The 576,716-nt window shown below is 34.3% G+C and overlaps 10 protein-coding genes and 1 long non-coding RNA gene across 16 annotated transcripts in view; 4 read left to right on the plus strand and 7 right to left on the minus strand.

Annotated features, from left to right (window-relative positions):
* The window catches only part of LOC111505101 (1-phosphatidylinositol 4,5-bisphosphate phosphodiesterase epsilon-1), a 702,515-nt gene extending 587,124 nt beyond the window's left edge, over positions 1 to 115,391 (plus strand). For 4 of the 5 annotated variants that reach the window (XM_074172786.1, XM_074172785.1, XM_074172787.1 and 1 more), the window contains exons 8-27: positions 24,496 to 24,799; positions 31,350 to 31,528; positions 34,307 to 34,490; positions 45,849 to 46,144; positions 74,244 to 74,441; positions 79,124 to 79,277; positions 80,898 to 81,035; positions 81,279 to 81,463; positions 85,325 to 85,441; positions 85,498 to 85,631; positions 90,049 to 90,266; positions 95,524 to 95,751; positions 95,860 to 96,084; positions 104,107 to 104,416; positions 107,025 to 107,191; positions 109,083 to 109,336; positions 110,041 to 110,314; positions 111,449 to 111,935; positions 111,993 to 112,264; positions 113,623 to 115,391. In XM_074172786.1, the coding sequence (XP_074028887.1) occupies positions 24,496 to 24,799; positions 31,350 to 31,528; positions 34,307 to 34,490; positions 45,849 to 46,144; positions 74,244 to 74,441; positions 79,124 to 79,277; positions 80,898 to 81,035; positions 81,279 to 81,463; positions 85,325 to 85,441; positions 85,498 to 85,631; positions 90,049 to 90,266; positions 95,524 to 95,751; positions 95,860 to 96,084; positions 104,107 to 104,416; positions 107,025 to 107,191; positions 109,083 to 109,336; positions 110,041 to 110,314; positions 111,449 to 111,935; positions 111,993 to 112,264; positions 113,623 to 114,444 (5,146 nt within the window). In that variant the 3' untranslated portion in view covers positions 114,445 to 115,391. Of the gene's footprint in view, positions 1 to 24,495; positions 24,804 to 31,349; positions 31,529 to 34,306; positions 34,491 to 45,848; positions 46,145 to 74,243; positions 74,442 to 79,123; positions 79,278 to 80,897; positions 81,036 to 81,278; positions 81,464 to 85,324; positions 85,442 to 85,497; positions 85,632 to 90,048; positions 90,267 to 95,523; positions 95,752 to 95,859; positions 96,085 to 104,106; positions 104,417 to 107,024; positions 107,192 to 109,082; positions 109,337 to 110,040; positions 110,315 to 111,448; positions 111,936 to 111,992; positions 112,265 to 113,622 lie in introns of those variants that run through there. The other variant, XM_074172790.1, reaches the window with a different exon arrangement.
* LOC111505102 (uncharacterized) lies at positions 63,340 to 70,437 on the minus strand. The gene is made up of 2 exons (XM_023159858.2): positions 70,019 to 70,437; positions 63,340 to 63,691 (listed from the first exon to the last, which is right to left on the minus strand). The coding sequence occupies exons 1-2, from the start codon at positions 70,310 to 70,312 to the stop codon at positions 63,455 to 63,457; spliced, it is 531 nt and encodes a 176-aa protein (XP_023015626.2). The 5' UTR covers positions 70,313 to 70,437; the 3' UTR covers positions 63,340 to 63,454.
* A 5,434-nt stretch (positions 115,392 to 120,825) lies between the features above and the next one.
* LOC111505100 (INO80 complex subunit C) lies at positions 120,826 to 121,583 on the minus strand. The gene has a single exon (XM_074172784.1). The coding sequence runs from the start codon at positions 121,420 to 121,422 to the stop codon at positions 121,066 to 121,068; it is 357 nt and encodes a 118-aa protein (XP_074028885.1). The 5' UTR covers positions 121,423 to 121,583; the 3' UTR covers positions 120,826 to 121,065.
* Positions 121,584 to 126,718: 5,135 nt separating this feature from the next.
* Positions 126,719 to 139,698, plus strand: rtp (MORN repeat-containing protein retinophilin). The gene is made up of 4 exons (XM_074172791.1): positions 126,719 to 126,803; positions 132,695 to 132,881; positions 137,496 to 137,605; positions 139,493 to 139,698. Exons 1-4 carry the CDS (start codon positions 126,791 to 126,793, stop codon positions 139,654 to 139,656), a joined length of 474 nt encoding a protein of 157 aa, XP_074028892.1. The 5' UTR covers positions 126,719 to 126,790; the 3' UTR covers positions 139,657 to 139,698.
* A 4,516-nt stretch (positions 139,699 to 144,214) lies between these two features.
* LOC111505099 (arylalkylamine N-acetyltransferase 1) lies at positions 144,215 to 150,766 on the minus strand. Of its 2 annotated transcripts, none has more exons than XM_023159853.2 (3): positions 150,630 to 150,766; positions 147,360 to 147,844; positions 144,215 to 144,770 (listed from the first exon to the last, which is right to left on the minus strand). In XM_023159853.2, exons 1-3 carry the CDS (start codon positions 150,660 to 150,662, stop codon positions 144,563 to 144,565), a joined length of 726 nt encoding a protein of 241 aa, XP_023015621.2. In that variant the 5' UTR covers positions 150,663 to 150,766; the 3' UTR covers positions 144,215 to 144,562. The 2 variants fall into 2 exon arrangements, with proteins under 2 accessions (XP_023015621.2, XP_023015622.2); XM_023159854.2 differs by lacking the exon at positions 150,630 to 150,766 and adding an exon at positions 148,393 to 148,550.
* Positions 150,767 to 158,499: 7,733 nt separating this feature from the next.
* LOC111505098 (carboxypeptidase E) lies at positions 158,500 to 185,008 on the plus strand. Its single transcript, XM_074172793.1, has 9 exons — positions 158,500 to 159,003; positions 163,719 to 163,915; positions 167,514 to 167,669; positions 168,394 to 168,560; positions 172,429 to 172,568; positions 175,247 to 175,386; positions 181,573 to 181,699; positions 181,827 to 181,981; positions 184,659 to 185,008. The coding sequence occupies exons 1-9, from the start codon at positions 158,676 to 158,678 to the stop codon at positions 184,794 to 184,796; spliced, it is 1,548 nt and encodes a 515-aa protein (XP_074028894.1). The 5' UTR covers positions 158,500 to 158,675; the 3' UTR covers positions 184,797 to 185,008.
* A 3,672-nt stretch (positions 185,009 to 188,680) lies between these two features.
* Positions 188,681 to 193,371, minus strand: LOC111511752 (U1 small nuclear ribonucleoprotein C-like). Its single transcript, XM_023167782.2, has 2 exons — positions 192,977 to 193,371; positions 188,681 to 189,564 (listed from the first exon to the last, which is right to left on the minus strand). Exons 1-2 carry the CDS (start codon positions 193,269 to 193,271, stop codon positions 189,395 to 189,397), a joined length of 465 nt encoding a protein of 154 aa, XP_023023550.1. The 5' UTR covers positions 193,272 to 193,371; the 3' UTR covers positions 188,681 to 189,394.
* A 6,453-nt stretch (positions 193,372 to 199,824) lies between these two features.
* On the plus strand, positions 199,825 to 203,598 carry LOC111511753 (U1 small nuclear ribonucleoprotein C). The gene is made up of 2 exons (XM_023167783.2): positions 199,825 to 200,239; positions 203,296 to 203,598. Exons 1-2 carry the CDS (start codon positions 199,945 to 199,947, stop codon positions 203,463 to 203,465), a joined length of 465 nt encoding a protein of 154 aa, XP_023023551.1. The 5' UTR covers positions 199,825 to 199,944; the 3' UTR covers positions 203,466 to 203,598.
* Positions 203,599 to 212,597: 8,999 nt separating this feature from the next.
* On the minus strand, positions 212,598 to 474,636 carry gukh (NHS actin remodeling regulator GUK-holder). Its single transcript, XM_074172794.1, has 6 exons — positions 474,178 to 474,636; positions 252,982 to 253,256; positions 235,529 to 235,734; positions 229,606 to 229,818; positions 226,913 to 229,368; positions 212,598 to 214,367 (listed from the first exon to the last, which is right to left on the minus strand). Exons 1-6 carry the CDS (start codon positions 474,464 to 474,466, stop codon positions 212,881 to 212,883), a joined length of 4,926 nt encoding a protein of 1,641 aa, XP_074028895.1. The 5' UTR covers positions 474,467 to 474,636; the 3' UTR covers positions 212,598 to 212,880.
* Positions 474,637 to 522,720: 48,084 nt separating this feature from the next.
* Positions 522,721 to 523,857, minus strand: LOC141481379 (uncharacterized). The gene is made up of 2 exons (XR_012464926.1): positions 523,167 to 523,857; positions 522,721 to 523,104 (listed from the first exon to the last, which is right to left on the minus strand). It is a non-coding gene; the product is annotated as an uncharacterized lncRNA (long non-coding RNA).
* Positions 523,858 to 548,986: 25,129 nt separating this feature from the next.
* On the minus strand, positions 548,987 to 550,709 carry LOC141481380 (uncharacterized). Its single transcript, XM_074172795.1, has 3 exons — positions 550,355 to 550,709; positions 549,742 to 549,970; positions 548,987 to 549,687 (listed from the first exon to the last, which is right to left on the minus strand). The coding sequence occupies exons 1-3, from the start codon at positions 550,417 to 550,419 to the stop codon at positions 549,538 to 549,540; spliced, it is 444 nt and encodes a 147-aa protein (XP_074028896.1). The 5' UTR covers positions 550,420 to 550,709; the 3' UTR covers positions 548,987 to 549,537.
* Positions 550,710 to 576,716: the final 26,007 nt, after the last annotated feature.

The following is a 576,716-nucleotide window of genomic DNA, read 5'->3' on the forward strand; positions in this document are numbered from 1 at the left end:
GGGGACTACGGAGAGGATGTGCAGCTAGTAGATGGAAGCATCCTACATCATCTGGATGCCGGAGAGACGTATACTTACCTCGGGGTGGAACAACGCCACTCACAAGAGGTAACTGCAGTGAAAAACTCTCTCCGCGACAAGTATCAGCACAAACTTCGACAGATCTGGTCATCGGAACTGTCGGGGAAGAACAAAGTAGCTGCAACAAATATGCTTGCCGTTCCAATCTTACTCTACTCGTTTGGAGAAGTGAAGTGGACTCGGGAGGAGCTGTATCAACTCGACGTAAGGACCCGAAAAATGATGCAATCTCTATAGGAGTTTGCACCCCAAATCGTCCGTTCTACGGTTGTACTTCCCAAGACAACAGGGAGGTCGTGGACTTTTGAGTTTGGAGTGTCTACATGACAGAATGGTACTGGATACAGCCTGTAAAGTCGTCAGGAGTTCGGATCCCCTTCTCTGCATGGTCCGTGACCATGAGAGAGCAGGAATTGGAGCATTTCTCCTTAGGGCAGCTGCTCGAGCAGCTGATGAACTCGGTATAGTATTCGACTCTGAACGAGGTGACTACAACTCTGTCACCGAGTTGGAACCCGTTCAGCAAAAAGCTCAGATAAAAGCCGCAGAGATCACCTTACTTCTGCGGAGACACAGGGATGAGCCAATGCATGGGGTCTTCTTCAATAACATTGAAGACCTTGGCTTATCAAAGCGCCTGACGTTCGCTTTTCTCAGGTCGAGTAGGCTGAAGTCGAAAACTGAGGGGTTCATCATGGCTTGCCAGGATGGTGTTTTCAACACCTTAGTCTACCGCAGTCGCGTGATGGGTATAGAGGTTCCTGACACAAGGTGCAGGGCCTGCCGCGAGTCGTCCAAAACTCTAATGCACTTGCTATCAGCATGTCCAGCATATGCGGTCTCGGCCTATATCCATCGACATAACGCGGCCCTAAGAGTGCTATATTACCATCTACGGCACTCTTACGGTATTGACGAGACACCGGTGTTGCCCTACGCTCCGGGGGATATTGAATCCGTTGTGGGGAACGAGAAGTGCCGAATTTATTGGAACTATTCGTTCCCCACCCTCAGGCTCATACAAGCTAATAAGCCTAATGTAGTCCTTCTCGACCACCAGACCAAAATGATATTTGTCGTGGAGTTTTCAGCACCTGGCGAGACGAATATCGTCAGAAAAGAGGAGGAAAAACGGATAAAATATCGAGATTTTCTCTTCGAACTCCGCAGACTCTATCCAGATCACTTTGTCAAGATGGTCGTTCTGATTATTGGAGTCCTTGGTGGAATGATGTCTTCTCTACTCTCGAATCTCAAAATCATACCGGCTTGCCGCACTAAGGCAGCGCACACTACAGGAAAAAAATAATAATATCGCCTTTATTATCTTCTACTACATTCAAATCGAATTAATCATGTACAGTTCATTCATTATAAGAAGACAAAAGGCGAAGTTCAATTGACATGATGTCAAGTCATCATTCAATTGCAATATTGACATTTTCATTGAACATTTCTTCTGAATACGAAAGAAAACGTCCAATTAGCATCTTGAAAATAATGAATAACATCATGAAGTCGTCAGTAGTATTTTTCATTTGGAGTCCGGAATTTCGGCGTTGAATGTACATAATCATAGGTACGTCACGAAAAGCCTCACAAAATGGAATAGATATTTTGAATATGGCAAACTGCGTTATAGTAGTATCATAAAATTGCATGAAAACGGAATAAAAAACTGCATTATCCACATCTGTCACTCGCTCACTTCAATAGTACTTACCTCAAAAATAAGCTCATAGATATGTAGGAAAAATGCGTGTGATTACGTAAAAGCCTCGCTTTTCAAAAAACTGGAATGGCGTTCATTCGTTCCCTAACATGGAGTACAATAAAAAGGAAGAAAGCTCATCGATACTATCAAGAAATCGAATAGGAAACGTGGCGGATATGAGTAAGTGAGTTAGTAAGTAGTACAATATGGTATGATATGGTATGAAACTGAAAATATGTCTCACATTTTGTAATGGTATTCAGAATACGACAAAAATGGTGTCAGTGAAAAAACGGTAGTGTAATGTCCCAAAGACGTTACATGGTGTCAGGTCTGAAACCTAGTGATGGCAGTTTTGAAAGGTATGTCAAGAAAGCGGATGAGTATGAATTTACTTAGAACTTCCCCAATAGTGAATTTCAAATATGTGAATATCAAGAGCATCTCAATATGGTACAGGAAAAAATTGTGATGTAATATAGTCAGTAGGCAACCGGCTGCTCAAACAAAAAAACTCACATTATCGAAAACCAAATATTTTTGTAGAGTTCATGAACGAACCAAGTGGCAGATGCAAAAAATGGATGAAAAACTATCGGCCTCATTGAATGTTATGAAACCAGTCGGAATAAAAAGTTTTCTAAAAACTGTTAAAATAAAGTAATGACTGAAAACAATAGTACTAGAAAAAAATGTCATTAATGTACTGAAATGCAATTTGTGTACAAGAGCAAATCATTTTTAATTCTGTTGGTTACTGAATAAAAAACGGTTTTTATAAAAAAAAAGTGAAGTCAGTAAAAACTGTGTGAAAGAATGTAAACGACATTGAAATTATCAATTCAGATAGTTCTAAGGAGACCTTTTTTTAAATTACCCAGACATGAAATCATTAAATGAAGAAAACAATGACAATAATGATAGTACTGTATAAAGTGGCTTCAAAAAAAATAATTGTTAGAAAATATATTGATCAATAACAAACATGTGTGTTTCAAAGTAGATACGGTGCAGAGTGTAACATTTTTCTTGCGAAAGTAGTCACTCCTAAAACTCAACGGATGCAACAAGAAATGATATACTACGAGAGTAATATCGTGTTTTATCGGCAAGCATCAAATAAACAAAAGTATATAATACCAAAGGCGTAATATTAGTCTGATCATTGAAATGGATAGGGCATTTACTTAATTCAACCATTCAAGAGAATTGAACTTTGCAACGTTCACTCTTATCTCGTGGTTCGTCGGGGTGGGCCAGCACATTGATAAAAGAATGAAACACTTGAGATTTCTATTGAAACATAAATGCAATACATACACCACTGATACGACTTAATCAAAATGATAGATTTCACAATAATAAAACAGATATTTACTAGCAACAAACACATCAATCGCGGTCGCAGATTAGCGAACCACTGCCACTTTGTCCTCATAGCATCGATCTACTTCGACCGAGCAGGGTTGCCACTTGACAATTATGTCCGAACTCCGCGATGAATTTCCGGGCGCACTACAACTTTTGATATAGAACACGATGTATTGCTTCATTTGGTCGGTCGGTAGCCAAGCGGTTCGGCGAGGGTGATTTGTTCACTCACTCGAATTGACTGCCGTGTTGGTCGGTGGTTCAAGCCCTAGTCTGAACGATCGATCTTCACTTGCTATCGTCCAACCCGTGTTAGGAATCACACGTTAAAAGGTAAGACCTCGTTAATCCTTAGCTCGCACAAGTTTCGACTTCTGAGGGTTGTCGTTCGTATGGGTGCGACAGCTGGTTAACGGAAAAACAGATTTTAAAACAGATTTTAAAACAGATTTCGGGAAAGAATGATGTTGAATCACTATCAACGTTTCTTCTTAACGCAAAAAACTAAATTAAAAATATACTCAGTTTAACTACAAACGATCAACTAGTTTCAAGATGCATCTTTCGCCAAAACTTCCTCAACAGGGCATTCGCCAAAACTTCGCCGATCTAGCGCATTCACCAAAACATCGATATGTTCTTGGGGTTCAACAATTAGTCGTTCTATGCATAAAAATTTAGAAAAACTACGATATAAAATAAATTTAAAATAATCACCAGAACTTCAACACTCCTCTCGATGCGCGTTTATCAAGTAAGTTGGCGTCGTGAGGAGATAATCTATACTCACCACAGATACTAGACTAGACTGAATCCAGTTCATTTTTTGATGACGTCAACTTGATTGTTTAAGCGGTGTGATGCACCAATAACTTTCATTATTGGTTCTTTCGTTTGAATATTGTGACCGTCGCGGTCCGGAAGGAAAAAGTCAACACCCACCCGGACTTTATTGAAGTAATAGACAGTATTATCAAAATATATCAAGGAACATTACCCCTTTTTTTTCGCGTTCGGGTGATGGATAAATGAACAAACAGGTTCTGTAACATTATTCTATTGAATAACGAACGAATGTTCTGAATAAAGTACCAAGGGTTTTCAAAAATATTAATAAGATAAATGACATACTTGAGCTCGCACAATATTACCGGTATACTGTTGCAGATATCTTGATGTCTCACCGCGTCGAACGAATTTTCTGTGGTACAACTATACACTGAATACATATTAGCAAGCTCATATTTCTATCAGATCGACATGTTTCTTCGAAATAATATTGTACTATTCACAACTTTCAGTTAACGAATATCTTATTCTCAACTTACCTATTTATCTGAAGACGAAGATTAAGGTTGTTTGTCATAAAAAGAAAATGATAAACCAATGCCAATTCGATAATTTCCATGACCAAAACAAGGTTGAGATATTGTGATGTTTCACCGCATCAATACGTCTAGTTCTCACATATAGTCAGTAGGCATATTTGAAGACTGGCTATAAATCAAATCATCTAAAGGAACAATTTGTTCAGACCAATCTCAACTCCCCACACTGTGGGTTAAAAGACCTATCAGAAAACAACTACTCCCCTGGCTAATACCACAAAGGGCGTTGGATTATATCCGACAGGTGTCAATGCAGGATTCTTCACTGAAGTTATTTCTGCGTATGCTGTTGGCGATACAACTGCCGCAATATATTTTCAATTATTGGAACACACTTGCAGACCGGTTTCGGGCTGTTTGGCCACTCGTCAGTGCAACGTAGTGTCTATCATCAACTTTCCGATAACTGAAAATTGAATTCCTTCAGAGTACACAGTGAAAATAAAATTCTCAAAGTGGAAAACATTATCTCGATTTGAAGAAATCTTGCTCTCCTAAGTATATTCATGAAGAAATATTGCTATAAACTGAGAAGTATATTCTCTCAAGTTGAATATGAGTCATTATTTCAAATGGACTGAATAAACGCCTCTTTCAAGTAAAAAAAAATATTCCACCAAGATTCTTCATACATTTCAATAGAAATCATCACATTAGCTCATGAGAAGTAAGTATACATTCTTCAAGGTGAGCAAAATTAATCTCAAAGCAAAACTTTTTTGAGTTTTGAAAGAATGATATGTTAACTTGGAACACTATTTAAATATCTGAAAAATTGATTGTTTTCCTTTGAAGGGAAGCATTTTTCATTCGAACGCTTTTATTTGTATAAATCAAATAAACTCATTCACTTCATCAAAGATAAACTTATGCTTCTGTTTATAAACTGTTCATCTAATATGGATGTCTTCAGTTACTTGAATCCAAAGTATCTCAGCAGTAATATGAACAGCTTAAAGTGGTAAGGAAAGAAATTAAATAATACATTATATATTATGATTGGTTTATTTGAAGCAATTGCGAAGATGAATATTATCCTTAAAAAACATATGATGAAAAACAAAACGTAATAGTGAACTGAATTTCCTTTGCTAATCCTTGCTTAAATGTCATACTCCATCCGCACACTATTGAGAGATCATACAGTTATACAAATAACAGAAATAAATATTCAATCCGAAAACATATATGGATAAAGTGTCATATTCGTGTCAAATTGCAAATTAACAATTGAAATAAAATCGAAGCCTATAAATAACATTTCAACTCAGACAAGAAAATGAATTAATTCATTAGGGATTTCACGAAAATAAAGTTTTTAAAACTAGATGCCATTCTGATAAATACCATTAAAAAATCACTATCGTCTATAAAGTTCTGCATTCTGCTTTTGTTTATCCACAATTGCCGGAACATCACTTAGATTCTGAAAAGAAAGAAGAAATCAGCACATTATCGTTAGCCACTATTTCAAATATCTAGAAAGGTGAAACTATGAAAACAACTGCCACTTTTTCTTTAATAAAAAACTGTTTGACTGGATTTATTCCGTTAACCAACCCAATTGTTGTCCGCATACGAACGACAACCCTCAAAATTTTAAACTTGTCTGAGGTCTTATTGTTCAACATACGATGCCTATCAAGTTAAAAGGTGCTTAAACATTCCTTTATCAGAAATAAATAATCAATTCAGGAAAGGTACCTCAAATTTCTTTGAAGTGGACAGAAATCTTTACAGAAAAATTGACTTTCAAAATAATCATTTTGGAACCATTAAAGGAATTCGAAGTGTGTGATTATTATTAGAGGATCAATGGTAAATATAAAATGTTTCATTTGAAAAATTCAACTCATGATCATACAAACATACTTAAAGGTATGTGATTCGCTATCAAATGAAAACATTCACTGTTTTCACATTTTTGGAAATTCTGATTTCTCTTCTAGTGAGTTTGGTAATATTTCTACCTATTTCTTACATTCCTAAAGAAAATATATTAAATAATTCCAAGCCGAGTAGGGTATATCCAATTTGTTTCCAATGAAGTAATTACAGAAAGCAAAGACATTTCGAAATTCAACAAACATTTACATGTTGAAATCAGAAAGTGGCTGTCATTTATAGGTGCTTTTCATACTTACTGGTACCTACCTATTTTGGTATTTTTTGTATTATAATTTATTGTCGAAACTATAAGTACCTCTCTCGTTCAATAAAAAATTAATTCGGTTAAGGAGAAAATCGAATTTTATTTAGAGAAAATGCACTTATTTAGAACAAGATGAGAGATATGTTCAAAACAAGAGATTGGCTAATTTGAATCAATTAATATACACTTACAGATCTCCGCAAATGTAATAATGCATGTGTGAAAAATTACGAAGCATTGATATAATTTCCGCAAAAGAAGGGCAAAATTAAGAGTTGCTGTCAAAGTTTACCACTTTCTCTTCGTTACTACGTATACAACATAGTACTTACTGATATAGCGGAGTTTTTTTCTCAAGTAACCCAAACACCTCAATTTTATAGAATTATAATACTTACCCATGAAAATATCTTCCAACTGTGTAAGACCCTAGTCTTGTAAAATCTGTTTCATTATGGTAGATATAAAATAATCGAATGAGAATTGCACTACCTACAGACACATAAAACACCTAATATCTAGGTTCAAATATAACAGTTTTTTCAAACTGAAATAAATGAAATACGTCTTTAAAAGAAATCCTGTTCATTCTATACAAAATTCCTATCTTCAGTCGATCATAATATAGTTCTGTATATAGATTCACAATACTCTTGTTATGAAAGAATTGATTTATTTGAAGTGATACAGTTTTGAATTCAAACAAACAATATGTTTTCAGATCAAGTTGATATTGCTCTCCATTTGAAACAGCCCGAATCGATATGAGAATGAGATTTTCCCTGCCGTTCGATAAAACTTGGTGAGCGCCAATGATTCCAATTAAATCCAGCGGTTTCCATTTTCCTCGTGAACTTCGTTTTATACATAATCTGTGCTAGAAACTAATACGTTACAATTTCTCGTGTAAAACCGTTAATCTCTCCCGAACGTGCTTACAGCGGTATATACGTAGATTATTTTATTTTGAAATACCATAGTAGTATATGGTAGTATGTGGTAGAAGATATGCATTCCTCTTCAAATGAGAACGGGACCGAATTAAAGGTAGAAAAATTGTTTCAATAAAATTAATACAAAAGATTATACATAACTGAAAAGAACTGGCCGATACTTGCTAAAAATCCATATCAATACTCATTAATACAGTTTATTGTATGATTTTCACTATGAAGGATTTCACAAAAACCGCGACATGTGTTTCGCTATACAAAAGCTCTCTCAAGCGTAAAATAATAAGTTTTACATCATGAATTACAAGTAACATATTACTTACCTGTACGCCTACTTCCTAATGAATAAATCTATCTGAAGGGGGCAGGTATAAATTTATTAACTATATGAATGAATTAAATTAAAGTACTGTAATAATGCCTACCTTTTTTTACCTGGAAATTAACAGATTCGATAATGACTAATTATTCAGTTCAGTTAGATCGTTCATAAGATATTGAAAGTTTTAAAATGTGTGTAACTTAGCTTAAAAACTCAACCTGTTGGAAAGTATGGAAATAAACAAATTTAAAAACTCTCAATATCTTACGAACGATCAGACTGAACTAAATAATTCCTCATTATTCAATCTGTTTATTTTCAGGTAACAAAAGTTAAGTATTACTTTCGAAAATTTGATTTATTCATATGGTTAATGAATTTATATCTGGCCTTTTCAGGTAGATTCATTCATTAGAAAGTAGGCATACAAGAAGGTATTACGTTAGAGTATAAGATAGTTGTAATTCGGAACTATCTTATTATTTTACGCTTGAGAAAACTATTATGTAGCGAAACACGTGTCGTGGTTTTTGTAAAATCCTTTATAGTGAAAATCCTACAATAAACTGTATTGGAGAGTTTTGAAAGATTATACATTTGTTCATAACTTCTACCAAGTAATGAAAATTATAGAAACTACAAGTTAGACAGAAATCTACATACACCTAGGAGGAATTGTTGACCTAACTGTCAGCATCAAAAGAGAATGAAAAAATAACGCGTTGAAGGCAAATGAATATAAATAATAGCGCATTTGAATCCCCAACAAAGCAACACCTTTGTCTTGTAAATATCGTAGAAGTGTCGAAAGAGTTATCTAGGCAAGTTGATAAAAGGGTCTGAAGTGAGTAGGTCTATTCAACCCTCTTCTGCAACACCCGAGGGTATATTGTGGATCACACCCATTCAAACTTGCTCAAATATATCCAACTTCTCAACTTTCATATTCAATGTTTATTATTTTTCAATTTTTTTCATATTAAATGTTTCACTCATTCATTCTAATATTTCTATATCGTTATTTGAATATATCGTTCATCATCTTCTCTCAGATTTGAAAAGCTATTCAAACCTGGATATTTGAAATAAATTCTGGCAGTGGATGCCAGACATCTTGTAGAAAAGAAAATGAAAACCAGTACTTAATAAAAAAAATCGGAATAGTTATTTATCCCATATCATATACTAATATGGATTACAATTAGAAAAACAGGAAATGAAGAAAAATAGGATATCGCACATGAAGATATTTCGAAATAATAAAGGTAGTAGAACGTAAATTTGAGAAAAGTGAGTTGATATAATGAGGTTACATGAAAAACATTTTGATAATGAAGTAATGAGTGAGATGACTTCAAAGAATATAGCATCAACAGGAAGAGAAAGGCAAATTTCATTCTGTAGACTCCTATTATATTAGGCAAAACTTGATATATCTGGAGCATTTGCCTTGTTTGCTGACACTACACAAGTAATACTAGGTGGATGATTGAAAGTAAGCCTGTAACTAAATTTCATTGACAGTAATTTAAAATTTGAACTATTCATTCTAGAGACTGTCTGCTTACTCTCAAACATAAAGAAAAGTTTGAGAGCCATACAGAAAGGTCTACGCGTAGCGATAAAAAACTTTCCCTTCCACTGCCCACATCATCTTTGACCAGACACTCTCAAATCTATGGAAGTAGACAAATATATAATCGTCTACCAAAATATATTTCAGCAATTAATGAACTGAAAAAATTTAGAAGATCAGTAAAGAACCTTGTTTTGGGAAAGTACTTCTACAGTTTGGAGGAGTATTTTTCATACAAATTCTAGCCTTTCGGTATACCACGATGTATATCACGAATTATGTCAAGTAATTTTAAAATTGTGTTGTTTCATTGATAACATTTTTGTTAATTTTTTCTTCGCTTTGATATTTTTTGATTGTTTTTTTTTTCTATTATTTTTAATATTTCCTGTATTTTTATAAATACTATATAGTATTTAAAACACAACATTTCATATATTTTTAACATTTTATATATTTAGTAACATGACACCCTTTGTCGACAATGTGTATTACTATGGATCAACAAGTTTGTACCATTCAACGGGCGATTTCTAGCACGAACGAGGATATTTATAAAATACCATCCTGTAGTATTATTATTTTCTCGTTTAGAAATATCATCGAAAGTTTTATGTTAACTGAACAAATCAGAATAGATTTTTCATAATGCTTATCATTCAGAATATAATTTTCTTAATACTGAAGAAAATTCACCATTGTAACACTTGTTATTGAGAAAATGAATGAAAGGAAATCCATACTGTTATGTAATTTATCATTGTGCATGTTTCTGTTATTGACTCTTTCGTTGTAGGCGGAAATGGAAAGTGTCGTAAACAACTTGTAGACAAATGGTAGGTACGTTATTTCTGACATCAACACAGATAACGTCAAAGAGGGAACAAGAGTTATTTATTGTTCCGAATCTATCCATCATATCCACTACAGAATGTTATTTTTTCTGATTTGTTACCTAATATATAAAAATGAATTGTTGTTCGTGGGTCTCGCTAAAACTCAAGAACGGCTGGACCGATTTGGCTCATTTTGGTTTTGAATTATTTGTGGAAGTCCAGGAAAGGTTTAAAAGGTGAACTATGAAAAAAGAAAAATAATTATGATAATAATAAAAGAACTCAAGAACGGCTGGACAAATGTTTAATAATTTTTGTTTTTGGATTTGTCTTTGTCGAGAATAGGATAATAAGTATGGAAATATAATATTAAACCAATAATAATAATAACAGAACACAAGAATAGCTGGACCAATTTTTATGATTTTTGTCTTTTTGGATTTGTTTTCGATGGGCATAGAATAATGAGCATTGAAATATGATATTTTATCAATGAAAATGATAATTGTAACTCGAAAACTCAAGAACGACTGGACCAATTTTTATGAGTATTGAAATATGATATTTCATCAGTAAAAATAATAATGATAATAATCAAAGGAGTTAAGAATGGCTGAACCAGCTTTTATAATTTTTGTGTTCTTCAATTTGTCTTCGATACAAATAGGATAACAAGTATCAATATATGATATTTTATCAATAAAAATAATAATATGCATGATAAAAGAATTCATGAACGGCTGTAGCAATTATTATGATTTTTGTGTTTTTGAATTTGTCTTCATCGGGAATAGAATAATAATTATTGAAATATGATATTTTCCCAATGAAAATGATGATAATAATAATGAAAGAACTAAAGAACGGCTGGACCAATATTTATGTTTTTTTGTTTTTGGATTTGTCTTTGTCGGGAATAGGATAATAAATATGGAAATATAATACCAAAACAATAATAATAATAACAGAACACAAGACTAGCTAGACTAGCTTTTTATGATTTTTGAGTTTTTGAATTTGTCTTCATCGCAAATAGTATAACGAGTATCAATATATGATATTTTATCAATGAAAATAGTAATATGTATGACAAAAGAACTCATGAACGGCTGTAGCAACTATTATGACTTTTGTGTTTTTAGATTTGTTATTATCGGGAATAGGATAATGAGAATTGAAATATGATATTTTATCGATAAAAATAATAATAATAATGAAAGAAGCAAAACATCAGTGATGATAGTGACATGTTATAATAAAACCCAACTGACAGCGAACATGTATATCACATGGTGCTTTACTGAAGAGGTACTTAATATATTTGTATACATTTTAAAATCCTAAATCTGCTCATTCATTGACTGTTAGGCGGAACTACATTCGCCGAGTCCGCTAGTATATTATAATCATGTAAGGTAAGCTGAAAGTACCAAACCTTCAGTATTGAGAAAACATTGGAGTACGGGTCTGGAGAACTGTCGCTTTACTGTCAAGTGAAAAACGAAGTCAGAATGTCAGATAATTCTTAATGATAAAGTTCATTTAAAAAGTATTTGTAATCCATAACATGATTTAGGAAATTTTTCATGCTCTTCACAGTCATCCTTTGATACAACATATCATACTCAGTATTGAACTTTTTCTGTGAATTGAAAAAACAATAAATGAAACAAAATGTTTCATCGTTAATTTCGCAGGTTTCAATTCTCGTTAACGAAATTCTTCAAAGTTTGAGAATTCAACGTTCCAAGTTTCATTTGAATAAAAAATGAGAATTGAAACTTCTCACAATGAACTGAAAATGTCACTGTAGGACGAAACCGCAATAACGTTTGTTGCAAATACAAGTGGTATAAAATTCTCATTTTTCATGATGATCCCCTACCGCGTAATAACATCTATATATACATCAATCTATTCCATTCGAATGTCCAGAGATAATAAAAAGATATTTAAGGAAGAATAACGGTAGCCAGGCGGTTCGACGTGGGTGCTTTGTTCACTCACTCGAATTGACTGCCGTGTTGGTCGGTGGTTCAATCCCCAGTCTGAACGATCGATTTTCATTTGCTATCGTTCAACCCGTGTTAGGAATCACACATTAAAAGGTAAGACCTCGTTAATCCTTAGCTCGCAGTCTGAGGGTTATCGTTCGTAAGGGTGCGACAGCTGGTTAACGGAAAAACATATTTTAAACATATTTTATACAGTTAACGTTCAAAATTTGTGAAATTTGGACAGCATTGACTGTAATAGTTGATTTTGATAAAAATAGAACACTTATTATTATTTATGCAAGAAACACTTTATCGTAAGATTTTCACTAAACAGTTTTACAAAAATCAACACGTGTTTCGCTATACAATAGCTTCTTCAAGCGTCTTAGCTTTTCTCCACACGAATCGTTAATCACGAGAAGAGCTTACACTAGTATGAAACTATTATACAGATATGTTATAAAGTCCTTATTTATTGACCAAACTTCAACGAATTCAGAATACATGTGTCCGATTTATGTGTGGCCTCCGTAGAGAGATCATGCATCATCTCATTTGAGAAATCTAGACTTGCTCGATATGGCTGAGCGGAAAGTGCTACATGCTTACATTTTATACAAAAAAGTCATCGATGAGAAATATCCACCTCAACTCTATAACAAAATTAGACTCCGAACAGATGTTCACCAGATCAATGTTCGTTACAAATAATTAGTATTATACTATTGCTATGGAAAATGATACTGGATTGCTCATAGACTGATCGAGTTAGGAGTATATTATACTTATCAAGCCTAATCGGTCCCAAAATCTCTTTACATTTGCAGAAAAATGAATAATTCGTAAAGCAAGAATTTAAATTAGCCGCGTGTCTGTTGACCAATAAAATTGATCGTGTCTAGAGCGGAGTTGCCAAGTATATTGGTTTTTATTATCCAATCACAGATTTGATGATCCAATTCGACAGACGCCATTTTGTTGTTATTATTGTCAACTCGGTGTGAATACAACTGTTGAAATTATATAATTACAGAACGTTTTTTTGTAAAAGGTAGGTCTCGGTGGGTACCTATTTTGCTGCATATTCCGTGTCATTAGTTTACATTCCGAAAAATATTTTTTCAGGTTATTTTTGGATTGATATGTTCTGGAGTAATTCTACATTTCACTGTACATATTTTTGCTTCTCTTTTCAGTCACCATACTGCTCTTTGGCCGAGATAAAATAAAAATTAAATCAAAACTTTCCATCCTTCGATAAAAGACAAAGTCTGAAATGAATGTCATATAAATGAAAGTGACCTACTAAATATACCACCTACCGTTTCAAGTTTTCATTCTTCATTTCGGTACCAAAGTATTGCAAATTTTCAAAATAAAATCCATAGATCATTTCAAAATCGACTCTTGGTAAATTGTCGGGAGTCAGCTTTAACGAAACTAGGCCCAACATTCATTTTGAAGGTATTTTAACAAAAATACGAAGTTTGTGGAAACCATTGACATTAAAAAGAGCACATTGTCGCATACACTACAGAGGCCGCTCACTGACTGGATGACAATATGGCTAATATACCAGTAATGTTGAATTTCTTATTTTTGGTGGGTGGCATGAATGCATAATTGATTCATTTTATTAGGGTTCATGAGCATTCGAAAACAATTTGGAAATACAGCTCGTTTAATTCTATTTAGAATTATATTTCGATATAACTTGTACTATATCAATTATCAAGGCAAATATTATTGTCCATTTTTATGCTTAATTTGTGGATTCGAGCGATCTTATTATTGTATATTTATTTATTCGCTGGATTGATTCTTAAAAAAATAAATGAATAAACACAGAAAATTTTAATTGATCGTTTATTTTCTCAGGAAAATGAAGTACCCATATCACAATTTATTGGTTTATTTGGCATTGAAAATGTATGTCATGTCGGATCCATTCTGCTTGTTTTTGCAACATTGAGTTTCAACTTTTTCTTAGCTGACAGCTCGCGTAGGAACAATTTGTTTTTTCATTTAGTTTACTTTGTGTATGTTTTGAAAGTGCTTTAGATATATATTTGAATATTAATATGGTGCATTCTTGTGCTGATTTTTATTTCAACTTCAAGTATTCTCCACAGAAAGTTCTCCCTGGAGTTGATCCTGTTGCTGAAAGTATGAAACAAAATTAATTGAATTTTATCATACGATTAATGGTATTATTACCTCAGAAGTTTTTGTTGGATCAGTTAGAGTACAATCAATTCTGTCTACACTTGACCTCATTCAACCCTCCTCTCAAGTTTTGGAAGATTTAACAGATTACCCAAGCGAGCCTATAACGCTTGAATTCAGTAGCTATATTAGAAAGAGGTATGCATGTAGGAATCGTTTTTTTTATAATGAATTGCAGTTGTACAGATTGAGGATTGTAGAATAAATTGAAAATTTGAAATGATTCATTAATCCAGTTTGCTATATTTTTTGATTTTCATAACTGTATATTGATAAATAATGCATAAAATCATAGTTCAGGTGAATATTTTGTGATCTATTGACTTTGTGTACTGATTTTAGATATAGAACTTATTTGCAAACATGATTTTTCGTGTACATTTTATTCCATGTGGAGAATTTTTCATTAATTGAAACGTTAACGGATTCATATACACTTCCATAATTGAATTGATAATTATAGGCTTCGTAAATTTTACGAGTTGGCAATGTTGATTATTTCTATTGTTCCTATTGGTCAATCGAACAAGAAGCGGAAATAAGGGCGTGACGTCATCACCCTACCACATTCGATGTTTAATAATTGATTACGGGAAAACTACGGTACTTAGACACTTAGACAAAGTGCACTGTTTTTCAATTGAAAATGTCTATCAAGTGAACTATAAACCAAAAATCATGAAACAAGCCCATTAACGCACTTATGCCAACGTAACACAAGTCGATTGATTCCGTGTTAGGAATCACACGTTGAAAGGTAAGACCTCGTTTGTCCTTAGCTCGCACAAGTTTCTCAACTTCTGAGAGTTTTCGTTCGTATGGGGGCGACAGCTGATTACCGGAATAATAGATTTTTTTTTCAATCATGAAGACTTTTGCCTGGTACTGGTTGGCGAAGGTTCTACCGGTGAGAAAGTTATCGGAGTGCTTGAAAAGTAGATAGTCGGTTGGCGAGAGGTCTGAGAAGTATGGTGGGTGAGGCAGAAATACAGTAACTATTTTTTTGGTGGGTTTTCGCTTTTGGGAAGGACCTAGGTGACTTATCGGTATCCAACAACTTTCCTGAATATCTTCTGTTGTCGTAGAGGATCCACTCTTCATCACACGTGACGATCCGATTCAAAAAAGGATCGTTTTGATTGCATAAAAGCCAAGACGAACAAACGTCGCAACGTGACAATTTCTATCGATCGTTCAAATCATAAGACACCCACTTCGCGAGCTTTTTCACCTTTTTAATACCATCAAAAACCACATGAGAGCTGACGATCAGTTCTTCTGCCATCCCACGCACAGTTTGTGATGAGTCAGTCTCCACCAGGGTCCTCAAATCCTCGTTTTGGATAACCGTAGCCATCTTCGAGGCTAAAATCTACTTGATGAAATTTCGCGAACCAACGCAACGTGGAAAATGCGTTTATCAAGACTATTATTACCAAATGCCTGATCGATTTTTTTTGCAGCGCTATGGTTCAATTTGGATTCGTAGAGAAGAATTGACTGAAAATTATTCAACGATATCATATAGTATTGAGCTGAAAAGGAGTTGAAAATTGAAGTTTGGAAATGAAATACCAGTATCAATGTATACTGTACAAAATTCTCTATCAATCAATATGTACCATGACACACTAGAATATTTATATATCGAGATATGAAGCTACAAAAAAACATGACATTCAAACAGACAGAACTTTCGAAGCAACCTAACAACTCCACCCATCAACAAAACGAGTTTTTCCAGGGATCTCTTAGGTATAATGTTTCTTGGTTAATGAAAAAAATTGATCTTAGGAATGCCTCTCTGACTTGTTCATTTAATACATGTGATAAAACACGTAGACTTGTTTCTGTGTGTGGACCTATACAGTGTGTGAAAGTCAAATGGAATAAATTCATTATTTCGGTTACTGTAAATATTTAAGAAAAATCCCGGAGCACGTCAAATGTAAATTATAATTTGACTTTCTTCAAGATAAAAATTCCACCTCTACCCCTAAATGGGAAGTATAGGTTTGTGATATATCGTTTGAAAGGTCTCTTCATTCTCTATTCAAAAATGTTATCGCTTTCAAGTTTATTGCAACAATTAAGCAAAAATAAATTGAAATCATGTGGTTACCGAATTCGTTAAAATACATTCAAAAACTAAAATATAATGCAAAAAAACGTAATAAAATGTAGAATACGAAAAAGAACTATAGATGTCAATGAAGAAGATGTTCAAAATGTTCACCGCGAACGTCTTGGCAACATCCTAAACTCAAATAAAACTAACTTCTAACATTATTTAACAAACCAAGCGTGACCGACCTAATCCAAGTGTTATTCGTTCTTTCCAGTCACTCAAATCTGAAGGTTAAGTTTTGTACACATTGCTCTTTACATATCCCCATAAAAAATCTAATGATGAAAGATTAGGTGATCGGGCTGACCATTCAATCGATTCTCGCCTCCCTATCCACCGATTGGGAAATGTTGTATCGAGGTATTGCCGAATATTAACTTGGTAATGTGGTGGTGCTTCATTCTGCTGAAACCATATCGTATTCACTGGATCTTGAGGGTTTTCTGGATCAGTATATAAATTTGCTAAACTTGGAATTACATCATTTTGACGTAGTGCCAAATAATTATCGCCATTCAAGTTGCCCTCAATGAAAAAGAAACCAATAATATGGTGTCCTACAATACCTGTCCAAACATTAACTTTTTGAGGGTATTGCGTGAGTTCTTCTTTCATCCAATGAGGATTTTCCGTTGACTAGTAGCGGCAATTTTGCCGAGTAGCATGACTGTTAAGAGACAAAGTACACTCATCAGAAAACATAAGGTCTTTCAATTGGATTATATTGTTATCCAACATGCTCATCATTTGCTCACAAAACTAAGTTCTTCTATCAAAATCGTCTTCCATGAGCTCCTGAGTAGGTATCATTTTATAGGAATGCATTTTATTTTATTTTAATATGTTTACTATCGATGTATGGCTAAAATTGAATGTTTCCGTTGAAGTATGTCAAGATTTAATTTAAATTTAACGTGTTTCAAAATTTTGTTAAATATGTACCGTAACGGAAATAATGAATTCATTCCATTTGGCTTTTACACACTGTATACGTAGTTGTATAAAATGAACTGAACGTATGTTTGTGATTATATAATAGTAACAATGACAATGACTCATTCGTCTGAATAAAAAAGAGTACCTACAGAATATATCAATAAAAATGAATGTGATGAATACACATCGAATCAACAAAATCATACCGTTCAAAATATAAGGAGGATGTTCAAATTTCGCAGGCTACGTATAGTATTTCCAATAACAATTGGAACAGCACATAGAAGGAATTGCCGCCTCGACATAGGCGTCGGCATATTATTTTTCAGTGGTAGTTTTTCAGTTACTTATTCTTACAATCATAGCAATTGATCACCCCATGATCAACTGAATTTTTACACCATGGGTAATTATGAAAAACTTCAAAATTTAAGGAAGGTAGTTGATTTCCGAGTCGAAAACTCTAAAATACAATGAAAACACAAATAATCACACCGAATTCTCGTCAAACATATATTTACAAAATACTAGAGGCTAACAAAATTGCTAGAAAAATCAAAATTCTTCCACGCTACATTCGGATGAGGTGAAATCATCATCGGGTTGAATAACGATCGAATTTATGGAACTTTGCACATAATATTTATTCTCTTCTTTTATAACGTTGGCCACACAGTTCTTCCACACGTCACTATTACCTGCTTCATTCACCACTTGCCTCATATTGTCAAGCACTACAGCATTCAAAGTCGTTGACTGATTACATTTCCGCAAGCTTTCTTTCATTGTGGCCCAAACCATTTCAATTGGATTGAACACACAATAGTATGGAGACAAACGTAATAGAATATGACCACGTGTTTCACACATGGAATCAATAATATACTCTCTTTTGAAATTACGTTGTTTTGTGGTCGTCAGTAATACCTTTTTCATTGGAATCTTTTCGGGTATTTCCATGTCATGATTTCACATGAAATCAACAATATCTGCTTTTTTTGTGTTATTGTTTGGTATTGTAGTCAATAACCGAGAATGATACGAAGCGGAATCCATAACAATAATCGAGTTTGGAGGAATATTTGGGAGAAGCTGCTCACTGAACCAGGTTTCGAATGAAGCCGCAGTCATATCTTCGTGGTAACCAGCAGACGAATCTTTTATACTTTTGGCCGACAAAAGCAAAGCGTTAGGTACGAAACCACTTTAATTCCCGGCATGCAAAATTATAACACATTTCCTCCTTGAAGAAGGTGTGTTCAAAGCATAATACTTGGCTTCGTCTACCTAGCCATATTTGACAACATCATGGGTGTCAAACCAAGTTTCGTCGAGATAGATTATATGTCTGCTGGATTCTCGGTAGCTTTTCATTCGCCTCAAATATTCTTGTTGGAGTTGAACAATGCGTGTCAATTCCATTATGACCTTCCGATTGTTAAATTTTTTATATTTGAAACCACAAGACAATAAGACACCTCGTAGAGTTTATAAAGAATTGCAATTGTAATCGGGATAGTCGAGTAATTTATACGAAATCATTTCCAAGGTTGGTACTTCATTTTTTTGGTATATACCATAAATTGTTCGCCGAATCACATCTTTTGTAGCACCATCAACGTTTGCGAATTTTTTATTCCTTTGTTTTCGTTTCATTGCGTGGTCAATGACATCCCCTATTTTGATGACTCGAAAAACTGTCTCGTTAATTTGTCCGCTTTTTAATCTATTGTTGACAAATTAATTTGCAGGTAGTTGTTCCACTGGTTAATTACCGAAAAATCGATTAGGATAATCACCACAAAGTCCACATCGGACCAAAAAACTCTAGGTATATAAACAGCTAACCCTTGTCTTTAGATTCAGTATCAATTTGCTTCTCCTGAAGATGGTAACCTTGTTAGCGAAACGCGCGTCGAGTGCAAAAATATCAGTTTGGTGTTAGGGTAATTGATCTCTAGAAAAAGTTTTCAAAAATCGGTTTGCAAAACCACTCACTACCTCACCTAACCCCACGAACACACGGCACTGATAAAAAATATTGTGAAACGGACAAAAATTAGTTTCTCGGGCAGTCCAACTAGCCGAGCCTTCATTCCTCAACTACACTTGATAGCACGTTTACCAACTATCTGGGTGACTAGGGGCCACAGGCAAGAAAAGTTTTTATTGCCGTTCCAATTGGAAATGGATAGACTATACATTCACGTAAACTCGTATCGTTCAGTTTCAGCTGTTTAGCGTGTTCAGTTTGTTGGTGAGAGGCATAAAAGTTAGAGGTGTTTTTCGTATTCGGCGATTTTCCACTATCATTAAATGAATCAGAGAGTTTGCATCAAATTCCCTGTAAAATTAAGTGCTCAAAAACGGCGCTCGCCCTGGACGCCTCGGCAGATCAACAACCGATGAAAATGTTGAGAAAGTGAGGAAAATTGTTATGGAGAATCATCTAATCACTATTGGTGAAGTTACTGACCATTTCAGTATATCGGTTTGGTCGTGGCATGCAAATTTTTCGAAAATTTTGGGAATGAAGCTTGTGGCAGCGAAGTTCGTTCCAAAATTGCTGAATTTTGATCCTAAAACCGTCGCATGAGCATCGCTCAGGAGTTGTTGAATAATGTTAATGCCGATCCTGATGTTCTCAAGAGGGTCGTAACTGGTGACGAATCATGAGTATATGGTTATGAAATCGAAACAAAAGTTCAATCATCCCAATGAAAGGGACCAGAAGAGCCAAGACCAAAAAAAATCACGCCAAGTTCTATCAAATATCAAGGTTTTGCTTAGTTTTTTTTTATTACCATGGCGTAGTGTATCCGGAGTTCTTGCAGCATGGTCGTACGGTCGATAAAGTTGAAGTTATGCGCCGCTTGCGGGAAACAATACGAAGATAACGCTCGGTGTTGTGAAAAACTCCTTTCTTCAGACAAGAATTGCACCCTGCCCCTTAACGTTACTTTTTATGAAGTTTTAATCGAGAATTTGAATTGATTTCATTTTCAGTGGGTTAATAAAAACGTTCACCATCATTATTGTTTAATTCACATTCATTAATTATACAAATTAGGAGTGTACCCACACCCGATATACTTTGGGAATTTATACACAATCTCCAACAGCATGTTCGTGACTACACAACTTTGACCCTCCAAACTTATAAGATTCACCAACATCCACCGTTGATTAACACGTCAAAACTCCAAAGTTAGGATATTGCTTTTAGTTTGAAAGAAGATATAAACTTTTAATGAAGTTATCATGGAAACTAATTCTCAATTATAAAAGAAATGGGTTAAAACCGACATGGAAAACTTGATATACTCGTATCGTGAATGGCGTGGTGGTGGAGCTGTAAATATTGATTTTTTTTATTCACTGGGGAGGGGGCAACGAACTTTCCTAGCTTTCCACTATGATTTTTTGTCACATACTTCCTGTTATTGATTTCATCAAGTAGAAATTCCTATTGTTTGGAATGTAGGTGTGTGATATTAATAACGCTAATGTTTTTTATGTCCGGCACGAACAGGAATATATTTAGGAAAAATTATAAATCATTCCAAATGAAGGGGTGAATTACGTAAAATAACTACTATACACATGAAAATAGAAGATTGTTTTCCATTCTTCGTATTTTTATAGCCTATAACCGTTGGTTATAGGCTATAAAAAAAAGGCTGATATTATGTAAAATGATTTGAAATCCCTGATAGAATTAAAAAAAAGCAATTGAAAAATGAATAGCTGAAAATAACAATTGTAATAAACGAAAAAACCCGAAATGAAATAATAGTGAAATAAAATACAAATAAAAATAGCCAAGTTAGTTCACGACGTTTCGATTGTTAGTATCCACAATCGTCTTCGAGTGATGACTGGACTGATTTCTCCGAGAGATAAATATTTATAGGTCATTCGAGTACTTTCACTCATCCCCGTTTTCCATTTTTTTTTCGCTTCACTGGTTTAGAGGGAGATGACCGTTTGGCGGGAGTTGGCCATTTTTCGCTTGATGGTGGGTTTCCATATGTTGCGCATCTCTACGCTAGTTTGGCTGAATACGTTGTTGGACAACATGTATGCGGCTTCTTTGAATTTTCTCCATCCTGAACCAATCTTCCTCTCTGTGTATGATCTCAGCTTGGGATCATTCGATGTTGTGTTGATGGGTACAAGCATGCTCTGCTATTCCTGATTTGCTGGTTTTCCCTCGCTGTGTATGTTTCTTATGCTCGGCAATGCGAACATTCAATGGCCTCTTAGTTTCACCAATATAGGATTTTCCGCACTCACAGGGTATCCGGTAAACACAGTGCGCGTTTGGTGGCCTATCCATAGCAGCTTCACGAAAACCAGGCAAAAACCAGACAATGGAAGTCCGAACTAATGAAATTCATCATGAAACATTGTCAATCACCTTCAAACAAACGATTTATAGTTGAACTAAATAAGTTTCAAAATAAACATTCATCCAACTCCTCCCGTTTCATAAGATTTCTCTGTTTTTATTGCATCACTGCCAGGACTTTACTTAATATATATCATAATGAGTTTTCACGTACTATATCAATTTTCCGATAACTTTTGAGATATATATTTGAACAGAATGACGTAAGGGACATTTACGAAGTGCATGAAATTTTTATGACAACTAACGTAATTATTTGTTGACGATTGATATCGTACCGATCTAGATAGTTTTTCAATTACCAATTACTAATTGAATTAGACATATGGACAGTGGGCCAAATTGGACACTTTTGAAGGGAAACTACTGTTTTCAAAATAGATAGATGAAAACTGTTGACTGTGTCTTAATGGTGAAAACTGCATATCGATATCTACCATCATTTCTGAGTTACAGCATGTTTTTCGAAAATATGCATTTTCGAAACATTTCTGAAACTTCTTTCCTGTCGAAAATTTTTTGTTTCTAAGAAAACATTTCCAGGGTACTTTTTTAAGTAGAATTCAATGGTGTAAAATGCTTTCTTTCAAATGAGATATCAATACTTATTGATGGATAAGTATTTTTTCATTGAGACACCCGGGCAGGCGGTCCTCGATAAAGATACATAAGGAAAATAAAACTATAAGACCGGTTATCAATTTCACCAGAGCACCTTCATACAAAATTTCTAAAATCATAGCCGACGAACTGAAAAACAAAATCAACATTAATCAGAATATATATATATATATATATATATATATATATATATATATATATATATATATATGGCTCTTAAATTGAAATCAATTTGAGAATGATCAAAAAGTACGTATCTATTTATTTTTTGATTTTCATGGAATTATTTTCCAGCAGCTTGACTGCATTAACCTTTCTAGACTTCATATATATATATATATATATATATATATATATATATATATATATATATATATATATATATATATATATATATATATATGGCATTATCAAGACGAGTTACTGCTTCGCTTCGAGAGGTGTAACTGATGTTAGGTTCTTCTTGTGGTGTTTTTATATGGTTTCGCTTGCGTACGTTGTATGGATTTGTTACCTGTTTTTCCACCCGAGGGTTGTTGATGGCTTTTGGCGGTTCTCCTACCTGTTTTTCTACCTGAGGGTTGTTAATGGCTTCTGGCGGTTCTCCTACCTGCAATGGTTCATTATCAATTTGTGGTTGTCTTTGGTGGTTGTTTTTGATTATTGTTTTCCAAATCCTTGGGATGTTTAGTGAGTCATCCCTTTTGTTGATGAGGCCTTGCTTTTCGATTTCGATAGCTTCCCTGATTTGTCGAATTCTTGGGTTTTGCACCTGTGCTATCTGTTTTGTGGACTCAAAATTAATCTTGTGACCTGTTTGTAGATGGTGTTGAAAGAGGGCAGAGGAGGTTTGTTTTGTTCTTATCGAGTTTTTGTGCTCCTGAGTTCTGGCAGATATACGTCTATTGGTCTGACCGATATATTGTTGACCACAGTCTTCGCATGTGATGCTATATACTCCTTGGTTTTCTAGGGAAATTCCCTCTTTCGGTCTGGGCAGCCAACTGGATATAGTTTTGTGCGGTTTGTAGGTTGTCCGGATGTTTTTACGTCTTAGTATTCTCCCGATTTTGTCGGTCACACCTTTGACATAAGGTAGTGTCACAGATTGTCTGTCGTGTGGAGAGTCTTCTGTCGATCTAGTGGATGTTTTTTTGGTTCTTCTTTGTCTGCCGATGGTCTTTTGAATGATCTTTGGTCCGTAGCCATTTTGTCGCAGAGCCTTTGTTGTCTCCCTCAATTCTGTTGCCCTGGAATAGTCCCTGTTAGGAATAGATTTGAACAAAATGTGAATTATTGTATGGAAGCAAATAGGTCACATTTTCAGCACTTGCTGAAGTAGGATTCTACTGAGCCAATTACACATTTCAAAGTACTGGGTTGTAGTTGTTTTTCTTCATAATACCTACATGTTTGAGTGAAATACAACAAATAAGGTATCATTGGAAAAATAATTTTGTGCCCTTTCAAATGATGTATCACTCGACCCCACTTTCCATTTAAAATTTTAGGGTTGTTACTCACCCTCGCTAGAGGGTTGAAAGCACAGGTAGAAAAATACATCTAAAATGTGTCCCCCTCAAAAGCAAAATTGACCTGTCCGAGCATTTTTGCGTTAAGTTTCAAAAAAAGGAGAAAAGCAAGGTGCATACTTTTCGTTGGACCACTCTGTATATATTGATAAATGACACAGGAGTATAGAGGGTAAACCTCAGAAATGTCTCCTCATTGACTGAATGGAAAAATTAATTTGATAAAACGGTAATTGCAATTTTTATTTCAGATCGAACAAACTCAAGCCATTTTGGCTATCCATCACCGAGAAGGAAACACTCCCAGTGCTGGACTTTTTGTCAGCGGCCCTCCTGTCTGCCGAATACGACCGTGCCTTAAATCGGGCGCTCGCGATGGCCGAGTGCCCAGTTGTGCCCTTTTTCGGAGCCTTCCTCAGGGAGCTGAGGGAGATACTCTCCGCCAGGGAAGGGGGAGGTGGTGTTGGCGGGACGGGAGAACATCCACAGCCTTCGATGGGCAAGCCGCCCAAGGGCGGAGGGCATAGGGACCAACAGCATCAGCAAAGACAAGTGGTAGGTGAGATTTCATCAAATTTTTTTTAGTTTTTCATGTGTATGAAAGCGCTGCTTTCATCAATAATCCAACTACTTCTGATTCAACTTCAAAAAGAGACTTGTGAGCTTCGAAGCTCACAGCTCAACGAGTCAATAACTTGAAAAATTAGATATAATTGAACGATGCTTGATGAAAATCCATACTAACACTAACTGATACAATTTATCACTACAAAAGTTTTACAGCAGTCGGTCGGTAGTCGATCGGTTCGACGTGGGTGCTCTGTTTACTCACTCAATCGACTGCCGTGTTAGTCAGTGGTTCAAGCCTCAGACTGAACGATCGACCTGAATGATAAATGATTTATAGGTGCAACCGTTTCATTATGAAACGGTAAATAATTTATAGGTGCAACCGTTTCATTCTCCTATATATTAGCTACCACCTACTGTTCAATCAAATAGTTGATTAATTCAATTACCTAAAAAACCAGACATAATTCACTGAGTTCTAGTGAAAACAGGCAAATGAATTGATAATACGTAGTCATTAATATTAGGTATGATTTCTTGCTAAGAATCAATCACGCACAGGCAATTGGTTCGAATAAATCTGATCGTTCATTGAATATTGTGTATTGTTGAAATGAACAATTTCGATACTTTTCTGGAAGTGAAGTCTCAAACTTTTCTTCTGGAAATGAAGAGTTGTGAATACATGACAAAACTCATTTCCTCCTGAAATGTGATGAGTAGTATACGTTGTGTTTATTTCATTCTAGAAGCTGTTTATATGTTCTTTCATGCGTGCTTCAAATGTTCTTACGATTTGACCTATGGAAAACTTCGGGTATTATCCATATGACAATTCATAATTTCCTGCTCTAGTTTGTAAGAACTGTGAAATATTTACAAGATGAAGTATTTTAATTTTCTTCCTAATCTTTCAAAAACAGGTAAATTTCTTTTATGGCTTTCATGGTCCACTAGACTGCTACCATTTGAATAGATTCAAATCACTTGAGAAAGCTACTATGCTAGCGAAACATGCTGTGATATATATTTCAAATAAAGTTTGTGGAGATCAAATCATGAGGTGTAGTTTATGAAATTACTATGGATCTTCATCAAGTAACGGCCGAATCAATCAGAAAAAAACTGTAACTCCGTGTTGGTATAGATGGATGGAATAATTTTGATTGATAACATTCTTAACTTTTTATAAAACGAATCATGATCAAGAGAGGTTATGAAAAGTTTAAAAAAATTATATAGTGAAGTCATAAAGGAAATTCATGTGATTTCAAGTGAAGAGGACGAAAATTGGAAAATTTTTTCAACCTAACATAACTATTTCTGAGTTCATACAAAATGAAGGAGTGAAAACTGTTCACAAAACTAATAATAAATCAAACATGCATAAAAAATAGCAAAGATACGAGTTTGGTATTGAATTATTATTATTACATGTATTTATAAAAGCAAACCCTAGAGAAAATGGGCGATTGATATAGATATATGGAAACGTTTGTCAAAACGATTCTTATTATTGAATTTTCATCAGAGGAAACATAGGTATTGATAATACACTTAAGTTTTTGGAAAACTTGTCTGCGAAACATCAATATCAAAATTCTTTCCTTTGAAGATGGTCGAGATATAATGTATTTTGAGATACTCGGGCAATACATTTTAGTGCTTATATTTGTAAATAGTATTAACAATATCGATATTATCTTTTCCCAAAAAGTAGTGAATAATATTCTTAGTACATATACTACAAAAAAAAACATTGAATATAAAATCTAAAAGTATAAAATCTCTAAAGGTGTACATAATGTAAAACAATTAAAACGTAAAAATTTAAATGTGTAAACGTATAAAGAGATTAATGTTATAATATAAAATAAAAACTCGTCTTAAATTAAAAGTATTCAAAATGCTAGGTAGGGATGAAAAATATATATGAAAATTGAGACATTAATTCAGTAGAATTTGGTTACAGTAATGTTATATTTTCATTTTTGAGTCATTTGATTACTGAAATTTTGAATATCTTAAACATATATTCCGTTTTTATATGATATTGAATAATTTGGGTCCAATGTATGTAATTGATCTTTGTCCAATAGCTTTGTTCATTTTAGGTTTATCCAGGTTACTCGCTTTGAGTCGATTTTCATATCCATGTTGCTGATTTTTGAACTTATTTCTGTTGTGAAATATAAATAATAATAATTGTTTAAAATAAAGATATCTCAAACTCATCAGATCACAATATTGGAATATTTGTGCCGATGAGAAACAAAAATTTAAATCATAGATAATTTTGAGAAATCGTTTCTGTAGTACCACAAGCGTTTGTACATTTGTACTATAGACCCTACCACATCCTAGATTTCCATACATTAAGAGTGACTGAACTAACGAAAAATATGTAGTGCGCAAATACTCAGAATGTTTTTAAGTGTTCTAAAAACATTCAAAAGGGCTCTGAGTCTTTTACAGAGATAGTCTATATATATTTTCCAATCAAGATTATGGTCAATGTGTATTCCAAGATATTTTACTGAACTGGATTTTTTTCAATGTTATGTTCTTATTTCTGCTAGTTAAATGAATATTGATGTTTTGTGCATTGGGAAAACCATGACTGTTACTACAAAATGAAATGTAAGATGTTTTATCAATATTTATTGTCAGTAAACTATTATCAATGCAATTTACTATAGTGTCAATATTGTTTCTTGTATGAGATATTACATCTTCCCAGGTTGCTCCATCAATTATTGGTACTGTATCATCAGCATATGAGACCACTTGCCCAGAAAGTTCAATGGATAACATATCATTCTAATATAATATAAATAGGATTACCCCTTAAACAGTGCCCTGGGGTACTCCGTATTTAATTTCTTCGGTATATTAATAAATTTCCTCCTCGGAACTTACTATTGAAAATGCTGGCTTCTACAACGTTTTTAATTTTATTATGAATAATCGTGTGCCGTTGTAGAGTCGTGGTGGATTCAAATTACGGAGTGATTCAACCTTCAGTTGTAAATTATGCAATGGCATGCCTAGCAAATCCAAAACTCTGTTGGACGATTCACAGCTTTGATGGCATCGCGAATGGATCGCTGGATGAACAATAATAGTAGCCGAAAACTGCGTAGACAGAGAATGCTTATCGTGTGAGAGAAACCGGAGACCGGCTTCGTTCTCATCCCTACTTCGTGTTGTTTACTGAGTGAGAAGTGACACCGGTAGACGCCTGGTGGGAATAACTGATCTACGTTCAGGGTTAAAAAAAATGAAGTTCTAAAATGACTATTAAAAATAGGAGTTGGTTATAGAAATTGAGGGTTTCACGTTTTTTTTAATCCCACATCATAAAAAAAAAAACAAAAATTTTTGTCAAAAAAAATGTTTGGGGTGGAACACCCTTATAACTTAGGGTATGAATAATAGAATACAGGCTGATTCACGGTGGATGGCACATTAGACGTTTCTGGTGAACCAGACAACGGATCACTTTGAAAATTCAATGGAGGGCATATTCGGACATTCTCTAGCCAACTAAAACTATTTTCGACAATGCTGTGTTGCCGCTTCTATTAGAAAGCAGTAGCAACTTTGATTTTTCAAATGGAACACTCCGTATATAATATTATTTTTGGAATCTCCAACAATTGCCCGACAACTTTTCTTGATATTTCCCTATACCTATCTGTTACCGTTTTCGAAATAAAAATTAATTTCAATTTTTTTCTTCGAAAATCATGACTTCTAAAAATGCCGATATCTTTTAGTTAAGAAGTACTATGATATCGAAATATGGTTTGGAGTTAGGTGATACTTGGACACTTCCCACACGTCAGCCTAATCTCCGTTACTTCAATACAGGGTGGTAAAAAAATACAGTTTTTTCGTTTGCTTGAAAAAGTTGCTGAAATTTGATTATTTTAAATGGAACACCCTGTATATTATTGAAAATTCGGAAAGCTGCTGAAATTTGCTTTTTTTCTATGCATATCATACCTATACCTAACTAGTCAAGTTTCGGACTTATGAACATTTATTTGTGAAAATGTCCCTTCAGAATGGTATTTCCATTCGGTATTTGGTAAGCAGGCCATGATTACTATTTGACAGTAGCGTTGTGACATTCTTCTAATAATATCGACATTTTCGTCACTTCAGAAGTTGCAAATACCTTCAAAATGATGGAACAAAACTATTCAAACGAAGTTCTTATGAATTTGTTTATTATTTTTGGACAGTGTGACAAAATTATCAGCAGAACATGTAGAAAGTTCAATGAAATGTATCCGAATCTACCGCCAATGAACCTCAAGAAATTTATACGAATTCAGAACAATTTCAATATGTTTGGATAAACTTTAAAAAAGCACCAAGAAACTTGAAATTGGAAATATTGATATGAATAATTATAAAAAAGTAAAACAATCATGTGGAATATTTCAAAATATGTTCGAATCGCTGGCCGTTCACTTCCAAGTACTTTAAAATGCGGGTGTTGACTGCTTTCGTGGTGGCAGATCTGATTTCATTGGGATCCAAATCTTCAAATGTTTGGGCAATCCTTTCTAACAATTCATCTCTCGAACGCACGGGTATTTTGTAAACTTTTTCTTCAAACATTCCCCACAAATAAAAATCTAATGGATTAAGATCGGGTGATCTCGCTGGCCAATTCCATGGTCCCAAGCGCCTCATCCACCGATCGTCAAATAGTCTATCCAGTTCTGCGCTCACTTCTCTTGTGCAATGTGCAGGAGCTCCGTCTAGTTGGTACCAACACTTTCGATAATCTTCGAGTGGCAGATTATCCATGAAACTGTCTACAGTATTCTCCAAAATATTCAGGTAGCTTCTGGATGTTAATGACTCCTCGTATATCACGTACCTCAATTTGTTGTCCATCAACATGCAGAAGACATTAAAACTAAATTTTTCTTGAAATCCGGCTTCTTTTGTGACGTGAGGATTTTCACTGGACCAATAATGACGATTTTTTCTATTGAAAATCCCTTCTCTCGAAAATTTCGATTCATCAGTCCAAATAATTTTATTTAAAAAAAAGTGGATCTTCTTGAATGCGTGTCAACAACATTTCACAAAATTCTACTCTCTGTTGAGGATCTTGAGGCTTCATTGCTTGACTTTTGGTGAATTTATAATCATGCATTTTATGTCTTCGCAAGATTCTTTGAACCGATGAATATTTTATACCCAAATCTTCTTCAGCACTTCTTATCGATGACTCGGGAAATGCGTGAAAATATGCTAAGACATTAATCTGGTTGTCTTCGAAAGTTACGGGTCGAGGCAAGTTTCTTGGTGCTTTTAAAGTTGATCCAAATGCATTGAAATTGTTCTGAATTCGTATAAATTTCTTGAGGTTCATTGGCGGTAGATTCGGATACATTTCATTGAACTTTCTACATGTTCTGCTGATAATTTTGTCACACTGTCCAAAAATAATAAACAAATTCATAAGAACTTCGTTTGAATAGTTTTGTTCCATCGTTTTGAAGGTATTTGCAACTTCTGAAGTGACGAAAATGTCGATATTATTAGGAGAATGTCACAACGCTACTGTCAAATAGTAATCATGGCCTGCTTACCAAATACCGAATGGAAATACCATTCTGAAGGGACATTTTCACAAATAAATGTTCATAAGTCCGAAACTTGACTAGTTAGGTATAGGTATGATATACATAGAAAGAAAGCAAATTTCAGCAGCTTTCCGAATTTTCAATAATATACAGGGTGTTCTCTTTAAAATAATCAAATTTCAGCAACTTTTTCAAGCAAACGAAAAAACTGTATTTTTTTATCACCCTGTATTGAAGTAACGGAGATTAGGCTGACGTGTGGGAAGTGTCCAAGTATCACCTAACTCCAAACCAAATTTCGATATCATAGTACTTCTTAACTAAAAGATATCGGCATTTTTGGAAGTCATGATTTTGGAAGAAAAAAATTGAAATTAATTTTTAGTCCGAAAACAGTAACAGATAGGTATAGGGAAATATCAAGAAAAGTTGTCGGGCAATTGTTGGAAATTCCAAAAATAATATTATATACAGAGTGTTCCATTTGAAAAATCAAAGTTGCTACTGCTTTCTAATAGAAGCAGCAACACCGCATTGTCGAAAATATTTCAGTTGGCTAGAGAATGTCCGAATATGCCCTCCATTAAATTTTCAAAGTGATCCGTTGTCTGGTTCACCAGAAACGTCTAATGTGCCATCCATCGTGAATCAGCCTGTATAACCTTTTCGAATATACATATAAAATTTCATGAAAATTGGTCAAGCCTTTTCCGAGGAGTATGGCAAACTAACATTGTGACACGATAATTTCATATATCAGATACTTATCTTTCAAATAAAATCACACTTTGTACAACTCATCGTTACCCGAAGACAAAATGTAGTATAATGCATATTCATGATAATTCATACAGAGAACATTAATTCAATTGCAATTCTTATGACGATCCAACCAATTGTCTCACAAAATTCATCTTTTACAGTTCATATCAGATTATAACGGAGAAGACCATCACTTCACGACTGTCGGACCTAGGGGTTTTATCAACATAGAGAAAATATATCGCACCCAGGCAGTCATGGACCATATATCTATGTGCCATCAGCATTATCATAGTCGGAATCGTCTTTCGCCGACAGTTAGACTCATCGATTATCTTAAGTAAGTAATTTTTTGTTAACGGCTGTTCTTGAGGTTTGTCTTATTCTCTACGTTATGAGGAATTTTACTTTAGAGGGTTTCTGAAAATGTATTTCAGTTGTGAAATGATTGATATCAATTATTAGAACTTGTATCTTTATAATCACCACTGTATAAAACCCTTCATTGGACAATTTTATTTTGGGTTTTCTTATTAGTCAGTGGGCTATGCTTGAAGACTGGCAGTAAACAAATCTAAAGCAAATGAACTTCAAACGTTCAAGCCAGTCTTGAGATACCTACACAGTATGTTTAATGGACTGACGCCTATCAGAAAACAACTACTCCCCTGGCTAATACCACGAAGGGCATTGGATTATATACGACAGTCGTCAGTGCAGGAATCTTCACAGAAATTTTCCTGCATATGCAATTGGCAATACAACTGAAAGAGTCGACCTTCAATTCTGGAACGGGCACACTTGCAGACCGGTTTCGGGCTTATTAGCCACTCGTCAGTGCAAGATAGTGACCATCATCGACCTAAAGTCAATGATATTTCTGCCAGTCTTCAAGCATGGTCCACTGACTAATAAGAAAGTTTTTCTTTCTTATTCAGAGGAAGCGGGCAAATTACGGATATGCAGTTTGTTAGTACCTCGTCCACTAGATGGAGTGACATTTTGTGATGTTTGCTCCAACTTCGGAAGAGGAATGAAATACTCTGAAAGAATTCCGATTTTCAATTGTGGAATATCATTGACTTTAGGTCGATGATGGTCACTATCTTGCACTGATGAGTGGCTAATAACCCGAAACCGGTCTGCAAGTGTGCCGTTCCAGAATTGAAAGTCAACTCTTTCAGTTGTATTGCCAATTACATATGCAGGAAATTTTCTGTGAAGATTCCTGCACTGACGCCTGTCGGATATGATCTAACGCCCTTCGTGGTATTAGCCAGGGGAGTAGTTGTTTTCTGATAGGCATCAGTCCATTGAACCTACTGTGTATATCGAGAGTGGGAATGTTGTCCTGGATATGTTTTAAGCAACTGTTTCTCTCAGTAGAACAAAAGGAATTTGAATTTAGAAATTGTTGACAAGGTCTAATACTCCTAATTTCAGTTTTTAGTTCACTCTTAGTCCATCTTCAAATTTCATTTCAAGACCAGAAAAACCAATAGGAGGAGCGTCCATACACCACACTTTTACTTTCACTTTCCATTTTGATTTAACAAAAAATATTTTCTGATCAGGCGTTGGTCGACATTGTAGACAAATTAAATTCCGAAGGTCTATTTTTCCTTTTATACTGTTGAATATCATTCAGTCAATCAGGCCTATAAAAGCTCAATGTTTTACATACTTCCCTATACTTTCAAGTGATCAATCTGTATTGCTGATAATCTAGCTTTCCATCATTCTCGTCTAGATTGGAGCTGAACTCCGCCAACAGCTTCAATTCTTGTATATTCCATAGGTTTATTTATATTTGAAGCAACGGCTACATGCATTATTTTTTTTTAACCTTAAATGTTGCCCCGGTCGAATCTTGTCCCAACGTTCCGTTTAGCACATTCGGAAGGCGCGCCAGCATTACCAACGAATAACAACTCCTCACACCGTGAGGTAGATGATCATTGGGTACAAGAATCGTGTGCCCTAGGTCGACGCAATGAACCATGAATGACAGCTTTCTGTATCAATCCGATCAAGATTTTTACGGTAAGCCGGCATAATCTTGAGATGAGATAGGAGAGAGGGCGTTATTCCACCAATTAATCCGATAATCAGAACAATAATCCTAACGGAGATGTCTGAATGGAGTATGCGGAGTTGGAAAAGGATATTTGGATATTTCATCTTATTTTCTCCTCTTTCAGTACGATATTTGTCCCACCCGGAGCTGACTCCACGACGAATATAATTTTGCTGTGATATTCGAGGATGACAGGAATTTGGATCCCCTTCTTTGCATAATCCGCGACCATGAGTGAGAAGGAACTGTAGCATTTCTCTTCACGGCAACTGAAGGAGCCGTTAGTGAACTTGGTTTGATTTTCCACACTGAATGGCGTGATCACAACTCTGTAAATAAATTGGAACCCGTTCAGCAAAAGGCCCATATGGAAGTTTCAGAGATCACTGTGGTAACCCAACATGGGGTCTTCTTCCACAACATTGTAGGCATCAGCTCGTAAAAGCACCGGATCTTGGCTCTCCTCAAATCGAGGGGGCTATATTTGGAAACTGAGGAATTTACCATGGCCTGCCACGATGGTATTTTGAACGTATGGGGATGAGAACTGATTAACGGAAAAACAGATTTTAAACAGGTTTTAAACACCTTAGTTTAACGTAGTCGCGTAATGGATGAGGAGGTTCCTGACAACAGGTGCAAGTCCTGCCGGAATATGGTTTTGGGTGATTGAAAAGTGGTCTATTCAACAATACAATAATATTTCAACTTTTCAAATAGATTTTTAACATCCCCTGATCAGATTCACCAGTCAAATGGCTTTCATAATCCACATAATGAGTTTGAATAGGGCTAATTGGATACCGAAGCAGTGACCCTAGCCCAAATATCTCATCCATTGAAATATTGCCAAAAAATATTTCATTTGTAAAATTTTGTGGTCTTTTTCTACTGTTTCAGTTTTCTTTCAACTCAAATAATATTCATGACTCAAATACGTCTTCGAGTTGAACAGTTTTCAAAACAGTTTTCAAATAATTGCAATAAACGTTACATTTTGTTTCATTTCTCTCATGATATGTAATTTTTCTATATTTTCAGGTCGTCAACCGTAAACGTACAACGCGTTCTAGCGTTCAGGCCCCCAGAAAAAGTCGAATTGGATGCCGAATATGACTGTGATGTAGACGAATACCACCCTGTACAGCCCCTAGTGCACGACCATGGCGTTAGCTTCGTCTGTCTGTCGTCACCTCTAACGAAAATCGATCAACACGTTATACAGGTAACTAAACCACATTGGATACTTGTAAAGACATTTTTCAGCTGTAAAAAGTTAAACATATTTGTTTTTTACTGTTGAATAATAAAAGTAATCACAATTCAGAAATTACTTTCTTTCCAGAAAGTTGCTGTCGTAGATTTCGGACAAAGGAGACCTCAACTTGTTTATTATTTTATTTAATATTTTCACATATTATGAAAGTGTATTATAAAATGTAACTCTCACAAATCGAAGCCACAGCCAACTAGAAAAATACTGTATTTATTAGAAAAATACATCCATGACTATACATATACTCACTTTCTTCTCAATCAACTCTAGTGAATGAAGAATGTCATAATGTCATGTATTCATGAAATATATACATCAAATTAAATTTTTCATACCAATTACCATAACTTAAATCATTAATTTTTATTTTATATGGGCCTATATCTATTGACACAGTTCAGGTATTTTCACTCATGAAATAAATTTTTCTACCAAATGTAGTAGAAAAATATCAAAAAACTATGGAGTATGCTCCAAATTATCACTTTTTATATATTTTGCTCATACCGTTTACCTTAACTTAAATCAGTAATTTTCATTTCATATGAACCTATATCTATAGACACAGTTCAGGCATTTTCCCTCATGAAATAAATTTTTCTACAAACTGTAGCGTATGAAAAATACCAGAAAACTATGAAGTATGCTCCTAATTATCAGTTTTCACATATTTTGCTCAACTGAAATTGCTATTTTTCATTTTATTGGACTTTATATTCATTGATACATATTAATACCTGTGAAATATATCAGCAGGAAAATTCTGTGCTCAGTGGTCCAATCTACCATGTTGTATGCCGCGACAGCATGGGCAACGGCGATTGAGGTGGAGAAACATTGATTGTTTTTGCTAAATGCAAAGAATGGCAATATATGTAACCAGGTCATACAGAACTACCTCAACAAGAGCGCTATTGATTATAGCACGCATCCCTTCTATCCAACTCCGTGTGAAGATTAGAATAGATGGAGGATCAATCAAGGAAAATGCGGCACATCAAAATATGCTGAAATGGTGGCAAGAAAGGTGAAATATTGCCGTAGAAACGAAGAGATGGACCAGAATACTGATCACTGATATCCAAATCTGGGTGCCAAGAAAACAAGGCAAAACAACTGCCTTCGAGGCATGTTTGTTTCCAAGTGAAGAAGACAAGTTTTCTGTGAGGAAAAGAATACGGTGGAGCATACATTTTTCAGGTGCATAAGATGGGAAGAAACCGTATCAACACCAATCAATTAATGCTGGATAAGTTGTGAATATAATGCTGGTGAGCAAAGAAATTGGAATGCCATCGACAATCTGGCACAGAAGATTATCAACACAAAGAACAAAAATATTGAAGCACAGGAAAAAAATCTACGATAAGGCAAGCAAAAAAACATAAAAAACTTCCTCTTTCTGAAGTAATGCCATAAGCAGTTTCGGTAATAGCATCAAGAGTAGCTAAGGGGAGTTTTTAGCTGACACTACCACAGAGGCAGTCCGGAGGATTTTCCGGTCTCGAAAAAAAACACAATAATGTGATTTTCAGTATTCCAAATATCGAATTTCATTGTCTTTCCATGTTTATGGGACAATTCATCATAAATAAGTACCTATTACACGTTCAATTAACGACATAAACTGTAGCCATTTGTCATTGATTGAATCAATTCAGGATTGTGAGGAGCTTATTTTATGACCTACTGTTTCCAACAAAATGAAAAATTACCTCGTTATTATAATTTACGAACAATTCGTTTAGCATCAAGCTTTGGACTCACCATTCATTTGTTCCAGAAACAAAACCTTATAATAATAGATCATCGACTGAAAATATCGCTAATTACAAAATGATCATGAAGTCTCCTTAGTCTTTTGATTATCTTTCCCCATGTATATGATGAAATGAAACAATCAACATCTGTTCGAATTTTCATCAAATCTTCGATCATGTCAATAAAATACCATCATCGCTCGTACATCTAATGAGAACAGCAGACAGAACAAAACGGAAAGTTGGAGAATTGGGTCAAAGCCATTACTCGTCTGGCATAAAACCTTTAGTGGAAAGAGAGCTTATCATGTGGAAAATGATTTGAATCATGCGATATTAGCTGGCTCTCCAACCGACAATAATGTATAAAATATAGGGGTATAATTCAAAAACGAAATTAAAAATTTTGTTACGCGAAAAAATGGATTAGTGAAAGTAGATAATACATGACAGAAAATATGTCTACAAAAAACTATTTCCTCTTTTCTGGTTTATAAATTAGGTGTTCCTGAATATCTGTTTAAAAATCCCTTCATGGCCATGTTCGATTAGAACTATAATATCCGCCAATCAATATATAATTGTAATTTTGTATGTATATTTTGGTTCTTTCAATTTCAATTGTTCTCTTCCAATTGTCTTATTGAAAAGTCATGAACGCTGCAATGTTGGAATTGTGTTAACATGAATATGAGGAAGACGTTGATGAGGGGAGATGTAGCTTAATATCACTTTTCTTCAAGGATGTCGCGGCAAGATTCACGTAATTCAAAGGACAGTTAATATTTTTGATCAATTTAGATTTCATCTGGTACTAAAACTGTTACCATTAGAGAGGTGGAATGTGAGGCATATCGCAAATCGAGGAAAGATCTCGAATGTAAATTTATAATTGGATTGAAAGGGTTGAGTATTCGGAATGAAGCATCTGAAGGTGCGATAGTTCAATAAACTGAATTTTTTTTCTTTGATATCATAGAGATTGCACAGTATCTGCCACTATTTCGAATTCAAGGTCAATATCATTCTCTTATAAGAATCATCCGCAGAATGAAGAAGTCAAGAATGGAGAAAATCAACTGACTTCAGAGTATTCTAGGCTCTCTAACCGTGAGTTCTGAGGTTTGAAAATAGCAAAAGCGTCTCTAATATCATAGAACTGCAATCATCAGTTACCAGCTGAATTCGTGGAAAATCTTACGACTGGTTCAATTCATATTTGAAAAACAGAAGACAGACAGTAGAACTCAATCGAAAAGACAAAACGACAAGATCGGGTGCTGTGGATGTGTCTATGGGTGTCCCACAGGGTAACATTCTCGATTCAATATTATTTATTATATTTATCAACGATATTAATGAAGTTATAGCAGACATAAACACAGCTCACATGAGCAATTATGCTAATGATACCAACCTTTTATTAACAGGTGCAAACTTACCTGATACTATAAAATAATAGAACAATTCAAAGATTATTTTTTAGAGAATAAGTTAGTTCTGAACGATTGAAAAACAAATTGTATCATGTTCAAAATCAATAACCACTAAACATAATTATGCACTATCAAAAAAATCATTTGCAATACTTCAGTGGAGTTTCTAGGCATATACATTGATGACACTTTAAGTTGGACTAGTCAGAGAAACAGCTTTTGCCATAAACTATCCTCGGTAACATACGCCATGAGAGTTATAAAAAAAAATGTTGATCTAGAAGCACTACTTACAGTATATTATGCGAATTTTTACTACGCTATGAGACAAGGGATGATCATCTGGGGCTCATGTCATGGATTGAATAGAGTTTTCCTCAAAAAATATTATCAGACTAATCTTCATTATGAATACAGGAGATTCCTGCAGAGGAGCCTTTAAGATCAACAAAGTACTTACTGTGTAAGCAATCTATATCTATGAATCAATAAAATTTATCGTCAATCATCAAGGCCATTTTGACATACTGACAATACTGATGAATATTTTCTGGCCTGTGAAAATATAAGAACCAAATTTTATCTAGATTTGCGCTATGTATTTATAGAAATCATCTCTACTTTCAATAATCATGCGCAATATGACGCAAATTTCAAAATGTTTGTAATCGTGTTTGAAACTTGAAGCCATTCATTTTGAATATTCCATTTTAAGATATGTACCAGTATACATGTTTGCAGTGACGGCTCGTGCATTGGAGAACAGGAGAGGCGAAAGTCATAAAGACTATATACACACAGAAAAGCCCACCGGAGGCGCGAAAATTTTTATGTTGTTGTACGCTTTGTCTAAAGTTAGGGCACGGGCATGACAATGCGTGAAAAGTGCATGAGGAATTATGGACTTTGGACTTTATTTCAGTTTGAAAACCATTTAAATGGCCGGCCATGACCGCAGCCCCATCACAGGTTTGCGCAATTAACTATTGCCGAATATTATAGGTGACACACGTACGAATTAAAAAATTAAACAAATCGTCAGCTGTCCGCCCAGATGAAACATCATGAAAATCCATAAAACGTTCTACCATATTACCATCTTTGACATATCTAAAAACGATTGAAAGTTGTGATGGTCGGTCGGTAGCCAAGCGGTTCGGCGTAGGTGCTTTGTTCACTCACTCTAATTGACTGCCGTGTTGGTCAGTGGTTCAAGCCCTAGTCTGAACGATCGATCTTCACTTGCTATCGTCCATCATGTGTTAGGAATCACACGTTAAAAGGTAAGACCTGGTTAATCCTTAGCTCGCACAAGTTTCGACTTCTGAGGGTTGTCGTTTATAGGGTGCGCCAGCTGGTTAACGAAAAAACAGATTTTAAACAGATTTTTTTTAAACAGGTAATATCGGTAGTTTCATCAATTTTCCATACAAAAAAAGAAACACTTTCAATCTCCTTGCTTATATTTTCCTTAATAATATATGCCATACTTTCTATAAACTCATTTTGGATGGTTTTTGAGGTGCCCGAAAAAACGCTACCGCCAAATTGTGAATCATATTTGCCCCATAACATTTAAAGTTCCTTGTAATTGCCGCGATTAATCGAATCTTCTGTTTCATCGTGTCCGCGAAAAGCTAATTCTTGGGAACCCAAATAAATCGTAATATCGATAAGTCTTTTTAAATTCGACCGATTTTCCCTAACCTGATTATTAAAAGAAATTATGGCCTCTTTTTGAGCTGTATCTAAAGCTGTTGTTATATTTTGTTTGCTAAATAATTTTAATTAACAAGACAAAATAATATGCTCCTTAGATTTAAAATGTCTTTCTGTAAATTTTTTAAATCGGAGTATCCTATTTTAGACCACGTTTGGTATTCGATTTGTACGGAAAATAAAACACAGGGGCAACAAAAAAGTTTTTCTCGTTTGATGGATCCGGTTAACCAATCGCATTTATCGTACCAACTAATATTTAATCCTCGATTTTATCGATTATCTGACGCTTTAATTGAAATCAGATTTGGTTAAGGCCTTCCCAGAGTTTTAAGAATGTAAAATTTATTATCATAAGATGAAGACTGAAAATTATTTGTCAGGAACCAATCGACTATGTCGTCAGATTTTTTAATTTCTTCCAACTTATCCATAATAAATAAAAAAAAACTTACCAAAAAGTGAAAATCTGAAAACACCTTGAAATTGCAATAAAATACTTTAAAAACACATTAAAAATATTACCAAAAAGCACTGCTATAATACAATACTGCCTGTTTTAAAAACAAATAAGAAATATTATCAAGAAACACTAAAATGATTTATCGAAATATTTCTCAGTTCCGGTCCGTCATGGCATCCCGTCCGAATAATTAAATAAAAAACAAACGCAGTTGTACACTAACGGAGACCAACTGGAGGCTAGCCTCCTCTAACGCTATAATTTCTGCAACTGAAATTACAAATCGGGACGTATGTCGCTGGTTGGATCGGTCTCGTGGAGCCTTTGTTTTTTAAAGCGGTCGGAGGCTTGGCTCCCTTGCAACGTATGTCATTTATTATTTCGGGTTGATGGTTTATTCGTTATTCGTTCATGGGCGGTGCGTTTGAGTTTTGTTGATGCAGGATACAGTGTGGTACGTACTACCTAGTGAGTGATAGTGTTTTTTCGGGCATATTATTTTAAAAATTAATGGTAAAGTAATGATACCCAAGCATTTTTAGGAAAAAAATAATCATAATTATTTGTCAGTATCTTTTAATTCATTGCGATGAATAGCCTCAAATTTTATGGGGAGGCTAAGCCTCCCTTGCCTCGTCTGACGAGCCGCCGCTGCTAATTTGATATTTTTTACAATTTTCCTTTTGACGTATTTCTCAGACAAAAATATTCTGCCACTCCTGTGAATGATTTTAAAATACTCTGTTGAAATAAATGTATCTACCTATCTATCTAAAAAATTAAGATAAAAATACTGTTGAAAATTAGAAAAAGTAGGTTGATTTATTTGGATTCGTACAGATGAGCATCAAAAACTACCAAGGCTGTTGAAGTCTCTGTGAAACATTGTTACCGTTTTTCCCACAATCAATCACTTCCTTAAAATTGGCGTCAGGCACCATGTGAAATTGAATACCATTATTTTCAAATTGACTAATTTGACTTTATTTGTTTAGTCAGATTCATTTGAAAACATTAAAATTTGCTAAGGAAAACTCAGATATCGTTACAAATATAAAGATAGAATAGAATTACATTGAAATTGGTGTTTTCCAATTTTCTCATGTAACAAAGCTATAAAACTGCTAGTTTTTTTTGTCTATTCAATGTCCGTTGTGAAATTGATAGGGAATGAAATTCATATTTTTCAACGAATATGAATCTAGAGACATCATTTCCACTACCAGGATACAAATAATTGTAGATTATTTTCGAAAGCAGGCTCAAACGTGAAGAATAACAAAAAAAATACCCTTTTAAAAAATGACAATTTGAAAATCTAGTTTCTATTTTTGTCTAGGGAAAAACTTACATGAAAAAACCATACTAATGCAAAACGGCAAGGGGAAACTAAAATAGCACAATAATTCGATACATTTAGTGAGATTACTTTGGAAATTCAGCAAATTTACTTTTAAAAACAACACTGCAGTACACCATCTCAAAAAACAAGTGAAGTTCCGTTTTTTGTGACTCGGTTATATATTTGATATGATATTTATCTTGCACAAAGATGAATGACCTTGACCCAATTTCTGAATTGAATCGCAGGCCTTCAATTTGTGAATTGTAATAATCGGAGTAGTGTAATGATTCTCTGAGCCTGAACGGTTAAATTTACGTCAATAATTTAAAAAAAAGTATGGAGTTTATACCAAGTGTGTTTCATTAAATTTGCAACGATTGGGAATATTTTGAAATGCTTGTTTGGAAGTGATTTCGAAACATTCAATCCTTACTTGAACGACTACGTTCCACCAATACTCAGCAATTAGTAAATTAATATAAGCTCAACAGAAAAATTGAACTGTAAATTCAATATCAGCTAAGTAAATTCTTTATAACTTATATCAAGGCCTCATCAATAATGGATGAGGTTAGTTGGATTTCAGTAACGGAAGGGAAAATCAACGGTACACAACATTCGTCCCGCCAGTTGTTGTTTATGGATGAGCGTAAAGTTCTGAAGTAATAAGCTGCTTACAACATTCTCCGATGTGAACATTTTACGTTGCCGGAACTAAATAAAGTACATATGGTATAGTACAGTATTAAAAGTTTGGAAGGAAATCTGGTGATCTGCAAAATGCAATGAAACTCTGAAATGTTTAATCATAAATGGAATACAAATATTAGCAAAGGTCGACTCCATGCTATTCCTAGCACTAAGACTGGTCAATATTATACATTAAGCAAAACTTCCATTTATTGTGGTCAACAAGAAACAATAGTAACAAAAAATTTTCGGGAATAAAAATGATAATCTGGTTTTGGTTGCAAATATTGAATGTTCATAATATTGAGGTAAAATAGAAGAAAGGGAAATATGAGAACTGAACTGAAAAAACATCTGAAAATTGTTCAAAAAATTGTCCAACTAAATTATTTGTATAACAATTTTATTAATTTTTGGGAGACAGAGTTTTTGGCTTTCTACTACTCCATCTTGATACAAAAAAGTGTGGGAATCTTCCAAAGAAAGGAAGGAAGCAATCAATTTCAAAAGAAGTAACTCTATACATAGATGTGTAGATCATGCGAAGAAATAACTTTCAGACACAAACTGAAGACTCTACTCAGTTTGTATTCGAAACATTTGATATGGAATTGAATCAGATATCATTCACAGGATTACTGCACAATATACTAAAGAAACGAGATATTCTGATGACTCTATATATGAACTTCTCAAGAAATCTTCAAAACTATCAATAACGTCTGACGGATTATTGAGCAGCTTATCTTTGCACAACATTTCATTACCAATACCGTGCGAATATCATTTGTTGTTAATGAATGACCAGAACTTGGAATTCTGAACTATTTAGCTTTCACTTTTCAAGTTAAATTTTTTATGAGCTATTCCAATGGCCCTTTTGATCTTTGCATTGAGACGTACGAATTCATAAAAAAGTTAATGTCCTTTTTTATATCTACGCTTCAGTCCAAATTTTTCTGATTACTACACTATCAAACCCGATTAGATATTTCTTTTAAGGTCATGTAGAGAATATTGGTGCGCAGCAATCAAAAACATTGTATAACTTCTCACAGAAGTATGTTCAGGCGTTTTCAGCACCGCCAAATACAGGGTGTTTCAAATTCGATCCTCACCATTAGGAACTCGGAAACGAGAGATACGAGGATGGTTGAGTTGGGGTAAAGTTGGGCATTCACCCGACTAACAATATGCCGTTGAGAAAGTTCTGTAATTCCGAGTATATCCGGAGATATCCGGAAAAAACAGAAATTCCGGAAAATGGTTCTTATTTTTTTCTGAGTTTATTTTACGAATGATTCGATAATAAATTGAACTTCCACATTGCCACTTTTTTCCTGCTACATAATGGTGGTTTCAGATTTGCTAACCGACATTTCGTCTTCCTGCCACCATCATCAACTTTATTTTTTCTTATAGGCGTTACTTTGGATTCTTTTTGTTTTGAAGAGAACCAGATTTTACCTTTTCAATGATGTATCATAAGTTATATAAAAAAACACAAAGGACTAAAAAGTTGTATTTTCAGTGGCGTACTTTTTTCCCGATATTGTTTAAAAATCTGTTCAAAATGTGTTTTTCCGGTTATCAACTGTCGCCCCCATACGAACGACAACTCTCAGAAGTTGAGAAACTTGTGCGAGCTAAAGACTAACGAGGTCTTACCTTTTAACGTGTGATTCCAAACACGGTGATCCCCACTGAGACTCCACAGGATCTAATAATTTCAATATAGTCAGGGCTAAATAAGCGCCTTGTTACTTCAAATAACTGTAGCAGATTTCAACCAAATTGGTGTACCTAAGGATATTCATAATAATTTATTAATGATTTTTTTTATTTTAAACTTGAACGCTGTGTATCTCAGAAACGAAGCAACTCCAGACATATGTTCATGGGAACTTTTTTTCTTAAAACGACCTAACGAATCACCCTCTGAAGTTTGGTACCGTAGTTAGGAATCACCCTGTTTAGGAGCCTATATATTAACAGAGAGTTTGCTTTCAAAATATTGTAGGCATCTTGAAAACGCAATTGAAAATGGTTCTTCAAGTTGGATTTGAAGCTTGAGCGGCAGGAATGGAATCGAAGGGTTCTTTTGAAGGAACCATAACCTAAAAACAAATGCTACATGATCCAACAACAGGTCTCAACATAGGTCTCAACAGCGAGTAAAAACAGCTCTGTCTAGTATTATACTACGAATGCTTCGTTTTTCGGCTCTGCTTTCATATAGTTGCCTTGCAGTGGAAGCTGCAGTAAGAGACAGAGAACGATACAGATACATTCACGACTTATACGATTGTAGAGCCCAGATTCACGATTAGAGAGAACAAAATTTGGGCTGACGTTTCGTCTCCTACTGTGACAGGCATCTTCAGTGGTATATGCGTTGACTGCGAAGACGAAGGTAATATCTCAATGTCTCAGCAACAACTATGCCTTGGGTGGATGATAATTTTATTTTGAATTATAATACACAAAAACATTTACTTGAAAGCAAAAATTTTTTGGACGTATTTTGATCGATGGACCGTCGGTGTACGGGATAATTTATAAACAAAAATCAGTATTTTTATGAAATTCCAAAAATTAAATTCATCTGCCAAAAATATTATTGTTGACTGTTAAACTCTATATGAGCTGCCTAGGTCTCGAATATATCATCTTTTTTAGACATTGTGGAAAATAATTGAATCATTTGGAATTGATTTCATTTAAACACGAGATGGTGATTGGAATATTTGAAAAACGATGAATTCATGAAAGATATCAATACTAGTATTTCTAATATGCAGGGTGCTTTAATCAAAGCTTTTGCAGAAGTCATCAAGGAGTTGTGGTCAGAAGATTCATTTGATAGAGTAGTAAATACAGTCTCCTTAAAAAATCAGATTCAAAGTTTTATTCCTTGATTCATGGGTAATGCCCATCAAGACGCCCAGGAGTTCCTTCGTTATCTTTTAGAAGGTTCCCATGAAGACGTAATATAATTATTGAGAAATCTAATCCAATCTTAACGGAGATTACCGAAAAATTGAGCGACAGCGTAAATTCACAAGAGTCATGGCTCACATATTTGAGGATGCATAACTCTATGATTGTAGATAATTTCGTTATTCAATTGAAATCCATGATGAAATGCACACACTGTGGACATTCACCAAAAACCTTTTATGATTTCTGGGATTTTTCTACGTCCCTACCACACAGAACCGACCAATTTGGATGGAAATGAAAAACCGACGTGTTCGAAATGCAAAGAAAGAAGAAAATGCACAAAATCCCTATCAATCCACAAGTGTTCCCATATTTTAGTAATTCACTTAAAAAGATTCTCTCCAACGGTAAGATTCAGAGGCACATTGAATGTTGTCATCAAATTTTCTCTAGAAGGATTGGATATGAACAATTTTGCAGCAGAAAATATGGCTATTTGTTATAATCTATATGCACTTTTAAATCACAGTGGGACTACTTACAGAGGGCATTATATAGCATACTGCAGACACCCCTATACTGGCACGTGGTACAAATACAACGATTCACACGTTTTACCAATTCCACCAAAATCGCTTGTGAGTGGAGAAGCGTACGTCCTCTTTCATGAAAAGGATGGAACAAAATCGCACCTTCGCGATAAATGAGGGAAGGTTTTTTCATGCTCCTGTATCAATATATTTGATATTAATATTGAAATATGTATTTGTATTTGTGTACCTGGTAAGTTGAATTTATATTGTTTCATTTTTATAATACATTCTGTAACAATGAATTTTCAGAAATTGATATGACAAAATACGTCATCTATCAAAGATGACAGTATAGTCATTGTGTATCTGGAAGAGAATGTATCAATATATAAATGGAAATCCAATAATTTGCTTACAGATCCTTCACCATGGAAGTACTTGCGTTCTCTGGGAAGGCATCGAGGGTCCCTCGCAACCGACTGGTGTCAAAGGCTTCTTGCTATATCTCAGGTTAGATAGATCATTAACAACCCTCACTTGGGTACGGCCAAGTTGGAGCGGTCTTAAGTCAGGAACCACCAACGAGGCAGATCCATTCTCAACGGATTTCAACTTGTCCTTCAACCCCGAAGAGACGTTAGCTCCAGGACTACTGACCAAGTTGGCTCTGCAATCTACCGGCGAGCAGAGTACGGGAACCACGTTAGATGATGGGTAAGTGACACAGTGATTGTTACATGAAAATAATACTTCATTTCCTTTTGATTGACCCAAAATGTTCAAACGAAAAAAATATATCTAAATCTATATAAAGTATTACTTAGATATTCACTTTCACTTCTCACATAGATCAGGCTATCTCATCAGCGAATCGAATGTTGGGCTTTATCATAAGGAGAACAAGAGAGTTTAATAATATTAACTAAACTAGAATATGGCATGTTAAAATGGTATTCAATTCGCAATTACCACATACATCATATAGATGATGTTCAAATAAAATTTTTAAAATATCTGTCGTTCAAGGTCACAGGAATGTATCCTCAGAACGGAACCGACTATTCCATCCTTCCAGATATATTTAATGTAATATCTCTGAATACACGTTGGCTTTTTGTTACCATCTCCTTTCTTCACAAACTGCTGTGCCACCCTTTTACAACTGATCAACTTCCGCACTCCACGCCTGACTTCCAGATATTAAACGACATTTCATTGTAATCTTAGAAGAGCAAATAACAGTTTCAATAATTTGTAACAACTACAATTCAATCTATAAAATGTACGATATTAATAATAGTTCTCTAACTTATATTTTAAAATGTATTCTCACTAAAACCTTTCAACTGTGATCTCTTTTACTTTTTCCTTCTTGTGATATCTTCTATTTCTATTCTACTCCATTTTATTTCTGTTAACTCTAGCTATTTTTTTAAGTAATTATCCTGTAATTGGGTGAATGCTTGTACGAAATAAAGTGCTATCTATCTAACCTAATATTTACTAAGAACCTACCTACATTAAGTTATATTGAAATTTCACTGATAACATTTGAAGTTGATTATGATTCATGAGATCGTTTGAAAAATGAAACATGTCATTTTTTAAATTTGTTCAGGCAAAATTCAAATTTTTTCATTTTAATAATACACTGACTCGTTATTTATTGAAAATCAATAATACTGTCCATGCTAATGAGACAATTTTCACACTATTGACTTCAATAAAGACGCACTTCGCTGCACAGTAGCTTTTTCAGTTGAATTAGTGCATTAAACTATTCTACAATACATTTTATACAACAGTAGTAGTGGTTAATAGCGAATATTCTTGGAACTTCAAGAAAATAAGTGAGTGAATAAATCTTTGTTAACCGTTTGGTAGGGTAATTGACTGTTTTCGTATATTGATTGCCAAGGATTTCAAAAGGTTCAATTTTTGTCTTTTATTTTTTTATGTAACTGTAGTTCTTGTCGAAATCGTTATTGTTCTCTGAAAGGTGGCATGCATAGGTGGAATTGATCTTCTTTACGTCAAATATTCTTTTGTGTTCTGAAATTCTTATTTCCTAAACGATTTTTCTGTATAAACTTACAGCACTGATCCACCTGTTAACTTATTGTTTTGTATATGTCAACGTTGATACCACTCTTGTATGTTATGTTATTCTTCTGTTTAGTTAGTAGTCTTTTCAGTTTTTTTATGATGATTTTTTGGTATATTTGAGTGTTATATATATATATATATTTATAGTACGGTATGGTGTTGGTATATTTGTATTGTTTTTAATGTGAGGGTTTACTTGGTTTAAGGTCTATTTGAACAGTGTTTCATGAATCATGTTCGGGTTGAAGTTGTAATTTACTGCAATTAGTTTCGTCAAATTCGGTGCCTTATTAAAATTATCTGCGGACTTCGGGATTCTAATGAGTCTGAGGATCATGTTATGGTGAGTTACTGATTTACGTTATAATAATAGTAATAATAATAATTTCTCAGACTTTGTCCAAACCACTCTATCAAGATGATTGTTCTGATTATTGAAGTCCTTGGTGGAATGATGCCCTTTCTACTCTCGAATATTCAAAATCATACAGGCTTACCGCGCTGAGGCAGAATTGCAGAAGGCTGTCATTCTGGGCTCACTGCGCTTGCTCAGGGCTCATGATTCTCGGACCCAATAATCACTTACCCGACAGTGTGGGGAGTGGTCGTTGGTTGATAATTATGGCGCGCCCTCCCGAATGTATCGGGGCTTCGGGAGTGGGGCCTGACCGGCGCATATTACGGTAAAATACAGTAATAATAATATTTTTTTCACTACAAACCCAAGAAATTGTTATTATTTACTCCATTCCCCTAACGAGAATTAATATTTCTCCCCCTTGGTAAATAATGATAATAAAACAACACCTAAGTAAATAATGAGAACAATTCTATAATTTTAAAGATATTCACAGAAGCTTTTGTTAACTTAATTATCAACTAGAAGTAGGAAATTGAACATTGAAAATACGCCTGGAAATTATTTGAAATTATAATTAATTGTACAATTGTGACAAATCAGGCGGGGTACACATCATCTCTAAATCATCGTCACTTGAATTTTCACCCATTTTTCAATTAGTTATATTAACGTTTTACTCATATAGATCTTTTAACTACTTCAGAATGACATCTGAACTTGAATTAAAACCGTATTTGGCAAACTAACAGCAATAATAATCATTGTGCAGTGTTTGGTTGTTCATGGCCTAAGTAGATGTTGCGCGCTTATCATCGACATCGGGTATTCAGCATGGAAACTGTACCGTTTCAATTTGACATGCAACAATTCATAGCTGCCTTGGGTTATCATATATCCCAGGAAATGTTTTTCTCACTATAATGCAGAATTGAGAAATTTTAAGTTCTGAACATACAGAAGCGATGAGAGAAGTGGAACATTGAAATATATCAAAAATGCAATGAGATATTTCCTAGATTCATATCAAAATTTGACACATGCCAAATTTTCACATAAATAAAGCCACTCTGATTAGAAACACGTTCCACTCTACTTGATATTCCGATATATTCAACAAATTGTTAGAAAATTACTAATGTCAAAATTAAAATTGTTAATATACCAATGTTAGAAGTGAAAAAAATTCTATATATACCTCGGCTGAGAAAGCTATTATTTTCCTCGCACATTATATCCCTCGGCGCTACGCGCCTCAGGATATAAAAATGCTCGGTAAATAATAGCTCACTTCTCAGCCTAGGTATATAATATACTATTATTTTCCATTCGACTATTAGGAATTATATTGGATTCATCAATACAGGTGAGTAAAATAAAATAAAACTGAACACACAAATAACTAAACGGTTACATCAGAAAAACAAAGACAGGAATGAGCAGATAACATTTTGAATTTATAAATATTCCTCTACAGAATAGACACACTATGTCACTAGAAAGTCCTTCAATTTGTTTTTAAAACAATAGAGTTTTATTTCGTCTGGTATAAAATTGTAAATTCGGGGAGCCATTGCTCCAGTAGAATTATAATGAATTTTTGTACAACTGAAAGGAATATAAAAATGGTCTTGTTGTGTGTTTTATATCCGTATCTGGAGTTGTTCGGTGTGAAGTTACTACTTTTTTGCGTATATGCAGAATTCAAAAACTAACAGTTATGGAAGCATGAGGATTTTTAGATTCATGAAGTGATCACTACAGGATGAGCGTTTCGAAATTTCAACAATAGTACAAATACTGCGCTTCTGCACAATGAAAACATCTGATGATGAGGTGAATAGGCTTAAGAAGCGCACACCATATCTTACTCTGAAATCAATTTGAGCATAATATGATTTTAGGAGTTGTTCCTTGTTAAGGGCGAGTTTGAAATTTCGGAATTGATATGTGTAGCAGTTCAATTTGGATTGTAGAGTTCATGATAGACACTTATTCACTTCAAGACCTAAAAACCTGACTTTTTGAACGATTTCTACATTAACGCAAGTTGCTGTTGATACTATCACATCAGAACAACTTTTCTGACGATTATGGAATCTAATGGGTTTCGTTTTTTACATGTTCAGGTGAAAGAGGTTTGCACTGAAGCAATCTTTTGCACTCGAGAAAGTCTCATTGCATTTATCTAACAGAAGTTTGTATGATTTATTTTAAATGATAATTGACATATCATCTGCGTACATAGTGAAATAAGACTGAACTGGTGAGTCATCCAAATCATTCAGGTGTTATATAAAAAGAATAGGTTCCAGGTCCCAAAACGAAGCCTTGACGCACAACAATTGTGACTGCTCGTTTTGTAAACACAATATTGTCGATAGAAACGTACTGGCTTCTTGAATCGAGGAAGCTGTACAGCCAATGGTGAGGAATGTCCCTTATTCCATATCTCAGAAGTTTATCTAGTAAAATACTGTGATCTACACAGTCAAATTGTCTGCTGAGATCGCAAAACTGCTGATTTTTATTTAGGAATCCGTGCCGATTATTGGAGAGAATTTTAAACACATTGTAGTATGCTAATAACCTATTAAGAATGGCATACTCGAATATTTTTGAAAAGTTGGTGGGAATTGTTATTGGTCGATAATTTTTTACAAGCTGCGGATCACCATTTTTATAAATTGGCACCAATTTTCCAGTTTTGAGAAGATCTGGAGATATTCAGAGATATGAATTGACAATATGTGTGAAAGGAGATTTAAGAAATGGTAGGGATTTTTTCAAAACAAACATAGGGACCTCGTCATACACACACGTAGATTTATTTTTCAGTTTTAGTTGTAATATGTTAAGTGATTCAGAATACGGATCGAGAAAAAACGAATTCATTCTTGTTCCAGAACATCTTTATGATCTTCTACAGGGTCATCTTCTTCATCAATTAGGGTGATTTTACTTGACGAGAGTGTGTTGAGTTCTCAATTATTCCCCCTATATCCAGTTCACAGTTATTAACAGTGAAACGGCTGTTGATAGTTTCGTCTGTATGGGTTGGTTTGTATTAAGTTGTGAAATCATGTAATAATAATAATACTTCTTTATTATTTTTCACATACAGTATATCTATATTGAAAATATTTGTAATTGGAGGTCTTAAATGTTTATCGAATTATTGGTGTCTAGTTCTGTAGTGAATTATATGACTTGATTGGATATACTGAAGTTTTCAATTTGAAAATTGTACTTACTCAAATTTGCTTTCGGCTTCATGTAGAGAATATTAACATCATTCACCGTTGTGAAATATAGTTTCGCATGTAAAACTATCTTTCAGGACCATTCTTCGATTTCCCGTTTTTCCCCTTCTGCTTTTCAGGAATTGGATGGTGATTATATGTTCAATGTAAACAATTTCTTCAATTTTTTCTTTTTGTTCGTTAATCTTCCCATTTCTCCAAAGTTTTAATGGTCTTGTTATCAGCTTATTCACGGTTTTCTCTTTCGCATTTCTTCCATCTCTAAATCTTGGGAAAAGCCTCATTGTCTGCTTTCGACTTCAGTGAAAAATATTCGCAAAGATTTGTTGATCATGCTCAGAAGTTTTGATATAAATTTCCACTCAATGACTACTCCTAATCCTAAGAAGTTCCAGTTTTCAACTCATCGGTGAATGTTGGATACTTTTCGAAAAATGTTAATGGAATCGTTGCAAAATACTTTACAAATATTTTGACGGTGCGCACAATAGCAATAAAAGTTCTTGAGAACCATATTCACAACTAGTCACTCCCAATCTCAATCAACTAGGTACTTCGCTTCGAAGTCACTAACGTACACTTTGAGATTAAGACCTATTCTATTCTATTCGTCAAGGTTTATACAATGAGTTTTATGTAACTCGACGTCTTTGATATGAATTTGATCACTTTAGATTCAGACATGATCTAAACGTTGTCTTTTTCATCAAAAATGAGGATTGAAATATTTTGTGCTTTTTACCACTTTTGTTTGTGACTAACGTTACTGCCGTTTCGTCCTATGAGGACATTTTCATACTTATACATTAAACTAAAAATGATTGATTACATTAGCCCTTATATAACACCACTGTAGTTAATAACAGAGGTACTTAACTCAATTTAGTACCTGAATTTTGTTTACCTGTGACAATTTGGATACGGTGATTTGAAAACCGGTGAATAAACTAGATCGATCTGATCATTCAACAGGTTGCATCCGCAATGTTTATACTTTTGAGCATTCAAAATAATAGAGTTTACAACCCTTCCTTGCATAGTGCAAAATTTCCGTATCGTTTGGATTCGGGAAATTATGGGTTCATCCCAAGGAATGGTTTGAGAACGTCGAATTTTTTTTACCTAGTCTCAAGGGCCTTTCAGGATACTGTTTTGTGAAATGTCTACCACATTGTCGCACATAAACACTAATACACTACAGATACTTAAGCTTATAAACTCCAGATTTATCCAACTTGTCCACTCTGTTTTGAGTTTGAAGCTCTATATCTTCTATTAATTATCTGCGAGCGCTTTCGACAGTTGGTAGTACTGTCATCTTCTAGGCACTGTTAAATTTAAATTTAAACATCCATAAATTTAACAGACAAAAATCACTTATCGAGGAACAAGTAGGTACAAATCAAAACACAACAAGACCTAACATTCAATATATTAAACAAATCAATATACACTCCTAGATACGATAAACTTAGAAAAGATTTAACACAAAGAATTGTACCTGGTGTAATCCAAATACAGGCAAATTTACCTCCTATACCTCCTATATTGAAGCGTTCGGACCGTATAAAAAGACATACAACAGGATGACACGTTCAGATAGAAAAGTGTCTAGAGGATGACAGCACGACCAACTGTCATATATATATATATATATATATATATATATATATATATATATATATATATATATATATATATATATATATATATATACCGGGTGTCCCACATTTTATGTGATAGGCAATATCTGGTTTGTTGAAGGAGATACACAAAAATGTTTCATACAAAAGTTTTAGGAGTTCATGAGAGCTATATTTTGATATAATTTTTAAATATACAGGGTGTTTGGTGTAGGTGCTACAGACAAAAATTCCCTTTTTTAAAATAGAACGCCCTGTATATCATTACATATTCAGATGCTACGTTAAATTCTGATATCATTTCATGTTTGGTTTTTGAAATTCGGTTACGGCGTTGTTGAGTTATTGCTTAAAATGTAGAGTCTTGAGAACGACTATTATTTTTTTAAATATCTCATACAATTATTCTCTCTGCATCAGATCACATGAAAATTAGTCAAAATTTTGGGTTTTCGAAGTAATGGTTTCAATTTTGAGTTGTGGAATTCAGTCAGGAATCATTTTGAATATTGCGAAATTGAAAGAGGTGTATTCGAAAACAAATTTTTAATTAATAACAATGTAAATAATATAACTTGATAAATCATTTCATAATAATGGTAGGTGCCTAGAAATAAGTCATAAAAATTGTTCAAAGTGATGCCCATTAGATATTATACAGGCTTCGAAACATCGAATCACTTCTCTCGTTCTTATAATATCATCACTTCTCTCGCTCTTATAATATCAGGCGTAATATCACTGCACGCTAGTCGAATTTTCATTTTCAGATCATCCACATTCAAAGGGGGAGTAGTGAAAACAATATCTTTCAAATAACCCCATAGGAAAAAATCAAGCGGTGATAAATCTGGGGAACGAGCCGGCCACCGAATTGGACCCTTATTACCAATCCATCTATTTGGGTACGTTCTATCCAGATATTCAGTAACAACTTGTGAATTGTGAGGAGGAGCACCATCTTGTTGCCACCAAATTCCTTGTCGTTCTGCTATGGGAATATCTTCCATCAACTGGATCAAATCATTTTCTAGAAAATGTAAATATCGCAATCCATTGAGATTTTCATGGAAAAAGTAAGGTCCTATGATGCGGCCATTGAACAATCCACACCATACATTAATACCCCAAGTAGTTTGAAAATTACTTTCGCGGACCCAGTGGGGATTTTCTTGAGAACAATAGTGACTATTATGTCGATTCACAACTCCATTATTGTGGAATCGCGATTCATCGCTCCACAAAATTTGACTGAATATGTTAGGACTTTCATGTAATGAATGAATTCAAGTCGTCGTTCAAAGTCCGTGGGTTTCAAACCTTGTACCAACTGAATTTTAAATGGGTGGTATTTATTTTCTTTCAGAATCCTCTGTACATTAGATTTACTCACACCGACTTCTTCTGCAAGAGTACGGATAGAAACATGTGGATGAATAATAATATAAGCCAACACATTGATCTCTAAATCTTCAGTTCTAACAGATCTCGTATGATGACGATGCTTTATAGTAGAAGGAAATGACCCAGTTCGCAATTTTTCTACAACTCTCGAAAAAGTCATTCGTGACGGAATGGGTCTGTCTGGAAAACGTTCTTGGTATAGACGTTGTGCTTGACGGCAGTTTTTCTGACATTCCCTAAAAATTAATAACATATCAATGCAATTACTTGGACTAAACGCGAACGGCATACTGGAGTTTTCGCACATAGAACACAGTTACTGTTTTGCAAAGAATCACTGAATCGAACTGATAAGTAGATACAATTCAACAACATTTGTTACTATGGCATCAACAAGCATAAGCTACTTGATGAAATTGTGCAATATAAAGCAATTCACCCTCAAGTTAGTCACATTCTCAAGAATTTCAATATTATATTCAACTGATATCGATATCGTATCGTACAGGTGAGAATAATGGTTTGTATTCAGTAGTATTCTCGTTCACTTTAATGAAAGATATAGACTGGATTCGTGTACGAGTAAATACGTTTTTTTGAAACTTCATATTTAAGGAAAAGTGCAATGACTCAACAACGCCGTAATGTATATATATATATATATATATATATATATATATATATATATATATATATATATATATATATATATATATATATAGAGAGAGAGAGAGAGAGAGAGAGAGAGATTTTATCGAGTGCGTATGATACAAATAAAAAATGTAACAAATAGTGACAATATACAAATGACAATATACAGGAAACCTACACAAACAAGCTCCACCATACCCGCAAGTTCAAACCATCCACCATCACACAAAATGGCTGCCTATAACGCATTCATATATAGAATGCTAAGGATACCACTCAACAATGAAACCCGAAACAAAGAACGGAAAGTCATATACCAAATAGTGAACGAAAACGAATACACCCACAGATAATAAACAGCATTTACGTACGTAGGACACCAAAACAAAAAACTAACAAACGTCTTCAAACCACTGAACATCAACATAACATATAAGCCAAACACGAAGATAACACAAAAAATAAACAACTATGAAAAAGAAGAAGACAAAAACCAAAACGGGATATACAGTATACAATGCTCGGACTGCAACAAATTTTATATCGGCCAAACCAAGAAAAAACTGATCCAAAGGTACAATGAGCACAAAAAGGCATACATAAATCCAATAGTATATAAATCAAACCTCGCAACACACGCCATACAAAACAAACATAATTTCCCCTCACCAGAGAACATAAAACTCATAAACAAATTTACCTAAAGTACCTGAAATACCTGAGTTGAGACGCTCTGACCGTATAAACAGGCAGACGACAGGATGACAAGTTCAGTTTGAGGAGTTCCTAGAAGATGACAGTACTACCAACTGTCGAAAGCGCTCGCAGATAATTATTAGAAGATATAAACCTTCAAATCCTTTTTGTAAAATTTAATATTAAAATAAATAAATAAATATATATATATATATATATATATATATATATATATATATATATATATATATATAATATATATATATATATATATATATATATTCAAATTCGTTTCTATACATGGGGATCTCGTAAACGATAAGCGATAGAGTGTCGGTTAAATTATTATATATCTATATATGGGACATTTTCAACTATATTGTATTTCATAAAGTAAGATAGAAATTGACACGAATCCTACTTCCGGCTTTGACTAGTACTATAAACTCTCCCGAATTTTTTACGAGTGAATTTCAGGTTGAATTTCATCAAAGAATAGTAGCTAAGCAGTCTCATTCTAGTTTAATCGGATTCTGCAGAAAATAATTTCACATCAAAAAAGACGAATGAATTATTGATTCAATTCAGTCACTTATTGACACAAACCCCTTGAAAATGTGTTATAGTTTGATTTTGAATGAAGCCACTGTAAGTAACTGAATGTCTCAAGTTATACTCAAATGATAATAAATAAGAGTTTTTTTCATGCTGAAAATGCCTTCTGATGTTTGTCTTGTCTTGGAAAATCAATAAATGATATAGAATATTAGGTCAACGTTCATTTGAAACCGAGTATTTCACCATTTGCATTTCCTTCTGAATTTCATTATTCATTTCCATCGCTTTGTTTTTCTTCCATATTACTTGAACTTGAATCTTTGAAACATGTCGTACATATTTTCACCAAATGTTTCATTTCATGTGCAATACAAATAGTCATTACACACATCAAGTGAATACGAGATGACCAATACTGATTCAGATGTTACATACTTGGTATGCACTGTTTGGAACCTTTGGTGTAGTAATGAATATTACTGGAGTTTTTTCTAACACCAAACTGTTATTTTAACACATCGGTACGTGTTTCGATCACCCCTTGATTCCTCTTGAAGTTGATCACTTGGTGATCGACACACGTGTCGAGGTGTAAAAATAACGATTTGATGTTGGGATAAAATTCCAGCAATATCCAGTTAGTTGTGAAGTCTCGTAAAACAAATGATAATATAATAATAATGATAACAATAATGGCTTCTTTGATGACTTTTTCAGGACGCTGGAATGAAATACAATGGAAAAGAACTAAAAAAATTTACAAGACTTAAAAGTAATCTGAGTTTTACAATTGAAAATTGAATATTGATAAAAAAATTCCACAAAAATGGCGCATTGATGTCAATAATGTCATTTTCAGATATCTGATATTAGTAATGTCATGTTCAAAGCTTACTATAATGATAAGAGTGACATTATCATTGAAAAAATTTCCATTTTATAAATGCTCATTAAATGAATTATATACAACGTGTGATTATTTCAAGTTGAGAATATTACCGAGATTTATCTATGTCTAGTAAATAATTGTAAATTATACTCAGATTATCAATGTCTGTTTTTTTGTTCATATTTTTAGGATTTTTGTTAATAAGCACCATTTGGTGAAAAAGTCTTTTGGACATTTTTTTTCTGAATATTAAACTTTTGCTTGATCAAATTCAATTTTGTGTTCTGTTTCAATAAGCTAGTGCACATGAATTTTTGTTTAATCTTATATCACTTCTGTGTGAAGTTATTCTGCTTGATTATGTTCTGGAAGTTGTTCCAATATAATTTAAATCACAATTATTACATGGTATATTATAAACAACATTTGATTTTTTCAAATCAGGTGTAGAATCTTTAAACAGTGTTTTAATATTTCAAATAGATTCATTATTCTTTTTAGAAATTTCAATATTCTTCTCATTGTGAAAAACTTTAATTATTTTGGAAGATAATTTTCCAATATTAGGGAATGAAAAATATTTCATTATGTCTTCTATCTGACTACAAGCATTATCATTTGTACTTTCTGTCTCACTGACAGCAGTAAGAATGATTTTGTTGAGTAATTTTTCTGGAAAAGAATTCTCTTTTTAGAATATTTTTTAATAACAGTAAATGTTTTTGTTTCTGTCTTCACTTCTTTTCTTTTGAATTTCATTTTAGCGTCCTGACGAATTCTCTATTTTTTTATCTTTCTGTTGAAGCTTTCTATTGGCAGAAGTTCATATTCAACAGGTATCCGATTATATGAGTAGGCAATATAGCAAGTGAAAGATCCGCGAAAAAAAAAAGTGTTGTGTTGTGGGATTGTAAAATATGTCCTGATCTCAAGTTAGGATGGTGTACATCAGTTATAAAGGATATTTTTTTCAAAAAAATAATTTTTTTTTTGTTATCAGAAGTTTTTGAAAAAATCAATTCATATCCCCGAACAGATGTGAAATTTTTTCTCGTTTCCTTGTACCCATAATGAGCCTAATGCGTGCGTTCTGGAGATTTTGGGTTCTGAAACTATCACTCTTCAAAATTCCTGTACCATACACCACGCCTGCGTAGTTGGCATGTGAAAGAACTGTAGCATCGCAGAGTATAATTTTATTTTTTATTCAGAAATACTCTGTTGGAATATATCATTTTCAAATTCGCATAACCCTGTTTCAGATATGCAAAAAGTATATTTTAAAACGAAGACTGTTGTCAAGATATAATCTCGTTTTTTGTAACTCCTTTCAAGAAAAGTTCTGTTCCATCTGTTACAACATTTATAATACCAGGGCAACAAATATCGCCGCTGTTCTACCAAAGATCATGACATTAGATTTAGATGCATTAACAGAAAGGCAATATTTAGTTAACAAGTTTAATATCATATCGAGATCGGTATTAATTTACCATACGGCCTCGTTTATTGAATTCTCGTCAAATCCCATGTACAGCTGAGTATCGTCGGCATAACAATGCATGATTGCAAATTGCAGTAACCTATGAAATTGAGATGAAACGAACAAGAGAGGACCCAATGTTGAACCTTGAGGAACACCGTTTTTGAATTGTATCAAATCAGATTTTTCGTCATTATACACAACTCCTTGAAAACCATTGTGAAGGTAATTTTTTTTATTGCTAAAGCATGCATTGAAATACTTAGGTTGCCCAATATAACAAAAAGGAGTTCATGGTATTTCTCAGAGGTATTAGTGAGACTTGTGGGAAATACCTTTCATCTACTAATTTCAGTTGTGGAATAAAGACAGTTACGTGTGCGTGAGCTTTTGTACACATTTCTCCTACAAGAAAGTGGCTTCTGATTCGATTTGTTCGACAAAGGGCCCCGTTGAGCACTGCACCATTCACGAGTGGCATGTCAACGTATAACTGACAGAAACAGTTGAAACTTCAACCGAAGCTTTGAGTTCAACTCGTTAATTCCATATCTTTCGGGAACAATGAACATAATATTCAGGATGACTGTATTTCAGTGAACAAAACTCCACTTAACAATAAATAGAATGCTGTCACTGCAATACACGAAAATTAATGCTGTTACAAAATAGCAGGTAAATTGGAATGTTGAATTATCTTCGTCTCCTTTCATATTCCGATCGAATATAATTGCTATTTGTGCCGATATAATGCTCGTCTGATTGAATTTGCTGGAACGGTGACATCAAGGACGAGTCCTTGTACACTAACATATATTCTTCTCCGATCCATGATACGCCCGATTGGCTATCAATCCGAGAAGAATGCCTGTTCTTAAGTGAAAGATAATCGAATCATCGGTTTCATTTCTGTCTTCCTTCGTCAGTCCTTGTTGGTGAATTGACCAAAGAGGTGATTGAAAACAATTCTAAAATTGTTTCACATGTAGTGAAAGAACCTTCCAAAAAGTTAAACCTGCTGTGAGATTTTTAAACAGCCATGTAGATAATAATAATAATAATAATAATAATAATAATAATAATAATAATAAGTGGACTTTTGAGTTTGGAGTGTCTACATGACAGAATGGTACTGGATACAGCCTGTAAAGTCGTCAGGAGTTCGGATCCCCTTCTGTGCATGGTCCGTGACCATGAGAGAGCAGGAATTGGAGCATTTCTCCTTAGGGCAGCTGTTCGAGCAGCTGATAAACTCAGTATAGTTTTCGACTCTGAACGAGGTGACTACAACTCTGTCACCGAGTTGGAACCCGTTCAGCAAAAAGCTCAGATAAAAGCCGCAGAGATCACCTTACTTCTGCGGAGACACAGGAATAAGCCAATGCATGGGGTCTTCTTCAATAACATTGAAGACCTTGGCTTATCAAAGCGCCTGACGTTCGCTTTTCTCAGGCCGAGTGGGCTGAAGTCGGAAACTGAGGGGTTCATCATGGCTTGCCAGGATGGTGTCTTCAACACCTTAGTCTACCGCAGTCGCGTGATGGGTATAGAGGTTCCTGATACAAGGTGCAGGGCCTGCCGCGAGGCGCCCGAGACCCTAATGCACATGCTATCTGCATGTCCAGCATATGCGGTCTCGGCCTATATCCATCGACATAACGCGGCCCTAAGAGTGCTATATTACCATCTACGGCACTCTTACGGTATTGACGAGACACCGGTGTTGCCCTACGCTCCGGGGGATATTGAATCCGTTGTGGGGAACGAGAAGTGCCGAATTTATTGGAACTATTCGTTCCCCACCCTCAGGCTCATACAAGCTAATAAGCCTGATGTAGTCCTTCTCCACCAGACCAAAACGATATTTGTCGTGGAGTTTTCAGCTCCTGGCGAGACGAATATCGTCAGAAAAGAGGAGGAAAAACTGATAAAATATCGAGATTTTCTCTTCGAACTCCGCAGACTCTATCCAGATCACTCTGTCAAGATGGTCGTTCTGATTGTTGGAGTCCTTGGTGGAATGATGTCTTCTCTACTCTCGAATCTAAAAATCATACCGGCTTGCCGCACTAAGGCAGAAATCTTAGCCGCACAGATGCAGAAGGCTGTCATTCTTGGCTCACTGCGTTTGCTCAGGGCACATGATTCTCGGACCCAATGATCACTTACCCCACGGTGTGGGGAGTGATCATTGGTTGATTATGCTGGCGCGCCCTCCCGAATGTGTCGGGGCTTCGGGGGATAGGGCCTGACCAGCGCACACTACGGTGAAAAAAAAAATGGTGGAATGATGTCTTCTCTACTCTCGAATCTCAAAATCATACCGGCTTGCCGCACTAAGGCAGAAATCTTAGCCGCACAGATGCAGAAGGCTGTCATTCTTGGCTCACTGCGTTTGCTCAGGGCACATGATTCTCGGACCCAATGATCACTTACCCCACGGTGTGGGGAGTGGTCATTGGTTGATTATGCTGGCGCGCCCTCCCGAATGTGTCGAGGCTTCGGGGATAGGGCCTGACCAGCACACACTACGGTGAAAAAAAAAATAAAAAATAATAATAATAATAAATCGGCATTTTTTGAGATACAAAAAAATATTTAAAAAAATTAGAAAAAATGTTACAGCAGTTTGTGGTACTCATTGGCGAAGTCTATCTCGAAGCTACTCAAACTCAGCCAATAATCACCGCTCCATAATAAACGCGAACATGCATAGACAATTAACGGGGATGGTATCATAATAAGAGAAGATTGAATGAAAATATCAATTGGTAGATATCCCCTGAAAAGTTGATTAATCAAATTGACCTGTTGCTTCATTTACTATTGATTTATCCAATGAGCAAAAAATAAGATTAGTAACTATCATAGATATGATTTTCATATTTGTATCCGAATTTTCTGATATTGAATCTCTTCAATTACTCAGGCAATTATTCGTAGAGTTTCACAGCACCAAAAAAAATCTGAAACTGTGCAGTACGATGTCGTGGCATAGTTGATTTGTTGAAAATAAAAAATAAATCGATTTCATATATTGTCAGCAGATCCTAAAAAATATTAGAAGGTTGAATTGCAGTTGATTGATAAAAAATAATAATGTTAACAGCAAAAAGGATTTCATAATTTTATAAGGAGTTTGTCGAGATCAGATTCACATCTTGAAAGTTTTTTCTGACCTTTGAAGTTCACATACCCAAGTCTATTAAAAGTCCAAGATGATTTTTAAAATGAGCTCGAACTTTCTTGAAAAAAATGGAGTTATCTGTAGTGTGGCTTTGTGATCATAATAGATGTTCCTTTAAGATTCTTCTTGTTGCTTGATTTCAAATTTCTTCTCCAACGACGGCAGAACTGAATTACTAGTGGCCTTGGTTTCTTTGTTTGTTGGATTTTCTCCGTAGTATATATATCTAACTTATATCGTATTCAGTGATATCGATTTCCATTGAAACCAACAAAAATATTGGAACACTATCGAATGGTAAAATCTTCCTCATCAAAGCCGTGAATAATAAGATAATTATAGAGAAAAGAGGTTTTGTCATTCTACTTCTCCATCTTTATACAAAAAATTTGTGGGAATCTTCCAAAGAAAGTAAGGAAGCAGTTAATTTAAGGAAACCTTCCTTTCCCAAAATTTATTTTCTCCTGAAAGAATACCTCTTTTAATTCAAATAAGATAATCATAGTTCCTTTGGATTTTCAATCTATTACGTCATTACTCCGTCTTTCAACTCCATAGAAGAATTATTGTTTTCCAAGAAATTCACCTTTCCATGAACAACTTCGATATCAGGTTAGATTGTACTTGCTGTTTATTTTAAATTTTTTTTTGTTTGGAAATTCACCAAGCTCATCAACACGGTAGTTAAGTTCTCTTATAGTAATGTAACCTCTAGGAATTTCAAAAAGTCGTAACACAGTTATCAAATAGTTATATAAAGATATGAATAAAAAAATTATTCATTTATCAAATGTATCGGAGCGGACACAAACCGTTCACCCAGTACGGTGGACCATTATTAATGATAATACATTTTAATTTTGAAAATATGTAACAATTTTTTAAATATTTCAATTCTGAAACTCAATCAACAAATTTACAAGAAACTCAATATATGGTATCTATCGCTATCCAGCAATAGCAGTGGAAAAAAACATGAGGAGCCACCTGAAAAAATTTTCGATGTGAATCGCTGAATTTTTGGATAGTACGCCCTGGTTTAAATTTTTTAAAGCTTTAAAAAACTATTTTTGAGGACAAAAAATCCGTAAATCAAATTCCATTGAATTCTATTATAGTATAATATTGCCAACAAGCCATACAAAATAAAGTTCTCAAAATTAAACTTTCTGGTTTCTAGTCTAACGAATATACAGAGGGAAAAGTTGGATTTTTTGAAAAGTTTCGAATTTGTTCAGATAAAGTTTTTGTTTATCGATTCTTTCATCAACATGTTATATTTTATTTAATATAGAAAATCTCCTACCGTCAACAGTTTTGAAAATACGAAAATAATTTGTTTTTTGGTCTGGTCTGGTCTGAATCTGGTTAAATGTATTTCGCCTATTTTTAGATAGCTGACATAGGTGACATAAGTCCTTCAGTTATCTCCTGATGATACTTACTTGGTTAGCAAACCGCGGGTCGAGAGAAATCATTTTTGTTATTAATGGGGTAGAAATGTTTTCAATAGTTTCATAACACGTCATGTTTCAAATTTTAGTTATCAACTCGTAGTTTTATTCGTCTAATTTTCTGTTGTGGTTCAAAATTCTAACATTCAAAATTGAAATAGAAACCATTGTCAATCAATTTGTTCCTCATGGATAGTACCATAATAACACAACGAAATTTCTGTTGAAAATTTATTGAAAACATGAATCATTGAAACAAACTGAAACTATTTCAGAAATCTACTCTACTTTTCAGGAATTATATTTTTTATTTTTCAACGTACACAATGCTTTCAGATTTCCATCATCTCCTTCAATAATTTCAGTTCCTCAATTTTCCTAATTTGATATTTTTCGAAAGAACGACAAGCTTCTAACTCGCCCTCCAATTTCAAATATCGTAATTTCAATTCTCTCGCATCTTTCATCATTTCAAGATTGCTTTCCTTTTTCTTCATCGGACGAGAATGTTTCTTTAAATACTGGGTAGAGCTTAGTATGAAATCATTGATTTGTTGCCAGTAAGATTTCTGAAATTTCAAACTGATGAGTATTGTTTTAATTCAATTAACTATAGTAGGTATATTCATCAAAAATATAAACCTGAAAATTTCAATCAGTAATGTTGACAAAACGTTGGGAAATACTTAATGCATTGAATTTGGAAACAATTCTTGTTTCATCTATCAACATGTGTACAAAATTATGTTCATCTCATTTCACGCGTCGAGAGATTTTGACAAAACAAACGCTGAGAATTCGCCGGCCATGGTTTTCATAAGACAGAAAGGGTGTTGAATGCAACATTTTTTTGATAATTCAAGAAATTAGTTGGAACATTTCAAAAAATTGGAAGTATTGCGAGAGCAAATGAAAGAAATTCTATCTCGGACAAGAAACACAAAAATCGTTGAGCCTGTAGTGAATAACCTCCTGCAGTCCACGACAATATTAACTTGACTATGACAGAAAAGTTAATGTCCAAACGTTCGATTGCAAATCGAAAATGCAATAAAGTGTACTTTTTTCTCAAACAGAAATGTCAATTGCCAATATGTGCCATATTGGTGACAATAAATTTCTGGACAGGAATATTGGAAAAATATATGGTTGGTCCCATATATCTAGAGGAAAATATGACTGGTGATTTATATTTGGAAATTCTTCAAGACCTTATTTACTCACATATTCAAGAAATTAGGTCCAACAATCCGGATGAGTTCGAAAATTCAGTTATTTTCCAACAAGATTTTAAGCCTGTAAGGGATTGGTTAGATCAGGCATGGACTGTGAATTGGTTGACGCAGTCCGTTGGAGTGGCCTCTTTTTTCACCAGATTTGACTCATTTTGATTTTATCTATGGGGTTATATCTATCAAATCGAAAGTTAGTGTTACGAAACCTGGGATAATACGGGAACTCGGAGACAGAATACCGAAATGTTAGCAATACCCAGAGATATTGCAAAGAATAAGAATAAAAATAAGAAAACTTTATTGACTACATTGTGAATAACTTACACGAGTAGCAGTTCAGTAACAGTACACATATGAATGTAAAAATAATAAAATAATATATATGAAAAGAAGGTGAATGTATAGCAATGTTAGTGTCACGGGTTTCAAGGAGAACATTTTGAATATTTGCGCAAATGATTTTTCAAGCATAAGTTGAATGAAAATGAGGTTCAAATGAAATGCAATCGTTTTATTCCCATGAAATTATAATATAATTTCTCATACATATAATTTCTCATACACTGATATAATTACATGGAGTGCTATCGAAAATAAACCAGATAATCACAGAAGCCATAGAAATCTTTAGATTGTTCGTGATGAGACTATGTTGTGAATTGAGTGTATAATTACTTTACATTACATTCACATTTCATTGAAAAATAATGAGTGATCAATCGATTAATAGACAAATGATAAATGAAACTAATAACAGAAACAGTAGTTACAGACAGAATACATAGTTATTTTCATCTACTCAATAAAGGCTTAGGTCAAATTGCTGTTTGGAATAGTTTGGTTATTGAAGTCAGAAAAACAAGTTCTTTTGGTATTCAGAATAAATTTCTTTACTTCTCTTTTGAACATAAAAGAACTGTTGATACTTTTTATTTCTCCTGGTAATATTTGGTATAAGCGTGGTCCCAGATATGTTGTCCTATTGTTTTGTCACATCGTGGTGCATTTAAAGAGTTTTCCTTTTTCCTAGTATTTTAGGAGTGAATGATTGGTTCCATTTTGATGTTTCCTTTTTTAACTTCACTCAGTTGGCTCATACAAAAAGTTGTCGAATATCACATACACTGCCTCATTCAAATAAGGCCTCAGTTGGATGAGTTTTTTTTCTATTGAATATAATTTTCAGTATCCATTTCCGTATGACATTTAGATTCCTAAGATGACACTTATCTATCGCTATTTGATAGTAAGATAGTACTCATTCAATTATTCTTCCATTGAACTTTCATTGCAAACAATTTGACATGGGGTCACGGAGTTTCGAAACGCCTAGTCCCAAATTCAAACACCAGTAACTCCGAAACCGGTTATCGTAATTCAAATTCGTGAAGGAAATTGTACACTCTGTCCAAGATGAGAATCAAAAGCATGACATATCTTATATACTGTGTCCAAGATAAGAATGAACGGCATGAAGATATCGGAAACGGTAAGTGATACGGGGTCGATTGAATCAGAGAAAAGTAGCGCATTTATGTGGAGATATCCAAGAAAAACCGAAATTTGAGAATTTCATTTTTATTTTCTCCTAGCTTTATTTTCAAAGAAAATGTAAAACAGATAGTACTTTTCCTGACCACTTTTTAAGCACTACACGATAACGTGAGCAGAATTTTTCTGCAACGTTTCGTCTTTTAGAAAACATCATCAACTTTGTATTTTTTTATGTACCGAAACTAAAGTATACCCTGTATACGACTCCATTTTTTATTGTAAATTCAACAACACATTACACAATATGATTTCATTATAATTTCTCGCGCAAAATGAAAAGTGATTACCCAACCTGATTTTCTTCAATTTTAGATAGTACGAGCTGGAAAAAATGTCATATTTTGATACATGAAGTAAATTTATTAGTATTATTTATAATGGATTTTAACTTACCACTTGCCGGAATTTTTGCGCTGTTGAATACAAAGATGAGTGGCAATATCAAAATTTCAGTTTATAAAATGTAATTATAATGTAAAAACAAGGAGCTAATATGTATAACAGGAATTAGGCAAAAACACACAAGTGTTTAACCGCCGTTATTTTCTAAGCACAACTACGCTCGTCACACAGACAAATTTAAAACTTGAATTAACATATTCGGAACAATATTGTTGAAGGATGAAGTAACCAGTCTTAGCAAATTTTTTAAAATAATGAGGGTACACTTGATTCTTGAAATATACCCAAAAGAAAAAGTCTAGTGGGGTTAGGTCAGGAGACCTTGTAGGCTAGGATGTATCACTATGAGTACCAATCCACTGTCTTGGGAAGCGACGGTTGAAATAATCACAAACAATTCTAGCGTTATGTGCTGGAGCACCTTCTTGTTAAAACTAGAAGCTGTGAGTGACCGCTAAAGGCAAATTATCTAGAGCGTCTTCCAAATCATTTACTAACAAATTTACATACCGCTCTTTTGTTAAATTGTTTTGATAGATAAAAGGCCCAATTACATTCGTACCGAGAATCCCAACCCACATGTTAAAATCGAAACGATGTTGGTGTCTGGACACATTGTGTACACACGGATTTTTTTGTGATCAATAATGAACATTCCGCCTATTAAAAATGCCATTGTTGGTGAAAGGGAAATTTTCATCGTCTTGGCATTTTTTAATGTACCTACCATTTACAAAAGGTTGTTCGCATTGCATCGTCACCTGGTCTGAGTCCATGACAATTCCTAAATTCATATGGATGATATTTATTTTTTCTTAAAATGAAGTGAGCGTTAGATTTGGCTACTCCAATAATATGTTCAATGGTGCGAGTGGATATCTCAGAATTTTCAACAACGGCCTGTAACACATCACGCTGACTTTCTTCATAGCTTTTGTCGGGTAACCACAGGTTTTTTTAAAGATCCGTATTCTTTTAAATTAGGAACTAAACGTCTAAATATTGATTTACCAGGTTGTCGCCTCTATGGATACTTATTTGAGTACGCACGTTAAGCATCAACACACTTTTTTTGGCACAAAATGTAACATGGAAACATATAAAATTTTTCAGTATTCGGAAAGGTGCCGTTTTCCATTTTTCAACACAAATTATGCAGGTAACGAGGTAAAAGTAGAAACGGTAATATGCCAAAAATTCTACCAAACAACGGTATATTCATGACAACAATCAATCAATCAAGCATTTATTGAAACTGTTTTCCTTCACAATCACATTAGACAAAAAAAAACATAACATTATGCATTATGTAATTTTTTCCAGCGCGTACTACCTAAAAATTGAAGAGGTTAAGTAATCACTTTTCATTTTGCGCGAGAAATGATTATAAAATCCTATTGTGTGATACGTTTCTGAATTCACAATGAAAAATGGAGTCGTATACAGGGTATACTTTAGTTTAAGTCCATATAAAAATACAAGGTTGATGTTTTCTAAAAGACGAAACGTCGCAGAAAAAATCTGCTCACGTTATCGGGTAGTGCTTCAAAAGTGGCCATTGCAAAGTGCTATTTGTTTTACATTTCCTTCAAAAATAAGGCTAGGATAAAATAAAAACGAAATTGTCAATTTCGGTTTTTCTCGGATATCTCCAAAACTACTCGCAATATTGAAACTTTCTAATTGGCATATTACTAGGCACCTAAATGCGCTTCTTTTCTCTAATTCAATCGACCCCGTTTCACTTACCGTTTCCGATATCCCCGTGTTCTTCATTCCTATCTTGGACACAATTAATAGAGACTGGAAATAACTACTTTTTATACGAAATATCAAAGTAATCCCCTTTACATCTGAAAAAAAGTTGATGGCACTCTCTCGGAGCAAAGTGACGTCGTCACATTATTGTTTTTTCATCAAAAAGTACTGAAAATTATTTTCTTACAAAAATTTGGTCCGTATCTGATATCTTGCCCCGTTGAAGAGGGAGGGGGAATATTTACATGCGCAATGTATAAAATATTAAAAGAAAATAATTTCCTGGATAAATTATTCGATGAATCAGTCTTTAATATAACAGTTCATCAATATAACAGTAAAACATATTATTACAACAACGAATTATCGTCTAACATCGTGAATGTGTTCAAACAAGAATCTCATATCAAAACTGCAAAGCAAAATATCAAAATATTCAAAATATATACTCCACATTGAAAGTGTCAATGAGTGTGAAATTTAATAATGACATCAAGTAAAAATTTCAGTATCCCATGTGATAAACGACATTAAGAATGTATAGGTCAAACTAGTAAAACTTTAAATCAATGGTAACTGACAATAAAAGTTATTGTAGACTTCTAATTGTTCAACACATTACAACAAAACGAGGATGTTTCACTTTTTAGTGAATCTTAACCTTTTCCCCGGTACTTTCCACCACTTGACAGCAAAGAAAATTCAATCCTTTTCACTACGAATACAATCGTTTGACAAATTGATAATGAAGATATTTTCAAAGAGTAGGCAAAAGTATTCGGTAAATTTTCGTTATGTGGACACCAGGCGATTTTGAAAAATTTTTTGACTGTACTTACGTATTCTGATGCGTAGATTACGAATCCGAAAGAAAAAAGCGGCGCTCTCCCTTATTTAAAAAGTTACGGCCCTTCAAAGTTCAGAAAAGGGCAACTTTTCAGCCTTCTGTTTCACTAAATAAACTATTTAAAAACACAAGCATTTATTCACTAGGTCACCTTTACACCTTATTCCTCCTTCTTTAACACTTTTCACTTCAATAATCAACATTTTTCTTATAAAAAACTAAATTAAAAAACGAATGCTTCTCCTGGTGACATTATTCTATTTTTAGGTTAGTTACTAGTGACATTTCAGAAAAAAGCGGTTGGTATTTGCCGTCGCCTACTATTTCAAATTCGTAATACACCACCAAAAACCAATTTACGATCTAAAGAATGAACGTAAAAAACATTTGAATTACTTCAGGAATATGGACTGCATCAGTCGTACCAACCATGTCATTAACCTTAAAAACGTAAAATACAGTGATATGTAACCAAAAAGCAGCTCCGTACATTTTTTAACATTTTTATAAGAAAAATGTTGATTATTGAAGTGAAAAGTGATAAAGAAGCAGGAATAAGGTGTAAAGGTGACCTAGTGAATAAATGCTTGTGTTTTTAAATAGTTTATTTAGTGAAAAAGAAGGCTGAAAAGTTGCCCTTTTCTGAACTTTGAAGGGCCGTAACTTTTTAAATAAGGGAGAGCGCCGCTTTTTTCTTTCGGATTCGTAATCTACGCATCAAAATACGTAAGTACAGTCAAAATTTTTTTCAAAATCGCCTGGTGTCCACATAACGAAAATTTACCAAGTATTCTTGAAGACACAGTACATGTGAATGTTAATTCATAGCTGAATCGAAAAATATAGTGTAATATATATTCAAGATTTAAGTTATCGTATTGAGTCTTTGATATTATGAATACGTGAAAATAAAAAAAAACAGAAATGTAGTCATTTTTATTTGAAACTCTATAAAATATCTGATCGTTAATTGAAATAAATCAAATACTGATTTCAAATTGAAAAAAATCGTGAAGGAAAATAAGATAATCGAAAATTCAGTTATATTTTCCTCAGTCCTGCCCTGTTCACCTATTCAAGATCTAAGTTTGTTTTCTTACCTGGGCATCTTCAGTTTCTTTTTCAGCTGCAACGACTTGATGCACCAATTCATGAACAGTCTCTTTTGCAATCTGTTCTTTCGCTGTTACGACCGATAACTTACAACTAAGACTGACTGTTTCTTTTCGAATATCTGTCAAATTCTCTTTCTTAACCTGCAGCATCGTGTTTGCGTCTTTGATTTTCCTCTGCAAATCGTACTTTCTTTCGGTCATTTCATACATTTTCTTGGCTCTTATTTCAGCCTCTCTTCCGTTTATCGCAATTTGGTTTAACTCTTTGGACAAATCCATTGGATGAACGAATATTCACCAACTCGCAAATGTGCACCGGTTCAGCTTGTTTGAGAAAATAAATTAGGGTTAGAATTTCGCGTCGGATTTTGTTTGCATGGCCGTGCGGATTACTCATAGACTGGGGTTTACATGGATTTTCTCTTTGACTTCGTGTGGGTGTGAGTAAACTCAAAATTTGTAATTTTAATATTAGACTGAGTGTGACGGGGAGTTATAAGTTTACGGGTTGTACTTGCAGTGGCGGAACTATATGGTGGCAGAACTGGCAAAATTCTACGGGCCTCCGGACCGAAAGGCTGCAGGCTCAGAAGTGACCGAATATTTTTTACAAAATACAGTGAAAAATATGAATTTCATATGAGTACTTGAAGTCAATTGAAGTTAGACACCATCAATTGACATGTACAAATCCAAATAGATAATTAAAATTCAAATCATTCATAAGAAAAGAATCAATTTTTGAACGCATCAATTAGTTGCTTTTTTTTCATAACTAAATTGCTTTCATTGCTTGCCAGTGAAGAAGACGAAGTTCTTAAGGCATTTTTTGCACTTGTACAGAGTGGACCAAATTGGACACTTTTATAGGAAAACTCTTGTTTTCAAATTAGATAGATCAAAACTGGTGGCTGTTTCTGAAGTCAAATTTCATGAAAAACTTCACAATGGAGTATGAGAATTATGAAAAATGGGACGTGATAGTCTGTTTTATACAAACCGGGAAAAAAGCAGAAGCATCAAGAAATTTCTATATTGAGAGGTATCCAGGGAGAAGACAACGTTTTAGAGACTTTTTCGCAAGATTGCGACACAACCTAATTGATGGTGATCAATTTGAGGTAGGGATAAGGAGTTGGAAGAAATAGTCGTTTTAGGAGCTATTGAAGATAATCCCAAAACCTCAACGCGACAGTTTAAATCAACAGGCCTACCAAGAACTAACGTTAGGTGCATTTTGAAAAAACACAAATTCGAGCGATACAGGACCAAAAGAGTTCATCAACTCAGACAAGGAGATTTTCTTGAAAGTCGTAACTAAATGCGTTATTTTTGTTAAATGGTATCTGGACAGCAGTGCTGGCATTTTCAATCGCTACAATTCTTATATTTGTGCACAAAAAATCCGCATTCTATCGTAGAGAAGTTAAGGAAGATTTGGATTTAGTGTGTGTGGGCCTACTTGATCAAAGTGTGCGTTTCAAAGTCTACATGAAAAACCTAAAAGTTCTGTATTTCAAAGATGACTCTAGCAAAACATCATTTGCTCTACATTTTTGGAAAGGTAATTTTAAGCTCTATTGAAATATGCAGGAATATACAGGGTGTCACACTGAAAAAAATAGTTTTCCATCATTAACCATTTCATTATCCCATTTGCAAAAATAAGTTTTTACACCATTGAATTTTACGTAAAAATGTGCTTTGGAAAAAGATATAAGAAATTGACAGGAAAAAAGTTACAGCAACTTTTCGGAAAACATGCTGTGACTCAGAAACGATGATAGATATCGATATGCGGTTTTCACCATTAAGTTTTCATAAAATTTGATCCTCAGACACAGCCATCGGTTCTCATCTATCTAGTTAAAAAACAAAAGTTTTTTTTTAGAATTGTCCAATTTAGCCCACTCTGTACCTGTACCTGTGCTGGCTTCGCTGTGCTTGTGTAGTACACAACGTGAAAACCTACATTGTAATATATATATATATATATATATATATATATATATATATATATATATATATATATATTGATTGATGCAACTAATTTTCCTTTATTTTGAGTATTTTAATATTGAATTCTACAGAAAGGATTTAAAGCTTTATATCTTCTATTAATTATCTGCAAATCCATTTTTAATTCAATATTGATATATATATATATATATATATATATATATATATATATATATATATATATATATATATATATATATATATATATATATATATATATATATATATAACTTCAATTAAACTGGCCAGAGGCATCTTCAGTAAATTTTTTTTTTAATCAGTGGAAGTAACATTTTTCAATAATTAACAGCTGGAAAATAAATTGAAAAAAACATATTAAATTGAGTGTTAAGTATTCAAGAAAAGAGGGTTACATAGCTGTATGTATGTAACCTCCTTTTTTGAATACTTTATCTGATCTTATTCCACAACGAATGTTTGAAATACAAACTGAGTTGGTTGGTTTTTTTGATTTATCTTTCAGCTGTTAATTACTGAAAAATGTTACCCACTTTCACTGATTGAAAAAGAATTCCACTGAAGATGCCTCTGGCCATATATATATATATATATATATATATATATATATATATATATATATATATATATATATATATATATATATATATATATATATATATATATATATATAGCTTTTTATTATTAAGATTTCTGAGTTGGTAGAATTTGTAAGATGAATTTATGAGATAAGATAATAATTTGAATTGAAGAGGTTATATTTTTTGGAGTGATTAATTTTTGGAAAATTTGTTACCATTCATTTAAAGTAGAACTGAGTGAAGAAAAGTATCTTTTGTATAATTCAGTGTTCATATCGAAGTATTTGTTTCGAAAGAATTTTTTTCTTTCGTGTATTTCAATGTTTATATGAAAGTAGCTGTTTCAGGATGACTTTCTTTCAGTTTGTGTCTGAAAGTTACTTCTGCATGATTTGCACATCCATGTATAGAGTTACTTATTTTCAAATTGATTACTTTCTTCCTTTCTTTGGAAGATTCCCTCATTTTTTTTGTATCGAAATGGAGTAGTAGAAAGCCAAAAACTTTCTTTCCCAAAAAGATAATAATATAATTTGCTTTCAACAGTCTGGTCTACATATTCGTCCCATCATGTTAGTTACCTTATTAACTTTAGACATGTGCATATCATTGGGGTTTGGCATATAGGTTTGTGTATAGTGAGAGTATTTTTAAAAGGTTTATTTTCATTCGTGGGGGTTCAAAAGATTTGTGTTTAACCAAGAGAAAACAGATATGAGTACTAATAGATGTCGTTTATAAGAAAGCTAAAAACAAACACTCAATCCGAGATTGAAACCATGATCTCCGGCACACTACCACAGAGTTGTAACCACTACGCCAATAAACTGCTTAGAAGTTGATTGTGACAGAGCTATTTCAGTTTCAATTTCCTTTTCTTCTTTAATGAATGACGACCTTTAGAGAAATACCAATTTCTTGGCCACCATACAAATTTCTGGTGGGGCACATTCGTCCATGTTCTATTTCTTGTTTTTCGATAAAAATTATACATTTGAAAATGAACTGTCGATTGTATGATTGAGTTTGTCGTATGAGGTGATTGGTCTAGGTGATTGGTCTAGAGGGGTAGTGAGTTATGAAGGTGTGAGTAATGGATCATTTTGGCTACTCCTGACAAAACACCACGGTACATATCAGAAATACGCGACCGACTCTGGCTGCTCATCGTTATGAGGTTCGACTAATTACACTTCGAACTTCACTGTTCAAGAACTCTTTCATTTGGAGAACTGCATTTATGTGGAATAAACTTCCTGAGAACGTTTTTCCAAATGGAGTTGATCTCCGCTCTTGGAACGCCTTGAAGATTTTTCTGTAGTGCTTGTGTTTTGTCTTTCAAAAAAACTATTGATGCTTTTCTCAATAGTCAAAATAAAACAAAATATCCTTCAGACAAAGTCTAGTTGTAAGGTTCATGTTAGTTAACGAATCTCATCCTCTCAAAACTAACACCAAGAACGACTTAATTGAAAATGTAACTTTGCTCTGTCACTCTTAGTGAATCCTGGTCGGGTCACAATTCTTCAGTTTCTTTTTTTTGATAGCCGCCAATCGACTCGTTCAAATTGAGTTTCATACCTGCATTGAATGTTTTTATTTTACAATACTTTACTTTACTTTTGTTTCAGTTTCCTCGATCTTATGGCCATAAAAGAAGTCCATCTTGGAGGAAGGGATGCCGAAAAGGAGTTTGAGTTATCGAACATGGCAAGGCGATATGGTCTTATTCACGAATCCGGTAACGAATGTGCCCTAACCATACTTTATGGTTATGGTTTGAGCGACAATAGGCTTTTGTACATAGTTTGTCCACCTGTAGTATGTAGGTAAGGGAATTAAATAATATGTATCTTGTTTACGAAGCCTTTTAGTGAAAACTTGCCAAGACTTTGACTAATACACAATAATAACCCAAGTGGGGGGATAAATTGACACATATTTTTGTTATTCAGTACAGACTTGCGTCCATGTGATTTTTGTAGATCCACCCTCTGCACGCCTCCTGTTCCTTCTTTAAACATATTTTTGTAAGTACCTCATCCAGTGAAAAATGAACCTGAATTTCATATCAATCCAACTACGGTAATCAATATGGCACCGTGTCACTATTTTTTGGGTTTGACGGCCGCGAAACGTCAGAAAGAAATTCCAAAAATCCACGGCCTTCAAACCCGAAAAAAAGTCAAACTGAAAACCTTGGCCGCGAAAGCCATAACCATTTCGTCAATATGGCATCGTCAATTTTCTTCAGAGATGAACCTTAAATATTTCCAAAATTGATGAACATATTCAGGCAGAAGGTCATCTATTTGTTTTATATGGATGATCTTAAACTTTAAGTCTTTGTAGAGAAGGATCTCCATCAGTCCTTGAGGGTGGTGGAAGAGTACACGCATGCTATCGTTATGGAATTCGAGTTAGACAAATGTGCAATGGTCCATCTCAAAAGAAGACAATGCGGGGACTACGGAAAGGATGTGCAGCTTATAGATGGAAGCATACTACACCATTTAGATGCCGGAGAGACCCGAGAAATGATGCATCTCTATAGGAGTTTGCATCCTAAATCGTCCGTTACACGGTTATACTTCCCCCGACTACAGGAAGGCCGTGGACTTATTGAGTTTTAGAGTATCTACATCACAGAATGGTACTGAATGTAGCCTGTAAAGTCGTCAGGAGTTCGGACCCTCTTGTCTGCATGGTCAGCGACCATGAGAGAGCAGAAATTGGATCACAACTCTGTCACCGATTTGGAACCCGTTCAACAAAAGGCTCATATAAAAGCCGCAAAGACCACCTTACTTCTGCGGCAACACAAGGATAAGCCAAAGCAAGGGGTCTTCTTCAATAACATTGTAGACCTTGGCTTATCAAATCGCCTGACTTTCGCTTTTCTCAGGATGGGTGAGCTGAAATTGGAAACTGAGGAGTTCATCATGACATGTCAGGATGGTCTCTTCAACAACGTAGTCTACAGTAGTCAAGTGACGGGTACAGAAATTTCTGACACAAGGTGCAGGGCCTGCTGCGAGGCGTCCGAGACCCTAATGCCTTGCTATCAGAATGTCCAGCATATATGGTTTCGGCCTTTATCCATCGATAAAACGCGGCCCTAAGAGTGCTTTATTACCATCTACGGCCCTCTAACGGAATTGACAAGACATCTGCGTTGCCTTACGCTCCAGGTGATATTGAATTCGTTGTGGGGAACGAGAAGTGCTGAATTTATTGGAACTATTCGTTCCCCACCCTCAGGCTCAAATAGGCTAATAAGCCTTATGTAGTCTATCTCGTCCACCAGAGGAAGACGATATTTTTCGTGAAGTTTTCAGCTCCTGTCGAGACGAGTATCGTCCGAAAAGAGGAGGAAAAACGGATTATTAAAGTTCTTGGTGGAATGATGCCCTCTCTACTCTAAAATCTTAAAATCATACCGGCATATCGCACTAAGGCAGAAATCTTGGCCGGACAGACGCAGAAGGCTGTCATTCTTGGCTCACTGCGATTGCTCAAGGCACACGATTCTCGGACCCAATGATCACTTACCACACGGTGTGGTCATCAATCGAATGAACCAGTTTAGGTTTAATGATGCTAGCGTGCCCTCCTGAATGTATCGGGCCTGAGTAATTATAACTATTCATTTCCCACCCTAGGACTCGAACACGTTAATGAGCCTAATGTAGTTCTCCTCGAACACGACAATATTCGTTGCGGAGTTTTAAGCTTCGGGTGAGATAAATGCAGTGGAGTAATTAATGAATGGAATATCGAGATTTTTTCTTCACCCTCCGCAAACTCTATCCAGACCACTCTGGTAAGGATGGGTTTTCTGATTATCGGAGTCCTTGGTGGAATGATGTCTCCCCTACTCTCAAATTTCAAAATCAAACTGGCTTGCCGCACTTGTGCAGAATTCATAGCTGGACAAATGTAGAAGGCTAACAGTAAAGCAAATTCACATATACAGGGAGTAACTAAATGAGTGTAAAGCATTCAAGGAAGTGATTCCTCATCAAAAAAAGAGAGGATCTTTCATATAAAGAAATTTCATTGGGGCATCCCAATGAATGATATAGCCCTTAAAGGAGGTACATAAAATTTGTATAACAATTTTTTTCACAAACAATAAAAAAGTTACAATATTGAATTTACCTGACGTTTTGTACTACCAAAAAGACACTTAGCCAGTAATTTATTTGGTTTACCCCATGGTTGTAAGGGGTGGAAAAGCAACCCCTAAAATTTATTTCCAATGTAACTTTTTGTCTTATCATTTGTTTACCATTTGAAATTTTATTTCCGATAGCTTGTTTTCTTCTAAACAAAAAACGTCTCTTGGGTTTTTTGCCCAAAATAAACCAGTTCGCAGCAAAAAATTATTTTAGGAACAACTACAGAGATACATCGTCATAAATGCGAAAATACGGAACTAGTCTATCTAGTAGGTCGCTATTAGCGATAGTGACAATTTAATCGGTATGACGCTGTAAGTTTGTGAATTTTCGAAATTGAATTGATACTAATTGTGTGTTGTTCTGTTCTTAATTTGTTACTTTAATAATTCACTTGTTATTAAAATGGAATAAACAAATGAGGAAATGGCTGACATGCATTACGTTTACGGTCTGTCGCAGGGGAATGGATTAGAAGCTTCTAGAAGATATGCTGATATGTATCCTCAACGTCAGCATCCTTCACATAGAATATTTGCTCGACTTCATCAACGATTACGAGAATATGGTTCATTTGACAAAGGAAAGCAGGATTGCGTTCGCCATCGAGAAGTACGAACACCACAGCTTGAGGAAGCAGTACTTAATTTGATTGAAGAACAACCCACTACCAAAACTAGAAAGATTGCTTTCCAGCTAAATGTTGATCATATGACGGAATTTCGACTTTTAAAGAAACAACTCTTATACACTTACCATCTGCAACGAGTACAGGCACTGTTACCGCAAGACTTTCCGAACCGTCTTGAATTTTGCAATTGGATGCTGGAAATGATTAGAAGAGATTGTGACTTTCTGAAGACGACAGAACTCACAGACGAATGTAGTTTTTCTCGGGACAAGATTATTAATTTTCATAATTACCACATATGGGATGAGAACCCTCACGCTATTGTCGAAACTAACCAACAAGAACAGTTTCCTCTTAACGTGTGCCTCGGAGTTATTGGGGATGATTCAAATGGGCCTCACTTTCTACCTCCTTGATTAAATGGTGAGGCATACGTTCAATTTTTAGGAGAAGTGCATCCAGTACTGCTGGAGGAAGTTCCTTCGGGCGTCAGAAAGGATATGTTTTTTATGCATGACGGGGCTCCCGCACATTATAGTCAAGTAGCACGTCAGCATTCAACTGAAACATATGAAAATCAGTGGATAGGTCGAGGAGGACCACAGAACTGGCCCGCTCGATTCCCGGATCTCAATCCTCTCGATTTCTCTATTTGGGGCCATTTACAGCATTTGGTTTATCGTACTCCTGTTCGCGATGTAGAGGACTTAAGAAACCGCATCATCGATGCGTGCAGGGTAATCAGAGAGACTCCAGGAATATTTGAAAGAATACGTGGCTCAATGCGCCGATGTCTAGACGCATGCCTAATGTCTTAAGGTAGACATATTGAACATTTACTATTATTTCTACATGTTGAGTGTTTTGTTATTAATAAATTAGTTTTGTTTATCACCCTTTAATCGTTTAATGCAGGTACTAAGAACAAATTAACAATAAATCCAGTTCGCATTTATGACAATGTATCTCTGTAGTTGTTCGTAAAATAATTTTTTGCTGCGAACTAGTTTATTTTGGGCAAAAAACCCAAGAGACATTTTTTGTTTAGAATGAAACAGGCTATCGGAAATTCAAATTGTGAACAAATAATAAGACAAAAAGTTACATTGGAAATGAATTTTAGGGGTTGCGTTTTCCACCCCTTACAACCATGGAGTAAACCAAATAAATTTCTGCCTAAGTGTCTTTTTGGTAGTACAAAACGTCAGGTTAATTTGAATATTGTAACTTTTTCAGGGCTTGTGAAAAAAATTGTTATACAAATTTTATGTACCCCCTTTAAGGGGCTGTATCTTAACAAGGGATGCTCCAATGCTTCTTCATATGAAATTCATATGAAATCTTTTTTTCAATGAGGAATAACCTCCTTAAATGTTTTACACTTATTCAGTTACACCCTATGTTATATGTTATATCAAACTATAAAATAAACAGAGAATTTGGAAATATTGAAATTTCAAGAGTGAAATTTGAAGAGTAGTTACTTATATTTGTGAGAAAACGATGAATTGGCGCAGTGCACCCGATTTTTAGCTAGCGAGAATTCATACAGGTAGAATTCTTTAATAAGAATTGAATTCAATGAAGAAGTGTTTAATCTGTAGAGATGCTCCCTGTATCTCATTTTTATGTATCATGTTGGAAAAACACCTAAAAATGAGACAAGAGATGCCTATTTTATAATTTTACCTCATTTCAGGGTATGGTTTAATGGATTAAATTGGTTAATCCGTGGTTTATCAAGACAACAAGCACTCTGTGATAGAAGACTGTTATGGTTAAGAGAACAATATATGCAGCTATACCATGAAGATGGTTACTGTTGCGGTCCATTGGCTGCGGATGCAATCCGGGTGAGCACATACGAATTGAATAATATTTTCATCGCTCAAAATATCGATTAATTATTTTATCACTCTAATTATTAAAAGTGTATAGTTCGATAAAATTAAAACGAACCACTCTTTAGTTTCCATTCAATTTCAGACTAGGACGTGATATAATTTCACGGTGAAATATTACATGCCATACCATAAGTACATACCAAAATAATATATTTTGTGGAGATCAAATCGTGAGGTGTAGGTTTTTGAATTTACAATGGATCTTCATCAAGTAACGGCCGAATCAATCAGAAAAAAAAATATATGATGGTTATTTCAAAATGATATTTTCATATTTCACGAGGTGGACACAGACTTGAAAGATCTTTCAAGGAAGGTATCAGTCAAATATTATTCCTATTTGAAGGTTCCGTCAAGTGGATTATTATTTGGAGGGGGGTTGATGGCCAGAGGTTGATAATTACGTAATAATGTGTCCCCCAGAAAATTGAAGTTGACGTATTTCACAATTTTCTTACATTATCAATATCAGATGACTTAAGGGTGGTTCGTTTCGATTGGAATACACTGTACATGTCATTCATCATAAAGAGGTAATGTTTATTTTATCGGCACAACTATTTGAAAACTGAAAACATCATTGTAAATTTTGGCGGAGGATTTAGAACTGCAACTTCAACGGACAAACAGTTTGTAATTTAAAAAATCAGAATCAGTGGATTCTGAGGTTTTTATACAGATACGAGGTAGAGTTGTAAGATATTTTAAGCTTGGGGTAATGAATAATAATTATAGTCCCAACTAAGTGATAATGAAAGTCTTAATTAATAGGAAACTCATTATTGTACAGAGAATCCGATGAAGGAAATTGAAGCGGGTTCAATAGAGAATAGACAATAAAATGACAACAGTTGTAGATTATCTTGAGTTTCAATTGGTTATGACCAACTGCAGATCAGACTGGATCTAGATAACTCTTACTGAAGGGTCTTCAATGAAGGAGATTGAAGCGGATTCAATAGAGAATAGGCAATAAACTGATGACAGTTGTTGATTATATCAAGTTTCAGACCATTATGACCAACTGCAGACCATATTGGATCTAGATAACTCTTACTAAGGATCCAAAGTGGAATAATCGTCAGCTTGATGACACCTTTTAGAAATGAACAAAAGTATATCCGTTGATCTCAACAAAAGTAAAAGGACATATGAATGGAAAAGTTGTGACGGAGAAATCTTTATTTTGTCTTATAGAAATAATATTTGACTTTTCTTTCGATCCTCTGTGCTTCAAGAACAGAGGATCGATCTCAAAACTTGTACAAAAGGACAGTAGCAGATTGACCATTAGAGAGAGGGGGATGTGCAAATATCAAGAAGATATCAAGAATACTGTGAACGATTGAACTGCATACCAGAAGACAAGGTTCCGCATCAAGAAATATATAGCAAGACAATTATATCTAGAAATCACTGTATATGTGTTGAATCAACCCTTGAACAAAATAATTATATCAATATTCTGTTATATTATCTAAGAGAATATAACATATTTTTCTGCGAAAAAGTTATGAAATCAGTCTTTTGTCGATTGAATGAAATGATTACCATTCATATGAATTTCAGTCTTTCGGTGGAAGAGATTGGTCTCTTGCTGGCGTGACGAGTTCTGGCGGACCAGCTGGTGAATCCTCAGGAGCATTGAGGAGAGAAGTATCAATGAAAATCAAGAAAAAACAACTTTTGAGTAACCAAACATTCAAGGTTAGTGAAAAATTTATAAGAGGGCTAATCGAATATTCAACTTCATATAATTAGTCATCAGATAAACTAGCTGTTTATCATATCACGAACTTTCATCATAGAACTTTCAATAATTGTGCGTATTCACATATAATCTGTGTTAGTAACATCTTTCTGAACATCCAAGAAGTTCATTTTCAGTGATGTGAGTGTATTGAACAACTTTTCTCAAACTTCTACAAGTTTTTTTGTGTTGATTTCAAGGACCGGAGTTTGCGTTCCCAATTCGTAGAACCAACGACTATGTGCATGGAAAGTAGTTATTGGAGAAATCCCACACATCATCGGCAATCGACCCCGACAACATTTGCTGAACATCAGCATGACGTTTATAGACATCACAGTCTGGGACAGCTCGCCTATAACTGCTCACAACCAAAATTCGACAGGTAAGAGTTGTAATTACCTTATCATAACCATGAATTCAACGGTTGTCAAATTGATTATCATCCGAATGAAAAGTTATTTCCAAAATAGGGTGTCCGGTATAATAAGTCATAACCCAGTAGCTATAGCAAGCCCTTTCCATGAAATAATTATGAAGAATATTCGATTTCAGTAACAGAACAGTTGAATATTTTTATAAATTTCAATATTTCAAGTATCTATTTTCTTCCAATTATTCTTCCTTTAATGAGTCAACAAATGGAAGTATTATTTTTTATTGTTTCTTCGAATAGGATCGGTTATTAAAAAAATCAATTCGGAAAATGGAAAAAGATTTTTTGAAACTGAACTTTCGTCACTGAACGAAAATAAATGAAGCAATTGTAGCAATTTTTCTAAAATTTTTTGCTTAATACAGATTCTATGATATAATTTCTTCTGGTGAAGCGTAATTCTTACGTACGTTATTATATTTCAACTACCTGCTAAACTAATATTATATATACAGAGAATATTAGTTTTATTCATTTTTTTAAACTTATGAGGAGAAAATATTTTTTCGTTCGTAACTGATATACTCATAAACTACTCAACTGATTTAAACATTTCTTCCATATATATAAAGCCAGATTATTAGCGAGTAATCTGTCCTATGTTAAAAACATTAGATTCCTAATAAAATTGCAATAAATGTAACACAAGGTATAAAAGTATCTGTAACGGTCATCTTCGGGCGTGTGCTATAAAAATTATTGATCGTTTGTTTGAAGGTGGTTGACAATGTTTCGTTGTGTATTTCATCAGTTCCGACTTCCATTGTGTAATATAATATAAATTGATTTGAAATCCCTGAAAAAAAATTAAAAAGATTAATCGTAAATAACAATTTTATTAAACAAAAAACTGAAATAACAAATAAAAAACATACAAGCAACAACCAAAAAAATAAAAATTAAAATATTATTAAAAGCTGAAAATTAAAAAATATTATTAACAAAACATTAAAAAATAAAAAATAAAAATTGAAAGATTCCAAACCAAGTTACGTCACGACGTTTCGATTGTTAGTATCCACAATCGTCTTCGGGTGATAACTGGACTTATTCCTCTGACATCTGACTATATATAGGTCATTCGAGTACTTTCTCGTATCCCCTCTTCCCTCTCTCCGCTTCACTGGTTTTAGCGGGAGATGACCGTTTGGCGGGAGTTGGTAGTTTTTCGCTTGATCTAGCGTATCTCTACGCTAGCTTGACTAAATGCGTTGTTGTACAACATATACGCGGCTTCTTTGAATTTTCTCCTAAACCAATGTTCCTCTTTGTGGATGATTTTAGATTGAGCCCACTTGATGTTATGTTAATAAGTCCAAACATGCTCTGCTATTCCGGATTTGCTGGTTTCTCCTCGCTGTGTGTGTTTCTAGTGCTCAGCAATGCGAACTTTCAATGGCCTCTTAGTTTCACCGATGCATCATTCTCCGCCATTGAAAGTTCGCATTGCTGAGCACAAGAAACACACACAGCGAGGATAAACCAGCAAATCCTGAATAGCAGAGCATGTTTGGACTCATCAACATAACATCAAGTGGGCTCAAGCTGAAATCATCCACAAAGGGAAACATTGGTTTAGGAGAGAATTCAAAGAAGCGGCGTATATGTTGTCCAACAACGCATTTAGTCAAGCTAGCATAGAGATACGTAACATATGGAAACCTCTAATCAAGCGAAAAACGACCAACTTCCGCCAAACGGACATCTCCCGCTAAAACCAATGAAGCGGAGAGAGGGAAGAGGGAATAGATGGATTAGGAAATTACCCTTTCAACGTTTAGTTCGAGAAATCGCTCAAGATTTCAAAACCGATTTACGATTCCAAAGTTCAGCCGTCATGGCTTTGCAAGAAGCTAGCGAGGCGTATTTGGTAGGACTCTTCGAAGATACGAATTTGTGCGCCATTCACGCCAAGCGCGTTACCATTATGCTCAAAGACATTCAGTTAGCAAGGAGAATACGCGGAGAACGAGCTTAATTTCATATATATCCCAATATATATTGGAAATATATACAAAAAAAACGTAATAGATGGAAATTCCTGGAACGCATTCCGCATTTGGTGGTCTGGTTTTCGTGAGGCTGGTTTGGATGGTGTTTCCAGATTCGAAGCAGGTTCTGATGTTGTACTTGGACCCAGTTCTTCTCATCCTGTCCGACAATCCTCTAATGTCGGGAAGGACAAGAACTGATTGTGACGGCTTTAATTTTTATTTTTTCATTTTTTGTTAATAATATTTTTTAATTTTCAGCTTTTATTAATATTTCAATTTTTATTTTTTTTGTTGTTGCTTGTATGTTATTTATTTGTAATTTCAGTTTTTTGTTTAATAAAATTGTTATTTTCGATTAATCTTTTTAATTTTTTTCGGGGATTTCAAATCGATTTATATTATATCAGACAAAGGAAGTCCGAACTGATGAAAAAATCATTGATAATACAGCTGCCGGTGAGAAGCCCCTCCCTCAAGATATGCATTAGATGTGTAGAAATATGTTATCAGATTGTTAGATTATTCGAGCCGTACTGCGTAAAATTGCTATCAAAATTTTCTATTCCTTTTTTCCTAATCCTTTCTTTGTCATACACCGACCCAAACTTTGCACAGATACGATTTCTCCCACCGGCCATGACTCAGTCCGGTAGCTGTACTTAATGTACTACATGTAAGTAGTACTCATCATTACTAAGCTAGCCTTACATGTAATTAACACGTGTCAACCCTAAAATTCATTTAATAATTCATTGCTCAGTATGAATGAACAAAAGCTTGTTCACTCAAATTCTGAATTGAATAACTCAAAATACTGCATCGATATAATTATTTCTCAAACTACTCATAATTGTGTACAATTTGCCGTACGGTACCTGGCCTGACATGTACTAAAAAAGACTGATAACAATAATTAAACGTAAAATTCAACATTCTCTCAATGAAAGTTACCTAAATTTTAAAAACAACACTTGTCATAGCTGCCTAGCAGGAACAGGAAATTCTCAGTTAGAATTGAAGCATACACTGGATATATGATTTCAATGCTCACCTGAATTTTCCCTGTTTCCAGAAACCTCCTAGGATAGTTTGTGGCTTGGTACATGTACTCCTTCTCTGGATCTCCTACTTTGCAGTTCTGTGTTGAGGTTTTTGATCTCATCTAGTCATCAGTCACCTTGTAAAATTTCAGAAAAAGACAGTACACTGTTAAAAATCAGTTTCACCCTGTCACATCCTTGTAACAGGAATCATCGACATATAAAAAAATGATTTATTGGTTAGACTCTGACTGGTAGATGACGTTAGCTGTATTAATTTCCGTTCAAAATCCATTAATAAACAATGTGAAGAAAAAACGCAATATACAGTTTATTTTCCAGAAAATATATTAAGAACGAATATCCGAAAATCCCAACAGCGATCCCAACAAAGCCGAGCTTCAATATCGACCAACAAATGGGAAATCACTTTCTTTGCAGCTTTCACTGCAAGTAAGCAACTAGATGATACTACATTTTGTTTTTTCATCTGGTTGCATGTTTGCAATGGAAGCTGTTGCAGTCAATTCAAAGCAACTTGGCTTTGCATGAGGTTCTTGAGGATCCCATAGGTGTCGTCTTTGAAATTTCTCTCAGTTGTTTGTGTTGAAAAGGATACAATTGAAACGTTGCCTTCATAACTCAGTCTAATATCACTTATGAGACCCATGGTAGTGAATCTAGTATTGGATGATACATCGCTTTTGAGCTCTGGGATCATCTTATAGTCAAATCAAAAAACAATTGAATAATTGAATAATCCTTTATTTATTCAGGGACAGACACGGCTCAACAGAGCACCTATGGCATGGCAGGCATCCACGAGTCGGCTCAATCCTGTACGATACTCAACTAGATTTCATAGATTTCGTAACGCTTTTTCGTTCCTTTAGGTAAGACTGTTTTCAATTCCAATTTTCTAATTTATTGACTATCTTTTTTTTTTCAGTTTATTGATTCGAAAAGATTTGAGAGATCTATTCGAACAATTGGCAATATCTTATAGAAGTATGGCTGTGAATACAAGTAAGATTAACGGTGTGAAATCCAAAGTCGATCAACCAAAGAAACCACAAAGATTCGGTAAGTAACCACTTGAATTATATAAACGATTGTAGTTTCTTGAAAATAAATGAATGTTCATTAGTATTATTAAAATTCTGATGTTTTTCAAATGTTGAGAGAAACCTAAATTTCAGTTAAAATTCGCTTCGATTTTTTATTGCGTTTCATTTCACAATATTGTTTATGTGCAAATACGTTGTCTTCAACAGACGCCAACTTGGTTGGTGAAACGAGCGTTAAGAAGAGTGTTGCAGTCCTAGTGTTGAAAAGTGCAAAATAGTCGCTCCTCTTTGAGCGACTATCAGAAGTCTTGTATTACTTAAATTAAGGCTGCGGTCCTAATTTTCAACGTGTGATACCCAGTACCGAAAAAAATTAGTTCTAGAATCAATCATCTGACATGTGACATCTAAATAATAATTATTCACATTGCAATCAAGATAATACAACCAAAGAACTCACATGCGTTAAGATATTTTTTGTATAAATCATCTGAATGGAATATACATTCACATATATTTCATACATTCTGGCCATGTTAAATCGATATCTACATTTGATGCTGACATTATGTGTACTCAAGACTTGTGAAAAGCCAACTTGTGTATAATCAAAGAGAACAAAATCGATGCTAGTAGGTCGTGGTCGAATGGAACCTGAAGTACCAGTTTTGTCTGGTTCTGTGGCTGATATCATCAATGTACGTTAACTGCGAAGTTTATATGGCGAAATCTAAGCAACACCTGATCGGAGAGCAACGTGTTCACTACTTTTGCTGATTGTTCTGCACAGTTAACAACCTACCAATAATGCGGACTTTCATCAAACTAGTAACAGTGCGTACCAATCGGAACTACTCAGCAGAAGTTGGGATCAAACAGAAGAGAGCATTTGCAATCACACCCCTCCATTCCCCCATAATCAGTTTCATCACCATTCCTATCATAACCCCCACTACCCTCGGAAATTGTAAATACTACTGAAAACGCAGCTCGCCAATCAATCGTTGCTGAGACTTCGAGATATGCTGTTTCCATACTGTTGATGTAATCAAAGCAGAACACACTCTGTTAGTATCCGATTTCCAGTAAATTAAATTCCTGGAATGCATTCCGCGTTTCGTGGTCTGGTTTTCGTGAGGCTGGTTTGGATGGTGTTTCCAGATTCGAAGCAGGTTCTGATGTTGTACTTGGACCCAGTTCTTCTTATCCTTTCCGACAATCCTCTAATGTCGGGAAGGACAAGAACTGATTGTGACGGCTTCTCTTCCTTGTGAGGCTCTTATTATCTTCTAGCCAAAATATGTTCCATCATCACTTAGGAGTAACCATTCCGTTGCAGATTTTTTTTGATGATGCATAGTTTCTTCTCGAGACCTTCCTTCGTATTACAGAGCCCGAAAGCACGATCCACTAGAGTCTTGATGATTTCTCTTTTGATAGATTGATGGTGGTTGGATTCGTGATTCAGATATTAACCCGCGTGAGTGAGTTTTCGGTATGCAGACGTTTCCTATTTAGTGTCGGTCCTCTTTGTCAATACTTCTAAAGGCCGAGACACACTTCTTCATATACCTCTCCGATCCGACTCCGTTTTGATTTTGCCCTAAAAGCGGATCGGTGTAGGATCGCCAGTGGGTAATCACACTTGTCATACATGCTTCCGGCTTCTTTCCGATTTACCGCTATGGCTTGATACAATTGCCACTATCGCCAGTGTCGACTCGGAAGGTCCTCTAAGCAAAATGTTCAAGAATTTTAGCAACTACGATTTAGCCATTATGGCACTCTGTTTGAAAGAAGATGAAGAAAATCGGAGAGCTCTCATAGAGAACAGCGGTACAGCTCTTTAGTGTGGTCATACAAAACTGGATATTTTCTGATTTGTTTTTGAAGATTCGATTTGAAGAAAACAAAAAACTCAAATATCATACAAACTCCAAGCGATAAGCATCCCGCAGCTGGAGAACAAATAGGCTGTACGATCGGATCATGATCGGATACAGGAACGGAGTCGGGTGGGAGCGGGGTTGGCCAGGTATCGGAACGATGTGAACTACTCTATTCGGCCTAAAGTACCATTTTCCTCTCAGACACTTGTCCGAATGTATGATGGGGGTCAGATCTGAAGGGCGTATGACAGGTGTGTCCCGGCCTTAAGAATTGGAATTGGTTGCGGACTCAATCAACGTATCTCAATCAGACTCGGAGCTTCTTGTGGGCTTTTTCAATGGCCAGAGTTTCAAACTACTTCATATATATTTCGAAAAGGATAAGAAGAATTAGTTCCAAGTACAACATCAGAACCTGCAACAGCTTCGGAAACACCATCCGTAGCACTCTCACAGAAACCAGGCCACCAAACGCGGACTGCGTTTCCAAGAATTGCATTTATGTGAGTGCGGCAAATCCTATATTGTTGAAACTAAGAGGCCATTGAAAGTCTGCATTGCCGAGCACGAAAAAAACACACAACGAGGAGAAACCAGCCCATTGGAAATGACAGAGCATGTTTGGACTCGTCAACACAATATCAAGTGGTCCCAAGCTGATAGCATCCACAGCGAGGAACACTGATTCAAGAGGAAGTTCAAAAAAGCTGCATATGTGTTGTCCAATGATGCATTCAGGGAATCTAGCGTAGAGATACGCAACATATGGAAACCTGTTATCAAGCGGAAAAACGGACGACTCCCGCTAAATCTGTGAAGCGGAGAGAAGATAGAGGGAGTAGGTGAACGCGATCGAATGACCTATAAATAGTCATCTCTCTCCAGGTCGTCGCTATTTCCAGGCTTAAGTATCACTTCAGCTTCTTCATAGACCATCAGTCTATCTCTAATGGCTGTTTCCAGACCAGATACTACTGATAACTTCTACAAACAGCTTCTGTTGAAAATGTAGATTTTCATTACTGACCTCGTACCTCCAGTATCGAAGGTGAAAAGGAACGGCATATAACCTTCTTCCTCGCAGTCAACGCACATACCACTGATAATGTTTGCCACAGTGGCACCACGGCTTACCAGCCCGAATTTTGTTTTCTTTCACGATGACCCGACTGTGAGAGCCTACGTTCTTATATTGTCTAGGATATGGTCAAGTCGCCTGACTTTATCATTTTTCATCTTTGGAATGTACCGTGGCCGCATGGGCTTGTGCTTTTCTCTAATTTTTTCTTTACATCCACTCCAACAATCTTGTTTCTGGTATTGGTTTATACAGGTGATTGATTGGATACCTCAGAGCTGCCTCTGTTTCTTTGAAGTATTGTCAACAGAGGCCTCCGTTGTGTTGCCTTTTTTGTTTCAGAAGCCCTCCACATAAACAGTGCTCAATGAAAAAACCCATTATTCTAAGCCGATCCCTGCCCTCTTGGGGCAGTCATTTGGTTTTCTCTTGTGTGTATTTGTAGACGTATTTGCCACTCAGTATAGAGTGAATCTACACCTGTCAACTAGTTCTCTTAGTTCTTCGAAGCCTTCCCAAACAATTCTCGATGTTACTCTTGATTTTATTATTACTCTGAGAGTTCAGCTACCTGTAAGAATATTGATCCGTTTATTCTGAGTGCTCAAATAATTGTTCTTTGCACATTTCAGAACTGCATACAATTCCACTTGCACGACGGATATGCCTTGACCAAGCAGTATATTCCAGCTCCTCTAGTCCTAGGTTCGCCGAGCTATTTTTTGAATAACTACTCATGATCCACCCTTCAGGGGATGAAGTTAGTGACGGAAATATAATTCAATTGAATTATATTGAACTCCGAAACTGTTGATATTCAACTGAATGCAGTGTCATTTTTCTATTATCTACACGCTAGGCTAATTACGGTTACAAGATCCTCACCTTTTCTTTTCTGAGAGCATTAAAGAAAAAAATAATTTGACTACTGAAAATATAAATAATTCCACACTCAGTAGACTACAGTATTTTATGAGAGGTTGATTAAATGAACATTTGTGTGAGAAATGAGGACTAACGACTCTTCAAAAAAGGGACTATAGAATCTGTTGAATCCTGATATTAGTTGTTGATAACTGAGGTATGTTATACTGTGATCTGCTCGTTTACAATTGGCAAAATTTCCGCAACTCGTTAAAACCCAAAAAAGTATCGAAATTTTTATACGTGTGTGTGTAGCCATAACGAGCCGTACTTGAAAGAAATTCGAAGTTTTTCCATTTTAAAAACAAAGTAATGTAAATGACCAATAGGTAACCCTCACTGACCTCATCGGGTTTCGGGTTTTTCAGCCGTAGCCTGCCGGTTTTTATGGTTCACGTTTCGTCTACAACTGCGGTAGTCATTATCAAAGGTGATGTGGTAATAGTCGCAGTTCCCGAGTTAGTGCTCGAGTTGTTGTTCCTTTTGTTTCGAAGGCTATAACTACGATGCTAGTATTTGACTCTGGTTTTATATTCTTACAGGTTTATTAACAAGGAATAGTAGACAAGAACTAGAAGGTGCGGTGATGAATTCTCAAAAGAAGATATTCGATGCCATTGCGGCTGCAAGTATTTTCACAAATTGCGCTGGAATTGACACCAACAACTCACAAGTCATCACAATGTCTACGTTCACAAAATTTCTGGAAACGAGGCAAATGGAGATTTGGACCGAAGATCAAGTGAAAGCTCTGATATATGTGAGTTACACAATTTCATCTTTTTTTGTCCAATTTTTTCATTGATGTGGTAGAGTAATAATTTTTCAACTATGATCAATTGAAAATTTTTCGAGTAGAATACAATTAACTATCTGCAAATCAAACTAACTTGGCTCTCTAACTATCGCAAGTGCCATTGTTTGGTATCTCTCGAATACTTTTACCATCAACGCTAGTGTTCTCCAGGGATCCATATTGTCTCCAACCGTCTTTTTATTATATGTCAACGACTTATTGGAAAAAACCAAGAATCCAATATATTGCTTTGCTGACGTCAGCACACTTGTCTCGTCATTCCATTTGGATTCCAGGACATCGGCTGGGGATGTATATCTTTATCAGCAGCAGGTGGTTGCATATCTTTATTAGGATCTAGAAGTGATTTCGAGTTGGGGTGAAACAAACCAGGTTCAATTCAATGCCACAATTATCCAGGTATTGGTTTTCTCCAAAAAGATAAATGTCTTCGAACTGGATATAATAATCAGTACAGACAATTCTGCTTTTTCCTTCAATAAGTTTGTTGGGAGGTAAAATAGACACCAATATATCTTAGCACAACCACGTCGCTGGAATTGCAAAGACTGTTTCTCAAAAGCTTGGAACACTGTTCCAAATCAGAAAACTGTACACACTTCTGTAACTTTTGATGCTTTATAAAGCTCAGAACAGACCTTCTTTGGTCTGTTGTCTGTTTTCCTCGTGTATGGAGCTCTATCCCTAAGCATACCTTGAAGCTGCTGGATTCCATCAGTCATCCGCCTGATTGTAGACGCGAACATCACTTACAACCTTAATAGCCTGGAACATAGAAGAAAGGTTTGGGATTTGCCTCTCTTCTATAGATACTTCTACGGAAAGTGTTCAAGTAACTTGGCACATTTGATTCTACCTAGAGCGGTAAATATCAGAAATACGAGACTAATTCTTTAAAGTGAATCAAAATTCAAATAGTTTTCAGTTGGTTCTAAGTGTGGAATTTAATTGATAAATTTAATCTAGTCATTCTTAAAATTTTTCAATGGTTTACAATACAATTTCATATTCTACAAAATATACCGATAACCGGTATGTTTATTCGAATTAAGATTTTCATCAATATAAAATCCTTGAAATTTGGGGTGGTTATAAATAATAATAATAATAATAATAATTTATTAATTCCTCCATGATCACAAGTTGATATAGGATACGTCGACATTATACATACATGAAAATATTTACAAAACAACAACAGATACAACAAATAAATACATGAAAGTGTCACAAAAACACAAGGAAAAAAAGAAGAAAAAATAAATTATATTAAATATTTATACAATACACTCTCATAGACTTAAATATTCAGCGACAGTGTAAAAAGAACCGTTGATTAGGAATAAATAGTTGAATGTTTTCCAACCTAATGAAGTTAACATTTCTTGTTGGATATGTATGAAAATCTGAATTGCGGAGATGAGTGTGTAAATGTTTTCTGAAATTCAGAATAATTTTGTTCATATATATATATATATATATATATATATATATATATATATATATATATATATATATATATATATATATATATATATAGAGATTTTATCGAGTGTGTATGATACAAATCAACCATTAAGAGAGTCATAGTTACGACCGCACCGGGGGGCCTGGGGGGCCGGTTAGGCCCCCCAGACGTACCCTGGCGTTGGATGCGATCGGGCGTGGAGGGGTGGATTTTCGGGAAATCCTTGCGGGTACCGCCCCTCACCCCACACCAACAGGATTTCGCAGGGCTTCCTCCCGCTCACCGAACCCGGAATTGCTTCCTTACATCTACTTAATGTGGCTAACCAAGAGACAGGACCATCGGCAGCGTTCGACCGAACGTTCGTACAAGTTAACTAAGCTCTTCTTTCGCCAGAGAGTGCTCGCGTCGCACACCTGCCCCCGCCAGCCATGCCAAATCAATTGGGAATATGGTCCCGGAAGTGGCCGGCCGGGGTCCTAAGCTCGGATACTAGTAGCTCCGTCCATCCGGGTTCCGACACCTCAAGCGTCTGCCTTGGTGCCCTCCAAGGCTAGACTCGGATACTAGATCCCGGAAGGACCGCAAGCCCCGACACCTCGAACGCTTGGATCCGTACAGAAGCAGGCGAGGATCACGGAACAGCATAAGCCGTCCAGTGCCTCATAATGGGGCTGCAATGCACCCATGAATGGATTACCGCAGCCCTGTATCCCTTTACCCGCTAGCGGAGCCGCTGCCCCTAAGAGGCCAACGCCAGTTGGAGATGAGGCTCACTAGCCTCCAGCCGCGAGCGGGCACTCACCTCCCCCCTAGAACTCATGTTAGGAAAGTTCCCTTTCCAACGTTTGATGAGTAACCGTCGAGGACTCTCACGAGCATCCTCTACCACACATCATATGTCGAAGATGTCGCGCCCATTCCCCGTATAGGTGCGGGATAGGGCGGTTCATCAACGACTTTTGGGTGTACGCCGTGTTGTCTGCACCGCATACCCTTACGTTACCCCGAGGGGCACTCATGTTAGGAAAGCTACCTTTCCAGCGTTGGATGAGTAACCGCCGAGGGCTCTTGCGAGACACCTCTACCACACATCTAGCTTGAAATCGGCCAACGCCTGTTGCCCGCAGATGCGGGATAGGGTAGTTGACCGATAACTTTACTGGGTGAGTGCCGTGTGGTCTGCACCGGAGGACTGTCAAACACCCATAAGAGAGAGACAGTGACCCCCCGCCCCTCTAGAGTAGAACTGCATTAAAACAGTCTTACTAGGGTTTACTACCAAGGAGTTTTTGTATTTTGTATATGATCTCAATAGTTTCAAATTGGTTTGAGGTATATTGATCACATCTTTTTTTTTTCATTACCAATTTATGTACCAGAAACAAATTTTGTATAAATCATGAATTGCTTTTACTTTTTATACAATCATCATCAGATCCACCAAAAATAATGATAGTATAATTTGATAGAAGGTCGGCCTATAATAAAACAGTTTGTCTCCTGTTATAATTATGTACATGCGAGTGTTTATCATTTTTTTTTTTCATTTTCATGTTATATTTTTCATAACTAGCTAATACTTCGTGTATAAATACACATTTTCATACATAAACACTTTTCTCTATTCAGTTTGTATTCCAAATATTCGTTATGCAATTGAGTCAGGTTTCATTCACAGGATTGCCACACGGTATAGTAAATGAAAGAGGTAAAATTTCACTTACATGAAATGCTGTCATCCTCACTGGTAGACATCCGATGTTTTCGCATAAGATGGTTGCCTCATTGCCTCTTCAGTCCGGAAAATCTTGTTTAAATTGAAAGGGGTGTATTTTTAGGAGAGATTGATTTTTGTGAAAGAAAGGTCTTGACTTTGTACTTCGCCATTTTTATACAAAAAATGTGGGAATCTCCTATAAATAGAATTAATTTTTTCTCACTTTTTGTATAAATATGGGGAATTATAAATCCAAAACCTCTCTTTCCCAAAAATCAATCTCTCCTAAAAATAAACCCCTTTCAATGTATCCAAAATATTGTTGCAAACAACCTAATGTCTAGTCTATAGAATGTTCATTTGTAACAAACTGAAATAGTGTTCAATTCCTAACAAACACGGTTCACATCGCCAACATATTGTAGCGGTATCACAAAGTGAATTGCGATGGCACATTTAAGTTACCAGGATGTTAAAAATTACTACAAATATTTTATAAGCACAAGTACTTAATTATGCTTATCTTCAATTTCATCAATTTCCCATGCAAAAAAAGAAACACTTTCAATCTCCTTGCTTATATTTTCCTTAATAATATAAGCCATTTGGATCGTTTAAAAAAGTGCCAAATTGGGAATCATATTCGCCCCATAGCATTAAAAGTTCCCTGTGATTGCCGCGATTTATCGAATCTTCGGTTTCATCGTGTCCGCGAAAAGCTAATTCTGGGAAACCCAAATAAATCGTAATATCGATAAGTCGATAATTCGACCGATTTTCCCTAACCTGATTATATTGAAAGAAATTATGGCCTCTTTTTGAGCTGTATCTAAAGCTGTTTCTATATTTTGTTTGCTAAACAATTTTAATTTACAAAACGAAAATATATGCTCCTTAAATTTTAAATGTCTCTCTGTAGAACGAGGTGAATTTTTTAAATCGGAGTATCCTATTTTAAACCACGTTTGGTATTCGGTTTGTACCGAAAATAAAACACAGGGCCAACAAAAAAGTTTTTCTCGTTTAATGGAGCCGTTTAACTAATCGCATTTATCGTACCAACTAATATAAGTCCTCGATTTTGTCGATTATCTGACGCTTTAATTGAAATCAAACTTGGTTGAGGCTTTCCCAGAGTTTTAATAATGTAAAATTTATTATCATAAGATAAAGACTCAAAATTATTTGTCAGCAACCAATCGACTATATCGTCAGATTTTTTAATTTCGTCCAACTTATCCATAATAAATGAAAAAAGAACTTACCGAAAAGTGAAAACCTGGAAACACCTTGGAATTGAAAGAAAACACTTTAAAAACACATTAAAAATATTACAAAAAAGCACTGCTATAATACAATACTGCCTGTTTTATACACAAATAACAAATATTATCAAGAAACACTAAAACGATTTACCGAAATATTTTTCAGTCCCAGTCTGTCACGGCATCCCGTCCGAATAATTAAGTAAAAAACAAACGCAGCCGTACACTAACGGAGGCCAACTGGAGGCTAGGCACCTCTAACGCTATAATTTTTGCAACAAAGTACAAATCGAGACGTATGTCGCTGGTTGGATCGGCCTCGCGAAGCTTGTGTTTTTTAAAACGGTCGGAGGCTTGGCTCCCTTGCAACGTATGGCATTTATTATATAGGGTTGATGGTTTAATCGTTATTCGTTCATGGGCGGTGCGTTTGAGGTTTTTTGATGCAGGATACAGTGTAGTACGTACTACGTAGTGAGCGATAGTGTTTTTTCGGGCATATTATGTATTTATATTGAAAATTAATGGTAAAGTTATGATACCTAAGCAGTTTTAGAAAAAAATAATGATAATTATTTGTCAATATCTTTTAATTTATTTCGATGAATAGCCTCACATTTTATGGGCAAGCTAAGCCTCCCTTGCCTCCTCTGACGAGCCGCCGCTGAAAACAAAATTGAATTAAAAATATCTTTTGTTTACATACTATTACTAATACATACTATTCAATTTTCATTCATTTTTTAGAGGCATGAACCAGATCCTAGCCTTCGTGTCCAGAATTGTCTGTCATTCGAAGGATTCGCTAGATACCTCATGGACAAAGACAATTTTGCATTCGTCTCCGAGAGGGAGGTTCCTAAGGAAAGTGATATGGCTCGCCCTATGTCAACATACTACATATCTTCATCCCACAATACGTACCTAACTGGTCATCAACTCAAAGGAGAATCGTCTGTGGAACTATATAGTCAGGTAAAGTCATGTTCAAACTATACTCAGTTTTTTCGAATAAAAATTATTGAGGTCTTTCTGAATGTTTTTCCAACTCAACTCGTAACGAACACTTCATTTTTCTTCAAGGTTTTACTGACTGGATGCAGATGCGTAGAGCTAGATTGTTGGGATGGGGATGATGGATATCCCATGATCTACCATGGACATACTTTCACCACAAAAATTCCATTCAGTGCTGTTGTCGAGACCATCGAAAGGAATGCATTCGCCACATCACCGTACCCAGTGATTTTATCGATTGAAAATCACTGCTCCTTGCAGCAGCAAACAAGAATGGCCCATATTTTTCAGGTGAATAATTTTCCTTATCTTCTGCATGAGAAAATTATCATTGGGTACTCTTGAAATTATATACTTGGACTTTTCAAAAAATAAGAGGAATTTTTTAATTTCGCAGGCTACGTTCATTCGATTAGCCATGTTTTTTTTATTTTTTTTATGTTGGTACTGTCGTCTTGAACATACATTCAAAGTTTCAGCAGTTTATCATATTTATTTTGTTGGTACAAGGCATGAAATTAATAGTTTTGCTTGTTCGGCAATTTTCTGCTATCGAAAATAATGGATCAAAGAATTTGCATAAAATTTTGTTTGAAAATGGAATTAAGTGCCAAAAAACACTTGAAATGTTGACAGTAGCATAAGGTGATTGTACTCTGAGTCTAAAAAATGTTTACAAGTGGTACAAGCTTTTCACAGAAGGTCGAGAAAATGTGAATGCCGACAATCGCTCTGGACGCCGCACACAACAACAGCCGATGAAAATGTTGAGAAAGTGAAGGGCATTAATGTGGAGAATCATCGAATCATTATTAGAGAATATGCCGAGGATGTCGGTATATCGGTTAACTCATGCCATGTAATTTTTTCAGAAATTACACATATACATCATAAATCGTTGCAAAATTGTTGAAAGTTGACCAAAAAAATTGTTGCTTGAGCATCGTTCAGACATTGTTGAATGAGGTCAATGGCGATCCAGATTTACTTAAAAGGATCATAACTGGTGACGAATCGTGGGTATATGGTTATGACATCGAAACCAAAGTCCAATCATCCCAATGGCAGTGTTCAGGAGAGCCAAGACCAAAAAAGCACGCCAAGTTCGATCAAATGTCAAGATTTCACCCACTGTTTTTTTGATTACCGTGGTGTTGTTCATCAGGAGTTTTTCCCACATGTTGGTATGGCCAATAAGGAGAATTGTCTTGAAGTTATGGGCGAGAAGCAATACGAAGAAAACGTCCGGTTTTGTGAAAAAACAATTCATGCTCACTCTTCATTGCTTGTTCATAATTTTCTGGCCAAAACAATCCCGTAATCAAGCTTCAGCCACCGTATTCACCAGACTTGCCCCCCTGCGACTTTTCCTGTTTGCAAGATTGAAGAGACTCATGAAAGGACGGCGTTTTGTGACGATTGTGAAGATAGAGTCCGAAGAGCTGAGAGAGCTCAAGGACATACCAAAAAGTTAATATCAGAACTGCTTCGAGATAGGAACAAAAAGCTAGCAGCAAAAAGCTGAGGGAGACAGAATAGAAATTAATGAATTAATACATATTTTTTGAGAAAAACGATAATTCACCTCATAAGAGAGACTGAGGATATACTACAAAACACACTTTTGTCTATTTTCCACTATATTTCTTTATTGTTGACCGTTTATATCCTCAGTATATCCTCAGTGAACATGAATTTCCACAAAATAAACAAGTCGTCAATCGAAGAAGTCATAAGAGAGAGCGTAGATATAAATCATCACTATTGTTACTTGTTTCTGCCATTTTAAAAATAATTAAAGCATTGAAGAATTTACAATTCTTAAATTATTTTCAATGCAGTTCTACTATCTAATCGATTTATGGCAACAGCCATCTTGGTTTCGGACAGGTTGGAGCCTGGCTCCCTTACCCTTTGGACTGATGAATCGATTCATGAATGAGAATATGGACACTGGATTTTTAATACATGAAATGTATGTGAAAATGAATTGTGAAAATTGTTCAAATATTTTCAAGGATAAAATGATACATGATTGATTAAATTAGGTTCCGATGCTATATCGAAAAACAAAAAAGAGAGACAAAAAATAAAGTCAATAATCGAGAATACGTCAATAAGGGTAGCAGAACGAACTTCTGAGCAAAGACCCAAGGGCGGATTCAGAATTAAATTTCGAGGGTCGATTCCTGAATTTCGGTTAGGGGCTAATTGTCAGGGAGGGGGCAATTTATATGATATATGAATGAGCAGTGGCGTAGCGTAGTGGGGGCGTGGAGAGTGGCCCGCCCCGGGCGGCACTTTTTAGGGGCGGCAAAATTTCACAGTAAATAATAAATTATATTTTGTAAATATTTGAACCATTTCATATTTTGACGCAACTATAAATTCCGATTGAAAAGAGCACAGAATTTTTCATTCTGTGACGAGTTCGGGAATCCCCTTTCTTTGAATGATATTTTGACTGCGGGGATTTCCCGTATTTCATTTTGTGCTTGGATTGTTTATAACTTATTATTATTTATTATTTATTATTAAGAAAGTACGTGATGCTTTGACAATTCAGACAGCACTAAATGTAATCTCAACGACGCGACTGTTGAAATTGACGAGCAGGATTTCAAGCTGGAATAACTTCGACTACGGACTTTCGTGACTGCTACAGGCAACGAAAATAATTAATGCAGACTCACTTGAATAATTAAAGTTTATTGTGGAATATAAGCTGCAAGACACTCTGCCCAATATTTTAATCATGCTGCGAATATTTTATACAGTTGCCACCATAAGCAATGCCAGCTGTGAGAGAAGTTTTTCGGAATTGAAATTAATTAAAAATTATTTAAGGTCGACAATGAGTATTCAAAACTGACAAATTTGGCTATCTTGTCTATCAAACAAGAGGTATGTGATGCTATAGAAATTGATGGTGCAATAAAATACTTTTCTCTTTGAAAAAGTAGACGTATAAATTTTTAACTTAAGCCGGAGGTTTTGTTTTTAATTCTAACAAGTACCTACTTATATTATTTTTCAAAAAGATATAAATATTACTTAATAGTATCATCCTAGTTCTAATTAAAAACTCATTTTCGTTTTATATTCAATTCGCTAATTATGTAATCATGTCGATTGAATAATACCTATGTACCTGTTATATCAATGGTTGAAGTGAGAATTTTTGTATTAATGAACGTGATTGTGAAAGAAATAAACTTTTTGTTTAAAATCTATAATGTATAATATACATTAAATTGAAATACCTAATTAAGAGGGCGGCAAAATTGTCTTCCGCCCCGGGCAGCCGATACCCACGCTACGCCACTGTGAATGAGAGTATGAGTATATGCGTATGAGAGTATGCGAGTTTAAATATTACATTCGAAATGTATTGAATGTTGATGTCGTGCGGGGGTAGTAACCTCTGTTACCGCCCTTGCCAAGACCGGCTTATCGTCCAAAAGTCGACTTCATTGTCGAGTTTCCTACAATTCCATGTATGAAGTTAAAATTTTCTAGTTATGAAATGAAGACAAATGGCATAACTATTCTGCAAATTTTTTATTTCTTGTATATTCGATTTTATTTTCGCTATTAGAATTCACTGTACGTTCTCTGCATCTAAAATATTTCCAATTGAATATTTCCGCCTGCTGACGTAAATATCGTAAACACCCACACTATTGCGATATTAACTTCATTTCATCGCATATCAATAGTGGGTGTAAATGGTAGTTCCACTGTGTTGAATTCCGTTTAGATTATTACGAGTATTTGACACAAATGGATGCAGAGGATGGAAAGTCTGCTTTGGTACATCCTACTCATCGAAATGAAAAGAGGATGTTTCATGAATGGGGCTGTTTGGCTTCAAAATGAATTGAATTTTACCAATTCGAAATCGTGGGATTTTGTGTGGGACTAAATTAATAATTGGATATTATTTAACTTATAGATATGTTGAAATGCATCACCATATAATTCAATCAAACCTATTTGATATACTTCATTGATATTTTCACAACAAAAGAGTTTACAAAACCGCAACACATCTTTCACAATACTACTATATATTTTTGGGAAAGTTTTTGGCTTTCTACTACTCCATCTTGATACTTCTTTGCATGATCTACACATCCATGTATAGAGTTACTTATTTTCAAATTGATTACTTCCTTCCTTTCTTTGGAAGATTCCCACATCCTTTTTTTTGTATCAAGATGGAGTAGTAGAAAGCCAAAAACTTTCTTTCCCAAAAATTATTCACTCCTAAAAATATAACCCCTTCAATTCATACTATTATATACTATATACTAACTAAGACATACAATCCTATATACAATACTATACAATACTAAGACATAGATGGCACTAGTCTCATTGCATTTATTGCGTTTTCAGTTGATACTAACCTTCAAAAGCTGTTAAAATTTCATGATAGTCTACTCATGAGTTTGTGAGTTATTGTGCTAAGAGCTACGCTACTTTTGCTTTTTTCAAAAAAAAATAGACCAAGCGAAGCAATGGCTTGATGAGTGTCAAAATGAGGCAGTAATACCGGTAACACCACAAAATTGTTTTGAATGATCGAAAAGTGAAGTTGTGTGAGTTAGCTAACATTGTAATGGTATTAAAATAACGTGTTGGCTTTATATTGCACTAGTTGTTGCCCAAGGCTTCGCCCGTGTAGAATTTGGTAGTTGTAGTACTAATTAGTACTATGTTGCTGTATCGCTGCTGTTCAAATGTTTTGACAGAATCAGAATCAACAAACTTAGGCGTGCGCAGCGTTATAGAACAGGGCTTTCAAAAAATTGTTCTACAGCGCCATCTAGTGGCGAGTTACAGAAAAATTGATAGCCTAAAAACCTCTATGAAAAATTACTTATACATGTCAAGTTTCATCACGATCGGTTGAGCGATGTAGAAGTTTATCACTTACCAACCAACCAACCAACAAACCAAGAAACATCCATTTTTATATATTAGATGAGCATTTGACTATGAGAAAGCTCTGTTCAAAGTGCGTGCCGCGTGAGCTCACTGTTGACCAAAAACAAGAACGTCTTGATGATACTGAGTGGTGTTTGGCCATGTTTAAACATAACACACGGGAATTTTTGCATTGGTACATATGTGACAATGGAACCAACACTTCACTCTGGAATCAAAACGGTCGTCATCTGAGTGGAGAGCGTAACTGGTGAACCTTGTCCAAAGCTCCTGAAAGCTCAACAATAGGCTGGAAAGGTTATGGTCTCGGTATTTTGGGATGTCCGAGTTGTAATATTCATTGACTACCTTGAGACGAGAAATACCATCAACAGTGAATATTATATATAGCGTTATTGGAGTGTTTAATGGCCGAAATTGCGGAAAAACGACCTCATTTGAAGAAAAAGAAAGTGCTGCTTCATCAAGGCAATGCACAGTGTCACAAATCAATGAAAACGATGGCAAAATTGCATGAAATGAGGCATGTGCCAAATTTGGCTCCCAGCGACTATTGGCTGTTTGCAAACCTCAAGAAAATGCTCACCGGTGAAAAATTTCTCTCGAATGAAGAGGTTATTGCTGAAAATGAGGGCCTATTTTGGGACAAAAAATAAATCGTTTTAAAAAAGTGGCATAGAAATGTTAAAGTGGCGCTGGAATGATTGTATGGCTCTTCTACGAGATTACGTTGATGAATAAAGCCAATTTTGAACAAAAAAGCATTTTCTTTCTTGTACCCGGGACTCTTCAGTCCAGGGTTACAATAGCGCCCTCAGGCGTGTGTAATACCGTATTATGAGTAATAAAGACACCTGAAGAAACCTTACAATGATGCGGTTTCGTAAACTATATAGTAAAAATCCCAATAAAGTATACCAAATACGTTTGTCATGAATTTTCATCAATTATCTGTCAATTCCTTCACATGAAATTTGATTATTTATCGTGACAATCATCCATCATGATGGTCAAACAACTCTATCCGTTATCAAAATATACTTCACACTGATGCGGTTTCAATCAGTTCAGAATTCATTCGGGATTTTGAAGAACTTCAGCAATTAAAAGTGTATCAAAACTATAGTTCTTTCCAGTTTTGTAATGAAATTTCAAATACACAAAACTTACTGATACAATAGTTTTATCAAGCAGGGAATTATCATTCCTGCTATTGTATAACGAAACATGTGTCGTGGTTTTGTTAACCTTTATAGTGAAAATCTCATAGTAAACTGTTTTAGTTAGTTTTGATATGGATTTTCAACAAGTATCTGCTAGTTACATATACCGTACATATCTGAATGGTAAGAAAATATTCCGAGTGTTCATCGAATAATATATTCACCTGTCTTTGCCATTTCCTCTAAAAGTGATCCAAATAACGTTCATTGAATGCATTTCAGAAACAAAAAGAAGTTCTCTACGATGTAGATCTAGTTAGTGTAAGGGTTACTCTTTACTCTTAGCGTAATGCCAAGCACGAAATCGAATCTCAACTCCTACTCAAAATGTCCTTGATTTACTTCTAAATGTACATGAAGAATTTATATCGCACTGCTTGTCACGTCAGGTGATATATCAAAGCACACATTTATATTATTTGTCCTGATTATTCTCAATTTTGGGGTTTGGTGGGGTAAACTAGTCTGTTTATGAGGCTGTAAAGACAGAAGGCAGGTGAGGAAAAATCAGGGGACTTGGCTGTCCACACAATAATTTATCTCCAACCTATTCACTGATTATCAAACATATTCTACAAGTCTAATGATCTAGAAAGTTCAATAATTAAATTGTTGAAAAATTGTTTTCGTAAGCGTCAAGGTCGATGTCGTAATCGTGGAGATAATCAAGACCATGTTGGGAGATTAAATTTTCCACTCTTTTCAAATCCGTGATACAAAATATGGGTTTTCGTTTAAAAACATGACCTTGACCTCAATATGGCCATAAATTTAATGGTCAAAAGTTAAATTTAGCCAGGAAAAATCCTTATTTTTTGTCTAAAATATGCATTACTTGAAAGTTATTCCACAGTTTTCATATTTTTGGGATACCCTCTATAATAATATTTTTGTGAATGGATTAATAGAATATTTCATATTTCAGATCTATTTTTAATTCAAAGCGAATTGTAATAGCTGGACTAGGAAATGAAACTATTGTGTTATTCACTCTACTCAATGCAAATTAAGCTAATTACGATAAATGCAGTGAACCTCCAAGTCGCTCACGGTCAAAAGCGCTGAAAATATTAAATGAAGAAGCCCCAAGGCTATACGTTAATTTACAGGTTTTCATGATTTTCGATATCACTGATAGTGAAGCAACTGACCTATTTGCCTTTTTTTGGTATTGACTGTTTTTGTTAATGTTTTGCATTGTCACTTCATTTTCAATGTTTGTCATCTGAGATACAAAACAAAGTCGCAAAATCGTTTTATAACTCAAGATCAGCTGGACCAACTTTCATGTCAGGAATAGCAGAATAACTATTGAAAATTTAATAAAATGAGAAAAAAAGCATGTTAGTTACACCATTCATACGGCTGATCCGAATTTTTATGTTCTCACCCGAAATAGTGATTTTTTGATGATTTTAAAAATGAGCTACGCTTTAGGTTATGACAGATGTCATGGTGTACATAAAGACAATTGAGGGTATAATATTTTGAGTTGTGTGCACAGGAATAACTGTTATATCGTAATAGAAGCCATCACAGTGTTATTTACAATGCCACAATCGAATCTTTCACAACGGAATATTGCGAATGAATCCACTGCAGATAAAAAAGAAATCGTACGAAGAGCGCCATGTTCGGTGATGCCAAGTCTACTGTTTTTTTATTAGATCTCCTGACTTGGCTCCAAGGTATTGTTCTACTTTTTGAAAAGTAATGATTCAGTTCACTTTCTATAATAATCATTAAATGATTGTAAATAGTTAAATTTACCGTGTTATGTACAATGTTTCTATAAAATAATATTTCCATCTGTTTTAGTGTAAATTTGATGTTTTTCTGACACACAAGGAAAATGACCTGGTCACACTGGCCGTGTCAGTATGACCAACTTCGTGCTGAACAAACACAATATGAAATAGTTCATAGAACTCACCTAATAACTCAACACAACATTTATTAATTCCAAAGCGGTACGAAGTTCGCCGTATCAGCTAGTAAAATACATTTTCGTTCTTAAAACATTGAAGTGTTGAATTATGACCTTCAACTTTCAATACTTTCAGAAGTAACTTCAAAGTAAAAAGTGTAGTCAGATCAGACAAATTCGCCAACAATTCTCCTAACTGTTTTTTTCCAGAGAATATTCGGAGAAAAACTGGTCACAAATTTCCTTTTCGAATCAGATTATAGTGATGAACCATCGTTGCCTTCACCGGAGCAATTGAAACATAGGATACTAATAAAAAATAAGAAGTTAGTTATGGAAGTGCCTGCGCCATTGAGTTTCGCTACAATGTCGACCCCCATGAGACCTGGCAGTGGAGGATTAAGACACTCCGTGCCCGGCAGAACCAGTTCTATCATCAGCAATACCAGTAGTAGCTCGTTCAATGACGATTTCAGCGATGATGACTACGACGATGATGACGATGAAGATAACATAGACGGTAAGATAACAGTGTATATTAAACATCTTCATGAGTACATAAATATCATACTTGAACATTGAAATTTTCTGATTCACAAGCAAAAATGTTAATAATAATAATGATAATAATAAGAACAATGGCCAGAGTTTTCAACTCATGGCTGGACGGAAAGCAGCTGATTCCGGATTGGTTTGTCGAGGGGCGGACCGCTCTTATCTCCAAAAGCGGAGGTTTCTCGATCCCTAAGAATTACAAACCGATAACATGCCTAAATTCGTGGATAGATGCATCTTGTGCCATCTGGATGCTGGAGAAACATATATTTTTATCGGAGTAGAACAACGCCACTCACAAGAGATAACAGCATTGAAGAACTTTTTCCGCGACCAGTATCAGAACAAACTTCGACGGATCTGGTCATCGGAACTGTCGAAGAATAATAAACTAGCTGCTTCGAATGTGCTTGACATTCTAATCTTACTCTACTTGGAGTCGTGAAATTGACTCTAGAGGAACACTATCAACTAGATGTTGAGACCCGAAAAATGATGCATCTCCATAGGAGGTTGCATCCCAAATAGTCCGTTCTACGGTGGTAGTTCTCCCAACAATAGCGAAGCCGAGGACTCTTGAGTTTGAAGTATCTACATGACAGAATGATACTGAATGGAACTTGTAAAGTCATCATGAATGGGGATCCACTTCACTGCTTGGTCCGCGACTATGCAGAAATTGGAGCATTTCTATTTAGGGCATCTGTCCAAGCAGTTGATGAACTCGGTTTAGTTTTCTACAGTGAACGAGGTGATTGCAACTCTGTCACTGAGTTAGAACCCGTCTGGCAGAAGGCCCATATAAATTACTCAGAGATCAGTTCACTCCTGCGGCAACAAAAGCTAAACCATTGAATTGGGTCTTCTTCAACAATAATGTAGATCTCGGCTCATCAAAGCACCTGACGTTCGGTGCTTTGATGAGGTGTAGGGCCTGTCGTTGAGATGCCTGAGATCCTAATGCATTTGCTGTCAGCATATCCAGCAAATGCGGTTGCAGTCTATATCCTAAGAGTAATTTATTACCACTTATGACACTTTCACGGAATTAACTAAACTCTGGTGTTGGGGGATATTGAATCCATTTTGGGGAATGGGAAGTGCCGAATTTATTTGAAATATTGAGCTAATATGTCTGATATATTTTTTCACGACTATCAGAGCAAGGTGGAGTTTCCATCTTTCGGCGAGACGAGTATCGTCCAGAAAGAGGAGAAAAAACCGATAAAATACCGGGATTTTCTCTTGGAACTCCATTTACTATATCCAGAACATTCTCATGAGATGATTGTTTCGACTATTGGAGTTCTTGGTGGAATGATACCCTCTCGCATCTCAAGACATACCGGATTGCCTCAAGGCATACATTTTATCCGAACAAATGCAGAAGGCTGTCATCCTTGGCTCACTATGTCTGCTTAAGGTATATAATTTTTGGACCCAATGATTACTTATCCACGGTGTGGGGAGTAGTCATTGGTTGATGATGCTGGCACGCCCCCTTAAAGGTATTGAGGCTTCGGGAATAGGACCCAACCAGTGCAACCTTTGGGAAAAAATAATGATAATAATGGGCATTTGTCCGGCAGAAATATTGGCCGGGCAAATGCAGAAGTTGCTGTTCTTGGTTCTCAGGTCTAATCTCAACGATTTTGAAAATGGAATAATCCATTAACCAATTCTTGTCCCCCTACGAATAGCAACCCTCAAAAGTCGACACTTGTTAGAGAATTAAAAAAGTTTTACATTTGATCCTACAACTTCAGAAAGTGAGAAATGTTTATTGGGTAATAAGTCTGGCCCGCCTTCTTCCCATGAGTTTGATTGCTTTCCAACGATACTAACTTTTCAGAGAAAGAAGGATGCAGCAGGGGAGGTTACTTATATTACGGGGACTTGTCTGCCAAATTAGCAGACGAAATATCGGATCTAACCAGACTTAGGCTGTTGAACTCAAAAAAAGCTAGTAATTTATCAGACTGATAATTCTCTATATTCCATTGAATTACCTGAATGAATTGAACTCATAATGACTATATTAGCTGGATTTCGAAACATGATTTTGGTTACAAATGTATAGTTGAAAAAACATTTCCACTGCATCAAATCTCATAAATATATCTCTTGTCGAATAAGAAACGACATCATACCTTCCGTGAATACTTGATTTAGTCCGATCTGATTATTAAAACAATATGATGCTCAAATTGCATTTAGCCGACTCTGAAATGTATTTCTGAAGAGAACAATCTTCAAGACACTACAGAAACAAACAAGTCGACCCAGATAATAACTACACTAAATTAAATTGCTCCCTGAAAGGCTTCAAAAGTTTTCCAACTGAATTAGGGGGGATAATTCGATTTGAGTAAAACTTTTTGTGATGGGATTCTGAGAATTGTCAGTGACACAATGCATTCCAATTTAGCTTTCACCGTCTCAGTCCTAAAACTGTGAATAGAATATGATTCCAATCATTTGGTAACAAATTTATTTTGAGTTTCTTATTCACACCCACAATGAAAATTATATTTCCAAGTATAGTATTTGGGATGACTTGTTTCTTTTTACAGAGAAGCCCATCCATGGAATAAACATAACAGATTCGCCCAGAACATATGGAGTAGCCCATGCGGTTTCCAAAACCAGCTCCCAGAAAAGAACTGCTCCCGATGATAAATTGAAGAAGAAGAGTAGTCAGATATCGAAAGAACTATCCGACATGGTCATATATGTTCAGGTTAGTAATTCCAACTTTAGTCACAGGAAATAATCGATAATACTTGAATAGATTAGATCTGTTATCACAACAGTATGTTCAAAGCAACCCAGCTATCAATTTCCTATGTTACTTATTCAAATGCTAAAATGTTTTTTAATGTCTGGTATCGACTTCCAGTGGTGATCGTCGTTCACCTGTCTCCAGACGTTGAAATTTATCGCTTAAGTGATTCATTACCTGGGATCACTATGTTAATTAGTTTCAATTAGTATTTGACACAACGAGTAATAGTTTATGAAGTGTTTAATTTTGTCTTCGATATATTTTCATTGTCCAATACATTCAATGAGCTGCATTTGCACGAAGAAGCATCCAATTTGACCTAGAACAAAATAATCCAAACAGCTTATGGAATTATTGAGTCTTCTGTCGATCTTAAAGATGGCGTCTTTGTAAGGGCAGCCTTTTACTCAGGCTTATTATTTTAGGACAGTCGAGTCCAGTGATGCAAATTCAAGGGGGGCCCAAGTTTAAGGGTCACGAACAATGCTATCTAACAAGCCATAACTCATACAGAGATGAGCGACATATGACAAAAAGTCGCCTATTGAACTTTGCGATATTAAAAAATATGTGGATTTTATGCCTCTGCTCTCTCCATGATTTTTTATATCACTTGCAATGCAACTGCAGCGTGGGCCATTAGAATATCTCTACTGAATGAGGTGTCACTCTGTGCCCAATAACTGTCACTAACGGAACCTTTAAAATACTGGGTGTCCTTTCGTCTTATAAAGCCGTATCACGGTAATGCGGGGCTTTGACGTGGTTGACCTCCTTGTGGGATGCTTTATGGAGCTGGGTCTGTGACCCTAGGGGCCGTCCCTAGGCCTACAGACCCCTAACGTCCTCCTAGTAACATCGAGTCAAGAGCTTCTCAGTTTTCCAACTCTTGCTGCTGTTAACAAACCTAGGAGACTAGGTGGTGAAGCGGAAGCGATTTATTGCCTCTTCAAAAGCAAGATATTTTATGAATCTTCCATGGACCAAATTCTTGAGCAACAAACAGAAGAAGAGAAAAAACACTTCCTGAACAGGTCAGCACGAGCTTACGCACAAACGATGATTCAAACAGGACAGAGACAAAAAAGCCTGTACAAGAAAAAGGTTACACAAGAACACGTCAACATTGTTTGGTTGTTTCTCAACAATGAAGTTCTGGTCGGACAACTTCAATGCAGACAGTATGATGACAGTGTGAAATTTAGGATTGGTTGAGTATAGATTTAAATAACCAGCAAAATCTCCATCTTACTCAAGCATTTTTCTAGGCTATATAATCTGGGTAAAATCGCTGCTTTGCGACCTTTGTCGTAACAGATATTTGAAGCGCTAGTTGATGTTAATAAATTAGAACCATATAGGGTATATTCGATGAGTGATTTTATTTTGTCTCAAACCAAATGATATCAAAATGCCTAGATATCAATTCGGTGTTTCTTTGCTGGCAAGGGAGGTCGCTTCCGATGAAGACAGAAAATTCAAAGTTAACACTGACAGAAAGTTTCAGAATTTGGGGACTCATTGTTTGCTGATGTTGGTGCACCGAATTAATACTTGAAAGTATCTACTGAGTATACTATTCGCAGTGACCGTGCTTTTTTGTTGTGAACTGAAGTCAAAAGGACATTGGTGACTGTCAGAAATACGGGATGGAACCTTGAGCCTGGATATCGGCCCAAATATCGAATTGATGGTCTATTTTACCACTGGAGAATTTTGATCTCAAAATTGATTATTAATTATACCAATAACAATAAAACAGTTTTGAAAATAATACTTTTGCTCTGTATTTATTCATGTATTTTCATACGATGAAGTATTTATTCAGTGATCCATGTCTTCACAGGCCATAAAATTCCGCGGATTGAATACAATATCTCCAAGTAGTTCGGTGAAACAACGTCAAAAAGCGATCACTTGTTCAGTGAGTTCCAGCGCAACTTCGGGAATCAGTTCAGCATCCAACATTAGCTCTGGAACGACAAGCGAGTCCGACACTACAATTTTCGAATCGGAAATCCAAAAACCTCGACCGAACGTAAACCTTCCTTGCTACCAGTGTTCTTCCATCAACGAAAATACTGCAAAAAAGCTATGCAGGTAAGTTTACTGTATTCAAAACATTCAAATCTTAAATGTTGAATGATATCCAGCATTTCTCTAATAAACCTTCTGAAAAATCTGAGACCGAAGAATTTTTGACAAATTTATTGCTCCTGAGTTGTTTTCACTTTCCCAAGATTTTCACATTCACCACTTTCAACTGACATTAGACTGATATAAAAATCATACATTTTCCAAAGGTACCAGAGGACCCCCTAAAAATTCAGCATGGGTATGCATACTGGGTATGCATGGGGGTCTAAATGGTTCGTGCTTTTTCTTATCCACCTTTTGCCGCAATATGGAGCAGTGTGGACTCTTTCATTTTTGGAAGATTAGTTTCAATATAACCATTGACGAAATTCCAATCTTGAAGAAAATCACAATTTATTTCCTCTCATATTTTTTTCGCCCATTTTTCGTTTTCTTTCCAGAGTTTCTAAAAGTTCGAACTGAATCAGTTCAATTAGAAAAGTACAGATAAAAAGTAATTGAATTTTCTAATGTTGACTAGAACTGGCCAAATACTTGATGAAAACCCTTGCTACAAACTGATACAATTAATTGTAAAATTTTCAATGTGGGGATTTTACAAAAACCGCGTCACATGTTAGCTCCCTTTTGCAAGAATGACCATCTCGCTATTAGATAGCGAAACACGTGTCACTGTTTTGTAAAACCTTTATTCGATATTGTTTCAGAAAACAACCTCTAGCATTGATAGCACATACCCAAACTCAACTTATGCGAACGTATCCAGCTGGTATGCGGATAGATTCATCGAACTTCAATCCGGTTATATTTTGGTCTTTTGGAATACAGATGTCTGCTTTGAATTACCAAACTGAGGACACAGCCATGCAGCTCAACAACGCCCTTTTCGAAACGAATGGAAAATGTGGTTATGTTAGCAAACCTAACGTCATGTGGGACCGATCGCATGTAATGTACAGAAGATTCAACCCATGGGATAAGGTAGGTTTGAAAAATAGCATAGCTCGCAATATCTAATTCTGTTTGTTCGAGCTTCAAAGCAAAATGAATATTTTTTCGATGTGAAAATGCATTAAAGCAAAAGAAAAATTAATATGATGTCTTACTATGTTTGTTTCAAAAGTTTTGTCCGTTTGAATGTTCTGAATTCAAATCTTGCTGTTAGCAGGATTTGAATCCAGAAGAAATATTAACTCCAGTTCAGTGTTATCCTGAGATAATTTTGACTGCTACTCTGAACTAACATCTGTTCTCTGTTCATTATCATAGAAGTTTTATCAACGAAAGTTGAAATTTTTCTCATAACTTTGGCGTGATTCAAATGGAAATAACAAATTTGAAATGATATTTTTAACACAATACATTTTATCGTACTATATAACTAATACTGAGTGGTTATGATCCAACAGCATATTTCATGACGGCTTACCATTTATATTGAAAAGTAATTTTCGCTTCGTATGATGGATATTGGATATTAACTGCGTTTTTGCTATACGACTCTGATTTTTTGTTTCGTGATTCATTTTTCAGTTGCTCGATAGACAAATTGAAGAAGTAGGATAGATCGAAATGCTTGTGAAAACTTATTAGTATTGTCTTGACTTTCCTCGCTCTAAGTGATTCTCGTTATTCTACTGATGCCGATTGGACATAAAAAAAAAATAGTTTTAATATCGTCAAACGAGTAATTTTTTGTATGTTATCACTGTGACCAAATATAAACCAATCAAGAATGTTCCCAATTTCATACTTGGAACTTATTTTCAATCCATCATAGAAAACCAATTATGTCAATACTACGACTGAACCTAAACCTGTTAGTTGACTACTAACACAATAAACACTTTATTGTGAGATTTTTACCACGTAGATTCACAAAAATGCAACACGTGTTTCGCTAGACAACAAGCGGGCTAATTGACAGACGAAAGAATTTGTCAAAAAACTTATTTTCGATTTTGATCAACTTCTCAAAAGTTCCTAAGGGTTTATCTCATCAAATGAACAAGTTGGGGTACGATTTGAGGACCGTAGTATACTATTATCTAAAGGTCGTAGTTGATTATGATTGTTGCTGTATGAGAGGGTTATTTAATTATTTTTTCATTCCAGGAATTTGATGGCATACACTCGTCACAAATAGTTATCAACATTGTATCTGGCCAATATGTTAGTCAAGGAAATGTCAATCTCAGCACCTACGTGGAAGTAGAAATCATTGGTATACAAGTTGATTGTAACAAACAAAAGACAAAAATCATACAAAAAAACGCTCTCAATCCCATATGGAATGATACTTTCAACTTCAGAGTGATGTTCCAGGATCTGGCCTTCTTAAGATTCACCGTGATGGATGCTACCAGTAACCACCTCTTGGCTCAAAGAATGTTGCCGCTGAAGTGTCTCAAGCCAGGTTACAGACATTTGAGGTTGAGGTCACCCCAAAATAAGAGCCTCAACATGTCAACTCTATTTATTTATTCAAGAGTTGAGGAGGAAAGTTTGGAGAATACTGAGAGTAGAGATGGCATTTCAGAAAGACCACCTCAACCGGAAACCAATCTTTGCGAATCTGCTAAACCAGATAGCACATTTTTGGGTACAGTAAAACAAGTTCTTTGTAATGAAATATAATTCATGATTTTTTTTCTAACAGGTATTTCTGGGACACCCCTGTATGTTAAAAGACGGATGTTTTTCCTCATGGTTTACGGAGTAGTATCGGAGGAACCGTATACGATTTTGAAAATCACCCAAGAAAGTACAACGCAAGACGTGTTGCTTCTTTGTCTGCAAAAAGCTGCCATCACCCCCAACAAAGTTAACGACTACATTCTGGTAGAAGAAGTCGCGAGAGGTTGGGAAAAAAAGGACCATAACTTACCGGCCACACAACGCATCCTTGACCTACATGAGAGACCTCTACAAGTACGTTCATAGATGTTTTTAAAATATCCAATCCTCAGAGTAATAATAAGACATAGAGTTGCCATGCCTATTACCAATACAATTGAAGCGGGTATCGTACTATGCTTTTCTGTACAATGTATGGTCAAGGGGGGGGTGGCGGGTAATGAGGGGACATGGAGAGTATGTTTACATTTGAAGTAAGTTGGACCATAAAACAGTGGGGGTTGGTTTAGTAGATAATCGGAGGGACATTATATATTTATAAAATAAATCATTTCAGGTGAATAGTTCCTACAGGGAATCTGATTTTTATTAATGATTATGGAAATAAGGCCAGTTTTTCTACCACCTACTAGATTTTTATTCATGTATAGCTTTATAATAAAGCGCGTGGGTACTGGGTTAAAATTAAATTATTTCAAATGAAGTAATTCATAACAATAATAAATGTTAATTTTAAAAGTAATCAATTCTCAGATTTGATGAACAAGCGGTACGGTTTGTGAGGTCCGATATATAAAGAATGTTCGATTACAAATCATGAATATTTATAATACAGATTGAGGTTTGATATTATTATGTGATTTCATTCAAAATTGGGATCTAGGGTCTTTGTGGACCGACATTATGTTTTTTTTTTCAATAACTCATGCTGACGAATTCTATAATTACGAAAAATCATTAATGTAAATGAAAAAAACTCTATTAAAAAATGAAAAATATGTTTTTCATATGTGTGCCGTAAGTCATATTCATTCTGTGATCAACAGCATACATACAATATTCAATAAGAAATGACGGTAGTCTTTTTTTTACCCTTTTTTGGTTGGGATATGTCAGATAATGAAACAATATAAACCTAGTTTTAAAAACTGTATTTATAAGAATAACATCAAAAAAATTATCATTAAAAACTTCAAAAATATCCCTTTTCATAATGTCGGTCCACAAAGACTCCTAGTAACCAATTTTGAATGATATAAAACCTCAATCGTAATTATAAATATTCATGATTTCTAATCGAAAATTCTTCATATCGAACCTCACAAACCATACCGCTTGTTTATAAAATCTGAGAATAAATCACAAATTTCTCCATCTGATTATATGAAGCAAAGTTCATTACTGTTGAAATTAAAATTTCATCATTGTTATGAATTAGTTCATTTGGAATAATTTAATTTTGGGGTTTTCATCATTTTAAAAAATCATACACATTATTGGGGTCTGTTTCCTTTTAACCTTCGAAAAAATCTCCGAAGCCCCCTACTGTGAGTCGGAGAAGTTACTTCTAGAGAGACCCATGTCTCATTTTCATTCTTTACTTTTTTCTATCAGAATTCATCCTAACTGTACTATTCTTGTTCATTCTTCAGGCACAATCCCAGTGGAAAGGAGAGGGCAGATTCATTCTCAAGAGGATGGGTGATGATCCCAGCAGCAGAGCATGGTTGTCTTCAATCCGAAGTGTAGCCAACCGGGAAAGAGAAGCTAGGAAAACAGACGGAGCTCCAAGCAATGCATGGGAGGAAAATGACACATTTCTAGTCTGTATATACAATGTTTCACCAGAAATACCATACGCCATCCTCAAAGTTCCATTGAACGCTTGCGCCCAGGACGTTCTGGCTCAATCTCTTGTGAAGGCTCGGCGACTCGAAGATCCTATGAATTTCGTTATTGTGGAGGAGCTGGAATGGGGTGGTTTGAGCCACAATATTCAGCAACGCGCTCTGGCGGACGACGAGAACGTGTACAGTGCTCAGTCGCATTGGCAAACCATCGGGAGATTCATTATGCAGGAACGTGCTAATGCCACGCCCACGTCTCTGCGGAAAAACAGGATCACGTCCAGCCTGCGGTTAGCTACGCTGGACAGAATAAGCAGAGGGTTGAACGTGGCTCGGAACGTCGCCTCCAACAGCATGAAAATGCCGGTGCAAGTGGCATTGAGTGATCCAACAACTTCCAAATGGAAGAGCAAATCGGGGGATGATTCTAAAGGGAGGTCCGGATCCCGAAACAAGTCGAACTCGGATAAAGATTCGGCGGCTCCGACCTCTTCAAAGAAGGGTGATGCGATGAGGGAGGTGCACTCAGAGGGTGAGACATTGAGTGACGATGAGACGAAAGACTCTGACTTGATGTCGAGATTGAAAAAAGTGTCGTTACGAAAATTCAAAGAATGGAAATCGTGACTTCTGGAATAAAAGTGGGACTGGTATTAGGCTAATCACTACTCATGATTTCTATGATCACAGGGATATTTCTGCCGAGACTGATATTTTTGGTCTCACAGAGGTAAACTGTCTCACTGAAACCTCATATCACTGAATTCACAAATACTTTTTCTGATAATATTGAGTTGGCGTCCTTATTTTTATTCGTTCTTCTGTTGCCATTTTAATAGTTTTCAAGATTATTATCCAATTAATTTCGAAATGTGTTCTGATAAGAAAACAATTTTCAAGTTAAAGCTTTTATATTCACCAGTTTGTTAGTTTCGGTCTATGCGACATATGCGGGTGGTACCAGAGTTTATTTTTCAATAAGACATTTTCATTTTTTTAATCTCTCAATTATTGCCTTGAAATAGTATGAGAGAAAATATTGGTAAGAGGCAGATCAAAAATATCCATCATTTAGGTCCATTCAGACACACGTATCTTCACATTCTATTATTCAACCACTTGTTATTCTGTTATTCCTTTTTTGCTTAGAAAGATGTATATATTTACCAGGCTATCACCAATATTTTGATTGACAACACAACTGAATATCTCAAACATGTTTGAACAATAAACTCTTCCACGAAACATGTCAACAAAATTCAAAAAAGTCACACCCACCATTTAGTCTGAATCAGAAACTTTGAGTAAGTCTTTAGCTACAATATATTCACTATTTATTCTTCAAATAACTAAGTATACTTTATTATTTGTTAATCATTAAACATTTCCATAATATGTAATGGAATTGCCCAACTCTTGATGAAAATCCACAACGTATTCAAGTAAAACTGTGAGATAGTTTGCATAACCGCAACACGTGTTTCTACTAGCTTTCTCAGGAGTGTTCATACAGTATGAACATGCCTGCGGAAGCTATTGTATAGTGACACGTGTTGCGGTTTGATAAACTATATATATATATATATATATATATATATATATATATATATATATATATATATATATATATATATATATATATATATATATATATATATATATATATATATATATATATATATATATATATATATATATATATATATATATATATACGAAGGTTATCGAGTGTCTTGATATAGATAAAGGAGTTTTTAATCGGACATAACACTCAAGAAAGTGGCAAACCATAGACACGTGTTTCGGGCTTTTGGCCCATCATCAGTATGGTGCAGCCAAGTGTAAGGATGGGCAACACTTGGTTACCACAAGAAAGAAATACAAATGCACGGAGCCACCAGCAGGAGCTGGTGTTTATATCATTTCCTGGACCCGGATGTCACGCAGGTAGCTATAGCTGCCTCCGTGGTGATTTTGATAGTTTTCTTGTAAACACAAGATCTATTAAGTGAAACCACAAATGTGCGGCTGGCTCCTGCTGGTGGCTCCGTGCATTTGTATTTCTTTCTTCTGGTAACCAAGTGTTGCCCATCCTTACACTTGGCTGCACCATACTGATGATGGGCCAAAAGCCCGAAACACGTGTCTATGGTTTGCCACTTCCTTGAGTGCTATGTCCGATTAAAAACTCCTTTATCTATATCAAGACACTCGATAACCTTCGTATTTATATCATTTCCTGGACCCGGATGTAACGCAGGTAGCTATAGCTGCCTCCGTGGTGATTTTGATAGTTTTCTTGTAAACACAAGATCTATTAAGTGAAACCACAAATGTGCGGCTGGCTCCTGCTGGTGGCTCCGTGCATTTGTATTTCTTTCTTCTGGTAACCAAGTGTTGCCCATCCTTACACTTGGCTGCACCATACTGATGATGGGCCAAAAGCCCGAAACACGTGTCTATGGTTTGCCACTTTCTTGAGTGCTATGTCCGATTAAAAACTCCTTTATTTATATATATATATATATATATATATATATATATATATATATATATATATATATATATATATATATATATATCGTTCCGAAGAGACCATGCCCGGTACTGATGATGAGGCTATCACCCCGAAACCGCTCTATCGGTTGGTCGGATCGACCAAACGAAATTAATTTCTGCTTTTCGTAGTGGAAAACAATTAATTTGCGACGAATCTTCCAAATCGAAGACGTTACACAGGTGCCTGATGGTTTTACTTCAACTCTCTGCGCGGCATTAGCTGGGTGGGTTGTTTGTTTTTCCGTTGGGTATCAGCCACACGTACCTACAAAGTCGTACGTCTGTATGAGAGGAAAGGGGCAACCCGGAGCATGTCACAATGCACCTCTCCGGAATAATATATATATATACATATATATATATATATATATATATATATATATATATATATATATATATATATATATATATAATTATATAACAGAAGAATTAGTGACTGGATTAACTATAAATCGGTTCAACCTCACAAATTGAATATTTATTATATAGAAAATCACATTTTAAAATCATTTAATCCAACCCGTCAGTGATATTTGGTCTCACGAAGACATTTCTCTTTAAAAAAAAGACAAAGCAGAATTATACAAATGAAATTTCTCGGCAAAGGTGACTCGTTTATTTTATATATATGACAGCTTTAATATACAGCGTAGGTTCTAGGAAGCAGACGACTACGATAAGGACCTATATATATGCCAAGTGCATTTTCTCTACTTAGAATAAAAACAAGAATTTTCAACTCCAATTTTCTACGTATAGCTACCAAGTTTGTGATCATAGTGATCCACTAAGTGCATGAACATATAGTTAAGCTAAAGTATTCTGAAAAACCGACATCCATATTTGTTATTTTTCCATTTGATGTTGACTGCACACAAGGCCAAAGAATATCATTGTCGCCTGCTTATTTCAACCTACATAATCCAAATGTTTTTAGAAAATATATAGTTGTAGCAGTCTAGCATTGCAAGTTTCAAATTCTACGTGGACTCATGAATTATAATTTGAATTTTTATTTATCAGTCTTGCCATATCAATGTCGAAAGTCTTTCAGTATTATTTTGACAAATTAACTGAATTCACTGAACTTATACAGGGTTTGTTCTACGTCGGTGTTTTATATAAAATTTAGGCAGAATAATTCTGACTTATAATGATTTTCGTTTGATTTTGGTGTTGAGAATAACCATTATTGAACGTTTTTAACCTAAACGAGAGTGATTTTTTTATATGTCTGTCTAGGATTTTATACTTTTTATATAAGTGGAGAATGAAACGCTTTGAGAAAATTGATTTTTGCAAGTGTCCTCACTTTTGGCTATTGTTCTTGGGCACAATCATTTCATAGCTTTAAAGAAACCCCAGAAATGCAAATGTTTTTGCTTTCCTTATCGCTTTTTGTTATATTGGGTCAATTTCAAATCGACTGTTTTCTTCAGTCACCATAACAAATGGAAAGACAAACAAAACAAATCAACATTTCACAAATCAAATGTGAATCCACAGAAAGTTTATTTGATTTGTTGTTGACCTACACTTTGTTGAGAATATGTTATATGTTAAAATATTATAAGGTAATGAAATTACATGAGAAGCAAATAATATCAATAATATATATACATTCGAATAAAATTAATACAAATTTTGAACATTATACCATATCCCTATATTTCATTTTGTACCATAGCTTTTGTTTCTGTTTGAACATATCTATATTAAAATCAAATTTTACAGTATTTATAATGTTTAAACAAATATTCCTATTGTACATTAACATATTTGATGTTATTAAGTAATAATATAAATTATACGAAAGATACTATATACTTAACTGTTAATTTACAGTACAAATTTAAAAATTATTGTTTTTACGTAACATTGTTATATTTAACGATTTATAAAAATATATTGCATCAAATCTTGTTCAATATTTCATTTGTACATTTCTGTACCTTAATCTTCCTAGCAGTCAACACAGTAGTTTTTTCAATCCTTTTGTCAATGTTATTGAATTTGAGATTTTGATATTCGAAAAATCATTTTCTGACAGCTAATCAAATGAAGCAAATTATGAGTTACAAGCATGTAGAAGCATATATCAACAAAATTAAAAATATAAGTATTTTGTTGTGATAAAAACTAAATATACAGGAACCGGGTCTTTTTTCTGCTCTGAAATTGGTCTGACTTGTCTATTTCTTTTAATGAATAGAAATGAAAAAAAAAAGAAATATACCAAAAGGTGACTTTTAGCAAATACTTTTGTTTGAGGAGAGGAGAAAATTATGTTACAAGAGTTCACACATAATGTGCCATATAACTCAAAATAAATGCACAATTCACAAGGGTTAAGAAGCAAAAACGCTGAAGTGACTATTCTTTTAATTTTAAATCACAAAACAAAAGAGTAGGCTCACTTTTGCTTAGTGGTAAAATAGCCTAAGTGGAAATGCAACCTAAAGGTCATCTATTGTGTGAAACCAAACAAAACAGAAATACAAGACATACTGTCGCTGCTCATCATTTTGAAGTTCAACTCAGTACACCACTGCGGTTTTTCTTCTGAACAAATCAGGTTGGTATACCAATCCCTTAGACCTTAGAGGAAACAGAATAATAATACGAGTATATTTTTAACATTAGGTTTAATATTCGATTCAACTGTAGGCTGCACTTTGGCTCACATCAATCTGTTCGTACTTAGTTATGTTATAGTTAGTTTTTTAAATCATTGTTTTTTTCCCTGCTATAAACATTTTATGTTTCTTGGAAAAATTAATTGTTATTATTATCAAACTTGACCATATAAGCCAAGCTTCCTAACAAAGCTGATGAGTTTACTTCAAGTTTCACTTGGTAAATGATATTCTGTGTCAGATGGCCAGAGTACAATTCTGCTAAACACTGAAAACGTGAATCAGACCACAACAGGTCACGCACAAAGTATATATAGTCTGCTAAATCTTTATCTTACAAATAGAGACAACATGTACTATTCATTTCTGTTTATGACATGTAAGTAGGCCTGGTAAATTTTCCAAGAGTTGAAAATTTTTCACAGTATTTGTGAATCAAAACCTTGTGATACACAGTTTACTAAGGAATTTTACGTTGCCAATCCCTTTACATATAAATCAACGAAATACAGTTTCGCCTGAAATACCGTTACATAAGTTGATATCTCTGCCTTGGATCTGCAACTGTATTCACCTTCACCAGAACCTGAAATTCTTTTTAATCCATCTGTGATCCAATAACTCTTTAATGTTCCTCCTCTTGCAGGAGGGATTAGGGCTGTATAAGGCAAATTGTAATTGACTGTGTAGTGCAGACTGAGGTAGTCTATCTCTATATACTAAAGAGCTTTTTCTAACCCATTTGCCGTACGGCTTTTTACCAGCAGGCAAGCTCCTTACGTGATCATTGATCCAACAACCATCACGTATGGTCCAAATTATATCCACAGTTCCTTATTCGAAACAACTTCACTGAATGGACATTGAAGTATACAAAAACCTGTTTCTTCTATTCAATTTGTACTCCAAATATACGATATGGAATTGACTTAGAATTCATTTATAGAAATGCTACATGATATATGAAAGAGTTGCGCTTTAAAACTCTACTGACACTTTAAGACACTTATTACCTCATCAGCAACTTTCTGGATGACATTACAGGATGAAGCACTCATTTCAATCATAACATTACGACTTCATATCACAGATGAGACAAATCTACTCATGTCATGAAGATTGTATCTGAAAGTAATTTCTAAGTATGATTTACACATCTTTGTTGAGAGTTTATTTTGAACTAAATTGCTGTCTTTCTCTATTTCCCTAAGATTACTATAGCTGGGACTAAATCGAATACGTATGAATGTCTCTTCGTACTATCATTGTATTAAAAGTAGATTGATATCATCTATGACATGAAGTTGCAATGTTATGAATGAACCAATTGTTTCATTTTGTAATGTTATTCAGGTAATGTTGAGGTAATAAGATGTGTCTCATTCTGAAACTTCAAAGTTCGCCATTGAGAATGATAGTGTTCCACAATAAAGAAATTTTATATTGTCACTCTCTCATTCATTATATTGTATAACATTTCTATGAATTAATGTTGATTCAATTCCATAATGAATATTTGGAGTACAAACTGAAGAGGAAAAGGAATCTTAATTGCTTCCTTCTCTTCTTCGGAAGTTTCCCACATATTTTTTTGTATAGAAAAGTAGAAAGCCAAAAAGCTTATTTCTCGATCACATATGTTTTTTCAAATACTGTTTAACTTACTATCAATCGATATTTTGACAGATTAGGAATCCAAGTAAAATTCCTCAACTTCTCTCCTTCGCCCATCAATGATAAGTGGTATTAGTTAATTGGAAGATTTGCTGGTTTTTCATCTGTATAACATTGGATATGAATTAATAATCCAATAAACATATTACACTATACTTTATTTTTCAGTATATATTTACACTGCGATTATATTTCAAATGACACTATCTAAGAAACCTGACAGCAAACAAAAAAAAGACATCCGTCTAAATGCTGGTTGTGAAAAAATACTTGCTTAACAGAGCATCTACATGTGGCGGACTATGATTTGACACACTTTCCACAAATTTTTAAATTCTCCCCAAGAATGTAATTAAAAACCAGATGTTACCAAATCTCTTCATCCTACAATACTTGTAGCTCCTCGAAGTGCCAAATAACCTGCTGTAATATCCATTGGTAAATCGATAATGGTAGCATATTCATCCTTATTCGCAAAACGTAACCTTGTCTGTGGGTCTGTATATGGGGCAGGTAGTCCTGACAGATCGGAGAACTTTTCTGGTGGTTTGAAAGATGGAGGTGCGTTTATAGAACTGTAGTGAATGGCATTTTCGGGCCACGGCAAAGCTTTTTCTGAAGCAATTATTTGCTTCAAGCCTTTCCAGGCACATTTTTTCTTCATTGCTTTATGTAATTGAAATGAGGATGATTTAAAAACTGGTTTTGGTTCTACCTTGGATTCTTCAACACTCATGCTTTCACAGATTGTTTATTCAACAATTTTTTAGAGGAAAATCATTTAATACTTCGTATTTTCGTGGTAAAAATCGTAAATAACTTAATTCAACCTGAAAATACTAGATTAACTCATATCAATATAAAATACACTGTAAATATTTATGTTTTCTTTCTCTCTCTCTTTCCTTTCATCTTCTCTTATTTCTTAGCTTTAGATAGCTAGCTGACGAGTAGACAGTATTTCACTTGAAAGAGAAAGCATGCTATATTTGTATATTGGCTATACTCGCGTTCAAATTTATTGCGAACTGTCGAATTTAAGGAAATTTGTTCTAAACACCTATCTATAATTATTCAGTGTAACATTCAACTAAATAGTAACAGCATATTCAAACAAAATGAAAAAAACATCTTTCTCCCAGTGAAATAGGCTCTTGAGTATGATTCATCTTGTGAGAGAAAATTCAACGATGGTGGGAATTTTTTCTAAACAGAGTTACTAATCATTCTATTCATATGTTTCACTATTATGGAGACTCATTTTCTCCATTGTAAAAATCTACTTCTTTGGGAAATGTGTTTATGGTTGCTGTTTTTCTTTTCTTCTAAGTGAGGAAAACAAAAGCACTAACTGGATTTGATGTTTGGATTGTTTTGAGTGTCATTAAAACCATAATTACCTCAATTTATTTACTTTTCAATGAAACAATATCTATTAGGAAAGCATGTCATAGCCCTAACTCTAGTCAGAAAATAATAAAATCTTCTGTCTTTCTTTATCGAAAAACATTTCAACAATTCAATCAGTTTGTTCCCGCCATTGAAGTAATAAATACATTCCCTTCTTCCGTTATCCGAACAAAATCAAAATAATGAGGGCAACTTTGGAAATTCTTGCCGTATGAGAGTGCTGAGGGGTGTGAGGTCAATTTCGTGATTCTTTCGTTATTCACGAATGGGGAAGCATTCATCTCAGAGGTGAGTACCTCTAATAACTATTTAAAAGTTAAATTGTCGTCTGACCTCTCACCCTCCAGTGCCCTCTGACGGCTTCACCGATGGTGACCCTTTATGAAAGGATCTTTCCTGCCAAATTAAATTTTCTATTTGGATCGTCTGATGACAAAATTTTTGAGAATTCAACCCTATGATGGGGGCAAAACAACTCAACGTAGAGTTTACCCTGCCGAACACGGGAACCAAGTTGCAACTGTGATTGCTTTTCTTCTTCTTTCATTTGATTGGTTCGACACTCACAGTAATAATAAGACATAGAGTTGCCATGCCCTATTCAAATACAATACATGTATTTTGAAACGGGTATCGTACTATCCTTTTCTGTACAACTCATAGGCGAGGGGGGTTGGCGGGTAATGAGAGGTAATGAAGAGTTTGTTTACATTTGAAGTAAGTTGGACCATAAAACAGTGGCGATTGGTTTAGTTGATAATCGGAGGGATATTATATATTTATAAAATGAATCATTTCAGGTGAAAATGTATTCTGCTCAAATAGTTCCTACAGGAAATCTGATTCATTATTAATGATTATGGAAATGGGGCCAGTTTTTCTACCACCAACTAGATTTTTATTTATGTATGGCTTTATAATAAAACGCATGGTTTACTGGGTTAAAATTAAATAATTCCAAGTTAACTAATTCATAACAATGACAAATGTTGATTTCAAAACTAATGAACTTTGCTTCATATAATCAGATGGAGAAATTTGTGATTCTTTCTCAGATTTTATGAACAAGCGGTACAGCTTGTGAGGTCCGATATAAAGAATTTTCGATTAGAAATCATGAATATTTTTAATTACGATTGAGGTTTGATATTATTATGTGATTCCATTCAAAATTGATATCTGAGGGTCTTTGTGGACCGACATTGTTTTTTTTTCAATAACTCATGCTGACGAATTCTATAATTACGAAAAATCATTAATGTAAATGAAAAAAACTGTATTAAAAAATGAAAAATATGTTTTTCATATGTATGCCATAAGTCATATTCATTCTGTGATCAACAGATTAAAAAGCTTTCTGCTCAATGTTCAGTTTGTATACTAAATAGTTGTTCTTGTGCAACCGGTGTTAAATCTGTTATTGCTCACTTTACTACTAACTAAAGTCAGGCAAAGAATATCTGTTTAAAAATCTGTTTTGAAATCTGTTTTTCCGTCTGTCGCACCCCTACGAACGACAACCCTTAGAAGTCGAAACTTGTGCGAGCTAAGAATTAACGAGGTCTTACCTTTTAACGTGTGATTCCTAACACGGGTTGGACGATAGCAAGTGGAAATCGATCGTTCAGACTAGGGCTTGAACCACCGACCAACACGACAGTCAATTCGAGTGAGTAAAGCACCCACGTCGAACCGCCTGACTATCGACTGTTTTGGTTTTTATTTCTTTGCACGAGGCTCTCGAGTTGCATTCAGACAATATTCAATAAGAAATGACTGTAGTCATTTTTTTCTTTTTTTGGTTGGGATATGTCAAATAATGAAATAATATAAACATAGTTTCAAAAAATGTATTGATAAGAATAAATAACATCAAATATATCCCCGTACATAATGTCGGTCCACAAAGACCCCAAGATACCAATCTTGAATGAAATCACATAATAATATCAAACCTCAATCGTAATTATAAATGTTTATGATTTCTAAACGAAAATTCTTTATATAGGACCTCACAAACCGTACCACTTGTTTATCAAATCTGAGAATAAATCACAAATTTCTTCATCTGATTACATGAAAGTTCATTACTTTTGAAATTGACATTTATCATTGTTATGAATTAGTTCATTTGAAATAATTCAATTTTAACCCAGTAAACCACATGCTTCATTATATAGCCATACATAAATATAAATCTAGTAGGTGGTAGAAAAACTGGCCCCATTTCCATAATCAATAATAATAAATCAGCTTTCCTGTAGAAACTATTCGAACACATTTTCACCTGAAAGGAATTATTTTACAAATATATAATTTCCCTTCGATTATCAACTAAACCAACCGCCACTGTTTTATGGTCCAACTTACTTCCCGTAAACAAACAAAGTTATGATACCCTCAATGTAAGGATGGAAAAGGCCTCTCTATTGTCTTTTATTACTCTGAGGTTCGACAACTCTGATCATTGTTTCAGTTTCGAAGGAATATCCCGTCCTTTACTTCGGTGGAGTTTTTCAATTACAATGACAATAATCACACATCTTCCTCTCAATATTATATGTTAGCTATTATCACTGTTGCCAATAATAAAATGCTCAAATGTGAATGAAACATGTTGGAACATTTTTAGGTGAAGATGGTAATGGTTAAACTGGAACCTCTGGCGCAGAGTAATTCCAAAAACAAACACTTTTCCCAACACCAGAAGTTCAATACTATTCTCGACGAGAGCCAGGCAAGTTGGTGTCTTTAGGAGTTTGCGAGAAAAGTTTCGAATTTCTGGTGATTGGGAATGGTACTTGTTTTAAAATCGAATATTAGGAAGAAGATGTGTAATTACTGTGGTTAATTGGAAATAGAGATGGCACTGAACAGTTAAATTTGAAGAACTTGTTCAAACTGTTCCAGTTCTTATCGAAAACCTGTTCTTTTTAACCGTTCATGTTCACCTATTCTTGAAAGACGTCTCATCTTGCGTCATGGTCATTTTTAGCGTTCGGTTCCGAGTGGTTCCGAGTTTCCGTACGTTTCCTCCATTCGACTTGTTGTTCTAGAGTTTCATTTCAGTAACAGGTTGAATTTTAGTGTAAAATAAATGAAAGATCAATCCCTATTCGTATTCTTTTTCAATCACAAAGAAACAAGTGCAACTAGCAACATCTGAAATTTGCAAGCAGGTTATTTCCTTCAAATCTTTTGTGACAAATTTAAAGCGTCATATGCTTATTAAAAAACACCCCACGGTAAAAATTCTACCCACTGAAGGAACAGTGAAAACCCACGTTGAGGAGAATTCACAGCGACAGGGACCTACAATTTTGCAACAGGTAGGTATTTAATTCATTCGTTTTGCAGTTTTTCTGTCCAAAATTTCATGGAAAACAATTTTGACTCGTCGGTGCTCAGTGCAGCGGAGAGCACAAGCCACAGAGCGGTCCCGTCATCCAGTTCCAGCACCAACCTATGCAAGCGTCTTTGGAATAGCCCCTCACCGTCTGAACAAGTTCAGTTCATTGAAAAGAACAGGTTCACTGAACAGTTGACTGATAACTGTTCCGAAGAACCAGTTCGGTTCTTTTGGGCCCATCTCTAATTGGAAAACTTCAAATCTCATAATCTCAAATTTGGTCATATAGCAGATATCTACGAAAGTCCAGAAGGGTCACAAAAATCTTTAATTTAATGTTTTCAAAATTCATACTTGAAACTGTACATGCACAAGTTATAACTGTGAGTTCACAGTTGTTCAAACTTCCCTTTCGCAGGTCTACAAAAGCTTACGATCAAACAATCATTAATCCAAATCAGAAGAAAAATAGCCTTGTATCATCAATGAAATCTTTCATTATGCCACTATGGCTGCTGCAGAGGATGTTCCAGAAGAAGCGCCACAGATTTCAAAGCTGTACATTTCGGCTTGCATGTCTACAAGAAACACCAGATAGGATCAGAAGAGTTTTTAATTTATTCAAGAAACGCTTTATTGTGTGATTTTCACTTAACACGTGTTTCGCTATGCAATAGCTTCTTCAGGCGTGTATGTACGCTCGAAGAAGCTATTATATATAGCTACATATTGCGTTTTTGTGAGACTGTTCAGTGAAAATCTCACAATAAAGTGTTTCTCAAATACGTTATAGCTTTCCATCAAGAATCGGCCCATTCCATCACATAGGAATATTTTTATTTGTACCTATATAGGTACATTTATACCTTGGGTATAGGGGTCATCAAATGATCTTCAATGAATAAATTCCCAGTATGGTGTAAGGAAGTGATTAACGGGTTTTTTGAAATGGGACCTATTTCGCTAAAGTTTTGAAGGCGTCGTGTACACTTTCGGTTCGAAAATAGTGAGGGGAATAATTCAACATGATCAAATTTGTGTGGTATAGATAATTTTCAGTTAAAAGGCATCATTTCTGGAGCTGATGTTAGGAGCTCATAATGATATATAAATGAATTTTTCAGTATCATTCATAACACTCAACTTCTCACTAACCAACTTTCCATTTTTGTTATGAAATGGAAATATTCTAAACTATTGTGAATACTATGAAGAATCCTTGTATGCTTACAAGTTCATTGATTTTGTAATTAAGTTTAATTCAATTAGGTAGGTATAATAAGAATATAGATATTTTCTGTAATCGATCACAGCTAGTCGTGTTCGTCTAGGTGTTCTACTGAAAATGGATGATTTACGTGAGTGGTTTTTCATTTTTTCTTTCTGTATGATAAAACATCATCCTTACTAAAATATTATTCAGTTCAATTAAATATTCAGATGATTTCTTTGAATTGATATGATCTTGAAGTTTACTTGTTTGAGTATGATTGAAAATAATACCTGTTAAATGTAAAAGCGAGTACTCATTTGTAACAGGATTTGTAGAGGAGTCGAACTATTGCATTTGTATCGGTACCACTTTGACATGCATACCACCATTTGTCGGTTTCTAATCGTCGCATCAAAAGATGGTTAGTTACACAAGGCAACAATTTGTGAAAAGTATATGTATCGCGTATCTATGCCTGTTGCATAGAGCATGTCGTACCTCGTTCGGTTCGAATCATTGATGCGACCAGACTTCAAAATGCATCAGGAAACTACCGAGCCATCTCGTAAGGAGCCGAACATGTACAGTATTATGTACATTTTCATACAAAATTACATTTTGCTGTAAAAACGGTAAGGTAGAAAACTTTTGATTCCGGCATTTTCACTGTGTTCCAATAATCGAAAATACATAGATTTCTAGTTAAAACGAGCCACCCTGTATAAGAAATTTAATATTGGAGCTGTGAAAAAATCGTGAAACACTTCAACTTTAGTTTTCAGGGCGACACTTTCCTACGTAAAAATAAATCCTTTCAAATAAGAATAATATTCCTCATCTTAAACATTTTTCATTTTCAACATTTTTGATGCGAGATTTTTTAAAAATTGTATTCAAATTTTGAACTGGAATGAAAAACTCAAAATAAATCACTTCATTAAATGTTCTAACTGAGCACTATCAGCTTGCTCACAATGGTATAAACGAGCTTATGTTTCCTCCCTTACATTCTGAAGTATATCAAGTGTTAGTAGCCTGGTAATTTCTTCTCGTAAATTATCTACAGTAGTTTCCTGCTCTTGTAGACTATTGATTTAAACCATTCCTATAGCGTAGAAAAAAGTCCAATGAAGTCAAATCAGGGAATGCGGATAGCCATATTGTAGAACCTCTCCTTCCAATCCATCGACCGGGAAAGTTATTATCGAAGAACTGTCGCACTAAGCAAGGAGTAGGAACTCAGTCCGACTGAGGAAACTAGTGTAGTAATGAAACTCGTATTGAAATAAAGTCTATATTGTAGAAATTTGTAATTATTATTATGTTGTTGATTTTCACCAGTGAAGGGTCAGTGTTTTCAAAATTTAAAGAAATGGTCCTATAATATGGCTTTCCAAAATTCTTCTCCAAATAGTTTTTGGGGATATTACCCTCAATAGAGGGTAAATTTGGCGTGCCATACTGGAATTTGTATCACTCCATTTGACGATTTACTTACCCATTCAGATGAAAGGTACATTCATTATGTGGTGTAGGTATAACAAAGCTGGAATACGTGTACCGAGAGAATCCCACAAATTTAGATTATTTCATCGAAATCATCTTCGTCCAATTCATGAATCATTTTGATTTCGTTATGGTAGAATTTGTGTCAAATACTGTGTATTTTTCATCATGGCCAACTATTGCAATATGAATACCGTCGTTAGTGACTATTCCTAAACGGTCATGTCTATTATTATCGCTACCAGTTTCCATGGATGTATGTAACAATTTCCATACATATTTATGTGTTAGTTTCTACCCGGATGATTTTCATTGAAAACACGAGCGGTGACCCTTGCAGTTTTTTCACGTTTGTAGTACAAATCCAATATTTCAATACGCTCTTGAAGTGTATAAACCATTTTTTGTAAAACAAAAGAAAATAAACAAAATAATTATTCGAGTTCCAACAGTGCAAAAATTAACACTAATAAAACTTGGCTGACTATTTTAGAGTAATTTTGAAACAAACTCAACAATGTCTTCAGTAGGTAGTAACTATGTGTTGAAATTTAGGATTATATGCATGTTTTGTTTACCCAAGAAATTTTCTCCTGTGAATTCTTATTTCTTTTATTTTCATAAGTACCCACTTTCAACATTTCATATGGTGGGGTTATATATCCAGGTTGACCTTCTAGATTGGAATTGAATAAAAACTTGAGAGTATTTGTGACATCGTTGAAAGGCCTTTGAATTTACTCGGTCACTCTCTTCAGTTCAGTCGAAACTCATAATCCCATCATTGAAGGTAAAATACGGTGATACTGTATAATTTTACCAAACAATACCGACCTGCACAAAAATTTGGATTTACGTTTTACTTACTTCAAAGTTGACTGTATACCGGGGATTGCTTTCAACTTTCAACCTTAAGGGTCGATACACTCCTTCAATTGTTCATTAAAAATAACTCCGGGAATTGATAGACTGACTTATTATAAGCAACGTTTGTTCAATGAAGTTTTTCCTGATAGTTTATAATTTTCGAGAATTTTATTGAAAAAATCTAAGTTAAAATTATTGTAGCTTTCAAAAAACAAATAGAATGGTGGTTTTGAGTTGTGCCCAATACAGGCAGAATAATACCTTCTTGTAATGCACTGTTTAGAATTGATTGAAAATTGTCTATTTCACTCGCGAATAAGACAAAAATATTGATTTTCACAAAAACTTCATAAAACAAAAGTTGAAACATTTTGCATCTCTGAAGGGGTCCCTTAGAATGAATTGAATATAATTTGAAACGTTGGTAAAAATAATAGTTTTCCTACGATTCTTCCTGACTTCGAACGGGTGGCACAGGCCATACCGACTCTGCACGGATAGCACCGTTGATTTGGCATGTTCAAGAGAACTTTCAAAGAAACTGCTTAAATGTTGTCCAACGACGCATTCAATCAAGATAATGGGGGCCATCAAATAAGCTTCAGTAAATGAATTTCCAGTATTGTGTACGGGAGTAAACAACGGGTTTTTGGAATGGGAATGGAACTTTCAAAGGTGTCATATACCGGTCTCAAAATTTTTAATTTTTTTCAATTATTCATTTCAGCTCATTTCGTAAATCTGAGACTACTTTCATGTTTAATTTTTAAAAAATTCGGAGCAATCCATTGCCGTATTTCGTTTCATATGGAAGTGTTTTCGTTCTTTTGATTCATTTCACGCAAGAGGTTCAAATTCTTTTCATCAAATTAGGACTAGGTACCCTAATAGAGTCTTTTTTTCGCAGTCTCTATATTTTCGAAATATTAGTACCTAAGTGAATGTTGAAGAAATAACGTTTATAAAAAAAAGGAATTCAAATATTCCTTTTTTCCCAAATTACCCCAAAGAACAAAATTTTTGAAAATACTTTTGGTTCGAAAATATGATCAAATTTGCGTGAAATAGAGTATTTTCAATTAACACGCATCTTTTCTGTGGAGCTGAGGTTAGGAGTGATATAAATAACATTTTCAATATCATTCGTAACAGTATCATACGCAACATATGGAAACCTTTAATCAAGAGGAAAAACGGTCAACTCCCACCATACCTATAAATAGTCATCTCTCGGAGGAATAGTCTAGTCATCACCCGAAGACGATTGTGGATACTAACAATCGAAACGTCGTGAAGCTATTCATTTTAATTTTTAATTTTATTTGTTATTTCAGATATTTCAAATCATATATCATATTAGAAAATGGAAGTCCAGTAAAATCCAAAATGAGTTTATTGCTGGGTTCAGACAAAATAGTCAATTTTAATGATTTACTGTACCGTTTGGAAATACCACCTCATTTGTTTGATTGCATAAATACTACATAATTTATACGCTACTATATACGCGAACCTGGGCAGCTGGCGCCGAAGAAATATCTGGCGATGAACAGGAAAAATCTACGCTTAACAGTAGGATTTCTGACTGGCCACTGTCAACTAAGGAAACACCTCCATAATATGGGGCTAATGGACACACCTCTATGCAGGAAGAGGAAACTGTCAGGCACGTCCTATGCGAATGTCCGGAGTTATCGTCAATAAGAGAGTGTGTGTTCGACGAGTCTTGGCCTACAACTGCCGATATAAAGGAGATATATCCTAGTGACCTGTCCACCTTCCTGGAAATAACAGGATGGACGATGACGTAGGAGGAGAACTCCTTGGAAGGATGTACAATGGGTAACTCACCCTCCCTACTCTACAGATACAGATACGCGCGACGCAACATCTTTGAGTATTTTATGTTAATGTTACCGTTTTACTTTCAGAACACATAATAGTGACATTCCACTATAGGCACCGAATTCTATTCAAAACTGATTTTTTTGTATTTTTCAATTGCATTTTGAGGTTTCACAAAAAGCGTCTATAAATTATATACCAATGGTATTTGTCTTTAACTATCTTGAATTCAATCAAATTATTCGCCTGTTTTTTGCACAATATTTTCTCTTTGCTTTACAAACTTTTTTGCCAAAAACCTCAATATTCAACGTGAATTGATGAAATAGAAAATGGGTTTGTACCTGTGGCCCCTAGTCGCCCAGATAGTTAGTAAACGTGCTATCTAATGTAGTTGAGGAATAAAGGCTTGGCTAGCTGGACTGGCTGAATACTAATTTTTTGTCCGTTTCACAATATTTCTTTATCAGTGCCGTGTGTTCGTGGTGTTAGGTGAGGTAGTTATTTTTGCAAACCAATTTTTGAAAACTGTTTCTAGAGATCAATTACCCTAACACCAAACTGATATTTTTGCACTAGAGGCGCGTTTCGCTAACAAGGTTAGCATCTTCAGGAGAAGCAAATTGATACTTAAACTAAAGACAAGGGTTAGCTGTTTATATACCTAAAGTTTTTTGGTCCGATGTGGACTTTGTTTGTTAAATGATGATTATCCTAATTGATTTTTCGGTAATTAACTAGTGGAACCACTACCTGCAAATTAATTTGACAACAATAGATTAAAAAGCGGAAGACTTTGCTTCTGTCGGCCAAAAATATAAAAGATTCGTCTGCTGATTACCACGAAGATATGACTGCAGCTCTACTCGAAACCTGGTTCAGTGAGCAGCTTCTCCCAAATATTCCTTCAAACTCGGTTATTGTTATGGATAACGCTTCGTATCATTCTCGGCAATTGACTACAATACCAAACAATAACACAAAAAAGGCAGATATTGTTGATTTCATGCGAAATCATGACATGGAAATACCCGAAAAGATTCCAACAAAAAAGGTATTACTGGCGACCATAAAACAACGTAATTTCAAAAAAGAGTATATTATTGATTCGATGTGTGAAACACGTGTTCATATTCTCTTACGTTTGCCTCCGTACTATTGTGTGTTCAATCCAATTGAAATGGTTTGGGCCACAATGAAAGAAAGCTTGCGGAAATGTAATCAGACACCGACTTTGAATGTTGTAGTCCTTGACAATATAAGGCGAGTGGTGAATGAAGTAGGTAATAGTGATGTGTGGAAGAACTGTGTGGACCTCGTTATAAAAGAAGAGAACAAATATTATGTGAAAAGTTCCATGAATCCGATCGTTATTCAACCCGATGATGATTCCACCTCATCCGAATATAGCGAAAAAGAATTTTGATTTTTCTAGCAATTTTGTTGACCTCTATTATATTGTAAATATATGTTTGACGGGAATTCGATGTATTATTTGTGTTTTCATTGTATTTCAGAGTTTTCGACTCGAAAATCAACTACCTTGAATTTCGAAGTTTTTCATAATCACCCATGGTGGAAAAATTCTGTTGAGATAACTTTTTCATGGAGTGATCAATTGCTATGATTGTAAGAATAAGTAACTGAAAAACTACCACTGAAAAATAATATGCCGACGCCTATGTCGAGGCGGGAATTCCTTCTCTGTGATGTTCCAATTGGTATTGGAAATACTATATCATAATGTAATCATACAAACCATAAATAGGATAGATTAGATTAAATTACTTTTAGAATACTGGATGTTTATATTTTCAGTCCCCGTTGTTGCTAAAGGTGGGTATAGATATGAAAATGGTTCAGTTTATGTTGGGACGTGGAACACTGAAGGCAAAAGACATGGAGAAGGACATTTATTATTCAGCGATGGTGTGAGATATGACGGATTGTTTGAAAATGGTTTATTCCATGGTCGTGGTATTTTAACCTTTCCTGATGGAGCCAAGTAAGAGTTATTATTTCAAGTATTAGATACTTGTCGCAAAATATTGTAATTTATTAATGGTAGATAATAACAGCTTCTGGTGTTTTTTTGTTTTGTGAACGCATATATCAATAAACAATATATATAATCAACCCTATCGAAAAAATAGAACATTGCAAATTATCACTTATATAATAATGATAACAATATTTTATTGAACCACAAAAAATTACATGAGTTAGGTATATTAAGAAACTATCAAGTGAAATGAAGGAAAAAGTGTTAGGAATCACACGTTAAAAGGTAAGACCTCGTAAGTCCTTAGCTCGCACAAGTTTCGACTTCTGAGGGGTTGTCGTTCGTAGGGGTGCGACAGCTGGTTAACGGAAAAACATAATTTAAACATATACGTGCATCGTCCATAATGCAATGCATCACGGAAAATGTTCTTCCACTCAACTTTGAAGAGGAAAAAAAGGAATAAAACTGTGACATGATAATGTTATAATGTAACATGTAACATGATAATGTTATAATATGAATACGAACAAACGCCTTACCTAAAGAATTAGTTTCATCTATTCCTATCAAGCATTCACTTTCATTACAGTCGGCAAATACTCTTTATATTCAGTTAGAATTTTGTGAAATTTAATTGTTTGACAAATTTGGTATCTAAATGACCTCTTGAACACTTCTGTTTTGAATTTTGATATTGAAAGCATTTTCTTATATTGGATATTCAAGTTGTGAATGCCTGTACGATGTGTAATTTTTCTATGAAGATATGAGACTTTTTTGTTACAGACAGCGTGAAATAACCTTCTTATTTCCATGTTGTTCCAATCACACAATATCTTGAAACTTATATGATGTCAAAAATATGACAGAATTGACAGATACTTGATGAAAATCCATTATAACGTAGTAAAAAAACACTCTTTAATGTGACATTTCCCCTTGACAGTTTTCAAAACCGCATAACAAGTTTACAAATCTCACATTGAAATGTATTTTTTGAATATGTTATATGACAGAGCATGCTTTTGGTGGAATGAAAGATTTACAACCGCCAATTAGGATGTCTTTTTTGGATATTAACTGTTCGTTGCAATACAGCCCTTTATTGTATAGCTCTGTTCATCCCCTTATTAAAGAAAACATACAAATATACAGGGTGATTCAAAAGTACTTTGACAAACTTCAGGAGGTGATTCCTCACAATATTCTAATATGAATTGTCCAAATAAATAAATGTCCGGAAACGCTTCGTTTCCAAGATACAGGATGTAGAAATTTTATTTTTATTTTCGCTTTTTTCAAATAACTTTTGAAATACTGAACTTAATTAAACGAAACTTGGTAATAGGAGGTTTTTGAGGTGTCAAATTCGAACCTGATGTTCTTATTGCTCTTACTCGTAGGGGGCGCCACCTACACGTCTTTTTCTTTTTTAAAGATTCATAACTTTTTTGGGCGTACTTCTAGCACATTTTTCAGTAAAAATATCGATTCCTCTATCATATCTACGTAAATAAGCTACCCTTGTTACTAGTCGCTGTTACCAACCGTTTTCTAAATATTTGGACTTGAAAACTTCAAGTCGATTATTTGATAATCGATGCATGTTGAAGTTATTACGAATATTTTGCTTTTTTCACAAGAATGCTTTGGAAATGAATTTGACGTTTTACTCGTTTGAAGAGGTTATTACTGTTGGGTACGTTCCTTTATGACATCCTTAGGCGAAACAGTTATTTTTGTATCAAGGGTGCATAATCAGTATTAGTTTTAATAAAATTTGCAAGAAATGTCAACATTTTATTTCAGGAAATTTTGAATATGTAGAATAAACTAAAATAAACGAAACTAAATTGTATTCAAATAAATTGTTGGAAGTGTCCACCTTCAGCGAAGATACAGGCAGTCAGTCGTCTAGTCATTGAATCTCGTACCCGCTCAAAAATTATTGGTGTGTTTCTTATTGTTTCACAGGCGTCTACTATTCGGTTTCTCAGATCTTCCTCGTTCACTACTGGAGTCTTATAAACTAGTGATTTCAAATGTCCCCAAAAATAAAAATCTATAGATTTGGGGACCTTGGTGCCCACGCCTGGTTAGGTTCTTCTACATCCCTACCGATCCATCGATTTGGATAGACTGTGTTAAGGAATTCCCTGGCTACAACGCTGAAATGGGCCGGAGCCCCATCATGCATAAACCACATGCGGATACGAATTTCTAATGGTACATTCTGAACTAGTCCCGGCAATTCATTTTCTAAAAAGTGTCTGTAAGTTGCGCCATTCAGTCGGAGCGGAAGAAAGAAAGGACCTATCAAGTAATTATCAATTATTGCCGCCCATACATTTACAGAAAATTGATAACGATAATGCCTTTCACTAACTGCGTGCGAATTTTCGAGAGCCCAAACATGGTTGTTATGAAAGTTTGTGATAGCATTTCGGGAGAAGTTTGCCTCGTCCGTGAAGAGTACATATTAAATATTGAGGATTTCCAGCCAATTTTCTCAAAAACCATTGACACATAGTAATGCGTTGGGGAAAGTCTCGTGGCAATAGAGCTTGTACCCTTTGAATATGGTATGGATAAAACTGTTGATCGTGGATAATTCTCCAAACTGTGGACTGAGTAGAATTGACAGCTTCAGCAATTACTCTTGTGTATGTTTCTGGATTCTCCTCGAGAGCGTTCAAAACAGCTTCGTCCAATTCTGGGGTTCGGACTGCTCGTGGTCTTCCAATAATATCAGCTGCCCTCTTAAAGCTACCTGTTTCTGCCAAACGACGGTGGAGACTAGCAAATGTTGGAGCTGAAGGCAGTACTCGATTAGGAAATCGCTCCTGGTAAATACGTCTTGCTTCGCGCGCATTGCCATCCGCAAGGTCATAAACGAAATGCATATCGGCTAAATGAGCATTATTGTTTAAATAATCCATTTTTTCAAAATAAGTGTTTTCTACTTCTACTTACGGAAACTTCAACAAAACGTCTAACTGTCACAAAATATGTAATTACCAAAACTACTCACAAACGTCAAATTTATTTCCAAAGCATTCTTGTGAAGAATGCAAAATATTCGTAATAACTTCAACATGCATCGATTATCAAATAATCGACTTGAAGTTTTCAATTACAAATATTTAGAAAACGGTTAGTTACAGCGACTAGTAACAAGGGTAGCTTATTTACGTAGATATGATAGAGGAATCGATTTTTTTACTGAAAAATGTGCTAGAAGTACGCCCAAAAAAGTTATGAATCTTTAAAAAAGAAAAAGACGTGTAGGTGGCGCCCCCTACGAGTAAGGGCAATAAAAACATCAGGTTCGAATTCGACACCTCAAAAACCTCCTATTACCAAGTTTTGTTCAATTAAGTTCAGTATTTCAAAAGTTATTTGAAAAAAACGAAAATAAAAATAAAACTTCAACATCCTGTATCTTGGCAACGAAGCGTTTCCGGACATTTATTTATTTGGACATTTCATATAAGAATATTGTGAGGAATCACCTCCTGAAGTTTGTCAAAGTACTTTTGAATCACCCTGTATAACTTTTTCCTATAATATACACACCTGATTCTTGAAAACGAACTTGATACTGCATTCAAGTTTGAATAAATAAAGAAAGCACTCCATAGACTTTCTCAATAGAATAAAAAAAATGTATCTTCGAAAATTATTTTGAATTTATCAAAATATTAGAAGACCAATAGATACACTGCCGCTAAATTTTTTCCTTAGCATCTGTACACAACTATAATTTTATATTAATTAGTATTACTTTCTAGCATAATACAAGTGTTAAGTCAGTTAGATGCTATTTTATAAACAATCTTTACTTTATGTACCTACTGCAATTACTATCTTTATATCTGTGTCTTCGTTAGTGTTTTATTTTTATTTTCTGTATTTTTGTGTATTAATTAAATAAAATAAATAAAAAATCTTGCAACTCAACACTTGAAATGTATTATATCATATCCCCAAATATTTGCAGAGAAGTTATCTAAAGTCATATAAGAAAATAACTTCTACCCACTATTATGATTGTCGCGGTATTCAGCGAGCATTATAGGATGTAACCTCTTGCCAAAGTCAATGAGAGAAGAAAATTGAGATGTATTGAGCTCAAATTGTGAATGAATTAACCTCCACTAATTCAAAGTTCATATGAAGTTCCTGTGAGTTACATATTCCAGAAACCAATAATAGAAAATCCCACGCAGATGACTTTTCCGAATAACATTCAAAATTTTCCAGGAACTTGGAATAAGTTTTAAATTGAAAAATATACCTAAATCCATTCACAGGATGAAGTAAATACTATCTCATTTCATTTCGATGGTTGTGCTGTCATCTTCAAGGCTCTACTCTCTTGAGTATTCAAGGAACGTATTCAAAAAACACTTTATTGTGAAGTTTTCACTGAACAGTTTTACAAGAACGCAACACGTGTTTTGCGCGTGTCTTTACTCAGGTAAAGAAGAAGCCATTGTATGGCGAAACACGTGTTGCGTTTTTGTAAAACTGTTCAATGAAAATCTCACAATAAAGTGTTTTTTGAATACGTTAGAAATGCAAAATAGTCACTTTCACATTTTAACTTTACAGATACGAAGGAGAGTTTTTTCGAGGATGGTTTCATGGGTACGGCGTATTCTGGAGAGCAGACGGTACTAGACATGAAGGAGAATTTAGAGGAGGCAAAATATGGGGTTTGGGTATGTTGTGACTATTCCAAACTTGAAGCAATTTCGGTAATTTCTGTCAACAGTGTGAACAAATATCTGAAAATTTGGATACAAACCCAGTATAGTACTAAATTTTATTTGGCAAGGTATATAGGTTATTCCAGGTTTTTATGTTACTCCTTTGAACCAAAATTCAGTATGTATTTATCCACGTTGTCAGTAACATTTATACGCTAATTTATTAATGTTGCCTAAATACTTCAAGAAACGAACAGTACATAAATTTCAAATAAAAATATACTTCCTCTCAATGACGTTTCAGACATCAACTCTGTTCCTTTTCTCGAATACTTTCAGGGAACAACAAAAATTATATAGTTTCCAGTAAAATTTGATATTTGGCCAAATTTTTTTCATTCCAGTGGGAGAAAACAGATGAATGCCTGGAATAACCAAGAATCTCTTTCAGTTTTCGTAAGAACAGTGGCTTTCGCGACTGAAGACATGATTAGAGAGAACAAAATTCAAGTAGGCCGTGGTCGAATGTAACTTATAGTACCAAACGTTTTGTCGTTTACTGAGGCAGACATACTCAGTGGTACATGCATTGACTGCAAGGGCGAAGGTAATATTTCAAAGTCTCAGTAACGACTGACAGGGAGCACCGTGTTCACTTATTTTTATACCACCACCCCCCCTAAAATTATAAAGACGAGGGAACACGGAGCTTCCCAGTCAGTCGTTGCTTAGACTTCGAGAAGGTATACTGTCAAAATATCAGCATGATTTCTGTAAAGGTAAGTCGACCGAAACATACGATTTTGTCAAATATATCTACGACTTGCTATATGAAAAAAATATTTCGAAGCACTTTTCTTAGATTCATCAAAAGCATTTGCTATTATTGATCTGAAGATAATTGAAAGGAAATTGTATTCCCTTGGTTTTCGTGTAAATTTATTGTCTGGATGATGTCATACATGCGCTTTTGAAAATATCAGTTAAAATCGGAGAGCATAAATCTGAATATGATGAGATGGATCTGGGAGTTCCTCGGGAATCAATTCTGGGCCCGCTTATTTTGTTGTTATTCATAAACGATATACCTGACCGTATTAGTACAGATTCTGTAGTTCTCTATGTAGATAATTTTTTTAAGGACATTGGCAACTGATTCAGATAGTCCTGAAGACTTACAAAAAATATGAATAATTTTGCAGAAAAATTCATAACTCATAACTCATATTGATACCATAAATATGTTAAATACCAATGTACTCATCGATGTTTATTATTCTCTAATCTACTTCCACATATCGTATAACATCAACATCTGGGGATGCTCCAGTAACTCAAGCAGAATATTCGTTTTCCAAAAAAGAGTTAATCGATTCATAGATGAATCGTGTCGAACATATTTTCAAAAATATAAAATTTTAACTATTTCATGTAAATATTTATATTATCAAATGTATAATGTTTTTTATTGTATGTATGAATATAAATTTAATGAATGTATATGTGTACAAATCTGATAAATAGTGATATTTTAATATTGTTGATTGTTAATGTGTCTACCATCACATGGTTTTCATTTGTAACCTATATCGTGCTGTATGTGATCTGAAAGGATTGAATAAGTCTATCAGCCCTGATTTTGTTTTCTCTAATCTCTCACTTTTTGTTCACGATTTTGCCAAGGTAAACTTCACATAGACATAGATGAAGCGTTCTTCAAACACATACAGAAAGAAAAAAGTATACAGACAAGAATGCATTTGGAAAATCAATTCGAAATTATCCAATACTTATATAATAATAGTCATTCTTCTTTATTTTCCTTCTTCCTCTTTTCTGTATTCAAAATATTGAATAAAATACACACCCACAATCTCGCTGACGACAATTTTGTTTTAGGTTTGACGACATTTTCTGACGAAACACATGGGTTTCCAAGAAACGAAGGTTACTTCCAAGATTGCCAACTGAAAACATTGGTTAAATGTCCTGAAGTTATCCAGAAAGCCCAACGCTTTGCTTTTATAATAAGACAACAATTTATCACAAATTCTGATATGTGAATGCATCCTATATATATAGTCCTGTGTATATATATATATATATATATATATATATATAAAAATATAAATAGATAAATACATTCCCATATTGACTTCAATTTAAGAGCCACCGGTAGACAGCTGTTTTAGCCTATTGGGCATCGTCAGTACCGGGCAGGCGGTCCTCGATTGAAGACAAAATGTGAATAACCAAGAAAAGTACTTGATAAAATAACTGCGTAAACGCAATAGATGATTCCATTTATGTCTCGCTTGCGTTTACGCAATTATTTTTATCAAATACTTTTCTTGGTTATTCACATTTTGTCTTCAATCGAGGACCGCCTGCCCGGTACTGACGGAATATATATATATATATATATAATATATATATATATATATATATATATATATATATATATATATATATATACAGTGTGACCCATTAAAAATGGAACCACCCCTGTAGAATGTGCATTTTTCAATCAATCTCAATTTTTTTTATTGAAATATTAAGCATGAAAAACTGTATCTTGTCACTAACTTTCACAATTTTAGTTTCATTTCCAAGGCACTCTATGGTTTTTTTTGTTTGTCAAAAACGCCAAAAGTTTATTAGGCAATTTTTGTTTTCAAATTTGACTACACCACTGGATTCGTAGTCGTTATAAATCAAAACTGTCAAATTTTCATTAAAAAATATTTGTTAACAACGAAGTTACAACAACTTCAATTTTGGAAACAAAGTATTTGTTTGTAATTTTTATTCAGATTATAGACATATTTGAGATCTGACAACACTGTCATCACCAAGTAGAACACCAGTGAATTTGTACAGTGAAAATCCGAAGTCAACAGCTCAATGCGTTCTACAGTTATAACTCCTGAAAATATGGTAATGTGAGAGATTTGTGGTGCAAGCGTTTTGTAATAAAAATCTGACTACGCCACTGGATTTGTGGATAATATTCCCTTAAAATCATTCATTTGAGTGTAGGTTACGAGAAGTGTATTCTAGAATAACAGAAAATTAAAAATTCATTTTCAAGTTATGCAGTACTTAGTACATTCTTCCGCATAGCCGCTAAAATCAAATTGATTTCAAGCATGGAAATCATTTATTCAATAATAAAACAGAGAGCAGGACAAAAATTGTTCCCTGTAAATTCTTCATAACTCAGCTAAAACAATCTTTTAGAGGAGATATCAATAATTTGAGGAAGCTGAACTCATTATGCAAAGGTTTTATAATAAATCAACAGTAGGCTGTGATTTTGACAGTTAATCATAAATAAAATAATAGTTGTTAGTTACGTGCATTTAATAATGGCTTTGCAATTATCATTAGAAGAAAGAATTGAAATTGTGAGAATTTCTGGGGACAATTATCATAGTGAAAGAGAAGCAGCTAGGATATTTAATCACAGACATCCAAATCGACTTCCCATTGACAGAAGCACCGTCAGTAAAATTAACAAAACATTTAAAGAAACCGGTGCAGTCAGCAAACATATTTAAAAAATAATCACCGAAGAAGAAATTTAAACGAAGGTGCTGTTTTAGATTATTTTAGAAACCACCCAAACAGAAGTTTACGAGTCGCCAGTTTGGATTTAAACTTACCGAGAGAGACTATTCGACGATGTCTTAAACAAAACAAAATGAGAGCATTTAAACCTAAATTTCTTCACTCTTTAAAGGCAGGTGATGAAGTGAAACGTATGGAATTTTGTTTGTGGGCACAAGGCGAGTACCTGAATACAAGAAATTTTTTAAACTGTATAATGTTTAGTGATGAAGCTTCTTTCAGCACCAATGGGGTAGTTTCATCGCAAAATGCTCAGTATTGGGCTACGGAAAATCCGCACCGGATCATAAATTGTAAAAGTCAATATTCCGAAAAAGTTAACGTTTGGTGTGGTATAGTACAAAATAGAATAATAGGTCCATATTTTTTTTATGGAAACATAAACGGGCAAAATTTTTTGGAATTTCTAAATAACCAATTATCGGACGAAATAGATGAAATGCCTCTTGCGGAACAAGTAAATTTATATTTTCAGCTCGACGGCTGTTCCGTGCACAATTCGAGGATTGTTAAAGAGTGGCTAAATAACCAGTTTCCAAATCATTGGATAGGACGAGGTAGTGACTTAATTGAATGGCCACCTAGATCGCCTGATCTAACAATATTAGACTTTTTTCTGTGGGGTATTCTGACACAAAAAGTATACAGAACAAGACCAACGAATCGAGCTGAACTCATGCAAAGGATACGACAAGCTTGTGCCAAAATTACAGTTCAACAAATAAGAAATAGTGTAAACAATATTCGGAAGAGATACGATAAATGTATTGAACTTAATGGAGGTTTGGTAGAAGCCACAAAAATTTGAATGTTTAGTTTTAAATCAATGTTTATTTTAGTGTCAGTTTTTTCTTAATGGCAATTAATTGTTGAATAAATACTTTGAAACTTGTTTGTATACATTTTGTTTTCATCAGCTATAGAAGAAGGTAGAGTAAGTTCAGAATCTCATAAAATGTGATTTTCCAGGTGCGCTGTTACAAAAGTACTATTATTTATTATTGGGAAACTTCCAAAAAGCTTACAAGTATGACCATTAATACTTCAAGATTCTATCAAGATTTGGTAAAAGCGCAATTGGGAAATCCCATGACATGAGATTCTGAACTTGGTCTACTACTGCGTAACTTGAAAATGAACTTTTAATTTTCTGTTATTCAATTATTCAATTTTTATTTTAATTTTCACTTCTCGTAACCTACACTCAAATGAATGATTTTAAGGGAATATTATCCACAAATCCAGTGGCGTAGTCAGATTTTTATTACAAAACGCTTGCACCACAAATCTCTCACATTACCATATTTTCAGGAGTTATAACTGTAGAACGCATTGAGCTGTTGACTTCGGATTTTCACTGTACAAATTCACTGGTGTTCTACTTGGTGATGACAGTGTTGTCAGATCTCAAATATGTCTATAATCTGAATAAAAATTACAAACAAATACTTTGTTTCCAAAATTTAAGTTGTTGTAACTTCGTTGTTAACAAATATTTTTTAATGAAAATTTGACAGTTTTGATTTATAACGACTACGAATCCAGTGGTGTAGTCAAATTTGAAAACAAAAATTGCCTAATAAACTTTTGGCGTTTTTGACAAACAAAAAAAACCATAGAGTGCCTTGGAAATGAAACTAAAATTGTGAAAGTTAGTGTCAAGATACAGTTTTTCATGCTTGATATTTCAATAAAAAAAAATTGAGATTGATTGAAAAATGCACATTCTACAGGGGTGGTTCCATTTTAAATGGGTCACACTGTATATATATATATATATATATATATATATATATATATATATATATATATATATATATATATATTAACTATTGGAATAGTGGGGTATTGCAGCAAGTACATGAGTACTCTTTTACGTTAGCCCAAGCTTTCGAAAATTTTATTTCCGTCATCAGGGAAACTACAATAATATAAGTTTTGCAGTAAAATCAAAAAATATTACATGCTCATGACTTACATCTTATGTGAGGATGGTTACATTGATGTTGAAGAAGAAATGTTGAGACATTGGTGAAGATGAAACTTGATATACAATTCTGAATGATTTAAAGTTATTTTTTATGAAATATTACTTTTGTCAGACCGTTATTCACCTCGTGCGTGCAAGATTCAAATGAACGTTCTATCCTCAGACTCGTTCATTCGAATCTGGCACGCACGAGGTGAATAACAGTCTGACAAAAGTAATATTTCATGAATGTAACCATCCTCACATAAGTCATGAGCATGTAATATTTTTTTGATTTTACTGTAAAACTTATATTATTGTAGTTTCCCTGATGAAGGAAATAAAATTTTCCGAAAGCTCGGACTAACTTAAAAGAGTAGTCATTTACTTGCTGCAATACCCCACTATTCTAATAGTTTTTTTTCTCAACTAGTCAGCAACGACTACCCTTCCTATATATATATATATATATATATATATATATATATATATATATATATATATATATATATATATATTCAGTTTCAAAAAATGTAAAAGTAGTATTTTGGTTCTTCAGAGCTTCGCAGATGAAAGTAACATTGTTACTATTGTTTTTATGTTCTCTGGTTCCTATTTTAGTTGTCATTTTTTTTCCATCTCAATCGACGGAATCTTTAGAATGGAATAATGGAGAAAATCTGTCGAAATTACAATACTGTTAATGTGATTCTCGACCTGATGCTACCTGGATGCCAAAAAGTATCACCATTGTGAAATTCACGAAGAAAATCGAAGCATAATTCATTCAGATGAATACATATTGATAAAAACCAAAGTAAACCAACTCGATTTTTGGATTTTGTTTCTTATTTTACACTTCCTCTGCAACTCCTTCTTTGATTTCGAATGTTGCGCTGATGGATGATCAATTTATTCAAGCCATATGTGGAATTATTCTCATTTAACTATTTTCACGATCCAAAATATTTTCGAAAATGAATTCATAACTTTTTTTATGTTGGTAACCTCAAAAGGCAGTATATCTTTTCAGTTATTTCCATTTTAATTCATTGTATTTTACAATAACTAACCATTTTAACAATTCTTACAATAAAATAGTCACTCCACTTCAATGATATAACAATAAATATATTATGTTTTGGTACATTTCCTATGGAGTCTATGTTAGAATTCCTCAATTGAAATATTTTTGAGCTTGTGACTCATGACACCGCCTTCCTTTGTTCTATGCAATTGAAAATCATATACATTTCTTGCGACATTCCATGTCAGTTATTGAAAATCGAAAATCATATCCAGAAAAGAGTTGCAATATTGCTGTTCAGAAGCAGTGCGTGTTTTAAATAGCATGTATCACTTCGTCCAATCTATGAGTCTAATTGTAACCTTTGTGTGTATACAGTAAGGGACGAATGTGGAGCTTCAGGTTCAAAGACGACCTTTCCATTAACTTTGTAATCTGCGTACTTGAGCGAGTATTGAAGTTTGAAACCAAGCTTTTCAGCTACTTTTGCAGAAAATTTGCCGGTGCAACCTATTGCTATGAACCCACATCCTCTTTGCCTAGCCAGCTCCCTGGAAAAAATAAGAAAAGAGTTCAGAGGTATGATCAATCATTCTAGAGATTTAAACAAATTGTCATTATTATTAAGAAAGTTGTAGTTTACTGAATTAGAGAAAATACCTAGCGTGAAGTCACAATTGTGGACCCCGAGTGGGGTTATTCTAATTAGCTAAAAGCCATTAACAAAACTACATAGAGTAATAGTCTAAGATCCGGTAGGAGATCGACCTTCACTCATCAGATAACTTAATGATACATATTTTTTATCATATATAATTTATTAACAAACATGCCTACGATAAGTAGCCTAATTTTTATGAATTTTTTTCATCATCTTCACTCTTTTCATAATCAAATAAATTTCATCTTAACTGATAGTTTTTAACACACAGAATATGCCTAGGTAGGCTTGCCTACTTATTTCTGTGCATGGCTACCTGGCCAGCCGATGTGACAGGTAAGTCAATATAGGTAACTACACCGATCTGTTAACCAATCGAAATTGATATCATAAGTAAGATATTTCAATTAGTAGTGATTACTACAATTACTAAGTGATCAAAAATAATTAAAAGCAACAACATTCTCCCCCTCGTGATAAAATCAATCCATTTCCGTTAAGAATCTGTACGTACCACAAATTTTACGCTTCTTGAAGTAACACCAAATTTCAAATTTACATTAAACATGAATGGGATCAATTATGAAACAAATGAAAAGAAGGAGATTTTTCATATTTGACAATAGTTGTCACTCCGAACATTTTTTCTGAAATTCAATATTTGAATTTTTTCCTTATGTATATCTGAAATTCATTGATTTTTTCAATGCGTTAAAGGAAATTCTTTCTGACATCGAAGTTGATTATGACGTGAATAATTTTATTTTTATACTAGTGCTTCATTTTACTAGTTCTACTTCAAAATATCTCTGCAGAAAACTTCAATGAAAATTGCTTGCAGCACCCTCCTTTGTAAGGGAGTCAGCAGTCTCATTGCCTTCCAGGCCAGTATGGCCAGGAATGCAGACCAGAGATAATCTGTTTAGTCTTTCTATCGAGGAGAGTCGTTTTTGGCAATTTGCTATCAATTTAGACGTTGCTCAGTAGGAGCCAAGAGCTTCCAACGCCGCTTGACTGTCAGAGAATAATCTTATTGACTTGTGTATGAGGTTGAATTCTTCAAATCTCTCCGCAAACAATTCAATAGCGTAAATTTCCGGTTAAAATACAGTCGCATAGGTTCCTAGGCATGTTGATATCTCTGTCCTGGGTTTGTGACTGGAAACACCTGCACTAGAACCGAAAGGTGTTTTTGATCCACCTGTGAACCAACAACTAACTGATCTTAATATTTCCTTCTTCCGGAGGACCCAGTCCTCTCTACTCGGGAACAGTTCGTAGTTGACAGTTAGAGGCATAAAGTCAGAGGTCATTTCCAGAATGTTGTGACTTCCAGTGTCAACCAACAGTAGAAGGATCTCCATGGCCGCTGACGGTGTGGTACTGATGGCCGGACAAGCCAGTCTCTGTGAGCCGGAGAGCTTCGCCTGTAAAGCCTTCGGCCACCAGGCAATTGCACCATAAGTGATCATTGGTCTGACAATCATCACATAAATCCAATGGATTTGTTTGGGACTTAAACCCCAAGTTTTAACACAAATCCTTCGACATGTCTACAGGGACAGTATGGCTTTGTATGAAACTGTTTCCAAGTGGTCGTTCCAGGTGAGTTTTTATCAAGGATAATGCCAAGATTGTTCTAAATGGAATGACCTCACCATCGAGGGAAAGTGGCGTTAGATCGTCCAATTTTCTCTTCCTGGTGAAGGGGATTATCACAGCTTTGCTGGGGTTGACAGACATCTGTTAACTCAGGCACCAACTGTGAACAACATCCAATTTGCTTCAGAGGATATTACAAGCTACCCTTCCCGACGTGGACCTTGCCAAGATGACAAGGTCATCTGCATAAGCTTGCAGATCTACTTTTCTTCTGTCGAGGGCATCAAGCAGACTATCTATCCGGAGCGACCACAGAATGGGAGATAGTACCCCACCTTGAGGGCAGCCCCTGGTGACCTTTCCTAGCCAGAGACGATCCTATACATTTGAATAGTGCATTGTGAAATAGTCCTTCAATATCGAGAAATACAGCAACCCCAATCTCCTTGTTGTCAAGGGATTGTGGAATTAGCCGCGGTGGTAGTGCACCCGACTCACGACCGGAAGGCCGTGGGTTTGATTCCCTCCTCGACCAGATATTTTTCTCGAGAGAATTTATCTGGTTGAAGCTGGGATGATTCTGCAACCGTGTTAGGAATCACACGTTAAAAAGTAAGACCTCGTTAGTCCTTAGCTCTCACAAGTTTGTCAACTTCTGAGAGTTGTCATTTGTATAGGGGCGACAGCTGATTAACGGAGAAACAGATTTTAAACAGATTTTTTAAACAGATTGGGTCACTATACAATAAATAGCTTCTGAAGAAGCACGTGTTGCGATTTTGTTAACTGCATAGTGTAAATCTAACAAAATGTATTTCAAGAGTTTACAAAATAGTTTTTCACTACTATTTCTACTAATTTAACACATTGTATGTACCTCGTTTTTGCCAGAAGTTTTGTAGCTATTCCATTTCCTCTATGATGTTCCTCCACGGAAATTACTTGTACCGATACACCTCTATCGCAATCAGGATATAACGCGAACGGATCACACTGTCTGTCTGCATAATCCAAAATATCCACGATTTTATCACACTTTTCATCTCCACAAATGAAGGGCTCCTCTTTACCTCTTTCCACAATCACATTCAAGCAGAGACCTACGATCTTTCCACGATGAACGACCATCAAATTTATACCATTATGAAGGTTCTTCACAGAAAATTCTTCTAGTGGTTCACAACTAGGACTATCCTCTGTTACTAGCTGCAAATAAGAGTTTAATGGCTCATCCTTGAAGAAAATTTCTCTCAAGTAAACTATGATTTCGTCTTTGTTCTCTTCGGTGGCGAACTGGATTTCGTAGGCCGGTGATAATTTCACCGAAGTCAGTTGACACTTTGGCTCTAATTCTGGTAAAAACTGTAATGAAAAAATCGAAGTTAGGTGAGGTTCAATTAATACAGATTTCATGACCATCTATCATAGCTTTGAAATCACATAATATTTATAGTTAGATGTAAAATTATTCATTATTTTGTTCTCTTACCTAACCTAACCCAATCCAACCCCACTCAACCCAACCCAACCTAACCTAACCTAACCCAACCCCACCCAACCCAACCTAACCTAACCATCAATTTATTGAATAATTTCTAATCGTGTGATATTGTAAGCAAATATAAGGTTAACATTTCATTTTGTGGTGCCCAGAAGATGACTTCATAAAAGTCAACATTGGCAACAAAATAATCATTTAAAAATTATTTCAAGTGAAGCTTATTGTTGAAGAAGCTTCCAGTTCACAAAATGTCTGTTCATATTTCATTCCTCAATATCATTTCACTTATTTTTTCATTTTTGTTTCCTCAAATGTCAAACCGGTTGATACTTTTAGACAAAGGAAGTACGACTGTTCATCAAAATAATTAATTAGACAATAAAATTAATTTTCCTAACACGTTACCTACCTTATCTGATTCTCTCTGCATCTCAAGCAGTATAGTTTAAAATTTCAATTAATTCAGTTTCACAAGAACCCACCGACAATGAGTAAACACCAACTGTAACTACATGACTTTCAATTATTTGCTTCTAATTTAAACAACCGGTTTGTGCAGCCACGTTTGCGGTATTTATTATCATATTCAAATACGAAACAGCACGGGAAGATTGTCGGTTAATCTTGATTTATTCATGAATGAAAATAAATTTGAACAGTAATGTACTATATCGAATGTTGTTTACACAAAAATTGTATTCTTTAAATGGAGAGTGTCTTAAAGTCAATCTATTGAAACCACTTTTTCCACACCAGAACAAAAGTACTGACTATCGATTCTATAGGTCAAACTAAGCGGATTTTAAACCTTTTACAAAGAACTAGACAGAAAAGACTATTGGGTCGCTCGACATGCCTTAAAGAACTGCCAAGGAATACGTGAGAAGTGTTCGAAAAAATATTGTATAGCGGGTGTAAACCGATTCAGGTTCGCCTCTTTTTTTTTGTCTCTCATGGTATCGATGTGGAATTTTGGTGGTTGAATGGTATCACAATTCGAATTATTTGAACTGAGAATATCATTTGGAGCATTTTTAGTGTTAGGAAATTATTTAAACGGGACACCCTGTATATTTTTACATTTTTTGATTCAACAGTTATTTAAAAAATATATCTACTGATATCGAGCAAAAATATTTTTTTGTGGAGGAAATCAGAGTTTTCATCGAACTTTTTTTGGATTTTTTCACTTCTTACGATTAGAAGAAAAAATATTCTGCTTATCAATAACTTGCCATATTTTATGATTCTACTGATCATAAAAAGAACTAAGAAATTATTCAGATAGTTCTGTATCCGTATAGTAGGGAGGGTGAGTGTTGGCCCACAGCACTTAGGTCACATGTGATCCATTGTACATTCTCCCAAGAAATTGTCCTCCTAGGTCATCGTCCATCCTGTCTTTCCCAGGAAGGTGGAAAGGTCACTAGGAGACATCTCCTTTATATCGGCAGGTGTAGGTCAAGACTAGCTGAACACATACCCTGTTATTGACGATAACACCGGACACTCGCATAGGATATGCCTGACAGTTTCATCTTTCTGTTCACACATCCTGTCTAGAGGTGTGTCCACTAGCCCCAGGGAGATCCTGGCAAGATTTCATCCTTTGATGCCATCACTTCTCTTTAGGGATTGAACATGGGTGTGACGTTTGGCTAGTTCCGCAATTGTTGAAGTCATCAGGCCATAGGTGTCACGGTCCTAAATTCTTAGTTCAGCCGCTTCCTTGGCTAAAGAGTCGGCAATGCAATTACCTTTACTCCTATCATGCCCTTTAACCCACCTCAGGATAATGTTATTATCTATCGAGGCTTTGGCTAAATTTTGGTGGCACTCTAGTGCCACATTGTCTGTTCATGGCTAATAGGTCTACTATCAGTGCAAATTGTTATGTTTTTGCCAGATGCCAGTGATGCAATTGAAGCCAGGTTTGTGTTTAATAAACCCTACAAAATACAAATAAAACAGAACACAGAGTCAGATGCCACAAATGCAATACGCATATATAGAGACAGCTCAAAAACCAAAGAATGCTCAGGATCTGGAGTATACTCCAGATCACTAAGCCTAAGGATTAAGTGGGAATGGGAAAAAATACCAGAGTGGTTCAAACAGAACTGATTGGTTTCTCGATCGCCACAAAAGAAATAATCAGGAAAGGAATTTCTGGCAAAAACATAACAGTTTGCACTGATAGTAGACAAGCCCTTGAACAGACAACGTGTTACCTCATGACTAGTACTAGAGTACCACCAAGGTTTAGCCAAAGCCTCGGTAGATAATAACATTATCCTGAGGTGGGTGTATCACCAACTAAGTTGGCGTGTTCAGGTTGGTTGGAGAATCGCGCGTCGAGAAGATTATTGCATTTCTGGTGTTTGGGAAAACTTCTTGTTAATGAGTTATTCTCCACCAGGGGTGCCGGTTTCACCTTTCATTTTTCTCAAAACAATAAGTAAACTATGCTGAAAAATTATCTTACATTGCTTTGTCACCATCTAAAAATATTTTCCTAAATAGATTGGTGCGATCCGCTGTGGGACTTTTTATATTTTGAAAAAGGATTTAAAAATTCTTATCTATGAACGTTAAACTTTCTTAATTATCGCCCTGTATTCAAAAACTTGTTTTAATTAAACTCACCCCCAACTCACTGTAAAAGTTTATCACTCTCATAACTAAATTTCTTGCAACTTTTGTAATCCGTACAACACTCGAACGCAACAGTTTCGCCAACTGAAAATGAAATATGAATAAAAGTTCATAAATTACCCGTAAGCCTACAAGTCTGGTGAATCATATATTTTGATTCATGGAAACTATAAAACAAACAATAGCAATGAGAGGAAGGAAATTTTTCGTGATTATTTAATGGAACATTGGCCTCATTAGCAGACCTTGGTAAAATTCTCTGATTTTGTTTACCAAGCAGTAAAATGAGTTTTCAAGGAATGTTGATAACTAGAAAATAGCGGAGTTTATTTACAGCCTGAGTTTTTATAGCCATGAGTAACATTAAAAATAAACTAGAAAGTGCTACGAATCATTAAAACAACTCATTTTTCGAAATGTCATCGTCAATAGATGAATTTATTTCTACACACAACTCTCTCAAAATATTGCCTGATGTTATTTGATATCCATTTTTTGTCTGTTCATTGAACGAAGAAAATCATTGAGTATTTCTAACTTTCTTCGACAAAAAAAATCATAATTGCAGTTCATTATATAAATATATTTTTCTGAAATATATTTTTGAATCCTATGTTATACGTCCATTACTTATTTGAATTTTTTCAATTGATTTATTCGTTTATTTTTCAATGAATATCATTTCAACATTCAATTACAAATTTATATCTAAGTATTAAAATTTTATTTTTCACATTGTCGTTTGGATACAATTATTGAACTCTTCAGTGGTTTACGTTGTCTGTTTCAGAAGAAAGGTGATTTTTTTCTCAAAAAATACTTATTTATTCATTAATTTCTATCTCGTCCCCTTCAACGAATTCCCCTTTCAGCGTTTTTTCTAATCCTCAAAGCAGTTTTGATATGTACTTTTTGGTATGACCTTGGTTTCTATATCCTCAATCCTCGCAAATTACCGTCCTTTCACCGTAACATGAAAAAGTCGCAAGAGGGCAAATCTGGTGAATACGGTGGCTAAAGCATGATTACAGTGTTGGTTTGGCCAAAAAATTACGAACAAGGTGAATTATCGTTATGCAAAAGCCATGAATTGTTTTTCCACAACACCAGGCGTTTTTTATTGTATTGCTTCCCGCAAGCGGCGTATAATTTCAAGATAATACTCCTTATTGACCGTATGACCATGTGGCAGGGACTCCTGATGCCCTACGCCACAGTAATCGAAGAAAATAGTGAGCTAAACTTAGACATTTGATCAAACTTGGCCTGCTTTTTTGTGTTTTGGCTCTTCTGGGCTCTTCCATTGGAACGATTGGACTTAGGTTTAGATATCATAACCATATGCCCATGATTCGTCACCAGTTATGACCCTTTTAAGCAAATTTGGATCGCCGTTGACGTCATTCAACAATTCCTAAGCGATGCTCATGCGACTGTCTTTGGTCAAAATTCAGCAATTTTGGAACGAACTTCGCTGCCACTCACTTCATGCCCAAAATTTTCGAAAAAATTGCATGGCATGAGTCAATCGGTATGCCAACATCCTCAGCAACTTCTCCAATAGTGATTCGACGGTTCTCCATACATTTTTTTGACTTTCTCAATATTTTCATCGGTTGTTGATGTGCTGGGGCTTCCAGGGCGAGCATCGTGATTCACATCTTCTCGACCTTCTGTGAAAAGTTGTATGCCACTTTCTGACTCAGAGTATAATCACCGTATGTCACTGTCATCATTTCAAGTGTTTTTGAGCACTCAATTCCATTTTTACACAAAATATGATACAAATTCTTTCATCCATTATTTTGATATCAGGAAATCACGGAACACACAAAACACTTCCAACTTTTATGTCTCTCACCAACAAATTAAACATACTGAACAGCTGAAAATGTGAACATTTGTTCAAAACGAGTGTACCAACAAGAAAACATTTAAAAAAATCACTAATCGAGTTTACGTATCCTGCGAAATTTGAACATTCACTTCATTTTATGAACAGCAGTACAACACCTTTTGGCAAATTACCACCCTATTTGGGTTATTGTTTTCACTATTCCAAAAATTTCACGTCCACCACCTGCAATTGATAGTATACGGCTGAAACTCATTTTCTACTTCAGGACTACGAATATTAAACACTTTTACCCACCAAAAATTCAACACGGCTTGCGGTCTGAAAGTGTTATTCCAGATTTATTTGTTAACATACCATGAATAAATTTTCTTGGATTCTTCAACATGTCTAATTTAGAATTCTCTTGTCTGCTGCAACCTCGCCATTATTCATGAAATTAGGTAATAACCCTCTTAACTGCTTAGACCCAACCTCACACCCACGCTCATTCGACTGTTTAATTGCTAAAAGGGACTAATTACTTTTGAAATGGATACTGGGATGCCAATCCTATTATGCAATCTCTTTTCACCAACCATAATCCATCCATCAACTTTATGCGGAGGATGAAAATTGTACAAGACAGAACAATAGTTAAATCGTCATCAGTTATTGAAAAAAAGAAATCGAAATTCCTTAGCAGCTAAATTCTAGGAAAATCTTGAAACTGTTGCAGAAGAGCAAAATGGTGAAAACACAAATTTTTTATACCCTCGTCTATCACAAGTTGCGCCAAAAATATCGCTGTAAGTGTAAATACATTGACTAAATGGATAGATCACGTGACCTAACGGTGTGCCATCAAAATATTCAATGTCTCAGCAATAAAATTATTCAAATAGATGTGATAAGCGACTGTGATTTTTTATGCGACTTTTTATTTATATCAGAACACTGGCAAAACGGTGAACAACTAGAAATAATGCAGTTGAAAAATTTTAGTTTATGTTCTTCCTTCTGTAGAAATATAAAGAAAAACGGAGGAGTAGCAATTTACAAACATGACGACCTATTGCTGAAAATATCTGTGCTTGATTTGTCTGGCGTATGTGTAGAGGAAATCTTTGAATGCTGCGGTATTAAGCTGGCAAAATCAGGCATAGGGTTTGTATGTATCTATAAGCCTCCATCAGGTAATTTCATCACTTTCTTAAACTTGTTTAATGGATTACTCACCCTATTATCAAAAAATGAAAATAATAATAATGTAATTATAGGCGGGGATTTCAATTTAAATTTCATGGTGGATAGTATGCATTTCAAACTATTTCAAGACCAGCTGGCATGTTTCGACATGAAGCATACGATATCTGTTCCAACACGTACAACAGCAAGCACTAGTACTTGCCTTGATAATTTCTTTATTAAAAATGAAAATGCCTACGAAGTCTTTGTGAGAGACTTGCACATCTCAGATCACTTTGCATAAGTGATTATATTCTCCACTGAACAAAATAGTATACGAGATGAAAAATCATGTAATTTTGGTAGTGTTCTCAGAGGAAAATATAGAACTGTTCAAAGATCTACTGGGTAGAAAGTCCTGGGAATATCTTGATGGCATTACCTGCCCAAATCTTGCGTATGATATATTCCATAATATAATTCATTATTACATTGAAGTGGCTTTTCTATCAATTCGTTTTCGTGGACAGAGAAAAAAAAATTCTAATATTATCACGCAGGAACTCAAAGGCTTGGTTTCGGTGTGGAGTGTGCCAGGAAAGATGATCGCTATAAAAATGTGAGCAAGCATCTCGCACTAATATATAGGGAAGAATTGAAGAAAAATCATAAACGCCATGTTGATCATATAATAGCAAATCCAATAATAAGTCGAAAACAATGTGGCAGATGATTAACCATCTCAGGAAAAATGACAAACGAAACAATAATATTGAAATGAATAATGGTAATGTTGAGATATCAAAAATCGAGATGGCTAATAATTTCAATGCCCTTTTTTCCCCTATGAAGTGTCACGATGAGATAGATGTCAAAGATAGACATTAAATTTATGGAAAATAATGTTCTCATCTGCCAAAACTCCTTTTTTATGCATCCCATTAGTGAATATGACATAATTGATTTGATAAAAACACTAAAAAACTCGGGTGCAAGTGGTTATGATGAGATTTCAAACAAGCTACTGAAAAAATGTGCTCATGAGTTATCATATCCGCTGCATCACATCATTAACCTATCACTAGAATATGGAATGTTTCCTGACAAACTGAAAACTGCTAATATTGTACAAATTTATAAAATGGGTGATACAAATTTGTATGAAAACTATAGGGGCATCAGTTTGCTTTTTAGTGTATCAAAAGTATTTGAGTTGAATATCGAAAATCAATTAATTTCCTTCCTTTCTATGAATAACATTCTCTCATCAAACCAACATGGATTCACAAGGAATAAGAGTACAGAAACAGCTCTATGTGATTTCAGTGAACACATTATAAATGCTCTTGATTGCAAATTACACATTTGTGGTTTATTTATAGATTTTTCAAGAGCTTTCAACACTGTGAACCATGAACTACTGTTACAGAAATTGGAAGGATATGGCGTGAGAGGGACTGCTCACAAGTTAATTAAATCATATCTGCAAGGAAGAATTCAACGAGTAATTGTTGACGTCACTGTGAGTGAACCATGGAAAATAGAGCAAGGTGTCCCTCAAGGATCTATACTCGGACCACTTTTTTTCATCATTTTTGCGAATGACTTGTTTCACTACTTTCAACAACTTTCATCAGTACACGTGGTAACATAAGCGGATGATACAAATTTCCTTTTAGCAGAGAAAGACACGGCAACTATATCAGATATTACTGGAAAGGTATACCAGCAAATTATAACATGGGCAAGTAAAAATCACCTGAAACTCAACATAACTAAAACTGTGCTGATGAAATTTACTATGGTTACAAATGAGTCCGGGATTTTCAGTATGTATGAGGATGATGACAGAATCACAACAGACATGTGGAATAGGCCTACTGGGGAAACCACGTTCAAAAAACGCGCTAAGTACACAACCTCAAAGGTGGCGTGGAAACGTGTGCATTTAATGACGATTACAACTTTTACAACTTTTTGACTCGTCGTATCTCAGAACTGGTGGCTCTAAGAAAAAAAAGTATTGATACATTTTTTGTAGAAAATTTTATGATCTACAAATTTTTATTTAAGGTTATTTTATGATAAAATTTACCGTTTTCCTGAAAATCGCGAAAAACCAATTTTTTCGAGATTTTTGACGTCGAATAATTTTTTTTTCAGGCATCGCAATCATTCGGAATTTCAAAATCTTATTTTTAACTATATTTTGAACAATTACATGCGTTTGCAGCTTGTTGTAACTGTATGTACCTTCCAATGTCTAGATTGAACGGATTATGAGAAAACACTTCTCCTTCTTCAGAACGAAAATGCTGTCTCTCAACGCGCGTTCCGCTAACCAAGTTAGCATCATCAGGAGATCATTGAGACTACAGCAGTGATGATAATAACTTAGCAAAATACATGTCGGCACACAGTATTTTTTGTTCTGGAGAGGGAAAAGTGTTTTGAATATATATTCATTCCAGTCCAGACGTTCCAAAGTCTACTTATCAAACTGTATCTGAAGACTGTATCATACTAGATATTAAATATGATGTATTTATTCATAAATATAGGATCTTTCATTAAGCGCTTTCTATTTAAAAACACAGTGTGAGATATCATTGAAAGTTTGTATTCGTTTGGAAGACCTATTGATGCCCTTATGCGTTCAAATGTCCATCACGATTTCTCTGGGAGAAGTGCATCCGAAACGTCCAATTTTCCATGACTCTAGCGCATAAATCAGGCTGAATTTGATCGATGGCATGGTTTATGTTGACTTTGAGGAAAGTTGTGGTTTGTGGCTTATTCGCATACATATGCGTGAGATCACCGCCATGTGAGATGACCTCAGAATATCCAATACACGTAGCGCCGTCCTGTTGAAACCACATGTCTTTGGTGTCCAGATTATCCAATTCAGACTGAAAGAAGTTGGCCTATAGTGCTCGCCCTTGACAGTAATGGCCTGGCCAAAGTCTTTCTCAAAGAAATATGGACCGATGACGCCGCCATCCCAAAATCTACACCTAACAGTGACTCTTTCGAGAGCATCCCTCTTGGATCTCATGTGGATTGGTATCATCCCAAATTGGACAACTTTTTTTGTTCACGTACCCATTCATCCAGAAATGGACCTTATCACTAAAGATGACGCCGCCAGCCCAAAATCCACACCAAACAGTGACTCTTTCGAGAGCATCCCTCTTGGATCTCATGTGGATTGGTATCATCCCAAACTGGACAACTTTTTTTGTTCACATACCCATTCATCCAGAAATGGACCTTATCACTAAAGATGATTCTTGGATGAAAATTAGGGTCAGTTGTAACTGCTCCAGAGCCCATTCAGCGAACACACGTCGTTGTCAATGGTCGTTTACCTTCAGTTCCTGGGTCAATTAAATTATGTACGGGTGCAGACCCGAGCCACGACGCAAAATTCGCCAAGTTGTGGTCTTCGAAAGGTCGAGTTCTTGTGAGCGACGCGAAATCCACTGCCTCGGATTCTCCTGCATACTCTTATAGAGACAGTAGCGATGTTTGACAGATCTTGCGTTTCGTCGACGTACGGGTATTGGTCGAACCAGTGGACTCAAATGTATCCTCGGTAGGACGATTATAGCGATTGTAAAATGGGCGAAGAGCGCGTTACGTTACCCAAACAGTACACCCATTTTGATAAAACTATTTTATTATTTGTACATGTTGTTGAACGCTGTATCCATCCAAGATGATTCAGTAAAACAGACTGAATAAATGACAACTAATTTGACAGGTGTAACTTCAACAAGTCCCGGAAATCCCTGTTGAAAGACCCGTTATATATGATATGAAAATAAATAATATATATTTATTTTGTAGTTACGTATGTTTCTCTTCTCGATACAGTCTTCAGACACAGTTTGATCTCAGTTAGAGTATTGGTATACGGGATAATTTTCTCCCGCTTCGGACTTTGTTGTAGTTGTTGTAGTTGTAGTTGTAGTTGATTATCATTGCACCAAAGTTTGTACACGATGGCAGTCTGTAATTTTATCGATTTTATAATATAGTTTAGGTCGTCTGCAAATAGTAAGCTAGTAATATTCAAAGAGGTTGCCAAATCCTTAATAAAAATTTGAAATGAAAGAGGTCCAAGATTAGAACCTTGGGGTACCTATGATGTAACTTCGTACTGAGCTGATTTGAAAGATTCATATTCGACGAAATGTTTTCTGTTAACTAGATATGATTCAATTAGAGGAAACAGTTTGTTAGAGAGTCCCAATTTTGTCAATTTGCTGAGAAGAACATGATGGCATATTTGATCGAAGGCTTTTTGAAAGTCTAAATAAAACATCGACTAGTTTTCGCTTGTCCAGTTACTTACGGAGATATTGATTTAAACATGCAAGATTTGTCATACAAGATCGGAACCAAGGCAAGTGTTAGGTGAACATGAAGACAAAGAAAATGAAGATAGAAAAGATTGGAATTTTTTAAGGAAGTCGTATATTATAATGAATAATTACTAATCATCACTCAGAATGATTAGATAACAAAATTAGAATCATCCTTGTTGAATTGAAAAAGCTTTCTCTCAAGAGGTCGTTGATATTGTATATATTGTTTAATTTTAGATAAGTATATTTTGTTGGTAAATAATAAATAATACTGTCTGATTGACAAAATATGTTTCTTTCCGAATCCGAATTATCATAGTTAAAAGTTTCAAAAGGTTGATTTGTTTCGCTAACAATTTTATCAATCCTTCTAACCATTTACTGATCATATTCGCCTAATTTAGTTTGACTGATAGTATAAATTAATGAATCCTTATTGACTTTGACAACAGCTGCAAACATTACCAATGACAGAAACAATGAAGTTTTTCTGACGATTACCAATTCGCGTGACTTAACAATTTAGTGAATACTCGTCGTACTGTGAAAACCTAACGTGAACAAAATAAAAATTATAAAGTTGACCGGCCAGCAGCAAATATTAACAATGATGAACAGCTATCTTCAACGTAGGTGTGCAAAATGGCTATCAGAAAATCCATATTACCGTCTACGTCAGAAGCGTTGCGACGCAGGCGTCTAGGCGCTCTAGGAACCGAAGAAAATACTTCATTTATCAGCTGTCGAGGCATGATTGTTGGTGTTTTTCTTTTGCTGTCCCTGCTTACCGCAGGGACACTTCAGTTTGAGTTCAAACATCATGACAACGAAGAATTGCTACAGGTGTTGCAGGAAATCAACGGAAAATGTCCGAATATTAGCAGGATCTACACGCTGAGCGAGAATTCCGTCCTGGGGGTCCCGCTTTATGTTATTGAGTTTTCCACAAAACCAGGACATCATGAAATAAGTGAGTAATTATTCATGAAGTTAATTAAAAGTGGTTTCTGGAAAATAATACCCATTATGTATTCATTTAGGGGCTGTAACTCAATACTGATGTTATGAAATGAATTAGTAGTTTTCAATTACCATAACTTGATGTGGATATATTATTTAATTTGTTCTAATTAATGAATGTTTTGAGAGAGATAATTTATTTTTCAAAAACAGGTGGCTAGATCAAAATTATTGGGTTCATACCCAACAATCCATGTTAAGAATTTTTGTAAGTACATTTATCATCACATATAAAATACTGATGATGAGTATACATATACGGAATATATCATATAAATATTGCCATCAATTTCAACGCCACTAAAAATGGGTACCCATTAATTTTTTTATGGAATTGCGAAATTTACCTTCGTTTATAATTGGCACAGTCTGTAGAGGGTTTTTACGGATGCTTTAGAGGAGAAATGTTTTTTCGAAAAACTTTTATTTATTGAGAGTCATAAAAAAATTAATCCAAAAGGAAATAAACCAGTAACCATTCTATCATCTTCAGAAACACCAATAGAAATTTCTACTTGTTTTAACTGATGTCTCATACCTCCACGTGCCTACTATTGATCTAGTTTATAACTTCATTCTGCGGATATCTTTTTGAAAATCCACTCTGAGATAATCTTAAGTAAGAGGAGCAGGCATATTTCCACGAAATCTGCCCGAACATGCTAGATGGGATTGAAATCGGGACCCTGTGCTGGCCGTGAAATTTGGATGATACCAACTTCATTCAATCCCCGACCATATAGGCGGTATGAGGCATGTGTTGACATGCAATAGTGTGAAAGTTTCTCTAATAAATTTTGCAGTGGCTCATAAATGTACCTAACAGCACTCAGAGATTTCCCAAGGATTTTCCAAGGATTTCCCAAGGACAATGTAAAATCCTGTACATACTTCCGAAGGTATACCAGCCCACATCATAACTGAACCCCTTTGAAAACTAGCTCTGGGGCTAAAAATGCACCCGGCAAAGTGTTCGCTAGCTCTTCTCCAGACTCTTCCGCAGTCATCCAGGGAAAGTAGACAATACTTTTTCCACGTCAAAACTAAAGCACTTTCTCTATTTCTCAAATGAAACAGTTTCAATCGTATCATCTTCTAATGACGTTAACTTATTCAGCGAAAGAGAGATAGTGCTTTAATTTGATGTGGTTTCGTGATTTAATGAATTAATAATAATAATAATGAATAATAATAATGTTTATTCAACATATTGATCACATATGTATTTAACAGAGATTCGGTGAATAAATGTAGGCATCACAGAACCAACATTTTCGAAAAAATGTTCCTTGTACGTGACATTGCCAAATTCTAAACTATAACTAAACTAAATAATATGTATGTAAGAGTATTCTATACAATGAATAGATATAAACTGTTAACTATCATGAATTGATTACAATACAATGACTGATGAAAATAAATTAGCATGATGAATTGAAAAACTATATACATAATATGAAACACATAAGGACATGATGGGATTGAAATTAAGTATTTTTCATTGAGGTCATTCTACAGGGGGTTTTATTTTTTAGAAACTGTGCTGATGAAACAGAGTTCGATCAGAATTTCTGGGCCAATTTTTCACTTCTTGGCTTTATTTTGTTTATTAATGAGTTGTATTTTTTCCGGTACTATGCTTCAGGTCTTTGTGTCAAGATAATAATAGTGTGTTTGACCTACAAATTTTTGGCATCTAGGTTCTAAAAATGTATTTTCTTTTCTACGAGTATTATACATGTGTTCCATTGGTTTTATTTTTATTTTGTTCTCAACGACTTTCAGAATAGTCTTCCGGCAGTATAGCGTCCGTGTATCTAGGGCATTACTTTCTTCGAATAAGAGGTCACTGGAGAACGTTCTACCTTTACCTAACACAATTTTTAGAAGTTTTTTGTGAAGTATCCAGACATCTCAAGTGGGTATCCCTAATACCTCCCCAACCTATAATACCATAAGAGAGTTGCTACTGAACCAAACCATAATATACAGTAGTCATATAGGGAATTTCGAGCCATTGTTTCAATAGTTTGAAGCGAAACAAAAATCCTCGTAATTTTTGAGTTAGATATAATACGTGTGATCGATCATTAGGCCAAGGTATTTAATTGAGGTACTTTCTGGAATCGATAAGTTTTGTTTGATAATTAATGGACCTATGTTCGGTAGTTTATTGTCATAAGAGGAAAATTTTGTTTTTTCTACGTTTAAGGTCAATTTGTTATATTGAAACCATTTCATGATGTTTTTGGAATCTCTTTCTGATTTCATGTTGAGGTCTTGCTATGTTTCTGCATTATAAAAGATTGCTGTGTCTTCAGCAAAACTGAGACTGTTTCCTGCGAAATGCATTTTTGATAAACTATTTATATAGATAATGAATAGTATTAGGACCGAGACCGTACCTTGCGGAACTCCATATGTAATTTATCTCGGACTACTCTTTTCCATCGATGTCAACTATTTGTCTTCGATCATTCAGGTAGGAATAAAACAGTTTATATGTTCTGCCCCGTATGCCGATATTTTCTAATTTCCCGAGGAGTCTTTTATGGCAAACAGTATCGAACGCTTTCGATAGGTCAACAAAGTTACATAATGCAGGTTTTGATAAATCCAACGTTTTGTAAATTTCTGATGTTGAAGTGCATATAGCAGTCGACCTCCCCTCTCTGAATCCGTACTGCTGTTCTGCCAGTAGGTTGAATTTTTTAAGGAATCCATTTAATCTTATTTTAATAATTTTTTCTAAAATTTTTGCTACATTAAAAATGAATGTAATTGGTCTGTAATTAGTCTATCTCCATTTTTGTATAGTGGTTTGACGACAACAATTTTTAAAATATCAGGAAAAATTCCGTTTTCTAAGAACGCGTTGGCAATGTGGGTGAGAAGGTCTACAATTAGCTCTGAAATATTTTCAACATTTGCCTATTTATGCCATCATTCCCTGGACTTTTATTTGCTTTTAAATTCTTTATAACGTTTGAAACTTCCTCCGCATTTGACGGATACATGAATATACTTTTGTTATGACGTTCTATACTTTCCTCAAACACTATCGGTGTGTCAGTTTTGTTTGCGAGTTTCTACTCTACTTCGCTGTAGTGTTCATTAAATGCATTTGAAATTTCTAGCTTTTCATGAATCATATTTTGGTTTTCCATCTAATTTCATAAATATATCTTTGTGGTCTCTTTCCGTTACAGACTTCATCCACACATTCCCATAGAGCTTTGGACTCATATTGATTTCTCTTTATTTCATTTTGAAAAAAACGTTTTTTTGCTGGTTCAATGAGGTTTCTCAGTTTATTTTTACAATCATTAGAAAGTCTTTTAATTTGTACATCGTCAGGATTATCCCGAGAACGTTTGTTTAAATCATTTTTTTGTGATTTGAATGTTAATATTCCTTGTGTTATCCATTTCTTTCTAATATTAATTTGGTTTTTGACTCTTACTGGGGTGGTAATTTTATTAATACAAAACTTCAATTTGTTGACAAATATTTCATACTTGATATTAACATTATTCTCTTCATAGATGTTATTCCATGTTTCGTTTTGTAAATCTAACTTCAATCGCGGATAGTTGGTGTATTTTTATATTCTTTCCATTGTGTTACTTGTCTTATTACCCCCTACTTCTACCATAGGTCGATGATCACTTATCTGATCTTGAAAAATGAACGACTCGATATTTTATCGTGAAAATGTGTATTGGTTTTAACGAAGAAATGGTTTAGACATGTAGAGCTATCTTGCCTTGTTACTGCATTTATATATGGAATGTACCCAAAGTACTCTAAGTTGCTTATATATTATTCACTTTGATCAATTTCTGTTAATAAATCGATATTTAAATCACCTGTTATTATATGAAATCGCCGTTGTTGACATTTTGCAGATAGTTGAAATTAAATTCCAGTTGCTCAATGATTCAATCGTTACAATTGGTAGAAATAAGTAGCTACTGAAAAATTGTCTTTCCAAAATATACCTTTTTTTGATGTTAACGGCATCGACTGCTTGGTCATTAGCCTCGTGTTCTGTGTGTTAACCTTAATAACTCTCTGAGCTACCTAGGAAGCGTGATAGGTATCCGAAGTCCTTCAGTTATGTAATGTTACAGAATTATCCTTACTTCAACCTTCGACATTTGCCATTTGTAGTTGTGCGCTCATCAATAATTATTATGTCATGATAGAAGCAAAATCAGTGATAGATATATATTAGAGTGTTATTCATAATGCCGCAAGAGAGAAGATGTTGTGACGATACATATTTTTGTTGTTACAATCAAATATGAGGCATGCCTTTTATATAGGACAGACGAGCCGAAGTTTCAACCAGAGATTCGAGGAGAATTCGAGAAGTAACAGATTGAATAAACACGATTTCAACTCCGCCAATCATCTCATAAAAAAATTTACAATTTCACACAAAATTCGGAATTTCTACACATTCAATCAAAAAGTCTGAAATAAAATGTATTGGAATCCACATAAATCAATAAACCTCTTGGGAGAACCAAGATAACTTTCAATTGAAACGTCGTTATACAATTGTTTTGGTATTTTGTGGTACCTAACGAAATAGTAAGATTAGTGGTTCACTACAGGACTCACCTTTCCATAACATCTCTTTTTTTTGTTTTTCAGTGAAACCGGAATTCAAATACATTGCTAACATGCATGGTAACGAAGTACTAGGAAGGGAGTTATTGCTGAAACTAGCTGATTATCTTTGCGATGAGTACATGAGCTCCGATCCAATTATCAAATCTCTGATTGAGTCTACCAGGATCCATCTAATGCCCAGCATGAATCCTGATGGATGGCAAGTCGCTACTGATACGGTATGATAACGATTTAGGTTAATGAAACATTCATTAGAGCATTTGAGGTTGTGTGGGATATCATATCGATTGAACAAACATCGTTGATTTGATTTCTATATATGTGGTATGTGCTGATAATAATGCTTGTGTCAATATTATTTATCCATTTCGGGTTACCAGCCATACGCTGATCGTAATGATTATTGAGTGGAAACCATTTGGAAATATAAAGGATGGATTAAAATGAGTCCAAAAATCATACGGAATAGTTTCAAATGTTTAAATTTTTGATATTGATTGAATCTAAATTCGATCTATAAAAAGTTGAAAAGTCAAACCTATATAGATAATCTCTGGAATCCACTCACTTTGATCAATGGAATGTGATTAAAATACTTGAAATAATAAGTTACGTAATAAAAAACCCACACTCGATATACATGGTTGGTTCGTTTACAAACGTAGTACTTAATTCAGTGTTTTTTTTATTTCGACTTACCATCAGGTTTCCGTTCATAGTCCCAGGATCTAACTGCTTATAGTTTTTGGTGATGATTGGTTGTGAAATTCACTGGTTCTGTTTGATTATGCTCACGAATTGTTCACTGTTTTGCCGAAGCCAGTTCAACTATTGATTTTACAATAACGGAACTCAGTTGTATATTTTTCAAATATTCGGTCAATTATCAATTATCATCCCAGTCAAAAAAATATCCGGCATCAATTCAGTCCCAAACTAAAATGTTGAAGCTTTACTTTTGCAAGTTTCGCAATGTAAAATTTCAGTCGATTCAAAAAACTTGTCTTCATTGGTAAAAAATGTTCAGTTGAAAACCCAATAACTGTATCATACGTTTTTGTTACTTGTCAACGTGGTACACATTGATTTCTTGATAATACGTAAGCTTATTTCGAGTTTTCAAATAATGGTCGAACAGCCTTCTCATCAGACACATTCCAATTCTGAGCATAGTTTATAACAAATGTAGTGTCTAATGCTACGTCACTTTCTTCTCTTTATCTCATTGAGGAAGGTATAGATTCATTGCCTTCGAAAACAATATCGGAGTTCTTCACCATAATAAACTTTAATTATTGTGTACATCTTTCGTTGATCTCAGTGCTTTGCTAAAGTGGTACCTATGCTTCGACATCATAGCCAAATATGAACTATGCCCTCGCTAGCTCTTCCATATCTCTAGTTGGTGGCGGTTTTAATATTTAATACTACTCGAATGATCATACATGTTCTTGGATCATATGAAACTCTGTTATTATCAACTGCCCACATATCTCAACTTTGGTTTTTTCCCCGTAGCTCTGGGATTCCAACTTGGGAGCAATATTAACCTTACCCATAACCTTCGTAAGGACCGCCAAAGTACTCTTACTGTTTTGTAAGTTGGTTTTTACTACTTCCAAAGCTAGTCAGATGAGTCGCTTGTAGAGTCCATCTCCTTATCTTCATACTGGTGAATATATTCATTCTCCACGAATTGTTCACACCTATGAAGCCCCCCCATGAATGCAAGTTATCCCAGAGGCTCCAACTAGGTACTACAATCCTTCGGTACGGATCGCAAAGAATCGCTTTCTTGATCTCTTCGTTATTTATCTTGTTAATCGCAAAAAATCTGTTCTTGCCATTCTTTGGCATTTTTAATAATTTGATCAATCAGCACCAATGCAACCATTCAATATTTCATTCTTCTTGGCAAAAAAAAGTCTTCATGGAAACAAAATAGCGGCTGAGAAATACCCAAAGATACATTTTTTGAAATGTCATTAATAAATGAATGTTGCTGATAGTGATTCTTTGAAAAATATTGTTTTTATTTGTTTCAATGATTCAATACTTTACTAGTTTATCTTCCTGAGGATTTTTTAGTTTATTTATGAGTAATATTTATAGGCGCTCTAGGAATATTTGAAAATCTTTTCTTATTGCACATCTTTGTTTTCAAGTTGTGTTCATCCTGTCTAAACGATGATGTACACAACTATTTGTGGAATAATTCCTTGCAATAATATTGCAATATGATTTGCTATATAAAATTCAATTGTTTCATCCAGTAAGAAGAAACGAGTTGGCATAGTGCATACTTCAAAACTAGAAGAAATTTCTATCTCTGAGTTGGCCCGAAAATGGATTTTCTTGGAAAACTAATGTCTCAGGAGATTGGAATTTCATCTCATAAATAAAACAAAATCGATTATGGAACATCGACAGGGCTGGATGCTCGCAAACTGAAGTGACGTTAAATGATTGAATAGATTGAATCGCTCGGAATTGATTCCCGTCGAATTTTATTTTTATTCTGGCACGAAGCCTTCGTTGTGACATGGATATTCACAAATTTTGAACGCTGTTCGGTTCACTGGCTTCTGATACAATTTATCTTTATTCTATTTTGGTTTTGGGCTCTTTCATAGGAATCAAATGAATTTTAAAAGAGGTTGTATCAGAAATAAATTCAAAAGTACATCTTATATGCTTCTTTCAGCAGAGTTCAACATCTGTTTCACGGTATATTCAGTTTTGAACTGATATTTAATTTTCAAAACAGGGTGATATTGTTACGAGCCGCCACTGACAGTCAACGGAATGCGTCTGCCTGTCGAATATCGAAAATGTATTGGAATCACTGATAAATCATTCCATAGAAGTTTAATGAACAGTTCCAACAACGATCATGTGAAAATCAAGGAAGGAGATGGAAAACGTTCCAGAAATTTTGCCATGGGCGAGGTTCACCAGTTGCTCTCCACTCAGAAGATGATCGTTTTGATTCCTGAGTGAAGTGTCACATATCGATGCAAAAATTCCGGTTTGTTATGTTCAAACATGGCCAAACACTGCTCAGAATCATCAAGACGTTCTTGTTTTTGGTCATCAAGGAGATCACGCGGCACCCACTTTGAACAGAGCTTTCTCATAGTCAAATGCTCATGTAATGTAAAGCCAACACTTCCTTCTAATATCTTTACAATGTCATCTAACTCATACAACTTCACTTTTCGATCATTTAAAACGATTTTATGGATTTTTTATGTTTTCTGGTGTTGGTGCCTCATTTGGACGTCCACATCATCTGTGTCTCTACGACCACGTTTAAAGTCAACAAACCAACGTTTGATTGTTGTTTCTGATAAAGCGGAGTCCTTATAACACTTTTCAAGCCAGTGCTTTGTTCGAACGGTATTTTTTCCATCAAGAAGCAGTGTAAAATTAAAACACTAAATTGCTTTTGATCCATTGTTTTGAAAGTAACAAAAGTAGTATCACTCTTAGCACAACAACTCACAAACTTATAATGAAATTTCAACAGCGCTCTTGTGAAGGTTAGTAGTAACTGAAAAAGTGGTGAATGCGATGAGTCTAGCGCCATCTATGTGTTAGGCCCGATACTTTCCGACCCATATATATGTTACAATCTGAGAACAATATCGTTTAATAATGGCAACGTAATGGCACTAAAAAATTAGCTATATTAATAATCATTGTTATTATATTGATCCTATTGGTTCAAATTTCCCATGTAATCAGGAATAATTTCTTGTTTAGATTATTTCTTTCTCAAGAAAAATGTATTAATTCGAATACCCTTTTTTTCAGGGAGGCCTGGATTATCTGATAGGTAGAACTAACAATAACTCAGTCGATCTGAATCGTAATTTTCCGGATCTGGACCGAATAATATTCACAAACGAAGAAGAACATATTGACCATAACAACCATCTATTGGAACAACTCACTCAACTCAGTGAACCAGTAAGAAACCTCCAAACTGATTTAAACATCCATATTTCTGGAAAAAAGTTATAAACTTTTTTGCTAGATAACATTTAATTTTTTTCAACATGATGTTAATTTGCTCACACCTATATTAGGTACTACAAAAAATAGATACGATAAATATTGAAAAATTATATGGTTTAATATTTCTGAATTTCAAGGGTCAGGTGGTTACTCACCTAACCCTTTCCAGAAGAGTTAGATGGGTAATTTTTCTTTAAAAAACCATTGTTTTATTGACAACGTCTCAAATTTATTTAAATTTTTCTACAGGGCTCAAAAAAGAATTTCTTCTATGATAGCTGGTGCGACAGCTGGTTAACGGAAAAACAGATTTTAAACAGATTTTTTATGTCATAGATGGTATGTATCATAGATAAAGTAATAGATAAGTATCATAGATAAAGTCATTTGTTTGTTTCATGTCTTTGTGTAGTGTTGTTGTCTGGAAAATTTAATTATTTTATTATTTTAATCTGTCTGATATTTTGAAAATTAAAATGTTTTTAACACGAAGAGACTCCTTTTCGAGCCCCGAAGAATTATTTAATTAAATTCAAAAAGTTGGCAAGATAACAATTTTTTTTAGAAAAAATGATCTTGTTAGCCAACTAAATCTTTTGGAAGATTGAATCACTAAACCAGTCGATTGATTTAATTGTAAATCACGGAATGACGTTGATATATTATTGTTTTCCAGCTTCAACCAGAAACAAAAGCAGTCATGAGGTTAATTATGCAAATACCCTTCGTTCTGTCGGCAAATTTGCACGGCGGTGATTTAGTAGCTAATTATCCTTTCGATGAAAGCCGATCAGGAAGACAAAAAGACGAGTATGCAGCTACTCCCGACGATGATACTTTCAGGTATGATTTCCATTTCATAGAATAACTATCAAAACAAAAAGTTGTTATAACCTCAAAATTTTCAAGAGTTAGTAGGTCGACCCATATTGTGAGTATTCAGAAATCCCTAGCGCAGACTTACTAGACGATGTGCAATGGAATAGACGAATAACTCTAATTGTCTTGTGCTGTCTTGTGCTGAAGCATTTACTATGAGCACGGACGGAAAAGGTGTTGTGAGAGTGGTGCCTGTGACATAATGTCTATTCACATTGGATTCAACTAGTTTTAAATAATATCTATTTCGGTATTGATCTCGGGTTAAACTTCTCACTGTCATATCTGTCAGATCGCACTCAGATAGTTTCGTTCATCAATGAGATTTCCAAATCCCATTTGGTGACTTGTGGGGTTCCTTGTGGTTCGGTCCTCTGTCCATTTTGTTTCTGTTTCATAGTATGGCGAAACGGTAAAAGTATCGAAGCCGACTTAGTTTCAGTTAAAAAACGGTGTGATGCAAATAATGCAATACATTTCAATACATGGAACACTTCCATTTAAATTTTCAGATGCACTTTGGATGATACTTTTCTATGTCATTAAAATATTAGTTCCAAATCAACAACTAACGGTTTGTTGTTTCTCTTTTGGATGTTTGAGTTTACCTGCATCAATACCTGTCTTGTACATTGAAAGAGTTTCATCTAAGATATGGATTATTTTCTGGAGAACACCTCGCAAATTCGGGTGAATGCAGTATTTGTATTATTATATTTTTCCCAAAAGTTGTTGATATTAAACTGTGTGTATGGTATTCAGTAAATGTGGTTCCATCATGATATCATTACCAATACCTAAAGTACTGCAACACAAAAAAGATATTATATATATGAAATTTAGTACCCGCTGCGTACGCTGTCATTATTTATTTCAAAGTGTCCTAACTATTTTGACAGTAAATTTTTACAATTTTCTATATCGATGCATATTACTTAGCTCCTAGGGCGCTAAGTGAAGTTGTTGAGAACATTACAAACACCAAGTATGTGGTGTATCTCGTCAAAATAAACAACTTTTTCCTATAAAATATTTATCGAAAAATAATTCGTTTTCGAGATGAAATTGTTCAAAATTTTCAAAACTGTTATTTGTATTTCGAAGACAAATAATTTTCCGATAAACATTTCAAAGAAAAAAGTCGTTTATTTTGACAAGGTCCACCACATACTTAGTTTTTGTAATATTTTCAGCAACTTCACTTAGTGCATCGATATAAAAAATTGTAAATATCTTGAAAAGGATCACCTCCAGCGTTGTTGAGGAAGTGAACCTTTTTTACTTGAAAAAGGTGTGGAAATTAGGTTTTCTCATGAAAAGCACCAAAAGTTTACTGTCAGTGCCCTCTGGATGTTACATGAAAACTTATACGAAATTATGATTTCCCACGTCAAAAAAACCTCAGGTACCAAATTTCGTACAAATATCTTATTCTTTGCAAAAAGAACAAAACAATTCAACACCCTGTATTTCCGAAACGAAGCATTTCTGGACACAAGTTTATATAGAATTTTTTTCTTAAAATTGTCTCAGGAATGCGTCACTTGTTTATTTCAAAGTTATCGGTCAACTACCCTATCCCGCATCTGCGGGCAACAGGCGTTGGCCGATTTCAAGCTAGATGTGTGGGAGAGGTGCCTCGTAAGAGCCCTCGGCGGTTACTCATCCAACGCTGGAAAGGTAGCTTTCCTAACATGAGTGCCCCTTGGGGTAACGTAAGGGTATGCGGTGCAGACCACACGGCGTACACCCAAAAGTCGTTGATGAACCGCCCTATCCCGCACCTATACGGGTAATGGGCGCGACATCTTCGACATATGATGTGTGGTAGAGGATGCTCGTGAGAGTCCTCGACGGTTACTCATCAAACGTTGGAAAGGGAACTTTCCTAACATGAGTTCTAGGGGGGAGGTGAGTGCCCGCTCGCGGCTGGAGGCTAGTGAGCCTCATCTCCAACTGGCGTTGGCCTCTTAGGGGCAGCGGCTCCGCTAGCGGGTAAAGGGATACAGGGCTGCGGTAATCCATTCATGGGTGCATTGCAGCCCCATTATGAGGCACTGGACGGCTAATGCTGTTCCGTGATCCTCGCCTGCTTCTGTACGGATCCAAGCGTTCGAGGTGTCGGGGCTTGCGGTCCTTCCGGGCTCTAGTATCCGAGTCTAGCCTTGGAGGGCACCAAGGCAGACGCTTGAGGTGTCGGAACCCGGATGGACGGAGCTACTAGTATCCGAGCTTAGGACCCCGGCCGGCCACTTCCGGGACCATATTCCCAATTGATTTGGCATGGCTGGCGGGGGCAGGTGTGCGACGCGAGCACTCTCTGGCGAAAGAAGAGCTTAGTTAACTTGTACGAACGTTCGGTCGAACGCTGCCGATGGTCCTGTCTCTTGGTTAGCCACACTAAGTAGATGTAAGGAAGCAATTCCGGGTTCGGTGAGCGGGAGGAAGCCCTGCGAAATCCTGTTGGTGTGGGGTGAGGGGCGGTACCCGCAAGGATTTCCCGAAAATCCACCCCTCCACGCCCGATCGCATCCAACGCCAGGGTACGTCTGGGGGGCCTAACCGGCCCCCCGGTGCGGTCGTAACTATGACTCTCTTAATGTATAACGCCAAAAAATTCAGAAAAAAGGTGAAATATTTATTATTATATGAATCCCATTATCACGAATTTTATGAAAATAGTTTTGAAACGGTGACCTATATATTTGTTTTACTATTCACATTTTTTTTGTGTCTTATTCTATTTCATGTCATTTGGATATTGTTATGTGTTTATTAATTGCATTTTACCAAAAATTGGTTGTTATAAGTAGGTTTACAAATAATGATTAACTTGAACTATTTTCTTATTTATCACCGAAATCAAAATAAGGATTTTTTTCAGATAGTCGTAAATAATTAGAATTTGCTGTTTTCCCGACAATAAAGTTTATGTTTGTTTGAAGGTGATTAACAATGTTTCATGATGAATTTCACTAGTTCGGACTTCCATTGTCTACTATATAAAATGATTTGAAATCCCTGAAACAACTAAAAAAGAAGAATTAAAAATAAATAGCTGAAAATAAGAATTATATTAACCAAAATAAACCTGAAGTGAAATAATAGTGAAATAAAATACAAGTAAAAATAGAACAATTGAATAAATAAAAATAAATAAAAGAAAAAAGAGATCTTGCACAGAGAGGAACATTGGTTTAGGAGAAAATTCAAGGAAGCCGCATACATGTTGTCCAACAACGTATTCAGCCAAGCCAGCGTAGAAATAAGCAACATATGGAAACCCATCATCAATCGAAAAATGGCCAACTCCCGCCAAAACGGTCATCTCCCACGGAACCAGTGAAGCGGAAAATGGAAAGCGGGGATAAGTGAAAGTACTCGAACGACCTATAAATAGTCATCTCTCGGAGGAATCAGTCCAGTCATCACCCGAAGACGATTGTAGATACTAACAATCGAAACGTCGTGAACTAACGTGACTTGGAATCTCTCCACTTTTTACCTTTATTTTCTTTTTTCTTTTCTTCATTTTTATTTATTCAATTGTTCTATTTTTACTTGTATTTTATTTCACTATTATTTCATTTCAGGTTTATTTTGGTTAATATAATTCTCATTTTCAGCTATTCATTTTTAATTCTTCTTTTTTAGTTGTTTCAGGGATTTCAAATCATTTTATATAGTAGACAATGGAAGTCCGAACTAGTGAAATAAAGTTTATATTTATCTATAATTTGATATTTGTCCACCTGAATCAAAAAATTAAACAACATATTTTTTTCTTCGCCAAACATTTGGATAGGATAATTTTCATAAGATATTTTTTCAGGTATTTAGCTCTGGCTTATTCCACCCACCATGCAGATATGGCAAGCCAGTCCAGAAAAGGATGCGGAGATATAGATAGTAACCGATTTGCTAAACAAGGTGGAATCACGAATGGGGCCAAATGGTACAGTTTACAAGGAGGTAAGAAAAATCTTCTTTCTTAGATACTCAGATACTTAGCACAACTGTGATATCGAATAAAGCTTGTCTCCCACTTATCCGGCACAGCACAGCATGGCCCGTCCCGTCAAAATACGGATAGGATTGGAATAATGAAAATGAATGGACAACGGCACGGCACAGCCAAGAGCGATCGGAGAGCTGGAAAGGATTCCAGCTCTCCGATCCTGACCGGCAAATAACGGAACGTGCTGTGGCGGACTGACCAAGTGAGTGCGTCGCCGGACAGCGCTTGCCAGCATAAACTAGTCCAAAAGTGCCTGAGAAGTTTCTGTCTTTCTGTTGTTTCCATCAGTTGACAGCACAGTCTCAGACGGTACCCATGAAAATGGACGAGGAAAAATTAAGTTGCTTCTTAAGGCAGGCTCTTGAATACCCAGAAGTTCTGAAAATTTGTCTGGAGTAATTCGGAAATACTGGAAAAATTTTTACTCATCTTCTTTCAGATCGTTGAAAAGATGACGAAACTCTCCCAGATTTACCCTCTTTTGATTAATGAGATCTGTTAAAAAATCTGTTTTTCCGTTAATCAGCTGTCGCCCCCATACGAACGACAACTCTCAGAAGTTGAGAAACTTGTGCGAGCTAAGGACTAACGAGGTCTTACCTTTTAACGTGTGATTCCTAACACAGACCCACAACACTATTTTTTGTGACTATTTTCTTCTACATTCAATAATGCGGCCACTATAATGACGACTACTTCGTCAGAACTGCTAGTGATAGGCATGTTTCTGTCACCGCTCGATGTCAAGTGAAATTTCCTTTGAAATCGAACAAACAGCACCATCAGTATGCTGGTTGTAGCTGGACAAGTGGGCGATGCTACTACCCGTCGCCATCAGGCGACGGACAGCGCCGTGCTGTGCTGTGCCGGACTAGTGAGCGACAAGCTTAAAGAAGCGGTAAAATAAAAAAGCCACAGAACCAAAAAGACCCGTTATCAGATGCAATATCAAGTCCTGGTATTGTTGCGAATGCGGAGCACTTTTTGATGACGATACAGAGCTGGGACATAACAATATCTTCTAATTAAAGTATGGCATAGTAGTCATCCATCGATATGGGTTCCTACATATTCAGTATATTCTGTTATAAATCATCCCCTGACAAAAATAACGTCGGCCGCCGCTGGTCGTCGTAAATGGATTGTGACTTGGCCAAGGTCGCGCTCAACTCGGCTTGCACTTCGCTATTGCTCAAGATGTCGCGTTTCTTCGAGAGACTTCCAGCAACTTCGCTATCGGCTTCGAAATACTTCCATCACCGTATATAAACACTACCAATACGCAAATCAAAAAGTTTAGTTGAAAGTGCGATGCGAAGAGTTCTAATAAGGTGACAGACATTTGAGTATTAATCCCAAGTTTCAGTTAAAGTGTTGTGTATATTGTGTGTTGTATTGTTAGTGTAGCAATGAAATATAGTTGAATAAAATTGTACAGTATAGTCGATTATTGCCAAACCCACGTATCAGCGCGTTTCAGAACATTGTGTGATGTGGAATCCTCAACATTTTTGGATATACACTATGAGCAACCTGGCGATGAATTATTGCTGCGTTTATAGCAACATTTTTATATTTTTCCACAGGAATTTTGTACGCCTCATTTCATTTTCGTTTCCGTATTCCAAAGGCTATGAGCTCCATAAACAAGAAAACTGTCTTCATATCGATAAATTCAATTATAAATGTTAATACACAGTTTTTAACTTGTTTTTAACAACAAGTTTCAAAACACCTTTGAGCCTGTTAAGCAGTCTAGTATGGCGAATCCCTGCCATTTCACCACGATTCTGGTGAAAATCATCACACACTGTCAGCTTAGAACGTCAGAACCGTCATTTCAAAAATCAAGCTCCAGGCCCCAGCAAATAGTCAAACCGACGATACAAAAGGAAGATTTTCCATCAAACACTTCGGTTTTTTGTTGTTTTTGGAACAATGTTACGAATCGCGGCGATTAAAACGAATCAAAAAGTACGAAGACGGTGTGGTGGTTTTAGTCAACTGTTTGGTTTACTACAGGTTTCTCTTCTAAAATGGAGCCTCAGGAGACACCTAGACCCATTGTTGAATAAAATTCACATCGATAATCATTTACTTTCACAGAGAATATTTGTTAATTCATAAAGACAATTATTTATGAAAAAGTGATAATTTAAGTAGGAAAAAAATAATACATTAAGCACCTATTTAGTGATAGTACAATGTAGGCATTAAATAATGGCATCCTTGTGTAATAGTTATCTCATATTCAGTAGTGTTAGTAGAATTGAGAATTATCTTCCGTATGATCCTTAGTTTCAAGTTACATAATTCACCTACAACACAATTCCTTGTCTCTCATTTCCTTTTTCTAAGGCCTTGACTAACCTCTCGGGTAATGAAGTTGCCACTCAATTTGCTATTCCATAAGACCTAATCATAATTTATTGGGATTGTGCGATCTGATGAGATATTTTCATTCGATATCGATATAGGAAAATTGAAATCCCAGTGAATTTAACATCCTGCTGACCCTGTTCTAGAAGTCTCTAGAGAGTCACGCTTCATTTTCAAAGCCTTTAGGCGGATGAACTATAAACCGCTCACAGCTACTAACGACGAGAAAGTAATTATCTCGGAATTCTTCCAGGCATGCAAGATTTCAATTATCTCTCGAGTAACGACTTCGAATTAACTCTGGAACTGGGTTGCGATAAGTACCCTTCGGCGGATGTTCTGGAAAACGAATGGGAAAGGAACAAAGATGCCATCATAAATTATATCTGGCAGGTAAGCAAAAAAACGTTTGAAGACTATTTCGATATTTTTTTCTCCGCTTGCTTAAAATCCTTTGAAACTGTTTTTGAATGCACTCCAAAAGGTCTTGGTTGCCTTCTCCGTAAATATTGTATAATAATAATTTTGAACAGAGTTTTTACACCAGAAGAGACGATTGAATTGATCCAGAATGGAGTAATTCAAATTCAATAATTTCCATGGAAAATTTTAATATATTCTTTCTGGTTATAAGTGTAAGTGGTAAGAAATAGAAATCCGAATATATGTATAATTCACTGATATAGGATATATTTGATGAAAGATAAAAAATTTCTTACCACTTTCTCCTTGAAACTTTTCCAGAGATATATTTTGGTGTGCATAAGAACGATATACAGGATGTCATATGTCCTGGACCAAATATAACAAAATTTCAGTATAAACCTACTTATATATTTTTGTTCACTTTTCGATTGTTGCAAAATTAAAAAATATGTTAGGATACAATTTCAATTGGGAACACGAAACTTTTTGGAGTTTCTGCCTCCCACCAACCAAATTCTTTATACATACCGTAAACTCCCGATCCAAGTTACACGTTCCCATCCATATTTTTATAAATTTGTGCATTTGGAAAATAAATACATTTCCAGTATTTTTGGTACACATGAAAATGAAATAGCCACAAGAAATCCCTAGTCTGTATTTAAGATACTTCGACGACACTCTCATCGTATGTAACCATGAAGAGGTAGAACTTGGCGTCTTGCTGTAACACCTCAACTACGTGTACATTCTTTCATAATATTATTAATGAAGAAGAAATCCCGAACTGAATCGTCGTTTTTAGATATGATGGTGAAGAGGACCAACCCAAAATGGAAACATCTGTCTACAGAAAATCATCACCACCCCTACCACCAATCAACCAAGAGAGGAATCTTTAAGACCCCAATTGATGATGCATTCAGTCACAGAAACCTGAAGGAAAGTTTAGACAATGATCTGGACGACTCAGGAAGGATCTGCAACGGAATCGATACCCTAAAAACTAATAGGACAGTGGCTAGATGACAAGAGCCCTACAAGGGAGAGAAGCCATTACAACCCAATCCTATTCCTTTCTTAGGCCAGAGGACTGTATAAAATGATCAGAAAAATTGGGTCTGAGTACATTTCAGAAATTGCTTTATATCTCGTCACACTTCCTTTATCAGCCACAAAAACACCGACGCTAAGACTTCTGCCAGTCCTATATTGGAAAAACCAAGAGAATGTTGGGATAATATCATGTGGTCCAAAGCGGAAATCATTCATAGAAACGCTGGATCAAAAAGAAGTTTGAAAAACTTATATATTGAATGAAGACGTATTTAAAAATGCTAGTGTGCAGATCCGCTAAGTATGAAAACTTTTAGTCATTTGGGAAAACGGGATATAATGCATTGAATCGATACATTTTCAATTAGTTTGGTTCGAAATTTTTGTCTAACATTTGTTGATTTTTTTTATCCTACTTCCTGTTTCAGCGGAAATGGTCATATACCTATGATTTCGGTAAATAATGTTAGATTTCATTTTCACCAAACCATTAACAGATGTTTCTGAATTTTAATCAAGTCCAAGTTTCACTTTGCAAAGTGCGAATTAGGTATTGATTTCTTGACAACTTTGGTATGATATCTATACCTAGTTAAGCTTTTACAATTTCTTTTATTTTCATTTCATAGGTTGATGTAAAGATTTTATAAAAGTAAGCAGGATTGTCCTTACTCACTTACACCAATGTATAGATCAGAACACATTACACAGAGCAAATAATGTTCAGAATCTGAAATTGTTTCAGTTGTTTTGGGTTAACGTTAATGAATATCATTTCTGTTTCTGGTGGTGATAGATACTCACCAGAGTATTTTCTTATATATGATTATAGTTTTTTGTAGTAATGTTTTTTCTTAATGGAGGATGTGTTAGAATTCCGAATTGTCTGAATAAGGGTTTACAATGCCCATGAAAGATTTGGCCTGCCATTATTCTCTGCGTCACTTTAAGATTCCCATATATCATAGTAATATATATAATAAAGTACACAAATTATCTCAATTATATAAGTTTTGCCCGTTTTAGTATCATGTGTTTTTGAAAGTCCAGCATATCTCAGTAAATATTCATTTTGTGTCATGGTATACCGGGTGTCCCACATTTTATGTGACAGGCAATATCTGGTTTGTTAAGGAGATACACAAAAATGTTTCATACAAAAGTTTTAGGAGTTCATGAGAGCTATATTTTGATATAATTTTTAAATATACAGGGTGTTTGGTGTAGGTGCTACAGATCAAAATTCCATTTTTTTAAATAGAACGCCCTGTATATCATTACATATTCAGATGCTACGTTACATTCTGATATCATTTCATGTTTGGTTTTTGAAATTCGGTTACGGCGTTGTTGAGTTATTGCTTAAAATGTAAAGTCTTGATAACGACTATTATTTTTAAAAATATCTCATACAATTATTCTCTCTGCATCAGATCACATGAAAATTAGTCAAAATTTTGGGTGTTCGAAGTAATGGTTTCAATTTTGAGTTGTGGAATTCAGTCAGGAATCATTTTGAATATGAAACAATTGCGAAATTGAAAGAGGTGTATTCGAAAACAAATCTTTAATTATTAACAATGTAAATAATATAACTTGATAAATCATTTCATAAGAATGGTAGGTACCTAGAAATAAGTCATAAAAATTGTTCAAAGTGATGCCCATTAGATATTATACATGCTTCGAAACGTCGAATCACTTCCCTCGTACAAGTCGCTCTTATAATATCAGGCGTAATATCACTGCACGCTAGTCGAATTTTCATTTTCAGATCATCCACATTCAAAGGGGGAGTAGTGAAAACAATATCTTTTAAATAACCCCATAGGAAAAAATCAAGCGGTGATAAATCTGGGGAACGAGCCGGCCACCGAATTGGACCCTTATTACCAATCCATCTATTTGGGTACGTTCTATCCAAATATTCAGTAACAACCTGTGAATTGTGAGGAGGAGCACCATCTTGTTGCCACCAAATTCCTTGTCGTTCTGCTATGGGAATATCTTCCATCAACTGGATCAAATCATTTTCTAGAAAATGTAAATATCGCAATCCATTGAGATTTTCATTGAAAAAGTAAGGTCCTATGATGCGACCATTGAACAATCCACACCATACATCAATACCCCAAGTAGTTTGAAAATTACTTTCGCGAACCCAGTGGGGATTTTCTTGAGACCAATAGTGACTGTTATGTCGATTCACAACTCCATTATTGTGGAATCGCGATTCATCGCTCCACAAAATTTGACTGAATATGTTAGGACTTTCATGTAATATTACCTGAATACAAGCAATGAATTCAAGTCGTCGTTCAAAGTCCGTGGGTTTCAAACCTTGTACCAACTGAATTTTGAATGGGTGGTATTTATTTTCTTTCAGAATTCTCTGTACATTAGATTTACTCACACCGACTTCTTCTGCAAGAGTACGGATAGAAACATGTGGATGAATAATAATATAAGCCAACACATTGATCTCTAAATCTTCAGTTCTAACAGATCTCGTATGATGACGATGCTTTATAGTAGAAGGAAATGACCCAGTTCGCAATTTTTATACAACTCTCGAAAAAGTCATTCGTGTCGGAATGGGTCTATCTGGAAAACGTTCTTGGTATAGACGTTGTGCTTGACGGCAGTTTTTCTGACATTCCCCAAAAATTAATAACATATCAATGCAATCACTTGGACTAAACGCGAAAGGCATACTGGAGTTTTCGCACAAAGAACACAGTTACTGTTTTGCAAAGAATCACTGAATCGAACTGACAAGTAGATACAATTCAACAACATTTGTTACTATGGCATCAACAAGCATAAGCTACTTGATGAAATTGTGCAATATAAAGCAATTCACCCTCAAGTTAGTCACATTCTCAAGAATTTCAATATTATATTCAACTGATATCGATATCGTATCGTAGAGGTGAGAATAATGGTTTGTATTCAGTAGTAGTCTAGTTCAATTTAATAAAAGATATATACTGGATTCGTGTACGAGTAAATAAGTTTTTTTGAAACTTTATATTCAAGGAAAAGTGCAATAACTCAACAACGCCGTTACCGAATTTCAAAAACCAAACATGAAATGATATCAGAATTTAACATAGCATCTGAATATGTAATGATATACAGGGCGTTCTATTTTAAAAAATGGAATTTTGGTCTGTAGCACCTACACCAAACACCCTGTATATTTGAAAATTATATCAAAATATAGCTCTCATGAACTCCTAAAACTTTTGTATGAAACATTTTTGTGTATCTCCTTCAACAAACCAGATATTGCCTGTCACATAAAATGTGGGACACCCGGTATACTGTTCGATAGAGAATTTGGTACTCTATACATTGATACTATTAATTTTGTTGTAAGGTGCAGCGATATCACTGTCGTTGCGCGGCTTCCTCAACCTTCTTGGGGTTCCCTCCATGGAGGTACACAAGTGAGGGAGCTTTCCTGCAGGGGCAGACGGTTCCTTGCCTTTATTCAAGACGGTGCTCTTGGCGCCCGCCGCAGGAAGTGCCCTTGATGTTGGAGATGATCTGCTATGTCCAGTCTCATTCCAAGCGGTAGATTGGGGTGGACATTTCTGTTCATCCCCAGCCACCGCCTTAGATTGAGGTGAGCACTTCTGTCCAGCCTCCGGATTGGTTTTTGTTGTTTCTGTTTTTGTGTTGTTTCATTCATGTGTGTTCCCACGAGTAGCAAGGGAAGAGTTAGTCATCTCTGGCAGAGCCCCGCATTACCAGAGGTAGGCTGATTACAATGAGGTTTCGCCCAGTTCCCCAAAGGGATCGTTCGTGACCGCATATCACCCTGCGGCCATTCAGCTGTCGGTACGATTCCTTACACCTTAGCTTGGGTAGGCTGGTCCACGGTGGCATGTTTTGCAAAGGCTTTTGGGGGTTTCAGTTCCCCTCACCCTACTTATTTCTGCCACTGACCAGGAGTTCGACGACCCCATCCGTAAGACCATATTGGTTCCCGGACAGGGCCTCCAGTCCCCTGTCCTTTCCCCTATCCGCCACCTGGGGACGCGCCCGATAGGTAGCCCAACCCACGGGTCGAAAAGAGGATGCCGTACAATTTGAACGATATACATAAATTATTACGATTCGAGGTCTGTTCTTTGTTCTTGCGCAACCAAACCGATCTTTTTTTTGGATCGGATCGTCACGTATGATGAAAAGTGGGTCCTCTACGACAACAGGAGATGTTCAGGACAGTGGTTGGATACCAATGAGCCACCTAGGCACTTCCTAAAAGAAAAACCCACCAAAAAAAGACCATGGTTACCGTATGGTGGTCAGCGGCTGGTGTGGTTCACTATAACTTTCTGCAACCGGACCGAACCAACACAGCAGAGTCATATCGTGAGGAAATCAACTAAATGTACTGTACCGAAAATTGCGCCAGTAGCAGCCGGCACCGGTCAACAGTAGAGCTCCGGTCCTGCTCCACGACAACGCCCGTACGCAAGTTCCACAAATCACTTCTCGCCAACCGACTACCATCTTTTCAAGCACTTCTATAATTTTCTTATGGTTAGAACCTTCGCCAACCAGAAATAGGCAAAAATAGCCTTCGTCGACTTCATCAAATCAATCCCGTGCACACAATTTTTATGCTGACGGTATCAAACGACTTGTGTTACGTTGGCAAAAGTGCACTGAAGAAGTATTCACTGAATATCACAGTTTAAAGTAGACTCATAAAAACGGACAAAACTTTTGAACATAAAATATAATTTAAGTAACCCTTTCTGAAAAAACATTTTGGATTCAATAATGAATCAGATTTCAAATGCATAAAAATGATGGCTGAAGATTATTTGAAGGTGAATGTGTTGAAGTGAATGTGTTCAACTACACTGCTAGAAAAATATTTGTGAACATTAACACTGCAAACATGAAATTACATCGACTCAATATACTTTCCATTTATTGTAAGTAATTGAGGAGTTGAAGAAGAAAAATTAACCCTACTTCCTCATTGATTAACTTGATTTTCGTTCATGTACAATTATCAGTTTATTACATAGAATAGCATAGGTATATTAAAGGATATTAAGAATGTTTACGTTCTAGAGTCATATCGGTATCAAAGGAGTGGTATATGATAACATGTCGAAGCAAGGTATACCCAACGCAGTAATCCACGTTAAAAATGTAACAAATGGACGATCGGATGATATTCAACATGACATCACATCAGGTAATATCAAATACAAAATTTTCAATAATTCAATAAAAGGTAATATTTTGTATGAGGTTATCTCAATAATGCTACATTGAGAAATCGTAGACGCCTAGTTTGAAATTCAATTGAATTCAATTTTCAGTTCATGATGGAGATTATTTTAGACTTTTAACTCCTGGAAGCTACAAAGTAACTGCATACCGAGAAGGTTACCTGCCACATACAAAACTTGTAACCGTTACAACTAAACCTCATACTACTGCACAACGAGTTGATTTTCCTTTGAAACCTATTAGAGTAAGTATTACATCCATATCTGTTTAAATAAGTTTTTCTGTTAACCAAATATTCCATTAAATATCAAGAAATTTTTGTCTTCGCAGCAATTAACTGAACAGTAAATGTTTTTAACTATTAGGGTCAGTGTACTGGTTCTAGGCCTTTTAGTGAAAAAAACGACTTTGTTTTAAAATTATGTACAGTAAACGGCTTTAAATTGAAATTTGCTTCGAATGAAAAATATTGAGTCATGTGTTGTTAATAACCTCCGAAATGTTTTTTGTTACTTCAAACTTTTCGGCAAAGAAACCTGGAAAACTGAAAAAAATACTTTTTTTCTGGTTCTCAGCCACCCCTCACAATTCTCGGACTTTTTTATATCGGTTCTCGGCCATCCAAAAATCTGTCTCAATAAGTAGGTATACCTACCTTTAATTCTTTATAATTATATTCGTTTAAGTTACCTATAGAATGTTTATGAGATCACCCAAAAATTAATTATACAACTAGACATATAAAAATATATTTATAATTCTTATTTTCAAATATTGAAATATATTACTATCTAAACTTAAATCCTTATTCCTCATAGTCATTTCAATGTTAAATTTCGCACATATCGCACTTGTAATTTTCCTTCTGCATTCAACATAATGAGAACTGTTATGTTTTCTTTTTCATTTCCTTGTCTAACGGTAGGAAGACTTCTAAAACCCTTTGGTCCTAAAACTTTACCACTAGATGGACATAGGGCAAAACCAGACTCATCAACATTGAAAATGTTTCTAGGCATTTTTCAAATCTTCTTCATTGGTACATTATTTGCCGCGTTTTTGGCCTAGATCGAATTACCACCGAGTCTTTAGTTCTGATTCTATTTCTTTTAGATCTAGCCACTGAAAATGAAAAAACGAATAAAAATCTATTTGAAGTACTTACAGAAAGTAATAACAACTACACGAAGACCACGTTGAAAGCCGAGAGGCCGATAACAGAATTCACTATATATTTTAGTTCTCAGCCCCTCTGTTTCCCAAAGTGGCCGAGAAAAGCTGGTTCTCGGTCATTGGGTTCTTGAGATTATTTATAATCGAAATAAATTGAAATATAGAAATTAATTGACGGCCGCAATCCAATGTGCAGAAAGAGTGCATACAAGTATACAAATTATGATAAAAAAAGAAAAATATTAGATTTATTTTGATAAATTAATTGAAAGGCAAATATTGAATGTTTCAACTAATTCTCGGCCCCTTTTTTAAACCCTTCAGAATAATCTCCAATATATTACATGCATTTTAAATGAAAAAGTCATAAAATACTTACTAATTCGTCGATTGACTCCACTTAACACTTTCCTAATTCAGACACACGTGTTATCTGTTTCTCAGACATACAAGAACTCAACATTTTTTCGCGCGACTTTCGCTAATGATGTCATCTCAACCCTTACCGCATTGGATAAACATAAGATGCCGAGAACTAGTTTAACTGTGGTAATAAGCCAGGATAACTCATTTCTTTTGATATTTCGCTTTAAATGATTAAAAGGCCGAGAACTAGTGCTGGCCGGATAACCAGAACACTTACCCTATATCTGTAACTCCATTGACTAGTTGAAATTTGATATATTCTATTATTTGAATTCCGTTTCTTTTGCGTTAAACTACCTTGACGATATTTATTATGTTTACTGAATCTGAAAATTACCACATTGAACTGAAGAAATGTGGGGATTGATGTGAACACCAACAAAATTTTTTAATATTGTTTTCTAAGGGTTTGAATTGTTATGAATAAATTGTTGGTCTATAATGAAATCGAGGGTATTCTGAGTGGCCAAAAAAATTAAAACAAATTTTACTGAAGTTATTTTGATTACTTAAAATGAAACTGGTATTTGCAATCTCAATAATCGACCCTGAATTACTGTTACTGAGTACATGAAATTTATACTTTGAGTACTGAAATTACTAAGTTTATGGAAAGAGTTCAAGTATTCGAAACTCTAGGCATACAAATCTTTCTTCACCAAAATGGCAATTATATTCAGTATCCAAACATGATGAAAAGAAGACAACTTGACTTTCAGATACGTTATTGATACTATTTTTTTCAACAAAATATATCTAAATCACCTGAATGTTGCGCCACTTTATGATAAAATATGAACTACATACAGTACTCAATACCTGAATACTCAAGTATATGGAGTATTACTACTGGTACAGCTTTGCAAGTACAGGACTTTTTGTAGTGTGTAGCAAAATCTAAACCAATAAATTTTCATGAGATCTACTATTATTTAATTGATGTGACAAAAAATTATATCAAGATCATATTTGTATACTTTCAAGTTTTTGTTTGAATTCATGAAGAAAAAAAACGTTTTTTTCTTTGATATTGATATGATAATCCACCAGTTGTTTTGTATGAAGATCGAATAAATTACTGATTAAATGACATGTGACAGTGGTTATATGATATTGGAAATGTGACCTATGAATATGCTCAGTTTTCAAATAAGTACATTTCATACTAGGTATAATTTACACTTATCAGAGCACTTAGTGAGTCCATATTTTCAACTGCAAAAACCGTCCTTCGCGAGGCAAGTAGATAGTTTTCATCCACATTATATTCCAAGATGGACATTTAAAATTATTTTATATTTAATGGTTATGTAATATTGCAGATTCCACCCTATATCCGTATTCAGGCCGAAAACTACATAAATTCGAAGATAGAAGATGAATTCGAAAATAGTCAGCAGCAATGGTCCAACTGGGTAGAGGAAAATGAACCCATTCTTGAGCCAATAGCAGTACAATGAAAGTCTTGGAAATGTGATGACATTAAATAACTTCCATCATTCCAATAACTAATATTTTCTTTGTCTCTCTTCTTCGTGAAAGCGCACAGTTTGTAGGCAGATCCTCTCAATATTTTCTAATAGCTGTACAATATAAACATTACATTTGAGTTCACTAGGTTGTTTCATGTATCAAACTGAAAAGACGTCAACAGAATAAAAACTTTTTTGAGCATGTGTTTTATTCCATCTTTGAATCAAATCAATGAAAATGATACTAATATAAACAATTTGCTGCCTGTGACTTTGTCTGGATGGAATTGGGTCCACAGAGAAATTAAAAGTGCCTGAGTAATAAAAAAAATAATATAGGAATGTAGGCTTTCACGGTTGGCGTCAATGTTTTAGATGGTTTCCGGGTTTCGCCATGGTCTTCTTTGGTTATAATCATCTTCATAGAAATACAATCACCAAGACAACAGAAAGGAAGAGAGAATATATCTACCAAAGATCTGGCACACAGTATTGAAAAGCGCCAAAACGAAGCCAAGTCAACCAAATCGCGCGGGAAGTACGCGACCACGCCACTTAAGATGACTGCCGCAGTAGCCAACAAAACGTTTGGAGATTATAACTAAAGAAGACCACAGCAAAACTTGGAAGCCATCCAAAACAATACAAAAATAATATTTCAAATCGCTTGTGTGGTAATAGAGAAAATTGGCTATGTTTGTGATTGAGTGATTAGGTATTTGATATGATAGGATTGCAAAATTTATATTTTTTATGCATATGCATTATGTAGTGTGGAAATGTCTTCAAGATTATAACCGAAGTAGGCTCAAACTTAGTTATTTCAAATCGAATATCCTAAATTCCATTACAAATGTAGATTCTATATATTATGGAATATATAGAATCTACACACTTAATACCTACCTTGCATTGTTTAAAAAAAAATTGAATTTGCAGGATTTTTCATTCAAATATATTTCTCTTTTTTTCTGCTATGGACAACTAATGGTTCAAATTTATTAATTTTGTATAGGATGTGAAGAGATTATAGAAAAATTATTGTTTTAATATTTCAATTCTGCTGTTAGGACAAATCCACTAAATTGAATATTGGTTGAACTGTGGAAAAAATCTTATGAGCTTTAGAATGTTTAATCGTATTAAAAACCATTCAGAACTGTCAAAATGTTTGCAGAGTTTAATTTTGCCTATGAAGATCATTTCAATGTTTATTTTTAATGGGCAATGAAAAAAGTTTTATATATTTATTTATATATTCGGGATACAAACAGAAAAAAATCCACTACAGTATCCACATAATTAAATTAGAGTAATATCTATACTACACATGTACACAGTGTCTAAAGTAAGGGATGAATTAAAATCAAATACAATAACAATAAAAACTGATTAATAGTTATTGACGAAATGTGTTAATTATAATTTATGAAAATAATCTTTCAATATTTTTTTGGCAGTAAGCAAAGAAGTATTAAAAATATCGAAGTAGTTTGCGAGAGAATTACCCCATTTAACGCATCGACATAGAGGAGAGTTCTGCGAACAGTTTGTTCTCTTGAAAGGTAAATTAAATAATTCATGTGCTCTCATTGTTCTATTTGGAACATTTAAGTACATGATTGATAATAACGATGGACAATTTATTTTGTTTGTTATTATTTTTTGTAAAAATAAAATATCTGATATGTTACGCCTATGTTCCAACGATACTAACTGGAGGTCTCGTCTAATTCGCAAAGTATCACTGTTTTCAGTAATTCGAATACCTTGTTTGTAAGCAACAAGACAAGATCATGTGATGTATTTGCCGTGCAATATTCACACCAACAAAAACCATTACTGAACACTGTAAAAAAAGTTCAAAGCTACAAAAATCATGGTTCCATGAAAGCAAGAATTCAAATAAGAAATATATTCAAGTAAAACTTTATTGTGAGATTTTTACTAAACAGTTTCACAAAAACGCAACCCGAGTTTCGCTATACCATGTATCTTTACACGTCTGAAGAAGCTTGTGTATAACGAAACACGTGTTGAGTTTTTGTAAAACTTCATGAAAATCTCACAATGAAGTGTTTTTCAAATACGTTATGTATTTTCATCAAGTATCGGCTGATTTCATAACATACCAAATAAGAAAGCCGATTGCAACGTTACATGGTTGACGGATTGTAAATAACCATGATACTCTTTAGGAGGCTCGGGGAGTTACTAGCATTACCTACTCAGAACACAAGACCAGGGCCGTAGCGAAAAGAAAAACCAGGGGGGGAGGGAATCTAAATTTTCCCAACCCCACCAGCAAAATTTCCCAACTTTTGAGAAAATGAAAGCCGAGGAATTAGTTACTACTATAATATATTAATTTTCTTACTTAGCTATCTAAAGATTGGCTGAATGCTTATGCCCATTAGGGTATGCACAAACAAAAATTAATTTTGGTAATTATAAAAATAATAATGGGAATTATTCTACTTTGGATCAAGGTCCGTGGTCTTCCACCATATCCACTATTTATAGGAATATTCAATACAAATGAAAGAAAGCAACACTTAAATAATATTGTGCTTATTGTTTTCTACTATTATTTTTTCTATCTTCACGGCCCGAAATTTTCCAACTTTTCCAAGTCGAATAAACAGCGAAAATTTGGGAATTTTGTAAAATTGTCACTTCAAAATTTGTGGACTGTTCAACTGTTCTCTTACTTGGGAGAAATTAAACTTTTTTAAAGTTTTCAAACAACTCAGAATTTCAAAGTATGGGATCTCCAAGTTATGCATGTTGGGAAATCCCAACCTTGTCCTGGTTCTTTCCCTTTCCTTATTACCTCTCTCTTTCTTTTCTCTCATTTTTATTTTTATTTAATTTTTAATGATTTTTTTCTATCTTCACTTCCCAACTTTTTCCCAAGTCGAAAAAGCAGGGGGGAGGCTTCCCCCCATGGCGACGGCCCTGCATAGGACTATTGATCAACATAGCCGATGTCGTCGACACAAAAAAAAAGAAAATTCGATTTATCAGTTTTATTAAGGCAAATTGAATGACAGTCTGGAATTCCAGAGAATCAATTAGAAGGATTTTGAAAAAACAATTCAATATACAAATATTTAAACAATTCAATTTTCATACTGTTCAGGATTTGAAAGAAGCCGACTTTCAAGAACATGTGAACTATGGTGAATTTTTTTCTCCAGGCTTCAAATTCTATTGCACGTTATGAAATTTTTTTTTTGTTTTCATCAAATCAAAGCTGAGACTCCTTTCATTATAGTCTTGGACAATTCATCACTTGCAGAACGTCGGGAAGTTTTTACCAATATGATGGTGATCCTCCCCATAATTGGTGAATCTTTTTGTGAAGAGATTAGATAACAAATAATGGACCATTGTCTGTGCTCGACTTTTTTACTTGGGAAAATATAAAAAATTTTGTTTACAGCACACTTTTAACAACAAAAGAGAATTATTTGGAAGGGGACCGAAATGTTTTTCCTAGGGTGTGGCATGACTTCATACGACCAACACAATTTTTTTTATATGTCTAGAACTCGAAGGAAGTAATGTTGAACTTACTTTATACATCCCATATAAACATTTTCCTAGAAACCCCCTAACAGAAACAAAAATATTTAATTGTAATGAAAAATACATTGCTAATGAAAATTATATTCAAAGAAAAAGTGTCCTGCAAATGCAATTTTTTATAAATGTCAAATATTTTGGAAACTATGCAAAATATATTAAAAGTGTGCAATATGAAATAGATCTAGAATATGTACAATTTAAATCTGCAATAAAATATTGAGTATTTCAATTAAAATAACGAAGTTCAAACCCGTTTCAGAAGTGTTGTAAACATAAAACAATTTTAAAAATACACTTATATTAATATTATTAGTTTACATATTTTATGTACAATGGGTGGCCGGTGACATTTGGGACAGTTTTACATACTGCAATCTTCGGTTCCATTCTAGGTCTTGATTTCTCTCGCCAAAGAAGATTTTACCGGTCATGTTCTGTACTTGAAACTCCAATGTATTAATTAAACAATTATCAAAAAACGAATATCCATATCCATATCTTTGGTCGAGTTTAATGATTATTATGAGTATTACAATTGAAAGTAATTTCTACATCTTGGATGAAAGCACTTCTAAAAAAACTAGCCTTACATGCTAGCAAAATGTCAGAAAGAAATTTCATAATACAAATGCCAATAACATGACAAAAGGTACTTGGATATTCTATTAAATCTTATATGAATTTGTTTTTTGTTTGGCTGAGTAGATTATCAGTGAATATGTTACATCATTCACTCATTAATAATTACAAGTAAGCCAAGAAATCAACCTAATTTTTTCAGTAAAATACTGATTTTTTCAACCATCTCATTCAATTGAAACTGATATTATCAACTAATGTACTTTTATCTCGAACTCAACTTACAGTACAAAAACTAGATATCCAAAAGAAACTCAAACCTAGTATAATAAATATTCTCCCCAGCAGATTGTCTCTTTCGGTACAGTCATTTGTGTGTTCAAAGAGAGAAAGCACGATTTCTAATGCATTTTCAACTAATTCTTCATTGGCATTCCCATAGGTGGCCTAACTGGACCCATGGGGCCCATAGGTCCCATTGGTCCCATAGGCATACCCATCATTGGAGGTCTCATTCCCATCATATGTGGTAAAGGTCCATGTGGTCCCATCATTATTGGTGGCATTGGACCTCCAGGTCCCATAGCTATAAAAAACATAAAACAGGATTTTTCAATTGAAATGAATGATAGTAATTCAAGAGCAAAAAAAACATCGATATAAGTTAAAAAAACAACAAATCTAGCAGTGTTTGCTCCTGTAATACCGTTATTATCCAATTTTTAAGACAGCAGTATGTATTTGACCATCAAATATTATCATAACTAATGAAAACTTATATAGTGCACTGCCTAGTGTACCCAACAGCTTAAGATTTCTTTAGTCTTAGGCATAAAAAATTATCCCATAAGATTGTAAAAGCATGATCAATTCCAGTTTGTAACGGTGTTTCACCAACTCAATTCTAAATACAAGTCGTGAAAATATGTTCCTCTGATAACTTAATCAATCAAATAACCACAACTATCACTAAGATATTAGAATGAAATTCGTAGAGAAAAATGATGAAACGGAATGAAATGGTATGTAATGGTAAACCAGTTAGAGAACCAAGATATGTCAATGAAATGTCTTGAACAGTACCGAAAGAAGAGTCAGTATTACAATTTAGGGACCTGCATTAGAAACAAATGACAATTGAGAAAAGACGCTTCATACATTCACAGTGAAGTTTATACTTAATATCAAACAGAAAAACATCCGAACAGTTCACCGAATGAATTATTGATTTGATAATAAACTGAAACATATTTAAGTTCTACTAAATAGTATAAAGACTACGTCTTTCACCAAAATAATAAAAATCTGAAGCTAACAGATATTATAATATGATGGAATTTTTGACCAACTATGGAACCGTTTGTACTAAATCCAATAATTAAAACTATTTTTACAATAACTTCTGTAATCTTGAAGATTTTCATAATGTATACCGAGTTATAATAATGAATATTTTATTTGCATGAGAAGTCATATTGTCAATTTATAATACAATGGTTACTTAAGTTGTACGTTAAATTATTATATATGCAGTTAACTTTTTCTTTCCATTTATAGAGAATGAATTCATGAAAAGGTTTTAGGTTGAAGTAAAAAAAAACTTGATAACACTTGTGCTGTGGCTGTGTAACGCCCTTCATTTCTTGACATAATTATTTTGTTAATCACACATTGCTAAATTATTGTTGCTAGAAATATTAGTCAAAAAATGTCAAATATATCACTGTAGTGCGCTTTATTCTGAAGAGCCAGTTTGACAAATTTACTGGATGTTTTAAACGAGATAATTTTTCTCAATATTTTTGTTGAGATTGATTTAGGGACATGAAGAAATAAATTTCAATTGATTTATGCGGCGTATTGCAGTTTGGAGATCCCTGAAATGCTTCCATTGTATTTTTTATAAATCAGGTACATAAATTCCAAAATACAAATAAACAATGAATAGAAAAGTTGTTGGCTGCAGAATCCCCAAAATGCTATACCATATCTCAAGTGAGATTCAAACAAAACATTTTTGCTGTGGTTGAATTTAGTTCATTTGTGACAAAACTGATTGCAATGTTTTGTTTAATGTTATTGAATGCTGATCAAATTTTAATCTGTCGTCTATATGAAATGTGTTTTGTTTCCTTTACTATCGCCATTCAAATTCAGACAATCGCAGTGAAATTTAAAGGTGATAAGTTAGTTTATGAATATTGAAGCATAAATAATTTGAATCACACTATTTGATTACTCTGTTGCACGTTCCTAGCGACAGTTTCTAGCATATTTGACATATTTTTGTCCTGCCAAAGAAGAATGGTACCATCCGCAAAAGTTATGAAACTTTCTTGTACTGAAATGGCAGCAAGGTATTTCAGATATACAAGAAAAAGGATACATCCCATAGAATAACTCCACTCTCTGATAGTTTTCCCTAAGGAAACATAAAAAACAGATCATTATTTCAAAATGATGGAAGAGAAAAATGGTCTAATGCCAATTAATTGTTATTACTAGTCATCTTCAAATTTGAATTAACTTTGAATTTAAATCGTGTGAAATATGTTGAACCGAGTTCTCTTTCAACTTCTTTATAAAAAATTCCATAAAATGAAAATAAAAAATTGAAAAATACCAATAAAAATCCTTTGGAAAAATGTGTATCTGAAAGAAACATATGTATGTTTCTTTTAGATACAAACCTGTCACCAAATATTCTGGCAATATCTTGAATATATTGAAGCCTCTGGAGACACCCTACATTTTATTCTATGAAAGAGAGGACATTGGGAGATCAAGATCTTCAAATGATGTGGTGCTGCAGGTTTTTTCCTGGTTTTCCTGCAGCTTAAAAAAAAGGGCCACTGGAATCAATCAAGTCACCTCGGAGCCCCAATGAATTTTTTTTTTCATAATTTTATAATTTGTATAACCTTTCTTTAAATGTTATAATTAAATATTCCTTCTAACCTGAAAAATACCATCTTATCTGAAATAACTACTTTTGATTAATGAACCATGTATTCTACAGAAATCTTTCTCACAGGGAAAAAAGAGTGTTTCCAATAAATTATTTTCTCCCAAAGATAGACTTCTTTTATATACTTATTGCACTATTTATGTAAACTGATTTAGAGGTACACCCACTTGAAAACCAAAAAAGTGACTATTTTGTGAACTCACTTTTCACGAACCTTCATTTTGCTTACAACTTTAATTTGTTTCATTACAAAATATTTCGTTTCCTTAAGATTATCTCCTTTCCAGCAAACTACATCATAAATGTTTAAAAAACTAAATGACACTTCCACGAGGAAATTGTTTTCACTGGCAGTGGTTCAAAATTTAAATAAAAGGAAAAAGAATTGACTTTCTGTTTGTGACACTTTGCATTTGCTTTCCATGATTGGTTACATATTTGTAGTTTGTGTGGTGTTTCAATTACAGAAAGCTGATTTGACAAGTTGTATGTAATTGCAGGAAGAAACAAACACATACGCTCATCTAGAGCAAAGCTGAGAAAATTTTTCGAATATGGACATTTATTTTCATATCTTTATTTTAACTTTTTGTGAAATTGCCAACAAATATGGAAAGTTTCCTTTGGAAACGTTTGATGAAGCTATTGTAGAGTGAAACACGCATTGCGGTTTTGTAAACTGTCTAGTGGAAATCTCACAATAAAGTGTTACTTGAATAACAAAATATCAAGTGAAGGGACAATATTATTAAGGGCATGATTCCAAAAAGAGTTATTTTGGTGAAATATAAATTTTGTATTCCGTGAAAATATTTAAAATGTGTGTGCAGATCCTTTGTGTACGACCGTGAGAAGGTTCGTTTTAGGAGTTTCTATAACAAAAAGTGACTTTTTGAGAGGAAAATACATCTAGTAGTTCAGTTGAAATAAAAAAAATTTCAAAAAACGGTCTCATTGATAACTAAACTTTATGAGAAGAACAGAATGCGCCCTCTATTTTCATTAATTATGCACTTAAGAAGGTTCTAACCTCCGGGTGGCATCATTCCTGGCCCTCCAGGTCTCTGACCCATTGTAAGCTGTGCTGGTGGTGGGATAGCAACTCCACCCTTTCCTGGTTGGGCAAAAGGGTTATTTGTTATTTTACCAGCTTTGAAAGCAGCCGTAGTAGCATCAATCAAATGCTGAGCTTGTTCTTCCATCCATTTTTGATAGAAAAATTTAACATTATCCTTGTGTTTCCTACCCGTACAATGCGTTTTTCTAACGCTAGGAGAATCATGAGTCAAGTATGTATCACAATAGTCACAGTAATATTTCGGCATTTTGGCAGTACTAATTAACAGATCACAAACAAACTTCTGTTTATATTTTTTACTAACGCAAATTTGATCACTATAACCTAAATAATCACTGATATGCTCTTTTCGTCTTCTTCTTTTTGAATATGTTGCTTTTGAAAGCGTTAGACGAGTTTTTAAATATACTTATGATTCAAGGGATTCAGAATGTTGGCGCTTTTCCGTTGGTTGAAACAATACATCAGAAGTATTCTGTTTGGTCATAATTAACAAGAAACAGATAATGAAAATATGTTGCCCTCGTGAGCATCCGTACAAATCAAATAAGATGAATGCAAACACCTGTATATCGATTCCTTTCTTCTGAGTATATCGCCAACACCCATAGCTCACAAACTCCCTTGATTTCTGGTTTTCGAATGAGTATTCAATTATCTACAGTTTACGAGAACCAATTTGCGATTATTGGATTCTGCCTAACAGTATTTATAAGTGAAGGAGACTTCCTTTTGGTGGAACCGTGTACATTACAACCGAATATTGAAAAACTTCGGCAGCTATACGGTGCTTATTCGCAAGATTTTCATGAACCTTACAGAAAAGACGAATCACATCATTTTTGTCGATTCACCATTTTCATAATTACAGAAATCAAGACAGACATGACACGAGAAATAAAAACATACGAATACTTTACATATGTTCTCGATTCTGTCTCGTGAATTTCGAAGAATCGAATACATCACATTCTCAGTATTCGAATGGACCCATCTCTTACTATCACTAACTGCTAGTTTTTCATTATCCATTAATCTATTTACACGTCATTTTGTGTTTTGAAAATGTTTGTTAATTATTGTATTGTGACAGTTGTTCAAATGGGAAAAATGACCACACTAATCTTTTTTTTTTAATTTCTGACTTCTACCTCATACTAATGTTTGGAACTCGAAATAATGTGAATTGTGAATGAAATTATATTATGTTTTGGATGGTTTCCAATAAGGTTAGCCGTGGTCTACTTTGGTTATGATCTCCAAAAGTTTCGACTGCAACTGCGGCAGGCATCTTCAGTGAAGAGTAGTTCAACCACACCACTGAAGATGACTGCCGCCGTTGCAGTCGAAACTTTTGGAGAGTCTAACGAAAGAAGAACACGGCAAAACCCGGAAACCATCCGAAACATTGACGCCAGCCGTGAAAGCCAACATACCGGAATAAGATTAGGTTGGAATGTTGATTTATAATGAGGAACTCGTTTTAAAACTTAGTCCAAAGTCGGAATTTTCAAATTATATTACAGAAAGTGAGGTTAAGATTTTTTTCCGGACCACGGATCACGAGCACATAGTAGTAAACACGGGAGCCAAGTTCCAACTGTCGCGAGACACTCTTCGAAAAACAAACCAAAGAAGACTGTGACATGGTGTATTAGAAGAAGACACTTTCAGAGAGGAATAGTTGGACCCTAGAGTAACAAAAGACAATAGAAAGGCCTTTTCCATCCTTACATTGAAGGCAGCATAACTTTGTTTGTTTACGGGAAGTAAGTTGGACCATAAAACAGTGGCGGTTGGTTTAGTTGGTAACCGGAGGGAAATTATATATTTATAAAATAAAATCATTTCAGGCGGAAATGTATTCTGTTCAAATAGTTCCTACTGGAAATCTGATTTATTAATAATCATTATGGAAATGGGGCCAGTTTTTCTACCACCTACTGGATTTTTATTTATGTATGACTTTATAATAAAGCGCGTGGTTTACTGGGTTAAAATTAAATTATTCCGAATGAACTAATTCATAACAATGATAAATGTTGATTTCAAAAGTAATTAACTTTGCTTCATAAAATCAGATGAAGAAATTTGTGATTCGTTCTCAGATTTGATAAACAAGCGGTAAGGTTTGTGAGGTCCGATTTAAAAAATTTTCGATTAGAAATCATGAATATTTATAATTACGATTGAGGTTTGATATTATTCTGTGATTTTATTCAAAATTGGTATTTAGGGTTCTTTCTGGACCGACATTATGAAAGGGAATATTTTTGATGTTTGTAATGATCGTCTTTTTGATTTCATTCTTATAAATAAAAGTTTTGAAACTAGGTTTACATTATTAATATATTTGAGGATATCATATTTTTCATTATTCCATTCAACAATGACGTACGCTTTGATAGTATGGGGATCCTCGAGTCACTCAGCTGAAATATTTACCCTACAAAAAAAAGTACTCAGGATAATGGCTGGAAAAAGTTTCAATGAACATTGTAAACCAATTTTTAGACAATTTGGAATTTTAACACTTCCTTCCTGTTTTATATATGAATGCTTAATCTACATGAGGAAGGAAATCTCCAAAGGCAATATGCTTAAAAATGAAGAAATACATAAATACCCCACTATAAAGAGAATGGACTTTAGATTGCCTAAACCAAGAATAACCAAAACTAAGTACTCTTACAGGCAATAAAATTTTACAATGCTCTTCCCAATAATCTAAAAGACGTAGCGCTGAATATGAATCGATTCAAAATTAAAATAAAAAAACATTTTATTGCGGAAAGTTTTTACTCATTCGAAGAATACTTTGATTTCTTTTTATGTTCAAATAGATAAGTATGTACATCTCACGAAGTCTGATGGATGTAATGTTACTGTTACCCTAGGGTGTATCTAATAATTTAATAATTAATAGTGTAATTCTATTTATGTACATGTAAATGTGTATATACCTAAATGAGTTATGTCTGGTGTATATGTATGTGTGTGTTTTTTTGAGTTTATCAAATTATTGATTTGACGTATGTAAAAACACTTTGTGTAATAGCATGAATATCTATCTATCTATTTCATTATTTGACATATCCCAACCAAAAAGAGGTTTAAAAAAATGACAACCGTCATTTCTTTTTGAATATTGTCTGTATGCAACTCGAAAGCCTCGTGCAAAGAAAGAAAAACCAAAACGGAGATCGTATTCTTTGTGTGACGTAAGTTAGTTGTTAAGTGAGTAATAACAGATATAACACAGGTTGCACAAGAATAACTATTTAGTCCACAAACTGAACATTGAGCAGAAAGCTTTTTAATCTGTTGATCACAGAATGGATATGACCTATGGCACACATTTGAGAAATATATTTTTCATTTTTGAATACAGTTTTTTTCATTTACATTAATGATTTTTCTTGATTATAGAATTCGTCAGCATAAATTATTGAAAAAAAAACATAATGTCGGTCCACAAAGACCCCTAGATAACAATTTTGAATAAAATCACATAATATCAAACCTCAATCGTAATTATAAATATTCATGATTTCTAATCGAAAATTATTTATATCGGACCTCACAAACCGTACCGCTTGTTTATGAAATGTGAGAATAAATCACAAATTTCTTCATCTGATTTTATGAAGCAGAGAGAGTTCATTCCTTTCGAAATTAACATTTATCATTGTTATGAATTAGTTCATTTGGAATAATTTAATTTTAACCCAGTAAACCACGCGCTTTATTATAAAGCCATACATAAATAAAAATATAGTAGGTGGTAGAAAAACTGGCTTCATTTCCATAATCATTAATAAATAATTATCAAATTTCCTGTATGAACTATTTGAACAGAATACGTTTTCACCTGAAATGATTTATTTTATAAATATATAATATCCCTCCGATTATCAACTAAACCAACCGCCACTGTTTTATGGTCCCACTTACTTCAAATGTAAACAAACTCTCCATAACCTCTCATTACCCGGCACCCACCACACCAATAAGTTGTACAGAAAAGGATAGTACGATACCCGCTTCAAAACACATGTATTGTATTGGTAAAGGCACCGTACAGGCATGGCAACTCTATGTCTTATTATTACTCTGAGGTTGGACATGACAATATGAATTGGCCGGTACGTCACTGTCACTGTTGTGAATGAATAGTATTTGATTTCATTTATGTATCAATTACACTTTCTAAATGAATATGATGTTTTTTCGTGTTCATTAATTGAAATTTTTTTTGACTACTCCCAGATTAACGGATATAAAGAGTGTCCCAAATTCATAAATATATGTAATACATATAGTCAGGTAGCCAGGCGGTTCGACGCGGCTGCTTTGTTCACTCACTCAAATTGGCTGCCGTGTTGGTCGGTTGTTCAAGCCCTAGTCTGAACGATCGATTTTCACTTGCTATCGTCCAACCCGTGTTAGGAATCACACGTTGAAAGGTAAGACCTCGTTAATCCTTAACTTGAACAAGTTTCGACTTCTAAGGGTTGTCGTTCGTAGGGGTGCGACAGCTGGTTAACGTAAAAACAGATTTTAAACATAATCCACAGTCTCCCAGGCTTATTAAATCACATTCTTTCACATCTCAACTCTCGTGAGGTGTTTGATCATCAGGTACTTCAACTTGATCTGGTTCAGACACCTCATTTTGAATATTTTCGGGTTGATTAGCCTGTTTATCTTGCACTGAAATCGTCACCAAATCAGTTATATTAGGCTGTTTTGATTGATCTCGATAAGTAACTTCTACTTCGGGCGCAAAAAAGAAGGATTTACTTTTGGGCAAATTGGTGGCCGTTATCTGATCAAGATGTCTTTTCAAAATGCATCCATCATTAAGTTTCACTTGATAGTGATAGTGCAGAAACCTAAGTTTCTTAATAAATTCCTCTGACTTCCATAACGGTTTATAACCTACTTGTTTGATACCTTGCTAGAACTCTTTTTCCCACGCTAGTGGGATTTTTCATGATGAACTGGTTTCAAACCATCCAGAGTGATATAATAATAATAATAAATCGTCTTTATTCATCTTTGGACACATATGTGAAGAGATAACAATAATATTTATTCGACAAAGATAAAGTGGCGAAGTGTCACCCGTGGGTGTTTTTCAACTTAACCATGGAAATACAATATTAATTTACAATTTTCTTAATTATCAATTATCTGTCAATCAAGAAATAACTCTGATTGTGTTGCTCGACAACGAAAAAGTATCTCACGAACTTTCTATTGCATATAAAAAAGTTCGTTGACCATAGCAGCGAGTTTGTGTTTAAGGGTTTGAACGTTACGTTCCGAGTTTTAGGAGCAACCAAAGCTGTAATCATGCAGACATTTTGAGCTCCATTAGAAATGAGTGGCAATTGAGTACAATTACGCTTATTTGAATTGATCTGCTTCATTTGTTTATAAATTTGATTTTGAATTTGAAGGTGATTGTGATACCGGCGTTTGTAATTTGAAAACGATTATTTATTCCTGTTGTCAAAATTTTCGAAGTTAGGTAGAATGCAGTATTCATCATAATTCATCATTTGCTTGACGATTCCCGTTTGTCTTCCAACTATATAAGAAGACATAATTGCAGTTTGGAATTCTAACATTTTTTGATCTGTTGTGCGTCCATTTTGATGTATCTTTTTTTTCGATTATTTTTTATTTGTATGATAATTCTTATTCACCTCGTCGACAAAACTGTTGTGAACGAGTTGTATTTGATCTGATCTACGAATTAATGACACTTTCTGAAATGAATATGTGACGTTTGTATTCGTGTTTAGTAATACACATTTATTTGACATCTTGTTCATCTTGACTTGATAACGAATATAAAGAGTGTCCCAAATACATGAATATATATGCAATACACAAAATGTTGTACAAAAGAACGTCCTTATGACTACGTCATCAGTAATATGTGTTGCATAACTTGGTAATTAATATTATCCAGTATCCAGTCCACAGTCCATAAATTCACAGAATACTAAGCAATTTTTCGGTGATTGTGATAACGTCACGGAGATGGGAAGAAAGAAGCAGAGTTGCCAACCGTAGTGGAATTCCGCTACCGTGGCGTAATTTTCTCGACGGTAGCGGCGTAGCGGAGTTGAACATAAAGTAGCGGAATTTTCTACAAATAATCAATATTGAAAAAAATATGGAAGAAGAAGAAGAAGTGTCAGTACACAGCACTCGAAGCTGACAGCTGACAATTGAATAATTGAATGCACAGTCAATGCTTTATGGTCTTAGTAACTGAGGCCATTACATGATGAAAGATACGGACGGGAACGGGACATGCTAAAAAACAATACGAGAATCTCGAAAACAAACTTTTTCTCAACATCGGTTGTCTGATTCCAACTTGAAAGGATGGATTAGACCTGTCGCGAATGATCGTTCAAGAGCTTAGTATGACTATATGTACGTGAACAAATTGATATTTATTTTTACTTTTCAAAATCATTATTTCGAGACAACAGCTTTCAAAACTTAACTGCTGTAAATTTAGAAAATTAGATACCATCTACTGAGTTGCACGGTTGAAAATTAGCATGATCCTGATTCCTGACATTAGTGACAGTTCAGTTTTGTGGTATCTAAACGGTACACAAACTGTAAGTTCTGTGGTATTTAATTTCGGAAAGGGCACATGCGCGAACTGATTTCGTCAGATATATAAGCGTAGCGGAATATAAAGCAGTGTAGCGGAATTTTGGTTCATGTGTAGCGACTTTATAGTATATCCAGTTGGCAACACCGGAAAGAAAAGAGTTTAGTTATACTGTTATAACCAAATATTGTGAAAACACTGAAAACGTCAAAAATTAAACTTAAGTAAAAAGTGAAGTTTTAGCTACACTGTGGTGAAACTTTCAAATTTAAAAATGCCAAAATATTATTGTGACTATTGTGATACCTATTTGACTCATGATTCTCCAAGCGTGAGAAAAACACATTGTACAGGTCGAAAACACAAGGATAATGTTAAATTCTTCTACCAAAAATGGATGGAAGAACAAGCACAACATTTGATTGATGCTACAACAGCAGCATTCAAGGCTGGTAAAATAGCAAATAATCCATTTGCCCAGCCTGGAAAAGGAGGTGTTGCTATTCCACCACCAGCACAACTCACAATGGGCCAGAGACCAGGGGGACCAGGAATGATACCACCAGGAGGTGAGATTTCACATTTGTCAACAAATATACATCAGATAAATAACGAATGTCTTCTAAGGGGAAAATTTTACTTTATGGGATAATCAAAGATCTCGATTTTTTCTGGGATGATATTTCATGATGGTAATGGGAGAGAAGCATCAGGTTTACCAAAATTTCAACAGAAATCAGATAAGTTTGATGGCTGTATCAATAAGAGATACATATGTTCTATGTCTAGTTCATTTCCTGATGACACCAACTTGATTGGTGAAACACATGTCAAAAAAAGTATTTGTTGCAGTGCTTATTTTGGATGTAAGCACTGAAAAACTAAATACTTCAAAATGAATTTGAAACATTAATCTATTCTAATCTTACTTTTTGGGGCTTTGTTCACTAGATTAAACTGTTACTATTTCACTGTATTTGAAACAGATTCTATCTCAGATGGAGGATTCATATCTGCATCTGCCAAAATTCCCTCTGTGAGGAGATTCTAACAAATGTCTGTCAGATACAATTCAATATCTGTAGTTGTTTTCCGCCTGCCATTTGTCAGATCGTACTGTGTTCGGACTTTGGGAGAGTTGAATGTTTCGAATTTCAATTCAAATTATTTATCTACTCAGTATCTATGTATCAACTCAATTATCAGAAAGATTTTGATTTCTATTCTGAGTAGGTATATATAACATCAATGCTCTTGCATGAATGTTGCCATGGAAAATCAATTATCTGTTTGTTGAAATTTGTTTTTCTGTTAACCAGCTGTCGCTTCCCTATGAACGACAATTCTCAAAAGTCGAAACTTGTGCGAGCTAAGGTCTAATGAAGTCTTACCTTTCAATGATTCCTAGCACTAATGACTTGCAAAGTATGAATTAAGGCTGGTGCAGGAATCTACCATTACTTTCAGATACAGTCAAAACATGAAATTTTCTAATTTTCTGAATTGTACTTTTAATTTAAAACTGTTATTTCCACTTCTACATATATAAATCCTTTATGACACCAAGAGTGACACCGTTTTCTTACAATGAGATGAAGCCGGAACCTCTGTTAAAATATATAGTCCCACGAAAGAAAATATAACTAAAAAGTTTACCACTTTTCCATTTCTGTTTTTCTATAATGAAATTGTTATATTTAAATTTTTGCAAAAAGAAGACAGTATCTGGTCTATCTTTTCTGATTAGTTAATATAACTAACATTCCTTGTGTAACTTAATGTTGCAAGAATAGCAACATAACTTACTACATAACTACTACATAGCAACATAACAGCAAAACAAAATTAAGTACCTTGTGTAGTAAATAATTGTCTAAATTGTTTAGAAACGGCAATACATACAACACATATACATTTATCAATGAAGAATTGACTTAATTATTGATTTTATACTTTGTATGTACTTTATTATTCAACTAAGACTAACTGTACTCAAATTTTTGCATTTATGAGTTGTGTTGTTATAAAAAGAATATACCAAGATAAGCATTTATTTTTCATGAGGACATCCTTTCTTTTTTGGTTTTTGATTTCATTGGCTGTTTTGGCCTTTGGTATTTAACTATGTTTCATTACTAGATATTATTCAAATTCATCACAAATGAATACCAATATTCTGTTCCAGATTTTTTTGGGTTCTCAATCGTCCACATTAAAAGTATCTATAAATTACATATACTTTTTCAAATTCACTATCTGCCTTTCTAATCGTAAAATTTTTTTGTCAATAATTTGGGTTCAATGAAAATGAATCAATGTCAATAGCATTTGAAGGCTTTCAGCGAGATTTTCAATAACATTGTTAAATCGAAACTTGTTTTTCTCTTATCTATGAAAGCAGTTGAACGAAATCTAGGTTTCTATAAAATTCAAAATCTACTTTAATTTCCAATTCTTGTATCGTGCTCTGGTAAGGAAACCTTAGGTTACTGTAGTCAGTACGTCATAATGCATTATCAAAATATCTTAACAAAATTATCAATATGTCTCTATAAACAACAATATGTGGATTAGTTTTAGACCATTACAGATTCAGTGTGGAAACATCAATAATTCTTAGAGATGTACAACAAAATTTTTTCTCCTTCACCTTTTCATCAATGTGATGAAAAGTTTGACATAATCGAGAACCGAATATATACTGTTGAAAATTTAAAAACTTTCATTCAAGTGACGGTACGCTAGAAACGATATGTAATTCTTGGCACTTTCAGGACAATGATTACCTACCAAATTTTCAATGATAAACAGGATTATATTCAATATCGCGATCAAGTAATTGTGCCGCACTTGTGTGGTAACTTGAAGTGATTATATGTTATATGCAAAACGTTGTTCTCTGGTCGAAACTTCCCTTTAAGTATACTTTTTCCTGTCAAATTTTGGATAAATATCTGAAGACATTTGAGCTTACTTACTTTTGATGAATGAGGTAATTTTTGTGCCCTTGTTTTCCCTTTTCTTAATTTTTGGTGGTATGTGTCTGATGCATATTTTAGTCTCCAACGTACTGATGTCCTATATAAGCAGATCAGTTTTGAGAAGTAGAACATCCAAAGTAATACTATGAGAAGCTAGAAAAAAGTGGTTTTCGAAGTTAGAGCTTCACATGCTTTGTGAAGGCAAATTGAAATCTGAAAACGCTAAACATTTTGGAATTCACATTATAGCAATTGGACTTTCCACCAGTCACGTAGTTATCTGTTCTTACTTCATGGCTAGGCACTGAAGTCAAACCTCAACCTTCTTCAGACAGGCTTGCAGGAAATTGTTTTCACCATGCAGGTTTTTTCTATTCCTCGTTTAAGTAACTAAATCCATTTATGTAGAGGTGGAGTATTGAGTGGTAAAGTCCAAATTTTGCATGTAAGTACTTGAACTCCAACTTTTTTCTTTCTCGTGAAGAGGTCTATCGCACTGATTTGAAGAATAATATATCATTCAATATCGTGTTATAATTTTGAAATGTATATTGCAAAGTCAACAACTTATCACGACTTGTGATAGAATATAATTTCAGTTTAGTCGGAACAGTTCTTTGATACCTTTTAATTTAATTTTACAGCAATGGGACCTGGTGGTCCAATGCCTCCAATGATGATGGGACCACACGGACCTATGCCACCAATGATGGGAATGAGACCTCCAATGATGGGTATGCCCATGGGACCGATGGGACCTATGGGTCCTATGGGACCAGTTCGTCCGCCTATGGGGCCACCAATGAAAAATTAGTGAAAATTCATAAAGAGGACAATTATTTTGGTATTCTAAATACTATCCATTTGAAGCTTTAAGAGTGTTTATAGTATAGTGGAATTATATATTTAATTATTAAGTAACATTTAATATATTCTTATGAGATCAATGCAAATTTTTACTTTTTTCATGGGTGTCAACGGCATCGACTGGGATATGCTATTAGGCAGCGTCAACAACTTATTTTCTTGATTGTGTGACAATAAATTACCCTAACATTAATATTTAATAGCTTCTCAATCTAAGGCAAAGATTAAAATTCAATGAATTTCTATTATCCCACAGAGAAGGGGCCGATCAAGTATTACGTAAGCACTATAGGGGGACGGGGGTCTTTGCTTTGCTTATTTTTGATGACATGGGGGGTCTAAATGGTGATTATGACAGCAGTAGTTATTTACTTTTCTACACATATGGCAACCCACACATTGTCTATGTTTGAAAAATTAAAAGTTCATATAACAATGTTTACGTAAGCATGGGAGAGGGGGTAATAGCTTCGCTGACTTCAGTAGTTATTTACTTTTCTACACATATGGCAACCCACACATTGTTTATGTTTGAAAAATTAAAAGTTCATTTAACAATGTTTACGTAAGCATGGGAGAGGGGGTAATAGCTTCGCTGACTTTTGCTGACAAGGGGGTTAAATAATTGTAATAAATATGTTTATCTAATACTTGAACGCCCCCGAAAGGAAAACTTTAAAAATCTCAATGCTGGTTAAATATTACTCGAGTTTTTGAATTTTCACCTTTATACATGTAAAAATCGAGGAACTCTGGATTAGAGCTAACTTGAATGCTAGTGAAAAACTAATATTACGCTGTGTACTAGAAGATCAATAATAATATTAGATTTCAGTCAATGTTTGATAACACTTATATAAAAATGATTGTGAAACTTCTTCTGAATGCCACCAGTTGAAAGGGCCATTGACATTTTATATGGTGTTATGAATAATGCCAAGAATTGTTTACAAAAAATCGTTAACAAAAAAACCAATTGAAAATAGTTTGAATTCACAACAGTTTTCGAACAGCAAAAACAAGCCTGGCAATAAGTACGAAAATAAAGAAATGGAAACATCTGTGACTTTTTCATTATTCAGGAAAACACTTTCCTCTATTCAGTTTGTATTCCAAACATTTATTATGGAATTGGATCAGATATTGCTACAAAATATAGTAAATGAATGAGGTAAAATTTGAGTCGCATGAACACTGTCATCCTGACTGGTGGACATAAGATGTTTCCGCACAATTTGCCTTATCACCTCTTCATCACCAAATCTGGATAACAAAAGAAGAAGCACTCAGTCCATTCATAAAATTACGACTTTATGTCATGAATGAGTTCAATCTACTCATGTCATCAATAACAGTACACAATTGTTATATATCTGAATGAAACGAAGATTTCTAATAGACTGTCTTTATTTCAGTTCATAAAAAAACGCTAAACTTTTAGTTTTTGCTTCCGCCAAGGCTGCTATGATTTACTATGTTTACATGGTGTACAATATATTGACTGAGAATAAGAAATACAATACGTGACATCTCCCTTTTTTTCAACAATGAAATTACAATTTAAAAAAAAATAGTACATCAGCCTGTCTGGCTTTTTAATTGGTCTACCAGATGATGTTGCTTCTGGATTAGAGTAGCAGTCACTACTGTTATTAGACAAAGATGAAGATTCAAACTCATCTTGATCAGTCATATCGACATCATTATTGTCAGGTGGTGGATCATTTTGACTTGGCAAAATTTCAATGAATCTTCTATTTCTAATGATATTTGTTCCATCATTTTTTTCTATACCATATGAGCGTTCTCTAGGTTTGTTTTTTATTTTACCAAACGACCATTTGGATCCTAAATGAGTTTGATATCTCACTTTATTATTTATATTTAAAGGTCTTAAATTTTTACAAGAACGATCATAGTATTGTTTTTGCTTTTGTCTTTGCTGTTCTAATGACTTATTGTAATTTTCAAAATTGATCTTTTGTGGTTTCAAATTATGTTCAGTGCTTGGTAATGTATACCTTAAATTACGAGACATCATCAGTTGAGATGGTGTAAAACCATTTTCCATGGGAGTGTTTCTATACATTAACAAAACCAACTCTATCTCCCTCCTATCTTCAATTGTTTGTATCATTTTTTTCAAAGTCTGTTTCGCTCTTTCCACCATCCCATTTGACTGAGGATATCGAGGGCTGAACATAATGTTATTCAGCAAATTCTCGAAAGTGATTTGAATTGAATTGAGGGCCACCATCAGAAATTAATATAACTGGAATACCTAGTCTTGCGAATAAACTTTTCAAATTTTTGAGAGTGAGCGTTTTCATCTAATGGTATAACCTCAACCCATTCGGTGTAATAATCTACTACAAGTAAATACATTTCACTTCCCAAATACAAAATGTCACACCCAATTTTATACCATGGAATTGTTTTAATGTCATGCATCACTAATTCTTCTTTTGGATTTGACACTTTTGGATTGGACTGGTACAATAATTTTAGGTCCCTTAAATAAAATACCATTACTTTCAACAATTTCGTTTCTAAATTTGTAATATTCTTTAATTATTTCTGGCACTTTCTTAATTGTACTTGGCCAACCATTTTTCATGAACTTATCTAAAAACTTTAATTCATAATCCTCAGTTGTATACTCAACAAGTCTGAAAAAATTTTTATCTGTAATTTGACAAGCATTATCAATAACACAAACATCTACATTATTGTCAAAAAAATAATGATTATGTCTTTTATTTTTGTCACAGGCTCATGGCAAAGCATCACCAGGTTTGAAAATTAATTTAAAATCATACTTCTGTAGCTGTAATACCATTCTTTGGAGTCGAGCAGGACAGGTACATAATGGTTTTTTGAAAATACCAAGTAAAGGACGGTGATTGCTTTCCACAACAAAGCTACGCCCATATAAATATTCGTGATATTTTTCACAACCATACAAAATTGCTGCCAACTCTTTTTCAATTTGAGCCCATCTTTGTTGAGTTTCAGATAAGGCTTGAGATGCGTATGCACAAGGTAGATTGTTTTGTAATAAGGTAGCTCCTAGACCTTCCTTTGATGCATTTACGGAAAGAACCACCGGTTTACTTACATCATAGTATTGTAGTACAGGTCTTTCAGTCAATTTTTTTTTCAATTCTTCAAACGATTTTGTATGCCTTTCTGTCCACTGAAAAATGACATCTTTTTTAATAAGATCTCTTAAAGGAGAATTTAAATTTGGTATAAATCGACCAACATATGTGACCATTCCTAGGAATCTTTGCACTTCTTTCTTATTTTTAGGTTGTGACATATCTATTATAGCTTCAATTTCATCCGGACATGGGTAATAACCATCTTTTGTTATTATATGTCCCATAAAAGTTATTTCTGTAAGAGCAAATTTACACTTGTTTTTATTGAATGTTATTTTATTTAACCTAGCTTTTTCAAAAACTTGCCTCAAACGTTCATCATGCTCCGTTTTATTTTTTCCCCAGACTATAATGTCATCTTATAGATTTCAACACCTTCCATATCAAAAATATTTTTGAACCGTTTGTGATACACTTCAGGAGCAGAACGAATTCCGTATGGCATTCTCAGAAAGCAATAACGTCCAAAGGTGTACCGAAAGTACATAACTTTGCACTGTCTCCATCCAAACTAATCTGCCAGAATCCACTATTGGCATCTAATTTGCTGAAGTATTGAGTTCCTGATAATTTTGAAGTAATTTGCTCAATTGATGGTAACTGAAAATGTTCACGTTTGATAGCCAAATTCGAGGATCTAAGCGAATTCTCAATGTACTATCGTTTTTTCTGATAATTACAATAGTGTTCACCCAGTTCTACTGATTGTGCCATGTTATATATCTGAATGAAACGACGATTTCTAATAGACTGTCTTTATATCAGTTCTCAAGTCAATTACATGAAGAATGCTGAACTTTTAGTTTTTGCTTCGGCCAAGGCTGCTACGATTTACTATGTTTACATGGTGTAGAATATATTGACTGAGAATAAGAAATACAAACTGTTACAGCAATGACATTCATTCGCTTTCGGACACAGAAATCTTGTTAGAACTAAAAAAGGTATCTTTTTAGGAGAGATTAATTTTTGGGAAAGAAAGGTTTTGGCTTTCTACTTCTTCATCTTTACAGTGTTCATATAGAAGTAATTGTTTTAAGAAAGTATTTTTCTTTCATGTATTTCAATGTTCATATGAAAGTAGCTGTTTCTAGAGGGCTTTTTCTTCCAGTTTGTGTCAAAAAGTTACTTCTTTGCATGATCTACACATCTGTGTTTAGAGTTCAATTTCTTGAAATTGATTGCTTTTTTCTTTCTTTGAAAGATTCCCACATTTTTTTGTAATAATATGGAAAAGTAAAAGGCGAAAATCTTTCCCACAAATTATTCTCTCCTAAAAATATACCTCTTTAATGCTAACCATTTTTTCTCAACTATTCAATAATGCTAGCAAATGTTTTATCTCATCCAGGTTAAAACAGATAATAGCAAAAGAGCTCTTTATCACAATGGCATTACTCGATAAACCTTCCGAAGTATTCTAAAAACAAATTTAAAATGCATTCAAACACAGATTGGTTATTGACTTGGCAGACATTTATTCATTTACCTCAATATATTGTTTCACAAAATTTGCCAGTATTTCACTGATTAATAGGTAATAATGAAAAAGGTATTATATTTTCATAATTTGAATTAATAGTTTTGCTTATTAATTACAACATGTATTCCCTATTATAAACAGAATTATTATTATTATTATCTAAGCTGAACTAAAATATAGTAGTGGCCCTGATGTGAATCCTTAATATTTTCAAAATTATGGTAAGAAATATTGATTGTATCATTACACATTTTGTATAGCACGCCTGAACAAAGTAAATTTCCTAATCTTTGAAAAAGTTCACGGGTAATATTCAGATTAAAATCCGGTGATGATAAACATAAGTTATTTATGGTTACAAATTTGACGAGTTCAATTCAACATAGCTTTTACAGAAAACTCTTTTTATGTTTTTATAAATCTGTACCCACAAAATTCAATTATATATGTATGGAAATATGAACGAGAAGGCATTAGATTAATCCATATAGTTTAAGATTCCTGTAAACCCTTTTTTCCAGTACATTATCTACTACCATTCGCTTGCCTTTTCATTTCGGAGACAGTTTGCCTTGTAAAAGGAAAGTATCTTGTCACGATTAAAGTATGCAACCCGTCTCACTCACAATATTACTTTTTCTGTTTCATCGACATCTTCCCCTCACAACCAGAAAAATTCTCAGGGACACACTTTTTCCGCAGTGGAATGTGGAAAGTTAATTGCAGAAGGATTCCTAACTGACGATTTCACGACTTATGTGGTAAATGAAATTCAGTCTCTCAGATCCCTATCAGTACTTTTTAATTTTTTAATGTGTTGATATTTTATTATACTGTCTATTATATTTTGGCATGTCTATTGTCTGTCTATATATTTATATGATCTGGAGCAATATTATTCGGTTGTTTCAAAAGTTTTGTCTATTTTTATGAATCTACTCCTCAATGAACACTTACTCAATTTAATCAGAATCAGCGCCATTTGAATCGGTGCACTTTTGCCAACGTTACACAAGTCGATTAATTCCGCCAGTATGAAAAATTTGTACTCGAGATTCGATGAAGTCGACGAAGACCGTTTTTGCCTGGTCCTGATTGGCGAAAGTTATCGAAGTGCTTGAAAAGATGGTAGTCAGTTGGCGAGAAATTTGGGGAGTATGGTGGGTAAAGCAGGACTTCGACGATCAATTCGTTTAACTTTCGGACGGTGATTTGTGAAACGTGAGGACGGGCGTTGTCGTGGAGCAGGATCGGACCTCATCTGATGACAAGTGCTGGCTACTGCTGATGCAATTTTACTCACGACAGGACTCTGCTGAGATGGTTTGGCCCGGATCGTCATACGTAACGATCCGATACAAAAAAGGATCGTTTTGGTTATCCAAAAGCAAAGAACAGACTTTTCAAGCTTTTTGACCTTTGCAATGAGTTTTAAACCATCAAAACCCACATGGGAGCTGATGCCCAGTTCTTCTGCCATCCCAGACACCGTTTGTGATGGGTCAGTCTCCACTGGGGTCCTCAAATCCTCGTCCTGGATTATTATAGGTCGACCACTTAGGCCACACGAGACATTAAAACGGACAAAACTTTTGAAACAACCTATTTTAATTGAGATACATTGTGTACTTAATATAGGTATATGTATTATTATGATACATGGAAATTTTAAAGTGACCCAGAAAATAATGACAGTACAAATCTTTGATGGACATTGTAAACCCTTATTCAGACAATTCGAAATTCTAGCACATCCTCCATCAAGATAAAAAATTACAAAAAAACTATCATCAGAAATATAAAAATACTCTGGTGAGCATCACCACCAGAAACAACTGATATTCATTATCCTTAACCCAGAACAACTATAACTATTTTAGATCCCTGGCAATGAAATTTTACAATGCTCTTCCGAGTAATCTAAAAGGTTAATCGCTGCGTATGAATTTATTTAAAACTCATATAAAAAATATTGCAGAATTCCATTAGATAGGTAGTTTAATGAATGTATGTCACCATCAGTTACCCTGGTGTTTATCAATTCATTCATTATATAGTATTACTATTATGCATTTCTCTCTCTTTCTATTATGGATGGTCCTTGCTTCCTATCTGCAGGCGCATTTGACCAATGCTCCTCCTGTTGGTCAACAGGAGCAATGCTGCTTCCTTTGCATTCCTGCATTCCTTTGAACAATAAAAACAATTTGGTTTTTATGAAGACGCCTCCTGCTTGGGATCTCTTTTGTTTTTTTTTACATATACAGCCCCCTTTACGTGGTTATCCGAACCACCCCGGCCTGGATACCGGCGTGAATAATGGGGGCCCTTTATTCCTCACTTTTTTTTTAAAGACACTCACACATTTCCGTAATTAACATAATGGATTAGCACAACAGAAAGACGGAGCCCCAAATACCAAATATTATTCTCCGGTGGTTGGAAAATACCTGCTGTCATACTCGTATAATTGAAATTTAACAATCAGGAACTATTTGACTTTTGAAGTCAATGAGAATAACTATGTTTATGTTGACAACGTCGAGCTGTTGGAAAATTGAATTGAAACTATTTCTCAAAGGTCAGTTAGACCTTTGATGAGATTACTTTTCTTAGCATCAATACTTCGAGATAAATGTAGTCATTTATTTCATTTCATCCCCTTTACATTACTTTTTTTTTAATGCCATTTCCTCTCAATAACTTGAGTTCATCTTTCTGACTTGATTTCAATAATATATTTTCACTAAGAATAATGTTGATTTAGAGGAATATTCGCAACAACTATTTCTAAATGGTTCTTCATGTAACGTTGAACATAGTCAAGTGTTTTACAGAAATATGAGAAAATTAATTGATAAATATAAATTTTAATAGGCTAAAGTTTGTGATTAGTACGAAGGGGGGACATTTTTGTTTCAAAGCTGGACTTTTCTGGTGTGGGCTATGGGGCAACTATCAGGAAAATGATCATTCAATAAATAGAATACCTACTAACGGATCAGAAACATTTCAAATATTCCCAAATACTCACCAAATTATCAGTCATCACCCGAAGACGATTGTAGATACTAACAATCGAAACGTCGTGAACTAACGTGGCTTGGAATCTCTTAACTTTTTTATTTATAATTTTTATACTTTATTTTTATTTTATGTTCAATTGTTCTATTGTTACTTGTGTTTTATTTCACTATTCTTTCGTTTCAGGTTATTTTTGCTTAATATAAGTTATTTTCAGCTATTCATTTTTAATTCTCCTTTTTTAGCTGTTTTAAGGATTTCAAATCGTTTTATATATTACCTAGACAATGGAAGTCCGAACTAGTGAAATTCAAATTATTTTACTTTCAACTAATTCGAGATAGTTTTTCTACAATTCTAGTAAATGAGATAACTCATTTTATGAGATTCAACGTACATCAGAACTTACAGGTATACTTACCATTCGAAACTGACAAAGTATTCCATAAAAAAGGTCTGCTCTACTGATATGCATCTTGACGTTGAAGAGAAGGAGTATACAAGACACGCTTACTTTTCGTCATGCACCGGAACTGAAAAATACTGTTTTCTATGCAGTTCATTTCTGAATGATTCACGTCAACCTTGTTACTTATCTTATATTCATGGGATATTCTTGATAAATATTACTTACATAAACTAAAGAATAGAAGTACCTATGTAGGGTTTACCAAAATTTTCGAAACTAACTTCACCTATAAAAATCAAGTTTTATAAGTCATTTCCATCTTTAATATTTTAAAGATTCGGTCAAATCCAGGAGTGTCTCGAGGTTCATATTGTCTAGGAACTGATGAGTGAGGATTTTGTAGTCATAATATTGTCATTTTTCTGGAATCTTGAGCATTCAAAATGAGTTTCTCAATGTTTCGAGTGATTGACATCTTGAGATGTACCCAAACAATTTTTTAAGTATTTTTCGTTGATATAAGAGAAGGCGGCGAGCCCAGGAACAATCATGATTTATAATATCACCATTTCTGCAATATTGTTACAGTTAACGAGAATTGGTTTGAATGTGTAATATTTCCATACCCTATAATTTAGAAAAGTGTGCTTTACAGGAATAATATTATAAGTTTCAGACTTCAGTTCTACTTGTCTTCTGATTGAAGGTAAGTGGAGTTTGTGATTAATGAAGCTGAATAGATATCAGATTTAGTTTATTTAGTATCAATCCCAAGATGAATAAAAACGTTTTTCAAAAATATGACAAATCCACCTTTATTTGAAGCTAATTTTACCACTCTTGCTCTTCAAAAATGATTATATGATCCGATTTACTCTTTAGGTCTTCATTTTCAACATACCTACATTGAATCAATAACTCGTATCTAGAGTGAAATCATTATTTGGAAATTATATCTCAAATATCTAATCCAGGATATAAAAAAAATAACACATAGTGTATTAGCCAAATCAAAACATTTATTTACAAAAATCAATATATTAAGATTTACAATAATTTAAGGCAACTTTACTAAACAATTTTTTTGGAAGCATCACCAAAATGTATTTACAGCAATGTTTGTACATTCGAAAAACTTGTATGAATATAATATTTCAGTTATAAAATGTAAAAAAACTAATGGTTTGTCGACTAGCCAGTAAAACCAGAAAATAAATAGGAAAAACCAAAACTTTTCGTTCAGGTTTATTTACAAAAATAAATAAAAATCAAAACCTTAAAACTAAAACGCTGTTTCTAGAGTAGGCGGATTAGACTTATCCTTAGCTTCTTGTCCTCTCAAGTGACTACTTGTCTGTGCCACAGGATTGAAAAATTGAGCTCTTTGAGCATGAAGTCTCTGCGTTGCAGAGGTATAAGACTTAGTTTCAGAGTTATTTCTTGGCATTCCTTTAGGCGACGAAGTTTCATTTTTATCATTTGTACTATTATTTTTGTTACCATACTTAGGTGAGGCCTTCCTTTCCCCAGAACTGTTAGGGCTCTCGTCTTCTCTACAATCTTCCAGTATTGTAGAAGAGAGAACGTCACTCCTCGGACTGGCGAACCGCCACTGAGATCTCGGTGACAGTATTTTAGCTGCAGGTTTAGGCTCCCGGTTCGGGGAGGAAGGTTGATTGTTCATAAACCTCCTATTCACCAAGCTCCTCGGCGAACCACTCAAGTCCAAAATGTTCATTTCCGGTTGAGTCTTTGGCTGAGGATGTTGTACTTGCTGCTTGGACAACTTGAGCTGCTCAACAGCCGATAGTTTCTTCGGAGAACCGATGCTGGATTTTTGAAGAAGCAGTCTTTTGAAATCAATTGTAGAAGTTTGTTTGATCTTTGGTTTTCTGTCACTGCACGCCCAGCTTTGCCTAGATCTGGACTCGTTTGGAGGTGACAGTTTGTCTATGTCTTGGTTGAAATCCACATACTCTCCCTTACTAGGAGACCAGCTCAACCTGGATTTGGATTTGTCTCCCAGATATCCAGATTCGGGAGGTTTTACCGTTGGTCTGGAAGCAGGTTCGCTTTGCACTGTCACCGGCGAAGACCTAGGTGTGTCGTCTGTATCTATGTTCATTTTTTTCTTGCTCTTGTGAATGACAGCATACAGTTCTTCATTTGACATTGTTGACTTTTTGGGAGATAGTAACTTACTTTCCAAGTTTGAAGCTGCCCTCAGTTCTTTATTCTTAGCTGAAGGCGTTGAAGACTGGAAACCACCGGAGTGTCTGGGGTCTATTGGAGAAATTCTTAGGGAATCTCCCTCTTCATATGGTCGGATGGGTACATAGTTCCGATTTTCGTTCAATGTATCGATTGAAGGCACGTTCTGGAAAGTGAGTCTGTTGATATCTGGCATTTGAACTGGAATGCCCATCTTTGCAGGTTTGTAAAAATTCCTCGTTGATGCGTCTTGAATATTTTCCGTTCGACCAAAACTGTTCGTGTGATTCCTCTCTAGGCCTCTTGTGATGTCGGGTGTGATGGATCTTTCAGTTTTTATTTCATCGGTGAAAAACTGGGTTTTCTTCAGTGGGAGTGTGGAGTACGTCGGGCTACCACGTTGAAGATAGTATTGATTCGATAGATACCTGTTGGTGTCCATTTCTAGGATTTGATCGCCGTAATTGTACATTCCTTTCGGGTTAGCTTTCTGGTAATCTGGATTGCCAGGTGTAATATTTGTTATTATTTGATGCGTTGCTGGTGTTTGCACTCGTTCTGAAAAAAAAAACATGGAGGCATGAGATAAAATTTCAGTTCAAATACTGGGATAATAATTTTTATTTCTGTAGCTTATTGAATAATCTAGAATTTTCTAAAATTATTCAGCCCAGATGATGAAAGTACAAAACAGGATGATTCTCAACGAGTTTCAATTAGAATTTTTGAAAAGCCAGATATTAATGAAAAATACAAATTTACAATTCAAGTAAGTGAAATACCGATAGTTATTATTTTGGATGTTTTCATGTCGAGTCTAGTCCTTACCTAATGGTTCAGTTGAGTCTAATCACCCTAGAGAATTTGTGGTGAAAGTGAGGAAGTTTCTTTTATTTGCAACTGATTGCCTTGAAAATCCTTCAGATTGAAGACAATGTATTTAATTAATTTTTTCCTCCAGAAATATATTTTCAATCAAATTATTAACGTGAATATTCGTTAGGATTTCACTATTAACTTGAACTATATACTTATTGATAACCGAATAGTACATACAAACTGAATTTTTGTTCTCTTATAGAATGATGTAGTGTTAATATTGCATCACTACATATAACTATGCAATATGAAATAATCTTTAGTAATTATAATAACGAACTGATCTCGATACGAGTTCAAAAATATAGATGTTTTTAAATTTTGAAGGTCATTCATTGCACTGATAGTTAATATTGCAGATGCCCACCAAATGTTTTGTATGTTGTTTGTAAGTTTCCTAATTATTATTTTGTGATGGAGGAAATGAGGCACAAAAAGTTTTGTAAATTTCCTATCTAACAAAAAAGTTTTGTCTACACTATAACTGAAAATTCTAGATCACTACAGCACGTTTTAAATACTACACGAATCTCTATATTTATAGACTAGTCGCCTTGATTACCTGAACGGTAATTTAACTTCATGATCATCATTAATAACGAATTATTCTGTATTATTCCAACAAAATTTTGGAGAACAACATTCATAATCGGTGAATCTATAGGAATAGAGCCATGCTGTCTTAAATTGCTTTGTTTGGATTACCTAAAATATCGAATATAACATTTAATCTTTGGTTGTGGGTGGTTTTGAACAGTAAGGATGATTCTGAATGGTGCGAAAATATTTTATTTGTGACAGACAAGGTTAAAATATTAATTGATACGCGTTCGGTGACCGCGGTGACTCGCTCGTCCCTTTCCATGGGCAGCAGGTAGAAGGTCGGGTTGATTCCGCATTCGGGATATTTGGATCGTTATAGTTCCCCCCTCGTGTTCTGCTCACCACTTGGAAAGGTACACGATGAATATTTTGAAGGTTGATTCTCTCGAGGTCTGCCCCTCGTACGTAGTCCTACGAGGGGCTTATGCTCTTCGGCTAGCTCAGTTGGCAGAGCATGGGACTCTTAATTTCAGGGTCGTGAGTTTGAGCCCCACGTTGGGCGCCAGTATAACATTTAATCTTTGGTTGTGGGTGGTTTTGAACAGTAAGGATGCTTTTGAATGGTGCGAGACTGTCTCCTCCTCGCTCGTCCCTTTCCATGGGCAGCAGGTAGATGGTCCGGTTGATTTCGCATTCGGGATATTTGGATGGTTATAGGAGTTTATAATTCGAAAATGAACGAAGCATCATTTTCATTACGACACCAGCTCTTACACTTCCCATACTCGCTTTCCATTGCCATGTTTTCAAGGTATCAACTTCAGAGTAGAAAAATTATATCGTGAAGTATTCCAAAAAAAGTTTTTCCTATCTTTTGTAAAAAATCAAAAGGTTGTAACCCATTGCCAATTTTTCTGTACTCTTGGTCATTATTTCTCACTGAGATTCTTTGTACTTTTAAATACATAATATTCTTGATTACATCATAAAAAGTACATTTAAAAATAACATTTAAGTACAAACTGTTTCATTATAAAAAACTGAATGACCGGTCTTTAGAAGAACCAAAAAAACCATAGCACCGGTACGGTAAAACACAAGAATTTATTATTCTGCCAATTTAGAGTAAAACATTACTGTAAACACAACGATTTTGAAAAAATATCGCTTTGCGTACAACATGGAAATATTTGACCTTTCCAAGACTTTGATGTAACCTGTATATAATTTAATATTTTTACGTGTGTGAATAATATAATCCGAATTGTTTGAATGTATGGAGTTGGGTAGTCTCGTAAATTGAAAAAGTGGCAACCAAAAATTATTATATATGTGACTCATAGGTGACTTCAGTTGTAGATAGTACTGTAATGTTCTAGATTATATGAAATATTGATAGAATTATAGAAACTTGGAGTTTATTAAGTGAGCATAGAAGGAAGGATAGAAAACTCAAACCTTGATTCGACATCGACAGCCGAATGAGAAATTGCTTTCTGTCTTTCTCTGCAGTATGCACGAAGTTTCGTAGTTGGGAAACACCCTGTGTATTCTGGGACTAATTTCTGTTGAAGAATTTGAATGTTGAACATTCCACTTAATCTTCCAGATCAAATTTGATTTTTTGAACTGTATTGAAAATTCATTTCATTTCACCTCTCCATAATTGATTTCATTTTTATATCTAGTAATCTTTTTTGTTTTTTTTTTCGTTTCTTTTGACCTACATTTTTGTACTAGATATATTTCTCGATTCATAGGTTCCAAACTTGTTCTGGCAATGGAACTCCGAGCCTCTGCCATAGAAACATCGGCAACACATTTGAATTGAAATCAGTTATAATCATCTACTGATGAAGCCAACTTGATTGGCAAAGTGATATACAGTGTGTAAAAGCCAAATGGAATAAATTCATTTTTTCGGTTACTGTACATATATAAAAAAATTCCAAAACACGTCAAATGTAAATTATAATTTGACTTCAACGTAAAAATTCCACTCCTACTTGTAACCCCTTTCGAATGACAGGTACAATCTCCAATTTTTTAAATAGGAAGTATAGGTTTGTGATATATCATTTGAAAGGTTTCTTCATTCTCTATACAAAAATGTTATCGCTTTTAAGTTCATTGAAACAATTAAGATATAATAAATTTAAATCATGTTGTTACCGAAATTCGATAAAATACACACAAAAACTAAAATGTAATGCAAAACGTAATGAAATGTAGAATACAAAAAAGAACTATGGATATTAACGAAGTAGATGTTCAAGATGTTCACCGCGAACGTCTTGGCAACATCCTAATCTCTAACATTATTCAACATATCAGGAGCAACCGACCTAATCGCAAGCATTATTCGTTCTTTTAAGTCATTCAAATCTGAAGGTTTGGTTTTCTACACATTGCTCTTTACATATTCCCATAAAAAGAAATCTAATGATGAAAGATCAGGTGATCGCGCTGGCCATTCAATCGGTCCTCGCCTCCCTATCCACCGATTGAGAAATGTTGTATCGAGATATTGCCAGACATTAACTTGGTAATGTGGTGATGCTCCATCCTGCTGAAACTATATGGTATTCACTGGAACTTGAGGGTTTCGTGGATCAGGATATAAATGTGCTAAACTTGGAATGACATCATTTTGAAGTGGTGCCAAATAATTATCGCTATTCAAGTTGCCCTCAGTGAAAAAGGGACCAATGATATGGTTTCCTACAATCCCTGCCCAAACATTGACCTTTTGAGGTTATTACATGAGTTCTTCTCTCATTCAGTGAGGATTTCCCGTTGACCAGTAGCGGTAATTTTGCCGAATAGCATGACCGTTAAGAGACAAAGTATACTCATCAGAAAACATAACGTCTTTTAGTTGGATGATATTGTTATCCAACATGTCCATCATTTGCTTACAAAAATAAGTTCTTCTATCAAAATCGCCTTCCATGAGCGGTATCATTTTATAGGGATGCATTTTATTTTAATATGTTTACTTTCGATGTATGGCTAACATTGAATTCAAGCATCATAACATTCAAGCATCACATCTAATTTGAGTTCATCACTTATTGCATTGGCAGCTGCTTTTTTTATCTGCCCCACATGACCAAGCTCGCGAAACTGCTTCTCTATTTTGCTTATTGTTCCTTTAGATATGGGGGGTAAATTAGGAAATTTCTCATGAAATAGGCAAGCTACTTCCTGTTGTGTTCGTGTTTTATCTCCGTAACCAATCATTTGTAAAACTGTTATTTTATGCATTTCCGTTAATCTAACCATTCGTCAGACTTGAAGTTAATGAACTTTTGATTTATTTTATCTTAATTGTTGCAATAAACTTGAAAGCGATAACATTTTTGAATAGAGAATGAAGAGACCTTTCAAACGATATATCACAAGCCCATCATAATTCCCGTTAAAAAATTGGGAGTTGTTCCTGTCATTCGACGGGGGTTAAAGGTAGGTGTAGCATTTTTCCGTTGAAGTATGTCAAATTATAATTTAAATTTGACGTTTTTCGAGATTTTGTTAAAATATGTACCGTAACCAAAATAATGAGTTTATTCCATTCGGCTTTTACACACTGTATAGGTTCTAGTTTTATCTATTATTTCCAATAGAATTTAGTGAACCTCGATAAGAAAAAGTACTCATCATTTATATTGAAATCATACTTTTTAGTATTTTTATACAGAAATAGTGCCAAAATATCAATTTGTAATTTACACTTTACACATAGGAAATATATCAACACACATGCAGATAAATCGACACTCAAAAACCATGCAAGTGTCTGAGAAAAATCATTCGTCAAAAACGGTATTACCTGTTCCATTTATATTCACTATATTTCTATACGCCGCTGTTATCAGATTCAACAAAACACAAAGGGTATCAATTCAATTCCGCGAGAATAGCGAGTAACTACCGGGAAGTCTTACATAAAACTGATAACAGCGACAGATACACTGATAAATGTTTGTTCTCGGACAAATTGATGTAAAACTTAAAAAAATCATACCTCACCTTCGAAATCTGGTGCATGCGCAGAAAAAACGCTCTACAGGTACGTGCTGTGTGTGCGGAAATTCAATCAGAGAATGGCAAAAATCTTACTAAAAAGGTGCTATCCCATGCTCGATGTGCAGGTGGTAAATGGGCATTGTACGTGCCTAACAAGCGAAATACATATTGCAGCTTGTATGAAACGGAGCACATCCATCTTTAGACATTCACCTCAATGTGAGGTGTCGGGTTGCTCTGCTACCTCCGTGGATCTCAGTAAAGCGTACGAAAGGTGCGTGAAGTTAGTCGAGATGAACTGAATGATACCTGTTTTCAGGCACCCACATTAAAATTCTTCGATAATTTTAAGGATCTTTTTCCTTATCGAGATAATTAATCCCGACTGGATTGCAACATTAAAATAATATAAGTATACTTGGGGTTGAAATTTAATATGGCACGTTACTTTTTCCTGGTCGAAAATGAATAATTTTTTTTTTGTTTTATTTGTTCAAAAAGTCATTAGCGGAGTGTTTCTTTATTGACCTTGAAATTCCTAAAATAACTATCTGACAGGTCTAACTGGTCCAGAATTTAGATGTGCTATACTTTTTTCAAATTTTATCCCAATGACCTTGCTTCTGCTCCGATAAAGTCGAATATAAAAAAATATATGAGAAAGATATTACTGCCATATTATACCTTTGCCATATAAATATGACCATGAAAGATCTGAAAAGACCGTGTCTGACCAAGAATTTCGACTCGATGAGCTCAAAAACAAAAACAGAATTTAGTAAGCATGGACATCCCTGTCATCTACTGGACCGACAAAAAATTTAAATTGTCTGAAATATCAGTGATCAACAAGGCTCTCAGAGGTGGTCTTTTGCTAAACTTCTGTCTTTCTCTGCAGCTTTCAATGTTTCTTTTGGACGCCGCTTTCGACTAGTTGCTTTGCAGTGAAAGCTGTAAAAAAGACAGAAAGTGATTTCTCGTTCGGCTGTCGATGTCGAATCAAGATTTGAGTCAAGGTTTGAATCAAGACAGTGACCAAAATTCGTTCTAAGGTTGATGTAGATGCTTGGCTTTTAAACGGACCGCCTTTGAGAGCCTCGTTTATCACTGACATGATTTGAGTGTTCTGTCGCTCCTCTACAGAGAGAGATATACATGCTAACCTAACTCAGACAGGTTCTTGAAAGACAGTTTCCCTCGTTTATTTTCATTTCATAATCAATTGAAGAAATGTTTTGCTGATTCGTCATGGCCTACAAAAACCTTCATTCACTTTGAAAATTAATTATATAGGAACTATGACCGACAGAAGGCAATATTCTATTCGAATTTAGTATTCGGCCACACTATGTTTTACTTAAAATTTACATTTTGTTCACAATATCAAGTAAAATTGTTTTTTTTCTAGATATACATGATATATGATTGAAAGATATTTACTGAAAATTGGATATAAAATATGCACTCGTTTTCTAAAATTTCATTGCTAACGTTCCGGCGACACTTGTCACTATCTGTTAGGCCAGACACACTTTTAAGAATGCTGTTTTTCATTTGTACTCATACAAAACTATATACCTGAGTATGTCGTATACAAAAAAGGAGATTTTTCGTGAAAAATCTTTATCAAAAGTGAATACATATAAAAAATACGACGTTTATATTCGATTAACAACATCAAATTTGACTTGGACTACAGGACAATCACACCTAATATCACAGTAAAATACTGGCAAGTTTTGTAATGTTATCCAGATTAGTGCTGAGGAGGAAATAAGACAAGTGTCTTATTTCGAAACATCGATGTCCGCCATTGAGGATGACAGTGTTCCATGCAAGTGACATTTTGCCGCTTTCCTATACGACATTGTGTACCAATCCTGTGAAGGATATCTGATTCAATTCCAAAAAGAATATCTGGAGTACAAACTGAAAAGGAGGAAGTGTTTTTTGTATAATTCAATGTTCACATAAAAGTATCCGTTTCGAAAGTATTTTTTATGTTTAATTCAATGTTTATATGAAAGTAGTTGAAAGAAGAAAGTAGAGGAATTTTTCTTCCAGTTTGTGTCTGAAACTTACTTCTTTGTATGATCTACACATCTTTATAAAGGATTCTCACTTTATTTCATGAATTTGGAGACGTAGAAAGCCAAAGCCTTCCTTTTCTAATCATACTCATGTTGTTTTATTCTTCAAATACCTCACTGTCTTTGAAAATTATTCGACATTCGGCATCAATGTCAATAATGAGTGATTTTCTGTCTTTTGGAGTACATAAAACTGTTGGTTTTTAATTATAAATTAAAATTTTTACTGAGATAGTTTGCGTTTCTCATGTTTTTTGGTTTTTATTATGTTGAGTGTGTGTTGTGTTCTGTGTTTTTGTGCGTATTTGCATTTTTGCGTATTTTTTTTTGTAAGTTGTATTAGTTCTTCTGTGTTTTTGTTTTGCGTTTATGCGATTTTTTGCTATTTTGTGTTTCTTGCGCTTTTGTGTTTTTCATGTGTTGTCCGTGTGTATGTGTGTTGTATATTTTTGCTTTGCGCTGTGTTTTGTGAACAGTCTGAAGTGTGCTGTATGTTGTGAGCACGTATTAAATATATATAGGTATGAAATGGCATTACTTTCTCCAGAAAACACAAGAATAACATTTATACTACTGAAAACACTGAGTACTGGTTCCTTTTCCTGATTATGTAATAGCTAACAAACATCGTCAACGTAAACAAACAGAAACGGAACACAGAACATCAATTTGTTATCGATTTTCTTATTAGGTAGGTAATCCCGAAAATGGTGAAGGAGTCTACAATTGAGTTGTAAAAAACGAGTATCTACCTGTTTTATGTCCAATTTTCAGTTCAAACCTAGCGATCAATGAAAAGTAAAATATCAAATAGAGAATAACCGCAATTTGAGGTTATGTCCATTGCATGCCGGTATGCATTTATCAACATTTTTTTTTAAATTCTCATCAGACGATTCTACACACAGCCTTTTTATTATAGACGACTGAATATATATATATATATATATATATATATATATATATATATATATATATATATATATATATACTTCATAAATGTAAACAATGTTAGATAACTGTGGATTAGATAACGTTAATATCAATATTTTGGCGCCGCCGCCAAATTATTCACTGGGTACGATTAGTTACTCAAACAAAAGTCACTTTGGATTTTTGAGATTTCACTGGATAAATAATATTAATTTGAATATCTCACCTGCCGGCATCAGAACCTTTACTATAAATATTTAGCTTGATATCGAGTATAGACTATATTTCACCCACTAAATTCACGCACCTTACGAAACAAAATGCCCCAACCGGACGCTTGGCTGATTCATACTGACCGTGGTGAACTTAATAATGTATAATTGTCATAAAACCAATGTATGTGTCATTTGATAAGAAGTTATTTATATCCCCGGTGTTAGAGATGAACGACAGACTTTAGTATAATTAGCACAAAAAGAAGAATGAAAAGTTAAATATTGTTTATTATTATTTATTACAATCGTTTTCATATAGCATTTGCGAAAAAATCATAAAATATAGCATGCATACTAAATCTATATACAAAAAATGAAGTTTACTGCACAAGAAAAACACATAGTGCTAGAATATTATTTACAACAGGCATAACAAAGTTCATGCAAAATTCATCCAAACTTTCCGGAAAACAAGGCTCTCAAGCGTGTGCGGATGAATGGGAGTGCAAACTGATAAAAATGAATGAAAACTTTTGAAAACAATCACATGAAGTTTATTATGCAACATTCAACATACAAACACCTAGGAACTATGTTGGCGATTTTTGAAATAGATGTTTGAATATGAAAATGATTTCAGTCTTATACAAGAAATATCACAAAATTCACTCATTAAGTTACCACTAAAGGAAGACAATTATCAAAACCTAAAAAATATAACGAGCCTAAATTAAGTAAACAGTGTGGCCAACCTATAAGGAGCTTGTTCGCTTCACTTGTTCAAGATATGCAAAACAATCTTGACTCAATAACAGAATTAGGTTTACAAAAAAATAAACTGAAATGAGAAACATGTAGTCAGTCTTCAACAAATCAAAAAATACTAGTTTATTTAAGCCCTAAATTTTAAGGAAGTTCCATAGGTACAAAAACGATCTCCTACCCTTATTTTCAATGAAGTTATTCAAAGTTTTTTATGAATTGTACACTGGAATATCCAGAAATGCAGGAAACAAATATTTCTGATTATTTTTCATCTTCAAAGGCAGAACATTTTGTCTCAACGATGCGTTATACAATTATTTGAAAAAAATAGCAAAACGATTTTTTAAAAGAGTAGTTTTCGCACAAAAAATTATTAAATCCTTCATTTCTTGCTTTAGAACTGATACCTTCAAATATTTCAGATTCAGCAGAAGTTGAACTGCTTATTTTGCAAAACTTTGCTGTAGCTTCAAAGATTTTAATTAATTTGATCAAATATTGGCTACACTGAACTAACAATACTCTTGTGATATAAAGCAAAAATAAAAGACGCCCACGATTCATCACTTTGCGAGGATATGTTACTAAGGATTTTTTTATTTTTCTCCTACTACGAATTCATTAAATTATATTTTCATAGATCCAGTGGAGAAAAAACGAAATACTCATTATTTTCAAATCCTATAACCCTAAACGGGGTGTAAGAAACTGATTTGAATATATTTAGGAATTTGAAACTAGCCACAGAATAGTTACCATTCTTATTTTTCATCTATTATCTACATTGGAAATCTACAAGTACTGAAAAACAAAAAAACAAACGTGCCTTACACCAAACAAAACACTGACTGAACGACTGAACTATCACAAAACATTCCAGATTATCTAAAATATAAAACAGAAAACTCACTACACTTTTCGTTGTGAACCGAACAAGCTCACAAAAACTTCATACAATCATAAGAATCGGCCATATTCATCAAGTTATCGGTAGCTGCTCTTCCACCAAGCTGTTAATCTGTGAATATGGCCAATCACCAAAGCTGTGGGACAATAGGATGGAAAGAATGAGCCCACTACCAACTAACATCATCCAGAAGCTACTGAAGAAATGATGTCGAAAAAATTCGGTACGAGATAGGGTAAGGGTGAATGTTTCATTGATTCGCGGCCGAGAGGAACACGATTTGTTTTTGTTACAGTGGCGTAGGCCTGTCTTGGGAAGGGTCGTATTGAGATAAAAAGGGTATCTGATAATTTGGAAATATGCTTTGATTCTTAAGACACTATCATCTTGCTTATATTTCTTAAATGACTTTTTCGTAGTTTTCGAATCAGAACTGAAAGAAAAAAAATGCGTAATGTAAGTGACAATGTTGGTTTTTCCATATAGACAGAACTCAACACATTGCCTATTTTTTATGACTCTGATAAATGTTCGCCCTATAGACCTCTTTTGATAAAAACAGTTAGGAGTTGAAAACGTTCAATATAAAAGCAAGTTTTGATATTGAATGAATTTTTCGTTGATGAATTTGATCTTTACTGTGGTATCAACAACATCTCAAATAGACATTTCACTGTTATTTTTAATTCAAATGATCACATTCAGAAGTTGGTTCACTATTTGTTTTTTTATATACAGAAATCATTAACATAAGGATCAGGTTAATATGACATTATCATTTGGAGCAAAACTGGAAAGCAAGAAAGTTTCGAAATATTCAATTCTCCATATTCATATTCTTCATGTGAGATTGAATTGATTGATGGCAATATTTTGAATATATTTTTGGAAAAATTAAAAAACATTTTTTTAAAGCAGTGAATTTAGATTTCTATTATATAAACAAGAAATGTCAAGAAAAATGATTCAAAATTTAAGTAGAAGTACCTAAGTCTCCACCTATTTTATTCGAAAGATTCTTTCCGAAAGGCTATTCTCCCAAATTTGTTAATATTTACTCTGCTTCACCGAGAATTTTTCTCTCTCTCTTTCTAAATTTATTGAAAGTTGCTTCCCACTCGAGCGCATTTGTCCAGGCTGCTCCTATCAAAGATGACAGGAGCTACGTCGGGAGGCCCAGCGGTCTTGCTCGAAGTAATGCTGCCACCCCTTTTATGTGGAACATTTTATGATGAAAACAATATAGCTTTTTTATTATCGCCTCCTGCTCAGGAGGCCTTTTGATTTTCCCCATATGTATTTATTGGGTCGCCTACTGATCGGGAGACCTTCGGGTTTTTGAATTCACACCACCCCGACCTGGGTACCGGCGTGAATGAAGGTCCCCCATTTCACATTTTTGACTAAACTTCCACATAAACTTTTACATATTAATGACTTTACACTTAGACAATCACAACATATATAGAAGCCCCGTAATAGCACATGGCATCAGCGTACGTTCTTTGTGGACGAACGTTATCGGCAAGTCCGTCCACTACCACGGCAACCACGAAACATCCACCAAGAATTTACTTTATTTTCTGACTGTAATATGTCAGTATAACCTCACTAATAAAGTTAGTTATGTGGGCCAAGAAAAAAAACTGACAAGTTCACAAGAAGTATACTTGTTCTGACAAATATATTTGGTATCACTTTCGTAGTACAAAAACTAGGTGGATCTTATGATATTTTCACAAAAAGAATTAGAGGAACAATAGCTGAAAAGCCATATATAATTATTCCGCCAATTAGGGATTCATTCGTGCATGTTGCCAAACGCATAAATAGTTTTAAAGTTTATCAGCTTGCCATAGTCAGAACACCGATTAGATATTTGAAAAGAACATCCACATGAATTTTTGCTTCCTAATCTATAGATAGCTGTTTTTTTAGGTGAATTATATTTACAGATTTTATCTCTCAGGTACATACTTAGCGGCTAGATGATATTGATGCTTGAAGACCTTTAGATATTGGTGAGGAATGTGAAGGTTTCTCTCTTGAAATAATTTGTTAATCACAATTAGACGATCTGCTTAAAAATGAGGATAAACAAGATACTGTGAAAGATTCAACATAATTAATTCACTGTTGTTGGCATATTCTTATACAAATGATAACATAATTATTATTTTTTCTGAATATATCAAACCCAATGACGTCTTGTGATCAACTTTTTTTTGTACACGTATAAAACAATTGAATCCTGCGAAAAGCACCAACCAATGGAACTATACCGCCCTATCCCTTGGACAGTTTCATACGCCACTGAAAACTTCCCCCAGCATTACCAAATTTCCGTATCTGTAACCGACGCGGATAGCACCCTAACTCTATTTTCCGTACTATCTCTAGGAATGATGACGCGGGTGGGAGAAGCGAGCAGCATTTTTTGCGCGTGCGCCTGACTGTAAACGTGACACTGCCGTTCACAGAGCTTAGGCGAAACAACGGGAGAGACGCTGGGAGGGTAATTTATCCTTTCGCGCCAAAGCTCGTTCGCGATCTCTTTTTCGATGCGATCTTCAATAGCGAGCTTTTGAATTCTTTTATTCAGAAGAGCCAATGTGATTGGCGAGTTCGCGATGCGGTAGCTGTCGCTGCGTTTGATTTTTCGGTCCTTGACTTTTTTATTAGTTGTGTTTGGGTATTTGGTATGTGGGCGATGGGTGAAGGTGTTGGGGTTTTGGTCCTTACCTTTTTCGTGAGCAGGCGAATCGGATCCAGCTTCTCGTGTATAATAGTTGGCTTCCCGGGAGAAAATCCTAGGAGAATTTGGTTTCGATGGTGTAATCAGAGGCATCGGAATAGTCTCTAATTTTGGAGAAACCGGACGATTGAACTCGACAGTGGGTACTGCTGCTACCATCTGACTCTGGGTATTGGAAACTGGCCTCACCGACTTTATAGTCCTCTGATTTGGCAGCGGGCTATGACTGGGACTGGTCGTCGGTTTTACGTTCTTTCCAGGTGCGAACGTGGTATGCGCGCCTTTCCTTCTCCTCAAACTATCCGAACTGTAAACAACTTTACCTTCAGCGTCTAGCATTACCCTGGCGCCTTGCTTCTTGCTTTCTACAGAGTCCAGGTTTGTGTAGGTGATGTTGTTGTTTTCGTTACAGGGAAGTTCATCAAGACTCACGTATTCTGTGTCGCGTATCTTACCAGACAACACGTTTGTCAAATTCTTGTTAACGATATCGTTGGCATAGTTTGACTCTTCAGAAGACAAAGCTATCTTCTCGTTATTGTTTCTCACGTCAGCGATAGTAACATACTCTCCCGCGTCAAAGAGAATGTCATCAATTTTTCTTTGATCCTTGTTCATGCCTGGGGACTTACTTCGATCACGTTTGTGAGCGAAATTCACAATATTCGTTTTGAGTCGCCCGAACATGTTCATAGGGAGAAGAGAAGCTTTAATGATAGGCTGCGAAGGGGATTTATTCAAATTAGCTTCTTCCTTGACGGTCACAGTGCCGCCGCTCGGACTGGGTGCTCGGATGTTGTTGGAACTAGAAATAACATTGTCCAAAGCACTTTTCGTTTTGCTTCCTCCGTCGGGTTGATCTATCCTCTCGAGGGTAGCGTACCCAGACTGAGGATCCACCGTAATCAAGGAAAACTTATTGGAACCATTTACCGTTGTGCTTATGATGCGATGTATATCACCAGACTCATCACATTTCTTTTTAACATCTTTCTCATTCTCGTTTTGTTCACCCTTTCTTTGATTGAAGTTGTTCTTCTCCTCCATTTGTTTCTGATAGTTTTTGTGCGAGGAGTTGCTGCTGTGCTCACTTTCGTCGTCGCTGTGAGGAGGTGTGATGACGCACATCGACGGTATTCTGCTGGAGTTTATCGTGGTTTTTATTCGGATCCTTTCAATTCTTTCTGGGCCTTCCATGTCAGAAGATTCAGAAAAATCGAAGTCGGAACTGGTTCGAACGCCGTTGGGACTACTTATCGACTCTATGGGGGAACTAGAGGTATTGTGTCCACTGTCTGGCGAAACGTCTCCGTCGTTGGACTGCTTGTGTACGAGAGCTACAACCACTGGCTTCATATTGGTCGCAGGACTGCGCTTCACAGTGCCGGTTTTATCGCTGAAGTCTCTTTCTAGTGAACTTTCCGGTGATCGGTTGGACGACTTGGTTAAGGAACTTTTTCTTTCTGGAACTACAGGACCGATTACTAGTGATTTGTTGCTGTCCGAGGCACGCAAAGTGGTGCATACAGTACCGGCCGAGCTGGTTGTGGTTGAAGTAGACCCTTTGCCGAACAGCTCGTACTCATTTTCAGCCGACAGCACAGTAGACCCTGAGTTTGAGAAAGCTGACGTGGAATGTAATGGTGTAGGCGGAGTGTCTTCCTCCTTAAGAGTTTTCAAACCACTGTCCAAGTGGAAAGAGGTGTAATATCCCTCCGTATCACAAGAATATACCGAACTCGTCTCGCCATCTTCGTGTAAGTCGTGAATTATATCAGGAGTCAGAGTGCCTTCGCTAGTAACGCTGCTGGATGTGGACGTGCTATTGAATCTTCTCCTACTGTTGACCGAGCTTGATTGATGGTTTAGCGAGTTGCTCGAAGTTGCTGCGGAGGTTGTCGACTTGGGTTGAGTGGTTGTGGTGATTTCCGAGCCTATGGAGGCTCTTCCACTCTCGGAGCTGGCGCTCCAGTTACCACTGGAAGAATGCGGTTCGTCTTTATTTCCACCAGTTCTTCTGAGACGCCTCTGCACTGAGCTGTCTCGCAATTTGACCGCCATGTTCATAACTGACGAGAGAGGGTTAGGAGTTTGCATGTGAATGCTTGATTTTTCCGAAGACGATATGGACGCATTACGTTCGTGTGTTTTCCTCTCCTTATCCATGTCTCGTTTCCTCTTCATGGTCACTGTTTCGTGTACGTTGAAGTCGTCGATATCGTCTTTGATTCTTGCTTCCGCCTTGGATTCAGAGCTTTTGTTCATCAACTTGTCGTATCTGCTCTTGCCCCATTGTTTGAGTGTGTTGAAATGAGACTTTTTGATTTCTGGCGATTCTCTCTTGCTTGCTGAGCGCAAGATATCACTGCTTTTGCTCCTACTTACAGCACCAGTAGTTGTAGATTCAGTCTCATGGTTATATGTCGGTGAGGAAGGCTCCTCCCTGTTGAGGAACTGCTATTAGTGTTTGCTGGATGCAAGTGTTCATGTTATGTGAGTGTACAAAATGCTAATATGACCGGAAATATTTACAAATTTTAATTTATCAGAAGCCAAACAAACATGCTCTGTTATTTTCACAAATAATTTCGTTTTTTAATAGTTTTTTAGAAATATTTCCATAGCCAACACTCAATCAGACTAATTAGTACGTGTAATTAAAAACAAACTTATCACTCACCCTGCGGTTAAAGCGTCGCGAATTTCTTTTTGATCTGTACCCGCGAGCGTATTTCTCCTCCTGTTACGCGGCTTCCTGCTTCTAGTCCTTCTACGTGTGTCGCCATCTGTCGTTCGGTTCACTACCTCTCCTTGCATGAGCGAGCGCCGCTGTATTGACATCCGATCGAAGTTTCTTCCCGATATATCTACAGCGACGATCTCTGCTGGGAATCTGTAACAATAAAAGTAGTTTAGTGCTTGCCTAGTAGAGGGCAACATTCAATATGAAATCTGAAATAACTGAAGATTGTCAGATGTTTTGATTTTACAAAAAGGCTTGTGGTTTGCTTGATTGGCCACATTAAGATCACCTGAGGAACTACAGAAGGTATACAATCGCTGTTAAAGGAACATTCATTTGATATAACGATAAATACTACTGAATCAACTATGATTTCAAAAAAATATGATGTCCAGGTAAAATTTTAACTTTTTCTTTAGAAGCACATTAAATTAATGAAATATGTTACTCAATAAATTCTTAGCATTGTTTATTTTCCCAGGCTGTCGTCTCATTTTTTTGCAAAGTGACTTGACAGTTTTCGAATTGTTTTACTGTCAAATATATTGTATTTTCATTAGAGAAACTCAGCTTTATATCGATCTACTAATATCAACTGTTTGATGCCTTTTTGAAACACAATTTATTGACAGACGCACACTAAGAAACATTACTCAAAAATACGTTTGACAGTTTCATTGACTTGTATTTATAATGGTGAATATTTTGGTACAATGCGAAACTAAACAATTTTACAAATAATTAATCTTTCTCATGAACGCATAACACGTATAATCACAGTTTTTGAATTGAGTTACATTCAAAATTAAAAAAATAAGAAAAAATAACTACGAATTCGATGAATGTCAGATGATTAGGGCAACAATAGTCGAACAGCCTGTTGAATGCATTTTTTGAATATTTTTGAGAATCGTTGTATGACTAGTAATTTGTCTAGTTATCTTAGAAAATGCACCTTAGACTTTGAGATAACCAGCTTATAAACTTGTTGAAACTTTTATTATGACATCCTAAAAGTTGTCTCAAAACCTACCCGACCATTAAAATTTAGGGTCAAAGGTCACAAAAATCATTTTTGCACATTTTTTGCAAATATCTCGTTTCCTATGAGTTTTTCGCGTTGTTATTGATGTATTCGGTTTCGGTCTTCCTTTTCCAGAAAGTTATCGACTTTCTAAATAATTGTGGAGAATTAGAAACCCTAAAAGGTGTTATATTAACTAGATTTTATTTATTTGACGAATCACGAGATAGACGACAAACGAATTTGATAAACTCATGTATTTAAATTGATTTAGGCTTTTGCGGCCGAGATTTTCATTGTTACGATCTTCATTCGGGTTCGAAGGCCGTCGTGGTTTGGAACTGTATTATTCACCGGTGAACCATCAAGATGAATAAACCTCTGAAGAAGCCAGCCACTCGTGCTGGCGAAACGTTAGGATACAGTTCATTTTTTATCAATGATATCAATGCAAAAAGGCGGTGAATAAGTGCCAAGATTGTGCGCCCGACTCACGATCCAAAGGTAGTGAGTTCGAATCCAACTTCGATTAGACATTTCTCCCGCGAGAATTTTCTCAGTTGGTGTTGGATTGATTCTGTTGTTACATGGCTGATAGGTAGGTAGGTAGGTCTGAAGTGAGTGGGTCTATTCTAACCTCCACCGCAACCCATAAGTGTTTATTGTGGCTCACACCCATTCACACTCGGCCAAATAAACCCAGCTTCTTGAGAGTACGGATCTGCCGAACTCAAAGAACCTGATTCGATCCCCAGCGGGCCAGGCACAAAGTATATGCTCTGCAGTTTCATCATTTTCCAGACAGAGGCGACACACACTGTCTTCTGACAGTCCAAATCTGCATGTGATGATTCAAATGACAGTGACCTGTCGATGCCAATGACAGGTTCTGGTGCTGCTTGCAGCATCCTCCTTTGCAATAGAGTCAGCAGCTTCGATGCCTTTCAGGCCAGTATGGCCAGGAATCCAGACCAGAGACAATCTGTTCAGTCTTCCTATCGAGGAGAGTCTTTTTTGGCAGTTTGCTACCAATTTAGACGTTGCTCGGTGGGAGCCAAGAGCTTCCAACGCCGCTTGACTGTCCGAGAATATTTTTATTGACTTGTGAGTGAGGTTGGATTCATCCAATCTCTCCGCACACAATTTAATAGCGTACATTTCCGTTTGAAATACAGTCGCATACGTTCCTAGGCAGGTAGATAACTCTGTCCTGGGTCTGCGACTGAAAACACCTGTACCAGAACCGGAAGGTGTTTTTGATCCATCTATGAACAAACAACTATCTGCTCTTGATATTTCCTTCTCCCGCAGGATTCAGTCCTCTGTACTCGGGAATAGTACTTTATAAGGCAGTTTGTAGTTGACGGTTGGAGGCATAAAGTCAGAGGTCATTTTCAGAATGCTATTACTTCCAATGTCAACCAACAGTCTGTTGCACTTTGCATTGAATTGATTTGTGCAATTGGCAATGTGCACAAGTCTGTATGCAGTCCATCTAGCCTCTTTTTCCAGAAAAATGTGGAGAGGAGGTAGATCTAGAAGGATCTCCATGGCCGCTGACGGTGTGGTACTGATGGCACCACTGATAGCCAGACAAGCCTGTCTCTGTGAGGCAGTGAGCTTCGCTTGGGCCGTTTTCTGTAACGCCTTCGGCCACCAAGCAATTGCACCATACGTGATCATTGGTCTGACAATCATCACATAAATCCAATGGATTTGTTCGGGACCTAAACCCCAAGTTTTACCACAAATCCTTCGACATGTCCATAGAGACAGTCTGGCTTTGTGTAAAACTTTTTCCAAGTTAGCGTTCCAAGTGAATCTTTTATCAAGGACAATGCCAAGATATTTCACCTCCGTTCCAAATGGAATGATCACACCATTGAGGGAAAGTGGCGTTAGATCGTCCAATTTCCTTCTCTTGGTGAAGGGGATTAACACAGTTTTGCTGGTGTTGACAGATATCTGGTCCCTCAGGCACCAACTGTAAACAACGTCCAACGCGCTTTGGAGGATATTATAAGCTACCCTTCTCGACGTGGACCTTGCCAGGATGCCAAGGTCATCTGCATAAGCTTGCAGATCAACTTTTCTTCTGTCGAGGGCATCAACAGACTATCCAACAGAAGCGACCATAGAAGGGGAGATAGTACCCCACCTTGAGGTCAGCCCCTGGTGACCCTGAACCTGATAGCCTCGCCTTGAAGAGTCGTAGTTGCAGTTCTGTTTACTAGCATGGCATAGGTCAAGCCAGTTATGGTCGATTCTATACCCTTTCTAGCCAGAGACAATCCTATAGATTTAGGTAGTGCACTGTCAAATGCTCCTTCAATATCAAGAAATACAGCAACCGCAATCTCTTTGTTGTCAAGGGATTGTGAGATTTTGTCAACGAGGTTGTTTTATGCTGAATCTGTCGATTTGCCGGTTTGATAAGAATACTGGTAGTTATTCAGTGGGGATGCATATAATGCTACCCTCCTGATATGTCCGTCCAGTATCCTCTCAAGTCCTTTCAGCAGGAAGGATGTAGGGCTGATTGGTCGTACCCATTTGGGGTGTGGGTCTCTCCAGCCCACTTTAGGTATATATACCATCCTTGCTGCCAACCAACTGGGTGGTATATAGTTTCACGCCAGACTAACTCTATACAATTTTGTGAGAATAGGTAAAATTATTTCCAGTCCGTTTTGAAGAAGAGCTGGAAATATACCATCCTCTCCGAGAGATTTGAGGGCTAAAAAGACTTGATAGACCATTCAACTGCCGGTGCTGTGATAACCTCTTTTGGGACGTCCCAGTCGTTCTTTTTTGGGCGTTTATTGCCCTCGAAGATGGGCGGTCTATTGTTATCAAGAGTCAGATGGCTGATAGGACTACGAGTAGTTAAAATGCCCTTAAAATTCAACTGACCCAGGAACAAAAAGTAAACGACCATTAACAACAACGTGTGTTCGCTGAATCGGCTCTGAATCAGTTGGCAACTAACCCTAAGTTTCATCGAATAATCATCTTCAGTGATAAGGCTCATTTTTGGATGAATGGGTACGTGAACAAACAAAATTCTCGAATTTGGGACGATACTAATCAACATGAGATCCAAGAGCGTCGAAAGCACCCCGAAAAAAAGCCACTGTGGTTTGGATTTTGGGCTGGTGGCGTCATCGGTCCATATTTCTTTGAGAACGATGTTGGCCAGGCCATCACCGTCAACGACGAGTACAATAGGTCAATGATTATCAACTTCTTTTGGTCTGAACGACATGTGGTTTCAACAGGATGGCGCCACACAGCTGATGCCACAATGGATATTCTGCACAAGGTCATCTCACGTAAAGGTGCGCCAGAATCATGGAAAATTGAACACTCCACCCATAGTAGCCGTGGCGGACATTTTAAAGATGTTATATTCCATCGATAGCTTTTTCAAACGAATAAAAATTTTCGATATCTCACATGCACTTTGTTTTATTTGAATTAAGAAATAGGAAGCGGTTAATGTACAGATGGCAATTACAAAACTTGAGTAGATGAATGAATGTCTGGTAAAACAAGTAGTTGAAAAAAAATGCAATATTACTTTGGCTTTGTATGAAAACAAGTTTAACAATGATGAACTTTTTGTTGGTCGTTTGAAATGTCATTTGTATGTTTGCGTTTTTTGATTTCTAGAGGTTCCAGTAGGTTCAATTATTGTCCTTCATTTTCTGCATGCGCTCTCAAAGGCCAAAAAAACCAATACATAGAAATGAACCGGCAGCGAGCTAGTCCACGTGGACTGTAGACATGTTACGGTGACGAATAGAAATCGGTAATTCGGGGATGCTTCTCGCCGTCGTGTTATCAATGTTCAGTTCAGGAACTGATCGCAATTTGAGTGTTGAAATTCGATATTGGTGCAGTTATAATTAATACTTGAAATTTTTGTTATCTGCTTAAAATGTGGCGTCCTTGGACAAGTACTAATAGTAATAACGAGTGTGATAACAACGCAGACTTTTTTCAGTGTAGCGATTTCAATAGCGATGGTGAACAATGCGAAAAAGAGATAACAGCGAATAAGATTCGGATGCATTTGAATATTGAAACACAGAGAGTATGTTTCAATGTATATAAGAATCTACATCTCAAGTTTGATTTCGAAGGAAACAAACCATTACAAGCAACATCAGATTTGACCAAAATTCCTTTCTCAACTCTAAGTAAAATAGTGAAAAACAAACCTTATGAACGCAAGACGCGATGTGAAACAGGATTACCAAAACCTTTAGATGTTCATCTGATAAAATCATTGAAAAAAACAATATACGACTGTTACAAAAGCAATGAGATTCCTACAAGTGAAATCATACTGAAGAAATTGAATACTTCCGGCCATAACGTGAGCTGCTGTGACAAAACTCTTTATTGTGATTCTTATATAATCAGAAATGATTATTGAATAACGAAATTAGTTAGCTCCCTAACTATATCATTAAAAGGGAGCTGTTGGAAGGTAAGTTACACTATATCGTTTACTTGAACTAAGTATGCCATGCTCTGTAGGTAATATACCTTTTTTCTTAATCATTCATCTAATTAAGTTTTGCAATTGCCTACTGCCATATAAAACACATTTTACAATGGTTTGATGCAGCAGTTCAAATGATGAAACTACCGTGTAGGTAAACGCGTCTTGAAATTATTTCACTGTAAAAATTGTACAATTATCATCATGGATACTCATATTAATTTTCATAAAGTAACGGGTTAGTTTATAAGTAATGCTAAGACAGTTTCTCGCGTGTCACAAAAACTTCAATGAGTAAAAATAGTTCTCAATTATGAAAAACTCACTTGAGCGCCACGACTTGGAGTTGTTCTTCGGGAGAGGGTAGTTTATGGTCGATGCCTTCGTCATCCGACGCTATCGTGCCATCCGTGGCATCGCCGTCCGTTATGCTGACATTCGGGCCAATGCGATTGGCGCAATCTGGAGTGACGGTTATGTCACCCAAAGCCTCGTTTGATGTCCATCTTCTAAGCTCCTCGACTGCGGCAGGCTGGAAAAAAATAGAAATGGGTTGTGATGCCTGTTTTTTTAATCCAAGCGCCGCAAGTATAAACTGAGAAATAATCAAAACAGATAATATAAATATGTAGTGGAAGTTGAGTGTTTTTGTAATGGCACATGAGACCGCAGGTGGAGGCTAAAAATTCTCTCGAATGTGCCTCGAAAACACGAATTTCATACACAGAATACATTTTTTTACAATCGTGAATTAACATCGTCTGAGATATATTAAAAATAAATACTTCCAATAGTTCTTGACGTGGTGTTTTGATCTGATAAGTTATCGCTTTTAAACGACTGTTGTCTTGAAAATATTATTCAATGTTTTCAGTAAAATCGTATTAAAAATTTTTCCTGCCTGAAAAAAAAAGTTCAAAATAATTAGATATTACTTGTTTTTTCCATACATTTTATTCTTAATGTTATCAATACTTCCAATATAATTTCACAACCTCCAGCATATATAGAAGATAGTTTGAATAACAAAATTGAGATTTCTGACAAAATATTGAATTGTCCATCTTCTTCCAAGCAAATAAAAATATCTGATGAAATTGTGAAATCAACTCTCCAAAAAATATCTAACATTTCTGATCAGCAACAATTATATTTTGAAAATAGTTGTTCAAACTTTACTATCAATTATTATTCCAATAAATGAAATTGTTTTATGATGGATAATCTATTAATCTATTAATAATTGACTCTGTTGAAAATAATTTTGGCAGTGAAAAAAGTTTTTTTTTCACAGTGAAAAACATTTAAGCATCAATAGAGATGCAGTTGTACAAAAAGGTATTTTCACAAAAAAATATATCTAAAATCTCGTTGCCGGAAAGTATATGTATGGAAAGTTATAATAATGAGTATTTAAGACAATTGCACCCTAAATAAATTACAATATTACACATTGTAGGTACATTTTTGTAGATTCTTACTATCTTTTTAACTATATTTTTATATTTAGTTTATTGTAAATATGCACCCTAACAAATCGATCAATTACAAAAAATAAAGTTATAACCCGAAGTTCAGTCGTCTCATAAAGGTATGTGGTCTTTCAAGAGCTTTTGTGGCTCATTAATATATAATCTCATTGAGCGATTTTTGACCAATTTTTCTCTACGAATTCAAATTGAACCAAAGCGTGACGAAACAACTCGAAAAATTAAACAGGCATTTGGCAATGATAGTGTTAATGAACGCACCTTTCAACGTTGTTTTGCAAAATTCCGTTCTGGAGATTTTAGCCTCGAAGGTTTGACCCAAAGTGGTCGACCTTCAGTAATCCAGGACGAGGATTTGAGGACCGCGGTGGAGACTGACCCGTCACAAAGGGTGTGTGGGCTGGCGGAAAAACTGATCGCCAGCTCCCATGCGGTTTATGATGGTTTAAAACGTATTGGAAAGGTCAAAAAGCTCAAAAAGCAGGTGCCGAAAATTGCGTCAGCAGTCGCCTCTGCTGGTCAACCGAAGAGGTCCGATCCTGCTCCTCAACAACACCCGTCCGCACGTGTTACAATTCACGAATTAAACGAATTGAGCGTGAAGTTGTACTTCACACATCATATCCCCCAGCCCTCTCACCAACCGACTACCATCTTTTCAAACACTTCGATAACAATCTCACAGGTAGAACCTTCGCCAATCAAGACTAGGCAAAAACGGCCTTCGTCGATTATTCGAATCCCGAGCATACGTTTTTATGCTGACGGAATCAGTCGACTTGTGTTACGTTGGCAAAAGTACAGTGATTCAAATGGCGCTTATTGGGAATTAATTGAATAAGTATTAACTGAGATATTACAGTTTAAAGTAGACTCATGAAAACGGACAAAACTTTTGAAACAACCGCTCTTCCCAAACATGTTTCGTTCCTTAAGAACATTTATGACGTTTACAAGATTCATTTTTCTTTGCAAAATATTCTCTTACACGCTCTCTTAATGCCAGTTCTAAAAGAAGCATCTCTGATACCAGTTAATCCATATTCGACAATACCTAAGCACACATTTATTTGAACTTCTTCACTGCTTTATAATATTGTCAGGTTTCTTTAAAAAACTTTTCACCGAACTAAAATATTCAAATTTCGTCATAATCCTGACACAGTATATTTTGTCATGGACGCCACCACGTAAATATACAGTTTCAATTTTTTCCTTACACAGGGTCAAAAACTCTGACCATAAATTTTGTCAATTGTGACCAAATTTCAATAGCCACATAGAAAAATTAAAATTAAATAATGCGCTACTTTAAAGAAGGTGTGTCGGAAAAACAACAATAAGTTATGTTGAATGTTATCTGTACATTAGTGAAATCAACAAAATGGAAGAAAAGCCAAAATTACGTTATGTAATTGTAATTTTATATATGGCTAAAAAATTTCTTCATCTTGTTTTCAATACTGTGAGAATAGTCATAATTATTTAGTGACTTTTTTTATTTTCCATCTGGATTAAAGCGGAAAATTATGCCAAATTGAAATATTTTTACTCATTCTATATCATTAAATATTTTCATAACAATTAACTATATGAGAAAGGAAAATATATCTTTTGTAAAAACATAGAGATGTATTGTTAGATTCAATTTTTGTTGATGTTCATTTGGTATGACTGTGAGTATAGAGAAGAAGCCAATTTTTCAAGACCGAAGAACTTTCGTCGTGAATTGTATCCTATATTATTAATAATCATTCGAACAAAATATGTGATGAATACGAGTATATCGTAATAGAAAGAATAACTGCCTTTAATATTATTTCGGTAAATATTAACTTGGTAGACGCTGAAAAACGAACTTTTCGTGCGAAGTGCATTTTTGCAGAAATGAGATCTGACTGATGGAAGAGAGCGGTTGAAGAGAACAACTTAAACATAGCCTAATAAACGAAAACATAAAGTTATCTTGGGAATACTAACAGAATTACGTCAGTATTCTTGAAATAACATTCAAAAGAGGTGTGATTTCAAGACCAGAATATGCATCAAGGGCGATGACACGGATTATTCTTGATCTCATTACGTTAATAGCTAGACAATATATCCTGAAGTTGCGTACCGCACAGTGTTCTGGCCAAATGCACGTTTTATCGTTATGGGATATTACAAATCCAAATTGAAATGTTTTATTGTTGCGTTCATCATCACTATTACAAAACACCTTCTCTGCCTAAAAATAATCAATTTACACTTTCTTTGTTTATAACCGACACCTTTGAACTCGATATTGACAAACTTTAAATGGACCAAATTTGTACACTTATCAAGAATAGGTGACAGTACAATAATTTCTCAAGGTTATCTCATTATCCTGATCAGGATCACCAGGATTAAATAGTTTCCTCACACAGTCTCTGTGTGAGAGCAAGTGAGACAACCACATTGTCTATATGCGTCTATACAGGGTGTAACTAAATAAGTGTAAAACATTAAAGGAGGTGATCCCTCATCGAAAAAAAGATAGGATCTTTCATATAAAGAAATTTCATTGGAGCATCCCTTGTTAGGATACAGCCCCTTGAAGGGGGTACATAAAATTTGTATAACAATTTTTTTCACTAAAAAAGTTACAATATTTCACTAAAAAAGTTACAATATTGAAATTAACCTGACGTTTTGTAATACCAAAAAGACACTTATCCAGAAATTTATTTGGTTTACTTCATGGTTGTAAGGGGTGGAAAACGCAACCCCTAAAATTTATTTTCAATGTAACTTTTTGTCTTATTATTTGTTTACCATTTAAAAATTTATTTCCGATAGCCTGTTTCATTCTAAACAAAAAATGTCTCTTGGGTTTTTTGCCCAAAATAAACCAGTTCGCAGAAAAAAAATTATTTTGGGAACTTTATATTAAAACAAATAATTTGAAATAGCAAGTCAAACTAAAAAGTAGAAAATAAATAATAATTTAAAAAACTAAAAAAACCCGCTTTGATAGCAACACAAACTAAAAAATAATTCGAAACTGATTTAAGATTGTGTTTAACATCGATAATAAGTCCTATGGCTTGATGTAACTAATGACTATTAATAAGTCTAAAATAGGAATAAATCTATTTACAAAAAAACTAATTTTCTTGTAAAAAAGCGTGGGGTGCCAATCTGGCAAACAGCTCTAACCAAGTATTTAAAACAATGGATATTCAGCACCCCACGCTTTTTACAACAAAATACATTTTTTTGTAAATAGATTCATTCTGATTTCAGACTTATTCAAAATCATTAGTTACATCAAGCCATAGAACTTATTATCAATGTTGAATCTTATCTTAAAATAGTTGCGAATTGTTTTTCATTTTTTAGTTTGTGTTGCTATTAAAGCGTGTTTTTTTTTAGTTTTTTAAACTATTATTTATTATAACATTTGATAAAGGTGAGAAATTGAAGAATAGGGACAATGTCTGAAATAAATATTATTATTATTAGGTTTTACTGAATCGTAAACTCGTTAATTCCTGGGAGAACTATCGGGATCCATTTCAAAAAACTTTTTTGAAAAACTCTTGCCATCAATATTCAACAGTGACGTTGTCAATTGAAACGAGTAAATATCTATTTTAATGGAACATGAATAGGTTTGCGAAATATATGCAGAAAAATATAGTGTAACTTCGTGGCGAGGAGAATGAAAAGTAGGAACAGCCCGGCCGAAATCCCAGAACAGAATGAATGAATGCCTCTGCTAAAAATGTTTCTCAAGTCACTTTAGAAATAATCGTCATTGACAATATGGTCAGGGTCATAAATATATTCGAGAAGGGTCGACCACTTGGGCCCTTGTCCTAATCCATCAAAGTGTTTACAATAAAATATTCCAAGTGGCTCCGTTCTAAATATCCATATGTTTATCGGCAATAACCGTTGGGTTGGGGAGAATAGAGTATTTCAATGATTTGCCATGAAAAAAAATAAGGAAATAATTAACATAAAAAACCAAGCAGATGGATATTTTGTACGAACGCTCGTTAATAGAGTTATGAAGGTTCAATTTCCTAACAATAATTTATTATATGAAATTGAAATCAATGAAGAGATGTAATGTTTCTAAACTAAATAGTTGTAGGAAAAACCCTACAGAACAATTTAACGATTCATTCAAGTGAAAAATTTGATTCATTTTTTTTGTATTTCATTCTGGTGAATTGAATATATTGTTATAATAAATTGATGGATGTAGCCGTTACTACGTGGTAGGAGATCTAATAAAAGTGGAAAAAAAGATAAAAAGTTTTATTACTCATATATATATATATATATATATATATATATATATATATATATAATATAATTTGTATATGAAATCGTTTAGTCTGTGATCACGACAGACTGAATGGTATTGCCAAGAGTATCGGTCTGAAATAAATATGAAACTAGAAAGTTTACATTGAAAGTTGTCATAGAAAATAGCCGCCGTCCTTGCCATATATATATTGATTGTAATAATAAACATTAGACATGTGGGTGTAAACAGATAAAGTACTCAAATTATGCAGACACAGAGGTGTCGAGTTGGCGTTGAACATGAAAGAGTTCATATTTTCAGATAGTTTACAGGAAATTGCAGAGACGTTAGTTTGTTTTTGTTTCTTTGAAATATGATCATATCGGTTTACTTCAGAATCGATTGGAGGATATATATCGCAATTGGGTCAAATATTTCCTGCATATACATCTCAGGTTTGGATAAATGTGAATGTCGTATATGTATAAAGAACAATTTCTCCACTAATTTCATTATTCGTGTTATGCATTTCAGAAGACATTGAACAATTTTTTCAAATATTTCAATCGATTTGTTTTCTGAATTATAAAAACTACATTGAATTTCATTCTTATTACTTGAAAATTGTTATATACAAATATATTATGTATAAGATAATTAAATATTTTTTTGGAATCTGATAATCTGATTGATAAATCTTTTGAAATAATCATTGCATATAAACAAACTTATAAATCATGAATTTATTTTTGCCTGATTGAAATTGTTTTTTAGGTAAAATCATTGCTGTTTTGTATTCGAAATAAATACATCATATTTTTTTATTATTCATTTGTTAATTCGATAAAATGCCATCATTTTGAGAATGAAAATAAATATACAGTGTGATCCCCAAAGTATGCACCATATGGGAAATTTATTTATTAAGGGTTTTTCGACAAAAAGTTATTTCTGATAAAAGTTTGTGCATCCCCTAAAACTAAACAAGCACCAACAAAATACAGTACAACACATGTAATATTCGAGGAACCTTCAAATATTTATTTATTTTATTCATTTATTTAGAAAAAATGTTCATCATTGAAAAATACATCTAGAATTGAAGTCATGGCCATCTAAGTGAAGTTTTATTTTTTTACTCATTTTTTTAAATGGGGACTACGAAAACAATTTTGCTAAAACGATAAATAGACAGCGTCCTGTATACGACGGTTCATTTTAAAAGTCTGTAATATTACAATTTACACAACTATGGTGCTAACACGATCAATTGTTTTGAAAAGTAAATTAATTTTCAAAGTTTTTGGTGCAAAGTTATCTTTATATTATACAAAATTATACAGTACTGTAAGAACTTGATATTCAATAGTATCAAATCACAAAACATCGAGATAAAATAGGTATTTCGGAACAAACTCATTGATTATCTGGAGATTCAACTTAAAACACTTATTTTGAACAAGAAAATCAATGAGTTTGTTCAGAAATACCTATTTTATTTTGATGTTTTGTGATTTGATATTTGAATATTAAGTTTTTGTTACAATACTGTATAATTTTGAGTAATTCCTGTGATGACAAAAAATTAAAATAACACCAAAAACTTTGAAAATTAATTTACTTTTCAAAAAAATTGACCGTGGTTAACACGACAGTTGTGTAATTTGAAGGCTTTCAAAATGAACCATCGTAATAGGATGCTGTCTATTTATCGTTTCAGCAATTTTTTTTTGCAGTCCCTATTTAATAAAATAGGAAAAAAAATCAAATTAATTTTTGATAGCCATGACTTCAAATCTAGATGTATTTTTCAATGCTGAACAACTTTTCTATATAACATTTCCCGAAATTTTTCAAAATAAGAGTACTTTACTCTTGTCCCAAAATCAAATATTTGAAAGCTCCTCGTATATTACATATGTTTTACTGTATTTAGTTGGTGCATGCTTAGTTTTAGAGGATGCACAAACTTTTATCAAAAATAACTTTTTGTTGAAAAACCCTTAATAAATAAGTTTTCCATATGGTGCATACTTTGGGCATGACACTGTATAAAAAAAAATGTTTAACCCCAGCAATAGGGGAGAAGAAGCAAAAGTTTAATTGCCCACCTGCATCTATACTTGCATCAAGGGTACATTTTATTTAAAAATAGATATAAGAATTTCTACAACCATTTCTTTTTATGTTTGATTTGCTGTCTCTGTAACCTTTAGACCCTCAAAACGGCTATAAACCAGTGTTTGATGAACAAATTCTGTTCCGCTATAACTTTAACAAACTCAGTACGAAAATAACGAAAACAACGTCAAGCAAAGCAGCCCAATCATCAGTTCAGTGCACGTGGTCGGCTCTAAAATGTTTAAATTGTTGTACGAATGTATTTCTCTCCAATTTCATTCATTTTCTCTAATATTTCTCTATGTATTTCATATCTCTAGGTATGAAAAGTGATTAAATTATGTGGTCTCTTGATTAGTCCATTTTTATGCTTGACTAGGACCAACTATACGAGTTTTGAGCAGAACTAAGAAAAACTCAGCGGTGAATGAAACTTGATAGCTGCACTACTATCAAACTGATACTCAAGCTTGAGTTTCAGTTAGTTATCAGCCAGCGGAAAATAATTTAGGGCATGTGTTTGAAACTTCTCAGATGAGAATTTGTTTAACATGAAGAATAACATTCAGTTATCTCCAAAACAAGCACTTTTCTCAATTGCCAGAAATGCAGGATCTCCTGCAAATGCCAACTTGGTTGAAGAAACGCGCATCGAGAAGAGTATTGCATTTCTGGGGGTTGGGAAAAGTACTTATTTTGGATTTATTCTACGCCAGATGTTCCAGTTTTACCTTTCATCCAGCGATCTGAATAAGAAACTTATCCCTTTATTTTAATGAACCAAATAGTTACACTCACTCATTCATGATGATGAAAATCATCAACCGGTACATGAAAACGGCTTATAAAGAAAATATCTGAAATGAATTGAATGAGAAAGGGGAATCAATTGTCAAAATTATATCAAGAGATAAAAATCGAGATGACATGGAACAATGACTAGAGATCCACAAACATAGAACACGTTATAAAATAAAATATTTTCTTCTGCAGTATTATATACTGCATTGTATTAACTATTGTTACGTTGTTCTTCTTTTATTGTAGAATTTTAAATATTAGCCGATGATGAACCTCTATATGTTCGAAACATGTACTGAATGATGGTGTTATTCTTCGCAAAACAAAGTGTGTGTGGGATATCATCGACATTTTTTATTCGTTTCAAAGACATATTGATTTATGTGTGGAATATAACATCGTTCAAATGTCCGCCTCGGCTCCTCTGAAAGAAGCGCATCTAAAACCTCCAATTTTCTATGTCTCTGGCGCACAAATCAAGCTGAAATTGACCGATGGCTTAGGTTATGAGAAAATCCCACCAGAAAAAGTCTAACGGGATCAAATCGCACGATCTCGGTGGCTAATTCACATCACCTACACGTCAGATGACCATGCCCTCAGATCGCTCGTGCAGAATATCCAATGTAGCATGAGCTGTGTGGTACGCAGCATCGTCCTGTTGAAATCACATGTCGTTGGTGTCCAGTGATGTCCAATTCAGGCCAAAAGTTGGTAATCACCGACCTATAGTGCTCGCCGTTGACAATGGCAGCCTGGCCAACGTTGTTATCAAAGAAATATGGATCGATGTCGTCGTCAGTCCGAAATCCACCCCAAATAGTGACTTTGTGGCTGAAGATGATTTTTCAATAAAATTCAGGAACAGTTTTCAGCTGATGCAGAGCCCATTCAGCAAACACGAGTCGTTGTCTATGGTCGGTCATCTTCAGTTCTTGGGTCAATTGAATTTTGTAGAGGTACAAGTCCAAGTCACGAAGCACAACTCGCCAAGGTGTGGTCTACAAAAGGCCTCGTTCTTGTGAGCGACACGAAATCGATTGCCTCGGATTCTTCTGCACATTTTCACATACAGCAGCGATGTTTTCGGTAGATCTTCCGTTTCGTAAATGTTCGAGTATTGGTCGACCGTTCACTGAACCAGTGGGCTCAATTTATTCACCACGTTGTAACGGTAGGTAGGACGATTATGGCGACCGTAAAATGGGCGAAGCGCGCGGTACGTTGTCCGAACAGAACACTCATTTTGATGAAACAATGTTATTATTTGTACGTGTTGTTGAATGATATATCCATCCATGGTGATTTGGCAAAACGTACTGAATAAATGACAACTAATTTGACATATGTAGCTTCAACAAGATGGCCGTTATCAATTGTCTAAGTTGGGAAGTCTCTGTTGAAAGACCCGTTTAATGAACGTCTTCTGGTGAATAATTGAAGCATCGTTTCATCTTTAATATTTAACTAAATCATATCCAGATGCAAAATAATGAAAAAACTAGAGTTGGCGTTTCGTTTTTTTTTTCAAATGAATTTTTCCCCTATCTTCCATACTAAGAGAATCCTTTCATCCGTCAGTAATTCGAAGATATTGCTAACTTCTAAGAAGAATCGTGGTCATCCATCACAATAAACTTAGATAGGTATCTCCAACTATATTTCCGCCAATTCATCAAAGTGGTCGAAACAAAGGAAAACGAAAGCGACAGCCGAAGCTTTTAGATAGGAAATAGTGTGAAAAAGGAAATAGTGTGAAAAAGGAATTTATCTATTCCCTTGTCGGTGTATTGGTATTTACCGTTTTTTCATCGCCACGCTAATGGTTCTCAAATTCAAATGTGATTTTTAATTAGAGGAATTTGCATCGGAGATGAGCGAGTGAAGTTAATGGCCTTTGAGAAAAATTCAATTAGTTTCTTAAGTGTGCTTGAGATGCATTTGAATGGAAATGATGGATAGGATGATTTCTTGTTTGAAGATACAACTAGAGAATATGTTTCATCTGTGAACACAATGCAGGAGTAAACTTCGTCAGTCTATAAAAAAGTTAATATCAAATAAGACCTAAACATTTCAGAATATTTTGTTTCATATCATATATTCGAAGTAATCAGTGGGAGTAAACTGAGGCTTGTTGCAATTTTTTCAGAAAAATCTGAAAAATCAAATTTTTATCAAACTCATATCATGATCATTCGAATTTGACAGGATTTGTTGAATGGCTCAAAACGATTTCCACATTCCATTGCTACTGAATGCTAGCCATATATCTCTTGGTAATTATCTCTAGGGTAGGATTGGAATTTAGAAAAAATTCGCGAATAAAAATTTGAATACAACATTATAAATTTTACCGAGACCAATAATAAAAACACTTTTCAATTCCGCTAATAATAGAAAAAACTATTAAAATAATTTTCAGCACTAGGTACTTGAAAAGCCATCTCAATTCGTACTTACGGCAACGTAAAATATTTGCATGCACATAATCGAGTTCAATTGAGAAAAATAATTTTATTTACCACCTCGTCAAGTGATTGTTCAGTACATAAGAAACATTTAAAAGCTGATAGAATGATTATGAAGAAGATATTGAAACTAGGATTATTTGTTATCTAGTGAACAGAAAATGATTTCATATCTGAGGCAAGAAAGTACTGTTCATCGTTCTTTGGTAGAGATTATAACACTTCAAAAATATTTTCAACGATTTTTTTCATGAATTGTTCATAATTAGGGATAGAGTTAATTTTTTCTGTTCCTTATGTCATTAAACATAAACTATTGATTTATATCTAGTCAAACCTAACCTAACCTAACCAACTTACCATCATCAGAACATGATTAAGACTGATGCTGACATGGTTAGCGAAATGTGTGTCGATAGACAGTATTTTTGTTCTGGTGTGAAAAAAGTGTTTTCAATAGATTAATTTTACGAAAGAGGTTTGTTTCAGTTCTATCTATAAAGTATGATTCATGGATAATAGTGATTCGAATTTCAGCTGCCTGAAAATAAAAGTTAAATAACTCGAGAAATATATAGCGAAAAATTAAGAAAACTGTTCCGAACCAAATTACTTTCTGGAGGCGTTATTTATTCATTTGTTTTCTCTAAGTTTCAATTTTCTTAACTTTCTTCAGGTGAGTCTTAACCTCTGACATTTAACATAAACATTGTCAACCATATTCATATGTAGATTTGAAATGTTCGAGTAAATTTTACTGCTTTATTTAATGAATCATAAAATTACTAATGAGTTTTGGATTTTTACTGATATGAAAAAACACGAAGCCTTAGCACAGCGACAGTTTCAACGAAAGAGTAATTTAATGTTGAATAATAACGTTCTGAAGCTCATGAGGTATTTTGGAGTAACATGATCAATAGGTTGATACGCCCACAATTTAACGTGGCAGTAATAACTAGACATTTTCCAGAATTTATGCCGGTATGCCATTTGTAGAGTCAATCATTATTAATGATATAACTGACGTTGTGAATTGCATGACTCTACACTTTTGTTCTTTTGATATAATGACAAGGGATCAATAGAAAATGCAGGCAGCCAGAGAGGGTGTTCACATTCAAGTTAATATGTTCAGTTCTATTTTTCGAATAATACATTTACTAGTATTTATTTTATCATTTGAGCGTGCCAAAACTCCCAATGTAAAAATCATAGCAGACAAAAATATAGTCATAATTCGCACTGAATTTGATTAGAAGATGAGAGCCTCCTACTGCTACGGTCGATTGGAAAAAAGATAAAATTCGAATCACCACCAACCTCCGTGACCAACAATTCAAATCTCGTTAAAATGATTGATTTCACATATTTTCTTTCTGGACGTAATTGTATTAAATCATCAGCTATCGATACTGAAATTTTCCATCAATGTGATCGAAGTAGTATTTCACAACAATGATAAATGTATGCGGAAATCCTGAATTATTTGTTCCATTCAACATGGACATCCCGTCGATCCTCTTTTGAGTGCACAATAGAACCTTTCAATAAAAGAACTTTTCGCAAATGCATAAATCAGATGCCAAGACAAGGACAGTTATTGAAAGGAAAAATGATTCCCTTATACAATATATCGATTCATGTGTTGAACACATTGAATAAATTGTAAAAAAAGTTTGAAATGAAAATTTGCAGAGGTCGAGGGTAATAAAACTAGGTTCACTCTATGATTATTATATATATATATATATATATATATATATATATATATATATATATATATATATATATATATATATATATATCACAATGAGTATTCAAGATGAATCAGTCACGAAATGTCATAAGTGGGTGTCATAAAAGATGGTTAGGAGGAAAAATAGGTATATGCAGATACAGTTGAAAGAAATGGACAAGTCAAAGGCATCCAAACAGCCAAAAATCCAAGAATAACTTCCTTCAAGATCAAGTGTTTCTTTGACAGAAACGTTGGTGTACAGGTTTACTGGCGTCAAGAGATCGGATAAGAATAATTGGGATTAGAAATATCTTCAACTTGAGGTAGCTTCGCAAAAACCAAGCCACCAAACGCTAACAATGACTTCAAGAACTACCTGTAGGTCATGGTAACAAATTGATGTCGGATGTTACATTTCCTGAGTATTAGAATATCCTTGAAGCAGAAACCACCAAGTGGCCCGAATCTGAAATTGGTTCAGAAGGAAGTGCAAAGAAGCTGCTCAAATATTGAACATTGGCGAATTTAACGAGAAGATCATAAATATTCAAAAAGTGTGGAAACTATCACTTAAGTGGGGAAATGCGTTGCAGAGTGGTGAACTGTGAATGACGCGGTTCGAAACGAAAGAGTGTTCAATAGTCGTCAGGAACCATCACTAAAAGATGATTGTGGATACTAACAATCGAAACGTAGTGAAGAAAGTCGATGTCAAATCATTGAAATTTTTAAATAATGAAAAAAACACCCCAATTCAGCGAGAAACATTGTCAAGAACTTTTGATCACAGAAAATACAAGAAAAATGGCGAACGATCCTGAATAAATTCTAGTTGTTTCTGTTAAAGAATAAATTATGGTGGATGCGCACAGATATTTCGTTTTAGTTGTAGACATCGATAGTGATATGATGTCTTGGATGGTGAAAGTGTATTGGTCTATTGGTCAAGTGTTTCTGAAGAATAACTGTTGTAACCGTTAATTATTAAGTGTGCCACTTATTTACGTAGTATTAAACGTAACAGGAGGTCGAAGTTAAGTCAGCAAAATATATATTGAAGAATATTACAAATATTACAGCAAGATATACTTTCATCGTGATAGTAAACAAATTTCTCAGCTGCCTGAATTTTGTTGAAATAATCCTGAGGTATTTATAATCATTTCATTTCAAATTCAGTTTAGAATCAAGAATAATATACAGATTCTCTATATTTTTTCAATGCAATGTGATTTCATACAGATAAGTAAATTATCTAGTTATTCAGTTCAGTTATCTAGTTATTCAGTTCAAAATGTTACTTGCTTGCTTATTTGATTGTGGCTCTGCTATCTGGAGCAACTTGCCAGTCTTTGATAACCCGATCATCACCCCTCCTGTGGCATTAAGAATGTATCGCACGAAGTGATATCTTAGATGCCTTTTTCAAATGCACGCGAACGATATTCATCGTATCACGGAGGACAACAATGAATGTATAAGATTGTGATGCACATACTTCGGATGACATTTACACAACACAATAAACGACAAAAAGTGTATAAAATGAAGTCTCCGCTCCTGCAACGTTGGGAACAGTCGCGATACATCCACTCCCCTCGTCGCTGGAAGCTTAATGCATGAATTTCTTTTTTGTCTTTTGAATTCCTCGAGAAAGGTTCCTGGAAAGTGTTCTTTTGGAAAACGAGAATTTTACAGATATTCAGAATGGAATTGAAATATTATTACTCAAGGAATAAGACTAATCAAGGCAATGAAAGAGTGCTTGTGAGGAAAAGACAGTGTTTTAGATGAATTTTGTCAATCAGTTTTCATTCAAAAGTGTGTACCTTTCATTGACATTTCATAATTTCCTGCTTCCCTACATAACCAAAAAAAGTGAAAAAATATTTAAGGCAAAAACAGAAAAAAGGTCCTACGTTATCTTCAAGAATAGACCAAATACAGATATTTTTATGGACAAAAATAATCCTTTATATCGCGTTTGCTAATTATTTCAGATAGAAACGATATGAATTCAAACACGCGCCAAACACAACCTGTGACGTCAGAAAGGCTGTATGAGTTGGCATGTTGCCTAATATGAATACTTGTGTGTACTTTTCAATACATTTGAATTTGAAAGGGAGTGTAAATTTGTAGTGGTCACACGGAAATTTCTGTGAGTTGTATTTCTAATCAGCTTGACAACACTGTCATGTTATCATTCTATATGTGCTGGAAGTAAGTTCTAGTTTTGTGTTATCGTGAAGAAATTTACTAGAAAAATAATGTATACAATTATTGTATTGTCACAATTTTAGTAGGGAATTGTTGAGAAGATGATTGTACTGTATTCTTTGGACATTTTCAGATTTGATACACAAATTGAGCATTGAAATGTTGAACAATAGCAGTCTAACTTTCCATATTCCTAAATCATCTAAACGCAAATTTCATAAAAGTTCAAGCAGTAGTTCAAGGCATTCCGCCTTCTCCTTCTTTGATGTGGAGCCGTATTGTAGAAAACTATCGTATTACGTCAAAAAGTCATTTATCAAAATGCACATCATGGCCAGACTTGTGACGTCAACCAATGAAAAGAGGTTTTGCAGTGTCAAAAAATTTCACAGCTTATAAATGAGGATTTAATTGGTATTTGAGTGGAAATAGCCAATAGATTTTGGTAAATAACCTGTTGGTGTTAAATCTCCAACGGCATTAGTCTGTGCCGTTGAGGATTTAACATATCTGCAGAACTTGTGTTATACTGATGTATATAGAAGTGTTTCTTAATATTGTTTACGTTTTTATGTATCTCTAACAAAACGATGTATATGTATAGTGAAGGCACCGGCATGATACCAAGCTGAATGAAGTGTTGATGACAGTGATATATGTATTCTACATTTGCTAAGACATGAATGGCTTTTTTCATATCGAAATACCATTATTCCATTACTTGAGTTGCTCCAAGTAAAATACCATAAGATGGTATAGAATGAAATGAAGAGAAGTAAGATAGTTTCAATACGTTTAGATTGGTTACTGGTTTGAGTTGCCTTAAAACAAATAAAACTCTAGGGAGATCACGAAGTACATAATATACGTGGCTGGACCAGTTTAACAGATCGTCGATGATTATACCAAGAAATGATATATTTTGTCCTTTCTGATAGAGTGGATTTGAGGAGACAATAAAGTTATGTGTTTCACTTTCATTCAATTTGACTCTATTCTTTGTGAACCAGCTCTTGCCTAAGTTTTTGTTCTCGTCAACAGTACGAATCAAATCGATGTGCAAGTTATCCGATTTCACAAGTACTGAACTTTGGGGTACTCCATGTTGTATCAGTTTGATGTTGGATTTGATATTATTAAGATCAACACACTGATACCTGTTTTCGAGATAGGAGCTGAGGAGACCCAAAATGGTACCTGTCAAACCATAATGAATCAATTTTTCAATGAGTATCGCATGTGATACACAATCAAATGCTTTTGTCAAGTCATATAAAGTAAGGAAGTGTGCTTGCACTGATCAAGACCCTCCACTATGTCATTCACCATTTTGTAAGCAGCCTGTACATCATATTTATTGTACATAACTTTCAAATACGAACACTGAATTATAAAAAAATCATGTTTTCTCTTTGGAACAGAACTGTAGAATTGTGTAATATACACTCTTTCGAATGCTAACCAGATTCAACAGATTTTAAAAACAATCAGACTGAACGTCCTCGATGAAACATCGAAACATCCGGTAGGTAGTGAAAGTCGAGTCAAGAATCAGCCCGAAGTAATTGGATTGCCCGACTCCATTGATCGAGAATGAGGGAACCTGAAAGCGCGATATTTTAAGTATCGGTGTCTCGAGACAATGGATGATTACGCTGATTCCGAAAGGTGAGCCTTTTGGGAGATTCGGAGTGTATTTGTGGGGAAACTTCGAGAAACAAACTTTCCGTTCGGTCTTTAGGAAAATGTCTTATGAAATTTTATGGTAGGAAGTATATAGAGATCGAGAAGTTGTTCAAGGTTTAATAGGAAAGTTTTCAATAGAATAATCAGATGTATTATATTGGTTTCATCCGGTTTCACAAGTCTTCTTTAAACTGTAATATCTCAGTAAATACTTATTCAATTTATTCAAAATAAGCGCAATTTGAATCACTACAATTTTGCCAACATAACACAAGTCGATAATTTCCGTCAGCATAGAAAGTGGGTGTTCGGGATTCGGTGAAGTCGATGAAGGCCGTTTTGCCTGGTCCTGACGGGCGAAGAAGGAAAAGTTATCGAAGTGCTTGAAAATATGGTAGTCGGTTGGCGAGAGGACTGAGGAGTATGGTGAAAAATGATTGAATAATGACGCAAATATTCCGGGAGCTTGAAAAAAATGTCAATATAGGTACTGTTCTCTAGTTGAAAATGCATTATAGATTTTGATATCATCTTGGAAGATATCAATATTCATATATCTATGAACTATTAATTACAAAAAAGAAAGGTAACTTTATTAGACAGTAGAATGAAAATAGAATAATTTTTCGAGGTTCAACCGACAACGAAGAATCTCCCCTACAAAAACGTTGCTTAAAGAACTGATAGAAAATCCAAATTTACGGTGGGAATTATGCAGATATCAGAATTTGTTCGAGGTTTTATGGAATGATGTCCAATGAAATAACAATATGTATTTTATTGATTAAGTCAAATTAGATTAAAAAGGGGCCCAAATACGAGGATACTTCCTACATATGGGATATGAGTAATTGAGTGCTGAAGTGAGATTAACGTTAAATACCTTGTTTCTTTTCTGTTGAGCCATCATGCAGGTTAGATTTGAGGGCACGAAAACGAAAAGAAACTGTAGCTTTCAACTTACCATGCTTGTTTCGATATCGATGTCCACCTTATTCCTAATCTTCCGGCGCTTGGCTCCAAGAACCGGCGTACAGAGGAAGAACCGGGAAGTGCGATGACCGTCGCGACGCCACCTATCCAATTGACGCATAACGTGGACGGGCGTCTTGGAGGCGGCCTCATAAAGCGCTTGAAGAGCTGTTGGACGGGTTGACGGTACGAAAAGGTTAGTGGTAAGGTCATTCTTGGCGGCGTAGTGGTTCTTGATAAGGGCAAAGGAGCAGATGTCGCTTTCAGCTGAAAGAAGAAAAAGAGCGTTATTAGTTTGGTTATCAGTCATTTTAAGATTGTGGAATAGAACGGTACTGGAGAAGTTGTCAAAAAGAATCACAAAAAAGTACTAATTTTGTTTGTTTTATCTTGGTTGTGTAAGTAGATTACTAATTCTCAATACTTAAAACTTAATTACTTCGTTTTCTATTCTGTGAAGACATTCAAAACTGATATTCATTAGGAATTCAGTTATTAGAGGAATAAGTTCTGACCTCTTCATGAAAAATGCTAAGTAACAATACCGATTTTTGATGATTGGAAACTCTTTGACTTTTCCATGTCTTCCATGACTCTAGAAATCACTTATTGCTTTTGTTCTCTCACCTTTGCTGTCTCACCTTTGCCATTCAACAATTTTGTTTCCAGTACTAGTTTGTTCAGATCCTTTAGTAGATATTCGTTATGTTATTTGGATCATAATTGATATTAAATACAAATTGCTTGTTTTCTGGAAACCGGTATTCCATATTCGCTCTATTTCGAAGTCCTATTTTGTTTGGATGGACTTTAAATAGACAATGTTACTATAAGTAGCTCTGTAATTATTCTGCATCGATCCTTGCTCTGTTGAAACTATTTCTCATTGGCCTATTTCCTAATCTGGTTCCGTTCCATAGACTTTGGGACTGCTACATCTAGTTCAGAAGCATCAAACCCATATATGGGTTCGATGTTCGTTGTTTAGTATCTGCATCTGCTTTTTTGTTACCCCTTATTTCATAGTGTCCAGGCACCCAGCATAATCTATTCCGGCATTCCTAGGCCAGTTACCAAGTGCTCAACAACGCCCCGAGTGCTGTTTGTAGCAACATTACTCCACTCATTTTGTTGACGCCTCGAATTATTATTTTTGTATATTCAAGCTCCGGGTTCATGTTTAGTTCATTCCAGCGACTATACTTTTCAGTTGAATTCTTTTTAGGATGATAATATGACATATTTTTGAATTTTGCTTTCCAACTTTCCAGAATGATAATTGAAGTGAGATACATTTTTCAAAGCAGATGTTTTGATGAATTGAATTATTGTGTTAATGGATGAAATATACGCATTTTCATAATGGAAAACCTTCACGCTTACAGATTGTCTCTAGTCTGGATTCCGGGCCATACTGTCCTGGAAGGCAATGTGGCTGCTGACTCCTTTGCAAAGGGGGGTGCTGCAAGCAGCTTCATCGGACCACAATCTGTCACTGGCATCGCTTTAGGCTTTGCCAAACAAAGATTAAATACCTGCATGGCAAGAACCTTTATGGACTTATGGCAGAATCTTCCAGAATTGGCTCACTCCAAGGCGTTTATTCACCTTCCGAAGTTTGACACCCAACAGGTGTTAAACTACGTGAACTACGATGTCTAACAAGCCTTCTTACAGGTCACTGTCATTTGAATTATCATATGCAGAGATTCGGACTGTCGGAAGACAGTGTGTGTCGCCTCTGTTTAGAAAATGATGATACTGCACAGCACATATTTTGTGCCTGCCCCGCTGGGACTCGATTCAGGTTTTTAGAGTTCGGCAGAGCCATACTCTTCCCATTCTGACCTGAAAGACCTCTTACTATACAAACTAATCGGCTTCGTTAAGAAGCTGGGTTTATTTGGTCGAGTGAGAATAGGTGTGAGCCACAATAAACCCTTGCAGGTTGCGGTGGAGGGTTTGACCTAACCTAACCTAACCTTCACGCTGAAAAAAAAAACATGGGAAATTGAGGACAGTTTATTTTTTATCATACGAAATTCTCAAAAGTTGCCTTCCGATGTACGTTTTCATTTTCTATAATAGTCTTGAAAATCAATTTTAAATTCAACACAAAAAAACATGTATAATAAATATATAACCTCCTGATGTGAATATTAAAAAAAAATAAGTGATTTCATTCTCACAGACAAAACCCTATTACTTATGTTGAATGCCCTCAATTCAATAAGCTCTGTTATTAATGGTACCTGGATAGTAAAGTAGAGAATCAATAAAGAAGTAACGTGACACCCAATAGTAGAAAATAATTTATTATTGTTTCAGATTAAACATTTTATGAGACGCCCACCGACAGGACGTATATTATATTTCTTTGAGAATAATGTATGCGTAATGCTCATGTCCATAAAACCGAAGTATTTGCATGGTGAAAACAAAAGTTTATTAGAGGTCATAGGCTTTGAAATGTTTATCAACTCGTTTAAATAAATCTTAAGCAGTTACAGGTTTGAATAGTACTCGTATTTGTACGTGATTTAATCATTCAAATGACAGTTTGTTCTTATGGCGATCAAGAAGTACGCGTCCTTTTAATTTATGAATATCGTTTGTTGTTTCAGAAAACCTTTTCAAGGATTGTTTGAATATTAGTGATTACTGCTTCTAATATTTTTCTTCAAAATTTCAATAAGACGTGTATTCTGAGCATAAGTCGGACCTGATTGAAAACAAATAATTTCAATATTATTTTGTCATTAACGTACAGTTCGAAAACGATAAAGGGATTTCTGACCGACTGAATATTCGTACGGAGATGCTTCAGAAGGGCCTTTTTCTTTGTTTCATATTTAAAATAAGTATCTGTAAAAGATTTACACATTTCCTGAAAATACGTAATACATAATGATCCTGATATTATAGAACATGTACGATCGAACTTTTTTTGAGAAAATGCTGAATCCTTCAGGTGCTATATGATGAGGTAATTGTGAGAGTAGTGCCCGTACAAAAATGGCTATTCAATAAGAGTAATAAATATTTCATTCCATTTAGATCAAACATATGATATTGATATGATACGAAAGAATACTAAAAAATCAGAAATACATAAAATCTTTGAGTTTTATATGCAAAAACATTCTTGTGAACAAGGTATTAGGAACAAACTAGGTAGTACAAGCAGAATACTATGGAAACAGTTTTCTGAATACCAACACTTGAATAATTGAATGTTTGGGTAGGCTAATAAATTCACATCGTTTTATAGGATAATTATCAAATTGTAACTTTTTGTCAAACAGTTATTCAGATATTCGGGAATAAATTAAAGCATAATAAACTCTGTGAGGTATTGAAAGTATTTTTGAGTTGTAGTATTGTACTTTTGAAATAAAATTGATACTCTTATTCCAGCTCATATTTGAATCCAAATATGATCCCAAAAATGGTGTTGTTTCAGACAAACCGATCACGTCATTAATAATTTCAGCATGAAAATGATTTATTATATTCAAAGGTCGTGTGGAAAATTGCATACATACTGCTTTAGAGCTATTGAGAAGCAGGCAGTTTCTAACCCATCATTTGCTGAATCCTTCAGATAATATTTTCAATCTGACATGAAGTTCCTCAGAGGAATTTGCATCAATAGCCAATGTAGTACCATCTGCGTAAAGTGTAATACTATCAGTACCTATATATAGGGGTAGATCATTAACGAACAATAAAAATATGACAGGACAAAGAACTGAAGCCTGGGGAACTCCTGAATTGTCAGATTGATTATTTTCTATTTTTACGTATATTCTCCCACGTTGAAAGTAGGATGAAGTAGTGTAGTCTGAGTTTTAGTGAGATGATCTACGATAGGATGAACAGCTGTGGGCGAAGATATCCATAGAAGAGGGATACATCTCCAAAGCCATCAATGTTGCTTGAAAGATGTGCATCTGTAATCAGGCAAGTAACTCTTTTTGAGATGGAAGGTGGTATACTTTGGTCTGCTAAAGGTGTCTTCCAAGTACCTGAAAAGCTATCTGCTTTAGATATTTCAACAACGTGATATATCAAGACATCTTGCTTTTCAATTTGTCTTGTTTTGTACTTTTTCAGAGACAACGAACATTTGGGTTCTCTTTGCATTGAATTCTACTGTATTGTTGGAAAAGACGTTGATGTACAATATAAAAGACTATGAATATTGCCTGGGAATACCATGGGTAGATGATAGAGATATCGATGTCACTTGTAAGGAATGACCTCTTGAGAGAGCTCTAAAGAGAAAAACACAAATCTTTTCAGTCATACAATCGAAGTTTAATAAGTAAACCATAATGCCATCAAATTCGCTGTACTTATACACTCATAATCGATGTACCTCTTAATGGCATCGATTTGAAGACTGGTGATATATTGAAGAAAATGATATTTGAACCATTCCAAACATTACATTCCTGCAAGTCCTTGCAGTAACGAAATAGACTAAATGAGATACTGATAAAGGTCTATGAAATACATAAATTTATCAACCACATATGTTCAATGTGTCATGAACAATATTATTAGGTGAAGAATGAGGAGTCAGCAACCAGCTCAGTCGTAAATTTGTAGCTTCAGTTACATAATCTCGTATGTGTGTTTTTGGCAATCCAGATTTTTAATTATTCCTTGTTCAACTTTTTCACCCCTTCTTGGATAATTAATAAAAAATTACTTCACGGTAGAAGTATATAATACGTACAACGACGTTTATTGAAGTATTAACCTATTTTAAAAAGTTAAAAGAGAATTTTGATGAGCTGCAGCGAATACAGATGTTCAAATGATGATAAATATTTGGTTTATAGACCAATAAATTTGTGTAATAACAATGTAATGAAATTGGGTCAAAATTCAGAACACATTACTTGTCAAATATATTTCCAGAAGATGTTGGAAAAGTCTCTTTCAAAAGCATCAATTACAAATGATAATGAAATATAGAGAGCAAAAAAGGGACAAAAAATAAGGAAGTCAGTGAAACCTAAATTAAATTAGGAATATTTTTCAATTATTCTTTAAACAACAATTACGGTGAAGCAGCTAATGTTTCTGAATTTTTCACAGTTTTATCGGGAAAATAATTAAATAAAATGAAAAAATAATTGAATTAAAGGAATAACATACTTTTTGTCAACAGAATATGATTCATATTGTACCACACCGCTAATAATTTTCATATTTGATGCGGTTATATTGAATGACAAAAAGTTATCTATAAAATATATAAGAAAGAAAAAAAGTTTTTCAACATTTCCTGTAAAAATTAAAGATATAGAATACTTATGAATGAAATCAGCGCAGAAGCATGCAATTAATTTCTACTAGTGCTCTCATGAATAATTCAAAAACAATGCAATTTCAGGAGATGATCGACATTAAGAACCAATTTTCTTCGTCATTCGAAATAATGAATTCGACGACTGAATCTAGACAATCGTAATACGGTAATCAACAATCAATCACTGCATAGACCTTTTGATGGTTCAATGTAGAAGGCCTGAAAGTTGGGTGGTTCGAATTCGTCTTGTGTGGTCGACTTACGGAAAACGGACTTGGTTTTCTTTTTTAGCGTATACGCGTATACGAGCAATTTGAGCGGAGTTCGCAGTTATCGTTGAACGCAACAATTTCTCGAGAAGAAGGATGGATGGACTTTAGAGGTCGTTGTACCACTAGCGAATATTTGCGTGAGGATATTTCAGTATCAGATCATTTGCCAGATCTACAATCAACGCAATTGAATGAAATAATGCATCGAATATACAGTTTAAAATCATTGTCATTGATGGGTAGAGCTTCTTGGCGTATTGGTATCAAAACACTAAGTATTATAACCTCTAAATTGCAAGGAAACCTTTTTTTCACAAAAGAACAGAAATATTGCCTCTCGACTTGAGAAACTCAACAACATATATATAAGGTTGAAATTATATAATTCTTCGGCAATTTGGAAAGTCCCATGCATTTATAATTAAAATATTTACACAATTAGGTCGATGTTTGTTACTTCTTTGCTATTTGTTTCGAATAATATATAAAATGTACAATTCCTTCAGATATAGAGAAACCACAGAAATGATTAGGAAACAATACATCTTTATTTTTGATAGGTAGAACATCATCAGAATATGATCGACAGTTGTAGCCATCTTCTGATGATGCTAACTGGGTTAGCGAAACGCACGTCAAAAGACAGTAGTCTTGTTCTGATGTATTTTCGAAAGATTCATGCCATGAATGAAGGTGCAGCGAATTTGAAAAAAATTATCTTGGCCCTTTATTGAACTAGGATTTTCTTCTTTTTCAAATATATGTATGAAGAATATATTGGTGGTGAATCGATATCTTAAGTATTCGCGAAGTTGTAATTAAAAAACACGCTCCGAAAATACTTTTGTGGGTGCAATTTTTGGGGGTGAAAAAACGATATCCCGTTTTGATGGTCGTGAACTTCAGGTACATATGAAAAAAAATCATTGATATAAACTTTCCTCAAGATGGAATCAATACGGCAATTTGAACAATATATTTTATTTGCGAACATTCGCAATTTATCACAAAAACAGTTTTTGTCCAAAAATCTTTTGTTAGTAAAGAGCACTGAAAGACATTTCTGTCAAATGTAAGCTCTATAGGTGTGAATATGATAAAACGAAAAACATTAGAAATTTCAGTCATTTTCAACTGTTTATATATAGATACGTTCTGATCGAATTTTGATTTGAAACTACGCGAGTTGCTTGAATAGTTCCTCAAACGCTGAAATTTTGTTAAAGTTATCTTGAAATGAGCCAAAACCGCATCAAAAAACTTTTTATTTTATTATATTCCATGTTTTTACAATGTTCGCAGTGTTCAGAATGGAAACTATTTCAACACGTTATCTGTAGAGATTTTATCCACCGAGCTCCATAGGTTGATTACTATTATTAGTTATGCTGAAATTTGGTGAAGATCTGATTCTTCTTGGATAAGTTGTCTGGGATAGATTATGGTTAGCTTACTGGTTACTCTACTATTGGCTGAAATGGCTAGTTTTCAAACCAATTCTCTTTCGAGCGTTATTCAGTTGTGTATTAAATCCTGAATTTTCCACATTCCTCCATACCCTGCTTTGAATTTAGTCTAAGTTTCCAAAAACTAATTCACAAAAATAATGAATCTTTCCAAAATTCTTGTTTTCTCTGTATCTGTAGTTGGAAAAATATTTTTTAAGGGGTAGGGTAGGTTAGAAAAATTCAGACTTGATTTTGAAATTTGTGTAGGTTTATAGCAATATTACTTATACACAAATGAAACAATAATTTCTTACATCATCAATGAAAATGTTACACCAGTAATTACACCTGACAACGTAATTACGTAATCAGGAGGAAAAAACTATGGGAATAAACATTTCACCGCGAGATCGATTCAAACCTTGTACAAACTTTGGTTCATTGTCTTACGTAAATCTACCATACTGAAAAGTCCCGAGTCTAAGAAAGAAAACGCTGTTTTTTGTTCAAAATTGACTTTATTCATCAACATAATCTCCATCAAGAGCCACACAATCATTTTGTGTAACGATTTATCTTTGGCCTCAAAATAGGCAAATCAGTTTCAGCAATAACCCGCTTCATTCAAGCGAAATTTTTTATGAGTAAGCATTTTTTTGAGGTCTACGAACAATCAGTAGTCGCTGGGAGCCAAATCTGGCGAATATGGTATATGCGGGAACAATCTTGCCATCGTTTTTATTGATTTTTGATACTATTCATTGTCTTAATGAAGCAGCACTTTCTTTTTCTTCAAATGGGGTCGTTTTTTCTCAATAACGGTCTTCGAACGCTCCAATAACGCTATGTAATATTCGCTGTTGATGATATTTTCCTTTTTAAGATAATCAGTGAATATTACAAAATACCTAGGGCATAACCTTTCCAGCCGATTGTTGTGCTTTTGGTAGCCTTGGACGAGGTTCACCAGTTGCTCTCCACTCAGATGATAATTGTTTTGATTCCGAAATAAAATGATTGATCCATTGTTCCTCCATTGTCATATATTGACGCAAACATTCTGGTTTGCTATGATTAAGCACGGCCAAACACCGCTCAGAATTATCAAGACGTTCTTGATTTTGGTCAACAGTTAGCTGGCGCGGCACCCACTTTAAACAGAGCTGTCTCATAGTCAAATGCTCATGCAATAAAAGGCCATCATGTTTTTGTGATATCTTTACAATGTCAGCTAACTCACGCAACTTCACTTTTCGATCATTTAAAATGATTTTGTGGATTTTTTTGATTTTTTCTGGTGTTACTGCCTCATTTGGACGTCTACTGCGTTCTGCACCATCGGTGTCTCTACGACCACGTTTGAAGTTAGCAAACCAATGGTTAATTGTTGTTTCTGATGGAGCGGACTCTTTATTACACTTTTCAAGACATTGCTTCGCTTGAACGGTATTTTTTTCTACCAAGAAGCAGTGTAAAATTAAAACACGAAATTATTTTTGAATCATTGTTTTCTAAATAACAACAGTAGTGTCACTCTTAGCACAATAACTCAAAAACTCATGAGTAGAGTATCTATCATAAAATTTCAACAGCTTTCGTTTGGAGGTTAGTACTAACTGATAAAGACTTGCGCCATCTATGTGTTAGACCCGAGACTTTTCAGATCATGTGACCTCTTTGACGTTCAACATAAACTACTAAATCAAATTATAACTTCCATGAATCGCACGTTTCTGTATGGCTATCGTCCATACCGCGATTAGTATGCAGATATTTACAAATTGAATTCCCGGTTCGTGCCCTATACGTCGCTCGTAAATATTTTGATACAATTTCGATAAGACTTGCGTGGGTGGGTTTATTTGATGAATTACGACGTAAGAGCATAGGCGAGCTTAGATGATGGAGCGGCAGTCACTCGATAAAAATAACCTTTGGGGTGTGAGTTTTTGGGCTCTCAGTTGATAAAGATGCTGCGTCGTTATCGAGGTATCAATTTGTTCGTTCTTTAGTCCGGATGCATGAACATGTGTACTCAATTGTTTTGGTGGTTGAGCATATTAATATTTCCGGGGTAACATGGTGGATGTCAAACTTTGTGAAACAAATCTACCGATGTTTACCTGAAAGGTAGAATAAGTAAGTTGGTGAATAATTGTAAGTTAACTACATTGTAAAAATTTTATTTATATTGAAAGGGTTTTATTTTTAGGAGTGACTAATTTTTGGGTTTCTACTACTCCATCTTGATACAAAAAAATTTGGTAATCTTCCAAAGAAAGGAAGGAAGCAATCAATTTTAAAAGATGTGTAAATCAGCTGAAAAAGCTACTTTCATATAAACATTGAATTACACGAAAGAAAAATTCTTTAGAAAGCTAAAATAGAAAAACATCCCCTTGTTGACTGCATAACCGAAAATTAAAAAAAATTCTTCTGAAAGCTTTATATATATTTCTTTGTGCTTCATCATGATTTAAATACACTTTGATGGTTGAGCAGTGTACAGTTTTGACTGTAGACGATTCTGAAGGTTTTTGAAGATGAGACGTGTCTTTGCATCCGGTAATGACTGAAATTAGTAATGTCATTCATGTGAACTATAAATAAGAACAGAATTAGGAGAGTGCTCTGAGACACGGCTAAAATCAGATGATATACAATAATAATACTACTACTACTACTAGTACTACTAATGATAACAATGATCACTGCTCCTCAACCTAACCATATCGTTTATAAAAACCGCCTCTTTTCTATTCTGTAGATATGATTCAAATAAATTCAATGTAACACCTCGCAGATCATAAGAAAAAAAATAGAAGACGCAATCAAAAGCCTTGGAAAATTAGAACAAAGTTCCCAACAATTGTACTCAATGTCTGAATTGTCCCATTTTTTGTAAATAAATGGACCATTTCTGCTTTTGTTGATATAACAATAGAAAAATTATAAGATACGTTAGATGATGTAGATGATGATGTATAGAAGAGGAATCTATAGTGGAAGTCTACAAGAATTCAGCTGAAGAATATGTTGCAAAGCATATGGATAAGCAAATTTTTGGCTGTATAACGATAGATAAAATATGATATTAAGGACGTTCACATCTAACACAAAATATAAGACTTCTGCGTGAACAATTCAACGTGGTCAATTCATCACAAATCTATTGTTAATTAAAAAATTGGCATTGATAGATAATTCAACCACCACTGAATTGCCCAAAGATGACTAGACTAAATATTCATGAAGGTAGACGATGGCTCCTCTGGTGGATCAAGTTTGTCAAGACTGATAAACGCATTTTTATTTGATGACCTAATGAAGTTATGTTTATAACTCAATTATTTACATCTCTAGGTTGTTTAATTTAGAAAATTTTATGAGCCTGGAAATAAAAAGGAGTAAAAACATTTTACAATTTATCGATCACTGAAAAGCACCTTGTGTCACATTTTATTTTAATTTGACAGGGTTATATTTTTAGAAGTGACTGATTTTTGAGAACACATGTTTTTGACTTTAAACTACTCCATATTGATACAGAAAAATGTGGTAATCTTATGAAGAAAGGAAGGAAGTCATCAAAAGTTACTTTATACATAGATGTGTAGATTCTAAATTCTTTCGAAACAAATACTCTTATATGAAAATCGTAATGATATCCGATTTAATTTCATAACGAATGTTTGGAAATACAAATTGAGTAGAATAAAGTGTTCATATAAGAGTACCTATGTGTTTCGAAATAACGTTTCTTTCGTGTAATTCAATGTTTATATGAAATTAGCTGTTTCAGAAAAGTTTTTCTTCCAGATTTGTGTCTGAAAGTTACTTCTTTGCATGATCTACACATCTATGTATACAGTTACTCCTTTTAAAATTGATTACTTCGTTTCTTTGGAAGATTCCCACATTTTTCGTATCAAGGTGAAGTAGTAGAAGGTTGAAAACTTTTCTTTCCCAAATATTATATTTCTATTGGACTAATTGAAGTGAAATTTTATTAGCCGGATATAGTTTCAGAACAAAAGAAATTAAACCACAGTGACAGTAAATCGATAGCTTCCCACTTTCATCCATTCCAAAAAGAGAATTGTGGTAATTGAAGAAAGAAATTCTCGACGAATCAATCGAATAACATTATGAACGGATGACTGGTTCATCTGCCCACAAAAAATATTATCGATGAAAGTTTCTGTAATACAGTAATCCGGTTTTTCACTTCGGTTTGCCTAACATCAGATTGAATTTGACTTACTCAATGATCTGCAATCTATAGGACTGTAGTCTCTGGAGTTGATATGTTGAATGTGGTATTGTAAAATGTTCGCGCCAAATTGCTATAATTCAATGCCGTAGCCTGGAATTTATTTCGGGGGGATTGTGAATACACTTTTTGGAGAAATATACTAATTCAGGGCATTTGGGGCCGCTACAGAAATATTATCTTTAGTTTGAGAAAAAGTAAGGCATGACCGTAAAAGTTATGTCTCGCAGAAATGATTTCTCTTGATTAATTTAGTGGGTGATCAATGAATGTAAACTTTCACGGCCGGAGATAGTTGTGTCAAAGCTATTTTCCGTTTTTCTTGTGCGTGTTTTGTAGGTTTTATGCCTGACGTTTCGTCTACCATTGCGGTAGACATTGTCAAATGCGATGAAGTAACGAGCACCAACGGTCGAAGTACTCAACCACCAACTTGAGCAATTGGGCTGTGACCTCAACGCCTTTGATAAGGTTTACCGCAGTAGTAGACGAAAGATCATGCATAAAAACCTGCAGACTATGGACAAAAAAGAGGAAAATGATAGAAAATTTTTCAAATGCGAAGAGGAATTGATCATTTATTGAAAAAATCAAAGGGCAATCAACAAAAAAGAAAATGCATAAAAATCAATTCAATTTTCGACTGATCTGTTTTCTTATACCTCCTTATAATAAAATATGGTCGAAGGACCAAAATCTTGAAATAATAGTTCTTGCTTGGAAAATTAAATTTCAACTAGGCACTTATTGAGAGTTTATTCAAAATTAACACTTCTGTTGACTCAACATCAATAAATATTAACAACAAATTATTATTTTCTAATGTAATAAAAAAATGATGTTATTGTAAAGGATATGAACCAATATTATAAAGAGAAAATATTTGATTTTTTGTATGTTTATACGACTGTTTGTAATAAATGAACCCAAAAAATGCTCAATCGATTTTAAAAATTCTTCCACTTATTGAATTGGGAGTATATAAATTGACTTGTAGTTCGTGTCTAAAATTTTATGTATGGCAAACCGGAAGAACTTTTCCCAAAAAAATAAAAGACCATATAAGTTGTTTTTTGAATGAAAAGACCAATTCAAGATTTGCGAATCGTCTTTTGGCAGAGGGGCAAGAGTTCAATCACGATTATGACGTACTGCATTTGGAAGAGAAAGGTTCAAAACTTATTCTTTTAGAATGCTTAGAAATCAATAGATTCGAAAATTTGGATTTTTGCTCAATGATCACATATATTTGAATTGTTTCACATTAGTTCCAAATCTCAAAAGTAGGCAATCTGATGTCTCAGCTGAATATTGCAAAAATTATTCTCCAGTTCTATGAATTGTTTCTGAGAAGGTGAATAGTTTAGGTAATGAATTCATCATGTAGAAATTTTTCACATAGTAATAGTCATAATGTAGTAATAGTCCTAATAGTCAAATTAATATGAAAGTATGACACTTAATTTGTTTAGAGAGTATTGTGACGCCCGACGATGTTATTGTATAGCAAAACAAGTGTTGCAGTTTTGTAAACTGTCAAATGAATATCTCAGATCATAGTAACTTTTTTGAATTTTTGAATACGTTGAATTTCTAATGAATCCTGATTGAATCATTGATTAGGCAAATATAAAAATGTCTCTAATTAGCATAGACGCCGCTGCTTCAATGTAATCAACTTTGGTTTGGAAGTAGAGCAAGAGAAAATATACATACAAGAGAGCCTGATAAACTGTGGTAATTTCAGATGATAAAAAACTTTCACAACTCCTACTTGTCACGAGAAACCCATCATATTATCGTTCTGACTTGATTTGCTTGTTTATATTTGACATACACTTGGCATACGTTTGTTCATTTCATTCTCTTGTTAATTTAAGATCAAAGGAAGAATATCATTGAAACTTTCGCTAATTATCCTCAAAATGAGTAGATAAATATTTGAACTCCAGTAAAGTAGTTTACTCAGTATAATGGAAGTTTCTAGATTTGCTGAAGGTAAGTAACTATAGAAAACATCCTGACAGCTGACTGACAAATACTTTATTCTTCGTCGGTTCTTTTATATAACAGGAAATATATGTTTCGTAATGAATGTACACAAAATCTTATACCTAGCTATTATATACGTTATTGCCACAAAAATGATGTAAGAGTTCAACTGCAAAAGAGTATCCAAATAGTTCCCAGGAGCATAGTTTTTTGAAACTCTGAAATTTAGAAAGATATATGACATAAAAATTAGGCACACTTTCAACTCTCCTGTATCTCTGAAACTTAGAGGCATTGGACAAATATTTGAAGAACGTTTCTTTATGAAATATCACGTGAAATCACTTTTTGCAATCACCCTATATATTTATTGGAAGTTTGTGTGATTTTGCAATACAATTAGAGTAGTGGCTTGTTTGTATTTGAAATATGTATTATTTTTCACTTTTGATTCATTTCACTTCAGATTGTCCACTTGAGAGAAACAAATTCAAAGATACGACGACAACCTGTAACTTTTATCCAAGCCACATAGAAAATTGTGTTTACCGGAAGAAATTGTCGACGAAGCAATCAAATCAAATTCTCAACGGATGACTTGGTTTGTCTGCCCACAAAAACCGTCCTCTGTGAAAGTTCCTATAAATCAATATTTCCAGATGCATTCTTCGATGTTAGTTGTGTAACATCGAATACAGGTTGAATTGAATATAATTAACTTACCTACACTGCAGTGAACTGAATAGATAATGAGTTCTCGTGTTGAATAATTTTCAACGAATAGAATTGATAGAATTGAAAAAAATATTTGCATCAGGTCACTGCAAACAATTAAACAATATTGCAGGAAATGGGTTTTTGTTTTAGTTGTGGTGAGCAGCGAAATTGAAAAACAGATTTTTAATGTACGCTTGTTTTAATGTCTAACAAATTCTGCGGTTTATACACGATGAAAAAGGTATTTGAAATAGAAAAGTATAAATTGGCACAGTGAAATAATATCTCTACAGTTTTTCTGAATGCCAGGAAGTCATGATACTTATGAATAATTGACTAAAGGAGATCAATTCGAATTAATAATCTGGAGCGTTCATAAAAATATAGTATTTATAAAGCTCATACTTCGGTTTCAAAAAGTAAAGAGTTCCCTATACTATTATCTGTTATGATATAATACATATAAATTTAAAAAAATTGTGCTCATTAAAACATGATATTTTTCAATGCATTATACAAAGTGTTCGAACTAAAATGATACGGCATGGGGAAAATCGGAAACCGTAAAATACAAAGTCGGTGAAGTTAGGACAAAATTGCTTATTTTATAGCTTTTTTGAATGTCGATTTGAAACTTACCAATTGAACGATAAATGTGATACATTAGTATCGCCAAAAAGGCTATTTTATACCGAGTGATTATTTTCTCACTTGAAACATTTGGTGATAATATCTCGGAAATGAAACGTGGGATTGGAAAATCTGTAATCATAAAGTTTTTCAGTTTATTGATGTCTTCCTAAATGACGCCAGAAAAATAAATCAAAATAGGCGAATTTCGGAAGTAATCCGAATGTCTGAAATGCCATTCAAATGAATTCTAAAATGGGCAACATTTTCATATTCCAACCAACTTTGTATCTCTCCTAGTTTTCGATTTTCCCATGCTGATCATCTTTATCTTGGACGCACAGTATAGTAAAGGTGAAAAAATGATAAGATAAGATAAGATAATATTTATTGACCAAAACGCGATACACTTGGTATATGTGGTAAGTCAGGGTATATATTTAAAATATGACATTATGAGGACCCCAAGTCAAATAATCAAATGAGTAGTACATTCAGTGAACTTACATCGCAGTGATAAGGCACACACAAAATAAGCAAAAATATATACATAACATCAATGCATTTCATGCGTTTGAAACAAAAATTCATACTCATATAATTACTAACCTCAAATTAATGAAATCTTACATTTGTATAGATTAATTGATTTTCGAATGGTTACTGACGCTCTGAAATAGGCAATTTTGTCAAATTTAACCGATTATGTATCTCTCTCGTACTACGCTGTCCCGCCTTATTTTGGACACAGAGTATAGTATAGAATGACGTTATAAATATGATATGTATTTCATATATTTGAAATCGAATTGATTGTTCAATTTTATTATACTGGCAATAAGGATCCTTCAGAATTTAAATTCTAATTAATGCCAATTTATTTGTAATACAATTCCTTTAGCCTGTATAACAGTACAATATTCGATTATTTATAGACCACAGTCACTACTGAAGGTGGTTTTTGCTGATATGGAAGTTTCAAGGAATCAAGTTCTACAAGTTATTTTATAACTACATAATCCATTGAATATATTCAAACAGTTTTTTCATACAAAAGATTTGGGGTTAAGAACTAACTCAATGACGTTTCCTCGGCTACCCGACTTGAAATCTATATCGTTTGATACCCGACTGGTTTGAATCATAAAAGAGAGAAGCTCTACAGTATGCCAATTAAAAATCTTCTCGTGAAAAATCACTCTATATATATGAAATGAACGTACGGCAAAATAAAGAAGATCTTATTACAAAATAGTTATCGAATTCAGCATAATATCGACCTATTTCTGTTCAAGAATTTTTCAAAATCGCGTTATTCCACTTTGTTAACATCGTGTCGTTTGTGAAATGGCCCCGATGAAAACGACTTCCATCGCGAAATAAATTGAAGGCACGACCTGCCATACACGTACACTGAACTAAAAGCAATTCCACCAGATTCCGAAAAGCTGAACAAATTGCGTTTTTCAATTAGTGATGAACAATTTTCCTTGTGGATGTGTTTCGGCTTTGTGTTTGGAACTGATTTTCATTCCGTATCCACTGCCAATTTGCAGAACAGTCCACGATGGTTTTTTAATGTAGAAAATAGTTGATTCGTTGTAGTTCTTGCAACTGACACAGAAAAAATGAGAGACGCTTTCATTTTGAAATAGTACCAGAGTAAATTACATTAAAGAGAATACACCTTGATAAAATGAAGAAATGTGTTTTTCATTTTAGAACTTGAAATTCTTCAAAGCTACCATTTGTTACCAATTATATGAGTACCATTAATGTGGTACCAATAATGTGATACTAATAATGTGAATACTACGATCATGGTTCTGAACTTAAAAAAAATCTTAAGAACATTGCTCGACTTTCAGAATTTCACAAACAATTCGTGAATTATTGACTCGATGAGAAAATAAAAATGATCTTTTCTACAGTACTCATTCATCAACAAAATTGATTTGACGAAAGTTTTGGATATTTTCAACCTCTTGTTCGTCACAAAATAGAAAACATCTCAGAAATACCTTGTAGGTTAACAGACAGACAAACATACCGACTACATAATTGATTACAAAATTGTTTTTTTCAATGTTTATTATTTTTTCTGAGACAACCAGTGATTTATCTTTTCAAATAAAACAGTTGAAGTCAGATTTGAGGACCATTGTATATTATAACGCTTTTGGAGTTGTACTATTGATAGGCTACTTATTTTCATTTGAATAACACTAAACGATAACATGTTACTTAGGAGATTAGAAATATCACTGTTTTGTTAAACGCGAAACCAGTGTTCTCTAAAATGAAAAATATACTTAAACTCCTGAAATCTGAGCAGAAAACGATATATTCACCTAGAAATTTGTCATACGTGAATAATCAGCGTTATTACTAAAAAACCTTGCAGGCCTAGTTTAGCAATATGTCCGTCGGCTGTGGATTTCATAACGAAAGAAGTATTCCAAAACTAGGTGTTATTTCATGATGTGTAAACGAAAAGAGAGTAATCCAAAATAGATCCAACAGATCTTGCAAGGTGAGGACGATTGGTTTTATTAACTCAATGTAAATGGAGGAGCTCCCACATCGAAAACGATAAAAATTACATTGGATATTTAAAGTCTGGTGGACAAAAAATTATAACTGAGTAGGAAAACCTAAGAAAAATGAAGTAGGTTGATGAAAACAAATATTAATTGAAAAGAGAATGAAGTAAAAAATCTACGATAGAAATATTCAGATGAGATGGTGAAAAAATCAAGATGAAAATGAATATCATTTGAAAAGGAATGAATATAATTGAGAATTAAACAAAAGGAAAAAGAAAAAATTCAAAATATTGTTGGTTTTTCCATTTCACTACTTCTCTTTTGATATGAGTGATATAGGAATATAGCCAAAGTATCATCGCGAAAATTATTGTTATTTTCTGTTTTAAGACATTTTTATTTATTTATTTATTCATTTATCAACTGATGATGATGATTCGAAGACAACAAGTCGAAAATATTTTCTACTGAATTACATGTTTTTCATATCAAAACATATATTATGAACAAACTGTATGGCCTTTCAACTCTAAATCTTTTCCGGAAATACAACAATTTCATACAGAAAAAATCAATGTCATAATCAATTGCACCAATAATTTTTATGCATATTCGTTCTAGAACAGATATTAACACACATCGATATGCTTCTTTCTAGCTTCAAGGATACAAAATTTTCTCGCAAGTTGATAATTACTGGTCACTTTGAAATTGAGGTATATGATGAATCAACCCTTGTTATATGAATACAATACCACGGCATATATTTGGGCCATAGTTCAATATTTCTCAATTTCCCTTTTTGATATTCTGTCGTAGAAAAATTTATTACATTTTTCACCACGGCCTATAACGATATTCAGAACTGAAATTATTTACAGTTCCATTGTTGATCTGCAGGTGCTTCAACTACGTAAAGAATTGCCCTTAGGTGGAGATCAAAGTAATAACAACTCAAGTGATTTTGAAATTGATTGAGAATATATGCCTGAAAATATATACAATATACGTATGCAATCTTCTCCCGGAAACGGAATTTTGAACCTTTTTTAGTTTTCTTTATTTCTGCACAATACCTCTTGTAATAAACTAGCGACCCGCCCGGCTCCGCACAGTGCAATGCTGATACTAGATATACTACAGAATGTCTTTATTTACAATGATCACACCTTTTATGACAGTAAATAATACAAACATGTTTTCTTTAGAGGTTACTCTTGAAAGAGCGACATCGCGTTTATAACGGTGTATCTATGTAGTAGTTCCTAAAATAATTTTTTGCTGCGAACTGGTTTATTTTGGGCAAAAAAGCCAAGAGACATTTTTTGTTTAGAATGAAACAGGCTATCGGAAATAAATTTTTAAATGGTAAACAAATAATAAGACAAAAAGTTACATTTGAAATAAATTTTAGGAGTTGCGTTTTCTATCCCTTACAACCATGGAGTCAACCAAATAAATTTCTGGCTAAGTGTCTTCTTGGTAGTACAAAACATCAGGTTAATTTCAATATTGTAATTTTTTTAGTGCTTGTGAAAAAAATTGTTATGCAAATTTTATGTACCCCCTTTAAGGGGCCGTATCTTAACAAGGGATGCTCCAATGAAATTTCTTTATATGAAAGATCCTATCTTTTTTTCGATGGGGAATCACCTCCTTGAATGTTTTACACTTATTTAGTTATACCAAATTTTGATTAGGTTTCTCTTGGTTTCACTGATACCTGAAATTTGCATCTTCAGTATTACAAAGAATTATAATGATCAGAAAAATCTTCCAAATTTCAATACAAACAGGAGAATAATATCACAATTTGTGAATAAATCTATAGTAGACCATTTGTTCATCTCTGTTCATTATCCATCAACAGAAGCTGCAATTTATATGCAGACCGCTCACGGTAGGTAGAATATGAGCTGATTAATGTTCAACATTTTCGACCCCTTGAGGTATTTCAGGCAACTTCCCGATTAATTTGTTAGTTGCCATTCTAGTTCAGGCTTCAGTAATGTTTGTTTAAGAGGCTGTTTAGCGAATTTGTAATGGAGAGCGATTAGATGAGTAATTTGATAGTAATTTGCTACGGAGTCCCACTAACCCTTAACTGCAGTTTGAATTATCGCCGAAGTAGGGTGCCTTAACACCTCAAGAGTGGAATGAATTACCTTCCCCTAAAAATTTTACTGATGTGTCTTTTTTGTTGACATTATTCAATATGTGTTTCATGAATGAAATCAATTTTGAATTGAAAAGGGTATATGTGTTGGTAGAAATTAGTTTTTAGGAATTTTTTTTTCAGCTTTCTACTTCTCTTTCTTCATATAAATAAAATATGGAAAACTTTCGAGAAAAGGAAACAATCAATCAGATGGTATGTCTCTCATTCCATGGAAATACGGTAAACCTGTGGTATGGGACTTCACTTGCGTTGACACAGTCGCGGCTTTCCATCTAGCCACGTCTAGCCGCGTCCGTTCAAAGTCTGCTGGAACTACAGCATTGTCTGGCGAGAAATTGAAAAGAAAAAAATATCAAAATCTTGGTAACAACTATCTGTTCCCTTCAGTAGGGGTTGAAACTTTTGGTGTTTATGGCCCATAGTCTCTGTTATTCGTTCATGAACTCGGAAGGAGAAAAGGCCAAGCAACGAAAGATCACCGTTCTACCTATTTTTTGATAGAAAGAATTAGTGGTGCTATTCAACGTGGCAATGCTGCTTCGGTCCTTGGAACTATTTCCTCCTTCATATAATTCTGATCAGATCATGTGGATATTCATCAGTATCCTATCAAGGTTAATTCACAAATGATTGATCCACCTTCTTCTTTTTCAATGCGGTCAATGGACTTAGGTCATTCTTGCCCCCCAAATATGAGTTGCAGTCCTTGTAGTTCTGGTTCCCTTTCAGTGGAAGAGCTTCATGAAGCAAGAGCCGAATTGATTCCTCTACGAAATACGAAACCCTTCTTCACTTGGAAGGATCGATCACAGTTTGAGAAATTGTTCTTATGGAGATTCTGTGCAACATGTTCTTCCTTACGAATCATTAGAGAGTTGTCCTGAAAATCTAGAGAAGAAAATTGGATTGGATAATGTAAAATGTTGCTTTCGAGTTGTTGAAATGAGACATAAACGCTGATAAAATTTAATCTATATATTGCAATGTTTGTTACATCATGCACCGACAACTGTTCAAGGCGAAGTGAAATACATTTTTTCTCCAAAACGGTGACCGATGCTCGCCTGTTGCCATTCCGGGAAGAAGGGGCGAGAGGTATATAGCTCGCTGCTTGGACGGTCAAATTGATGAGGGGTGCCAGTGGCGTGGGCAATCCTAGGGAGCGTTAACATAGCCGCCGGCCTTGAAAACCCTGAGTTTTCAAGTTCAACTGCAAATAGGCAGCTTACAGAGCCTTTGGATTGCTCTTTTGAATACACCTGTAGCTGTTTGGATGCTGACAACTCGAGTGATGCCATCTGCTCCTGGGTGTAGTTCGATTACGCGACCCATTCTCCAATGTTGAGGGGGGGTGGTATCTTCTCGCAAAATAACCAAATCGCCAATGGTTAGTGACTGGGCACCAGTTTCCTTCCATTTGGTTCGTTGTTGGATGTTGGTGAGATACTCGTTTGACCAGCGTTGCCAAAAGTGCTGGGTGATTTTTTGGAGGACTTGGTACTGTTTTAGTCGGTTATCTGGAATTTCGGCACAGTCTATTTCAGGTAAGGTTAATAGGGAGTCTCCAATGAGAAAGTGACCCGGAGTTAAGGCTATAAGGTCATTGGGGTCTTCGGATAATGGAGTGATTGGTCGGGAATTCATTATCGCTTCTACTCGAGAAAAAAGGGTTGATAAATTTTCGAAAGTCAAATGCCGATCACCAACTACTCGTGTTATATGATACTTAGCAATCTTAACTGCAGCCTCCCATAGGCCTCCTTGATGAGGTGAGTTGGGTATAATGTTCGTTTAGAATTATAAGTTTGGTTAATGCATGATTTGATGGGAGCACAATTTGATGCTTCTTATCCGTCGCCAAAGAAGATTTTGATAATCGGCCTCCCACACGAATCAAATTTTCTGAATCAATAAAAGGGTTGAGAGATAATAATTTTGACCGCTTCGATATGCGTTTATTTTGTTGGAGGGCATTAACCTCCTCTGGAAATTCTTGTAATTGAGCCAATCTGGCCAAAACCTTCATTGTGTCTTCTATTTCACGTACGTTTATTTTACCGCGGATTCGGTTTACTGGGGGTTTCGAACAATTTCCGATAAAACGCAGGCACAATGCTAAAACGCGCTGTAACTTAAAGAGGCATGAAAATTTCTCAAAAATACTAAAATCACTTACAATAGATGTGAAAGTTGATACCTTCGACTTTCGTTTTTCTGGTGTACCCTGTGGGTGCCTTACGGACTTTGGCCACATATCGGGTCCGAAACGAAGCCATGGTGGTCCGTTCCACCATAGGGTATTATTACATAAACTCTTTGGATCTGTTCCACGTGATACAAGATCCGCAGGATTATCTTTAGTTGATACATGCGACCACTGACTAAATTCAGTGTGAGTTTGTATCTCTGCTACTCTATTCGCCACGAACACCTTCCATGTGTTTGGAGGAGATGCTAGCCATGACAAGACTATAGTACTGTCTGTCCAGAAGTATGTCGCATCGACATGTAATTTTAAAGACTTTATTACCTTAACATATAAGGTTGTTAATAAAACTGCTCCGCACAGTTCAAGCCGCGGGAGAGATACTGATTTCAACGGAGCCACACGAGATTTACTACAAAGAAGCTGAATTTCATTTCCATTTTCGGTAATTGATTTCAAATAAATACAACAGCCATAGGCAGCTTCGGACGCGTCACTAAATCCGTGAAGCTCGAGACGCTTATAACTTGGATTTAGGACTAATCTAGGAGTTTTTATGCAAGCAGCCCCTGATAACTGTTCAATGAATTCTAGCCAGGACTCTTGGTAGTTAGATGGTAGAGAATCGTCCCACCCTAAATTACACTGCCATAATTTTTGAAGCATGACCTTTGAGCGTATCACGATTGGTGATAGTAGTCCCAAGGGATCAAACAATTTTGAGATGGTTGAAAGGATAATTCGCTTTGTTAACTTTCCTTCCGAAAATTTAATGACATTGGTTTTATAACTGAACATGTCTGATTTTGCATGCCACCAAAGACCTAAAGTTTTCTTAGCGCTATCATCCTTAACTTGGTAGTTATCATCTACATCGTGATTTGCTTTCTCCGATAACTGAATGTCATTTGACATCCATTTCCGCAATTGAAATCCATACTGATCTAATATTTTTATTAGGTTAATTTTTATTTCATGTGCTTCTTCCAACGTGGACGCTCCACTTAATAAATCATCTACATAGAAATCGGATTGAATAATTTGACTAATATGAGGAAACCGATCTTGGTTATCGATACCCGTTTGTTTCAAACATCTTATCGCTAAATACCCTGCTGAGGCCGTTCCGTACGTAACCGTATTCAACCTGTAGTGGCTGATAGGTTGTGTTGCGTCGCTTCTCCAAACAATTCGTTGGAAGTCACGATATTTGTCATTTACCAAGACTTGCCGATACATTTTTGCTATATCTGCTGTTACTGCATACCGATATTTTCGGAACCTGATTAAGATCGAAAATAAATCTTCCTGGATTGTTGGACCTACTAACAATTTATCGTTTAATGCAATTCCATTCGATGACTTGCATGAGCCATCGAAAACCACACGTAATTTTGTCGTGCTGCTACTTTCATTAATAACGCCATGATGCGGTAAATAGAAAATATTGGCATTAACTGAATCAATCTGTTCATCCTTCAGCTTAGTCATGTGACCCAAGGATTCATACTCCATCATAAAATCAATATATTGTTTTTTGAACTCTACATTTTTCGTGAATTTTCGTTCCATTGCATAAAGACGTTTCGTCGCATTCTCAAGAGAATTACCGAATGACGCTATACTTTCTTTCATCGGAAGGGTAACTGAAAATCTCCCGGTTGAATATCGTTTAGTTGTTTGAACAAAATTGTTTTCACAAAACTGTTCATCCTTAGAGTAGTTATAACCATTACCGCAATCTTCAATTTTCCAAAATTTCTCCAAATCAAAATGTAGATTTTGATTTATAGCTAAATTGCATACCTTAACATTCTTGAGAGGTTTGTTAAAGGATACGGGACCAGAAACAACCCACCCTAATACGGTTGATTGCAGGGTTGGCAACCCTGGACCTAGTTTAATTCGATCTTCTAGTAATAGATCATAAAAAAGTTCTGCTCCGATCAATATATCAATAATACCAGTCATATTAAATTTAGCATCTGCAAGTATGATGTCTGATGGAATATTCAAGGGTAATTTTTCGAATGCAACAGTTGGCAAATATTCAGTTATTTTATTCAATATTAAAAACGTTAGGTTTGTAGTAAAATTTCCCGTAACTGATTTCAACTGCGCTTGAGTTTTGTATAATGAGTTGGTAGCTGACTTTCCTACCCCGCAAATAGAAATGTTAGTTTTTACTTCCGAAATGCCAAGCTTGTTAAATAGATCGCGACTAATGAAATTTGGTTGAGAGCCACTGTCCAACAGTGCCCTACCTTCATACCACTTTCCGTCCGCACCCCGTAGTGCAATTATTGCTGTGGATAACAGAATATGTGATCTTATTTGTTTACAGGTGTGAACTACGGGCGTTTCCGTTTCCGCATTGATTTCAGACTCTGATACTGCCATATTAGCAGAGTTTGATTCTAATATTACCTGATTTGTATTTTCATTACTACCTGATAACTGATTATTCGAAGTATTTTCGGCATGCAATAACGTGTTATGCTTCCTTGAGCATTTTTTACAGCCCGATGACAAACATTCTTTGCTGAAGTGATTGTTGCGTAGGCAATTCATGCATAATTTTAATTTTTTAATTTCTGTTATGCGAGACGCCACTGGTAGCGACTTAAATTTCTCACAAAAGTATATATTGTGGTTGTCGTTGCAATAGTTACAATAATAATTCGATTTTACCGCTGCGTTACTGACATATTTTTTAGAATGGAATTTGGAAAACCTGTCACTTTTTGTTTCATTTTCAAACTTTCTACTACTCTGATTTCTAGCTAATTCCGATGATTCAGTCTTATCCCTTTTTTCTAATAATTGGCAACGTTCTTGTAAAAACTCTATAATATTTTGATAAGTTGGGCGTTTAATGCTTTTCTTACCAAGGTATACCTCCCATTCATCTTTAGAACCTGAATCTAATTTTTTCCATATAAGATAAACTAAGAGTGTATCCCATTGGTCCACTTTCTCTCCTAGAGTTTTTAGTGATCTTACATGTGCTTGAATATCATCCGTTATCTCTCTTAGACCAATCTTTACATCTTTTCCGACCGCCGGCATCTCCACTAATGCTCTGACATGATTTCTAATTATTATTTCTGTATCTTCAAACCGCGATTTGAGCAAATCCCAGGCTATTGGGTAATTATCGTTTGTTACCTTGATAGATTTTATTACTTTAGCTGCCGATCCTGTCAAAGCATTAGTAAGATAATAAAATTTTCTAATATTGTCCATAGAAACGTCGTCGTGCACTAGTGCTACAAACATGTCTCTAAAATGCTCCCAGTGATCATAATCTCCATCGAACTTAGGTAAATCCATAGTTGGAAGCCTTACGTTTGGTTTCAAATTGGTTTGATTGGGCGGCGTTGGGCTTTGCCCTTGAGGCATTTTATAACAATCCGCGATTTTTTCCCGTGCTAACCCTACCACTTCGTAATATTTTTCTTCAAAATTTTCCTGTTCACTTTTCCCCGCCTCTGTTGGATCTAGTAACTCTATCTTTAGTTGAATTTCTAAAAAGTTGTCTTTCTCGGGTTTAATATCATCCAACCTTACTTCTAGTTGGTATAATTTATCGTTAGTAAACTTGTCAATAAATGTATTAAAACGTGTGAGCTTAGCTTTTGATTGGGTTCTTAGAGCTTTTAACCGATCTAAATTCTCATTCATTTTGAAATGCTTATGTATATTTAAACACGAATAATTGGGGAAACTGCTTTCAAATACGTACGATATGTTTTACAGACAAATCTCGACACAAAGCGATAACGAATAGGATAAGGACGTGTTAAAAGGAATAGACTCACCCCGCTATTTCTCTCCAAATCTGATGCTGAATTTTCCGATTTAAACTGCTTCACTCTGCTTTGATGAACCTATCCATAGGTATCTTCTATTCGGTTGAAGGACCATGTAAAATGTTGCTTTCGAGTTGTTGAAATGAGACATAAACGCTGATAAAATTTAATCTATTTATTGCAATGTTTGTTACATCATGCACCGACAACTGTTCAAGGCGAAGTGAAATACATTTTTTCTCCAAAACGGTGACCGATGCTCGCCTGTTGCCATTCCGGGAAGAAGGGGCGAGAGGTATATAGCTCGCTGCTTGGACGGTCAAATTGATGAGGGGTGCCAGTGGCGTGGGCAATCCTAGGGAGCGTTAACAGATAATTTAGGAGACACTTGCTACATGAATAGTATTTTACAAGTGTTGTTCGTGACGAAGAATTTCAAGAACGAGGTTTTAATGATGAACGAGAACGGGAATATTTAGTACTCATTCATCAAACTCAAACACCTGTTCATGCAGCTGCAGTTTCATAAGAATGTATCATCTTTCCCTCCAACCGATTTCCTGGAGTCTTGGAAGTCCACTAGATACTCGTTAGGACAACAAGAGGATTGTTCCAAATTCTTGGGGGTCTTGTTGAATACTCTTCGTGAGCAAAACAATAGCAAAATCAATACTCCTGACCGCTCTTGATTGAATGACTACATACAGTCCATCTCGTCTTGTATTTGTAAAACTTCTGCTTGAAAAATTCTCACTTGTTTACTCTTTAGTAAATTTTCAAAAGGTAGTGAAAACTTATGTGAATTTATGGAAATTCATCTAGCGTTTCCTAATATGACCAATAACCAGTCCGTGCAAAGTTTATTGTTAAATCATCTGAAAATGGAATTTTCAACAGGTGATGATCGACTGTATTGCCAAACATGCGCCAAACTAACTGACTGTTATAAGGAAACAAGTATAGCTGAGGCACAAGTCAATCCAATAATAACACTGATGATCTTCAAAGAAGACTCAACCTCTGACGGAAGCAAGAAACTCTTTCGAAGGTTCGAAATAGATGAACACTTCAATTTAGCAGACCACTATTATAATATTCATGCAGTCATTGTTCATTGTGGTTGTGGCGTTGAATTTGGTCATTATTACGCCTTGGTCAAAGACGAAACGGACTGGTTTAAGTTTGACGATAGTCTTGTCACGAAGTGTTCTGGCGATGTATTGAGTCTATTGGAGCCTCTAGAGACGCCCTACATTTTGTTTCATGAGAGAGAGTACATTGGCAGATCAAGATCTTCAGATGATGTGGTGCTGCAGGTTTTTCCGGGTTTTCTTGCACCTGAAAAAGTAAATGCACCACTGGAATTAATAAAGTCGCCCCGGAGTGCCAATTAATTTTTATTGTTGTTTTTATTTTTATCGTTGTTTTATAATTTCACAAATAAAAATTATCAATAAGGTTGAAAATAATGAAATACGTCAATAAAAAGCCTTTAGATAGATGTAAAAAAACCGCACAAAAGTTTCTTTCGCGGTTTCATCTAAAACAGCTCATTTGAAAGATTGCCACATTTTTTATATCAAGATGGATGAGCAGAAGGCCAACACTTTCTTTTCCTGAATCTCGTTTTGATTATGAACATCTTATTCAATTTCTACACCAAATATTCCTGGTGGAATTGAAAGGGATTTCGTAGACCACGTTTGCATGAAAGTGAACACCATTTCCATAGAACGTAATCAAACCGATATAATAACACTAAAACTTTTAAAAAGGCAATAGCGTTATGAAGCCGGGTTTGTTGAATCACGTGAACATCCACTTTGAGTAGTGTTATAACTTGGTGATACGAAAATTAACTTAGAAAGTGAATTTCCATCTGAAATTATACTAATTAACCAGACGCTTGGGACGAAGATAAGACTTTGCTGCCTGATTGACCCAATCAGAAAAATGTAAGGGGTAGATACAATTAGACAGGAAAAGCTTTAGGTTGATCGAATATGTTGTCTTTCAGAAGAAACCTGTAAGACGTGGCTACTTTAAACTTACAAGAAGAAAACGAAGTAATATGGAAATTCAAGAAACGGTTGAACCCTCAGGAAAACGTTTTTATTACAGGCAATATCGGAATAAAAAAAATACAGGTCATAATAGCGCCAACCTTGGAAGCTGGTACTAAAAATAAACGAGAAAAAGTGAAATTTTTTGAAAGCGAATGCGCAAATTAATGAATAGCCAGTTAAACGTTTTAAACGACGTATTAGTCAGCGATTGGTTTTATAAAGGTATAGATGAGTATTTATAATTGATATGTATAAATACTTGAGAGTGAATATTGAAACCAAAAATGTTATATAATCGTTCAAATATTGTCATATACAGACACGCTACACAACGTGATATATTCAAACGGATTGTCATGCAACTTCTTTCGTAGGAAAGCTTTCAATCTATAGGTAAAAACACTCATCATTACCTTTTGGAAATCTCTGAAGCCAGTAAATTCGATCCCAGCCATAGGAATTACATTAAAAAATATTTCTAGGAGAGATTAGACTAGTGTAGACATTATTCATTGACAGATCTATTATTTGGAGTTACCTCGGCATTCTCTTTTCTGGGATGCATTACCCATTTCAATTACGGTTTTCCTCATTTCATTTGAAAGCATTTTTGCGAAGAATGAATTCCTCGATCAGACTCCCATCTAGGAGAGCTCGTTTGAAGAGTCAATTTTGGGAAACTCCCAAAAAACAATACTAGATGAAGTGACACTGATCATGTACACTCAATTTTCAACTCCAGACTAAAATTACAATTAAAAACAGCTCACGCTCAATACTTCAAACTATCCCCCTGTTGCAGGTGAAAAACTGTTAAACAAGGTTTCTAAGAATGAACATAAAAATTATACATGATAAAGGGCATCAAGACAGTAGTTCAATTCAAAAAACTAATGAAATTATAAACCTCGTTTTCCCTTGTGATATAAAACAAAGTTGCTGATGAAGAATGTTTCTATTTCATTGGCTCGCCCGTGTCCAGAATTTGGTTTATCCATCATATCAAATATTTGAGTTCGATATTTCAATAGTTCATTTATATTTACCATCCTTTCATTTGTACTTTAATGAATTCCAGATTCCGGACCAACTTCCTTATTCTTGATAATAAATCATAACTAACATTAATACAAAGTACGTTCCGAATAGTCACTAATATTTTGTATCATCCCACTTTAACGGTAGTTATTAAATCATATCTCCTGTGCCTAAATAAGAACGAATTCCTTTGAAGATAATCTATTCGAGAGAGGAAGTTTAACAACCGGGATCCTATATTTATCCCATCCCTATGCTGCCTCCAAGTTCAAGATAGACCCAGTGACAAATGATCGAAACCAGACGTAAATACTGTTTCCTAGTTAGTGCGACGTATATTTTTATAAAACAAATCGGTAACGGGAGGTTTAATTAGAGGAGTGCTGATTGGGCATCGAAAGTTATAATTTTTGGTTCCCGTTGAGGCATTTTTCAACCATACTCGTAACCCTCAATATGTTAAAACTAGTGGCATTTTCGGCAGTCAAACCTCTACGTTTCATTTTCAAAACAGGAATGAAAATACCCCTCTTGCAAGTTACCGACCGATTTCACTAATTATCAGTAAGGAAAAATTGTAGAAAAAGTAATTTAAAAGCGAATTGATTTTTTTTCTATGACTATCGAAAACATTTTCCATTATTTTATATTTCTTGTTGAGTACGTCTTGTAGCGAACTTTCCGCCTTGTAGTCACAGATGTCTAGTCTTTCAATTATTTTCAATGGCAAGTGAACCTTGAGAATTTTCTACTTTAAAATATATTCTCAAACGTTAAACACTTCGTTTTGAAACACATAGTTTTTAACGAAAAAGTATAGCCATAACTTCATTCTTGCTCCGAAAAACAATTCGAATTTACCGGGAGTATCAGCAAAAAATACCATCGTTAATTTCACAGATGATGATTATGGAGATCCTGACCACAATAAAACATTTATAAGGAATATCTTATCAACTTTATCAGAGTTAGATGAAAAAGATAATATTGAAAATGGTTGGATGGAAACAGTTTCACAATTGATTTCAAGAAAACGTATTATATTCCTTTCGTGTTATAACAGTTCTGAATTATTACCACAGTCACACCTTACTTTATGAAAATTAATAACAATTTCCATGAAAATAAATCAATTTTCACACTAATACAGTGTACACTTCTTAATCGAACGTTAACAAGCTTACTTATATACCATTTCCAATTCACTTACCAATTGAATCAATCAATCTAGAATGTTCCAACTTAGTTACAATGTTTTAATCATGTTAACGTATCCATAATGTTTCAAAGTAGCTGAATGTTTTTACAGAAAAAAATTACTTTCATCATGAATTAGTTTTTAATGTCTATACCCGTGCCAGTAGCACACCTGTTAGCAATACAAGAACTGGAAACCCTTCCATGCATAACCAAATCGGTTTTAGTAGAATTGATCCTGTCCTTGTTTATTGTCTGATGTAACGTAATGTACATTGTATTTTGTATTTTGAGATTACCATAACATTATTATTATTACTAGAGACGCGTTTCACATTCCTCGTCTGAGGAAACTACTGTGTAGCGAAACGCGTATCTAGAAAAGTTGATAGTGTGGAGATTGTGGTAACCCGATTCCATAAACTCACAGTTGAATTTAAAATGACGGGCGCATATATATTGAAGAGGCAGCCCCGGATTCGCAAATTAGGAATAGAAATTGACTGATATATGAAATCACATCTGCAATATGGAATTTCAGTATGGGGAGCGATTTACAAAAAACTATTCGAGACCAAACGATAATACAAAATATTTTTTCTTAAATTATGATGTTAAGAAATGGGATATACTCAAGTGAAAATATTTTCAAAGAAACAAATTGGAAGAAATGAGCTATCCCTAAAATACCCGTCATAAAAACATAGCTCATAAAAGACAAACCAAAGATCATATAGATATCTTTCTTCTCGTATATATCGTGATTTACCGAAGAGTATACGAAATATACAGAAGGAAAATAGTTTCAAAAAAAAGGATAAAGATATAGCTCAAAAGTTTGACACGCCTTTCCATCCGCAACTATTTCGATAATTAATACATTATTTACTTATGATGCACTGTTTGGAACCTTTGATGTAGTAATGAATATTACTGTAATTTTTAATCTTTCGGTTTTAATCTTCCTCTTTGAAGATGATCACTTGGTGATCGAAACACGTGTCGAGGTGTTAAAAATAACTATTTGGTGTTGGGAAAAAACTCCAGTAATATTCAATACATTATTTGTTGTTTTTTCTGCTGAAATCAGTACAATTTGAATGAAAAAATAAAAATAGGCATAGGTATCGAATCAATTAGTGGGTATAGCAGTAGGCTATACAATATACATGAAATCGTTATTTAAATTTCAACGTTTCTCATTTCGATGACAATCCTTCCATGTGAATGAATTTGGTTAACGGGGCTATGTTTACCAAATTCAACTTAGCCCCACGCACAAATTAGGTTCACTAGTTTCAGTGGAGTATTTATTAATTATTATTATGTACTAGTATTCAGCAGTTTTCGGAATATTTTAATTTCTTTTTATGTAAGAAACAACTTGCCAACACAAGTACTTACACTTGTATTCATTCAAAATGTTAAAAAATGAAAAGTCGTCTACACATTTCTTTCTAGGAAAATATTATCACTGATGATATCTTCTGTTCTCTCCTGTCATTTTCCGCTTCAAAAGATTATTGAGGGCATGGCAGCCGTACCTAATGAAATAAATTTACGCAGACACCTACGCTAGAAAGTGTGGAGTCCCACATGCAGCTGCCAAGATGTATGCAAGTTCAATGCACATGGTCGAAAGTTCAAGGATGATAGATTAGTAATAGACAAAATAATAATTTGTTGTGTTTACACATTAACAGGATTGTGAAAAAAAGTGTTGAAAATTTGAAATGTCAACAGTGGACTTTTTTATTCAATGATGAATTCAATTTTGATTCAAATCAAAAAAGTTGTTTCGTTATTTGAGAATTCATTACATGAATTTTATGTAGTGTACGACATAAAAGTTTCAGATTCGACTAAACGATGTTGGACCGAATGCCTTTGCCATATCATACCCAAAAAACAACTGTGGTAAGCATGTGAACTATAACCAACAACTATTTCTATCTCGAGTTTCCATTCCTATTTTTCATTAGAAACTATATACTTCGTGGATGCAATTGTGATCCTATACCAGACAGCGCTGTTTCGAACTACTAGGTCTCCTCAGTAGTGCTAGGCTGAACCATTGAACTGTCCTAAAACATCTCCTTCTACGAAGATGCCACCTATGGAATCGACAGAACACGAGGAATAAACGAGGCTCCCCAAGCCGTTCCGATTTTAAGACAGTTCAGTGGTTAAAGCTAGGACTACTGATGATTCCCGGTGAGTCGAAACATTGCTGTCTGTCTAGCCGCCTTGCAGTGAAAGCTTCGATGTCGAAGACTGGCTCCGCAACTGATCGCCTTAGAAAGCCTCGTTTATCTTTGTCGGTCTCATAGATGGCATTGTCGTATGGGGAGAGATGTCATCGCCTTCATTATATACTTCATAACAGGATTTCCTCTTTGAGCGCGACAGAGAACATTTGTGGATGTTGTGGTCGGAGTACTGTCCAAAAATAAAGTTTTTTTTGAATAAGAAGTGGAAGAAGTATTGTAAGGAGTGGCGGCCCCTTACGCCAGTAACCAGGCTGGATGTCGACGCATTCGACTGTTCGATAATAGATGTTTTTTTATCCGAAGACCTCCCGGCGACCAGGAAAAGATTGAAGTCCTGTTTTTATTTAAGAAAAAGTGAACATTAATTTTTACCTAGGTGTGGGATAGGTTTGTCCCAGGCTCACTTAAAATTGACCACACTTGGGTTTATATAAATGAAATTAGTTAACAACTGACCGGATAGCCTTAGTTGCTGAGGCCAATAAATGAAGAGGAAGAAGAATAATTCAAACAAAATGTAACTTCAATGATTAGGTTAGACGTTTGAGAACATATTTTGAAGTAGGAATTTCTCGAAGGCTTACTTGATTTTGAAAATAATTCAAACAACTGTAAAGTTCTGGCCACGAACGTAGTGAGTTATGTAATTCTGGTCAACTGCGATCGTTTCTAAGGTGTGATATAAGGATCATTTTCTCTACTCCTCAGAAAACGTTCATATTATTGACGCTTCATACAATAGCAGAAAAAAACATTTTTGCATTCCGTTTCAGGGTATGAATTATTCAGTTCACTTTATTTTGAGTTAATGTTTGTTATTCATGAAGTCAAATTTATTAGTTTGATTAGAAAACATTCTGAACCTTTCCTGAAAATGCGACTTCCTTATTACACTGTTAGAGCAAATTCAATTTCAATTCATGCTTGAAGCTGAAGGGAGAGATATATTCACAATTTTAGACTGAAATAGCCAATTATCTAAGAAGAAAATTCGATTTATTTTATATTTGAAGCTTCTATTGGGGTTCCTTCAGATCTAATTAAAGTAATTTGTTACGTGTCTACTCAAGCAGTAGGGCAAAAACAGGGAAAAAGAAAACTACGAGTGAGTATTATACCATTATCTTCATGTTTGTCCATCAGATTAATATACCGTTCACATTAAATCCAAAATCTCACTGAAATTTCGGTAGTGATTTCAGATTTCTGAAAATAGCTATATCCTGAAACATTATAGAAATTCCCCCCATTTTTCTGAGAGCAACTAATCCCCATTCTCATTTATGTTATGCAGAGCATATTTGTTTTTTCTACAGTGACATTTTAATGTTACTCTGACAAATTATAATATCACGCAAAAATTCATGAACTAGTTCAAATTGTGAATCGAGAAAATCATGATTCATAAAAATCTGAACCGGCTACGCAGATTAAAAATCAGTTCGCAGATAGAATATATGGATTATCTTTCATTAGGTTCAGTTGATAAACAGCTGCATCAAAAACAGAAACACTGGTTATCAATGTTTATACAAAAAGCAAACAGATGAATTATAACTCCGTTTTAAAAAATTAGTACTTGAGAATTTGAAGTTATATTACCCGTACATTGATTCAGATATCTATTTTTATTGAACTGAATGAAAGTCATGAATATTTAGGTGTAAAAGAAATAATTTGTACTTTTTAATGTTAGTGTTATTGAATTGAGATATTATCACGATTCTTGTTGAAATCTTTCCGCTGACTTTTGCCAGCTGATGCAGTTACCGAATGTACCCCGAAAGTCTGAACCTTCAATAGCAAGATATAATTAGAAAGATCCTTCGCGAAATGGAATCCAACGCTTTTTCAACTATTTTCAGTGTTAACGTCTCCATAAATTCAAAGGAGCTACAAATAAATTAGGAATGAGCCAAGTTCAAATTGAATATAGCTTGTCGAGGTTACTTTATTATCGAGAGTTGAGTAAAGCTATTAACGCCTTCAGACCAAATACAAACAATTTGTTCGGAGAAATGCATGTTTGTACTGGTTTTGGTTCGTTTAACTCGTAATTTGCGTGATTTAGTGAAACTTTGTGTCGGATTTCTACATGTCCAATCGAATTGCGACTTGGGCTTTATTTTAATGAAGCCGGAATTTCGGAAGATGATTATCAATAGAAAAAAGATTTTCTGAGCAGCTATAACCATAAGGAAAACCGACCGCATTAAGTAATAAAATTATAGTTGGTGTTTGTGAAATACTTGTTGATGAATGTTTGCTGCTTAGAAAACCCTGCAGCCTCTTGGATTGAGTGCGTTTTTTCCAATATTTCCATTGCTTTGGTCAAATCGATAGATTGGTGGAATAAGCTCCCAGTAATGTGGCAGGCGAAAGATTTCATAAAGAAACCATCGCCCAGATTCACGAAAGACACGATAAACCACAACCAGAAGGACGTGAGGCTAGTGGTGGGTCTAATAACGGGGCATAGCCGACTCAGGAAACATATGAGCAACATGGGTCTGACAGAAGAAACCCAATGCAGGTTCTGTCAAGAAGAGGAAGAAAACGCACTGTATGTGAATTTGTGAATGCGAAGAGATAGCAAGGTTGAGGCACGCAAGATACGGGGAAGAGAAATCAGAGGCTGCCAGCTATATAGAGGGGACAAAGTCAAGACTATGGAATCTCACCAAAGAGATCAAGCTAGACAATGAGGTCTGACAACCAAGGAGCATCACAATAGATCTGAAATGGTCGCAGTGAATCAGGCTATGGGCTAGCTCCCCGACAATCTAATCTAATTGTTTTCGTGAAATTGAAACTAGAGCTCAGCCCAGCCGTCCGGTGGTCGATTCTGTACACAAATAAGGCGAAGCAGTTTTGTTCTGGTTCTAACATCCGAAACTGTTTGAAAACAGCGCAAGACATGATGCATACAGGCAAAAAATCTCAAACAGTCCGAAATAGTCTCGGACACTTTAAACCAGAACGCTTTTGAGGAGACCACTGTGCCACCTATCGTATATATGAAGAGATGAAGACGAGAATATACTATTGATCATGTCCATTTTGTTATGTAGCGTATCCTTATAGTCAGTTCAAATGTCCTCAATCTTCAATTATTCAAATCGAATAAATAAAAAAAACATCCTAGCAAATAGCCCAAACAAATTTCCACATGAATGCGCATGAGAAACGGAAACAGTTCTCAACAGTTCAGCCTCGAGAGCAAGAAAGATTCGGGATGGGTCAAAATAGTGTTGGACCATTTCGCAGGAAAACCAGAACAGAGGATTCATCAGTTCGAAATCATCCTCAATAAACCAGAACACTCTAGATTAACTGCGCATGATCCTGATGTCCTAGAACCTGAATTCCCTAGAAACAAAACAAACCTCATATTGTGATAGGTAGAAGATATGATAACGAAATGAAAATTACACCAGTATCTCCAATGACTAATGTGGATAAATGCAGTTATGAAGAAGGTCAATTTGGTTTCTATAGACAGGCTGCAACGATTTCTATTGTTTTAATTGTTATAACAAGCATTCAATATTTGGTTGAGAAGAACTGAATAATCTTTGGGAGTTATCTACTTTTTTCAGTTTAACTTCTTATCTTTGGAATCTACAATATGATAGATCAGATAATTTTCAAAAATGCAATGCAAACTCATAGAGATTTGCAGGTTACTCTTTTTTGCTAGTTTCAGATCTTGTGCAACATTCTTGGACAAATTTTTCAACAGATGGTTATCAAACTGACTCGCAGAACAATACCTGTTGGATTTACCAGTCATTAGAAAGTGCTTATTGAAAATGTGTAAAGAAATGCTACTACACTAGATGAATTTAACAACGAATGATGAATTCAAAATGTGAATGGTGACATCACTCAAATTGAAGATTTTATATTCGATAATTCGATTGCAGCTGAGGTAAGTCACAAAATCAGACGTGAAATTATATCTACTATGGCAAATACTGCCTTAATATTAATTGGATGTCTGAGATGAATTTTGATCAGCAAACCAGAATCTGTAATTTGGCAACTCGAGTGATGAGCTCATCTACTGTTTTAAACAAATGTTACCAACATTATAATGAAATGCTGAGTAAGTCTTACGAATAATTTATTGTTTCCATATACTGTTTCTCCGGAACATGATGAATGAACTGAACTTAACACGTCTGTTTGGCTTTCTGACATTCGTCATTTATTATGTATTAATATTGCACAACACCCGCAGAGCCCTCATATACAACGAGCTGTGCTAATAGAGGCCATATTTCAAATAGCAAAAAGAAACGCGATACTGAGATACATTGTGAATGACTTGTTGCTCACAACATGCTGAAAGACGTGAGATTGGCTGTATTGCAAATATATCGATTTGTTTTCATTATTCACGAAATTCTTGGAAATGTGTTAAATCTTTGTCTCATTCTGCTACACATCATTGAAGGTGTAAGGACATTTCATCACTGAAACACTTGTGATATCCACCTAAGTGAAGAATGATGAAGTGGTATATAGAACAATTACTGAAATTACAGCAGATTCTTTCATGTTCTGGTTAGTGGTTAGGTATGTTATTATTACTCGTATGTTGGCATATTTATTCCATTTCAAGATATAGAAAACCTTCGAGATTATCGGAAACAAATGAGACCATTTTTGCTTGAGCAAGCAATGGTTGGGATGAGGTTGAAGAATTGAAAACCACTAGTATTTCGTTGTCAACGTTTCGACTTGTATGAAGTGGGATGGTAGCCCGGTGGGTTGACGTTGGTGGTTTGCTTCACTTACTCAATCGACCGCTGTGTGAACTGGTGGTTCGAACCGCAAAGCCGGACGATCGATTTTCACTTCCTATCGTCCAACCCGTATTAGGAATCACTCGTCGAAAGATAAGATCTCGTTAGTCTTTAGCTCGCACAAGTTTCGACTTTTGAGAGTTGTCGTTCGTAGGAGCGACAAAATAGAAAATAGAAAATAGAAAATTGGTTAATAAGAAGTAAAAAGAAAAAATAGATATAATGGAACGAAAATGCATATTTCTTTTTATAAAAAACGAGAAGATATGGTATATTTCCAGTAAACTGTTCACTGTAGGTATGGACTAGAATTTGGTTATTTTCTGTGACCCTCTCACTGAAAAACGAAAAAAGTTAAAAGAAGGAGGAACAATGAACTTCTTTGGTGCAGATAAAATCGTGGTATTACCATTGGCATCCATAAACTGTCAGATATGATGTTCTTTTGATTTTATTATTATATTTTTCTTTATAATCATTTCTTGTAGAATACATTTCTAATAAATGTTGTGTTTTCCAAAAGCTTCTGTTTTATCAAAATCAAATTGATGTAGATTATTTCTGGAATTATCTTCGAGTCCGGTTTCATTTTCAGTGTTCATTTGTTTGGGTCTGAGACTCCGTTTATGTTCGGCTACTCCTGCTTTCAGATATCGTCTTGTCTATCCAATATAAACTACTTTTGAGTTTTTTCAGTATTTTTGCAACTTTCTGCAATGTTTCCTCAAGGTGTTCTCATTCTCAAAAACTAATATATTGAAAGACTGGTCTTCAAAAACACGCTTTAATTTCTCTGAAAAATCCTTCACATCTGATTTTTTTCTAACTTGTTGTTACAAAGTAATTCATCAATCAACTTTGGGGGATATTCATTTCTAATAAGATATCCACAAATAGATATTTGATGAAGCTTTTTTTCTACAGGGTCAAAAATAAATTAACTATGCTTGAACTATGCTCAAAACAGGTTGCATGGAAGACCAACTCTATTGAAATTGTGCATCTGTTTTGTCTATTGAGAAAATGAATTCATTGGAAATTAATAATTCAACTTCGTACTTCTCATTACTCAGTCAGTTATGACTGGAGCAAAATTCCATCTCAATTTTTTTGGTCACGTCGTATATAGTAATATAATTTTCCAGAAATAAATTATTCAGTGTTTAGTTTCTCAAAAAATTACCTGGTATCAAGGGATCTATACAACTCATAACTTCTAGAATATTAGGTGGATCTGAATGATATTTGGTTCAGGTTCAGGTTATATGAAAAAGATAGTTTTCGCACATTTTTCACTTTTACCTGACACTGGAATAAACAATACCGGATCAGTAAATCAAGTAAATCAATTTCTTTGAACATGAACAGAGAAACTCTCGGATGAAATTCTTTTCATCTTATCGTCCATTTCATAGTGAATATGTTGATTTCATTAGGTAATTCCATTGTAGTAACAGATAAAATACAAATTACGAATACGAAAAAAATCCTTCATTGATTAAAATATTTGTTCACACATCTTTTCTCTGCAAGATAATTGTAAATATTGTATAAATAATCAATACATCATTTTTCTACGGTTCCGTCAATTATACACACATTATATAAGAGTGTTGACCGAAATATATACTAAAAGTGAAGACTAGAATATCTTTTGAAGGGTAATGACTCCACGAAACATCTAATTATACTAGAGCCGTTCTTTTTTGAGTAACGATTTATAGAGAGATCTCCGGAATATTTTCTATAATGCTTCCTCAAATTACTAAACAGAATATAAAAAAGTCTACGAAATAAAATTCTACGCTGCAGTAATGATTACATAAAAATAATATTATTGATCGATTCTAATAATTTTGAAACTGGTCACGTTAAGATAATCGTATCTAGATGAAAGAAATACTGAATTATTGTTGAAATATTCTTCTCTCTCTTCTACTTTTTGATACGAAGCATAGTTTATAGGACTCAATTAATTTTACCTGATTATTTAAAAAACGGTTGACATAACTTTTGAAGTTAATTGAATCTTGTTTGTGTATTTACGATAGAATTTATAACTAGCAAGAAAGTGTCTGAGAATCCGCATAGTCGTGATGTCTTCCTTGAAATGAAAATTTCTCAAACTTGAAATTATAGACTCAGATTTGCGTTGACCAATCTTTGATTACATTGAAAATAATTGCTTTTAATTTTGAAGCTCTTCAAATATCTCTTCAATTTATACATGGTTGAATGTGTATTTGTTTGGAATATTCTTTGGAATTGGCGAAAATGCTATGAATTTCAACAAACAATGTCGATGAAAAGGTGTTCAACTTTCGAACTAGGAATACTGATAGTTTCCGTATTGTATAATTTGCATAAGAGGGGCACTCTCAAAATATTCAGCTTAATAATGAAAAACAGTAATTTGTTATTCATCATTTCACTAAATTTCCTGGAGAAAGTTTTTGGCATTCCACTACTCCATCTTGATACCAAAAATGTAGAGATATTCCAAAGAAAGGAAAGAAACAATCAATTTTAAAAGAAGTAACTCTATACATAGGTGTGTAGACCATGCAAAGAAGTAACTATCAGACACAAACTGAAAAAAAAACCTTCTAACTCAGTTTCTATTCCAAACATTCGTTATGGAATTAAATCAGATATCATTCACAGGAGTTCTACACAAAATACTAAATGAAAGGTAAAAATTTCACTTACATGGAATAGTGTAATCCTCATATCGATGTTTCGCCGTAAGACACTTGCCTTAGGGCTCTTCAGTACCAATCTGGATGACATTATAAGTAAAAACACAAAATTCATTCATAAACTCGATTTTTCATGTTACGGAATAAGTTAGATCTACTTATGTCATCGATGAAATCGTAATGACATTCATTCACTTATTTGATTAAATCCCAGCCGAAAGGAATCTTGTCTGAGTTGAAAGGGTTATATTTTTTGGAGTGACTAATTTTTGCGAAAGAATGTTTTTGGCTTTCTACTACTCCATCTTGATACAGAAAAATGTGGGAATCTTCCAAGGAAAAGAAAGAAGTAATCAATTTGAAAAACAGTATCATAGATGTGTAAGTCATGCGAAGAAGTAACTTTCAGACACAAATCTGAAAGAAAAAACCTTCCTGAAACAGCTACTTTCATATAAACATTGAATTACACCAAAGAAAAATTATTTCGAAACAAATACTTTTATATGAACACTGAATTATACAAAAAACACTTTTTTCCACTCAGATTGTATTCCAAACATTCGTTATGGAACTAAATCAGATATCATTCACAGGATTTCCACATAATATATTGAATGAAAGATAAACATTTCACTTACATGGAACACTGTGATCCTCACTGGTTTCGTCGTAAGACACTTGCCTTAGGGCTCTTTAATACCAATCTTCAATTCAAACTAAATTTCCTGTTTCCGGGTAACAACAAAATTAGTGTAGTTAGCGCCATTCAGTTTTTTGTAAACAAACCATTTAAAAGTTTGAAGAGAGTTCTAGGTCCTAGGTTACTGTTTGCATATTCTCTTAACCATTTGATAGGATATGAAATTGATTTTCCTTTTAAAGATACTCATGTAATACAAGTGAACATTTCTATTCAAAATTGTGGTGAAGAAGCTGTTTCTCAAATTCAATATACCGTCAGCCCAATAACTTGCCGAAAGAGAGACAAAAGACAAGGTTTGCTTGAATTTTGAGAATAATTGAAATTTTTCATCAAATCACGTACAGCTGAGTCATGGCCAGTGGGAGAAATCGTATCTGCGTAAAATTTGGGTCAGTGTATGACAAAGAAAGTATTGGGAAAAAAGGAACTTCATCGCTAAATGAATACGGTGCTGAATTTGGATGTTTACGGATCGAATGTTCTAACAGACTGACAACATATTTCCACACATCTACTGCACATCGTGAGGGAGGTGCTTCTCACCGGCCATGACTCAGTCCGGCAGCTGTACATTCTATTATTATTTTTTGAGTACAAAGTGGTATTTTTTAAATTTTACCGTTGGAGTGTACCTTTCGTGCTACATAAAATGTCGAAGATAATATGCGGTTTAACTATCTGGGCCAGTGAATAAGTTGAAGTTTCCTAGCTCTATTCCATTGTGTGTCAATAACTAATTATACTTACTCGCAAACTTTTTTAGTGTCATAGAAAAAAATTCGCATAGCGTCTTTGATATTTTTTGTAGTGGAAGAGGCGCACTTCAATGTCAAAATTCTAAATATGCCACTTCCTATAAAGCAAACTTTGTCTATTGTTTCTCACACTATATCAAGTTGTTCGACAATATAACTATAGTTTATTTCAAATTGCTGCCATACTGTATTTAGATAAAGTGACTTCTACGTCGCCATTTCGATAATACTCGTTTTAGGTTAAACCGGTAAAGAATTCCAATTGGTTTATCGGTATAAATCTCATTTACAATAAACTGTATCCAGGGCCGGATTTAGGGAAGGGAGGTGGGGCTACTGCCCCGGGGCCTTCAAAGGAGAGGAGCCTTTGCAGTTGAGATAAAAAAATATCCAAATTTTAACGGCTCGTAAACTTTTACGTTTTTCTTCTCATTTTTTTTGCATTTTCAATAAGAATACTTGCACAAACATAATGATATTGTTATCGATATATTAGAAAGCCCTGATTGTAAGTTTCCATTTTTTTATTTTGATCGAGCATTTTAATGGCAATACTTTGTTTAATATGTAATTTGTACATGAGTTAAAGAGAAACAAAATAAGTTAAAAAAATCCGAACAACGGTTGACCCTGCAGGTCATCCTTCATCTCGTTTCTTCAAGCTCAGCATTTTAAAAATTATGTGACAAAATCACTTGAATAGACAGTTTCTTTCATTTTGAAAATAATTAATAATTAGGGGCCTCCACTGCTTCGTAGCCCCAGGGCCCCAGACTTCCAAATCCGATCCTGACTGTATCTTCGTTCTGAATTTCATATTTTCTTACCCCACAAAAACCCGTTCTCACCTGGTATACTTCTGCGTGCGTTCGAACTACTTGTCAAAGCAAGATTCATTCTACATATTGTTTCTGTAACGACATCATCAGGCTAATGGCGAAACAATAATTTCACCTGAGATACACCAAATTTAATACCATGTCCATTTGATATAAATACTCCAAGAAATTAATTCACTTACTGACGGAGTCGCAGCAACTACCAATTTTTAGTGAATTCCATATTTTCAAATGATTGCTGGAATGCATGCATGGAATCATTTACGATCTAGCTCTTAATTATTAATCATTAGCAGTCCGTGCTTTCATAAAACAGAGAAAAACGAATATCGTAAATTATACGTAGGAAAACAAGTACGGCCTTGAGAGTATTTTCAGCCTGTTTGTCTCGTAGGCGAAGAGCAAACATTATTGTTGATCGAATTATTGTAAGTAGTCTAAAATTGGGCTGATGAGTTAGTTTATCATTTCATTACCAAAAGGAAATATGACTTTTCATATACTAACCTGGAATTATAGAGAAAGTTATTTTTTTATTGGTTATTGAACTATTTTATAGATATTTGAGGAACACTCTATTGTGATTTCCACTATACAAAAGCCTTCCTAAGGCGTATTCATACTAACTAAATTCCACTCAATTAGTGCCCTTCTACCTAATTATGAGTTTGAGTATAATGAGTTCGAGTATAATGAATTTGAGTATAAAGTAATTACAAATTTAAACAGTGGGAATGAAATTTCACAAACTCATTCAAATGGACATAATATAAATGAAAACTACCTGAGTTTACGTATCAACCAGTCACCAATTTCAAAATTGAAAAACAAAAAAAATCATATTTGGTCATTTATTGAATTTCCTGAATTTTTCTTTCAAATGTAGCATGTCATTGTTGTGATTGAACTCATGTCCCTCTACCAAAAGATAGATTGCGAATGTGGAATTGGTCTAAACACTGAAGAAACTACACATATGGTCTTTCATTCATTTATCCGTGTTTGACCCATATTAATTTGTGAAAACGAATCACTCCAGATCTGCCCGTCACTGAAGTTTTGTCTCCATCGATTTCAATAAATTTCCTTCAATTGGTTGATGAGTTCACCAAAGGATATGACGCTTGAGCAATAATGAATGACAATGTATCACATACTCAATAGATGTAAGGAACTGCCGTTTGTTGAAAAATAAGGAGATATTTCCTGCACTACAAAGAGGAAGAATCTTTCTAAATATTCAACATGAAATTCCGATTAAATATTGTGAAAAAATCATTTTGAGGAATCATGTTGAAATCTTGAACCATTCTGGGAACTATATTGAAATTAAAAGGATTTGGAAAAGCTGAATACACTTATTTGAATTAATGAATCGAAGAGGTTTTGTATTAAAGTGTATAATATATTAAAATTCTTGCAAAGCGCTTTCGACTTTTGTAATCATCAGTGCTCACCTGAAAGTAAGTGAGTGAGTGAGTAAGTGATTCCCTTTTCAACTAGATCACTTACTTTCAGGTGAGCACTGATGATGACAAAAGTCGAAAGCGCTTTGCAAGAATTTTAATATATTATACACTTTAATACAAAACCTCTTCGATTCATTATATTGAAATTCCCCTCAGCACGTTTCCATAAAATGTTTTTCTCTGGATTAGACTTCGGTGTTTCTCCTGCAAACTTCACAAAGCAACTTCAACAACTTAATCTCCACAGAAAACAATGGTTATTATATAATTTGTATTCAAAGTATCAAGTAGTCTCAGCATAACACAGCAGATTCAGACTAGGGTGTTCTGTGATGAAAAACTAACATTTTGTAGTTATCGGACTGTCGTTATTAACTTCAAGAGTTTTGTCTAAAAAACCGTGAAAAGAATATAAATGATTTACGTCATCTCTACATGCCATGGTGTATTATATATTAAATCATAAGAATAAATATATACGTTGGTAAAAAAAGGAATTTAGGTTAATATATAGAGAAAATACTACTAATTTGTCTTATCTACTAACCACAAATTCAACAGAGACTCAAAGTACCTTTCTTAGAATACTAATACCACCTTTTCCTCTATACTCTCTACATCGAAGGTGTGAATAAATGGAAGATCAACTAATTATAGATGGATAAGATATGTTATAATAGTAGGATTACTGCCATTGCAATGAGGGAAGCTACATTAATAGAAAATGCATCATTACGCTGATTCCAATTATAAGAGAGAAATATTTAAAAATGGACGAAAGAAGTTAATTAACAGTATTTCAATATCTTATTATTTCGAAAAAACTGTCTATAATTTGAGACTGTTCAAATGACAACGAAGAAAAGAGACATACAGAGCTGCCATAAATTCGGTGTGAAAAAACAGATATTGGTTTCATTACAAAAAGTTTCGATATCTACTACAACTAAATACTAAGATATTTTGAGATTTTATAAAAATTAAGGCATGGAAGTAGGAAATGAAAGCCTGGCAGATTCTCAAGAGGCGAATGAAGAAGGTGCGTACTGAATCGATAGAATCATGAGACCTGAGGCTTAACGGCGTCGTACCATTTTTACCTATCATGGTCCATGTACTGATTGTTGAAGTTCTGGGAATGAGATAGGAAAAATATAGCTTCATGTGAGTACAATGAACTAGACAGCAGATAGATAGACTTCGAAAAACTAATTAGTAATCTAACCCCAAAAGAAATATATAGTCCACAAATTACAAACGACCAGCAAAGAGCATGCATGCTGAAATCGATGAAATTAATAAAGAACCCTGGTGAGTTGAATAACATGTGAACATCAAGGAAATAGAACTTCGACAAGAAATATGTGAACCAAACCATATATGAGATGAGAAGAAACCATAAGAAAGACAATGATCGGACGCTGGTTCGAAGCTAGATTAGACGAAAACATAAGAATGAAGCTATCTAAATTCCCACCAAGCTGAACATCAGTAAGATTGTTTAAAATATGATAAAAAATAAAATTTGAAAGAACATTTTTTATTCAGGGTCAAAGGTCAAAAAATGAGTTTTTCGCGATTTTCAGCCTTTTTTTCTACGAGCCACCGTGTTTGAGATATATCGATTCAAAAAACTGCAGAAGTTGTAATCGTCATAATATGCATGAGTACGCCTCGTATATACATCTCTGTAGATGTGATATATACTAAAATATTTTTCTATCGGTATATGAATTATCTCCCTACCCTTTATCGTTGTTTGATGACAACGGGATGCGTAAAACACAGAAGCCATATACGATTGTTTCGAAAAGGTAGATTTTGATATTAACAACACAAATTCGACATACATCATTGACGAAAGATACTTAATACATCGCGTTGTGTGGGATAGCGAATAAACATTTAACGTCATCTTAGATATATACGTACAGTAGGTACGTCGACATTTCAGTTCCAGAGTTACTGTCGTATTTGATGGCTATAATGATTGCACGAGAAATACCAAAGCTGCAGAACAACGTCGTCGAACTTTAGCAACATCTACATCAGTCCAACCAGTTCCAACCAGTCAACAAACTTCTCTTACAAATACTAATAACAAGTCTCGGTTCATTTCAATGATGAAAGAAAAATTTACTGCTGATGATATATTGGTAAAACAAGCTCATAATGATGCTGATGGATTGATAATTGATACAGCAACAGAGCAATTCAATTTGACAAAAACAACTATTGTTGTTGGCTAAGATGTAGACTTACTCGTATTACTCACTGCTCGAACTACAACTGAAAAAACTATTTTCTTCTGAAAACCAGGAAAAGCTTAACATCAATCGGAAATATATTCATCAAAAAGTTTATCTACTTTTGCAAAGTGTACTATTTTTACACGCAATAACTGGCTGTGATATGACATCTGAATTTTACAGGAGGGGTAAAATAACAGTTTTCAAAATGTTTGAAAAACAAAATATAGTTCATTGTGCTGAAGTTTTTAAAAATAGTAATTCGACAAGAAATTATCATAAACGGCAATCGCTTTCTTCTTTCTATGTACGGAGCTCCTAAAAAAACTACCTGCTTAGGTAAGTATAGATATGCATGTTTCATTAAAAATACCAAAAGTAAAAAACAAGTACTAATTCCTTGTCTTCCTCCAACCTCAGTTGCTGCTCATCATCTTTTTGGGTCTATTACCAAGTTCAAGTGTGGCTTGGTTATCAGCTAGACCCTACAGACTGGGGTTAAAAGTTGGTCAACAATTAATTAGAAAAAGTCCAAACTTTACTTCCACCTGCGCCGGAAAAACTGCTGAGCACAATTTTTTGCAACTGCAAAAAGGGGTGCAGTGCTAAATGTTATTGCAAAAAAGCCAGACTGTTTTGTTCTCTGGGATGTACACCAACAGTGGAGGATCCGGTTGTTCCAACGAGGCGACATGCGATACATCGCTATTAACGAAGTTTACATGTACTCAGGATAAAGATGAAGAAGAAGAACAAGACGAACAAGAATAAGAAAATCAAGAAGAAGAACAAGAAGGTGAATTTGAAAGTTCCAACTCGAACGATTGAATTTTACTACTTTTTTGAACTTAAATTGCTTTTTTTTCAATCTCTGCTAATATCCATTATTTTGCAATGGTTTCAAATTAAACAGGATCACAACTGACCCATGGAATAGGCTTATTGGGAAACAACGTTGAAAAAAAAAACGCGCTGAGTACACTACCTCATAGGTGGCGTGGAAACCTGTGCGTATGATTACAACTTTTACAACTTTTTGAATCGTTATATCTCAAAAACCGTGGCTCGTAGGAAAAAAAGTATTGAAACATTTCAGTAGATAATTTTATGATCTACAATTTTTGTCTGAAGTATTTTCATGATAAAACTTATCGTTTTGCTGAAAATCGCGAACAACTCATTTTTTTGACCTTTGACCTTGATTGAAATTTTTCCATACAGAGGAAAGATTGGAAACTGAAATTTTATTTTTGATCATATTTTAAACAATCTTACTGATTTTCAGCTTGGTGGGAATTTAGGTAACTTCGAATGTCTAAATTGACCGGAATAAATAATATTGGAGCAAATCTTCAAGGTTGTCAAAGGTTGCTGGTTCCAATGGGACATCCTATATCTATGCCATAGTCCATTATTATCATCCTAGTGAGCCTGAGGAATAAACCATCAGTCGCCTACGCTAGCTGACTATAATAATATCATTTCCAAAAGTTACTTGGGAAGAAAGTAATTTGAAGACATCGATTTGAATCCGACCGTCGCGTTCAAAGTGTGATTGCTATTGTTTTTAAAACTATTCCAGAAGAGATGACGAATGGCGGTAAATGATGAAAATGAACTTTGCACTCTGTCTATTCACGCGGAAGCTTCTATGATATTGGAGTATAATTGTTTGTGAGTTGTTTGTGTTGTGAATTTGTTGGGCGCAATTACTTTATAATACTTTCTATATATTCACGACTCAACTGACGTCAACGATTGACGACCTTGTCTTCCAGATCGATCAAAACCAAAATAATTCATGGAAAACCGTGACTCCTCACGGTAAGGGTTGTCGAACACATACTGTGTCGATTCGGCTGAGATCGATGACTCGTGAAGTATTTACGACCGTTTGTTTTCATGTATTTCGATCCGGAAAGGAAGTTTTCTTCGAGCCGGTTTCACTCCGGCGGCCATGTTTTAAACCGGAAAGCTATCAGTTCTGAACTCTCGAGCTGGAATGAAGATGAAAATTAAGCCGATGTCGGATACGTGTTGAGAATTAACGTTATACGAGTAACGATTCTCGTAAGGTAAAAACCCGCTCACTAAATTCGTACTTGGAAATGTCAACACATCATTAAATACAATACGACATATTTATTCAGAGATGGTTCGCTGATTCCCTTCATTTCATTACACAGCAAACGGCATCGTAAACATGCAAAACTTGTTTCTTCGGGAAAAGCATTTTATCGCGCATTCACCACAAATAATTATTTTTCCAAGACGACCGTTAGTCAAACTTAATGGTCAACATACATATTTATTTTTCATTTCTTATCCAACTTCGAGTCACTTTGAACAAAGGCAATTTAAGAAGACGGTTTTTAATTTGAACACAAAGCAATTGAGACAAAAGGTAAGTTAACTGTAGTGACTATTTGGGATCTCACTACATTTCTTTGATACGAAATAGGAGGGTTTTGGGTGGATCTTTGTAATTCCATTGTCCAATCAAAAGTACTCATCGGGGTGCTTACCAATTTTTGAAATACTAAATTTTGAAACTTTCTTGGACAGCTAGAGGGCCTTCATATTTGTTTTTTTGTAACAAAAAAGGTATCAAACATTATCACTTTGATTCCAAAAGTTTTTTAGCATTTTAGCGAAATCTTGCTACTGTCTCACAATGTTTTCAACGGTAGGAAAATATAACTGAGACAGAAATCAATTGGAATTTTTTTCAACTGGAAACTGATCAAGGTATTTTCGCGTATCAGTAGTAGTTCATTTGTTTCCGGAGCATATTTTTTGAGTCCTTGAAGTATTATATGATAATAATAATACTTTATTTTCTTAGTGACATTCAGAAACATGTATAGAATTTGTCAAAAATCAGTAGCCTATCAACTAAAAGAATAGAACTAGGACTAAAACTAAAATTCTTCCAAAGAGTAAAATCCACCTTTTAACAGTTATTTTCTAAGACATTGTTTGAAAAATTTCAATGTTAACAGACGGTTTCTTAATATACGAGTTTCAGAACACATGAGAGACTCTAAAAAACTAAATAAAAAAAACTGACATCCCTCGTTGATCATCTAACTAGTCTAGATGTTCAACTATATTTATCCAAAAGACTTTTGAGTGAAATGATACATATTCTCAAATGCGATATTTTTGACACTAGAAGAGACGTCGATGGCTTTAATACTGCATATTTCAATTTGATAAGTGAAAATACATGAATAATTTATCCTTTTTTCATTCTTTTTCTTTCTGTTATTGATTTAAAAAACAGACACCACCTTATCACAATGAAAGATAAAGCCATTCGTTTGTTTCATGTCGTTTTGTGTTGTCTCGGAAATTTGGTTGTTGCGATGTTTTTTATTTTTTTTTTAATATGTATCCAATATGTCTGATGGTTTTCAAAATAGTATTATTATCAACACCAAGAAACTACTTTTCGGTGAGTGATTTAACTAAGAACTCATTATTTTTTGTAACATTGAAAAGATAATAATCGTAAGAGTTTGGTGGGAGGTATGTTTATGAAAATTAATTGTTACAGAGCCCCGAAGAAGAATATAATTACATTCGAAATGTTGTCAAAAAACAATTGTTCAAAAAATGATCCTGTTACCCTCCCAACCTGTCTTTAATCAAAAATATTATTTGGAATCTCGAAGATGAAGCTAGATCAGTAATTGTGTGTTTTACTACTCCCAATAATTCGGTAGAACGGCAAAACAATTCTAACTAATAGTAGTGCGACTCACAAGTCTTCCTCAACTTTCTCGACGGTCAGTTACGTTCACACTGAAAACAAAACACTTTAAGAACGACTACCACACCTCAAGCGAACCCATCAAGCTAATGCTCACTTTTCGTGACATAATGAGCATCAACGTCATTAAAAGTGAATCTTCTCATATCTTGCAAACTCGCTCTTTGAGCTATAAAAAACAAAAGCGGGCGTTTATTAAAGTTTATGATCATTGTTTGCCATGAAAATATATCCTAATAGACCCTCACCGCAAATGGGATACTGGGAAAGAAGGTTTTGAAAAGAATGAGAGGTGTTCTGTTGCTATGGATTGTCTGACAAGTCTCCAACGTTCTTAACGGTCTCATCTCACCTGGCAGAATGTCTCTACCTTTTCCTTATTCGGAATGTGTTACTTTCATTTACAGAACTGTTCCAGGAAAAGGAAGTTTTTGATGGAAAAACAGTTATTTTTTATTATTATGACCTGATTGAGCAGAAGGCATATAAATATTTTTGTGTATTCTTGACGTTGGTCTTTGAAATATCGGTAGTGATGGTGAAAATGGAATTTAGAGCATGTTATTCTTGAGAAAAAAGTGTACTTTTTGATTTTTCTAATATTTCTTTCACTACTCCAGAATAAATATCCTCCTCGATTAGAATTATGTACCACCAGTCTTCAACCATAAAAAATGTTCAAGACAAATATTTTGAGTTTATTGAAATATATATTCCTTGTTTCACACGTATTATTATGCTGATGGATGTAGCCATTACTACGTGGTAGGGTATCATCATGAAAAATGAGAAATAAAACTTTCTATGTTTTTATACCACTTATTTATAACTAACGTTACTGTCGTTTCATCCTCTAAGGAAATTTTCTAACGAGTACAATAAACTGTTTATTGTATTCATTACAATTACAAGTGGCAAAAAAAAACATATGAAGTTTCATTTCTCATTTTTCACTATTATTATACCCAATTGGAGTTTTTCACGAGCATGTTATAAATTTTTTAACAAATCATCAATGTCATAATACTTGATGTTTCATCGAAAACGTACTTTGCAAAGCGCAGATCCAAAGCTTACATCAGAAAATGATTCCTGATATTAAAAAAAGGTAACGAACAATTCTAGTTTAGACATTTATTGATTATTATTGATCCGACTCGAGCATATATGTCTATTTTTTCTGTCATAGTATCACATTCGAGAGTATTCGGAAGCATGCCACATCTTAGAATATCCGGAAATATTCTGAAATGTGATGGAATAATTTGAAACGTTCGAGTCAATCTAGGAACATCTCAGATCATTGTAGAACGATCAAAGAATTATATGGTATGGTAGTTCTCTATTCTACATCCGTGAAGAAGGTTATCCGTTTTACTTGGAAAACGTGCTTTGGAAGATATAGAGGTTGGAAGTTTGACCCCCTGGAAAAAATAGTTCAGAACTTTCGGGAGTCACCGAAAGCGTTCCACCGAAACATTCTAAAATGTTGTTGAACGTTTAGGAATAGTATATCATGTTCAGGAACATCCCAGGTCATTGTGTAACATTTCAGAAAAGTCTGGAACATTATGGACCATTACAAGTAATGTCCGTGATAGGAATAGCACGTTGAAAGGCAAGACCTCGTTAATCATTAGCTCGCATAAGTTTAAACTGGTAAGGGTTGTTTCTCTCAGGGGGCGCCAGTTGGTTAACGGAAAACCAGTTTACAATGAATTTTTCAAACAGAAGGGATATATGTTTTTCTGTAAAATCTGTGCCAACACCGTCAACACACTATTAATTCGTTTGTATCAGGTTTACAGACGGAAAAAACCCAAAAACTGAAATCCACGCAGACTGTTCATCAGTGCTGCCCAACTGATGTTTATTGTATGATTCTTAACAATTGTTACATTTCTGGTACCCTATACTTCAAGATAATGTTTCACACTCTCCAGATAAGCCTTTGTAGGGACATACTGTCAGAGGTTTGCTTAGGGAATAATTAGGTGGTAATCTGAATCTGACTTCAAGCCAGTCGACTCGAAATGTAGAAAAAAAATTATCCAGAGGAAGAAAAATGTTTTGAAATGGAGTTGTGTTCCAAGTAGGTTATTGTCTAGTGATCAATAGTTCGTTTTTATTTTTGGTACTACATATATTTAATAAATGCATATTAAATCATATTTAATAATTTTTGTCACGTTTATTCGTCATGTAATATTTTGCAAAAGTAACGGTAGTGTTTGATTTTCTAATTAAATACCTTTTGTATTATTTCTAGCTCTGTACTAGCTTGACGCTTGATTTGTGCTATTTTGCAGAAGTAAGGGTAATGTATAACTTTCTATTTGAATACCTTTTGTATTATTTCTCACTCTGTACCAGCTTGACGTTTGACTTGTGAAGCTCCGGAAGTAAAAAAACAAATAGGGTATACATGTCGATAGGTCGTCCTGTGAATTGAATCATAAAAATAAAAAATCGAATTGTTTCTATTCATCTTATGAAAATGAATGCGTTACTTCACAGGCGCTCTTCATATGTACCCCAAAAATATCAATTTGGAACTTCTGAACTACAAATGAAGATATAGCTAGATAAATCTGGACGACACAAAAAAAAGCGTAAAAACTTATGAAATACCTATATTGGATTAGGGTTCAGTCGTAAAAAAGGTTTTCACTGAAAACTTTCGATAACTGTAACAAATCGCGAATCCATCTGAGCACAGATACCCTCGCAATAAATGGCATTTCATGCGGAATATATGGAGCCACATATCGCATGTTGCTGGAAAACTCAACATGATCCCTTTGAAAGATATCGAAGACCGCTCCACGAAGTTCAATGTGGGCGGGCGCGATTCATCTCGGATCACGTTTTACATGTTTTATTCGGATTTCAAATTCCATCTTGAATGTCCTTCAAAAGAATAAATCAAATGTATTTGAATGCTGGAATAAGTGGACCGACAGAACTGAATTGATTTTTAAAGCAACTTTGGATAGTTGACTTTACCTGTTATCTATAATGTTTCGTGAAAACCTTTTTTCAAATTGTGAGTTTTATAGCTTTGGTATTCAAACCTGAGGGTTGTGTTTACTTCTCAATATTATAGCATCGTAGTTCGCACATCGATATAAGAGATACACAAATTCACTTTTCAATGGTTTTACCCCAATGATCTGAAAAATAAATTGAAGTATATATGTATGAGAAGAGCTGTTTCAACCTCTTCTAGTGCCCAGTCTTCGGAAAACGCATGTTCGGAAAACCATATCCCAATTTCCCAGCTTTCTCATCTATTCCTCTCTTTTGCCTTCTTCTTTCATTTTATTCCCACCCTACTAAAGTTATTTTTTATTTTCTCGAGTTACTTCGATCTTGTTTTTTTTCTTGTTATTTTCCTGCTGGTGTCCAATGAATAATCATACTTCTGTCGTTGCCTAATCTTACTGTATCCTTATCGACTATATCCGTAAGATGTTCGATTAATGACCTATTTAATTTGTAGAAATTCAAATTGAAAATAGGATAAAGAAAATAACTTTGTCTGTTGTTACTAGTCGCTAAAAACCAACTCAACCTAACAATTTGTTTCATGATAATGACAACTGACAGATATAAAAGAAAGTAATGGCGGTTGTTGAATATACATGTATAGTACGCTCTATGATGATTGTAGAATAAAGAAACATAAAAGTATTCATCTTGAGTTGTTGGAATCATCAAACAAAAAAACCAACAGTCTGATTTCTAATCAGTTTTTCATTTGTTACGATCGGTTTCGATCAAGTAAACTAAGAATGACGCTGCCATGTTTATATATCTTGAACAGTATTTTGCATACCAGGGAGAATCCATCAAAGTTCTCTATTTCACGTTACGATTCAATACCATATCAATTGCGTCAAAAGAATTTGGAAATCCCGAGTCACAGATTGAAGGATGCTTTCACATAGTCCTGCAGTTCAACCTGCTAAACTATTCAACAAGGTAACAACCGATCTGAAAAATATTAATAGTTATGACAACTTCAAAGTGATGTTAAAAAGTCTCGTTATGCACCATGCATTTTATTCCATTAGGGAATTTTTCCATGGCAAGAATTTTTAAAACGGTTGTCCTGTGCATGATTTTTTGTTGTTTGTTTTTATCAAAATTTTCCTCTATTCTAGTCCATCAAATATAGCATTCTTTTTCACATTATCCTACACCTGCACTTTGCATATCTTTTTGGAAATAAATGTGTTGTATTGTATTATCATACCGATTCTCGTTATTTTTGTTTTCTCCCTGTTTGCTCTTTCGGTACACATTGTTTGCAATACCCACGTTATTGAATCCCTTGTTTTTGTTGTTATAAGCAGGTCGTTAGCATAAACCACTGCCTCTCTAGCTTTTGATTTACCCGTTACTTCATTACATTTTCTTGTTGCATAAATATAGTAATGTTATCACAAATAATACTGCGAATACCACATCTCCTCGTTAAATTTCCTAGATGGAAATTCTCATCACTGTTGATTTAAAATTTCAAGACACGGGAGTCTTTATTATTTTTATGAATCACAAAAACTAACAACTAGTCTTCATGGGGGCGCTTTCTGTTAATTTATTTCTTATTTTACTCAATTCTTCTCTCACTTTCATACTTTTTCATCTCAAAAATGAGACCAACAGCTTCCTATAATATATATTTGATTTTTGGTTATTTCTGGAACCAGTTTATGAACTATGGAAATATGACGAATGTCCAAAAAAGATCAATACAAATGAGTACTGGAAACAAGATTGTTGGAATGGGTGTAATGAAAAAATGGGATTAAATACCAAATAAGTCCATATGGCTGCAGATATTTCTGAAGAGTTTTTTTGTATGTGTCAATAATGTACCTATGTGTGAAAATGTCTTCTTAATCTGCTTGTTGCTATATGTGAAATTTTACAAAAAACTTTCAATATATTTTTCAACATATTTTTCATTGAATTGAGTCATGCATCGATTTTGACCCTATGTTATGTCGTAATTCACTTCTGGTTACTTGTCCTATCCCCGTGACTGGTGAATTATAGTAAATACAATAGAATGATTATTAATCCTGCCTCTTACGTTGAGTACAAACAGCTCTTATATCTCCGTTGAATTTAGTTTCGCCTACGCGCATTTTTTCATTCATACAGTATTCATGAGGACGCAGTTCCATTCTAAAATGCTGGCCGACCGTTAAAAAGAGAAAAAGAACTACAACTAACGGTGACGACCTCGTTTCGACAGTCCACCTGATGCGTTTGTCGTGTATTTTTTTAAGTTCTCGATTCAGGATTTTCGACACCGAAACGACACCAATTATTCAAACGGTCTTTTGTTTGATTGAGACAAGAATTTTGGACACACATCTTTACATGATGAAATGATTAGATGAAATGAGTGAGTGAAACAAATGCATATACTCGTTTTTCTGCCATCTTTTTTATCAAAAAAATATTTGGATACATTTTCGATATGATATATTAGACAGAAAGATATTTCCCGTATTGATTGATTAATGGTTCAATACATCATCGTAAATCATTTCTACTAAGGAAAATTACAGTTCTCACATCATTCATTGATCAAACTTGATTTATGATATTATCAAAATTGTATCTATAATGAAAAGTCCACCACGTTTTTTTGATCTACTAAGTGTATTGACTGGATATAAAGGAAAAAGGTGATGATCATATACGGGTACTTCATTCATGTAAACACCAGAAGAAAGACGCATCTAAAACCCTCTGTTCCTCTACCTACATTGATTCTCACAGAAATCCCATTTATTTAATAAGTACACCAAATATTCTTGATGTAATCTATTTGAAACTCAGAAGTGTGTTCTAGAATTCTTAGCGGAAACATTTGTATACAGTTCCTCAAAAGAACTATTTGTTGCGCAGCTTTAATGGCATCTGACAAGTTTTCAGTTGCAAAAAAACTGAAAATATTTTCCGACAGCTTTCACAATTTCTGTATCATTATCAACTTTTGTCTGACAAATTTTCAACAAAGAATAAATAACTGAATTTTTTGTCTCATGCCTGAGGAGATTCCGTTGCCCTACCCACCCCCAAGATGATGAGCTGACTCTGTCCTGCTTTTAAAGACGATTGGGTGAAGCATTCCTGAAATTATGGGATGAAAATTACAAAAATTTGCCCCTGGCTCCAAGGCCGTAGCCAGGGGGTATCAAGGGGATTGATCCCCCCCGAAAGTTCTACAAGCAACGACCATCCAAAAATTATATCAAATACAACGATTGCCTTGTTTGAACATCACAGGAGCCATGAGAATAACACCAACCGCGGTAATGGAATTAATTACTGGTCTGTCTCCTCTGGACCTGTACGTTAAAGAGGTTGCGTTAATGGCCATATTACATGTTACCATTGCACACACTTACTGCGCAACCTCTGCTGCAGGCAACCAGTGATGCAATTGTACCCAGGTATGTGTTTAATGAACCCTACAGAATACAAATAAAACAGAACACAGAGTCAGATGAATTTCACTAGTTCGGACTTCCATTGTCTACTATATTAAATGATTTGAAATCCCTGAAACAACTAATAAAAAAGAATTAAAAATGAATAGCTCAAAATAACAATTATATTAAGTAAAATAAACCTGAAATGAAATAATAGTGAAGTAAAATAGAACAATTGAACAACAATAGTAGACAATGGAAGTCCGAACTAGTAAAATTCATCATGAAACATTGTCAATCACCTTCAAACAAACACAGAGTCAGATGCTACAAATGCAATACGCATTTATACAGATGGCTCAAAAACCGAAGAAGGCTCAGGATATGGAGTGTACTCCAGATCACTAAGCCTAAGGGTTAAGTGGGGAATGGAAAAAAATACCAGCGTGGTTCGAACAGAACTGGCTGGTATCTCAATTGCCACAAAAGAAATAACCAGGAAAAGAATTTCTGACAAAAAAATAACAATCTGCACTGATAGCAGACACGCCCTATTAGCCTAGAACAGATAACGTGTTACCTCAGGCCTAGTACTAGAGTGCCTCCGAGATTTAGCCAAAGCCTCGGTAGATGATAACATTATCCTGGGATGGATTAAAGAAGGAAGGTAATCGCATTGCCGACTCTTTAGCGGCTGGACTAAGAATTTTAGGACCCAGTGGCACCTACGGCCTGATGACTTCGACAACTGAGGAACTAGCTGAATGTTATACCCATGCTCTATCCCTAAAGGGATGAAATCAAATGATACAATCTAGCCAGGATCACCCTGGGCGACCCAGGGAAGCTGGCGCCTAAGAAATATCTAGCGATGACCAGGAAAAATCAACGCTTAGCAGTAGGATTTCTGGCTGACCATTGTCAACTAAGAAAACACCTCCATAATATGGGGCTAGTGGACACACCTCTATGCAGTATGTGTGAACAGGAAGATGAAACTGTCAGGCATGTCCTATGCGAGTGTCAGGAGTTATCGTCGATAAGACAGTGTGTGTTCGGCGAGTATTGGCCTACACCTGCCGATATAAAGGAGATGTCTCCTAGTGACCTGTCCACCTTCCTGGAAAGGACAGGATCAACGATGACCTAGAAGGACAACTCCTTGGGAGGATGTACAATGGGTCACATGTGGCCTAAGTGCTGTGGGTCTACACTCGCCGTCCCCACTCTACAGATACAGATACTATTGGAATTATAAAATCCGTTAGAAATTCTATCAAGACCTTGGCAAAACGAACCAAGTGTTTGAAAGAGTATATTGAAAAAACTTCTCCGAAACACAATGGAAAAACCTTACGGCAATGTGCGTACAAACTTTCAAAGATCTTGGCGACACTACTTGTTTACACATGTACCCCTGAAAGGACTTTCTCTTCTCTTAAACGCCTCAAAAGTCCACAAACTAGGCGTTACTGTCAATCCACCGTAGAATTGATATCGACACCGAGGAGGTAATTCATTTGTTTGCTGCAAAGAAAGTCAGAAAACTATATTTGATTTTGTAAAAAGATGTTAATATTTCTGTAATGATTTTCTAATAAATATATATGATCATGAAAGACAATTTTCTTTCTTTCATTATTTTTATATTTCATGTTTTTCTACTGTTCCACCAAACCAAACCCTCCCGAAATTGTTTTCTGGCAACGGCCTTGACTGGCTCTCAGGCTAATATATATGCAGAAATCGAGTTTCATTTGACGTCATCTCACAAACAAACACAAAAATTACAGCTAATAGTTTTCGCACCATATTTGAAAAAGCCCACCGCACGACAATACGCGTTTAATGGTTATTTAACACCGTATACGGACGTAAAGCCGAAATGATCTTGTGGACTGTACGTCAAATATCTCGTGATAATGAGGTTGGTTACTCCATGAAGAATTTATAGCCGAGTAATAAATTTTCTTCGACTTTAATATTCCCAAACAGATTGTTGTTTTACTGCTTGGGATTAAATTGCTTTCCAAGACTCTACGCGACATCGCAGGGTTTTATTTTATTAAACTGTTAATGAATTGTAAAGCCATCTTTGGTGGCATCGCAGGAAATTTAATTCAATACCTCTTTTCTCAAAATAGACATGGAATGGTTCCGTGGATATATATCTTCAAAATTTTTGAAAAACAGTATTTTCCACAAAATATTAGGACAGAACTTTTATTGTCTAAACTTATATGCTTATATGAAACTGAAAAATCGAACAGATGGGTCGGTGGAAAAAATGTACTACTGAAAACAAGTTTCAAATAGTTCTGAAAATTTGCAATTATGGAGAAGCTCACAAAAATCTCTACATCTGGTTGAGAAAACTTAAATAACTACGATGACGATGTACGATGAAGCCACACAACTGGATACCTCGATCAAAATGAGGTTATACCCGCGTATACAATTTTCAGTGGAAAAGGAATATTGAAATGAACTGATTTTTTGATACAGGCTTGTCGTGTAACTAGAGAAATCTCCAACACTAATTTCCGACCAAAAATAAAAACTCCATGGAAAAGAGGAATCAGGAGGACTACTGATAGATGGCAACTCAACAATCTGTACTTAAATTTGACAATCTGTTTAAATCTGTTTGAAATCTGTTTTTCCGTTAACCAGCTGTCGCACCTCTACGAACGACAACCCTCAAAAGTCGAAACTTGTGCGAGCTAAGGATTAACGAGGTCTTACCTTTTAACGTGTGATTCCTAACACGTTACAATACCATGCTCCATTATTACTCTGAGCCAAACTGCCATATAGTAAGAAATACGAAAGCCTATCTCGCTCTACATAACAAAATGATTTCCGGTAATTCGTGGTTGAGGTCACATGGAAAAATATAATAGTTTTCAGAGAAAATTCAAGAAAGTATTTTACACTTTGAACCCAAACAATTTACCAACCAAACATACGGAGTCCTACACTAAACAAAAAAGAATTACCAGACGCTGTTCTGGAACACTATCATTTGAATTTTTCTTGATAGAATTTATTAAAGCAGTTTCAAAAAGAGATTTTGTAGTCATTTCACATTTTTTCTGTTTTATTACAATCTGTATCTTCGACGGCTGTCGAGGAATAACTAACTCAAGTCAAGATTGGTTCAGAGTGATTAAGCAAATTAATTGAAAAGTAACAGTTACTATATGAATTGAACTTCGGTAGAGGCTGGTAACTATCTATATATGTTATTGAAATGTTTTGTAGTAATAATAATTTTGTAGCAATATAGGGAAGTAACGCTATGTTGATGTAACAAGAAAAAATAATGAAATAGAGGGCGAAGAAGTTACATTATATGGATGTAACCGGACTAAATAAAAAAATATTTTGATATTGATTTTGTTCACCACGAAGTTTCCAAACTATATAATTATTTGGAACAGCATAACGATCAAATCAAGCACTTTTTATTTTAAGATCACTTACCAAAGTTTGTGACTGGGATGTAGAATGGTTAGGAAAAACTGGATACTTACCTGAAAAAAAAAACGTTTCAATAAAAGTTTCAAAAAACCTATAGAGTAGTTTAATTTCAAATTTCAGTGGCATAACTTTAAAATATTTTTTTAAATAATAAATGAATTTATTTTGGAGAATCTATATGGTGTTTTCTATACTCAGCCCAACAACAATAACGGAGATATTTACATTAATAGACGAGAAAGATTACTTGTTTTCACATTTTCAAGTTTTCGGGGATGAGTGCAATGTATTACTAGTTACTATGATTTTTTGAAGAGAAAATGCCAAAAAAGTAAGGATTCCTTCGAGTAATATCAGTAGCAATATTTTAAAATACAAATTTGTGAAATAACAACTGTTCACTTTGGAAAATTTCCTTGGTGTTTTCTATACTCAGCAATATTCAGTATGCATAGGTTATTGAAAACGTCAATTTACATGTTTTATAGACAAGGAAGTTTGCTTTTGGTCCTATTTTCATATTTTCGATTCTTTGAAAAACATTTATGATTTTTTAACTTATAGTGCAAATAATTTGAAAAAATAATGATTTTTTCCTTTTCATATAAAGAAAAAAAATAATTCAAACGAACTTTCCATCTGATGAAATCATGGATAAAAAGTAGCAATTGATGCTATTTTTCAAATGACCAGTTCATGAAAAATGAGTATGGCATGTTGTCAATCATCAATCATGTCAGGTAATATTTTTATACGACTTTTTCAATCTGTTCATAAATAGAAAAGTTAAGTCGTCAATAAATTTCTGGAAAAAAGTTTATCAAAAAAGTGTTCATTAATTTTGCCCAAAGATTGACTTTATTTATAGTTAATGAATCGATTTAATTAAAAATCAAAGATAGGCGAATACATAAGAACACTTTGCTGTTAGAAAAAATCCAAAAACTGATAGAATAAAAATTTTCAGAGAAAATTTCCTAGAAAATTCCACTAATATAATATTTGAGCAGATACTAAAGAGTAGGTGATTCAATAAGTTGAAATGAATAATTTTTCTCAGTTGTTAACCTATTGTTAAGCGAGATGAGTGAATTCGATCGTGAAATCTTGAGAATCAGATGACATTTCAAATGGCAGAATATTGCCATATATTCGTAACAGAACGTGACGTGTCAGAAAATATTTTTCAGAAAGCACCAATCAAATTTCCATACCAATAAATGAGCTGAGCAGTTCGTGTGATCTGTTCCTATTTGAAATGAAGTTTTGTTATGTATCAGAAACCAATCTGTCACAGTATTCATCCCAAACGGGGTCGTGACATCAATTCATAAATATTTCACATTGTTTAAAAACGCAATATTAATGATATTATTGTTATTATCGCACGATGTGAAACGGGTTATCATTTCGGTCAGTGCCTGTAATGGATAATACCATTATTTACAATCATTAAGCTGGAACGGTGATCCTGATTTATCATTGCTATGGTTTCAAGTTGATTTTTATCAACACGCATCAGTGGTTTCAACGAAATATTTGATTGAGGTTCGTAATTCCAACAGGCAGGAATTATACAGCAGAAGTGATTTCACCATTACACAATTGTAACAGGCTGTAACAATTTGACTGTAACAATTTCAAAAGACACACAACTCCATATTTGTTGATCTATTTGCCGTTGAAAAAGATGCAAAACTGATTTCCAAAAAAAAAAAACAACAGAACATACCATCTCAAATAGGAAATCAGATATCGTGCACCCAGTGGTTATATCCAGAGAAAGAAAAGAAAAGTTGAAATTATTATCAATAGAAATTCTTTGCAAAAATGTGCAGATCAAGCACCAAACTTTATTTCAGATACAATATCGTAGAAAAAATCTATCCGAAACAACTACTTCAAATAAGGAACATTGTATAACCCAGGGTTTCAGGTGGAAGCACTAATGCACCAGTTTTCAATCCAGTCTCTTAGCACTTTTTGGATAATTTTCCATGGTAGGTTAGCATATTTCACTGCTGAAATATTTTTCAAAGAATGTCCTTCTTCGATACGGTTTTTCCAATCACTACTTGTATCACTCAAGACTAGACCTGAATAACAATTTGTTTCATTTGTTTCGCTCAGTGCAAATCACGAGTTTCCCAAATTTTTCTATTCCTAGGTGAAATTTGAACTATTATTGGACGATATTTGATATTGGCAATTATGATTCCTGTTATAACTATCAATGTGATTAGTCAAATAGTCAAAATAGTTCAAATTTTTGACATTTGTTTGAACCATTTCATTTACAAGTGCTTCATCAAAATTTGTAAATTGGTTATCACTGAATCCATATTGAATATGGTCAATTTCAAACTGATCCGCAAAAATTCCATGTGGAATATAACCGAGAAGAATTGAGTTAAAAGAATTGACACAAATTCAGTGCTGCCAATAATCCAATATAAAACCTTGCCCACCAATTAATCTTTATCGAATATGGTGAATTCAGAGCCATGTCATAGAAAAATCTACCAGTTATTTGTACATTCAATAGTTAACATCACTTAAGTGACTTTGAACGATTTATTTCTCATAGAAGATAGTGAAAAATTCTAACTTAACTACTATGTCTTTTAACAACGTAAACGAATGTGAACATGGGAAATTTCTAACTGGCAGCATAATGCAAATAAACTTCAGATTCATTCCTTACGCAATGGCTACCATTTAAGGTGTTTGCGTTTTAATGGCAATGAGCAAGTCTGCTCGTAAAAAATGGAATTCATTCCAATTATGCTGTAAGGCCATTTAAGAACATCATTTCGGAACTCTCAGAAGACTTGGTATTCCTTTACAGTTACCGAACGAAAAACAACTTAGGCTTCCTTGTTATTATTCTTTATGAGAGCGAAATGTATTTTTTCCGTTTTGCGTTCAGGATTTATTAATGAAGTTGCTGCGCTCTGGTTTGTTATTTTCCGTTTACTTCTAGCGGAAATGAACAAGTATTTATGACGACCGAGGCTGAAAAGTTATTTTTGTATGATGATTTGCAGACAACTCGACTAATGAACCATCGGCAGAAGTAATTAGATCGATATGTATTTAGATTTAGCCTAGATCTGATGGATTGATCTAGATATACATTTCTTACAATAACATCTCTTCCGGGATTACGTTAGCATTGTTTGTTAATTATCTTTTTATATTATAACCGGGTGATTTTGAAAAATTCAGTTTATTGAAAATACCGAAAAATACATAAGTGTCAGGTCCTGGGAAATATTTGTAGGGAGACTGTCTCTTTTTGAGATTATGGAAAGTGAATATTTCCAAAAAATCCAAAAAAATATTTGTAATTCATATTCATACCTGATGTATTCGTAATTAAAGAATGAAATATTTGATGAGCAATGTAAGCTGCGATAACTTTTTGAAATTAAATTCCAACATTATTTTTTCAAATTGGTATCATTTTGTTCCATGCTGGATGGGTAAAAAAAATGCATGAATGGCCTCCTAGTTGACCAGATTTGTCCCCTTGATTTTTGTGTAACAATACCTTGAAATGAACTACAGAATACAACCAAGGTTTTGGAAGATTTTGGTCGAAGAATTGTCGCGACGATTACCCTCGAATCATTTTGAAAATGTTTTGATTTGCAAGAGAACAATTCGAATGAAATCTTCATTGTTTGGATGTGTGTAGTTATCAGTTTACCTGACTAATTGAGTAAGTAGTGAGCAAGCAGCTACACCCATTCAAATTTCAGAATGTTTTTTTAAAATATCACTGGAGTTTTTCCCCAACACCAAACCGTTATTTTTAACACCTCAACACCTGTTTCGATCACCAAGAGATCATCTTCAAGAGGAAGATAAAATTAATCCTATTCACAGAGTTATCCTTATTTATACTATAGGTTAGGTACCTGCCTACTAGTCTTAAATTAATTTTACAATGTGTCCTTATATAATACTCAGGTACATCTAAGTTAGAATATCATTTTGACAAGCTGTATAAAATTATTTTCACAATATTGCCTTCTCTACTAGCTTTAATCAATTTTACAATGTGTCCTTATGTAATAGTAAGGTATATCTAATAATTAAAATATTATTTTAACAAGCTAGATAGTATAGTATTTGGAATTGGTCCAACATCGTTATTCATAATATTATTATGTTTACTTATTTCTACACTCTTATAGGCATCTAAATGCCTGTTGTTGTTAACTAGTCTAACTAATCTTTCAATGAATTGAAGTCTATGGAATGGTTTTGTTGCAAATCATGATGGGCGACTGATTTTTCAGGTCTTCCATATTTTAAGTGTGCTAAGTGTTCCTTATATCTTATTTTAATAGATTTTTTTGTCTGTCCATAATATTTTGCATCGCAGTCCTTACATTTAATTTCGTAAATTCAAGACTTCTCTGAATTCTCGACTTGGTCTTTTGAACTTCTTGAAATGCTCTGTAGTATATGACTTGTTATAAAAACCACTCATACCTAGTTCCTTGAATATCTTTCCAAAGTTCTTCGTATATTGGTGATATAAAACTGAGATATATTTATCTTGGTTTTTGTCGTTTTTAATAGTCGAGATTTCGTTTATTCTAAAACTAACATTTTTCTTCCTTATTATGTCATCTACAATACCCCTCGAAAAACCGTTAGTGGCTGTATTGTACGTTTTTCTTTTATGAACTTTTCATGTGTGTGCTTTTTTGACGAAACTATTAGACGGAATTTTGAAATTTTGATTCTCTCTGATGTTATATAGGGTTTTCTAACAGGAACTTCCGAACTTTGACATTTGATAACGGCCATCTTGCTAGAGATACATTCGTAAAATTAGTTGTCATTTATTCAGTCTGTTTTGCCAAATCACCCTGGACGGATATGGCATTTAACAACACGTGCAGATGATAAAATTGTTTTATCAAGTCCGTGCGCTTCGCCCGTTTTACTGTCGCCATAATAGTCCTACCGAGAGGACTATTCACAATGTGGTGGATAAATTTAAGTCTACTGATTCAGTAAACGATCGACCAAAAGCAAGATCTGCCGAAAATATCACCGATTTCTGTGAGAGTGTGCAGGAGAATCTGGGACAGTTGATTTCGCGTCGCTCACAAGAACTCGACTTTCGCGGACCAGAACTTGACGGATTTTGCGTCGTGACTTGGACCTGTACTAGTATAAAATTCAGCTGACTCAGGAACTGAAGGTAAACGACCATAGACAACGACATGTGTTCGCCGAATAGGCTCTGGAGCAGTTGGTAACTGACCCTGATTTTCATCGAATAATCATCTCCATGAGCCCCATTTCTGGATGAATGGGTACGTGAACAAATAAAATTGTCGAATTTGGGACGACACTAATCCACAAGACATCCAAGAGCGTCCAAAGCATCCCGAAAAAGGTTATTGGCTTGAATTTTGGGCTGGCGATGGCGGCGTGATCGGTTCATATTTCTTTGAGAACGACTTTGGCCAGGACAACACCACGTGATCCGCCCGAGTTGCCGGGGACCTTCAACCGCTCTTAGGATGAGATTCTCATCCAACGCGTTCAGTGCTGTAGTATCGAAGGAATCAACGGTACCACCGGCATCGGATTGGTTATAATAAACGATTGAAAATTGATATTGCGTTTATAGTCTATTTCAAAAGAGTGTAGAGTAATAAAATCTCATTAAGTATTCAAAAGCGCTACAGGGTGATCCGTCAATAAATTCTGTCACTTCCCTAGTCCGCATTGCAAAATTATGTCGTTTCATAAAGAGCAGGTAGGTATCACCCTGTTTTAAGGGATTTGTCCATTGTTATCGACGGATAAATACTGAGCCAGAGGCGCGCTAGTGGGATAATTGCCAAAAGAATATGCATTCATAAAAATTATATTAAAGGAAATAAAAATTTAATACAGCAGAACAGTGTTATTAAAAAAATATAAAATGTAACAATAAAATATATACGAACCGAAATCGGGAAATACTCACAAACACACACGAACGAACTTTACGTATTGAAACACTTGTGGGGACTTTAAATCAATTTATTCACAAAAACGACAAGAACTTTACTGGATACGTTATTACAATTTGACACTTGAACAATACTAAAACTGTGAACTTCCCTTAATCTTCAACAACACTCTATTTATACCCTGATTGAATGTTCTAGAGATTACTAGGTACAATTTTCGAGAACCTTCCGAGAAAATAATTATTCAGACTACCCTTAATTCTAAACCCTAACCTAAGCAAAAGTGTCACTGTCACTGATACACTGGTCTCTGTCCAGATTGCTTATCCCGCTACAGTATATTTACAATTCAATTAAATTATTCTACATCAGTATAGTCTTCATCCGAAGAACTGTCATCATCCCCTGGTGTTATAATTATAGGGTCAACCACCTGATCGACCAAGTTGTCCAGTTCCCACATTTTATCTTCCTCTTTTAAAACATGCTGGATTGCTTTTTGCCAGTTTTCTGATGTGATTTCCATAATGGCTTGATCAAACAATACCTTGACATTTTTCATTTTAAATGTGGTATTGTGCCTTGCAACATATCCTTTAACTTGTGCCCATATAAGTTCTATAGGATTTAATTCGCAATGATATGGCGGTAGGCGCAGCACAGTTACTTAAACTTTTCTGCTACATCTTCTACGGCATATTTCATGAAGCGAGATTTATGTTGTTTTACTATGGCTAGTAGTTCCTTCTTTACTGAATTCGTCTCAAACTGAATACCTTTATTTGACAGCCAGTTAATAATTTCTTGCTTTCTCCAAGCTGAAGTTGGTACCTTCTCTAAGCGCCTTGAATGGTAGCTTGCATTATCCATAACCACGACCGAATCAGCTGAAAGAAATTTTAACATTTCCCCGAAGTAGTCTTCGAAGACATCCGAATTCATGTCCTCATGATAATCTCCCGTCCGGCACGACTCAAAGCTTAACAAACCTTCTTTTAAAAATCCGTCTTCGCTTCCAATGTGAGCAATTATAAGCCTCTTCCCTTTTCCCGAAGGCACTTTAATACCCGTCGAAAGGCCTTCTATGAAAGCTTGGCGAGAACTTGTTATATTTTTATCTTGCCACATTTTTTTGACTATATAACCTTCGTTTATCCACGTCTCATCAAGATAAAAAATTTTCTTTTGCTCTCTGCGGTACTGCTTTATAGTTGTCAAATATTTTCGTCTCCAGCAAACAATTTCATCACTTTCCAGTAATAGTGCCTTTCGATTGTGCTTTTCCCAGGCAAAATTCATACTTTTTAAAGTTTTCCATAAAAGTTTTCTGGATATCAAAGGAATATCGTTATCTTGGCTTATCTCGATAAATATTTTTTCAAGAGTGGGTATTTCCTTTTTAAAATAAAACGAATGAACTTTTCTTCGAATGTCACATTTGGTGTCTTCATCTAAGATTTTTATTGGTCTTCCTGATTTTCTCTTGCATGGACTTACCTGGCCTGATATCTTTCTTTCTCGCAATAATTTAAAAATCGTGGACTGTCCAATTCCAGTCATTCGGGCACATCGCTCAACACTTTCTTGCACAGACAAACTAGGGTGATCGTGTTTTATGCAATCATATACATTTAAAATTATAACTTTTTCGCAAACAGATAGCGGAGAATTTTTTACACTTCTTTTCTTTGGAGTAAATGTCCCCATTTTATAACTTTTTCACTATTTCTATATCACAATATCACTGTACGTTTAATTGGTGTAGTAACAATTACTATTATAACTCGAATGTTTAAGACACCATTACAATATATTTAAACCCTTTTTCTTAATTACCTGGGTTTAATAGGTATTGCATGATTGGTGGGCAGGGTCAAAAAGGGATTATTATAATGACATGGCACCTCGGAACTAAGTGTTAACCCTTTTTTGAGAAATCATGCTCAAGTATATGAACCCAAATTGCATATTAAATAAGTTTACAAGAACCACTAAAATTAATCTTAATCTTCTTTTAAGAAATTTTACTTACCTAAATACATGTAGGTACTTAGTTTTAGACCAAATTACTTCCCAAAAATGGCCTTTTATTATTATCTATGTCTGTAATTTTTAATTTACTTTAATTATTAAGTTTAATAATCCTAAGATTTGCCTACGCCCATGGACGACAACGAAATTCAGGCAAATTTTATGACACTTCATGATTTATTACTCTACACTCTTTTGAAATAGACTATAGTTTATTCGCTGTTGTTATTATTATTTTTAGTTTTTGTTGTTGGTTATTGTTGTTTGTTTTATTATTGAGTGATTAGAAAATGGGAGATGTAAAAAAGACATTATTATATGAGCGCATGCCTATGGTAAAAGAACGAAATTGGCTCCACACTTCGTTTCGAGGTCACCGAGAGTGGACTGACTGGTTGATTATTACTGTGCCATCACTATCAATGACGACCACTATGGTCGCACTATGGTCGTTTTAAAATTGGTTTTTTCCGTCAACCAGCTGTCGCAGCCCTACGAACGACAATCCTCAGAAGTCGAAACGTATGCGAGCTAAGGACTAACGAGGTCTTACCTGTTAACGTGTGATTCCTAACACGGTCGATGATTACCAACTTCTTTTGCCCTGAATTGGATGATCTGTACACAAACGACAGGACGGCGATACGTGCAACAGAGCTCATGCCACATTGGGTATTCTGCATGAGCAATTCGATAGTATGGTCATTTCACGTGGAGGTGATGTGAACTGGCCACCGATATCGTGCGATTTGACCCTGATAGACTTTTCTTGCGGGGTTTTCTCAAGTTGCTACTATATGCGAATAAGCTAAAAACCACAGTGGTCTTCAAAGCTATTATAACCCATGCCATCGGTCAAATTCAGCATGATTTATGCGTCAGAGTCACGAAAAATTCAACGTTTCGGATGCGCTCCATGCAGAGAAGCCGTGGCGGACATTTGAACTATGTTATATTCCACACTAATGACATCAATCGGTATTTCAAACGAATAAAAATTTCGATTATATCTCACACAAACTTTGTGTTATTCAAATTCAAAAGATAGGAAGCACTTCATGAAAGACCCTATATATGTTGGAGAGATTCTTTCCCTCACTTGGAGGTGCAAATAATAGTCACAAATACTGGAAAGGAGTGTTCCTTATCAATCAAAAATAAATAAAATTTTGCATTTTTCTAAAATATTATTGTCGCTTCTGATAACGGCTCTGTTTCATTTGATTTAATCACCCTATATATTTACCATTTTTCAGTATATTGTGGGCTTCTTCTTCTGCTTCCGCTTTCTTTGATATATCCGGTTTTCCGAATCAGAGTACCTTGATCACTAATTTCCTCATTCTCAATTACCGTTCCCAACCATTTACCGTACTTTCTGCACATTCATACATCTCAACATTTCCGACGCATAAAAACACCCGTTTAACCAAAAACAAACACAATCATATGAATAATGCAATCCAGCATTGTACACGAGGTCTACGACCTGCATCATAGTTGTCAGCATCCCATCCTGTGTCTGTGCCAAAGAAAACGATGGACGTAGCCCAATATGGCAGAAACCACTATGCAAGGATCGGCAATATTTTCTCCTTTATTATCGACTGTACGTTCTGGGAAGAAACAATATTGTTGCTCTTCGATTATTACATACAGAGGTGGTGTTTTTTACAGATTCGTTTCTGGAAAAAATTGCTGAGATTAATTGCGAGAAGCGAAATGCAACATATTGTGTGCAAAACTGATCACTAATTGGATACTTCTTCGAAGACTGACTAGATCTCTTATCTTTTTCTTAGAGCATACAATCCATCTTTTCAGTCAACCTTGTCTATTTGTAGATTATTGCTGATAGGTTTTGTGGGACTAAAAGTAACTCCGACCTCGTGTCAAGAAAATGCAAACCTTGTTTGCAAAGCATGTTTAACGCAATATATAGTATTGAGGATTAGCCAGTAGTCCATTGGTTGGCATTGGTAATTAGTTCTACTCGATGAAACAATCGATATTGTGAATGCAGAACCGATTTCTACTCTGAGACGTTGCGTGTTCAACGCGTATCGTTTGAACCGTGTAAGGAAAAGCACGTTGAAAAGTAAGACCTCGCGAATTCTCACCTCGCGTGACTTTTGAAGATTTTCGTCATGTGTGTAAATTATTCTATAAAAATATTATCAATAAAATATTCGTGTCAATTACACTTGGTGGAAATCTGTGACGAACGTTTATTAATACATTTTTCTTAAATTGTTATATGCCGGTTTATATAATCGCAATATGTATTTTTCTAGACAGGAGCGTCTTAAGATATAGTATGTTCGTATTATCTGTGAAACGTTTAGCAGTGAAAACATGTAAATAAGGACATTCTATAACAAAATTCAGTGTGGTTCTAAAACCTCCCCTGGAAGCAATACCAAAAGTTGAAATACAGGAACATACCCCTTGCAACCTTGAAAGACCCAAGCTTTCAACAAGGGGGTACCTTGTTTTACTGCTTCATCGGACCAGAACCTGTCATTGGCATCGCTTTAGGCTTTGCCAAACAAAGATTGAACACCTGGATGGCAAGGAAATTTATCCTCCAAGGCGTTTATTCACCCTTCGACGCTCGATACCAAACAGTTGTTGGACTACAGTAGGAATGAACTAAGATGTCTAACAGGCCTTCTTACAGGTCACTGTCATTTGAATCATCATATGCAGAGACTCGGACTGTCAGAAGACAGTGTGTGTTGCCTCTGTTTGGAAAATGATGAAACGACAGAGCATATACTCTGTGCCTACCCCGCTGGGGATCGAATCAGGATTTTAGAGTTCGGCAGAGCCGTACTCTTACCATCTGACCTGAAAGACCACTCACCATACAAACTAATCGGATTCGTGAAGAAGCTGGGTTTATTTGGTCGAGTGTAAATAGGTGTGAGTCACAATAAACCCTTGCGGGTTTCGGTGGAGGAACGAATAGACCCACTCACTTTTGGACCTAACCTAAGCTAACCTACCTCACAGAGGATAGTCTTGCGGATGTTTGCCAACAAACATCTGCAAGACTAACATCTGCCAGTTATCTTACATAAGTGTCTGTCGGATATAATTCAATGTCCAGCGTGGTATTAGCGTAGTTGTTTTACGGCAGGCATTCACCAGAACCTACTCTGTAGGTACATTGGGAGAGATGCATGTTTAGATATTCTATTTCGAAATATTCATTTTCTTGGACACAAATCTGACATAGCTCTATGGATCGTATCAATGCTATTCGGGAAATTTCATCCGTTTTTGGTGTAATATCTAGGACCAACAATTGGTTATCGCCTTTAATCAAAATCAAAGTACAAGTCGCAGACTTTCTTCCATTTCTAACAACACTGTAGCATCCTGATTTATTCTGTCAACTATTTTGCCCAAAATGTTAAGTTGCTTCATTAGTTGGAATTGTGAATTTCGAAGTCTACTATCCACTCTCAAAAGTTGACCTGATAGAAATGGTTTCATTTGGAATGTTCCTTAGAAAGCTGTTATTTCTGATGAAAAGTGTATTCTCTGAACATTCTGATATCAAATTGGGAAAGGGTTCTCCTTATTTTTAATCTATTAACACTTGCCTTTTGAAACGCATCGTTTGAAAATATAACTCGATCAGATTACTTCTTTCACGCACAAAAATTACTTTTACATTCGAATGGGTAATGACCTTTAATAGTCAACGGACAAACGGGAAATATCTGTCAAAGGGAATTATTTTCAATTGCAGTACACAAAAGGCAATTTCGCTTTTCGGTCGTGCTTTGTTACGACCAGTCAAATCAATTAAATTTATTGACAAGCGTTTCTGTAATGCGGTTGTCGTTTGTTAATACAATTGTGGATTGGCGTTCATCTTTCCAAAAGAACCACTATCATCACACGACAGGAATGACCAAGAACTTTTTTGTAGAAATGAATATTACAATGTATGCGAGTAAAAATGAAAAATCAGCTAGTAAAATCAAATTTGCAATATTTATCCGCTTTTACGGACATTTTCCATTGTATTGCTGATTTTTCTGAATGCATTTTTCGCTGTCTATGTACAGTTTAGTTCACCCGTTTCTCTAGGCGCTAGGTGTAATTTTATGTTATTTGTATGTGCACTTCGATAGGGAGTTCGTGTCGAAAGTAAAAGGCAAGCATTTAAATTAACAAAGTAGAGATAATATTGCAAATATCATGAATTTTATGCAGCAAGAAGAACATGCGGGTAGTGGTATGAAAATTAAAAAAAAAGTTCAAGAACGAACTGTGCAAGCTATCGGTATAAGTCTTCAAACCATCCAAGGAATTAATAGTGAAATGAAGAAATAGTGCATGATTTTCAGTCCTCGAAAAAAAAAAGTACAGATAGATTTAGACTCTAACAAAGGTGTTCTTCGACGTTATATAATTAATTATACATAATAATACAATAACCAACACCCAATTAACGTAGGTACTATCCATAGAAGGAAACAAGTGGATAATAATTACTCTGGTTCCTAAGAGAGTTTACTAAAAGTCGTGCAAAAGGGTAATTTTAGTTAATGCTGGCAGTGAAAATGGTTTTGTTCCAAACGCTTGTTTAATGTTCAAATCTCAAACAAAAACTGGTGATTATTGAATTATTTCAACTATGAAAATGGCCTCATGAAGAGCTTATTCCTGATTTGCCGCAGAAGAGTGTTCTCGTAATAGAGAATGTACTTACTCTATCATAATGTAGAAAACGGAAAGTGCTCCACCATCAGCGGTAGAATAAAACTAATGAAAAGATGTCTTGAAAAGACAATATTTTTTGGCAGATGCAATGTGGAAAGTGGACTCATAAAGTTTCATCAGACTGAATAAACTACTAAAATTCAAAATATACGAAATCGATAAACTACTTAGTTTTAAGTCTGCCACCTTATCAAGCAAATATGAATCCTATAGAATTTGTTTCGGTCTATTTGAAACAAAAAATTGTCGATTTCAACATTTAAAATGTGGAGTATTAAGCAAACGAATTCATTGAAAATTTTTCTGCCCGTGAATTGAAATCACGTTGAAATTATGTTGTGTAATTGGCCGCGGTGGTAGTGCGCCCGACTCACGACCGGAAGACCGTGGGTTCGATTCCTGCCTCGACCAGATATTTTTCTCGAGAGAATTTATATGGCTGAAGGTGGGATGATTCTGTAACTGTGTTAGGAATCACACGTTAAAAGGTAAGACCTCGTTAGTCCTTAGCTCGCACAAGTTTCTCAACTTCTGTGAGTTGTCGTTCGTATGGGGGCGACAGCTGATTAACGGAAAAACATATTTTTTAAAACAGATATCTGAGTGAAGAGATATCGCATGATGACTAGTGACTAGACAAGATTAGACTAGACCAGGGGTCTCCAAACTACGGCCCGCGGGCCAAATCCGGTCCGCCAGCGTCATCAATCCGGCCCGCGACAGTCAATGATTTACTGTCATCAATCTGGCCCGCGACAGCCAATGATTACCTAATTGTTGTTACTATTGCTGTGATAAGTTGAAGAAAACACAGAATGATAATTACTCGGTTTTATTTACTTGCAAGGTAAAGCTTAACGACAGAAATGATGACAAAGAAAACTTAACTTAAGTATCTAAGTTTAAGCATATTAATAACTAACAAATAATTGAAATGAATCACAGTTAAACAAAAACACTAATGAGATTATCCTAGTCTAGAAGTATAGTTGAGGGCAGAAATTGGCCCATGGAACAAACTGAAAAAATAATTATGGCCCGAAGGCTTCAAAGTTTGGAGACCCCTGGACTAGACTATAGACCAGAAATTTCACAGTCCTGGTTATAATAGAATTGGGTAAGTAACTTAGAAATACAAAATATATTGAAAATAATTCTTAACGTCCAATTACTCTTCATTACCTGCATTCTCTGTTTGAAATTGGATTTGAACTGTCAATTTTTATATTTTTTTATCGAATCTTTTTTATCGAGTCTTCGAATGAGGAACCAATGATTGTAGAATGCAATAAATCATACAGCATTTCACCTCATCAATACTCTAACCCATAAAATATTTTCTATATATCATAACTTTTAACTAATCAAGCCTCAGAATTATAAGACTGAAGACGAAGTTGAACAGTTTCAGGCCAATTGCTTAATTTAGAATATCAATGTTTCTCTTTCGAATAATTTAACTGAGTTTCGATGGCACAGCATTTTTACTGAGGTGATATCTCAGTGGACAGATTTCTGTAGTCTCATACCAATCTTGGGTCTTCCTTATCTTATCCTAAAAGCTGCTATTGGCCGTTTTATTTTATTTTTACACTGGAAAGTTATTAATGTTATTGCAGGGTAGGATTATCGGTTCAAGATGATTTTTAATTATATTATTAATTATTTAATTAACCAACAGCATTCCATGTTTTTCTACCCACCCAGTTGTGTCTCTCATATGGTGTGCCTCTTTGACAGTTTCCCGTAATCACTTCATACTTCATCTCTCAAAGTCGTGCCCGACTGAGTATAATATCTGTGGGTTCCGATATGGATTCTAGTGAAGTAGAAGCTAAAATCTTGATGTCTTTTTCATTTTTCGAGTGATAGTGACTGATATACCGAGTAGATCATCTATGATACTGAATACTCAAAGGCAATCCAGGTAGTAGCTGTTACTTTGAAGATAATGTTTCGACTCATTATTATTTTTATTGAAATATCAATAAAACCGATCATTGAATAAAATTAAAAATTCAATAAGAGCAGTTCCTCATTACCACCCTTCATAAAATGTCTATTAAAATCACCGTTTTAGATTACCCTGAACTATTTTACACGGAAAAACCAATTGCCCATCATGAAACAAGTTGGTAGTTATCTATCCCTTGCGACATACATGCTAATTTCAATCAGCTCAGAAAAGTGCTTTCGATAATAGCTATGATCACGATCATTTTATACGACTCTTCATGACAAAGATTTCATAATATGATGGGTTATATGATGCACCTTTAATGTAATGGTTTTAATAATTATTGTGACCTATTAGAAAGAATGACACTGAAAACTCCCGCATCATGTCCCACCATTGGTGGCGCGTTGACAGTTGATCTTGATCTTGAGTAGAACTGATTTGATGGAATAGAGTTTTCATCTGTTATTACCTAATTTTTTTTACCAACAAGGTTTATTTATAATGCAAATATGCAAAGGAGAAAAGTTATGGAACTGCCATGGCTGAAGTTTCAAAAGAAACTGTATATCAGTAGTACTCTATCAAAAAAAAATATATAAACACGGACAACTTGTCAAATCTAGGAAGATATTCAATAATTCTTTCTCTCCGCTCCCTATCACTTTTACCGTCTTCTAACAACGAAAGCGCATCTAGTGGACGGGAAAATTGATTATGAATTTACAAAAAAGTTCGCGAAGCTCATTATTTACTGTTTCAACAAGTTAAACGAGGTCACTGATACGTTTTTAGGTCAAAGTGTCATCTGCAAATAGATGCAGCATGCACTTATAGATTATAAAGATGGATGTAGCTCGTTTATATACAATAAAAATATGAGAGGGCCTAAGACGCTTCCATGTGGAACACCATAGCTGTTGAGATTGGAATCTGGTACTGACGGTCTTTCAGTTAATGCTTGAACGGGTTTTCAAAGAACTATGACAAAAGGATTTGTCAAATTTTGTTGTGGCTTCCGTGTCCCTTAACAACCAAATTTAAAGACATGGATTAATAAGTTATGCCCAGAAGCAGGTTTTCGAGAATATCCAATACCTACTAGGATATTTGCGTCATAGTTGCTTTAGAACTTTCTCTCCCTTTTCAAAAAACAACTGTCAGCATAAGAATTTTCATCGTAAACTTATTGAGTATATAAATTTCAAAAATTTAAAGTTCCAAAAACCATAAAAGGTAATACTTACTTCTACTTCATCCGAATTTTATTATCAAAATCCGATCGAAGAAAAAAACCTGAAAATTCCGTCTACAAATGGTTTGGAGTAAAAATGAACGGAACATCACTTTCCAATTTGCTGTGCGTCACGCCAGACGAATGGAGGTTTATCTCGGGAATTTGTTTATTTATTGGCAGATTCATTGCGTCTCATTTATTCGTCTGAATTTCACGCTACAGTAAATGGGAAACGAGGCACCATTTCAAATACATAACTCCACCGAGACGTTATCAATAAGAAAGTGCTGATATTGGCAGATGAGAAGAACTTTCAAGTAAGCAATCACGAATGTCTCGTAACTTAATTTGAGGCTATTTTCTGTAAAATGCAATGACGTAGCCGACTTGAAGAGATATTTATCAGTTGTAAATTTTTAGCAACAAAGTTGCCATTATGTAGCTTACTAATAAATCTAGTCACAATACCCATCAAATTAAATTTTTCAACCAGGTGTAAGTTTTGGTTATTTCTTCGCATCATTATTCATATATTTTCATAATCACGTTTATGTAAAGTAAATCACATTAGTATTTCTAATCTTCTGGTTATTCTGATATTCTTCTCGGAATTTGTGGAAAACTATTGTTCATACTTGGCAACTTCGAATAATAAACGTCATTTTATAACGAATATTTTTCTGCCCTATTTTAAAGATTTCCGTTTTTACTTGAAGGGCCAGCATTTGAAAATATAAGTGCTGGAAATTTTGTTTTCTACCAAGTTCTAGAACAGTCCAAAACATTAGAGATTATTCGAGAACATTCCACAAACTTCCAGAACATCCTGAAACGTTTTGAAAAATCCCTTAACATCCCAGATAATTTTGGAACGATCAAGGGAGTTACGTGTAGAAACATCCCGTTTGTGAAGAAAGTTTCGCCCTCTTGAGAGTTCCAGAATAGTCCAGAATCTTCCATAGTGTTCGAGAAAAAGTATTCAACAACAACAACATCTGAAAAATTATGGAATGTGGAGGAATGTTCAGGAATGATCCGAAATGTTCTGAGTCATCTGAAAACATCCCAGATCATGGGATACGACTCTCTATCCCCTATCAATCAAAAAGGGTTTTTGTTTTTACCTGAAACGTGTACTTTTGAAGATGTAGAATTTTCGTTTTTCAGTGTCGGTTCAGTACAGAACAAATTCACTACGAGAAAACGAAATTGCATCCTTTCTTCATCACGCATGTCAGGCCGCTTGAGTTTCGCTCCTCGCAATTGTTTCGACTTTGAGATAAAAAACTGAGATACTTGTTTGAATTATACGGTGTGAAGGCAATTATAATGTGAATGAAATACTTAAGGCAACTAATGTATTTTTTTTCTGATTGAATATTTAGGAATCGTATCATATCATCTTTCAGAAGAAAATTATATCTTCGAATTCTAAATTTCACACATAGAAACTAAAGGTTTGAAGCTGAATCATTTGAAAGCAATGGAAATCAATTAACTTAAAAATTCAAAGATTCTAATGAATGACCAACTGAATTTAAATAGATCACCATTATTGAACTTGTTTTCTCAAAAACCGATGAAGTATGATTATTTATGTAGAATTGATGTAATGTGCTACAGGTAATCATAATTGAAGGTGTACTTTGAGTATATAAAAGTTGTAGATGTTTTAGGTAACTTGATTGGGTAAGTACCTAAGTAGGACTTCTCAATTAAGATTATGTAGGGTATGTTAATAACAGAGTAAGAATGAACTTATAGTATAGTAGTATAGCTTTATCCCAACACCAAACCGTTATTTCAACAACTCGATCCCTGTTTCGATCACCAAGTGATTCTTCAAGTTTAATCTCCCTCATGAAGATGATCACTTGGTGATCGAAACACGTGTCAAGGTGTTAAAATAACGGTTTGGTGTTGGGATTATATCCCAGTAATATTCATTACTACACCAAAGGTTCAAAACAGTGCATCACAAGTTATAGTACTTCTATGAAAAAGCTATTGTGTCGTGATATTTTTCTTTAAATAAATTTTGTGGAGATCATATCGTAAAGTGTAGTTTACTGTGATGAGGTGATGAATCTGCTGGAATCTACGCAAAATCAATAAAAGCAAACATTCAAATTTTCCTTCAATCGAGCAACAAGAAGTTACCAGAATTATTCATTAATCAAATATAGTTTTGTAACTATCTAAAACACATTGTAGAATGATTCAATGTACGACTGATGAAACTACCGTCTTGATTTGAATTTATACTGTGAAAATTGTGTAATTAATATCATGGATGGGTCTATATGTACAGTGCATTTCATTAATGTCCCCCCTTTATTTTTTGAACGAGTCAACTCAAAAAATTGAAATTTGAATTATTTTGAAGTGAAATTGCTTGATAAAACTTTCAAGATGGCGACTGGGCGCCATCTGGGAAAAAAAATTAAAAGGAAAGGGGAGGTCTTGTGACACACCATTTTGAAGTTTCTGACGAATACTTCACAACCCTAAAGTATGACGTCAATATCTTCACCTACTACAAAATGGCGGAACATTTAGTAATTTCTTGAAGACAAACACATTAATATCGATATTTATAGAAATATTCCTTTTTATCTGCCATATGGCATTTCCAACAACCCGATAAGGTTTGTTAAGTTATTTTTTGTTTATAAAAACGACAAAAAAATGTCAGTACGACAATGAACGTCATTATTCAGTTAAAATATTCTCATTAAGTTTTCGGTTTTACTAGTAGAAAGGTATTACGTCGAAAATCTCTAAAATGGTAATTTCTCGTCCATTGACAGAAAAAACTGAAGCGATTTTTATTTTCAAGGCGACGCCTATAACTTTCACGAGAACGAAAGGATTTTCAATGAACGTTTTCCAAATCGTCCTATCTGAGGGAACTTGTATACAAATTCACAACTACCGATAGTGTACATAACAAAAAAGCCTCCATATGGTAGTGAATCTTGAACAGTCTACTCATTTCGTCGCGAATGTTTGTGAGGTGTCTCCTTCTACTGTGTGGAGACTTTTGAAGAGGAATAGGTATCATCCATACTTTAAAATGGTACACCAATTATCTGAAGATGACCCTGATCGAAGAACAGAATTCTGCGTAATCATGACAAACACCATTGCAAGTGATCCTACCTATCTCCACAATATTTTTTTAGTGACGAATGTACATTTTTTTAAACGGCAATGTTCACAGACAAAATTGCCGTTATTGGAGTGTTACCAAACCTCACGTTTTCCGGGAAACACATACCCAATATCCAGAAAAAATTAACGTTTTGGCAGGAATATTGGGAAACCATACTGTAGGACATCTGTTTTTTGATCAAAATTTAACAAGGGAACTCGTTGAAGCGAATCCTAATGAATTCGATATGGATATTGTATTTCAACAAGATGGAGCAGCACCACTACATTACTGCAGACAAATGAGAGACTATTTGGATACTACTTTTCCCGGTCGTTAGATTGGCCGTTGAGGTCCTACAGAATGGTCAGCCCGTTCGCCAGATTTGACACCTTTGGACTCTTTTTTATGGGGCTATTTGAAGCGAGAGGTGTACAAAACTTAACTTGCTTCAATAATGGATATACGGCAGATAATAATAGATACTTGTAGATATATTGACGTTCCTGTATTCAAAAATGTTCGGCGTGAAATATAGGATAGGCTGTTCATATGTTGAGAAGATCAAGGCATCTTCTGAACTGACCTCAAGCTTTTTACCTCATATTATGTAGGTAAATGTCAATGTATTCATGCAATTATTGAAAGTTCCGCCATTTTGTAGTAGTTGAAGATATTGACTTCATATTCTTGGGTTATTAAGTATTCGTCGGGAGCTTCAAAATGATTTAATTTTTTTCCCAGATGGCAGACAGTCGCCATTTTGAAAGTTTCATCTGTCAATTTCACTTCAAAATAAAGTATTTATGGATTAATGTCAATTTTTTGAGTTGACCCGTTCAAAAAATAAAAAGAGGGGGACATTAAATAAATGCACTGTATAGTTACTCCGACTATCGCGTATATTATCAAAAACACCGTCACCTTTATAGTGGTCATTATAGTAGTGGCAGTATACTGCAGAAATTTTCAATTTGTTATTTCAATCTGTTATTCTCACTAGGTTATGTTCAAGCCAAATATAACTTGTTGACCGGGATGAAAGGTGGATAAATGATTGTACTCATTCGAACAGTTTCCATAAAAGGAAGACCACCATAAAGAACAACTCATAAATCTCTTACGAAATATGCTCGCAATTTTGTTTCCTTTTCTTGAAAGCTGATAAATGAACTGCCATTAGCCACAGCGTAATATTTTCGGGGCAAATAGCGATACTTCATACTCCGCTAAAATAAGGGCTTCCTACCAAGAATACTGATCATTCTTAATTTCCTCTGCGCCTTATATTGCGTTAATGATGCCATAAACGAGAATTAGAGATTTTGTCTTGCTTGCTTACCCGTACCATCACTGAACGCGTTGGTAATCTTGACGCACCTAAAAGATATATATCTGTTTTAAAGAATTCTTGAGGTTTGTTTAAACATAGAGAAAATCTTAAAGCCATTGAAATTTTAAATCAGAAAATATAAGCGGAACGAGGAATCTGAACACGAATGAATTGAGTCATTATTGTACTAAAAATTAAGAGAAATTAATATGTTACCTTACTGCATCTATATAATTGATAATCAATTACCTATTATGTCAGGTATAATATTTCAATAATGAACCTCAGTTCAATAATTTCAGGCAATGGAAATCGAAAGAAGAAATGAAAACACGAACTAGAAAATACTAATAATAATTCTTGATTTGAAAATTGTTTAAACTTCTTGTCCAGTTGTACAGAGTTATCATTTCCAACAAAGTTTGATGATATACGCCTTGTATGATAATAATTATTTAAAAATGACTATGTTCGCAAAAAATACTTACAAATAATTACTACTTGGTAACTATCATTTCTATTCTTTTTCCAAAGTTCGAAGATGAAGAATCTATCGTTTTGAATATTCGTAAAAATATTCAATCAGTAAATAAAACTGAATAAATCGATTTTCCTGGTTATATGTTCTAAATAATTCATTTACATTTTTCATTGACGCTAATAATATATAAAATATAATATAAAAGCTGAAAATTCAACTGTTTTCGAAGTAACAACTCTGCACACTGTATGTCACACAAGATAAGATTCACATTTCGACATATAAAATATAGTATTCAAAGAATGCTTCTTCTACATCGCAATCATCTCGAATTCTAATAGAATTTATATGCTAGAAGGTGTGCCGGTTAGTAATTATTCTTCGGCTAGTGAAGATACAAGATACACAAAGTTGCTGATGGGAATATTTATTTTCATCTCTCTGTTTACTATCTCTGAGAATGCGAAGATGGGGAGATAGAAAAGGCGGCAAATTGTTTTGTTGTGAACGACTTTCGAATGAGATACGAAGTGAATTTTACTTCACTGAGATGTAGTCTAAGTTATTGGAAAAGCGGTGAAAATAAACATAGGAGCCCTGTGGAATCCATTTTGCAATTGGGTACATGTTTAGGAAAACAATTTATTTTCAATTTAACATTTTTGACGATACAATGCTGTTGTAAAATGACTTTCATCTTTGAGACTATCTTAAAGCGAGTATTTCAAAAAGTATATACCTTGTGATATATTCGCAAAAATGAGGAAGTATTGGGTTATTTAAAAAAAAGGATTTTACTACACACTCAGATCTTCTAACATACATACTTCATTATACATTTTCATAGTTTACTTATTTTCTGTTGTATATTCATTCATCAACTGCTTATGAAGGTCCTCACGGATTTTTTGTAACCAAACAGATTTGAAAATGTCCAATTTGTAAGTTGGTGAAAAATATGAAATATTTCGACGAATGGATATGTTCTATTGAAACCATTTTCATGGTTTCAATAGTTTTTTTAAGTATTGAAATGTGTAAAACCTTCACCAGTTGAAGCTATTCGTACATTATAATATAAATCATATATCCACAACCAGCAGATGCGAAAACAAATTTTTCAGTAACTGAGATTATTGCTAATAAAAGAGAAAAAACGTTTAGGAAGAATGGCGACATATGGTGGTACAAAATGACAACAATTCATGAAAATAGAGAAGAGATAAAAATTATCTCTTTCGTTACAGTATGGAGTTTTGGATTCAACTTGAGTATTTGATTCAACATTGCCTAATTCTAATGATTCAATTTCAATCAGTCAAAACAACAATATACGTTGAATAGTATAGTACTATAGCTATTTTTCGATATATTCCAAATCAACTAAAAATAAATTTTCTTTGTTATATTTGATTCAAATTATCTAAAAGAACAATTCATTCAGGCCAGTCTCAAATTACCTACACTGTAGGTTGATGGACTGGCACCTATCAGAAAACAACTACTCCCCTGGCTAATACCACGAAGGGCGTTGGATTATATTCGACAGGTGTCAGTGCAGAATTTTTCACTGACGCTATTCCTGAATATGATGTTGACGAAACAACTGCCACAATCGATTTTCAATTATTTGAACACACTTGCACACCAGTTTCGGGATGTTTGGCCACTCGTCAGTGCAAGGTATTGTCTATCATGAACATGAAGTGGATGATTTCTTATAATTTGAAATAGAATTACTTCGGAGTATCATTCCTCGACCTAGGCTGAAGGGAATGACAAACAACATGTTTGTCATCACCCCATCTGCCTGTGAACGAGGTAACCAACCGCATATCCGAAATTTGCCCAATTTCTCGTATAAGGAAGAAAACCACAAATATATTCATGGATTTGACAGAACGGAGACTCACATTTAAGAAACTGTTCTGAAGTAAATTTCTCTGATTAAACCATTTTATCGATTTTTGTCTGTTTGTAAAAAAATATTTATCATTTCATGTAACGTTTGAGTCCGTTTGAGTCTTTTCAACTGGTTTCTATATATCTTACCTAAAACTTGACACATTCAATATGTCTTGCTACATCACCATATGTTTCTGTAATGAATCTGAAGTGGGTTCATCCACACATTTTGTACCGTATTTTAAGTAGGGATAAAATATATATGACTCTGCTTCTAATATGGAGCCAAAAAATAGTAGTGCAGTAAAAATTAACGGTAGGAACGGCAAATTTTAGATTATTGGTGTAATAATCTGAATAATTTCAGAAAAAATGTTAATACAATAACTCAAGAACAGTTAATATAATTTCATTATAAATTTTGAAAGCACTTTTCTGAACCTTGTGCTTGGGAATGTATCAATTATAATAAAATTATGAATGCTTACCAGTGGCTAAGAAGAATTTTGTTAAAACTATATGTTTAAATGCGTACAGAAATCCAATGAAGCTCTGGGATTTGTTTATTCATTCGGTGTTTCAATTATAAGGATATCGTACGTTATCATATAGACAAAAAACTTGAATTATTCAATGAACTGCATTATTCAATTCCATTTGTTAAATTATTCTGCAATCCGTAAAAGCTTTTACAAACTAATTATTTAATTTATTGAAAAATAGTTCCACTACAATGACAACCATCAAAAGTAAATTCTCGTGCGAGCTACAGATTAAAGAGGTCTCATATTTTGTAGTACCTAACGCGGTTCCCTTGTAACTAATATAATTAAATCATCAATATCAATCATTTATCGTGGGCCTTTGAGGGAGACTTTAATTCTTCTTGCTCGATACAATTTGTGAGTGTTCATCTACGGTTTGAACACCTAATTGCTCACTAGCATAGCACTTATCCACTTGATGGTTAAGGCATCAGCTATTGATATTAAAATAACACAAATAAATATATACATTCAATGTCCACACATTAAACACTGCCAAAAAAATTTGATGGTAATGGTAACATACTGAATTATTTAATTTCATTTGTTGAAGGTATGATTATTTCAAATACTGTGTGATAAACTATTGTTTCACATTGCGTAAAAAAAGAAGTGATCATATACCTAAAAACATTAAATGCCCATGTTATCAAACTGGGTTAGTTGGATTTTATTTCATAATTTATTTTCTCATTTTTGAACTATTTTTAAAATTTATAACTCACCAAACGTTTTGCACCAGGTGAAACATCTAAGATATCACTTTCGTTAACCCCTCAAAGAAGACTTTTATCATGTCTGTGTACACTTCGTCAATAATGAATATTATCGTCAAACAAATGAAGAGCAGCATGTCACACAAATCACTGGAGGAACCATCGCCGGCGATTGTTTACGTTGACGGTCAATTACCATGAAAGACTTTCTCAACAGCTATCTTTATTGACCTAATGATAGATGTATTGTATTTTTGAAATATTCCGGAATATTCATTCAAGAGCAAATTTTTAACTGCACAATAAATGCATACAAAAATCCCTTTTTTCATTACATTTCCTGAAAGAGTTATCCAATATTTTTAATTCTCTTTTTTAAGAATCGTTTGAACGACTGTGGTTCTAGGGCATAAAGTACTTGAAGTGTGTTAAAGACAAATATAATTTTAATATATCTGTGTTCGAGTCACGTATTATGCTTTTCTTGCACTTTACCGGCCTATATTTCATTCATTAATTGATTTTTTGGAATTCCATTGACTTTCTGTCCTAAAAATTCACCTCATCTTCAACATAGCACTTAATTTTGTTAAAGCAACAATTTTCGAAAAATTTTGTTTGAATATTATATTCTGTAGTTCATTCTAATTCTGAAATCCAAATACATTTTCTGATTCTTCGATTATCAGATCTTCCATAATAAACATAAATTTGTATCAGCATTAATATAGAATAGATATTTGGTACCTGGCTAGAGAAAAGAAAAGGGTACAGCTTGTCAAATCTAGGAAGCGACTTCAAAGTCTTGGCTTAGGATCTCCCCTAAGATGCGCGTAGTGAAAATAAAGACGATCGGAGCTCAGTCTTAACGACAATCTTGTAGTGTCCACTTCGGAGAAGTATAGTACGCGACGGGGGAAACTGAGATGAGAGAATGGTTAAGTCGACGAAACATTCATTTCACGGATGATATGTGGAAAATTGATCTCTATTCCACCATCAAAATCCATAAACCACGAATCAAGTTGTATAAAATTGATAGGATTATGGAAAATGTTCTCAGATTACCTCCTTATCATATACAGATTTGAACCCAATAGACTTAGTATGGGCATCACTGAAACATTACGAGGCTAATAAAAATTTGGACTCCGTTGAAAGTTTATGTGACGAATTCTTCACTTCGTTTTCTCAAGAGCCGTGGAAAAAAAGTTGCGAGCATGCTAAACGTTTTGAAGAATTTTATGCTTCGAATGAACTTGCTCTTGATTTCGCAATAGACAAAATTATTAAAAATGTTCAAGGTGACAGTGACAACGATAGTACCAGTGAGCATAGTGATAACTCTACAAGCGAATTCAATCTATCTGGAGTTGAACATTTGTAATTGTTTCATCATAACTTCAATTATATTTTTATTTAAATTCATCCTAATAAAAATAATGTTTCCCAAGAAATTTTCATTTCTGAAATTTAATCTTTAACCCAAATAAATTACATTTTCATAAACCCGAAATTAAATGCGTAAATAACGCATTATCACAGTAAACTAATAATTGACCATCAATTATAAAACCATCAACCCTTATTGCTACTCGCGGCGAGGACTGTACTCTCAGGCCACTTTAAAACCCAAATAGGCGCACCAAGTCGTCATCCTTTTGTATCCTAATGCGTTCTGTGTCATTAGTGTATGCAGGTGGTGATATGTTACAAGTCGCTTCCTAGATTTGACAAGCTGTAGATTTGTCTCATTCGTAATGTTATCGTTATGTTATAGTATCTAGAACGGTGCTGATGAGGTAATGAAACAAATGTTTTATTCCGAAACTTCGAAGTCCGCCATTGAGAATGATGAGTGTTCCGTGTAAGTGTTCCTATTGCTAATATCTGAATTGAGTCTAATTCGAATGTTTGAGTAGGAAAAATTATTTTCATATAATTCAATGTTCATACGAAAGTAATTGTTTCGAACGTTTTATTTTTCGTGTAATTTAGTGTTCATCTGAAAGTTGTTGGATCGGGGGGGGTTTCCTTTAAGTTTGTATCTGAATGTAAATGTCATGCATGATCTACACATCTTTGTGAAAATTTATTTTGAACGCAATTGATTTATTCCTTTCATAAAAAGTTTTCCACAATTTTTGTAGATGAAAAGTGAAAGCCAAAAAGCCTTTTTCCCAATGGCTAGGGACATTTGGAAATTATATTGAAATACAATATACATTATATGAATGAAAGCAATGGAGGATGGTTTCAAAAAGACATATTGACTTTGAATTTTGAAAATATAAGTAAAGAGGTTCTTTAACAGGTTTTTTGTTTAAATTTTTGTATTTTGTTTGACAATAATACAAAGGAATGTGACACATTTTTTTTATCTTGATAATTTTTTTTCAGAGAACAGATCAACATGGTTATTTTACTACTTTTGTAGTTCTGTTAGCAGTTGTTATTTGGACTAATAGGATTGATAGTGATAAGTACGTTTTCATAATATTGTTGTAGCCAACTGTACATATAATGAATGACACCTTCTATTATTATCTGTATTGAAGTTCATGAAATGAGTGTAGTCCGTTAGAAGCTCTCAAAGAAAAAAGTACTCCAAAAATTTAATAAAAAATCGAAAGGCCACTTGTAATAATTCATATTTGTTATGCTACCAATCACAGATATACTCGTACAAACAATAGATTTCGGGAACCATTTGAATCAGTTGTTATCCTTGTTGTATGAATAGACGGAAGATAATCGATATGACCTCGAATTTTTTATGGGCAGCACAAGTAGACATCAAAATTAATTACCTAATTAGGTACTGATATTTCAAAATGCCCATTTTAATGACTTGATAAATATTAGATTTGATAGATATTAGATTATTTCGTCAGAAAAAGTAATGAATATTCTAAAATCTATCTGTTTTATCAACTTCCATACGTATTTATCAATCATATCAAAACGGCTACTTAGATAGAAGTATGAAATAGGTAATATCGCTATAAAGTTTTTGTGGAGAATGAGGAAGATTTTTTTGGCGAGTTACTTAGGAAATGGTATTTCCTAATTAAAGGAAAAGTTTGGTTCTTTAACCTAATACCACTGATGAAAGTTATATTATTCATTGTACGAAAAAACTCAAGCAAATGATTAGTACTGAAATCCTTTCAATCAAATGTTCTAACTCTCCAACTTATTTTATACAATAATAATTTCTGTTCGATATGGCCATCTTTCGAACAGATTTTGCTTTTTTAGTTGTGGATTAACGTCTTTGTGCACGATAAGCAGAAAACGTTATTTTATTACTGTTCACCGTGACGTATGAAACTAATGCAGTGTTACATTCTGTATGATAATTATAAATATTTAATCTTATCTGACACTAATGGACAGAAAATACACCTGCTGGCAGATAAAACTTGAATGACATCGAATAAATATTTAATTAGAAAACTTTGTGTATTTGTTTTGTGGCATTATATTGGTATAATCGTGTGCCACGGCTGGTGTTATCAGCGAATATAACTTTTAAGTGGTGGTTAGATTTTTAATTCTACATAAACGTTACGATGGATGGAATATGGAAATGCGTAATTCAGTTTACGAATGCTGTTGAATAATTGACAAATACAATAAGCTCTATTTTCTGTTTCATCACCTGTTAAAAAACATTTGTCAATAAGGAAACGGGAATTTTTATTTAATTATATATAGACGAACCAAAGTAGATTATGATCAATCAAAGTTTAAAAAAATTTTCTTCCCTTCGAAGAAGACCAGAAATTGTTCATAACAAAATCGAATATTGATCTACTTACAAGCTTATCCTTTCCTTTGAAAATAGAGTTATTTTTTCAAACGAATCGTTTTTATATGAATTACGAGACAATAAAATATAGAGAACGCTTTTCATGGTACTGAAAAATCTATGAAATTTTCAGAAACATGTTGTAACAACATGAATAATAAATTCAAATAATTCCAAAGTTTTGGAAGAGGAATAATACATGTTTTTCTACAATATATTTTATAATACATAATAGATAGATATGATGATCAGGAGACATTGAATAAATAATTTATTTGTGAAAAAAATATTGTTTTTTCATGAGGTGGAAATCCTGGGATATAATAACGGTGTTTTCGAAGTCGCATTGTCATAATTTGTTGGACACACGTTCGGCTACTGAAGTTTCGTCTTTCTTTGATAATGAATTTTCGGTTAGTGTATCCATACTTGGTAAACTTGATAAACTTTTTCCTTGAGAAAACATTTTGTTTGCCCAATGTAGTTTTCATAAGAATCTTGACATGGTACAGATACATGGTATATGTAAGTGCGTATCATCCCCTTCACCAGAAGGAGAAAATTGGACGATCTAACGCCACTTTCTCTCAATGGTGAGGCCATTCCATTTGGAACGGAGGTGGAATATCTTGGCATTATACTTGATAAAAAACTCACCTAGAAAGCTCACCTGGAACGCTCACTTGGAAAAAGTTTTACACAAAGCCAGACTGTCCCTATGGACATGTCGAAGGATTTGTGGTAAAACTTGGGGTTTATGTCCCAAACAAATCCTTTGGATTTATGGGGTCCATATATATATGGCCATATATATATGGTCCACATCAACATATTTATGTTGAGAAATGTTTTCTTGAAATGAATAACTGCGCTGTTATTGATGAGGAAATGTTAAGGTACGGTTATATTTCACATTCATTCTAATGTTGTGTTTAGAAATATTCCACTGAGTGAGATAATTTTGAAAGGTTTATTCACACACTTCTTGGAAAATTTTACTGAAAAAGAACCAGAATATTCAGTAGGTACTTCAACTATTGAGATAGAATATACCGCCTCACTCCTTCACTCTTAATGAATATTCGTTATTGGATGGCATTTTCAACAAACCTATTTCAGTTATTTCATATTTATCAACAAACGTTATGGGTGTATATGAAGGGCTACGCTAATTCGAGTGTATACATATGAATCTCGCAAACGGTGAGAGATAGAGCGTATGTTGAATCGCGGTACAATTGAGTGATACCAAAAAATTCACAACAGCTTTCTTGGTTCTGGTAATATGCAGGAGAAACTTCTATACAATGAGTGATCCGACTTGAGGCACTCTCAACTGTGTGCGTTGATGCTTTCATCAGTTGAGGATCCTCTTGTCAGTACGAGGAAAATTTTAAAAGAGTTGATCGGAAATAAAGTTCATCCATACCAAATTGAATTACATCAAGAACTCTAAGAAACGAATTATGATATTAGAATTACCATTAGAACAAATTCCAACGATTGAGGTATTCATCGAGATCAATTTGAAAGCGGATCTTTCACAATCATGTTTCGAATTTATTGTCAGACCAATGATCACTTACGGTGTAATGGCCCGGTGGCCGAAGGCTTTCCAGAAAACGGCCCAGGCGAAGCTCTCTGGCTTATAGAGACATGCTTGTCTGGCCATTAGTGGTGCCATCAGTACCACACCGTCAGCGGCCATTGAGGTCCTTCTAGATCTACCTCCTCTGCACATATTTCTGGAGAGAAAGAGAGGCTAGATGGACTGCATATAGACCTGTGCACATTGCCAATTGCACAAATGAATTTAATGCGGAGTGCATCAGACTGTTGGTTGACACTGGAAGTCACAGCATTCTGGAAATGACCTCTGGCTTTATGCCTCCAACTGTCAACTACGAACTGCCTTATAAAGTACTGTTCCCGATTATAGAGGACTGGATCCTCCGTGAGAAGGAAATATTAAGAGCAGATAGTTGTTGGTTCACAGATGGATCAAAATACCTTCCGGATCCGGTGCAGGTGTTTTCAGTCGTACACCCAGGACAGAGATATCAACCTGCCTAGGAACCCGTGCGATATATCAAGCGGAAATTTACGCTATTGAATTGTATGCGGAGAGATTGGAAAAATCCAACCTCATACACAAGTCAATAAAAATATTCTCGGACAGTCAAGCGGAGTTGAAAGCTCTTGGTTCCTACCGAGCAACGTCTAAATTGGTAGCAAATTGTCAAAAACGACTCTCATCGATAGCAAGACTTAACACATTGTCTCTGGTCTGGATTCCTGGCCATACTGGCCTGGGAGGCAATGAGGCTGCTGACTCCATTGCAAAGGAGGGTGCTGCAAGCAGCTTCATCGGACCACAACCTATCATTGGTATCGCTTTGCACTCGGACTGTTGGAAGACAGTGTGTGTCGCTTCTGTTTGGAAAATGATGAAACATCAGAGCACATACTTTGTGCCTTCCCCGCTGGGTACCGAATCAGGTTCCGCAGAGCCGTACTCTTACCATCTTACCGATTACCGTTAAGAAGCTGGGTTTATTTGGTCAAGTGTGAATACGGGTGAGCCACAATAAACCCATGCGGATTGAGGTGGAATAGACCCACTCACTTTGGACCTAACCTAAACTAAGTGCGTATCATATTGGGTTGCAATTCGTCTGGAATGGTGAATTTTGTGCTTGAAGAATTATTTAAGCTTCTTCACTTCCAAGCTAGTTTTTCAGATGGTTCACATAGGTACGAAACTTTAAGAAGGTTGTTTTCGGTTCGTTATTTTTTGTTTCAGTTGCTATTGTTTTTATGAGTTACTCAATTTAACCAGTAATTGTTGCGTTTCAGATACTGCTTTATAAATTTTATGTTTCTGTCCCAATATTTAGCATATGATATACTTACTAGAAGCTAATACTGATTTTGTCGCTAATGGGATGTTCGAAATGATAATATTTCTTTGTATCTGTTAAAATCTACCAAAACCTTTTTTTAGGTTAACCAGTTGTCGCTCCCCTACGAACGACAACTTTCAAAAGTCGAAACTTGTGTGAGATAAGGACTAACGAGGTCAACGTATTTATATAGTTTATGATTATTTAGTTAGTGTCTGACCCGAGCAAAAGTACGTCTAAAAATGGAATTTCGGTAATGATTGGCGAACAAAAAACATTAAGTTATATATATGTTTAGATCCAAACCTAGTTGATTGTTGGGACTTATTGTGAAAATGTCATCCATTTGAAACAAAATTTTTCCATTTAGAAAATGAGTTCGCTGTAGGAGACTGACAGAGAAGATGAATTTTGATCGTTAACCCTCCCACTGCTCACCGTATTCGCGACATAATTCTCTATCTGCGTAATCGAAATCAAGATTACTCCCTGTCGGCAGCTGGCAATGAAAAGTATGTACATTTCAAGTTCATTATTAGCGTGACTGGCGGCTATATTGAACCAAATGTGCAACAGAGATTTGAGATAAGTATCGTTACGATTCAAGATAAGTATCGTTCGTTCACTTCCACCGAAACGAACTGCGATAATAATAAAAAGACACAATGACAGCCTCTTTTTACTGCTGTTTCGCCAGAACAATGGAATCAAGTTTATGATCATGATCTAGTTTATTTCCTGATACATAATTAACGATGGTATGTCGTTCGGTTTGTTTTCCTCTTTTCGATTTTTGCATCTATCAGTGGACAAAAAGAATCTCGGGGAGCTCCGGATTTATCAGATAAGTCGGTATCCAGTCAAGCTGAACAAATCTAGAAGGCCCAATGATAGACATAAAATGAAACCTTCATTGATTGAAAACTTAATATTTATAGCTTAATACTGCGAAAACGTTTCGGAGTATTAAGTTATAAAACTGCATTTTTCCCAGAAACGTTTTTAATGTGTTTATAAAACAGCTATAAGTAGAAAATTGGCACTGTTTTTATTATTATTTTATAAGGCATTTTACAAACACTACAAAACAGTTTTATAAAAATTTCGACAGTTACACTATACACTTTTTCCAACACTCTTAAAAAGTAGTTTTATGAAGATTCTTATAAAATAATTGAAAGACAATTTTATGAGAGTTTTTTAGTAGTTCCAAGTAAGCGTTATAAAATATAATGCAGCCTGAAATGATAACGAGAAAATAAAAAAGTGTTCAAAATGTTTTCTTAAAGCCGTAAGAAGTAATTTTGTATTGGACCCTATTGAGCATCTCGAAGTTCTGCCTCACCCACCATACTCCCCAGACCTCTCACCAACCGACTACCATCTTTTCAAGCACTTCGATAACTTTTTCACCGTTAGAACCTTCGCCAATCAGGACCAGGCCAAAACGGCTTTCGTCGACTTCATCGAATTCCGATCACACATTTTTCATGCTGAAGGAGTTATGTGACTGGTATTACGTTGACAAAATTGTATTGATTCAAATGACGCTTATTTCGATTAAATTCAATAAATATTCACTGAGATATTACAGTTCACAGTAGACTCATAAAAACGGGTAACACTTCTGAAACAACCTAAAACAAGACTCTCTAGAAAACTTCGATTAGCATTTTTCTACAGGCATAAAAAGTTGCAATGACAAAGTGCAAACAGATTTTGTTAATCTTTTCAATCATATGAAAAACGAAGACGAGTTTTTTCTGTATATCTCTACCAGCACAGATTTTCAACATCGTAATATGCAAATTCACCTCTAACTTATCATTCTCAAGATCCTCATCCATCTAGATACCCATTTCTTTACTTTTTCTAAATTCTGTCTGATTTAATAATTTATCAGTTACAAGCAAGCATGTCAGTTCACTTTTAAAACGTGTTTTTATAAATATAATGATAATAATAATCGTCTTTATTGTTTCCCAGCTGTAGTTACATACAAATATTTACATAAATTACAGAGCTAGTTGCTGATATAACATAAGGCGGAGTTCAACTCAGCACAAGTGCTACTGAGTTGTTCTTCCACTCAACCTCAAAAAGATTCAACCTAAGCTATAACAAAAAGAAAGTAATACATGAAAAAAAATGGGATTGTTCAAATATCTATTGAGATGCTGGAAAAGACGTCCATTACTGAGACTGAGCTATTTTCCATTGTGATCCACCCCGTATCCCGTAACTTATGGGATATTCTTTGATATTTCCTAATTCCGTGAATGAGCCGTAGTTTTGTACTTTCTGTATTTTCTGAGCATACTCTTTGGTTAAACATGGACCATATAAAGTGTCCGAGTAGTTGAAGCGCGATAAAACCAGTGCATCACAGAGAGTTGTTTTCGTCTCTTTCGTGAGAACGTGTCTGTGTCCATAATTAAGTTTCGACGAAGAATATGCCTGTTGTATTTGTTTGTTTATATGTTTCTCAAACTGCAAGTCAGAGTCGATTATAACTCCAAGATTTTTGCATTCATTTGTGGGTTGTAAAGGAACATTATAAATCGTGATTGTAAGAGATTCACTTTTCTTCTGGTGATTTTTTTTTATCTGAAAAGGATGATATTCGATTCAGTGGCATTTAGTAGTAGACAGTGATCTCTTGCCAAATCAAGAAATGATTCGAGATCATTGTTAATATGTGTACATGCGTTTTCTACACCTTGAGGGCGGAAGCTTTGATAGAGTTGAGTGTCATCAGCATGAAGGTGAAATTTACAGTGTTCTAGACTACGCAACATGTTTGATGAATAAATTGTGAATAATAGTGGACCCAATATTGAACCCTGTGGCACACCTGACTCAAGTTTTAGATAGTTTGATTCCACCCTAGCACACTTTTTGTTCCCTATTTTTGATGTAACATTCAAGAAGTCTGATAGCACTACCCGATAATCCCATATAGTTCAAAATGGCGAGAAGTAGATCATAGTTTAGAGTATCAAAAGCTCGACTAAAATCAAGAAGCACAAGTGCAGAACAAAGACCCTCATCTGTAGCCCTAATAATGTCGTCCACAATGTGCAGCAAAGCAGTGGCGCAGCTATGATCTTTGCGAAACCCAGATTGTACTTCCGGAAACCGGAGAAAACCAAGAGAGATTATTTCTCAGCTGTTCTTCAACTGCTCGTTTAAACATTTTTGATGAAGTGGGTAAGACACTAATTGCATGCAGATCCTTATATTCAGTTGGATTAGATTTTTTGGGCAATACTCTCACCACTGCTCTCCCCCACATCGCTGGAAATACACTATGGGTTGAACAAAAATTCACTATGTGGGTGATATATTGCACAATATGAAGACAACACATTTTAATTAATTTAATGTTTACATCATCACAATCGTTAGCATTCCTGGAAAGAAAAATCTGGTTCTACTCGATGGTTTTCCAAGACGTGTAAATTTTTATATCCATATTTTCATGTTACTAGCGACTTGCTCTAGTGCGCTATAAATAATTGACTTTTATAGGTAAATTTTTGATACCTTCAGTTACATCATTGCAATTTAAGTAGTGTTCTTCGAATTTTTGAAAATGGAATATAGCCTACGATTTTTGCTGATTATGTAACTCTCCAGAAGTGATTTGTTTATTGAATCGGTTCGGTAGTTTTGAGTTTATCCATTGCTAACATATAAATCTTTCATTCTCAAATTATCAGCATGAAAAAAGTGACCACCATACCATCAATGGCTGATGATATTCATTCATCATGACTCTCTAATTTTCCTACTCTTTTGACATTGAGGTTCCCAGTTGAATTACCAGGTAATTTTCATGATGTATACTGAAGTTTCCTTCACACCCAGAGTAGGTATTGAATCGATATCTTCCTCTTTGGAACCTTTCACGTACATATCTCTTCCATAATACACCGTTACGCAGTCATCAACAAGAATTCCTGCGATTCAACACCGAAAGGTGAGCTAAACAAAATAACATTCTGTAAACCGCGGCTTTACAAGAGCATGAAATCTGCAATAAATATTTCAAGACCATTATCAGAGGAGTACCAGAGTAAACCTGTTATCAACTATTGCTACCCATTACCAATGCCTTTGCACGCTATAATAACTGAGTGTTAGTACCATATAAATCTGCTCAAAGTATATGACTTGAGATCGCCTTGGGATCGTTCTTTACGTAATATCGACATGTGGCACGGAATGCTCTGCTCAAGGCTCAGAAAAATATTTCATTCATTTGGCGTTTTGCATTGAGGCCTGAAGACATGGATAGTTGAATGTCGATGGGATGAGTGAGGTGAATTCAAACGATTCCAAAGTGCTTTTGAGTCGGATATGAAGTTTCCAAAGTTTTTCAAATGTTTTTTCGTGAGAAACTCCTTTCAACCTTTTTCAATGTTTACAAAATTTACTCTTTCGTTGATTAATTAATTTTTGGAGCAAATTCATGACAAGTAAACAAATACAGTGCATTCCATTTGAAACGGACCAGCCCGATTTGATCTTGAGACTGTAAAAAATGGTGAAACATGTCAACTTTTATTATTAGAGTTTTCCAATTTTACCCTGTTCCAACTTAAGTCATTTAGTGTATACTTCAAAATCGGATTGAATTATTATTTTTGTAACTACGAACATTGAAAATCTGCAAGATCCACTGCTTGTGTTTTCAAAGTGATCGTAATTACAGACAGCATTATCTTTCAGGAATAATCAATAACGAAGGTATTAATATTGTAATATAGCACACCGAATTCCCACCCAATATCACTGAATAATAAATGATCGAGCAGGAGTTTCGGGTACAAATACTAGTATTATAGGATCATTTTTTGAAAGCAAATCTAAATGGTGCTCAATAATCAAGTCATGCCAATCTCTAAAAACGCTAATTCAGCTAGATCCTTTATTGGGAATAGAGGTAATTTTTCAACAACATGGGGTTCCTCCTCATCACATAGTACCAACCATCAATAATAACGCTATGGGTCAATGGATTGGAAGGTTTAGTTGTACAAGAAGGTTACTCAGATCCCTGATTTGACTCCACTGGACTATTTTCTATGGGGGTGGTTGAAATCAAAAGTATACGAGACGCATCCAACTACTGTAAAAATTAAATAGAAACCCAATGAAGAATTTGATATTTTCTGACGCTGCTCAGCGTTGTAATGTCAAAAATGTTAACAGAGTTGAATGAAGAATTGAAAGACCTTTCAATTCTTTATTCTTAGGTGTGCTAAGGGTTCCTTGAATCTTATTTTAATAGGTCTTTCAGTCTGTTCATAATATTTTGCATCGCATTCCATTCAATTTCGTAAATTCCAGGCTTTTCCGAATTCGGAAAAGTCAGGAAATTATGAAAGACTAGAAAAATCAGCAGTTGCCTATCATATTTTGCAACAAAACCATTCCATAGACTCAAGTTCATTAAGATCAGTTAGAAAAGTTAAGAACAGGCATCTAGATGCCTATGAGAGTGTAGAAATAAGTAAACCTAATAATATTATGAATAACAATCGAGGACCAATACCTAATAGTATACTATATAGCTTGTTAAAATAATATTTTACTTATCAGATTTACCAGACTATTAGTTAAGACAACATTTTAAAATTAATTTAAGATAATTAACACGCAGTTACCTAGCAGGTATTTATGGTATAAATAAGGACAATATTGTATGTATATTTAGTTTAATCTCCCTCTTGAAGATGATCACTTGCTGATCGAAACTCGTGTTAAGGTGTTAAAAATAACGGTTTGGTATTGAGATAAAACTCCAGTAATATTCAACTGGAATGTAATAGAAAAACAAAATTATAAAAACCCAGCTCAAGTAGAAATCAAAGCAGCTGCCTCAATAAAAACAAGACTGACTAAAGCAGAAATTAAAAATAGCACTAAAAAGAAGAGTTGGAAATTATAATTGAATGTAACTAGATAAGATCATTTCAGCTCCTTGGAACCAATCCAAGACAGTTCTTTCGATTCGAGGTGAAGTTCCTGCAGACTTCAAGAGTTGTAAATTAGATAACACGTAGCATGCAAGATGGGCAGATCTGTTGAAACACAGGAATATATAGTATACAAAGTGGCCCAAAAGAAAACTTGACGCCGGTTTTGGGTAACAATATGTTAGATGTGGAAAACGCTGATATGTCAATTGGAGGTGGACATTTTGTTTTCCTACCTGCAGCATCGTCACTTCAACTCTCAAGCAGAAGGTTTCTCTTAACTATGAAACCTCGATTTTTGAGTGGAAATACACCGTTTGTGGAAAATCAGTCTTTTTTAAAAATAACATTTTTCTAATATTCGTAATATCCACTTTTTTGTGCGTTACTGGAAAAATTAGTTGCAATTTTTTGCAATATAATTTTTTTGCTACGATATTGTGATAGTTCTTCCATATTTTCGTCTACCGACTGATACAATAGAACCGACAGATAGAATATATACAATGTGTGTATCTGTATTGATTACTACAACTTTTTTAATGGAACAGTTAATCACCATAATTATTGATATTGGGCTGATTTGAACCCCACATATTTCATGAGATACATACGCAAAATATCCAAAAATGAAATGTTTAGATTGGTACTTTTGGTGATAGTATCGTTGGCTCTTCATTCTTAGAAGGCAATATATCACGGGAGCTGTATCTGCAACTGCTTGAAGACACAATTGAACCCATGTTAACGAACATTATTGAAAACGACAAAAATTGACTGGGGAATCAGTAAATATTTCAACAAGATGGTTCTCCTCCGCAATATGATCTAACTGTTCGCTAGTATCTTGATTAACACTTCCTGGGACATTGGATTGGTAGGAGGGATCTGTTAAATGATTCACCAGATCTGTCTCCTCTAGATTTTATTCTGTCAGGGCATTTCGAAAGCAGAATTTATGCTTCACTCGAAGATTCACGACGACGAATCACAAATGATTGCTGCCTTATCACCCCAAAATGTTTCAGAATGTCCGGGACGGTTTCAGCAGAATCTATATCCTTGCATGGGAGTTTGAGATGTACATTTAGAGCATTTGTTGCGATGAGATTAATGTAAATCAATTCAACTTTATTGTTGAATTGAGTGTCTGGGTGTTTCCCATATCTACGATATTATCGCCTAAAACCCCCCATGTAGAGTTTTCGATGGGCCACTTTGTATATACTTGCTCTAAGATTTCTTTTTTCATGAAAGCAAGATTTCCCGAGAATAGTCATCATTTGAAAATTCACGAATAATTCTAAAAGGTTTCAGTCACTGTTGGACAATTCATTACTGAAAACTTGGCAATAATTCACTTGCTTACAAGAACTTTACAAAGTAAAATCGACATCAATAACCAGAGTTCGTTGATACCATTTGATTACAATGAAGTGATATGTAATTCTTACATTTATATAACTAAAAACAATAAAAAGCAACATGTATTCATTGTATCCTAGGAATAATGGGCTATAGAAGTAACTAATTTATAGATCTCTTTAAAGTATTGATGCCACTTATAATCCAGTGTCGTAACTCGTCACCTCCAGTTCATTAATTCCGTCACGGAAATTAATAACTGGTTGACACTCCCAACGAAGAGTTATTGCGTTTATCGAATCAACTTTTATTCAGTTAGTAAGCCCTTTATTAGCCTGAAAGGATTTCTAACGGAGATTGAATCAAAATAATGAAGGCGGGATTCCTGAACATGAAATTACTTGACAGTAGAGTAGACTCAACAAGTAATGTACAGGGTGTTAAAAAGAAGCTGAAACGTTGGACTTTTTGGATACTAATTCTTTATGAATTGTAATGTTGGGATTCTCGTGTATCAAAATATAACATTTAGTTGAATTTTCCATTATATATTCAGCTGTATTGCATTAAATTGCAACTTTCAAAAATTCCCATAACATTTCTTTGAGTGATTCCAGAAACAGTATTATTCAATTTGCACTTTTTATAACATCAGTAGACAGTCCATTTAACGAAAATGAGCTTTCGATTCTTCTAAGTTCATTCACAAACTCGAAAAGGAGAATTTTGAACTGTGATACATCTATAGGTTTCCTATCTTTAAATTTAAATAAAACAAAGTGTGTGCGAGATATCATTGAAATTTTTTATCCGCTTGAAAGACCTATAGATGTCATTATCTATGGAATATAACATCGTTCAAATATCCGCCACGGCGTCTTTGCGTGGAGCGCATCTGAAACGTCCAATTTTCCGTGACTCTGGCGCATAAATCAGGCTGAATTTGATCGTTGGCATGGGTTATGTTGGCTTTGAGGCCACTGTGGTTTGTAGCTTATTCCTGCGACCTAAGAAAACCCCACAAGAAAAAGTCTAACGGGGTCAATCCGCACGATATCGGTGGCCAGTTCACCTGCACGTGAGATGACCATGCTCTCAAATCGCATATGCAGAATATCCAATGTCGTTAGTGTCGAGAGCATTCTATTCAGGACAAAAAAAGTTGGTGGTAATCAACTTGCAGCGCTCGCCGTTGATAGTGATGACCTGGCCAACTTTGTTCTCAAAGAAATATGGACCGGTGACGCCACCAGCCCAAAATCCACACCAAACAGAGACTTTTTCAGGATGCATTTGATATCATGTGGATGGGTATCGTCCCAAATTCGACAATTTTGTTTGTTCATGTCCCCATTCATCCAGAAATAGGCCTCATGGCTGAAGATGATACTTCAATGAAAATTAGGGTCAGTTGCCAACTGTCACGACGCAAAATTCGCCATATTGTGGTCTGCAAAAGCCAAGTTCTTGTGGGCGACGGGAAATCGACAGGCCCGGATTCTCCTACAAACTCTCACAAACAGGGGCAATGTTTTCAGCAAATCTTGCGTGTCTTCAAAATTCAGGTAATAAAGTCCGTCTGTTATAACCACATTGTGGTTGTATAGGTATATAAGAGAGCACATTGTTAATTATTTCAGTTTATTGTATTCGTTTGAAAATATCCATGTAGGACGAAACTGCAGTAAGTTTAGTAACAAATACAAGTGGTGTAAAAACATACGAAGTTTCTCACCACGCAGTAACGGCTACATCCATCAATTCAAACCCAAATCGTGAAAACGGAAGAGACGATACTTTTGATAAGCGAGAAGGGTTCTCGCGGAATTTGCTATTTCCCGCAATACTTCTCGCTGGCCTCACTAGTGACTCTTCAACAGCTCCTTTACCGTTTACACCGGTGGTTGGTACTAGTTGACTTGTGACACGTCCGACTTTTGTAGATATTTGCAAGTGATTTTTAACGTTTGTTTCATTTTATCTTCATTGCTTAGCAACAGGAAAAGATATCGGCCCTATGTAGGTACATCTTTTGATTCCTACTTTTCCGTTACAAATGTTGACGTGTGTCAGTAATGAAGAACTTTGCCACCAACGAAATATTTTCTATCGCATTTTCCAAATCAAGCCAATTCGTTAATTACTTTAATGTATGCAAAATCATTCGAAATTTCGATACTGAATGGTATGCCCCTTTATCTGATTTTCCTGTACAAACCGGTGACCATGTGCATGTCGAAACATTCCATAATGAACTCTTTTCGCCAGTGTTAATTATTATCTTAATTAGAACATCGGAAACGACCAGAACAAGTTAAATGAATATTTAAAAAGTAGTTCTGGTCCACTCGACTATCTGATGAAGACATTACGAGTAAATGTTCACATCCAAGTCTGAATTCTTACCAGTTTCATTAATGTTTATATTACGAATGCAATTCGCCGGAATCATAACCAGAAAATTCATTCGAAACAGGAAGCAGTGTCATAACGATAATCCTGAAACAGTAAATGTTCATTCAGACACAGCCCATAGTCGTTAAAAAACCCTTGTATACTGTACAACTGACCATATAAAGGGTGCAACGATCCATTACTCTATAGTCATAATGCCACTAAAGGGTGGATCATGTTCAGAATACACCAAACTTGTTATGCAAATTTTTTCCATTCATTGTTTCATCAAGTTTTTGTACTCAAAGGGTGCAGGATTATGTTATTGTACGAATGTGATGGACACGCTGACCAACAGATGCGGTACAAGCTGCAGAAGTTTTGTTGTAGGGGTGTTTTTTATATTTTCTTAAATTAGGCGAACTGTTTCCAATTGATTTTCGTTTGGATGTATCTGGAAACATTTTTATCATTTAACCAGATGTTCAACTGGAAATTTTATAGTGTGCTTAATGGGCAGAAAAATGTTGCTCATTTAGATTCCGAGGGGTACGTAACATAATTGTTCTACAAGAAACATCTATTTTTACTGATATTAGAAAAGCAATTATGTACATTAGGTTCAGGATAAGTCAATACCCTTATGAAAAAGAATAAAAAATTTCAACTTATTTTGTAAGAACAGCCTTCACTGGTAAATTTGAGAGCTATATAAATTTCAATATTCCAGAAATCTGTCATTATTGTAGTGGAATTCAGGAATTCGTTATTATTTTATATAATTCATCTAAACTCCATAAAGCTAATAGCTGACGTTTTGCACACTGTTGCCAGTTGAATAATTAGGTAAATAAAATATTCTTCTAATGCAACATTCTAATAGATTTGTAAAATAAATCAACCAAAAGTATTTCCCACATTCCCCTTTGAAAATTAAACTATATAATAATAATCGTCTACTGAGTTGTTCTTCCATATAATATTTAACGTGATTGACAACACCAGGGTAAGGTTTTGAACATGAACATGTATCTTTGTTATGATAAATCGAGGGTTTTTTATAGGCATTTAGATGAAAATAGCGATAAATTCAAGTGATCCGTAGTCTCATTGAAAAATTATAAATTCACGTGCAGTGCTAACAAAAATATATACCTAGTACAATATAATGAATGAATTAATTGAATTTTTTATACCAAGTTATTAGGTGTGTAAAAATTATATATTGCAACTATATACTGTACTAGAAATAGGAAATGTTAAGTCGTAAAACAGAAGGTGCCGCTAGTCGAAATAATAGTACTAGGTGTTATCTACATGGGATGGAAAGTCTCGGGCCTAACACATGGATGACGCTAATCTTATTGCATTCACCGCTTTTTCAGTTAGTACTAACCTTCAAAAGAAAGTTGTTGATATTTCACGATATTCTACTCATCACATTGTGAGTTATTGTGCTGAGAGTGACAGTACTTTTGTTACTTTCAACACAATTGATCAAAAACACTTTCGTGTTTTGATTTCACACTGCTTGTTGATGGGAAGTGATGTAATATTCATCGACTATCTTGAGAAAGGAAATACCATCAACAGTGTATAATATACATCGTTATTGGAGCGTTTGAAAGCCTAAATTGCAAAGGAAGGACCGCATGTCCTTGGTTCGGACTTCCATTGTCTGATATTATATAAAATGATTTGCAATCCCTAAAAGAACTAATAAAAAAAAAGAAATGAAAAAGAATAGTTGAAAATAACAAATATATTGAGCAAAAAAACCTGAAATGGAATAATAGTGAAGTAAAATACAAGTAAAAGCCAAGTTACTTCACGACGTTTCGATTTTTCGTGTTCACAATCGTCTTTGGGTGGACCAATTCCTTGGAGAGATGACTGACTATTTATGGGTCATTCTAGAACTTTTCCTGATCTGCTTTCCTTTTTTCGCTTCACTGATTTAGTGAGAGATGACAGTTTGACGTGAGTTGACCATTTGCCGCTTGATTATGGGTTTCCATATGTTGCTAGGTTGGCTGAATACATTATTGGACAACATGTATGCGGCTTCTTTGAATTTCCTCCTAAATCAATGTTCCTCCCTGTGTATGATCTCAGCTTGGGACCACTAGATGTTATGTTGATGGGTCTAAGTCTAAACATGGTCTGCTATTCCTGATTTGCTGGTTTTCCCTCGATGTGTGTGATTTTTGTGTTCGACAATGCGAACATTCAATGGCCTCTTAGTTTCACCGATATAGGATTTTCCGCACTCACAGGGTATCCGGTAAATGCAATTCTTGGAATTGCAGTTCGCGTTTGGTGGCCTGGTTTTTGTGAGGCTGCTACTGATAGTGTTTCCGGGTCTGAAGCAGGTTCTGATGTTGTACTTGGACCCGATTCTTCTTATCCTTTCCGATAATCATCTGATATAGGGAAGTGCAAGCACTGGTTGTGACGGCTCCTCTTCCTTGCGAGGCTTCTGTTGTCTTACAGCCAAAGTCTGTTCCACCATCGCTTTGGAGTAGCCATTTCATTGAAGATCATTTTTGATGATGTCTAGTTCCTTCTCGAGACCTTCTTTCGTATTACAGAGACTTAAAGCCCGGTCTAATAGAGTCTTGATGATTCCTCTTTTAGACAATTGATGATGGTTGTATTCGTGGTTCAGATACTGTCCCTCCCGTGTGAGTGTGTTTTCGGTATACAGATGTTTCCCACTTAGTGTCGGTCCTCTTTAACAATATGTTTAAGAATGGCAAGGTTTCACAAGGTTTCTTGTGGGCTTCTTCAATGGCCAGAGTTTCAAACCACTTCCAGGTCTCCGTATTCCGAGACCTGTCAGCGTAAAATTTAAAAATCCGCAACAGACGCCTATTCTCTATTTCAACAAGTGTATGGGGATAAATGTAAAAGTACAGAAGTTTTTGTATGGTATGAACATTTCAAAGAGAAAAAGTCGATGATGATAAACGCGCATGACGTCATTCAACTTCGAAAACGTATGGAAACATCAGTATAGTTGTTGAGACTATAGGAATCGACAAAGAATCAGTTGAACAAATACTACATGAACAGTTCAGAATGAGAATGGTGTTTTCCAAAATACTGCCTGAAATTCTCAAGCCTGTCATCTTGACAAACACGAAGAAAGATCCAAAACTGTTGAAAAGTGTTACTACATATGACGAATCATGAGTTTTCACCTATATTTCAGAAATTAAGTACCAATCAATGCACTAAAAGTCCACAAAAGATTGAATGTCCGAAATTCAGAGCCATGATGATTTTTTGACATCGATGAAATTCTGTATGTATGGGTTCATGCAGGACAAATAATGAATCAATAATTTTAGTATGAGGTTCTAACCACTGTCCGTGTGGAAGTAAGAAGAAAGCGACCAGAATTGTGGAAGAACGCGTTGTGAATGCTTCATCAGGACAGCACTGATTGTTAAGTCATTTTTGGGTAAGCACAGGATGGCTGTTGGAACATCCACCACTTTTTTATATTCACTAAAGCATAAACAGAACCACGTTTGACACAGTGGAAGCTGTGCGACGAAAAGCGACGGAGGCTTTGAACATCATTTCAGAAAATACTCTTTGAAATACTGAACAATGATTATGGGGATAATGCGAAGGTTGTAAAAAAATAAAAAGAGTTCACCAAAAATCCTGTTATTATCGTAGATTTCTGGTTTGAAATGGGATTGTAGACGAAATGGATTCCTGCGAAACACCATCGTTCGCGGTGAGAGAAAGATCAATTGCTATTTGTGAGGAATGACCCTTGAGGAAGCTGGAGAGACCCGAACAAAAATGTTTTGGAAGCCATTATATCGAAATTCAATAGTAAACCGTAATGACAGACACGATTATAGGTCTATTAAAGGAAATATCAAGCGCATTAGTTACATAGGAGGAAGACATGAAGATATGTCACAGGTCGTCTCTGCTACCGGAAATAGTTTTATGATCGATTAAAATAATTCACTATGTTAGAGGGTATTCTTGTGATTTAGTGCATTTTGGATGAGATTCAACAGAAAGGAATACAACTACTCAGAAATAATAAATATTTTGAAAACATATATTTCAGCTTAAAGGAGAAAGCGAATGGATTTGCCATTCCTTCATTTCCTAGCAAGTATCATAGATTTCCCTGAAATTATTGAAGTGCTTATCCTATCTGTTAATGTTAATAGGAAAAGTGACAATTTTAGAGTTCCATTTTGTATACAAATTATGGCCCAAACAAATTAGTAAATCGATTGTTGAAATCAGCAAATATTCATAGTTTCATGAACTCGAACTGTTCGATTCACCGTTGCAAAATTTCAAGGATTCTATAAAATACTTGATAATTGCTATTTTGTGCTATTATTACCTAAGCACATACCAATTGTGTTATAAATGATTCAGTTAATCTATTTGCATTTGTTTTCTCACATTAGCTTATGATCACTTTTACACAACATGAAGTAAAAAACAGGAAAGACATTTTTTAATTTAAGAGAACGTTGTGGTCCCAACCACATGTCACAACTATCACTGTAGAAAATTTGTTCCAAATTTTAGGAATAATTTTGGAAATGTTTTCACTTTTTCTAATAGTAAAAGAAAAGAATAAATTTCACTAAGGTCATTGAGATTAGTTTTTTTTAGGCAACCGTTTCATTGTGAAATGAAAGTCACCTCGAACAGCATTGTGTTCTTCAATTAAGATTATGGTACTGTTGTGAATCATGCCATAAAGAAAATAACGCCGGCTGCCGCTGGTAGCCATAAGTCAATTGTGACGTTGCCAAGACCGCACTCAGCCCGGCCGACGTTTCGCGGCTGTTCGATGTTTGCGCCGTTTCGATGGAATTCCAGCGAATATTCTACCACGTCATCTATATATTCAAGTGAAGTCAAATTCAGTGGACAGTGCGGTACAGAGCGACCTAATAAGGCGATAGATAGTTGAAGTTTTAGTTGAAGTGTTTTGTTTTATTATTCAGTGGAATCATCTTGAAGAGCAATTCGTTCAGGCCAGTTCCCTAAACTGTAGGTGAATGGACTGACACCTTTCGAAAAACTACTCCCCTTGCTAATACCACAAAGGGCGTTGGATTATATCCGACAGGTGTCAGTGCAGGATTCTTCACTGAATGACACTACCTTGCACTGACGAGTGGCCAAGCAGCCCGAAACCGGTCTGCAAGTGTGTTCCAATAATTTAAAATCTATTGCGGCAGTTCTATCACCAACAGCATATGCAGGAATAACTTCAGTGAAGAATCCAATGCCCTTCTTGGTAGTAGCCATGGGAGCAGTTGTTTTCTGATAGATAGGTGTAGGGAGTTGAGACTGGCCTCAACGAATTTTTTTTTAGATGATTTAATTTATAGCCAGTCTTCAAGTATGCCCACTGACTATATGTGAAAAATTATTCAGTGTAGTCAATTATTGGTAAACCCACAAGGAAAACGTAACAATATTAATGAAACCTATCATGTATATGTGCTCACTCAAGGCACATCTATGTGGAATGGATCTTATACGGTCTTCCAGAAGTCCAGATGTTTGACCAACATAAGTTTTTTCCCAAAGCATATAAGGAATTGAGTACACTATTTAAGACTCATTATATACACAATTGGAGTCATGTTGGCTGTATTATTATTAGTATTTTTACTATCGGTATTACTACTATTATGTATCAGTCTGAAATAGTACACTCCATTCCTTATATATATTGTGATGAAACTGATATTGATCAAACATCTGGACTTTCAAAATACCGTATTACATACCATAAAAGTGATTCCATCTTTTTCCATGATATCTGATATCAATAATAACTGGCCTACAGTTATTTAGAACACTATTTGAGTGCAGGCAGATAATTTTTCTAGAATAGGCTGCATGTCCATTCTGGAATTATTTGAAAAAATGTTCAAATATAATAATATAACTTTATTCACTACATGAAAAGCAAAGAATAAAATATCTACAACAAGAAGTATTATGAAACAGATCTCTTTCTATGAGTAAACAATTTCATAAGGTAAAGTAGAGAGTGTTAATTCAAAAAAAATATGGTAATAAATTTCGTTATTTGTTTTGTTAATGTATTTTCAACAATAAACGTTCAAAGACGATGTGCATTAGAGCAACTTTACTGAAATTTATGGCTTCCTCAAAAGAAAAAACATCAGTTTATTTACCTTTTAATATAAATGGCCGATGGAATCATCATTTATCCGAACGATAGATAACAAAACATCTCTATAATAGGGGTGAATGCTTCAAGCCGTTTCGTGCGCTATTTTTACACATCGAGAAACCCAATGAAATGACGGAAGTTGCGGTTTGAAGTGCATACTCGCGTGGTTATTCTGACAGTGCCGCATGAAACACGAGCTTTTCTCGATGAATTTTTCTGCGGTTTCAGAGTGATACGTTCTCTATGAACATAATCAGTAATGTGAATCATTCTCAGGTTATTTGCAGTCAGTAGCACCATATGAGCTTCATATGTAATTCCACTACGCAGGAAATGCTAACCGTATTCTGACGTAATCGTGAGGGGGTCGAATTTCAATTAAGAGACCGTTTCCAATATGCTGAATGATTCACATCAACGATATCTGATTTGAATCGTTTTTATGTTGAACATCTAGTATTCCAGCAATAATAAACGAAGACGATCTTGGATAAATGAGTTGAAATATCAATTACATATGGTAATTCAAAACTTGGACCACACAGCCTAGACAAATTCAGAATATTATTTTTTATTTTTGCCGATACGGTAGATGTACATATATTGTATATTATTTCTTTTTTTTCACCAACAATCTATTTGGTGACAGCATTCTCACGTAACAATGTCAAATTGTAATTTTTCTTATATTCTTCATTTTAATTCCAGAAAATGTCACCAATATCTTTGAGGTTTAGAGGTTCTCAACATTGTAATATATTCCTTATGGTATGTAGGAAGAGCTTTCTAAGTTTCTATATGGCCCCGCCCACTAGAATTGGCGTTTGTAAAAGATGGCGAGAGAGAGAATTCTCAAATCTCTTCTCATGTTTGACAAGCTGTACTTCATATTATTTCTTGAGTATGGTCCTACTGTAATTTTCAATATGACTAATTTATGGTTAATAGTAGTGAAAGTCAAATGCAACGACGGGAACTGCTTGCTATACTAAACATATTATCAATACGTATATCCGAAAATCATAATTTTTACATTTAATCACCGAGTACAATAATTTATATTTGGATGCTTCCAATCAAAATCTTCTTTTAGTTGTTACCCATTGTGATGAAACGTACCCTATACTTGCTTACTCTCCTCACTCAGAAAGAAATTATTGATGTTTTTTGTTAGAAAAATCTCAAAATTCGAGTGAAATGAAGTTGAGAACACAAACCAGGAGGAGGAGTATATGAGCTGACTTGTGGCTCTTGTCCAAAACTGTATATTGGTCAAACAGGGAGAACCTTTTCCCAAAGAATTAAAGATCATAGAAGTAGTTTTGTAAATAGAAAGACCAATTCCACATTTGCAAACCACCTTTTAGCAGAACGACATGAGTTCAATCATGATTACGATATGTTACATCGTATTTCTATCTACAAGAGAAGAGTTTGAAACTCAAATCTTCTAGAATGTTTAGATATCAATAGATTCAGGAATTCTGGTAATTTACTGAATAATCAATTAGAATTAAATACATTTCTGTTACTAAATATGTTTTCAAATGTGGAAAATGGGGCATAAGCTCAGGTAATTCAATTCATTACAAACTTAGGTTAAAATCAGGAACTTGAAATGTAGGTACTTCAAATTGTAGAATAAGGTATATATAGCATTGAATGTGTTGAATAAGTTAGTGAATACACGCCAGAAGAAGCCATTGTATGGCGAAACACGTGTTGCGTTTTTGTAAAATTGTTTAGTGAAAATCTTACAATAAAGTGTTTTTGGAATAAAATCATCTAAGAAAGGTTAATGGACTGACACCTATCAGAAAACAACTACTCCCCTGGCTAATACCACGAAGGGCGTTGGATTATATCCGACAGGTGTCAGTGCAGGACTCTTCACTGAAGTTATTTCTGCATATGCTGTTGGCGATACAACTGCCGCAATAGATTTTCAATTATTGGAACACACTTGCAGACCGGTTTCGGGCTGTTTGGCCACTTGTCAGTGGAAGGTAGTGTATATCATCAACATAAAGTCGATAATTTCCGATAATTGAAAATCGAATTCCGTCAGAGTATCATTCCTCGAACTGAGCTGAAGACTACAACAAACAACAGGTTTGTCGTCGCCCCATCTGCCTTTGAACGAGGTAACCGAAATTTGCCAATTCCACGTATAAGGAAAGAAATCTTTCACGTATAGTCAGTGGGCATACTTGAAGACTGGCTATGAATCAAATCATCTAAAAGAACAATTCGTTCAGGCCAGTCTCAACACCCTACACAGTAGGTTAATGGACTGACACCTATAGGGTGTAGGGTGTTGAGACTGGCCTGGTCTTCAAGTATGCCCTCTGACTATACGTGAAAGTTTTTGGAATACATTACAAACCAGTTCCATTTAAAAAAAATTTACACCAAAAACTGTTAATATCATCTAATTTTCCTCTGTACATATGCACAAGGTGATTTACAATAATATCGAAGAATGAATGAAATTAATGTAATTCAAATTTAAATATAGTTATTCAAAAAATGAAATATTTTTCTGAATTTAAGAATATACCAAAAAAAATAATATTTATTTTTTTCTGCAATGAATGTAAATTATCCTACGAATCCAATATGTCAACTTTTAAATTGATAAATTTGACGCAATGACGCAATGACGCAAATAACCATCAACATTGTTGATGGTTATTTTTAACATAAAAATCAGCGGGGATCGGGAAGTATTGCCCGTATTATTTTTACTTGAAATCAAAAATCAATCAGAAAATATGATCAAAATATCAGTACTTCGGAAGACATTCAACCAGGATCTTTGAAAACACTCGTTGAGAATAATGAAGACACAGAGCATCAATTTTCGAGAATGAAATTAATGAAAAATACTATTCTTATGGAGAAAAACAAGGTTATAATTATCAAAAATGAATTTTATAAATGAATAAAATAGTAGTCAATGAGGAACCTTAAGGACACTTGTTTAGTATTTCATCACAAATGAGATCAAATATGATCAGATTCACAGATATTTACCAAAATCCCACATGTTCTGATCACATAACCACAAACAAATCAATTTTTTCACAGTGTCAATCACTTTTACTTCCTTCATAGCTCACAGTGATTACTTATTTTAAAACACTCTTTGACGAATTCAGACATTTCAATTCGTTCATTGAAACCATAACGAAGTTAAGGTCTTCTTTCCTATATATAATTTGATCAACTAACGAACGAAATATTCATTATACTGCCATAAATAAAAATATTTTTCTTTGAAAACACAGACATATATGACGTAATTTGCAGTTAATTTAGTTAAATACCATTATGATATCACAATCACAACAGTTTTACATCTCGTTCAAAAATACAAATCTATTAACTCACCACTTGGTAGAATGATAAGAAACTCCAACAATTTTTTTTCAATGACTATGATATATTCAATAATCCTTTTCATTCATTTAAAAAGTGTGTTGAACGACTCCTACTCAACAACAGCTTAAGAAATCTGTAAATTTTGTGTAACTTTCTTGTAACAAATTCCATTTTTTCGTTAGACTCAGTAATTGTTAAATACAAATTGTTTATGTTGAGTATGTCGTACCTTGAAGGAGTACTGTTTTGGGCATATTGCCTATTGTTATTACAAATAAATAAATAAATAATAAATAATGAAGTTATATGTTTAAATGCTCGCTTCTGGGTTGTAGTCATGATAAAAACATATATTTTCATTTCAAAAAATACGGGAGGTTAACGAATCAACAATTCATTCTTTCTGAATATATTTTATAAACATTATCAATTCTGTGACAATTTCTATTGAGAAATGTCTCTTCATTTTTTGTCGATATTGAAATACGGAATTTTTAAAGTTTGAGAAATCCTGTTTCATACAAGAATACTTTTAGAATATCGAATAAATAATGTTTGAGTAAGCAGGCGAACGGCAAATTCCTCAATAATTTTTCACATCATAAAATTAATTATCGACGTCACGACCATTAAACGGATCTAGTTCAACAGCGGCATTCACCTAAATTGCTTTTCGAAGGGTAATACACGAATGGATGCCAACAGCAAATAGGAATCGCAAGGGCTTTGAACGCTAGGATGAATATGTATGGAGTTCCATGCCACGTTCACTTCCTCTTCCAATTCAATTGGAAGTCATCGCAATATAGTCTACTTCTGGGTAAATTCACTTTGATAAATGAACAATTAGTTCAAGCAGTTGTTTCAATAGGCAGAACAAGAGATTCAAATCAGTGGTGTTATAGCATGATAATGCATTTATTTACCCCAGTCGAATAGGAGGGGGAAATTTTTTTGAAGAACATAGAAAAGAAACAGAAATATCGATGTTAACTGATGAACAGGGTGCAACCCCTTGTACTCGAAAAATTGATAGTGTAAAATATTTTCAAGAACAAGCCTATATCCTTTGCTCTAAAAAAACATTATATTATTTTATCTTCTGATATCGAGAAGCCTGAGTATTTGTATGTTTCAATTCTTCATTGCTTATTTTCATTTTGTATTCTTGTTCATCTCTTGTCAGTATAATTCTTTCTGCTTTGTTGAAGCTTCTCATTTGAGGTTGCCTCGTCTTCATCTGTTATTTCCACCCAATCGACATAGGACATTTTTTTTATTCTTCAGTATTCCATCTCGAATTTTATCACGTCCTCTCTTGCTTTCTCCAATACCATCGTAATCAGCAGATGGCTTCAGATGAATCCCGTATTGGTATTTCTGTCTTTTGTAATATTCTTCATAATTTGAACCTTTTGAAAGTCAAAAAATCGTAAATATATTTTCCAACTTTTCCTTATTTTTCTTCCACTTATTTTATTATGAAAATTGGATCTTTGACGTCTCTGTTTGTCTCACACTAGAACAGAGTTCCCTTCAAAATGTTTTCTACCTTCCTTTTCCATGTGTAATATTTTGCTAGTGCAATCACTAGGATTGTCCGTCTTTGAGCTTATATATGCTCGTTGATAGTAGCGCTTCAGCAAAACTACCCATTCTTTTTGTGTTTTTTTGCCTCCATAGCAATTTACTCCATTCAATACCAAACACCATTTACTCCTTCAATACCTACATGAAAGACCTTAAACGTCTCCTTCAATACCTACATAAAAGATCTTAAAAGTCTCCTTCAATACCTACATAAAAGACTTCAAAATACATTTTCAAGAATATCACAAATATTGATTTTTTGGGACTATTGGGTATGCAATTTGAAACAAATTAACATTCATTCATGTTATGAGACAGATCTATTGCACTTCAGGAAAAATGATGACTTAATGTTTTTCCACAACACTATGATATTCATATAACTTTGATGCCTTTCCTATAACCTCGCTTTTTCAGGTTCGTCCTGTTTAAGTCAAATAAACAATATATCAGTTAATCCTTAAGGAAAAAAGACTTTATATGCGGAGGATTTCAGAGACAACAACAACTATCCACGATTCAATGAACGAGTTATTTACAAATAGTGCTACACACCTAACATAATATTCGAATCCTTTCATTCAAAGGGGAGTAAAATATTTATATTTTTTCTAAAAATAACCTCCATATCATAAATTTCTTCACATTTGCTCCTGCAAATGTGATAACACCCAAATGGTTGACTGTGGAAGACAAAATTGCCCAGGTAAAACGAAAAAGTGTCATATTTTTTTGTTTTTCAATAATACTTTATAAGAAGGAGGTATTTACCACATGCTCAGATGATAATAATAATAGCCTTTATCACTCAACAGTGGGCTGAAGTCGAAAACTGAGGGGTTCATCATAGCTTGCTAGGATGGTGTCTTCAACACCTTAGTCTACCGCAGTCGCGTGATGGGTATAGAGGTTCCTGACACAAGGTGCAGGGCCTGCCGCGAGGCGTCCGAGACCCTAATGCACTTGTTATCAGCATGTCCAGCATATGCGGTCTCTGCCTATATCCGTCGACATAACGCGACCCTGAGAGTGCTATATTACCATCTACGGCACTCTCAAGGTATTGACGAGACACCGGTGTTGCCCTACGCTCCGGGGAATATTGAATCCGTTATGGGGAACAAGAAGTGCCGATTTTATTGGAACTATTCGTTCCTCACCCTCAGGCTCATACTAGCTAATAAGCCTGATGTAGTACTTTTCGACCATCAGAGCAAAGAGGAGGAAAAATGGATAAAATATCGAGATTTTCTCTTGGAACTTCGCAGACTCTATACAGACCACTTTGTCAAGATCGTCGTTCTGATTATTGGAGTCCTTGGCGGAATGATGCCCTCATACCGGCTTGCCGCACTAAGGCAGAAATCTTAGACGCACAGATGCAGAAGGCTGTCATTCTTGGCTCACTTCGCTTGCTCAGGGCACATATTTCTCGGACCCAATCACTAATCCCACGGTGTGGGAAGTGGTCATTGGTTGATAATGATGGTGCGCCCTCCCGAATGTATCGGGGCTTCGGAGGATAGGGCCTTACCAGCTCACACTACGGTGAAAAAAAATAATAGTAGCCTTTATTACCCAACAGTTAAAAACCATTTACAGGGTTAACTAAGTATGTTAAAAAATTGATATAGATCCTTATAATTACAAAGTTACAATTTGAGAAAATGAATAACATAATTATAACATAATAAGACAAAATAAAAAAAAATACCAGAAAATTAAAAATTCTCCATGAAATACCGAGATGCAGTGTCAACAATTTATTCTAGGGAATCAAAATTGATATCACACAAATTTGAAATTAAATTGAAATTATTGCGATTGCTAAAGATTGGTGACTTGAGATACAAATTGGATCTGGCCAGTCGGCTGTAAAAAGTTTTTGTACTTCTAGTTCTGAAATGAGGCTCACATAAATTTATGAAAGATTACACCTCCATAGCATCCACATTGTTGTGCAATAATTTATACAGAAAAATTATTCCAGCAAGTTTTCTACGTAATTCAAGACTTTCAATATTGAATGTAATGTAAGAGATTCATATGGAATGTCTGTATCAGGATAGATACCATGAGATTTGAAGTAAATAAACTTCAGGAAACGACGTTGAAATTTTTCAATAGATGTATTATAGCAATTGTAGACTGGAGACCAAAGAGCCATATTCTAGTTTTGACCTTACGTTGGCTACATAAAGAGTAAATAGAGCAGATATGTTTGAAAAAGATCTACAATTGCCAACTATAAAGCCATAAACCTTCATTACTTCACTTACTTTCTATCTAATGTGGTTGAAAAAAGACAAATTTTGATCAAAATATACACCAAGATCTTCAATTGAGTTATTTCGTGACAGTGAAATGGTATCTTCTCGATAATGGTACTCGATGACTGACATTTTCCTACTATAAGACACTCTTTACATATATAATTATATGAGTAAATTGGTGATCCTCAACAGATTGTTAACTGACTAATGCGACAAGCGGAGTTCTTAATAAAATTGAAAAAAGAATGTGGGTCAAATTAAATATAAAAAAATGACTTGAGTAAAGTATACAAAATTCACCAAATTACCGTCAATTCATCAAAATGACTCTCCTAGCTAGGAATTCTATGATATTCACGGTAAGCCATTTAACATCCAGATGTTGGTTATGATTTAATCAAACTGAAAGCTTGTAATTTTTCGAGGATGCCTTGACGCGAGTCATAATTCAAATCGTGTCTTCATAAAGAAGCTTTTTTATTTTTTATTTCTCTTCTACAACTCGGCTCTTTCCCATAATTAAATTGATTAATCCAATGCGGTATCCTCGGTCATAATGCAGGGACGTCATCGTTTGTTTATCCTTTTTATGATTTCGTAACACTGTCATTATGGAAATGAGGTCCAAATCCTCGAATAGGCAGAGCTTGGTGGTTAAGATTTAGATCGATTGGGCTAAGTTCTGATTAGATATTTGTGTGGTATGAAGAGAGAAGAAGTAAATCAGAAATAAAAATGTTCGCAACAGTTTCTCGATATTTTCAATGAATGATGCTCCGGTTTGATAAATTATATAGAGAAGACAGCGGAAGGACTCATTACAATTTCTGTACTTGTTGTGTTGTAGAAGGTTGTGTTATAACAGTTGATATTCGTTTATTGATGATACACGTATATATGCCTTTTCATGCAAGTAACATTTTATCTAGTTTCTGCTGTTATGGTGATATGGTGATATCTAACAATTATTGAAGTCATCAAATTTGAAGAGAAATGGCATATTTTGATGCCATTACTAGCAGGGCAGTATTTTCTATGTACCTTTATTGTATGATTTTCACTATAAAGGGTTTCACAAAAACCGCGATACATGTTTCGCTTGAGAAAGCTATTGTACAGCGAAACACGTGTCGCGGTTTTTGTAAAATCGTTTATAGCGAAAATCATACAATAAATTGTATTAATGAGTTTTAATATGGATTTTCAACAAGTATCGCCCAATCATTGAAGGTAACTTACGGCAACACTGGATAATTTTTCCAATTAGCGTCGATTTGTACAAACATTTGGAGTAAGGTTCTATTTACCCTCAATTTCAAAGTTGACCCTGTACCAGATATTGCTTTTATTCTAACAATGGATGTAACCTCTTCTCAGAAATTGAAAATTGATTCAAAGTAAATCCAGAAATGGATAGACTAAATCTTAGCAACTTTTCAAGCAAAGTTACTTCACGACGTTTCGATTGTTAGTATCCCAATCGTCTTCGGGTAATGACGATTGTAAAGACGAAAGTCGTCAAGTAACTTGGCTTGAAATCTTTTGCAAAAATATAAAAATGGTCTCACAACTTCAAGCTCACTTTTTTCAAAACTGAGTCAAACTTCCAGAGCATATTAGAAGTACATGAATAAAGGAGACTATCAAATGAGTTTTCCCCAAAAATGCAGTTGCTTTTTTTGGTTAAAACTTTTAATTTTGGCGTTTGACTCAACAGAACCATCCTTCAGACAGCATAGACCCACTATTCTTTTTATTTTTCATAAGATACATTTTTATCAGGAATGTTTCCGATAAAATATTCACTTTTTGAGATGTTTGCAAAAAACCGTCCGAAAACATGGGTTATTGCTTGAAAAATCAACAATTTTAATTAGGGCGGGAAGTATTGATTTTCAGAAAAACTTGTATAAGACAAGTTGCTCAGGGTAAAAGCAATATCCGGTACAAGATGAAATTCAAAAAAAACTCATTGGCTGGACTAATTCCTGAGTTATAGATGGTGTAACTAACAGGATTTTTCGACTTGTTTTGTTTTATATATTAGTTATGGTAATATATCGAATGAAATATGAGATTATTTTTACTTTATATATTGGTCAACAGTAAGACATTCATGAGAAATGGTGTTTCGTGTCCCATTTGTCGTTTCAGGCTACTAAATCGGGCATGTCACTGGACATATTTTCATAATCACGATTAAATCGTATAAATAAGCATATTTCAGACTAATGATAATGACATTAAAATTGGACAACCTGTTGCGGCCTCTTGTGTGCCCTGTCGTTCAAAGCTATTGTTGGATATACAAACAATGTGACACAACTGGTTTTATGTCCATTGTGTGAAAAGTTGGAAACACTAATTGTTATAATGACAACATGAGATGCAAATTACGTTGTATCTAGAAGAGACAACTTCCGCAAAGGCGGTTCCCGCTGTTCTGTTAATTACTGTAATTGCAGGGCACTCTACCTGCGACGTCTGAAGATAATAGTAACAAGCGAAAGTGCTGGTGGTGTTCCAGTCAAGTGAACGGACAATTTATGGCCCCAGATGAGAAAAGCAGTTTTAGGCACTTGACGATTATTTACGAGTATCCACAGCAAAAAAGAGTCGTAGATGGAAAATGGTAACACAGGTTTGAAATCAATTTTCTCGAACATCAGATATCAAATTCAATTCAAGCTCAAATAATGTATTTCCTTAAAATGACAATAAATGTACAGGAAATAGTCACTATACAAAAAAAAACAAAATATATATACAAGATTTACAAGAAAAATACACAGTAGCAAATCACATTATTGTATTTAAGAGTACTTTTTTCAAACAACGAAAGGCTGCATATTGAATTCAATTTATTTGGTAAACATTTTCAAATTCTAGGTTCTATACGTTTTGGTGCACTTTGAGTTATCTAACACTTAGCCGCTCTAAGGCCGGTGACATACTTCGCGATTTCCGAGCGGTTTTTCCAGCGCGGTTTTCGAGCGGTTTTTTATTTTTATGCCAACCCCTGCATTCAAAAGGAACATGACAGTGTTTGCGATTTTAAACAGCGGCGATTTTTTACAGCCTACCGCTCGTCGGATTCCGAGCGATAATGGGAGGGCAAGGGCGACCAAGTAGAGGAAGAACCCAGGTAAGCGAATAGGGCCCAACAGTGTTGGCTATTTCCGATCGGTTTTTCAGTTGCGATTCGAGCATGGAAGTGAAAACTGTAATTCGTTTAGCGTCAAAAATTACCCTTGTTTGTGAGGCAAAAGCTAGTGTGTACTACAAGTATGTATTTTGTTTTAATGGTGCAATCTTTCTGTAGCAGAGGTCAAACAATTGCCACAAGTTCATCGAACGACTTTATGGACATTCGGTAATAGGTGAAAAACTTGTCTGCAATGTTCTCTGATTTTTCTGTGGAAAACAGAAAACCTTTCTTCTCGGTTCCATTTTCGATGGTACGGGTGTACGTGGTACCTCCTTAGGTGGCGTATTCCAGCAAGAGTGCCTTCTGCTTCCAAAGTGCAAAGGAATAGCACCATTTGATGAAGAAATATTGCGGCAGCAGCCGCAGATTTCATAGTGGTTGATTTAAAGGCGCGAACGATATTAGAGGACGACAAGGGAATATTCTCTCTCCAGTCAGAAATCCGGACTGCAAGGAAATCGAGAACACTGTGAGCTACTCACTGTGGCGATTTTTACCCAGCAACTTCCTCTCGGAAACCGCGCTGAAAAAAACCGCTCGAAAAGTCGCGAAGTATGTCACCGGTCTAACGTGTATCATTTGCTTTTGGCGTGTGTTTTTATCATGAATGAAGTCATTCCTGTTATTGAAAACATAACCTGACAACTCATAAATATATAATCCAACTAGAGTTGAAATTTCGTGTATAATGAAAATGTTTCTGCATCAATACTGTCGAGAAACGTTAAATGTTCATATATAGACATTATGTACTATTTGGAATCGCAACCCACTTAACCAGATTTCACAATGATAACAATAACTCTTGAATTCCAAATGGTTCACTTTGTATATCACTACATTTTCAAGTATTTATTTTACCTAAGAAGACTCGTGAGATAATTAACATTCGACTAAAATTTGAAACATACACCTCTCTCAACATCCCTAAACAACTACTTCTCTGGTTAATAACAGACATTTTTGCAGTTTTCCTCACAAAGGAAGTTCCTAGCTTCCTTACAAATGAAATTATGTCATATGCTTCTCATTCGTCTTGTAGGAGAACTCCGTTGAAATCAATCGCCTATAGTCGTTTCGGGGTATTACTTTTCATTACTACAGGTTAGATCCAATAAATATAGCAATGTCTGAATTCGACTGACTTTCTCGAAACTCCACTCTGCATATACGAAACCTTTATCTGAGCTACGATATATTTTAACTACAGTCAAGTAGTTTGGAGAGGTTAATGTTTCGAATTTCATTACGAATTATTTATTGTCTCAATAGTAAATCTTCCTCACATAGCCAGGGTCAGTGGTAAACAAATTTGGAGGAATGAAGTGGTACAATTTGTGATTTTGATTACGGTATTTTGAAGCAACTCAAAACCAAACCCTACCTAATAAAAATGGTGCATGACCTTAATCAAACTGAATTCGACCGCCGCGTACTATTCTGTGAATATTTCAGTTACATGATAAATCGGAATAGAAATTTGATGAACACTATCTGTTTTTCTGAGTAATGCTTGTTTTATTTGAATGACGAAGTGAAAAGACACAATTGCCTTACTGGAGAGACACTAGTTTTTATTTGTTTCAAGAACCGCTCGCAGAAACCTCAAAAAAATTAATGTGTAGATTGATATCTTGTATAATCTTGTAAATAATTAATGAATTTTATATTATTTCAAATAAAAATAGATATTTTACAATTCCTGGCACTATTATTTTTTGGACAATGTATCGATGAGAATTCAAAAGGAAATCTTTCAGTGAAATAAAACAACTTACAATCAAAGTATTGACCCCTTTTGAGGAGGCTTTAGAGGATAGAGAGATGTAGTACATAAAGAAGACACACTATATGTTTGAATCATAGGTTCTTTGATGTAAACTTATATGTTGCGCTATTTTTCATAATAAAATATATTTAGAAAGAATATGAAGGTGAACCACTTTCGATGAGACATCCAGTATATTTATAAATATAATAGTTTCGGAGAGATGAAAAGCATAAGTAGATATTTGGAAAGTGTATTGGAATTTGGTTATGAATATATGAATAAGTCGAAATTTTGAGTTTGAAGCCTAAATTTCAAGAAGGAAGTCGAAAATTCTAGTTTGAAATAATATCTTCAAATTTCGAATACGAAGTCGAAATTTCGAGGATGAAAGAATTTCGATTTTATTTTACTTTGTATATACAAGTCGGCAGTAGTGAACTCGTTTTGTATGGAAATTATTTCTCGTCACAGTATCCTGGCCTTTTTTCTTATTTTGTTCTCGAAAGTTGTAACCTTACCTCACCTCTTATGTTTAATATTCCGAGGTGTCCATTACACCTCAGGTATCACACGATACGTGTATCCACTTCTTTCAGGACATCCAACACTCTCGAAAGATAATTAAAAATATGGCTTCTTTCAAAGAATTTAAATCTCACGAATACAGTGCTGCCCAGATTGACGAACTAGTGAAAAATAAGTTTTAAAAGGACTCGTTAGTGATGATATTTCGCAAGGATCAGTCTTGAGAACATTTTGCTCTAAAATTTTTCTGCTTTCATTATCACCGTTATGTTACATATAAAAACATATTTTAGAAAATATATTTCAATTACATCATGAATATTAACCAATCTCTATATTTTGCAATAACAATACATAACGTCAGAAAACTAATGTCATGCTTTTTTGAGTGTATATAAAGAATAAAAAAAAGCCTTTTTACATAAACAGTATAAAGGAAAGATCCTAAATCACCTACAAAACAGTTCATTATTTCCACATGCCCATATTTCATTTTCAACCTCTTGTCAAAGACAGCTTCCTATAAATATATATTCATAAAATTTTCATGTACAGGACATTACCTGTTTTGCATTTATCATTGAATGTTTACGATAGTTCTGCCTTTGAAATTAGTACATTCAACTTGCAGATACTATTAAAATTCAAATTTACATGTAGGTCATCACATTGGTAGAAATCCATTTGAACCAACTATGTTTGTTTATATTTACGTAATTAAAATTAAGAAATCTCAAGTATATTTTGCAAATAATTATTATTTTTCGTGTATTATCCATTTTATTCCCTCTTGTTTTGTATAAATTGACTTTCATAAAATTTGGATTGATTGTTTCGGAATCGAACTGGAAATCAATTTCTATATTCGTGGCTCCATTTGTCACAAAAAATTTCAAGATATAAACAACATCCTTTTATTCTATAATATGTCTATGAAATGAAAGTTAATCTAAAATAAATATTTGCAGGTCAGCTTTGTTTCTCTAATATAGTTATCCAACATGCCCTAACATTAGAAATATATTAAAATTAAGATAACGTAAAAAATGAAAAAATTATCATTTGGGACTCAGTTGATAATGAATCACAATGAATATTTTGTTTACTTTCCGATAGGGTTTGATTTTCAGCAAAACTAGATCTACTATTAGAATTGAATACAAAACTTGAAGAAATTATAAATTATAAAGATCTACGAATGTTTTATGTACCATTTTTCCACAAAACCTGAAATATTTTAGGTTTTCTTTCTCGACTTTTTCTCCTTCAAAACTCATTTGTTTTTCGCGATATTTGGTGTGAGCTTTCCAATAGGTAGGTATTGAAATTCTCGAGAAAAGTTCTTAATAATTTATGATTTCTTTGATAGTGTTTACGGTGCCCGGCTCTTGACCAATGGAACCCAACCTACATCCAATTCGTCTTCGACCTGATATTTTTCAGGTGCTTATCTAATTGAAAGTGAAGTGGTGAGTAATTGAGATAACAATAATATGAGGCTAAAGAGATTGTTCCAGATACCTGAACACAAAAAATATAGTTCAGAAAAATATATCCGTTGCTATTTGAAATAGGAAAGATATCACAGCTGATCCCTTGATTGACGGGATCAATACCGTATTAGCTGAAATATTACTTCCTTGAACAAGAAGGAAATCTGAGCTCCACTCTTTATACTTAGAGTAGATGTATTTCGAAAGCTTCTCCTATCTTTTAAAGCCAACAAATCCACTGAGATCGACCGTATGATAAAAAGGTGACTCGACACACCCATATAAAAGTGTCCCGTTGATAAAAACATGAAAACAGGTTCGTATTTCAAATGATGACCGTGTTGTTGATTGTGTAAATGTATTTCACCAGATTTTGAGATATCTGCAGACACCGGAGAATGGAGAACAATAAAATATTTCATAATGCAAATTCATGCAAAACATTTACGAAACATTTATTCCAGGAGGTCGCGGTCTCGATATTTGCTTGGATATAGAATGAAAATGTAAATGTTGCCACCCAAAAAACCTGAAGATCAAACTTGGAGATCTCTTTATAATTTATTATCTTTTTTTGCCCACGCTGTTCTAGCGTCCTTTTGTGAAGCTGATACTATTATTGCTATCTCAGAGTGAGTTGTCTGAAATGGTTCATAAGACACAAAAGTTAGCATTTTGACTGGAAACACGTTAAGAAAATGATCATTCGAATTCTGCTTATTCCACGCCTACAGTTTGAAATGGATAAATTTTGTCGGTGAAATACAATTTTTATTCTTCCCATTTGCAGAATCGGTCTTTCAAAAATCGTTGAGTAGTTATAAAAGCGTACGTAGCACTGAAAAAACGAGCATTGAAAGTTGATTTGATATAGTAACAAAAGGTACACTTTTCGATTACGGTGTACTTTTGACAATCTGAAAGTTATGAATAAATCTAAATACTGCTACTTTATATTTCACGACAAAACAACTATAACTGGGTTAATAACTGTCAAAATATGTCACCAACTACTACAGAATATTATACTTTATAATGTCTCTCCAAGTTCCTGGAAATACAGAAGTTTGGAATATTCAAGATCAAATTCACACAATTAGAATATGAACTAACAAACTTACAACAAAATTCTTAGAAACTGTAAAATGTTTGGAATCCTGGTTTGAAGGAGTATAATTTTAAGTAGCTAGTAGATTTTACATAGTTTCTGTCTGTAATTCAGTACCAACGTAAATGACGTGAGAAAAACATGTTTTTTCATATGATTTTTGAAATAGTGTCAATTATGTAAACTTATTAATACAGTGACTCGTTACTCGATGAACAATAATAACACTATGCATGGTAATAATTGTGCAATTTTCAAAATAAGCTACACTATAGCTCCATCAGTTGGACCAATCCAACTGATGATGCTACAGAGTAGCGAAACGCGTGTTATATAAGATTTACTGTGAAAATTATACAACTAATATCATGGATAGAATCATGTGAAGGTCTTCTGTTGAGTAGGTAGGCCAAATGAATCATAATTCACATCTTCGAACCCATCATAGTTGAATAGATTCATAACTCACTACCTTCGAGGTCAACTAGAATGATGGAAGTAATTTTTGAAAAAAGAAAATAATAGCAGCATCAAAATAGTTATGAAGGAACTACAAAATTGATTACAGTCAATTGAAGATATGATCATACTGGATGAAATTTAAGGTATGATTTCCACCGAAACTAGATCTCGTATTGAAACAAAGTGAATACAAAACTTGAAGAAATTATAAAGATCGACAATTTTTGTATGAACCATTTTTCCCGAAAAGCCAAAATTAAAAAAAAAATTGGAATAACCTGGTGTTATCCTTTTCGATTTATTTCTCCTACAAAACTAATTTGTTTTCTACGATGTTTGATGTAACCTTTTTTGTATTCTGTGTGCTGAAATTCTTTTGGATCAAAATATTTGGTACCTATACTCTTCCATAGTTATGTAAAACATAAAAATACCTCATTTCTAGCCTAAAATTCCCATAGGTATGCTGAAAATGCTTTCTTTCAAAATTAACAGTTGTTTTTTTCTGGTCAAAATATCTGTTTATCTGCTTTCGAACTTCGAACAAAAGTAACATTGGTTTATAAAAATTTGTCAGGAAATGTTAAAAACCGAAAACGCGTGATTAATATAATCATCTTTGAACTGATTGTTTGAAATTTCAAATTTTTACAAAAAGTTTCAGCTGAATAGAATTATTAAATACTAGATTGTGTGAAAAACATACATGTCTATATGTCCGGCATATGCAGTCTTAGTCTAAAACCATCAACATAATGCTATCTCAATAGTGCATTATAAATACCTTGGGCACCCCTAGCTTATTAACGATTCAACGGTATCGCCTTGTGCTCCGGAGGATATTTAATCCGTTGTGGATGATGAAAAGTGCCAACATAGGAATCATAGGAACATAGGTATCACCCTAGGCCCTCTAGGCCTAGGCTGATACATGTAATTGAGCCTCAAGATGGAGTTCCACCAAACGGAGTCGCTTGCAACTAGTTTCGAATTCCACCAAACAGACAAAAACGAGTCGCGAGTTTTGTTGGGCCCTGTTTTCTATCAGTTCCAATACGAATAACAATTGAATTGTTGCAATTTTCAACTGTCCATTACTCATGTTCTACACATATATTAAATCTCATTCTTGTTTGAAATAAACAACAAATCCATGAAAGTAGCCTGTCTAGTGCCGATAATCGAAGTTTATATCCACTACAGATCAACACTTCAATTGAAGTGTCTTCAAAATGTTTCTTATTTTGATAACTCTACAACAACAACAACAACTGTGTCGAAGTCTACACAGTTGTTGTTTTGTTGTGGTTTTGTCCGTTTGGTGGAAAGACAATATTCATCACAGATGTTTCATCACCGGTGTGACGAATATGATCCCAAAAGTGGAGGAAAAATGGAAGGAATATCAAAATACCCTCTTTCGAATAACCAAATTCTACACAGACAACTTTGTTCAAATGGTTCAAGTGCTGCAGCACTTCGACAGAAATTTTGGCCAGACAAATGCAGAAGACTGTTATTCTTGGCTCTTTTCGTCTATTCAAGGTACACAATCCTAGCTTCTTGCCTTACGGTGTGTCGGAGCTTCGGCGAAAGAGTCTGACAGGCGCTACCTTTATGATTGAAAAAAAATAATAAGCATTCAGTTTCACTCAAGATATTAATTGTACAAGACGAAAGAAAACCATATTTCCCTATGTATGTACAAGGAAAAGTCAAGCGTTACATTCAAGTGATTATTATTCAACGAAATATTTTGTGTTGCACATGAAAATTCCACAGGATCACCACACTAGAAAATCCTATTATGATCACGTTCGATTAATCTGTAATAATGTAGCTGTTCCGGAAGTCGGAAGGGCTTGTCGCCTATAACTTCCGCCGCATAACTGTCTCTCGTGATTTATTGTAATTTGATATTGATAGAGCACGTGATCACACAGCGGACGTTTCTTTTTTATATATAGAAAATAGGGTCGAATAATAACACAAACCCCGTGGCACAGTTTCGTCGGAAAGTAAAAACGGTCGATTTCTTTTGATGGGAACCTCGTGCGCGATGAGATAGTCTTGGGATATTGCATCTGGCGTAGTAAAATAAAGAAGCGGTTTATTTTTGGTCGGAGTTTTTCATCACAGCGAAGAAATATTCATGTTTCGGCACCATATATGGTTGTTGACAGTTCTCCAGATCAAGATAATATGCTGATAATATGCTTGTTTTTATATAGCTTTGAAATCAGCTCTCATCTTGCCTTAATTTTTTCAATTTCCTAGATGTGTTATTTCATTCTTCCATTTCAAATGACATCAAAAGAACGAAATAAATGCTGAATAATAAAAAAAACTAGATTCAAAATTAAATTTTCCACTAAACAACTGTCGATATGCAATTAAACCCTATCCTGCCACAGGGCTCGAATCCGCATTCATAACAGCGGTGATTTCAAGATTGTAACGCCGACTGAAAAATATATTCATAAAAACCAACATTTGAATTCAACTTGTACATCATGTGGGAATCTGTATTTTTTATGTATATATTACATTAATTTTTTCTATTTGTTGAATTCCACATTATTTGAAGCCATATTCAGGAAGAATTTTCAATGAAAGATATAAAAAAGTGTTTCTTTGAAAGACTATTTGAATATAAGTCTATAACTGAATTGAATGATGAATTTTTGAAATGGTGAGACTTCGGCAAAGAAGTAGAAAGTCTTTTTTTAAAGAATTTCAATTAACCATAAAGGTTATTAAAAAAAATAGCCACTCATTTTATCGTAGATTACCATATTTCAAATCATTGAATAATATATGTAAATTAACAATAACATGTCAATTTTAGGAAACCAGTGATTTCAATGGAGGTGAAAAGTTATCTATAAATAATAATAATGAATGCTTTTATTGAAAGGTTACTCAATGTAAGCCGCAGACTGAACGATCGATTTTCACTTGCTATCGTCCAACCCGTTTCAGGAATCACACGTTAAAAGGTAGGACCTTGTTAGTCTTTAGCTCCCACAAGTTGCGACTTCTGAGGGTTGTCGTTCGTAGGGATGCGACAGCTGGTTAACGGAAAAAACATATTTTAAGATATTTTTTTAATAAGAAATACTAACCTTATCTAACAAATGACAGAATTCAACATCTGCACATGATACATCAAGGCAGATATTGCTCTTCCATCTAATCAGCAACAGCTAACTCATATTGATGAAAAATATAAATACTCAAACTTGATGGAGAAAAAAATAAAAAGAAAAAAAGGAACGGTGGAAAGTAGGAAAGGGAGGCAAAAAAGGAATAAATGAGAATTTGATATTTTAAATTTGAAAAATCATGTCATAAACATAAAGGAAATTCGAAATAATAATATAATGATAATTTTGATATTTTCAACGTATTTATGGTAAATAAATCAAGTATAGTTAATGAATATAACTGGAGTTTTTCCCAACACCAAATTGTTAGTTTTAACACCTCCACATGTGTTTCGATCACCAAGTGATCCTCTTCAAGAGAAAGATTAATGAGTTTAATCTTCCTCTTGAAGATGATCACTTGGTGATCGAAACACGTGTCGAGATGTCGAAATAACGATTTGGTGCTGGGAAAAAACTCTAGTAATATTATTTACTACACCAAAGGTTCCAAACAGTGCATAACGTCAAGTATAGTTATCAACTGATCAAATTTTATATAAGAAGAGAACCGGATTGAAACATACCTATATCTCTTCAGATTTTTCTTGAAACTAAGTGGTGGTAGCCTACCAATTATATAAGCGATGTTTTAAGAAAAAGAGCCTCCCAAAACAGAGGTTCAAATCTCGAATTCCAATTCTGTATATCGGTTCTAAAGGACAATTTAGTGAATAAGTGAGCAGGTTTTCCACTACTAGTGAATTTCACAAAAAGCAAAAAACTTAATAAAGAGTTGTTTCGTGCCTATTCAAGAGTTGTTTTTCAATATAGAATAAAGGTCTAGTGAATATTTTACTTGGCCTCTATTTTACCAATAGTTTTTCCTTTAGTTACTAATACTCCTAAGGAACCAAACAATACGTAACTAAATTACGACAATAAATTTAGTTCTGAAATACACTTTCAAGGATCTTAAATATAATTCATGTTGAAATATAATTTACAGAATGGAAAAATAAGGTGCGGTAAAAGAAGTATTATTAGTAACATTTGAACTGGAGGAACTGAAAAAAATAATAGAATAGTTTGATGTACCTAGCAGTAAGTGATAAAACTACCGCATTTCAAGTACAATTTATTGTGAAAATCCTATATTAGTATCATGGATAGTGTTATTCATTTTCATCAAGTAACGGGTCGGAGTATTCATAATTTTACTAATCTGTTAACAAGTGATAATGGAAGAAAAACAATCATCTGATACTCGTTATACGCATTATATTGACGAAGCCACTTGCCAATTTTCAAGAAGTGAAAGTTAAACAGAAAAATGGTGTCTATTTATCGATCAGATTACACTACGATTACATTCCACTTAATTGTTAGCTGGCCAAACAACCCGTGAAAGAAAGTGTTGCTTCGAATTATCGCGAAAGCAATCGAGGAGGGTGTTGCTCCCTTCCAGCCTTACCAATTTTCGTCGAAACAGCTGCTACGAGTCTATATATAAAGCACAGGCGAATAGTTGCCCCTTTAAGTTTGTTATTCGTCAGATTTGGTATGCAAAGCTTTTTAACATCTTTCACCCCTGATTTACCTTGATGAGAGCAAATCGAGGGGTGAAAATCGGAATATTTTTGGGATCCAGAGAATTTTGAGATGACAAATCAAAAAGAATACGAGCTCTGTTTAAAATTGTGAAATAAAATTCAGATAATTTCATTTTAATTGCATCAGTTTATGATTTTATGCTAGTATGAATTTACATCGGTACAGAAGTTTCTTTTTATTGAATCCTATGTAGGAGACATATATTAAAATATAATATCAGTTAAAATGAATGGACCAAGAATCTGATCAGCAAATATATCACATTCAAATGGAACAGGAAACAATTCACAGATTGCTACTCATTAAACATAAATGCCGAATCGAAATTAAATAAAATTTTCACCATCCACTTTGCTGAAATATTGAATCTGTGCTTAGAAAGAATGATTCGTTTTCACATAAAGATTACTTTGCCAGAAAGGAGGAAAAACTCTTTTTCAAGCTAACTTATCACAGCAGTGGTGTCTACTTAATTGCGTACAAATGGATTGCGTACACAATCTACTCTGGCTATGCTAGATTCTGTACACATAATGATTTATTTTCAATTTTCTCAGATTGTGGAAGGTGGAGGGTTATAAACCCAGAAAAACAGCATGAAAAAATATAAATTAGCCTTCTGCAATCCTCTACAACTTTGTAGGCCAATGAGGAGAACATTTTTTAGGAAAAAACTTTTTCTTTACGTTTGTATGCTATAATAAGATCAGTTTTTGATACGAAAATTTTCAAAAATTAACAGTTTTTCTGGTGTGAAGGTCCGAGCGATTTTTTCTTTAAACGATAACTCTAAGAAATTAATCTCTTTTCGTTGTGTACCTTTAAATAAGAATTTCACACGATTATTGATGAATGTGAAGTTTAGTAATATCAACGGTAAGTAATGAAATAATGTTGACCTTGAACAGTGCAATAATATTAGGAGAAATTAATATTGAAATATTCCTGAGCTTGCCTGATTTTACATGTTTAGGTTTGTAATTGAGCAACAGAAATCACTTGACGTATCTTGAGTTCGAATATAAACTAGATTATACATCAAAGAGGTATTACAAGATGTATGAAATATTTTAATGGCTAGCTTCAGTCTAAGAATACTATGATAACGAATGTGATGTGAAATGACAGATCTGTACAAATCTGTACAATACATTGACAAATCTATGCCACGAAATAGATGAAGTAAATCCCGCATCCATTCAGTACATTTTTTAAAAACTTTGTTTAACAATAACTTGTTCAGATGTTTTTCGAAGTGATAACTTCTCATGAGGGTAAAACTTCATTACGTAACGCGTTACGACTCGAGTCTGTCTGGCATCCCTTTCTCTCAGGCATACCGCAGCAACAGGCAGAATCCTCCTCCCTCACTCTAATCCACAACGCTAGCCGTATTTCGATCAGACGCTTCTCTCTCCTCTCTTCTCATGACTCAGTGTTCAGTATGCGATAGACATATAGTGTTGACAGTGAGCATATAACCTAAAACTATCACCTCTTTTGTTTTAATTTTGTGTCTCAAATCTATATATTCAGAAAATAATGATGCGGCTTTATTTGTTTGAATCCATTTGACATTTCAACGATAGCTTTTAAAACATGTTTGGTAATATTCTAGTCGGCATATGACACTCGCTATTATTAATACGAAATAATACTAATTAGAAAATTAGCGCCAAAAATCATTGTTGCAATGATTTCCTACATTACACATTTGTTTCATTTATGAGAAAAGCTAATGAAGTTTTCAAGACGATAATATTGAAAAAAATTTAATCTTGTTTATAGTTACTTGCGAACTTGAATAATTTGAAGATTTTGAGTGCATTAATAGTTTTTCTTGAAAATATAACGTGCTTACATGATTTCGATGACATCCAGTACCTTCAATAACCTGTGTCCCGAGGAAGGTGAATGATACTGACGTTTATTAACTATTATCATAATTAATTGCTTTCGATTACTATCCCACCTTGCACAAAATAACTAAACTAATTATCGATACTTATTCGGGTCTAATTGCATAAAACCTAATCCCTTACTCATTGACTGCAGTAAAAGATAAAGAAAATTACCCACACTGACTGTTCAACATTAATCATCAAGCCAGGTGGTGTATACCACAGGCAGCTTGAGCAGTGAATATGAATAACCAAATATTGAATAGGCCTAATGAGATGGGGAGAACGAGAAATTTGGTTTGCTGAAATTATTCCGATAGAAATTTGCTGCAGAATTTCAAATCGTGAATAATGAAGACAAATTAATTCCTAATGATCGTGAAATGATCTATGTGATAAATTTAAAGAGGTTACGTTTTGTTCATACTTTCTTTTCAAAAGTTTGGGACCTATCAGAAAAGTATAAAAAACACTACACCTATCAAAGAATACGATCATATACATTTATCAAACGTTTCTGGTATTGATAGAGATGGAATGAGAGTAAAAGTTTTTATCTGTCTTCATTCATATGGCCCCCCATAATTTGCGATACCTGATCAAGTGAACGTCTACTGCATATTTAAGATTCAGTCCTATTCAAATGATGAATAATAGGTAGGTACTATAAACAACATTAACAGAGAAACACAGCAATTAAGAACCATTAAAACTGATATCACTCAATTTATTTCCGAAAGTAGCTGAATAATTTCAGTATAATTATTCTACGACCTCTAGGGATAATATTTCATAATTCTCATTTGAATGAGTGAAGAAAAACTTCATTTTTGCCAAGATTTTTTGGACGAAGTGTTTTATATAGAAAAAGTTATATGACGTTTCAGTTCAGCTTAAAAATATCTACAGAAACTTTTTTTCATGACTTCAGTTGTGCAGAAATTATTAAAAAAAGGAAAAATCTTATTTTATACTGTTTTTATGGGTTTATGACTTTCCAAAATCTGAAAAAATAAAAGATGAATCAATAGAGAATCTGCTGAAGTGTAGTAAAAGGGAAAACTGAAAAGTTACTGCGTAATATAAACTACTGGAAAGTCCAATTAGTCAGTAACTTGTCGTATTCATAAATTTTGCCTACAAATTGAGGAAAATCAATTGAAAAAATTAAATATTGATACCTAGCTTTCTTAAATGGGTAACGTTTCGGAAAACAATCCTTTTCCGTTTTCTAAACCTGTATTCACTATGAAAATCTCCTCCAAACTGTGATATTTCTAATTTCTTTTGACAAAAGAAGTCAAAAAAAAGGAATGTTCAGGTGTCACACGTGACACATAGACTGGATGATTTTTGAGAATTCAGTTCATTTTTTCTCATTTTTTAGCACAGATATCTAAAATCAGACAACGTAGAAATGAGATTGAAATTATAACCCATTTATCCACGAAGAAGGATTTATTTTCACTTTTAGTACCTGTCATTACCCGGTTATTGGGAAAAGTCGAGGGATTCCTTAGAACGTGACTTGACTGAAAACAGAACTCGAGTAGGGAAGACACTCACTGCCATTATCGTCAGCCACAGAATAACCAGGAATAACGAAAAACAATGAAAATGAATTAAATATAACACATGAGCTGAGAAGTCCCGGGCCTGAGAAAGAAAACGCATTTTTTGTTCAAAATTGGCTATCTCTATCCGGAGCTACACGATCAGCGCCGCTCTTCAATACTACTTTTAAACGATTTATTTTTTGCTTCAAAATAGGCCTCAGTTTCAGCAATAACCTCTTCATTCGAGCGAAATTGCTTACCAATGATCATTTTTTTGAGGTCTGCGTACAGCCAGTAGTCGCTAGAACCCAAATCTGGTGAATACGGTGGATGTGAAAGCAATTTGCCTTCTCAAGATAGTCGATGAATATTACACAACGCACATCCCAAAGTACCGATGCCCTAACTTTTCCAGTGCTTTCGGGCACTTTGAACAGGAGGTTCACCAGCTGCTCTCCACTCATATGGCGATTGTTTTAATTCCGGAGGGAAGTGATGTGTCCATGTCTCAACCATTGTCAAATATCGATGCAAAAATTCCGGTTTATTATGCTCAAATAAGACCAAACACTACTCAGAATCATTAATACGTTCTTGTTTTTGGTCAACAGTGAGCCCACGCGGCACCCACTTTGTACAAAGCTTTCTCATTGTTAAATGCTCATGCAATATAAAGCCAACTCGTTCTTTTCATATCTTTAAGATGTCAGTTAACTCACGCAACTTGAAATGAATGATAGGACTTCCAACAAATGTAATTTCACTATAACGTAACCTGTTTAGATTTGTATCCTTAGGAGTAGGTTTTGTCAATATAGTCAACTTGATTAGCAAATAGCCTGTTCGCAAGCTGTTCGCAGAACAGTTATGTTGGAAACAGAGTTATGACTGTGTTTTATTGTTTGGAGAACTCATTGATGGTAATTGAAGAGTAATTTTAGAAATATCACATTACATTCAATATCTGATAATAATGTGATTCGAAAACACTACACATACATAAACTTTGGCTGAGCCTATTTCGATTCAGCAATAATCTCAGCCTCATTTCATAATGACAATTTCAACCTGACGTTCAGTAAGTTTTTATGATTGTTTGCTTCTATAAGTCGAAGTCAATTTTGGATTGATATCAATGTAACTTGATATATGGGAAAACAAGTTTCAGTAGAAGAGTTTTATACTGGGTACTGTTTGAAAATGCATGTAGAAAAACACACCACCAAAGACGAAGATAGTACTCACCTGAAAAGTGCTACTTATTGGACGTGTGAGAAATAGGTACTTACCTGAAAAAAAAAGTAATATTAGGAATTGAAACTTTGCTAGAGAATTGCTGAAATATGTTTCTATTAAAAATATCATATCAGAAAAATTGACTTTGAATTGATATCTGCTTGAAAAACACCTCCAATCTTCTCCAGCTTGATCTTTCATATGAAATTGAAATACAATTTCTTTTCCTCGTTACTACCTGTGTCACTATGATTTTAAAATATTCTTAGTGACCGAAAACGTTCAACAAAATACTTTTTATTATTTTGAAGTGATTGGGAAGCAGAAATATCAACGGCAAAATGAGGCATTAGTCAACGTGAAAAATATAAAAACCAATAGAATCTGAAGATGAATGGTATGTTGAAATTTGGTAGCTGAAATGTCTATATGTGATATCTGATATCAACCGTAATTTCACACTCGATTTCAAAACACTACAAACTCAACTTTTTTGCAAACACCAACCGTTCCGTTGCAAGAAAATCAATACTAGCGATTTATTATCATTTCATTCTCAGTAATTAAAGTTAAACTAAAAAAATTATCATATGATCCGATTGTTCATAGTTGATATTAGTATCAGTTTTATAAAAATTACAGAAATAATCTCTTTTCACAGTTGTCAGCAATGTACGATTGGTAGAGCTTTGTTACCTACAATTCAGTAACCTTGTTCATTTGCTGGAAATACAGTAAATAACAATGTTGCAGATGGCTGATTACAGTTACAATTGAATGTTCCACACTTGGACAACTACGTTTTGTAAAAGAAGAAGTTGTTGATTGTTTATTTCTAGATTACTCGCTCATCAGAAAAAGATTACAACATCGACCTCAAAATTGAAATTCATATCATTATTTTCTTCCATTCAGCAACTGGCAAACTTAATTTTTTTCAAGATTTACTCAACCTGTTTTTAAAAAAATATGTAAAACCCATAGCAATTGATATTTTCGAAATGTTTCAAATGGAAATTCATTGTTTCATTCTAAAATAAGAAGAAGCTATCATTGATCTATTTTATTTCAGGAAGTTTGATGAAGCATATTTATATTTACACTACATCTTAGAATAGTTCATACATAGTACATTTCACATTTCTATTCATGATCGGCTGGTTGCATGTTCAACATCCATTGAGCAAGTATTTTTTTAATGTATTGTTATATCCTCGAAGATATTGAAATTATGAAATTGCCATTCGATGAAAATATGTACCTATGTAGTTATTTCAGAAGATTATATGATCCTGTCGAAGTTCAATGAACTGGTCCCTCTTTCATTTCCAGTTGAGTAACGACCTGCCCCTGGAATTATGATATCAGAACTGTTGAAGGTTCTCCAGTGATCCATTAAATTCATATAAAATATACTCATCCCATTACATACCAATTTTGGTTGAAGTGGAAGAAATAATAGAAAGGGAAGATTTACTGTAAGTTGATAAAAACAATCAGATTTGATTTCATTCTATATCATTTTTGAGAATTTGTTCCGAATTAAACCAAATATTCAGTGATAAATGTTTGTATCAGGGATTGAAGCAACAGTTAAATGTTACTGTCATGGAAAATCTTATGAACTGTGGAAATTAGCATAATACAGTTCCAGATACTGTGAATCTCGTATTTTCCAGAAGATTTTTTTCTGACTTTTCTTAAGTCTGACTACCACTAATATACATGACCGACCTGGTCGCAACTATTAACATACAGGTGCAGAACTTTTTGTTCTTGAAAGCCACAAAGACTTGAAGAGAATACTATCAACTGAGTTGCAGATGTATATCGTACTGAATGTCTTCGTCATTCATATAGATAAATTCTGTAGAGGCCAGAAATTATATTTCGATATCCAGCCAGATTTCTCTAAGGGGTAAGTTCATATTTATATGGAAATATAGTCACTGAAATCAAGATACGAGTATTCCAAGACAACAAATTCAATTTTTTGAGTTAATTTTATTTCATACACATTTTATTTATACACTAGATATTTGAGGTGTCGAAGAGTATAATAACTCTGAAGACACCTTTTCTTATGGAGAATCAGAAACAACTACGTTGAGTTTCGAGAGTACATATGATGTGTACAGTGTTTTTGAAATATGCATTACAAAAAAATTGATTACTCATCAATTCGCCGGATTGGGAGAGATGAAAAGTCAGACTATCCCTATATACTGATTATAGCTATTATTTAAAAAAGTCAAGATCGACATTGGTTGATAATGTTTGTTGGCGAATTTTGGAGGTTCACACTTCCACTTTCTGGAAAATTGTTAACAGATTCCAAAGCTATAAAAAAATAATGAAATATTCAAAATACCAAGACCTATATCTTTGAATAAGTTGAGTAAAAAAGAAGATATAGCTCAAATTCTGAGTTGTTTTCGTAATTTCAGTGTACCAACTCTCCGAAAAAGTAAACTTTTTGGATTTCAGAAGTTTATGAAGTTTTATAAAGTAAAGTGCTAGCCTTGAGGTAAGGCATGTGGATTTTTCAACAATATCTTCAGAAACACTGTCGATGGTTTGATAGTTGATGTGGTAAATATTATATGTTGATGAAATGAAACATCTGGCCGTGAAACCGAGAGATGAACTACATTTTTCAATTCAAATAGTGTGTAGTGCTGCTTTTGCTATTTTTCAATAATTTTTGGGATCATACAAACAGAGGATATTTCTCAATAGTATAATCAATTATTAGAAAGTGTCTCCTCAATTATTATTAGAGAAGCTAAAAGATATAATAGATATGCCTAAATACATGAAAAGTCACATTAGGTGCATCAAAAACTGTCTACTCCTAACAAAAGGCACCACGATTACTTCCCTTTTCGAAGAATAAAACAGCTGTTCCATTACGAAAAAAGTAATTTTTATTTAATTATATTATATTTATGAAACGTTAGAAGCGCTAGAAGATTAATTGTGGTGTCACTGAGTCGGCAACTAATATCTGGTTACTATTAGAAAGGCGCATTCATTATAAAAGAGGGATAAGATAACAACAAAATGAGTCGGTCATTAAACATGCATTCTTTTTATGATTAGTGGTAATCGCAAAAGTACATAAAACACAGGTAGGTTGAAAAATCGCAATGCTAAACATTGATATCTGAAAATTCGTACATCTATATATGGAACAACTTGGATAATTTTAGTTACAGCTCTTTTACAATATAGTTGTAAGCTCATTCATAAAAATCAACGTACTTAGAACAATGGGACTTGAGGAATATGGAATATAACAAATATAATCATCCGAATAAACAGAAATGTCCTTTCCATAAATGCTGCATTATTTGAAAAGATTTTGCTCATTATTTTCTGAAACTGTCGAAACTCTTTCATTCACTGAAATTACAAAATTTTCTTGCGCCACCTGTAGAAAATCTTATTTTCTAATGAAATATATACTACTCTCATGAATCATAACAATTTAAAAAAGCATAGACGAAATGCATAAGAATACTCCATAATTAACAATATCAGACAAGGATTTTAATTTGAGCACTTGGATTTTTCTGAGTTAGCCACTCTGTGTATTTATTACTTGAATACATATTAAGAAAACTAGATGTTATGATTGCAATAAAAACTAATCTCAAACAGCAGTTAAAACTCAAAATGGGACAATACAAACATAACAAATACATGAAGAAGACAACTTATGAAATGTGCTCTAAATGAAATTTTTATCCTATATACCCGATATCCGATATATCCTATATCCGATATTGAAGTAGATTCTAAATCCAAGAAAATTGTGAACGGATATTTTAAAAACTGATCATTATCAGTAAGTAGTGCAAGGAAAAATATCGTCCAACCCATATTTTAATGTAAAATATTGAGTCACATGACGTATTAAAACCTCTTATCAATTTTTCAGTGACGAGTTTTAATAAAGGCAACAGAAGTATCCAGATCAAATTGAGTTCCTTTAATTTTTTTCAATTCCATATTCCTATTTTAATGGCGATGACGATGACGTCATCAATGAGATCAACAAAGAGCTCAATTCTCCATATTGTCTCCAACCCTCTTTTTATTGTATATCAAGGAATTATTGGAAAAAAACAAGAATCCAATATATTGCTTTGCTGACGACAGCACACTTGTTTCGTCATTACATTTAGATTCCAGGACATTGATTGTGGATGCACATCTTCACCGGCAGCAGGAGGTTGAATATCTTAATTAGGTGAAAGTACCCAAGTTCAATTCAATACCACAAAAAACCAAGCATCGGTTTTCTCCAAAAAGATAAATGTCTCCGAACCGGATATAATGATGTCAAGACAGAGAATTCCGCTTTCTGCTTCTATAAGTTTGTTAAGGGTTAAAATGAACACCAATATGTCTTGGCACAATCATGTCGTTGGAATTGCAGAGGCTGCTTTTCATAAGCTGGGAACACTATTCCGAACCAGAAAAATGTACACACATCAGCAACTTTTGATTCTTTATTAAGCTCAGATGAGACCTTATTTGGAGTATTGTTCTCATGTATGGAGTTCCGTCCCCAAACATAACCTGAAACTGCGGAGTCCATCCAGAAAAGAGCCTTCCGCCTGATTGGAGACGCAAAACATCACTTGCAACCTTGATAGTCTGGAATATCGAAGAAAGGTTGGAGATTTGTCTCTCTTCTATAGATACTTTCACGGGAATTGTTCAAGTGACTTGGCACATTTTATTCCACCAAGAGCAGTATACATATCAGAAATACGCGATGGACGGTGACTGCTCATCGTTTTGAGGTTCAACTCAGTACACCACAAACTTCACTGTTTAAGAACTCTTTCATCTGAAGAACGGCGTTAATGTGGAATGAACTTCCTGAGAACGCTTCTCCAAATGGATTTATTCTCCGGCGATTCACGTCCAATGTGAATCACTACTTTCACACAAGCATTGTGTTTTGGTCTAGCAACACTGAGGAGACCTGTGGCGAGTCGAAACAGTGCTGTCTGAAGTTGAATCATAAATGCGTTGTGTTTGGGCTCTACTTATCAACTTTCTCCGGATATTTAAATTACAATGTTACATTACAACAAATTCACTCTTCATTTCTTAGTATTCGTTGGGCATTTTCAACCCTGGAAATATTCTTACTGAAAATATTTTTTGTGTCAATCGAAAATAGTGAAGAATTCAGACTATGGCTGTTCGACTTGATCTAAGTACCTCAAATCCTCACGGATGACTTTATTAATAGGAATTTTCAAAGAGCAAATCGTTCTGAATTATTATAGTAGAGTTTCCTACAAAAAAGTCGAACTTATAAACAATACCCCAATAAAACACCGGCTTATTTTTTACGTCACCTACTCAAATAGCCCAGACGTAATAAAGCCGCGAGAAATAAAATTCGTCCCCACATTCAATCCCCTTCCTCAATAAACAAAATGGTAATCTATCTGCGGCTATGCAGTTCCTTAAGTGTTCGGAATGGATAAGAGAAAAAAGAAAAAATAGATTACGTCTGAAGGTACTTAAACCCATGTGTCACTAGATAGTGCCCTTCTTTTTCCTGCCTACTATGTAACTTTGTTTGTATGGTAGACCTGCGAGTCCTATACTCAAAGGGCAATGTGGGAAGGTCAAACAGTAATCTCGATATAAAACCAGAGGCGTTGCCTCTTCAAGGTAGGTGTTGAGTTGGAGGGTGTGATGTGACTGAATGAGGAATGATTTAACATTTAAATTTGAAGGTCATTAGATTTCCTGGAAATAGGATGGATCACTATTCTAACCTTTAGTTCAGTGTTGAAGGCAACCTAGCACAATATGCTGGAGTCATCAAGAAATGAAACGATTCAGTACAGTCCAATTGGTTTGATACCTGATATGAAAAAATGAGTTGTAATCCGTTTATTCCAGTTTTCCATTACAATAATCACACTTACAATAATTTGACAATGAGAACTGTAGATACGTTTTGCTGTCATCGAAGCAGAATCAAGCCAATAGGCGTTATATGCTGTTTTATAGATACATTCAACATGGCTCCCCTCATTTTACTAACATCTGGAGAGTAGGGCTTTAAAAAGCGAAATCAATAATCTGTAAAGCATATATGAGTGATTTATTGGAGATCAAAAATGTAGCAACAGTTATAAGTTGATCACACTTCCACTTATCGATCACCTCTACACTGATAAAAATAATTACACAATTTATCGTTGGCAATTTATTACCACAATCTATTATGTAATCATATAACGATACTAATTACGTAATTTTTTTTCAGTATAGAAAATGTAAAAGTAACACAATTTATTTAGTAAAATTTCACAGTAAAAAAGATTTGCAATTTGAAATTACACCACAAATAAGGTTATTATAAACGATATATTGTGGAAATTTTCAGTAATAATAGCATGGTTTTACCATCAAATCTGTAATCTTACTATACCCTTCATATAATTGTACATTACTCGAATTGGATTTTTTTTCTGAACATGAGTAATAATACAATATGGGAACTGTATCTTTACTATGCGAAATTTCGAATTCCTTTGTAAATTTCCATTATACATAGGGTAGGCATATGTAAAAATACATGGTAATATTAGAATGTAGAATTACAAGGTATTATTACGTTTTTGTTGTAAAACTACAAGGTATTTCATGGTTATTACATATTAAAATCCAAAACCATTACAAAAATATTTATTGAAACACAGAATTAACATAAAATAAATATTTCAAATAAACAAATAAAAATAAATAGGTACTCATTTTTAAACTGAATAATGTAAGGAACGATAAAAACTAACACAATAATGTTACAAATATTAAATGCTATAAAAAGGGGAACTGAAAATGTATTCAAGGGAAGAACCAGTTATTTAATTTGTTGACATATCTAATAAGAATTCGAAACTAAAAATTGTAACTACCGTACTAGTAAATGGGCTCAATTATAAAAATTAATTTTCAAGATTGTCAACAAAAGATGATACGATTCTAGTGTTAATAGCAAATAGCCATTCAATTATCATTTTTATGTATCACAAGGAAGATTTCAATTCCATTTATTAATGTTGCTTGAAAAATACCAAAAGATAAATTTATTCTTGTATAAATTTAAATACTAACAACCATATATTATCGAAAGTTTATATTACATTTTGAATTGGCTATAAATTTTGATCCTAAGTTCAAATTCCTCAAATTATTATTATTTTTTTCATTCACTTGGTACATAAAGATGATAATTTTACAATTAATTGCTTTTCAGTAAGTAGACATAGTTTCTAGATCTTCATTTCATTTGCAATGAATGATTATTAAATTTCAACATATAATTCAAAACTTTCTTCTTTGTCTGAGTAACCTTTCCTCTACTCTTGGAACCAGCATCAGGATGAATTTTGAGATACATCCTCTGTAGGAGCTCGAAGGTTGCTTGGAGTTTTGGAGGATATTTCAAATCAAGAATGAAATATAATGAAAACGCAATTTTTAGAGCTTCCATAAATGTTCCATATCCTTGCAAATCAATGTTCTCTCTTTCCACAAAAACAAAGAAGATTTCATTTTCTTGTGCATCACCTTAAATGAAAAAATAAATAGGTTTCTCATGAATAATTATATGAATAATGATATGTATGTACTGAAATAAAACTTTATTTTCTTAAAGAGTAATGTCGAGAACTATTTTTAGGATTTTATACGGAACATACATGTTCGCCAGCAACTGCACTCCTAATTTTTCAATTTCAACTCTGGAGCAATTTAAGTCTTCTGAGTTATTAGTAGGTGCCGGCACTTCTTGTATATCAGTCTGATTTATATCACTTCTTTCAATTTGTGAATCAATGCTGAAAACGGTTCTGTTTCGATTCCTATGATTACGGAAAACATGTGATCTGAAGCTTCTGATATTAAAAAAAATCGTATTTATATTACATATTACAGAAAGAGGACAGCTTACTCTAACATTAGGTTCTTTGAAATGACTATAAATGGAGAAATAAATGTTTTTTGTTCAATGTAGCAAAATTACAACCAGCAACATTACAATTATTATTATTATGTGAATTTCCCTCTCGAATTCCAACACTACTACTTTTCTAATAATTATGTGACCTGAATACATGTTGCCTGTAACCTGTATACGATTTTAAAATGACGCCACAGCCATTTCGGCGACAAATAAATTCAACACTTGGTCAATTTCTATGAACATAATAGTGAATATCATATTTTCTGATAGTGTGACAATGGAATGTTCACAAATTACATTTGAACATCTTTGTTGTTTTCATATAAACAAAATATATGTACTTACTGAGACATTCGATGAAATCAATAACTAGCAACAAACTTTATGATAAATTCTTAAATTCTAACCTATACGAAACAACCGCAACGTAACTGCAAAAATCGAGTGTGGCCTGGCAAATGGGGGATGCGCGCGCACTTGAATAACGACTTTTTTCCGAGTTTATTATGGAATTCTCCACAACAAATTCTTCAATATTACACGATTAGTAATGATTTTTATTAAGATTTATATTTTTACGTTGAAGAAGTCAAGCGTTGAAAATTCCTGTATTGATGTTGGAAATAAATAATTACAAAATATTTACTGGTTATTTACAATGTACTACTACAGAACTAATAAAGTGTGTTAACATAATACAATATTATAAACGGAAACTTATTAAAGTACTATGACTTTTTCCAGGATAAATATCGAATCAATATTTTTACCAAATAGAACATGCAAAATTGAAGACTAATTTGTGAAAAGTACATAGCATATGTAAACTTACCATATCAAAATAGAAATAATACTGGGCTTTAGGATTTATGCGTTAAACATCACGAAAAATAATGATTCCTTAATATATACCGTGAAATTTACAGAATGCATCACGAAATTTTACTCACATTTTTTGCAGTGTAGTGCAAGATTTTTACTGGCGGTCTAAGCGTTTCCATATTCAAGAGCAATGATCTCGACGATCTCAAGTATCAAATGAAAGCCGCTGTTTTAATTCTTGGTCAAACCAATGAAACAACTCCAGAATGAAGAAAGAGATGAATCAAAGCCTATATTACACCATGGAACAGAATATGTTTATGTGTTTCAGAATTGAAGACAGTTTTCGAAGAGCAATGCAACTTTAGAAGTGTCATTGGGTTCCTAGCAAAAACAGACATTCTACATGAGCTTTCAATGTTACTAGTTCGTAATTTTGTCAATATTGTATTCACGAAACGACAATGTTTCGTTGCTAACACCCCAAGCGGTTGATGCAACTTTTTACTTCGAATAAAAAAATCCAGAGTTCACCTCGTAATTGAAATTCAATATCCTGAAAGGACTTAGTATCATGATACCAATAATCCACATTTTGAAACATATCCATTTCAATTCCAATTATTTCACAAAACTCACTGAGAAGGTTTCCCGATAGACTCTCGAATTTCCCAATACCTTCCACAGAATTAATGATACCTTCAAAGTTATTTCCTTCTTGAACTACTTTGCCGGAAAATATTTTCCAACTTTCCACGTCTCAGTTCACAAGGGATTATGATAATAAGATCGACTTTTTACTCGAATTATCCGCAAAGGGTGCTGAAAGATTAAAAGTGAACTGGGTTAGCAAGAATGAATAACAGACGTTTTCCTTGAAGGAATTTCGTTTTGGCTTCTTGGGCTTGTTATTTCGATACATAATTCAAGTTTATAGATCAATATATCTTGACGATGTGTCGTTTCTCGTTTCTAAGACATAAATATATTTCTCCATATGCAAATGTATAGAGTTTGAATTGCTAATATGCATTATGAAAATGGAGAAAGATGTATTAAGAGTAGTTTCGAAATATTCATATAATATTTTCTTGGAGAATCGGACTTCTATTGTCTGAAGAACTGATACAAGATGAATTATTAAAGTATTTAATTTTTTTTCTGATTGATTCGGCCGTTACTTGATGAAGGTCCATTGTAATTTCATAAACCACATCTTACGATTTGATCTCCACAAACTTCATCTGAAGAAATATATCACGACATGTTTCGCTAACACAGTAGCTTTTACTTTGTGAATTATCACACGGTTATCACCCGAAAATGATTGTGGATACTAACAATCGAAACGTCGTGAAGTAACTTGGCTTGGAATCTTTTAATTTTCATTTCTTGTTAACAATTTTTTAATTTTCATCTCGTGTTAATTATTCAATTTTTTATTTTTTGGTTGTTTATTGTATTTTATTCCATTGTAATTTCACTTTATTTGCTTAATATAATTGTTATTTCTTAACTAATCTTTCTAATTTTTTAGAGATTCATTCAAATCAATTTATATCATATTAGAACTAAGTTCGAACTAATGAAATGCTCTTTTCTAATTGTTCATTCAATTTCGTCTCAAAACTAACAAAAATTTTGGAGCCGCCAGTTAATAAAACTTCATAATGGTTCAAATCGAATAAATTGTGAACATCTAATTCCAACAACAATTTTTTTCTATTCATTATTTTTTATATAGCCTTCCGTCATAAAACACATACTAAGAAATATCGGCAATTCGTCACATATGTTTAAGGGGAGTTGTACCAAAGTGCCGACAATTAAAAAAGCAACAATAAACCATCGCAATATGAAGTTCCGCATTCAAACATGACTTAATGTAGTGTTAGAGCAGTGGCGTAGCGTGAAGGGATATCAGATTTCCAAATCATTTTGTTGTCACGAGTCTGTCAAGAATCTGAAAATGTGCATCAGTAACGTTTGAATATGTGTATCAATAAGGTTTTTTGACTGTTATTGAATTTGCGTTTCAGTATATAATGAGAACGATTGCCTTGATATTATTTTATCATAATCACTATGCGTTTAAGGTCGAAGTGTAACAAAACACTTTCCTCATATATTTTTCTGTCCAGATTCATAAAAAAAAAGTTATTCCAAAAAAGTAAAAGTAATAAGTCTCAGTAATACTGTTCTCATAGTTCCACTTTTGAGATTTGCAATGATAATGTATTTATTGATATTTTCATAGACGATATTGTTCTAAAACTCATTCATTTTTGTCAACTCCTTGCAATCAATTCTTCTCAGTATTTCTTTCAATTCTGTAAACTAAAACTAAAATGCAACTTCTTCGTTAAAAAAATGTCAACATTTGTTATGTTTACAAAAATTAAAATTTAAAATATCAACCAACAACAGTATTATTATATTATTTCCAAAATCCTATTTTGCCAAAAGTAATGTGTTCTACCTGCTACCATTATGGAAGAGGAGTCTTTCAGAGAAAATGAAATCGGTCAGAAAGGCCAACCAATATTACAAATATTATTTGATACGAAGATTACTGATATTTCTGTTTTTCAGATTCTGAAGAAGTAAAATCGCAAATCACTACAAAAAATTTCCTTCGCAAAAAATGTCCTTCAAATAAAAATATTTTCTTTTGTGTTATATTATTCTTCCTTCTTTCCTTCTGTTCTATTATCTGTTCTTCAGAATTTCTTTTAACTAACTGTGAAACAATCGCGAACTATAGGTACTATTAGTTTTGAACAATTTGTGAAAAAATCTCACAATAAAGTTTCATTGGAATACGCCATGGATTTATCAAGTATTGGCAAGTTCCATTATATTTTTAATGGTAATTTGAGGTTTATGAAGCACAAAAAATTATTGATCTGTGTACAGCCACAAAATGTATTCTGATACCAATTCGAAGATATAACTGATATTCAAAAATATAATCAATCACGTGCACACTAAATATAAACCACCAAAGTATATACATATACTATACACCAAAGTGTATAGAAATTAAAAATAATGGTTTCTCTTGAATATTCTTCTGGAGACCAACCATTGAAGAACTTTCCGCAATATGGCAGGTATTGAGATATAGAGAGGAAGCTGGATTTATTATGTACGGATTCCTTAAATGCTTTGGAATCTCTGTAAGATCCATTATGTAAGACCCTTTGGTACATCGAATCCTTTCCAAACTCGATGAACTGGAGAAATCCAGAAATATAACCTTGGTTTGGACTAAATGCTACTAGGACACCCGGATATTTTAAAGAACTTGCGACAGAAAATATTGAAAAATGGCAAGAAAATTTTTCACATATATTGGACACTCTGTTTGAAATGTTTCAATAACATTTTATTTGTTCTTTCATAGATTTCGAATCATAGTTGAATCATATTAGACAATGGAAGTCCGAACTAATGAATTTCATTGGACATTTTGTCTAGTTATGATTTCTGATATGCAGAAGTAGGGATTGGCCTTTATACACCTTCATTTAGTGAAGAAAGAACATCGATATGTCTGTATTAACTGTAACCAGCCATTGATTGTCCAGCATATGTTACTAGAATGTACCGAATATCTTGAAGAAACCAACTCAATTATATCTATCAAACACTATCCGCGACATGCTACACCGTTAAAACGAAAATATCATGACAGAATATCTTTAGAGATAATACTTTATATTCAAAACATCATAACTTAATTGCGTTTACCTGATATCTTTGTCTATGACTATTGTATTAGTCAATTCTTACAAACAAACAGAAAACAGCAAATATTAACAGTAATAGGAGATTATATAACATCCATATATTATTATTGTTTTCTTAGTTGTCCCATTTCTCCCTCTAGGTTCACAACCACCACTCCACTGCCTCAATAAGCCATGCGGTATACAAACTACCAAAATCCCTTTCACTCAAGGGGCCATTGTGGTGCCAAATCTATCGTCATTGTATTAGTGAACCACCGCACAATGTCCGTGTCAAAACGAGTAGAATAGATTCAACATTTTCTGGGTTTGGGGCACACATTTCAGTTCATTTGCGATTTCCGCTTCCAATAATTTACTCCATGAAATGATCGGGGTTTGCTGGGGCTTACTATTGGGTCTAATGAATTCAGGGTTTCGGTCGAATATTATAAGGTGTACGGAAATGAGCAGGGAGAAGGACGGGGTAGGTAAAACGTTCACTTCCTTATTAGTTTAATTAGATTGCTGGTGTTCACATAAGCTGTTGAATTGACTCCGGAGAAATATTTGGAAGCGAAAGAAATATTAGATTTACCGAGAACAAATACAGAAATTTCGAATTCGGCGGACAGGAAGAAGGAATGAAATATTCAAATCCGATTTCAGTTCCCGGATTCGGCGATAATGAAATCAGCAGCATCAAGGCGACTATGACAGTCTTGAACAAACGGATGAATCAGGATTACGTATTGAAAATGTTAGAATCGAACAGTTCAATGAGATGTATTACCATGATTTGAGTAGTTACTAACAAGACCTTATGAATTATTTTAATTTGTGAAATAAAATGTTTTCTGTACAACAACCCCTTTCTGTCAGTATTAATCTAAATTAAAGTTACAGGTGTTCTTTCTAGAACAAGAACTGTGACTTCAGGCTGAGTTCGAGAACAGATAATTTCATTTGTGAACTTGTTCGAAAATGTTGTATACGAAAACAGATATTGGGGTTATGTAAACTGGCATGTAGCTACGACTTTGTAGCTACGTGTGGCACTATGTGCCTTTCATAATGGGAAGATAAATAGATGAGTAACTTTCCGACCATTCATAATTTGATCTCATTTTATTTGCCACCAGTAGAGAACTGTTTCAGCCTATTAGGCATCATCAGTACCGGATTAGATTAGATTAATATGGGGCTTCTGTGCTTAACAGCCACTACACTGCGACTTTTGCAGATCTATTGTGTGTGCCCTCATGTATGCTAGAGTTGCTTGTCTAGGCCCGTCCTTGTAACTAGACTCCATAGGCCAAACCTCAAGTTCTCCATATATTGAGAGGGTTGTGGTTTTTCATCCCCCAATGTTGCAAATATTATTCTTGACAGACCTTCACAATAGCATAGTATGTGTACGGAGGTTTCCTCATCCGCTTGGCAAAGCCTGCAAGGGCTGTGTCTGCCAGTCCGATGTTGTTCATGTGTTTGTTGAGTCTACAGTGTCCCGTCAAATAGCTCGACCAGAACTCTAGTTGATCGCCTATTCAGACTTAGTAGGTACTCCGTGAATTTTGGCAGTACCGGATAGGCGGTTCTCGATTGAGGACAAACTGTGGTCATCTTGAATTCAGACAGGTTGGAGCCTGGCTCCCTCACCCTTTTGACTGGTGTTTGCCAGAAGGACAAACGGGTCATGACTGATGTGGGTGTTAATGGTATGGCGACATGAGTGTCCTCAGACATCAGTACTGCCCTTCACGGTGTACCCTTGCCTGGCTGAGGTGAATTGGATGAAAACGTTGTTCATCTTTCAACGGAAGATATAGGGGCCTCATTCGACAGAGTGTCGGGGCCTTCTATATCGAGAGGGGTCGTTTACAGTATAATCCATAGCTTCCGTGACTAATGGGGACAAACTGTAGAAATCCAAGACTAGAACTTCATATAAACCACTACGTGAAAGCAAGCAAGACATAAGTGGAACCACCTATTGGTGTAACACCCAAGTTAGCTTGACAAGTTTTTATGTCGTCGTTGGTGGTTTGACGAATCTTTGAAACAGACAACTGCGTTAGCAGAAATTCAAGAATCAGAGAGAAATTAAGGAACAATTCAATCCTTACATCATCAATTACATTATTCATCTCATTTTTCATTGACAGCGTAATAAAACAATGTGTTATATACAATTATTTTTTCAAATTTTCACATACTTATAGGAGAAATAACAATAATAATTGTATTTTCAAATTTTCGCCTGTGTTTTTTTTTGGCATTTGCGTGAACAAAAACGATGCAATAATAATTGCATCTTCAAATTTTTGCCTGTGGTTTTTTTGGTATTTGCGTGAACGAAAACGATCATAAAATAAAGATAATATGCCTTCTTAAAAGTTTTCGCGATGAGATAAAATTTGATTCACAAAATTATAATTGGAATATATGAAAAAGTAATCTGAAATTTTCGATCTCTCTCTACGCCTACTTGAAGAATTGAAAAAAACATTTGAAAGTAATTATTCGGAAAAATAAAATTTGTTTTTTAACATTTCAATCAATCCTTCAGAAGATCTTAGAGATGAGAAGTTTCTAATATTCTACAAACATCCATAATTTTTAATCATTTTATATTTTTCGCGTAATAATCTGGGAATTCCCCAAATATTATCGTAATATTATCGTATGACGTGAAGAATTATTTTGGCTTGTATATTCAACAATCTTTGCTAGAAAAGAGTAGAAAAATAATTTTTGGAACGTAATAAATATATTGAAGAAAAGATGATTTTATTTTGATGAAGGCAATCTAAAGCAAATATGCATGATTAATTGTTTTTTGCATTTGGCACAGGTTCTGGTCCAAACAAATAGCTTTGAAACGTGAGATTTGTAATGGAAACTATTATGTTTTTCCAATCTGACTCATAAATTATATAAATGAAAATAAAATCTGGTGTACTTCAAAACTTTCGAGCTTATTTTATTAATAGTAACATTGATATAAAAATACTGACAAAGAACAAATTTTCATGCATAAACTACTTATAAGTAATTTCACCAGAGTTCCGGGTAATGCCCCGAAAATTACGAAAACTTATTCAAATTGCTTGGATCTACATATTCCATCCTGGTTATTATATAATTTTACGCTCCGAACAGCTTGCGCTGTGAAGTTGTAAGACATCGCAAAAACAGGGTTGAGGAAGCCAAATTATAGCAGGCTGAGAAACAATCCGGATTAAGAAGCAACGATTATTTCGAGTAAACGCGGGGATATTGATTGATTCAACCTGATTCGAACGATAATTAGTTTTCAGTGATAGCCTTAGTACGCAAGGAATATACATATATAAATATATTCACACATTTTTAAATTTTGGTTATCAACTATTTATGTGTAAACTTTCTTGGAACTATTCGATTAGCACTCCAAATTTCCAAAAATGTATCAATTGCATCATTGTGGTGGCGAGTAAATGACATATTGTATGTACAATGATTCCTATTACATAGTGCTTCACGCGAATTTAACTCATTATTTTCTCAGATTTGCATAGGTCTTCCTATGTTCCATCTTTTCTTTCCATATCATTTTCACAGGTCCTGTATCAGTCAGAATCCCGTTTCAATCAAATCTATTACTGATTGTTTTTCCTGATTTCTCTTAAATTTAAAATTCCCAATTCAATGTTTTGTTAGCACCCAGTACCCAGGACTAGCAACCAAAAAACATTGTCCACCGTGAACACACCTGAACAAAATAGCCCAATGGAATACAATGGAGAACCTCAACTGCATACAATGCAAGAGAGGGACACGAACAGCTCGTTATGTTTTTGTCGAATGTAGGGCACTCAATCGTGATGCAGGCAGCCAATCTTAGGACAATCCAGAAGAATATATCAAACATTCAACAAGGGATCAATACAAACCAATAAAGGAAACAAGATTGTTGGAATGGATGTCATGAGATAAATGGGAGAGATGGAGGAACGAGGTGTTTTCCAGGGATTTGGGAAAAAAGATAAATCAGACAGCTCCTAGGACCAGCAACCAAATGTCAATACACATATTTTTGTTTTCTTGAATATTTCCTAATTGTTCTTGAAATAATTATTGATGGTATAGTAAAGTTTAATAGTTTTCTGCAATATGTTATTAATTTTTTTATCCTTCATTAAATGATTCTATTTTCAGATACTCAAAAATTACTACTCGTTCTATAATCACATTTTTTATTTGTAAATCCACGACTTTCTGCTCGTATGCAACTACGACTTTTGTTTTATCTTTATTTATCTTCATACTATATTTTTCAAGCACTTTGTTCGACACTTCTTCAGTAGTAAGTGTGGAGTCCCTACGGCCAGTTTCAATTTGGTCAATTGGAAGCCGTTCTGAGGCGATTTTTGAAATAACTATCGTTAAACTCGACGGTACATATTCTTCTCTAGGCAAACCCCACAACAATTTACTTATGAGACATACTTTTTGAAGTCTGGAGGTAAAGCGTGAAAACTTCTCATCTTTCATTCAAAAGATCATTCACAATATTATTACCTGCTCTCAACTAATACAAATGCTGACATTTTTTGTTTCTAGAATGTCGATCAGTAATACTATTACTTTTTGCCACACGTACAAATGTTATGAAAAAATCCGCTTTATTTACTATGTGCGACACAAGCAACTGTGCTAATCGTGTCTTGGATATATTCAACATATCAAAAAACATTTGTTAGTTGACTGATACTTCGAAATTTCGTTCTGATATTGTTTGTGGTTTGCATGTATCTGTATATTTGTATGTGCGTGCTTTTTATTCCCTATTCTGTAATTGGGTTGATCCTGTAGAATAGTGTAACAACGAAATGAAATGAGTATATTAAAGACGTTTTATATTTTCTATTCTTATTTACATCACAATTACCATTATTTTTATAAATGAATATTATTATTATTATTCCAAAATTTTCTTTGGTCACGGTGATCCTTCAAAGGTTTTTTTATATCCATAAAAGCTACATATGAAGTAGTTTTTCGGGGTGTTCATACTTTGTGTATTCTCTATTCACCATAATATTTCGCTGTCACCTCAGATGGTAAGGATAAAACACAAGCACTACAAAAATTTCTTTAAGGCGCTCTAAGATAGGTGAAGTTCGAGGTATACTGAGTTGAAACTCAAAACGATGAGCAGCCACAAATAAAAGAGTTCTTACACAGTGAAGTTCGAGGTGTACTGAGTTGAACCTTAAAACGATGAGCAGCCACAATCCGTCGCGTATTTCTGATATGTACCGCTCTTGGTGGAATCAAATGTGCCAAGACACTTGAGCACCTACCGTGAGAGTATCTATGAAAGAGGAACGAATCTTCCACCTTTCTTCAGTGTTCCAGACTATCAAGGATGCAAGTGATATTCGTGTCTCCAATCAGGCGGATGGCTCTTTTCTGGGTGAAATTCAGCAGCTTCAGGGTACGCTTAGAGACGGAGCTCCATACATGAGAACAATATTCCAAAGAATTTCTGATCTGAGCTTTATGAAGCATCAAAAGTTGCTGAGGTGTATACAGTTTTCTGGTCCGGAACAGTGTTGCAATCTTTTGAGAAGCAGCGATTGTTTTACTGTGATACAATATGAAACCTTTATGGAGAGGAGGCATTGAGTAATGCAGAGTTACCTCTTACGAAGCAGGAGCAGTAACAAATATAGTTAATGTCATCTGTGAAAATGGCGAAACGTCAACCTTTGAAGTATATACAACGGATGAACACCCCAAAAAATAACTAACTTTGCATATTCCATCATCCGTTGAAACTTACACTGATTCTTGATATTTTTCTATTATCTCTTCTATTCTTAATACAAGGTCAAGTATAATAAATCCACTTTGCAACTCTTCCAGCACATTTTTATTATTTGTTCTAGTATTTATGAATTATTTGTTTATAGGGAATATTTTATAGACTGAGGAAAATATATTAAAACTACAATTTTTTTAAATAATGGCTGTCAATTCAATTTATTTCTGCGTTCACTTTTCTTGGATTATTCTCTTAGTAACCCAAATCCCCACAATTGTATCAACTTGATCATCTGGAAATTGCCCTAATTCAAATCCATCAATGTTGTGAGCAACTCAATTGAATTCGATGGCTGGAATTCATCTTTCAATTGAATAACATTTAAGGGAGCATTAGTCTGTTTTGTAGTTTGAAAATTAACAGTTGTTAAAACCAGTGTTGTGGATCGTTTTCAAGGGGTGCACTTGACAATGCAAGCAGTGGAACAGCGGCAGATGTTCACTTTTATCTTATAGACTTGCCCTGCAACTCGATTGTTATTTTAATACACGTAGAAATCTGGTGCGAGGAGGTACAAAACATTTTTTATACAACTGCTGCTAGGAGATCCTTTGAATAACACTCAAATGAGGTTCATGCATGGCACATTCACGCATATGTTTGAGGATATATACAACATTTATATATAAAACCATATATATGTGTTTTGATAAAGGAAGCAACTTTTTCGAAATTTATCAATATTGTTTCTCAAATTACAGAATAAAGGTAGCAACTAGAGTGGAGAAATTAGTGTGTGATAACAATAGATTGCTAATGCCAAAATTCACTTCAAACATTTTCTTTGCCTTTTGAAGAAGCCAATCTATTTTGAAGTATGATTTTACACATTTTGAAATAATATCACTGCTTTGAAATGATAAATCTTTGGGATAGAAAAGGAAAGAAAAAAATACTTTCGATACAACTACTTTCATATGAACATTGAACGGATAGTACCTCAATCGCCACAAAAGAAATAACCTGGAAAGGAATTTCTGGTAAAAAACATAACAATCTGCACTGATAGCAGACAAGTCCCATTACCCTTGAACAGACAACGTGTTACATCAGGGCTAGTACTAGAGTGCCACCAAGATTTAGCCAAAGCCTCGGTAGATAATTACATTATCCTGAGGTGAATTAAAGGGCACGACAGGAGTGAAGGTAATCGCATTGCTAACTCTTTAGCCAACGAAGCGGCTGGGCTAAGAATTTTAGGACCCAGTGGCACCTACGGCCTGATGACTTCGACAATTGTGGAACTAACCAAATGTTACATCCATGCTCAATCCCTAAAGAGATGGGATGGAATCAAAGAATGCAACCTTGACAGGATCACCCTGGGCGACCCTGAAAAGCTGGCGCCGAAGAAATATATGGCGATGACCCGGCAAAATCTACGCTCAAAAGTAGGATTTCTGACCGTTCACTGTCAACTAAGGAAACACCTCCATAATATGGGGCTAGTGGATACACCTCTATGCAGGATGTGTGAATGGGAAGATAAGACTATAAGGTATGCCCTATGCGAGTGTCCGTCGTTCGGCGAGTCTTGGCCTACACCTGCCGATATAAAGGAGATGTCTCCCAGTGACCTGTCCACCTTCCTGGAAAGGACAGAATGGACGATGACCTAGGAGGACAATTCCTTGGGAGGATGTACAATGGATCACATGTGGCATAAGTGCTGTGGGCCTACACTCACCCTCTCTACTCTACAGATACAGATGAACATTGAACAAAATCTGATATATATTACGCCATTTTAATATTCAAAATTCAGATATGTTTTTTTGGCCTCAAATAATTTGAATAACTAACTGGATGAAGACGCATTTCTTGTGGATGAAAGAAATCATTCAAACTACTTCATCATAAAGGTCTATCATACAAATACAATTTCCAAATACCTACCAAGTGAAAATGGAAAGCTGGATACGGTAATCCAAAAATTATTTCATTCCTTTCGAAATTCTTGATCTAGGAAGACTGAAATCTACAAGAGAACAAAATGGAGAATGAACTATCAATTCGATTACAGATTCAAAAAATGAAGCAATTTAAAGTGAATCAGTTATCCAACAGACGAAAAAAGCTTTTGTTATTGAACATGGCCAACTAAAAAGCTAAGAAATGATTAGTGAAATCACATTCAATTCGAATTTGGTTCATACATACAAATTCAAATAGAACACGCTAAATTTGATCAAGAATGGAAACAAACAGGACTGTTCAGTGAGCTTCCACGACTGTAATGAAAAATTCAAATGAATTTTGATTCAAATAAATAACATTCATAAGAATAGTTACCTAAGTAATTCATTGAAATTGATTATCGTCTATGACCGAGGTTATACAATGGACCTTTTGAGTTGTCGTTAATGATTATTTGTTAACTTTCACAATTATAATATAAAAATAAAAAATTGACTTCAGAATAGTAATGTATACCAAAAATGCACTGCATTGTGAAGGCAAGATGCGGTCATTGACCAACTTTTTCCAATAAACTGTAAAACAGTTTCGCTCCGAATATTTTTCCACTAAATAAAAATATGAAGATGACAAGACGCTGAGGCGATAGTCAGAAAATCGAGGGATCTTGTTTTTATCCATAATAATTTAAATTCGAGTATTTTTGAATGGAAACCTTTCAAACCATGGGTTCGAATGTACCACTTAAATCATCCATATATGAAGAAAAAGTTAGACAGAAAGTGAAAGTTTCACTAATAGCTGTATAGTAATGTATGTAGTACCTATTACAGTCTACCAGTACATGGTAAAATGACAGAAAATAATTGATAATTGAATTAACAAGGCTCAAAACTTTAAATTACCCCTATGACTTGATGAATAATCGGTATTTAGTTGCATCATACTAACCTTCACAGTTTTGATAAATTGTGGAAAGTTTACAGATACTTCATTAGTTTGTGTTACCCCCGTCAGGATAAAATGATATATAGTTACGTTGCCTAGAAGCGACATAAAATGAGTTAATAAAATAGCAAGGAACAAATATAACTTTATAGTAGGATTGAATACACCGTCTATATTACAAGATTGTTGTGCCATTATATTTCCAATGATCACAAACTTCAAAAGAACAGGATTTTTACTTGAATATTTTTGCAGTGAAAGCCGAGAAAATACCAGAAACAACTTTTTCAATTGGTCTTCGATGTCGAACCGTAATTTTCCAATAAATCGCCATTCTAACGTTAGTTTTTTAAAGTTGCTCTCATCATCCGAATTATTTCACCCAGGGATCCATATTGTCTACAACCCTCTTTTTATTGTATATCAACGACTTTTAGAAAAAAACAAATATCCAATATATTGTGTTGCTGACGACAGCACACTTGTCTCATCATTTCATTTGAATTCCAGGACATCGGTTATGAAGGCACCGCAATTTCGAATTGGGGTGAAAGTAATCAGGTTCAATTCAATGCCACAAAAACCCAGGCATTGGTTTTCTCCAAGAAGATAAATGTTTCCGAACCGGATATAATAATGTCAGGTCGGACAATTACACTCTCTTCCTCGAAAAGTTTGTTGCGGGTTAAAATGGACACCAATATGTCTTGGCACAATCATGTCGTTGGAATTGCAGAGGCTACTTCTCAAAAGCTTGGAACACTGTTCCGAATCAGAAAACTGTACACACTTTGACAACTTTTGATGCTTAAAGCTCAGATCAGACTTTCTTTGGAGTATTGTTCTCATGTATGGAGCTCTGGCCAGAAACATACCCTGGAGTTGCTGGATTCCATCCAGAAAAGAGCCATCCGCCTGATTGGAGGTGGGAACATTACGTGCAACCCTGATAGCCTGGAACATCGACGGAGGGTTGGAAATTTGTCTGTCTTCCATATATTCTTTCACAAGAAGTGTTCAAGTGACTTGGCACATTTGATTCCAGCAAGAGTGATACATATGAGAAATACGACGGACTGTGACTGCTCATCGTTTCGAGGTTCAACTTAGTACACCTCGAATTTCACTGTTTAAGAACTCTTTCATCTAGAGAACTGCGTTAATGTGAAATAAACTTCCTGAGATGGTTTTTCCAAATGGATATAATCTCCATCGATTCAAATCCAATGTTTAGTCCTTGAAAAAAAAGTACCAATGGTCTAAATGAAATCAGCCGTACTGAATAGCATATCTGAATAATCTCTCTGAATATTCTGAAATGTATAATGCTTTTAGAAGGTGAAACTTTCACTAATGAGGATATAGAGTATTTTGCAGCTTTCCGGAAATTAATCAGCCTTCAAACCGTATGTTGCCTGATCTGAAATGGTGGACAATTGTTTGTTGTTGAAAAAGTTTGTATCAATATGCGCATGTTCGTTCTAATAACCAAAGGTTTTTGTGGGATCCCCACTTATTTGTACATAAGGTGACAAAGATGATTATTTTTGAATAACCCATAAGAGTAAAAAAATTTCGAAGTTTTTGGAACACCATTACATGCATACGAAGAAACAAGCTCAAGGTTGACTGGTTCACATTAACTTTTTTGAAAATTGTTATTTTTTCAAAAACTTCAATACTACGATCTTTAAGGAATTGTAAACTGTGAATTACCAGTTTCACGGTGGCTTTGGACTAAATGATATCTATGAACACGTTTACTACATACCGTTTTTTATCGGGTTTATGGACTGTCGCACTGTGGAATTTCTCATTGACGTTTCGCTGGCACGCATTACCTTCTTCAGATGTGCTTCCATCCCGTTCTGAGCAAGCTAGCCACGCGTTTTAGCGAGACGTCAGAAAGAAATTCCACAGCACGATGGCCTTCAAACCTGCCAAAAATACGGATATGGTAGATCATAGCCGCGAAACTTCCATCGAAACTTTTTCTTAAATGAAGCCTCTGTGTCTGTGGTGTGTACGAATGGTTTTTCCACTATCTGTCGATCTAAAGGAAATATAGACTTTGAATTTTCGACAGTCAAGAATATCACAGTAGAGAAATATCTATTGATATATGATGGAATCGGCCGATACTTAATAAAAATCCATAACTAAGGTATTTTAAAAACCTCGTGAGATTTTCATTAATGACTTCCGGTACGCAACGCCCGAAGAAGCCATTGTATGGCGAAACACATGTTGCGTTTTTGTAAAACTGATTAGAGAAAATTTCAAAATAAAATGATTTGATTTAGATAATTATTGTTTTGAAAAAAATCCAAAAAATGGTCCATGTGGTATCATCCAAAAAATTCAATGGCAAAGAACTTTGAGTGAACAGAGTAATTTCAACTGAAATATTTTTGGCTAATCAGAAAATTTAGGAAAGAAACACCTGTGTGTACTGTTGCAAATAAAAAAAAAATTAAATGTTCTCTCTAGAACTCAGTAAGCATAGCATTGAAGAAATCAAAGTGAAAACTTACAAACACAATTTCAATTTGTATTATAAAAGGTTTACTAATACAGTTTGAATTTGTATTTTAAAAGGTTTACAAAACCGCAACACGTGCTATCATTTTAGCTTGAGAAAGCTTTTGTAAAGTGAAACGGGTGTCGCGATTTTGTGAACCTTCAATGAAAATCTTACAATAAACCGTATTAATGAGTTTCAATAAGGATTTTTTTCAAATATCGACAAACTATAAACTCCAAGTTATAATCGCTCCCCAATCCAGAAAACCGCGTAAGATGCAGGCATTTTTATTTGACAAATTTCGTTCTCTTAACATATTTAAACTAAAGAGGTAAGGAATTTCACGAGTCTAATAAAGAGCGTTGTTTCGACTCCCCTACGTCTCTTCAGCGGTGCTATACTGAACCTAAATCACAAATGCACTGCTGGACTGCTTTGAATAACAAGCCTGACAAAGTGAAGGTGAAGTGACGTCTCTATTGGATCAACAGAAAACCCAATCCACGATTATCAGAGATAAAAGAGGCTCCCCAGGACGGTCCCCAGCCAAACGAGGTTTGTCCTCTGTGATCTAGTTGCCATGTAGTGAAAGCTGCCTGATGTTGGATCTCGAATGACTTGTGTTTGGGCTCTAGTTTCAACTATTTGCTTGCAGTGAAAGACAATGAAGGAATCTCATTTTTGTCGAAGCTCAGCTTGGATCACTTTGAAGAACGTCTTCTTTCTTCGAACGTATTAAAAAGCACTTTATTGTGAGATTTTTCACGAAACGATTTTACAGAAACGCAACATGTGTTTCGCCATACAATGGCTTCTTCGGGCGTGTCTTAACTTCGATATTCGTGAATTGAGTCTTCTATCAAATCATCTTTTCATATATCTCGAGAACGAGTGGAATTATAAAAAATATCAATGATTTCTGTAGATATTGTTTTTCTCCTCACAAACTTTTTATTTCGGCTACTTTTTTTGAAAATTAAAAAGTAGGTATCAGTTTTTTTCCAATATTTCGCAACTTGGTCGATACACAGACATATGCAGCTTGGTTGTAGTATGTCATTATGGTACTGAATTATTGTTTGCATAAACATTTTTCATGTAAAATCAAATTTGAAATATTTTTCGAAAATAACCTATTTTACAACTTCTACTCAAGGAATTGTTCATATGCACTGACCTCGGTTACATTCTACTAAACTGGAGCACTTTTTTGTTTTGAATGAAACTCATAACGTTGATCTCGGTATCGTTACTGAAACGAACCTCCGCAGAGTCATATTATTAATTTATTACATAACAACATAAATAAACAAACGCCTGTGACTAATTTATGGATATTTACTTCATGTGATAAAATTTCAAACCAGTTATTTAACTTGTATACTATCGTATTTACCTACATGCACATTGCATGGAATAACAAACAGTTTATTTACCGCGACGTGATAATCACAACTTCAGAGCATATTTTAAAATATATAGCGATGTGAAAGCAAACAAAATTGATATTCCGCTTTTTTTGTTTCTATAAAATTGTAGGTTCAACTTAATAGAGGTTGACGTAGGCTTTGTAGGCAAGGAGTACTCATGATGACTTGATGCACTGTTAGAAATTAGTGTTTTATGACTTCAAACAGATGATGACTTGTGAGCGTGAGAGATTTCCTTCTAGTCACCGCACAGTTTGTTCAGTGATAGGTTAGGAATTGTATAAAAAAAAATGAAAGAAATTGGTAAAATACCGTTATTTTGGCGAGAGTGAAATTTAATTTCAGTTGTTGATTCTTATATAGATTTCAAGAAGATCACGAATACATATTTTTTAACAGAAGATTATATTTTCGGAATCTATTTCAAATGTCGAAAAGTCAAAAAAACCGTTATTATTGTTAGTAAAAACTATAGAGATTAGTTCAGTTGTCTTGTTTCATCATTATTTTCCTTTCGATAGAATTTTCCTTTACCAATTACATTTATTTATATAAAGGTTTATTTCCAGATATTTTTCAATAAGCATTACAATATTAAGCTATCAAACGATAAAATCGAATCTTGATTTCGATTAAAATAATTATCATTTCAATAACTACATTATAATTACATTAGAACTTTTCTGTGCATAGGAAATAACAGAAACCTCATTACTTAATGAAAAATTACAGAAGTAGTTGTATTTCATTAGTTCGGACTACCATTGTCTAATATGATATAAATTGATTTGAAATTCCTGAAAGAATCTGTAAAGGAATTTTAAAATGATTAGCTGAAAAAAAAACAATCATATTGAGCAAAAAAACTGAAATTACAATGAAATAAAATACAAGCAACAACCAAAAAATCAAAAAAAATTGAACTATTAACAGAAGATGAGAATTAAAAAAATTATTAACAAGAAATGAAAATTAAAAGATTTCAAGCCAAGTTACTTCACGACGTTTCGATTGTTGGTATCCATAATCATCTTCGGGTAATAACAGCTAATCTTTTTTAAAAAAAAATCACATATTCTTTCAGGAATTTCAAATCAATTTATATCATATTAGACAATGGAAGTCCGAACTAATGAAATGCACTACAAAACATTGTCAACCACCTTCAAATAAAAGAGGGAGTTGTGTTGATTTTCAAAATACTTATTAGCTTGATATATTTCAAAAGAATGAAAATAGCTAACTATGAATAGAGACAAATATTACACTCTAAAAACCCCATTGTGTACTTTCATTTGAATCGCTCTGTTGAAATTAGCAGGAACTTTCATGAGAAGTTAGCAAATTAGTACAATTCATCTTCTGATGACGCCAACTCGGTTGGTGAAACTCATGTCGAAAAAACTGTTTCAGTTCTGGTATCTGAAAGCGGTGTTTTTAAAAATTCATTTTACACCAGAGGTTTCAGTTCTACATTTCAACATCCTCAATTGCTATAGCTTTTGTTTCAAAATTTTTGGAGGTTGTGAGATTCAGAATATTTGTTGACAATGCTTCAGGAATTTTTTGAAAATATTCTCTAAAAATATCTTTAATTCCGTACGAAGAGTAGATTTTCTGTGAGAAAAAACGAAGTTTTTATAAAAATTATAGAACTGGTTGCAAATCCAAAAAACGATTTAAAATTAGTTAACAACTAACGATCCTATTGAGAGGAATGAATGAAACTTGAACATTCAGACAAATTATAATAAATAAAAAAGTTTTTTTTTTTGAGAGGGAATAATTTTTCGAACTAAACCTCGAATTTCTAACATATAATAAAAAGATGAAAAATATTGAAAAATTGATAAAAATTCTTATGAAAAAAGTGAAGATTGTGTATGTTTGTTTAACAAAAAACGAGAAAAAATTGTCTGGATATTCAATTACACATAATTTTTTTTCAATACCAAATTAACAAGAGTATCTCTAAAATCCCTTACCATTAATGTTTTATTGCAATCATTATTTTTTTCATGAGAAATAACAAACAACAATTAACAATGAATAAAAATTTTGAATCTGTTTCATGATATACCGGCCGTTATTATCCCGGAAACTTTAAGACCTACAAGGTAGATTAAGTTAGACAAAATGTTCCCCTAGATATTTCTTTCAGCAGACCTTAAATTTTCGATTCATTCATTGAAATACGAATAAATAATTACCTTAATACTTTCAATGATTTCAGAATCACCTAATCGATTGCATTCCTGTGAGAATATTGTGAATCAATATCCGCATCGTTCTACTTTAGAAAATTCTCCAAAAGACACCGAATGAAATTGAAAGAATGTAATTACTCTGAAATCCTCTGCTATAAAGGATTCGAAAGGGTGATTATCCTAAAATTACGGCATTTCAGAACGATGTAAGAGCATTCCTTACACCAAAATCCTTAATTGAAACACAACTGTTTCAGAATCCTCATTTTGTATTGGTCTACTGTTGAGAACCTAATATCCCGAAAAGACCGATTCTACCTAATTAGAATTGATTTGGGGAACAAATTTGAGGCGACTTGTTGATTTCAGTTTTGTTATTGCTCTAAAGAAATTTCTAGAACTACTTCAAGAGATGACAGAGGATATATCAAAGTACGAGCAGAATTACATCGTTTCTGAATGATTTTTAGATAATTTAATTTTATTTGTGGGATGTTGCTTTTCAAGACCTCCTTTAATTATCTTTTTGAAATGAACTGTCAAGAAAATGAATACTTCAAACTAAAGTTCTCTCCCTAGCTAATGCTATGACGGGTATTGGATTATCGAGTGATCACATTCAACCTGGTTTTGGAGTGTTTGTGCTCTCTCCCGAACTTCCATCAGTTAATTTTGATTTCTGTTAGGGTTTTGGTGAATGGCTTCCTTTCCTGGTTGAGTTCATGGTTCAAGTGATGGAGCTGTTACTACTTTATTGTCGTAAACGGCTCCAAAGGTTTTATATTCATTGGAAGGTCGAAGATATCAGTTGACTACCAGGCGGTAATGCTGTCTTGGTTAAATCTGATCTGCACTGGTAAGCAGTAACAATTTGAATCCGCTATGTAGGTGACGACATTAGTTTTAGACAGGCAAGTACAAACGCTAGGGAAGGTGAAAGTTCCAAACGTTAAACTGCTAGAGGTAGATATTCGAAATATTTATCTTATTGGCGTTCATATCTTACTTCGCTATAGTCATTAGAATGACTTGATTTCTGTTCTGTTGTCCATTTTTGATGTGACATCTCTTTTTAGAAGAGGACAGATAATTATTGAATTGTTATCCGGCAATAATAAAACTTTAGTGATTGAATACTGAACTGATTTTTTTTTTAATGAGAATGAAAGACGTTTCAGAATAATGGTAACACATTCAAACAAAGAGATGATATATATAGGAATAATGACGAATAAACGGATAGATAGTTTCAGAAAAATAAATAAAGAGTTTATTTACTCAATATCGCAATAAACTACCAAGTCATCATACCCATTTTTCTAGAAAAGTGAGAAAATTACAAAAAAATGTTGTTTTCCGAAAATGTTCTTTGTATGAATGTACAGAAAAAGCTAGAAATGATATTTCCTAGGACAAATATTGACCACAGTTCCATTTGAATTAGCCGTTGAACAACAAAACTTAGAAAAAGAAGTAGAAGATGCTCATGGAAGCAATACACTCTTTATAATATTTTGCTTTATAATTTCCAATATAAAAATAGAAAACCGATAAAACATTAACAAACAGTATGTATATATTGATTCTTCAGCTATATGGCACTTCACTCAGATAGTTCGCAAAATATTTGATATAAATATATTCATCAAAATACATCAAGTCAGGAATTTCTAAAAGGGATTTCAGACAGTAAAATTGAGAAATGAATGAAATGTTTGTTCAAGTTATGTATGTTTTTTTACTCTCAAAAATAATAAAAATTAGTATTATTCCATTTGCTAAACTGAACATTATATTTCACATCTCCTCGTCAATGAAAATACTGAGTCATTATATACATAATATGAAACAAACTTCAAAAGCAGTTTCTGTCTCCTTACGGCCTCTAAACGGAATCTAAACGCGATACACTCAAAAACTACCTATCAAGAAGAAGGTTCAAGTCTATAATTCAATAATATTTTTTGAAAATTGTTTAAAATATGAGTGAAAACGCTACCTAATTCCTTTAAAATGCATCAAATAACAACTAAGTATTCACTATATATTGTTTTTCTTTTATAAGTCTACAAAAAAGTCTGAGATGGTACATGGTTATATTTTGATGGTGGCTTTCTATACTTGGATAGCCATTCGTACGCCTACACTATTAATTCTTACTAAATGAATACGTTGGTTACCTCAAGTATTTCATGAACATTATAATTGCCCTTCGAACCATGCCATTTTGATTAATATTTCAGCATTTTGAAATTGAAATTGATATTTGTGAACATACATTTGTTTGATCGAGTCGTATCAAAACACGTCATTATTATTTGTTACAATTTGATGCGAGATACAATACGACAGGAAAACATGTGTATATATTCTCTGATACTGGTGTCAAGCCGGTTCGGGTCGCTAGTATGAAATGAGTAGTAAACTTTTATTATATTTTTCAAAAAATTTATTGTAGAATTTTTCGTTTACCAACATATTTCTTCCGGCTCTTGTAATATATATCAGTACCTTATTCCGGATAAAGAAATTAATGGTAGAATTTCACAAAAGAACCCTGCAAAATTGGATAATGAAAAAGTAACTTTTATTTTCAATTTTTGTCGAACATTTTCAGGTGTGTTTCTCCATTTGTCTGTTGTTCTATCACGTACTGTTTTTGGAATCCCTGCGGTGTCCTGCTGTAAAGGATCCCTGTCAAAAATGCACAAGGAGAAAGGTGAGGAGTAATTCAAATAAAAATGTGAGTTCAGGTAACGAATAAATAAATTTGACAGTTCCTTTGTAACAGGCTCCACAAATTCTGACAACTGAATTTTTTCAAAAATTAATCTTTCTGCCATGCCTCGTATAATATTCAAGAAATATAATCGAAACATTACAAGAATCTCTTCCTGTTCCGACAGATCCATAAACAATGCAAACCTCATAAACGTAGGTAATAATTTAAGAAACACGGTAAGAATATTAGAACAGCAATTGCATGTAACATTGCATTATGTTAATTTTTACTGTTAGTGTGCCATAAAAGGAAGCTCTAAACACTCCTTTCTATATAAGGATGATAAAATTAGGTAACATGGCGCCAGAGCAGAAACTGTTCAGCACAATAAATATTGAGGGGCGAATTTACCCGGCAAGGACCTCGCTGAAAAATTACATCATTAACGCCCGAATCCGAAATTCTGAATAAAACATGATGCTCAGTTGCCAAAGTTGTTTCTTCCACTAGAAGTCGGTGTCTGTTCTGATGAATGTCGCTATTTCGAGAAAAGGCGATGGTATTTATGAAAAGATGAGGAAAATACTGAATTTTTTGTGCTGCTGCATGAATAGTTATCGAGTTTATACTTCAGCATTTATTATCAGCTTCGAGTTAAACCTTATTAATTGAATAGAACTGGCCGATACTTGATGAAAATCCATATTGAAAAACTAATCAATACAATTTATTGCATTTACTTACGAGTACATTCTATCATTCAACTGAAAAATATTACTTTTTCATTATATAATCCTATAAATGGTTAATGTATATCAATGTGTCGAACAACACCAGGAAAAATGAATTTATCGGAACTAAATCAAACGATGGACGATATTTATAGTTAGAGCTAGAGAATGCAGATGTCTGCAAACTCCAGCAAAACTGTGATATTATGCTTCATCCGGAATAATCTGGATGATTCAACTCCATTTTTTCAATGTAATTGAATCTGTAACAAATAAAATATCTTGGTATTATTCTAGAAAGAAGAATCCATTCTCGAAGATTGAGTCATAGAAGAGGCCCTTGGAGATGTCATCACTTTCACTTTCAGGCTTGTCCTCTTAAGAACAGTTGGGTGGTTCAGCCTAGCACCACTGTTGATACCTATTTTCTCATCGATCTTCAATTTCACGCATACCCGAAGCTCTAAGACAGCTAAATGGATATGGGATAAGTTAGGTTAGGTTCAACTAAGAGTGTTGGTCTTCTTAACGAAAGATAGAACGTGAAAACAATAATTCAGTGTAATTCATTATCACTCAGTGATGAGTGGACTGACATTGTCTTATTAGATGGATTGTCTGAACGATCATGTGAAGTGAAAGATCGCAGGGGATTCGATAGACAACTTCAAAATGTCAAACGGTAAAATAATGATTCAGCATTGTTTTACTCCAAAGAAAAAAGAGAAAAGGCCCTATACAAAAGGCCACTGATGTTTTCTATACAACTAATAGGGTCATGAGACACAAGAAAATACCTAAAAGTCCAAACTCATTGAAAGTGGACAATCAAATGCTATCCAAGGCGCAATCAGGTTTCTGTACAGTATTTTCTAATGAAAAACCAATGGAGACAATTGATCAATAAACTTGGCTGGTTCAGCAGAAATCATTCAGATCAATAATGTTTTTTTCCGTTCCTGACATTTTGGTTAATTTACTGTATGCCGGTCATTTGGTGAAGAATAGGTATGAACATTTTCCAAACCAATTTCTATTCTGATGAGGGAGAATTGTTTCTAAGAGATTCATTTCACCCAGAAATTCCAAATTCTTCTTATCAACTATGTCAAATTTTCTAATACCAAAACGATATTCAAGCGAATATAAATTTGGTTATTCTCAATTAACTGATTCCCCATGAATCTTTCGTATTATTGTGCGATCATAATAAATTTTCCACATCTATTTCTAAGATTTGAAGAAGAAAAATGAGGTTTGGCATCAGGAATCGATTTCGTAGACATTGAAAATGAAATGTCTTAGGTAGTGTCTACTAGGGAAACATGGCAGATTTCTATTCAATTCAACAAGCAAAAAAGCAAACATGTTTTCAAGTCATTCACAGGAATCTTTCTGATCCGATGGAAATAGTATCATTTGGGAAAGAACGTGACTTCTACACATTAATAGATGACTTCTGGGAGACTCCTTCTTAGTTTTCGCGAATTAGGCGTACCCTAAGTATTCGTATTGAACTTTCAAAAATTTCATTGTTGTACATATATTCGAACAACTATGTACTATATATAACAAAAACCATTTACTACCAAAAGAGATGAACTTTACCGTACTATATTGAGCTAAAAACAATAAAACCATTTTAAAAACCGTACTTACACAATAATTGCCATCTCATAACCGTTATCTATCAAACAGCATCCTTATGAAGAGTTTCTTACGATATACGTATTTGGATATTGAAAATAATGTCTCCAAATATGGTACAAGTATAGCGGGACTCGAGGTATTTTATCGCTAGGAAGGAGTACTTTGAATGCTTGCATAGCCAATTTAATAATTACGCAGACTTTAATGAACCATAATTGACCTGCAGGAATGGACCTTGAGGTTAACAGGTAGTAGTAATGATGTGAGTCACGTAGTGATACTCGTGTTTCAGGTTTGCTGGTTGGTAATATTTGAAACAGTGCATTTTCATGTGATATATTTCGAGAGTGGAAAGAGGTCAAAGATACATTTCCTCAGGTACAAAAAGAATAATTGAGGGCATCATAGACTGACCACGTATGCGAACCTATAACACAGACTACAACAGAGGAAAAAAACAGAAATAATTTTTAATCAATATAATTATATTTTACTCAGTTGAAAATGAGGTATTATGTTGAGAAATGTTTGAACGTCATATTTCAGAAATAATAAACAACCTACTGAAACAAACATAACAAATCAATTTCACTAAGAGGGAGATTTTGAAGTACCTAAAACTTCTTTAAGAGCGCTTGACTTGGGTAGTAAGTTGGTGAATGCAGGACGACAGCGTTACTGAAAGTGTGATCAGGCGAGGTTAACGGAAGTTGAGAGGGAGGTATACGTTAGTGTAGATGTAGTGTAGGTAATTTGAGACTGGCCTGAATAAATTGTTCTGTTAGATAATTCAATTTACACCCAGTCTCCAAGTATGCCCACTCAATTTGTGAATTTTTCTTCCTTATACGAGGAATTGGGGAAATTTAGGATATGCAGATGGGACGCTTACAAACCTGTTGTTTGTTGTTCGCTTCAGCCTATCTGTATCTGTAAAGTAGGGGGGGTGAGTGTAGAAAATGTACATCCTCCGAGGAGTTGTTCTCCTAGGTCATCGTCCATCCTGTCCTTTCTAGAAAGGTGGACAGGTCACTGGGAAACATCTCCTTTATATCGACAGGTGTAGGCCAAGACTCGCCGAACACACACTCTCTTATTGACGATAACTCCAGACACTCGCATAGGATATGTCTGACAGTTTCATCTTCCTATTCACACATCCTGTATAGAGGTGTGTGTACACTAGCCCCAGATTATGGAAGTGATTCCTTAGTTGACAGTGGCCAGTCAGAAATCCTACTGTTAAGCGTATATTTTTCGTGGTCATCGCCAGATATTTCTACGGCGCCAGCTTCCCAGGGTCGCCCAGGGTGATCATGGCAAGATTGCATCCTTTGTTTCCATCCCATCTCTTTAGGCATTGAGCATGGGTGTGACGTATGGCTAGTTCCGCGATTGTCGAAGTCATCAGGCCATAGGTGCCACCTTTAGCCGCTTCTTTGGCTAAAGATTCAGCAATGCGATTACCTTTACCTCTGTCGTATCCTTTAACCCACCTCAGGATAATGTTACTATCTACCGAGGTTTTGGCTGAATATCGGTGACACTCTAGTACTAGCCCTGAGGTAACACGTTGTCTGTTCAAGGCTAATAGGGCTTGTCTGCTATCAGTGCAGATTGTTATGTTTTTACCAGGAATTCCTTTCCTGTTTATTTCTTTTGTGTCGATTGAGATACCAGCCAATTCTGTTTGAACCACGCTGGTATGTTTTTCCATTCCCCGCTTAATACTTAGGCTCAGTGATCTGTAGTACACTCCACATCCTGAGCCTTCTTTTTTTTGAGCCGTCTGTATATTGTATTGCATTTGTAGTATCTGACTCTGTGTTCTGTTTTATTTATATTTTCTAGGGTTTATTAAACACAAACCTGCTTTCAATTGCATTACTGGTTACCTGCAGCAGAGGTTGCGTAGTAAGCGCTTCTCGTCATAGGCTCAGGCTCAGCCTCAATTGACCCATTCCTACTTCGAGGTTTACACCAGCCATGCGCAATCGTAACATGGCCATTAACGCAACCTCCTCAACGTATAGGTCCAGAGGGATTAGACCAGTAATTAATTCCATTGCCGCGGTTGGTGTCGTTCTCATGGCTCCTGAGATGTTTAAACAAGCCAATCGCTGTATTAGATATCATTTTTGTATGTCCGTTGCTTGTAGAACTTTCGGTCCCCATGCAATGGCTCTGTATGTTAACATAGGTCTTATTATTGCAGTGTAGATCCAGGGGACCACACGGGGTGAAAGACCCCATGCGCGTCCCACTGTACTTCGATATTGTTCATAAGCTCTACTCGCTTCAGCCTAGTTCGAGGAATGATACTCTGAAAGAATTTGATTTTCAATTATAAGAAATCATCGACTATATGTTGCACAGACGAGTGACCAAGCAGCCCGAAACCAGTCTGTAAGTGTTTTACAATAATTGAATATCTATTGCGGCAGTTGTATCGCCAACAGCAAATGCAGGAATAACTTCAGTGAAGAATCATGCACTGACAAATGTCAGTGGGGGGTAGTTGTTTTTTGATAGATGTTAGTCCATTAACCTACAGTGTAGGTAATTTGAGACTGGCCTGAACGAATTGTTCTTTTAGATAATTTGATTTACAGCCAGTATCCAAGTATGCCCACTCAATTTGTATGTGTTGGAAAGAGAGAGAGTTACATTTCGTATATTACTGTAGGGACAAGAGAGAGAGAGAGAGAGAGAGGTGTGTGCACACATTTACGGTCGAGTAGGAGCTGAAGAATAATACGTTGCCACTAATTTCAGTAGAAGATTTCAATGTTAATTTCGCGTCCGATAATAGACAACTCTTTATAAACTTTCTTCAAGATAAATTAGAACTACAAATGAATACTAACCAAAATAAGCCTACCACAAGACATGGAATAACAATCGATGCAGTTTTCTCAAAATACCTTTCTGATTTTCATTCGAAAACATATGTATCTCATTTCTCATACCATAAGCCTATTGTTTCGGTCTTACAATCAACCAGAATAATTACAGATGTATCCGATAATGAAAATGATGTTGTCAATAGATAGGATAAAAAATTGTAATTCACTATCGGAAGAGAAAATAATCAGACCCTTCCTTTTCTTGATACAAGAGTTATCCGTAAAACTGATAACATAACATATCAATGTGTGATCACACATTGATATGTCAAACCTACTAATTCAGGAAGATAGATCAATTACTATTCTTTTCATAGAAAATAGTTGAAATCAATTCAATTCTGTGTTTGAAAAAATAATAGAAAAATTAGTACACCCTTTCCTCAAGCAAAAAAATCTCAGACTTCTTAGAGACATATTGATCGAAAATTCCTATCCCAGAAAATTCCTCAATAAAATAATTTTTTATACTGGCAGTAATACAAATTCCGATGTAATCAAAAGAAATGTATGTAATAAAAGTTCTTCTATCAATTTTTCTTATAAATCTATACCTAATCTTGAAAATGTATCTTCAAATATCATAAAACTTTTTCATAATAAACAAAATATCAAAATATGCCAAAAAAATATTAAAACTATTAAAAATTTGAATACTAAATTGAAAGATAAAACGGATACTACAATAAAATCAAATGTGATTTATAACATTTCTTGTAACAATTGTAATTTGGATTATGTTGGAATTCTTTAAGATATAATAACTTCACATAAAAGTGATACAAAGCTTAATCATAAATCATGTGCATTAGAGCAACATTCTATAGAAATAGGAAATAAACCACCAAATTACTGTAATATCAAAGTTTTACATACAGAAAAAAATATTTCCAAACGCCTTTTCCTTGAAATGTTTGAAATTAATAGGTCGTCTGATTGTATGAATAAGATAACTGACATTGATAATCTCAGCACTATATACAGTAACTTATTGGAACTACATCAAAAACATAATGATATTAAAATTGTATCAATCAACTCTCGCTTCAGAGTCAAAGGTTATGAAATCATCATGCCCATTGAAAAATGACATTTATGTGAAGGTATGACATTTGTCAAACCAAAAAAAAATCATTATTATTTAACTTTCTTTCGTCAATTTATATGTTCAATTCATTGTTTTTTACTCATTTTTACTGTATGATTTGTAATGTTATTCAGTGGCAAAAACATCCACAACTCAATAAATTATAGACCCTGAAGAAGCTTCCAGTTAGAAGCGAAAGCTTGGCAAATTAGAACAGAGTTTTGATTTTTTGAGTGAGAGACCCTATTAATCCATTTTATATATTTTATATATATATTTTATATATATATATATATATATATATATATATATATATAAATCAAAAACGACACAATTAGTGGACATAACACTCCAAAAAGGGGGGCAAACCGCGGACACGTGTTTCTGGCTATTGACCTCATCAGCGCGGTGCAGCCAAGTGTAAAGATGGATAACACTTGTTTGCCGAAAGCAGGAAACAACACATATGCACGGAGTCAACAACAGGAGCCAACCGCACATTTGTGGTCCCAGTTAGAAGACCTAGAATTCCCAGGCTACATCTAAAGCAGGGTCCACACTATGCCGCGGTAGGCCGGGCGGGTTCACCCGGGTGGACTAAGCCGGGCGGGTACGTTCGGGCCGGCACGACGTCCACACCGAAAACGAAGCCGACCGGGTTATTTCTACCTACATTATTTAGTTTCAACACCAAGACTGGTGACTTCGTTGAAGAGTACTTTTTAGAAGTAGGGGAGCGCAACTCCCTGTTCTTTTCGTTTCAGCTTCTTTCTTTTTTTCCCTCCAAAAATGGCTGGTTAAATTTTTCCATTTGCGCTCAATTTCATTTTTATCCACTCCTAAAGACACAGCAATCTCTGTGAGACTGTCGTATCTTTGGTTTTTTTATTTATGTTGGGAATCTGAACTATCCCATAGAAGACGACGTTCTCTATATAAGTCTATTAACACTAAAACTTGTTCGTCAAACCACTTCATCACTTAAAATGAACAATAAAAAACCCTACTTAAACAAACTGAGTCGAAAATAAAATAATTCGTCTAGTTCGGTCGGAGTTTTAATTGTAACTGAAGCCGCTCGGGGCCGCTCGGCCCGTCCCCACTCTATATTTTTGTTCGGCTCGGCTTCCTTTGATCTGTACCTACTTTATGCGGGTTGGGATCGGCACGGCCCAGACCGGCATTTTCTAACCCGGCAAAGCCGCCCGGGGCGTCTACATCAACGCGGCTTAGGCCGCCCGGGTCAGCCCGCCCGGCCTACCGCGGCATAATGTGGACCCTGCTTAACATGACCACGTAGGCAGCTATAGCTACCTGCGTGACATCCGGGTCCAGGATATAAATACAGACAAAGAAGATTTTATCGAGTGTGTATGATATACAAATCAAAAACTTGTATGTATATACAACGAATGAATACATTTTGAGCTCAATTTCTTCGAACGGATTGAAGACTCTGGAAAGAAATATCTACTTCCGATATATCATTGTTGGCAAATATAATACATTTCCTCGATCGTAATGCACTCACACTAGGTCGTAACGTCAGCTTTATCAAAACCGTCACGCCTCCCGAACAACATTTCCAATTCACTCGAATCATAATTCCAGATTCTTGTCATCGACAGTCATTGCGGGCCGCAAATCGGATTAAAGGATCGCAGTGACTTATTACCATCTATAAGTAAACATCCTTCTTGCTTGTATCCACTAGCGTTAGGTAATCACCCTCATTATTCAAAGCTGGTTGTTTTTCACAACAAGAATATGAGTAGCCGATGCGGTGGAAGCAATTGAGATAAGTATCGGTGAATAACATAAATTTTTCAAATAGTATAGTGAATCGGCTTATACTGATTCGAATATTTTAATAATGATTATTCATCACTGCATTAAATATAAAAAAGGGAATACGAAAGAATTGTGAAACTATTTGATCCTGGTGATCGAAACACGTGTCGAGGTGTTAAAATAACGGTTTGGTGTTGGGAAAATACTCCAGTAATATATATTGAAGAAGTCGACTAGCTCAGTGATAGTCTACTCTCTTTCCAAAGTAATGCTCAAGACAGTTTCAAGAGATCAACGAAAGATGGTGGAGTGGAGTTTGGATCCCGTAGAAATCAGGCACATACCAAAGACGCAGTCTTTCAACAGTTATTTTTGAATTTGAAAAAAAAACATCAAATGAACGTGGACGGTCGATGACTTCTTCCCTTATGATGACAGCATGCGGGATCAAAGGAGAACTAAATCTTTGAATATCAAAGAGTAACGAGGCTCCCCATATCATAAGTGGCTGCTCTGAATGATTTTATATAATAACTAGGTAAAACTTTTACTTAATGAAAGGTTAGACTACTACTAATTGATCACCTAAATATTTAGATACCGCGTATACTATATGTTTCATCAAGTCACATCGTGTCACAAGTCAATCAAAACAATGGCAAAACTACATGAATTGAACTTCGTATTGCTCCCACATCCACCGTATTCGCCAGATTTGGCTCCCAGCGACTACGAGCTGCTCGCCTCAAGTCGCTCGAATGATAAATTATTGCTGAAACTGAGGCCTATTTTGAGGAAAAAGATAAATCGTCATACAAAAGTGTTACTGAAATGTTAGAGCGGTGCTGAAATGATTGTGTGGCTCTCAACGGAGATGAATAAAGCCAATTTTGAACTAAAAAACGCGTTTTCTTTCTAAGGCCCGGGACTTTTCAGCCCAGGGGTCGTGTTTCAGGCCCTCTGGCCTCATCAGTGCGGTGTAGCCAAGTGCAAATATATGCGACATATGGCTACGAAAAATAAGAAACAACCAGATGTTGCCTATACTCACTTGGTTGTAACGTGCTGATAATGCCAGTTAGCCAGAAACGCAAGTTGGTTTGACACCCTCTATCAGAGTGATATATCTGCGAATTCTACTTATTTTGATTTACAATTTACGTAGATCATACTCTCTAACATTTTTTAGCACTCCATCCATAACCAGTGCAATATTTCTAGCTCTGGCCAAAGCTTCAGCTGGGTCGCCAAGAAGAATTTCATTATTTTTATTGCCGAAGTTCATAGCTTTCGATTTGTCAAAATTAATAATCTAATTGTTTTCATTGTATCATTTTTCATTTTATTTAATTCTTTGTTCATGATATTTCAATCTTCACTACAGAAACCGACATATGATCAATATTTTACAAAATATCACTATATGTACACAATAAAAAGCAAGGGACCCAATATAGACCCTAGCGGAACTTCAAAAAGTATATCAATTGTAGACGACTGTGATGTATTACTTGATTTTTTTAAGTAAGTCATTTCATATAAGAAATAATGAAGATTATTCGATACCAAAAAGCCATAATTCAGCACGAAGCAGCTCATGTATAGTATTGAATGCTTTGGAAAAATCAAACAGCATTTCAACGCTGGATTGGCGTTGATCATATTCAGTTAACATGTAAGCTAAAGAAATTTCAGAACTTTTGCCCGGTCCAAAGCAACACTTTCAATCAGGGTAAAATACTCAAAAATTGAGAATATAAAAATCATTCACAAATCTCAGGATTTTAGGGATTGTTATTTTGCAACAAAGCTTTTCCATGGTTCAGAAAACTGAGATTTTTAATACGCCAAATGATTATGTAAGCGATATATCAATTCAGAAACAGATTGAAATATTTAAAAATTTTGAAAGAAAAATTGACTGATCTAACATTCCAAAAAAACTACATGCATTCGCTTCTCCAGATCGGAAATGGGATTCGTGATTGTTTTATTCATTACTAGTGATGTGATCAGTATGACAATAGGAACATCAAAGTACATGTTGTAGTAGCATTTGTTGTGTCACATTTTATTTTATGTTGACGAATTACATATATGCAGGTAGATTTTCTATACGAATTGAATTTTTTTAGTCTCGTTGTATTAACATAGAACAGATTTTGCAAATGAGAGGCGATATAGTTAGAAATTAGGACTGACTTCTTTTTCAACGTCATTCATTCTATTAATAAGAACTTGTTCTCCTGAGTCTTCAGTAATATCTGTTTAAAAAAAATCTGTTTAAAATCTGTTTTTCCGTTAACCAGCTGTCGCACCCCTACGAACGACAACCCTCAGAAGTCGAAACTTGTGCGAGCTAAGGATTAACGAGGTCTTACCTTTTAACGTGTGATTCCTAACTGAATATGAAGGGAACTGATAATTTTCAATAGTAAATGACAAAAACACTATAATTATAAAAGCACGTTGTCTGGTAATAACAAACAACGTACTTTAGAAAATTTATAATAGTGTATTTTGTAACTCATATTCATAGTGAAACAAACAAATATTATATGGTATAAATGATTTAAGTAAGAGTGACATTTTTAAAGTAAAAAAATGTTTCATTGAAAGCGTTGCTAAGCAATATAAAGAAAATGAAATGAATTAATATAGGTACTGAATTATAGGTAATTAATACAGTTTATTGTACTGAAAATCATAAAATAAACTGTAATAATAATTTTTTTATTTGATTATATTTGTTGAAAGTTACTTAATTTCAAATCTTTGAACTTTCAAATGTCTGAGCGATCTGCAAATTCAAATATTGACCCAAATAAGATACATATTTCGTGTTATATACGAACGAAATTAAAAAGTGGAAATGATATCTCGGGTTTTCAAAATAATACTTTCACGAATTTTTTTTTCAAGTGGATTTTTCCAAGTTTTTCCATGCGGACAGAAAAACCAGTTTTTGAATAATTTTGATAGATTGCGTGCAGCCTACGTTGTTTGTTCATGTTTCATTGTCTAAGTATGAGGTTTCTCTAAGATATGCCAGATCCAGAAAGGATGTCTATCAGCAACCTTCAAACATATTTCTGTTATCTCTTTAAAATCTGTATCAATAAATATCCTTCAGCAACGACCGTACTCTTCCACCTACCAACTTTCAGCATTTCCGATAAAGAAGAAAGAATAGTCATGATTTTCCCGAAAAAAGTTTGTCCAAACAATTTATACTGAATTAAAACTTTTCATCTCGTGTTATTAGCATGCCTGTTAGTGGTTTACTTCAATAATTAAATTCAATAAGTGATTTGATCATTTCCTATTAAAAATTTTTTAATGAAAGTTGTAGTTCTCTTCACTGTTTCAAACAATGTGATCCCTATTTAATGCAGGTATGATTGGAGCTATCGATATGTGAATATCATTCGGCTTCGAATTCCCACAGACAAAGCACGAGTATTTTTACAGTACCGGGCTCTCAAGTTTTACGACAATCGTAAAATTTCACAATAGGGCTGAATAATTATCTGGGGAACTCAGTTTATTATGTCTAGACTAAGAAAAGGGGTGAAATATTTTTTCCAAATTTCACTTAAGAATTTCTTTAGACCATTTCTGGGGATGTCTCTCAATAACTCATGTAATTTCGTGAAGCATTTTGATAACTTGTTGAAAACAGTTACTTCTAAACTGCAAATCCTCAATAGATGAATTTTCAAGGATGCTGTCAGGCTATATATATATATATATATATATATATATATATATATATATATATATATATATATATATATATATATATATATATATATATATATATATATGGGAAAGAAAGTTTTTGGCTTTCTACTACTCCATCTTGATACAAAAAAAGGGATGAGGGAATCTTCCAAATTTGAATATACTTTTTATACAAAAGTGTTTTTATGCATTTCATTGAAATGAAAGAAATAGTCCAAACCCCTTTTTTACGTGACTGTTGTACCTTATATAAACACGGACTTCTATGGCCGGAGTCACGATTGAAAAGAAAATCGTTTCGTCTGCTACTGAAACAGTAGCAGTAGCACTGATATTCTCTGTAATCATAACTGTTGTTTCCATTGCAATAAAAAGGGGTCCTATCCTAATTATTATTTTGAGTTAAAATCACGTCAATGACGATTACGGCAACAACTTTCTCAAAAGAAGACCTTTTTACCTTGTATTTATCATGTGGACAGTAATTCAAATATTGCAATATTGTCTTGAAATTGGTGAGAAATTACTGAAAATCAATTCAAAATTGAGGAATTCAAGGTCATCATCTAGAACTGCGATTTCGGGTTTTTTTAAAATTTGTCGTTTGGTTTTCTTTCGTTTCATATCATTTTCTCGGAAAAAGAATGGGTCTCAAATATTCATTTACATATTTTTCGAAAATATTTATTTGAAATTATTTCATCGGGATATTGAATTACATATTATGTTTGATTCTAAATAGAATAGATGAAGTCATCAAAGAAGACATGTTTGACGATATACCAAGGATACTAGTATAAACGCCATCATGGTATTAGGTGAAAAAATGTCATGCTGACCATCATGATTTATATATAGTCACACGTATGATTTTTGCAGTGAATAATAGACACCTTTTGAAGTACCTTTTGAATATGAAACTTCATAGAGTTCTAATTGATAGCAGTCGTCTTGAAAATTGCTGTGATACCATTAATTCGTTAATTGATATTGTGTAGTTTCTTCGCACATAAAATAACTGTTCTAGGTTGTTAGAGCTGTTGATACTAAGCACTTTATGAAAATACTTTTCAGATATGTCATCTCAAGATACCTTGTCAATAATCATTCTTCAAGAATACCCAAGAACGAAAATCTGTTATTCCACTAATTCTGAACCACATCTGTGTATTTGAATCGAATGTTTTGCTTCATAAATATAGAGAGGCTCTGACTACTATTGTCCCAAACATTTTTTTAGATTTTGGAAAATCCTATTATAGAAAACAAGTCAAAAACTGAATTAAGTAAGTGAAACTTAATATTTCAGTATGAAGTGATGGATCTGACTGAATCGGAAATCCAAATATACGGAAACGACTGAAGCCACCTCTGGAATCAAGGTATCGCGGGCGGGCTCAGAGAGACCGAGAAGCCGGTCTGTGAGCCTTGAGGCACTCTACCCACCGGGTAGCGGCATACCCTCACACCAATAGTCTACAATAGTTATGGTGTTATTATGGTTTCTATTATAAGACGAACCGCGCCGTAAAGGCATGAAACGGATTTGTATATCCTTCGCTCTACATTCCATTGTTATCAGTATATTCACACGGTAATATTGGTGTTTGGAGATGTATTAATGAAGTCGTTGATAATTGGCAGTTCCGTTGTTCAAGTGGACAGAAGAGTTCAAAGAGTGTCATTGTTTGGTTTGGTTCTTGCGTGTAAATAAATGCACAGGAAGCTTTTATTGAATGCGGCAAAAATGCAGCCACAGTTATTTGCTTTCTCACTTCATTTAGTCTGTTTTCCTGTTTCGTTCATTCGTTCGTTTGAGTAAATATGAGTTCACTGGTACGTTTGATTAAATGCATTGCAAGATGAATTTATTTTAGTTCATAAAATATTATAGCTAGATTGGTTCATGAGTGAATTGAGCAATGGTTTTGTTTTCAGCTCTCGTTTCAAAATGGTCTTGTCTTAGAATCCACCTTCTCGTGAGAATTCATCTAAACTATATCCATTCAACAAACAAAGTAACCCAAACGATGATAGATATGTGATCAAAGCATGATCACGACCACGCACATTTGCATCTATTGGGTAAAATGAACAAGCCTCTTCAAGTTGACCAATTATATCTAACTGCAATCGGCTGGCGGAATTCATTGTTACGGTATCGGAGTGACCACACACCTCTGGTGTGTACATACAATATTTTAGGTTTGAAATTTTCATGTCAAGTACTGATAGGGCTGAAGAAACTGCTAATTTGTGTTCCTGAACTCCACCTGAAATATATTCCTATGCCCAACCGCATATTATTAAAAAAATCCGGTCGTTCTTTAGTGCGTCTCTGTACAAGCAGCCTTGTCTGGAGATCACGGGCACTATGCATGATAATGTTTTGGACCACTCCGCTGTTTGAATGGACAGAGTATACTTGAATATGGTTTGATTCTGCTGTTATTTAGCGGTCGGTACTGTGGATAGCAATGATACTCGTAGGTGGCTGGTGTAGTGATTAACAAAACCTAACAGATCACGAGACTAGTAGTCGGTGACACTGGTAAGACAAAAAATAAAATAATGTGAGTTATTGGAATACGTATATGTCATAAAGAAAAACAAAATAATTTCAAAGTAGAACCCCCTTTTTTAAGGTCTTTCAAAATTAACCGTTTTATGGTTATTCTGACCAGCGAAATTTTAAATGAAGAATTGAATTGTACTGATAGCAAGTTCAGAGGATTTATTTACACGATTTCATAGAATTTTTTAACAATATTCTGAAGCTCTGATTGCTCGTACTTTTCATCTACAATCTGAAGTGAGTTTTATGGTATTGAAGAATTAAAGTAACGTAAGTAGAAAAGTTGGATACATTTGTTTGTGAATATGAAAAAGAAAAGGGCAATGACACAAAAAAGTACGCTGTCAACGATACCATTTTTTGAGTAATTACTATGTCTTTTTTGATATTAGTTGTATTTTTGTATTCGTTTGTAGATTTCATATATCCGGTTTCTCCATTTTCATTGATGTTTAAAAGTATTAATTAATGATTTCAATAAGTGCGTATTTCTACTTCCACTTATACCTAAGTTGCTGAAGTATATAAATAATATTTTTCGAGAAAAATACAAAGATAATTTTGAATATTACTGAAGTACTTGACTATCCTAACTTTGGGAGAAAAAAAATTGACAATTTTATTAACTTATCTTCCAAGAATTAATTTCTAGGATCTTCAAAACTGATCATCAAATTATGTGCAATATTAATTTTTCTGTTAATTTCATCATTGTGATTTTTTCAAAACTTTTCGGAATTCATTCCAACCTGTTATAATAAAATATTCTCATTCGGTACAAAAAATTCAAAACGACTTTGTCAGACTCATGCTGGCTGACAGAAACGAAGAAATTCCGGTGTTACCATAACTGGTTTATATAATCTGAGGACCGTATAATAATCGAATATAAAGAGGTGTGTTTGGATTAAGTGAATGGCATTGACCAACAGGTGAATTACGAAAACTTTCAATCACCAGTAAGTGATGAACGTTATGAGATTGCACATCGCGAAGATTTGCTTTCAGACAACTCTGGAATGCCGATTAATTTATCTCTAACAGCTTATAAAAATAATTATTCAATCAAGGAAATTGAAGATAATTTATCGATCAGCTCAAAATTAATATGTATAGAAAAATGACACAGATTCTAGCTTCACATGATAGCTTTTCTACATGATAAAATTTATTGCAGTTGTGAAATTCCCATTTGAAAAGAAAGACTGTAGTATAAGTCATGGTTATCAGATGCCGAAAATGTGGCACAAACCTCTCCCGTCTTTTCGACTCAGTAGGATCTGGCGAAAACATTACTTCCCTGACTGATACCGAGACGGACATTGGATTATCTATAAACATTTGTGCAAGTTTCCTTACAGAGGAAATTCTTGTAGATACTTTTCGTAGCAGAACTGAAATCAATCTCAAAGACATTGAAAACAGGACTTTAAAAAACAAAATTGACGGCCTTCACCAGTGTCTTCAACATTGAAAGTGCCCAACTTATTTCAGATGATATTTGAATTAGTCTCGTTTGAAGTAGTCGCCAAATTTGCATTTCAAGAGTTCCAAAAGAAATAATGCTACATCTTTTTCAAAATTAGAAGGATGAACAATAATGTTTCAAGGAAGTAGATTGTTGTGAGCAAAAAGTAATCTGATTCTCATGCAATGAACAATACTTGTGGAGATATTTTTTATTCTTACAAAATAATGCCTTTCCTCAGGTGTAAAAATACCATAAAAAGTATGAGAAAAGGCAGTTGTGGACTGGTAAACATGCGCACCAGAAATGAATCCCATAGATAGATAGTACTTACTTTTTTTGAATTTTAAAAAGATGCTTGATTTTGTTTGTTACCACAGGGATTGTGGGTGTTATCATCAAATTAGATTTTTTGATTAATAGTGAAGCTCACTTTTTAGTTTAGTACCTGATGAATTTAAATAAGTTTAGTGTATTTGTATTTTGGTGCCTTAAAATACAACAGATTATTACCATCGAACTTCAGGAAATAAATAAAAATACATACAAGTAATTTTCAATATGAAATTATAGAAATTTTGGCCAATGTTTGCCGATGCAATGAAAACGGTACCCAAAAAATAACAATGTAATAGATGAAATACAAAAATCTCAATTCTTGGAAATGGGATTACGAGTAGATAACTGAAGTAACTATCCTATATCTCTGATATACATAGTATTCCTTCTTCTTGACAGCATTGTCCATTTCTTCATTATATTTGCTGAATCTGCAAGTTTTTTATCCGTCAACAACAACGTTCAAGAAAAACGAAGTTGTTAAAGACGATCTAGAATAATTTGAATAACAAATTATTAGAGTTGGTTATGTGAAGACTCATTTATGTTTATAAAATTTTATGTGGAATATGATTTTGACGATTGAACTGTTTACAATCTGAAATGTTATATTTATAAGTTAGTTTATACATTAAATTAATGTCTTCTTTCCATGGTATACTTTTACTTTTTTGTTGAGCAGCATGAGTAATATTTTATGTTTTCTTCGATCAAAGGGACGGATGGTGATTCTTGTAAGGAAACGGTAAATATCTCAACAAAATATACATAATTCTTCTCGTTTTATGGCTATTTCAATATTACATGTTTCCATTTCAGATTTCCTTGACCTAATTCTTGTTTACTGAATTGCTTAATGCCATTCATTATGATTATGATAAAGGCGTTAGTAATATTTATCTGCCTCAACTAGTGGGTACTGAGATATTCATAGATATAAAAACTGAAATGTATATCCGCCCATTCAATCGTTATGAAATATTATAATAGTAGTTATAAACACAAGCATTTCAATAGTGCCTAGCGATCAAAACATACAAGGAGAATAATTTTCCAATCAGCATATTCATAATATGCTTTATTGTTTTGGCATCTTCATACCATTAAAACATCCACTTGTTTCTCTTCAGCAAAAAACCATTATAGGTGGAATAATGGTTGAAATACGTCATTTTAAGACTGTAATATCTATCACACTGTACCTTGATTACCATCAACTATATAGACACGTAATAATATTCCATTTTTCACTTACATTTTAAAAAATATCAATAAATGGAGTTGGTATCTAATGTGTATGAAATGAAAAGTCCGCACCATATGGAAACATTTTGTATCGCCAATTCCCAAAATATATATTATAATGCTATTCTTCATAAAACTTGTTGTATTGACTATAATCCAAAATATAATAGTCATTATCATTGCAATCTATAAGTCAAAAGAATCAGTTTTGTTCAAGAGTAAAATATTCTTTTTTTTTTCAAAATTCCGAAAATTTTCACAAGGGATATTACTGATCTAGCTACACCAAAAAGAGTGTTTTTTTTTCAATGATGTTGATATTTCCCTTAGCCAAAAATAATATTAGTATTTTTATGTAGTAATGTAATGTAATGTAAAGCAGTATAATTCCGATCCAACCTTAAAACTGTAGAAATATTTAATAAGTGACACCCAGAAAGTATATTGTGAGAACAAAGAAAATTTTCTTGAATATAGGTTCAGTGAAGGATAGGTTTCAAAATTTTCATGAATATTTATAGTTCACGTAGTTATAAAAATATAATTTAACTTGTAATAAATATCATACCTATAAATTTCATTCATTCATATTTATACTCTCAGAGAGAGACAGAGAAATTATGGTAGATTTGAACTTGATGAATTGTTTAAAAAAAGTGGAAACTTTTCAAAATATATACAGATGGAACTACATTTTTCTCAAATGTAATGTCTTTTCAAAACTACAGATAATGAGTGCAGTGCAATAATAATAATTACTCGTTTGAAACGGTGTCTCTTCATTTGGATTAGAATCTGATAATAATTGTTTGGATCACGAAAATAATGATCTCTGGTTTCAGTTAAAAAGAGCAACGTACTTTTTAATCGAATTATATTCTGTATAGAAGTAGAGAAGAGACTGCCTAGCTGACAGCTGGTTAACGGAAAAACAGAGTTTAAACAGATTTTAAACAGATTCCTAATAAAAATGAAAAATTGGAGAGTCAGGAACATCAAAAAAATGTACTAACAATTTTATTGAATGAGCCATCAAATTTATCACAGCTAATAGAGATCAGTATTAACTACAAAGAAGAATTAAAAAAAATTTAGATGCAAATCTGAGTATTCACAAACATTTGACATCAATGATTTTCGATATTTCAACTTTTGACCTCCCTCTTATGCAATAGAAAATATGAAATTTGACTATTGCATGTTGGGTTACAGATAATGCACCAACTTTGATGAAGAACACTTTTTTTGAGAAATCAGTAATGCAAAAGTTTTCATACGATGCAAATATTTTGGCAGGAACTATATATTTACCGAAAAAGAATGGTAAGATTGTCAAAGATAGATTTCAGTAAGAGCGATACCCACACTGGGGTGAGATTTTGTTTGATTTCGTTTTTCTATAATAAAAAAAATGAATGACAAACAACTTTTTTTCTAACACGACCCGTAATATTGACGTAAATGAGAAGCCCATTCTTTAGGTAAATACAAAAGAGTTGAAAGTTATCTTAGAGCAATTAAAAAAAGTAACCTACCTAGCTCTGGGAATGTTTACCTTCTTTATATATTAGTGAAGGTTCGAATGGAACCCCTGAGGTATGAAGAGGCGCTTTTAGTCTTTGTGTGTCTAAATGTTTCTTGGAAAACGTGTCAAGAGGAAGAGCCATGCAGTGGCGTCGAAACATATTACAGACTTGGAGTTTTTATAGTGAATTGATAAAACTCAATTTCTATTTTCATATTGCAATAATTAAAAACATTACAGCCAGTCTATTTACGATATGGAAAAAAATTAAAATATCTCAAAATGAAAAGTTCTGTTTCTAATATCATTATATTTTAGTTGATTTTTCATTCACATACAACAAGAAAATCATTTCTTCGCTTTTCGTGGTACATTTTCTTGAATATAACTATTGAAGGAAATTCCTTTTATGATTAGTTAGAAAACAATTGAAGAATGCGTGAAACTATTCCTAATATTACCTAATTTAATTGAAAATATTTTATGGAATTTTGAAGTTTTTTGTTTTAGAGGAAATTGAAACTGAAACTAACTTGAATATCGAATATCTTTCAAACTAAGTTCAAAATTTGAATGGCGTCCAAGAATACTTGATATCTAGTACACTGAGATCAGCATCATTAAAAAGACACAATGAAATGAAAATATCAGTATAAAAAAACAATTTCAATATGGAAAACGAGTTTTCATTATCAACGACAACGACGAAAAAGTAATTGTATTTGAATTAAACACAGATTTATTGAGGGATATAACATGGGAATGTTAGAAACAATGGCAATTGATAATATGTGAGTATTGATATTTTTCATGACACTGACAGAAAACAAATAATCACCATGTCATCAACTGAATAATTTTATTTCTAATTTTGGGTGTTAATAACTAATTTACAAAAAATAAAGTTTATTCTGGATTATTACAATGTGTTAAAACAACGATAAAAATAAAATAAATACAACAATAAAAATTAATTGGCGCTCCGGGGCGACTTCATTGATTCCAGTGGCGCATTTGCTTTTTCAGTTGCAGGAAAACCCGGAAAAACCTGCAGCACCACATCATCTGAAGATCTTGATCTAACAATGTCCTCTCTCTCATAAAACAAAATAATACGAAAAATGAATCATACACAATTAATACTAGGAGTGTCAACCATAAAAAGTTTTTGGGAATTTGAAATCTGTCATTCATAAAAAAATTTTGTTTTGGAACAAAAATGTAATTTTTTCAATGCGATCCAAAAGTCACCGAAATGGACATTTTTCATGTAAGGTTGGAGAATTATCGAGAAGTCGAAAATAATGGTGGAAGAAAATCTCAACAACTTATTAAATGAGGAAATTTTGCACCACTTTGAAATTTCTCTAAATCAAATACTTTGGGAAATTTTTTTTCTTCAGATAGAGTAAAATGTAATTCATCTATCTCTTCACTTATACAGAGAATAAGAATAGCCGCTTCTTCGGTTATTGGTGCAATTTCATCCACATTATTTTCAATCAGAAACTTCCACAGAGTTGATAATGGTTTGGAATCTCACATAATGGGCACACGAAGTGTCCAGTTCCAAATCTTTGTCAACAGCTTCATAGGAGAGGGCATGTCAATAACCTGTCCTGAATTGTTCAGTTTTTCCACACCTTGTTCTCCGTCGGGATTCAATTACTTTTTGAACAGTTCTAGTTTTTATTTCATAAAATCAAACATCATCCACCCAGATCTAGAGGGAACATTGACTTAAGTTGCAAAGATCCTGGGACCGTGGAGTCGATGTGCCCACATATTTAAAAGTTCAGTCACGTTTTATGATTTGTACGATATTCTCGTAAAAATTTTGAAGATTTTCTGCTTCATCTGCTTCACGGCTGTTCGCAGTGATCATAACATTGTTTCAGGATCTTGGTTGGCATTCTGAAGCTCAGAAAATTCAATGACTCTAAAAAACCTCATTGCCCAGTAGAAACCACTTTGTCTTCTGGAATGTATGCACTTGTACCATAGATGCCCCAGTATCAATTAGGATCCATTTTGTGTCCTTCGTCCCATTGAAAAAAAAAACTGAATCCGCCAATCCTCCAAAATACTCATTATACATTTTTCTTCTCCATCTTTATACAAAAAAGGGAATCTTCCAAAGAAAGGAAAGAAGCAGTCAATTTCAAAAAAGGTAACTCTATACAAATATGTCTATAAAACCTTTCTTTCCCAAAAATTAATCTCTCCTAAGTATGTAGCCCATTCAATGCACTATTTATATACTTGAATCAATTTGCTTCAACTGGAAAAATCACAAAAACCATTGAGTTTTAGAAGAAACTCTCCATTGAAAGACCAGAAGCATATAGATAGTTCACTGCATGTTTACTGATCATTTCAAAGTATTGATCAAAGTATTGCAATTTCCCAAATGCTATCTATTATGAGGAAATTACAGCAGAATAAATTTTTCACTATTTCTATGTGAAATAAAATCTTTGATGGCGCACCAACTTCTTGTGTCATGTAGATTCTGTTGACATTACCATATTTTGAATAATGTGTTGGTACTCAAAGAGTGGTACAAATCATTATTAGGTCATTTCAAAAGTTTTGCCCGTTTTCATGAGTCAACATCACACTGTAATATCTCAGTGAGTACTCAATTGTTTCGATATAAGCGTCATATGAATCAGCATACTTTTGCCAACGTAACACACGTCGATTGATTCCGTCAGCATAAAAGTTGGGGGATCGGGTTTCGATGAAGTCGACGAAGGCCATTTTGTCTGGTCCTAACAAGATCGAGTCTCTTCCATTGACCAATGTCAGCTACTGCTGTTTTAATTTCCGAAACATTTAATTGATTTCCTCATAATAGGACTCTGCTGTGATGGTTTTGTCCGGTTGCAAAAAGTTATAGTGCCGCTGGCCACCATACAGTAACCATGGTCTTTTTTTGGTGGGTTTTCCCTTTTGGGAAGTGCCTGGGTACCACACCGTCAGCGGTCATGAAGATACTTCTAGATCTCCCTCCTCTCCATTTTTTTCTGGAAAGAGAGAAGCTGGATGGACTGCATATAGACTTGTACACATTGCCAATTGCGCAAATCAATTTAATGCAGAGTACAACATCCTGGAAATGACCTCTGACTTTATGCCTCCAACTGCATTATAAAGTACTGTTCCCGAGTAGAGAGAACTGGATCCTCCGGTTGAAGGAAATATCAAGAACTGATAGTTGTTGGTTCACAGATGGATCGAAAACACCTTCCAACTCTGATGCAGATGTGTCAGTCGCAACCTTCATAGGTATTTCAAGCGGAAATTTACGCTATTGAATTGTGTGCGGAGATTAGAAGAATCCAACCTCATACACAAGTTAATAAAAATATTCTCGGACAGCCAAGCGGCTTCTACCGAGCAACATCTAAATTGGTAGCAAATTGTCAAAAACGACTCTCCTCGATAGGAAGACTCAAGAGATTGTCTGGATGCCTGGCCATACTGGCCTGAAAGGTAATGAGGCTTCTCACTCCCTTGCAAAGGAGGGTGCTGCAGCAGCTTCATCGGACCAGAACCTGTCATTGGCATCGCTTTAGGATTTGCCAAACAAAGATTGAACACCTGTATGGTAAGAAGATTTATGGACTTCTGGCAGAATATTCCAGGATAGGCTCACTACAAGGCGTTCATCCACCTTTCAAAGCTTGATACCAAACAGTTGAACTACAGTAGGAATGAACTACGATGTCTAACAGGCCTTCTTACAGGCCACTGTCATTTGAATCATCATATGCAAAGACTTGGACTGTCGGAAGACAGTCTAAAATCTCCGGAACCAAATTTTGCAATCCAAAATCGAACATTGCGTTCATTATCACTATTATTACCAAATGCCTGGTTAATTGTTTGGGCTGTTTCGGCAGCGTTTTGATCAATTTAAATTAATAGAGAAAAATTGGACAAATATCGCTCAACGACATCATATAGGATCAGTGCATAGAGTACAAAATTCTCTATCGATCAGTATAAATCACGACTCCGAAAAATAAATATTTATTGGCATATGGAAAACACTTTTATAACAACCTAATATTTGATTTGGTTCAAAGATTGAAGTGCTTACAGAACTTTCTGATCCGGTGTATCTCGAGGTTAAGTGGTAGAACAAACCTGTAGTGTTCTACCCTGCAGTTTTGAACTTCGCCTATTGGATGTTATATTGTATTTCACCCAATAAAGACCATTATTATTATTATTATTATATATTTTCACCTCATTCTACGACAATGATTGAAACGTGCCATTTATCTCCGACTACAACTTTTACACCTATTAGTTGCGAAGCGTTCAGGGTCCATACAATAAACAATAGGAAGGCATTTCACAGGTACAGGTACTCAGTGTTAGAGTCAATGAATGGAATGTTTCAAAATGTCTGCTTTGTATACCATCTGACGAAACATCCTGGCATAAGGTAAAACCGTCATTTCCGTTTAATTTTTATATCTGTGATAAAACGGCCATCACGCTATTTCGCTCGGTGTATGCATGAAAAATTGATGACAAAGGACAAACTGTTTTTGTTGCCGTAATAATTTGGGTTGAATATAATTCGCACAGTAGTTAGCCAGGTGTGCAAAAGCATTTGTTTGTCATTGAAATGGCGATTGTTTAATTTTCAGCAATACCGATTAATTATGAAAGTCACTGGAACATGTATAATTGAAGTTGGTGTTTGCTTGTGGGTACATACATTGAATTATTTCCTCTGGAATTTCATTCAATTTAGACTCGAACTATTTTATAATTCTTTTACTTAAGCACATTCTTTCTATTACTTCTTGAAGTAACTGAATGATTTTCAGAATGTTTTTGAAACAAGTAATTAGATATGCACTTCATACTCGATTAAGCCAAAATTTGATGTTTTTGTTGAAAATCAAAGATTCCAATTGTGAAATTCCAGGCCACCAAACGCGGACTGCAATTCCAAGAATTACATTTACCGGATACCCTGTGAATGCAGAAAATCCTATATCGGTGAAACTAAGAGGGCATTAAATGTTCACATTGCCGAGCACAAAAAACACATACAGCGAAGGGGAACCTTTTAAGGACCCATCAACATAACATCGAGTGATCCCAAGCTGAGATCATACACAGGGAGGAACATTGGTTTAGGAGGAAATTCAAAGAAGCCGCATACATGTGGTCCAACAATATATTCAGCCAAACTAGCGTAGAGATATGCAACATATGGAAACCCATTATCCAGCGAAAAATGGCCAACACCCACCAAACGGTCATCTTCCACTAAATCGATAAAGGGGAAAAAGGAAAGCGGAGATAAGTGAAAGTACTCGAATGACCCATAAATAGTCATCTCTCGGAAGAATTAGTTCAGTCTTCACCCGAAGACGATTGTGGATACTAACAATCGAAACGTCGTAAAGTAAGTTGACTTGGAATCTGTTAACTTTTCATTTTTATTTTATTTTTTGTTCAATTGTTCTATTTTTCCTTAAACTTTTTGCTTAATATAATTGTTATTTTCAGCTATTCTTTTTTAAATGTTCTTTTCCAAATGTTCTTTTTCATTAGTTCTTTCAGGGATTTCAAATCATTTTATGTAATATCAGACAATGGAAGTCCGAACTAATGAAATTCATCATGAAACATTGTCAATCACATTCAAACATATTTCTCAACAGTTTTTCGCTTCCAAAAATTTTTTGTAATAACTTTTATTTGTTTAAATTCATTATCGCTTTTGAAAACAGATCCCAAAACAGTAATTGTCTTGTAGTGAAAACTGGTGTGAAAGACAAAAGACTAATCTCGTTTTTGATATTTTTCAATAGAAAGTTTTTGTCAGAAGTTCGTAATGTTCTCTAAAAAAATAATTTTTTTTTCAATGATAATAAAAACTTTTTCTCAACAAGGACAAATATTTAGTGCATGAGCTCAACAAAGATTCTCATTCCATATTGATTATTTTGATGATGTGCCATTAAATTCAAAAGAAATAGTAAATCTACATAATTGCCTCTAGTGAAGTGAAAGTAATAGGTACATGAAATTTGTTCATCCCCATAACAACACCCAAAAACATATTATTTTTATCAAATAATAACTTAATAGATAGTGGAATTCTCAACTTCCTTCGTAATTTTCGAAACCAATTATTTAGAATAAAAATACTGCCAGAATAAAAATAAACTGTTTGTCGACGCGCGTTCGTCGCAACAACTTAATATTGTAACGGATCTGAAGCCGCCCCTGACCGATATGCCGGCCGACTAAGCGAACAAATACATGACATCAACGCGAAAGAATGCAGTCGGGAATCGCCGGTAAAACTCTAGAACCGAACCGACTACAGATTTCTAGAAATGACCGTTACCGATATAAGCCCTGCTTCCCGGTCCAAGAGAGCAGTTCAGAAAGTGAATCGAGCGGCTAAACAAGAAATTGAAATACTGGAAATAAATAAGGCGTTGGTTGCTAAGTGTTGTAAATAAATCAGTTTGTGATTAGTGAAATATTGTTGTAAATAAATTTGTTTAGAACAGTTAATTTATTAATTTGTTACAGTATCATCAGATGACAGTTTCTGTAAACGAAAACTAAGTCAAATAGGATACCCGAATTTTGCTACAAAGGTTATATAAAAAACAAATAATGTATCCTTAAAAATATTTTTTCCAATTGATATCCTGTATAAAGTGTGCTCCATAATTATAAGTACTTCGAAACAAGAGAGGAAAGGAAACAACTACCAATTAAGCTCGTTCGCTGTTGGGAAGCGATTTTCATCCAAGCTACTTCAATTATCCCAGTTATATAGGCTGATATCTAAAAAACCAAGTGGATATCAAGTAACCATTATTGAATGATTTCATATCCGTGCGAAAGAACTTTTCCATTGTCACGCACTCCTTTTAACAAGCAACAAGATATCCTAGCGCCCCGCCCGATAAAAATACTTTCATAAAAACACGTATCTCATGTGCGCTTGAGCCTCAATTAAGTGTTCTGTGTATCTCCAGGCGAGAATTTGGGTTTGCACGCAGTGGGAACGCTATATAAGTTATTCCCCATCTACACTCCCCTGAGGAATTTCGGAATTTGCAGCTTTGGTAGGAAATAAAAATTGCCGCTACGCCAGGGCAACTTGTGGGGACTTCAAGTTCGTTCCCACCCACAGAGAGGTCCGGTTCACGAAATTAAGAGAGATTTAAAAGTCTTTTATGCGATACGTGCAAAACTGTGCCGGGACATTTGATATCTTCGTCTTGAAAACACGTAATGGTAAGTCAAGTGAAACGTGCTTCATTTTATGCTTGGATCAGGACTCGAGCAGCGAGTTAAATGTACCAATCAACAATAAAAAAGAAAGATCAAGCCGAAGTTGAATTTTGAAAATGGGGAATGTTCCTCAATTTGGGTTATTACAGCAAATGCAAGTTTGAACAAAATAAAGTTGAGTTTAATTCATGAGTTTTTCAAATTCACTTCGAAAAGTATTCAAATTGATGTTACAAATTTTGGGTTTCAATTTTTAAAGGGATTTGTTTCTAATTCACTTATTGGCAACGGCGCCTATATCAAGTTGAAATAATTTATACGTACCTAGATATTCTACTTTAAAAAAGGAAAATTATCTTTATAAATCAACAATTAAGGCAGAATATAAATTATATTTCAATACCACCTCCACAAGCCACATAAACAACAGTTGTTTTGTTATTTATTTAGAAGATAGAAGAAGATAGGTTAGGTGCACAAAATGTCATATGTCACAGAATGTCTCGGAACTCGGAACATAAGAAAACAGAACAGCACGCATCTGAAATATGTCATCTTTGTTTCTCTCATACAGGTAACAGATTCATTGTCCTTTATTAGCTATAACCGATGTTACCAAATGGTGAAATAGAAACGAATCCCTTTAAATGTTGAAAGCATTATTTCATTCCTCTCTCTTAAGTATTTAAATATTTTTTTAAAGAAAAAGGTTGAAATGATAAGTTTGAAATGCGTTGTTTTAGAGCTCTTTCATGAAAACTACTTGATTTTCGTCAGGAGGAACATTCCCCATTTCATTTACAGTTGAATGCTGTTAACGATCAGTTGAACTCAAAAAACTGGCAGCATCGCCAATTAATGAAGTTTCCGTTTCATAGAAAACTGAAACTGTAATTGAAATCGTTCCATGCCACTTTTCTTAAAGAAAATTGAATAAAATGCTTCTCATCCTAAGACCATTCCAAATGTATTACTCTGAAAGAATTAAATTATTATTATTATTCTGTTTATTATTATTATTATTATATATATTAAATAATTACTGGAATTTTAATGCCTACTGAAAAAGGTGCCGATTACATAATTTTAATATTATCTTCCGAGAGCTCGCTAAATTTCAAAGTTTAAGTTGGCCCTCTCTTGCTCTTTCTTTTATAACAAGGCTTAAGTAGATTCAAGCCTCTCTTTAACGCTGCAATCAAAGTGATCATCATTTTTGCTTTTGATATTTCGAAATATCAAGTTTTTGTACCCTGAGTTTGTTAACAGCAGTCGTTTAGGCCATAACACCCAAGAAGCATTTGTTATCAAAGATGTAACCATAACTGAATATATCATCAAGTCTTACCGGAGGTACTTCTGCCCAGCGTCAGTGCTACATTTGCCTACAGTTTCACTCCAACATATTCAACCTTTCCAGACAAGCCGAGCCAAAGCTCAGCTCGATCTGAATTTTCCCGAAGTTTTTTAGACAGAACCATAATTTCTCATCTCAAATCTGTTTAAAAAAAATCTGTTTAAAATCTATTTTCCGTTAACCAGCTGTCGCACTCCTATGAACGACAACCCTCAGAAGTCGAAACTTGTGCGAGCTAAGGATTAACGAAGTCTTACCTTTTAACGTGTGATTCCTAACACGTTATCAGTAATAAATCAGATATATAAAAATTCAATTGTCGTAAATACTTACACATATTGAATAACACAGATTCGATCTAAAATTTTAAATATTGAATAAACCACGTAGATGAAAGTCTTTGCAAGCAAAATAATTTATCGCCTCTATTTTTTCAACATATTGAGAACAAACCACTCACAGTTCGAGAGTTATTAGTATCATATAAATTAAATGAACTGAAGTTTTCCACTGGCTGTTCATCGATTATTATTCCACAAGCACGATCAAACCGTCGTCTAGTCAAGTTCAGCCCAATCGATGTTTCCAAGGGATACAGGTGTTTGCCATGATACCGGTCATGTTGTAATCAACATTTAAAATAATAAGGGAGAAAGACAATATCAGAGTAAAGCGGAGGTAGCAGGTGCTAGTCACATGTTATGTTCGTTATTTCAAACATAAAATAAGCCATTTGACCCATTTTATGTACAGAGAGTTTCTTATGGTTTTACATAAAGTGGGTATATTTGAAGACTGGCTATAAATCAAATTATTTACAAGAACAATTCTATGTTTTATTTTGATGATAGACACTACCTTGCACTGACGAGTGGCCAAACAGCCCAAAACCGGTTTGAAAGTGTGTTCCAATAATTGGTTGTATCGCCAACAGCATATGCAAGAATAACTTCAGTGACTAACCTTGCACTGACACCTGTCGTATATAATCCAACACCCTTCGTGATATTAGCCAGGGGAGTAGTTGTTTTCTGATAGGTGTCAGTTCATTAACCAGTAGTGTAGGTAAGTTGAGACTGGCCTGAACGAATTGTTCTTGTAGATAATTGGATTTATAGCTAGTCTCCAAGTATGCACATTTACTTTATGTACAGCAACGAATTTGGGCAAATTCGGATATGTAGTTGTTTACCTCGTTCACAAGCAGTTCGCTTCAGCCTAGTTCGAGGAAAAATACTCCGAGAGAATTCGATTTTCAATTATGGGAAATTATCGACTTCATGTTGATGATGGACGCTACCTTGCACTGACGAATGGCCAAGGCCGTAGCCAGGGGGGATCAAGGGGGATTGATCCCCCTCCGAAAGTTTTACAAGCAACGGCCATCCAAAAATTATATCAAATGCAACGATTGACTTGTTTGAACATCACAGGAGCCATGAGAATAACGCCAACCGCGGCAATGGAATTAATTACTGGTCTGTCCCCTCTGGACCTGTACGTTGAGTAGGTTGCGTTAATGACCATGTTATGGTTGCACATGGCTGGTATAAACCTCGAAGTAGGAATGGGTCAATTGAGGCGCAGTGGCGAGAAGCGCTCACTGCACAACCTCTGCTGCAGGCAACCAGTGATGAAATTGTACCCAGGTTTGTGTTTAATAAACACTACAAAATACAAATGAAACAGAACTCAGAGTCACATGCTACAAATGCAATACGCAAATATACAAACGGCTCAAAAACCAAAGAAGGCTCAGCATGTGGAATGTACTCCAGATCACTAACCCTAAGGATTTAGTGAGGAATGGGAAAAAATCAGCGTGGTTCTGTTTGAACCACGCTAGTATTGGACAATTGGACAACTGCCACAAGAAAAAATAATCAGGAAAGGAATTTCTGGCAAAAACATAACAATCTGCACTGATAGCAGACAAGCTCCATTAGCCTTGAACATACAACGTGTTACCTCAGGGCTAGTACTAGAGTGTCACCAAGATTTAGCCAAAGCCTCGGTACATAATAACATTATCCTGAGGTGGAAGACAGGAGTAAAGGTAATCGCATTGCCGAGTTTTTAGCCAAGTAAGCGGCTGGGCTAAGAATTTCAGGACCCAGTGGCACCTACGGCCTGATGACTTCGACAATTGCGGAACTAGCCAAACGTCACACACATGATCAATCCCTAAAGAGATGGGATGAAATCAAAGAATGCAATCTTTCCAGGATCACCTTGGGCGACCCTGGGAAGCTGTCGCCGAAGAAATATCTAGCGATGACCAGGAAAAATCTACGCTTAACAGTAGGATTTCTAACTAACTAACCACTGTCAACTAAGAAAACACTTCCATAATATGGGGCTAGTAGACACACCTCTATGTAGGATGTGTGAACAGGAAGATGAAACAGTCAGACATGTCCTATGCGAGTGTCAGGAGTAATCGTCAAAAAAAAAGTGTGTTCAGTGAGTCTTGGCCTACACTTGCCGATATAAAGGAGATGTTTCCTAGTGACCTGTCCACCTTCCTGGAAAGGACAGGATCGACGATGAAGGACAATTCCTTGGGAGGATGTACAATGGGTCACATGTGGCCTAAGTTCTGTGGGCTTACACTCACCCTCCCTACTCTATAGATACAGATACAATTGGAATTATAAAATCTGTTAGAAATTTTATCAAGTTCTTGGCAAAAGAAACCAAATGCTTGAAAGAGAATATTAAAAAAAACTTCCCCGAAACACAATGGAAAAACCTTACGGCAATATGCGTACAAACTTTCAAAGATTTCGGCGACAATATCTGTTCCCACATGTACCCCTGAAAGGACTTTCTCTTCTCGGAAACGTCTCAAAACTCATTTAAGAAACTCCACAAGCCAGGAACGACTAAACGGTTTGGCGTTAATGTCAATCCACCGGATAATTGACATCGACACCGAGGAGGTAATTGATATGCTTGCTGCAAAAAAAGATAGAAAACTAAATTTGATTTTGTAAAAAGATGTTAATATTTCTGTAACGGTGACACAATTTTTCTTTTTTTCTTGCTTTTCTTTCGTTGTTTTTATATTTCATGTGTTTCTACTGTTCCACCAAATCAAATCCCCCCCCCCGAAATTGTTTTCTGTCTACGGCCTTGCGAATGGCCAATCAGCCCGAAACCGGTATGCAAGTGTGTTCCAATGATTGAAAATCTATTGCGACAGTTGTATCGCCAACAGCATATGCAGGAATAACTTCTGTGAAGAATCCTGCACTGACACCTGTCGCATATAATCCAACGCTCTTTATGATAGGTGTAAGTCCATTAACCTACAGTGTAGCTGAGTTGATACTGGCCTGAACGAATTGTTCTTGTAGTTAATTTTTCTTGTGGATATTCGCGAAGCAAACTTTTTTTCTCACTTGAAATCTGTAATTTCAATTGATACAATTAGTCTCAAACTGAAGTAGCAATGAACTATCTGCTAAATGCATGTGAACATTCAGATGCCAAAAGATCAAGTAATCATTCCTGAATGGATAAAAATATTTCTAATGGATTTAAAGATCTTGTTGAGAATAATTGAATGATTTTGATTAAAATAATCGTTGTCTCTGGAAAATGACATTCATTCCAACTATATTAGTTTGGGCAGATCCTTATTTGGAGGTTTGTGATATTCTTATGGAAAAATTTGGGTTGTTCATGAGATGCCTCCTAATGTTATCCAGTGGCTCTCGTTTTCATGAAACATGAGGAGCTAACGTCTACTTTATACAGTCCTATTTTGTTTAGATGTCATCTAAATGGACAGTGCTAACTGAGAAGTCCTAAATAATTATTATGAGCCGATTCCTGCTTTCTTGAAGCATGTTTACACTTATTTTTTCATTAGGATTTTGCCTCATATGTTCTCATTTGTATTATTGATCAATTTGCATATCTAGTCCCGTGCCACCGATTTTGGTAACCCCATGGCAGGTTCTGAGCCAGAACATGAAGCTGATTTTCTGAGTCTAGCACACCCATCAGTTTGCCATGGTGTAATACTGAGGTGAGTACTGTAATCTCTCTCTTTGAACATGTGTTAATATGTGAGGAATACAACTGCTTTCTTGAAAATTCGGAATTCCTTATTACTAAAACGACAGCATAATGTATTTCATGGAAAGTTTAATGATGTTTTCTTAACCCTGCTTTGGCTTTTTACTACCACAAAATTATTCGAATTATAACCAAAAAGCACCGAAAAAAGCACTCAAGTATGCAAATCATAGATACGTATTTCGGGATAATTGGCTCTCATCAGTATGGTGTACTTGAATTTACAAAATACACTTACGCGGACTTCTTGCATTTAGCTACATCGTACTGATGAGAGCCAAAATAGCTAAAAATAAGTATCGACCGATAAAACCATCTGAAAAAATTTTACTCGGGTTTGCTTCATAAAAATAAATATTAAAAAAAAGGTATCGTTTGACTCTTAGTCTCGGTTACGATTTAATGATTGCATATGAAACTCTTGAGGGGGTAAAGTGACAAGGATGAAAATGCGCCCAATAGAGCGATTTGTTTAAACTTCAACTGAAGGAAATAGACCATCTTTCGTTTTCATTAGCCCTCCATGGATAGTAAAATGAATTCATTAAATGTTCTATTAGATAAAGTATCACTTTGTTACGGTTGAGTGTGAAAATGAAATAAATTAAGTCTTTCTAATACTAATAGTATTTTGATTTATTCCTCTTGCAGTTCTGAATATATGCATTGCAATAAAAAAGTAAATAACACGGTAATTCTGAAAGTTTCCAACTTCCCCATTTGACACTGTCAAACTTTCTGTGCCACGTTAATAAATTGTTTTCGAACCCGTGTTTTGTCTTGTAAATTTCCTTTTATTTGGGTTAACGTCTAATTTACTTCCTAGAATAGGTGGAATGCAAGATAAGAAAATAAATTGGGGATGAAAGACATTTCTGTAAAGTGAATCCTGCCATGCACAGTAGACTGGCATCTAGAAATTTGTAATCCCCTTCAACTACACTGAACTTCAGAAGTTTATCCCATCCTTCGAATGAAAAAACAAGTGAACCGCTTCAAGAAACCATTGCTAAAGCTTCTCAAGGAAAATTGAACCTTGTTTATTTCTTTCTATTCGCTAGAAGAGCCCATTGTTTGTTAATACCGATAGCACACGTTGCTTCCTCGTAATATTATTCATCGTACATGGCGCGTTAAGAAAACGTTCCAAGTTTTTATACTGTATAGGAACATATGGGTTTTGAAGAATCAAACACATGTCATACTTGCAAATTCCCGACACGTGCTGCTGTCTTATGATTCATGCGGATTTCTCGGGTTACGAAGTCATTCGTTATTCGATATTCCAGGTTGTTCCTTTCGGGTCAGATTTTTCCATCCGTTTCACGAAAATAGCAACACTTGTGTGAATGCAGAACGCGAACAAACTGTATTGAGAGTTGCAGAACTCCAGTGCGAAACGATGCCATTGTTTTGGAAATCGTGAACTGAAGTTGAATTCTTTCACAATAGATTGTAACATTTTTCAATTGAGTTAACTTGTATTATTCTTTGGTGGAGATGTCCTATATTTTCAGAAGATTCTCTACAGAAACTTCCACTTCAAACTGACAACGTAAAAATGCAAAACTTTCAGGTCTGGTGACTTTGGTGGCAATTCCACAATACCCCTTCTACCGATTTTCGATCAGAAAACACCATATGCAAATATCAAAGATAACCAAATAAAGGGAATTGTTTTAAAAATCTCAATTGCCGTTTCAATTTGGAATGTCGTGTTCAAAAAATATTGATATAAAATTTTAATAGCCAGTTGTACCTCTGTATAAACACGATTTCAGTAACAGCATCTTAGTTCAAGAGTTTGATTGATTTTTATGCCAATTCATTTATTATCACTTCGAAAGTGAATAGTACGTCATCTAAATATCTACCTCAATTATTTCTTCAAAAAAGTTGAAGGTAATTTCAATCCTTATAAGCACCACACAAATTTCAACTCGAAAAAAACGTTTTTCTGGAATGTTATAATGGAATAAAAAAGAGTACAGTTGAATAACTATCTAGGTAGTAATATTAACCACCCCTCAACGAGAAATCAGAGTATAAAAATAACTTTGGGACTTTTATGAACGAAAACGAATCCTCTTCAAATAACATAAATTGAAGTGAAAAATCAATGTGTGAAACTAACATTGTTCGGGTTTCTACATAGTCACTCAAATTCCCATTTTTGGAATAAGGTAATCTAATATATAATAATAGATGTTTGTTGGTTGGTTGGTTGGTTGGTAAGTGATAAACATCTACATCGCTCAACCGATCGTGATGAAAATTGACATGTATAAGTAATTTTTCATAGAGAAGGTTTTTAGGCTATCAATTTTTCTGTAGCTCGCCTTTAGATGGCGCTGTAGAACCCTTTTTTGAAAGCACTGTTCTATAACGCTGCACATGCCTAAGTTCGTTGGTTCTGATTCTGTCAAAACATTGATGCAGCAGCGATACAGCAACATAGTACTAGTAGATATATACAGAAACCGACTGTTAGCACGAATTCGTTTCTCGAAATCGAAATTTAAATTGAATAAATAATTATACCAATTTTCATAAAAATGTTTTAAATTTGAACGTATTAAATTTACTATGCATTACAATTATTATAGATGATAATATTTTACAGGCTGTCAATTAAAATTAATCTATTTTTTTTTTCTTTTCGTAAAACAATGTATCATAGCATATTTTTGAATGAATACAAAGTACTTCATAAAGTGTAGCCAATAATTTTATAATTCTTGAATATTTGATAATTATCGAATAAATCTAAGAAACCAACAACTAAATGATAGCTATCAGGTCATATGGATTTGTAAACATACATTAATCAAAGATTCCAAAACTTATCAAATCTTGCGTACACCCTTGCATAACATTAAAATATTTCGAATCAGAGAAAACAATACCCTTTTTTAATTTTGGACTTCCATTGTCTTATATGATATGATTTGAAATATCTGAAATAACAAATGAAAATTAAAAAGAATAACTGAAAATAACATGTATACGATAGGTTGCCTTTTATGTTTCGGTATTTGGCAACCCTAGTGTTACAATCTGGCAACTGACAGCTCTTTTTGAGCTTATACGTACTCAGAACGTTTTGACATACGCGCGGTATTTGTGTTGTTTACAGTAACTTAAAAGATTCATCTCGGCTCAAAAATGGAATTAAATCGTGAACATTTTCGTGCGATTATTTTTTACAACTTTCGACGTGGATTAACTCAGCAACAGTGCATGGATGAACTTAATTCAATAATAGTGTTTATCGATGGTATGGTGAATTAAATCGTGGTCGTAGTTCACTCCAAGCAGAATTTCGTGAAGATCGTTCAAAAATCAGTTGTTGTTCCGAAAACCATTGATGCTGTGCGCGAACTGATATTGCAAGATCGTCATGTGACCTATCGTGAGATTGAGACAACCTTAGGCATTAGTGGAACAGCATACATTCAATATTGCATAAACATTTGACTGTAAAAAAAATTTGTTTGCGTTAGATCCCACACAATTTGTCAAACGCTCAAAAAAGGCTCGTGTCGATCGATCGAAAGAAATGCTCAAAAAATACGATCGCGGTGCTTCGAAACACGTCTATGACATCGTGATAGGTGATGAATCGTGAATTTGCGCATATGAACCCGAAAGTAAACAGCATTCGACTGTATGGGTGTTTCAAAAGGAGCCAAATCCAACAAAAGTTGTTCGCGCACGAAGCACTTCCAAGCAAATGGTCGCTTGTTTTTTCGGAAAAACTGGACATGCCGCAACCGTACCACTAGAACAACGCAGAACAGACAATTCTGAGTGAAACACAACCATTTGTTTGCCAGTTGTCTTCCAAGAAATCAGGAAAACCAACCGCCGAAGACGGATCACCACGACAATGCGAGCTCTCACACATCGGCTCAAACAACTGCATTTTCGAGCACCCGAAACATCGATTTGATGAGTCATCCGCCGTATAGTCCTGACTTGGCACCGAATGACTTCTTTTTATTCCCGCACGTAAAGAGGTCAACGTTTTTCGATACCTGAAGAAGCGGTTGCTGCATTCATCATGCACGTTTTGGAGATACCTCGGAGTGACAAAAGTGCTTCGATAATTGGTTCAAACGCATGCAAAAGTGTATAGATCTTCATGGAGAATATTTTGAAGAACAATAAAGTGATTTTCGATGATGATATTTGTTTCTGTTCTCTAATCCCGAAAAATAAAAGGCAACCCTCGTATTAGGCAAAAAACCCTCAAAAGAAATTACAATAAAATGAAAACTGAAAAATTTAACAAAAAATTTGAAAATTGAACAGTTTGAATGAAATGAAAATTTAAAATTGAAAGGTTCAAGTCAAGTTACTTTACGACGTTTTGAAACGTCTTGAAGTAGCTTGTCATGAAACCCTTTAATGTTTTATTTTATTGTAATTTTTTTTCAGGGTTTTCTGCTTAATATAATCAATATTGTCAACTATTCTTTTTAATTTCAATTTTCATTTGTTATTTCAGATCATATCATATTAGACAATGGAAGTCCGAACTAATGAAATTCACCATGAAACACTGTCAACCACCTAACAAACGTTAATACTCTTTTCTACAAATAATGAAACACTGTGAACCACCTTTAAACAAACTTTAATAATCTTTCTTCTACAAAAACCCTTGTGTTTTCTAAAAACTCGAATATGAATATCAAAGATATTGTCTTCAAATGCCGACCCTTTTCAGATGTCCACGTACTCATTCTTTGAGAAACACGAGTATACATTCTCTCTAAATGTCAAATAGTCCCAACCGAAATCTAATTTGAATGAAGAGAAGCACACGATAATAAATTTCCCTTCATGACAACAAAAACGGAAATGTGAGATGCCCTCGGTCATATGAAATTCCACAAAACCTCGTTATTTACATGGAGGTTCTCATGCTTTCGAGTCGGTGAAAACTGATTGAACACGAAATCATCTCGTACAATTACAGAGGAGTAGGTGAAAACGGACTTTCTCTCATTGCAACACATTTTACAAACAGTAATTTTATTTTCGTTATCCTACAGCAGTATTTACATTTCAACTGTTTTATTGTATTTGTGTTCGTTACTTTTCTGCTTACGACGCCAAGAAACTGATTTTTTCTGGTGTGTGATATCCTGTTTTTTAATAAATTTATTTTATGCCAGAGACGGTTCTCTAAGGAATATTGATGTTTTGTTAAGAAGGCACGAACATTTTATTCGATGCGATGTGAGGCGGACTAATACAAAAGTCACTTTTGAAGCGATTAATTGTTTGATATCAGTCGATAATAAGAGTCCATATGAAATAATTTTTATAAATTATTTATATATATATATATATATATATATATATATATATATATATATATATATATATATATAATATATATATATATATATATATATATATATATATATATATATATATATATATATATATATGGTGTGGGTGGAAAGTCATCTTGGTTTAGGTCAGGTTGGATCTATAGCTTCTCTAACTAACGGATTATCGTGAGTTTCTGCGCAATCAAAAACTTGCTGAATCCTCGACTAAATGAACTGCCAAATGGAAGGCAACTGCAAATCTCTGCGGATGGCTTCATTCCGCACGAACCACGGAGCATTCACTATCATCCGTATTATCTTGTTTTGCAATCTCTCCATAATGGAGATATAAGACGGAGCCGCTTATCCCCAGACGCCTGAAGCATACATGATGACAGGCTTGAACATCGTGTTGTAGATGATAATTTTGTTTTTTAGGTACATTTTCGATCTTCTGTTGATCAGAGGGTTCCGACTAGCTATCCGGCCCTCGATCCTTGCTTTAATGGATATAATGTGCGGGTTCCAGATCTACGGTCTATTAGAAGGCCGAGGTACTTTACCAGTTGATCTCCCTTCCAAAGACTCTCAATTTTCTAGCCTCAACGGCTAGGATATCTTTCTTCTCATAGTTATCGCCTGAGTTTTTTCTGGGTTTTCCACTCGAGGTACCAGCGCTCGAGGTCGTCCAATGCACGTTGCATGTAGACGATCCCGAGCTCCCGCCACATGGAAAATGATAAGAGAGTCGTGTCATCGGCGTAGAGAGACACCTTCACACGCTTGGACCTCGGGAGGTCGCTGGTGTAGAGCGAAAGGCAAAATGTGAATAACCAAGGAAAATGCCAAATGAAAATAACGGCGTTAACGCAAGCCAAACATAAGTGGAACCACTTATTGGTGTGACACCCGAGTCAACTTGCCATGTTTTTATGTCATGGTTTGACCAACTGCTTTCTGCTACCGACAACTGCGGTAGCACAAATTTGGGAAGTTAACCTGAAATGCCATCGGAAAACGAATCCACATGTTTCTAGAAATGATATTAAATCGAGAAAGGTTGATGCAGTGAAGCTGCTGGAAAATAATTCAATGAAAAATCAAAAATAAATAGATATATCAATTCATTTTTTGAAATTATTTTCCAGCAGCTTGACTGCATATATAACCTGTGAAGGTTCTCAGCGGTTACAGATGATATTTTTCAACTGAAAATACTGAAGATCACTCATACTCATACATTGAAGTAGAAAATAGTTTGGTCCTAAATCACTCAGGAAAAAAAAATTTGGCTTATTTGAAATGTCGATGGAGAAGCTATTTTATTTAACCAATTGATAACTAACTACTATGAAATACAAATTTGAAGAATTAAAATGGTTGAATAAAAAGCTGAAAATTCAGATAGAAAATATTTCACAAAACTACTTTCATTCAGTTCCATGAAAACTCCAAATCATTCTGATACAGTGAATAATCAAAAATAAACACAAAGTATTCCAGAAACTTCCAGACTTGAACATACTAAACATTAAACTTTTACCATGCATAATTCCAAGCTCAAGGCTAGAAAATCTTGAAACTTGTAATCATATCATATCCGTATCTTCGTGAAACTTTAAATAGAAACCACACAAATAGCATGATGCTCCGAGGAACAGGTACCTTATTTCTTTGTTTTGTTTATTTAACAATTTTTACTTGTGTCTGTATATCTTTAGACTTTTCATCGGCAAAGTTTTCGTTGTTTATTAGAAATGTTTTCAACGTTTGCTGTTTTCTGTCTACGTTTTAATATTCTCAAATAATCCGGTAAAATTTGGAAATCTGACGGTTGGAATAATTTATTAATTATGAGCAATGAAACGGAATATGTGTTTCTTATTGAGAAAATTATTGATGTTCAAGTTTATATGAGGTTTCCTAAACATTTTCCATTTGAAATTGCACTTTGAATTCGATTTGATATTATCAAGATTCCTTTACAACTAATTCAACCATCGGTGAATACAAACAACTGTTCACATGCAATATTTAATACGGACTGAAAACTTGCCATGTAAATAACAGGGTGAAACAAACCAAGTTACTCAACAAAATTTTTGGCCACATTTCTTGATACTACTTTATCATTCAAAACGTGTATTGATCTAACTAGTAAAAGGTAAAATGGAAAATTTTATGACACCAGACCTCAGTAAGTAGCCGAAAACAGAGCTCCAAACAGTAGTATTGTTAAGGCCCCCATAGACGTCGTTCTTTTTCGACAGGATTACCCGACGTGCAAAACTGTTCGGGTAATCCGGTCGGTGTGTGGCAGAAAACCGTCGTGATTGCCGGCGTTCCAAATTACCTGTTGTGATCTGATTTTTCACGACGGTTTTGAATGGGATCGTGCAAGTCGGCCCGTATGTGGTAGGCACACCGCTAGTCACCAAGTAGATTTTGAATACCAGTAGTGTGCGTATTCAGTGTATTATATAAAGTGAGTGATTTGAGGCAATGCAGTAAACAATTTATGACGAGTATTCTGACAGAAATAAAAAGAGTAAGGCGTACGAGGAGATGTTAACCAAGCTAAAGGAAATTGATTCATCGGCAACAATAGAAATGGTGAAAAAGAGAATTGACTCAATTCGAGGTACATTTCGGAAGGAACTTAAAAAAGTGAAAGCGACGATGAAGTCATGAGCGGGTGATATATACCAACCACATCTTTGGTACTATAATCTTCTACTATTCTTAACCGATCAAGAGACGCCTCGAGAAACTAAGAGCAATATAGATGAAGATGATATCTCAGCATCAACTATGGTAAGGAATATTTAATAAAGTACATATAAACATCATTACATCATTTGGTAGAGCATAGTAACAACATTAGCAATTATTTGAATTAAATAAATTTTTCTGGCCGAGTTACGACTCCGTCAGTATCAAAATATAACATGTATAAGTCTCGAATCCTTTTTGCCTCTTCAGATGCATTTCGGTTATAACCCCGCTGCAAATTCGTCATATTGTCCTGTCCAATACCTAAGCCTTTTTCGATTATTCCTGTTTCATGCTGTTCTCTGTCAAAACTAGCTGGAGGTGCATAAATCTCTGCGATTTCTAATCAAAAAGTTGTGAAGTATGCAACAAGCTATGACAACCGCATCAATATTTTCTATTTTCAAATTAATGTCAGTATGGAATATTCTAAATCTTGCAGCCATTATACCGAATACATTTTCTATTATGCGACGTGCTCTAGAGAGTCTATAATTGAAAATTCTTCTTTCTGTGTTCAAATCTTTCTGGCCATATGGTTTCAAAAACTCGCTTCTCAAGGCAAAAGCTTCATCGCCAATGAAAACATATGGAACATGTTCACAACTTTTTCCTATTTTACAAGGAGCAGGAAGGTGAAGGGTATGGTTTGTTAGTTTTTCGTAGAAGACAGTATTTTCTAGAACTCCTCCATCGGATACTCTTCCATTTGTACCAATGTCGCACATAAGGAATTCATAATTAGCATTGGCGATTGCCATTAAAACAATACTATGCCTGCCTTTATAATTCCAATAATAAGAAAATGACTTTGTCTAATGGCACATGTCAACAACCTCCTGCCCAGCAACCAAACAGTAATAATACTTTTAATGATATCAATTATGACAGAAATGTCGGAAAGTATTTTTCACATTTCGAACCAGATTTCAATTTACCATAAAAATACGAAACTCAACTGATAATATTCTGATTCACATAAACTTTCATTCCATATTTTTATGTATAAAGTAAGTAAACATGTGATAAAATAAGTTTTTTTCTTACCTTCAAATAATCTTTTTTTAAAACATAGTATATAGCTTTACAGGTTTCGGGTATGATGTGTCCCAAAGCTTGAGGAGATATTATCGCTGAAAATTTCAAATCTTCGTAGCTTCTTCCGGTAGCGATAAATCTCAATGTGGCAGTCAGACGTTCATGGGGGGTTATACTTTGTCTCATGAGAGTGTCCTCTTTCTTGATTGAAGGCGTTACTAACTTAAGAAGTTCTAGGTACGTGTCTTCATCCATTCTCAGATAATTAAACCAATCACCTGGTTCTAACCGCAGATCCGCCAATAAATTAATGTAAGAGACTTGTTTCCTTTTTAGAAACCACTCTTTTGCCCATAGAGCGTTTTCTCTTAGCATATTTAACTTTTATTGCTAAAACCGCAGCTAACGCCACTGTCGTCTCCATGACAATGACAATACTGAAGGAAAACTGACCCGAGCAGTGTGTGGGCGCCACCACGGTTCGTGATTGCCTGAACAGTTTTGCACGTCGGGTAATCCAGTCGAAAAAGAACGACGTCTATGGGGGCCTTTAAAAGTTGCAGAATAAGACAATAGACGAATCTCGTTCAAAACTTGACGCGTCAATTATGGATTTCTTGCAATGCACACAACAATTTATCGCATGAAATTAAGTCCCTTCTGTGAAAACGCTTACACTCATCTATGCAGATACCTTGAGGCTCAAGAATAGCAGAAATGAAGGCACTGTTGATGATGTCAACTTGACCACGTCTAGAAAATCTATCAGTGGAAAACTATACAAATTTCACAAAATAAGAATATACTTTTCAGTATTACAACGGGTAATCTTGGATTCACAACGTTTCGCCGGTTGCCATCTTCAGGAGTACATAAACTAAGTAAAATATTTTTAAAATTGTGAGTCCAAAGCTGCAGTTGTAATTTCCTCACAACAATATATGACACTGGCGTATTTCTGAAATATTCTAACTATTTTCAAGTGAATTTAAAAAGAAGCCTCGTCAGCAGGATACACTGAAAAACTGAACAACAATGTGTAGTTGAAACACTATTCTCGACGCCTGTCTGTTCCTAAAGATAGCAACTTGGTTGGTAAACGTGCGTTAAGAACATTTTGGCAGTTCTGATGTTTGATAGCGGGACTTGATTTGCTTTTTTTCTACGCCAGAGCTTTCAGTTCTACCTCTGAATATGGAGTTACTAAAATGCATCCAAATGTTTTCGTTCAGAAAAATGGACCTAATTATGACGAATATGTACGTGTCTGAAAGGAATGTTTTGCTTGAAGATGTAATTTACCTCACAGCAGTAGCTGCCACCACATTTTATAATATTCGTTGGAGTATGGTGGAATATTCCTCTATTTTATATCGAGATGAGTTAAACTAGTGTATGATTTATGTTTCTACTGAAACATTTACTGGTGTTCCATTGGAGAAAATGTTTTTACTAGCGTTAATAATTCAAATGAGTTTGAAAATGAAACAAACAGTATGTGAGGCAGTTAATATAATTCTCTGACGAAATCTTGTTTATGGTATCGTTTTGATGTAAATTTCAGATATTTCAATTACCAGAGCATATTTCATAAGTAAATGATTTGGTTTGCCATGTTCACTGAACTCATTCCTTCAGTTAGTGCTAAATTTTGAATTGCTATCTAATGTAAATTTACTCGTATAGCTACGTAAAATTGTATTCTTTGAATCGAATGAATTATGATGAATTATCTTTCCTGCATATACTATTATAAAGGATTTCTTATGTTTTTTTGTCCCCAGATGAAAAAGCTTCATGGGGCCAACCCTAATATGTTGTTTTCTTTTCGGCCGTTACTTGATGAAGATCCATAAGTAGTAATTTCATAAACTACACCTCACAATTTGATCTCCACAAACGTGAATCACACGTTAAAAGGTAAGACCTCGTTAGTCCTTAGCTCGCACAAGTTTCTCAACTTCTGAGAGTTGCCGTTCGTATGGAGACGGCAGCTGATTAACGGAAAAAACAAATTTTAAACAGATTTTTTTTTTACTTGAAAAATATATGACATGCTAACACTGTAGCTTCATCAATAGTGATTTGAATACTGTTGATGAAACTACTGTGTAAGCGAAACATGTCGTGATATATTTTTCAAATAAAGTTGTGGAGCTCAAATCGTGAGGTGTAATTTATAAAATTCCTAATATGTTGGCATTGTTTTGAATTATACTGTAATATGTATGTCTTAAAAAAAAACTATTTACTTTTCCTTTACATTGAAAATAACTTTTTTTTAGTTGTGTCACTTAGATGATAGCATGCTTTATGTTCTTAACTAATACAAACCTTTTTGTTTTAACTATAGCAACAAGTTTACATTATTCAAATTGAACATTAAAATGAACCGTCTCTAATGATACTCTTCTCATAATTAGTGTTTTTTTTTCGTTCATTGCAATTTTAGTTCGTGTAATAACCACAGCAACATGCCTGAGGATATATAGTCGAGTTAGCTAAATGTGTATTTGAAAGATATTCTGTTCGAAGTATAATAGTAATGAATAAAATGTCAATGAAAAACAGCTCGAAGAAGTTACAAACTGTTTGAATTTATTGGCAAAAATATGTGATTACCACGTTACAAATATGGTACAATATGTAGCTTAAAAAATATTTTTCATAAAACACAATTCTCGCGACATACTTTCATATCATATAAAATGTTCCACGTGATAAATTGGTAAGTTTGATTTGTTCTGAAGTTTATTTTCTTCTTTTAGAGCATGAAAACAAAAGTTAGCTTTTTCATTTGATATTTTCAAGTTCAGTCGCAGTTGCAACTTTAATCAATATTAACTACAAAATGATAATCAGACTAGTCATTGTGGGGCAAATTAATGAGGGAGCTATTCAAAAAAAATTCACCTTGAGAGTTATTATACAGAGGGAGCAGGAAACATTGGGTTTATCAATAAAACATTAAATAGGAATGACCCTGTATTCTAGCTCATCATTTTATTCTAAAATAGGTTAGGTTAGGTTTTCATCTGATGATCCAAAATTCATTGAAGTAAAAAAACAAATTAATCATTAGGTATGTTAGAAGAAGTGAGAGAATTAAGACTCTTCCGTCTCATTCCTATGATGAAATGACATGACAATATTGATAATATCATGTTGTCAGCAAAGTCTTTTGATTCCAACATTCCTAAAACTTATAGTGAAAAAGAGAGAAAAGGAAGATAGAAATCAGTGGAAGTAAGCTATAAAAGTCGAATTTGATTCACTTTCATATAATGAAACTTGGACATTAGTGCCTAAACCTATAATTAAAAACATTATAGACTCTAAATGGGTTTTTCCTATTGAAAATGATAAATATGGTAACCCAACAAAATATAAAGTACGACTAGTTCCCAGGGGTTTTAAACAACACTATTTACTAGATTATGAAGAAATATTTGCACCTGTAGCTAGGATTACCACATTAAGATTTTTATTAGCCTTCTCGAATCAGTGTGACCTCATAATCCACCATATGGATGTGAAAACTGCTTTCCTCAATGGCAAATTGAAAGAGGATATTTATATTAAAGTTCCTGAAGGAGTTATAGCCGAGAGGGGGTCAAGTTTGTGAACTGATCAAATCTCTATTTGGCTTAAAACAATCATCAAGGTGTTGGATCGAACGTTTCGACCATATTTTGAAAGAAAAGGGTTTCAAAAATCCCCAAGTAGATCGTTGTCTTCATATATTGGATAAAGGAAATATAAATAAAAATATATACTTATGTTGTTTGTGTAGACCATTTATTGATATCTACAAATGCCATAATAGAAGTAATGAACAATTTTAAGCAATATCTGATGAATATATTCCGCATGGTAGACTTATCAAACGTGAAAATATTTTTAGAAATAAGAATCGAGTGAAACAATAACAAAATTAGTTCAGATCGAAGTTCTTACCTGAATTCAATTTTGATTAATTATAACAGGAATGATTGTAAAAGGGTGAATTCACCTCTGGAAACTGAATTGAACTAGGATCTTTTGAATATTGATTAAAATTATTATGCACCATGTTGAAACGTTATTGTTCAACTCATGTATGCAATGCTATGCATTCGTCCAGATTTGTGTTTGGCAATTATTATTTTGAGTAGATATCAAACTAAAAATAATCATTAACTTTGGAAGTGTCTGAAAAGAGTATTAAGATACATAAAAGTTACAATTGAAATTGTTGCCGCTTCATCCACTGGAGCTGAATATATGGCTCTTTTTGAAGCAGTAAGAGAAGCTTTCTACTTTCTGGATAAAATCACTTCTAAGTAGTATTAATCTCATTTTTTTGAAACCAATGGTTATATTTGAGAATAATAAACGTTGCATATGCTTGGCCAACAACCCGACCGATCATAAAAGATAAAAGCATATTGATATTAAATATCACTTCTCGAGAGAACAGATTGAGCAAAAGACAATCATATTAAAATATATTCCGACAGGTGAACAACAAGCTGATGCCTTCGCCAAACCTTTACCAGGACCAAAGTTTGCAGAATTAAGAATGGCCATTGGTTCACATTAGGACTTGAGAATGATTTCAATTTAATATTTTTTTGGGTGGGAATATTGAGTTTATCAATAAAACATTGAATAGGAATGACCCTGTATTCTAGCTTATCATTTTATTCTAATATTACTATATAATGGAAACGTTGCGACTATGAATCATATCTGTACTCGAATGACTAGATATTATGAGCAGTCATAAAGATAGCGTGTATAACTGAATATAAGTGAGTCTACCTAAACTGGTCATTTTTCATTTGATTCTCTATCCTAATACATCTAACACCTGTTTATTTGATTACATAATATTTATCAATTTCCTAGAGCAGAACAGATGTCTTACATAATTTTTTCAACTCATTCATGTACCCTCTGACATTTACCACTCCTCATCCTCACGCAAAGTCCGCATGTCTAAGAGAACCGGAACTAGGAAGCCAAAAGGGCCTAGTGTCTACCATTCTTTGTTACGTAACCGTCGTATTACAAGCCAGTCGAGAATTTCAGGGGTGCTTATGATGAAAAAGTTCCCCGTCAGAGCAGCTGATAGGAAGTCGAATTCAGGGCTGTCGGGCCATCTAACAAACGCACAGTGTTATAAAAATAACCACAAGTTGCCTCTTGATGGATTGGTAAAGAAAGAAAATTCTCGTGTCATGGAACTCTGGGATATTGTTAGACCACCGTGGAAAAAACGCAGATAATCGATTACTAGATGCCAGTCAAAGATTAACTAGTTTGATGTGAATGAGTAAATAGAACTATCAAGCTGTACAACCAGATTTAGTTCAACTGTGTAATGTTAAAAGCACGAAATTGTTGGTGACACAACAAATAGTTTTCATTCAATTGAAATTTCTAGTTTGGATTTCAAAATAATAATCCACATGTTACTTTCTCCAGAATATACAGAAACTAAAAAAAAATGACAGTTGATGAGTCCCATATTCTGGATGAAGTTACAAATGTAAGGCAAAAAATGTTACAAAAAGTAATCAATAGAGCACCAAGATTATGTTGAGAAAAAATTCTGTAACAAAAACCAGTTATGTCAAAAAAATTACTGATAAATTTTCACTTATTTTATGATATGTGATTAATAATGTGACTATTTGGAATGATAATCAATTTGATCAACTTTGATTCAAGTGGATTATACTTTCCTTGAGGTCAGGGTGAACGATGTTAATGAAACTAACTGTTCAACTGTAACCGAAAATCACGCTTTGATTGTAAAATCATATTAATCAGTATACTTTTAACATTATACAAACACAAGAAATATCCAAAGTCAAAATTTCTATTTTGTGATTAGTTATCACTAAATGACTGGTTTATAGTCGGGATTATATCTAAGGGAAAAAACCATTAGTCATCATGGATATTTCAATGTTTATCATACTACTTATCTCAAGTTTTTAAATACTGCACTCTTGTAGAAATCAATGTCTTCAAAATGTAGTTGTGTATGTACCAAAAACAACATTTGTATTGATGTCTGGTGACTGAATCATTATTCATGCAGGGAGCTACTATAAGAAGTTACGATCCATTTTGGAAAACTGCCGAAATGTGGTGGTTCAATATTCATATATAATCATTACCGAAATAATAACTCTGACAACTTAAGAATTTCACAAGAGAGTTGGAGTTATTTCACTTTTTCACATATACTAAGGAGATATTTTGTTTGGGGGTTAAAATGGACACCAATATGCCGCTGGAATTCCAAAAGCTGTTTTTCAAAAGTTTGGAACATTGTTCCGACTTAGAAAACTCTACTAACCCCAGCATTTTGATGTTTTATAAAGCTCAGATCAGACGTTCCTTGGACTATTGTTCACATGTATGAGCATACCCTAAAGCTGCTGGATTCCATCCAGAAAAGAGCCATCACTTGCAACATTGATAGTCTGGAACATCGAAGAAAGGAAAGGTTAGAGATGCCTCTCTTTTATAGATACTGACACAGGAGGTGTTCAAGTGGCACATTTGATTCCACCTAGAGCGGTACATATCAGAACTCTTGCAATTGTAGAACTGCGTTTATGGAGAATAAATTTCCTGAGAAAGTTTTTCCAAATGAATTTAATCTCCAGCGATTCAACTCCAACGTGAATCGCTACTTTCGCACAGGCTCCGCTCTTAGAGCCCCTTAAGGCTTTTACTATAGTGCCATCTGTGGACCAGCAGCAAATTCCAAAACTGTGTTAGGTATGACAAAAGATGTTACACAGATTTATAGAAGAAAGTTTCTATCACATCGGAGCCCTTATCAAAATTTGGGAAAACTATTTTGCCCCTGTTTCAGCCCTCAAAATGTTGAGTCAACTGGTTGGTTTCTTGAATGGTGTACTATCAGATCTGCCTCATGATGATACGTCTGATTTTTGAATGAAGTATCATTTTCTCGTTTAAGAAAAAAATAGATTCCAAAAATCTGGGATATTGGATATTAAGGATATAGAATTCAACACAGATTTAGGTCAAACATTTTCAGGTATTTTTTCAGAGATTTCTTGAGAGAAATGAGAATGCTGCATTCAGGAAAGAAATACATTTCTCAGCAGGGTTTGATCAAGGTTAGTATTTCAAAGAGGAAGTGAAATTCAGGAAAATCAATAAAATTATGAATATACAAAACATTGTTCAAAAATGTTTTCTATAAGGTAGTTTCTTGAAAGATTTTTCTACGGTAAAAAAATATGTGCTGATCATTATTTTTGTTGATTCTCTAAGACGAATATATTTCTAGATATACAGTGTTTCCAAGATGAGGAGAAACACGAAAAATCGGCATTTGTAAGAGATATTTATACTGCCGCTTTGAAAAAACGGCAATTTTAGAGCTTGTTGAAATGACGTTTTGAAATTGAAGAGAGTCCGATTATGTGAACAATTGTCGCTAAAAAGTTTGACTTATAACGGGTAATTGTTTCTTCTGGTCCGTATAAAATATTGAAATTGGTCATGTTGTCTCGGAGAAAAAACATCAGAAGTTAAATGTTGTATCTCCTTAAATACTGTCAAAAAAATCAAAACAAAATTGTCTAATTTTATTTCTTTTCGAATATCTCCGGAACCATTCCAAATTTTCAATTCTAAAATGTCAATTAAATAAGCTCTGAAATGCTGGCCATTTTTTCCAATTTAACTGATTTTGTATCTTTCATATCTCCCCCTTTCTTGGACAGACGGTATATATTCAGGTTACTTACAGTTTCAACTGCTTCATCACTCTTGTGAAACCAGACTTTCTGTTAAATAATTGAACATTATTTTTGCATCACAATATTCTTTTGTTTTCAATTTCAACCTTAGTACGTGACTACAAAAGAATGCAACCTGTTTTGAACGTAGCTTTTTGAGAATGCTTAATAATTAAATTTTTCACAAGACCATATAGAAATGCAGAGGCATCATAATAAATATAAAAAACAATTCAGAATACTGTGATAAATATAAAATTGACAACCTACGATATCAGCATTTTTGAATGTTTCTTTGTGTTATTGACGCAAAGAAGGGAGCGCTCCTTAAAATATTTTCTTGGGTGTAAAAATACTTCCTCTTAAAAGGAATATCTAACGATATCGCCGAGTGTGACATCTCAAATAGTAAGCTGTTTTATCCGTTTCAAATTTCTCAAGTGCCGGATATTCCAATCCTGGACGCGACGGGATGACTATTATATACTATTTATAACATAATGAAGTTGAGATTTTTGTGAAAATTAGAAGTTTTTTACTGTGCGAAGTCTGTATGTGAATGAGGAAAATTGTTGGGTTGGTTATACATATCCAGTGTTTGAGGTCATATTTGTTCAAGATTCGATTTTGACCAACTTTGGGGAGTTTGGTAGACATATGCCAAAATACTACAATTTGGTAAAAAATCGACTGCAAAAATTATATGAGAGAAATAAATGAAAATAGATTTCATATCAGATTTCATGTTCAGATTCAGCATTTTCAAATACACTTTTAACAAATTCAATTATAAAAGGAACCTTTTAAAATCATATTTCTCAGATATGAAAATATACACAACTTCTAAAATGAAACAGTTATTCATAAAAGTTTATTTTTTGGATTCTCAAACCCAATTGCGAAACAGCATGGTATGAGCTCTGACATTTGCAAAACAACCCAATTTCGATATCGTTAAAGTTTAAAAACGAAAATTACAAAACTGTTTCGAAAACAAAAAAAAATTAGGACAATTTTCATGCTTATGAAACATGATTTTCAACTCTTCCATATCTCGATTGTTCCTATTCCGAAACATTTTGAATATATTTTGCTCAAAAGAATTTTTAGGAATGCTGAATCTGAATATAAAATATACTTCAATAACAGACGCAAATAACACGCTTTCACTTCTTACTATAAAATACTAAACTTCAAAAATCCTAAATATTCATATAGGAAAGTCATAAAAAATATGATCCATATTCCTGCACTCAATTGAGTTCTTCAATTCACACGTTCAATGGCTAATATCACGAAGGGCGTTGGGTTATATGATATCCCTTATTGGATTATATTCCTCATTTATATTTGAGTTCTATTTATATCCTGCTGTAACTATAGCTAGAATGTATTTTTTTTTATTGAATAATATTTTATGTTATGGTAAATAATAAATCATTATTATTAATACAGAACTTCAATGCAAAATCAATATTTTTTATTGAACAAATTATATTATTTCCACTTACCACTAAATGTAATCGTAATTTCAACAACAAAGATATGAAGATATGAAATAGCAAACACTTTATACGACTATTGAACTAATGACCATGACAGCTCAAGTTGACTCTGGAAAGATTACATAGGGCTTCGAAAATCGAATTCAAAGGAACATAATTTCGATATAAGTAATAATTTATTATTTGTTGATTTCGCTAGTTAATTGAATAAATATCTATATATTCTGCCAGTAGACAACTTTAGTTACTTTGATGTACTAATACGTATTACAAGCGACAAATTTGCTAATTGACTTATATCGCGGACTTGACAGATACAGTGTTCCTGAAGAGGGCAAATTAACTGCTTAGATGAAGGTATTCTTGGTTGCTCACTCTAGCGCTGGGTGTTATAATTCTTTCTTTTTTTATTTATCGTAATATACAAATCTAATACTCGTAATGTATGTTTCTCAACCCTATATGGATTTTTTAGTTTTTCATCATTGAAAATATCGGCTTCTTCGAACTGTACATTCATTTCGAATTACAAATTTCTTACCTTATTATCAACTGAATGGAACTGTGCACAATGATTTCGTTGTCACCCGGTATACTGTTCGTACACGAATTTCTAAAATATCGTTATACTCGTCAACATTACTGTATTTTTGTGATAAATGCATTTATAACTAGTCCTTGGAACTCAATTTTTCTCTAAATAACTGATTAGTAAAGGAAGGAAATACTACTGTTGAAACAACCTCAGAGTTATATGAAAATTGACAGCATTATATTGTAAAACTGTAGATAAAACTTCTTATAATTAATATCCTTGATGGAACTGATATTTCGAAATATATTCAAATAACACCTTATTGTGAGATTTTCACAGAACAGTTTAAAGAACCGCAACACGTGTTTCGCTATACAATAGCCTTCCTCAGTACTATGCGGCTTGAGGCCAGAATTTTTATTCGGTCCATATTTCTTTGAGAAAGATGTTGGCCAACCCATCACTATCAACGACGAGCACTAAAGGGCGATGATTAACAACTTTTTTGGCCTGAATTGGATGATATGGACACCAGCGACATGTGGTTTCAACAGGACACATTTTGTTCAATTTAAATTTAAAAATAGGAAGCGATTAATGAAAGACTCTATATTTGTTGGATTTTTTACCTATTCCAAATTATTCTTACAGGGGAGAGAGTTTCATTTTCCACTTGATATATGATACAAATAACACACATAGATAATCCCCTGCTGAAAATCAATGGGGTGATTGGAGTGATAAAAGGATTTAAAAAGGTTCAACCAGGTATAGGAGTATGTAAAAAATATCTGTGTTGCAATAACTCCCCTCAATGCCGTTTGGCGGTTTTCATCAACCGTAAATTTTGCGTCATTTACGCGAATAACACTCCTGACAAACCCAGTATAAAGGACATCATAATTCTTGATGGACGTTCACTAACAAGACGAGAAAATCAGTTAAGACACATCCGGCCGCTGTAATTGATATAATCATTATCCAACTAGAAGAGGTCATACGTATTATTTATGTTATGAATGAGATCATATGTTCGTTCTCTTTGCTAATTATTATCGAATTGAATTAGTGACCAGAGCAAATTTCCTTATTACGACATTGGCGTCGGTGTTCACGGCAGTGGAACTAATATCTATGTATGATGAATATTCATACATGGGAAATACCTGTTTTTGACGAGCAAGTGTATATTTAATCGATATTTTACTCAGCAATTACTGCCTTCGTGTTTGAATTCAAAGAATCGATAATACTGAAAAACACATCGTTTGTGGTTTTATATATCCAGTTAGTAATAAAATTTTCACATTTCTTGCACCTAAAACAAACGAAGATTCGCGTACGTGAAAGGCTGAAATGATGTACGAGTCTCCAGATTGAATTTTATACAGACCTTGCTTTTAAAATTGTTTAAAGAGAAATAATACCTATCGCATATGTGTTAAAAATCTGTTTTTCCATTAATAAGTTATTTCTCATAAATATAAATTGACATGATCAAAACATTAATAACATGTCCTGAATAGAAAAAAACATATTTTACATTAAATATAATCCGTCAATTTATTACATTACATAATTTATATGACAAAAAAGCTCGTATCTATTTTATAATGAAACAAAATTGCTTATGTCAAAATCAAGTTACATATTGTATTCTTGTTTATCTACACATAAAGTACCTATCATATTGATTGTGTAATATAATGAATTAACAAATAAGTTGAACTTTATTTTTTCTATTTAGATCATGCAAATAAAATATTTTTTTATTCTTTTACCACTGATTTACTTTTGACTTTCCATTTACCGCTGGACAAGTTCCTTAGCTATTATTTACATGCTCTGCTTAGAAGAAAACAAACTTTATATTAAATATAGATTAATTTATTACAGTACACAATTTATACGACATGAAAGCTCGTATCTAATTTATAATAAAACAAAATTGCTGGTGTCAAAATCAAGTTACATATTGTATTCTTGTTTATCTACACATAAAGTACTTATTAATTGTGCAATATAATGAATTAACACATATGTTGAACTTTTTCTATTTAGAGTATACAAATAATTTTTTTTTCTTTTACCACTGATTTATTTTTGATTTTTTAGTTATCGCTGGACAAGTTCCTTAGTCTGTTCATTTCATTTAATGCGTCATTTTTGCATATAGTCCATTCCTACATTTGCTCGAGCACCAATAAACTATCCCAAACTTTTATCAAATTATAACTTTTTGAAACAGATATAGCGGCCAGCTGCATGAAAATAATATAGTCCACAATTTTTGGGAGTCCGCTATATGAGATATAGAGTGAAATGGTTTCGAATACTCTCGAATCTACAGAGTGAAACTTCCAGCCCTTCAAATGCACGCTGTATTGGTAAAACGGAAATCTTCATCATGCATAATTCATGTATCTATGTAAAGCAAGTTATTAACTCGGAAATTGTTTTCATAAATCAGCGAAAAAGAAAATTTGCCTCATCGATAAACCTAGATTTCAAATAAATTACACATTCAATATTTATTTATGTTATCATTAACTAGTGCCAACATTCTATGAAGGCGTGTTTATTTACTTTTGTGCAAGTGTTTTCACCAAGTTTCACAGCAAGGCGATACTAAGGTTATGTTTGTTGATTCATAGTATAGTTTCGCAATTGATAGACAAATATTACGGGCTGTCACTTGTTCTTAGATATCGAATTTCAATAGAGTTAATTGAAATAGGCGGAAACAAATGTCAAAGCTTAGCTTTTCATTGAGTTTAACTCGAATTTGAGATTGGACTTTGATCCTTTGCAACGCGCTGAAATGGGAAAAATGTCAGTTGGTATTTGATGCAGGTGAAATGTCGATAAAATATGAGAATTCAGAAAAAGTACAGTCAAAGAATTCAATATTTGGTAACAAATTGTAAAGCAGATTATTCCTAGCAAATCTCAAAATATGTTGAAAATATATAACAACCTTTGTTGCGATTCATTTAAACATCAATTGAATAATTAGGTATTTAAAATGAACAAATCAGATAATCTGATGATTGTTGTTCTACTGAATGTTGTTCTACTGGAGATGTTATGTTTGTTTTTTAAAAATACCTATCTGCAAACTTGTCGAAATCACCAAAATTCACAAAATCTTATCATTACTTCACAAAAATACCTTAAATAATGTTCTCAAGTTTTGTCGAATATTAAATTAAGCATCTAATGTGGAAAATATATTTTTATTTTCAAATTGAATCGTATTTTATATATAAAAAAAATATTTGTTTATAAGTACCTATGAAAAAATTAATTGATTTTTGAAATATTTAAATTTATATCATATTATTGAAATTATTTGTTACATATTTGTTGGAATCCTCACTGAGATTCATAAAAAAGGAGTTGGGGGAGGGCTTAAGGTGCACCTAGTAAAAAAGTAACTTACAGTGAAATTGATGAATGCTGAAAAATTTTTCAAAACAATTCTTGAATCAACCGCTATTTGATTCTTTCAACCAAATTTTGAAATTCAGTGAATTTTCAATGTGTGAATATGTGTACGCTATAACACCAGCCCACCAATTTCAAGGATATGCAATTTTTTTTAACTCGACTTAACTCGAATAAAAATTAACAAAAGTTCCAGTGGGATGATAATCAACTAACAATTGGAATCGGAGATTCTGAGATGAGAATTTTTTCAACGAAAGACAGTGTTGCTTTCATAATTGTGCACACCACATGAAATTTCATTGGATACTAAATATGTCTACGAACAAAAAATTGTTTCAATTCGTTTCTTTGACCTCAATGGTTGAGCAAGCATAATTATGAAGGAAAGAATATTAGCTCTGATAGTGATTTTAATTGCGGTCTATCTAAAGTCTTCTTATATGAGTTATTTTCTGCCAACTGATGGATATTATCTATCTCCTCTATTTGTACCTAATTAAATAGATTTTTGTAAACATATGGGAGGGCATCTCATTTACCACATGTATCGAGTCGATTGTCTCTTTTTTGTCAGTTGAAACGAACAAATAGTCAATATCTTCAATGGATTATTCTCTGAGAAAGAAATTACCATAGCGCGGCAAACACTAAAGGAGTGAGGAGTATCAAATTGGACTCTAACGACCTTGCTCTTCGAATAGCTAGACAAGAACTGCAAAAAAAAAGTTCCTATAACCCATCAAGGTAACAGTGAGGAAGGACTGGAGGTTACAAGCCTTTTTTATGACTGCATGGAACGCACACAGGCGTATCGATTCATAATTTCTGAGGTACACGTATATCGAAAGCAAAAATTTTGATTGCCATGCTACAGCTAATACTCGTTAAAGGTTATCCAAATGAAAATAATTAACTTCTGATGAACTAGAAAATTATTTGAACAAATATGTGTTTTGGCTATCAGGGGCTATCGCTATCAGCAACCACAAGTGGATGTTCTCCAGATTTTCCATGGCAGCATTTATATTTTTGAACGAATTTTGAAATTGTTTTAGGTAAATAATCAATTTATTGCGAATCGCAAAACATATTGTATATTTATTTATGTGAGTACCGAAATCTTCCTTTCTCCGGAAGTTTTCCAAATTCATTTTTGTATAAAGATGAAGAAAAACAAAGCCAAAAATCTTTTAGTACAAACTAGTGTCAGTGTTATCCAGGTATATATTGATGGAACCACTCCAGCTGAGAATTATCGTTGTTTGAAGTAACAAAATTCCAATAAACATCAAGTACTGGTATTGCCGTGTTGCCACATCGTGCAACACGGCAATACTTGTGTCATAACACAAGGTATGACACAAAAAATGCAATAATTTCCAGAGAAATACGTTTTAGGCATTTTTTGATGTCGAATGAGTTATGACAACTGTTCAACATAATATATAGGTAAAAGAAGTTTCAACAGTTACATTTTACTGTTAATTTCATTAGGATGGATGTGCTAACTTGATATCAAATTAACTGAGCTACCTCATATATAAAAGTCGGGGAGTGACAATTATTTCTCCTTTAAAATACGTTTTCGGCAATTACTCGACAAATAAAAAACATATTACATTAAATTATTTAAAAGAACAATTCGTTTAGACCAGTCTGAAACTACCTACACTGTAGGTTGATGGACTGACACCTATCAGAAAACAACTACTTCTCTGGCTAACACCACGAAGGTTATTGGTTAAATTTTGTGATGGGCAACTTATTGTTTAATTTCTACTGAGATTTTTATTTGTTACTACCGGTTTCGGTTTATTGAACCATTTTTGAGTAAATTTACTTGGTTTAATAAACCGAAAGCGGTTGTAACTAATAGAAATCTTTGTAGGAATTAGACTATATTCAATATGAGTTTCTAGAAAATAAATAGATCTTTAATCAAACAAGTAACTTGTTACTTTAATAGCATGCACTGATTCAATAGTTCTATAAGAGGACACTCTGGAAGACTAGGTAGTTAAAGGATTTCTCTAATAATTTTGAAATTCATTTAGACTTATCAAACAAATGATAGGCTAGAAGGGGGCTCCAACCTTTTTTACTCAAAGGCCACATTGTACATTTTTGGGGGATAGGCGGATCAGCAATATTTCAGGACAGAATTTTTTTATAATTGAGAGCTCAGTGGTGATTTTTGAGAGTTTCTTACTTTTTAGTGAGTGGATTGCATTTGTATGCCACTCAATATTTCAGCCCTTTTAGGGTAAAACTTTGTCGTTCCGCTCATTTCTGCAGGCCAGAAAAAATCTGTTCGAGGGCCGTAGGTTGGAGACCCCTGAGAGAATATATCTATAATTATATTTTTACTATAATTACTATCAATATCAAAACAGCACACCATATTTTTATATTGCCCTATAATTCAATTAGTAATTCTGCAGGAGAATCGTTTAAAACGTAAAGTACCCAATGAATGAAAAACTGCTACCATAATATCGAGATGATACAAAAGACTATTCTGTGAATACTACCATCAATGTTACTACAGCACTGGTATGAAAGACCCATCTCGTACATATCAGTCGCCTGCAAAGAGCTCAACGGAAAACCGTAGAGCGAGACGAGGAGTTACCTGATCGGCCGATTGTATAGAAGAAAAATTAAATCCACTTCAAGGGCATCCAGCGCACCATGGGGAGAGAAACGAACAGAGTAATCGCATTGTAATGGTTAATTGTCGGAGGTATGATTAATGAAGGGTGCGTCTTGACCAGGTACATTGTTATTCGTTAAAGAATGGGAATTAACGAGAACGAATTATGTTCATTTGTCTTTGGAGGATACCGAGCCATATGCAATGCATTACTGGGTATGTAATGTATGAGTTTCAGTATATACCGGGTGTTTCAAATTCGACTGTCGTTTAGAAAGTTTCGCGATTTCAATTATATCTGATTTTTACAAGTTTTAAAAGTACTTTCTAGCAACTTGTCTATGATATATCACAAGTTACCCTTTTTTTCACCAATATTTTCATAAAATTCTGAATTATTGAAGCAACATGCATTGATTTTTCAATCTGTCACATTTAAATGACACTTCCAAGCGCTCTAAAGCGATCTAAATGAACTACACCAATGAATAAAAACGCTATATAATGAAACTTCATTATAAAAACCATACAAACAGTTTGAAAACTTCGGAAATGTATCTAAGTTTGTATCACTAGAAACAAAAACCGAAACTAAAACGAATTCAATGAATAAAATAAAATTGAGATTGAATTATTATTTATATGATGGAATTGGCCGATCCTTGAATAAAATCCGTAACTAACGTATTGTGAGATTTTTACTAAACAGTTTTACAAAAAAGCAACACGTGTTTCGCCATACAATGGCTTCTTCTTGCGTGTCTTTACTAACTACATTATACATATTCAATGCTTTATATACCTAATTTCACAATTTGAAGTACGTACATTTCAAGTACCTGAGTTTTACCTGAGTTTATAATGAAATAAATTACCTGTATTTTTAGTTACAAAATTACTTCTATGCTCTTTAATTCTCTGGGAAAAAGTTCTCCCTGTGGCAAGAGCCACAATTCATCTCTTACCCAAAACTGTATATTGGCCATACAGGGAGAACATTTTTCTAAAGAACTAAAGAGCATAAGTAAAAGTAGTTTTTTTAATAAAAATACCAGTTCCACATTTGCAAACCACCTTTTAGTTTAGTTTAAAAGTCAATCTTCTAAAATATTTAAAAATCAATAGATCCAAGAATTCAGGTAATTTACTGAATGATCAATTAGAATTGAATAACTTCCTGTTACAAAATATTTTTTCAAATGTGGAAACTGGAACATAAGCACAGGTAATTTAATTCATTATAAACTCAGATACTTGAAATGTAGGTACTTCACATTGTGAAATTAGGATAGATAAAGCATTGAATATGTATAATGTAGTTAGTAAAGTCACGCCCGAATAATCCATTGTATAGCGAAACACGTGTGGCGTTTTTGTAAAACTGTTAAGTGAAAATCTCTCAATGAAGTGTTTTCTGAATACGTGAATTATTATTTTTTATGTACATTCTGAAAGAAGTAAATATTTTGCAGATAAATACGAGTAGGAACCCGGATGAATCAACAAGTCAAATTTCAAGTCAAATTCATAATTGGCTATTAGGGGGACTCGATTTGCCATTTTTGTCGAAATTTTGATTTAGACAGATTAAACCACTTTCACATATTATGGAATATTCGATAGAGACAATGAGCATATTTGGAGCATGAACAGTCCCTGACTATTTCGAAAAATTTGACCGCAAGTGCGATTCAGGGAAAATGTGGGGTATTTTCAAAAACGAAATTTTGCTTCTTCATTTATTCAACGATAAGCTGAATGGAGTAGAATAACATCACTGTTTGACATCATCGCTTGATGATGAATTGAAGTATTACCTACTGAGTGAACTGCATCTTGTCCCAAAAAGATGGTTCTTCACCTTACAACACAGCCTAGTATCGGATTACCTTACTGAGAGGTTCGCTAGAAGATGGATTTGAAATAAAATGCCAATGCGAAGTGGCCAGCCAGATCTCCGGATCTGTATTCTAGACACATTTTTATCGGGTACTTTGAAAAAAGAATTTACGAACGGGGCGAATACAAAATTTTCGAGATCTTCACCTCAACATAATTAGGGAAAATGGGAGATTGCATAACTTAAAAATGAAGTAAAAATGAGTTCATAGGATCACGTAATTTGTTCAGATGATCTTAAAATATCTTTGTTACTTAAAAACTCATGTAGGCAGAATATTTTTTTGCTTTATGTTCGCGTCCAATGTCTTACAGAAAATTCAACGTTGATATCGTTTTTCACATTACTATATACCAAATAAGCAACATTTCCCTCTAATAATTTGAAATTATGTTCAATGAAGTTGTTGTCTCTCAGAATGTTCGGATACATTGTCGATGTTTTTCTAATGTATTTATAGATTATGTAATAGTTATATCAAATGGCAAAAACCTAATATTCATTGAAATGTAGAATAATGGAGGGGTAATTATTATTTTTTAATGATTTAGTGATTGATGTACACTCCAAATTTGGTTATTCTATGTATATGGAACATGTACCTGAATACCCTTTCAAATATTTGTCCAGAATTACTTTCTTTGAATCACATATTTATTTATTTACCAATATAGGGGTTACAAACAGATTAATATAAATATTGAAACTCGTGTTGGACGAAGCAGAATTTAGTTGATATCTATTCCTTTTTCATTAACCGTCAGTCTGTGAACTGTGCTTTTGTTTTGATTTTGATGGAATGTTCTACTCTATTAAAAGTTTTAACGATTTTTGTAACGAAAACACTGGCGTTCGATTAGAGTTTATATTGACAATGAAATGTTGATGTCCGAGTATATTTGGTTGATACTGACAGTAACATATGGTTTTTACTTCAGTTCTTGGAAATTTCCAAACTACATATTAAAAGAAGTGACTGGAAATAATATCGAAATGTACTTACGCACTGTAACCTCCTTCGGGTCAACCTTGTTGACCTTTCCTTCCAAATCGTTGAGTTTCACCTTGATGGCGTCTGACCTCTTCTTGATGGTCTGAAGCTGCCCTCCCAGCTCCTCGAATATATCATTGGCGGCCAGCACCAAAGAGGCGAGCTGTCGAAGAGCATTGCACAAGGTGTTATTATTAACGGCCTCCAGCTCCTCATCATCCACTTTCGGCTTTCCATCTTCATCGAAGAGTTGAGTCCGGCTCAAGTGTTTGGGCTCAACGAAACGCTGCACGAAGGGCATTGCTCATTTCTCATTCACTCAAAACACATAGGTCACTGTCACACACAATATCACACCGTTGTTTATGTCACATGATTTTTGCGTTTTGAATCCTCGCGCCAAAACGCGCGCGCCGTGTTATGTCGAAGAAGGCCGCCGAACAATTGCCAGTGGGCCAAGTCCTCGTGGCTCGTGGGGAAACCGGTAAGCGTTTTTGTTCGCGCTGTTGTGTTTTTTGAAACTGGCGACTGCGCTTTCGTTGTAATTGTTGGCGATTCAGTTAGGGAGATCGCTTGTGTTGTGGCATCTCTGTGTCAGTAGCGGAAGTTTGGTATTCGATACTTGAGTATTCTGTGTCTAAGGTTTATTCCAAATTCCAAAAGAGGGTCAATTATAAAAATCAGTAACAAAAAATTCATATTCAAGAGAATTAAGGAGTAGGTGACATCTAGGTTTCATAATTAGAAAGTCAAATTGGAGGAAAGCATTGATTATTGCTGTATTCATTCACATAGGCCTAAAAATAGTTGATTTATTCATTTGTGATTTTCAGTTGAAGGAAGAATGTTTTCATTAGGAGACATTGATTACCGAAAAAAATTGTTTTCCCACCTCTCCATCACTATGAATGAGGTATCAAACTTTCGATGAATGGAAGAAAAAATTGAATACACCGTAGAAATCTATTTGCAAGAATGTGCAAATCAAGCACGAAAGTTGTTTTTTGAAACAGAGTAGGAGAAAAAATCTATCCAGAACAAAAACTTTCAAACATATGAATCACACCAAAATCATCATTTCTCAGTTTGTACCTCAAACATTCGTGATGGAATTGACAAAGGCATCATCATTATCATACACAGGAACGCTACACAATCTAATATATGAAAGGGTATTGATTATAAAATTGCAAATACAATTTTCGAACAAATATCCTCAAAGTCTTTACATCCACATCAGCACCTTTTTCGATGACTTTCAGAAATTACTCACTCTATGCTTGTAAAAACACTCTGCCACTGTTTGTCACTGAAAGAGGTATATCAGATCTTGTTACAATGGCAGTTCTTAAAAACATCTATAGAACTATTTCATATAATCTTAGTATACTATGATCCTAGTCATAGAAATTTTGTTCAATCGAAAAGGGAATAATTTTTTAGAAAACATTGGTTATTGAGGAGAAAACCTTTTAGTTTTCTATTTGAAAGAGATAGATGAGTAGAAAACGAAAAGGTTAATTCAAATAAAACTGATCTCTTCTAAAAATATTTATAATTCAATTCAACGAAATTTCTATGGCTAGGATTGAATTTACTAGTTGTATGAACTGTCATTGTGATGAAAGCAAGTGTGTCCTAGCAAGATAAATCCGTATTTTTTTATTGTAAAGATTGAGTGAATCGTAGTTATCCATGAAGGTACTGAGATTTACTGAATGCTCAGCAAATGCTTTTTGAATTTATGACTGAATAATTTTCTGGGTAAATTCAAAAGTGAACTATCAAGTTTGTAGATTTCATTGATGAATGATGCGACATTGTTTGGTACATTTGTCTTACTAAATATTAAAGTTAGATACTGATTTTTTGGGATTTACTTTCAGACCGTCATCAGTTGAAATTTCATATACCTAACGAACTAACATCATCATTGATAAGCTCTACAGATAACTTGAGATCTGTTAGATTAGAAGAATGATATATTTGAGTAATGTCCGCATAAAGATGATAGCTACAATATCTTAAAGCATTCACAAAATTTGCAGTATATAGTAAAAATAAAAGTGGCCCTAAGATGTTCCCCAGACGGGACAACTTTCGACAAGTTGACTCTTCATCATCCAGTTTTATCAAGTAAGTAAGTATGAAGTAATTAACATAATTGGCAAATATTTGCCTATCAATCGAATTGATACGGTAAAGAAATATTGATATTTTTCAATGATTCCTGAGGTTTTTGGTGTCAATGAATACGTTTGTTTGTCAGGGCCAATATTCATTGGCCACTCCATTCTTCATCATGATACACAACAAAATATCTCAATGGTAATTGTTTCGAAAACAAAACAAAATAACTCGAAACTAGTCTGTTCAAAATATGTTTTTCCGTTAATCACGTCTCTGAGAACGACAACCCTCAAAAAACGAAACTTATGCAAGCTATTGATTAACGAGGTCTTACTTTCTAACGTGCGATACTTACAAGAAAGTTATTACAAAAACGGAACTTGGGAATCAAACTGAAAGATTCAGCTTGATGAAATCTGCACTTATTCAGGGAATTGATTCTGATATAAACGATACAGTGGCTGTCGCAATACTTTGTCATTTCTAAGGCCTTCAACTGCCGTTTTGGAAATTATTCAAAAAACTCCATTATGAGTACAGAGAAATCATTCATGAATGGTTTGATTTTTTCTTTTCAGAGCGTAATCAATCAAATGACAGAAATATCGAATCTATTGAATAAGAGAAGATTAATTCAAACTTATATTAACGAAAACTTGGATAACTTGAATTTTACTAACATTTCTAGTTCATGTCTGGCAAGGAGGAATGGAGAAGAATTGAAAGAATAGATTAAAATAAACTACAAAGCAATTACTTCTGTAGAATAATATTATCGATACGCCTTCTGGAGAAAAAAGGACTGTAGTACTTGACGTCTGTGATAACGTTGAAAAACTCATACTTATATTGTGGATACAGAGCCGAATTTTTTGAAAAGGGTTAGGTATTATTTTTTGAACGAAAAGGTTAAATAACATTCCATCATATCTTTTATAGTTTTGGGTATATTTCAATTGTTATATTTTATGTCTAGATTATGAATTAAAATGCGAGTAGCTGCTACACGAAGTAGCTATGTAGTTTCCCAGATATTTCTATTTTTATATAACTCGAAATTTTGAGAAACAGGTTCTACAAAGAAACCAAAACTATTCAAATCAAACAAAGAAGAGTGGCTCCTATTTTATCGTACCTACTAACGATAGTTCCGGAAATACAGTATTCACAAAACTGAGGTCAAATGAAAATTCTCCAATAGAATTTGCTGAAACTTTTCAGGAATTATTTGTTTCTACACGATAAAAATATAATAGTAAGTAATAAATCAGCAAGCCACAATTTAATCAACATACGTGCCTTTCCAGTGTCCAACGAATTATCTCCATAAAATATAAGGAAGCCATATTTCAAATATCAGTTGGTGTTCCTGAATTGTTGGAATTCCTAAAGGGTTTCCACATATCCACAACGACGTTCTTTGTATCAGGATATCATAAGAGAGTCGGGGAAATATATACTATTCAACAGTTTGTGAATCGCAGATCTTTCTACAGAGATGAGCTCCTGACAAAGTATCTGTTTCAGTGTTACGAGAGATAATCAATCAATCATTGGGGAAATTGTTAATTTTACTGATTTTGATTCATAGAATTTAGGTATTAAAAAATTGATAAACATTAGTTGGCAGTCAAATTAACTTTATATTTATTGTATGTATCCCGTTCTTTTCATGTTTGTTATTTTCCAGTGTTCTCTTGAACAAAATGATAAGAATTTTTTCTGTCACTAAATTTGACCCTTAAAATTCTAATCAATGACTCAAATTTGTGGGTTGATAGTTTCAGACTTTCCGAGAGGTGATTGATTCACTTCTCCAACTCCATAAGAGTTCAAGGGAGAAAATTCTTGAAAGTGACTCAAATATGTAATTGAAATTAGTGAGTCAGTTAATTAACATAATCAGTAGGTATATAATAAAATAAAGTAGAAGGAAGAAGAAGAAGGAACCTCGCAAGCCGCCATTACGAGATAAGTTCGGTAAACTTAACTTTTATTATCAGGAAAACATGAAAGGCGAGAATTATGTATTCAAACGTAGTGCCAGAAAAAAAGCAGAAATATTTATTTGATTTATATTTCAACTGAAATGGAATTTTATTGATTACGATGATAACTACATGAGTGAATTTGAACGAATGATTATTTGTTTACCAAAGAATTCCAATTTATGTATCAATATTGATTATGGATTTGCCTGCACTTTCGATTGATGAGTATACGTTTATATTATATTCATGGCAATTTATAAAAACTACTGTTATTTTGCAGACGTTGGCACTCTTCGAATTATACTGATGCGCAAAAAGTGTGCTTCAATAATTGTGCAACCAATTTTGACCCTTAATCATTACTTATTGTATGAACTTAGATAGGTTTCTAGTTAAATGTATCGGTACATTCGGAAAATACAACAAAAATGTTATTTTCGTTTATGTTTTATTATCTTTTCTTCCTTAGTTAAGCGCATTGGACGAAAAATACATAATAAAAAAATGTTATGTCCAAATTAGTCATCACGTTCTATCATTCTATAATAGATAGTGTAGATATTTATGAAAAACTCTAAATTTGCAGTATTTGTTTCTAGTACTTTTAAATATGCATTAGATACAACATACATTCGAATATGAATAGAAACAAAACAAAGTATTATTAGGTTGTTTCAAAAGTTTTGTCCGTTTTTATGAGTCTACTTTGAACTGTATCGCAACGAATACTTATTCAATTGGATCAAAATAAGCGCTATTTGAATCAGTGCATTTTCGCCAACGTAACACAAGTCGATTTATTTCGTTACCATAAAAATTCAGTGATCGGGATTCGATGAAGTCGACGAAGGTAGCTTTTGCCTGGTCCTGATTGGCTAAGGTTCTACCAGTGGGAAAGTCATCGAAGTAGTTGAAAAGGATCGGACCTCTTCTAATGACTAGTTCCGGCTGCTGGTGACGCAATTTTCAGTATATTTCGTCAATTTACTCAGTTATAGTGAATGACACAATCCGCTGACCACTAAACAGTAACCATGGTCTTTTTTTGTTGGGTTTTTGCCTTTGGGAACTACAGTCGAAGTAACTGATATAGTAATTCTTAAAGCTATGGGCGAACTCAATGGTAAAAAAAACAATACAAAGAAATAATGCCGCTACGAATTAGTCCATATGGACTGAAGAACTAGCGGCTCGTATTGGATAATTTTTACTAACCGAGTTTTATGATTGGCTGAAGAGTCATAAAATTATTTGAAGTCATGTTACGGTGACCAATATATAGAATGTAGCGATGAGTACCGCCGTTGTGTCGTCAATGTTTCAGTTCAGATACTGATGGCGATTTGAGTGTAGAAATTCGATATTGGTGCAGTTATAATTACTTAAAATTTTTGTTATTTGTTTAAAATGTGGCGTACAAGTAGGTACTAATAGTAATAACGAGTGTGATAACAACACAGACTTTTTCCTGTGTAGTGATTCCAATAGCGCTGGTGAACAATGCGAAAAAGAGATACCAGTGACTAAGATTCAGATGCATTTGAATATTGAAACACAGAGAGTATGTTTCAATGTATATAAGAATCTACATATCAAGTTTGGTTTCCAGGGAAAAAACTATTACAAGCAACATCAGATTTGACCAAAATTCCTTTCTCAACTGTACGTAAGATAGTCAAAAACAAACCTATATGAACACACGACGCGATGTGATGCGGGATTACCAAATCCTTTAGATGTTCATCTAATAAAATCATTACTTCCGGCCATAACGTGAGCTGCTGTGACAAAACTCTTCAGAATTGGATAAAGAAACTAGGGTTCAGATTAAAAATAATAAACAAACGTCAAGCAGTTATGAAAAGCAGAATAATAGTGGAATTGCGTAACAAATACTTAGAACAAATAAGTAAATATGGACAAGAACAACGGCAAATTTTCTATTTGCGAAACTTGGTATGATACTCATGACACAGTTACGAAAGAGTGGACTGATGGTTCGAGAATGTGTACGCCTAACATGCCTGCAAACAAAGGATCGCGACTAATCATTGTGCATTGCGGAGGAAGTAAACGATGGGATCCAAATTCTTTGAAATTACGTGGAAAAAAACTTGAGGACTGCAATGTTGACTATTATAAGGACATGGAAGCTAATATTTTTGAGGAATGGTTTGAAAACACATTGATCCCAAATTTGGATGCAAATAGTGTAATAGTTCTTGACAACGCTTCCTATCATTCGCGACAGCTCATCAAAGTACCGAATGAAAATTCGAGGAAAGATGAAATACAAAGTTTGTTGATGGAAAATTTTGAAGATAACTATACCAAAAACCAACTACTTGAAGTTATACAGATAAAACATTTGAAAAAGTGTATGCCCTGTAGAGTATTGCTGAAAACTATGGACACACCATATTGAGACTTCCCCTCTATTTTTGTGTTTTCAATCCCATCGAGTTGATTTGGGGAAAATTGAAACAAAGCATTAGGTGTAAGAATAATTTTCCAAAATTTGATAAGAAGGTGATAGAGCTAGTTAAAGAAGAAGTATCTAATATTACCGAAGAACACTGGCAGAAAAGGATTAAAAAAGTAATTTTAGTTGAAAAAGACTATATGGAGATTGGACACTTCCATATCAATGGTGAAAATAAATTCATTATTAATTTGGATACAAAAATATGTAAAGAGTAGAGATAGCTGAGGGAGCATTTGCCGATGACATAATACTGATAGCTGAAAATGAAGAACGATTACAACATAATATAAAAATATGGAATGAAACACTGAAGAGAAAACAAATGAGAATAAACAAAGATGAAACCAAGGTGATGACCATAGGAGGCGAAGAAATAAATATAATGATAGATGATAAAAAAATAGAACAAGTAAAAGATTTCAAATATCTAGGCGTAACAATAGACGAAAAAGGAAGACAAGAAGCAGAAATTTACAACAGAATCGAGAAAACCATAAAATTGTACTATACAATGAATAAGAACTTCATCAATAAAAGAGAAATTTCAAGACAGACAAAACTACAAATATTCAAAACAATATATAGGCCAGTATTAACATATGTATGTGAATCTTGGATATTAACAAAAAAAATCAAAAGTAGAATACAAGCAACAGAAATGAAATACCTGAGGAGAATTATAGGAGTGACAAGGAGAGATAAAATAAGAAATATACGAATAAGAGAAGAACTAGACATAGAATAAATACATTATTTCATTTATAGAACAAAAACAATTAGGATGGTGGGGACACATACAGAGAATGCCAAACAATAGACCTGTGAAACAAATCTATGAAGCGAAAACACAAAAAAAGAGAAGAAGAGAAAGACCTAAAAAAACCTGGAACGACATGATAGGAAAGATTCCATAAGGAAGAAATAAACAATGGAACGAAGTAAAGACACTGACTAGAGATAGAAAGGAATGGAAAAAGTTCATAAAGCAACAATAAAATGATAACCCGACACTCTGAGGGTAAAAGGGTTCAAGAATATATATATATATATATATATATATATATATATATATATATATATATTAATTTAAATGAAGACAGTGATAGTGAAACGGAGAATATGGAAGTGGAATTATCAGAAGCTATCGAAGAAAGTTAGTGGAGTGTTTTTGAAGCGATCGATTGTATATATATATGTATATATATATATATATATATATATATATATATATATATATATATATATAAAACCGAAAATCATTTATGTATACAGTGTCACCATTAAAGTGCGCACCATATGGGAAACTTTTTTTTCGAAAAGTTTCAATGAAGTTTAACTTCGGCACTTGTTTGTGCTTTAAATTTAACTTAAATGATGCTGCCAAGTGCGACCCACTGACGTTCAGTGTTTGTCAAATTCAACTTTAAAACCGCTCATATATATATACATATATATGAGTGAGTTAGGTTAGGTTAGGTCACAAGTGAGTGGGTCTATTCGCCTCTCCACCGCAACCCGCAAGGGTTTATTGTGGTTCAAGTGCAAGTAAGTAGTATTCAGAAGTATTTTCAATCATCACTCTGTTATTTGTTTTCCTACTGTCCAACTCATCTATATAAACGAAATATTTATATATATATATATATATATATATATATATATATATATATATATAAATTGACTCCGTGCGTTTGTGTTGTTTCCTGATATCGGCAAACAAGTGTTTCCCATCTTTTCACTTGGCTGCACCGCGCTGATGAGGCCAATAGCCAGAAACACGTGTCCGCGGTTTGCCCCCCCTTTTTGGAGTGTTATGTCCATTAATTATTTATTTTTTGATTTGTATATCATACACACTCGATAAAATCTTCTTTGTCTATATTTATATGATTTATATCATGCACACTCGATATAATCTCTATTTGTATATATATATATATATATATATATATATATATATATATATATATATATATATATATATATATATATATATATATATATATATATGTCTCGTGTTATCGTAGAGCATCCACTTTTCATGACACATGACGATCCAATACAAAAAAATTCCCTTTGGTTGCTCAAAGTTAAAGAAAAGCAGACCTCGAAACTGTCGATCGTTTTAATCGTGGGGCACCTAATGTTCGAGCTTATCGACCTTTCCAATACGTTTTAAACCATCAAAAACCGCAAGGGAGCTGACGCCCACTTTTTTAGCCATTCCCCGCACCGTCTGTAATGGGCCAGTCCCCACCAAAGTCCTCAAATCCTCGTCTTGGATTATTGTAGGTCGACCACTTTATGGCTTATCTTTGAAGATAAAATCTCCGGAACGAAATTTCGCAAACCAACATCAAACAGTGCGTTCATTATCACTATCATTGCCAAATGCCTGGTTAATTCTTCTGTTTTGGCAGCGTTTTGGTTCAGTTTAAATTCATAGAGGAAAATTGGCCAAAAATCGCCTAAGGACATCATAATAATAGGCTGAAATGAGTAAAAAAATTTGAATTTGAAAAAAAAATTAACATCATCAATTTATAGAGTATCATCGATCAGCATACATCACGACACAGTAGAATGAAGGAAAGTACTGAATATGATACATCATTGAGAAAGTAATTGAATAATGAATCCATCCATATGATTGTTCACTACATAGTTTTTCATTTTGGCTCCCTCTCACGATAAAAAAAACTGTTCCGTATTTCAAATTATGACAACCAACCATAAATCTCTTCGGTATACTCGCACTACTCAATTTTTCTCAGTCGTAATATGATGTATAAATATTAGAAGGTGAAGTTGGGAAAAGAAGGAACAAGAACCGATGAAAATATCTGGAAATTTCATACGATACAAACTTGATATTGACACATCACCTGATAGTTCTTTGGAGAAACATGCACTATATCTATACCTGAAGTGAACTGCCTTCAGTACTTCACCAAAATTTAAAAAACCGACCTATGTTTTCAAGTAATTACACCTAATTTACTCTGATTTTTATTACCCTTATTATCATGACCCTTTTCGTAATTTGATGACTTTGAACACTTCAACATTGTAATCTTCAGTAATGAGCCATAACTCGCAATTTTCTAGGGATTCTTCACAATCTTTTGGTATTCAATTTTTTGATCAATGCTTTCCAGTAGACCGAACAACTTTTCTAATTTCTTTTGCTGAGGCATATCTAAATAATTGAGAAAACTTAATTATCAGAAGTTGAGCCTTCCTTATAAAGGATAAATTCTAACTATTTCCCAGTTGTTTCTGAATTTAACTTGAACTAACAACAGTTAAATCTCTTCTTAACTGAAAACAAAAGTCAACAATTTCTTAGTCATTTGCTTATTCAACCTTCTAACATTTTTCTCTAATTTTTAAGATTTCCAATGTATACATACATACATAATAACCCTTAAATCAGAAAGTATCTAAAGATTTCTAAAAAAATATTATTACAAATATGGATGATATGAACATGATTAAAAAACTTTTTGGGACCTGATTTTTTACTCCAAAGTTGAACTTCCATGAGAGAAACTCAATCTCGAAAAAGATGGGGATATCTCTTACGCTAGAATTTATTTATTTATCCCCTAATCTAATTTCAATGCAGTATTTCGAAAACATGATTTAAATGTCGTATCGTTCTCACTTCCTTGATATCAGGGTAATATGAAACTGGAGAATAATGAATGGTTCAAGAATAATATCCGTCACACTGTTTCACTTTGATAACATGTTATCCTGATTCTCGCCATTCAGTCAGGTACGTTCCGAATTTGTTTGATATTTTTGATTTTGATCATTTTGCATGAAAACAAAACCACATTCATTTATTTGCTTGATATTTGTTGAATTTCTCTCTTCATGTTAATAATAATGGATAAACAGAAATATTTTCTCTTATTAATATCATGGGCAATCTTAATTGGAATGGATATTTATAATTTAATGTTGAGTGTGAGAAACAATTTCAAAATTGGTCAAATCCTTCTCCAAGGAGTTCAATGTATTCAAATTTCAAAAAGGTTGATATGGAAATTGCATACTATTGAGAAAACGTAAATAAATAATTAATTATCCCAAAATTGTTTATTTATATCTCCATTGAACGTGTTCCTTTCGATTATGTTCCTGATTATGGAAACCTCTCATTAAAATTTTTATAAACATGTAGAGGGCAAACAACACAAAGAAGTTTTTGGCTTCTTGATATATAAAAAAACCACTGATGGGATTATTTCTAAAACATCGTATCATTCTTACTTTTTTCGTGTTAGGAGAGCATGAAAAGCTAAGACAAAACGTAATGAATATTAAATTGAAGGAAACAAGCATCATATCGAGTAACTTTCTCATCCTTATGTTATCCTGTGATACGAACGTTATACTGTAGATGTGTTTGTTTTCTCGTGCAGTTGAAATCAATCGGGAATACCAAACAAGTCAAGTTTTTTGGACTGTTGTTGATGAGTAAGTAGGACTGTGAAGAAGTAGATCAGTATAAAAATCCATCGGTGGACTTGGTGGAAAACGCTAAACGCTAAACAGGTCGCAATCTTCTATAAAAAAGTACTAGAGGACGAACGAAAAAAGTACTAGATCGAACATCAAAGTACTAAACAAGCGAACATATCGATAATTACTATAATATCAAACTTTTTTTCATACTATAGTTATATAATTCATTTCTTTTCAAATATCAAATTGATAGTAATAACAAACAATAGGTGGACACACCTCAAAAAAAGTGACAATTGACATGGCATATAGGTAAAAATGATTGTAAGATGTTACATCTAAAACGGTAACACTGTAAAGTCTTAAAAGGTAAGTAACACTGAACAAAAACCAACAATGTAACTTCGGATGATTTGTTCACTCTATTCTGTTGTATGGAGTACAAGTCGGACAAAAAATTGGATGACAGAAATGGTTTTTCACTGAAATAATTCGAATTTGAAATGTAGTTTGTTCAATAACCTGCCGTAGTAGATTTATTTTCACAACACACAAACAAATCAGTAAATAATTACTCCGAAGAACTACGAAAAATAATGATGTAATAATTACGCTGTAAGTAGTTCTAACAGGTTTCTCTGGTATATGGTAAGTGTATTTTATATTCCCTTCTTTCATGAAAATATCAGACGGTTCCAACTAACTGGAGGAAACTTGAATTAATTTGGGCTTCAACCCTTTGAATATCGTATCGCTAACAACATATTCACTATTAGGAAAATATGAAGACGAAGCATCGTGCATTGTAAAACAAATTGGATATGAACGATATCCTGGACATTTATCTTCTACATTATTATGCTATCCTGCTGTAAAAACGGTCTGTCGTGTTTGACGAGATTTTGTCACAGGAGTACCAAAAACTGCAAAGTATAATAAAATATATATTATTTATTTGTTTATAATGAATAGCGACAGTAATTGTTATTTCTCGGAGTAAACTACAAGAACAGATGAAATCGTATCCGTGAACTATCTCAATATAATTTCTCAGTAAAAAGTATTAGTTGCAAAATTATTGAAATAGATCCTATTGATAAAATAATTTTCACCTTCTCTTTACAGAAGTAAGAGTGAATTCGTTTACGAAAGCCATTTGCACTCTTGTTTGCCTAATAGTAATACAGAGAATCAAGTTCCTCGACAAACATTGCTGATTCGAATAGTTTCATATAAAAACAAACCTCCTTGTACTTATGATATTCTAGTATGAAAAGAGATGGATTCTATAACAAAAACGGGTTGATACCGTGAAATTCGGAGATTAGGGAAGAAGAATGACGGAGTTTATTAATTAATTCATTTTTCTGCTCCTAGCAGACAGAACAAGAAGTTCAAAAGTAAAAATTTTCAAATTAGGTCCACAACTTTTAGGAACAAATTCCAATTCAATAAAGTACACACACCGACTAATTTTGTCATGTGGATCATCAGGATTGGAGAGATTCGATAAGACAAAGAATTACTCATAAAAAATCAATCTAGAATAGCTGAATATGAAAGAATATTGAACTTAATAGATTAAGTAGATCTTGAAAGAACAACTTTGAGCTACGAGATTCTTCTACAGGAGCCCCAATTTTGAATTTGACGCGTAACAATGGATAGCGTGAATTCTAACCTAACTTTTAGATAAAATAGACTATATTATCTCTTCAACAGTAGTTTGAATTTATTGAATCCATTTCACCTCTGAAGATAAATGAAGTATAAAGAAATAATCAGTTACTCTTAGGCCATTATCAGAATTAAACTCATGTATATGATTAAAGAAGCCAAATGCCAAGTTGAAAGAAAGCAATATCTTTCAAATCATGTAATCCTGATGCAAAAACCTACCATACTTTCGGTCGTTCGTGATATGATGGAATTGAAAGGAGAAAGAATATTTATTTATTATTTAATCGAATGAAATTGAAAGTTGTGATTTGTTGAAAAGATAATAATTATCTTATTTACTTAGTTATTTACTTAGTTATTATTCATTTGCTTGCCAAATAAATTTATACTATATATATAGTACACTCAAAGAGGTAATGAACTGAAAGTCACGTGAGTTTTCGGAACGCTTGAGAGTTAGTTATACCGCCCCTGATTTTGAGATGGAGTAGTAGAAAGCCAAAAACCTTTTTTCCCAAAAATTAATCACTCCTAAAAATATCTGAACTGCTCCAGGTAGAATTAGATATCATCTATAAATAATGTTCTCATTCACAGAAGTGTGACAATTATTATCTTGGATGAAAACTTGGCAACACTGGGCTCACTAATCAAATATTGTTTGACAAACCCCAGCAGATTTCGGTTTTAGGAGAGTAATCAAGTAATGTAATGCTAAGACAACTTAGACCTTCTCTAAGAAGGTAGGTTAGTGTGAGAGTACCGGACATAATGAAAGGCACATAATTCTCCTGGTTGTGTCGTTTAATTCATTGGACTTTGAATTGAACACGAATGTATTTTGGCACAATTATATTAATAAAACTAGTAAAAGTAGTTTCTCAGCACTTTGGAACAACCTGGGGGCCGAAGAAGGATTTACAGAAAACGGCTTAGGCGAAGCCATCTGTCTTAAAGAGACAGGCTTCTCTGACCATCAGTGATACCATCAGTAACACACCGTCAGCGGCCATGGAGATCCTTGTACATATACCTCCTCTCCACATTGTTCTGGAGAGAGAGGCCAATTGACCAAATCAATTTAATGCAGAGTACAACAGACTGCTGGTCAACAGTGGGAGTCACAGCATTCTGGAAATGACCTCTGATTTTATGCCTCCAACTGTCAACTACGAACTGCTTTATAAAGTACTATTCCCCAGTAGAGAGGAATGAATCATCCAGGAGAAGGAAAGGTTCACAGATAGATCGAAAACACCTTCAGGTTCTGGTGCAGGTATTTTCAGTGGCAGACCCAGAACAGAGTTCTCAACCTGCCCAGGAACCTATGCGAGTGTATTTCTAGCGGAAATTTACGCTAGTCAATAAAAATATTCTTGGACAGTCAAGCGGCGTTGGAAGCTTTTGGCTCCTACCAAGCAACTTCTAAGTTGGTAGCAAATTGCCAAAAACAACTTAAGAATCTGGTTTTATTTGATCGAGTATGAGTAGGTGTGAGCCACAATAAATCCTTGCGGGTTGCGGTGGAGGGTCGAATAGGCCCACTCACTTTTGACCTAACCTAACCTAACCTAACCTTGAAACAATATCAATAAATGATTTATTGTAATACATTCGTTAGTTACTTTCAATGCTTCATGAAGCATGTTAGTTAGTTTCAATGCTAGGTGCTATCCAAAAAAGAGCCACCCAGTGGATTGGAGATGCAAAACAAGTAACCTTGATACTCTGAAAGTTTACCTTGTTAACATTAAATTCCGAATTAACGTTGAAATGTTAGTTAAGGTTATCTATTGATGAAGCAATTTAGTTGGCAAAATCAGTACCAAGTCTTTTCACATTGCTGGTATGTGCTTTACATTTTTATTTATAATATATGTGGAATGGAATTTTTTCGGAAAATACAGACATTTCTTCAAATGCAAACCTGAAAAAACTCTATCCAAAATAAATTACTTTGTGCTGAAGTATTGAAAATTATAGCCAAAGAATGTTTCGATGCTCTTATGTTTACCTGATAAATAGGATATTGAATGAAGTTCCCTGTTGGAAATTGCTATCTCACATGAATATTATGGCTACCTACCTACATCTTCATTCTTCATGATTGCCCGATACAAATTTTGATGAATGATTCTGCAATAAAATTTTGTCGTGAACATTGATTGCGTGATTTTCTTGATTCTGATAAATATCGACGTTGAATTTGTTAAATAGGTAGAGATTTATTCAAATAAACACAATGTGTCCTGCACTTGGTGGTAGCCTTCATAGATGTTATAAAAAATAAAAAATATACCATAAACAACCGTTCATACAAAGAAACAGTGCTGCCCCATAAACCAAGAGACGGAAAATGCCTGTTTTTTTTTTCATCAGATGATTTTTATTGATTTATCAATTATAAAAGCTGTCAAATGATGTTACTGATTAGTTTATGATTGAATCAATACATTTGCTTTTGATGAAAAAAGAAACGAAGACCTGCTAACAATTGAAAAATAGTATCTCAAGAAAGCATTTCGATATTTGTGATAAATATGTATAGTTTCCCATATTTCAAGCCACACACCACTAATTGCAAATATAAACAATAAATGTTACAAGGATTTCTTTAATCATAAAATGTTTATGAGTTCTCCGAGAGATGTTTTCAAAATTTATTCTATTTATAATGATTGGGTCCCCACTACTAGTTGACATTTGACAGGAGTTCATCAGGTTCATCGCCTCAGGCACTCGATGTTCTTTCTCTATGGACTCTGGGACAATCGATTCAACTCTGAATCAGGCTGTATACTGTTCATCTGTCGATGTAGCTAAATTTTTGATGGTGAAACGTTTTTGCTGTTGGATTTATCTTTCAGTAACTGATATCTCTATTTTAGCAACAATTATAATACTCATCTGCAATTTATTTCAATGTAAATTGATGGATGTAGCCGTTACTACGCGGTAGGAGATCATGATGAAAACGTCCTTCTGACATATAACGCTATGGATGGAATCAAGCGGGCTAAGTCGTTCGAACATTTTTCGTGAAAGTATCTGTAGAAAAAAGGCCCTTTTTTTGATGACCCAGATTAACAAGCTCACTTGTGATGCTTGGTTCTTTCATTATTGAATATTGCAGCTTTGTAGCATAATTGCAGAACTTCATATATCTGAACAGATTCTGAAGAAGGTTTGATAAAAGCCTTATACAGTAATGATAGATTCTGAGGTGTGTGTTTTACATTCTGGTTCGAATGTTATTCGAAAGTTGATTTTTCTATACTAGTAAGGAGTTAGGTGATTGTGCTAAAACAATCCAATTCAATATATCAAATCTACCACCTAACAGCTCGATCAACGCAGTTCACCTTCTCAGAGAAAATTGATCCTGAATTTTCGTAACTTCAAATTCTACTTGGTTTTAGTCACCTCAAGCCAAAATCTTGTCGAGATTTTCGTTATGATATAAAACCTCTCGGGAATCAAATGGAAGAAAGAGACGAATGTGCTGTCATCAGCAAAGCAAATTATTGGATTTGTTGTCTTTTCTGGGGAACACCAGCGTGGGAAAATGGTGTTCCCCAGGGAAAATGGTTGTGGGGAACGGTTTTTGAGAAAACTGGAGAGCCAAGAACAAAAACAAACTGACAAGCCTTAGTATTAAATATTGATGCTAGGGCCAGACATGGTAGATGACACACAGTCGGGACAATGAAAGAATACGTCCAAGTCATCAATTTGTGCATCCGATAAAAGAATACAAACTTAATGAGGATCTAGAGGTGATTTGCAATTAGGATGAAAGTAACCAGGTTCCATTCAACGCCACCAAAACCCAGGCATCCGTTTTCTACAAAAAGGTAAATATCCGTGAAACGAATATAATGATGACGGAACAGATAATTTCGCTTTATGCTTCGACATGATTGTGGAATTGCAGGTTGTTGCGATTAAGTTAAAACAAGGGGTTTGGATTTTTGCAAATATCTCGGAAAATATTGAAGATATTCGAAATTTAAATAAAGATTGGTAAGGAGGAGGAAATTTCCCAAAAATAAAAAATTCCCAAAAAAAAGTCCCGCCTCCCGGAACTCTACCACGAATATTCATAATTTTGATTTAGTGGCAAAAATTGCGCTGGAAGCGGGCGATGCACGTCCCGCACGCGCTGACCGATAACGGACCTTTGTTTTGTTTATAAGATATTTGAAATTTTCTTGAGGGGATTTTTATCAGTGATGAATATTATGATTTTCTTTAAAAAAATTATATAGCTCAAAGAGGCATTTGTTGATTAAACACTTTTTTGTTACTTAATAAGAATATTAAGGCACGAATTTTTCAAAATTATAATTTCTTTTTCTCTTTTATATTCTGAGAATTATTATTTCTTTTATTTATTTAATAAACAATTTGTTTTCAAGTAATTAATTTTTACGATATATTTTTTTTAAATACTCCCCAAAAAAACAAAAACAACCATGTGCCACTTTTTGTGTAAAACAATCTCAATTTTTTACAATTTTTTGAATATTTTTCTTTTTTCACACAAAAAGTAACACATGGTTGTTTCTCAACTCAACTCAATTTTTTACAATTTTTTTTAATATTTTTCTTTTTTTACACAAAAAGTAACACATGGTTGTTTCTGTTTTTTTGGTGGGTTTAAAATTAATTTCTATAAATCAAATTGTTCCTTGCATAAATAAAGAAAATATGAACAAAAAAAATATTCAGAATATCAAAGAGAAATGGAAATTATGATTTGAAAAATTTTGTTTCTCAATATTCATATTGAGTTGCAAAAAAATTATCAATCAACAAATGCGTTTTAAAACAATAGAAAAAATATTTTTAGAAACGATTTTGTTTTGAAAAATCATAATATTCATCACTGGAGAAACCCCCCAAAAATATTTCAAATATCTTATTAACAATACATTTGTTTATAACAATTTTTCATACAAATAGAGCTAAAAATTATGAAAACTCTTTTTTATGTAACTTCGAATAATACGAATACGAATAAATGTGAATATTAAAAAAAAAATTCATTGCTTCAATTGAATTTTTCACTTTTCAACGTCATTGATTATTAATAACAAAGTGGAAAATCAAAATATTTCAATTTTTCCAACGGGAATCTTTTTTGAAGGCTTTCAAGTAGAGCTCCAATAAGTGAACAAAATTTAAAGATTCTATTTCAAAAATTATCAAGGATTCATATTTAGATATAAAAATCAGTTAATTACCTAAAGTATATCTAGTAAAATAATTTTTTATATAGACTCTCGTTTATTCAAGTGTCTAGATGGTATGTGAGTTTTTTTTCTCAATAATAATATTTAATGGGTTAAAATAATTTTTATTGTTCAAAGTTTCGTATCGGTCAGCGCGTGCGGGACGCGCATCCCCCGCTTTTAGCGCTATTTTCGCCTCTAAATCAAAATTATAAATATTGGTGGTAGAGTTTCGTGAGGTGAGACTTTTTTTAGGAAATTTTCTCCTCATTAATGATCTTTTCTTCAATTTCGGATATCTTCTATATTTTCCGAGATATTTGCAAAAAACCCCCTTTTTTTATAAAATTGTTTATAACTTTTGCAATTTTTTCGAGCCCCTTTTGAAATTTTTCAAAAAGTTGCTAGAGGTCATTCCGAATCGAATGAGCCCTGGATCATAATTTTTGGTGCCCTTAGACAGAAGTCCAAAAAAAAGGAACTGTGACCCAGACTATTAGGGATTTTCCTATTGTGCTTGTGTTTTGTCCTCAAAAAAATTCATTAATACAATTTGGGGCTATTTTTTTGCAGTTCGTCAGTACTTTGTTAGGCAGGACTTTAGTATTTGGGATAACGCCCACCAGGGGGAGTGGCATATCAATCGAAAGGGGACGATGAGAGGAACACAATGGTATGGGTTTCATCGCGAGGAAATGACAAGTTTCCCTGTCTTTAACGACTTCGTTCGCCAATCGTATCAGATTCATCTGGAATGAGATTCACATTATTATCATATATATACTTCACCGTTGTGTTCTGGTTAGGTTAGGTTAGGTTGGGTTAGGTTAGGTTAGGTTAGGTTAGGTTAGGTTAGGTCAGGTTAGGTTAGGTTAAGTTGGGTTGGGTTGGGTTAGGTTAGGTTAGGTTAGGTTAGGTTAGGTTAGGTTAGGTTAGTTCATGTCAGAAAATTTTGACATTTTTCAAATTTTTTTCCTCTTATTTCCTCGCGATAAAACCCATACCATTCTGTTCTTCTCATCGTCCCCTGTCGATTGATATGCCACTCCCCCTGGTGGGCGTTATCCCAAATACTAAAGTGCAGCCCTTTGTTATTTGTAAAAACATTATTCATATTCCAATTTTCAAATTGATAATTAAGACATTTTTTATTGTTCCTACAGTTCATTAGTGAGTGCACATTAAATATAAATGAGATCTCTCGCTGATTAAATGCAAACTTCAACTGTTTTTTTGTCTTCCCTTTTCACTCGTAAAAATGGATGCTATAAAAAGTATGTGTTTATCGCGTATTTTGTTGATGACGCATGTGAATTCGCTTGTTTGTACATGCAATAAATAAGACGATCGATCGGTTGCCTTCCAAAAGCCTGCGAATAAGTTTTCTTTGGATCATTGCAAATATTTAACAACAGAGGCAATTACAGCTGAAGTGGTAAATAAACGCGATGCATACTTATGTCGAAGCACTTGCTTTCCCTCATGTTATCCTACTGACGAAAACGTCCAACACGTGGTTTTAAATTGTTCGCGAGTTTTTGTAGATGTGTTTGTTTGTTGTGTGTTTGTGGATGGATATGGATTTTCAAGTTGTTTTACCAGATACAAATAACGAATACCACTGTATAACTGATTCAGGACTATGCAAAATATTTGATGTGAATGAATTGCGTACATTTTACATGAAAATGGTTTTGTTCCACTGAAATTATTTATAAGAGAGACAAGAACGCAAATGGGGACCAAAGTTCATACTAATTAGATAGGTCGGTGCATGAATTTTGAATTTTAACTATGTAAATTTATCCAATCCGTACTAAGGAATCGTACGTAAAAAAGTAATAATTCGTTAAAAATCGACTCGCACAAGTTTCGACTTCTGAGACTTGTCAATTTTACAAATTTCAACAAAATTTTAATAACCAAAGCCATATTTTTATGAAAGTATGATTGAAGACGAACTATATTGTACATATACAATATGTCCAAATAAAGCTCTTTTCACGAAATATGTACTCGACAAATGAAGGGTTTCGTTGCAAGAAGGAACAACATTCAATATAAAAGATGTCAAAATACTCTTTGAGGAGTTATCAAGAAATACAGATTCCAAAAACTCGTGAAAATATATTGAATATAAATCTAAAGAAATGAATAGCGTTATTGATTTTCACCAAGTAACGGGTCAGAGTTTTCATAATTAGTGATAATTGTGAAGCTGGTAGTTAACTGATTCTCCTCTGAGCATTTATGAAGAATAGTTTTTTGTTTTCAATAATTTCTAGCATAGCGCGCTTATTTCACATGTATCTCGATTCCCCGGTATAAATAACCCATCAATATTTCCGTTGTCTACCTAATATTGAAAAAGTAATGTATGTAGATAGGCAATTTCAGGCCTCCACATAGCAAATAGGTTAACCAAGTGGGCGACAAATTTATATTAAATTGACTTCACAAGTAATCGCCAACAGATTTGGGGTGACACTGAATATAAATCGATTGTTTTGAATTCACACAACGAAAGTAGAATATTTTTAATTGGAAACAGTGAATGAAAATTCTTGTTGTATTTATAGTTTTTCAAGTGACATATTATTTTAGTAATTTCCCACATTAGTTCAACTCTACCAGCAGGTCCAAGAGAGCAAATGAGTTTAATAGAATGTATGACTTAATTTTTTTATCGTTATTACAAGTTATAATTGAAATATTTCAAAGTTCAGGTATTTAACTCTCTGAGCTTATACAAGCTGATTCACGGTGAATGGCACATTAGACGTTTCTGGTGAACTAGACAAAGGATCACTTTTAAAATTTAATATAGGGTATATTCCGACATTCTCAACCCAACAAAAATATTTTAGACAATGCGGTCTTGTCACTTCTATTAGATAGTAGTAGCAACTTTGATTTTTCGAAAGGAACACCCTGTAAGTAATATTATTTTTGAAATCCGACAACTTTTCTTTTTATTTCTCTATTCCTACCTGTTACCGTTTTCGAAATATGAATTAATTTCGATTTTTGTATTCAGAAAAAATGCTGATATCTTTGAGTTAAGGAATACCATGTTACCGAAATTCGGTTTGAGGTTAGGTGATACTTGGAGGCTTTTCCCACTTCAGATTAATCTCTGTTACTTCAATACATGGTGGTAAAAAATACAGTTTTTTCGTTTGTGATTCAGAAAGCTGTTAAAATTTGCTTTCTATGTATATCATGCGTATACTTATCAAGTCAAGTATCAAACTTATGAGCATTTATTTGTGAAAATATCCCTTCAGAATAGTATTCCCATTTGGTATTTTATAAGCTGGCAATGATCACTATTTGACAGCGACGTTGTGACATTCTACTAATAATATTGACATTTTCGTCACTTCAGAAATTTCAAATACCTTCAGAAGGATGGAACAAAACTATTTCTTATGAATTTGTTTATTATTTTTAGACAGTGTGATAAAATTATCAGCAAAACATGTATAAAGTTCTACGAAGGGTATTCGAATGAACCTGAAGAAATTTATGCGAGTTTATTAAAAAAAACACGATAAAACTTGAAAGTGGAAATACTGATATGAATAGTTATGAAAAAGTAAAACAATCATGTGGAATATTTCAAAATATTTTCGAATCGCCGGCCGTTCACCAAATCCAAATCTTCAAATCTTGAGTAATCCTTAATCTCTTGAACACCGAGTGTTTTTAAAACTTTTTCTTTAAAAATTCAGATAAAAATCTAATGAATTAAGATCGGGTGATCTCGCTGGCCAATTCTATGAACCCAAACGCTCACTTCTTTTGCACAATGTGCAGGAGCTCCGTCTAGTTGGTACCAAAATTTTCGATATATCTCGAGTGGCAGATTATAGACGAATCTATCTGCAGTTTCTCCAAAATATTCAGGTAGCTCCTAGATATTATTGATTTCTCGTATATCGCGTACCTCAATTTGTGGTCCATCAACATGCAGAAGACATTCAACTGAATTTTTCTTGAAATCCAACTTCTTTTGTGACTTGAGGATTTTCACTGGATCAATGATGGCAATTTTTTTTCTATTGAAAATTCCTTCTCTCGACAATTTCGATTCATCAGTCCGAATAATTTTATTTAAAAAAAATGCGTATCAACAACATTTCACAAAATTCAACTCTTTGTTGAGGGTCTTGAGGCTTCATTGCCAGAATTTTGGTGAATTTATAATGATGCATTTTACGTCTTCGCAAGATTTTTTTGAACCAATGAATATTTTATACCCAAATCTTCTTATCGATGACTCAGGAAATGCGTGAAAATTTGAGAGGTTGTCTTTAGAAGTTACGGGTCGAGGCAAGTTTCTTGTTTTTTTTCAAAGTTGATCCAAATGCATTGCAATTTTTTGTACTGGTTTTTTGAGTTTATAACCTTCCACGATCTGAAAAACTAACAGAAGAATCAATAGAGAATTTGCTGAACTGTCTAATATTAACTGTATTAGCCAATGAAATAGTTGTTTTATGATAGGCGAAAGTCCATTCAACCTACTGTGTAGGTATATCCAAGACAGGCTTGAACATTTTAAGTTCATTTCTTCAGATTTGTTTACTGCCTGTCTTCAAGCATAGCCCACTGACGTGCACTGACTAATAAGATAAGTATATTGAATAAAAAAATAGAACAAGCATGTGGAAATAAAACCATTCAGTTGAGGAAATTGTATAATTTTCAGTTAGAACATTCGACAAAGATTCATTGGTCTCATCTGATGATAACACACCATAATTTTTGCTATCACCTAATATCTTCTTTAATAAGCATATCCATTTTTCATAATGTTAATATTTCAAATTAAAATGTGATAAAAATATTAATCTAATATATAAAAATGGATGTTTGTTGGTTGGTTGGTTGGTAGGTAAGTGATAGATAAACTTCTACATCGCTCAACCGATCGTGATGAAACTTGACATGTATAAGTAATTTTTCATAGAGGTTTTTTTTTTCTGTAACTCGCCACTAGATGACGCTGTAGAAGAGTTTTTCGAAAGCACTGTTCTATAACGCTGCGCACGCCTAAGTTCGTTGATTCTGATTCTGTCAAAACATTGGAACAGCAGCGATACAGCAACATAGTACTAATTAGGACTATGTTGCTGCAAAATTCTACGCGGGCGAAGCCGCGGGCAACAACTAGTTGTATATAAATGAACATAGTCAAAAACGAACACTTATAAAATATTTTTGCGATACAGAAATACAGTCGACCCCGTAAAGTATTATAAACCCTTCATATCAGCTATAGCAAATCATAACGCAATCGATAAGTGAGTGACTGGATTCTGGATTGAATTTTGTCTCTTTCGTTTGGAAAACTTTTGAAAAAATCTGTGAAAGCAGGAACACATTCATTATTTCTTATGGTTTGTCATTATTTTGTGAAGAGACTTCATTCAGAGTCGACCTCTTTTGATGTTATGCTAGTCTATTGAAAAAGTCGAAGAATACAACTTGCAGAGACGACGATGAGACAGACAAACGATTCGACTCGATTCGTTTTGAATAACTCATATGGTCATATGTTATCCTAATATTTGAGGCGATGAATAAAGTTCCTCTCCTTTACCTGAAACCAAATTAATTCAATCAAAATGAATATGAACAAAAAAATATACAAGGTCGGGTAAACGGGAGGGAGTCCCTCTTCCCTGTAGGCGGTCAGTCAAGAAATATTCATTATTGGTCCAGCAAACTGACCTTCCTTATGAAATATCTGAATTATTATAATTTATTCACACGTCCAAAGTGGTTGGACTGCAACCTCTCTCGGCATATATTCTCCTGTTATCAAAAACACCGAATGAGTTCCTTTCCTCGGAAACAATTTCGAAAATGTTGGTTGGCATGCAGCCAGCCCATGATGTATTGTACGTACCACAGGTTTGTTTCCGTTGTTTGAAGAGAAATTGCTTTTGTAATGTAAACTCACAGTTTGAGTTTTGTTTTATATGTAAATAACTTAAAAACTAGGTTATCAACCGATAATTTCAAAAATTAACATTTAGATGAATGAAATTGTTTTACAGTAGAAAAAAATTGTCGTAAAAATAACACCAGTTGTGCAGCAAGACTTTCACGAAAGCTTTCGAGTATACACAGGCCGTTGTTTCTTTTATCATGTAGTAACATCCCTACATTCTAAACCGTTACAGATACGAACGAAGACGATTAAATAAGAGAAAAGGTAATTGTCATCGGGAACAATACAATGGTCGAAGAAAATTTACGGGGACTCTCGCCCTTCTCGAGTTATATAGGAAAAACTAAAACTGCTGTTTTTTGTTTTTTTCGAATGGAATTGTTATTTCGGAGAATATCAAAAAATGGAAAAAGATAATGTTATTGTATTCGATGACGATGTAATAATACATATTTGATAAAAAGTTTCGTGTCAACATGGACACCATCAACTTTTTTTTAATACGGACCTGTCTTTTTTATCACAGATATTGATAAGGCAATACATTCACAATTCAAGTGTATATCACATTTGATATTTTTCATAGCGTTTCATTTGAAATAACTACCATCATCAGTGGCAACAATTTTTAATTACGGTCCTGTCGTTATTTCTTTTGTAAATTGTTTCGATTTTTTAAAAATATAATTCAGACAAGCCAATAAATTCGGCAGGTAGGTACCCTAACACAATGAAAATTCGTACTTTCTCGTTTTGTAATTTTTGTAACGCCGTAATCCTTTTTTCAAGCCTTATTTTTCCCTTATCAATTATGACTTGTAATATGTTTATAATTCCCAAGCCTGTAGATAACGAAAATATCAGCTTTTGGTCAAAATTCGATTGTTGTATAATTGGTATGCACGTAGGCTTTGCTTGGTTTCTATAGCAGGAAAAATGAATCCGTTGTTGATATCTGTTGAGAACTGTCAAACGTTTATGAACATATCAAAGATGTATTCGAATGATTAAATTACTGATATGCGATTTAATTATGCAAAATCAAATAGAAATCCTCTTTGGCAAGGAATATGTATGTCGAGCTATACCCGAATCGTCGTATTCCGAACATCTAAATGTTTAGAAGATTAAAAAGACATTTGAGGGACTATGGTGCATTTGACAGAAAGAAAACAATCAAATGAGTGGTTATTGGATAAGTAATGGTTAATGGGTAAGCAAATATTACTTCACAAAAATGTACACAGTGAAAATATCTTTTTTTTTCAATTTAGGATTGGCCAGTTATAAAAATTATGCTAATCAAGATTGTTCTTTACGAGAATTTGCCCTCGAAAGGGGATAATTTTGAAAAGGAACAAATATAAATGCTACAGGATACGCAGTTCATTAGCTCAATGAAAGGGATTACGGAAGGAGAGTACGATTTGCGAAGTGGTTAAGACGTAGAAATAGGGGAGTTGGAAATATTTGTAAAAAAATAATATGGACGGACGAATCAGAATTCACCAACAATGGTTGACTTAACAGAAATATCCATTATAGGTGGAATAATAATGAACATTTACATAGGGAAACCAATTTTCAAGAAAGGTTCGGAATAAATGGTTGGTTGGAAATTATTGGAACAAACATACTTGGCCCTTTTTTTACGATGATCACTTGAATAGAAAATGTATCTTCATTTTCTATTCAATGAATTCGATGGCTATAGATGAGTTGCTATTGAATATGCGCCATAAAATACAATATTTTCAACAGGACGGCGCTCCTCCCCATAATGTAGTACTAGTAAGGGAACATTTACATACAATATTACTAAGAAAATGGATTGGAAACAATGGACCAATTAACTGGCCAGCACGATCCCCAGATCTTACACCTTTAGATTTTTTGTCTGGAATTACATAAAGGATAAAGTTTTTCAAACACCCAAGTACAGATATCGACCATCCCAAACAAAAAATAAAAGATGCAAATGTATTAGTAATACACCCATAATGCTAGAATTTAATCGTCTTCTTATCTGTTACAGTTTAGAATATAGCAATGTTACCGATAAAAGAAACGGCCTGTATATCCAAGAAATATATATAGCCAGTTATCACGAAGTAGTGTTCCGAAAAAGCTGATTGATTGATTTAGTTAGGATAATGATGAACTATACAAAATGTGAAGTGAATATAGGAGGAGAGCTGCTCAAACAGTGAAACCAATAATAAGAAACCAATAATAAACTCAAGAGACGATGTTAATAAGACTAAATATTATATGGAACTACAGAAAAGAACAGAAAAAAGATGGAATAACGGTATATCGATAGAAAAATAGTCAAATTTTCATACAAATTTCACGAAAATTCATGAAACTAATAAAACATAAATAAAGGTAACTTAAAAGCGTGAGTATCATGCCTACATTATCTGAAATTTTGCAAAAAATACTAGAGTTATTTCAGTGATAGAAAATTGTTACCCTTTCATCAGCAAACAGTCACCTTCACTTCAAAGCTATCAAAATTGATTGAATATCTGAAATTCCCAAAGTTGAGTCGTTAAAATATTCAGGAGTAATAATAATAATAAATACTCATTTTCAATAACACGCAATTTCACGTTGAGCAAATAAATATATTAGAGGACTTTTCTCAAGATTCAGGGTTCTTGGATTTTTTTTTGGATATGTCGCATTCAAAAATGGTTTATCATTTTTTTGTGCACTCACTTCCTACCTATTGTATCGTAGGGTGGGGAGGAGTTAGTGATGTACATAGAGAAAATCTCAGTGTATCGCAGAGGTGGGTTAATATTCAGAAAATCTAGAGATTATAACACTGGCAATTTATTCAACTATTCTCGGTTGTTTGACGGTAGATAAATATATTGTCTGAATATTTAACTGAATATTGTCAAAAAAATCTTCCACATTGGGCTGCAAACCCTTCAATAAATTGCTAACATTCATCAAAGTGATTTCATGTTCTTCCAGACTCGAAACTAAAACAACAAATTGGATTTTAGAAAACAAACGTTAATTTTTTTAAAGATTCAACTGCAATCGGCTGGCGGGAATCATTAAGGTATATCGCTATAGGGTCGGAGTGGTGAATTACGTTTTAACGCCTGTATATATACAGTATTTTGAAGTTTGAAATTTTTAAAATGTCAGGTACTGATAAGGTTGAAGAAAGTGCTACTTTATGTTCCTACACTCAACCTAAAAAATTTTGCTATCCTCAGCCGCAGTTTCTTAGTGCGACTCTGTACAAGCAGCCTTGCTTGGGAGATCACGTGCACTCTGTTTCCTGTATGGACAGAGTATAAAGTTTACCTTGAGATACTTATATAGCTTCACCATTTTTCAAAATCAGTTTTTTTTTTCTCAATTTATTTTGTTTTAATTATTGTGTCAATGAAGTATTCATACTTCATGCATTCATACTTCATAAAATGAATGAATATAGGGTTAGAGGTGTGGCTTTCTCCCTTCTCACATCGTATTTACAAAATCGAAAGCAATATGTTGACCTAGGAGACAATAGAACGTCTACTTTAGAGCCTATAGTAAACGGTGTGCTGGGACCTCTCCTATTTATAATATTTATAACTGGCCTTTTCTTTCAAGTTCTGCCACATAAATGTGTTGTTTATGCCGATGACACACACTTCTTTCGGGTAATTTTACTTCTGCTGGAAAGATATTTGTAACACAAAAAAAAGCAATAAGGATAATTTCTAATGCGGAATATCGGGACACATGTCGTCCATTGTTTAAAAAATTGGGAATCATGACTCTTCCATCGATTTTGATTTTTCAGTCACTGCTGGAGGTACATAAAATGGGCACTCTTTCAACTAACTCCCACTTTCATAACTGTGAAACACGTGGTGCTAATCTTATACGACCTGCTAAATTCAATCTACAGAAATCTTCCAAGAATTCCTTAGATATTAACCTATACAATATCTTGCCAACTACACTCATGAACTTATCACAGACACGTTTTAAAATGGACATAAAAAAATCTCATTGATGAAGGCATTTATAGTATAGATGAATATATGGCTGCTTCCATGGTAATGCCCGGATTTATTTTTTGAACAATACTGCGTGTAATAATGTCTTTCAAAAATGTTATTGTATTTTGTTATACAGTGCTGCTTGTAATAATGTATTTTAAAAATTATTGTACCCCTTTTGGGTGCCTTGTGTTTTTGTTATACTGTAGTGTTAATGTTTTTATTTTATTTAGGTATTATTGAATTTCAAATGTTTGTTTTATCACCTGACTTGCTACAAATGTTTTATAGATATACGTAATCAAATAAACTATCTATCTATCTATCTATTTTGTATTGTAGTTGGATCTGTAGGGTTTTTCCTAAAACCACTTAGGTTAGAAACATTTTATTTCTTTATTGATTTTAATTTGGTATTATTAAATTTTGTTAGCAAATTAACTTTTCATAATTCTATTATCGAGCAGTCGTCCAAAATAACCATCTGCTTGGGTTTTTATGTTAATTCTTTTATTTTAATTTTTACTCATCATTTTCGTATTTTCTCATGGCATATCATTGAAATGCTGTCTTCTCTCGAAACGAAAGTTTATTGCCGAAAAACGGATGAATATTCAGAACGACACCACTTGGGATGTTTCGAGTAGGTACTCATCGTTAACACATCGATTGAAACAAGGAATCTGGACCCAAGTGGTTGACCCTTCTTGACTACATTTATGACTCCGACTATTGCTAGTGATGATTTTCGAAGGTGAATTCTAAAATATTTTTTTGCCGATGCATTCAATCGGTTCTGGGATTTCAGCCGGGAAAGATTTCTCATTCTGGGGTTTCCGCCGAGAACTGAACCCGCTCTAGACTCTCCTCGCTGATCGAGGAGACTTGAGGTTACCCTGTTTCTTTGCCGTTTTGTTTTATTTTTAATGAATTCTATTATTGATAAACGTTGTGTCCGTCTGATTAATAATACACCTATCAACAGTCTCGACAGATCTTTGTGTAATTTGATATGGAGTGCTTTGAGATTTAAGTGATTATTGTCTACCCCCAAATCCAATGCCTCACATACAAGCTGATATCTTCAGTTTCTGTAGCTTCACTGTTCATTCTTAGCTGTTTTCTCTTTGTTGTAATTTCATCAAACGAACCGTTACTATTTTAATATGTAGATGTGCATTTTTTGTTAAACTTTTTTGCTGAACTTCTCATTTGAGTGCCTAAAAATGAACTAGTCCGCCGTCCTGGCGGTCGCCATATCAGATGTAAAATCTTGTGACTTAGCTAACCGTGAACTGTCAACCAGAGACAATGTGTGTGCACAATTTCCACTCAATCGGTAGATTCATTGCAAGATTTGACTAAATAATATTGCAAATTAAATAAAATATTTTTATGTACAGCTTGTCATAACTAAAATTCTATCTGTCTCCATCTCTCACTATCTCTCTCTATCTCTCACACAGTCTAATAACGAACGCGAACTTAGCGGAGGTCCTAAGCCGATACTTTGAAGTCGATTCCTAGATTTTACAATAAACACAGGTTTCACCAGTTCTCCTCTTCGTTTTGCCGCCTAAATAATTTGGTCTAGGCGGCCCCTAACTCGCTTTATGCGTCCGCCGGCCCTGTATATGTATTCCTGATGATAAAAATGAAATAGCTTCTCCTCCACTCACATCGGCAGAACAATTTAGCAGCTATTTATATCTGCGAAAATTGAACTTCGCCTCTTACCATAACTTTATACATGTAGTAAGAACTGAATATTGTTATTTTTTTATTGAGTGGTTGTAGTAATAAAGACGTTTATTATTTTTTTTTTCGCCGTAGTGTGCGCTGGTCAGACCCTATCCCACGAAGGCCCGATACATTCGAGGCGGGGTAATTGATCATTGGGTCCGAGAAGCATGTGCCCTGAGCAAGCGCAGTGAGCCAAGAATGACAGCCTTCTGTATCTGTGCGGCTAAGATTTCTGCCTTAGTGCCTTAGATTTTCAGATTCTGCGGAGTTCGAAGAGAAAATCTTGATATTTAATCCGTTTTTTCTCCTCTTTTCTGACGATATTCGTCTCGCCAGGAGCTGAAAACTCCACGACAAATATCGTTTTGCTCTGGTGGTCGAGAAGAACCACATCAGGCTTATAAGCTTGTATGAGCCTGAGGGTGGGGAACGAATAATTCCAATAAATTCGGCACTCCTCGTTCCCCACAACGGATTCAATATTTCCCGGAGCCTAGGGCAACACCGGTTTATCGTCAATACCGTAAGAGTGCCGTAGATGGTAATATAGCACTCTTAGGGCCGCGTTATAGCCATCACGCGACTACGGTAGACTAAGGTGTTGAAGACACCATCCTGGCAGGCCATGATTAACCCCTCAGTTTCCAACTTCAGCACACTCGACCTGAGAAAAGCGAAGGTCAGGCGCTTTGATAAGCCAAGGTCTCCAATGTTATTGAAGAAGACCCCATGCATTGGCTTATCCTTGTGTTTTCGTAGAAGTAAGGTGATCTCTGCGGCTTTTATCTGAGCTTTTTGCTGAAAAAGTTCCAACTCGGTGAGAGAGTTGTGGTCATCTCGTTCAGAGTCGAAAACTATACCAAGTTCATCAGCTGCTCAGGTAGCTGCCCTAAAGAAAAATGCTCCAATTCCTGATCTCTCATGGTCACGGACCATGCAGAGAAGGGGATTCGAACTCCTGACGACTTTACAGGCTGTATCCAGTACCATTCTGTCATGTAGACACTCCAAACTCAAAAAAGTCCACGGCCTCCCTGTTGTTGGGGGAAGTACAACCGTGGAACAGACGATTTGGGATGCATAGAGATGCATCATTTTTCGGGTCTTTACGTCGAGTTGATACAGCTCCTCCCGATTCCACTTCACTACTCCAAACGAGTAGAGTAAGATTGGAACGGCAAGCATATTTGTTGCAGCAACTTTGTTCTTCCCCGACAGTTCCGATGACCTGATCTGTCGAAGTTTGTGCTTGCCGGGGAGAGAGTTTTTCACTGCTGTTACCTCTTGTGAGTGGCGTTGTTCCACCCCGAGGTAAGTATACGTCTCTCCGGCATCCAGATGGTGTAGGATGCTTCCATCTACGAGTTGCACATCCTTAATCTGCAGGCTGAAAAATTTTGTCCTTGGTCTTCGTACTACCTAGTGACTAGTTAACCTAAAAACATTATTTCTCCCAAATACCAGAATCAGTCTTATCGACACGTGCGTTTCAACAACCTAGTGGGCAAAATGCATCAAGAAATGAAGTGAATCAATGAAGTGTAGTGCTTGTTTTAGATTTATCCTAGGCCTAGTTCATTCTATCTTTCATCTACTAAAACGTTAGTCTCATCTTCCATTCGTGTGTAGAAGTGTTTCTCAAAGTGAGCTCTGGTATAAAAATAGTTTGAACTTTCTGGTATGGCGCCAATTATCATGGAATTTGAAACAAACAAAAGCAAAAAAGTTGAGCCAGGGCACGGGCACAAGTCTTGAAACATTTCATTCTTGAATTGAGAAAAGACAGGAGGACATATTTTGTTGTACGCGACACATTCGACTCGTGTTTCGTGAAGTTCTTCTTTAAAGTGTTTTTTAAGACAAAGCAGATAGCTGAATTACGTTTTATATGCCAGGCGAACATGAATAATACTAGCATAATGATCTGATCAATAGTGCTACGAAAGAATCGTATATTCTGAGTGTCAATGACGTCCTGGTGTTTACCAGCCCAACTGAGTAAACTACTATTGTAGTGAAACGCGTTTTATAAAAAATAAAGTCTATATTGTGAAGATTTGTAATTATTCGCTTGTTTCCAAAGTTTTGTCCGTTTTTATGAGTCTACTTCAACCTGTAATATTTACGTGAATACTTACTCGGTTTAATCGAAATAAGCGCCGTTTGAATCCGTGCAATTTTGCCAATGTAACACAAGTCGAGTAATTCTATTAGCATAAAAATATCGTGCTCGGGATTCGATGAAGTCGACGAAAGCCAATTTTGCCTGATCCTGATTGATGAAAGTTCTGCCACTGAGAAAGTTATGGAAGTGCTTGAAAAAATTATCAGTTGGCTAAAGTTCTGGGGAGTATGGTGGTTGACTTGTGAAACGTGTGGACGGATATCGTCGTGGAGCATGATGGGATCTCTTCTGTTGACCAGTGTCGGTTACTGATGACGTAATTTTCGGTATTTGTCGTCGATTTTCACACAATAAAACTGTGCTGTTATGGTTTGGCCTGCTTGCAGAAAGTTATAATGAAACACACCACCCGGAAAAAACATAAGTACTACAGGAAAATCCTTAAGGTACTCTAAGAGCGGTGCCTGTGCGAAAGTAGCGATTCACAATAGATTTGAATTACTGGAGATCAAATCCATTTGGGAAAACGTTCTAAGGAAGTTTATTTCACATAAACGCAGTTCTCCAAATGGAAGAGTTCTCAAACAATGAAGTTCGAGGTGTACTGAGTTGAACCTCAAAACGATGAACAGCCATAGTCCGTCGCGTATTTCTGATATGTAACGCTCTTGGTGGAATCAAATGTGCCAAGTCACCTGAACACTTTCCGAGAAAGTATCTATAGAACAGAGACAAATATCCAACCTTTCTCCGATGTTCCAGGCTATCAAGGTTGCACGTGATGTTCGCGTCTCCAATCAGGTGGATGGCTCTTTTCTGGATGGACAACTCTCAGAAGTTGAGAAACTTGTGCGAGCTAAGGACTAACGAGGTCTTACCTTTCAACGTGTGATTCCTGACACGGTTGCAGAATCATCCCAGCTTCAACCAGATAAATTCTCTCGAGAAAAATATCTGGTGGAGGCGGGAATCGAACCCACGCCCTTCTGATCGTGAGTCGGGCGCACTACCACCGCAGCCAATTCCATACATGAGAACAATAGGTACTTCAAAAAAAGTCTGCTCTGAGCTTTATAGAGCATCAAAAGTTGCTGAGGAGTGTACAGTTTTCTGGTTCGGAACAGTGTTCCAAGCTTTTGAAAAGCTACCTTTGCAATTCCAGCGACATGATTGTACCAAGACATATTGGTGTCCATTTCAACCCCCAACAAACTCATCAAAGCAGAAAACGGAATTTTCTGACTTGGCATTATTATATCCGGTTCTCTGACCACCATACAGTAACCGTGGTCTTTTTTTGATGGGTTTTCGCCTTTGGGAGGTGCCTGGGTGGCTAATCGGTGCCAACTTATGTCCTGAACGTTTCCTGTTGTCGTAGAGGATCCATCTTCCATCACACGTGACGATCCAATTCAAAAAAGGAACGTTTTGGTTGCGCAGAAGCAAAAAAGAACAGCCCTGGAAACGTGACAATTTCTTTGGAATTTTCAAATTCTGGAGCATCCATTTTTCAAGCTTTTTGACCTTTCCAATACATTACAAACCATCAGAAACCGCAAGGGAGCTGACGCCCAGTTTTTCACATTCCACTCCCCGTTTGTGATGAGCCAGTTTCCACCAGGGTCCTCGAAGCCTCGTTCTGGATTTTCGTAGGTCGACCACTTCGAGGCTCATCTTCGAGATTAAATTGAAATTATCGTTACAAAATTTCGCAAACCAATGTCGGTTTGCGTTCGTTTCCAAATGCCTGGTTAATTTTTCGGTCTGTTGCGGCAGCGCTTTGGTTCAATTTGAACCTAATATTATCATGAATAGTGTCATTGATTTTCACCAAGTGACGTGTTAGTGTATTCAAAAAAAACTATTTTGTTCCCGAACGAGTCTCTTCGTGAAATCTTTGGGATCTCTTTACAGTTTCGTTTGCTACTGCGCCAGAAATCATCAGTTGTAGGTGCATTAACTGCGAGGACGAATGTTTTATATCGAAGTCTCAACAACGCACACTCCAGTGATGATGTCTGCCAGCCCGAATATTGTTTTCTCTAATTGTTACAGTAACAATATCAGGGGGATACTTCTAACCTCCAATTTACGTATATGCTTCATCCACGGGTTAGAGGTGACCAAGTTGTAACACATTTCGAAGCTACTTAAATGTGTTTAATGTTGTTTTTTGAATAATCGAGCTATTGCCCCAAACATCTCTTGAAAAAGGTAACATATCAAAATCGAACAAAAGACAAAAATGCCGACTGATCAATGTTTTGATTGGTTTTCATAGCCGTTTCAAGGACATTGATAACAAAAAGTCATGTTTCAAGTCTGAACTTGATAACTCCAAAAATATACGAGGCTTTTGATAACATTTAAGAATATTGAAAGCTATTTGGGATATGGATTTTTATGAGAGCTTTCTCCTCAGAATCATCCAGAGAATCTATTCCCACTAAATATTCACATGACATTAAGAAACATCTTGTAACACTCTGTATATGCTTAAATATTCACTTCAAACCCACACATTTCAGCTTGGCTATGGAATCCTGATATCTCAAACTCAGAATGAGTTCCCCTTTAACTACTTGAGCAAATTGGGTTTGTCAATATAACAAAGGATACATACAATCTTCATTACATTTCTTCACATGTTCTCCTTTCATTGAATTTGTAGTTTCAGTTCCTATGTTCGCGCAATGTTGGAGAAAAAAGGTGAATTTACACTCGATTAGCAAGTAGCAAGAACAAATAACAACAGAAACGGAAGTATTTTTAATACATTCTCAATTGAAAACTCTTAGTTTGCGAGCTGTGAGCCTTTAGATTCTTATGGGAAAAAATTGTAATACCGACTGTTGAATGTGTACATCAATCAAAGAATTTCTAGAATCTGTTATAATCAACATGTAGAATGTCTCGAAAATCACCCATATCTACACAACCGCCAATGTTTTGGAATTAATAAATTATTAGGTTAGGTTATCCCCTCATCTCTTCTATATGTGTTCTGAAATTGACCAATCCAATTATCATAGTTCAATAGTGCGCATCTACTGCACAGCAATAAATGCGCGTTAATGAGAATTTGCAACAAAGGTGAGGAAGTGAATAGTTTGTTTACCTCACTTGTTATTTGTTACTTGATAATTTTTCTGCATGTGGAAAGTATAACTTTTAATTTATAATTGTCGTTTATCGAATCTGCATATTTTTTTTTCATCAGACCTTCCGTCAAATCAGAGATTTAAACTAATTTTGAAAAACTTTTATATTCACTTCTGAAATGAAAGTCATACAAATATTGTTTTTGAATCACTAATTGAAATCATTATGAGTCCTTACGCCTGATGCTATCGAGACAATACAAACAGACCACCATACTTCTGATGTCTGAGAAATGTATTTTTATTAGAATAATGAAAGAGCGTCGATCAGTTTCTGACGATTACCAGTTCTTCTGTACACAGATCAATACATTCAGGTTTGTCGAAGCCATTAGTTGTATTCCTGGATAATAGTTGCACCATGTATTTCATTTCTTCGAGTAACTAGGTCGCAAACTTGTAAATAGCTAATGAAACAAAAATTTCGTCAGACATTGTTGATACATGTTAGAATGAAATCGTGGCTCCCGATCATAAAAATTTCCATCATAATATTTTCATCTGTTAATTGACAATATTGAGTTAGTGAAACATTGACATAAGAATGATCATGTTTTGATGTCCAATTCATCTCATGATATCCTGATAGAAATACTTAATGTCGCCAGTCACTTGCATTGACTGTGATATCTAATCATCATATGGGGGATAATGGGAAAATATGTTTTAAACTTGTTTCTAGGGAGACTCATTCTGATATGGAAATTATACCCGAAACTTCACCCCCCTGCTGTGGACAACTACCCCCCCTATTTTTTCCATGGCATGGGGGTCGAGTGATGCATGATCCCTCTATTACTTCTGTAATTTTTTCGAAATTGGTTCATTCGTTATTGAGAAATTGAATGTTGAACGTTTTATTTAAGAAAAAACAGAAAATTTGGTGTCGCACATTTTATTGAGGGAATTAACAACAAATAATATCAGTGGCAAAAAAATCGACGGATAAAGTGTTCAAAATGACCCCCATCTAGTTCCATACAATAAAACAGTCTACTTTCGAAAGAGTTCCGTACATTATTGAAGATGTCCGGAGTCAGCAATCGGCATTCCCGAACAATTCTTTGTAGCAGATATTCTAGATTTCTAGGCTTAGTGGAGTACACTTTCGGCTTCAGGTGTCCCCACAAAAAGAAGTCCATCGGTGTGAGATCAGGTGATCTGGCTGGCCACTCCACTAGACGTCTTCTGCCGATCTAACGCATTGGAAAACGTTCGTCCCAAAACTGTCTCACATGAACATCAAAATGTGGGAATGCACCATCCTACTGGAATGTTATTTCATTTTCTATTGAATTGTCATCATTTTCTAAAATTTGTGTAATCATAGAATCTACACAGTCTTTTAATAGATTTAAGTATGTGTTTCCATTGACATTACCTTCAACGAAGAATGGTCCAACAATATGATTACCAAGAATGCCGGCCCAGACATTCAATTTTTGTTGAGTTTGTGAATGTGTTTCCATCACCAAATGAGGATTCACATCGCTCCAGTAACGACAATTATGTTTATTCACTTCACCATTCAACATGAAAGAACTTTCGTCTGAAAAACATATATTGTATAATAGGTTTGAGTTATTGGTCAATTTCTCTCTGAACACCTCACAAAACTGAAGTCGACGATCAGGATCATCTTCGTTTAATTCCTGAAATAGACATATTTGGAAAGGATGGAATTTGTAGGAAAACTAGTAGCTGATACACAAGACGCTTCAACTATTTCTCTGACAGATTATCTATTATCCATTTGTCATTGCCCTAAATCTTCAACTCCGTCATTTCTGACAGGACGGGATACTTCATGTTTTCTGTTGTGAACAGAACCTGAAGTTCGAAACTTATACATTAACTGTTTAACGTATTGATGGCTCACGTTGTGATCTCGATGATTCGTATTATAAATTCTTGCAGCAACTTTAGCACATTTATTATTTCGATAATAGGTTGCAACAATTTCTATTCTTTCCTCAGTAGAATAAACCATGTTGGAACACAGTGAAGAAGTGACAGTGGCCAACTATCTACTTTTTGTTCTGCGACAACTAGATTTAACAAAAACCAGTACAGAAAAAAGTAACAGTGTCTTCCGTTTCAAAACGTTCATTACTAATTAAATAAATTCTACAAATCTAGAAGACCAGCGACAGACAATTGTTCGGAAATGCCGATTTCAGACTTCGTTCATCTTCAATAATGTAAGGAACGCTTTCGAAAGTATACTGTATTATTGTATGGAACTAGAACTAAATGGAGGTCATTTTGAACACTTAATCCGTTAATTGTGTTGCCATTGATATTACTTTCGTTGATTATTTCCTCAATAAAATGAGCGACAGCGAATTTTCTGTTTTTTTTAATAAAACGTCAACATTTAATTTCTCAATAACGAATGAACCAATTTCGAAAAAAATTACAGAAGTAATAGAGGGACAAAAGTGCTTTCAAATAATGTATCACTCGACTCCCCATGCCAATAAAAAAAATAGGGAGGGTAGTTGCTGACCGCAGGGGGGTGAAGTTTCGGGTATGATTTCCATATCAGAATTAGTCCCCCTAGAGATAAAAATTAACGAATTCTTTGGAATTTTCGATTACACGTCCGTTTGTGACTCTCCGGAGGGAGGTCAAGATTTCGTTGACTATATACTATACACACTATATACTGATCGATAAAGAGCTTTGTAGTCTACACCTTGATGCTGTTTATTTTTTTTCCAAATTTAAAGGTTTTACCTCTTTTCAGATTACTACTATACAATTTCGTTGATCGATTTTCGGCCATTTATCTGTACGAATTCAAATTGTACCAAAGAGCTGGTGCAACACCCCGAAAAATTAATCAGCCTCGAACATGCACCTCGTTCTGGATTTCCTGCAGTAGTTCAGGACAAGGATTTGAGAACCCTGGTGGAGACTGACCCATCACAAACGATGCGTGGGATGGCGGAAGAACTGAGCGTCAGCTCCCATGCGGTTTTTTATGTTTTAAATTGTATTGGAATGGTCAACAGGCTCGAAAAGTGGGTGCCCTACGATTTGAACGATCGAGAGAAATTGTCACATTTCGAGATCTTTTTTGGAGCGGATCGTCACGTGTGATGAAAAGTGGATCCTTTACGACAAATAACTACAAGCGTGTGGGGGCAGCATTTTTCAGTTCTTGCCTCACCTAAAAAAAATGAAGACCCGGGGCTGTCTATTCGGCTGATAAATAATATTTTGAAAATAAATGAAAGTACATTGTACAGTGAAACAGTTGACATTCAGGTGTTTCATTGAACGGCATTGTTAAGATGGGTGCCATCTTTGGCTGGTTTATTCGTCTTATACAGCATAAAAAATACTATTGAAAAAAAAAGACTGATAGTTGGCCACATTGGAAGTGATGATGGACTTGTTTCAAAGGCTTTTGAATCCAAAAAACCGGAGATTACCCACAAAGAAATGAATGGAAAATCTTCAGAAAAGTTGATTGAAAATATTTTGCAGAAACTTAATATAAACACCAACGACAATGCCACGTACCATTCTAAGAAACTGGAAAAAATTTGAACTACAGCATCAAGGTAATCTGATATGCAAGACTGGCTGCGTTCTAAAAGTATCCAATTGGAAAAAACAATACTTGGAGTGGGCTTTTCAGCAATAGCTAATAAACACAGGAAAAAGTATGATAAATTCACTGGTCAACAAATTTTAACTGTTTTTGTCACATGAAAACTTATATCAAACTTTGAATCTACCATGCCACTAATCAATATTATATCAATGAAAAAAAAATCACACAACAAGTTTTTCTTTTGACATCAAATCATATATTTACGTGAAAATTTTGAAAATTAACTACACTCAGAGAAATTATTAGTTAGTGTACAAAAAGTATTTATGCTTTTAGTGAATATTTGTCTCCTGGTAGGTCCCCTATGAGTTTCCAATAATAATCTGCTAGCATTCCTGGACTCCATTTCCATTGATAACGCTTCTCCATTAAGTAAATGTTCTGATGGAATCTCTCCCCTTGTTCGTCACTCACAGTACACAAATCCAGATGAGAGTCGAACATATGTATTTTTAGGACACATTACACCCCATAGCTTTGTCTGACATTATTAGTTCTACTATTAAGTCTTTGTGTTTTCCTCTTTATGACTTCCTAGGAAATTTTGGACCAGACTCACAAAACATTTCCAGGCGATTTGTTGCCTGATCATTTAGTTTTCCATCAGAGCTCTTACCCTTTATGAGTTGTCGTATTTGTTAGCCTACAGATGTTCTCCCTTTAATTTTCGCGTCGCTGAGTTTGGGGAATGTCTCTTTCAGATATAAAAATTCACTGACATCTTTGGGCATAGCTTTTAAAATTTTTTTCATCAGTCCGAGTGCAACGGTGTTAAAAGTATGCCATCAGAGTTCACTAAAGGCTTATTTTTAACATTTTTACGGCCTGGAGTAAGTGACTCACGCTTGAGTCACTTTATTTTAACAGTGACTTTTTCTGTCTGTGATGTCCCATTTGCCAATGAAACAGCAAAATTTTGTGTTATCAACATGTAGTCCAAGCAAATAATAAATAACTATATACTATAACTGTATTTAATTTTTTGAAGAAGAAATCTTATATTGTCGTAAGTCTCTTCCATATCTGAACCATGAGCAACCGGCACTGAAGGGAGTTCGTTTCTGTTATGCAGCAACACTGCTTTCAAATTAGTTTTCAAGGAGTCAATGAACAATCGCCAGTGACTTGGATCACTTTCAAAAAATAAGTTCATGACAACATAAATATTATTAAGTATTATTATTAGTTGGGTTTTATTTCATCGTCACAATGTCGAAAATTGGAAACTTTTGTATCAGGAGAAAGTAAATTCCAGTCCTTCAATTTAGACTCCAAAAGCTCAGCCTGTTCATTTAGACAAATTCAAATCACGTACTAAATCGTTTGAATCACTTTTTGTCAATAAGTGCGGTTCTTTTGAACTTTACAGTTCATAACTTGGGTGACTATCTTCATATTCCTCGTGCGAACAAGTTCTTCCGGACTGGAATCCCGACTTTCTGGTCGATTTGGAGACTTCGGCACAAGTGCCGAAGTGATTGAAACAAAATCATTATATATCAATAATGGGGGTAGACCAACATAAACAAAAAACATCACAAAGTTCATGTGACATAAACACTGTTGACCAGTGATTGATGATGAAATTCCTAAAGCTCAAATTAAAATTATTTTAATGCTACCACCATATTAATGCGAATTTAATCCCATTGAGTGAATTTGATTGAGTTGATATAAAATATTTTTATTCCGGAGCACATAATAATAAAATCCCACTCTAAAACCAAATTTATTATTGTGATAGAAATTTAGAAATTTAGAAATGATTTGGTTTATAATTAATTAGCTCTGTAAGCTCAAGAAAGCTATATTGAGATTAAATAAATCATATGCAAACAATCTACTTAAGTAGTTAGTGTAGTTAGTAAAGGTAAAGAAAGTTTTAGGTGTATATATTTCAGATGGAGTCCAAACTGCGCCCGATTCATCAGGAAAACATAAACTCATGTAGTATCTGCACACCGTTTGCGAGACAAAGATTGTTTCTTCAATTAATTAAAATAGAAAAACACTCTTGATCATGCTTCAAACAGTGTTTTTTTCAATAATTGTGTCGAAGTTGATGTTGGTAGAGTACCTGACATTGTGCTCGATGTGCCAAAATATTTGCGTAAGTATTTCATAGTCTCTTATCCTCCCGTAGAAAATATCCGGTTTTTCTTCTTGTTACAAAACTGCCCGTGGTCATCCGTCCCTATAAAGGACAAATAAATCATTCAAATATAGACCAATTGCTTCACTATCTGTTTTTTGAAAAATATTGGAGAAAAATAAATGGATCAAGTTCTTGAATATATTTCGAACGATTGACAAACTGTATCGTTAATTAAGTCAGCAGCAGCCGGCCTTGGTCAACAGAAGAGATCCGATCGTGCTCTACGACAACGCCCGTCTGCATGTTTCACAAATCACATTCCGAAAACTGAACGAATTGAGCCTCGAAGTTTTACCTACTCTCTAGACATGTCGCCAATCGAATACCATCTTTTCTAGCACTTCTATAACTTCCTCACCAGTAGAACCTTCGCCAATCACGATCGGGCAAAAGCGGCCTTCGTCGACTTTATCGAATTCCGAGCACCCAATTCTTATGCTGATGGAAATAATCGATTTATCTTGTTCGATTGATGATCTATTCGTTTTGTAGAAATTCATATGACTTTTGTCTAAATTCTACTAAGTTTATTCAGTAGAAATTAAACAAAAGTTATTTTCTTTATTCTATATTTGATCGATTTGTGTTATGTTGGCTAAAGTGCACTGATTCGAATGGCGCTTATATTGATTAAATTGAATAAGTATTCACATACTTGTGTTGTGATCTGCTTTCATCATCAGATATATTCCGTTTCCGAATATAGTTACCAATAAATATAGTACCTATTGTTACATCGATTATGTCCATACGTCCTTTCAGTCACATATTCAAAATCGTGATGGATGTTACAACTATATTCATCAAACAATAAAAATATTTTGTTAGATTGATAAGCTCATCGGTTTATTCATGAATCATCCACATCAAAATTAAACAATTCACCTTGTGAATTTTTTATTAAAAATTAAATTATCATTATGTGAATTTCAAAATGATCACTTCATATGAAATGGTAATTTGATATTTTTTCATGATTTCTTCACAAGTGAACTCAAAACTCCTTACTTCTTTTAGACCAAAATGAGAAATAATTGACCAATTACACCATATTGTTATGGCCACCTAGCAGATAGCAAAGAGAAAGAAGTAGGTTAGAGATAGACAAGAAAGATAGATACCTTAAGAAGGACGAAGCGATCGAAACCGTATTTCTCGAATCCTCTAAAGAGAGTCAGTCGTTCGCAATATTGCGATTCAATAATCAGGAAAACATAAGTGTAGTCGCTAAAGGTAAGATCATTTCTCTAGGTTTTAAGAGGAACAAAAAGGTTGTTGATTGGTTGATATAGTTAACTCAAAAAAATGAACACACAATCTATGTTTGTGAAAGTAATAAAAAGAAATATATATCTAGAGAAAAAACTACTTCCATTTCGTAATGTCTCGCTTTATCTTAAAAACCAATAATTCTTCCGATAGTAGTCTCGACAGTTGACAGTGAAAAAAGGTGTAAATATAGACATTACGTAAGTGACCTTTTTAATATTATGAAAGAAATTTTTTCATTTATAGATAGTTACCACTGAGAAAAAAAACATTCTACTAGAATATTATCATAACTGATTCAACCATGTCACTGATTTATAAAAAAGTGTATTTTTCTTGTTACATTGGGGTTTCAAATAGATTATTTTCTTACCAGATAAATAGGCAACTTTCTCGACAAGAAAGGTACACCTGAAGGATTTGGAAAATTGAATTATTTCAGTTACTTTTTTTATTGAATAGTTTTTCGTAAAAATTTCATGTACGGAGGGCTTCTTTTAAGGTTATGATTTGAATTTGCGTTTTCCATGAAATTATGTTTGATGATTTTCGACATCAACAACCTCTTGTAAACATTATTTTTTCTCTGTCATGCCTTGCAATACGTGTTTAATGACTCTCTCTATGATTTTTATAATCTATTTTAGTTTTGAAACTAATACGAGTCTTGGAATAATAAAAATTAATTTACTAATCTATATAAAACAGAGGGATAAAAAAGGTGCAAAGAGACTCCGGCAAAACGTGAAAATAATCCTTGAGAGGATCAAAAACACAAAATACGGAGCGAAACCCGGAAATTTATTTTGATACTGGTTTACAGAGTATGAATACAGCTGAGAGCATTTTGAAATGTATCTTATAAAACACTGAACAGCGAACAATTATTCAGAGTGATTCGTGACAAAAGCTGAATCTAGGAACCTATGCGGCTATATTTCAAGCGGAAATTTACGCTACTGAATTTTGTGCCGAGAGATTGGAAGAATATAACCTCATACACAAGTCAATTAAAATACTCTCGGACAGTCAAGCGGCGTTGGAAGCTCTGGGCTCCTACCGAGCAACATTTAAATTGGTAGAAAATTGTCAAAAACGACTCTCTTCGATAGGAGACAGATAGGAGACAGATTGTGTCTGGTCTGGATTCCTGGCCAGCATACTGGAATACAATGAGGCTGCTGACTCCCTTGCAAAGGAGAGTGCTGCAAGCAGCCTCATCGGACCAGAACCTGTCATTGGCATCACTTTAGACTTTGCCAAACAAAGATTGATTACCTGGATGGCAAGAAGATTTATAAACTGCTGGCAGAATCTTTCAGGATTGGCTCACTCCAAGGCGTTTATTCACCCATCGAAGCTGGATACCAACCGTTATTGGATTACAATAGGAATTTACTACGATGTCTAACAGGCCTTCTTACAGATCACTGTCATTTAGATCATCATATGCAGAGACTCGGACTGTCGGAAGACGGTATGTGGTGCCTCTGTTTGATAAATGATGAAACAACAGAGCACATACTTTGTGCCTGCCCCGCTGGGGACCGAATCATGTTTTTACCTGGGTTTATTTGGTCGAGTGTGAATAGGTGTGAGCCACAATAAAGCCTTGCGGGTTGCGGTGGAGGACCTACTCACTTCGGACCTAACCTACTTAGCTGAAATTCAAGACAAGAAGTGATTCGTTATGATTTATTCCTTCACTCCCGATTATACCAAATGGCAAATCTTTTCTAGTTGGTTACATTTTAGTCTATTATATGTTCAATGAGCAAAATAACAAATATAAATTCTCGTAAAATAGCTTCTATGACTAATACTTCCGAAAAGATCAAAAAAATAAAAGTATATTCCGTAAAAAGATTACGGTTGGCAGAAAGGCTGTGGCAATAAAAAATAAACCGATAAAAAAGAAAATTTTTGTAAAAATAAACGGAAATATTTCCAATTCTGAAAAGGAATACTTTATGTTCAGTAGATTTTTGTATAAGGTTTGCTAGGTTATTATGCCTTTCTTGATAATTATCCAAATAAACCTGTTTTGATCTATGTATAGGAATAATTTTCGTTACCCGAGTCATTAAAATGTTAATGATAAATGCTGTGAAAATCATGTGAATTTACTCATCTAGGTATTTAAAAGATAATACATTTTTGTACTCGCCAGTTACAAAAACAAGTTGTTTTTTTTTTCGTTTTTTTAAACAACATAAAACTAACGAAGGTATCTTTTAACAATGTCCCGTTCAAATATTTGCAATTGAAACCCGTAATCCGCCAATTGTCATTCTCACCACAACAAAATCATCGGTTAGGTTTTCAGGAAACCGTTTTCCATATCTAATCAGTTTTTCAGTAATACCACCATAGTGGTACATTTCTGGTTACTTTTGGAACCCTCCTTTAATGATTACGAAGCGCCATGCAACAGTTCGTATGAAATACCGTTCCAAAATCGCGGTATGAAAATAAATACCGACCTATTACTATCTGAAATACTGTAGGAGAATTCATTGGTATTAGTCTATTTTGAGGCAGAGAAACTTTTTTTCCAAGCGATAATATGGATTGCATACGACATATCAAATATTTTCAGTATAGTAAAATATGATTATAACTAACCTCTGGTAGAAGTCCATTATATCTCAAAGTGGAGTGCAGTAGATTTGCGAGGAATAAAAACTTTGAGTTTTTACCTGACTTTGAGTTTTTATTCTTCGCAAATGAATATAACTACTCAATTACCAGTGTAAAAATATGAAACTATAACTATGTTCAACACGGTTTTGAAACCTTCCAAAAATGTGTGTTTCTAAAGAAAATCGTCTGTTGATCTTTGCTTCCGGTAAAGATCATCGCTTAAGATATCGAAGCGTACGAAATATATTCACGAACTCAATGATCCACTTATTTTTCTCCATGGTTTTTCATAATACAGAGATTAAAGCAATTGGTCTATATTTGGAAGATCTTTTTGGCCTTTATAGGTACAGAACGACCACGAGCAGTTTTGTAACAAGAAGGAAACGATGTGAAACATCTATAGCCACAAGTAATACCGATTTCTGGCGAGGCGACGGGTTGTGTTTACTAAAGTACCTATACACATAAACTGTGGTTTACTTTATAAATAATTTTTAAAAATAAATAAAAATAAAATATGTCTGCAGTGATAATTTAGAAAGTGAAAGTGAGCAGTATCCTGCAGAGAAACCTAAATAAAGAAACCTAAAGTATGCATATATCTGTGCATTAGGCCCGCATTCATTTGGTCTGTCTCAAGGGTCAGTAAATGTAAAATCTACTCTCTTAGTACATTAAAATTTGCACAATTTCCATAACATAAAAAATATCTTCAAATTGATTATGAATGAATGTTGTTTACTGATAGTAAATGAACATACTAAAGTAATACACGATAAATACAATAAACATTACAATGAACCAACAGAAATTGTTAACAGCTTCTAAAACTTGTACGTATTAAATAATTTTGATTTACGTATTCCAAAAACACTTTATTGTGAGATTTTCACTAAATTGTTTTACAAAAACGCAACACGTGTTTCGCCATACAATGGCTTCATCTGGCGTGTCTTTCAACTAATTCTACACATTCAATACTAAATATATATATAGTTTATGGAGTACCTGAAATCAGTACCTGTAAGTACCTGTAAACGAAGTACCTGAATTTTAAGTAGCTGATATTTTACCTGAGTTTCTAACGAATTAAATTACCTGCACTTATGTTCCATTTTCACATTTGAAAAAATATATTCAGTAACGGAGAGTTATTGAGTTCTAATTGATCATTCAGTAAATTACCCGAATTCCTGAATCTATTGATTTCTAAACATTCTAGAAGATTAAGTTTCAAACTCTTCTCTTCTAAATGTAACACCTCGTACTCATGATTGAACTCATGTCCTTCTGCTAAAAGATGGTTTGCAAATGTGGAATTGGTCTTTCTATTTAAAAAACTACTCCTATGTTCTTTAATTCGTGGGAAAAATGTTCTTCCTGTTTGGCCAATATACAGTTTTGGACAAGAGCCACAAGTCACTTGCTTGAAGAATACCTACATTTCATATAGATTGACAAAATTGCTTTTCAAAATCAGCTGATAGCACGAATGTTTTTTCTATTTGTTATTACCGGAACATCAAAAAAATTAATAAATTAATTAATTCTCTACTGATCATGGAATTCCTATTGAAACATTCATTATTGATAGTTATAATTTAAGATCTTCAGAGTAATATATTTGAATAACTAGCTAAGATTCTTGAGTTTACTAGTATATTAAAGCCACATTCAAAAAACTTCATGTATATTTCAAATACATATATTTCATCTTCACAGGAGTCACAAAATATTATTATTGATGTTTCACGAGAGGATAATTGCCTGCAAAATACTTATGCAAACATTTTGGCACATCGAGCATAATGTCAGCTACTCTACCAACATCAACTTCGACACAATTATTGAAGAAATCACTTTTTGATGCAAAATCAAGTGTATTTTTCCATTTCAATCAATTGAATAAACAACCTTCGTTTCGCAAACTACATACGGTATTGTAGGTACTACGTGAGTTTATGTTTTCCTGATGAATCGGGCGCAGTTTGGACTCCATCTGAAAATATACACACACCACAACCAACTACTAACAACTGCCCAGTTGTTTGTTGCAGATAACCTCAATATCGTTTTCTTGAGCTTACAGAACGTATATGTATACAATGAATTAATTATTTACCAAATTGTTTCCAAATTTCTATCACAATAAATTCGGTTTTAGAATAGAATAAATATTATTTATTATGTGCTCCGGAACAAAAATGTTTATTTATTATATCAAGCCAAATTTACTCAATGGGATTAAATTTGCAGTAATATGGTGGTAGCATTGAAACAATATTATTTTGAACTTTAGGCATTTCATCAATAATATATCACACTTTTTTCTGTTTTCCTTAACTATATGGCTAAAAGTTCCACTTTAAGTAATGTTCCTGCGAATCGGCAAAATATTTTCAAACAGCTTTTCGAAAGATTTTCCATTCATTTCTTTGTAGTAATCTACGGTTTTTTTAGATTCAAAGGCCCACAGCTCCTCTGAAACAAATCCGTCATCACTTCCAATGCGACAAACTAAAATCAAATAGCATTTTTTTATGCTGTAGGGTAGTATCCATTTGACATTAGACAAATAATCCACCTCAAGATGGCAGCCATCGTAACAATGCCGTGCAATGAATATCAACCATTTCAGATATACCAAAATTGTGAAATTTACATATAACTGATCATGTTGAAAGTCAACTAAAAAGGCCATTCTTGAGGTAGTGACAGAATTATCAACCCAAATTTTTGGTTTGGTATATCCGGCATTTACCTAAGTATATATATCTCGTCATCTGTCACCTGTAGCCTTTTTTTATACTACATAGCACTATTTCTTCCATGTCTAAAAGCTAGCTCGTTTTTGATATTTGAAATTAATTTTTTTCAACAATCTATATACAATGTGTGTGTTTGAAACTTGGCGTCATTCATGTCTTTCAAGTATCTTGTCAACAGTACGTTTCTAATGAAATATTGATGCACTATTCTTCTGATTGCAGTTCTTTAAAGTTCATCCTTCAAATCTACATTTTTTTCACAAATTTGGTTGGTTTTTGTCGCCGAAAATCTGTGATTAGTGGTGGTGGTGAATTTTCTGATAATTTTATAGGCGCTGTGACTACTCACTTCTTTTTATCTGCCACTCTGTTTACTATTTTATCTTTGAGTAATATTGGATTTTCTTGAATTCTTATACACGTTGGAATTCATTTCCTTAGTTTTTATTTGGAAATGAGACTTTTTCGACCTTTGCCAAAAAAAAAATTCTGTGGCGAACACGCGCTGATCATTTTGTATCTGCTATTTCGTTTGTATGGCTCAACAAAGAAATGAAACAGACAGTGAATATCTGTAGAGGTATATTAACTTAAACGTTTGCATAAAAAAAAAATGAATTTTATGGTTTCACCATATCACATGCCTCCCTTCAAACATACTGCTGTATCTATTTTCCTCTATAGCGCGAAAACGATATGACTCTGGTCCCAATTCTGAAGTCCATGCAGGAAAAGACGCGGGTAGAAGGAAGTTTGTATTATTGGTGGAATAATAGTGTACCTATAGTAATAATATAAATTTGTACTGGTCATTTAATAAGTAGGGGAGAGGGGGGCAAGTTGTTAAAAAATTTATTCTAGTTATTTATTTGGACTATAGTGGGCCTTTTATATGAAAATTAAAATCGGAATAGGGTAGTAGATACATTTACACAAATGATGCTGATTTTAATTAAAAAATATATATTTAGCAATTCGTAATTACCAGTTTAACTCAAATTGTAAATTGTAACAACATGCTCCCTGTAGGGGCAAGTTGTTACAGTCTAGTGGGTTATATGTTACATGAAAAAAAAATCTAAAAACTCCAAGCAACAACTTTATTAAGTGATCATGGAATGAACCCTTTTACAAAAAGTGTCTATAAAAATATAATGAAAGTAACACAAAATGGAATGAAATATAAAATAACAATCTGAACAAACCTGTTAACAAGAATATTAAACTAGTCACTATCGGACGAGCAGTGAATACAAGTGTAAAAATCGTCGTCTTTTCCACAACCAATATGTGCCCATTTTTTACACACAATGCACTGAATCCATTTTTCGTTTCAAGACTGCGAAACTGGAGCTGGCGATTAAACGCGGTGGCTCTACTCATACTAGAAGCTTCAGGTATTTGGAATGATAAATTTTGATGCCTCTTCAAAAATCCAAATAACCAATCTCTGGAAGCTATTTCATTAACCTTCCAAGTGGAATCATAAATTATAATAACCTTCAATTGTAGGTATTTCGATATATGCTTACATCAAAGTGTCCGGGGCAAGTTGTTACAGCAACAACTTTCCCCCAGATTGTTGTAACAACTGGCCCCAAGTGAACGAAATGAGGTTAGGTCGACGTTTTTTGGTAAATATTGGGAATCAATTACTAGCAACAGCATGACAAGAACGAGAAATATTTACGCTTCAAAACTACATAATACACATATTTATACCAATTTCTCACAATTGGAAACAAAAGCCAACTGACAACGGTACAGTTTCAGACCTGAAACCACATTCTACGCAATAACCGCAATAACACGACGACGAATGCCTTGATTGAATATCAATATCCGTTCACAGATCGCGGGTAGGGAGAGCCCGCTTTCCGTAAAATGTCGACAACCCATTATACTTGCTGCGTTTTAAAATGATTCTGTAACAACTTGTCACTGTAACAACTTGTCCCCCTCTCCCCTATCTTTCATCGAAATAAGTAGTATTATATGTGTTAATCCAAGTTATATAAGCTATGTGTTTCCATTCAAATCAGTTCAGACGTTTTGAGTAACAAACAAACATAAAACTTTCAGATTCATAAAGTTAGTGAGATTTCATTGTTGAAACATAGAAAAACTCCAAATTCTGGATTCTAACCAAATACATCTTAAAAATAGATAGAAATTCTAATCCGAAACATGTTAAAAGATGTCACCATTTTGCTGCAAAGTATATAACCTTCTCCCTGTATCAACGAAATCATAAATTCTCTGCGGCTCTTATCAGCTATTTTATGTTATTATTGACGGTTACTGAATGTATGTAGAGTAACTAGGCTTTGAAGAAACTTCGAAAGGCATTCAAGTATGTTAATCAATATCACGCAATACTACTCTGAATTAAAAATTTTTTCATTAAGATAAAGACATAATATTTCAATTATCAGTAAAAAAAGTAAAAGTATCTATCATAATGATAGTGTACGCCAGAATTGTCATACACAGTCAAAGATTGCTTGTTAATGTCTGCAATCGAAGCAATTCGTCTACATTTATTTGGATGATTTTTCTTGGTGCAATGAGTACGATGACAGGAACGGACACTTTGTTGAGGTTGTCAGTAAAGTTACTGGCTTCTTAGGTTATGAGAAACACTGCGATAATTGGACTGGCTCAATAAAACTTATGTGATCCTATTCGAAAATGAGCATTGTCAGCTGTTTTGTTCTGAATACAAGAATAAAGGGGCGCAGGCAGGTGTTGCAGAAACAAATACATCTATCTATTTGACTAAAAAAGTTTTATATTAATCGACTAGAAAAATGTTTTACAGACTACGTACGGTACCTATCTACCTACCACATCAATTTATGCTTTCCTGACAAATCGGAAGCAGTTTGACTTCGATCTGAAATATATTCATTCGTATTTTTCTTTTCATACCCTCAAAAACCACTTTATAGATAGAAAGAAATATTATTACCTACCATATAAGTATTATAATTATGAATACATAATTATCTGTGATTTATCATATAAGATTCTTCTCTTTAAGTAAAACAAAATGTCTTTGAAATTGTTAAGGTCTTGGGAAAGAAAGAATATGAATAAGGAATATAAATAGATATTGAATAAATGAATTAATAATTGGTATTCGATTGGACAAATAATCAACAGTGAGTATTAATTAATTAAACACTGATCTCAATAATATTTTGCTTGCCTATATAAATGTTGTCGGTTGAAGTTGTATTTTCAGCTAAAAAACATTTTCACAAAAATTTTCACCTTCACATTTTTTTTATCTTAAAGCATCAACCACCATACAATTTGACAGAATATCACTTATAGGAGACTAGAACTATTAATCAAAACGTTAGTTCTTTCTTTCTTTCCATCAATCCCTTCTTCAATTAATCAATGTGTGCTCTGTAAATTTGTATTTCTATTTCAGCAAAAAAGTTCTTGTTGTACCTAATTATTTTATTATGGTCACCTGATAATAATGTTTTCTGAGAATTTAATTCAATCATCAGCGTCTGGCTGGAAGTAGCGCTAATTTTTATTTTTACCTTAAGCACCATACAAATCGACAGACTGTCAGTAACAGGAAACCAGAATTGATAAGGGATAATCATAATGTTAGTTTTCACAGTTTCACATCGTTCTCTTCTTCATTCATGTTCACCTAGTAAAAAACTTGCGATTTCATAATGCTGGCTTTAAAAAGAGAAGAGAAAAAAATCTATAAGCAGAAAACCGGCATCGTTTAAAAAGGAAGGCAGCGAAAATCAAACAAAGTCACAGAGATTGCCTGAAGCCTGATTGAACAAGAAGCATTTTATGTTTGTTTCCTATAATGGCCGCAATTCATGTCTTCGATGTCAATGGATGTATATGTATGTGTTAATTTTCATTACAATAAATAGTAGATAAAATAAATCCATTTTACACATATTTGATTTCCTTTTGAAGCGCCAACAGCAGTAGCTCAGTATATATATATATATATATATATATATATATATATATATATATATATATATATATATATATATATATATATATATATATATATATATATATATATATATATATATATATATATATATATTGAATAATATGCATTTTGGAAAGAACGTGACTTTTTGGACAGAAAATTATATAGTTATAATTTGCACATATTTTTTCTTACATTTTGTCAAATCCAGAAAGAGACTTGAGTAATTAATCTCTCTCTCGCTCTCATAGTCTTCCAACGAACGTACATCTAGTGGACCATAACGGAATTCAGAAAGCTCTTCCTACATTTGACAAGCCCTATTTCTAATGCTGAATCTATGAAAATTTTATTTGTATTAAGGGTAGGTGGATTGAATAACCATCTGTTTTGAAAAATTCAAGTCTGTTCATTTTTCCCTGTTCATGTAACCCTTTCTATTAATGAAACTATATTCATCGCCAGGTGGTTTTGAGATGGCAACGTGAGTAAAATCCATAGCCCCTATCATGACTCTCCATGAAAGCCATTTTCTATACATTCCTTTCCCGAATATTCTGAGGGAATAAATTCTGCACCAATCACTTCAACTATTCGGGTTGTTACTTCATGTACTGCTCGATGAACTACAGTTTGACTCAAACCGCAAAAGAATTCCTCACCAACACCCCTCTGGTAAGTCCTTGTGGCATAGAAATGAAGAGCGCAAAATATCCTACTTTCTATTGTAATACCTCCTCTTATGTAGGGAGTTGAGACTGGCCAGAACGAATTGTTCTTTTAGATGATTTGATATAGCCAGTCTTCAAGTATGCCCACTGATTATATGTGAAAAGTTTTCTTTCCTCATACGAGGAATTGGGCATGTTTGGATATGCAGTTGGGTACCTCGTTCACAGGCAGATGGAACGATGACAAACCTGTTGTATGCTTCAGCTTAGTTCGAGGAATGTTACTCTGAAGGAATTTGATTTTCAATTATCGGAAATCATCGACTTTATGTTAATGATATACACTACCTTGCACTGACGAGTGGCCAAACAGCCCGAAACCGGTCTGCAAGTGTGTTCCAATAATTGAAAATATATTGCGGCAGCTGTATCGCCAACAGCATATGCAGGAATAACTTCTGTGAAGAATCCTGCACTGACACCTGTTGGATATAATTCAACGCCCTTCGTAGTATTAGCCAGGAAGTACTTGTTTTCTGATTGGTGTCAGTCCCATTAACCTACAGTGTAGGGAGTTCAGACTGGCCTTAACGAATTGGTGTTTTAGATGATTTGAAATATTTATTCAACTGATACAATTCAATAAATCTTCGTTTAGGAATATCCAATGGATTATATCAATTCCTTAATTGGATTATTCCGCATAATTCCTTGATGAACTATGGGCAGCGTAATTGTTGTTTATTTTTTTAATGAACAAATCACAAAACTATCTTCGAATACTTTATTTAATCTAGGTATTTCATTTTCAGGTTAGGATTTTGAAATATTGAAAAAAGAAGCATTTAGTAATAAAAAGATAAACATATATCGAAACCTTTAAACGATCTATTAAATTACGAAAATGTGAGACACGGAACGATACCCAAATAAATTACTACTACTACTATCGTTTAAAACGATACGATGATATCTTAATTAATTCCACAGCTGGAAACGAATCGCTATATTACGATTCACTGGCCAGGAGAACATGAACTATGTATATCGCAATATCATAGGAGACTTATATCATTTTGTGAATTGAGAATGAAAAACTTCCACACAAAATTAATAATTATGGTAGAATTAAAGTTACAAAATAAAAAAAGAAAGCAAAATATTCGTTTCACAGATTGAAAAACATTTCGAGATTGAGCAGAGCAAAAGATCATTCAGAGATATGCGTTCTCTTGAGTCATCCAGAAAACCAACCACCCGACACTGCCAGATTTAGTATCAGGAGAACATGACCCTAGATATGCTCTAGTAAATTGCTCTTTCGAAAAGAAAACATCGCTATAGATTAACTGATGCTTTCCTGATGTTCGGTACACTGTTAGTGCTCGACACAATCCTCGGGATCCCACGATCCCTCTTCAATTCGCACGCGTAAAAAAGAAAAGAAAAAGTTATATTTCAAATAAATTAAGGTTTCCCGCCGTGTTGTTTGTCTGTCTCTCTGAATGCGATAAAGTAAAAAACCTACTGAGCGGAATTTTTATACGAGGTTTGTTCTGGTTCTAACATCCGAAACTGTTTGAAAATTGTGCAGGACATGGTGCGAACGAACAAAAAATCTCAAACAGTCCGTAATAGTCTCGGAAACTTGGTCAAACCAGAACGCATTTTGAGGAGACCACTGTGCCATCTATCGTATATATGAAGAAATGAGGATGAGAAAATACTGTTGATCATGTCCATTTTGTTATGTAGCGTATCCTTGTGGTCAGTTCAAATGTTATCTAACCTCAATCATCAATTATTTAAATCAAAAAATAAGAAAACATCCTAGAAAATAGCCTAAACAAATTTCCACATGAATGCGCATAAGCAACGGGAACGATTCTCAACAGTTCAGCCTCGAGAGCAAGAACGATTCCAGACGGTTCACAACAGTTTAGGACCATTTCGCAATTGAAACCAGAACAGACGATTCATCAATCCGAAATTATCCTCAATAAACCAGAACGCTCTATGTCAACTGTGCATGATCCTGACGTCCTAGAACCTGAATTTCGTAAAACCAGAACAAACTTAAGGTTTTCATTCAAGAGAAAGGAACATCATAATCAAAGTATAGGTTTCATGTAAATGTTCTTTGAAAAACATTTTTTGTGGTGGAGTCAATGCTTCTTACTGTTTTTGGGTGTACAACCTTCTACAATCTAAGAAATGAACCAAGTTAGTCAAAAAGGAGTCTACTACTTGTGTGTAGTAAATTGTAGTAAAAAAGTTTACCCCAAAAAGTTACTGCTCAATATACCTAAATCACTGTATAGTCTAATTAGTCAGTAACATGTATCAATGAGTTTGGCCTACAGATTGAATAATCAATGAAAAAATTATTTTTTCTGTGACGGGTAAAAATTTGACATATTATCTCTGATGACAGGTAACAAAATGTCACTTTTTATGAAAGTACTTTTTTCCCGTGTTATTTCAGCACTGCCAAACGTTCTAAACACTTCATTAGGTACTTCTGTCCTGTGTGCTACCGACTCATCAACATACCCTTCAGCGATCGTTGTTGATTTCCAACTACCATGTTTCTCTAGTGATCTTCGAAATGAATGACCTGTATATGAATTGGCATTTTCAAGTAGAAAAAATTAGCCACTGCTTCAGGTACCTGAACCTGATTGATGATACATTTTCCATTGCGATATGCATAAAACAGGCGGCGATCCTTTGCTGCTGCTGGACGAAGGGCTATGTACATTCGGTAAAATTGTATATACTTCAGCAACTACAAATCTCCTGTTTACTTACATCATTCTTTGTTTGCTTGAGTTTCACAATTAATAACGTTCCCGAATCTTGAATATCATCTTATGTTACCTGGATGGATGATTTCACAAATTCGACAAGCCTCTGCAATCCCAAATACAACAACAATCTTGGCCATTAAATAAAATCCATCGGGAGCATTATTTAAAAAGTCACTAATATGTGTACTCGTAAATATCGCAGCTTTCTTGTGCGTGTAACCTTTTCCATTAGTTTGAAATATTTTGAAATGGCTACATTATTATTGGATTGTAACATACTTTTAATCATTGAATAATTCGACCACACTGTTGATGGCTTTTGTTGTTGTGCTAGTTCCGAAAAATAAGCCAATAACACCGTCTTCGAGAAAGATGCATGCCTTTTTTATCTTCCATTCCATGAATCTTGAATCTGTTTAAAATCTGAAATCTGTTTGAAATCTGAAATCTGTTTGAAATCTGTTTTTCCGTTAATCAGCTGTCGCCTTCATACCAACGACAACTCTCAGAAGTTGAGAAACGTGTGCGAGCTAAGAACTAACGAGGTCTTACCTTTTAACGTATGATTCCTAACGCGGTTTCATAAATTTTCCGAGATTTAGCCGTCAATAATTTTTGTGACCTTACTTTCGCTGCTTCTACTAACTCCGATGGAGTCAGAGAAAACTCAGAATTAGACATTTTTCAAAATAACTACTGACCACTAAGTTCGCAATTTTTGAATCAAATCACAGAATTAAATTGACACAAATTTAGATTTTCTATTGATTGGTTTCCTAGCAACGCTATGAGTAGAACAGCCTACCTGTTTAAAAATTCAAATTTCACATCGATAATTTTCTGAATATGTTTTTTTCAATATTAAGTCGTCGTTTTTCCCGTCACAGAAAAAAATTGTGTATTATACACGGGAAAAATATTAACTTTTAGCTCTCGGTTTTTTGTCTCTCTCCGCTTCGCGTCGGGAGACAACACAACCTCGAACTTAAATCTAATACTTTTTTCCTTGTATATATAATAAATAACTATTATTTAGCCTCCTTCATATGGTGAAGATTTGGGCAAATGAATAGTCAGTCCCCCTTCTTCAAAATCCAAAAAATCCACTTTTGAACGTAAAATACAATAATTTCATTTGACACATGAATAAAATTTGACATATTGTGAACGATATGTCAAATACTGATGTAGTAGTTAGTGTCTCTCATTTTTGGACATATAACCTAACTAGAAAGGTCATCGATCCCGAGTCTGAGTAGAGTACAAACAGCGCTGTGCATATCAGGATTTCATAAGGACCACGTAGTTTTCATTTGTACCATTCGCTTGGTCATATCAGTATCCAGATCTATATATAATCATGTTTCCCTGGTAACAAAACTGTCTGAGTCTGGTGGTTGGTTTCGTTAATTATACCTTCAAATAAAGTTTGAATAGAGAGTAAGTAAGTAAGTAGTCCATCTTCTATACATAAGATAATTTATTGTGTGTGAAAATCGTAAAGACATTCCATTCATGGAATAAGTATAATCCCAGGATAAAATATTTTTTTTATATTACTCTAATTTGAAATTCATGATCCTAGGGAAGTTGTGATAGATATTACAAACTAAGCGTTGTATTCACTATTGAATGGTAAAAATAATAGAATTTGAGTTTGTGAGTTCACACACAAAAATTGAGAGGACTCCCCATTAGGCCCCTAGTCGGTAAGTGATGGAAGACCTGAAGAATAAGGAATTACTTTCCACTAATCAACAGTCTGTGATGATTACGTTTAATTTTATTTAATTTGTAGACCGCCAGCAGTCATCATTCAGGCATAATAAAAAAAACAGTTCAATCTGCTATTCATTGTGACCAATTCAGTTGAAAGAATGCCATCCAAAGTTGGTTACTCAATTGGTATATTCTGAAATTGTTGTGGGAGTAATGATAACCATACCACTCACTTCTAGTCTCGTGTTACTGATATTTTGTCAATCTGCATGGTGTAATCCCGACAAAAACAAATACCGAAACTGAAAGTTTCGGTATCATGCATGTTATATTAGAAAAATAAATCACATAGCATGCATGAGGAGCAAACAAACAAAACACAATATTCGAACTATAAGGTTATGGTATTTGAAAAGATGCAATTTAAACAAACACAAATAAAATCGAACTCGATAAAATGTATGCAATAACGATGCACTTCGCACTGCATCAAAACAGTAAAGTGCATTAACAATGTTTCATGATGAATTTCATTAGTTCTGAATTCCATATTGAGCAAAAAACCCTGAAATTAAATAACAGTGAAATAAAATACAAGTAAAAAAAATAGAACAACTGAAATAAAAATAAAAAATTAAGAGATTCTAAGTCAAGTTACGTTTCGATTGTTAGTATCCACAATCGTTTTCGGGTGATTCCTCCGAGAGATAACTATTTATGGGTCATTCGAGTACTTTCACTTGTCTCCTCTTTCCGCTTCACCGGTTTAGCGAGAGATGACCGTTTGGCGGGAGTTTGCAATTTTTTGCTTGTAGGTTTCCATATGTTGCGTATCCTTACGCTAGCTTGTCTGAATACATTGTTGGACAACATGTATGTGACTTCTTTGAATTTCCTCCTAAACCAGTGTGCCTCCCTGTGTATGATTTCAACTTGGAACCACTCGATGTTATGTTGATGGGTCCAAATATGCTTAATATAATTGTTATTTTCAGCCATTCCTTTAAATTTTTCTGTATTGTTTTTTCAGGGATTTCAAATCATTTTATATAATATTAGACAATGGAAGTCCGATAAGGCTCGACTGAAAGCAGCGATTATCAAGAAATCGGGTGCTTGGCTGAATGTTTTACCTGTTGCATTTCTTGGAACAGTATTAGACGATGAATCTTTCAGAATAGCAGTAGGACTTGGGTTGGGGTCATCTATTTGTGTGCCTCATACTTGTGTTTGTGGTAGTATAGTTGATGAGAAAGGTACACATAGTTTGAGTTGCAGGAGAAGTGCAGGGCGTACATCTCGACATCACCAAGTGAACGACATATTGAAACGAGCTATGTTGTCAGCGGATGTTCCTGCAATTCTGGAACCCTTAGGTACCAGCCGAGATGATGGTAAACGACCAGATGGTATGTCTCTCATACCATGGAAATACGGCAAACTTGTGGTATGGGATTTAACTTGCGTTGACACGGTCGCGTTTTCCCATCTAGCCGGGATTTTGAAGTCTGCTGGAACAGCAGCATTGTCTGGTGAAAAATTGAAATGAAAAAAATACCAAAATCTGTTCCATCCAGTAGCGGTTGAAACTTTTGGTTTTTATGGCCCGGAGTCTCTGTTATTCGTTCACGAACTCGAGAGGACAATAGGCCAAGCAACGAAAGATCATCGTTCTACTTCTTTTTTGATGGAAAGAATTAGTATTGCTATTCAACGTGGTGATGCTGCTTCGGTTCTTGGAACTATTCCTATTCCTTGGAAGGATCGATCGCAGCTTGAGAAATTATGCAGATTATGTGAAACATGTTCTTCCTTACGAATCAGTAGAGAGTTGTCCTGAAAACCTTGAGAAGAAAAGTGGGTTAGATAATTTAGGAAACACTTGCTACATGAATAGCATTTTACAAGTGTTGTTCATGATGATGAATTTCAAGAACGAGGTTTTAATAATGAACGAGAACGAGACTGTTTCGTACTTATTCACTTACTCAAACACCTGTTCATGCCTGCAGTTTCGTAAGAATGTATCAATATGTTTTAAAAAGAGTTTGCTATTCATTTGTTCACAGTCGGCGCCTGAGGGAACACATGTCTGTCAACCCCAGCAAAATTGTAATAATCCTCTTCACCAGGAGGAGAAAATTGGATGATCTAACGCCACTTTCCCTCAATGGTGAGGTAATTAATTCCATTTGGAACGGAGGTGAAATATCTTGACATTGTCCTTGATAAAAGTCCCACCTGGAACTCTCACTTGGAGAAAGTTTTACACAAAGCCAGACTGTCTCTATGGACATGTCAAAGGATTTGTGGTAAAAATTGGGGTTTAGGTCCCAAACAAATCCATTGGATTTATGTGATAACTGTCAGGCCAATGACCACTTATGGTGCAATTGCCTGGTGGCCGAAGGCTTTACAGAAAACAGTCCAGGCGAAGCTCTCTGACTTACAGAGACAGGCTTGTCTGGCCATCAGTACCACACCGATCTACCTCCTCTCCATATTGCCAATTGCACAAATCAATTTAATGCAGAGTGCAACACACTATAGGTTGATACTGGAAGTCACAGCATTCTGGAAATGACCTCTGACTTTATGCCTCCAAGTGTCAACTACGAACTGCCTAATAAAGTACTGCTCCCGAGTAGAGAAGACTGGATCCTCTAGGAGAAGGAAATATTAAGAGGAGATAGTTGTTGATTCATAGATGGATTGAAAACGCCTTCCGGTTATGGTGCAGATGTTTTCAGTCGTAGACCCAGGATAGAGAACCAATCTGTCTAGGAAACTATGCAGGTTGAGAGAGATATACTGTAATTTTTGTTTAAGTATTGGGAAAGTGTTTTCAATAGATTCATTTTACGCCAGAGTCCAGCACGCACTATCAAATCAAGTCATTCTACCTACCTATCTCATTTATAAATTTGTACATACAAAAAGTTGGAGGTCATCGATCCCGACTGAATAGAGTACAAACAGAGATGTTTATATCAGGATTTCATAAGGACTACGTAGTTTTCATTTGTAACATTCACTTGGTCATATCAGTATCCACATCTATCTATAGGTAATCATATATTCCTGATAACGAAACTGTTTTAGTCTGGTGGTTGGTTTCGTTGACACATAAAAATAACTAACATAAAAAAAGTTGAGAGAGAAAGTAAGTCTCCAATAAAGTCAAAACCAGCTTTAGAAAAATTCAACAGTGAACAAAAAATTTAATTGTTTCTAGTTCACCGAAATCTTTATCAGTAGGTATTGAGGACAGAATGGTGTAAATTGATATTTATATAAATATGTATATATATATATATATATAATATATATATATATATATATATATGAGTAGGATGTTTAATGAATGAATCTATGAATTAATTAGATGATATCTTGAGGTTGCAGTCAAGGTCAAGGATGAAAAAAAACTCTTTGGTAGTTTGTCAAGTTTTCGGAAATGTTTATTTCCTTCTTCAGGACAAATGAAATGATGAATAACTTTTTTCGAAATCAATTGCCCTAACACCAAACTGATATTTTTGCACTCTTCGCGCGTTTCGCCAACAAAGTTAGCATCCTCTGGAGAAGAAAATTTTCTTCTCACTTTTCTCACTCTTCTAACTTTGTTGGCGAAACACGCGTCGAATGCAAACATATCAGTTTGGTATTAGGGCAATTGATCTCGAAAAAAGTTATTCAACTTTCACACCAAAGGTTCCAATCTCATCGTTAACTGAAATGATAATTGTAAAAATATATGTATAAAACGTTACAGATATGACTCACTCAACTTGAGATTAATATAAAAAATTAGCAGCAAATCGAACGAAAAATAATTTAAAAGTTAATTTTGACATGAATCAATTATTGACAGTTATTTGTTGATAACAAAAATAATTTGTTTTACATCAGTCAAACAAAATCCCCACAAACGTTCTTTTCTAGAAATGATACACATAAATAAAGAATTAAAATCCATGAATAAAAAACTGACTTAAATAATCTTAGTCAAATTTATACTTATTTATTTAAATTAAATAATTATAGTCGAAGAAGAAATAGTAATGCTGCTTCATCCATTATGTAACTGACTGATGTAAAACATATTATTATTTTTGTTATCAACAAATAACTGTCATTAATTGAATCATGTCAAAATTAACTTTTAAATTATATTTCGTTCGATTTGCTGCAAATTTTTTATATTAATCTCATGTTGAGTAGGTTATATCTGTAACGTTTTATACATATATTTTTACAATTATCATTTTAGTTGTCCTGAATAAGGAAATAAACATTTCCAAAAGCTTGACAAACTAGCAAAAAGTTTTCATTCTTGACCTTGACTGCAACGCTTCTGATAATTAACTTTTATTTGAGCTCTACATAAATACCGTGATCTATTTAAAGAATTCAAGTACACTTCGATATAGTTATTTATACTCTTAAATTCTCGTTGTTATGCGAATTCTGTGGGTTATTTTGACGCGTCTTCATCATTTCGTATTTCGTGGTTCTGTATGATAACATTCTCTTGTCTAAATATGGACCACGAAATACAACTGAAATTGATTTTTTAATCGAATAAGATAGTTTATTCTGAAATTGTTGTGGAAGAACTTTGAAAACCATACCTCCACTCAATTCTAGTCTCCTGTTACTGATATTCTGCCAATCTGTATGGTGTCTGCAACCCAGACAAGGCAAAATGAATGAATAAAAAAATAATAAATGCAGTTCAACCAACCATTTCTTCTTGACAACTGACATGAAGTCATCAAAATCATGGGCTTTTGGAATAGGTGCGTTTCTTGGCACTTATCAATCTAATCAATTTCTATTCCAGTTTGAGTCTATTCCCGCCAAAAGTTGTTCATTCTTTGAACTGGATGTTGTTGTCTTCAGATCAATAAGCTCTCTAATATATTGTTCAATTGAGAAGGAATAACGGAAATGACTCAATTTTAAATAAGATTAGGTCAACAAAACGTAACTGATGTAATAACGCAGTTCACTCAATGGCACCACCATCCGAGTGAAGTTGTTTTTTTTTCCTTTCGTGTCATACTTTTCATGAGTTACATTGGCCAATCTGCTGCCATTAGTTAGATCTCAAATGAGTTCTTGAATTCCCCACTGAGTCCAGCGATGGATACATCTATTGATCCGCAGTGTTCCTAAATTAGTTGTATTCCTTCTAGGTCGTTTTTGGAGGTAATTCTAATATAAAATGAACTCTTTGAGGAGTGGTGGAGTCAATGTTCCTCTGGCGTAGAATAAAGACAACATCCACTGCTTCCAAATATCAAAACTACAAGACTCTCTTCAACTTATGATTCACTAACCAAGTTACCGTCATCAGGAGATGAACTGCATTCATATTCCCCTATATGTTTAATCTCATTTGATAACAAATGGTTGGATGAGTTCGAGGGATACAGTACCTGGATTTCTATTAAAAAGCATTTCCTTTATGATGAGTATTTTCAAGTGAGGCAATCTTAACCTGACGGTGTTCGAGAGCAGTTGAATAAATATTATATAGAGGCGTACAGTTAATAGGTTGTTGAAAAAAGTGGACTGTAGAGGTATCTCAATTCAATATTTATTATTATTTTCTGTTAGCAGCCTAGTCTCACACAGAGTCCAATAAAATTCGTGAACGAAGAAACACCCGCAAACAAAAACAAACCCACTACAGAGACAACCTGACTCATCTAGTTCCAATATCAAGAAAACATACATTATACGTAGGTTTGATGAAGATCCCACTAGAATGAAATATACAAGAAGTATCCCAACAACTTGTTATTTTTGCTCTCCTGATTTATGTGTTGCTATTCGTGTTCGTTCCGCTCAGTAGGGATCAGTGACACCAAGTTATAAAAAAAAAGGTGATCGATCCCTTTAGATTGTTTTCTTCAAAAAGCTGCAATTCTGAATCCACCGCTATTTCTTATTTGCCATGAGGAACTTACTGACGAGTGACTTTAGCACTAGTATAATTATTATGAGAAATGTTGGGATCGAATATTTTAAGTAGGTTTCAATATTTCAAGAAACAGCACGTACAATATTTATCATTATTTTGTGTTGGCTACAGTCTCAGGCACGGTCCAATAAAATCAACAATAGGCAATTTGACAGTATTCACAATACACTAGAAATTGTGGTCATCTTATTAGCTATTAGCGTAATAAATCATATTTCATTTTTGTCTATATTATTTTAAGTTTATTATCTGAGAAATAAACAAATAAATATGCAATACATTTTTGAAATTCAGTCTGTTCGGGTGACGTCACATGCAAGTAAACACCGACTACCTGGGTTGATTGTAATAAGGCATTGTTTATTTTGCGACTGTTTTTTGAAGCTTTTTAAATTAATTTTGCTAGTTTTTAAAACATTTCAATTCCCATTTAGTAGATTTTAAAAAGGAGCCTAGTTTCGTGCGAGTAGATAACAGCAATCTACCTAGGTTATATGCATTTATAGCTGCACTCTTTTTTCAAAATAATGCCGATTGCTATGCTGCGGAGCTTGAAAATAAAAAAACAGCTGTGTAAGTGTCATGCGAGAATTGTTTATTTTCAAAAATTAATGAACGATCATATAAACATGATGTAATTTCATTTTGGGTTATGTTGATGTAGACGAGGTAATTATGGTTATTGTTTTGCATTACAGGTCTGAAAGAGAATCCTACGGAGACGTTGCGATAGGGTATGTCCATCTGTGTCGGTAGTGCGTGGTTTGCACTGTTAAATAAGTGTAACATGTGCCCAGAACACAAAGTAAGAACGAAACCATATAACGTAATGCTGAAAGTGAACGAAAATGATAGCGAAATTATCAGCTGTCAGTGCAATATTGTCCTGCTTGTCATGCAGTTGCATTTTTAATGTGAGTCCATCGCCGCGCCATAGTGAGGAACCTGCATGCACTTCAGTCGAGGAAGAAAGTCTACTTTGTCCAGAGTAGGAACTACTCTGAAGTACATTACTGTGTAGCAGTTGTCTACAGATCGAGTTCATGAGTAGTTAATGATGCATTTCTAACAGAAGCCAAAAAAAAAGAAAAATGAACAACTGCGAGTTGCTAAACTCAAGCACTACAAGAAAATCCTTAAGGCGCTCTTAGAGCGGTGACTGTACGAAAGTAGCGATTCACATTGAATTTGAATCGCTGGAGATCAAATCCATTTGGAAAAACGTTCTCAGGAAGCTTATTCCACATAAACGCTGTTCTCCAGATGAAAGAGTTCATAAACATTGAAGTTCGAGGTGTACTGAGTTGAACCTCAAAACGATGAGCAGCCAAAGTCCGTCGCATATTTCTGATATGTATCGCTCTTGGTGGAATCAAATGTGCCAAGTCACTTGAACACGTCTCGTGAAAGTATCTACAGAAGAGAGACAAATCTCCAATCTTTCTTCGATGTTCCAGGCTATCAACACGTGATGTTCGCGTCTTCAATCAGGCGGATGGCTCTTTTCTGGATGGAATCCAGCAACTTCAGGGTATGTTTGGGAGCAGAGCTCCATACATGAGAATAATACTCTAAAAAAGGTCTGATCTGAGCTTTATAAAGCATCAACATTTGCTGAGGTGTGTACAGTTTTCTGGTTCGGAACAGTGATCCAAGTTTTTGAGAAGTAGCCTTTGCAATTTCAGTGACGTGATTGTGCCAAAACATATTGGTGTCCATTTTAATCCCCAAAAAACTTATTGAAGCAGAAAGCGGAATTGTCTGACATGACATTATTACATCCTGTTCGGAGACATTTATCTTCTTGGAAGAAACCGATGCCTGGGTTTTTGTGGCATTGAATTGAACCTGGTTACGTTTACCCCAATTCGAAATCACTTCTAAATCCTCATCAAGACATGCAACCTCCTGCTGCCGATGAAGATGTGCCTCCATAGCCGATGTTCTGGAATCCAAATGGAATGACAAGACAAGTGTGGCAATATATTGGATTCTTGTTTTTTTCTAATAAGTCGTTGATATATAATAAAAAGAGGTTTGGATACAATATGGATCCTTGGGAAACACCAGTGTTGATAGTAAAAGTATTCAAGAGACGGTCACTTGCAGGGAGCGTTTTTTCAGGAAGCTGAAGAGCCATACACAAAAATGATCGGACTAGCCATAGCATCGAAGTTTGGCCAGCAAACCCTCATGCCACACACGGTCAAAGGCCTTGAAAATATTAAGCGCAACAGCTCTTTATTCTCCATGTTTTTCGATTGCGTTATTGCATATATGGATGACATACGATAGAAGGTCGCCTGTTGATCTTTGTTTCCGAAAGCCATATTGATGCTCGCTCAAGATGTTGAGGCCTTCCAAATATTTGAGGATATGGAGGTTTACGACTTTCTTCATTATTTTAGATATCACTGATAACAAAGCGACTGGTCTAGTTATTTGGAATATTTGTTTTGTCCTTTTTGGTAATAGGTTAAACACGAGAAATCTTCCAACAAGAAGGAAAAACCCCTTTCTTGTAAGGCAGGTTGAAAAGTTTGCAAAATACTGGTGCGAGTTTATTGGCGCACATTTAAGGTACGATGACGGGCACTTCTTCAGGGCCAGACGCCTTGTTGATATAAAAATTCGCCTGACTAGACGCTGTCGAAAAGTAATTTTCGGCCTTATGGATTCTGGTGTGGGAATAGTGGGTGGTGCCTTTCCCAGAAAATCGACAGTGGAGTGGAACGCAAATTGTTCAGCTAGTAAATTTGCTTTTTTATGGCTGTGGTTGCGATTGAACCATCCGCTTATGTTAGTGGTGGAATTTTGGATTTTGTAAAGTTCTGATCAACAGCTTTAGCTACCGACCAGTAGGATCTAGACCCGTTGGAATTGGCAAGCAGTTTGCACAAAAAGGCAGTCTGATAAATGGATTATTTACTTCCTGACTCAATAATCCCTTTTATCCCATTCTGATCTTTTTGTAAGCTTTCGTCATGGACGTCAGTAGCATTATTGTTTTACCGATGAAATGTTTGTAGGGTTCCTATATATGTATAGATAGTAGGATTTCTGACTGGCCACTGTCAGCTAAGGAAACACCTACATAATATGGGGCTAGTGGACACACCTCTATGCAGGATGTGTGAACAGGAAGATGAGACTGTCAGGCATGTCCTGTGCGAGTGCCCGGAGTTATCGTCAATAAGAGAGTGTGTGTTCGGCGAGTCTTGATCTACACCTGCCGATATAAAGGAGATGTCTCCCAGCGACCTGTCCACCTTCCTGGAAAGGACAGGATGGACGACTACCTAGGAGGACAACTCCTCGGGAGGATGTAAAATGGGTCACATGTAGCCTAAGTGCGTGGGCTTACACTCACCCTCCCTACTCTACAGATACAGATACAGATATATGTATAGATATACACTTTTGTTAGCATTTGTGTTATTTTTGTTGGGATGTATACGTTAATTTCCATGAAGAATTTCATCAGAAATGAATAAATGTTTCAAGTTATCTTTTGAGTTTGATTCATTTCTATTTATTGTGAACTGATCTTTAAAAGTCCCTTCATGACATTTTGAACAAAATATAAACTTTTGAAAGGTATTTTCTAATCATTATTAAATAAAACTTACTCAACCATCACATACAATGTTATTTTGAAAATTTCAGTAAGAATATTTCACATAACATCCATTCAACTTTCATTTTATCAACAATGATTTTGCACTATTCAAGCGGCTTTCTTCAAGCCTCTTTTGGTACACCCATAACTAGACTGTGAAAGATGTTGCTCGCAACATATTTGTCATAAACCTGCTGAAAAGGTAGTGCTTTCCATATGTTTCCTGTCTTCTCACGAGATCGGCTTGGTGTTTGAAATTCACCTTCAATAAAAATATTCTCGGACAGAAAAGCAGCGTGGAAAACTCTTGGCTCCTACCGAGCAACATCTAAATTGGTATCAAATTACCGAAAACAACCTCCTCAATAAGAAGGCTTAACAGATTGTCTCTGGTCTGGATTCCTAGCCATACTGGGCTGGAAGGCAATGATGCTGCTGACTCCCTTGCAAAGAAGGGTGCTGCAAGCAGCTTCATAGAACCAGAACCTGTCATTGGCATCGCTTTAGGATTTGCCAAACAAAGATTGAACACCTGGATGGCAAAAAGATTAATGGACTTCTGTCAGAATCACTGAATCAGGATTGGATCACTCCAAGGCGTTTATTCACCCTTCGAAGCTTGATACCAAACAGTTGTTGGACTACAGTAGGGCCAACAGGCCCTTTTACAGATCACTGTCATTTGAATAATCATATACAGAGCTTCTGTTTGGAAAATGATGAAACAGCAGAGCACATACTTTGTGCCTGCCGAATCAGGTTTTCAGAGTTCGGCAGAGCCGTACTTTTATCTTCTGACCTGAAAGAACACTCACCATCCAAACTAATCGGCTTCGTTAAGAAGCTGAGTTTATTTGGTCGAGTGTGAATAGGCGTGAGCCACTATAAACCCTCGCGGGTTGCGGTGGAGGGTCGAATAGACTCACTCACTTTGGACTTAACTTAACCTAACGTAACCTAGTTTTCTCAGGCTCGGACAACTTGATGTTATGTTGATGCATCACAATTTCCTATTTGCTGGTTTCTTCTCACTGGATGTTTGTTTTGTGCATGTCAAAACGAACTATACACGACACCACTATAGGTGATATCATTCACAGGACGGAACACTGAGTTGAAAGGAACATCAAAGAAGCTGCATACTTGTTGACCACCGACGCATTCAGCCAAGCCACTATGTAAATACATACATATGGAAACTAATACCTAATCAAGCGGAAAACAGTCGACGTTACACTTGACCGGAAAGCGAGAGGAGAGAGGACAGAGTAGGGAGAGGTGAAAGCGCCCAAGGTGATGTCATGAAAGAGATAAAGAAAAAATGCAATAAGCCCATGAAAACAACAAAAGAGGTATTACATTCAAAGAAAGTAGCTGTTGTAAATGTGTTAAAAGTTGTAGTTGACGTAAAGTTTTTTAATTGTCTCATCAACAGAAACTTCGGGATAATCATTACGTTCAAAAATATCATTGATAATGGTAGCTTCGTTCTCAAAATACTGTGCTGTGGATGACATCTGCATAGCTCTATCATAAAGCGATTTAATAATATATCTTCTTACATTGTTTTGATGATTTGAATGAAAATTTATATTCCTATTAGTTTGCGTAAACACTTGTTTCCATATGGTATGTACATTTTGTTGTCAGCACAAAAAAAAAGAAATTGGAATTATTTCCTCGAATTCTTCAGTTAATTTTATTGTGATGATACAGCGTATACTTGTGTTTGATTCATCTTTACCATTTCGTCAAACCATGAATATGTCTTCAACATACCTTCACTTCATTATGAATGTCATTACCTTGAAGTTCCAACCATATAAGATACATATTATTAGCAAATTATACACGAAACATTTTTACCTGCCGCTGTTTACACATTTCATCTTTGCATTATATTTCTTCGTAAGATCATATTTTGAATAACTTCCAGATTATTGCCCTCTCTTTACTCTAAACATGAAATTAATGAAAATTTTGTTCTTTCTATTCCTTTCTTTTTCGATCTTAATTGATATGGAGGAAGTAGCACGCTAACTACTCTATTCTGGAGTATTGTTTTGTAGAAAGACATAAAATTTTCATGCGCGCAGATAGAAGGTTTGTTTGTCTTTATGATTTGAAAAAGCAGTTACTTTTTGTTGAACTTGTAGATTTTTTTATTGATTTTCCCAAATCCATTAAACTTCAGATGAGAGGAACTTACTCAACTTTTTTTGATATAAGGAGAACATGTCAGGGACGGATGAAGTAATGACGAGATTAAGCGGAAACTGTTGAATGACTGGCAACGGTACTGTGGCACAGAATAGTAAACAACCAGAATTGTCACTCCTAAGCGCGAACAAATTGGAGTGTTACTCGCGCAGATAGACTGTCCATCATCTACTCAGGACAAATTTTTCATTGGTTAAAACTGACAAACGACAAGAAACAATTTCAAGAAGGAAAGTTTGCTGTTCACTATCCCAGTTGAAGGCTCATGTATCTCAATAATATGACATCATTATGCTGTTATAAAGTGTATGAACAAAAAACTGGTACTAGGTTTTTTTGTTTGGAGAGTACCAAAGACATCATTTGCTGAATTATCATCAGTTTGATAATTCTTTCACTTCTTTCACTGAACCACATTTCTGTAATGGGAGATTGAAAATCATTTATTTATCCTGCCAGATAACACAAACATGTTGATGCATTCTCAGGTTTCTTGCTCTTAAATTCATATCGCAAAATGAACAGATCTGGAAAAATGTTATTTGAATTTGTATGACACATTCAAATTTTCAAATAGATATTTATAGTGATGTGAGTTAATTGTTTTTCAAGTTGAAAATTTTCTAATATTCTCTTAGAATTATGATGAGAAGTTTCCTTTTCATTCAGACTAAACAAACAAAGTTTAATTTTGGCAATGGGGTCAATTCAAATCCAAATTTCTCTTAATCTACTTCCGAATGGAATTCATAGATTGCGGTGACATTTGACAGAAGCTAAATTCATAGATGGTGCATAGGTTTCCTGATGAGTGGCCGATGACAGTTCATTTACGTCACGTGGGTGGGGCGCGAGAAGTGACAGATGACAAGGCGGGAGAAGTAAAATGTAGTTCAGATAACGAGGTTGGGATGTTGGTAAGTAAAATATGCCTGACAGGCGACGTGCGGGAGGAAAAAATTAGCGGCATTGAAAAAGTAGGTTAACGACTATCTAACGTCATGTGGGGGTGACGGAAAAGTGACAGACGACTTGGACGGGTATAGTCAGACGTCGTTTCAGGTGTCGCCTAAGTGCCGGAACGCTTGATTCATTTCCATGGAAAAACTTGTTGTTCCGAAACCTTAAACGAATAAAATTTCTATTGTTGGGTTCGAATATTTGTTGTAGTCCAGTCATTTTAGGGGGATTGCCTAGGAAAGTGAACTTATACCCGCTGTAAATTTGTATAAACTTTGTATTTTGGCATCATAAAGGTATTCTCAGAATTCACATATAATTCGACGGCCGCAACTTCAAAAATTGGGGATCAAAAGTCAAAAAAACCAAAACCGACTTTTTGCACGTTTTTGCCAATATATCTCGTTTCCAATGAGTTTTATGCTAATTGTATTTTCTATCAATATTGTAGAGAATTAAATTCTCCACAACTTTTGTTTGAAACATTTTTTCATACGTTAAATCGTTTTTGAGATAGAGGGCAGCGCGAGCGCAGATTAAATATTATTTGAAATCAACTGGTTGTCCCGATCGAAATCAGCTCATTTAAGGTTTATAAATTATTACTTAATAAATAATTATAAATAATTTTAATTTTTTATCAACAAATACATTATATTTGAATATTTATTTCTTTAATTATTCATTTTCAATTAAGTATCAATTTATTTAATAACACTTACCTGCCCCTGTAGTTATTAATTTGTAGAAGGAAAAATATATATTACATTATAATTTATAATAATCTATAGTAATTATTATGTAAAAAATAAAAATTAATAGGAAAAAAATAAAATTTTAAATAATATTTTTATTAAAAATTCTCATTTGATACATTTGTGAATGTGAATGATAAAATAATTGAAAAAATAATGAGTTTTAATTTCAATTTTCTTCTGCTTCATCGTGGTCGTCTTCTTGCAGCTGTAAAAATTCAAGGGCGTTATCATCTTCATTGTCATCTTCACCCAGATTCGTTTCCAATTCTTTCATGGTTTCTGGATCAAAGGACGTATCTTCGTTAACATCGGTCTCATATGGTACAGCATTGAGACAAGCTTGCCCATTGCACTGGCCACAAGCTTAAAAGCATTGCAACCCCGCTTTCCTGCATCCACATTTCGAACCACAACCACTTTTGCAGTTACAGAATATCGTATTGAGTAACTCATCTGGAGCAAGTGGTAAAATGTTCATGATAGGTTCTAGCAATCCGTCAAGCATTGCCCAACCCCATTCCTGGGGTTCCAAATCATGTCCAAACCAAGTTTGAAATTTGATAACTGCACAGGTTTATTGAGCTTTGTTAGCTTGACAAATTGTGCATAACGAAGATGATCGATAGTATCTACAGACTTTGGAGCATTATAAACAGCCAATTAAGTTTGCAATCCACTATCAAATAAAATTTGAACCGGGCAGTTTTCTTCTTCAAATGATGCGGCAAGTTCATCCAAATTAGATAGTTTCTCGAATGTTCTTAAAATCGTTTCAGAGTTTACGAATTTTAAACAAGATTTGAATTATTTCGTACTCAAAATGCAATTACCATAAAAGAGAATACAATTGAAATGAAATTAAAGTATATCCATTAATGACTTTTTGAAATACAGGAATAAATTGCATTATTGAATTCATAGATCGGTTCATTAATGAAAAAAATATTGAATTATAATGTATTTGTTAATAAAAAATGGAAATTATTTATAATTATTTGTTTCGGCTTTTTAGGCCGCCGTTCGTTGGAATTTCTCCCTGACGTTACAGGTACCGATAACATTTATAACACAGACCTCTGAAAATGCCAGCCACTTGTGTCAGCGAAACGCCACAAAAAATCCAGCAGAAAAATGGCCTAACACCCGAAACAAGAAACAGTTACTGTTACTAGTGCTTCCTAGAGTTACCCGAGTTAATATTCCGAACTCACTTATGTTAAGGTATGTTTCAATTTATTTGTGCCGTTCCCAAACTCTCACTTCTCCGAGATAACCGACTCTGCTAGCTTCAGTAGCAAGAAAACATACATTATATGGAGTAATGAACGATCTGACTAGACTAAAATGAATAAATATCTCAACGACATTTTATTACTTTTGCTTTCCTGATATAAGTGATGATGCTTCTTGTACTTCGCGCAGTGGGGGATTGCCATTCCAAAATATTGTTTGTTCCGTTTTGATAGTTTTTTAGGGGGGCAATTTGAGATCACCGCTATTTTTTTTTGTTATGACGAACTTACTACAAGTGACTACTTCATACATCTATCTTTTATTATAAATAAGTATGTTGGGGGCGATTCGTTGAGAATATTTCAGATAAACATCATTTAAAATAATCATAAAATTGATAATTTGAAAATGAATGTATCTATCAAAAAATATAATTTTCATTCAAATGCATCACATGCCCGTCTGAATAATACCACTTCCCTGCTTGTAGTGAAATGCGATTTCTCATTTAGTGACTTCATCGTTTTTTAGGGAAGAAGAGTTTTGGCATTCTACTACTCCATCTTCATGCAAAAAATGTGAAAAACTCCCAAAGGAAGGAATGAAGCAATTAATTCCAAAATTAAACTCTTCAGAAAGATGTGTGCATACAAGTTACATACACTCAGATGCAAACTGGAAGAACATACTCTCTAGAAATAACTTTTTTTTTATATCAACACTGAATTATATGAAAGATAAAATACTTCCGAAACTTTATCATGAACATTAAATTATACAAAGAACATCTTTTCCTATTCAGTTTGTTCTCCAAACATTCATTATGTAATTGAATCAGATATCAATCACAGGATTACTACACAGTCTTACATGATACACTGTCATTCTCAATGGCAGACATTGCTGTTTCGGAATAAGATACTTGTTTTATTGCCTCTTCAGCACCAATCTGCATTACGTTACAAGATGAAGCACTCAATTTATTTATAACATTACGACGTCATGTCACGAGTGAGTTGAATCTACCCATGTCACTTAAAATATATTCTTCAATTTGAACATGATTTTTATGTAATTGGTGCAAATTATATTATTATTATTATTGATATTGAGTATACAAACCAATTTCGATAGCTGAGATATTCAAACACCCAGAGTTCAATCGATTGAAATATGTGTGAATGTAAAGTTTTGGACTTGAGTGTGTAGTTTAATAAAAAACCGAGATTGTCGAAGGACTTTTTATCTCAAATTTTTATACACGTACGCGTTCACTACAAAGCATATACAAGGGATATATGTTGAGATTATTTCCGGATCAGAAAACGACAATATAAACTCAAAAACTTAGTTGGCAAACGTTATTAATTTCTATATAAGCTGACTATTTCAAGTTTTTATGCAATGAAAGAAATAATCCAACAAAGAAATCTTGATATTTCCCATGTTTTTTCAATATGTTTTGAAGAATTGAATTTAAGAAATAAATGAAGAAAGCAATGAAAAATAATATGACATTCTGAATATATATTCGGACTCAACGATCTTTTAATGGTTCAATGTTGCTTTAGATATCACGAATTGATGTTTTCTATTGGTAGTAGTGATCAATGGGAATTTAATTCTCCTCGCAGTTTCACCAGATCGCCGAAACTGTAGTATTCTTATGTGTTCCTGATATAAAAAACACCGTAGTCAGCTCATGCTGTTGATGACCTTGTTCCAGCAAGCACATGATGTTGATACCTGTCTGTTCAGCACAGTGCCCGTGGTTGTTGGTTGTGATTCAATCACATATATATTTTGAAAAATTTCATGTTTATCAATTAGTACTTTTCCTTCATTTTCTAAAAAAACTAACCTTTTATTTATTCATTGATTAGAGTTTAGGATGGTTCAACTCTCAGAGCAACAATATATGTAGAGGCGCCATACCCATTTCAACTACTAGGAGTTGTTTATACTGGAACATTTACCTATCCTTTATTGCTGAGTTTGTGGACGAGAGGGGTGAGACGTAAAGATCGGGTTGTTTATCGAGGGCAAGGAAACAGTGGCATGGCAATAATTAGTTGACACAAAAACAATAGGTATTTTATTACAGTAAGAATACATCACTGGTTTTTGAACAAAATAGTCTTCGTCAATGATGACCTTACTCTATTTTCTCTACTATTCTCCAATATACAAGTTTCATGGTGTAATTTTATTTCAAAATAATTGTTTAAAATTAACTTTGAAAGCTGGTAACAATGGTTACTGAGAGGTTCATCATCAAAGAAACAGCTTTTTAACATTCTCAGACATTTTTCACCTTCTTTACACAGATTTATAACAAATTCACATGCTTTTGTCATTAAACCATAAGTTTTTCTAACTTGTAATCTGGATATATTATCACTACACTCTAATAAATTCAGACAGTCAATACAGTGAATCTTTTTCTTAATCCGTTTTACTATAAAGCCTGCAATATAGGCTACAACATCATTCACATAAAAAGTTAAATTCCAAGCATTTGAAGTGATATAATCATGATCATCAGTTTTACTAATCCATTCTGTCATTTCCCGGTCAATGTTGTCTGAATCATGTTGGACTATTGTAGAACTTGAACAATGTAAAATATTTGTGGAATCCAGGACTAATGTGTTGGCACAGTTACTACCCTTTACCTCAGAATGGATTAGTAATCTTTTCATTATAGATTTGAATTGTCGAGCCGTTGGATTATTATTATGTCCTCCTTTAGCCCTAATACAACTGAAAAATATTTCTAAATGGTCCTGTGACAGCTTATAAGAAAGAATATATTTTAGTTGCTTTTTATCTGTTACTCTCTCATTATACATTTGTTTAAGACTTTCTATGCAAATAAGAAAGCCTAAAAAGCCTGTTCTTCTTTTTGAGTATAATATTGGTACATGTGTGTCCTCAATTGTCAAATATTTTATATAATTTATACACTTGTCCATATAAGTAAAATATGTCTCTTTCGTGGCCGGAGAAAGAGGTTTTTCATAAAGTTTTTTAGTAAGTCTACTTCTTGAATTGAAAATATCAAACAAATTATTGAATGTCCTACAAAAATTTGAAGTAGATTCTGAGAAAGCAAATGTTTCCAACTTCACATCAAAATTCAGGTAATCCAGAGCATCTGCCACACTATTACTCAAGGTTTGTACTGCCAGTTTTACCTTCATTTTTTCTTTTATCCATGCAACATGCCTTCTTCTAAGTTTGGCAGCTAGATGGAGTCCTTCATCTTCCTGAATTTCAGTAAATTTTTTAATAAAGTTCCATTTAATTGGTTTGCCAAATATAATCTTTTTTTCTCAATTTTTCTAGTGTTCAAAATTTCTTTACTGCCAAAACAAACTAGTTTTATCGTATGGTTAGGATCAGAAAATATAAAAACCTTTTCGTTTGTCTCAGGATGCGGAAAATATGTTTTCAAATTTGAGGGTACAAGACAAGCACCCAATGTTTTAGCTACCGTAAAATTTTTTGGTGTTCCATCAAAAGTTATCGATGTTACTATAACACCACTCTCATGAACAAATCTGAGACAGTTCTTAACTGAATTTGCTTTTTCAGTTCCTGAGAGCCCATTTATCAAAAAATACCCAACCGGTATTTTCAATGAAGCATTTAAAGCAACAAGCATAAATACTAGAGCTTCTTTTGCTTCTTCCATTTGGTCTGATTCAAGATTTATCCGTAATCTACAAATCCATGAAACTTTTTCTCATCCCATTCAACTCTTTTTCTGATGGCCATTTCGTCAAAAAATAGATTGCATAGTATTTTGTTACCCTTAGAAGTATCATCTACTTTCAGTTTCAAGGCCTGTAAAGCCTCTATTGAAAAACCTGGAGAGCAATCAATTGTTTGATACCATTTCGAGAGTGTTCTCACATGAGGTAGATTTTTTTAAAATGTCTGACGAACGTAATTGTAGGACTTAGTTGAATGAAAATTCAAAGTAAGTGCAAATTGTCTTAGTTCAGGAGTATACTTTTGCTTCCCAGGTTTCATTAGCATACGGTTGAATAACTCTTTTGCAGGACCAGATAAAGAGGCCTGTAAATAAAAAATGATTAGTCAGTTGAATAAAAAATAAACACAGTAAGTTACATTTAAAGAACATTCTGCATTTTCTGATATCATATTTTGTTTTCGAAGACGGGATGTTAATGATTTTAATGTATTTATTTTACACTTCATTCTTCTGTTTTTCTGCTGCAATTGAGCAATTTTGTATTTCTGCCTTCTGATTATTTCTCTGGCCATCCCAAAACACTGATTTCTCTTATTGTTGTCTTCCATATCATTACTCTCAAAATCACCAAAATATCGAATTTTCCTGAAAAAATAATCAAGATTCAATCTTTGTTACACTCTAGTATACTAGTATTATTCCTGATTTGTAAAATTCTGAGAAAATGGTTGAGTGAAATCAACATAAATAAATGAATATAACAAGACAAAAATAAGGATGACTCAAAATTTGGTGTAACCTTAAAAAAAGAAACTAAAAATAATCATTCTTACTTTTTTTTCAAAAAGGTTTCAGTTCTACTAAAACTCCTCTTTCTTTTTTAAGGTTTTCATAGATGTTTGTTTATACCTGAGTTATCTTTTTTGAACAATACAGAAGTAATGAATATTTGAAAGTGAACACAAATGTAAAATAAGCATCATGATTAAAATCAATGTAAAAATGGGGACGTCCATGATTGAAACTTACCTGTGAAATGTTTTGTTTACACCCCGAGATTCCTTTAGTCCACAAACTTCGCAAATTTTCACCATATTAGTTTAAAATATTGAATAACTAAACACAATGTCACATGAAAATAAATCACAAATGAAGCAAAATTCTTTTTGATCGAAAACAACACAAAATTGAGGTATCAACACAATCTAACCACAAAACTTTGTGAATCTAACAACTAATCTGAAATAAGCATCTGTACGAATGGTATGAACGAGAATTCACGAAAACAACCGATCTGATCTGAGTTTATTATGGTCCTGGCCCTAAATAAATAAACAACATTTGTATATGTACCAGTCAAAACAAGGATAGAAAAGCCCATTCTATGTATTTTATTGTTCTGAGGTTCAACTCTTACTTCCAATTCAGTTAACATTGGAAAGGGCATAATTTGAAAATGTCATTCTGAGAGTTAGAAATGTGGTTATTATTCGTGAAAATGAAGTTTGTTGACGTGTAAATGAATCATTCTCGCAAGCAGATTACAATAATTTTTCTAAGACTCATATCAGGAATACTTCCAAATAATAAAATAATTTGAGAGGGATTTCCATAGGATCTTTATATTGTATAAAAAATTAACTTGGGAAATCACTCAAAAATAACTTCCTATTATTGTTATTTTATCCAAATTCAATTTGAAAAGTGGGTGGTTGAAAAAAAATTTAAAAGTCTGCCGTCACTAACATTTGAAACCGTGTTCACAAGTACCATGTTCTACCATATTCCACAATCATTAATGCAAATTAGCGAGACATAAAAGTAGTTCGGTTTCAAAATTATTTTGATTTTGTTGACGATAACAGCAATTGAACAGATTTAGTGCATTTAATTGTGAAGTCTGCAGAAGCTTTCAAGATTTTATTCACTGAAAAAAGTATCCAAAAGAAATTTTGATGTTTTCTATATTTTCTGAATATTTTTATAAGAATTGAATTTGAGACCGAATTGGGAAAAATGGAAAAAATACGACAGTAATATGGATCCGGACACTAGGATCGCTAAATGGTACAATTTTGCTTTATATCACGAGTCGAAATTTTTTATTGGTAGTAGTGATCACAATTAAAAAAAAACAACAACATATTTTTGTGGTTTGAGCAATAGGAATAAATGATGATATGAAGATTTGATAAATGTTCAGATTCCTGGAACAATAGTTGCTGGAGATCTATTTAAAAAATTAAGTATTCTTACTGAACCGGGGACCTATATCCTAGAAGCCGGTGTGTCAGTTTTGAACAGAGGTCTGGTAGTCTGGTTCACATGTACTTTTTTCTTATTTTTGTGACATTTTACAGACGGGTTCAAAAATTACGACTAAGGTGTAACTGGATTCATATTTTTATCTATAAAGTTTGAGAAAAGGTCCGAAAAGGCGCTGAAAAAAAAATTACAAAAGTTATAAACAATTAAGTGAAAACAAATGGGGCTTTATTTTTTTCAATATCCCGAAAAATTCTCAAAATTTTGGAAATTTTAAAAAAAGGTCTGAAAAGAACAATGAATTTGCGTAAAAAAGTCCCGACTCCCGAAACTGTATCTAAATTATTTATAATTTTTACAGAGCCTTGAAAATAGAGCCAAAAACGGGTAGTCTTTCTGACATAAGAACAAAAAAAAAATATTTAAACATATTAAATGCGAATATTAAGGAATGAAAAAATTCATGTAATGTTGGGATACATAGATAAACAATAATCCGCAGTAAAAAAATTTGTATCTCAATTTCAACATTAATTATGCATTTGTTAATTAATAACTTTCTTGAATTGAAACTTAATATAAAAACCCCTATAATTACTAAAATAAAACCCTGTCATTTTTTTCCTTTGGTGAAATTATTCTTAATAGACTAAAAAATAGCTTATCGTTGCGAAAATAAAAAAAAATATTTTCTACTTTTTTATTAACAATTGAAAATTATAAATTGAAAAAAAAACATAATTTTTTTTCAATTTTTATTGTTTCAATGTCTCATGGTTGAAAACTACTTAATATTTTTTTTTTAATTTTTTACTGCTATTGTTAATAAATTTATTTTTTGCATTGTGTCAGTGCAAAAAATAAATGGTTCCTTAAAAAATTTCTTCGTTGCTAAAAATGCGTTTGTTAATTAACAATATGGTAACATGTCTGACCGTTTACACAACTATAACACAAGACAAAGACAGTTATTACGACCTTCGTACTGAATGAACTCTTTCACAAAAGTTATGAACTGAATGGATGCATGTTTTCCATTTTGCTTGAGAATGTGAAGAATTATAAAGAAGTATTTGTGTTTGAAACATGACAAAACAACTGTTGCAAAATAATTGCTACACTTTCGAATAATTTCTCAAATTGATCTGATTTTTTTTATCCTTGAGAGTGTATCTGAATTATTTATTTACTTTTTAGTGTGTGTTAGGAATCACCTCGTTAATCCTTAGCTCGCACAAGTTTCGACTTCTGAGGGTTGTCATTCGTAGGGGTGCGACAGCTGGTTAACGTAAAAACAGAAACAGAAAACTGATTGTATATAGATATAGGTAATGATTTCATAGACGTGTTTCATTTTCCATTTGTATCATCATGAACAACCTTATTGTTCGAAATAAATACTACTAATATTATTATTATCGCACGTTTATTATTATGAGACCTCGTTGATATCTAGCCCGCACAACTTTTGATTTCTGCTAGTTATCGTTCATGAGGAAGTGACAGCTGATGAACGGGAAATGGAAAATGTTCAAACACTATCGTTATGTATAATACTGGAGTTTAACCCCAACACCAACCCTAGAATACGATGTATTCGGGAAGGAAACAAGCACTTACAGGTATATATTTCTGACAGTTCACATCTCTATGTAGGATGTGTGAACAGGAAGATGAAACTGTGAGGCATGTCCTAGGCGAATTTCCAGAGTTATCGTCGTGTGTGTTCGGCGAGTCTTGGCCTACACCTGCCGATATAAAGAAGACCTGTCCATCTTCCTGTAAAGGATAGGATGTACGATTACCTTGGAGGACAACTCCTTGGGAGGATGTACAATGGTTCACATGTGGTCTAACTGCTGTGGGCCTCCACTCACCCTCCCTACTCTACAGATACAGACACAGAAACGTGCTGGGCTGAATTTTCTAGTACATCGTCTTTTGTCATTTTCTCTTACACATGTACACAAAATAAAAACCGACAATACAGGAAATTGCAGTCAGTAAGGGTATTATAGGTGATATCATAAGGAAGAGAAAGTTTAGGTTAAGAATGAACGAAATTCCGAATCTTAGAAAAGACGAAAACTAAGACAAATAATTCTCAGTTGCATACCACCAATATACAAAGAACTTTGGAAATATTTTTAAGAAACTAGGTATGAAGGTGGTTTTTAAAACAAGTCATACACTACAGAGCCTTTTGGGAAGTCCAAAGGACAAAGTCTAGAATTCGGAAAAGTCTGGAATTTACGAAATTAAATGTAAGGATTGCGATGCAAAATATTATGGACATTCAAAAAGATCTATTATAAAAAGATATAAGGAGCACTTAGCACACTTGAAATATGGAATACCTGAAAAATCAGCAGTCGCCCATCATATTTTGCAACAAAACCATTCCATAGACTTCAGTTCATTAAGATTAGTTGGACAAGTTAACAATTGAGACGCAGTAGCAGAGGTATCTAGGGTATAAATAAGGACAATATTGTATGTAATTTAGTTAATCATCCTCTTGAAGATTGAAACACTTGTCGAAGTGTTAAAAATAACGGTTAGGTATTGGGATTAAACTCCAGTAATATTCATTACTACACCAAAGGTTATAAACAGTGCATCACAAGTACTATCGTTATGCGTTCCTGTTGTAAAATCAATGTACTCAGCTCACAATGTTGCTAACGTTGCCGCCTATCTAAACCTGTGATTATTTTGGTACAATCTTCCGAACTTTGGCCCACGTTCAATGGCATTCTTATGTCTATTTTGGCAACTTTTAAGATTATTACTACTTTCACATTATTTTCGAACAGAAAACTAATCATTTTATGTTGTAGATTTCTCTCAAAAGAGTTTGTGATGAGATCAACTCTTACTTCTAATAAATATTGCTTTATGCATCAAAAAGTACTATTGAAAAGACGTGTTTATTATGTCACGAAGTTGTTGGTTATCGCCATCTTTATCATACACGAAAACAATGAATTTTCCTCTAGTAATAAATACACAAACGTAAAACCTCATTTTATCGACGTCCATCCTTTGTCCTTTCACTTTTCTGAAAGACCACCTAAGTTTGCCAGTTTTGGTATCAGGGAAATATGAAAATACTTTGGTTCATTGTATGAATATACTAGCTATACAAATTCACGAATGATCTCCTGTATTCCTGCTATACGAAAACCGTTTGAACTCCACTAGGACGAAACCAACTGCGACTGAGACTGAGTGGACTATTGACTGACATTTTATTTAATTAACTAGTTTAGTGATCCAATAATTTTTCTGAAAAAAGGTTGGTTGGGTAACAGTATCAATTTTTTCTTGAAAAAACTATTGTTTTCTTGTCGATGTTTCGAATTTCAAGGTTCGAAAAGTAGTTGGTTGTTTCGTGTAGATAATATTACTATTTTAAAAATCATCAGACATATGAGATACATATTTACAAATAACATTGTAACAACCAAATTTCCTAGACAACATATAACCTGTAAACGCCTCTAAATGATAGAAGCAACATTTGGAGGCTATAATGGGGTTTTTACTAAAGAAAATAATGCGGAAAGCTACTTTTGGAAAGTGGATCGTGAAAAAAATACTCTAATGTGATAGGAAATGGATTTTATTCGTTGTGCAAGTTGCATGTAGATTTAGGAAATGGATTTATTCGTTTGTTTGAAGGTGATTGACAATGTTTCATGATGAATTTCACTAGTTCGGACTTCCATTGTCTACTATATAAAAATGATTTGAAATCCCTGAAACACCTAAAATAGAAGAATTAAAAATGAATAGCTGAAAATAACAATTATATTAAGCAAAATAAACCTGAAATGAAATAATAGTGAAATAAAATACAAATAAAAATAGAACAATTGAATAAATAAAAATAAAGAAATGAAAAAAATAAAATAAAAAGTGAAGAGATTCCAAGTCACGTTAGTTCACGACGTTTCGATTGTTAGTGTCTACAATCGTCTTCGGGTGATGACAGTCATCACCCGATTTCAAATCATTTTTATATAACAGACAATGGAAGTCCGAACTAGTGAAATGGATTTATTCGTTGTGCAAGTTGCAAGTAGACTTAACTACATATAGACTCAACATTGAATCATTCAATCTGCATGGGGAGAAGGATATGATTATTTGATATCCCTATGTATATATACACCAGATTTTACATATATAAACTAGTAAGTGGTAAGTAAATATAATTTCAGAGTTGTGATATTGAATTATTTGTACTCTTTCTTTCAGAATCACTGGTAGATAAGGCTTCACAGCCAAAAAGCAGCATTCAAATACAATAAACAGAGTAATTGACAAGCAATAAGAGGTGTGATATTAATATAAGTAAAGCAATAGAAATAATGGAAAGAGCTCGCCTGATCAAGGTGTTGCCAGCGTATATCTTTCTCCAATGGATATTCTCTTCGTTCGAAACCCTGTAGAGATCTGGTGTGTTCAAAAGTGATCTTGAGATTCTGTGGTAAGTGGTATAGTTGTAATCAATGATCTTCTAGTTACCAGAGACTTCCTGCAGTTTCGTAATAAAGGTAACGATAAAGCGAATCGTCAAGATGTAACCAGGGGAGCATACATAAAGCGAAAAAGGCCTGTAACAAACTAAGGTTATACGAACAATTCTGTGCTAAGTTCTTGTTTTATTGGGAAGAGGTGCCTACTAAGATACCTCTCAATCGATAGTTGACAAGCTAGTGGAAGACGTACCTGTATATAGTGGATGGCCTGAAGTGAGGTCTAATGATTACGGCTTGATTAGGAATATAGAATAATTCAAATTCCAAAACACTGAAGTGGGTATTTCTTTCTTTTCTCAAGAATAAGAAACTCTTATATTCACCTCCTAATACGTATAAGGCAAATTTATCCAAGATGTGAGCACAATTCTCAAATTCACCTCTAGCCATGTGCCGTGATGATAAAAAAAAGAAAAGGACATCCTCCTTTCAAAGGTAAGTCAACTTGTCATCTAGTCAGTTTTATTTCGCAATCCTTTCAAATGGGTTAATTATTGTTGTTGTCTGGTCGTCATGGTTATTGATGTCACAGATGGTCTGTTCGGGGTAAAATCATCTCTAATGACTTCACAGGTGAATCCTTTTAATCAAACTTTTCAATGATATAAACTTAACAGAAGTGACACAGATTGCCAATATAACTCAACAGTGATGTAAGAGTATATTTTGAAGAACTAAATATTAGAATGTTAGGTTATTTATTTCTCGTATTTGTATTTCACAGGAATCTCAGAGAACACTCGAAGCACCAATTACTACAATGCAATTACAAACAAGAACTGATTGATGGTAAGTGATTGAATGGTAACTAGATGAAATTGAGTATACAGAGCGTATTATTTTCAGGGTACAGAAACTTAGAATTTAACAGATCGCATGGAAGCACTATTTCAAAAATATCAAACAATAAATAAATAAATATCGAAGTTGTATATATTTTTTTAGGTAATTCAACGTGAATCATAAAAAAGGTAAATTAACACGTAACAAACACAAAACGACATGAAACAAACGAATCTATCAACCCGAAAACACTACTTTTCCAGCCCTGAAGAAGAATTTAATTACATTCGAAACGTCGGCAAGAAAACAATTATTAAAAAAAAATTGATTCTGTTACCCAACCAACCTTTTTCCAGATTTTATTTAATATTTGTTACTTACTTCTTTCATATGACAAAGTCCAGTGGAGAACGCTGTGAGTAAAATGGTGTTTAATGGTATTTTTGTTATGGAAATGATTCAGAAAAAACTGTAAAATTGAAACTTAAGAATTAGTTTTTCTTGGAAACTATCAAAATGGAATCATCGTTTTCCGACGTTTCATATCCATTACATTACGTTTCTGTTTATATTCCACTCGGTGTGAAAATTGAAATAAAATGATTCATACATAACACCTGGGTCTAAAAGTCCCAGGCCAAAGAGAGAAAACACGTTTTTTTTGTTCAAAATTGGCTTCATTCGTCAATGTAACTCCAACATCGCTCTAACATACTTTTGTAGAACGATTTATCTCTTACCTTAAAATAGGCCTCAGTTTCAGCCTTAACCTCCTCGTTCGAGCGAAATGTCTTGCCAGTAGTCGCTGTCTTGCCAGTAGTCGAAGCCCATTTTATGCAATTTTGCCATCGTCTTCATCGATTTTTGACACTGTGCATTGTCCTAATGCAGCTTCACTTTCTTTTTCTTCAAATGGAGTCTTTTTCCGCAATTTCGGCCTCGAACTTTCCAATAACATTACATAATAGTCACTATTGATGGTATTTTTCTTCTCAAGATAATCGATGAATATTATACCACGCACATCCCAAAATACCGAGGCAATAAACTTTCCAGCCGATTGTTGTGCTTTTGGGCGCTCTGGACAAGGTTTACCAATTGCTTTCTAGTCAAATGAAGATCGTTTTGATTCCGGAGTGAAGTGACGGATCCATGTTTCATCCATTCTCAGATAGATATCGACGAAAAATTTCGGTTTGTTATGTTTAATGATGGCCAAACACTGCTCTGTTATTGAAATGAAAATTTTCAGAATTTAGATGAGAAAGAAGTTTCATTTTCACTCCAAAATGCTGTGATATTTTTTGAATATTATCTACCTCCTTCCATCGGCGCCATTAACGGCACAAAATGGCGGAGGTCTCATGTGACAGGTCTACTTTTCTGTGGTTGTGGTCCCGAATGAAACTAATATGTGAAAAATCACATTATGTAGATTGTTTATTCTATTGTAGAAATTAATTTTTTCATGTTGGTTCCTCAGTACTGAGGTAATAAGTATAAAAATCACTTTGTTCTGTAGCAATTCAATATTAATTAATGTTATTATTTTCCATTAGCACCCACTCAGTCCACCTTGTGAACCAGATGCCAAGCAACCAACCTCACCTCTCTTGCTTACAAGAGAAAACAAACCGACTTTGCCAGTTTCGGTAACAAGAAAATATAAGTTACGTGTAAGTATAATGAACGATCTGAAAATTAAGGTGAACAAGAAACTTCTCAACGACTTGTTACTTCTGCTTTCCTGATATACGTTATGCTACTTGTGCTCCGCTCAGTAGGGATCAATGAACTGCACATACATACACATACACCACAAGGTGTTGTTTTTTTGTTCATTTATATTGTTTCATCAAAAAAAACAGCATTCCCACCACTACTTATTTGTTTGTACTGAGGAACCTATTTGAGTGACTTCATCACTTGAGAGAGAAATGAAAATTTTTGTTTTTTACCACTTTCATTTGTAACTGAAGTTACTGCAAGTTTCGTCCAATGAGGACATTTTCAAACATTACATTATAGTAAAAATAAATGATAATATTACCTATAACCACTTTCGGTAATAACGTAGATATTTAATTTAATTGAATACCTGTATTTTGTTTACCTGTTACAATGTGGATACGCTAATTTGGAAACCGGTGAGTAAACTATATCGATTTGATTATGCTTATTAATTTCTGAGGATTCCAAATAATTGAGTTTCCAACCCTTGCTTGCATAATACGAAATTTCCGTATCGTTTAGATTCGGGAACTTGTGGTTGCATTCCAAGGAATGAATGGTTTGAAAACGTCGAATCATTTTCAACTAGTCTGCATGTTCAGCATAATTTCGACCAAATTGTCCCACATAACACTATTACACTCCGGACACCTGGCATGTGGTCTGAATGGCACTTCCACATTGTTTTTTTTTGAAAAATCCTGCAATTATCTCTTTTCTTTTACCAAAATATGTTAGAGTTATAAATGTCTTGATTTCTGATGTCCTATTTCCAAGAAGATGAATCTCCGAACCGGATATAATAATGTCAGGTCAGACAATTCAGCTTTCTGCTTCGATAAGTTTATTGGGGGTTAAAATGGACACGAATATGTTTTGGTACAATCATGTCGCTGGAATTGCAAAGGCTGCTTCTCAAAAGCTTGGAAAACTGTTCCGAACCAGAAAACTGTTCCGAACCAGAAAACTGTTCCGAACCAGAAAACTGTTCCGAACCAGAAAACTGTTCCGAACCAGAAAACTGTATACACCTCAGCAACTCTTGATACTTTATAAAGCTTAGATCAGATCTTCTTTGGAGTATTGTTCTCATGTATGGAGCTCTGCATCCAAATACACCCTGAAGTTGCTGGATTCCATCCAGAAAAGAGCCATCCGCCTGATTGGAGACGCGAACATCACATGCGATATCCTGGAACATCGAAGGAAGGTTGGATATTTTTTCTCTTCTATAGATACTTTCACGGAAATTGTTCAAGCGACTTAGCACATTTGATTCCACCAAGAGCGGTACATATCAGAAATACGCGACGGACTGTAGCTGCTTATCGTTTTGGGGTTCAACTCAGTACACCTCGAACTTCACTGTTTAGGAACTCTTTCATCTGAAGAATTGCGTTTATGTGCAATAAACTTTCAGAGAACGTTTTTCCAAATGGGTTTAATCTCCAGCGATTCAAATCTATTTGGAATCGCTACTTTCGCACAGGCACTGCTCTTAGTGTAATGTTCAGATCTAAGAAATTTATCTGTTTGTCTATCTCTGTTTCGATTGTGAACTGAATGTTGCTATAGAGATTATTCATGAATGTCATAAATTGATTCAGCTGTACCTCTTGATTCAGAAGTACATCTGAAACAGGCGAGAATATCGTTTACATATCTGTACCACAAATGAATATGTTTTTTACCCAGGTCGGAATTTACTATAGTGGTCTCCAAGCTGTTCATAAATTCTATGTTTGCAAAAAGTGGACTAAGGAGTGAGCCCACTGGTAAACCTGAAATCTGTTTATAAAATTTGTTGTTGAACTGTAAATAACTCTGATTTAGGCACACATCGAAAGCAGTCAAAATTTCAGATGAAGTGATTATGGTCTACTTTGGTTTGATCTAATATATCTAAAATGAGGGGCTTACATTCGTTGTAAGCTCCTCATACTCTTGACATCGAATGCAACTCAAACTGAATTATGTGGCGTGATTTGGTTACTTAAGTTTTCCACTATAGGCAGCAAATTTTTAATGATGTGGGGTGGGACGAAACTGGTTATATTTTTGAACAACTTGTCAAGATGTATTCCTAGTTCTCTTACCGGACGAAACTACCGGTTTCTTGGGGTTATCTCTTTATGTGTATTTATCAGGCCATATAGTTTAGAGCAGGAGGGGTTCTTGTTATCTTGTTATCGTTGGGTATTTCTTGATGACAGTAAGATTTTCATTTTAAATGACTGATTCAATTTTCTGGATATATGTTTCTCTTTCAAGTATAACAATGGCATTCGATTTATCAGTTTCCGTGAGAACAAGATCGTTTTTTCTAATTTTTTGTTTTTTCTTAGTTTTCATTATGCCTGTTACTTTACAATTTGATAATGAAAATGAATTGCTACATCCATCAATTTATTTTCGATAAGAATATTTACTTTAATGTATCAATTTATTCCCAAGAAACAGGAAATATAATACAATAACCATACAATTGATATTATCAAAAATAAAATTCATCCAAAATTATGCTAAGCAAATGACCTGAGCGTAAAATGATTTCATGGAATCCAGGGACTGTATGTTGAGGGATTTTATCTTTGATTATATTAACACACGTGAGCGTTTGCTTGAAAGCAAAATTTTAAAAAGTGAAACGCACGCATTTTGATAGATTTGGATTGAAATAATCCCAATGAGGAAAAGAAGACCAGGACAGTTTAAATATGGATTGAGGCACTAGGATCCATCCCTAAATTGTTCGATGTTGCCTTATATCTCAAAGGAAATTTGAGTATCTTCTTAGTTTCTTGAAAAAACTACCAGATTTCAGTGATTTGAGTTCAAGAAGTTCGATGAAACTGAAACTATAGTACTTTTATGTGTTCCTGATGCAAAAACACTGTTTGTACTCAGCTCATCTCTCTAAACCTGTTTGTTGCTTGTTTGTTGTTTTTTACATTCCTTTCTTTCGTACCTACTATGAAATATTTCTAGATTATGATTACCACTTTCCCATAATTTTCCAACAAAAAATTCAACCTCTTATTTGTTGTTCACTTGTGATGCACCCTTTGGAACCTTTGGTGTAGTGAGGAACATTAATCTTCCTCTTGAAGATGATCATCTGGTGATCGAAACACGTGTCGAGGTGTTGAAATAACGGTTTGGTCTTGGGATAAAACACCAGAAATATTCTTCATGTAAAAATGAAACCGAGTAAACTTTGATTTTCATCCTTTTTTTTGGTAAAGAAGGGTTTTGACTTTCTACTTCTCCATATTTATACAAAAAAATAAGGAAGAAAGCAATTACTCTCAAAATAAACTCTTCACAAAGATGTGTAGATCATTCATAGAAGTAACTTTCAGACTGTAAATAATTACTTTCATATAAACATTGAAATTTTGAAAAATGAGAATCTCATAAATAACTCGTGATGCTGATGTTTTTTTTTATTATAAGGTTTCATCTTACTCAAATCCTATGATGCCTTTCAAATAAATCCCTTCTATAACACAAATAATCGAAAGAATCGTACCATTTTATTTTCAATTAATAACATCAATATTGCTGCATTGCATACAAGAATAAATAATACTGAATGGATTATCGATTGATGTTTTCAAGATTTCTAAGTTTTTCTTGGAATATGGATCCTCAAGAATAGTTTCTACCATTCCAATTGGGACTGTAAGGGATTTTTTTAAGTGGAATGGTAGTACCCGAACGTTTTCTAAAAGATGTTCCACCTTTGAAAATGGAATTATTATTTTATAAATGAATCTTTCTCCTCACCCCCCATGAATTTCTTGTTGTTTCGTTATTTCAGGTCTGTTTGAACTTCTTGGGTAACAGGAAAGCATAAAAGCTCTCAGACAACGGTATATTTGGCCGATATGAAATGAATAAATAAATTCCTAAGTTGTGTTCTTCTTCCCTAGGTTACAAAAAGGTTCATGAATCTGCTCCCCAGTTCAAATACAATGACTAACAGAAACAAAAATTCTGTTAACGGCAACGGTGGAAGAGCAATCCTGAAAAATGATCTACTACATGCATGCTTTTGAATAATGACATGACAAGACCCTTCAGTACAATGGTTAACTTATAAATAAACATGCAATATTTTCTTCTGATCGACTCATTACCTATAGTACCTGTATAATAACCATTCAACACATATGGTTTCCTGCTGAGGGAAGCAAATAAGTCCTTCTCATATATAAACAATGTCTGGACTTGGGGACCTGCTAGTTGTTATTAGGTTTTTGGAGCTCATACAAACAACAACAAACAACACATTCAAATGAAATTTTTTTACCTTCCAAATCAGTGAAATTGAATTTACGATTCCTTCGATCAGGAGAAAATGAACTATAGAAAGTTTGTTAGTAATTGAAGGCATCTGAAATCAACTAGTGAGGTGTTCATTGAGTGACTGTTACTAGGAAAACATAAATGAGGAGCAGCTTTACTTTGAACCTCTGATGCAAATAAGAAATATGTTTTAGAGAAATAGACGTTGAGGAGATTACCAAACAAACCAACGAGGGCTGGTGCAGTAGACCTTTAGTCAAAGTTTCCTAGTCCCAGTCTAGTCCAAAGTTTCCAGCTATAGTCTGTCGTATTGTGCATTCACTGGTAATTCCAATTATTTGTTGAGTTTGTTAGGAATCACACGTTAAAAGGTAAGACCTCGTAAGTCCTTAGCTCGCTCAAGTTTCAACTTCTGAGGGTTGTCTTTCGTAGGGGTGCGATAGCTGGTTAAGGAAAAAAACACATTTTAACATATTTAACACATATGTCTTCTGGTATTGGCCACAATACCGCAATACCCGGGCAATCTGCCCCAGCTGCCCTCCTGTGGGAGACCTTGATTTGAAATAAAGTTCAATCATGCAACTATTTATGAATAACTGGTGAATCAAAAAGTTATTGAATAATTCATATCATTCATTACAACTCTTCAAACAAAAGATATTCAATTTATGGGTCACAAGCGTTACCAGTTTTTCTGTAACAATTATCCAATTCACAATCACTATTTATTTGACTCCAAATATATATAAAATATAAGAAGATATTTCCATCAAATTTCCATCAAAAATCATTAACGAAAGATATAGCTATGAATTTAGAGACAGGCCTGAATCCCTTGTAAATTAAATAGATGTTTTTATAATTTAGAATCACATTCGAAATCCCTTGACTTCATTGAATTTCAATAAATAACTAAGAAATGCTTTCGAAAAACAATACTACTTGAATGAGTGATTCATCAATGCTCAGAAGGGTCGAGAATATAAGGATGTTTCTCAGTAGGTAACATGCTAATATTTGAGAAGGTTAATTCTTGATTAATTTCGAAAAAACTGCATATGAAATAAAAAAGAAGATCTAGTCTGATTATTACATATATACGTGATCAGAATCAACAGTATTTTGAAACTTACACCAGAACTTGTTCTTACTCACCTACCTTTCACATTTCTGATTTCGCAACTCTTCAGCTAATACTTAATGTTTTTTGATGGGGAAATTGGTAATTAGTTAATTACATGTCCATTTGAAGAGTTCCTGAAATTCATCTTATAATTTTAAAATATCGACTTTGATCATTTCATTCATAATTGGAAATTATAATTTTATAAAAAATACATTACAATTTTTTTTAATATTTTATTGTTTCAATTAATAATATTTTTTAAATTTATTATAAACAAATACATTGTTTATAAGCAATTCGAATTTTTTTTTTGCATTATAGTAATGAAAAAAAAATCATGATTTTTAGGAAAAAAATGGTTTCTTAAAAAATTTCTTTGTTGCTAAAAAATGTGTTTGTTAATTAACAATCGTTTTTTGCAACTAAATATTAAAATTAAGGAACCGTTTTTTTTAATCATAAATTTTGTTCTTTAAGGTTTTGAGAATACCTTTTTTTATTCTTTTTTTTATTGTTTATTTAAAAAAAATTGTTATGAACAAATCATTATTTTTTATTTATTTTTTTTCAATACTTTGTTGTATAATAATGGTAACTATGTGTTTTTTTATCTATTCTATTTTTTATAAACCTTTTAATATTGTGATACCTTGATACTTGTCTTTTTCATTCGCTCCTTCGCTTTTATAATTATAATAACTTTCAAACTATTGCAGTTTTGATGAATATGCTTCAAGTCTTTTTTGTTCATTATTAATTTATTAACAATTTAGGCCTTTTCTAAAGTTGTAGTCCTATTATTTATTTAATTATTGATCGTTATTTATTAAAAAAAAAAAATTTTTAAGTCTTTTCAACATAAACGTGTCATGTAACAATAAATCATGAGGATTTTATTACTTGCACTTTTAGTAGTTGTAGGATCATTAACATTCACTTATTGTCATATTTGTATGGAGTTTAAGAAAATTTAATGATACAATCAGTCATTCTGTTAATTTGATTTTAATGAGTGTACTCATTAACAAAAACAGTGCCTCAATTTTAATATTTAGTTGCAAAAAACGATTGTTAATTACCAAACGAATTTTTTAGCAACAAAGAAATTTTTTAAGAAACCATTTTTTTTTCTAAAAATCATGACTTTTTTTTGAGTAACATAATGCAAAAAAATGTTCCGTATTGCTTACAAACAATGTATTCATTTATAATAAATTTATTAACAATAGCTGTGAAAAATTGAAAAAAAATTGTAATGTATTTTTTATAAAATTATAATTTTCAATTGTTAATGAAACAATAGAAAATAACAATTATAAATAATCGATGACACCTTGGTCATGATTTTTGGACAGGGCTGAAAAATGTCACCAAAAAGAGCTAAATCGAGTACATGTGAACCAGACTATTAGGGGTAAATATGACAAACAAAGACCAAACATTTGGGTATTAAACGGTTTCTCAATTCATGTCACCATACTTGTTATTTCTTATCATTTTGCTAAACATCCTGTACACTTTCGCTTTGATATTCAACTTTGATATTATAAACTCATTTGTATAAGAATAAAAAGTGAAAAGCTAACCGAAATGCAATTTTTCAATAACTTTTGAATCTTAGCATATTCCTTCGACTTATTTTAAGTTTTATGAGAATGTGGTGAATATTATTATTTCCAAATCGAAAGATAAATTTTTTGATGAAACCTTATATTGGTAGATTTTCAGAATAGCATGTATCAAACAAGCAATCAGTGTATCTAGAGCAAATCATTTTCTACTTGCAGCAGATAGTTTTGGAAATTTGGAATATAATTTTAAGGAAATATATTCCAATGCGGTCAAGAAGTCGAGCCCCCGGACTAGAGTGAAAGGTAACAAATTAAACATCCTTTTAATCGCACCATGATTTATTAACAAAGCAACATCGTCATATTTCACATATATAATATATTTTTGATATTGTCGCAACTCGCGATATATAAAATAAAATTTCAATTTAATCAAATTGGCCAATGATTTTGCGTAAGTATTATTGATCCCAACAACAGTACGTAATATTACGGTGAAAACCGAAAAAGAGCAATTGAGATGAAACTTCATTTTTCTGGAAATGTTATCGATATTCTTCAAAAAGAGTGATATTTCACTCTTAACATAGACTTTGTAGTTCAGCCTGGATATGTTGACAATATGAAATTTTCTCAATTGTTCTTCTTTTGACAAATGCAATAAATTCGTGAATTTCGTACATAACTAGAGAAAGGGCAATATTGTAATGAGCTCTATCTTGTTAAAGGGACCCCTTTTGCAAGTATCTCTTTGGCCTTCAGACAGGCTGAAATACATTTTTCATTTTTGACGATGTTCTGAATGTTAAGAGACGTCGCCATTTCTCATTCACAGTAAGCGTATAAATGAATAAGAACACACAAATTTTATGAATACGAATAAAGGTGTAAATACAAAGTATCCATGTTGATATGGATTATAAGCAGTGTTGCCGCAACTCTTTGGAAAAAACTAGAGGGTGAACGAATAAAAAATTACTAAAAAGCGAATCTGTGGGTATTTGATATATTCAGTGAATATTCACCCTTTTTCCTTTTTCCAGTTAATTAACATGGAGATGTTCAAGTAACCAAATTTTTTTAAATGACTTCAAAAATGATTTCATGTCAAAGATAACACATAGGTATGTAATGTATATCAAACGCTGAGAATTTGTATGGGTAGAATCCAACCTCATACACAAGACAAAAAAGTATTCTCAGACAGCCAAGCGGCGTTGTAAGCTCTTATCTCCTACCGAGCAACGTCTGAATTGGTATAGCAAATAGCCAAAAATGACTCTCCTCATTAGGAAGTCTCTGGTCTGGATTGCTGGCCATACTGGCCTCGAAAGCAACGAGGCTGCTGACTCCCTTGCAAAGGAGCGTGCTGCAAGCAGCTTCATTTGGCCAGAACCTGTCATTGGCATCGCTTTAGGCTTTGCCAAACAAACATTGAACACCTTGGCAATAAGATTCATGGACTTTTGGCAAAATCTTCCAGGATTGGCTCATTCCAAGGCGTTCATTCACCCTTCGAAGCTTGAAACAAAAAGTTGTTGGACTGCAGTAGGGATGAACTACGATGTCTAATAAGTCTTCTCACAGGTCAGTGTCATATGAATAATCATATGTAGAGACTTAGACTGTCGGAAGACAGTATATGTCGTCTCTGTTTGTAAAATGATGAAACAGCAGAGCACAGAGTTTGGCAGAGCCACACTCTTACCATCCGACCTGAAAGATCACTAATCATATAAACTAATAGGCTTCGTTAAGCAGCTAGGTTTATTTGGTCGAGTTGCGGTGGAGTTTCGAATAGACCCACTCATTTTTTATCTAACCTTACCTAGATTGATCTGATACACATGGCGAAACAGTACTAAAACATTGAAGATGGTCACTTGATGATTGAAACACGTGTAGAGGTATTGCAAATAACGATTTGGTGTTGGGATAAAACTCCAGAAATATCCATAATGCTAAACAATTTCAAGATTGAAAATAGAGGTTTCATAGGTATCCGGAGCAAAAATGAATTTTGACCGCTACTTTTCTTTTCAAATTTGAATTTATAATTCATACCACCACTTGCCTCACCTCACTTCAATTCCTGAACATGAAAAATTGAAAATGTTCAATTTGATAGCAGCATACGATCAAAAAGTTCTTTCTTGATATTCTCAGTAAATGTACATAACTGAACCATATTTTCAAAAATGTATTTGTTTTGCTGAAAGGGTCCCTAGATTTTTGAAATAACATCAATAAAATAATTTCTTGCACATTTAACAGATGCATCTCAACAATTTCAACACGATGCTAATGCTAATATATTTACAAATTCAACCAACATACTATTGATAATAATATACACAGTAACTTTTGTACAGTATACATACAATTTTACTTTACTAGAGTCAACCATAATAAATTCCACATAGTGACTTGCATTGTAAGCAAGCTGTTGCCAGCAAAAAGTAATATAATGCGCAGTTCAGTTATATATTTCGTCACCAGATAGTGTTATTTTGAACATTTTTATAAAGTGTGGCAGTTTTCTGTATTAAACAACTGAGAAAATATTTCATAATAAACCATCTGATGACGTAATTATTCAATTGCGCCTTACATACTCATTTTTCATATGAAAGTAAAATGACTAAAACTATATATGAAGATATTTCCTTCGCCTTCATTTTATCGTCGTTTTCATTGTTTTGACCAAAGAAGGATTAGAGTACCAGCACATTACTTTAAAAAAGCAGAAAACAGGATAAAATGAATTTCTAACGATGTTGAAAGACTCAAACTATACTCACTAGCAGAGTTTTTTAGAATAACTTGATCTCGAACAGTCCCAATTATTTTTTCTATATGCTGGGTTAATAACTTCCCGAGTTACTCAGGGGCATAAATTGATAAATACAATAAAATTTGTAGAGGAACAGACTTCAGTATTCCAGGTCATGATGCAATGAATGCTATTTTCGTAGTACAGAGTCAAGAGGGAGTTTGAATTTTTGGGTAGAAAAAAATATCTGGAGTAGAAAAGTATGTGAATTTTGTGGTTGGTATTGGGTTTGAGGTTCTACAAACTAGTTTTGTTAAGCATATATGTGAAATAAAAACACGGTACGTCTTCAAAGAACCACCAGTGCATTCCAAATTGAATGTTCTTTATTTCCTACTTCGAACATGTGCTTATAAACGTATTGAAAAATGTTATCAGTCAGAAAAGTTTTAGTTCACACTAAAAAATTAGACTATATTGAAGAATTTATAATCGATTAAAATGAGTTACTGAAGTTCATTACTTCCATTATTTTCTTCAGGATTGAGAAATGTATATTGATTATTTCATTATCCACTCTCTATAAATATAGAGTGATTATTCGGTAATGGAGAATTATACACATATTTAGGTTTTTCGAAATAATATATACCATAAATACAGTGAGTGGTCATAGCGGGGTAAATAGGCTACTTGCATGTCTCGCAATTTTTTATCAATTGCTGATGAAACCCCATTCATCATTACAAACATATATTTATGTTCACTTGTTTCTTCGAACATAAATTTAAATACTGAAAAATTCAACTTAATTGTTAAACAGATTTCCGTCTCATCACAAAGAGATGAAATTTGATTCTATTATTCAATTAAGTGGCCTTTGAGGGCTGCACAACGGTTATAAAGGTCATACAACTTTTCGATATCATTTTCAAAGTACGATTTGTCTTTAGCCTCAAACTAGGCCTCAGTTTCGATGATTACTTCTTCATCAGCGCTGAATCTTTTCAGCAAGAATTATATTGAGGTCTGAAACAGGAAAAAGTCGCCGAGGGCCATATCTGGAGAATACGGTGGATACGGAAGCAATTCGAAGCCGAATTCATGCAATTTTACCATCGTTCTCATTGATTTGTGGTGCGGGGTAATGTCTCGATGAAACATCACTTTATTTTTATTCAAATGGAGCCATTTCTCCGTGATTTCGTATTTCAAACGCTCTAATAACGCTTTGTTGCTGAAGCTGTTTCCCTTTTCAAGATAGTCTATAAATATTATATCAAGCGCATTTCAAATTACTGATATCATGACCTTGCTAGCCAATTGTTGCGTCTTTGCACGCTTGCACGTATTCACGAACAGTCCACTCAAATGTCGATTGTTTTGATTTTGGTGTGAAATGATGGAGCCATGTTTCATCCATTTCTATACATTGGTGCATAAATTCGGGTTTTAGACGAAGATCAAAAATTGGGCATTGCAGGAAGATCCACATTTGTCAACGGTTTCATTAGCCCAAAACAATCCTCAGTCTAGACGTACGATTGGGAGGTTTTTGAAAACAGAAAAATACCACCCATATAATGTATGTCTCGTCCAAGAGCTCTTGGAAGATGACTATGACAGGCGTTTGCAATTTTGTGAGGAAATAATAAGGCGATATGACGAGAATAATGGGTTTCCACTCAACATACTCTTTTCGGACGAAGCTATTTTTTATTTACATGGAGAAGTCAACAGGCACAACTTTAGATTCTGGAGAATTTATGGAGAAAGTAAATGTATGGGCTGGCATCATCAACAACAGAATATTGGGGCCATATTTTTTTTAGGGAAACCTTGCAGCAGCACGCTACTTAGACTTTTTACGCTTTGAATTAGTCCCTGCTTTAGCTGTTATGTTTCCCAATGAAGCAGATCCAGATATCCCCACTGAAACACTTTGGTTCCAACAGGACGGCGCTCCCCCACATTTTTGGATAAATGTCAGAGAATATCTCAATGACATATGTATTTGCAGGACGCAGGATTGGACGACGTGGTACAATTGAATGGCCGCCAAGATCCCCAGACTTAACGGCCTTAGATTATTTTTATTGGGGATATATGAAAGACAAGCTTCATCAAAATAGGCCGGCTAATATTGAAGATCTAAAAAGCAGAATTAGAGTGGAATCACATAACATACCGGCTGAGGCCATTCGTAATTCCGTAGACGGGTTTTACCATCGCCTAGGAGGCCAATTTCAGCATCTGTTACGACATTAATTCACCCGTAGATAGCACTAAGTTACGTATTTTTAACTTTTCAAAAGAGTTTTTTCTCTTTTGGGAAAGAAAGTTTTTGGCTTTCTATTACTCCATCTTGTTACAAAAAAGAAGGATGAGGGTGTCTTCGTTATAACCACAAAAAAAATAAATGGTATGGCCAGAATCCATTTTTACGAGCTTTTCAATGAGCCCATACACGACATAGGTTTGCATTTGAAAAAAAAAAGTTGGGGAAGGTTGCAGCTAAGGGATTGGAAAAAAATTCATTTTATTCTCAAAAAATGCCTACAACGTGAAATCAACTGACGTGTTTCAGTGTTTTTTTCCTAAAATACTGGTTAAAAAGATATTAATTTTATTCCGATATTAATCTCTTCACAGAAAAAGTAAAATACACATATTCAGTTAGATTAAATTTCTATCATGTCAAAACTAAAATGGAATGACAGAATATGAAATTTAATTCACTATTGCCCAGCTGTATGGACTACACCTCACAAACACATGATTTTGACGCTCGTTCAGAAATAAATAAATTCGAAAATATTTACAATTGGCAACAGGTAGACGCCACTGACGCGGGTTATTTTTCTCAAAAACTTCATATAAGTGACCTATTGAAGATACATTTCAATGTGAACTTCTAACGCCAAACCTTGGTTCAACAAAAATGGCGAGCAAGCTGTCGCCTCCAAAAATCCCAGTGCCGAAAACCGAACAAGGTTTGTTAATGCTCGCAACAGCTACAAACTCAGGATAAATGAAAGCAAAGAACTTAACAATCTTCTGGTCGGTAGTTAAATCTGTTAATCAGAACTTTACAAAATCCATAATTCCACCACTAACAGAAGCGGATGATTCAATTGCAACAACAGTCATAGAAAAAACAAATCTACTAGCTGAACAAATTGCGTCCCACTCCACGGTTGATTTTTTGGGAAAGGCACAACCCACTATTCCCACACTAGAATCCATAATTAGTCTAATCAACAAGGTCAAAAACATGGAAAATAGTAATAAGGGTCCTAAAAATATGAGCGATAGCTCATTCGATTCGGAATCACCTCTAGAAAAAAGTTTTTGAAGGATTTTGGTGCAGGTGAAAAATTGCAATTGTTATTAACAAAATGAGATTTAAAAAAAATTTATTTAGCTTTTTGTTAATAACTCAAAAATATTAATATTTAAGCAATTTTGAAAAAAAACTTGTTGAAGAGGAGAAAATTTCCGATGAAAAATCCCGACTTCCGAAACTCTATCTCCATTATTTATCATTTTAATTTGACTTTGAAAATAGGACTGTTACGGCATGCGCGCGCTGCCGCTAAAGAGAGTTTATTAAAAGAAATAATTTTTTCATAACATAAAATGTCATTTTGAAAATTTGAAAAAATTCAAAATTTCAATTGATATTTAGCTATGTCAGTTTTCATATTGAACAATGGCAGTTATTAACATAGGATATGAATTTTTTACGTAATTTGTTTATTAAATTGTTCTAAACAAATAGAGAAATATTTTTGAAATTTTTTTCCGTCATTCTGTTGTCTAGAAATGATTATGATTAAAAAAAATGGTCTTAATTTAAATTTTCAATTGTTTAAAATCGATTTTTTCATATTTCGATTGTTTAAAGAATTAGTTAAGATAATTTACACTTTTAAATAGTTTGGCAAAAAATAGTTTTATTTATTATTTAATTGTTCATATTTTTTTTTTGAAGCAGAAAAAAAATTATAAAAACAGCTATATACAAAAAAGTGCCATAATTTTTTTTTTATTTATCATAATACTTTCTAATATCATACGATACGGTAATAAAAACATTTTTCATCGTCTAGTCAGACGAATTTTGAAACAGCTCAATATCAACAGGGCGTCTAGCCCTGATGAAGTGCCCATCATCGTACTTAAAAGTTCGCAAATGAATTCGCCTCAGTATTTTGCAGACTTTTCAACCTGTCTCACAAGAAAGAGGTTTTTCCTTCTTGTTGAATTATTGCTCGCGTTCAGCCTATTCCCAAAAAGGGCAAAAAAAATCTTTCAAATAACTGTAGACCAGTCGCTTTGCTATCAATGGACAAAGCCGTAAACCACCATATCCTCAAATATTTGGAAGGGTTCAACATCTTGAGCGATCATCAATATGGCTTTCGGAAACAAAGATCAACAGGCGACCTTCTATCGTATGTCACCCATATTTGGAATAACGCATGGGAGATTCAAGAGCTGTTGCGCTTGATATTTTTAAGGCCTTTGACCGTGTGTGGCATGAGGGTTTGCTGGCCAAACTTCGATGCTATGGCTTGTCGGATCATTTCTGTGTATATCTCTTCAGCTTCCTGAAAGAATGTTTCCTGCAAATGGAGGCCGATGGATATCTCTCGAATACTTTCTCCATCAACGCTGGTGTTGTATATCATCGACTCATTGGAAAAAACCAAAAAATCCAGTAAATTGCTTTGCTGGCAACAGCACACTTGTCTCGTCATTCCATTTGGATTCCAGTACATCGGCTACGGAGGCACATATTCACCGGCAGCAGGAGGTTGCATATCTTAATGAGGATCTAGAAGTGATTTCGAATTGGGAAAATGTAACCAGGTTCAATTCATTGCCACAAAAACCCAGGCATCGGTTTTCTCCAAGGAGAGAAATGTCTCTGAACCGGATATAATTATGTCAGTTTGAAGGTGATTGACAATGTTTCATGATGAATTTCACTAGTTCGGACTTCCATTGCCTAATATATAAAATGAATTGAAATCCCCGAAACAGTTAAAAAAAAAGAAGAATTAAAAATGAATAGCCGCAAATAACAATTATAGTTTACAAAAAAACCTGAAATGAAATAATAGTGAAATAAAATACAAGTAAAAATAAAACAATTGAACGAAAAATAAAAATAAAGAAATACAAAATGAAAATGAAGATAAAAATAAAAAAGAGATTTCAAACCAAGTTAGTTCATGACGTTTCGATTGTTAGTATCCACAATCGCCTTCAGGTCATGACTGGACTGATTCCTATAAGACAGTGTTTCTCAAACTTTTTGAATTCACGGCTCCCTTATGTTTTTTGAAGGTTATCGTGGCGCCCCGAACGTAAAGACTACACTAGAATAATTAATAAAAGTAGGTGGGTGGCTGTCTGAACGAATTGCATTTTGCAATTACCGATATTATCATATTATCAGAGGATTTTTATTATTAGGTGCCGACGTATTACCTTTTTCTCAACGTTGTAAAACGTTGTACCTTGAGACTCACCCGTGGCCCACGGCGCCCCAGTAAAGACTCCACGGCGCCCCAGGGCGCCGCGGCGCACACTTTGGGAAACACTGCTATAAGAGATGACTATTTATGGGTCGTTCGAGTACTTTGACTTATCCATGCTTTCCATTTTTTCCGCTTCACTGGTTTAGTGGGAGATGGACGTTTGGCGGGAGTTGGCCATTTTGCGCTTGATGATGGGTACTCGAACGACCCATAAATAGTCATCTCTTGGAGGAATCAGTCCGGTCATCACCCTCACCCGAAGACGATTGTGGATACTAACAATCGAAATGTCGTGAACTAATTTGGCTTGAAATCTCTCAACTCTTTCATTTTTATCTTTATTTTCACTTTGATTTTCTTTATTTTTATTTTTGGTTTGATTGTTTCATTTTTACTTGTATTTTATTTCACTATTATTTCATTTCAGGTTTTTTTTGCTTAATATAATTGTTATTTACAGCTATTTAATTTTTAATTCTTCTTTTTTTTCCTAGTTGTTTCAAGGATTTCAAATCATTTTATATATTAGACAATGGAAGTCCGAACTAGTGAAATTCAATAATGTCAGGTCAGACAATTCCGCTTTCTGCTGCGATTAGTTTATTTAAAACGGACACCAATATGTCTTGACACAATCATGTCGCTGAAATTGCAAATGCTGCTTCTTAAAAGCTTGGAACATTGTTCCGAACCAGAAAACAGGACACATCTCAGCAACTTTTGATGCTTTATAAAGCTCAGATCAGACCTTCTTTGGAGTATTGTTCTCATGTATGGAGCTCTGTCCCAAAACATACCCTGAAGTTGCTGGATTCCATTCAGAAAAGAGCCATTCGGCTGATTGGAGACGGGAACATCATGTGCAAACTTAATAACCTGGAACATCGAAGAAGGGTTGGAGATTTGTCTCTCTTCTATAGATACTTTGACGAAAAGAAATGCGTGACGGACTGTTGCTGCTCATCGTTTTGAGGTTCAAATCAGGGCACCTCGAATTCCACTGTTTGAGAACTCTTTCCTCTGGAGAACTACGTTTATGTGGAATAAACTTCCTGAGAACGTTTTTCCAAATGGATTCAATCTGCAGTGATTCAAATCCAATGTGAATCGCTACTTTCGCACAGGCACTGCTCTGAGAGCGCCTCAAGGATTTTCCAGTAGTGCTTGTCTTTTGTCCTTGAAAAAATATATAGTACTAATTACAATTATTAACACATTCTGCTCTAAAAATTGTCTCATTTTGGCTAATTTGTTCTTCAACCAAACCCTGCCATATTGAAGGTGAAGGAATACTGGTAATAGATGAAGCCATTACAACCTTGTTTTCGAAGGCAGGAATACAAAACACAAAAAGATTTGAATTGAAGGGGTTATATTTTTAGGAGTGATTAATTTTTTGGAAAAGAAAAAGAGCCAAAAACTTTCTTTCCCAAACAAAAAGATTGAAAATGCGTTTTTGACCCTCCTTCTGGTTGGAATATGTTTAGAGAGAGTTCTTCAAACCATTAAGTTCACACTGACTAAACAATATCAGTTTTCTTCAGAGAAAATATCATTTGTTATGTCAAAGAGATGATAATTTGTAAAAGGTCTGTTTAATCAGAGATTATGTTAATGATGAATTCTTTGGTATAGAGACATTTATTTTCAAATATGTTCATTGGATCATTATTATTGAATCTCTGTTTATATACAACCATCTCTTTTTTAGTTTCAAAGTAATGACTATCTATTGATACATTGTGTTTCTGCGATTTGACCAGATTCGACCTGATTATTCAATAAATAATAACAAAACCTGATAGAGGAATTCAGACTCAAAATGTGGAATTTTTTATTTTTCATTTATATAAAATGGTAAACTGTTCAGAACAAACTTCAGAAGTATTTCTATCCTAGCCTGATACTCTGTCGGTTCACAGTATGTTACCCTCTCAAGTATGCCATTCAAAGGAAAACGCAAGCTATGCTTTCAGGAGAGTTTATTTCTTTGTAAAAGTTTCTTTAATGAACTCCGTACACTTCTTTTTTTATCATCAACATAGTTTGGCAACCTTCATCATGATGAAAACATTCACACCGCCGAATCTATTCAGAAAGTTTTAATCGAAATGTTAACTCAATAAACTTGCGGTATGTTTAATACTGCAACAGCTGACGTTTATAATACAAACGGACAAATAGTTTCTGCACGGTTTATCACACTCACTACATCCCTCATGTTCTCAAACTGGATCATGGCTCACAAAGGGGCAAATGTCTGTGGGAAATTAATGCATGAGAGCAGAAGTGAGCTTCTTGTACAAAGCGACGACAATAACTGTGTTATGATTATATAGAATTAGTTAATCGTTTGATTCAAAGTTACATTGGGACAAATTGACCGTTATGGTGAGTTTGGATCCCGCTTGAAAATTAACAGGTAATAGGACTGTTATGACCGAATGCCTTTTAAAATAATAATATTAATAAATGTCAGAGTTTAGCAAAGCGCTCTTCTTCCTCTCAAATGTAATAAGGTGTAGTGGTGATAACAGAGAATAATTGAAATTGGACAATTTTTTTAAAACATGACAAGAAGTTTTCGTTTCTTCTCTCCAGAGGGATATTTTTCTCCTGAAAAATCGTGTCTCGGCAAGACAAAAGATTGGGTTATCTTGGTCTGTCGACAAGAGAGGGCAGGGGAAGTCGAGAGAAAAGTAATATTATAAAAATCAAATTTATTTTCCATT

The sequence above is a fragment of the Leptinotarsa decemlineata genome, unplaced genomic scaffold, assembly GCF_025532065.1.
Source record: "Leptinotarsa decemlineata unplaced genomic scaffold, Ldec_3_MD MMD2_tig00000199_RagTag_RagTag, whole genome shotgun sequence".
In the NCBI taxonomy this organism is placed as follows: domain Eukaryota; kingdom Metazoa; phylum Arthropoda; class Insecta; order Coleoptera; family Chrysomelidae; genus Leptinotarsa; species Leptinotarsa decemlineata.

Bases quoted from the DNA above. Each gene is read 5' to 3' on its own strand.
- LOC111505102 (XM_023159858.2), bottom strand. From the start codon at position 70,312: ATGGATTTGTCCAAAGAGTTAAACCAAATTGCGATAAACGGAAGAGAG. The intron at 63,692-70,018 runs GTAAGAAAACAA...TTGAAATTTCAG, and splicing joins AAGAAACTGAAGATGCCCAG to AAATCTTACTGGCAACAAAT.
- LOC111505100 (XM_074172784.1), bottom strand. From the start codon at position 121,422: ATGAGTGTTGAAGAATCCAAGGTAGAACCAAAACCAGTTTTTAAATCA.
- rtp (XM_074172791.1), top strand. The intron at 132,882-137,495 runs GTAAGAGTTATT...TTAACTTTACAG, and splicing joins ACCTTTCCTGATGGAGCCAA to ATACGAAGGAGAGTTTTTTC. The intron at 137,606-139,492 runs GTATGTTGTGAC...ATTTTGTTTTAG, and splicing joins AGGCAAAATATGGGGTTTGG to GTTTGACGACATTTTCTGAC.
- LOC111505099 (XM_023159853.2), bottom strand. From the start codon at position 150,662: ATGAGAGTGATAAACTTTTACAGTGAGTTGGGG. The intron at 147,845-150,629 runs GTGAGTTTAATT...TTTTCATTACAG, and splicing joins ACTTTTACAGTGAGTTGGGG to TTTTTACCAGAATTAGAGCC. The intron at 144,771-147,359 runs GTACATACAATG...TATTTTTTCCAG, and splicing joins AAACTTCTGGCAAAAACGAG to GGAGCTGGCTAGGCAAAGAG.
- LOC111505098 (XM_074172793.1), top strand. From the start codon at position 158,676: ATGGCTATCAGAAAATCCATATTACCGTCTACGTCAGAAGCGTTGCGA. The intron at 159,004-163,718 runs GTGAGTAATTAT...TTTGTTTTTCAG, and splicing joins ACCAGGACATCATGAAATAA to TGAAACCGGAATTCAAATAC. The intron at 167,670-168,393 runs GTAAGAAACCTC...ATTGTTTTCCAG, and splicing joins TCACTCAACTCAGTGAACCA to CTTCAACCAGAAACAAAAGC.
- LOC111511752 (XM_023167782.2), bottom strand. From the start codon at position 193,271: ATGCCGAAATATTACTGTGACTATTGTGATACATACTTGACTCATGAT. The intron at 189,565-192,976 runs GTTAGAACCTTC...TGTTTTTTATAG, and splicing joins AGGAATGATGCCACCCGGAG to CTATGGGACCTGGAGGTCCA.
- LOC111511753 (XM_023167783.2), top strand. From the start codon at position 199,945: ATGCCAAAATATTATTGTGACTATTGTGATACCTATTTGACTCATGAT. The intron at 200,240-203,295 runs GTGAGATTTCAC...TTAATTTTACAG, and splicing joins AGGAATGATACCACCAGGAG to CAATGGGACCTGGTGGTCCA.
- gukh (XM_074172794.1), bottom strand. From the start codon at position 474,466: ATGCCCTTCGTGCAGCGTTTCGTTGAGCCCAAACACTTGAGCCGGACT. The intron at 253,257-474,177 runs GTAAGTACATTT...TTCTTCTTTCAG, and splicing joins CCCGAAGGAGGTTACAGTGC to CTGAAAGCGACATCTGCTCC. The intron at 235,735-252,981 runs GTAAGTTGAAAG...ATTTTTTTCCAG, and splicing joins TCGATATCGAAACAAGCATG to CCTGCCGCAGTCGAGGAGCT.
- LOC141481380 (XM_074172795.1), bottom strand. From the start codon at position 550,419: ATGGTGAAAATTTGCGAAGTTTGTGGACTAAAGGAATCTCGGGGTGTA. The intron at 549,971-550,354 runs GTAAGTTTCAAT...TTATTTTTTCAG, and splicing joins GTAAACAAAACATTTCACAG to GAAAATTCGATATTTTGGTG. The intron at 549,688-549,741 runs GTAACTTACTGT...TTTTATTTACAG, and splicing joins ATGCAGAATGTTCTTTAAAT to GCCTCTTTATCTGGTCCTGC.